The sequence below is a fragment of the Gallinula chloropus genome, assembly GCF_964237585.1.
Source record: "Gallinula chloropus genome assembly, chromosome: 2".
NCBI classification, from domain to species: Eukaryota; Metazoa; Chordata; class Aves; order Gruiformes; family Rallidae; genus Gallinula; species Gallinula chloropus.
Window position 1 is genome coordinate 134,189,661 of NC_140086.1, and position 538,805 is coordinate 134,728,465.

At 38.5% G+C, this 538,805-nt stretch overlaps 4 protein-coding genes across 4 annotated transcripts; 2 read left to right on the plus strand and 2 right to left on the minus strand.

The window, feature by feature from the left end:
• Positions 1 to 42,393: 42,393 nt before the first annotated feature.
• On the plus strand, positions 42,394 to 82,300 carry VWDE (von Willebrand factor D and EGF domains; the record flags this gene model as incomplete). The annotated part of the gene is made up of 31 exons (XM_084260676.1): positions 42,394 to 42,481; positions 47,543 to 47,727; positions 50,478 to 50,709; positions 52,664 to 52,729; positions 53,380 to 53,639; positions 55,189 to 55,278; positions 56,465 to 56,609; positions 57,307 to 57,521; positions 57,834 to 57,907; positions 59,739 to 60,012; positions 61,398 to 61,606; positions 62,051 to 63,036; positions 64,251 to 64,387; positions 67,031 to 67,186; positions 67,796 to 67,900; positions 68,243 to 68,357; positions 70,211 to 70,461; positions 70,579 to 70,798; positions 71,336 to 71,473; positions 72,501 to 72,563; positions 74,324 to 75,001; positions 75,329 to 75,424; positions 75,509 to 75,604; positions 76,089 to 76,184; positions 77,468 to 77,563; positions 77,911 to 78,006; positions 78,291 to 78,386; positions 78,467 to 78,562; positions 79,938 to 80,033; positions 80,589 to 80,692; positions 82,280 to 82,300. 31 exons carry the CDS (start codon positions 42,394 to 42,396, stop codon positions 82,298 to 82,300), a joined length of 5,580 nt encoding a protein of 1,859 aa, XP_084116802.1.
• A 5,343-nt stretch (positions 82,301 to 87,643) lies between these two features.
• Positions 87,644 to 98,078, minus strand: LOC311189280 (uncharacterized protein). The gene is made up of 5 exons (XM_084260913.1): positions 97,776 to 98,078; positions 93,482 to 93,577; positions 90,424 to 90,528; positions 89,603 to 89,698; positions 87,644 to 88,028 (listed from the first exon to the last, which is right to left on the minus strand). The coding sequence occupies exons 1-5, from the start codon at positions 98,008 to 98,010 to the stop codon at positions 87,919 to 87,921; spliced, it is 642 nt and encodes a 213-aa protein (XP_084117039.1). The 5' UTR covers positions 98,011 to 98,078; the 3' UTR covers positions 87,644 to 87,918.
• Positions 98,079 to 137,151: 39,073 nt separating this feature from the next.
• On the minus strand, positions 137,152 to 146,432 carry TMEM106B (transmembrane protein 106B; the record flags this gene model as incomplete). The annotated part of the gene is made up of 7 exons (XM_084260870.1): positions 137,152 to 137,439; positions 138,209 to 138,262; positions 141,118 to 141,167; positions 141,259 to 141,399; positions 142,113 to 142,272; positions 143,497 to 143,560; positions 146,213 to 146,432. The coding sequence occupies 7 exons, from the start codon at positions 146,430 to 146,432 to the stop codon at positions 137,301 to 137,303; spliced, it is 828 nt and encodes a 275-aa protein (XP_084116996.1). The 3' UTR covers positions 137,152 to 137,300.
• Positions 146,433 to 195,838: 49,406 nt separating this feature from the next.
• Positions 195,839 to 472,492, plus strand: THSD7A (thrombospondin type 1 domain containing 7A; the record flags this gene model as incomplete). The annotated part of the gene is made up of 29 exons (XM_084260677.1): positions 195,839 to 195,937; positions 278,515 to 278,689; positions 348,597 to 349,428; positions 366,514 to 366,762; positions 368,328 to 368,509; positions 370,313 to 370,381; positions 374,292 to 374,447; positions 376,678 to 376,881; positions 398,522 to 398,713; positions 407,093 to 407,327; positions 410,431 to 410,546; positions 412,993 to 413,125; positions 415,285 to 415,388; positions 426,500 to 426,694; positions 429,994 to 430,257; positions 441,668 to 441,846; positions 445,955 to 446,100; positions 448,914 to 449,067; positions 449,906 to 450,047; positions 450,525 to 450,640; positions 456,790 to 456,907; positions 459,680 to 459,825; positions 460,392 to 460,566; positions 462,660 to 462,833; positions 463,797 to 463,892; positions 466,818 to 466,900; positions 467,225 to 467,435; positions 470,781 to 470,868; positions 472,408 to 472,492. 29 exons carry the CDS (start codon positions 195,839 to 195,841, stop codon positions 472,490 to 472,492), a joined length of 5,118 nt encoding a protein of 1,705 aa, XP_084116803.1.
• Positions 472,493 to 538,805: the final 66,313 nt, after the last annotated feature.

The following is a 538,805-nucleotide window of genomic DNA, read 5'->3' on the forward strand; positions in this document are numbered from 1 at the left end:
ATTCTGATAGCAGTCTTTCATTCTGGGGTTTCCAAACCATATGGAACTGAAGAGGACCTAAACACACAAAGAGTAGTCAGTGGTGGAAATGGTAGCACAGAGCTCTCTCATGATTTGCAGTGTCCTTCTAAAGCAAAATTAAGCCAAACAGTAATTTTCTCCACCTCATATGTCTCCTTTTCCACTAAGAACTACAAATCTGTATGTACAAAATCAGGCTGTAAATATTTGATATTCCTACACCTTAAAACAATTATCACCCCATAATCTTGGTCTAAGCCAAGTTATGGCCTTAGACTTTGTCACCAAGTTCTAAATGATTCACTAACCGGATTTATTTTACCCAAGTTGCTGACAAAACTGAAGCAAGGAATTTACATTACTGTGGTTTTTGGTCATTACATTAATTGGTGCTGAAGTAATGATATTCCCTTCTCTGAGTCTGAGTCCAGTGGGATTGGATTCCCTGAATTTTGAATTAATAAAAACCTTGAAACGGATGGGCACAGTGGATTGACAGGTACAGATTACATTTATTTCATTAAATAATTTAATATTTTCCTTATGAGCTATCAAACTTTATCATTTGGCTTTTGTTTTCCTGTTCCCACTCTTGAAGGGGTTTAGTTTTAATTATGCCTTTTCTGAAATCAGGTAGAAAATCAGCCTGTTTCAGACATTTCCATGATCTCCGGGAGTCTGGAAACCAGTCACCTAGGAGGCCGGGAAATAACTACCAGAACAAGGCTCTTTATATCTGTATAGATAATATAGAAGGAATAAAGTATCTCAGTTGAAGGAACTGACACATCCAGTGTCTGCTAGGGAGAAAAAAAAAAAGGATATTCACAAATTGTTATCTAAATAGCTTGTACAGAGACTCTTTCTGTCATGAATGACAATTTTGAGTGGTTTTAATTCCATTTTATCCCACTGGTAATGTAGTTTGGAGTCAAAAAGTTCTACAAATGATCCCTAAAAATAAATATTAATCATTAGCTGTTTATTGCTGCCTAGTGTAATGTATTTCAATCTTCCAGCTGGGGTGCATAAATTCTCCTAACAAAGACAAGCCATACTTGCATGATTCCAACCAACAAAATCCTGTTCAGGACTGCAGCTTTTATCCTTTACTACATCATAGGCAAACACCTACCTTTCAGTAGCAGAGAAGTAGAAAATTGAAACATTTGATGATACCTACCTGCAGTTCCCCAGTCAGATTATTCAGTCAGTGGGAACAATCCAGAGAAAAGGTATGTTTCTCATTAAAGAAGTGCTGGAAATGTTCATCTAAGTCTTGACTGAGCAAGAGGGTTTCACAGAGTTATAGGAGGAAAACCCCTGGAAACAGTTCCTTTTGGGAGAAGGACTAGAGGTAAGAGATGGCAATTTATTTTTTAATGTATGTTTGAAGAAAATTAATTCTGCTGTTTTTCCCTTCATTCCCTTGCCTGTCTGGCTATTTTGCTCTTTTAAAAATTTCTCCCAGAGGTGCCACCACCAATCTGGCTGAGGGCCTCAGCCATGTCCTGCACTGGCCAGTTGTGGAACTGGCTGGAAACAGCTGGAACTGGCTGGAACTGGCTGTGTGTGGCAAAGGGCAGCCCCTGCCAGCCATCAAGCTGAACTCAAGTAGAACAGTTTTTCATTAAGACAGTGGTGGAAAGTGTATGCTCTGATTCAGTCCACCATAAATTAACCACTACCATAAACACAGGGCCCTGTGGTTTCCAAATTTCTGTTCATAGAAGACCTCTTGATGGGTCAGAGATGAGGACTCAAGCAGCTTCACAACATTCATACACAACAGTTTAAGAGTTCCAAGCACAGCAGAGGAACTGCACATACAATGCAAGTGTTCTGAGAACCTACAGTTCCATGAGGTTTGTATATTAGTGAAAACGATAATGTCATTCCCACGCCTGCGCTAAGGGGGTGGGAAGTAGCACCCTTAAGTGTGTAGGAATACAGGAGTCTAACATCTCCTTACAGACCTTGGTTTCTTTACACTTTACAGAAGGGTGTATCTGCGTAAGAGCTTCATGATTCAAGCAAACTTCTACAAATTAAGAGCAAAGCAGAACAATTCCATAATCTCGTGGAAATATAGCCAATGGTATTTCCATAAAAAAGAAGGAACAACACACCAGAAAAATTGATAATCCTGTTTCTTGAATTAGGTGTTTATACAACTGACTGAATTGTTGCAAATTTAATCCTCGGTGTCTAACTCTCCTCATTCAACCTGCTCTGTCTCGGTCACAGACTCACAGAACAGTAGGGGTGGAAAGGACCTCTGGAGATTATCTAGTCCAACCCCCTGCTAAAGTAGGATCACCTAGAGCATGTTGCACAGGATCATGTTCTGGCAGGTTTGGGATATCCCCAGAGAAGGAGACTCCAATTCACAGTTCAGTCCTGTGAATTAGTTTTATAGCCAGGTACCTAACCTGGAGGCGCTAGGGCGGTATGTAATAAGACAGATCCTAAAGCATAATTTTGGCTACATCCTGTTGAGTCTTCAATATTCATAAAACATAATATAATATCACTTTCCTACATCCACAAAGGTATGCAGCTTTGATGGAGGCATATCTGAATACCAAGCCCTATGACAAGGACACACAATGTTGTCTTTACAAGTACATGTAACAGGCTGTAGATTGGTGAGAGGAAAGTGAGTTGCAAGGGAAGGAGGAGGAGTAGATTACTCCCAGGGAGCATCAGAGGCGCAGATGTATCGTATGGAAGGAGGAACTGACACCAGTCTTGATTAGCACTGCAAGACCAGAATTCTTGCGGACGATGAACAGGAGAAACCTATGGCTTCTGTCTACTGTGAGTGAGTAGGGACTTAATAAATGTTAACAACAAATTGTCTTTGAAAGACAGTTTCAAATCATTACCCCATTTTCTAAATACAGATGAAAGCAATTTTCTGAAGGATATTTTTCCTAGTAGGAAACTAAATTCTTAATCAGACATAATTTACCAGAATTCAATAATTGCTTAATAAAGACAATTCCCTAATTATATAATTAATCCTTTCCTCTTTAAAATTAATTTTCCAGTAATCCTCATATTTCTCTAACAGACAGGAATAATTATATAAGGTCTGCTGAATAACCTTAAGCCATCACATTCATTTAGCTAAGCATAGTTTTGTTAAACAGCCAAATGGACACTGTCTTTGTAATGAAGATGTGCAATCTTGAATGCTTTATACAAATAAAAAATTCTACCATTAGAAGTTGGATATTATTTCAATATTGTCTGATACTCTGTCTGAATTGGCTGGTAATTTTCTTATCCCCTCAATTGTTAACTGTACCACAAGGAGTTAAAAGTTCTGAATTCCCAAGGTTCTTTGTTCAGTGTTTCAGAAACCAAATCAAGTATAATTTGCATTACTACAAAAGTGCTAATAAATATACCCTGCTTCCAGAGGCTTAATATCAACTGAAATAGATTGTGTATATGCACAGCTCTATATCACTGATTCATTTATAAATTGAAATCATTAATTCAACCACTGTATTACAATAATGTGTCACATTGTAGGACTTACAATATATTCACATGGAGGTGGATGGAGTCTGCTTTCATTATTCAACATGCTTAACCCCCCAAAAATAAATGGAAAACAATAATGAGTCAGATTGATGTAGGTAGATGAGCGCATGAAGAAGCCTGGCTTTTATTTATTCAGCAATAAAATAAATTTTAAAAGAAAATATTTATCTAATGACATTCCAATGTTCTTTCTATTGTCTCAAATATCTCTTTGCCTTATATTCACAACCTTTTTTCTTGTGAAAAGAGTGTTTGGTGAAAGCACCCTCACACGTATGAACCAGTCCTTTGTGTTGGAGTTCCCTTGTGACAGAACTGTGAAAACAGATAGCCTCTACCAGCCATGGCTGAAATACTAATTTTCACCTGTTTCTTTATTCATTCTTTATGTTGTTGGGTTTTTCCCCCTTCTGTCTTAGTTTTAGGCCCTCGTTTTTTTCATGTTGATGTCACGTGGAACTGGTATATACTGCTTTGTACACAAAACTATGCATACACTACAACTTCATGTTGTTTTTCCTTCTTCCTGGCTTTGCTCTTTCAGATATCTCACGTTATCTGCATGGTTCCCATTGAAAGGAGGCACCGCCTGGTAGAGTGATCTGCAATTTGATTATAACAGCAACATACTCAAAAAGGCTTTGTCACTACCTGCTGTTTTACCTAAGGCTTATTCAGCAATTAGTCACTCATTTGAGAAAAGAGATGCCAACCCCATTTCTTGGTGAAATGTAGACATTTAAGACATTTTCTGAATAAATACAAGTTTGATTGCACGAGTAAGAGCCTTACTGAATTGAGTTTCTTGCCTCCGTGGTACAGAATTAAAAGCTAACAGTGCCCGGTATTTGATGTGCCAAATCTGATAACAGCATTCTGCACGTGGTATCTCTACCTGTACTCTGGTTCCAAATGTAACTCTTCTAATGCAAATACAACATCCTACATCGGGTTTTGATTCTTAGTTGTCTTGGTCCAGTGGTAGCAAACAATTAATGAGAAAGAGCTATCCAATGAGCATTTTTATTTCTACAAATTTATGAAAGCTATTTAAATAAAAATAAGACAGGTCATCACCTTTGGCACTCACAATGCTCTGTATTTATAGTCCAAAAAAGCAAAGTTTAAAAATCCTTCACTGTAAACTAAGTGGTGGCACATGCTCATGTTAATAGAGATCAAATAAAAAAATCAAGTTTCTCTCGTAGCAATAAAGCTTAGATCTTATATGGTTGACTGATAGACAAACTCCTTTTAATAAGGGCTGATGTAGAGACTTAGATGTTTAAAACCAGAGCAGTGAAAGCTTAGGAGTGAAACCACAGAGAGCAAATCCTAAATCCAGACTGGGATGTGTCATCTGTCAGGCAAGGCTTATCAGGGTGTATATCCCTCACTAGACATAATTTGTGCTGCTCTTCTTTAGCCAAGAGATCAGCTACAAATATCCTTCACTTTAGAAGAAAATTTTTCTGTTCTGTGAGGCTTTGAATGATGTTCCCCGTTTAACAGATATTCTGGAATATTTTCCCAGTGCTGTATCTTGAAAAAATAGGATGTAAACTAGCAAAGGATGAAGTCCATAAATAACAAGAAGAAGAAGAAGAAAAAAAAAAAATAATTAAAAAAAAGGAAATTGAAGACCAGCTTTATGCAGAACTACTGTAACATTAGAACTTGTGTGATTGGTATGGGAGAGAACACTGCCCAGCCTCTCGGAGTTCAAATTGCTTTGAATCAGGACAGTTGAAAGTACATATGGATCAGCTATTATCAGAGCTTTGAAGAAAAAGAGCTACTTCCTTCTTGAAATAGAGAGGAAACACTCACTATCACTGTCATAAAGTAAAAGAAAGAGTGAAGTCTAGCAAAGATTAAAGTGCCCTTTTATAGGCTTCTGTGCCAAGGTTTCTTCAACCGGATGAACTATTCTTCATCTGCACAGTATGCCTGCAGAGAGAGCTGGCTAAAAAAAGCTGAGAATATGCCCATGTGTTGCCAGAGAGAATTTTAATACCTGAAAGCCTCATTTTTTATTTTTAGTTCACTTTCTCAAGAATAATAGAGTTTTCTTTCTGAGAGGATAAAAGCATTGCATCATCAGAGGGAACTGACACTGTAGAATAGTAAAGACAACAGAGTGTTAAAAATTTTCAGTCCTTATGGTAGACAATACAGAGGTGGGTTGTGCATCACAGATTTGAAGGATGCAGGAAAGTCCAGATTTCTTTTTGATCACTTTGGAGGCCATAGAAATATTATAAACATTCATAAAAAATGTGCTGCCTAAATTGCTGCCATCATGATGCCATCCTGGAAAAACTCAGGTACCTCAGAATAGCCAGGATAAAGTCACAGGAAAATCTTTTTTTGTCTCTTAAGCTGCATTAACTCATAATGACAATAAATTAATTTGCTGATATGACTGATACTCATTTAATTTAAGGATGTTCAGATAGATAGATTAAATTTTGACCTCAGAAAATTCCTGTTTGCGTTTGCTCAGTGTAGTATTTCTGAGCATCTAATTCAGACAGCCTGACTGAAAGAGGCTTTGCTATCACTCTGCCTCCAGCTGCCACCTAGAGTTACTGCTGGCATTTTCTTACAGGGAACAGCAGACATGGTTTTCCTCATCATAGATTCTGAAAAACAAGCTACAGATGGACTAAGTTTCCAAATCAGCTGCTAACATTTCAAGAGAGACATCAAAAAGGCCTTGTAATCAATCACTTCCCACTTGTTTATAGTAAAATACCTGCTTTCTGCCAAATTTCAAGCTTTGGTGCCTAGGTCTCAGAACATAACTCTGACCTCTAACAAAACTGAAAAAAGCCAGCAGATTAAAGCCAATGATCCTTCACATTGGGGTAAGAATATTCTCTCACTTCCCCACACCATGTACACTGCATGTCTGTAGACATACTGTATTAGATGTGGGAAGAGGGTTGTAAGCTGTGCTTAAGTCTCTGGAAAGGTGAGAGCCCTGTAACTTGTTTAATTCCTTTCATTCATATCTAGCTCTGTGCCAGGTTCAGCTCAAGGCACAAGTACAATTGCAAATGTGATGATAACTTCCACATGAAGACAAAATGCAGCATCTACCAAAGAACTTGTTATGCACCCTCTTCATTTGGAAGGGAGGGAAGATGGGCAAAGCTCAAGTCCGAGTTCCTAACTCTTAGAGTGCTTCATAGAAAGGCAGTACGGGAGCTCTTTGTTACTTCTCCAAGTGAAGTTGGACCGCTATGAAATCAGGAATGGAAGAACCAGAAACCAGAGAATGAAAAAGTAGCAGGCTGACTCCATCACTTGGTGAAGGTCACTCACTGTCCTGGGAAATGGAGTTGTGGGTACTCTTATGGAGATCCTTTCTGCATATGAGTCATTAGGGTCACCTTTTCTTGTGCTTATTACTCAGCCTCACTAGAGGGCACAACTTGCCCTGTTGTGTCTGTCCCAATCAGGCACACAAGTGCAGTAAAAGAACATGAGACAGGGCTTTACAGATTTGTGCTTAAGTGCTTAAGCAAAACCAGTTTATTCCTGGTCCAGGCTTAAGACTTAGTGTTACATCTAAGTTAAATGTGCTTCCCATATGATTACATAATGATAGATAGGAATCAGACGTGGTAGTCCATCAGATCCCTCAAACAGCTGTTATGACACAAATGAATACACAGGAACTTCTTAAGACTACGTATCATGAAATTATGGCTTACCATGTCAGCAATTAATAGGATTACTCTAAAAGAAAGCACAGGTCTTGCAGCTTCCATTCTATTCAATTGACTAATAAATCCAGAATTTCTCACAGAATGTGTTTCAGTTGAATACTCACACAAGTTACATGCATACAGCTTGGTAGGACTGTGGCAAAATCCAAATCCTTAAAGATACATCAATGAAGGTGGGAATCACAGCATAATCTTTACATTCCCTTTAGGTTCACTACAGGCTTTACACTATCTGAATTTTATTGGAAATTTTTAGATGCATCAACTATCCACCCCCTTTTCAAAGTTAGAAAGATTTCTAGGCGTATCATGATCAGTGGAATAGTCAAAGCTTCCCTGTGTCAAAGACCTTAAAATCAATTAATTTTGTGAAAAGATTTATGACAGGTCAGTGGTTCACAACCGGCTTCAGTTCACAGCTGAGTAGTTCCTGCTCTTGCCTATCTGTGTACATAACAGAAATCCACATAACCAAGCCTTGTGAACATCAGAAAGCTTTTTACAGCTCCGTGGCAAAGGGCACTTCTTGTTCTCCGTAACCAACACCTCTGCCTGGTCTGACCTGGAACACCTGTGAAAACGAATTTAGTTTGTGATGATAATGATGTATCTGTGATTTGCTTTTCCAACTTCCTGGGGCCGCTTTCTGCTTTGTTAACAAAGTTGCAGACAGATAGTATGTCAAGAAAACTGTGGTTAATAAAATTATTTTACACCGCTTGTAATTTTCTGTTAGATGTTCGCTATAAAGAGAGCTGCCTTAAAAAAACATAGTAATGTCCTCTATAAATTATGTAAATTAAGTAAATAGAATACAAATCAGACTAGCAAAAATTCATGTAGAAGTCTAGGAAAGAACTGGGAATGTTAAATTTAGTTTCTTGAGTTCTTGAGATTACTATCTGCAGTTTCTCACCAAATCTCATCTCATGCAAAGCCTGGATCCCCATTAGCATAACACCATAGGAGCAACCATATGGGGTGGCTCGTTCACTCTTTGGTATTTCCATCTGTGATGTCTGACTGTCATAACTTTATTGTTATGAAGGGCCCCAGAGTCAGGATGTAAATGCCCACATTTTACAGAAAAGCATTTGGGGCACAGAATGTTTTCTTCAGATAATGTAATTAGAAGCATAAAGTGAGGTTAAGTCTAAAGTGAGTTTTCAGCAGACTTAAGGATGAGTGCAGAAAAGGCTTGTTTCTAGCAGAAAAACTAAGTTTCATTAAGAAAAAACAAAAGTGAAAGAATGGAGTGAGTCCAAACCAGCAGTTTCCTTGGTGTATCTTCCTCTGAGTTTTGGCAGTCTTAACATCAGGATTTTTGTACTGCAGATGTCTTTCAGAACTTTAGCTTTAATGGTCCTTAAATAGCTCCTTCATGATGAATTTCTAAACCTAATATTTTGAACCATTTGAACATTTAAACATGTTCCAAACATTTAATTATACAGTTTGGAAAAACACCTTTGTTTTAAACCAGAGACTTGATTATTTGACCAAATGATCTCTATTCCTTTTTAAATAAGAAATAAAGAAGTTTTTCCTATTTGTTGGCTTCACCCCCTTTGACAAACCCCATCATATTCCTTGGCTGAATCACTTTTTTCTCCAAGCAGAAAAGTCCTAGATTCACAGGGACTCTCCCCTATCCTGGAAGTCATTCCTTACCATGAGTGTCTTCATCACCCCTCTCTGTATACGAGTGCACACAGACTCCAAGACATGTGGGCACCATGCTCACCATACAGACTCATGCAGGCTCATTGCAATGGTTTCCATTCCTTGCCCAATAAAGCTAACCCTTCTGCTTGCTGACTTATAACTGCAGCTGAGCATTAAAAGCATGTTCTCAGAGAAATGTCTACAATAACATGCTCTCTTTTCTGAGTGGCAATAGCTAATAAGAGCCTTTTATGTACAGTTAAGATTATTGCCTTGCCTGATGTTCATTAATCACATTTATCAAAGCCAAGATTATTGCCTTTTTCCATATTCATTATTTGCATTTATCAAAGCAAAATTTCATCTGTCAGTTTACCACCCAGCCATTCCCTACATTTCTTCATGGTCCATTTCATCTTGGCTACCCTGAATAATTTGGATCATCAGCAAATTGTCATCTTCCTAGTCACTTATTTCCCAGCTCATTTATGCCTAAATTGAACAGCACAGGTGCAGATTTTTGTGTTTCTTATTGATAACGTCTCTCTTATAATAAATTATAATTTCTAAGCAGTGTTTTTTCAAATATTTTAAATAGTTATTATCCCATAACAACTCCATTCCTACAGGAACATCTGGAGCTAAGATCAGGATGTAAATCACAACACCCCTATGCTCAGCTTAAAATGACAGATACTCCTAGGTGTTTGAGTAACTTCATAGAAAAATAAGCCTAAAAAATTACATCAGCTTTTTCCCAGCCCTTTTGGAAATGAACAGTTAGGCAACCAAATCACATTTTCAGAGCCCAGAAGCACATAAGCATTACATATAAGATACTGGTAGACTTTATCTACTGGATGTTATCCCACATGCATAATAAGCTTCTATGCACGTTGTTTCCTTTAACCTCTGTAGCAGGTTCCTCATTCCTTTATCTTGAGGCCAAAGTAACAGATTAATATTCTTGCACTTTTTTTTTTTAAGTTTGATGAATAATTGGATTATATTTATGTCACTGGACAAACAATCATGCAAGGTCCAGGACAAGGACTAGGTGCTTTCAAGTGAGTGCTCACATAAACATTGGCAATAAACCTGGGCTTGGACCTAATTCCTGGAGTCATATGTTTCTCAGGCAAAGTCCCATTTGCAGTGTTTCTCAGTATCTCTAAGCTCAGAGCATTTCTCCCATGCAGAAGAGTCACCATATTATTATTTTTTTTTCCTTTTAGGCATTTCAGGAACAGCTCCACAGTAAGGACTGTGACAGTATTCAGTGGTATACAAAGGTTACCTCTATGTTACTCCATTGATTTTTAGCAATTTAGCCTATACCTTCTACCTGTATTCCATTAAAAAAGGGTAATATTTTTGATAAAAGTAGAGACAGACAAAAGTTTGCTTTCCTGCTGGCATTGCACTAAATAAAACATGAAACCAATACAGAAGTGATGAGGGATAAACATTGTTAGAGTTTCAAGGGGCTCCTTCTTATTAAATGTTAAAAAAATGTTAAAATCACGTTTCCATTTCAACTGTTTACATTTTGCATTGGATAAGCCTTGTTGGATGGAACAAACACTGTCTGTCTAACAGGATGTAGATTCCTCTTGTAAAGTGTTCTGGTAAAGCAGACCCATTATCTGAGAACCATGTGTTCCACCTACTTTCTTAATCCCTCAATTCTTTAGTCTTCCAGCAAAGAGAATTATTTTGGCCCAGCAAACACAATTCTTTCAATGAGCCTTTTCTCTGGGAGAGAGATTATGCATAAGAAAAAAAACCAAAACCAACCCACCTTAATCCAAACCAAATATTCTTTACAAAGTTCCTTCCTGCCATGGGTGTCAATGGCTGTTTTCACTAAATAATGATCAGATATTACTTATATAGAGTAAGTACAGAAGTGTAGAAATGTTTTCAATAAAGCTGGTGTATCTGGTATCTCAGAAAAGAAACTTATTCTACATCATATTTCAGTACAATCCTTCCAACTAAACTCTGTTAAAGCTGGAGAGCCAAGCTGCACTATATACCCATGGCACTATGAAAACCTTTTCAATTTGTAGATAATATATGCTATCTATATATTGGCTTTTCTTAAATATGGGAGAACTGGCAAATATTGCAGAAACATTAGGGAATTTACAGATCAGTACCAAAACAACAAAGACTGAAAGTTCAGGTGCTGCAAGTCTTGGGGGAAACCAGTATATCTCTTCAACCCACCAAGACCCGTGTCCCAGTGGGAGGAAAAGAAGTATATTTTCTTACCACTGGAGAAGGAAAGCTGAAAATGTCTCTGATGACATTATTACTGCTTCTGAATTACTGTGATTCCCACAGGTGCTGCAGTCAGTGACACGTTTTGTTCCACAACGTAGCTCAGTGTTTGTAAATGACATAATAACTTCTCTGGGGTTACAGCTTGCGGTGTCATGTGATTATGTTGCATTTCAGAAATTGCATATTAACAAGGAAACATACTGCACACCAATTAACTATAGGAAAATATTGTCTGCTGGAGAAGAAAGGCAGGCAGTGCTACAGAAATCCAACCATAAAGCAAACTGTTCTCGCTTGGGTATTTGTGACTCAGACAAGCAGTTACTGGGTAACAGGCTCAAATCAGCTGCTATTCTGGAGTCAGAAAAGTCCCCACATCAGCAGTGACCTGATGTATTTTCTTGGGGTTTTTTTCCCGTGTCTCTAACCACCGCAGTACTGTGGTACCTCTTGCCACCTTGCTTGCTACCTTGCCTGTCTTTTCAATAAAATACAGTGGCTACTGCCTCCCTGGCTGCAACCTGGCCACCCATTACCTCTTCATCTACAGATGCCAGCTAGCCTTGAAGTCTAGTGTGCCAAGTGTGTCATGCAGCATGTGGAGGTGTAGATGTGGCTGACTCTCAGCTGCTCTGCCATCAGCTGTGGCTGCTCAGGTGCAAGCTGCCTGGCTGAGCAGCTGAGCACTCCCTTGCTGCTCACTTCTGTCTACATTATCTACTCAGTGTGGGAAAACATGAAGAGAAAATGTTCATCAGGAGATAGATGTTAATATAGGCCTCATAGGAGGCCTATCTGCTATGTACCCTACAGGTATGTTCTAAAGGAATGTGTGAAAAGTATAATTATGCATACAAACAGAAAGATTTCCTCTAAGGCAGCTTTCCATAGACCCACAATTCATTCTGGTTTGGGTTTTTTTTAACTTTCCCTTTGCAAGGCAACGCTTGTAAGAACTTCAGAAACAGACTTAAAGGTCCAGACAACTTTGGAAGCAATTTCTCAGTTGGAACTTCAATGCTGAGGAGACTTCTTCATAATACTTCATGTTTATACTGTAAATGAAAGATGGTACTTTATGTTTTATCCTCTATATATGAGCAGATGTGTTACCATAGTTTGAGCAATACAACCGGTCACTTAGATGAATTAAGATTTACTTGGTAAAACAGAGGGCCTATCATTCAATTTCTGTTTATAAATAGTGCCAAAATAGTGTCAATCTGTATTTCTTTGTTTCCTCATATCCCCTCCTGTAAGTGTTTTGAATTAACCTTGTATTTTCTCATTCTTTGTAAAGAGGAATAAAAAATGCAAAGCATCACACATATCCAACAACATAGAGTCATGTTCAAGCACTTCTACTTAGATTTAGTAAGATCTTACTGGGAAAAATGTGCATTAGTAATAGTAATGGCTCTTAATGATAGACTAATCACACACAAGCATCGGCTACAATTACAGCTACAATGGAGTGTGTGCAAAAGCATGAAAAAATTGACAATGAAGAAAGTCTAGGAAAAATTATAAATAAAGTCCTCAATCATCTCCAAATAAACATTGCCCTGTATGTATTTTTTGGGAGATGATGGCATGAAGCAGAGGCCTTTCACAACATTTCTGTCCTTCAGGTTTGCAATCCACATGAGATGCAGTCCAAGAGGTTTGCCTGCTGCAGACACTGACTCCATGTACCTGCTACATAGCACTTTACCACCAGTTAGATACTCTCATCGTGCCTGCTATGTAACCGAGAAAAGATTCAACAACATCCAAGTCCACTAGAAAGGAGACACTCCTCCCAGCAGATCCATTCTTCGTTCCCAACCCAGGGGACACACTGCTATTTTTCAAACTTCCCTCTCAATACCACAGAGTTAGTCTGCATCTTGCATAGTCCAGCACCCCCCATGCTCACAGGACTGTGTCCATGCAAGACCTACCATCCACTCAGCCCTCTTCTGTGCTCTTTTGTCTCTGAAACCTCTCTCTAAGATAACTAAGGACTTCCTCCCCCTGTGAGCAGGCATATGTTAACAAAACCTTGCAGAAAGCATGAAAATTGGGGTTTTTTCAAAGCATTTGGTCTCGGCACTCAGTCCTGCCCCTGCTGCAGTCTATGCTAAAACATTTTGCTGCAGTTTGAAAGGTGTATAACAAAATAATAAGAGCATCTAAAGTGGTCCAGGATTTCAGAAAACTGAAAAGTCATAGCGAGTGGCAGAGATAAGGGGTACTGGAACTGATGTTCTCCCTGAATATGAGCCCATCACGGCATGCAACTGTGAATAACTACAACAAGCAACTTCTCCCATGAATTTTAGAAAAGTCTTGCACTATTTTTACTGTTTTTACTGCAAGAAGGTGCCAAGCCAACAAAAGAGATTGTGACAGAAATCTCACGCTTAAGGAGATTATAGATGAGGTATTTAACATGCATAGCACCTGGGATCCAGTAAATGAGGAATGTAGACTGCAAATGCTCGAGGGGATCTATTAGCAACAATGTCCTGCAGTGAGAGTACCCAGCAAGGTAACAAAATAATTTGTAATAAAGGTATTCCCTAGAAAAAATAAATCATTAATGTCTTCCTGCTGCGCTAGGAGTATTCATGACTTATATAGAGACAGTGGTGGTAACTGGGCTGGAGGAGGAAAACAAGGGGTCCTTTTCAGAAGATTGATGGTGTTATTTTATACCAGCCAGGTATAGAGGGGGAGTAAAACCAATATATCTAATGACAGCTCACTGGAGAGGTTATTTATGCTGTGCCAAAAGATTTCAGATACTGAATTTAAACAGCCACCCACCAAGAAAGTGTGGGATAAGAACAGTAAGTTATAAGACCTGAGACTTAGTTTAGTTTCCAGGCTTATTACTGCTAAAAAGATGTTTATTGATTCTACATAAACAGTGGGATTTCATGGGTGTTTGATCTTTAAATTTTGCTCTTAACCAGTATCTGATCATGGTGTAAAAACTGGAGTTCAGCAGAGGTTTGGCACACAATACAGAGACCTCAAAATATTGGAAGGCTCCTACCTCACAGTCACTACTCCCCTGTAGTGTGACCAAGGGTGAGACTGCAGCTCTAGAAGGAAACATCACTACCATTTCAGATGATTTTTTTTTTGTAATGGTCAGACTGAATTTCAGAACACTTTGTGAATGGGAGGGGCAAGTCCCATGAAAATTAATGAGATAATTGCTATCAACATTAACAAGCATTTAATCAGAACATAAAAGGAAAGGAAACTAACTGCATACATCAGCTCTTTCTCAAGCTATACTCTTTTGACAGTAATAGTCTGTGTAATCTGTGACTGACTTTCTTCTAACATACTTTATTTTTCATTAGCTTACTCTGGGCTACCCTTTGATAGCAGAGAGTTAATGGATTTCCTGGCACTTACAGGCTTTTGAAAATTCTGACTATCTGCTTCACAGAGAATTACTTAAATTCGCTAATGTTTACCAAATGCTTTTGAATCCTGTGAAGGAAAGCTTTAGATAAGGCAATGGTATGGTTGTTGTTCTTCCTCTCTGATAGCTTAATTTGGGATTTGCCTTGATGCAGAACAGAACATTCAGCTGTAAAGTTTCCAGACTTTGGAAAGATTCAATCTTACTTCTTAAGCAAAAGAAGCAGGAAAAAGAGAAAGTTGTTATTCATTATTTTTAACCTCCTGATGAAATATGCAGTTGTGAAGAGTTTTATTTTTAAGTTCTGAGAAACCAAACACTCAAATTTGATGGCATCTCTCAATAGTGTCCTTTGAAAATGGTCCTGAGAGGAGGCACAAAATGTTACTGATTTATTCCAGGAGCTCAGCATTTACATGAACAGGAAATACACCCCATGATGGTCTTTTATAAGCAGCTACCTAGAGCCAGGAAATTGAATGCATTACTTTATGCTTTTCAACCTGGGATTTAGGAATGTAGATAAAGAGTGAGTCTCTTTACAGAAGAACATGAAAATTTCTCATTTCCCATTCCTCTTGAGATTTGAGTTTCCTTTTTTACAGTGCACCAATGTTGTTGGTTTTCCTATTCATTCATTCTGTCGTGTCAAAACATATTAGCATTCTTTTGAAAAATTATAAACAGAAGGAAAGGACAGATGTTTTCAGCATACTCATTAACTAGTTCAATAACTCCATTTTATTCCTCTATCAGGCTTTGCTTCCTGTGGTATGGTAGGTTAGACACTGTCTTACCCCCAGCCACTGCATCTGGAAAAGGAAGAATATTGAGCAAAGAGATTGATTAATTTTATTTTTTTTCCATCACCATACGGTATAATTTCTAAACCTTTCTTTTGGAAATATGATCCAAAATGTCCAATGGTGATTTCTAGTTTGCAATGACTTTTCTTAAAGAAAAGAATTATTTCACATTTGCTGACAGTCACAGAATCAAAGAATCATAAGGGTTGGAAGGGACCTCAAGAGATCATCGGGTCCAACCCCCCTGCCACAGCAGGATCCCTAGGACATATCACACAGCTAAGCATCCAGACAAATCTTGAGTATCTCCAGAGAAGGAGACTCCACAATCCCCCCTGGGCAGCCTGTCCCAGGGCTCTGTCACCTTCACTGTGAAAAAGTTCTTCTGCATATTGGTGTGGAACTTCCTGTGCTCCAACTTGAAACCATTGCCCCTTGTCCTGTTAGTCATTCATATGTAAGTATTGCAGCCCTTGAAACCCCTCAGCTCTGGTACTCTAACTCGGGTGATCGCATGTGATCATTTTGAAAAGTTGCTTTGGACCTTCTGCTATTCTATCCTTCCAATCTGTCTTCTAGCCACTAGAGATACAACAATACACAGAGTTCAGGGTCCGCTTCTGAGCTCAGCAATACAGGAGAGACATGGACACTCTGGATCAAGCCCAGTGAAGGGTCATGAGGATGATTAAGGGACTGGAGTATCCCTTATACAAGAAGAGGCTGAGAGTTGGGGCTGTTTAGCCTGGAGAGGAAGCTCGGACAGATCTTATCAGCGTGCAGATGATAGATTTGTTCTCCGTGCAGTTTCAGTGCTTCTTGCATCAGAGCTTCATGGCTGCTTGTGGCAGACAGAAGATAAATGTTTAGTACAGCTCTGAAGTTTCTAAAATAGTATCCCATCTTCTTCTGTTTTTTGACTGCTCTATATTTAAGCTACTCTTCCATTCAGAGAAGAGGAGGGGAGGAGAGGATACGAAGAGAGAAGGGTTAAGCTTTCGTTTTCTGTCTCACAGTTTCACTTAATTTTAGAGAAAACATAACTGTCTTCCAGACAGCTCTATCTTTCTTATTGTATTACAGAAACGTGTGATCAGATGAAAACCTGTAGGATAAGTGTTTCTTTTGTATGACACTTTTAGTAACCCACTTGTTTACAGCTGTATTGTGATCACATTTCTACAGACCATTTTTTCCTTTGTCTAAACTGAATGCATGGTCAGGGACTTACATGGGAATTCTGTTCATAAGAAATTACAGAATTAAGTCCCTAATGGTGAAGTTGGAACACACTATCAACAAAATTACAACTATATACAGAGCTGAGACTGAATTCTGGACTGCCTTGTACTGTGTAAGGCATAAACCAGACAGCAAATTAATGAGCATTTCAGAACCTACCCAAGCTATATGATGTATGATTTTCATCTGCTTTTGGTTTAATTTCTTAATCCTTTGAACTAGAAAGCTATCTGATAATATGTCTATGAAGTAAGTAATTACCTACAACGTAGCAGTTATAAATTAGTAACAGTTATAAATTACAATTCTACAAAGAATACTGTGCATTAAAGTTTCAAAATTGCATCACAGGTATCACCAGAGAAACAAGAACAAGAAGGCAACTGCAAAACATTAGAAGCAAGGAAAGAGGGCTGAAAACATCTGCAGAAACAAATACCATCTCTATAAATAATATTTTTAATGTCATCTTCTAATTCTTTTATGTATAGCAATATCTGCTTGAGGCAGTGCAGAAGGGTGCAAACAAATATACCCTCAGCATGCCAGCTGTTGCTCTACAGTTAGATACGCTATTTTACGTCAGGCAATATTTAGGTTTATAAGAAACCTCCACACATTGTTTTGGAATAGGTGGCTCAATGGGATTCCATTGCCAGGAGCAGCAAAATCAAATGTACTATCTCGGATTACTATTACCAACTCATATTGCAGAAGCAGGAATTAAATCCACAGTCGAGAACAACAGGATGCAGAGGCAATAATCCCACCCTATGAAGCCATCCTGCTGGTTCTTCTTAAGCCAAATTAAATGGGCAGATATTCATTAAACTGTTCAGAACATCATAACCTGCCAGGTCCACTGACCACACTTGATTTGGGTGGGTGGGTACCTTGGTGAGAAATCTGATTAGTAGGAGATAGTTCAAAAGCCTCAATGAAATGTTTTGTGAAAAGAGACAGCCCTGCTGTGCAATATTGTTGTATCTCAGCCGTGCCCTGCTGGGATAACAAATAAAACAGGAGTAGTTATAGCTATAAAAATTTACCATATGACTACAATGCAGAAAAAGGATTAAACTTCTTTTAGTGGCAGCACTCAACTTTAATTGTACCAACTTCATCAGAAGGGGGAAAGACAGCTGAGCAGTGAAAAGAGCCGTAGTTTTCACACAGTTTTCAAAGTGGCTACCAAATAATGTGGCCCCACTCTGGAATAACCAAGTTCTTGACAATTTTGAGTTTTTATATCTGAGAAATTATTTGTTGCACATCAAGAGTGCTATCCAACTTGTATGAGTATGGCAGAATTCAGACTGTAGCAGAGTATAAGCTTTCAAATAGACACAGTAGCATGCTGATGTAAACTATTTCTTATGTTCTGTTACCTGCAATATGCTTTTGCTTTTGCTCCATCTTTTAAAACGATGTCACTTGTACTCCTGCATCATCGAACCTTAGGGCTTTTGTGGTGGGTTGATCCTGGCTGGAGGACAGATGTCCACCAAAGCTGCTCTATCACTCCCATCTTCAGCTGGACAGGGGAGAGAAGATACAATTAAAGGCTTGTGGGCTGAGGTAAGAACAGGGAGAAATCATTCAGCAATTACTGTCATGGGCTAAAGAGACTCAACTAGAAAAACGTTCACCTAATTTATGAACAACTAATGAACATCTAATTTATGAATTTTCTCCTCACTCTTCCCTTCTTCCTGGGCTCAACTTTATTCCCGAATTCTCTACTTCTTTCTCCCAATCAGCACAGTACAGGGAATGGGACGTTGTGGTCAGTTTATCAGTGCTCCTTCCTCCTCAGGGGGAGAACTCTTCACACTCTTCCCCTGCTCCAATGTGGGGTCCCTGTCACGGGAGACAATCCTCCACGAAGTTCTCCAACGTGAGGGCTGCAGTTCTTCAGGAACTGTGCCAATATGGTCCCCCATGGGGTCACAAGTCCCACCAGAAAACCTGCTCTGATGTGGACTCCTCTTTCTATGGACTCAGGTCCTGCCAGGTGCTTGCTCCAGTGCAGGCTTCCCACAGGGTCACAGCCTCCTTCATGTGTCTCCACCTGCTCCAGTGTGGTGTCTTCCATGAGATGCAGGGGAATGTCTGCTCTGGAGCCTGGGGGAACCCCCTCCCCCTCCTTCTTCACTAACCTTGGTGTCTGCAAAGTTTCTCCCATATTCTCATTCCTTTCTCTGGTGGCAAAAAACCTGCTACTATTTTTTGTTTGGTTTGTTTTTTTAATTCTTAAATATGTTATCACAGACACATTACCACCATTGCTGATTGGCCCAGCCTTGGCCAGCAATGGGTCCATCTTGGAGCCTTCTGGCATTGGCTCTGTCAGACCTAGGGGAAGGTCCTAGCAGCTTCTCACAGAAGCCACCCCTGCAGCACCACCACCACCCCCTATCCCAAACATTGCCACGCAAACTCCAAACACTTTTGAAAAAAAAATTGAATTGTTTTAAAGAAAACAATATAAAAATACCTCTGTGAAAAGCTGTATTGAAAGCTAGTGTCTCTTTGTGCCCCCCCTGCAGTTGTTGATATATCAGTAAGAAAGATAAAGGCATAACTAAGAAAAAAAATGCCTTAAGCTCCTAAGACAAATGTCACCTGTTAACATAAAGTGCCTGGGAACATCCGTAACGCAGCGGGCCCAGAGGGAATTTCCTTCTTCCTTTAACTGATACAGTAGTCTAAGATCTACTCTCAAATTAGATCCAGACTAGGTAGGGCCAATTTTATATTTGTTGCTTCGCTAGGTTTGGTCTGAAGGAAATCACAGCAGTGATGAAAGCTTGAGGGAACACTGCTATACTATTGAAATCCAAACAGCTGCATCAAGGCAAAAAGCACAGCAACCAGAAAACTGCTCTTAGATGTGTCCTTACTTCACCACAGACAAAAGGAAATTCGTCATGCATTGAGAGTTGGAGCTTTAATTGCCTCAGGTTGCACAAGCAAAGCTGCTGAGAAAAATCAGGTTCTATAGAAGTACTGTTGGAATTTGGCTCCTCCAGATGTCCCATTTAACAGCTTTTCTACATAATTTGTGAGATAGGACTCTAAGCCTCAGCCCCTGAGGGTTAACTTTGTTCTCTCTAGTTTCTTCCTGCAGGAAATGAAATTACTGACATTTTGAGCAAGATACACAATACACTTGCAGACCTAGATACAGAGCAGAAATGTGGGAAATGTTGTCTTTAGTAAAATGTGGAAAATGACCTTACGATCAGGGAGCTCACTCTCCTCCTGAAGAGCTAGGACAAGTCAGCAATGAAGAAAAAGTCCAAGACTGTAATCCCTAAGGAGAATGCTGAGTTTTCAACTTAAATAAGGAATTCTTTTATCTCTAGTTTGGCAATTTAATCTGATGTATTTAAGCCACGATTTTCCCTACAGCAGTTATACCTGTAGAGGAACTCTGTTTTAGAGAAAGGAGCCCACTCAGTAAGCATTAAAACCTACATATCTAAATACTACAGGCCAGGAAGTCATAACCAAAAGAAATTCAAATGTATTTGGTTTAGACAACAGCTGAAGTAATGTCCTTGATTCCTATTTAATGTTCATTAAAAATATTTTCATATTTCTGGAAACACACAGAATTTATAATGTTGCATCTATTATGTATCACAGAATCATAGAATGTTGGAAGGGACTCCAGGGATCATAGAGCTCCAACCCCCCTGCCATGGGCAGGGCCACCAACCTCCAGACCTGGATCTACACAAGGTTGCCCAGGGCTCCATCCAACCTGGCCCTGAGCACTTCCAAAGATGGGGCATCCACCACCTCTCTGGGCAGCCTGTTCCAGCACCTTACCACTCTCTCTGTAAAAAACTTCCCCCTAGTATCTAATGTAAACCTCCCCTCCTTTAGCTTTAATCCATCCCCCCTTGTCCTGCTATTATCTACACCTTTAAAAAGTTGATTCCCCTCCTGTTTGTATGCTCCCTTCAGGTACTGGAAGGCTGCAATGAGGTCCCCCCACAGTCTTCTCTTCTCTAGGCTGAACAAGCTCAGCTCCCTCAGCCTCTCTTCATAGGGGAGGTGCTCCAGCCCTCCAATCATCTTTGTGGCCCTCCTCTGAACCCTCTCCAACAGTTCCACATCCTTCTTGTATTGGGGGCCCCAGACCTGGACACAGTACTCCAGATGGGGCCTCACGAGGGCAGAGTAGAGAGGGACAATCACCTCCCTGTCCCTGCTGGCCACCCCTCTTCTGATGGAGCCCAGGATACCATTGGCCTTGCGAGCTGCAAGAGCACACTGCTGGCTCATGTTAAGTTTCTCATCTACTAGAATCCCCAAGTCCTTCTCAGCAGGGCTACTCTCCAGGAGCTCTTCTCCCAGCCTGTATCTATGTCTGGGATTCTTCTGGCCCAGGTGCAACACCTTACACTTGGCAGTGCTGAACTTCATGAGGTTCCCCCAGGCCCACCTTTCCAGCCTGTCCAGATCCCTCTGGATGGCTTCCTTTCCTTCTGTTGTGTCAACCACACCACTCAGCTTGGTGTCATCCACAAACTTGCTGAGGGTGCACTCAATTCCATCATCGATGTCATTGATAAAGATGTTAAAGAGCACCGGTCCCCAGACAGACCCCTGGGGGACACCGCTTGTCACCGGCCTCCGCCTGGACATAGACCCATTGACCACCACCCTTTGGCTACGGTCTGTCAACCAGTTTCTTATCCACTGGATGGTCCACCTGTCAAATCCACAAGTCTCCAATTTAGAGATAAGGATGTGGTGGGGACTGTGTCAAAGGCCTTGCACAAGTCCAGGTAGATGACATCGGTCGCCTTCCCTTTATTTACCGATGCTGTCACTCCATCACAGAAGGTCACCAGATTGGTAAGGCACGACCTTCCCTTGGGGAAGCCGTGCTGGCTGTCATGGATCACGCGCTCATCCCTCATGTGCTCCAACATGTCATCCAGGAGGATCTGTTCCATGATCTTCCCAGGCACAGAGGTGAGGCTCACCGGCCTGTAATTCCCTGGGTCTTCCTTGCTCCATTTCTTATAAATGGGAGTGACGTGACCTTTTTTCCAGTCCCCAGGAAAGTTGAAGAAAAGATAAGGAATATTGTATTAAAACCTACAGGCACCCTCCTCTGCAATATGAAGAACGGCCTGTTAAGAACCTCATCTGGGACACTCTATCTCAGGATTAATCAAATTATGCCATGTATATGTAGATATAAAGTTAGATTGGTGGAAGCCCTAGGCATAAGTTAAAACCTCTCCCCCCATTCTCCTAGCCACGCTGCAGACATTATATACAGTGCAATCTAGTTGTTGCCAAGAACCCTCTCTTCTTCTCCACATCTTGCAACTCAGTAGCTTATTTCTGAATCCTGTCTCAGCTTTTGTACATAAGACTGTGGTTTGCTACTGAGTTGGCACCCAGGACAAAGTCAACAGGAAAGCTTTGCTGAATCTTTTATTGAACCCTTGTTCTGATCATCTGTAGAACTTTTGATCTAAGAACTGTAGACAGCAAATCATCACAGATTGAAGAGCTGTGGGGCCATTGAGCACACTTTGTCTTCTCCATGCCAATACCTTCTTGGGAGTCTGGAAATTGAAGTATGTGCAATACAAGATTCAGTAGAAGATTCGTCTATACATACAGGCAATTCCTTGCTGAAGTGAGGCCCTAGTTTCCTCTTTCTCCCCTCTTTGATGTGTATGTGAGAAGGTGAAACCCTAATGCACTGTATTTTCTACAGAAAATAGGCCTGACATTAAATTACACAGTAGTGAAGGAGGTATTTCTTTCCTTCTCATTTAACAACATGAGCTTTATTGGCATCTATGACTAGCACACTAGAAGGCTTAAAATGCTCTTATAAAATTCAAGGTAGATGGTTGCATTTCCACTTACGAGAATCAAGAAGTAATTTTATTTTCCATGAGGAAAATTATTCTGATACTGTTTATAGTGATAAAACAGCTGTTCTGCTCATCCACTATAGGATCTCAGAGATCAAAATAATTCTATTCTATGTACTATTTTAGCTTCTTTTTGTGATAGTACTTGCTTAAGTTTACTCCTCATGCTGTATTTTTTTCTGTCAAGGTTAGCTCACATGCTACTAATTATACTTTTTAATTAAGTTAAATTTTTAACTGTGTCATCAATCAATTCTGGGAAATTTAATTTTCTGTGACAATGGCTTTAGGAAACTGGTACTATCTACAGACAGAATAGCCATTAGCATATGTAAATGGAAAAACATGGAAAAGAAGATGAGACCTGTCTGTGGGCTCTGAAATTATCAATCTCCAAGACAAGATAAAAGAACAACTTCCCTGTGGGAGACAATGACTTACTTCTTCATGATAGTTATTTAATGTCAATGTACTTTATTCAGATAATAAATAAGAGGAGTTCCCATGAGCCTGATTGCTTGTATAATGTGTTCTCATATATAATTATAAAGAGAATGAAAAGCCAAGCTGGTGTCTGAGGAAGCAGACTACCTTCACCACCCACCAGCTCTTCCCATGTTGTTGGCTGCTCACCTGGGCAATTGGCAATGCATCTGTGGCTGATACAGAGCTTTTCACCTGCAGGGTATATTATGGCACATTTGTGAACTTCATTTCTTTAACAAAACAATATTTTTAAAAAAAAACCCACATTAATTTGTTCCTAATAGAAGATGATATTAGGACATATATAAAAAACGTATAATAATCACTAATTCAGGAAACTAAAAGAACTTTGAAGGACTGATCCTGTAGGATAATTAAGGACAACTACTGCCTTCAGCAGATTTCAAGTGGGATTGATTCTGCTTTAAGATAAGAATACAATACAATAATCTTAACATCCCAATTCTGAAAGCCACATAGTACCAGATGTTTAAGACAAACAAAAATAAATAAGATGCTAACATCCCCCAGAGCTGTTTAACTTCCAGTGAACAGCTAGGTATTTGTATTTAGCTAGTGATTTTTAAGAGTCTGGCTCATAGTCCACACAGTGTGAGAGTCAGTACAAAGCTAGTGCACCATTCAAGTCCTGTTAAAATACCCATCTGTAACTTTAATGATACACAAGCCTCACACTGACTTCTCCCGCAAAAATTACTTCAGACTGCATTACTTCCATTTCTACACTAGCAAGCTGTGCAGGTATACATCAAGTATGCACAAAAGGAGTTTTGGGAACTCAGGCAGGGGAAAAATAATGAATAGCATAAACCACCTAAATCTAAAAGCAGTAAATAGACTTAGAATGTTAATACAAAGCAAAATTACCTAGAAAACAGTTACAACTAACACAGTGGATTTTTTATGGAATAAAGGGCCAAACACTTAAATAAAAAAAAATTATTGTACAGGGGCTCACTGGGATGGAGTCCATTTTCTTCATAGCAGCCCATATGGTGCTGTGGTTTAAGATTTGTGACCAAAACAGGGCTGTTAACACACCAATATGTTGTCGATTGCCAAACAGTGCTTGCGCAGTGGCAAGGTTGTCTCTAAACACTGTACCAAAGGCCAGTAGGCATGGGGTGGACAAGAGGTTGGGATGGAACACAGCTGGGACAGCTGACTCCAACTGACAAAAGGGTCAGCAATAAGACTTGGGAGCAGTTTTTCCAGACTAACCTTTGCTCAGAGACTGGATGGGCATTGGTCAGCTGGTGGTGGTGAGTGGTTGCTTTTTTGCATCACTCACTTTTTTTCTTCTTTTTCCATTTGCTTATTAAACTGTCTTTATCTCTACCCACACGTTTTCACACTTGTACTCTTCTGATTCTCCCCACCCAACTGGGGGAGGACTGAGTTGGCAACTGGGTGGGGGTTAGCTGCCAGCTGGGGTCAACCCCTACATTTAACAGAGGTCTTCTGTACTTCTAGATTCTTTGATTTATTGTTTGAGATTCTTAGCCTCAGAAGTCATCATGATGAATCTGTCAGGGACCACAGTTTAGGAAACCTGATCTCCTAACCAGCCTGCCAGGCAAAGAACCAGATTATCGCTTCACTGAGATTTCACAGGAGTGAAGGTATTCTTCATCAGGACAAACTGTTTAGTTGGAAGCTTTGCCAACCTCCTCTAATTTGGACTAGATTTTTCTTGTGCCATGCATTCACAGACCTCCTGGTAGGCAAAGGAAGGAGCTGAAATTAGTCACAGTTGGGGACGTAATTACAGCATAATTGCCGAACTGTCCATGTCGATGTTTTGGGGACCCTTAGAATGAATACAGCATAATTATCTATACCTCGCATGGAGTTTTATGTCCTGCCCTCAGAATATTTCATCAGGCTTTTTGGCTAATAAAATTCTGAACCCACTGCTATCCCACCAACAACAGATATAAAGGAGCACACAGTCACGTCCTATGGTCTGACATGTCCCCTTCCACACATCTCTGGATAGGAACACTAGTTCTAACAAAGAAGTCACTGCATATTGTGCATCTCCTCATGAATCACGTAGAAAAGAGTGAACGGAATTGCTTTTCAAAAAGAGCTGCATATGAGAATATGCATTCATTACTAATGAACATGCCATCATATGTATAAGATGATCAAGTGGAATTGAAATATGTGTATCCTAAATTGACATCAGGGATATAACAAAAAGACTTCATAGACAGAGAAGTATATAACTATCTACAAACAAGGTTAATAACCACGTTTCAATAACGATATTTGATTGCATAACACAAAATCAGAGAGTTTTGACTATGTAGAGACAATAGAACACTTGATAGTTGTTTCTAACCCCAAAGCACTTTAGATGCAGTAATAATCATCAGAATATTTGAGCTTTGTTCTTGGATTGGCTAGAGGTGCTATCTCATAAGTACAATACTTAGAGACAACAACCATGTGGGAAACATGACCATAACTTAGAAATAATAACCAGGGTGCCACGACCTTGGCATTTGCTGGGGTGATAAATTATTGTGATAGTGTTTGTGAAAAACTCATGCTAGTGTGGTTTAGTACTCATACTTTTCAAAAGTCTATTCTTGGTCTCAACAAAGGTAATAACAAAATTATGATTAATTTTGCCAGACAGAGGCATATTTTAGGTAATGGAGAACAGTGGTACATTCACAGTATGGCTCAACCAAGACACTATTATAATAATCAATTACAAAAAGAAGTAACAGTTTACAAATCTTGAACCCTCTTACACCTTTGTTGTTCAATTATAAATCATTCCTTCATAAATAAAAGTGCATAAGACTGGAAGCTTAGGATATACTCTTCTTCATCTAGAAGAGCCCTTTAAAATCTTTTTTCTGCCTGGAGAATTTAAAATATTTTTTATAACATCAAAGCATTTATTAAAATTTTTCACACTTAATTTTTAGGTTTTAAACAAAGTTTTACAAGTTCCCTGAAAGTCCAACTTAATTGCAACCCAAAACCTGAGTAATTAAACTGTTGAGTGTGACATATTAACAAGTTAAAGGTAATATATGAGGTCAATCCTTCCTTGGAAGATATCTATGCCCGCTAGCTGTGCATTTTATCACGAGAATAAGCCCTTCTCTAATTCTAGTTTCACTCCAAAGCCAATTTTTCCACATATAAGAAATACAAAGAAGTATTTAGTACAAGTTTGCCTTTTCTTATATGTAAGGGTCCATATGCTTGTGCCTTTTCTCATATATATAGGTAAAAGATACTCTTAGACTCATACAGCAGTCAGAGGACTTCGCTTGCCCACTGGATATGTTTAAGGCATATTTGCTGCAACATTCAAATTAAGTTTATCATCCATAAATGGCACAACATAAAGGATAAATGTGAAGATCACTCCAATGTGTAGAATCCTTTACAGGACCACAAGAGGCTGAACAAGATTTTGTCCACAATAAATTTAGTTGCTGCTGGTATTGCCATTAAGACAAGCAGTGGCTAGGATATGCACTTCCTTTGGAGTAATCGAGCTGAATGGCAAGATAAGCAGTGAAATATCACACTGCTTCATTCAGTAAACAAGTTTGCCCATTTGTTGAGCCCTGTGCTAGAATCCTTCATCAACACACTCTTTTTCATCAGTGCTGGAAGCAAACCACCATTCAGTCTGCCTGTGTTCATGGCCAAAAGAAAAGATGATTAGAAATACACGTACCCTGGAGCAACATTCTGCATTTGACTCAGTCAAGAAAGCAAGGAAGTTTCAAAGCCATCATTATTGTCTAAAGATCATAAAACTGTTTTTAAAATTGCATCTTTCAAAAGAAGCTACTTGTGTCCACAAGTATTCTTCATGCATTCTGCATTTCTAATTAGTTTTATTTAGAAAGAACTTTTGAGACATGTGAAAAGTTGTCATAGACTTCTGATTTTTTTAAAAGTGTAAGGTCCTCAACTAGTCAAATACTGGCATCTAAGTAAAATATTCTGTAATATGTAAGGAATGCTTTTCACATCTACCAAGTATTCAGACTTTTACTAAAATCGATTCCAATTATAGCAATTCAGCACATTATGATTTTGTTGTCTGAGAAAATCAAATGAATATATGGGACGACCTTCATGCCCAGTCATTGCTTTCATCTAGATCTAGTCTAGAAAGTCACAAAAACTTGGGGCTATTCCTATTGTTATAATAATAGAGGTCTTGTCTGAGTGACTTTAAATAGCCTATCTTTAAACTGAGTTGTACAATTAAAAAAAAAAGAATGTGTTGTCTCACATCTCGTATTTCATGAGGGTTTTTTTATTTAATGGAATTTGTAGTCTTCAAGATTCTTCCAAATATGGCATTCTGTAAATGATGGTAATAATTCACTCCATAATTTCTTATGCTGAAATAATCAAAATACCAAGGTGTGGAGGGAAAACATGTTGATACTCTTCCAGGTTTGCATCAACTCTTTAAAGAGACTGAGGGTCCTCCAGGAGATGGTGTTTAGAAGGTGGAGAAGAATAATATCACAGCAGGATGTTGCTGAAACTCTGTACACATGACTTACAAGAATTGGAAAGTTTGTGATCAAAATGTTGGTTCTTAGAGTATTGTAGAATTTGTGCCTAAAAAATTGTTTCTCTTCAAGAAAGAATAACAGAACTTGTTTTGAGATACTGTGTTTGCAACTGTTTCTAGACCCAGCTAACCTTTCTGTCTGAAAGGTTCTCATCTTCTACATTTTTGCAGAGGAATACACACAAGAGACCAGCATTTTAATAGGAGGAAAACCTTATCCAATAATGAAAATGTAGCTTTTATTTCATTAATGCTGCTATGTGCAATGGCATACATCCAGGTTTTTGGTTTCTACTGCTTTGTTTTGGTTTTCTGGAGTGTATGTTTGAAAAATCCATGAGAGCAGAGTTTTTAGAAAAATAAACAGATGGGTTTATTTTTTAGTGCAAATGAGTCAGGGTGGCTTACCACCTGTCTCATCTACTGGTTTTTAAATGGCTTTAAAGTAAGCTTTTATGGAACTTCTTTTACTGAAAACTGCTTTTAGAACTGCCACTGAAATTACCACAGACACACAGAATCACAGAATCATGTCCACAGAGTTAACAAAATGTTAAACAGTGCTGGTCCCAATACCAACCCCTGAGAAACACCACTCATAACTGATGTCCACCTGGCTATTGAGCTGTTGACTGCAACTCATTGAGTGGAGTTGTTCTACCAGTTCCTTATTCATGAAGTGGTCAACCCATCAAATCCATGTCTTTACAATTTGGAGACAAGGATGTCATATGGGACAGTGTCATGAAGTGGGGGTTTCGTTCTGCTCCATGTTCCTGTCTCCCAGCTCATGGGGATGAGGACTTGGAGCTGGACTGGTCTTATTGTTAGATTGAGGCAAAAAAGGGATTAAGCACCTCATCCTTTTCTTCATCCTTTGTTACTATGTTTCCCTCCACAACCAATAAAGGATGGAGATTTTCCTTAACACTCCTTTTGGTTTTGATGTATATAAAGAAACATTTTTTTGTTGTCTTTTGCAGCAGCAGCCAGATTAAGTTCTAGTTAGCATTGACCCCTCTAATTCTCTCCCTGCATAACCTCACAACATCTTTGTAGTCCTCCTGAGTGGCCTGCCCCTTCTTCCAAAGGTCATAAACTTCCCTTTTTTTACCTGAGTTCCATCCAAATCTCTCTGTTCAGCCAGCCTGATCTTTTTCCCTGCTGGCTTGGCTTTAGGCATGTTGGGACAGCCTGGTCTTCCTGGACTACTTTGCCCTCTAGGTCTGCCACCTAAGGAGCCAACTAGGCTCCTAAACAGCCAAATTCTGCCTTCCAGAAGTCCAAGGTAGCAGTTCTGCACCAATGTGAGAAATGAAAACCATTTCATGATCCCTATGCCCAAGACAACCAGCAACCACATTGCCCACCAATACTTCTCTGTTCACAAACAACAGATCCTGAAGGATGCCTTCCCTAGATGGTTCGCTTACTAACTGTGTCAGGAATTGGATTTTGTTTCCCTCTCACAATTGTCCATTGGGATTTGTTAAGGCTTTGAGTATTTAGAGGAATAGAGATTCCCCCTGCCTCACATTAATGGAAAATATGTTTCCTGACTGTTTCCCAGATAAAATTATGTATTTTTCTTGGACAAGAGTAAGACAATTCACTGCAGACAGTACTTTCTTGGCACAGAAAATTATGAAAATGTTTTTTGTCATCTGTAGTTTGGAAGACAATCTCTGTTTTGTGCCCTGTTAACTTCCCTCTCTGACAGTTTGACCATCTTAATTTTTAGATTAACATCATTAGTTTCTAAAATGCTTAAAAGAACAGAGCATGACTTGATCTGATAGAAATCTTTTGACACAGGAGCAAAGCACAGGCCTCATTTTGAAGTAGCAATAAGCAAAATGTTTGAAAATTATTTTACAAAATTGTGCAAGTTGATGTTGCTAGTTTAATTTAAAAAAGAGAACAATGTGAAAATTCATTACAATATCATTTCAGTAATACACCATGTTTAAAAGCCTGCTGCTAAATTAATTACACTGAAGTATGTTGAGGGCTATTAATTTCAAGAGGTTCTAAACACAATGCAGATATAGTATCTGACTCAGGAAGCATCAGACTGGAGAAAATTGAGAACAGGACAAGGAGTTATTTAACCTGTGGTCTGTTTTCTCTAAGCAGTATGGTATTGTTCACTCTCAGGCACTGGTGCTGAGCTGTATGGTTTGACTTTTCTTATGTTTTTAATCTTTTGCAAAGGGTGGAAATACAGAAAAAGAGATGCATAAAATAAAAAGGCAAGCAGCTACCTAACTACTGCCAGATTTACATGAGAAACCTTAGATGGCTTGTCAATCTATTCCTTTTGTCTCTTAATGCCCTTATCTTGTAAAAAATTCATGGCTTCATTGACAGATAAATAATTTAATTGACTTCTGGCAGATACAGAGTTTGAGCTTAAAAGTAAGTATGTACACTTATTACTGGACCCTTACTACTTTGGAGTTCTGAAAATATGTCCTAAAATGGAAAGGTGATGTAGTGCAAGGCTGGAGTAGCTGTGATCTGCCCAGGTAATCCTAGGAAGCATTGCAGGGGAAAATGGAGAGGATTTACAAGCCAGTGTCAGCTAAAGTAAAGGTCAGCCTGAAAATTTCAAATTAATACTTCTGAATCAGATCAGTCATGGGCATCTGTTGAAAAACAAAGCCAAGCTACTGAGAAAATCCCTAGCAAAAGCAATGCTAGTTGGGAATCAACTTTTTTAGTTTCTATGCCTTGTTTCAGTCTCCTTGGGAGATGTGACAGTCTTTGTGTATGCTTTACTCAGGACTGAATTTGATGTTAGCATCCAGATCTTACCAAAGTATGTGCATGCCTACACTCATACTTCTGTACCCAAGGAGAGAAGGACCATGGAAATCACAGCAAATCTTCCAGGTCTGTTAATGATTTTACAAGTTCATCAGATATATACTTTATTTGCTGTCCCACATTTTCTGGCTAAACTGGATAAGTTTACCAGTGCAAAGTGTTTCACAATTGAAAAAAAAATGGGGCTTGTGATGTGTTGTTCATATTTCCAATATTAAACAAATCACAGTCTTTGAGGTTAAGAAAGATTTTTAATGAGATACCCTTACCTGTAGACATGACCTACAAACATAGAGAAATAGAGAGCAATGTCTCCACCAGATCCCTATGGCAAGTAACCATTTACTGCTCTGGCTTTATTTGGTTCTCTCTGGCTCTCATGTCTCCTTGAACCTTCCTCTGGAACATTATATTTGGTTATTACTAAAGATCATAAGTTTGTTAGAAGTGATTGGAAAGAGTCCCTTGAGTGCTCAGTGAATCCCTCTGGACTGAAACTCTCTTACATGTTGCCCAGTCTTTCTGTTGACAGGTTTCTTCCAGGCAGTGGCTTTACTTATTGCACACCTATTTCAACAACTGAAGTGAGTAGATTTGAATTGTCAATGTGCATTTAACATTACATTTCAAAAGAACCTTGGGTTTTGAAGCTAACAGTAGGAAGAAACAGAAAAGTTGAGAAAGGAAACTCTACAGAGAGATTCTGAAAGGGGCAGTGAAAAAAATCTAGAAAAATCTCAGGACAGATGTGTAAAAACCTTATTTGAGTCCTTTAAATAGAGATCTGAAACTGCTGTCAGGAATCTGTTTCAAGGACAATCTTATTCTGAAAAAAAAAATTTCTGTCTTTTCCCTACATGATGTAAAATTATATTAAAAAAATTATATATTTTGATTTAAAAGGCAGCTTTTCTTCATGACATGTCATCATTTGTATGAGTTAAGTGCCAGAGGGCAATCTGCATCTGATAATGGATCAAATCTCAAACCTAAACACAGTAGCACAGGTGTATTAACAACAATACCGATATGTAAACTTCAGTTACCTACAGGTGACAACTGGAAATGGGAGAATTAGATTAGTTTTAAAGATTAATTCTTATTTTATTGCTAGTATAAGGAGCTGTGGTAAGTGCTATGTAATTTTTTTTTAATTGAATGTCTTTCTGGCATAATGTGGATTTAAGTACTCTCTTCAATTTTACTGTAATTTGAAGTTTCTGTTCCATTATCTTTCTTCCTCTGTGGTTAGGAATTTTGATATAAACTGTGTGAGATAATGCTATGGCTTATGGAGACAGAGCTTTGAATAAGGATAAAGAAAACGTAACCCCTGTATTCTGACGTGTAATACTGTTAATCATCTCAGTTTTGTCATTTTAGAAATAGATCATAAACAGATCTGAGAATGAAAGCCAGATGGTCAGTGGGGGAAAAGTAAATCTTTGCAGCATCTTTTGTTATGATACAACTTTTGTTCTAATTTGTCTTGTTTGTCTTGACATAGGTCAAGAATGAATAAAATGATTACTTCAGCAATAAAGTTTAGACAGAGGTAGTACTATGACTTAAAAAAATCCAACAAACCAGCTACTTAATTTCTCCATCTAGCACAAGTTTCTTCTCATACACAGAATACCTGTAGGCATTTTTTCTCTGCCTTAAACTTCCCCAAACCCCATGTTTAGAACAAATTTTCTTATTTTTTCCAATTAAAAATGCACCTGGTCTATATCATAGCCATCTGGCGTCTGAGATATGTTTGTATCTCTGGTCCTGTCAAAAGGAAATCATGACTAACTTGTAACTTTCAGTAGGGTATTGTTTTTGTTTGAGAAAACAGGTGGAAAGGGGGTGAGCTAAGACTGAACTGCTTTTAGCGTTCCTTAACCAAAGATATGCTGTTCCTAGCTGTCTGGCAATTTACCTTCTTCACAGTAAAGAAGATACTGTTTAATCTGACTTCATAGGTGTTATTATTATAAAGCAGCAAATATGTTACAAGGATATAAAAACCTCAGGTTTCTATCTAGAAAAGGCAAAGTATTAGTTAGAGAAAAGTCATTATTAAATAAATGGATGTACTAAACAATGTAGATGTGTGGATATATAACTGATAAAGAAAAAGATATTATGTGCCATAGCTAGAATCGTAATACTTTATTTTACAGTACGGGTGTCCTTGATGTAATTACTATTGTCAAGTCCTCATCTATTTAGTATTATACAACACTCTTTGAGACTCGAATATATTGAGTACGTGTCAGCAGCTCATGCTATTTCTGACAAAGAAATGGGGTTTTGACAAATACCTGAAGGTTTTGATAGGTGAACAGAACAAAGCCATGAACCTGTCTGTTTTCTGTCAGCGTTAGAAAGGCTAGTGCTGGTAAAACACAGCCCTACTTCCTACTGCATCTCAATTTACAACTAAACAAAATTCATCACCTGGAAGAGCTTTCAGCTATTGTGCTTTAAGGAACTATGGAAATATTGTGTTACTATCAGTAGTAGAGCCTCCTACTAATACTGGTATTCTAAGTATTCTTTATGAGCCTGGGGCATGAAAATGAAATAAATGAGTTTTACTATTAATAATCTGCTGTTGAGCTTAATTGTCTGAAATATGTCTTTAATACTGTTCAGTTTTCAACCCCTGTGCTGTATGGTTCAGAGAACACCCGTGGGCTTGGAGAATGCTTTCAGCAGGTAATTGCAGAACCAGGAAAACAAACGTAAGAATCAGAGCCAAATTATACTGTTATACCACAGCAACATCTGGGAGCAAGTTGATGGAGAAGGGTTGAAAAGAATGGAAAATGTTGGGTTCTGTAATAGACCCAGTTACTTTGGTGGGGACCCACTGAACTACATGACTATGTGCTGGTAAAAGTTGGACGTAAGATTTGTATGGTTTCAATACATTACTTGTAATTAGGGAGAGAAAGCTTGCATTTAAGTCAGTTTTCTTTCAGTTCTGCCTGGGTGTTTTTAGTTTCCCATTGCAAGTAATACTTTTGGAGTACCTACTGTCATAAATTCAAAATACAGTCCACAAATATCAGAACAAGAGCTAATGAGAACAACTAGATAATAAAACTTCACATATCCTCAAACACCTGTGAAAAAGTCTTTTGTAACCTATCCTACAATGTAAAATATCACTTTTTGAAGTTTCATGTACAGATTGACAGCTAGCATGTATCTCATACACAGCTACTGTGTCCCACCAGGACTGTTCCAAGCTGATGCCCTCTTCATTCAGATGAAGAAATTTTTTATCCTCATCAATGGTGTTCTTTCATTGTCAGAAAACAAATGTTATCTGTTTAGGTACTAACCTAAAGTGATTATTCCTCAGAAGTTCAGATATTTAGAAGTATTTCATCAATACAATGAAACATTTAGTTTCATTCTGCTGTATTTAGACTGTTCTAAATTACAAAGGAACAGATCGTTTAAAATCTGTTCATTTTTGTCCACGTAGTGACATAGACTTGATCACAGGAAAAGGGACTGTCAATCAAGATGAAGAAAGATAATGTAGGGAAGTCAAAGAGATGATTTGTACACCTTGTGTACAATGACAGTCTTGGCAGTAAAGCTATTTTTCTTAAGCAAGAGATGTCATCTGTAGAGTTTCTTTCTCACTCAGTCCTTGATAACCTCCTTGGCTTCTCTTTACAGAGTACCCTTGCATATGTAGAAGCCAGATCATCTATATTTTGAGGATGAAGGGTCATTTTAAACTCCACAACACATTAACAGCAGGCTTGCTGAAATTAAAACTTCAGTCTCTAAGCCCTCTGAAAAGGCAATGTAACAGGTCAGACCTTATTTCACATCTTTCTTTCCTCTTTGATGATACAGATTTAATCTAGAGATATTGTATTTGCTGATTTGAGAATGTAGGAATTCCCCCTTCTGTAGATCTCTAACTGTTAGGGATGCTTTTACCTCTCTTTCCAGGCTTGCTGCTCGCTAAAAACAGGCGCCCTGCTGTTCGACTGGAGCCTTAGCATTGTGTACTTGAAGATAATCCCTAGACCACCAGCATCTTTTCAGCATCTGTGAACATAAAGGTTGTGACAGTTGCCCCTTCTGAGCGTAATCTTTGGTTTTACAACAACCCTGCTAAAAGATTTTCAAGCTGCGATTATCTCTTCCTGCCTTGTGTGGTATTGCTAAGGGGGAAAAAATAGTGGGAATTTTAAAAGCAACACATTCTGCAGTGTTTTAAGGCCCTTCATTTTGCAACTAAATTACGTACTTAGCTTTATACACTTGACTTCTTTGGACTATTTAACAGCTTACGCTGTGGCACATGCTTAAGTGTTTGCAAGATCAAGATGCACATCCTCTCCGCACCATTAAATGTTTTGCAATTGAAGAGTGGCTGGATTCCCCAAGGAGTTGTCTTTTATGTATAAATGGAGAATATCCCTGGTATGCATCTGGGATTTCTCATCTTGTTTGAGTGATCTAATCTCCTTAGTGTCTATGTGTGTACTAATGCACTTTAGTATGCAGACATGGTAATGATGGGATAAGCTTGCTGGAGGTGGGGGGAAAACCAAACAGGAGAAGGAATTGTCAAATATTCTTTACAAAAATTCCCCCTACTCCTATTTTATGGAAAATTTAGAACATTGTGTTTTCTGGCCAGGTCTATAAATTACACACTGCTTCCTTGTACTCTGTCTGCCTAGTAAAGCTCAGGGCAATTTTCAATATTCCAGACCACTGGCCAGCATTTACTGTACAAACAAGAAAACAGTTAACTCCCCCACATTTTCCATTGCCCTTTTTTTAACTCATTTTTAAATTTTATCTTCCCCAGGCCTCCTTCCAATGCTGGTCTGAGGCAACTTGTCATAACTTATATGTGTGTGTATATATATGCACCTGAAGAATATGTGTGTGTGTGTATGTGTCAATACATCCCAATGCATAATGGTATTGGTAGATATCAGAGGTTTATTGTTTTGTCCTATGGTTTAAATTGTAGATCTGTCTAAAGCATCTAAGCAGGATTTTTACTGTGTGAGTCATGTTACAGACACCAATTTTTAATATATAGTGGGGTTTTTGTGTTCATGGCCTGTATCACCTGATCCTATCAAGTCTCTGCAAGATGTTTTAAGACCTCTCTAATAAAATTGTAGTTCTTTCTTTGTGTAGCTTTTGTGAGTCACAAAAAAAGGTTACATTGATAGCTCTAGAAGTATTGTTCAACATTTCAGTCCTTGGCCTTATCATGGAACAGAGGTAGCACCATGGAACCTGTTCAGTCTTCCTGCAGTTGTTACCTGCAGTTCTGCAGGTTGCCTGCCTTGGAAAGACTCCCAGATCTGGGGAATAACACTCAGATAACACTGGGGAATAATCCTCAGATAACACTCAGCTGAACTCTCCTGCAGAAAGCAAAGACTGAAAGACTTCTGAAGTGGACACACTGAACAAGGGAGAGAAAAGTCCTTCAGTACAGGTTCAGCACAATAAATAAGGGGGTTTTTTATTATGAAACATAACTTCCTGTATTTCAATTTATGCCCATTACTTCTTGTTTCTTAAATGAGCAGCACTGAAGAGACTAGTTCTGTCTTCTTTACTTGCACTCTGTCAGGTTTCTCTACACAAGGACATCCACACTGAGCCTTCCCTTCTCCAGACTGAACTGTCACAGCTCTCTCAGCCTCTCCTCATATGTCAGATGCACCAATCACTTAATCACCTTCCTGTCCTTTCACTGGACACAATCCTTTACGTCCATGTCTCTTGCACCAGGCCCAGCACTGCAGTTGTGTCTCAGCAGTGCTAAGTAGCAAGGAAAGATCGCCTCCTTTGATCTGAGGGACACTTTGCCCAGTGTTGCCCAAGGGTTGCTGGCTGCCTTTGCTGCAAGGTCACATTGCCGGTTCATGTTCCTCCCAGGTCCTTTCTGCAAACCTGTTTTTCAGCCAATTGGTCCCCAGACTGCACACGCTGTGTGACATTATTCTTCCCAGGGCAGATACTCAGCTACTGGAATTGCACCCAAACTTCCCTGAGACAGGCTCTACAGACAGACAGGATACATGAAACACAGGATTCCCTATCTTCTCCTCGCTGAACTCAGCTACTTAAGGGATGGAGACAAGGATGATAATTTCTTGTCTGGACTAGTAGGCATGTCTCTTCTGAGTGTCCTGGTTTCAGCTAGGATGGAGTTAATTTCTTTTCTAATAGCAGATGGAATACTGTGTTTGGGAGTTAGGATGAGAGCAGTGCTGATAACACATGGATGTTTCTAGTGGTTGCCAAGCCATCAAGGACTTTTCAGTTGTTCACTAATGCAATGGGAGGGGCCACAGCTGGGACAGGTGACCCAAACTGGCCAAAGGGGGTATTCCATGCCAATAATGTCATGCTTAGCATAAAAGGGGGGCTGGTTGGAGGAGGAGCAGTTGGGTCCAGGACGTGTGGTGTTGGGAAAGGTCCGTTTTTTTTGGAACGGCACTGAGCTGCACGGCCTGAGCTGTGCAGTTTGGTGAGAAACTGCATTGTGTATCACCAGTTTCATATATTTTGCTATAAAGTCCTGTTATTATTGTTATATCTATCTTTCTGCTATTCCAGTAAACTATCCTTATCTTAACCCACAAGGTTTTGGTTCCTTGGTTTTGTTTTATTTCCATTTCCCTTCCCTCTTCCCCCTCCCTCAACTTCCCCCCCCCCCCCCCCCCCCCCCCCCCCCGCCCACTACCTTTTAAAGAATAAGTGGCTGCATGGTGCTCTGCTTTCAGCTGGGGCAACACCACAACAGTGAGTACCCCACCTTCCCAGATGCCCTTGCATAACAGGTAGAAGACTCGGCAAGTGGAACCAAACATTAAAAAGGACAATGTTTCATCTAGCTTGGAGGTGCCATCAACATTAAGCTGGTCTACACACTGCGTCAAAATGGTTTCCATGAATTCTATGTTTTTCCACTTTTTAAAAATTGCATCTCAGCTGTACACACACAAACAGCATGTGGGAGCAGAAAGAGAAGAAATAATAGTTGACCATTGTATCACACAAAATCGATCAGTGTACTTCCAAGTCAGTGTTACACACAGTTCAGTGTTGGTAAAACAAAAACTATACCATTTATATTCCACTACCCAAGGGACTTCACAGATTTTAAAATGTGCTAGCACACTGAGTTAAGTTTCAAGCCGTTATGCAATCAAGAATATAAAAATATCTGAGAACCATAAAAGGGCAAGGGGCTGATCCAAAGACAATTGAAGTTAATGGAAAGCCTACCACTGATTTTATGTGGCTCTTAATAACCCCTGGAGATAGATTTCCTAAGATTTATATTAAACCTTGTAGTGCTTAGCCCAGCCAAATCACATTAGATTTTTATACTGAAGTCCTTTACTACGTAATTCAAATATACTCTATACAAGAGGTCAAATATGTGAGAGAATTAGGAGCTAAAACACACTGAACATGTAATTACTTCTGAAAGCTAAACAGACTGTCAACACTGAGTACATTTACATGGCATCTTAAAAAATACCCTTTTAAAAGCATTTTGAAAAACGAATGCCGCTCAAAAGCCATGCAGTTTTCAGGAAAAGCCACCAGTGGAACAAACATGAGCAAATTTAACCTCTTGTAATGTTGTAATGTTAGCTGCAGAAGAATGTAAATGCACATGACCACTACTGAGTCTCTGTTTCCACTTATTTGGTGCCAAAAACAGGGATGTGGGATAGGATCTAATAGCTGGTTCTGAGCTGGAGCTCGCAATGTGTCTTAGTGTGTCCTCCTATGTCTTAGTGATGTTTTGGGATATTAGTTTCAGAGCTGTTAAACCATGTTTCTAAATCAAATGAACCTTAGCTAAGTTAAAAGACACACAACCCACAACTTTGAAGGCAAGATAGGAATTTGACTTTAAGGACAGAATTAATCAGATTAGGCAAAGAATGTTAACAATTTATTGTTTCAGAAAGGACACAATCACTTACCATTCACACACATCAATTGGCAACATTGAAAATAAATAATTTTTACTAGAAGAACTAAAAACATTTAAGGGCAAGTGCGAGAGAACTCATCTCCCTCTGATGCTTTTGGATCTGCCCAGAGCTGTGGGCTATCTCTCAGCCATCTGCTCCTTACATCCTGGATGTTATCTGCTAAAGGCAACTCTTTCCAAACATTCAGCACTTGGCGTTACTACAACAACCTTTTGAACCTTTGCAGGGAATTTTCTCCCAGCTTCCAGGTTCTGCTCACAGCTTTATTTGGAATTGTCACCCATGTTCTATCTCTGCTCAGCTAACAAATACTGCTACATAGGTTTAAAGGGCTTGTTCAGATTTACATTTCCTACAACAGAGACAGGCTAAATGGTACAGCACAGGGGATTCATTTAAGAAATACTTCCATTCCTAGTCTTAGCAGCACAGTTTGAAAGCAAAGGACTATAACAATTCAGACATAGTGGGTGGTTTTATCTTAATCAGATTCTTCTCTAATTGTTTACCTTAGTTTACAAAACATCCCTAAGAAATTCAAAAGTGTCACATGTGGGGATTCATTGTTCAGGACGGCATCCACCTACCCAGCTGCTGCCCTAGTTATCAACCCCTGCCTCTCCTCTCTTGTGCATCAGCCTTCACACCAATTACTCGTTATTCCAAGCTCCTGACCACAAACACGGCCTTTGTTCTCGGTGATGCCCTTATTTACCTTTGAGTTTGGGGCTTAGAGACAACTACAAAAAAAAACCCAAAACAAACAAAAGGTCTGTGGCTTTGTCCACAGCCAAATACTTTTAAAACTCAAAGATGATTTCTCATTTCCAGTTCACACCTGAAACACATATTTGTGAATGTACACATTTTGGCAAACACTGCTGATAGTTCTTCCTGACGTAGTTACCTAAAATACTTAAGGTTACTATTATCTTTAATCGGCCTTCTACCCATTTGTCTGCTGCCAACTCTCCACTATTCCCCTAAATGCAATTCTGATATAACATCATCTTGTTAAATACTGTATAAGACAAGTATTTCAGATTTCAGATATATTAAGTTCACAATCTGAGGTGCACTGTTACAGAGACTGCACTAGCAGGTTGACAGCAGAAGTGGCAGATGAAGAAGTTGCTATGTTGCATTTATGGGAAAGTTCCCTTTTTTCCCTTTCACATTTTTTCTAGGATTACTGTTATGCATACACATTTGTGGGAGCTGCACAGTCACGGACTTATGCTGATAAAACATAAAACCATCACAATCTAGTTGCAGCATTGAGGACTCAGCATCAGCTGAGCCCCCCTTCTTTTTTTCTGAATATTTCAAGTTCTGCAGTGACTCTCTATATCGAGCATTGGCCAAGTCCCTGCTCCTTGTCAGCCAACACGTCTGTTTTCTCCCATTTATCACTATACTCTTCCCTCCCTAATAAGCCGGTCCTGAGTCAGCAAAAGCTGCGGTCAAATAAATCATTTAATTCATAGATGAAACTTAAAAGCCCACCTTAAATTAAATATATATTTATAAGCTTTACTGAACATACTGAGATTACTAAAATGGAAATTAGTCTTGGAATAATCTCTGAACCCAATGTTATATCTTTCTTTCTGCATTGTTACTCAGAAAACCCACTCTGGGAAATGCTGCTCTGTGCTACAATGTGTAACTCCCGAGCACTGATACCACTGCTCCCTGTGCTGTGTTTTTAGTCAAACTTTAAACTATTTACAACAGTAGTGACTACATAATCATTTACAGCATCTTAAACTCTTCCTTCTTTCAATATCTCCCCACACACACACACCCCCATCCTGATTGCTTGGGGAGAACAATCCATTACAGTCCAAAATTGTAGCTTGGAGTTTGACTTCATATTCCACCATAAGTGAAAGAGGTGGTTTTAGTAGTGTAAACCAATTTTACACGGTCTATGATTTACTTAATTAAAACTTAATTAAAATTGCTGTCTAAAACTTTTTGAAATGGCAACCTGTGGCAGAGACCCACACTCCTACTATAAGCATCAAGTTGCCCTCTCATTTTTCATAAATTCACCGTCACTCACACAACTCTGCCACCGTGAGCACTGAGTATTACTTTTGGCAAGTTGTCAGCTCTTTCCCCCACAATATGCTCTTGCTCTGCTGTCACTGTAAAAGGCTACAAGGCTGATAGTAGCTGAGGGAGCTAGTAGAAGAAAAACAGTGCAGAGAAGATGAAAGGTATCTTTACCCCAGCAGCTGTTACTGCTACCTTTTTGGGTCTCCTGCAGGATCCATGCTGAAAGGTGTTAATCCTCCTGTAAATACCACTCCATCACGATTAGCAGGGGTCAAAGAAGTAGCTCAATGTTTAAATTTTATCCAAGTTTCTCACGTCTCTCTTTCTAGGTCCTTATTTTGCAACTTCTTTTGTAAAATACCTCTTTCCTTTTCTTTCTTGTTTCCAGTCACACACTCTGGAAAATGTAAAAACAACCCCCAAAATAATTTGAGATGCATGCAGGTTTCCAAGATACAATTTTATCATATTTGGTAACAAATTACCCAGATAATTGACTAAATTATCAAACTCATCACGAAATTTCCCTGCCTGCCTAGGAGAAACATATCTGCTACAGAGAACTGACAGAAATCCAAAACTCTGAAATCAACACTCAGGTTGTTTCTTCCAGTGAAGCTGCTCAGGGTTTGTGTGTAAGAAGACTGAGGTTACCCAAACAACAGTGCCTTGGTGTCTCTGCCTTGACTCCAAGCCCTGAGACCTCCTTCTGCAAGGAAACTGGCTCTGCAGCGAATGGCCCAGGGCAGTACCTCCACCAACCAACCTCCCCCCTGCAGATGTTCAGTGCATAGCAGTAAGCTGTGGTTTTGTGTCACCAACAGTTATTTGTTTGATGTAGGTCTGCATATCCTGATGAGAACATGGAATGTTTCTGTGGACTGCTGTCCACCCTAGTGTGTGCAAAGTAGTTTGGTGCCTGAACAGCCTCAGGCCTACGAAGAAATACAATACCAGCGTTACCAAATCTTAAATGCCAAGTTTGGTCTCTTCTTTGCCCTCTGCTAAGCATCTCCCAACACAAGCCTCTCCCAGCAAGCCTTGTAACTTAGTTGCTTGAAACCACTGAATAGTTACTTAGCTCATGTGGCGTTAATGGTGCCAAACACTGAAGTTTGTAACTGTTACTAAGGCAGAGGTACAAAGGCTCTTGGTGTTTTCACCTAAAGAAACCACCAAAGGATTCACGGCAAACGATTTGAAACTGGCTGTTTTTCATTGACTGCACATTAGAAAACAAATACAAGGAGGAGTCTGGGGAAAGCAGCACGTTGCTCTTTCTTAGCGCCAGCCAGCTTTGGGGCTGTCCGGGATGCAGAAAAGCCATCTTCCTAAATACAGCCCCGACGAGAATCACCCAACGTTTCCTTGGTTTGACGAACTCCTCCCGGCCCCGGCCCCGTCCCATGGACAATCCGAGCAGGGGATGCCCGGGCGCAGAGGGGAACCGGCGGCTCCCGGGGGCCAAGCCCCACCCGCCGTGCCCGGGCACAAGCCGCAGCCGTCCACCGCCGCCCAAGCGCCGGGAGCGGACACCCCCAACTACGACCCCCAGCGGGGCCGGGCCGGGGGCCGGCGGGGAGGCGGGCTGAGGGCCGGGCCCCGCCGAGGACCCCTCGAGGGAGGGGCTGCACTAAGGCGCGGGGTGGGCGTCCGGAACCGCCAGAAGAGCGCGGGGCGCACGGCGGCGGAGACCTCCGGCCGTGGGGTGATCGGGGCGGCGGAGGGGAGCGGCCGGCCGGCGCGGCGGGGCCATGCCGGGGACCGCCCTCGCAGCCCGCTGCCTCTGGCTCTGCGCGGCCCTGCTGGGGTGCCTGGCGGCGGCGCGGCCCCGTCGGCGAGGTAAGCGGCACCGGGCCGGGCACCGAGAAGGGGACGAGCGGCTACCGTCGGGGGCATGGCCGCCAGCAGGTGAAGGGGCGGGCGGCCGCTCCGGGCGGCGTAGAGCAGAGAGGGCAGCGCTTGGGCTCGGCGCCGGCAGGCTGTGCGGAGGTAGCCCCCAGGCAGGGAGCGCTCTTACCCGATCCCGGGGAGCGCCTCGGTCAGGTCCCTCCCCGGGGTCCGCACTCGCTTGTTTTCGTTGTTACATGTCACGGCTTTCACTGGGAGAGGCTTAACTTTATGAACTGACGATATAGGGGTTGTCAGTGTCACCGTGCACCTGCAGGGAAAAGCTGCCAAGTGAAACCCGAAGGCCAGGAATGCCAGTTCTCCCGTTTTCTCTTCCTTATGCTCTTCTCCCCGGGTGCAGGCGCACACCCTTAGCTGGGACCCCTGCAAAATGCTTTGCAAAACCGGTGCAAACCCCGTATCTGTGTTTGAAATCTCTGTCGGAAAGTCCACCTTAAGAGTAGATACCGTATTGTATGGAGATCCGCCAGAAAATACTCTGTAAGAATGTATTTTACATTTGTTTAAAGCTTATGCAACCTTGTCCTGCTGCAAACCACCCCTTAGGCTGGGAGTCTGGGTAGTGTTATAACACCCGTTCGCGTAGCACTGTTTGTACAGGTGTGTTAACGTGTCCACGCTGACTCGGCGTTCTTCGTGGTTCTGTATGTAGGAGTATTCATATTCCTGTTCCGTGTTGTCGTGGTACTGCCATTGCTTCAACGTCTGTGCTTGTGGCCAGTAGATACACATTTGAGATGGGAGTGTGGGTACTGTCTAATGACACTGTGTTTATCTGTAGTCACTTGCCAGATCCTGGCCTTAGGACAGCAGGACTGATAAGCTCTCTGTACGTGAAGAGCTGAGTCCTGCCACTCTGTCCTTGCCTACCTGTAGCCCATGGGTGGCTCCTTTTCCCATCTCTCCTCTGGCTTGCACCCAGCAGCCCTCGGTCCCTGACTGCCCTGGAATACTGGTCCTGCCCATGAACAGGCGGAAAATCTTGTATCCGCCTCTCCCAGCAGATGGATGGGAACAGAGGTGTGAACAGAGAATTGAAAGGTCCTTCCTTTGTGGAAGCCATTTGCTATAGCTGGGAAGGCGACATCAGAAGCCACTTAAATATCCCTTTGTGAAAAAGGGCTCCCGTGTCTTTCTAGAATCTCTTTGACTTTTGGATAACCTGTAGTGTTTGGAGTACCTGCTACCTGACCTGTTTGAGGGAGTCCTGGTACAAACCCCATTGCATTGGCAGTAAATGTCACTGAGTGCGAGTGAAGTTGCCTGACACTTGGCCCATTGGCTTGCCTAAAAATGCCTGAACTGAGCTTCAATAACAGAGCTTCAGTAACTGTGTCTCTCAGAAGACAATCCTCCAGATACCATTGTCACTTCAGAGATTTCATCTATATGTCTCCAAAAAAAAGGCCTGGTATATGTGTACTGGTTTGTATGTTTTTGTATTTTAATCTGTTCAGATAGATAACTGGAAAAATCTGAAAGGGTTTTGTTTTGGTTTTTTTTTCCCTGTCTGCTTTCTGTAATTGGGCAGAATAAACCCATATAACAGATGCCTACAGTGGACTTTGGGTAGCAAACAGACTGGATACATATTATACAAAATGCTGCACTAATCCTGAGATGAGATGAGTTACTTTCACCAGACAAGGAAGTTTTCATAATTTAATCTCGAGACTGGATTTAATAACGGGGTCCCAGCCACTGGCTGTGATTCAGAGAAGCACCTACTGTTGCATGCCCTCTGGCACAATGTTCTCCTTGTGTTTAAGGTGGTGCAAAAGTTGAATTCTTTTCTGGCTTAGGATCACATTTCTCAGTATCTGGCAGGACCAAGTAGTTCTGGGATGGATCTCGGCAAATCTCACTATATTAACCATGAAGACAGTAAGGAAAAAGCAAATATGGAATCAAATTCTTCCTGGCTTGCAGAGACCTCAGTTAAAGAACAGTAGAGAGTCATAAAATGGTATAGAGGGTATTTGTGGAAAGAAGCACTGACTCTCATAAATTAACTCAAATTCTAGGGAAACAGCTGCATATTTTTGCAAGGAATATTGCTTTTCTAGCAGACAGTATGTAGAATTTGGGCCTCCTAGAAATATGTCTCTCCTCATAGCATATCACATGTGTCTCTACCAAGCTGAGTTAAACCAATGGTGCAGTGTACAAAGGAGGCCAAATTTCTCAGTCTTGGGTATTCATTTGCGTGTTTTGTAATTAGAAGTTTGATTTGATTGCTCTAAAGCAAATATTTAACATGACTAAATCACTAATACATTTCAGGGTCCTAAAAGAAAACAATAATCACATTCCCATATAATTATTAATAATGTAATTAATACTCCAATTAAAATAATTCTTAAATGATAAGTTGTGTTAAAACTAACATGATTTTTCCATTTTGTGTCAGAACATGTCAAAATATTTTGTGTCTATGGATATGAGGATGCTGTAAGTCAACAGTAGCATATATGCTTTCTCATACTGTAATGTTCTTCCCATACTAGGCAGAGCCGGTAGGCAAGCTCACCCTCTAGGTTTGTTCCCTTAGCACTTTCAAGTATCAGACCCTGATTTGATGTCCTTATTATTTTCTCAGACCTGACTCATTGAGTTGCAAATTGGTGGGTGTTAGACCCAGGCAAAGCTCTTCTGGAGCATAATAGCAAAATCAGTATTCATCATTCTGAGAATGAAGTTTGAAAGTCTGCTCTGTGTGTATATAAAGTAAATCTGAATAAGGAAATCATTATTTCAGTGGAAAGTGTAGCCATCTCCCCTCTTAAATGCCTGTGATTTGAGTGGGTCTAGTCTGCAGGGGTAACTTCTTCACAGAGAAGACATTCAGGATTGCGTATGTGTCCATAAATATGATGGTTTGACTTGTTTCTGCTGTTGCCAGGGTTAGAGAGAGCATTAGTTACACACTCAGATGTGTAATAAAATATTTTAATTTGTATTATTGATGGAAGTTATTTTCAGTTGCTTTGCAGAATGGGTAAGGGAAATAAAAGAAAGAAAAGATCAACCAGTGTTACGTGACATGAGATTTCCAAGCAGTAGCTATGGAAATACTAGCATACTACTAAAAAGGAAAAAAGAATACAAGAAGAGCTGGATGACATTTTAAAGTGATGTGCATAATAATAAGAATCGTATAATTTGATCTTTAGTAGAATTTATAACCCTATTACAAGTGAGTACAGTCAGCTGTTTTAAAGATCTGTCAAACGATGATCTAATTAAACTGTGGAGGAAAAGAAAATAAAGACTTGTCTCGTGTCTAGCTTGATTTATTAATGGAAGAGGTAACAGATATTAATTGCTTCAGGAGGGATTCAGTTACAGGAAAGAAAACTAATGAGGGTGCTGTATGAAAGGGAGAATTCCAATAAAAAATAGAAGATAGGAAGAAACTTTCACCATGGCTCGTAAACTGCTTGTGCTGAAGCTTGCTTGGAAAACATTTCAATAACACACATGACTGACCTGTGATTCTTCAAGGGCTTTTCTTCAAATTCCGATGAGGGATAAATTCTCAGTAAGGTCAACTTGTTTGGACACGAATAGCCTACAGGCTACTAGAGTAACTCAGAAGCACAGTGGTGGCACAGTCAATCACTCTGACTTCTATCTGCCCTTAGAGGATAGAAGATAAAGCTATTGTTACCTGCCTGGGTAGCCTAAAGCCATAGCAGATTAAATCTTCGGTCTTTGAAAGACTATAGGATTCTCCTACTGTGCTTGAAAGAGATGAAGTCTGTTCTTTCACTGGGGCATCTTCTTCATTTAAAGGAGCAGAATTACTCGATTTTCAAAGTGTTTTATAATTGCGGTTATCTGAACAACGATTTGAAAGAAACGTGGTAGACAGCGCATCACTCCACGATTTGCACCAAAATATGTTTCTGGTCAGTGACAGAATTACACCACGCAAAATACGGGACAAATAAAAAGAAACCCAGACAACCTGGGAGTGAAAACTGAAGATCACAATGTTAATATTCAAAAGGAAGAGCTTTGCTTACAGCTGCATTTTTAAAATTTATTAGGTGCATAGTGGAGGCAAGAATTAACTGTGTTATCCAGTATAACTGGAAATTCCATTCACGGCCAGCATCAGTTGGTACCCATTTTTAAAAGCAACGAAAATAGATGTGCATATTTTAAATGTTATTTCTCTATAAACATTCTTTTACTTTAGTTTTCCTCACTTTCACTTCCCAAGCACATTTGTGAGCAAGAATGGCCATTAGCCAGAATTTTTATTGTCACTGTCATTGACAGGAGTCAACTCAGCTGACAGATCAGATTCAGGAATTCTGGTATTCTGCTTTATTTCTGAATAGGGCTGCATAAAAAAAGGAAAAAAATGTTTATCACTTGTATTTATTAAAATCTAGCATATCTGTCGTACAGATTGACTTAAGGTGTGTAACTATATATGTACCGATTTCCACACATGCTTCTGTTATGATCTGCATGTATTACATGCAAGCTACGTGTGACTGCCTCTCATCCCTTTGAAGGAACTCTGTATTTCATGTAAAGTTGTAGCTTATTTACAAAGGACCTTAGGATAATTCTTACTGCTCTTGAGGTAAGATTTTTGATCCTCTCATATATCTGGCATCCCATTTTTATTCAGGTGGTTGGGTTTCATAAACATCGGTGGAACTAGAAGGTCAAAATCCAGAGAAAGTTTAAACATATTCCTTACCACTGTTATTACATTATGAGTAAATGCCTAATGTGGTTATTTATGGTCCACTTAAAGAAGGGAAAGTTACCACATGATGAATTCTGCTAAATTTTTGAGTCCTAACATACCCATTTGTTGTTGTTACTAAGACTTCAATATGCTTTTCAGTAAAAGTAGGTTCTCGTCACAGTGCAATCTAGCTGTATTTTACAGTTAAAAATACTTTACGTCCTTTCTGACATACTTGTTAGGCAATCCATCTTCATATTCAAAATATTCTTGCTCCACAGTTCTTGAATGCTCTCCTGGTGGACATCAGATCCTGCAGAACCCTTATCGAAGCACTGATTTTGATTCATCCCGCCTCCAGCAATCAGCTATTCAGGATTTAATATGTGACCATTCCCTAACACCAGGATGGTATCGCTTTATGATTTTCGATAAGCCTGCTGAGATGCCAACCAAGTGTGTAGAGGTATTGTTATGACTCATACAATTATGAGAAATACATATTTTTCTTAAGAATTTTTCTGTAGGATAGGTATAAAAAAAGTATATGGTTATGCAGACTGATGTGGAGGAATGTAGAGTGTTCTTTCTAAATACTTGAGTATATTAAAATGTGTTAACTGGACAATTAAGTGTTGAAAACGTTACACTGAATGGGAATAGCAGAGGATGATAAATTGCATCTCTTTTACAGCTCTCAAAACCTGTCATTCATAGTCACTGCTGAAGATTTTCTCAGTGGCAGCATAGCAGGGATATCGTGCTCCAAAGCTGCAACTATCTGACTGTCAGTCTGTTAGGAAGGCTGTGTGAAAGTGGTATAAAGACTTAGAGCCACAGGAATCCAATAACTGTGGAACTTTTAAAGCAATCGTGGTAGAGAGCAGAAATGACTCCTGAAATGACTTTAGCTAATAGAGCTAACTGAAGATTAGTTACCTGGTCATCTGCAAGTCCCCTAGGACTCAATCACTTGGAATATTTAATACTTCGGGCTTGCAATGCTTGGTTGGAGCTGTACCAACATCTCCATAATTGTTATATTTTAAGGAGATATATCTTCATAGTTTCCTATTTTAAAATATTACCTTATTAAAAAAAAAAAAGAAAAAGGTCATTAGACTTTACCTGTGATTTTTCTAATGAATTGAAGTTGCCTGGCCAGTGTCTCTTGAAGAGTAGAGGTGAGGAGAAGCGAGGCCAACAATGAAACATTTAAAAAGAAATATTAAAAAGCTAAAACATACAAAAATTTATAGTTTTCTAGCAGTCCATATTATTTTTAATTTATTTTTTGTTAAATCTATACCCCGGTATAAAGCCACTGAAATACCTTTACTGTGCACCTGACTGAAGGACTCAAAAGGCTGCGGCTACTGTTATCCAGGTTTTGATACTGAAAAAAAATAGGGAAAAGTGTGATTCCTGGAGGACTTTCTTTCAATTAGATTTAATAGAAAGACATTAACTAATTAATTGGATTTTCTCAGAATGAATACATATAAGCAGCATGGGAAACCAAGAGGAAAAGTCAATGTGATTTCAGAACAGAGGTTAGATTAGCAAGATACCCACTCAGATCAGCCAGGGAAGTTTTAGAAAACTGACTGAAGTTCTCAGTGCTTAGTAAATACTCAGTAAAAGTAGGCTACCATCCTAATATAAAGCAGTTGTATCACAGTTGGAAAGAGATGGATTCAAAACTTATTCCGCAAGTGAAATTTATGCATTAACATCTGCTTCCTTGCATCTGTTGATAAAAACAAAACATTTATTTTGAAATCTGAAAGTCAAACATTAAAACCAAACTAAAATGGATGGCTTCTTTGGGAAGCATCCTCCTTTCCTTCCCTCTAGGAGAACTTTTATTATTGCTATATTTAATACTTGTCAAACATCCAGACCCTGTTAAACAATCCATCCCATTTCTGTCTACTTCTCATTAATTCTGCCTGCTCGATGGATTGATGGTGGACTCGGATATTCTGGATTAAGAAAGAAAGGTGAACTTTAGAGTTAAGTTAACGAGTCTGCAGTGGTCTTTAGATACCAGGAGGTCTAAAGACAAAATGAACTAAGACCTTGTTTCAGTATTGGGTCAAAGAAAGTAATACTTGAGGTGATGTATGAAGGAGAAGAGGTTCTCAAAATTTCATATTTATAGTTTTCACGGAAATATTTTCCTAATGCTGTCTTTAAGACTCTGCCCTTCTATGAGAGTTTCTCCTGAGTTTACTTCCTGCAGCAATGAAAAGATGGGAGGTGATCTTTAACTCATTCTGGGGAGAATGACCCAGATTCCTTCTTTGACTCCTTTTATCTGGATTCATTTTTCTGTGTTCCACTGGTAAGGTCTAGTGTCTGCTAAATCAGACTTGTACTTTGGTTGCTGTGATTGGTATTACCATTAAGCTGTGACCTGCATGGGAGGTGCCTTGGCCTGAAGACCTCATGTAATCACTCTGGTGAGATGGGGAAGGGGACAACTCAACAGCACACTTCTCATTCCGTGGGGGAAAGCACTGAGCAAGGCTTTTGTTTTTCAGAGAGGGAGCAACAGCCCTCTTAAATCACTTCTTGAATTGACATCTGAACCACAGACCTTGTGGCGCCCACTGCTTAGTAAACACCAAAGGGTTTAGGGTTGCTACAGAGTTACTGTGGTTGTTATGGGGGAGCTACAGGCATATCTCTTTCTAAAGGTGGGGAATTGGACAGACAGGGTTTATGCAAGGCTAGGGCTGCAAGTGAGTAACCTTCCATCAGCTGCCCATATCTCTTAGATGAAATCCAGGAGGGCAAAGGGCAGGTAAAATGTGTCAGCTTTAGTACTTTTAGTTGGTACTGAGTGTATGTATGTTCTACCCTGTGTTTGCTGAGCTCTGATACAACTAATGTAGTCAGTTACTGTAGGTTAATGGATGTAGAGTAGCTCACTAAGCCATAACACAACTATTAGCAGCCTCTTTGAGCAAAACACTCAGGTGTGGGTCCCACTTAAGTTCTTCAGGCACTAAATTATAGACTGTCTTTAGAAACGCAATTTTGTTAGACTCAAAAGAAGGACTTAAGGCTCTTTTGTGTATATTTGTATTCAAATGTGACGAAGAAAATAAGCTAGCCAGCCCCTGAATTATACTGCGAGGTTTGCTAAAAGCACAGGGACAGTTTGATATAACATTAACCATTTTCTGATGTTTTTCTCTGGTGCTAAAGATGAATCACTGTGGTACTCAAGCCCCTGTCTGGTTGTCTCTGAGGGAGTCAGAATCCATGCCTCGACCCGGTGAGATCAAACAGTTAACAGCTTGTGCTACATGGCAGTTTTTCTTCAGCACTTCAAAAGACTGCTGTCTTTTCCGAATCCCTGTCAGTGTGAGGAACTGTGGAGATTTCTTTGTTTACTTACTGCAGCCCACCCAAGGATGCATGGGGTATTGTGCAGAAGGTGAGGAAAGTCATGCTTTAACTCAACCATGTCTGTTTATGAGTCAGCGTGTTTCTCTGATACTTGGCTGAGTGGAAATCTCTGGAAATAGTTTTATCTTCTAAAATTTCTTGCAATCCTTGTTTTTGATGTTGGTATGATAGAAAAAATATTTGCTATGGTAAGGTGAGTTCACACCACCCCTTTTTAGCTTACATTGTTGAAAGCCCAGAAAGTTAAGAACTGAAATTTTCCACATAATGAGGTGGGGATATTATATGAATCTAGAGGTCAAAATTCAGAGTACCTACAATAGTACTCACACTGCAGATACCCATTACTGAATACGCATGAAATTACATGCCAGTGTAAATTTTGGTTAAGAACTCCACCAAACTGTGTTTATGTAACTTACTGTTTATTATCTTTCTGGAGAGTATACATGTTGTTGCTAGAAGAAAATTTGACACAGAAACATGCTGCTGATGCACGCTGTATTAGTACCATGAGAAAGAACGGGACTCCTTTTGCAGTGTCTCGCACTGTCTTGGACCCTTGTGCTGCAGAAGGGTGTTGGTGTTCACAGCTCCAAACTTCAGTTTTTCATTATTCATGCCTGATGCTTTAGATAGCTTAAGGAAGGCATGGTTAAATCCTTAGTTATAAATACTGTGCAACAGTGACAAGTAAGTGTAGTAAGAAATTCTTGTTAGCTTGTATAACGCACCGTTGTGAAAATAACAGCAATATTTTTATGCGTCATATACTGTATTGCTCCAAGTCATATTATCTATTACTGACTGTTTCAAAAGCTTAGTAGCAAAACTACCAGTCGATTTTCTGGTGCTTTATAGACCCATCATTACACCTTTAGGTCCTTCCCCTTTAGGAAAGGAATTTTCCAAGAGTTTATTGACAGGAAAAAGCAATGCCAGGAGTGGGACAGGTCGGCGTGTAAGTGACTGAAGCAGTGAAGAACTCCTGCACGATAGGACTTTGCATTTACTTCGGATGATAGCTCATGAAGAGGAAAAGATATAAAAAAAATAGGCAGTGAGCTAGCAAATTTTGACTGCCTCAAAACAAAGCAGACAAAAGAAACATAATTCTGGTTTGGCTCTGCTGAATACTGCAAATCTGAAACACATTTTGAGTTTAGAAACCTACGTTTGAGATGATGTTTTCCTGTGAAGTGCATTGTACTTTTGTGTCACTTTTTTTCTAGGTCATCTTATGTACTGTGTTTTCTCTTTAACACTTGATAGCTATAAACACTTGAAATAAATTTTCAGTCTCTCTCTACATGGAAAGGACTTCATCATAGCACTGCAACATGTAACATAAAAGGATGAAGAGCAGATTTTTTGGTGAATGGAATTTTCATTGTTGCTTCTGCAATTTTTACTTAGTTTGAGTGGAATTACTAACCTATTTCTAGTCCTTTCATGTTTAAGTGAAATTCCACAATTTTTCTATAGCATTCAAAGTACCAGACAATAGCAGCACAAGCACTTTTTCTTGGCTGCCTGTAGGAAAGATGATTTTTTTTTCCACAGCAGGTCTTCACTGAACTTGACTGTCCGAGGTTAGTATTGATGAATAAGCATTCAGATATGGCTTTGAGGAGAAAAAAAATATATATAATCAAGAGAATAGTTTAATTTCTTTTTATTCACTGACAGTATCTATAAGTATTGGCTGAGTGCATCTGGACTAAAAAATGCAGAGGTGGTAGAATGTTCTGTACCCTTCCTCCTAGATGTAGCCAGTCTACCTGTGACTTCCAACACAAGGCTTTGTAGTGACTGCTACCCTAATTGTATAGGAATTGGAATGCAATATTGCTTCTGTTCTGCTAATTTATGTTTCTGTCCTGTGATATTTGGTGTATATTTAACTAGGGCAATAATTTAAGGACATTGGTATACATACTCTATGTGTGTGAATATATATACAATTTAAGAACAATTTATAGTTGTTTCAGATGCAAAGCCACAAACCTGTGATCCCAAAGGAATGCAAATTCAAGGCATCTGTAGCAGTGAGTATTTTGTTTTGATTTTCCAGATTTTCTGTGCATCTATGACCCAATAATGTCAACATTTAATCATATTCTGTCTTGAATAAAAACATGTTCATGTTATCAACAGTAATGCTCAATCTGTTGCAAAATGAGCAGTTTGGAGATCATTTCAGACCTTGGATTACAAACATACTCTCTCAGCACAATATTCATGAGTACCAAAATGCTAAAAAATAACTTTAATAATGTTGATTTACAGATTGTTGTGATTCTTTGGGAGGGTTTTTTTTCCTTCCCCCCCCTCCTTCTTCATAAGTAGAGAAAATATATTGTCCTTTGCATCTTGCTGTCTCCTGTAAAATAATTAATTTTATTTTATTCCACTGTTTTGGGATTCTTTCCCCTCCTCTTCAACACCTTCCTGTGGGCTAGAATATAATCAAAGGCTGACAAAGAGTATTTTTCTCCTTTTAATAATTAATAAAAGGAACACACACATTTTCTCAGCTTCGCTAAGTAGTTACATATTGTTTCCAAACATATAGTATACCAATAAAAAAGGTAAATATTATTAGTGTGTTAATTGTCAAAATATAAGTCAACATCATTTAACCTGGTGTTGTTTTTGCAAAGAATAAAAAGCACAAACCACACTTCTGTTTGATTAGGTAACCTGGCTCCTGCATCATCCCCATCTGTGCCACCACCCCAACCAGTTGTTCCCAAAGTTGAAGCAGTGTTGATCAAAGGCAGCATATACCTCAGGTGTACCTTTGGCATTCCTCTTGCAAACAGCTCAGTCGGATTCATTGTAATTTGGTCAAGGCTTTCTCCTGAAGGTCTCAAAGAAGAACTAAAACATGAGACAGCACTTCATACGTTCTCACTTCTAGAACTAGATGGGATAAACGTCAGACTTGGAGACAGGGTATGTCAAAAATAATTATAATTTCTTCATATCTCAGTAATTCTGTTATTTTTCCTCCATAAGTATTTTATCTAAAGGCATATAATTTTATAAGTGCTCAGTATTCACTAACAGTTGTTAGACAGAGTCACAGCACCTTGCTGTGTAATTTTTCTTGGCAGAAGCATATTGCCTAGTTGTTGTTTATGCCAACAGTGTCCAATTGAATGTGGAAATGCCACAGAATATATCAGTAATTATCACTGCCATTAAGGTTTAGAGACTGTCTGTCTCAGTACAGCATAGTGTGTCTCCAGGAGATAAATGTTTATTCAAGTTGCATCTTCTTCACTCTCTACTGTGATTTTGTTTGACACTGTAAATTAAGAGGAATTCTGGATGCAGCTGCATCTAAGTGAGAGGCTGTAAGAGCTAGAGGTTGTGAGAAGCTATGTTTGTTCAATAAATTTCTTTTCTCTGAATCAATAGTAAGCTACTGCTTGATGGTTTTGTCTCTAGGATCAGATTTAAATGGTTTAATCTCTGCCATCAGAATATTGGGAGTACCTACATTAACTTGCATGGTAGCAGAATCAAGACCTGGACTCTGATGGTAACTTTGAGAATCTTAAGCATTGGAAAATCAATAAGCTTTCCTCCTGTGTATACCAAAATACTCATGAAATTTTCCTGGAAAAATAAACAAGAAAAAAAACGTGGTTGGTGTGCATGTGTGTTCAAGCCAAAGTGAGTCTGCTTGAATGGCTTATGGTCAGTAGTAATTGCTAATCTTCAAAAAACCCTTGGGGACTTTGTAAAGAGTTGCCTGATAATGTCAGCTCAGTGGCAATCAAAAGGAAAGATACAATCATAAACTGCCTGCTGCTGCTGTTCTGAATCCTTGGTTTTCCCGGGATCTCTAATATTGCATGTGTGGTCAATGCATCCCAAAAAGGAAACAGCAATATAAACAAACAAAAAATACCAAACCAAAGCAAAACGACGTTGTCTAGTAGCATGGAAGTGGTTCAGTGGACAGAAATAGCAGTAATTTCTTCAGTTTGAAAAAGATTATTCAGGCCCATAACAGCAGTAAAAAAAAGTACAGTAAGAAGAGATGAAGGAGCGGATGGTTGTTTTGCATAATCTAATATCTAATGGCATTACACATAATTACAAAGCAACAAATGTGAGACAGACAAAAAGAAGTAACATGTAAGAAAGCATTGAATGCATTTCCAAAAGCTGTCATGAGGTATATAAATGGTCCAGAAGAGATTTGCTAATTCTGTGGAGAATTAGGTGCTTGTTAAACACAATGGTTTGTATGCAGCCTTCATTTCAAGAGGTCTCTGCATCACTAGTGGAATATGCCAGGGAAAAGTCTTAGGACACTCAACCTGCCTCTGTGTTTTTCTTAAGTAGCACCACTGGCAACTGGTAACTCCTGGTGTGAACAGAAGGCTGGGCATGATGAATCCGTCAGACTGACTTCATGGTGGCTGGGTTTTATGTTCACATGACTCTTCATATCAGAAAAGTATTCTATTATTTTGTATTTGCCCTACAGGTCTACTGCAGCAGTTCCACTTTTTTCATGGAGGATCCAGGTGTACAAAGCTCTTCTGTTGAGAGCAAGGAATTTTTTGCTGGCATTAAGGTAATTTTGTAGGAAAAGAAGGTTTTTCTTTACTGTAATAGATAGGAGTCTTTCTGAGTATTGCTACAGCAGTCAGTCCTCTGACTAAAGGGCACTCAAAATGTGTTAACTGTGAATTAATAGAGAATGGTTTTGGCTGTAGTGAATTTAAAGTTTCCAAAAAGCAGAAGGGTCAAATCTGTTTCTGCAGTCCCCGTGTACTCAGGGTACTGGAAGGCTGGATGGGCAACTGACACAAGTTACAACAACAAAGTGAAAGCCCCAGTCTAGAAAGCCCAAGCAGCCAGAGTTTACTCTGACACTGCATTTACAACTTAAGGGCTCACATTTCAGCCCTGGCCTGCTGTTCTCTTTTGTGTTTGTCTGCTGCTGCCTTTTCTGGCACAGTTTTGGCCGATGCCGACAGACTGTCCCAGCACACAGCTCACACTATTGCCAAGGCCAGGGCCTCTGGCCAGGGCAGTGAGGGGTGGGTGAGGCCCACCTGGTCTGGGATTAGAGATGGAAACCGGGACATGAGCTGATGCCAGGGTCCAAACTCATTTTAATTCTTGCTGTGAATGCTTACTGACTCTTGATAGCTACAGGGACCAATTTGCTGTCCAGGAATGGGACCTCAATCCTAGAAAAACATACTGCATGTGATTATCTGTTGGAAATGTTCCTGTTTCACCCAGTACAGCACTCGGTTGTAGGTCTGTTACTGATCTCTAGTTGCATTTTTTTAATACGTATCTCTAGCGAGTTGTGCTTTAAGTTTACAGAATCCTAGGGGATGTAGGATGCTTCCAAATTTTTTTGGGCCATTGTTGTCTTTAGGTAGTTTTCCCCACTTCCTCCCAGACAATACAGCAAATCTGCTTATATTTTAGTTTCCAAAAGTTACCCAGAGAATATATTTTTGGGGCTCTAATGTGGTTTGCTAATTCCTTTCCTTTCTAGCTAGCCTTTACTCTTGCCTTTTTGTTGTTTATTGTCAGGACTGTGTCCTGAACTTCTGTGTCCTCATCTTCTCCCCAGTATGTCGCTGGTCTTCAGACCATCTAAATAACTGTGATCAAGTGGAGCAGGCCATGCACCATGGCATTTAGTCTTTTTAGGTTTTTATACTTTACTCCTAACTGGCTAGCAATACTGTAGTTCACCCACAAAGACTACATTTTAAGTACAATTTCTTTTGTGCTAGATACATCCAGAAACATATGACATTTCAGAAGACGGGAAGGAATACAGATTGGCAATAGAAAGTAGCATTCCCATTCTTTGTCCTGAGTTTAGCCAGCTTGAAAGTGACTGCAAAATCTCACTAACATTAAATACTGTTGATAAAGGTAAGTAGTATCCTGATTTTTTGGTTGCATTTTCTATGTTTACTGTGTTTTTCTAAATATTCCTTGCTGGTCTGTTTCTTTGAAGAAGCTGCTACATTATAAAATACTTTCTAAAATGTTAAAATACTCAGAGGCTGTATATGCTGCCACTGAATGTATGGAAGAATTGTCCGTAGTCCATTACTTGTTGAAGTAAGCAGGAGATTTTGGCAGCTATACATATCAGAGCTATATTCTTTAACTCAAATAGACAGAATACTGTAATATTTGCAAAGGTTACAGTCTAGTTCTTTTTGTGGACCTGTTATGTTGTGAGTGTTATATAAGTAGTAGTAAAGTCCTACTTTTTTACAATTATTTTTACTATTACTACTGTTTCCTAAGTACTTTCTCCAGCACAAGTCCTGTAAGCCCCAGGAGGACCTTTTCTTATGCAGATAATCATTTTTATGTCACATCAACAAGACTATAATGATTTTCATTTGGCTATCAAAGTAGAAAATTCAGTACCATTTTCTTTGGTGTGTGTATGAAGAAGTAGTGAGGGGGTTTTGCATAACCAAACCCAAGGAAAATGCATAGTTATTTTCATTTCTGAAAATGATTCTAAATAAGTTAGTAGCTGTATTAATGGTGGTATACAAAATGTGACTTGTTTAGAGGAAAACTCACTAATGATGTGTTTTCATTAAAACAGGTAAAGAACAGTTAGGTTTAAACTTGGCTCTTTCTTCTTGTCATGTGGATCTTCTCCAGAAACCCTGCAATAATGGAATCTGTAGTCAAGCTATAATTTATTTCACTGCTGTGACAGACTTTATGCAGGACGGGGACAGAATTACCAGAATTGCAGTCGAACCTATATCCAGTGAGAATTTCCTGTGGAATGGCTATGTTCCAGAAAGCACACAGGTTGAAAATCTTCATGTTTAGCTCTGTAAAAGTAACTGGCCAGAACTGTGGCTGATATAAATGCAGCACCTATTTCAGTTGTGATATGCTGTCCCACACCAAGATTTCTAAGTGGTTAATTTTTCACTGTTTTATTTTCATTTGAATGCTGCGTTTTCATTTGAATTAAGTGGGGTTTTTTAACATTTGAATATTTATATGACTACTTAGATTGGTTAAAAGTATAATGTAACATATTTATTAGAAAGCAAATGATGTGCCTGAGTCTATTTATTAATCTGACATGGCTCACTAGGTGCTTCTTGGTTGCAGATTACAGTGAAGGATCTACCCACTGCCTACTGCTACTCATTTACTGACCCTCACATAATTACTTTTGATGGAAGGTAATTCCTGGATTGCTGCTTTTAATTTTATGGGCTTCTTTGGTTTGTTTTTGGGTTTAGTTTGTTTGCTTGTTTTAAAATCTATGCTGATGATACAAGTTAGCTGTATTTTTCCACAACTGTGCTCTGCATTTTAAGCATTCTTGGGCAATAAGGGTAGACATGCCATAACTAGTAAGAGCTTGTCAGTCATGATGATGTTTGTAATGTTTGTTTTTCTGATTACAAGTTTTGAGTTGTGGCAAAGGAGTGAAGTAAATGAACTATTTCCATTTTTAGAGAAATATGCCATTTCTCTAAATGCCTACAGCATAATTTCACTATTTCTGGGCACCAGTATCTGAATGCCTGTAAGGATCAAATTGCTAGAAGATATCTGCTGTCTGCCTAACACTGTGCTGAGTTCATTAATGACATCGAAAGTGACTTATTCACACATCACTGACCTCCTTTCTGAAGTGATGATTGCTTACATTGGTCACAGCTGGCATTTTTCTGGTATGCTTCTGACTTTCAAAATGTTTCTAATTCATTGAAGGTGTCAAAACAAACAGTGGTTCCACACGTAGATTTGTATATCTTGGCTCAGCAGAAGCACATTTCTTGAAGTGGCAGAGTTTGTTGTCTCCAAAAAAGGATGTTCAGCCCACAACCCTGTTGTTCTTGTGAATGTGATAAAGGAAGGGAAAAGACAAGATATAATTGCTTCTCTGATACCAACATGACTAGTAGTTATTACAATAATAAAAGGACTGGGGTCATCCTCATCTTGCAATTTGTCCTTCAGTGGAAATTACAGGGTTGGCTTCACTGGGCATTTTAACCATTGATGAATTTTGATCAAGCTTACTTACAAAGCAATGATGCTGTGTAGAAAAAAACCTGTCTTTTTAAGGACAAAGTCTGTTGCCATTTCATTTTACAAACTAGGGAAACAAATAGAAAAGGAACTGTCCTTAGTGACTCATGGACAATCCTGTGCAGTCCCAGTAGGGTAGCCATCTGCAGTCCGTCTGCTGGCCCATTATGCACAAAGCAAATCGCCATTCTGCAATTAACTGTCAAATGCCACTTATAGCCATGAGGCTTTTAAACTTGCAGCAGAGGTTTTGGGGTTTTTCTTCCTTTTTTTTCCCCTTCTCACTGCTGAATCATTAAATTGGCTATTTTAACCTTGCTTCAGGGAACAGATGGCTAACCCTAAGGAAAAAAAAGCAAGTTGCTGTTTATGGTTTTCATCTTAAATTTCAAGTCTTTGGGAATAAGCACTGTCTATTCCCATCTTAACAAAGCAGACCTTTTTAAAAGTATGTGAATTTCTAAATTATTTTGTCAAGGGTACTTATGCAGTCTTCAGCAGCTGCCCCCTACGTGCCCACTGCTATATATCTTATTGCTCTTCCTGCACAAGTGTACTGCTCCAGAAACACAAAGACTAAGAAGTATCCTCCAGTTCCCAGTCATAAGCACTGTTAGAAAAAGAAATCAAATAATGGCTGTGGCTTCCTGGTTGTTTCTATTCACATTCATTGTCTACATATACTCCCCTCATGATCCTTCTTTTATTCCTTGTTTTGCTGCTGTAAAAAAAGTTTGGTTTGTGTTGGGTTCTTTTTTTTATTTTTTGCTGCACAGAGGAAGATATGATGGTGTTTGTTCACAAAAAGGTCTGTCTTGGTTTGTGGGCTGTACTTTTAGGGTTTTTCTGATGCAGGAAAATGAGTTGCAGTATAAAAGTTCACCAAATATCAGAAATCTGTTTTAAGATAGTTGCTGATGTGTTGATATCTTTTAGTCAATGTGATATCACATGCTATTCTTTTGATTCCAGACTCTATGACAATTTTAAAACAGGAACGTTTGTTCTCTATAAGAGTACGTCTCGAGATTTTGAAGTTCATGTTCGCCAGTGGGACTGTGGAAGTCTTCACTACCCAGCGTCCTGTAACTGTGGCTTTGTTGCCAGGGAAGGAATTGATATAATTGCATTTGACATGTGCAGCGGTCAGCTACGTGAGTCACAGCCACACTTATCTGTAATAAGCAGGGACACCACGGGAAGCAATGTCAGAATCACTGAATCCTACCTAGGAAGAAAAGTAACAGTAAGTAGTAAATAATTGCTTGCAGACGTAATGGTTATCTCAAATTATTATCAGTTTTCACCAACTTCAGAACTAAACCATGCTTTATTTTCTGCAATTAAGCAATACCATAATGTTTAATCATCATCCTTTGTCCAGTGTTTTGCTTGCAAATGTTGTCTTTAAAGCCAAGGATGTGTCAACATACATACCTTTCTGGAATCATGTTGTCAATCACAGCAAAAAACCCTTGTGTGGAAGGTGCAGTTTTCAGATTCGATTTGCACTTAGTTAGCAGCTATAATGTTCCAAAATGAGATCTCTCTGTGCTCCGTTTTGCTCATCCAATTGTCATATAGGAAGGCTGTGCATGAAGATAGTTAAGCTTTGGCAAATGACATCCACAGAATTAGAAGCATAGATGCTTTCTCTAGAGAACGTGGTCCTCAGATAAACATTCACATTTGCTTTTATAATTTCCTGTAACTTTTCTTTTGTAGATAGAATTCCTGTAGCACTCCACTGAACTTTAAATGAAGTAGAATGTAAAAATGAAGCCCTCAATCGCTCTTTAATTTCTCTGCTGGTCTGGAAGGCAAACCATAAAAACAGATATGCCTTTTCACCTTGGTTTTGGCTAGTGGTATGAGGCTGTTTTAATATTTAACTTTTATCTGAAACACTTTGTCTGAAGGCCTCAGATATGAACTATTAAGATTAAATTAGGCAGTAGAGAAATTAAAAGGGTACTGAAGTACCAGAAAAATTAAGTCACTTGCTCAGATTCATACAGCAAGTTACTAATAGAAACAGCATTAAAACTTGTAGTGAATTTTGTTCTTAAGACCTCTAGTATTTCTTTCAAGAGATTGTAAAGTCACCTAAAATTAAACAGTAAATATTTGAGACTAAATGTTCTAAATAACTTAGAATAGAATCAGGTAGAAAGTGATTATATTAAGCTACTAACACATGGAATCATGTAGCTGCCAAAAAGAAAGTTGAGAAATGTGCTGCTGAAGAGTTTATTCATATTACCAGAATCATCCCTTCACATATCCTAGCATGTGAAGAGCTAGCAGCCCAGCTCATCTTTGATTTTCTGTGGTTTTGCAGTCACTGATCTTCCACAACATACCTGCTAATGATGGATGAAATTTATGGACCTATAGTGCACCATCTAGCTGTCTGCTAAGATTGAGACGTATAGGGTTTTTATTTATGAGTCTTCATGAGACAAAGGAATAATAAAATTTGTCTGTCCCAGAATAGTTAAGCCAGAAGTGAATGGGATGTCTTTATTATGCCTGGCATTTTCCCATTGCTCCTTGCCAACAAATATACCAGGTTTTATTAGGGAAAATAAAATAATATTTATCTTGATGGTATCATCAATCTCTTTTTAGGTTTTGTTTTCTTCTGGAGCTTTTGTTCGTGCTGATGTGAGCGAATGGGGAATGAGCATAACACTTAGGGCACCCAGTTCAGATTACAGACATACAGTGGGACTCTGTGGCACCTTTGATGGAAGTGCAGAGAATGACTATCACACTGCAAGTGGAGGGGAAATCCCAAGCCATGCTAATGATCTTTTTGCTTTTATTAAGGAATGGAGGTAACAAAATACTTATATCACTTTGGGTTCAACCTTTGCACTCTTAAAAACTTGTTGAAATAATAATAACAATTAAAAAAAAAACTTCCTAAATTTTAAAGTAAATGTTACAATGGCATCAATGTGTTACATAATTAGATTTAGAGCAAATTGTAACTGAAGAGCCAAATTAGCATTTAAGTAATACGACCTGAGGTTAGATTGAACAGGTTTTGGACAAAGCATCAAAGAAAAGATCCACTCTTCTGAACTGTTCTGTTGCAAGTCACTCTTCTGCTTTTGTGATTTAACTGGGTCCTTAAATCTAGCTGTATGCTGCAGATTCTGAGATCTATTCTCTAGAAGTATGAAACAAGAAAAAACCAAAGCAAACTTTAATTCTTTACTGAAACAATGAAAATAGGCTAGAAGACACAACATTTCATGATTTAATTTCTTCTCCAGAATTTCACCAGGAGATAGCTTGTTTGACAAGACACCTGCTTCTTTGACATCTTCTGGAAAAACAGTTTTCTGTGACTGTGCATTTGAAGATGCTGGATTATATCAATCAGGGGATAAACTAGGCACCGATTCTATATCGGAACTTCTGCCGTCTTGTAAAGATAGCAAAAATGGTAGATTTCTTTCTTTGATACCAGGACTGGATGTTACTGCTGAGTATCTCGGTCCTGTTGATCCTGTCAGAGGCTTAAAGAAACGTTCATCTGCACATGGAATGGATTCATCTACACTTCTGCAGCGAGAGGATAATAAAACAAAACTTCACAAAACATCTCTATTAAATGCTCGTGTCTCTGCAACCTCAGTAGGAAATACTGGTGTAGAAACAGAAGGAAGTCCAAGCTCAGGCATTAGAAGAAATTCCCACCATTCCAGTAATCATCTTAACAAAAGTCAGTCTGTTACACAGAGGGAGAAGCGGCAAAATTATTATGAACATCACCCAGTGTTTCTCTTCCAGAGCCTTAGCCAGGTGGATTTAGAGGGGTATAGTTATTTTTTCCCAGAGGACCATGTCACTGACACAGACCAAAAGTTTCTGCCTTCTTGGCCCACACCTTCTGGTCTCACTGAGTCTAGTGCTTCGTTGCTATGCCAGCAGGCAATAGCTAATTCCAGCATAGGAAGATCCTGCGGTGGTCTTCTTGGCCGGCGAGTAGAGGATGCAATCGGTATGTGTGTTAAAGATTTGCTGCTGAAAGATGACCTCAGTTGGGCAGAAGCTTCCTTAGCTCTTCTAGAGAATGAATGTGAGAGGAGAGTTTTAGAAGAAATAAATTACACCCAACAGGAACCTGAGGAGTCAGTTGAGAGCTTACTTATTGCATTGAAGTGTCCCAGCCTCTGCAGTGGTAACGGGGAATGTACAGAATGGGGCTGTGCATGTTTTCAAGGCTACAGCTCCTATGACTGCAGCATACTGTCCGGTAAGTTGGGGAGAAAAATGAGATTTGCTTAATGTCTTCACTGTTTGTACCATATATTTCGCTGCCTTTCTCTCCTGCTTTTGTACGCTGGCAGGTATTCCCTATGATGGCCCTGTTCTTTATCCAGCAATTCAGTTACAGTTTAATACAGGCATACATGTCTTCTATTCAGCCTTCTGGTTTCTGAAGGGCAAAACACAGGCTTAGTTTCTGGTATGGCAGATTTAAAAAAAAAATTACCACTCTCTGAGTTTGCAATCCAAAGTATTGTCCCAAGACATTAGCAATGTTTCCACATGCTGAATCTTCAGGGAACATCTGCTCCCTTCCTCCCTCCCTCCTTCCCATATTTTTTTATAATCTGCATGATCTTATTTATTAGATGTGAGGGGTATGTATTTCACTTTGGTGATGTTATATCTCTGTAAACTAACTGTTAGATGTGGTGGGAGAAGAATTGATAGTGAAGAAAAAAGAGGTACAGCAAATAGAGCTAGGCAGGTGCTTTTGGGGGATTTTTTTTGTTTGGGGTTTTGGGGGTTTTTTCAGGAAGACATTCATTAAAAAAATCAGTTAAGTGGGTTCACTAGAGACATAGGAAAACTACTGCAAAAGTCAAGACCCTTTCAAAACAAAACCTGTTAATATTTTGTTTTGCAATTACGTTTTTTTATAGTGACATATTTAAAGCAAATTGAGAAAGAGGTAAGAGAGTAATAGAAATAAACTGGTTATCCTTCATAAAAACTATTTTTGAGTGTTCTAACCTTTCTCAGGTTATTTCCTGAAATAACTTCACCCTAAGATGTTTTGATTTACTCTAAACAAAAAATTCCCATTATAAATTATTGCATAACTGTAACCTTTCCAGTTCCTATTACTAAGGCTTGAGTTTAATTTAGATCTTATTCTGCAAATGTGATGCAAAGACCCACAGATAAGAAAGAAAAGCATATATTCCCAAGTGTTTGTTATCAGATGAATATTTTTTCTGCTTCACCATATCAAGTTCCAAGAGAGTACAAAAAGCCTAGTTTTGAAATTAAGATTCATTTTAACACAAAGAAATGTTTCTGTTTATGACTTTTTTCATCTGGCTCCAGAATGTTTGTGTAGTTTTATTGGTTGACTAGAGAAATAAACAGAACACTGAATGTAAATGTGTATGAATGAGTTAATATACTGATATTCATTGTCTTATCTCTACTTTGAAGACCAGGCCCCAGAAATTACAGAGCTGGAGAATGCTGGGCTGTGTGATATTCGACAGTATGACTGCACATCTGTGAGAGCTTTTGGACATGGCTTCAGGGAGTCTTTGAATATGAAATGTGAAATTATCAAATTACAGGTATGTCTCCCTGAATAGTAACAATTACAGTTCAAACTTCTCAGAGAATGAGGGGAAAAAAATATCTTACTTATTATTCATTGCTGTGGGAACACCCCAATGCTTTACTCAAAGCTAAAAGCAAAGGGGCTCAGCACTTTGCAGCAGACACTCAAGTCTTGCAAAGATCGTCATTTCCTCCCTGATAAGAGAAATACAGAACATAATGGGAATGTTCAGCAGCCAAGAGGGAGATAACAGCATATGGCAGCTATCCATCAGAAGAGGGCTAGGGCAGCCCTATTAGCAACAACCAGTACATCATCTCAGGGTTTTTTAAGTGCTTGTGGAGAGGAATCGTAGCACCACTTCTTTGAAAAAGAACAGCAAGGTTAAAGACGTTACTAGATTTCTGTCTCAAATTTAATGCTTGAAATAGCTCTTTTATAAACATAATAAGTCTGTTATGAAAAGAGGAAGGCATTTTTGATGGCCATTTCCCTGGAGTACAATTCCATGTCTATTAAATGATATATGTCAGCTCTATACCCCAGGTTTGAGCATGAGATTAAAAAATGTAAAGAGGAATCTCTAGAGAGACTGTTGTTACTCGGACCCAGAATTTGTTCAAGGCAAATTTACAAGCAGTTTACAAGTGTTAGCCTGGAATAAACAATTGGCAGTTACAAGGTTTTATATTGTTAGCCTCCAGAATTAAAAAAGCTTCAAAATAAAATTGGTTTTATTGAGGTGATGATTGCAGTGGGAGGGAGATGGCAAAAGGGGAACCACTCATGGGGAAAATTTTGTTCTTGAGACAAAAATAAATAAGTTTCTCTTAGCTATTTCCAGCAGATGCTAACATTTTTGGCAGATTAAGCAATGCTGGCTATAGATATTTCTTGAACACAACATGTATCCACTCATCTGCAAGTTGGCTTGAAATGAGAAAAGTCAAAAGTAAGTTTACACTCCATTAAGTTAAAAGACTTTAGACCAAGCTCACAGTGAGGCAGTTATTGGGAGTTCACTTATCACAGTTAGAAATGTCTCAGTTTTAACTCATGTCAAGATGTTCTGAAGTAAACACTCTGTATTTGACTCCTAACTACAAAATCTTTCTTTAATTATTTTTATTGAAGATCTTCCCGCTGACAAGAGCCAGGTTAGAAGAAGAGCACTACTGCTGTTATCTGCAGTTGAGAAAGATGAGATTTTTTCCCCAGAAAATACAAATGAAAGGATGTTTTGTGTGTGTGTGTGAGTTTGTTTAGCTTTGTTTAATTTATGCAAACATCAATGGACTTGCAACAGTATAGAACTCACATATTTTGAGATTAAACTTAAATGATAAATATTTCATAGAGGAGGCATTTTGGCAGCATTTAGAGCTAATACACACCAAATTTCTCATTTTTTATATTTTCACTTTTGAAAGGTTAAATGAAATCCATTGTGGGTGGCTGTGCTAACATGTTAGCAAGGATGTAGGTCTCGTGCATGTTGCTAAAAGAGGTGATTCAGAGAATACTGTTTTTAAGCAACTCACAGATACAGGGGTACTGCACATCTCTTGATTGAGGTTTGGGTAGGACATGGCCAAGGAATGGATGATTACATATTTCCAGAATTTACTAAGATTTTTGTAAAGAGTGCGTTTAACCTCCCTAAAATAAAAATAAATTACATATTTAGAAATATTTAGCTGTTAAACTTTTTACTCTCCCTTGCTGTGAGTTCATTGGATAAGTATAGGGTGAAAAAACCAAAAATGTTTGGTTGGAATAAAAATAGCTCATATGTCTTTTCAGCAGAATTGTTTATTTTTCTATTTGTAAAAAAAAAAGAAAGAAAAAAAGTGCTTTATCAGCAGATGGCTCCCCATTGTCAGGACTGGGATTGAATAAGTGTCTCAGTTGGATCCGGTAACTGAAAAAAAGTGCCAGCTCAGTAAAACCTTGTCAAGATCGAAATGATTTTGAGCTTGTTGTTCTCTTGATTTTCAGTCTGTCTGGATTCTTAGTTCCATCAAACCTTATCTTCAGTATGCTTATCCCTGCTTCCACATCAATACTTCAGTCAAATATCATTAAACAGTATTATCATCCCTGTTCTTTTACCTTGAACTCTCAAGATGGATCCTTGCCCTCACAAGAATTTAGAAGAAAAGTTTACATGTTTAATCATGTAATTTATTGGCTTGTGTAAGAGCTTCTGCCAGTGCTCCTGTAGCACCCAGAATGATACCCGAGCCCTGCCAAAAACTCATCTGTTCATCTGACAGAAGCTTGTTCTCTCCTGGGATCAGGGATGGAGGGGGAGAGAGGAATTTATACATCGGATTAATGCTGTTAGAGGATCACCCGCTGCTTACCCCTCCCGTTACTTTCCAGCTGGAGGAACTGTTTGTCCTTGGCAGTGCAGTGCCAAGGAGCCATGTGGTGGGGAAGACTCCTCTGCCTTTTCTTCCACAGTAGCAGGGTTAGGTAGAAATCTATGTGTGCAAATAAGGCATTTAATATTTCCCACTGTATTCTAATGCAGAGACATTAGACTTATCCAGCACTGTGTAATACATGTTGGGGTTTTTTTTGTTGTTGTTCTGTTAAAAGTATTTTTGTAATATATTTCACTGAAGAACAGATTTTCTGTCTTACCATTTAGTATAGTGATAGCCAATGGAGTCATGGAGAACCTCAAATTATGCCAGCTGCCTTCCAAAATGCTGGGACCGTCGACTGTCAGTTACCAAATGATGGCCAGCAGTCTGATATCATGGATCTGGTTGATGATAAACCCATTGCCAGGTGGCAAATAAAGGTACTTGCAGAAATTTCAAATATTCCCTTTCAGATAGTCCTGATGAGATGAAAATATATTACTTAGACATTAACCTTTTTAAATGGTACTAAAGGTGGGACACAGCATGCTTAACTTGGGATCTCAGTTTTTCAACACCTAAATTTAAATGTTGAGTGCCATTTGAGAGTGTTCTCCTGCAACGGCATTGGTAAACATGACCTAGGACTTAGAGACACATGTTCTTCAAGAGTAGAAGGTAAAGGCCAGGTAGGTACCCCAAGAGCATTTAAAATTACATTAGACACACTTATGGGAAAATTTTGTTAGGTCCAATCCACATGTACAAATCTCTGTGTGAGGTAACTAGCTCTCATACAGATTAAGTCAATCAGGTCCACAGAGCCTACATACAGTTCAATTTACCCTAAAACAGATGTGTTGATATGGTTGGTCCAATACCTTCCCAGACTTCATGGCAGGATTGATTAGATTTCTGCTGACTATTATGAGAGTTTAAACAGCTAAACGTAGGTGTCTATAAATGAGTTTAGTATCATACTAGCAGTCCACACCAGTGACATGTTGATATCTGCATGGGTTAATCCATTTTTACTGTACATTTTGCAGATTTCTAATGATGGATTCATTTATAGTAACTCTAAAACAATGATACTATATGATGGAGCCTGTCAGACATGTGAGCCACAGGAGTCTGGGTTATGTACATTAAAGGTTTGTATTTCATTACTATCTTTATGATGAAAATACACCATCTTTTCAGGCAGAAAATAGTCTAGAAAAATCGAGCAGAACATATCCTGTTCTTGTTTTCAACAGGGATTTTCCATGCACAGTAAGAGAAGTTGGGATGAGGCAATTTTGAATTAAAAAAATCAAACCAAAAGCACTTCATGTAACTGAATGCTGTCAGTTGTTTAGATTTAAAAACAACCTTAGTTATTTAGTGGAGGTAGAGAATAGATTTAGATTTTATTTCACACTTTGCAAATTTGTCCAGATTTACTGTATAATTAAACAAAATGTAATGAAATCACATTGTCATTTCTCTAAAAGGAGAAAACATGCAACATAGATGGACTCTGTTACGGTGAAGGTGATACAAATCCAACCAGCCCTTGCTTACTCTGCAGACCTGACATATCAAAGTTAACTTGGTCGGTTGTTGAAAGTAAGTTCTAATAAATAGTTTGGGTTTTTTTTTTATAGCAAAAAGTTTAAAATCTACTAATTTTAAAATTTATGGAAATATTAACATTTTAATTTTAACTAGTGTTTTATTTAAAGCCTAGTACCCACTACTTAGGTTGTGCTTTGATCTTGGTTTTCATCTGACATTTCTCCTAATTTCTGAAAATGATATTTTGTTTTTCAGACCATACATGTGAAAATCAGGCTTACCCACCCACCCCCCCATGCCTGACCTCCCCAGCAGCCATTACAAACAACTAATGAAAATTAACAATTCTCAGCATAACTGGCATGTTGAAGTCTTGATAATTGGCACAGCTATAACCACAAATGTTGGTCTTCAGCATTTAAGAATAAAATATATTTTCCAACAAATTAGTCTGATACCAAACAAGAGAATACAAACTGAGATAAATGGCATATCATATTTGTTAGTCACTTAATATTTGGGCATACTCCACATCTATTGCATAGATACATGGCCTAAACAAATAAATGAAAGTATATCTAAGGCTGTCATAGCTCAGTCTAGTTAGGAACCACAGTATGAAAAAAGACCTGAGTTAAGATTCATTTTCCTTCTGCATCAATCAAAGTTCTAGCCTAGAAGTTGCAGCTCTTTTGGCTCATATCTTGGACTTTGGATATACATATTGATCCCTTCAATAAATTGGATGTCTCTTGGAACTTTACTAGTAGGCACTCAGCCTGCCTCATCAGCCCAAGTCCATAACATCTCAATACAAGCATTCCATCTGTGTTTTCATGGGTGAATGTGCTTGCAAGACTCTGCCTGGATTGGAAAGAATCCTGTCTGAGTGGGACTTCTGGTGCCTTTCTGAATCTTTTCCTAGGTCAAACTTGCACTGAAAGACGAAGTAGCTATATCTATTTCAAAAGAATGAAATGTGCATGAAATGAAACTCATCCAGCAGTCAGGAAGTCAAAGGACTTCCATGTTACAAACATGGACTGGAATTCTATATTGCCAAAGTCAGAAATGGGCAAAGAATGTAAATGAGAGGCAATTCCCCAAAATCAAGAAAGGTAACCTCTTCTCCAGAGTGCATGACAGGGTGTCAGAATCTAACTGTTTGAGACACTGATTACAGCTTCATTTCTCTGTGGTTTCTGCCACAGTGGATGGATTCCTGCTTGGAGCAGTCACTTCACTGTAACCCCAAACTCAGAAATCTTAATCACATTCCTGTGTCCCAATTTCAAAATCTACACTCTTCCCAAGGCTTCTGCTTCTACCTTTCACAGAACTTGTCCTGGTGCAAAGGATTGTTTCTTAGTTTTCAACTGGTGTCTCTAGAAATCTAGTTACTCCTGCTCCTGCCAGAGTTCAACAGTGCAGGCATCTAAATAGATGAAGAATTGCCAGTGCATAAACTGTGTGGTCGAAATCCTTCCATCACCTCATGCTCAGATTGGTCCAGATTGTCACTGCAGCCTGTTTCTAAGTACTGCTTAACAATTTCAATTCATTTCTTAAAGGAAACATCAATCACATTTGAGTTTTATGGCTTCCTGTACTTTCATGTGCAAGCCATCTCTGTACTGTTAAAATACAGCACTTAAACTCAGTAAATTTTGAGTTCTTTCTATGTATGGATGCAATACACTCACACAAGCTCTTGTGTAGTATAAGTAATGTTTTGGTTATGTTGTTACAGTTATAATGTGCTTTTCCTGTGCCATTCAAATGTGATTAGAATTTAAAAGAAATAATTACATATGACTTCCTTAATAGAAAGATACGTTCCTTTTTAATGTTTATAAGTCTGTTATGACTTTTACTTAAAAGAGTAAATATCTCCTTTGTTACAGACAACCAGCCTCCAGTGCTTGAAACTTTTCAGAGTACGCTACAGACTTTTTATGGAGAAGATTTTGTTTATCAGTTTTTGGCTTCAGATCCAGAGGGCTCTGCTATTCATTTCACATTGGATTCTGGTCCAGAAGGTGCCAGTCTTTCCCCATCGGGTCTCCTTTTGTGGAAAGCTGTGTCAATGAATCCTCGTAAATTAACATTTTCTTTGACAGATGACTGCAATGCAAAGACTAAGGTTAAAATAGAGGTAATGAATATTACAGTAAAAAGGTACATGCTAGTAAGAAGTTTAAGATATGTAATTACAAAATTAATTGCTAGTTCCTTTGAAAACAAGAAAACTCTTATTGGGCATGTCTTGTAGGTCAGTGTAAAATCATGTGATTGCCTAAATAATGGCTCATGTGTGACAAACATTAATTTCCCTCCTGGAAGTGGAAGATATCTTTGTGTGTGTGTGACTGGATTTGAAGGTGATCTCTGCCAAGTGAATACTGATGACTGTAAACTTAACCAGTGTGGTATTGGCAGATGTGTGGATGGAATAAACAGCTATTACTGTGAATGTCCACCTGAACTTCAAGGTAAATTGCTACTTTATTTATACACATTTATCACATTTAGTGATAAATAAGAGTTTCTAATTTTGTCTACATTTTTTTTTTAATTTTTGACTGTAAATAGTTTGCTGTTAGAGTGTGAAGAAATTTTATTATATGTACTTGAGGACTTTTCTTGCGTGAACACTATGGTTGTTCACATTATGAGAGCAAATTCCATTATTTTCTTCTGCAGAGGTAAACTCTGCAATGTGATGAAACATAGGAAACATTTTGATTACAGTGTGATTCCTCCTATGCCTGCACATAAACCTCTAGCCTCTACAGCCCATCTTTTCCATATTCTGCAAAAGGAAGCTACCTGATACAAGGTGAAAAAATGTAAATGGCAAAGCTGGGCTGCTGAACTCATTAGGTGTGCTGAAACACTGTGTTGCACTTGATAGACGTCCTTTTTGTATTTCAGCACCTGCGTACATTCTGCTTTTATCTTTTATAAACACGCTGACAAAGTCTAGTGAGATGATATTGCAAAAAAAATAAATCTGTATTTTAATGCAGGTAAAAATTGTCAAGATGATGTAGATGAATGTGAGTCCAGTCCTTGCTTCCCTGGAGTGTTTTGCTTCAATACTTTTGGTTCTTACTATTGTGGTCCATGCCCAAATAATCTGCAAGGAGATGGGAAGTCATGTTATGGTAAAATTATTCATTTTTCAGAAGAATGCTTTTATCTTATTGTCATTCAGGTCTTTTGGTTATGCTTCACGTCTCTAACAGTAACTCAGAACTTCAGTAGTCAGCAAAACAGGACTGTGTCTCTGATTGTTGATGGCTGGGAAAGAGGTTCAGTTGGAGACTGAGATTAGGGCCGCAAAGACAATTAGAGGGCTGGAGCACCTCCCCTATGAAGAGAGGCTGGGGGAGCTGGGCTTGTTCAGACTAGAGAAGAGAAGGCTGCGGGGGGACCTCATTGCAGCCTTCCAGTACCTGAAGGGAACATACAAACAGGAGGGGAATCAACTTTTTAAAAGGGTAGATAATGGCAGGACAAGGGGGAAAGGATTAAAGCTAAAGGAGGGAAGGTTTAGGTTAGATGTTAGGAGGCAGTTCTTTACAGAGAGAGTTGCGAGGTGCTGGAACAGGCCCCATCCCTGGAGGTGTTCAAGGCCAGGTTGGATGGGGCCCTGGGCAGCCTTGTGTAGATCCAGGCCTGGAGATTGGTGGCCCTGCCTGTGGCAGGGGGTTGGAACTCTATGATCTTTGGTGACCCTTCCAACCCAGACCATTCTATGATTCTATGATTGGAAACACCAGACTGTACTTGGTCATATAGTTGTAAAGCTGTTTTTCGGGTGACTAAAAAAAATAAAATATATAAAGTACCTCAATTCTTTTATATCAGAGTAGAATACATCAAGATGGGTTTTTTGTGCATTATTTTCACAATATAAGCAATTACTGACAAAATATTTTTCTATTAGATTGCTTAACAGAACTGTTTACCAATATCAAGGCACTCATCAAATAAGATGCTCATTTATTACAATGCAATTACTTGATAACTTGTGTTTTTAAAAATAATCTATTGAAAACTTTTAAGAGACAATTTTTGCTCTTTATCTGATTTCTGAATTTTGAGTTATTTTTATATACCAACTCTGTAATTTATTTGCAGCTGAAACAAAAGAAACTACTAATGTGCCTTCACATCTTTTGTTCTTAGAAAGCTTTGAAGACACTAATGTTGAAAGAAAGGATTCTGCAGGAGACACTGGAGGAAATGAAGGTGATTTTTTTCTTTTTTTTAATGAATAAATGGGATTTCTGATTCACATACTGCTAAGAATATAGCTGGCAAATAAAGGTTCTCATCAGTTTTCTATTATTCACTTTAATTTTTCAGTTTGACTTAATTTCATTAATTACTGGGGTTGTATTCAGATCTGAAAAATGAGAATGAAATGTCAATATCAACAAATCCCTTAGGTCAGTCAAGTCATTTTACTGACAGTGTGATGTATGACATTCTTATTGTTGCCTTTTGTTTTTGTGACTAACCATTGACATAAAATAGGTAACATGGGGATAGGGACATCTGTTATATGAGATAAGCAAAAGTTTATGGCATTATGTTGAATGCCATTTTCCTACTTCAACTCAAAGGAAAGGTGAAAGATATGTGGAAAGTGAATGTCTTAATTCCAAAACTCAGTGAATGCTGCTGCTGGCATTTCCAGCTCTGTGCCTGCTGGGACTTTCTTTGCAGGAAATTCCCTTTATCTCTGAGTTGTTAGTGGGTGGGGGGAGCAAAACCCTCTCACTCCACTACCATCTCTGGATAATTCTTTGGCTGCAAAATGGTTTGGTTTTCAGCAGTGGGAGACAACACTCTGTAATAAGTCAGTGAAGTTTAACCTTTTGTGTAGACTGTTTTCTAGTACTGTGCTAAATGGTGTTAGGGACAGAGCTCAAGTTAGGTTGGGTAATCTCCTTCAGTTTCATTCTTCCTCTGCCCCATAAAGCTCAAAACCCCTATATGGCACTCTGCCATTCTGGGATTATAGCACCGTTTCCTTCCCACAACCTTTTCCTGGGCAGAATATGAGGAACTGTTTGTTCACTTTGTGCTCCATTCAACAAGGAAGCTGAGTTGTTCATAAAACACACGCAACAGCCTACTAATAAAACCCATGCAGAAACTTCAGAGTTGATAAAAAAGGTTTGAGAGTAAAAGCTGGTAATACTTTTGCTACAAGGTGGTGGATTGTTCACCTAAAATACACTCTATGTTATATTAGTAAGTATAAGCATATACATCTGATTAAACATATGTTTCTAGCCTCTGGGTTTATTGCTAGCACTTAGATACACTGGTGAGCCATAGGCAGTATATTTTCTTCAAACTCTGTTTTAGTTTTCTAGTTGGAAGCAGTGCATGGAACTGGTAATTTGCTCTAGTAGTCTACCCATTTAATGATGCATTTCCTGGTTTCGGACAGGCCAGAGTCAACCTCCCCAAGCTGCCAGCACAGGTGAGCTGAGTTAGCCCAGGCTGTTTTCCACACCACCTGACATCACTCCCCTGTTAAAAGGGGATGGTTTGAGAGAGGTAGTTTGGTGCAGCTCCAGGACAACAACAGTCCTTGTCTCAATGCCCAGTTTGGGGCTCAAACTCATGACTTTAGGATTAGAAGTCCTATAGCCCTATCACTACCCCAGCCCTTCGAGCACCTGAGCTGGGAAAATCTCTACTATCTACTTCACATATATGGTGCTTTCTTGTTATCTTCCAAGCCATGAAAAGGCCATGATGAGGATGAGAAGGGATGTAGCCAGAATATCATCATCACCTCTAGTTCTGCTGGTTAGGAGTGAGGTTCTACTGCATACATTCTGTTGTACTGCACATGTAGAGGCTTACTGAAACACAAAATGAAGGAATATGCTGTATGTTTTTCTGTTCAAAAGATATTCCACACCCTCTAAAGGAAAAAAGTCCCTTAATATTCCCATAATTTCCCCCCTTTTCTTTCTAACATACTGTAGGTTTTCAACAGTCATACTTTGAGAAGGTTTTAAGCATCTCAAGCTATGTTCCCAGTTCTACAGATGTCCCCAAGATATTTACTTCAACAGAAATGGTCAGTAGCAACATTCCACCACCCTCCACAGTAAAAATCAGCACTGCTTGGAAGTCACTTAATTCTCAGAGAAGTGCTTCTGTACAACCTGCTGTTACTGGAAACACTGTTCATGATCTCAGCACCACCAGTGGTCACCTTGCTAACATGGAAGAGAGTTCTTCAGTAAATGCTCTGATGACTGCACCTTCAGGGACCCATGCTGTATCACTTCAGAAGAAAGCAAGGGCACAAGTTGAGGCCTACAGCTCCTTTGAGACCAGCAGGAAGCCTTCTAACAGCAGAATAAATATAAGCAAAGGGATTTCTTTGCCAAGCAAAGTATTCAAAAGCGGAAATGCTCACAGAGTTCAGCACCTGTTAGCCAAGCATAAAGCGAGTCCTTTACCTTTTGTCCTGGTTGAACTCACTGCCCCACCAAAAATGCTTCCTGAAGAATTGAGTGAAAGAGCGATTCCTAAAGCGGTAACCTGTACTGATTTACCCTGTTTTCCTGGTGTACCTTGCGAGCCAAGTCAGGATGGAAGCATCAAGTGCGGTCCTTGTCCTTACGGTTATTATGGAGATGGCTTCACTTGCAGAGGTATTACAAATATGTGTACTAAATGCTTTGCAGAAAGGAAGCTTCTGACATCTTTATAACTTGAAGGTACATGGTTACAGTGTGATCACTGAAAGGCATAGAGTATGGAATTTTCTCATTGTCATTATTAATACTGGCACAGACTACAGGCTTTTAGTTGTATGGGTGCACTTAAAAATAAATTTCTGATGTGTCCCAAGCTCCTCACTTACAGGCAGGGACCTAAGGGATTCTGTGTGATGGGTTTGTTATGTTGGGCAAGACACAGTTTTGCTGAAATGCCACTCTCATTTTGTTTATTCCTTTTTCTGCTTTGTTACCTTTTAGCAAGATGTAGGCAAACATGTGGAAACAATATGGAGTGTGTGGCACCCAATATTTGCAAATGCAAGCCTGGTTATGCTGGTTATAGATGTCAGGAGGGTGAGTATGGCGCTTGGATTTAGCCTGTGGTAACTCATAACCGCAAATGACTGATTTGAAGATCACTGTTCATTTTTTGCAAAGCTCTGTGCAGACCTGATTGCAAAAACCATGGGAAGTGCATTAAGCCCAATGTCTGTGAATGTCTACCAGGATACAGTGGCTCTGCTTGTGAGGAAGGTAAATAAGAGTGTTTTCTGCTTTTGAATCCATAAATACCCAAAGGATGCTCTAAGTAATTGCCATGACTGTTCATTCTGGCAGCAAAGAGGTGAGTTCATTTTACTTTAACAGAACTCGTGAATAATGCGTTCATGTATACCCTTTTCTTTTGATACCTGCTACCAATGTTGCTTGCCATTGGATATTCCTAAATGTACCTTTCACAGTGATTGTTGATGCCTCTAAGCTGAACACTCCTGAAGAGTGGGAAATCCTGTCAGGAAACTGTCACAGATTTCTTCTCTTCAGGGTGACCACCTCTGCTGAGACTCCATGTACTCTGTTGGAATTAAGTTCCTCTCGTCAAAAGGCATTGCATATCTCTCCTTATTTTATTTCCATTTCTTTGCTCACTGTCAATTATTAACATTTCCCCTTTGCATAACCAATTCATGCATCTTTTAGAGGTGATTTCTTCAAAAACATAATTCTGTGTCTGCAGCCCACTGTACACCACCCTGTCAAAATGGAGGCACGTGCTTGGCCAGAAATCGCTGCACCTGCCCTTACGGTTTTGTGGGACCAAGATGTGATACAAGTAAGCAAAAAAGTGTAATGGAAGTACACAGAACATGTCTCCTGATCTTCAGGAGCAAGAAAGTAAATTATGGTTTCAATTTTTGATGCGCTCTGTTAGAAAATGATATAATACTTGTGCCTATTTGAAAGCTCACATACTTGGGCTTTTCAAACATCATGTAGGTAGTATTTGCAGCTAACTTGAAAACATAACATCTTATAACATTTGCAAATAGTTCATTACTATTTATGGTTAACAAACGTGGAAACATTGAGCGGGTTGCGCCCATCATACTACCTTCAGAACAAATACAGATGTTTAATATGTCCTTACAGCTTTTTAACTTCTACCATCTTAAATTGTTTAGACACTGGGGTATATTCAGAAGTTGGTGAATGGTGAGTCAGAAAAACTGGGATATGGGAAAACTGAATTCAGAACCATATTATAGGGTCTTTTTTTCTTTTTTTTAACCTGGCATGAAAATTGGAAAATTTGCTCTGATTATAGCAGAAAAAATTTGGATTAGACTCATTTAAATTGTCTTTTGCTTATCAAATTCTACATGCTACAGATTGGCAACTCCAAATTTTGGATACATTTCATACTGGTAAGTTTTATCATTCAGAGAGTCCAACTTGAGACATGTGGTTTATATATCATTCACCTGAATGTGCCACTGCATTATTGACCCCGCATTGAGAAAGTCCTTTGTCTCCTCCTTAAATTACAGAGCTCATCATTCTGTTTTGCTTATGACATGCACACACACAAAAAGCAGCTCTTTGTTAACCAATACCAAAGAGAATGAGATGTTGTCGTGAAGAAGTGATTCATGCCTTTCCATAGCCATATTTTAATGTCTTTGCTTATTGGTTTCACATCACTGCATGCAGCTGCACTTGCTGACGTGATGGAGGACACATGAGTGAACTTTCTTGGAGTCCATCAAATCCATCATGTAACGTGGTCCATTTGTCTCTTGGTATTGAATATTCTATTTTTTTCTTAATTTATTTTAAATTTTCTCCATTTTTAACACTGAATATACCCACACCATGGATGATTACGTGGAAAGACATGAGTAGTGCATAATCACCTTTGTAGTCTGGTGCTAGCTTTTTCTGGCTTTCAGACTGGATTAATCTATTCAGGAATTTATCTTCAACTGGTGGAACTGTATGTTCTTTACAGAGTTAATATTTGGTAAATAACTGGAAAATTAATCAAGTGTAAATTGTTACATATCTCTTTCTCTCCTCCCTTCTCCCCGGTTTTTGTCCCAACTTCTCTGACGGTAGTGGTTTGCAACAGACACTGTGAAAACGGTGGTGAATGTCTTACTCCAGATATCTGCCAGTGTAAACCTGGGTGGTACGGACCTACGTGCAGTACAGGTAACACTCCTGCAACTTCCGTGTTCCTGGGAGAGCATCTGTAGGACCTCCGATAGCTTGAAATTGGGAACCACGTGGCTCAGTCAGTAGTGACAGGCAGCTTCTTACTGACACTCCCCCATGCTCCCTCTTGCCTCTATGTGTTAGTTCTGCTGCCAGCAGCATCTCTAGAAGGTCTAATATTGATCCTAAAATTTTGGGTTAAGGTTTTACGTGAATAGTGTTACCTGCAGTTGTCTTAGGTGTTTAGTTCCTGTCCTGGCAACAGAAGCATGTATTTTATAGGCTTGGTTTGAATGCCATGCTACCCACTCTTCCTGACTATATTCCTGACTATATTTCTGCAGCAATGTGTGACCCTGTGTGTCTCAATGGTGGTTCCTGTACTAAGCCAGATGTTTGCCTCTGTCCACATGGATTCTTTGGTGCCCAGTGTCAGAATGGTAATCTTTTTTTTTTTCTTTTTTCCCTCATTATGGGGAAATTTGTGAGCAAATGTTACTTTAGGGCACAAAATTACCTTGACCCCTTTTTATCTGATTTTGGTTTTACTGTTGATGCATGCTCCAAACTGCATTGCCATGGTTTTTATGAGACAGGCCGGAAAGTGCCATGCATCTATATGTGCTACAAAGACTTCAGTGTTGCATTCCTGTTTCCTGGAAGTATATCACCAAGTCAAGCAAAATGCAGACCACAGCCTTTTCTTCCCATTCTTATCTTTCAGCTGTCTGCAGCCCGCCCTGTAAGAATAGTGGTCATTGCATGAGAAACAATGTCTGCGCATGTCCTGAGGGGTACACAGGCAGAAGATGTGAAAAAAGTAAGGGACTGTTAAAATCCTTCTAGGATCCAAAAGCAATCAGTTGAAAAGATTAATGAGCAGATGTTTTTGATTTTAAGGTGTCTGTGAGCCAAGGTGCATGAATGGAGGAAGGTGCGTAGGGTCAAATGTTTGCTCTTGTCCTTCAGGATGGAGAGGAAAAAGATGTAATACGCGTAAGTATCTTGTAGTTAACAGGAGAACCATTTCTTAGATGTAACATATGACTAAAGGACAACTCTGTGCACGCAAGTAATGGGACGTTAATGCCAAAGAACTCAAGAACTATATACAGGTAAAAATACTGGCCCATAACTTGGCAGCAAAATTTAGGATGGAAAACTAATACCATACAGTTCTTAGGCTAAATCATGAGATCAAAATTGTCTTTTAAACTGTTGTATAGAAAATAAGATTTGTTTCTGTCTTAATTCTTGTCTAAATAAGAAACATCTGTATTTCTGCAAAGAGCTGAGTCAATGAAGTGAAAGAATTTCAATTTGTGCTGTACGATCTGAAAGCAGATATAATAGAAAAAGTGAAAGACTGGAAGACTGCAGACACATAGTGGGAAGTGACTGAGATAGAAGATGCTATGGGCAGGAGCTCTTTAGAAAAGGTAAATAGGACGGTGACGGCAACACAGCTGTGGGTCACACTGTGTCTTAATGAAGATATTGATGGTGCATAAATAAAACGTGGCAGTGCAGATAAAAGCACAGTCTGCATGAAAAGCAGCGTGAGGGTGGGTGGTAGAAATCCAATAGATAAAGTGTTAGTGTCTGTCATAGTACCCACCGAGGCTCAGACATCGATATGGCCAATGAGCTCTCTAATGGCACGGAGGGAAAACAATTTTCCCTGTATCACTTTGTGTAATTATTGGAAAGTTTTATTGAAAAAAATATTACCCATATTGACAGGGGTGAGATATCCTTGGACACTGTGGAAGAGAGATTTGATTATCAACTAGTCAGTTAACCGATGAGAAATAATAGCGGTTTAAATTGCAGCTTAATAAGCAGAGATGAATGTTCAGAAAAACAGGTTGTAGTAAATAACTTAGGATCAAATGTTCATAACTTGATTCACTGTGTTAAATTGCATGATAGGCAAAACATGTCTCACTAAGGTGTGGATTTTAGAAAGGTAAATTTGGAAAAAACAAAGCTATTTACTGGTGCTTACTTACTTCACTATTTCAGGCTTTTGTAGCAGTCTGAAATGTATCAGAACATCTCAGTCCCATGCTCTGACTTGGCTGGCCCTGTTTGGAGCCAGGAGTTGGACTTGATGATCCTTATAGGTCCTTTCCAACTCAGGATATTCTATGATTCTATAATCTCAATATGTGCTTTAGCTACTGAAGGGCTTTTTGTTTCTAGTTGCCTCTCTTTAATATCATGTTGATCTTAGATGAATTTTTGGTGAAGATGGTGTGACTCTTCTGTAAGAAAAGCCCTCAGCATCTCCTGGGCATACTGAAATGTAAATAACAAGTAAAAGTAATCGCTTGGGTTATAACCAAACTTTGTGATGATGTCTGTGCAGCAATTTGTCTTCAGGAATGTAAGAACGGTGGGGAGTGTATTGGACCGAGTACGTGTCATTGTCCTCCACAGTGGGAAGGAATCCAGTGCCAAACACGTAAGAATGATGTGACCTGAAACCTCTAGCTTCAGCACAGTTAAGAATGCTTCTGCAACACATAGTGCCTACAACTCCTGCGCTGTGGCTGTATTTTAACCCAAGTCTGTCTCACAGGAAGGATAAAGAGTAGAGAATCCTCTGCCCATTCTGAAACACCCCAGAAAGTGATGGTAGTCTAGGACTGCAGCAGTATGCAGCAGCTTGCTCAAACACTGTACACTGCTACAACAGCCCTGAGGCCATTGTAACAGCATGAAATAGGATGTGTTAAAGCCCACCTTATTCGTGTCACTGTCTCAGCTTCATTCATACCCTCAGCATGTTCCCATACTAAATCTACATCAGAGCATAAGAGGGGCGGGGTAGACATAAAAGCATCTTTGGGTGCACATGGCTGTGCAGTCTCCTCACACTTGAGAGGTATTTCCCTGTGAAAACACCTGCCAAGTTCTCAGCTCCTATAAGGAGGCAAAGTATATATAGAGAGCAGTTGCTTTTCCTTTACCAAGTTGTATTCACGAATAAAGACACCATGTGCTTCTCTTGTTTTAGCTGTGTGCAACCAGAAGTGCCTGTTTGGAGGCAAGTGTGTATTGCCTAATGTATGCTCTTGTCGTCCTGGTTATACTGGAGTCCTCTGTGGGAAGAAAATTCAGGTAACTGCAGGGTCAAGACACCATCACAGATACAGTGATTTGGGAGTTACTGCCTAGTGCACCCTGGTCCAATGAAGCAGCAAGAAACACAATAAGTGTGTTTGTCTAATTCATTCCTTGCAGTCTCCAGCAAGGGAAACCTCACAGAATTCCTAATACCTATTCCAGTAATTTACAGGCTCTAATACTTACAGAATCACTCCCAAAACCTGAAGTAAAATTCCTTTGTGTCAAATTAAGCTGATTATCTCTCATCATTCCCTAAGTGGCTGCAGCAGGAATTGATAACTACCCTCTCTGTAACAGTCACTGTTTTCTCTTTTCCAACGTCTGGCCTCATTTTAGGGAAGAGTATCCCACTGCTGGCTTGCTCAGCTTGCATCAAGTCAAGCCCTGATCTTTTTCTACTAACTGTGCTGTCACACAGTTGGTCGCTGTTCTGTACAAGTGATCCTTATCCCACCACGTAAGTTTGGGAATGGCTTTCCTTCTTTGCATTATAGTGAATGATGACCATATCTGTTTTATCACATGATCTTCTGGCACATTCCTTCCCTTGAGTGCTGACAGTCATTCAGTGAAGTAATGGAACAAAACACTTCATTACAACTAACTTTTTTGTGAAGTCTGAAGTAGAAAGCATTCTAGCATTCTACCCTTCTCTAGCCACCTGTGATGTTTCTCTTCAGCATATTAAGATGCTTTTCTGGTGCCAGCAGAATTCGCTTGGTGGAGGTGGGACAGGGCCTAGTTGATTTCAGCACTGCATGCTGGTGCTGTTCCTTTACACTCATCTTTAACTACCTGCCACTGTTCACACCTGTGCTGTGCTTTCTTTTATAAACAATTTAGTTCTTTGGCCTCTTGCTGCAGCCAAACGAATGTGCTCTGTCCTTCCCATCTCTCCTTCATCAGCACTGTGTCACAGTTATGTCTTTTAACGTAAAACCTATAACGTGACCACTAGAGACGCACAGGCATTTTTAGTGAGAAGTGGGTGAAAACCAGGGAAGACAGCAATGGCTGAACTTTCATCCAGCCTCTGCTTCTCCCAGTTGAAACTACAGGGAGTTCAGATCCATATTCTACTTCATCAAGTCCAAGATACAATGCCCATACCACTTGTGGTCAGATACCAGATAGTGTTTATCGATACATGGGGCAAATACATTTAAGAAACTAAAACAATTAATAAATGCTCACATGATGAAAATACAAACCAACACATCCTATAAAGATAAGAGTATGAGGTTTGCAATGTGGACTTCCAAAATGTGACCTAGAGAAAAGAGAAATAACTTTGATTCAAATGTTTACATAACTACATCCTACAAAGCATCAGTATGCTTTTAATCTAGGAAATACACTGATGATCAGTCAGATCACCAGTGCTGTATTATACAGTGACCAAATGGCACATTTTCTCACAGTTCAAGAAGCTGTATGCAGCACAAATTTAACTTCATGTTGTTTTTCTGTGTATCAGAAAAGAAAGGATTCATTAAAACTGTTTTTTTCAAGTTTTATCATTAAAACAGGTCCTGCCATTAAAGTATCTTTTAATATTTATTTATTTTTCTCTCCCAGGTACAAAGGCACCACGGTTGAAGAAAAGAAGTGTATCAATTAAATTGGAATGCTGCATGGATGTATGAGACTTGAAAGAGGGTAGAAGGCAATTACAGAGTTTATTTAAATGAAAGGAAATATCCCAAGGCATTATTTTAAAAGATTTGTATTGCAGCCATGAACTTTGGCACCCTTCAATACAACCACTTTGTAGCCATTAAAACATATGTATATTTCTATATTCTTTTTGCTACCTCATGTGCACCCTCCCCCCCACCCCAGCCTCCGATTCTTTGTCAGGCTCACATATTTGATGAATGATGCAAACCCCAAATCCTGCAGTTTGTTGGTATGATCAGCTAGACACAGAGCTTTCCTTTGTGGGAAACGAGATTGTAATAGCTGCCGAGTGTCTCTAGGAAAGAAGGCAGCACTTGGTTGCTTGTGAATGGTACCTTCTGCTTTTAAACATTGTTTACATACCTATTATTTGGCTGAGTATGGAAGAAAAAGTGGAACCATTTTTTTCCTTCCTTGTCTTGTATTTGTATCAGTCTGTTAGTAGTCAGGAAGGTGGGGGAACCCAAACCAAGGTTTGACTGCTAATGATGGAGGCAAGGCCAGAGGCTGAATAATTCTCATTTACCTATAGTAAGTCTTTGGTGTCAGGAGCCAGGTATCTACTTGTCAGGTTTGATGTCACTTCTTACACTCACAAAGGTGACTACCCTGCTACTGAGTGATTTCTGTGCCTGCAAGACCTTTGTGCCCCGGTTCTGACATGGCATTTGGCAATATGAGGGAATTTTGTCCCTGAGCCCTTTAGAGAAATTTGACAGTGCTTTTAGCCATGCTGAATCTTAGAATAGGAACTAATCAGTGGAGGAGTTTGCAGTATGCCATGCTGTTCATATACATAAAATCAGAAAATATTTGTAAAAACATCAGAAGAGTCGTTTTCCACTGCCTATTGCTCCAGTTTTCTGAAGTTTCCTACAGGAGCCCATCATCTTCTCCTACAGCTGCCAAAGACACTTCTGTTCCGGCTGCAACCAACTGAGCTCTGGCAATAGATACAAATGCCCTTTAGCTGAGCCATTAAGTTTACTGTTTTGGTTTGGGTTTTTTTTATACCAAAAATAAAACATCCTGACTTCCTGAGCAATACTCAGTTTACATGCACTGATTCCAAACCATTTACAGCCACAGTGGGATGCTGATTGCCAGACTATAGCTGGCAGCAGCCCTGTGCCCAGACTTATCCTCACCTTTTCATAGTCCTCTTAAGTCATTTTGCAAAGTAAGCTAGCATTTTGAGAGCTTAGCATCATTCCAGAATGATACCTGATGGATTTCCAAGTGCCTGACTGGCATATTTAAAGAATGTTTTCAATTTCCCACCTGCATTTTAAGTTTCAGTGTTTCCATAGTTTCTTTCAGTTGAACATCCCAAGTAGCTGATAGCCTGATCTGCTGGGAGCGGTTGTTGTATTTAAAACCCACTGCATTCGAATTGTTTCCTTCCTCTCATCTCACAAGGATCTCTATGAACAAAACCTGACTAGCTGTTGGAACCAATGCCTCAGGAAGAGGCTTTTTGGATACATGTGGTTTGGGAAATGATTTAAAAATGCAAACACATCAGTATCAGACAATCTCTTATTGTAATAAACCCCCTTCCACATGTCTGTCACAGAGGTGATGTGCTGGAGAAATGACAACTGCCAGGAACACCATTAGTAGTGCCTTGGTTCGTGAGTTTAAGCAACCCTTCACTCACAAAACTGAATCAAGATACATATGTCTTGCAACAACTCCAGGCTGAATAAAGTTTTTTGGGTTTTTTAAAATTTCAAATCCTAACTTTTAGTGTTTCCCATTTATTTTCAGTGGTTCTAAAGGCAGAAATTATTTCTTTTACATTTTCCAAATGGGAGCTGTGTGAACAAAAGCACAGAGTTCTTCTACAGTAGGTAAAAATGCTTAGTGCTAAGCTGTGCCATTTTCCAGCAAGCACATGATGCAGAAAAACCACTAGTATGTGTATGAAGACAGCGAGCTACTTCGAAACTGCCCAGTAATGATGTGGTTAGTTGAAACTACTTTGTTGCTAGACTGTCCATCACACAGGACACAGAATTTGAAAGGTAATTAGACAGTGCATTGCAACAGTGCAGTACAATTGTTCAGTTTAACAAGAGGCAGAAGTGTACAGAGGGCTTGTGTGCACAGGGAACACACTCGTTCTAAAATTGTGTGGCCAAATCTGAAGTTGGGCCCAAAGACTTCAGGGGTTTGGGATGGGGGAGAAGGGCAACCTGTGCCAAACTGGAGATCTTGCAGCGATTCTTCACGCCCTGTATGGAACATGGGGACCTTCTGCTGGATTTTTCTTGCATTCTCTCTCTAAATGGCAACCAGTGCTGGACAGTACCTGGGTCCATCATCCATCCATTACCTGGTTGCACCAAAGTTGCTCTGCAGGCCAGCAGAAATTCTCCCAAGTGCATTTTGTCTTTTGCTCTTGAAAAGGTCTTTAAAATGCAGTGCAATGAGCTTCAGTTCTCTGAAGGAAGGACTCATCACAAGATACCACAGACCTCAGTGAGGACTCTGGTTCTTACATTTGTGGCTGTGCTGGCTGTGATTTAGAACAAAACAAACAAAAGAAAAAGCAAACACTTGGCCTCATGTGACAGGCTCTTTCTTTTTACAACAGTGAGCTCTATATTGTGAGAACTGAGAATAGAAAGTGAGTGAATGAAGTGGCACAAACCCTAACATAAATCGGTATAAAAGCTTAAGCTGTTTGACAAAGATCTTTATGCTGTTTCTCTATATAAAAGTATCACATGGCAAATGTTGGGTCATTTTACTCAACTCCCAACCCACAGCTTGGTTTAGTAAATAAAGGAAATTTTGCAGGTAAAGTGAGTAACTCCGTGCTTGCTACAACCACTTACAATAGAAGAGAACATAAAAATGATGGCAAAAGGTGCCTGTAACTAAACTGAAGACAAGAAGCCCTTCTCACTTTTCCATGCATCCTCTAAACTTCGTATCAAACACACAACCAGTGCACCACCCCTACAATTTTTCTACTTGTTTTTTAGTGAAAAAATCAGAGCAGCTGTATAAGGTGTTACAGCTTGCACTACTAAAATAAGGGAGATAGATAACCTGCCTGTTCTTCTTGACCCTTGAGCTGCATCCATAACTGGCTTTTCACAGGAAGACACATCTAGCTCCAAAAATTACATGCTGCAACCAGTACATTCAATCCTCTAGTGAGGGGATACAAACAAAAGACATGGAATACTGACCTCTTTTAGTACATATATGTGGAGCTGTGGAAATAGTTATTTGGAGACCTGTACAGTGAAAAACATTCTGAGATTGCCTTACTTTAATACAACTACTAGACAATTCACTTCGAATATTGCAGTTCTAAGTGGCATTTCTTACAAAAAACCCACCGAAAGAGCCTGTAGCCGGCAGATGGTGCTACATTCAAGCAGTATTTCTAAAAGACGCCCTCACATTCTGTGCGCCATCAAGTAACAGCTTGCTTACTTCAATCCTCCCTGAACAGGGAACTATTTCAATTAGCGTTTGTGCTGGCCTGCTCAGGAACACCAATTACAGATCGCTCTCACTGCTCCTAACGATGCTAGTATCTCTTCTGCCTTCTAATCACCATTATTGTGACTTTTGGCTCTGACTAGTAGAAGTCAGTCTTTCCAGGAACAATCCCGAGATATTATCCCTCTTTGCATTTACTTACTTCTGTTCATTTCCTCTGAAACCTCAGGTGTGAGGCAATTAATTTTTTCCCATTCACTTCCCTGCATCCAGTATGTCACTAACTCAACTCCTGGATTTCTGAATTATGGCCTGATTATTGTAGTGAACTGTAACACAGCCAGAATTTCATCATCATAAATCCCCTAGAACCACTGATGAAATCATCTTGCTCCACGCACAAACCCCACGTTTTTCACCAGCCTGTCTGAAACATCCCGTGTATCACAGCAAAAGCAGCACAAAAAGCATACACTGCCCTTTCTCTGCCTCTGGCAACAAAACCTGCACAATACATGTCCATAGCATGTTTCATCTGAACCAAAGGCAACAGCCTCCCATGGAAGGGCAAAGGAAAGCTTCTCAGCTACACAACACAGCAATTGCTCATGACAGAAAACAGGGGTCTCGTGAACATTCTCTTTCATTTGTCCTCCATATGTTTGGTAACCAAGAGGAGCCCCCCGCTCCTTCCTTTGCTCCTTGTCAGTGCTTGGTGGCTTGTGATCGCTGAAGAAACATTGCCCTCATGAGTCACTCTGCCCCTGAAAGCTATGTGTTCTGGTAAGGGACCTTATATGCAGGTACCATCATCAAATGGATTAAAAATAATGTGTAAGCAAATGGATTACAGTAATGCAGAGTTTACATTCTTCCACCAAAAATTCCGGTTTCACCTAGGACCAATGAAGATGAAGCTATCCAACATCATTAACTTGATCTGGGCATCATTCAGAAAGTTCACTGGTGTTACCATGTTCTAGCAAAACCTTCCTGGACTGTAGCAGTACCAATGAGACATGGCCCAATAAAGGCAGGAGTCTCACTCCAAGCTGCAGCCCCATCAAAAGGCTGCAATAGCTAAATGGGGCAAACTGGAACGTGCCCAGAGCACAAACCTCAGCATCCTCCACACCTGTGACTCCTGACAGACACAGCCTTCCATCACTGCCAGACTGTAGCCTCCCATGATATTACTCCTGTAACAATGCATCTTGAACAGGAAAGAATCATCAATGTCTGCATGTCTAGAAGGGAGATAAACACATTTCTCTACCTTACTGGGATAAGGAAAAGAAATAATTGGGAGCTGAGAGATGATCAGGTAATATGACTGTGGACGTAGACAAGATAAGACTCTTTTAGAGTCTCAGCATGGATTAAGCTTTTAGAAAGTAACAGTGGAACTGTCTGAACAAGTACTGTGTCTTGGTTTATTAAATAAGGCTTAACTGATTGAGATCCAAATCTGGTTGGGGGAGGGGCAGGAAGCATACATAAAGTAATAATCAGGATTTTACTAAGATGCTTTGCAGTTTGCTGATATCTCAAGAAGATGCAAACTCTGCAAGTTTCCTCTTGTAATTGTGTAATCTTACTGAAGGTAAATTATACTTGAACTAACACCCACTTCTGATGATCTGAATTATGCACTTTTTGTTTCACATGCTTTTTAAAAACACATAATTTCTGTAATGCAGTAATTCCAATCGAAGGGGACAGGGAGAGAAGTCAGGAAGAGGAGCACAGATCTATTCTGAAGTACTTTATTTGAAGAGTAGATTCTATTTCAAGGTCAGCTGTATCAACAAAGACATGATACTCCTGCTTAAGAAGAAAAAGAACAGAGGAAAACACGTGCCACACGCTACACACACTTGGATACTTAAAACAGCTTTGTTACAATCAGCAAAAACTTTTCTTTCAAGCATTTACTTAATATACTGAAGACAAAAAGCTATCTGAAATCAGTTAGTTACCATGGGGTTGTTTTTAAGGTCCCCCACTGCTACAGATTTCACCTCTGCATGAAGAGTTACATGAAGAAAATGCAGCTTGTCTTTACTGATGTTTCTTCATTCCTTCCTTTTCTTTGTGCACTGTAGACCAGAGTACGGCAGCCGACACCTGCACACGTTGGGCGCTATGCATTTCCCTCCATGCTGACAAGGTAGTTTACATACAGCTGCAAGGAGACACCAGACACAGAGTAACTCTTCAGCACAACACAGGATCATTTTTCTTCTCTGTCTCACTGTGCTGGCAGAATTGTTCCCTGGCGACCGCACCGGGACAGTATAAATAAAAGCATAATGGAAGAACTGAAAAGCAATGCCTCTCAATTTATGGCATTGTGGCCTTCACCAGAATACAGCCACAGTACTCTAGTCTTATTCATGCTCCATTCCCCTTTTAAAATACTATCATTTCTGTTGTTCTTTAAGGCACAGGCTCTATTTTTGAGATGGATACCTCCACGAAAGTGAGGGAACAATAAAAGTTCCTACTGCCCTTACTCCAGACAGTTCTTGGATCTACATCCATGAGGAAACAGTTGCCACATGCCAGCTGCTGCTCACACACTGCTCTTCTGCTCCCCCACTCCCCAAAAGAAGGACAGAGGAGGACTGTCAGCTTTAGTTGACCCCTAGCTACACACCAGTGCAGGTAACAAGCCAGGGGCTGTAATTTGCCTCTAAGCATCTGTACCAACAAAAGTCAAACTGGATGCAGATCTAGTTAATTTGGGAACAGTTATTGTTTTGACATTAAGAACCTTCTACATCATAATTGGTGAAGGGAATGGAGCATTTTGGAAGTTCTCTATTCTTCCAAAGGTAATTTTAATATCATCTTCTATCTCAATACACTAATGAATACAAAGCATTTTGCTGGTCAAATGGGAATGTTAAGGTATTATCTGCTAATCTTGGCTTGACCATATATATTGCAGAAGAACTAACACTACCCGATTCGTATTCCCACAGCCACGCAAAAATTTCAAACGCAGAGGACTTAATCCAGAGCCCTTGGACCCACAATATCCAGCTCTACAGCAATGTTTAAATGAGCTTTCTCTGAGTTTCCCAGAGAGCAAAACAAAAAATAATTGCTTTTGACAGTCTTGGGATTATTGCCTTTAGTATCAAGGTTGTGCTGTTATGAGCACACAAGGCTCTGCCAGACAAGGGTAGATCAAAATTTTTTATAATTATCAATTGCTATTGTGAATCAAAATTTGGGCAAATGCAAGTGGCTGTTCAGTGGGAATGTCAGCCAGTGCTAACCCTGATTATAGCCTCTTACTCTTTTAAGAGCACCTGGAGTTGATTCTGCTGACTTACCCTCAAAGTGAAAAGCAAGTTTCAATTTTCCACATCCATAACATTTAATGAAGCTTCTAACCACATCAGTAGTGATAGTGTTTCTGTAACAGCCATTTTCAGTTCTTTATACTGGTTTATAGAAAATATTTCAGAAATAATGACAAGACCTACAAAGTTAATGACGTTTGTGACAGCCAGAATCTGAAGTTACTTAAGCTGGAAAAGTGCTTTCTGACCAAACTGAAAAGCCACCTCTTCCTTATGCATACCTGTAAGATCCCCCAGTATGCAGAAGCAGCTCCCATTTACTATTCTAAGACACCATCCTAGCAGCTTTGGTTTTAGCTGTTCAAGTCTTAGCACTGAAGGTCTGAACCTCTATTGGTAAATCAAACAAGAAAAGGATAAACGAAAAATGTCAGAAGCCATTTACCTAAGTGACATGCTCCACCAACCCATCCAGCTGGACAGCTACAGATCCCAGGAGCCACACAAGCTCCATTATTCCGACAACCTTGAGGACAAATTGCTAGAAGAAAAGAATCAGTAAGTCAGCAGGATTTGTAAAACATATAGGAGAATTCTGACAGGATGAAAGATTCAGGATGATACAAATCAAAAAGGCAAACCATATTTTCTTTTGGGCCACATACTCAACTGGTATAAGTCTAAAGGCATTTCCAGGACTATGGGAATGGAAAAAAACCCTTATGTACTGAGTTAAATGTTATCAGAATGTACAGCAAAATAAGTTGACACTACTTTACCTGAGTATGTACTAATAATGCAGGTCTTTCATTTCTTCAGCAATGGCAATGGCGTTTCCATAGTTATTAGCCTCTTTTAAAATGTGTCACTGCAGTTACATTTTTAGTCAATACTTTCATTATGTAAATACACAAGGTACTGTGAATGACCCATGCCATGAGGATGTCACTTTATTACCCTTGTTTAATAGCAAAGTAATACAGGCATTTTAACTGAGAGAGAAGTTCCTTCAAACTTTTCTTCCAGGAGAAAGCCAGGGTTTAATTTTGTTTGGGGGTTGTATATTGCTTTTTGTACAACCAAAATGAGTAAGAATTCTGTTCTTGAGAATGCAGTGATAAAAACCTGAGACTACTCCAATGCTGTATCTAGAAAGTTATTCCTATTTCCAGTGCCCTCTCATGAGGGGCTGTCTGCAGGCCTTAGGGACAGTTAGCATTTAAGCCACCTGTGGTACAAGTAAAGCACGTGAACGTAGATACCCACCTTCCTGGCATCGCGATCCTGTCCAGCCAGAAGCACAGAGGCACTTCACAACTCCATTGACAGAGATGCATTCCCCACCATTCTGACAGCCTCCTTCACAGCTTACTGCAGAAGAACAGCATACACAGTGCGTTTCAGAAGCGGTAAAGGACTTCAAATAATTATCTTTGAACAGCTGGTCTGTCATCAACTGCTTGTTTTATCACATCTGCAAAGACTAAAATTTCAAGTACTCAGAGCAAGGCACAGTTCCATTAGGAGCGTGGGAGGATGACAGAGCCACGCCTGCAAATGCCAACTCAACATGCAGTTAAAATTAAGCATGTGCTTAAAAGCTTCTTGATCATTTACCCTGAGAGTACCAACAAACAAACAGGATTATCGCTATGGCACAGCTCCTCCCCTCCCCAGCTGTGAACCAGCTGTTCATCAGCTACACCACAGTAACTACTAACATGTATTCTTACCAATCTTGCCAAATAACAGCTGGTAAGTCAGTAACACATGGTCAAGGTTTCACTTATTTCCTTACCTGACAGGACTTCCATGTAACAAGAGGAAGATGAGAAGGGGACATTATACAAATGAACCTATGCCTATAGTCAACTGGTGCCTTCCCAAAGACCAACTATCTAAGCAGCCTCCTCATTCCAGAACTGTTCTACATGTCAAAACCCCAAAGGCCTCATTAAAGCAGCATTATTTATGCCAGATATATGATTGGTATCAACTGCGGTGTGTGTCACCTTTGAAATACGGTGTAACAGCTGCTCTCCACAATGCAATACATCCTTTCATTAGCATGAATGTATGTGCATACACCACCATCACTATGTGGAAGAGAAACAACTGTCCTTTACTATAAGGAGGGACAGTTGGGATCTGCTTGATACTTGGAACAAAGAAGTGCGAATCTCTGTTCAATCATAGGTTTTGAGCACAATTTCAGCTAAAAGATTATTGGCACAAATGCTGAACACACAAGGAGACATAAGTCGACTCTGGCACCGTCACAAAAGCTCCTCAAAGCTTGTTTGCATATTTCTTTGTCAGCGCAAGTTTATTGATTGTATTCGATCGACTGCAGCGACGGAGAGAAGCGCCTGAAGTCTGGAGGAAAGCAAATGTCACTCCAGTCTTCAAGAACGAGGAGGACCCAGGAAACTACCCACAGGCCAGCCAGCCTCACCTCAGCCCCTGGTAAGGTAATGGAACAGCCGATCCTGGAAAACCATTTCCAGACACATTAAGGACAAGATAATCATCAGGAATAGTCAGCAGGGCTTCACTCTGAGGGTGACCAAGCACTGGCACAAGTTGCCCAGGGAAGCTGTGTAGTCTCCATCCTTGGAGACACTCAAAAGCTGTCTGGACATTGTCCTTGGGACCTGGCTCCGGGTGGCCACGCTGGAGCAGAGGGGTTGGACAAGGCGAGCTCCAGAGGTGCCTTCAAACCTCAGACATTTTGTGGTTCTGTCAGATTTCTGTAACAGCCCATTGCACCACAGCACAGGTTTGTATATCCAGGCTCCATATGCTGCAGTACTCCACCTTAAAGGTGAATGCAAGTACATCCCTTGCCTTGCAGGGATAACATGGCAACAAACACTAGTAGGACTTTTACCCAGAGTCTACACTGTAGTGTTACCATAAACTGAATCCTCACTCCGCTCTTCCTATTTAAGGAGTACCTCTCACCTTCCTTCTAATTCCAGGGTCTTCTGAGGAAGTCTAGTTCCCTGTTCTGCACAGATCCCACCACAAACCTACACTCCCAGTTGGCTTTTAAGAAATTAAAAAAAAAAAATATTCCTTTTGCTGGAAAATGAAACTGATGATAGTGACCAGTTTACCTCACTGCTGTCCACACTGTTGTGCCTACTCAAAATGAATAATTATTTCCAATGCTTCACACAACAGCACCGTGCTATACAGATCTTCATTAGAAGACACTTCCTCATCTTTCTTATTCTTCTATAATGTTCTTATTATCACTGGCAGGTGAATTCCCATTCAGTCCAGTTAACATCCCAGCGCTATAGTTTAAGCTTCTGCAAGCTTAGAAAGATGTTACCACGTCAGGTACACTCACGTCTTGCTTGCTTCATAAAATAAAAGAACATTATCCCAGACAACAACAAAAAAAAAACCCTGCTTTTGCCACCAGACAGAGGACTGAGATGTGAGAAACTCTGCAGCTGCCAAGCTCAGTGAAGAAGGAAGGGAGGGGTTGATCCAGGTGCTGGAGTGGACATTCTCCTGCAGCCTGTGGAGAAGACCATGGTGAAGCAGGCTGTCCCACTGCAGCCTATGGAGATGGGGGATGATGGGGAGCAGAGACTCCACCTGCAGCCTGTGGAGGATCCCACACCAGAGCAAGTGGAGACACCAGAAGGAGGTTGTGACCCCATGTATCCTGTAAGGACCTGCAGCTTGTGGAGAGGAGACCGTGCCAGAGAAGGTTTGCTGGCAGGACTTGTGACACCATGGGGAACCCATGCTGGAGTTGTCTATTCCTGAAGGTCTGCACCCCATGGAAGGGACTCCCACTGCAGCCATGGGAAGGACTCACTTCGGAGCAGTCTGCTGAAGGACTGTCTCCTGTGGGAGGGACCTCAGGCTGGAGCAGGGGAAGAGTATAAAGAGTCCTCCCCCTATATAATGCAGGAAGGAGCAGCAGAGACAACGTGTAATGAACTGACCACAGCCACCACTCCCCATCCCACTGCACTGCTGTGGGGGAGGAGGAAGAGAAATTAGGAGTGAAATTGAGCCTGGGAATAAAAGAGGGAGGGGAAGGTGTTTTTAGACTTGGTTTTATTTCTCATTATTCTGACTTGATTGGTAATAAATTAAACTAAATTTCTCAAAGTCAAGTCTGTTTTGCCTGTGACAGTAATGGGTGAGTGATCTCTCCCTATCCTGACTTGACCCATGAGCCTTCCATTATACCTTCTCTTCCTTGTCTAGTTAAGCAAAGGGAGTGATTTGCAGCTTTGGTGGGTACCTGGCCTCCATCCAGGGTCAACCCACCACAACTTGCCGGGGATTTACTCACCTTTATGACAGTATCTACCCCCATAGCCAGGTGGACATCTGCATTTTCCAGGTCTGAGGCACTCCCCACCATTCTTGCATTTTGGGTAACATGTTGCTGTAAGACAGAAAACAAAGAACGTTTGGATAAATATCAGTGAAGCCTACCAAAATTACTACTTAAGTTCACAATAAATTTGCATCATCAAACTGAGCACTCAGTTTGTCTTTACATTTCCTAAGATATATCTGCCCCAGCATCTCACATTCCTAAGTAAGTGAAACAGTTTCCCTGCACTAACAGCACTGCACCATTCTTAGCTTTTAAACACCTGAAGCTAAGGAAGCTTTTGGACCCTAGACAGAATAGACAGAAGAAAGACAAAGGTTGAATGGAACAAAGGAACACAGCTGAACTGCCACAGAAAATTTTGATAACTGAAGTCAAGAAATGACAAGTGAGAAAAGAGGTGATAAGAAGAAATAATATAATATAAAAAGCTGCAGCTTCAGTGCACCTTCTGATTCTTAAGATGTAATATCAGACTTCACTCTTTCTTGATTCCTACATACCTCTTGAGAAAAACTGTGCACTCACTTCATCATGCCTATTCTCTAAAATGTCTCCAGAAAGAAGTCAGCACTTCCTTCTCCTCTACCCTCTTTTTTTTGCCTCGGTTGGTCTCTCAGAGACCTTTTTGATATGTACAGTGTTTTTTTAGAGATCATCTGAGATGAATGCAACTTTTGTCGTAACTGTAATTATCTGGTGGGAGAAAAGCATCTATGATCATCACACAACCTGCAACTTTTTCATTGCTGGCAGTTTGGCTGAGTTGGATAAGGCACAAATAAAAATTTTAATTTTGCAAAATTCTGGATAATTCCAGTCATACTGAAAAGAAATTACTTATCATATAACATCACATAGCCCTCCTTGCTACTCAGAAATCATTCCTGAATCAGCCCTGGTGTCTGAGAAAACATTTGTTTATTCACACATGGATTTTAGAAACCCATGTGTTTCAGAGAGCCTCATCTGAAAGAGCTGCAGGTGTGAGATGAGTTCTTTGTCACACTGCTTTATCCTTTGATGGGATGGTGAGAAGTCTGAAACAGAGGGAAGAAAAGGGAAAAGACAAGCAGTGAATAGCACCACATTTATCTTGCCCTCATATACTTATTGCATTCTCATGCAATCCAACTGAAGAATAGAGGATTTTTCACATTATCATCGGTGGAATGCGTATTTGCACGCAGATAAAGGGCACAGACATGTATGAAAGAAGCATTCAGGACCCAGGTTTGCATAACTGTTTTACCAGGTGCTTTCAGATCATTGGAAATACCATACAAGTGCTCTCAATTTGAGAAAGAATGTATTTCTGTGTTATTTCACATAGCTTTATAAAGTTTACTTTACCTATTTATGCTAAAAGATACTATGGCAGCAGTATCAGAATGTCACCGTGAAGTCACACACACAACAGTAAGAGAGCAGCCCTGCTGTGAAGATCTAATACTTAAATTTGATATCACCTGCATGAAAAAAGCATTCCAAGTGGCGTGAAAGAGAGAAAATAAAAACCAAAGTGGGACAAGAGCAATGACATCCCAAAAGGTGAGCTGTGTGCATCATGCAGCACCGTGACCCTATGTCACTGTTCTCTTCTCGGAACTTTTACCATTTGGACTGCTGGATACTTTCCTGTGCAAAACATCTCTTTATAGAAGAGAGCTGAAGAAAGACTCTCTATCAGGCATGTGCCTTTTATAAAGCAGGGATTTCAATAAAGGGCTGGGGCTGTGTGAAAGAATTAAGTGTTGTCCAAAAATCCACACCATCCAAATGGTACTCCTTTTTCTCAGGCTTGCTTTAACCCTTTGCCAAAACATCTGCAACTCCTCACAGACTTTTAAGAACAAGCGAGACCCCCTGGCAGTAATTGGGAGGGATCTGACCTGCAGCTTCGCCCCACAGCACACTACCAGTGGCCTCACCAGAATAAAGGTTATGCTGAAAGCACCCTGAAGTATTTGACACACATCTGTGGTCAGCGACCTCTTAGGACTGCTCACAGCTATTAGGGTTGGGTCCACCAGAACTACTCTGCACCTGACTCGTGTGTCATTGCGATCCCACTTGGAGCAAGAAGTCTATGCAGGAAAAACTCTTCACTAAGCAACTCACCCAACTAGAGACCAGTCCTACAAGAAGTCTTGCCCAACTTTTTGCCGCCATTATATCCATGTTTTGCAATCCCACAGGCTAGCATATTCCAAAACCTACACTGAACACAGCAACGGTGTATATAATTACATCCATTTAGCTTCTAACCACTAATTCAAGTAAGTTTTAAGATTGCCTACTTAAAACAAGAGCAAATATACGTTTTTCAAAGCCACCTTCAACTGTAACAAAATTTACTTCACATTTTCTTAATTAATAACAAGTTCTTCACTATGACAGTGGTGAGGTGCTGGCACAGGTTGTCCAGAGAAGCTGTGGCAGCCCCCTCCCTGGCAGTGTTCAAGGCCAGGTTGGATGGGGCTTTGGGCAGCCTGGTCTAGTCGAGGGAGTCCCTGCCCATGGCAGGAGGAGTTGGAACTAGATGGGCTTTGAGGTTCCTTCCAACCCATTCTGTGATTCTACAATTAGGGATCAGATTTTTCTCCTTCCCCTCTGAACCTCCCAATAGACAGAAAAGGCTAGAGGCATCACAAATACTTTTCTTTTTATGCCACTACTTCAATAACTTGACACTTAAATAAAAAGCACAGTGAAAATTGGAAAACACCCCCCACACACACCAGCACACCCCCCTCTCAGTCAGACTTGTCCCACCCTTCATTTGTATGTTTTTGGTGAGAAGGGGGTGGAAAAAGTTAACTTATTTCAGTGAGTTTTCCTGACAGAAAAAGAGATGAAACTTCATTTATCTTTTCTTTTTCCCTGCATCGATGACCTTATCAGAGCAAGAATTCAGTGTTTTCCTTAACAATATCAGACAGTTCAAAAATGAATTCACGAATCTGACAATCTTTCACACCTTCTCTAAACCCAGAAGTGTCTAGGATCCAACAGTTATTTGGAACAGTGCATACTGCATAGTTATTCATCCCCAATGTGCAGCACATTAGCTGTGCACCATTTGTCACCACCTGCTAGACTTAGCTTCAACATAAAACAGTGCTCTGTGAATTAAATTTTCAGCATCCTATTTCTTAGTTTAAAAAATATATATAAGCCACATTTTAAATGAAGGACATCAAAAACTAAAGCAAATACTGCTTAAATTATATTAGCTCTTCATACAGGACAAGATGTAAGGCAAAATAACTCCTCCTGATATGGAGTGATATGTAGCAATTATCAGCCACAATGCTCTGTAGTTAAAACTTTCAAAGAAAGGAATTAGAAATGGGGCACATTACATTAAACAGTGTTTACATGGAAACTCTTCTCACGAGTTTTAACTTTTGCATACTGGGCAACATTTTCAAAAATTTTGGAATTTTTGCCTCTACTGGGATGCCAACAGGAATAGGCTTCAGCTGACCCTAGTTTTACACCTCCCACCATGGCAATGGGATGCACAGCTTTGTGTGTCAGGCTGAGAAAGCTGTCAAGCCTCTAAAAGCACCATTCCTTACACGGGTAAGTGTTTAGGCACAGAGAAAATGATACAAGGAAGCCAACGCAGAAGCCTATCCAGTCAGTGGATGTTTCCCCAATGGTCAAACGGTAAAATGCAGCCTACTGACAATACATCTGTTTCTGATGGCTGGGTCTACTCACCTACGTGAGTGGTTTCATAAAGGAGCTGGCTCTTGGTTGTGAGCTATCAGTTTGCTGTCACTGCCTCACCTCACGCACCAGACGCTGTGTGTCTCTCCCCTCCTCTCCCACCCCACCTTACCTGCACCTTCCTCAGTATCTAACCACCACCCTCACACCAACCAGACTGGAGCTGCTCAGGCCTCCGAGAGAGATGCTTGCAGGAAGGTAGACAGCTCCCAGTGCTCACCCACAGTCACTTGTGCCCAGCCCTATTCGGGCCGAGACACGTCCCCAGGGGCCATCACACCGCCCCATAGCCCCGGGCGGGCGTCGCACGGCCGGGCGCCCCGCCGCCGGGCTCTCCGGGAGCCGCTTCTCACCTTTCCCCACGGCGACGCGAGGCGCGGAGCGGCCTCTCCCCGCCTGCTCCCGCCCCGCGGCCGCCCCGCAGCGGCTCCTCGCCGACGGAGCCCGCCACCTTCCCCCCCACTGGCACCCCGAACGCCTCTCCCGCGGTGCTCGGCCGGGCCGTTACCGTGCTGGCAGAGCTCGCCCTCGTAGCCCTTGGAGCAGAGGCAGGTGCCGTTGCCGAGGCAGAGCCCGCCGTGCTGACAGCGCGGGCTGCAGGCCGCCGGCGGGCCAGCGCCGAAGGGCAGAGCCGCCCCGCGGGCGGGCTGGGCGCCAGCCTCACCGCCGCGCCAGAGCCCCCACAGCGCCAGCCAGAGAAGCAGGCCGGGAACCCCCCAGCCGCAGCCGTCCCGCCGCGCCATGGCCCGCCGGCAGCCGCTGGCTCGGGCAGCTCGCCGCCGTCCCGCTCTTCTCCCCGCGGCCGCCTCCTCTCCGCTCACTCCCCTTTCACCCCCGTTCCTTCACGCCCCCCTCTCTTTTCCCCTCTCCGTGCTTTTCCACTCCTCCCCCTCCTCCTCACCCCCCACCACAGTGCCGGCCCCCCCGCGGCTAGGCTCACCGCCCCCCGCGGCGTGTCACGGCGGGTGCAAGCCCCACCCGGGTGGCCGTGGCAGCCAGCGGGTTCCCCCTGCATGGGCAGGGGCAGGGCCTCGGCCACAGTGCTTGAAATAAACCGGCCTGGGCTTCTGCGGGCCACGGCGCCAGGTAGTCATGTATCATTTCTGAGTGCTAAGCCTCATGCCGGTCAAGTTCACCTTGGCAGGAAGCCCAGCCACGGGCTATGCTGCCTGTTGGCTCTTCCACCCATTCTCAGGCCTCCCCCCCAGTCTTTGTGACCCACCAGAATATCTGATCTCTGTTCACTTTCATCTCTAAAGTCACCGTAAGACGTGAATATCATGACGCAGTATTTAAGGGTGAGAGAGAGCACACTGACTGACTGAACTCACTGCTGCTTTTCGGGTGGGAAAGCAGGAGGAATATGGGTTTCGCGCTGCTGCCTCATCCAGCGTGCCATCTTTTGGCAGGGCCTGCATACAGTTCTCTGACAAATAAAATAGCAATATAGAATCATAGAGTCTTAAAGGTTTTAAAAGAGCTCTAAGAACATCAAGTCCAATTGTCTGTCCAAAAACACCATGTCAACTAAATCATGGCCTGGAATGGCACATCTACATGTTTTTCGAACACCTTCAGAGATAGTGACTCCATCACCTCTCTGGGCAGCCTGTTCTAACACCTGAAAACTCTTTTAATTAAGAATTTTTTCCTAATATCCAATCTAAACCACCCCCTGTTGTAACTTGAGACCATTTCCTCTCATCCTATTGTTGGTTACTTGTGAGGAGAGACCAACCCCCACCTTGCTACAATGTCCTTTCAGGTAATTGTAGAGAGTAGTAAGGTCTGTAGCCTCCTTCAGGGTAAACAATCCCAGTTCCTTCAGCTGCTCCTCATAAGACTTGTGCTCCAAACCTTTCACCAGCTTTGTTGCCCTTTCGGACACGCTCCTGCACCTCAATGTCCTTCTTGCAGTGAGGGGCTCACAACTGAACACAACTCTTGAGGTACAGCCTCACCATTGCCAAGTATAGGGGCAAGATCACTTGCCCAGACCTGCTCAACACACCATTTCTGATAAAAGCCAGGATGCTGTTGACTTCTTGGCCACCTGGGCACACTACGGGCTCATGTTCAGCCAGCTGTTGCCCAAGGTCCTTTACCGCCAGGCAGCTTTCCAGCCACTCATCTCCAAGAGTGTCTGGAGATGTGTATTTCAGGTCAGTTGTGTAAATATCTTAAGTTGCAAGAACACAACCATAAGATGATCAGAAAACATTTTTCTCTTAATTATTTCCCATATCACAAGCACTTCCAATCCTTTTAAACGCTTCCCAGAGAAGGCACACGCTTCCAATGCCAAGATTGAGCCCAAGGGAATTTTTGAAGATGAGTTTGATTGACCATAACCGATAAAAGGATAGTATAAACACCTATACAAAGTATTCACAGAAAAGTGAAATAAACCTTATGCCTTCTAAAAAACTGTTTGCCTTAAACAGAGATCTGACTTCTAATTCATTTTGTCAGTGTCATAATCCAGTTTAACTTGTTGCCTAGGTGAAGCAGTAATATGATCTGGTAACTGAATTCACTTTGGAAATTAGAATTTGTGTAATTGCTTGATAAAATAAGAAGCAAAAATACTTCTGTTGGAAAACTAGCTTTGATCCCTTTTCACACCTACTGAGTGTGAATCATACAGTTCCTAGGAGGAGTAAAATACAAGGCCAGTCCACTACTGGTAGTATGAGGTGTTGCCTGACTTCTTGCAAAGATTAAGGCACATGTAATATGATCTTTGGGAGACTGTATTTAGATTTTCAAGGAGTTAAGTAGCATGTTAAATGATTATACAAGAGAAACCTAGAAGTGCAGTATTAAATAATTACCTACAAGAGGCACAATTCCTCTCTTGCTTGTACCTAGGCAACCAAAACACTTTTTGATGATACATACATTCATTCTGCAAACCCATGGTGCAAATATCTTTTCATGTAGTACTTATGCAGCAAAAAAAGCAGTGATCCAATTATTCATGCATAAGTTCCCGTAGTCTGTAGATTTTCTATCTAGAAAAAAACCCCACAATTCAAACCCTGTTTGCATTGCAGTTCCAGTTGTGGGGAGAACAGGCTCGCCTATTTTCATATACAGTATACTCCCTCTTGCAAGTACAAGGGTAATTGGATTGTGCAGTGAGAGCACTCTTGGAAAAATTGCTTGCCAGAAATATATCAGGGAATAAATTCTTCCCAAAAGGAATATCTTCGTTTATGCCAATCGCACGAGAGGAAAAGAAGAGGAGAAAACAACTGAGATGCTGACTCTGGGCTGTATTGTTCTCTGGGTGTATACAAATTTTACACTTCCTTGACTTCTGCCAATAATTTTGACCATCTTGAGTTCCTCACAGAATTATTTTTCTATTTTTGCCTTTTCTCCAGTCTAATATGTAAGAGTGCCTTTCTGATATTCATGCTGAGCAACAATTCATTCAGACAGAATTCTTTTCAGGTTTTAACAGCTATTCTTCATTATTCATGTAGAGACTGATTTTTAAAGGACTATTTATTTTCAGTCCCATATCCCAGCTTCCCTATTCCAAAAGATGACTTCAGGTGGCTCAGGTTAATTAAGAGCCCTTTTTAAAAAAAATCTCTCCAGGTTTCCTTTGAGGATCTTAAAATAATTAATGAGAAAGAAAATAATCATATTTTGAAATATGGCAAGTGCCCCTTCAGCAGAGATAATTAAATGCAAAGACTATATTAAATAAGCTTGCCCAGGTGTTTCATTGAATGAAATAAATTTGTTTAAACATTATCTTCTGTACAAAGGATTAAACTGCTTCACCATCTTTGTGCATCTAAATTCATCTCAGGGCTTATCAAATTTGCTGAGTGCATGTCTGCATTTTAAAGGGATTGTGTCATGTTAACAGAAGTTCTCACTGAAAACAGAAATGCTTCCAGGCATCCGACATACTTTAGCCTTAGAAGCACAGCCTGATTAAAAAAAGACAGCAGTTAATGGAGTTGCTAAGTAGAGGGTTAGACAAAGGGAATGACGTGTGTTCATTCATGCCATAATGGTTGTATTACATAGCTTCAAAACAAAAATAAAGCCATTTTAGGACTAAGACTTTCATTCACAGGCTCTTTTTTGCTTATTTAAACAGTAGAGGAAGGTGTGTCAGCATCCTTTTGCTATATTGGCCACCTGTACCATAGACAGCAGAATCTAATAGCCTCCTGAGGGGCACTGCTTTCCTGTCCAGAGAAAAATAAAACCTGAACCATAATCTGACTTCAGGTACTTGGCAATATATTGTGGGAATAAGAACACTCACCTGGAGTTGGGGATTCTGCTGCCTATAAGGCAGAGCAGGTACAAGGACTGGGATCTCCTGCAAATGCATGGCCACTCTATACCTTGCTCCTGGCCATCCAAAAGTATGCACATGTGTCTCTTGCTTATGTCAGAGACTTGCAAGGAAATGATAAGCCTAGAAATCAGGATATGAAATTTTAGAGGGTGCTTTTGCAGTGGTGATGCACAATAATCTAATAAAATGTCAGTAGCTCATTAATCAAGTAGATTTGCTGGGGTAGGAGGTGACGTTAGGAGGTGTATTACACAGCTATCCTCTTAGCACTGCACAGTGTGTGGGGTTCAAAGCTCTGACACAATCATAGCTACACTGTTACAGCTGGACTTGGTGCTGTACTTAATTACATCTAATAACGTGTCACCCAGAGCTGATGCTTTGTTTATCAGTGCAGCATCACAATTAGCATCCACATTTATAAGTATTTTTCAGCACAATTTGATCTCCATTCTATCATGAGTGGATGAGCCATCAGGTAATGATACAGTTAAGAAGCATTGATCAAAGCTGTATCCCAACTAGAGTCCACGTCAAATCTTTCAGATAATAGGGACTTATGACCAACATCAGTCTTCTTTGTTGACAGCTTGAATACTGATCTGTCTTCCATTGCAATTGGGCTACAGTGGCATTTGAAAAATATGTATGAAAGTCACTGTAATTCTGCTGAAAGGAGGAAAATGATGTATGGGTTTATTTTTCAAACATGCCCATGTGTGAATTAGGTGAGCAGAAATATATGTACAGGCTGTGTACAAACACTCACCCACAACTGCTATGTAGGTCTCTTGTTGGTGTCCAGAATTAAGGGCCTGTACGGTTTGCACGTACAGATTGTTCTCATTAGTGCACCTAGCTCAGATTTCATAATATGAAACCCTATTTTATCTGAAACAAATACATTAATCGGAAGGATTCCAGCTCTATTTGCAACTTTCAAAACCATTATTCTTATAAGTAATTTTCTTCGCATAATGGCAAACTCTCAATATGTGATGTTTAGTCAACAAGACTGATGTGCACTGAAGTCCTTGTCCACAGATTTATCTTGCTTACTAGATAGAAACATGGAAATTGTATATGTTAGTGAGATACTACAGAATTAACACTTTAATCATTGGAATTAGTTATAAATCTTTCATATTGTCACCTTTCCTTGGCATTTCCAATTAGAGCGCAGAATAAATCTGTGCCTGGGGACTCTGGGTATCCCAAAAGCAATTCAGGACTATTGTCAAAAGACCAGCCAGGCTCACTAGAAACAGTTTAGCTCTGTTTGAAGCTCCATTTTATGCACGACAAGGTCACCCAGTCACTATTACCTCCTTTGAATCCTGGATGTAAATTACCTGACTGGAAAAGAAATAATGTTTCTTTTGCCTGTTAAAAGATTATGGCGCAAAAAGATCAAGCCTTGTCTTAGTCCCTGGCAAACAGCTCAGCTTTCAGTCCTAGCCTTAATTCCTTGTTGGATCTGATTCTATCTCCCAGGAAGGTTTGGTGACATCTAAGCTAAGAAGCCTTTAATTTTTACGAACAGGTAGGCCAGCGACCCTTTATCTCGTTTCACAAACATAAAGTGTTACTTCAAAGTTGCAGTTTTATAAAGCTGCAGATCACCTTGGTTGGCAGCTACAATGAGGAGGGACCAAATGCTTATATAAATATTGCTCTATTTAATTTTGAAAGCTGAGGCCTGTCTCATTGTAAATGTGAATTTAAATAAGGAATTTTCTGCTCATGCTATAGGTCTTAAGATCAGCCCCATTCTACAGATAGACCATCTGAAAGATGCTGAGCAGAGACCCATCAGTGAAAACCAAATCTGTGATTCGTATACAAATACGTCTCCTAAGGACCAAAATATGGATAAAGCAAGACTGTGAAACACTTGTATGTATCACATCCAGCTTCCTTTAGAGCAATCTGGAAACCTCTTTAATTTCTTCAGTACTTTGCTATCAGGCCCCACATCCCGGCAGAGGAAGGATGTGATGCTACAAGGCACAGGGGTACCTTGGGTTATTTGATATGGAGTTTAAAGGGCTCAGCGTTTCACAAAGCTGTCAAAGTCAAACTGAAATAGTCCTCTTCCCATCCTCTTTTCTTTCTGCCCTGTAGTGTGCTGAGTTGCTGAACTGGGTTTGTAAGTAAATGAAAAGAATTTGATTTCCTCACTACTCGTGGGCTCTCAACCATGTCCCTCATAAATAAATGATTTTTTTGGTCACTGAATCTTATATTTTGCCCTCAAAGAAATTTGGCATAATATCCAATGAAAAGAATAATTGAATAGCACTTGGTATAACTATTGACTATAACTCAGATACCACACCACTGCACACAATATAAACACCAGGGGCGTAATGTTCTGTAAATGAATCGAAGTGGAAAGTCCATATTCACAATTCATCCCGATGAACTTGAGGAAAACACCCAAGAGGGTAAATACTAATTCTAAGAAAGGGTTGTTTTTTTTTTTAGTGTTTAGTAGTGAATTTTATACTGTTCCAGTACTTAATCTCCACCTCACAGGATTCAGATCTATATCCATCAACTGTCCACAGGATCAAATATTATTAATAATGTGATATTTATATAGTTATTATTGTACCATAATCTCTAAACACACTTATGCGACTGTAAGCCAAAGCAACACTACTCAAGCTTCCCCAGAGCAAAACCAGTGTCTGTGGAAGCATCCAGAGAATCATCCTTAAGACATAAAGATATCACTTTGTTTGCCACAAAAATGTTGCCAAGTTTAGGGTGAATGTGGCTACTGTTCAACAGGGCACAGCAACACAACCCAGCAATGTGTAACAGGAAACGAACTTAAAAAAAACCTACATCTAATTGATATTTAGATATGGTAGGATGTAATTACTCATGCTGGAATTCATTCAAAGCTGCAGCACTCTGAATGCTCCCTTATTAAAAAAAAAAGGAAAAAAAAAAGTACAATCGGTTCTTTACTGTCTGCCAACAGAGAAGACTTTACTTTGGCAGCTGATGGTTAAAAAGTTGGTTTAATACATATTTCTATGTTTTTCACATCATTGTTATCTTTGTTAAGTTATATTACCTTAAATATACCTCTGAATGTGGAGTTGTGGGTCAAGTAAATGAAGTTTAGTAGCACTCCCGAGGGAAATTTAAATAGTAGACACACTTTACAAATGGTGAGGCAACAGAAAGTTGTTAAGCAATGCACATTTAGAGCTAATAGCCCTATTACTTTCATCTGTCTTTCTTAGAGCTTGCTTTTAGATAGGCAGTCTCCTGTGGATCAGGTCAGCGCTCTCTGCCGTTCATGCACTGTGCTCCCATTTTAACTCCATCCCTCAAAAGACACTAACTCTGATGGACACTTGTTAGCACTGCCTCCGAAAGCTTTTTGTGTTGTCTTTAGGTGTAACTCTCATATTTGTGTATTGACAATATTGCCAGTTGTGAAGGGTGTTTCTGTGGTTTGTTTGGCTTTTTTCTTCCTAGATCTTCAGATTCTAGAACCATGGGAGTAGTTTTAGTATTCAGTTTTAATTTTAGAAGCTGTGCAAAAGAGCTAAGAATGGGATCCTAGAAAACTCAAGCAGATAAAATTCTGCCAACTTCTTAAAAATAATACTTTTTTTTTAACCTAGTATTTTTTGTGTGTCTGTCTTTTGAGTTCCCAGAATTGGTAATATTGTCCTTAATTTCACTTTTTAGAAATGTGAAATGCCGATTTTGTACAGGCATTCATGCACACCTGGGAACACACGTTCATGAAAACAGAACCTGAGGTGGCCTGACATTCTAGGAGGGTCCCAGTCCGACAATCCTGAAAATCAGACATCCAAGAGTTCTCCATTTGCTGTCTTAGATATCGCATTACCAGTGCAGTCCCTTGCATTACCTTACGTGATTTTGACATTTGACTTTCTTTTTTTTAATCCAACTTTTTTAATCTGTGTTTTTTTCAGAAAGCTTCCTTCTTCCTGCTACAAAACAATTACAAGTTATATTTGAATCTCAAGTGTGGTTAGAGGACATTTGCGCTTTCTCATTTTATCACCTAATTATTCCAAGCGGGTTTAAATCCAGCACTGACAAAGGTGGTGTTTGCCAAAGTCCAGTGTTCACCACAAATGGTAACTCAATAAAAGAGATCGCTTCCTGCACCTAATTGTGAGCTGCTGGGAGACTTAAAACTCAGAGGCCCTCAGGTGAAATGTGCACCACAGGCAGAAAATGACCACATCATCTCACATAGCCTGATCCTACCTATAGATGTACCGTATATATAGGACTCAGGTGCCAAACAGAGGAGTGCAAAGCTGCTGCAAACACCACTCTGTCTTGAAACGTCTTGGAAGTAAGCTCAGCAAAAATACCTCAGACAACTGAAAACAAAACATTGACTGCATACATTTGACTGAGTATACTTTGATGAAGATGAGCGTACTAAAAGCTCAGCTACTTAGTACTTTAGATTTTCAGCTCACATTGCTTACGTGTAAGATGATTTTGCCTCCAAATTGAGTGTTGCTAGCTGGAGATTTATAGGTAGGCTGATCATAAGCACTCTGTCTTATTTTAGGAGAAATAAATAACAAAAGTTAGAGAAAGCCAGGCTCAATAATGCAAATAGATAGTAAGACAGACTCTTCCTCTCTGCAGTAGTTAATATTAATGTTGAAATCTTTCATTTTGACTGATTTCAGTGATGAAAAAGTCCAGTCCTAGATTACTTAGCCTCTCCTGTGCCTTATGCAGGATGACCAGACAATGCCAGAACAGATCTTCCTCTTTTTAACATAGGGCTTTTTGCAAACTTTCATCAAGGATCTTAACAATCTTTCTAAGGCAAAACTGAACAAAACAGCATAAACATGATTTAATTGATATGTTCAGATTGTAATTCCTCTATCACCTCTTTAGAATTATGCTCAGTGGCAGCAGTTTCAATTTCAAATCCATAATTTTGTTTCACCACCAGGACAAGTAAGTACCAAACATGCCACTGATATTTACCAGCAAAATCTATGAGAAGGTGTCATAACTACATAAACAATTATATGACATTCCACTCTTACACGTATTGGGTTACTTTTGGAGACAAGAGGTTCTGTTTTAAGACTGTTCAACTACAGGGGTTGGCAAAAATACTTCAGTAAAGGAGGTCAAATGTTGCTCTGCCAAGTTATTATAATGCCCTGTTACTATGGATTGCAGGACCCTGTTTTAAGATGAATCATTCTTAGAAAGTGCTTGACTTAATTCTTCTGGCGCTGATATTTGCATGCATTATTCCGTGTAATTTTATGGGCTAAAATAAACTGCATGGCTTCAGAAGCAAAGGATGAAACTTTTGTTTTCTGCTGCCTACTAGAATTCTGAGGTTGATCACTTTGATAAACTTGTGATCCTGCTGCCCTGACACCTTAGAATAAGCCTTCCCTGTGAGTACAAATCAATATGTATTTGCAAGGAAGAAGGTGAAAAAAGGAAGAAGGTGGCAAAACAGTCATGTTCTTTTCTATAAATCACACATCCACTTCAGCCCTGACATCTGTTGGAAAAGTAGCATGGCAAGCTGTAGGCAATCCAAGAGACTCCTGTACTGCCTAGAGGATAGCTTCCTGAAATAGGAAGTAGACAGCTCTATGCTAAGGGAAGTGATATTGGACCTGATGGTCACCAGTGTGAGTGAGCTTATCAGGGATGTCAAGATTGGAGGCAGCCTGGGCTGCAGTGATCGTGCACTGGTGCGGTTCATTGTCATAAGGAGTATGAACCAAATGACAAGTGTAGTCAGGACCCTGAATTTCAGGAAAGCTGACTTCCAGCTCTTCAAGGAGCTAAGCGATAGGACCCCCTGGGAAATGGCCCTCATAGAAAAAGGGGTGGAACAGAGCTGGCAGATCTTTAAAGACACTTTCAACAAAGCGTGAGAGCTCTTGATCACCAGGTGTAAAAAGTCAAGCAAGGGAGGCAAGAGACCAGCATGGCTGAGTCGAGACCTTCTAGTCAAACTAAAAGGAAAGATGTAACTACACAGGCAGTGGAAGCAGGGACAGGTATCCTGGGAAAAGTACAGGGATATTGCCCGGCTGTGTAGGGATAAGGTCTGGAAGGCCAAGGTGTGGTTGGAGCTAAACTTGGCAAGAGATGCCAATAAAAACAAGAAGGGCTTCTATAGGTGCATGAATCAGAAAAGGAAGGTTAAAGAAAGTGTACCCCCTGATGGGCAACAACAGAGAACTGGTGACAACAGATGAAGGTTCTCAGTAGCTTTTTTTGCCTCAGTCTTCTGAGGTCTCACTAGCAACCTTTCTCCTCACTGCTCTTGAGTTGAGGGCCTGCGAGGTGAGAACCAGGGAGACAGAGTCCTTCCCACTGTAAGTGAAGATAAGGTTAATGACCATCTGAGGAACTTGAACATACACAAGTTTTTGGGACCTGATGACATGCATCCCAGAGTCCTGAAGGAATTGGCTGATGTAGTTGCCAAGCCACCATCCATGATATTTGAAAAGTCATGCGGTCAGATGTAGTCCCTAGTGACTGGATGAGAGGAAACATCATGGACATTTTTAAGAAGGGTAGGAAGGAAGACCCTGGGAACTACCAACCTGTCAGCCTCACCTCTGTGCCTGGGAAGATCATGGAACAGATTCTCCTAGAAGCTATTCTGAAGCACCTGGAGGACAGGGAGGTGATTCGTGACAGCCAGTATGGCTTTACTAGGGGCAAGGCCTGCCTGACCAATCTAGTGGCTTTCTACAATGGAGTCACTGCATCAGTGGACCAGGGCAGAGCTACGGATGTCATCTATCTGGATTTTTGCAAGGCCTTAGACACAGTTCCCCACAACATCCTTCTCTTTAAGTTGGAGAGATATAGATTTTGTTACACTGGTGGAGGAAGGCAAGGCTGATGGAAATCTGCACCATCCCTACGGCTCCAAGGACACCTGGTCCTTACACCTCTCCTTTGCACCCTGAGCCATCCAGCACAAACGCTCTGCACCAACTAAAATCTCCCAATGCGTAAGATCAGCCTCTTAAGAAAAGTTCATTGTTCCTCAGAAGGAAGGCAAAAGTTGTGTCAGACATTGCCGAAGCCTTCGTTGTTTATACCTGCATGGAATTTTCTTAGTGAGAACTTAAATAAGCCAAATAACACTAAGGAGGAAACATTTTCCATCATTAAAAAAATATCCCACCAGTGGGTCCTGGCCGGCCCCGTCTGTGAGAAGAAAAGGAGGACACAGGCTCCTCTCGAGCAGCATCCTCCAAGTCCTGCAGGAATCATTTTGCCTAAACAAAAATCATCCCTCTGAAGTCTCCCCAGTGCAAAAGCAGCGTTATCACCTACACACTGGCCAAGAGGAGATTAATACTGCTATACCTAGGTACACTTAGGGATATTTTTTGTGGGTTACTTTCATTGCTGTAAAGCCAATGAGGCTCATCGCAGAAGTAAAATAAGTGGTATATAGTCAAAGCCAAGGAAGACTGATTTTGAAGTAGTATCATAGAAAGTTGCAAAAATTACAATTGTAAAAGCTTGAGTTATATTTCTGTTTCATAATAAGAATAATCTAATAGTGGCCTGGAAAAAAGAAGTTTTATTTCCTATTTTCAGTGCTAAGAACACCTACATGGGTGAACCCCACATTTACAGCTGGTTTTCCTCTACCACTATATCTGTAAGCTGATGTGGAAGTCAATACACAATACAGTCTGGCCCAGTGAATGGAGTTATTATGAGGCTGTAAGAATCTGTGTCTCCTTTGCAATCCTTACATTCAGTATTGGCCATTATGGATTTGCAGTGGAAGGAGATGACCCAGCAATCTGCAGTGCCCATATAGTACATCACATTGTCTCGCTGGGACTTGGAGAGTTTTCACATCTAAGTTGCTCACAGTTTATGTATACAACAGAGCTAAAACAGAGCGTAAACACTTTAATGTCTTCCCTCCATGTGTCATTCCTGAGCATTAGCTTTACCTCTGCAGAATATTGCCTAAGCTGCTATTCAGATTCAAATGTGTCTTAATTTTTAGCCCACTGTGGCTTTCTGACATGTCCCATCAAATTGCCAATAATGATGTATTTTTTGGCATTCTTAAGACTGCTTCCCATGTCTCTCAATTACTTGCCCCCAGCAGAATAGCTGCAGTTATTAGCTTTTGCTTCACTGTGTCATTTGTGTTATTCTAGTTCCATATGAAGCATGACTTCCTGCCATATATTTGCTAATGGTGACTAGCTGCCTTACCCCCCAAGGATTTTTTCTTCCCCTCCAAAATGTACTAAATTATTTGCTGACCAGAAGCAGAATTATTCTTCATTGTTAGTACATCCCTCATTTATTTTTAAGCTTCTGTTCACATCCACCAATATAGGTGCTGGAGTTACGTAGCCACAATTAAACTTCTAGAATATAGTTAAGAGGTATTTTCAAAACACCATATCCAAACAGCATATAATACATTATCAGTCTTGTACCAAAAAGTACAATCTAGAAAAATGCCTCAAGACTTAGGGTTTTGGGTTTTTTTAGTGGGTGATCATTTTAGATTATAGCCTTCAATTCTAAAATACATTTCCGTATTAGCATATGCATAGTAACGATGGAAACAGCACTGGCAGGGTTATTTGATTTGGTTCTCTGAAGACAAATGAATGTTTAATTTAATCTGCTCAGAATCAGCCTGAACTAAATCCCACTGAATCCACCCCTCTCTCTGCTATTTCCATTTGCCAGAAGAAAAATCACAATTTTGTAGCTTTGTTTACTCAGGCTGCATTAAATACGTGGTACTGATGAAGTCTTTTGTGCGCTTCTGGGTATCCCAAATCACCAACCTGAAAAACAATAGTTAATGAAATCGGGAAAAAAATGTGGAATTCGTGAGCGAAGGCAGTCAAAGCAGGGAGGCAACAGGAGGGTGTGTCCCCTATAAAATCCTGTGGTCTGGCCTACCTCATTACTCCCCTTACAGGTTTTTATGTACTGTCTTTCCAAAGTGTGCAGTTTGAGGATGCTCTGACACTTCTTGTTAGCTGTATGTGGGAGTTCAGGATCCTAGTATTTCCTGGTCTGTACAAACAACAAAAGTATTCCCAGACCTCTTGGTGTTCACCCTCAAATCCCCCTGGCCAGCTAGCCTTCCCTTCCACACTCTGTTTTGGAAAGTGGCACCTTTAATCATTCAAATCACAAATGGGTGGGACAAGATTAATTTGGGATGTCATGAACCAAGTTTACAGCTAAAGAGCAAGAACTGGTATGAAACCAGCAGGAATAAGTCTTACTAAACGTGCAGTTCTGAATTACAGAGTGCCAGGGAAATTGGTAAATTCCACACTGGCAAACTGTTTGCGTGATCTGCCTTGCTCTTGGGCATACCAGCCAGCACTGTCCCAGGCCACTCCTATGGACAGTTACGGAGTCTGGACTCCTTGAAGACCTCCCAGCAGGCAATTTGTGCCCAGATATGTTGTTTTGAGGGGTAAGACATTTTATGTGGGCAGGGTATGTCATGCCTGTTGGTATGTTTACCAGCGAACATACCTGGATACTTTTAGTATTCTGGTCTAGATGTAGCTTTACAGCCTCAGCATCACCTAAAGCACCATAGGGGTATCTACCTGCCCTATGACCTACAGCAAGAATATCCACTGTTATCCAGTGTGTCACCATATTAGGATTTGGAAACAGATTTCTGGTCCATCTCTGACCAAAAAGAGCCTTTTAATTCAGTGGAATTGCAGCCAGCAGTTAAATTTTATGTCACATCCTTATATATTTCTGTTTTAAATAAACAGGCACAACATTGGCCACAACTCCACTTTATGTCATCAAGGAAGAATTGCTCAGCCTTCAGATCACAGAATCACAGAATCATAGGGGTTGGAAGGGACCTCGAGAGATCATCGGGTCCAACCCCCCTGCCAAAGCAGGCTCCCTATCTTATATTACATAGATAGGCATCCAGACGAGACTTGAATATCTCCAGATGGCAAAGTGCTTTATAAAATATTACAGTGGAAAGGTTAAAATGATCAGAAATGTGAAAATGCTGTAAACAGATCAAAAGAGAGCTGTTTAGAATGATCTTGTTCAGGTGTAGCATCCATACAGGTATTTGTTTCAGTACCATTGCAGTCTCTCATACTTTTAAAACTAAAAATATTCTGCTTCTGCCTGGTTGGTCTATTCCAGGCTAGACAGTAAGAAAAACATTTGAAGTACATTTTCTTTAGTACTATGACAGTTTTGAGAGGAGCTCCGTGGTTCGGCATGATTTAGGAAAGAACAGGCATTCACAATAAAGCCTGCAGAAGAATGAGGAACCTGTGATTCACCAGGTATTAACTTGTTAACAGAGGCAGGAGGAAAGCACCGCTGGACTGTTTATCACAGCTTTTTAATTTCTAGCCTACCCTCACAGTAACACATACTCCGTTGATGCTTTGCTCCTAAAATCATGTTTACAGTCTGCAGCCTAACACGTAAGCAACACAGATATAGTTACAACCTTTACGAAAGAACACAAGTTGCTACCCACAACATTAATCAGCTGTCCTCTGCTTTATTGGGGGAAAGTCATCAATGTAGACACTAATTGTTAAAACAGGAAAACAAATCTGTCTCTCCAGCAGGTTCAGTATTGCTGAAAAGCACAGAAAGGAGAAAACAACACAAAACATTGTGACAACTGTTTATAACCAAGACAGCTGGAAAAAACACAAACAATTTGAGTATATTCTGGAGGCAGTAAATGCCCTTCTAAATCATGTGCATCTGAGGGTTCATCTGTATATCTGATTCATGCAGAAATCAATGTAAAGCTCTAACTATACCTCCTATTATTGCTCAGAGGTTCATCATACCTTGGCACGCACCTGACAGAAAAGAGACAGACTGACACTTTTACCTAGGAGCCTGTAATGTCATACAGACTGCAAACAAAATGGATATATTTTTAAAAGGTTTTTTTATTTATTCCAACAAATTCTGAAGGGAGAGGGTTGTAGTCCTCAGTTTGATTTCAGTCCTGCTAAGTGTCAAGAAAGAAAGAAATCCTGGTGTCACCTCTGTTAGAAATGACAAAAGGTACTAAAAACAGGACTTAAGGTAGACAAGTAGTGAAGCAGTAATTTATTATACGTTCTTGCAAGACCGGGTGACCCAACAAAGTAGGCACACTTTTGGTCAGTGCCTGCAGCCTTTTTATACCATACATCTATACATATTCATCACCTGTCCCGCTTCGTATTAAGATGAGTTCAAAGAGGTGGTTTCCATAAACTCCTCCCAATTGCGTCTGCGCATTGTCCTGTGCATTGTCCTGTGGTAGTGGTCGTCGGGGGTCTCAGCGATGAAGGCTCCGAGTCTTCCTCAGGTTGAACCTTTCACCTCCTTCCTCTGTTTGACTATGGATTTTACAGGCTCAACCCAGGCGCCCCATCCACAGCAGTACACAGTATAATACACGTGGCATGTCTGGGACATTCCCACTTCCATTGGTGAAGTAAATTAAAATGTATGAGTCCTTTTGTCTGGGACAACTGCTTACTGGCAAGTAGTTGTCTTTATCTTAACTTTCCCGGCAACTGACATGGCCTAGGGCTGAAGGAAGTCAAAGCTCCATACAGGTTTCAGATTGCACATGTTAATTTTGTGAAAGGTTTGTTCACTCCTGATCAAAATTATTAGATTTATCGAGACCCCACATCGTTTTTCCTGTTTGACTTGATGTACAATCAACATGATTGAAGCCTGTTCGTTGAGCCTGATTTCCTTAAATTCCAGCCCATGTCCTCAGTCACGATTTAACCCCTTATCTCATTGTCCAGGATCATCTGCATCTTTTAGCAGAGCTATGTACTCAAATTGAACCCTTGAGAACAATATTCCCCCTTATTTTCCTAAATCCTTTAAGCCAGTAAATAATATAATAACATTTTTCAGTTTGCAAAAGCAACATTTCTTAGCACTTTCCACACCTCTGACAGAGCCTAAAACCAACATCAACAGGAAACCTCACATCAACAGCACTTACCTTTTCTTTTCTTACTCACTTTACTTACTCTTGGTAAATTGTTTCAGCTGATAATTAACATAATGAGTAAAACTTTGCACCTTACCTTTACTGTGATTTTTCAGGTCTTACATATCTTCTTGTGAGAAGACTCTTCCAGAGTCTTCTTTGCAGCTAGAATAAAGCCAAACAAAATATGATTTCACATTGATACAGGCCTTGAAACTAGATGAAGGCAAAGCCCCTACTTAGTTACACAGGTAGCATAAGTTTACACAGCCCTTAAGGTCAGGGCATCTGCCTGCAAGGATTGCTCCCATTCCTAAAAGACACACTGTTAGTTAAACAGAAGTTTTAGGGCTGACTAAGAAATTATGCAAGAACTAGAAATTCCTTGGCATAGCTGTGATGCAAAAAGTCTTCAACAGAGTGAAGATTCAGTCAGGAAAATGCACTATTTTGGTGCATGGTACTGACGGTAAGAGGGAAGGGTAATAGGAAGGAGTCTGAGAGCACTTTCCTGACTAATGACTAAAGCACTTTGCTGTTGAGGAGGCCAGCAGTAATTGAGATGCTAACTCTAAACATTGACAGGGTCTGGGAGATGGCTGTTGCTCTTCACCTGTGCAAGGGAGGGGTCTTGTATCCCAACACATAATATGGTGCAGTCAGCAAGGTGGTGCAACCTGCAATGCACACCTTGTTTTTATTAATGCTCTTTGGGCATGGTGTAATAGAAGGGGCATGAAAGCAAGATTAGGAAATTAATTTCCCAGTGTTAACTGCAAAGGAACAGGATTTATGTTGCCTGCCACCAGCGATTTAACTTACTGGCCCTGTGGCTTTGATAAGGCTTTGACAAGGCTTTGACGTGGTTACACGTGACAAGAGAAATGTGCTGGGGGAGACAGGGTGCTGTGGGGTGAGATCAGGACCGGTGAGAAACACCCTGAGTCCTCACCGGGAGCTTTGCGGAGGGTTCATCAGCGTTATAGCCCATAGGACTGTCCCTTAACCTAACCCACATAAGCAGCTGGTGTAGCCCAAGGGGACTCAGCTATCTTAAAAGATGTGCAAGAAAATGATACATGTGCAAATCGGTGAAACAGTGGGATTTTGTGTGTCTGGTTGAATTTAAAATAAACAAAAGAATGTTTCTGTTTGTGTTGTGTGGTTTGGCTAGTGTAGTTTATGGCTACCAACACATCCGGCAGCTCCTGACAGTGCAGAAACACTCATTGTAATTCTATAGTGTGTCCAAGTGACAGCAGGTGACAGCAAGCAGAGCATATTTTAGAAGCCTGGGTATGCTCCACTTGGGACTGCTGACTGCTTCAGCCCCCAGCACAGAACAGATTTGGAAAAGCACTGCAATGCCTTAAGGCCACCTTGTTCCCTCAAATCTCACCCACATGTCTCAAGGAATGTAGTTAGTGCTTCCCCTCTTAATACCAAAACTAGGAAGAGACCTGATTAACCTGGTCCTGGTGGATATTCCCCCTCATTTCCATGATTCAAAACAGGCCCAGCAGCTGTGGCTTGCATAGTGAGAAGGAAGCAGGCAGTACCTTTCATGTTCAAGGGAGACTGTAGGTTTGTTCTGAAGCAGCTGGTATTTCTGAACTTAAAAATAAAACAAGACACTGTGAAAAATGTGCATGTCCCACATTGCTTGATAGCTTTTCCATCACTCCATGAATATAAGAAACGCTTTCAGCCCATTTACACCTTTGTGGCTCAGTAATGAAAGTCTATGTGAAGGAAAGAAAAACGCCTAGAAGAGTTAAGCCTAGAAGCTTGTCATTACTCTTCTTGTCAGTGGCTGGATCCCAGTGAACTTTATAAGTAATTCATGATACTCAGGGTTTTTTTTTCTTTTTCTTACTCCACAGCATAGTGGGACTATCCACTGAGACTGTGATTCCTTGTTGGGCTTCACAAAGAGTCAATGGTTGATCAAGAAGACACAAAGGAGGTTTGTGAATCTCTGTTGAACTGAGAGGCTATTACATTTTTAGCTAAATTTGAGAGGAGGGAAAAACGTCATCTGGAAACAAAAGGAGCATACTCAATCCATATGTCAAAGCCTAATAAATCTTGTCTTTGATTTTGTGATTGTGAATAGATCAATTAAATGGATGCTACATTCCTGAATGAACCCTTGTAGTTTTTATCCATTTGTGGCACGAATAGTCTTTCCTGGGTGGAAACCAGGGTTCAAGAAACAAAGGGCTCTTGAACCCACTTTCATTTCCTTTTTCAAGGAGCCCAAGTCTCAAAAGGTCGTCATACGAAACCAGAAATTAGGACCCCACGCTTACTCAAAGTAGTAAGTGAAGCCTCTCTACAGTGTCATCTCTGGCTAAATGATAAAAACATACAGACAAAAGCTTTTAATTTGGAACATTTCATGAGAGTATTTCTGAGAAGTAAGACCACTTCAGAAGTTGAGCTACTGTTCTTTTGTAGAACATGGAGAACTGCCCAGGTATGTCCTTTTCCTTTCTACCTTTCCTCCACCAGGAAGACAAGTGAAACCAAATGCTGACACAATGCTCGTATTGCGGGTTGGACTCGATGATCTCTGGAGGTCCCTTCCAACCCCTACAATTCTGTGATCTCAAATTTGCCTGTACAGAGTTATACTGTAAACTGAGGAGTCTACCAAGGGGGAAGAAAATGATCTCTTCAATGGCATATTCCCTTTTGAAAGGCTGCTGGCATTTCTGCCACAAAGGTGAATAGATCAGCAATGCCAGGACCAGCATGGCTTCCACTTCACAAGATTGAGAGGGAAGAGGAGGCTTCATCCACTGCAGCGTTGGCCAGCAGTGACGTATAGGTGCTGGGTGGCTGTGCACCAGCTGGCACCCTGCCTCAGCGGGGTGTGCACAGCATGGCACGGAGCTCAGGTCTTCTGAGACCAAATGGGAGGCCAGCAGTCCCCAGAGAAAAGGACAGCAATAACGCTTCTGGAACAGTCACAGTTTCTCACTCCTCTCTGCTGCTGTTAACGTGTCTCAAAGGCAGAGATTTCACTTCCTGCCAGTTGTTGACCCTCTGCCTTCCTCCCATGGACCGGCAAAACACCACCTGCCTCCTCCCCATCTAAAAACTAAAATTTGCACAGCACATGAACACTCACACACTTGTCACTTGCAGTGAAAAACACAAATGAAGTTCATTTTGCTTGTTCGTGTGACTGTATGCTCACCTGTGTGATGTCATTAACAACAGCTGGCCTCTGTAGCTCCAAAAAAATCATCAAGAGAACCAAAGTTTCAGCATTCCCCATAAGAGACAAGTTGACCAGGGCATTGGAGACGAAAGGCTAGTCATACGTTTCATTTACATAAGGCTCTTCCCAAGTGTCCAGGCACCAAAAAAGGTGGGTCTATCTTCACCACTCCCTTCTTCAAGACTACAACATAGAGAGAGAAAATTAGTTTGTTAAGGTTAGTTTTGAGTCACTGGTGGAGCAAAACACAGATTCCTGCTGCTAGAACTTCGTCCCACCATCTTCTGCTACCAACACACAGTGACTCAGCAGTGAAGCCTGTTTCAGAAACCAGATCCAAATCTGGTTCATCGAAGCCACACAAACTCTAATGAAAGACACCCATATATAGCTCACAGATAAGCTTGTTCATTCATGCTCCCTTCATTACCATGACCTGCTTCTGCAGGGGATGGTGCAGATTGTCAGGTTTCATGTGTTCACATGGTGCTCATCTATTTAACTCCTGCATCCTGCAGAGCCCCATTTGCAAAGGAGCTTTGCAAGGCTTCTTCAAATCAAAATCCTGTGAATCCAATCTGTGGGTGAAGCAGCTAATAAGTACAGTTTTAAGAAAGCGAGGGCTAATAGCTTTTATCTTGGTTCTGGAGAAACAAAGCTTAAGCATTCTCCTGGCCCAACCTGTTTATTGCCTTTGAACCCATTAAACACCATCAACCAAACATAGAAGTGAAGGCAGTTGAGAAAACATCTTCTTAGTAGTGCTGCAAAACTCAATGCTTGTGTTCAAGAGTGATCTCAAAAGTACCTCAATGATAGGAAGGGTACAACTTCTTTGGGACACTGAAGAATCCACAGAGAAGTGGTCTTGTTGCTACATATCTCATCTACAGGATTTGCTGATTCATCTGATTATTGCTGATGGAAAAGAGAAATTTCTTGACAGTGTTACAAAAGTTGTAAGTGAAGGAAAATCAGGGGTGCCTATATTTCCAAACTCAGCACCCTTCTAAGAAATAAATTCAAAATTATTCAGTGCCATAAATAAACCCATAAGAGCCTGTGCTTCTGAGATTGCGGGCTTGATTATTTTTGCCATGAGAGTTAGAAGAGATTAAGAGGATAGTGATGCATCATACTGATTAAGGAAACAGAAAAGTGGTTTGCTCAGCAGATGTCTTGTCAAAACCATATCCTTTAATCTGAAGTACAAACACTAAGACCAGCACTGCAATGATCTGGTTTAGCCATTAGAGCATGTCATATTCTGGGGCACAGCAGGGGGGAAGATGAAGGATGTACCATCATTAGGGTGCAGAGGAACTGCAAGGTAAATGTCTTTCTGTGAAAGAGTGAACGCCACTGTCTAGGAACTGAGGAGCTGGGCACAGCCCTCCCTGGTTGTTAACACTAAAATGGGGAGTGCAGCTCCCCAGGGAGAACCCAGGGGTGGGCTAATCTCTCTGCTAGACCTTTTAGGGAGAAAGGATGCTTCATGCAGCACCTGTGAGCTAAGGAGGATTGGTGGTGTGACTGGAACAGAAACTACTGCAATGCCTGAGAAGCTGGAGATAGAACAAACTCATCTCTCTCTTGAGAGTGTTGGCAAGTGTGGAAGATTGACTTGTGTGTTGAGCTCAAGTCCGTGGTCCAGATTTGGTTGTCTGAAGAAACCTGTGGCTTGAGAGACTGAGATGAGGCTAAGAAGAAATTCCAAGTTCTGCCAATGTTGTCACTCTCATGACATGTAAACTTGTGTAAATGAGAAAATTAATTTTTGACATGTCAGCTGTACTAAAATGCTTTAAAATGTTTGTTCACCCAAAATGAAGATCACATTTATTTCGGTCTGAACACTGGATAGATTTAACATTGTCTTCCACAGTTCAATGGTTTAGAGGAAGCTTTCTGCAGAGAGTACCAGTACAGTCAGGAAACAAGGACTATAGACAGGCTTTTGCAAGGTTAATTCACAGTTCAATCATTGCATTGAAAACATTTCAGCAAGAAAAGCAACTTTCCTAGCAGTAGCCCTGGGAGGGGGGAAAAAAAGGCATATTTGTGTATACACATGGACAACTTTAGGATTTGGTTCAGTTAAACTGGCTGCAGTCTACATGTTGCATAGGGCTAGCCCAGCGAGGAACTGGCTAGCCCACTGAGGAACAACCATCTCTCTGCAAACTCTTAGACTAAGAAATGTCTTTGTTTCTTTCCTTGAATGTAGTTAAATTACATTTACAATTCAGAATTTGCTTGCAAGTTTCAATTTTTGATAGGACACTAACTCATCCAAGCATATGTTATTTAACAATATAAAACAGTGTGGGAATTGTATCCACAGTATGATCCCCTCAAAATTCATCACTTACTAAAATGCAGATACATGGCAAGAAATATGTTCTCTACAGTATTTTCTCCACTGTGCAGAACAGTGCAGAACCCTCCTTCACTTTGGGCTTTACAAAATAACCCCATTTATGATGGTTGCTTTTGTAAAAAAAAAAAAATCTATCCAGTTTTCTTGGTGGAAATCTCACTAAGGAGTTTGATTAAATATTAACATCATATTACACACACATTTATTTTTCCAGCTAAATGTACAATGACCCAAGGGTACAAGGATGTGAGCATGCATGTAAGGGTGAGTAAACACATGCACAAAGTGACTGCCTTGAATGCAGGCGTGGAATTAGGACTAAATAAATAAATAACGTCTGTCTATGGACATCAAATCCCCAAACTGACGGGGCCTGACAAGTGGTGCTTGTCGCCCTGAGTGTAGCAGTCTCCTGAGGAAGGGCTGGAGGGACTTGGCTGCAGGATGCACAGGAGGCATGCAAGAGAGCACGTCTCTCCTGCCACCCCATGTCGGTGGAGCATCTGCAGGCACGTTCAGAGCACCTGCTGGGGAAAGGCAGAAGGTACAAAAAGCCACAGGCAGTCAGGGAGAAGGCACAAAGTAGTGCAAGATACGTCTTAGCACATACTCCCATGGGTGCTGTGTGCGTCCGAAGCTCTGAAACCCGGGCAGTGCTGCCCTGTCCACCAGTCCCTGCACTTCCCCCAGTGAACGTGACTGACAGGTTCACCAGATCAGCAGGCTTAAAGGTCCTTCCAACAACCACAACGCTAAGGGCTATTTTCCAGTTGTCCAACAGGACTGTCACATCCAGTATGTGACCAAATAGAAAGGGTCAGAGTGTCCGGGCAGTACCTCTTCACATTACATTACAACTCCAGGGTATTATCTGGATTGAGGAGCATCTCCTGTTTCCCTACTCCCCAGTTCCAACTCTGAGCTGCTTCTGAGCATATAGCAAATGTTATGATACTTCTAGAGATGCCAGGCTTTCCAGGTCACGTTACAAAGTTGACAGATTGATTGCTTGAAGCAAAAATTTAAGTAAGCATATTTATCTAATCTACAACATTCATTTTAGCTTCAAATGGAAAAAAAAACCCTATTTTTTTTTCTATTTAAATTATATTAAAGACCTTCAGTAATATTTTTACATAACTTGGGACCAAAAAATCTCAAAAAGATTAATAAACCTTACAAAAATCTTAGTTTTAAAAAAGCTATCTTTAAAATCCTAACAAAATAAATTAACAAAATTTTAACAAAAAAGAATTTCCTCAGTTCAGGTAAAGTTTGCTCCTCTCGTGATCATACGGAAGCCTGCAACTAGTCCACAGCTAGTTCCTAGTAGAACAATGAACATTTTTTTCATCCATTCACTGGGTAACTTGGCATTTGCTGAATGTGTCACAAAAAAGATATTTCTGGCTGACCACTGCAGGTTTTCCAGAGGTGCAGGAATAAGTTTTGCTAACAATTTTTTAATGAATATTATTGACCTCACACTTTTATTCATGTTTGTTGCTGCAGAACCCTCCACAGTCTTGTGTCTTAAGCTGTGTATTCTGAATATGTGCAGAGGCACATGTATTGATGAGTAAATGGAACAAGCAATGTCAGAAACAGTATTTTAAGCAATCTCCTGGTAACAAAATGCATAATTATTTTCTCTGGAAATGACAAAAACATGATGTAAGAAAACTAATCCTGAGTCTGCTCTGTTGGAAAACATCTCAGCACAGAGGTGAACTGGGAGGTTAGAAAGAGGAACATCTCTTTTCCAATATCATTTTTTTCCTTCAAGTCTGTTAATGTGTTTTGTGGATACCAAGTAACTAATTACCAGAACTGTGCAGCTTTTAATCTTTGTTCCCTCCTCCTTCACAGTCCCACTCCAGCTGCTTGCCTGGACAGCTATCGCTGAGCAGCTGTAATGCTCAGATCCTTCAGTTTTTTTGAGTTAGGCACAGAAAGTCTACCTGCATAAGACAGTGTAAGGCTGTAAGATGCATTTCATACCTGGCCGCACGGAAAGCTTTGTTCTGGACATCCTGAGGAAACACATGGATTATTTGTTTAAACGTTAATTTTACTACTCACTTTCAATGCACCTGGAATCACGGATAAACCAGAAAGTGTATTTTCAGCATCCTCCACCTGACATACCCAGGGATGTGGCCTCCAGGCATTATTGTGTTTTTTTGCCTAATATGCTTTCAGATACATCCCTCAAGCCAGACATTTCCCTCACACATGTGATGAGCCAGCATTGCACCATTTGTAGCCAGCAATCAGGTCAGAGAAATGTGGGAAAGGCTGAAGAAACAACATCAGGAAATTATTTGGATAACAACACACAGAGAAGAGGTGATGTATGTCAGTATTCAGGACCCACCTTTGGCTTGATATACTGTGATATAAAAATTCCAGTCTGTATGTCAATTCAGTTTGGGCCATTAGCCATTTTTTCCCCAGTCACCTTATTCCAGGGGGAACATCATTCTAGAGACAACACTGGATGATGCAGTCATTAGTTATCATCATGACATCCCTCCTGGGACTGTTAACAAATGAGTCCCACATGTCTCTTGGAAATCTGTCAAGACCATCAATACATTACAAAGAAGGCGCAGACAGTCATTATGTAATAATTCTTCTGCAAAAATATAGTTTAAACAAGGCAATATTAAAGGCTAATAGTCTATTAATCAGCAAAAAAACAGAGTAATCCTTTGACTCATTGATACCATCAACGTTCATGCCTTCTATCACAGGCCTTCAGTGCTTAATAACTCAAGCATGTATTTGTATATATGTACATGCATACAGGCACACAGTTTTTCAGGCACCAGAGTTCAAAACTACAGTGCACTTCTACTCATGGAAAAGAAACAAACTCTATGGGCAAAGTTCATCTGGTACCATAGTGTCATACCTAGGTTTTTTTCTTTATTCTAGTACACAAACAATCACACTGAGTGGTCTCATCACGAACCCTTTACCAAATTCAAATGTCTCTCATCTTAATTTAATCAATTTTAGGTCTTCAAAATCCTGGGTTCAGCTCTAAGAGATTCCGTAGAAACTCTGATGTCTCCCTGTAAGCCACACACTCTGCTCCCAGACCACAGCAGGGGCTGAAGCAGCTTATGGGACCCGGCTCCTAGAGCAGACTGAAATGAATTACCTGGTATGATCCTCATAGTTTAAGTTTCTGAATTATATTTGCATTAGATTTTTTTCTTCCTGGGAAATTCCTTATTCTTCTTCTGAATACCAAAAAAAATTACAAATCTTTCCATTAATACCAAATTCCAATCAGCTCTGATAATTTAATATTCAGACTGAAGCATTTGAGTAGTAATCCATGAATGTGTACAGAAGGAAATGTAAAGGATAAATATGCATATAAAAGAAAGCTCAAGATATTCCAATGACAAAAGCCAGATATTTCTCTGGAAAATAGTTTTGGAGGTTGAGTTTTGTACTGTACCAAGAAAGCAGTGCTTAATGCATTTGGAAGATCTCCATTTGAAAAAAAAACAAACAAATCACAAGCAATTTTCAGATAAAATTATAACAGTTTGTGAGTGCTTTAAGCCTTAAACAGCCCAAAATGCATTTTCAAGATATATGACATTGCTTCCTTGATATCTTGATTATTTTATATTACTTTTTAATAGAATTAGGGATGCAAGGGATAAACATCCTTTCCTCCCACAACGGCAGAGTTGGGTTGAAATTGAAATTCTACTAAAATTGTCTTAATTGCACTTTACTTTTTGCTGCATTTGAATAACTGCTTTTCTTAGGCATGGCTTATTTAATATTCCATTAGCAGGACCTTCAATTTTTTAAAATGACTTAAAATCATTTGTTTAATACTTAAATGATTAAGTTGACATAGGAAAACCCCAAGGGATTTGTAATGGACAAAATAATTAAACTACTACTTGAGTCTTCTATGGAGAAAAATAATTTAAAAAAAAAAAATTGAAAAGATGAGCGGGAAATCAGATGAGTTTTTTACCTAAACAATTCAGAAAGGATGACTTTTACATCTACTTCACAATTCTTCCCTCTGACACTTGCATGCTGATAGCACGGTTACTCAGGAACTCATTTTACTTTTCAGGGTGGTGTAAAGTCAATGGCAGTGATTCTCCTGCCATGGAGAAGTAAAGAATTTAAATCTGTTAAATAAGAGGCAATATTTTCATCCAAGAATGAAGCACAGAAGCCAGAAGTTGGATCAGACACCTTTTCATTCATCTTTTAAACAAACAGCTTCATTTTGGAAAGCACTAACCAGATGCAAATCTCATCAGCTTTCCAGGGGATATTTAAAAACTGGTCCACTTTATCAACGTACCAAATATAGAGCCAGCATTTCAGTGTAAAGTACTAGCAGAAGTAATACATCTGTTCCTTCCTCCTGGTAGCTTCTACTGGGATATTGGAGATATACACTTATACATAAACACACACATATATATTGCATGTGTGTTTGTGTGTGTATATATATATATAAAAATATATACACATATTATATATATATCAAATATAAATGTGCATGTATATTTTGAATATATAGCATATAACATATATTATTTCTTTCTTAAAGCTGATATTTTATTTTCTGAAAAGATACACCAAAGCACTTATCACACAATGTATCACATCAACTCTGAGGGAATCAGTTTTCCATTCGAGGGATTTATTTTTATTTATAAAAACGTACCATTTTAGTGACATTGCATGCACTTACATGTTCAGGTATTTCGTGAATTATGACTATACTCCTCTAATTAGACAAAGAATCAATATTTGTCATTTTAAGTGGTTTTTTTTTTTTTCCAGGGATGCTCGATGTTATCCAATGAAAATGCTCACTGATATTGCAGCAATTCATGACCAGTGGTGATGAGGAGAAATAAAGTTCTTCTGTGACTTCTATGCCATCATCAGCTGTAAAGTCAGTTCTAAACTCCCCTGACAACCTCATCATTTAGCATTCAAGCAATTTGAATGGTTTTTTTTCAGAGCAGAATTTGTATACTTCAGCCAAAGAACAGTTACAGAGAAAAAGTAAAAGTACTGTTTTACCTTCAAATGACCGACCCCAAACTATCCTTTTTTGAACAGCATTATGCTAGCAATAAATTTAATTACCATGAGTTTTCACTATAGTATTTTCAGGCTTATGGGGAGACTGCACATGCAGGATCAGGATCCCACATGGGAAATGCGTGCACGTGCGCAGCGCCTGCACACACACACAGAGCCTGACTGACTCACTGGACGTCTCGTCTACCCCCCTAATAAAGTAATTGCTCTTCTTGACACCTCAAATGAGATTTGGGTCAGATTCTGCACAGCCCCAGCTTATGTGTCCTGGCAGCTCCTGGCACAGCTCCGTGCTTCGCAGACCTCCCACCATCAATCAGCCACCCCAATGGAGCGGCCGCTGCCTCTGGCTGCTGCATGCTCTCCCACAGGGATCCAGACCCCGGGAACTTGGGTACATTCATTTGTAAGTCTCTCTGGTAATTAGTTCAAGGGATCGGATCAGGCTTGGGAAACACAAACAACAAAAAAACCACCATGCTGCTGCACTATATCAATTTATCTGAGGTCATGGCCACAGTGTCTAGCAATATGACCACATCTGCTGTAGTGTCACAATAGCAGCTGTGAACTTAGATTTTCCTGAAGACATACTGGTAAAGAAACTCTGGATAGTTGGAAACAGTTAATTGCACATGCTCAGGATGTAGATATTGAACAATTACCCAGAAGTATTAATACAAAATTCCACCCATTCAGTATCACAACATTAGAAGCACGCAAAGCCTGCCCAGATGACTTTCCCAACATAAAACAGATGTTGTATCCAAGAATGAATTTAGTGAAGCCCATGATGAGTTCATCACATTGTCAGATCAAGGTTACAGTGATCACCCTACAAGGCCATACTGCTAACAGTATCTGTTATTTAAATAACTCAATAGATTAAGAAAAGAAAAAAATAAAATCAAGCGAAGCACCATGCTCGTTAATTTAAAATCCCAGGCTGATTTGCTGCTTGGTCACTGCAAGCACATCCTGCAACATCAGAGGTGTTCCTCAGAGCCTTATAGATATAAAAACTATGGAGGAGCATGGATATGAAACCTAATAGATCCACTCTCTGCATTTGTTTTTTTATGAAACATTTGTACCCTCCCAGTGAATTTCCTCCCCTCAGAAATAACTTGGTAGCCCCCGGGCTATTTTTATTGACCATATATCCATCTACAGCAACACCGGGGCTGCAGACAACAGACTGCAGATGCACCGCTACACGCAACCCTCAGACATGCCCTGGTTCGTACCGTGAGAAAACTGCTTTTCAAAATCAGATTTGCAGGGATGGCTAGCATACATATCTTGAAGATATTACAGCCTAATAAGTGTCTCCGTAGTGAAGGGGTAAGAATATCTGCATTTTCAAAATAAGTAAGGCAGTTAGCTCCTTAAAGGTCACGATTTGAGAGCCTGGGAATTAATTCGGGAATTTTTTGGTTTTGAATGCTGGGCCCAAGCCACTAAGCAATAAATCTGATTTTAAATAAATCACTAGATACAAAATTCAAGTCTACTATGTGAATGCACTAAAAACAAGGAGGCATGTCTGAGAAACAAGATTTTCCCAGGCATGTGTTGGAGACTCAATTTGTGGTAGGTTTCGCAATGTGCTATTAACAACTTGCTATCTAAGGATGATGGAAGAGATCCATGGGAGTGGAGGGAGAGCAGTAGATATCATTTATCTCCACTGAAGCACAACTTTAAAGCAACTTTAAAGACCTTATCCCACAAAGTTTTTGTATTCAAGGCCGGACATTATCTTCTGAATAGGTGGACAGGTAAATCAGTTTAAAAGCTGAGTAAATGATGGGGCTCAGATGGTGGTGGTTACAGGTCAGTACTACGACTGGGGACAGGGCTCTGTTCTGGGACCTGTTCTATTTAAAAGTGTATCAATGTCCATAAGAAGGTGACAGAGTGCAACCTCATCAAGTCTGCAGATGATACCAAACTGGAAGGGAGACCAGCTGATAGATTCAAGGGGAAGGCCACCATTCAGAGTGACCTGGACAGGTTGGAGTGATCATCCACAGGGACCACACAAAATCTGACAAGGACAAATACAAACCCCTGCACCTGGGAAGAAACAGCCCCTGCAACGAGACAGCCTGGGCACCATGGGGCTGAGGACCATCTCTGCTGAAACGAGCCTGGGCTGCTGGCAGACAGTGAGCTGGCTGTGAATGACCCTACAGCATACCTTGGCAGCAAACTTCTCTGCAGTGCTTACTTTCTTCTTCCACAGACGACTATCAGTGCCACTGACTCACTGCTGGTATGCCATGAGCACAGGCAGAGAGCAAAAACCCTGGGTAGCACAACTGGGCAACAATAGATTAAAAAACCTCAAAAACCCCAATTCAGCTTGAATTTCCCTGCAGGCTATGGCTGCTAGGTCATTGCAAGAAGAGCAAGGGGAGGGAAAACAGACTTGAGGTTATGTAGCCACACACACACAAAAACAGGAGTTGCTCAAGGTCTCTCTGAGTGTACCTTCTTGAACACACTCTGTATTCTCATGGCTACTCAGTTAATACATACTCAGGTCTTTTACCTGTTAAAATCCAAAACAGACCTCTGCACAGGAATATTTCACACATTCAGAATGAAAGTCATGTACTGGATTTATTAGATTGAAACACTATTCCATCTGAATCATTCAACCAGGACAGATTTGAACCCATCTCCCTTTTCCAGAAGGTTATTTTTGCTTCTGGGGTGGGCAGTGAAGGGCTGGGAACCAGAAACACACTTTTAACCCGGTTTTCTTCCTCGGGGAGCAGTCCTCAGCTCCTCAAGCATCCCCTGAACAACACCCACTGCCGAGGAGGTTCTGCCTCTGGCCCATCCCATGGGCTCCTGGCACCACCTATGGAGGGAAGGCAGTGGCACGCCAGCCATGGTGGAGAAGGTTTTTCCATATACATAAAGAAAAAAAAAAAAAAGAACAGAAAAAAAAAGATAAAACAACACTGGAATAAAAACTAGTGTGGCTCTGACTGCGGTGTGAGTAGCGATCAGTTATGATAAAGGACCCTGCATACCCCTTCCCCTGGGTTTAGCTGGTCTCATCATGGTTACTGGGTAACCTTGTGTTGCATTCAGCATTTCTGCCACTCTTTTGAGAAGGAAATCGAACCCCTCCCACGTCTGAGAAGCCCAGCTTTCACTTTAAATAGGATTCTTCAAGTATTAGCCTAGCAGACAGTGTAGTTGCCAGGATGTAACATAAGATTGGCACAGTTTACTTTTTCTAAGTCTCAGCTTCCTTTTGTCTTCCTATTTTGCATTTTTAGTGAGAGGAAACAAAGGGAAAGCTTGGGAGACAGCTGCAGGAATGAGATGCTGGGCATGTCTACACAGCAGCTCCATTTGCTTCAAAAAATCAGGGAGGGGCTTAAGTCTGCTGGGCTCCCCCTGAGGTCTAGAAGGCAACGCTCCAGCTCTGACCCCTGATAATATTTACTGATACTAAAAAGCTGGATCCTGGTTCTCCACACAGAGTGGCAGAGGTGTCAAAGTAGCCAGGCTCCTCTCTCAATCCCAAGTCACTCACAGGGATGTGAAGCGTGTCAGGTCACACAGCCCATGTTAAAAATGGAATGGAAATAGGAGTTCTGTGCCGTTGCTTGGTTGGCAGCAAGCAAAAGTGGTTGTAGACAATATGAGGTTTAGAATCTATATTCTGCCACAATATTTCATGCTTCTAAGGCTTGTTTTAACATTCCCTTGCATATTGTAAAAATTTCACAAATTTAACACCAGCATGGAAAGGGCAATAGTTGCACTGATTGTATCAACACACTGAATATGAAATTTAGCCACTAAGTTTATGGTGGATGAAATCAGTCATTTAAATGGATCCCCATGCAACCAGCCACTAACATTCCCCAAGACTAAGCTATCCAAGACAGACTTCACATTTAAGAAATAATACATATCCCAGTAGTATATAAGCCTCCATGACTCATGAAAAACAGTTTATAGGTCTTTACCTATTGTTTTTCTAGGCATTGTAATCTATTGAAGTAACTTTGATAGCATTCCTCTGATTAGTATCTGAACAGCAGCCTTGTGGTATGATTGTCAAAGGGAAAATCAGAAAAAGGCAAACTATATTCATTTCTCAAGCTTAAGTATATTGCTAGGGCTGCTCGAAGTGTTACTTCCTAAAAACATCTCAGGAATGATACACATCATTACCTCTCAGATACCCATAACTGTAGCCGGTGAAATGTTACCTTACAGTGATGCCGCAGCTCCTTAATCAAGTTCTAGTTTTACTGTATTAGGTGATTCACTGGCTCATGAAAAAGCAGCTCCATTATGGAGCAGTGTCAGCTCCATAGTGCCCATGACAGCTCATTAAACTGCCTGGCACCTGCTACCCGTACACAGAAAACACAAGCGAGGCATCTCAGCTCTCAGGCTTAAGAAGCAGGGATTCCTGGAGAAAAAGGGGGAAAAAAGAATCAAAACAAACCAACAGAGGGATCTTTACCTCATCTGACATCAAGAGACTGCTAGCAAAATTAAATGTGTGATTTGGTATTCCTTAACTTGCCAGATAGACGTCATCTTCACACTGGAAGGCAATTAGTGTCATTCATCACTAATGTACCTAAAGTCCTCTCAGGTGAACATACTAGAGCAAAAATATATCCCAAGTATCTGCTCAGTCACATAGAAAGCTGTATGAAATGTTGAGAGGTAAAAGGAAAGCAACCTACAGCCTGCTAGGGAAACTTCCAAAGTCTTTCAGAAGTTTCTATTTTTGTCAGGTCCTTGAAACTAGGCCATTTTAGATGTCTGATCTTACAGTGGTTAGATCTCAAACATGAGCATTTTGGGTTTCCAGGATAGCAATTTTTCAGTCTTTAAATGTGTCCAAATTCATATTTGTGTACCTATGCCCACCTGTCACTGCATTCCCTTTCAACCCCCTTCTCACTCTCCAGACGGACAAGGTGGTGGTTGAAATTTGCCCAGCAGGAATTTGCCTTTGTACTCCCCTACCTGCTCTGGGTGGAAAAAACAGGGGAGCAATCCCAATCACGTAGGTTGAAGTACTTGGATCAAATAAAACTGTTCACTGCTAGAGACAGCCTTTTGCCAACTTACCCCCAGACAGGTAGAGCAAGAGAGAAGCAGTTCTTCCCCAGTCTTCAAACTCTGATTTATACCTAGTGAAATACTGATTAAAGGTTAGTGTTCTCTGATCTACAGCTCTCGGTAAAGCACGTGTCCAAATAAGAAAGTGGACAACTGTTAGGCCAACACTGGGAAGGATAAACGACTATATGACACACAAAATAGCAAGCACAACTAATCTTCCCATCTAAACTTAGTTTTTAAAAATAAGTGGTTTTTTTTTTTTAAAAAAGCATTTTTAAAGAAATCCACAAAGTGATACAAACCAGCCTATACCCCCCACGCACCCTAGAACACCCATTCGTTATTCATTTCGCAGTCACACAGGAAGCCAGTGTAGCAGTCCTGAATGTACAATAGGTGTCTCCAGGAGAAGCCTTAAAAAACCCCACTAAGGAGCCCCCAAAACATCACAACAGTCTACCTGTAACATCTGAGCATGTTATGAGTGTTTTGAATGCTTCAAATAAAGCCATGGTCTTTGCTGTCCAGCTTTTAAACATTAGTTTTTATGCAATTATGGTACTTTTTAAAGAACTTTGTAAATAGCTCTACTGGGTCTGGCTGGGATGGGGTTAATTATCTTCAGAACAGCCCACATAGTGCTGTGTTTTCAGTTTGTAGCCAACACAGTGCTGATAACACTCCAGTGTCTTGGTTAATGCTGAGCAGTGCTCACACAGCACAAACAGTTCCTTTTTCATTGACTCTTCTGCTTTTACCCCTCCTCTGCCCAACCCTGCAGTGACTACAGTGCGCAAGGAGCTGGGAGGGGATATATCCAGGACAGCTGGCCCCAAGTGACCAAAGAGATATTCCGTATAGGATCACATTCAGCATTAAAAACTCAGGGAAGGGTCGTGAAAGATCACGAACAGGAGAGGTGCCTGAGAACTGGAGGAAAGCCAATGTCACTCCAGTCTTCAAAAACGGGAGACCCAGGAAAATACAGGGAAGTCTGACTCACCTTCATCCTGGGAAAGGTGATGGAACAGCTCACTCTCCACATCACCTCTAAGCATGAGGAAGAAATGGAGGTTACCAGGAATGGTCAATATGGATTCACTGGGGGGAAATCATGCCTGACCAATACAAAAGTCTTCTTTGATGGCATGACTGGCTGAGTAGATCAAGGGAGATCAGTGGCTGTTGCCTATCTTGCCTTCAGCAAGGCTTTTGGTGCTGTCTCCCATAACACCCTTATAGATAAGGTTAGGAGGTGTGGGCTAGATGAGTGGAAAGTGAGTTGGGTTGAGAACTGGCTGAGTGGCTGGGCTCAAGGGGTTGTGGTAACTGGTACAAAGTCTAGTTGGAGGCCTATAGCCAGTGGTGGGCCCCAGGGGGCAGTACCATGTCATCTTAGTCAACATACTCATTGATAACCTGGACAAGGGGACAGATCATACCCTCAGCAAGTTTGCTGGTGGCACAGAACTGGGAAGAGGGTCTGACATGCCAGAAAACTGTGCTGCCATTGAGCAAGACCTGGACAGGCTGGAGAGTTGGGCAGACAGAAACCTGATTAAGTTCAGGAAGGGCAAGTGTAAGGTCCTGCACCTGGGGTGGAGGGAATAACCCCAGGCACTTGGACAGGTTAGGGGCTTACCTGCTGGGAAGCAGCTCTGCTGAGACAGACCTGAGAGTCCCAGTGAGCAAGCAGCTGCCCACGAGCCAGCAGCATGAACTTGCAGCCATAAATACAGCTGGGGAAGGGAGTCACAGCTCAAAACCAGATGGGCATCAGATTGGGGTTTTTTCTTTCTGCAGGTGGTGAGGTGAATTTGTGCTTCACTTTATTATTATATTACTATTATTTTTCTCTTTGTTACCTATTAAACTGTCTTTATCTCAATGCATGAGGCTTTTTATTTTCTTCCATTCTCCTCTCCTTCCCCTTGTGAGGGGTGGGAAAAGGGATGAGCGAGCAGCTGCATGGTGCTCAATAACCATCTGCCTTAGACCTCAGCAGCTGTAAGCACGTGCCAGCTGACAGGAAATAAACTCCTTATTCTGCTTTGCTTGTGCACACAAATTTGCTTCCCCTATTAAACTGTCTCTACCTCAACCCATGAGCTTTCTTGCTTTTGTCCTGATTCTCTCCACCATCCCACCAGTATAAGAGCATATGAGTAATGGGGTGGGTGCTCACCTGCTGGCTGGGGTCAACCCACCACAACAGCCTAGGTTTTTAACTCAGTTACTTCAGTAGCGCAGACAACAGTAATTCATCCACAGCTGGGGCTCAGCTTTCAGATACTCCAGTTTATTATGGACTTAACACGATAAAACATAATATAAAAAAAAAGTAGACTGCAAAGTTTTTACATCATGGAATGCCAATAGTTACAAAAGTTGAAATCGTACCATTGAAAATGCATGAAAACTTGTGAGGAAAAATATGGAAAGACAGGAGGAGAACTTGAGAGAAAGAGGAGAGAAAAATATTACCAGTTTAAAAAAGATACATAACCCAAGCTTTTTTTTTTTAAATAGAAAATTTAATATCATTCTTTGAGTCAAACAATCCTGGCTAGAAACATATTCATAATGAAGTTAACTCCAGATTTTGAACCTCTAAATAACAAGATTCCTTGTGCCAGTTAACTTACATTAGGAGAGCTTCCAGGTCCTACAAGTCATTCCCAAATACCCCTTGACTTATAGTGTTTATCATGCTTAATTTGATAGATTGTTTGCTACACAGTTACAAGAACAACAGCTTACAGTTCTTAAGTTACAAAAATAGTTATCACTCAGTATTTCTATATATATCTCAAGCTATTATATGCACACTCTGTACAGTGGATGTTAACAGTGGTTAAGTTTGCTTCCTTCAACCAAAAAAAAACCCCTAAATCACTGACAGTCAGACCCAAATACCCAGGCACAATAATATACCTGCACATCTGGCACTACATATCCCTGCCCATGCAAAACAAAAGCAGTTTCAGTACCCAAACAACATACACATCCAGGCTGTAAGACCCTCGTGATGGCTGGCGGAAGAGGAGAGTATGAGGACTGGTATGTTACTGCCACCCACCACTCTCACACTATGCGGCAGGGCCCGACACAAACTGTACCTGTACTGTTCCCCAGAGACACCCATCCTCTCCAACAGGCCTGCCTGCAGGCAGAAGAGCAGGTTTACATGGCAGAAGCTGCAGACAGCAGAACTACCCACCCCAACCTAACCCTCTGGTAGCAATCAGAATTCCCCAGCTAAAGGTAAACCAGGAAAGTGACTTCTCAGGTAGACAAACACTGGATGCTTTTGCCATACCCAAGCTATGGTTTTCAACATATTCCACTTGGGTTTTATTTGTCTCCAGGCTAAAGCGTATCTTTTGCATGATCAGGGCCAATGTTGCTGGCTGCAGTATCCATTAACAAAGCATACTGGTTGCTCTTGCATTACTTGCCCTTCTCTTTCACAAGCAGCAGTAAGCCTCTAAGCAGTGCTGTGCTTGTGACATTTTGTTAGACAGGGAAGTAAGAAATTTAGTTCTTAGAGGTCTTAACTCTCCAAGTCTCGTCGAACTGACCTTGCGCTTCATGTAGCTGCCCAACTCTGAATCAACTTGCCCGATTCAGAAGCTGCTGCCTGGGAACAGACAGATGTTGCGCAGTAGATTTGGGGAGCGGGAAGAAAAGCAAACCCACAACTAACCCCCCCCCCCACCCCATCACCACCACAAAAGAAAAAAGGAAGCCTTAAAGGCTGAGTAAGAAATAACGCTATTTTAACATTGTCTGAATCTTGGGATCTCATACTACACCACACACCATCCTTTCCATCCTGAGGGCACAACTCTTCAGTCAGATGGTTAAAGACCTGAACGGCTTAATCGAATCGCTGGGATTCGGTGTTCAAATGCTTAGCTTCACACACCACGCACTAAGAAGCCTGGTCATGTTTGCAATTTACTACTATGAAAAAAATGTATTCACTGGCAGAACTTCAAGGACAATTTGAAGCAAAGTCAACTAAGGCCTGTACTTAGGTCTGCCAACACAAGGCTGCAAAACACAAACACCACAATGTTAATACCAAGGTCATGCACGCATCAGAAGTGCATTAAGAACTGCACAGCTATCCCACACAGGAAAAGCATTTCTGCTTGTCTGCCCAAAAGAATTAAGTAATTATCTCCAAATTTGTTTACTTGTCTTGGTATTTATGAGTGAGCTTCTATGGGCTTTTTCCCACAGCAGGAATTCAAGAGTAAGAGTCAGGTACTACATCTTACAGTAAGAGTACTTCCCTTTAAATCTCTCCAAACAGGTATTCGACAGATCTTTGAGTTTGCTGGCTTTATTCATATATTTTTAAAGCATCATCTTCAAATTTTATAATAATGGTGTTCTCCAGGTCAGAATGGCTGAATAACCAACACTTCCAGGCATTTAAGAATCCCAAATCAATTCAGCCTGTTACAATTTTGAAATTTTACATAAACTTTGTTTTTTAATTGTGCCATCACAGTGCAATATTTGGACCAGTGTTTTAGGAAGTAACTAACAGAGCTTCCATTTTAAAGTGCAAAAGGTTTTGGTACAGGAATTGCTACAAAGAATTCAAGTGAAAAGAATTATACTAGGAATAAATCCTTTGCAACAACACTACACTGCTATTATGTATTTGATATTATTGGAAGATTATAGGGAAGTTACAAGTGATATATAAATAATTTCAGAAGTATTCCTTCAGAATCCTTACACACAGAAAAACAAGTCAGTAAAAACCATTTGGGATTCTTCAAGCTGGCCTTCTGGAGAGAATGCGTACTTACTGATTTACAGTGAACTGAAAAGCTTGACTTATATTTTAAAATCAAGATAAAAACAAATATGAAATAGTTACAGGTCTGTCATGTGGGTTTGATTTCATAGCTTGTTTACACAGTTACACAAGTTAACACTGATTTCTCTTGCTCCATTAGCAAGTTTCCAAGTTCAGCCTCAGTTAAATATTCAGACAGATGCTTACCTGCTTATCTGATGAGATTTTATATTGAAATTCGCAGTTAAAGTCAAATGCTTGCCTAGTTTAGTTAGTAATATGCTGACAGTTTTGCAAGGACATACTGGCATAAGTGAAGCCTGAAACCAGATTCTCCTGTAACAGGCCTAACCAGAGGATCCACCAGTAGGATCTTTACCCCACCCTTTATTTTTTAAGATGAGAACTTTTTGTTAGTAAATCTACCACAAATTGATGGTGCTAAAACTTTTATCCAGTAGGTATCACAGATTCCTCCCAGCTGCCACATACACTGATATAATTCCACTCACAACTCTTTATTTTAAAATAGCCAATACCAAGCATTCCATGCAATGTAAGAACCACAGATTCAAGTATGTATTTTGCTCAGCACGGCTGCCAAACTTTCAAAGGTCAGTCGAAGTTTCAACACTGCATAACAGTGTAACCTCCCCCCCCATGCTTGTTTAAGCAGCATTCACTACTATCAATGTTATCATTTTACCATTCCAGTTATTTTAGATTACCTGCTACCCTTTGGAGGAAAAAATGTTTTAAATTGATACACATAACTGCCTAGAGCTGTTTTTTCATTAAGCAAACAAAACCCGAGCAAAACCAGTTCTCAAGGTGTAAATATTTAGGGCTGGAAGAAAAAACCCCTATCACTTGCTAACTTACTTCAGATCTGACATGATTTAAGCCAGAATTCTCTCCCTACTCTCTCTAAAACATAGAAGAGCTTACCTCTCCATTTCTAGCCAGGTCCCCACTATTCAGGTCTTCAGGTATCACCTATATCTTTTCAGACTATCAGACAAGCTTCTGCACGCATTCTGGCTGTCAGCCACAGGACTGAACCTTATCTATAAGACAACCAGAGTCAATTGTGAACTAGTTTTCCTTATGATTTTAAACTGTAATTAAGAACATTTACTTTTAAGTGTCCAGATCAATGAGTAATTTTCAGAAAATAACTATACTATGTCACCAGAATTGATTATTCCAGTTTCAGAAGATCTCCAAAGCCAAAATCTGACATCTTCATCCTACTAACAGCTACACGAAACAGTTTAGTTTCCAAACTTTTTCACAGATATTCAGAGTAAATGCTCACAGCAACTCAAACAAAGGAGGGTCTTTTGTATGGTTACTTAATTTCTTTGAAATCAGTCTTACATCATTGACATTCTTTCCTCCCACCCACTCAATTAGGTCCACCTAAGAAAGGCTGATAAAGAAAACAGTAGTATACAGAAAAGTAGCTTCACTGGAGTACTGGAGCATGAGATTGCTAGTTGCAAGAAGTTACTCAGCAGCCTTTTTCACTAGTGTTTATTGCTAATTCATTTTATATAGCTTATTTCCAGATACGGGCAGCATAAAAAGATGCAACATTTAAAAAAAAATATTATTCGTTACAACACAATAGTTTCAATAGTACCTTCTTAGAACTGCATCTTTCTTAATTCAGAAATAAAACAATCCTGATACAGATTAAAAAGTTTAGTACCTAACCCTTACAACAGTCACCCTTCAGAAGTCAAGCAATTTTGGACCCAAAATTTACAATTGCCACGTTTGATAATAACCCCAGAAATTCTCACTGTGCAAACTATCCTACTGAAATTATATTAAATAGCTTTGTTAACAAGTCAGTCTCATGATTACATCAGCATTTACTGTTACAGAAAGAACTGCTTTACTCTCCCTTACACAACTTTGATGTGATCTGTGAGTGCTCTGGAGATTCAGGTAACTACTGCATTGCTTACTGAGCCCACACCCAACACGTTAACACAAGTAGCTTAGATACACAGTGTATTAAAACAATAAAAATGATGAAAATTTACATCAATCTGCCCACACCCATGGTCAGGTTCCCACCTAGCTCCAACTGCACAATCGTGATTTTGATAGCTCTACTCAACAGTTTACTAAAAATCAAAGTAGTAAGACACTGTCAAAATCTTTACCCATTAATTTTTTAGTCTTGAATTTTTCCCTTGTCAGTAATGATCCTCGGGGCTGGATTTTTTGGGGGGGTTTGTTGCTTCATGGTTGGGTTTTTTTAAAACCCAACTATAAATTTACCAACATACATTCTCCTTATGCCAGAGGTAGCAGGAGGGAACATGAGTGAAAAGATGCCAGATTCTAGAAGTTGCAGGTTCAAGTATAGTGTCATCCAAGAGAGCTTTCCTGGCTTTCACAGGCAAAATGTCACCTCTAATCATGTACAGCAAACAAAAAGCAGAATCCCAAAATAAAGAACTATCTCCACTGGGTTACTAGTAGAAGTTACACACCCAGATACCTCAAAGTAATCTTACTACTTTAGTAGTAATACTGCCAGTTTCAATAGTCAAATATCAAGAACCGAAGTATAAACTTAAAATTTACGAGTACCAGTTTTTCTAAAATGCTCATTAGTGACACATTTCACCTAAACACAGACATACACACAGTTACTCTAAGTTGATGTACCACACTGTAAGGAAAGGCCCCGACTCAGTTTGAGAATCTGATATTCCCCCTCTCCCTCCCACCACACAACTTGACAGAAGTGCTTACGGTAACAGAAAGCAAACAGAAGGGGAAAACACAACATTTAATAAGTGCATCTATATACATTTTGCACCTCTTCCCTCCTTGCATCTAAAGCGAACAGGTCGCCACGTTCGCTACGCCTTACATGCACGTACTCTCTCCCCTTCAGGTAGTACCAGTCCTGCTCAAAGGATGCCTGTCAGCATCGACAGCAGTCACTTCCCACTAACCAACAGGTGCTTCTATTGCGGAGGCTGCAGCACGTTTAAATATTCTGACTGGCCCAGCTGGTAGGTCGTGTTTCCTCCACAGTCCACATACTGGTATCTCTCCTGGGAGATTTGCTCAGAGTGGCCGAAGTAAGAGGTTGTCACCGTCACTCTTAAAAACACAAAACAGAAATTTGCTTCATAAGAGGCTTGAGTTTCCTATTGTGAAGATCAATGTTTTTACATTATGAGGCTTTTAAGGAAAGTGTTTTGGAACTAAATAGCTTTTAAATAAAGTTAGAAACAATACTAGTTTACCACTAAAGATTTTCTCCATGAAACATTTTTGGTTTCCTGAGGCAGGTTTTTTCTAAACAATACAATGAAGCAGGTATACTCATTAACACCTTGTTTTGTGAGAAGAAAGCAAGTGATTAGAGGAGGCATTGCCATGGGTGGTCTATGAATCCCCTCATTCCCCTCCTTCCAAAAAAGAAAACCCAAATCAAAAAAAAAGCCCTGAAACCACCTCAGCATGCTGCTATTTATGCAGCCAGTCAGGAAAAGCAGACTCTGGCGGAGTACTAAAGCCTGTAATTGCTTCAAGATCACAAAGATCTTGGCGATTTTTGCATAGGGGCTGATACAGAAACTCGTTTCAAAATATCTGAGACCTTAGGAGCTCCGTGGCTACAGCCCAACTGCAGAGCAAATACAGTAACAACAGATCTGCCTCATCGAGTGTCTTTACACCAACAGAACCTGTCAAAAGACACAGTGAAGTTCCAGGAACTATGAAGCTACTACACTAGAAAACAAGTTGATTTCTTTTTATTTCTGATGCACAGACTCCAGGATTAAGTATTTTTGAGTACTATTTCAATTAAGAATTACATGACTTTTAAAGGGGTTTCCAACAAAAAGGGATCTTCCATACTTACTGCATCATCACTACTATGTTATGCACTTTGATAGACGCTAAAGTACAGAAGTCACTGCGAAAAAGAAAACCAACTGTTAGATTTGCATAGAGCTTTTACAGGTAATTATCAAAAAAACAAGAAGCGTGGCTTCAATTGGAAATTCTGCTATCTGTGTATATAGAGACTAAAGAGTTGCTAGCAGTAGCAACTGAAACACTTGCAAAATTGCCAGTAACCATATAATCTCCTAGGTCTATTTTTATATACATAACCTTGCTTTCACATGAGCTATATTCATATGCACTTGCTTTTATGTTATCCTTGCCAACAAAAAGTGGGTCCTGTGAAACAGCATTCACACCATCTTTCAGAAACTAACCAAAGTTAACTTGAACCACCACATTAAAGCATGTCAATACCACTTCATCACTGATAAAGACCTTTACTACAAAGCTATAAAGACATAAATTTGACCTGAAGTAAAATTGCAGCATATTATCTGTAGAAAGGAAGACGTATAAAAGAAGATCATGCTGACTTCAGACTCCTGTCTGTAAAGCCAGCAATTTGTATAAAAATCCCCTCTAGAAGCCTTGCAATTCTTGCTCAGAAAGTTTCAAGTACTTAGGAAAGTCCTATTTTTTTTTGCACTCACCCACTACTGAATTATGCAAAGTCAACTTTAACTAATCTGCAGAGATTCTGAAGTCATTGTTGTCTTCTGAGAAACCCTTTTCAGACTTACATTTTCTCACATGCACCTACATACCAGTTATAGAGAGCACTATGCAAGTGTGTACTTATCACCCCCACTTAAATAAAGTGTTCTTTGTCACAAATTTATTGGCTCTGGAATGAAAAGCACATCATCAGTGCAGTAAGACTGCATGGCAGCCACCCATGACACTGCATGCCACTGTCACTCTTTACCCCAGAACCAACAAACATATGATGAGGTATTATACACTGTATGAACACAGGTGGTCCAAATCATAAGAAAACAGAAATAAAATAGTTCAGTATTAAAAGCTGGTTTATACTGGTATCTGTAGTAATGATAAATATTTTGGTATTTTTTCCTGCTAGGCTTAGAACAGGATTTTGTTACACCATAATGACAGATACTCTTAGTTATTGCAGTTTTCTGATTCAAAATATAAACAGCCTGAAACATAATATGAGGTTATTTCATATTGAACAGCACCTATGATATGAATCCAGGGCCTTCAGTGGAAGTTTAAATGTTTGTGCATGTAAAAAAAGCCCAAACACAATTACATCTCCCACTAAGACCCACTGAAACACCACTAATTTGGTGTTCAGAGGAAGCTCACTTGCCACCTCCAGGGCTGCTCCACACAGCAAACCCACACTTTTATGACTGAAAAGCAGAAACCCATCAGCAACTGACAACAGGTCAGGAAGGTCAACTTATCAACTGTAACATCCAGAAAGTTTGGAGGAAATGAACAACTATAGTTTGTGTGGGGCTTATTCTGTTTAGTACATTTTAAGCACATCACTATAAAGCTGGTGAGCACCATTCACAAGCACTAGGGCCTTGCTGTATCAGCCTGTACACGTCAGTTAGACCTGCAGTTACGGATCTCTTGTCACCAGTCCCAGCCCACGCTTAGCCTCACTGTGCTGAAGCCGTGAGTACTTCTGCAGGCATACAAATCAGCTATTAGTTTGCTCTTCTAGTAACATTGCTAAATACTTGCTGTCCTTCAGGAGGGCAAGTCCACCTTACAGACTAGTGGCACTGACTCAGGACAGTTTCTTTGTTCCTATCCCAAGACCACACAATCTTCCGTTGAGCTGGACCAACGAATGCATCATTGTTCCATGCTACTGCCAAGGCTGCAGCTATCAAGCAGAAGAACCTGAAATCCATTCAGTTCAGGCCACAGGCAGAGCAGCTTTTGCCTGTCCACATTTCCCTACATATCCAAACGCATACAGGTTTTGCTAAGGTTAGTCACCAGCTCACAGGTAGAAGTTGCAACTATTGTTGGGAACAGACTCTCAACAGCATTACTGAAGTTAAGACCAAAATACTGACCACAAAAAGAAGTTTCAAGGCATTACTGCACAAAAAGCATGACTAGGTAGGTATTACCATGAGTTCTATGAAAGCCACATTTATTTATTCTTAATGCATCCAAAAGGCAAGCAGATTCACAGGATTCAGTTTCCATAAAACTTAGATACTTTCAAGAGGTCACAGAAATACAATGCTTTCTGCTTATTTAAAGTTAGTGCCCAGTTTGCCATTTCATGCCTATTTCAATTTATTCCAACACTTCAAAGCTCTATGGTTCTCTCCCACCCCAAAGCAACTGGCAATTACTAGAGCCACACAGCAGAGACCTGAAATCTCAATAGTTCACTCTGTTCAGTCAATGTTTCAGTGTAAGAGAAACAAGATTTGGGTTTGTACTGAGCTAGGAGTCCATTGGTCAAATGAACTTTCAGAAGCTATAAATAAAACCACTTAAAGAACAGGATGTAAACACTGCTTACCATTGTATACACATGGTCTGAAAATAGTACTAATTTGTATACAGTTAGATACACATTCTCTCTACCACCAGAGAAAATTATGGGAAACTTATTAAAAACTTGTTTGGATACTGAAGGTACAGGTGTATTTCCCCAAGGCATGGATCTTAGCCATTGCCAAGGCCTAAAATTCTGGGATAGAGAAAACCGTTCAAAGTGCTGAGAGCCAGGTACAGCAAGCCACTATACCAAACTACTGAAACAACCACTGTTTAATTGTGTTTCAGTACTACTAAACTGACACAAAGAAAATACCACATCTCCGCAAATGCATTTCTACTGACTTTGAAAGAAAGTTGCCTTTAGCACCACTGTAGTTTTATAACAAGACCCATATGGTATTTAGAGGTGAGCACACTTACAACATGTAGCTCATTTCATCTTGTATGACTGTGGGCACCATATAGTCAATCTAAAAAAAAAAAAGCAAAGAAAACACAAATTATCAGATATATAGATAAAGATTTAAGATGTATTCAATTTTAAAAGACTGTCCTGTTTACCTGTTTCATATCCAGAGGACCAATGTTGGTGATGTTGTTTAGCCGTGCTTTGCCAATAACTGTTTTTGAAAACTGAACTTGGGCTGTGATATTTGCCACTTCAACAGAATAATAGTTGTTGTTAGTTATATTTAGTGTGTTCTGAAAGAAAGAACAAAACACAATCAAAATACTAACAATCATCCACGCTGTGTAACTTGATGATGAAAGAGGGAGTAAATGACCATCACTTCACCCCTTTCTCAGCTTTTTGTTGTAAATATATTGAACAGCAAAAGTTCTGTACAACTTCCCTGGTGATTATGCTCTATCACATTTCTTCCCAGCCTCAATTATTCCTTCCAGGGAATTTAGCTACCCCAGGACCCTTTTCTCCCACCGCTGTTTTGCTTTATTTAAAATGAGGAACTCTACCAAAAGTCTTTAGGCAACCCTGTGTTGACTGCATTACCAAGAAATCAAGAAGCTTGTGCAAAGAACTCCTTTGGGTTTTAAGGCAGACAAGAAATAATTTTTCCTCAAAACCAATTTTGACAGATGCGTAATACCAGGGCAACATTTAACTACACACACACACACACATTTCACTCATGTTCCAAAAATCACCAAAGTCACTGCTCCTATGAAACTAGAAGGCCCAATGGTCGCTTGCAACTGCATCTCTTTTAGCTATAGCTACAGGAACCAGGCGCAGCAGGTCCAGCTACATTTGTCAAACTGGTCACTGGATCTGCTTTTATTTCTTAAGGCACTAAGCTTACCAGCTAGACCACAATTTCTATGCATACTGAACTGTATCAGTTGTATCTCTTGCTGCTTTTATCCATGACAAACATCCGGACAGGTAGACTTACCGTAATATTTAGATATATGATACGTCTACTCCGTTCATAATTGACATACACGGACTTCACACCAATGTATTCAACATCAATTGAGCGAGGAAACAAGAAGAACACAGCCAGCCCAGAAAGTAGCAAACATACAATTACAGAAGCAGTCACGTAGAGCTTTCTGAAGGGGAAAAAAAAAAGCACGTTTCAGAGTCAAAAGCATGTTAAACAATAGTGTTATTTGCTTTTAAGTAAGAAGGAGCATGACTCCTCAATGCAACTAGTTAAACTAGACAACAACTGTTTCTAACTTCTAAAGTGTGTGTGGGAAGCTATGCCACACTTCACAATTATGTCTCAGAGACATTACTCCTGTAAATACACCAGAAATCAAGTTTCAAAACATGTGGTTATCCCAACATTTGTAACTGAGGGAGGAAAAACGAAGAAATAAATACTTATACTTTAAAACATAAGCACATCCTCTTAAAATTTATTTATAGAACTGTTGTCATTCCTCAGGACTCCTGCATAACACACCCAGAAAGAATAATAAAGCCTTACATGGGATTCTTTGTCACTAAAGACTTTCAGGGAAAGTGTTAGACTCCTGCTAAGGAACACAGAATTCACAATTATCCTAATATTAAAGGGTGTGTATGATCATAAAAAAACAACCCACAAATAAAAGGCTCTATGGCAGCTTAACTTGTCTTAAAATTAGAACACTAAAATAGTATATTTCAAAATCTGTTGTATGACATTACATGTATGATCTAGGATAATATGTGAAGTTACTGTATTTTTCTCTTCCTGGTACTCATTTCTGTTTACTACAGAAACATCCAAATATTAAGGAAAAGCACCAAAGACAAGCCAGAGTTCAGAACAAGAAGCCTTGAAAACTGTACTTAAACAATTAAGTAGATCCTAGAAATAATTTTAAAAAGTTTTATCAGAATGATGAATATGTTGATTTTGCTACCTGCTCAGAGCTTTACAAATGAACTTCTAGGTGATTTATTTTGTAGTAGTGGTCCAAAGAAGTTAACACTCAGACTTCAACACTGAACATATATTTGCTTTGATAAATTAAGATGAAACAGATTGGAAAATACTTGCATAATTACTGTAGACACTGAGATAATTGTGGCAAAATCATACAGTATTACTTTGCTTCCTAAGACACTGTGACAGGAATAGGCACACCTGTTAATAAATAACTCCAGGAGTTAGAGGTCAAGGCTAATATTGCTCACACGTGGGGTTCGTTCAATACCGAATGCAAGAAAATAACCCAGTGATTTCACTCAGTTCTTAACGCAACTCCTTTAAATTGATGAACTTTAACTAGAAGCAAAGAATTAACTGTAGATTCATGTATCACAACTAGCTACTAACTTACGTTCTTCTTGGCCTCAGTCTTTGATCACTGTATGGAATTAACGCTACCAGTTGATTTTCCTGCCCTGGAAACAAACAAACAAACAAACAAAAAAGCCTCTTCAGAATTATACAAACAACAAATAAGTTCCAGTTACTTCAAACAAAAGACTGCCCACTAGAACTTAATGACAGCAAAGAATAAACACTAAAATAAACATTTAAACTCCAGCTAACAACCCGAGTAGAATACAACTGTAGTTTATGTCACTTTCTGAAATAACAGCACAGCTTACACAAAAAGGAAAAGAAAAAACATCAAGCCCAAAGGCCAGAACAGCAACAAATTCTACCTCTGTGCATGCATGCAAAGGAGGCAGCACACCCCCGGCACCATTTCCTCATTCCTCAAAAGAAAATGGAGGTACGTAACAGCTTCCAGCTCTTTACAGCAGTCCCTATAAAGCTATAGGACAAAAACATTCAGAAGCTCAGGCAGCAAGAACTGATCCAGAATGCACCCGGCATGTACTTTTCTGAAAAGCAGAAGTCAGGTTTGTTTCAAAAACATTTAAATATACATGTATCAGTGTGGGTGGCATTGGCAACACAAGTTATACATACACTAAATTCTGGAAATCGCTAGTATATACAACCACTTCTCATGGGACTGAGCTGCAGCAGCCTGGAAATCAAGAAATCATCTACTGGAATTTCTCCAAGCAACAACTTACTTCACTGGACAGTGTTTTTAAGAGGGGTATATGCTAACAGTAGAAATAAAGACCACAAGCACAGACATGTTGTTGAAAATACATGGACTACACCTGCATGTATAGCATTTGCTATTTGTTGTATGAGAAAATGGAATTGAGATTGAAAACAAATTTGCCTTTTTTTACGCCAAGTGCAGAATTTGACCAGAATTATCACTCAGCTAATTGACTACTTCAAAGTGACTCCATGATGAATCACTAAGCTGAGCAAAGCACGCTAAGCAGTATGGAACACCAGCCTTTAAAAAACCTCAACTGATTTTCAGCTCAGCTTCAATGAAGCATCTTCAACCTCTGAACAAAGCAGCACATCCCTACTTTCATGTTTTAATCATGTCAAAAAGCTGTAACTGTCCAAGTAACAAACCATAATTTCATGTGTTTATTATACAGTTTAGCCATCATATCACATGTTGTAGTATTCCCTACTAGTCATGCAATCTGTGAATACTTAATTTTTCCTCTTCCTTCAAAAAAACCCAAGCATTTTTTTCTGAATTACTAAGACATCCCTATTTGTTCCAATAACTAATTTAAAGTTTAGTTTTAATCACATTATTTCATCTGAATGCACAGACAACATGCATCTTTAATAGTTACTGCAAAAAGTTAAGCAAATGTGAGTTAATTTATTAAAGTATTACATCCAAGAACCCTACAAAGAAACAAGCTTTTGAATGCTATTACTGCAGTTTAGCTAGCACTATTTTAAATAAAACTCACTACTGATATTATCAGGTATTTCAAGTTAGAAACTAACAGAAAAAACTTACTTCTCTATAGTCTTCCGGTTAAGATAATTCTTAGTTGCATATTCAAATTTGCTGAATTCAGAGGCAAAAAATACATTGTAGTATGAAGTAACAACTAACACACAAACTTCTTTTGATATTTGCAAGCACTTCAGTACCTTGTGCTGGCAGCCATTTATTTGCTCGTGAGACATAGGTCTTTGTGAACTGTACCAGAACCCAATCCAGCAAAAGCACATGTACAAGGACAAGATGGCACAGGCATCAGTCAATTTTCCAGAGCTGCTGCTCAAGATCAGTTCCAAGAGCTTTTACATCCAATAATCTATTTTGGATAAGAGTTCTGGCAAAAGCAAGGCAGCTCCAAATGTGAAACTCTCTCATCAGTTGCTCCCCTACCGCCAGAGGGAAGGCCTTAACAGCTTGTTCAGCTTTGCCCTGGCACACTGCATTTGACACTTTACTTTTGCCCAGTTTCTGATATCCTGCATTCTTCTTTCAAAGGTTTCTTCCTAAATAGCTATTCAGGTGGCTTATTGTTAGAAGTGTAATAAAGTGTAAAATGTTTTATTAAAAAGAAAAGCAAAGGATGAGGGCAGCATGCAAACAAAACAGGCATGAAGACTAATGTTGTGCAGCATACTCTCTCCTGAGGCAGTCAGAGATCCTATATATTTTGAGTTCACAGCTGGGGTCCTCTGCCTCGCAGGGACAGATGGGACAAAGGGATGGTAATGGAAATCGAGAGGCACTGGCAGCAGTAAGGGCAAGAAAATTCACTATAAATGAAAAGATGTTGTAGCACAGGTCTACTTCTCACCACCTGTATTTGCAGCTACTGCTGCAAAGTTATATGCTGATTCAAATAATTTAAACTGCGTCACAAAAAAAATGCAATAAAATGTCACAAAAATAAAGGTTTGCAAACTGAACTTGCAAGAACCAGGCTTATGTGCAAATTTAAAGCTGAGAAACAAGGAACACTGGCACTGCACTGACAAGAGAGGACCCATCACATAACAGGCAAAGCTGACTCAATTTCTTTTGTTTATCCAATGCAATCATAGCAAAAGGTTAATGTTAGTAAGTCAAAAGATGAAAAAACTTCATCTTGACTAGAAGAGCTATTTGCTACAGATTATTATAGTCACAACTGCACTTGGTTATGAGGCAAATGTATAAGTTAAAACAAGAACTCAAGAAAACTTACCTCGTGGAATTCTTCCTGTTCCCTGGCAAGTTGGGCAGGTGACACTGTCTCTTCCTGTAAATTCCACATAGGGAAACTGCGACACATCTCCACATCTGCCATCTTCATTGTGTGATTCTGAGTGAACCAAGCCATTCCTCATATTATCAGACACTGTGCTTCCGTCATAGCCATCTTCCTTGCATGTGTGCATAGGCAGGTGAGAAAGTGATTTTCCCATGTCTAGAACAAGAGTCAGAACAAAGTTTTCAGGAAGAACAAGTCAAACGTGGCTTGCCTTTACTCTTCTGCTTCTGGTAACTGTTAGTGTATGGCCATTACTCTGACAAGACTCAAAAATAGCTCCTAATCAGATCCCTTAACACCTGCAAAGCACTAAGGCCCTGTCAAGCTGGAGTCAACCCCAAGCTTTAAGAACCTGAACTACTTGGGACCTGCATTCAGATCCTCCAGCACACACAGAAGGAAGTGGAATGGACAAAAGGCTTTTAAGTTAGAGTGGTACCACTGCTGGCAAAAGGTTGCAACAGTCTAGTGCTTTCCAAAGGATTGCTATTGTATCGACTTTCACACAACAGATCAATCAAGACTGGGCTCTAGAAAGCAAGCTTGCAACTTTCAGTGGATTCTACGCTCGCTACAAACCCAACGCTAGTAAGCTTTTAAAGCCAGACTTGTTTTGAGAATGCAGGATCAGCTATTTCCAAGTGAGAAATATAGATTTCCAGGTGTTTAAACTGATGACTGACTCCCTATAATCCAAAAGAGGACTGATTCACAGGAAAGTCGAGGAAAAAAATGGGAGTTACTTTAACGTAGCTGCCAGCAATATATAGCGTTTATAAAGACTTGTTTAAAAAAAAAAACCTAAATATTTCCTAAATAAAATATCGTATAAATTTTCTATTTTAAAATATTTGCTTATTACTATAGGTTTTCAGCCACAACACTGAAACTACCTAGAAACACAAAACATTTGAAATTAAAAGCTGTAATGAAGCGATGCAAGTAGAAACCTTCCTAATTTGCAACAGGTAGAAAACAAACTCAATGTTAAAAAAAACCCGGTGGCAATCAGTTGTCCAGCATCACCTGTCCAGCATCACCCATTTTAGTTACTCCTTCCCGCAGAAACACCAGCCACTCAATTCACCAGTGTCCCATTGAACAGTTTGATTTAAAGACAATTACACAAAACTTCAGTTTTCCCATTGGAAGTGGCATTTTTGAGGTGGCTGCCAGCAATTATCATGCTGGTTCACTGAGAGAATGAGAGGAAGAAGATTAAGAGAGCAAAACAAGCCAGAATATTTTAAACCAGCCACTCAAGGCAAAACACAAAGATCTCAAATACAGTGATGGTAACACAAGCACAACATTAATCTGTTATATTGCCACACAGGCTACGTGAACGTAGGAGGGGAAAAGTAATTCAACAAATGCCAACAAGTCCCAGTTACTGGTACAGAAAATACATAGCATTATTTTACCCACTCAGGTCATTAAACTCTTACAAGAAGGAAAAATATTTACCCTTATGCTGTTACAGCACTTTAAAACCATTCTAAGTTTGGGAGCCATTCAGTAACAAAAACTGTTGAACTGAAAATTAAAATTATTGAGCTACTGAAAACAATTTTCTGAAAAAGCTGTTGACAATTATTCCACGTGGGAATTTTGCTTACTGTTCTCCTTGTAGCTGACCTACAGCCTTTAAGCTATGAAATTTGAGTCCTGCTGCTTAAGAAATAGCTGTCACTTATATGTCTGAAAGCTTAGGGATCAGTCCCTGGTGCTGTTGTGCTATAACTGTATTCAACTTACCCACACCACTGACGGTAGGCTTAAGCTATGTCTCATTAGCAACTACATAGAGGAGAAGTAGCAGCTCTGTAAAAATAAACAATTATTGAGGATCCAACATAAACAGGGTGTTTTTGTGTGTTTATTTAATCCTAGCTCTGTCTAGACTGTCAGCACCCACTCACAACTGAACTGCACCTTTAGTTTTAGCTTCTTCCAAAAGGGAGGGAGTTCATGCACTCCGAGATCACAGTGATGAAGAGAAGCAAGCAAGGATGACCCAGAATTCTTTTCAAGAGCACACCCTTTATTTGAATTGGAGTACTAATGCAGATGTGTCTTCTAAATCCAACTGTACCTTAACTTTAGTAATAAGAATTTAATAGTGTTGTTCTACTGCCTGAGACTTAGGAGAGACTTGTCTTGGTTCACAAATGAGAACACAGACAACCATCTTCCAAGTGAAACTCATTCCTCCAACATGCTTTCCCCCACCTACCAAGCACTGAACCTTATTACAAAGGACCAAAACCTCCAGAAGGCTTTGTTCTTTCAGCCAGCACTTATAAGCTGCACAAGAATAGTTCTGAGATCATCTTCATCTCTACTGTCAAAGCCACAAACCCTACTTCCTTAACAGCTGTGCTTTGACCCAGCCTCTCCCTTGTAACTGAGACACACATTCCACTCTCCTTGGGCTTATCTGGAGTTTCCTTGAATTCAGTCTGTCAGAAAGAGTTTGGTAAATTAAAAAAAAGTGTTGTGATAAGCGACTTTTAAGACTGTACCCTTCAGCTTACTATGGCACTGCAGTGTGATAGCACACAGACAAAACCCAAACAATGTCTCAGGCACACAGAACCACCACATCCTGAGTAACGCGCGAAGTTGGGGACAGGGGGAAACATATTTTGCTTATAAACTCCGTGACAATTTCTAGGGTTAAGACAGGTTGTTATACTTCTCCAGAGGGTTAGGGTGTCATTCTTATCCCTTAAACAAAACCTGAGGTTACAAACTACTTCTGCAAAACAGTAAAAAAAAGAAATTTGAATCTCAACTATCTTCTGCCATGTCAGCTGTGTCTTAATCACAAACATCACAAGCTCCTCCAAACATAACACAGCAGGGCAGGGCCATGACTTAGCAGCCACCAACTCGATGAGCGCAGGTAGGCACGTCCAGCGCCGCTGCCTTTCACGCCGCCTTTGGAGACCGGCTTCTCAGGCAAAGCCTGGGAATCGAGAACCTCTCGGAGAGGTATTGATTCTTCTCCCCCCTCCAGCCGGAGCAGCAGCTCCTCTCGCAAACATGGCGAAGTTACCACCCGGCGGGCTCGATCGCTACTGGGCTGCCTCGGGCGAGCCCCCACACCCACCCGGCCGGCTGACGGAGGTCTCGGCGCAGAGGGACGCGGGCAGGCACCCCGGGGTAAGCAACGCCCCGCCTCGGGCCTCGCCGAAGCCCTCGGGCCTCGCCGAAGCCCCCGAACCACCGCCGCAGCCCCCCGCCCGGCGCTCAGCTCCGCTAGGGCCTCTCAGCTACAGGCCGCGTTCGGCCCGGCTCCCGCGCCAGGCCTGCCGACGCCGCCCCCCGGCTCCCCTCCGCCGCTGGAGCGGCCCTCCCCACCTGCGGCACGGGCTCTACGGGCCGCCGGGCTGGGCCGGGGGAAGGCAGGCTGCGCCGGGTACAGAAGGCGACAAGACCAGAAGCTTCAGCCACGACGCAACTGCCCCGGCGGTAAACCCCAGGTCCGGGCCGTGCGCAGGCGTGGGGCGGTGCTGCGCTGCGCCGCGCCGCTCCGCCCCGCCCCGCCCCGCCCCTACCCAGCGCCGTGCCACGCCGGGGCGGCCCGGTCCTGGCGGGATGTTGCTGGCGGCAGCGCATGGAGCGGGGAATGGCCACTGCCGGGGCTCCCAGCTGTTCCCGTCGCCGCTGGCGGCTGCTGCGGCCCGGCTGCCTGATCAGCATAATAGCTCGGGAATCGTACGGGAACCGCCGTGCCGAGCGGTGCCCGGGCAGGCGGTGAGGGGTGAGGGGTGCTCCTGGGTCCCGGGTGTGGCGGTAGAAACAAGGGAGAGGGAAATGAGGAGATGGCGCAGCCCCTCTCCGCAGCTAAGGGGCGGACGGCAGAGTGGATTTCCCCCCGAGTTTCTCAGTCAGCCGTCGTTCGCTGCTCCGCAAGCCTGCAGCTGGCGAGCCCCTGGCCCCCTGCGTTTTGAGTTAATCACAAGAAGAAACCGAGAGGCTTTCTTTGCCAAGCTGAGTTTACTCCGTGGTGCCTTCACAGCCGCTGTCGTTGCTGTGCGTTCCCTGCTCGGTAGCTGCGGTGGCAGCAGCTCCCCGCGCTGTGCTTGGGGGAACGGGAGGTGTGGGCAGGGGGTGACGGTAGGTGAGCAGAGGCGGTGTTGGAAAAATGAGGTACTTGGGAAGTAAGGTGTGATACTTGCTCTTCGTGTGTCTGCCTTTGGTCCATGAAAACCCCTACCCAGAGTCTATGGCAGTGCAGATGACCGCTCCTCTGCAGGGATGCGAGGGCAACAGAGACGGGAGCTGCACAGGAGGGACACTATGGGATGAAGGATGCTGGGAGCACCTCTGCCTGGTTTGGGAGCCTCACCCCAGTTTCAGGAATGAATCAGGCTGAGGGATACCCTAGGATTTACACAACATACCGGAGTGCAAGGGTAGGCATAAGAGGCAGGGCTTGAGGGAGAGAATAAGGAAGGGAGATCCTTACGACAGAATGGGGTGATCATGAGACTGGGGCAAAGTGCCAGGCTGCTCCAGAAGCTCGGAGGAGACAGACTGTCTCCAGCATCCATCCAGAGCTGGTGCAGCTGTGAGGCCATCTGCAGTACACCCCTGCCAGCAGTTTGCCTGGCACCTGGCTGCAAGTCCTGGAAATCATCACCTGGCCCATCGCTGTTCAGGGTTCCTAAGGTACAAAGCTCTTGGCACAGCAAGGCTGACCAATGTACTTTGTGGGTTTTTAACTATAAAATGGTCTGTGTTGTGGCAAAGTTACAGATATTAAACAGATCTCTGACATGCTTAGGACCAATATGAAGTTTATATATTGCTTTAGAGTGCCAGAAAATACCAAATGATTCCAGCAGGTTGAGGGTGGTGATTCTGCCCCTCTGTTCTGCTCATATGAGACCCCACCTGGAGTACTGCATCCAGCTCTGGGGATCCCCAGTACAAGAAAGATATTCAGCTCTTGAAGCAAATCTAGAGGGTCACAAAGATGATCAGAGGGCTGGACCACCTCTCCTATCAAGACAGGCTAAGAGAGTTGGCCTTGTTCTGCCTGGAGAACATTCCAGGGAGACCTTAGAGCAGCCTTCCAGCAGCCAAAAGGGCCTACAATAAAGCTGGTAACAAGGGATAAGTTTTTTAAACTGAAAGAGGGTAGATTCGTATTAGATATTAGGGAGAAATTATTCTCTATGAGGATGGTGACACACTGGCACAGGTTGCCCAGAGAAGCTGTGTCTGCCCCCTCCCTGGCAGTGTTCAAGGCCACATTGGATGGGGCTTTGGTCAACCTGAGCTAGTGAAGGGTGTCTCTGCCCATGGCAGGGGATTGGAACTAGATCATCTCTGAAGTCCTTTCCAACCCAAACCAGCCTGTGATCCTATTTGAATTTGGTAGGCTCAGGGCTGGGTATTAGTTTCACGGGCTGTTGGCTTTTTGTTCTGGTTCACCTTTATATTGATCCAAGGAGCACAAAGCCAGTGTAAAAAATAGTTACAGCTTTTAGCTGTCCAAACAGAAAGTGAGAACACCAAGTCTTTTCCTTTTACATTGTTCTAAACAATACTGGCAGCCAGGCACATTGACCTGAATCATCACACAACAGGGAATGTCTTAACAAAAAGGGTTTTGGAACAGCTTTGGGAGGTCACACGGAGTTCTGACAATTCAATGTTACTCAGTCTAACAAATTCTATCAATTCAAATTAATTTGGGAGAAATATTCCTAGCAAATTGTATTTAGCATGAGATTTTGATCAAATCAGAATTTTGCACTTTAAGACTGCAGCAGTTTTTATCCAAGGTTTTCAGCCCTTGAAGTAATCTGTAAGGCCCCATATGGGTAAGGGTTATCCAAGAGAATGTTTCCCTTGCCCTGATAGAAGCAACAGTTGAAATCATCATGGGCTTTAAAGATGGCATGGTGGGCTCTCACTGTATATAAAGAATTCTCACTAACTGCCATATCCTTTCCTCTGTTGCTTTGACACAAATAGAATGATGTGGGGTTTTTTTTTTCCTCTTTAAAGCTGTCATGGTAGAATGGGACGAATCTGTGAATATCTGTTCATTTTGTGTTATTTTCACTTAGAAAGTATATGTTAAAGGTAGTATTTTAGAAAGAGAAATTGAAATAAATAAGGATTTGGCTAACCCATTAGTGACCTCAAGCTCATAAATCCTCCAGCTCACCTTAAATATAATTTATGTATCATAGGCTAAAGTAATGCAGTGCAAACCAAGAATAAACAATATGAAGTGTCACACCTACTATGCAGGCTTGAAAAACATGAAAAAATACCTGATAACAAGATGTGCACATTAGAAGTGCTTAAATATGCAATGAAGTGCTTAAAAGTGTTACTGAAATGGGCCACTGAGGTCGGGCTGATCAGAATAGTGTTCCTGTGATTATGGAAAGGTTATTTCACAGCAAGGAAGTGCAGACTGCACAACAGCCAGTGTCGCTGGTTCATGAGCTGAGTAGGTGTCTAGATGAGGATTCATGCTTAAACACAGGCACGGAAATTAATCAGTTCAGAAATGAATGGTAGTGGGGTGGTATGCCGTACTAGTGCCGGCCAGAGGGGTATGGAATGGAAACACTCAGATGACAGAAACAGAGAAGCTGAGATCATCACCTTTGGACTGAGTTATGGGACAGCTGCAAGTAATACGAGCTCTTAGTTCTCATAGATCACTAAATGGGTGCAGTTTATACTTCCAATGGTACATAAGTAAAGAAATCCAAGTGATGAATCTGGCTTCAAGTTGAGTTTAGTGACTGGGATATGATAAGTGACTGAAGTCCTTGAAAGGGCTGCAGGTAGCCATCCCTGTGGCAGCCAGTTGTGCTGATGTTCAGCCTCCCAGTCCTGTGAGCACCTGCAAGAGACAGACCTTAGAAGTACCAGTGAAAAATTATGTTTACTTTAAATTTTCCACCCCATAGTGAATAACAATCCACTAGCACTGGTTATCTGAAGAAACATCACGCTGGCAACATTTATTTCATCCTCCAGAAATACATGCTACTAGTTCTGTGAACAATGAAGGTAATGGAGCCAGGTTCCCTATGGATTTGCCTCTCAATTGGCTAACTGCCTGATTTATAATAATATTTTCTGTTGGGGTGGCATATACCTAGCATCTTCTCCTGCGGAGTGTTATGGCAGCACACGCAGGCTGCCACGTTCAGAAGTGGAAAATTGTAGAAATTTGCTGACTGGATAGAAAGTTTTTAGACATTAACTCCTAAGTGTTAAATCCTTAGTGTCTCCTCTACCTGGTTACCTGTTTTATGGAATTTGTATAAACGCTATTATCTCTCAAACTCCACTGAAACTGGCTCACACCTTCACAGTTATCGGGACTTGAGAGAGAAGACAATTGTGTAAATCTAGTTTTCATGTAGCCTGCCAGGCTAAAACTGCGTGGCGTGCTATCTGAGTGCTGAGCTAGGTACAGAAACCATTTTTATCTTCAAGATCTCTCCAAGCCCAGAAGAAAACTCAACAACAAAACCAAACCAAAAGAGTGTGAAAACTATAATCCCCATCTAATCTAGAGTATAAAGTAGCAGTAAAGGGGATTGCGTCCATTTACCTGTTGCTGGTGGGAAAGAAGATACTTAAATCCTAAAACTGTTTTAGGTTCATCATTACGTTACTGGAGGTTTTGTATATAAGGAAAAGCAGGCTTTTCAAAGCTATTACAGTTGTCTGTGTGGAATGTGTTCCTCCTCCACTTTAAGCAGCCCATGTAATAATTATGCTGCCATGTTGTAAACATCATGTATTTTCTAAATTTCTCTCTATCACTTCCTCATGAGGTCAGGACACCCAAAACAAAATACTGATTCCCTATACCATGGTTTTCTTCTTGAGAAACTTCAGAAAACAGATACAAGTTAACCTGATAAAAATAACAACAATCCTGATTTTGAGTGATTTTGCCCTTTTGCTCTTGATTCAATAAAATGACTAGAGTCCTTTTTAAATTTTTTTTTTCCCTGTATGTCATCCTCATCCCAAGATGCACCAGACTGAGCTGTATGGTGGTTACAGTGGTAGCTTGTGCCAGATCCCATCACTGAAGGGTAACTAATGTCACACTCAGGACAAAAGAAAAAAAAAAACCTGCAAGCTCAAACTATAGAAAAATAGCATTCTGCAAGGCATTTCCAACTGAGGTGTACATAATCTGAGACAACCTTACTCTAGGCACTGGGTAAGACCTAGCCTATTACTGGACTAGGAACATACTGGTCACTTGTGGTATCTTACGTCCTAGTGCTGATTTGAGGAGTGGCTGCACTCAGTGTAAAGAATTAAAATTGTATATTTAAAAAATCCACTGTATGTGGCCTTTTGGGATTTTAAAAGAGGTTCCCATTTGAAACATCCTCCCCCCACCCTCCCCCTCCCCTGGCCTGAAGCATTCTCTTTATTGCAGAATTGCTGATCTTAATGGTATTCTATGGTAAATATTTTTAGACACATTTAATACTCGAATATAGTTTGTCACAGATACTTTCATTGCTGTGTATTTTGTGGTGTCAGGGCCTGCGCACTGAGTTATTTTACATGAATAAAACATAAGCAGTCTTTTATAACTGGCATGTTTCTGTTACATTGCAGAGCTACTCATAACTGTCATTCTTGCAGCTCTCCACCACCTTCTGCAGTGTGTACTTCACAGTTTCTCTTTGTTCACTACATGTGCACAAACCTTAAATTCTGCATTAGTTGACAAATGAATAAGATCATTATATTCTGTAAGAACATCATTTTTGCCCATTCCTCCACAATTCTGATGCTGTGTAAGAATGGTGGCCCACTCGCTGCAATACATGGTTCCAGTACTTTCTAGGGAAAACAGCCCTGTTTAGATATTCTTACCTGTCCTGTGAAAAAAACCAGCCATACAGTTGAATATTGATAAGGAAAAGCCAAAACTGGCCACAGTCCACAGATCTAGACAAGGAATAATGAATCTTGTGATCGAATGGGTGAATGACCTAGTGATTATACTGTGATGCTTTTGAGTCGCTTCTTTCAGAACAAGGTTTTTACAAATCGTGTGTGGAACCCTTCGTCTTTACCTTAGAGGAGCGACAGGATGTAGAATGGTACTCACTGAGCAGCCCCATTGATCTCAGACTCATCTAATCTGCATGTAGTCTGTGCTGCAATTTCTGATGGAGAAAGAAAACAAGCAGAGAGATTCTAACTTCAGTATTTCTAGTGCATGGCTTGTGAAGCTTTTATCAAATGGGCTGTATGCAGAGTTAAGCCTGTTATTCAGAGGCTTTTTAACTTACATAGCTCCCCAGGTGGAGACTTGAAGAACCAATGGAACATTTGGCCTTTAAGCAAGACTTTAAAAAAGAATATACTTCTATGTACATTTGGGAAAAGTAATGACATATGTACAAGTTCCATAAACCTCTGAGAAGATCTCATTTCCCGTGTTGGGAAAGTTGTGTGGATGATGATGACTGCTCAGTCTCTGGCTGACTTTACTAACACAACAGAATTAGTATGTCACAATGCAATAAATAAAAGGCTTTTGCTGTTTTTAAATTTTTATGTACCTTGATCAGCACCAAGAAAATACACTCATACCTTAAAAAGTTCCCATGTTATCTTTTTTAAACCTCTTGGGAGAAATCTGGTTCTTTATTTTTCTTTTAGGACTCTCTCAGGTGGTTTAAGGTTCAGGAGTCATTCTGTGCAGCCTTCTGCACAGTTTATTCCATTTATACACAGAAAATTGTTTACAGCATCAGTCTAATTGATGCATAAAGTACTTTTTTGAACCACTACTAAAAAATGAGAAATTGTACCCACAACAGAAAAATAAGAGGTAACAGAAGATGCAACATCTGGAGCAACAGTGTGAACAGGTAACATTGAGGAAATGTTTTCACATACAATTCAATACAATTTCACATACAGCCTGAAGCCAGCTTTTTCCTGCTTTTTAGTTTAAATGGTTTTTATTATATATATTGCAACAGTAAATATCATATTCTTGAATAGCAGATGTCAAGACATATTCAATAACTTACCTACTGTTGCACAATGATAGTTTGGTCAATTTTTAAAATACCTTTAAGTGTGTTAGTCTGCCAGATAACCTACTTGCAAATATGTATTAATTTTGGGAGTACTACTCAAAACATTAACAGTAAGGATTTCATCTTTCTAGTCATGTCTAGCCCCAGTTTCTTCTAAAGGTTTAACAGGTAAATGTGCCAGAAGGTGTGATTTTTATTTCTTGGAAAATGGATAGAGGCAACTAGTTCACAGAGGTTACTCACATTTCTAAAGGTCTGTTTTTCAAGTGATTACAATTTTTACTTGTTACTGACTAGGACAGAGTCAGAAACCTTGAAAGGTGCCTAAGAATTTATAAGTGTCCTAGAAATTGAATACCCTGAACTTTCTCACCTTTCAACAGGGTCTTCCATACAATGCTGATGGTTATTTTTCATTGTAGCTCTAATAGTTTAGTAAACAAAACCTTTCTTTTTTTTCTATGTCCATCTATTCTAGATTTTGCATTTGAAAACTTTTATTAATGTAGAACCCAACAAAATTTATGAAGGCAAATTAAAAAAAAAATCTGGTTTAAGTAACTATAACTGTTTCTTTGTGCAGAAATTTATTTTAATAATTATTTTTAGTTGGGATATTTGCTGTGCAAAATGCTTTCAGAGACTGTGTTTATGTTTTTATTGGAGTATGTTCTGCAGAATTCTAGTGGATACATATAGAAGAGATGGAATTAGAAATTAATATTTTAACTTATCATCGTCAGAAAAATAATTTGTCATGGAAAAGATTACCATATAATTGCATTGCAATTATCTTAATTAGTATAATCTGTTATGTCTGATTTTTTTCCACTTTTGCAGTTCCTTGAAATAGGATTCTATTAAATTTTTTTACATTATTGTCGTGACCACTGTGTCAAAGTGTTTTATAGATGTAATTTAATGAACCTATTACTGTCTTGTCTCTTATAGCAAAAATAGTTTGGCCAGAACAGACTGTATTCCTACGGAATAGCGTTTCTTAGGCAGTACAGTATTTATTCATGTAATATACAACATAATTTTATTTTTTTAGAGGAAATAGAGAATTCCATTGTAACAAAGAACGATGTCTGGATAACACTAAATTATCCTTTTATTCTTTGTTCGGTAATACAGGAGAGAATTTCTGGTGTTGGGTGGCACTACGAAATGTGAGGAATACAGGCTTAGCTGCTTGAAGGTTAAACTATCTTTTTCCCCCTTTTTAAATGAACCATGCTTATTTCAAAAGATACTTAGTGCTCACAGATGTCCAATTCCGGATAGAATCTGTTATTTATTCATAGTAGATTGCTCCTCTGCTGCTACAGCTTTAGATTTCAAAATTAACCCTAGATTCTCCTTCCCTGCTTTGAGTAGTGGATACCAGAAATAACATGTATTTATTACTAAATAGATTACTCCAAAGAATTCCTGTTTTATCATTCAACTGCATATGTTAGCCTCCCAGAGATTCGGTTCACCTTACCTGTTGCCACAGTAAGGAATCCAGTAACAAGATGGTATAGGTGCAGTTAAAGGACCCATGTTGCACATAAAGCAATTATCTTTACTAATAAGTAAATCTAAATGGGCACTTTCTTTCTAGCTGTTAAGCATGTTTTCAGTTTGGAAGGAAGAGCCACCCTGCAGGTAACCTGCAGGGCTGGAAGAGTGGGCTAACAAGAACCCCATGAAGTTCACCAAAACAAGTGTAAGGTGTGGCACCTGGGAAAACATAATCCAGGAGTGCAGCACAGGCTTGGATTCACCTAGCTGGAGAAAGGAACCATGGAGTCCTGGTGGACAACAAGCTCAATATGACTGAACAGTGTTGCAGCAGCAAAGAAACCCAACGAGATGCTGGGTTGCATCAAGAAGGCATCACCAGCAGAGATAAAGAAGTCATTATCCCAGTTTACTCAGCACTTGTCAGGACAGATCTGGAATACTGTTTTCAGGTTTGGTTCCCACTAAACAAAAGAAAAGTGGACAGGCTGGAGAGGGTCCTGATAAGGGCCACCAGGATGATCAAAGGATGGGTAAGCCTGCCGTATGAGGAAAGCCAGAGATGACTGGGTTTGTTCAGCCTTGAGAAAAGAAGGCTTAGTGAGGACCTTACTACCATGTTCCAGTACTTAAAGGGCGGCTACAGAAAAGATGGAGACTCCCTTTTTACAAGGAGTCATGTGGAAAAGGAGAGAGGTTATGGGTGCAAGTTACTCCCAGGGAAGTGGTGGATTCCCCAACATTGGACTTTTTTAAGATTCATGTGGGTGGGGTACTGGGCTGTCTTGTCTAGACGTTGCTATTGTCTAGATAGAGCTTTAGCCAAGAAATTTGGACCAGACAGTCTTTGAGGTCCCTTCCAACCTGGGACTATATGACTGTGATATGTATTCCTATAATCTTCTAACAGTTTCCCATATGTGTGCATATCTGATTTAGTGCCACTGAAACTGAGAAATAATCTAAAGAAAGAATTTGAAGCCAATCAACTGAAAAAAAAAATCTGTGTAACTTTTTTGTAATGTCAGAAGAAGTTTTTAGCAGAAGTAAAAATGCCCCTTTAACTAATTATGAGATTATAAGTAATTTAAGTGATAGCTAACTTGTTTGAAGTTAAAAACAGAGTTGTAATACAGGTAGCCTGACTACTCAAAGGAAAATGTACAGCCACATTTATGCTCATGCATGAGGCAAACAGTGGAGTGGATGACATCAGTTGCCCTAAGTAAGACCTTGAGATAATAAAATTTAGAGATGAACATGTTTAAAATCATATACAATTACTGATTAGGTTGCTTGAATAATGGCAAAAATAAATGCTCCAATGACAGATTTTTGCAGTTGAGGAGTTCACAGCTTCTTTTGAAAGTGTGAACATTTCACTGATGAAACACAGTCATTGAAATCTGTGTTTGCAAGAATGTTTATGAGCAAAGTAGACTGTTTGGACATTTCTGTGAATGGCTGTGAAGAACAAGAATATTTAATCCCTCAGTTGGAATTAAACATGCAGAAAAGACTGTGTTACATTTCCCCAGACTGCAAATTTGATTTAATTTCATTTAACTTAGTGCTCTGGAGAAGAATGGTGTTCTGCAGGGAGGACATGCTGACAACGTGGGGGTGGTATGTAAGGGTGAGGGTAGCTGGCTAACAGCTGGTCACCTTAAAAAAACACAACAAGAGGCAAAAAAAAGAATAAATTAAACTCTGGGGAATGAATAAAGTTTATTATGACACATTCAGGAAGGGGGCCAAATGCAGTGAAAGGAAGAGAAGGATGATCAGAGAGGAATGAGTGGGAAAATGGAGAGGAGAAGAAAAAGGGTCAGTTCAGGGTGACTGAAACAAGCTGCTAGCCAGTACACTTAACTGGCTAAGCCTTGGGCTTGACTGCTCCAGTGTAATCCATCTTGCTATTAAACTCTGTGCTTCCCAACTGTTTCCCATGTGGATGTGCCTGACCAACAGTGAGTTTCGTGACAGAGCAGCTAATGGCTGGGACAAGAGGTTGGGGTGCCAGCACCTGTACACAGAGGGGGTCAGTGACTGGAGAGATGGGTGAGACGCCAGAGGGGTCCTTTTATGTGCATGTGTGAAAACAGCCCAGCTGGAGTAGCTGGTGAGTGGAGTAAGAGTTCTGTGAGTTTGATACAGAGAGGCGGGGCATCTGGTAGCTACTGGAGGGACCATAGATTCAGACCAGCTGCCAGAGAGCCCTGCGTGCATGCACACTGGCAAGCCTTAAGCCTGATTAGCCAGCAAGTAAGAACATGATCAGGCCACCAGATTGTTCGTGTTCATGTGAGTGCTTTCAGTGTAAAACTCTGGGTATGCAGGTGCTGGTGAAGGCACTGGCCTCTCTCTGGCTTGCCCTGTGCTGCCAGGTGTGTGATGTGCATCTCTGGGCTACCTGCCCAGACAGACCGCTGGCTGGGCCCAGGTATCACAGAATGTTAGGGGTTGGAAGGGACCTCAAAAGATCATGTAGTCCACTTCCACCCCCCACCAAATGTCAGCAACAGGAAAAAGCCCTGGGGTTGTACAGCCCATCAGCCTTAGCTTGTCTTAGCAGGCAGCTTGATGGCCTTACATCTGCGTTCTAGCCTGCAGTCTGTCTGCACCACGTTTGTGCTGTGTACAAACGTGAGAAGAGCTGGGTGTTGGCAAGCACAGGAAGCTGCTATGTGTATGAAGAAGTCTGTATGTCAGTAATTTATACTGCTGCTTTTCAGTACGTTCTCAGAGGTGGCGATACAGTTCTGTAAGCGTACATACACCCCAGGATTTCAAACTTGCCAGCGAATAACTGAAGCTAATGTGCAAGTGCAGCAGAGAGTTCAGAAACGTCTGTCTGAAACGTAGGCATGTATGTAGGAGCCTTATTCATATATTACAGTAGCACATTGATTTAGTATCTTATTTCAAGTCCACCTCGTGGATGTCTGGGAATGACATAGCTTTTGCCATCGATATGATCAGGCTGAAAAGTTGCTTTTCTATCTTCATTTTTATTCCCAAATGTACCCTTTTGACACTTGATTTGTGATAGCTGACACCTCAAAGCTGATATATGGCTCAAGAGTTAAGCAGCACAGGGTGAGACAGAATGAGCTAGCTATAATCTCTCAAATGTACAATACTCTCTGACATCAAATGTGAAAATCATCAGCATGTGTATAGTGTCATATGGAAAAAAAAACACTAACAAAAAGTGGAAAACTACTTGAGTTTTGACACAGAGGGAGTTAAGCTTTTAAAACTACCTGCTATGTATTTTTCATCTCTCTCTCTTTCTTTCCAAGGGTATAGAAACCAGATTTGTATTCCTGTATTTCATATCCACTCCTGTTTCCCTGTTGCTGTGAATTCTGAAGGGAAGGGGACAGGGGAAAGAGGAAAGAAAGAGAAAGGGGAAAGGAAAATAAGAGGAAAGAATCCAACTCTTCCCCAGCAGGCTGCTGTGTTGTTCTGTACTGCATTAGATGTGGCAACAAAATGACAAAGATAGCCTTTATTTCCCATATTTGCTTTGAAAATGGTAACTGAAATAAGGTGGAATTTACCAGGCATTTTTAGATGTGAGGGAGAAACAAAGTTACTACACAGTGAGGAGTTGTACCAAACATGTGTGTTGAAAATCAGTTTGCTGTAAAACAGTAGTTTTCCTGATGAGAAGAAACATGTTTTGTGCATCTGAAAAGTTTCAGAAGGTGATTTCGCAGGTTTGGAAAAATGTAATGCCACTACTACATGAGAGCATATGTAGATGATGGTTTTAAGTGTTCTGGTGGTGGTCAAGTGAGTTTGGAAGAGAATGGTCTGCCTGCCTCCAGTAAAACAAACAATGGAACAGAAATTTTAGGTAATGTGTCTCCAGTGGCCACTAAAAGCATAGAGAGGAGTATGAGGCTTAGAAGAAAAGCAAATTACATGATTTCAGGCTTCAGTATGTGATAAAATCTGTTAAATATGTTGTGAGGGTAGCCACACTCACAGTTTGGAGGGTGAAAGTTCCTTGAATTAGGAAATTTGTCATAATGTGTGAAAGCGATTCCAGCCACTGAAAGGATTTTTCATGTCAGAAAGTCAGAAGGCCTTTCAAAGAAGCCAATTTTAATCCCACTTAATAATAATTAATAGTAATTAGCTGCCTCATGGCTCAGGGATCAGAGGAAAGACCATATGCCATTACTCCCCAAAACAGATCAATAAGCAAATTTCAGCAGAAAGAGATGTAAAGATACACTAAATTGTTTGTTTAATTTCTGCATCTTTGAACAGGCACAAAAAGAGTTTCAGGAAAAGGCTTGCATCATCTCAGTATGACAACTGGTTTCCATTCTGACCTAACAAAGAGAAACAATATTTTTTTGCTCACTGAACGTAGGTCAGGAAACTGAGATGTTTTATGACCCCGTTGGAATGGTATCAATCTCACTGAAGGTTATTACTTAGCAGTGGGAAGAATACTGTTTTACAACCATTTTCTAAAAATAAAGCAACTACGACAGTATTTTATGAGAGGTTGAGCTCCACAGCCAAGTGCCAGCTGTGCTCTGCACACACCTGTTCTGTCAAATTTCTAAGTTTCACCACATCTGAAAAAGAAGAGTCTTACTAATAGAGAGGCCACAGCCTTACCTCTTTGTAACAGCCTGTTCCTTCCCCTCTGCATCCCTTAACTCTGCTACGTACCCTGTGTAAGTGCATGCCAAGCAGTAGTGCAATATTTGGGCTGCCTGGGGTTAGGGCAATTTCAACGAATGGAGAATTCTCAAGCAGTGCTGAGCCTGAGTATCCCAACAGAGGTATCCGTTAGCCCTTGTAAACCTTCCAGCTCAACATTTCAGTGGCTTCTAGCTACTAATACTGAACTTATATGGAAATTTTATCTTTCTTCTTTGTTTCTTGAAGATTTTAAGGCTTAATAAACAATGCATTTGTGTTGTTTAACTATCTAGCCATAAGTTGTTTAAACCTGATTATGTTGGCTTTTGCATAACAAAAAGCTCCACTAAAGTCAACCATGTAATGTGTAAAGATAACACTTTATTTCACAGCCTGGTTATAGCTTTGGACAATGTTTTGAAGCCTACTAGCAATTGTAAATCAATACATGTCAATTAAATGTACATGTGGCTGCCAGTTTAAATTTGTTCTCTATTTATTTACTCAGGTTTGGCTGCTACTAGTTATTTCACCTTTTATCAACTACAAGCAGCGTGGACCTAACAATGAAGAATGATGCAAATGTAATGATCCTATTGATTGAACTAGAGATTCAGTGCTTGAGAGAGATTGAATGCACCTACTGAAACAGAAGCTACTTAGGTAATGGACTTAGATGAGGTAAATATCAACTGAAACTCTTGTAGAATGGACATCATGGTGTTTGCCTCCTGAGGATATCCAGACAATAGTCAATTCTTGTCAGAGTTGTACTGAAGCTATGCTTCAGGGAACATTAAGATGCATCATAGCGTCCTCCACAGCTCAGAACAGTTAAAAAATAACAGTGAATGAAAACACAAGAGGGTTTGCTTAAAAATACTGAACATGGTTTAAAGTTGTGTTTTTCCTCAGCCTTATGGAAGATACAGCCCCTTCTTCCCCCTTACCAGATGTGTAACTAGGTTTCCCGTGGCTTGATTTCAGCCGTACCCGTGATCCTACGTTGCAGAAGGACAGTGGATGCACAAAACCCAGTGCTATTTCTTCTTAGGAGCAATTGAGGAATTGATGCTGCTGAACTTATTATCTGCTGGTACATCTGCATTGCCTGCATAAATTGCTATTCCTAATAAGGGACTAGCTCAGCGCCCATTTATCTATAGCAATGTGATCATTTCAAGATTTTGCTTTATTTCAAACAATTCTGTAGGCAATGGCATGGTTGCCAGAAGGAACCATCTCTGTGATAGTATCACAGTTAAGTTAAAACGTATTATAGAAACTTTGACTCATACACTAGAAATGCTCTTTCCACTTGCTTTTAAGATGTGTGAAACAGATTTTCCTTGTTCATCCAATGGCCAGTGCACATGAAATCTCATTTTCCTGATGGAGAAAATGTCCAGTCGCTTAATTGCCCAAAACTTGAATCACTCAACCATCTCTGATGCTATCCTTCAAAATGTATTTTTAATGCAGACTTGTAAGTCTTCCAAGCTTAGTGGGTCATGGCTAGTTCTGACACCCAGCTCACAAAACTGAATTCATCAGGGTCTTCACCCTTCACCTGCCCCTGTGCTAGGACAACCACCCTGGCTTCACTATCTCACATCGCCTGAGACAATTACCTTAATCCTTCTATATCCATCCTCTGTTTCTTCCCACTTTACAAACCCTGGTTCTATTCATTCATTGAAATGAGGTAATTCATCATGCTTGCACTATCAGTCTTTCCAAAACAAGAAATCATTGAAGACAGGAGGCAGTCTGGGCACAGCAACCAAGGTCAGTCACTGCCTCAGAATGGCCCGGCAGGATTATGGGGGTACAGATGGGCCAAGGCCAGGCTGTCATGCCAGCCAGTGGGTTGGAGACATCCCCAGAGCCTGGAGCTCTTTTCATGGTCACCAGCAACAATGTCTCTAAGTTGGCGCTGAGCCTAGGCAGCCAAACCCAGAGGGTAAGGTAATGTTCAGAGCCTTGCCACGTTCAGATGAGGTATTTTAGAGAAGGGGGAAATCCATCTTGTCTTTATGTAGAGGAAGGGGTTAGTCTGGGGGCTAGAGGTTGCTCTGATTTGCTGGGAGGCTAGATACATAGCTGCTGCCTTTGGTTTCAGCCGTTAGAATGTGCCTAGAGAAAGAAAAGTGACAGGACAGAAACAGAGTGTCCTGCTGGTGTTTAAACCACCATCATTTTGATTCCTGACACTGGTATGGTAAATTTTATTTCCTTAGCCAGTTCTACAAAGTGCATGTGTTGTACAGGTTGCTCTGCAGCGCAGAGGGGAAAATCCTTGAAGTTGTACTGCGCAAGTGGGAAGTGCTCTGGGCACAGCCAGGTGCTTACGCAGTGATCACGCTCCCCATCAACATGGTGCCTCTGGTTCATGGAGCACTGTAGGAAATAGCAGGTATTTGTAATCTCACCACTTACGCTCTTTATTTAGTAGCTTTGCCTAAGCTTAATATGCCCAAGCATATCTGGATAGGTAATGATTTTAACATCCTTTCTCAAAAAAAATACATTAATTCCTGGAAAAGAGGTCTTGGAGCACATAGTTCTTTCCACTTGCTTTCTGCCTCTTCATTAACAAATACCTGTTCTGTTGTTGTAGATATGCAATTTCAATATAAAAAGATCATTTAAACACAGATTGGTTCTATCATAGATCAAATTAGTTTATTGATTAGGACCATGAAAAGCATAACTAATCACTGATGCAGAGAGTAAACAGCATAACTCTGCCTACCTACGGATGATATTTTTGCCTCCGGACAGATATGGCTAGCAGCTGGCTTTCATTAGCTGAAGTAATAAAGTATATAATGTCCCAGAACATGCATATAGTTAGATGGGCTACTGGATGTAATGCTTGCACTCCAGGCACATCTAAGACCCAGTTTATCAGGGTGCATCAGTTCTGTGGAGGCAGAATTGGGGCGTCCTGCAGCGGTCCTGATAATGCATTTGGTTCCAGTAGGGTTAGTGACTGGATGCAAAACCAGCTGTGGTGTGCCTTGCAGCCGAACTTGTGTATTCTCTTAGAAAGGGGTCTCCCTGGGAGCGCCAACATGTCTATATATCATAGCCAGGCTCATGCTGCACTGCGCCTGATCTAGTGAATTCTGCTGGAATTCATCAGGTCCATCAGTAGGATGGCTTTGCTCATGTCTTTGGACTAGTTAATCACAACCCAGCTATATGGCTACAGAAATGAAGCTATTCTGTTTTCCAGGTCAGGGTGAACAGTGAGGACTCACACCCTGCTCCATGGTCTTACCCTATCTCAATGTTCCCTGTTGCTTAACTGTATGATTCTGACTCATCCTAAGCCACATATTATTCACTGCTTTTACTGTACTGAAGTGCAATAAAAGAGCAATAAAAGAGATACAGCAGCAGTCAACATTCAGTCTTTTAGGGGAAAACCTCATTCCTGATAATTCATTTTTGCCCCCTCATTCTGTTTTCCTGCTAGATGAGTCCCATTTCTTACTCTGTATTTGTTTATAATTTAAAGCCCAGATAAAGTTACTTAACCTGGATCAATTTATCTCCTGACTGAGAGCATAAAAGCATCAGGCACATAGGTTATGTTTTACTTACGGCCACACACCATGAATGCAGAAAACACACCGATCATGGTCTGATAGTAAAGCCCTTGCTCAGCAATTCTTGAACAGTCCACTAGATCAGATATAAGAAAGCTGGGCCTGAACATAATTGCAGGGGATTATGGAAATGTCATTTGCAATTTGTTACAAAGGTCTTGTTATAATGAAAAGTAAGAGAGATATAAAATGCTATGTAACACATCAGTTTTCATTACTTATAAGTGGTCTCATTCAAAACCTGGGGATGATCATGTACATACATTTTCTGAGCTTTTTATGAGTGAGGATACAGTGATTACAACAGAGAGGAACAACCATTGATGAAGATTTTTAGGTTCCATCCTAATAAAATACTAAATTATTTTGTTCCTAACGAATTGATGATATTGCTCAAATGTTTAAACAGAAGATGTGGGTAGCTATCAGCAAAACTCTATAGAGGCAATTTCACACTGTATTCCAAAGTGTACAAAATGAATAAACATGAAAAAAATTGATTCATTTTTTTCCTGTTCAGTTCCTACTCTAGTAATAGACATATTGTAGTTACATATGAAAACATAGCTTCCAAGTGTAACCCTTGATAAATTATTCCCTATGTGGAAAGAATTGTACCATAACTTGAAGTTCTGTGTCTGTCTAATATTACTTGTAATTCCCCTGGACATCCAGTTTCATGGTTTCACTACTATTTGCAGTTTCTACTAATGATCTCCCAAATTAGTGCTTGGCATCAAATATTCATTTATGCTGTGATTATGCTACTAGCTGGCAAGTCAGTCTTCTACAGAAGAAAATACTTTAGTAGATGAGAGACAGAGAACAGAGATTAAACAAGTTCCACAAGGCAATTGCCACCAGAGATCCTTTACATTTTGGTTGATAGGGGATGAGACAACAAGGTATCACACCACCAAGCCTAATTATGGTGATCAATAAAGGTGTTGATAAAATATAGTTGAAGGTTGCTGATATTAATTTCACAAATAATGAGAGGCTGCTCACATGAAAGAGCCCTTGTCAAAAACAAAGACATTTAAAAATGTGTGTTTGCGTTGGTTGCAAAAGGACGTTCTAAGAAGGTGTTATATTGACAGCACATGAACAGTGGTTGCACTTTGTGTGAATCTCCCAATAAACGTGTGTGCACTTTATACGTTCAGTAAACAGAAAATGGATAATTTCAACTTAGGTTTTATCCCATCTCTCTGGATTTTATTTGGTATTTATTTAGATGAAGCAGTAACTCAAACTAAAGGCTATGAAATTTTGTGCTGATGTACTTCTAAAGGTTTCTTACTGGAATAAATCACTTTGATATTGCAGATGTCATCTTAGATCACTGCAACCCGTCTGTCCCTGAGGGCATAAAACCAGAACAGCTTGAAGGAGGATAAACTCATCCTCTGAAATTCCAAAGCTCTCATGCAATGGAATGGAAGTTTTATGCATTTCTCAAGTCTCACTGGATGAATCCCCGACCCTGTGAAAACCAATGGCCAATCTCCAGTAGGCTACAGAAGAACCAGAGATTCACCAATTTTTGGTGACTTTTTTCAGTAATTTAAGACATTCTATTTTTTTTTCCTGCTAACATTGTCCTTCCCATGTCTGTCTTTTCTAAAATTACTTCTTCCAATAAAGATGTTCATAACTACTGATATTATTGTTTCTATTTTAATGACTCATAATTTTTATGGTATTTTATGAATATTCTTGAAATATAATGCCATCACAGGGGAAAACCCGGCTTTTGTCAGCAGATGTTAGATATCTGATGTATCAGCAAACTGGAAACATTGTGTTTGAGGACATGCTGTGTAAATATTATGTTCTGCACTTCCATTTATGCATTACTATATTGTGCTCTTTGGTGGGAAGCTGGACCTTGCTGGCCAGGTTCCAAGGCACAACGGGTTTAAGAGCCAGCAATGACACCGAAGATCAGCCAGCCAGAGGAGTCCTCAAAACAACAAATTATTTCTCTAAATTCAATGAACAGGCTTAACTGAACTACTTGGTTCTTCAGTTGATGGTTTGCATAATGCATCTGCCTCACGAGGGTTAACCATCTTTTCTGACACAATCAGCAAAATGCTGTGAAAATGTACAAAGCATAGGAGAAAAACAGAAGCTTCCACTCAAAAATGAATCATAAATTATGGTGTGATTAAGATGTGAGACTTATTTTTGCATCTAGGAAAGAAGCACATGCATCATCTGATCTTTTTTCATTGCAGCATGATTCATGCTATACAGCTCATCTGAGTTCATCTCAAGTTTTGTTTTTTCTGCTCTTGAGGTTACAAATTCTTGAGTTTTTTACTCATCCTACCCTGAATATCTAAACATAAAATGTAACATTGCTTCTCAGTCTGAGAAGTAAATAAAATCATAGATAAAATGAGTCAATAATTAAAAACAGTAACATGCCGCCAACTAAAATGCCACATTTAACACCTTAATATATAAACTAGAAAAGATGAAAAGAAGAGAAATAAGAATGTTGAAAGATATCTGAGAAGCAACTTAAGCAGGGTAGGACTCCTTACCCTCAGAAAGAGAAGACAGGTGGGTAATAGAGGTATATAAATTATGAGTAACATCATAATGTTACCATGTAACATAGGGAAGTAATGATTATTCAATATAACTAAGAAATGAAATTATCAAGTGACACATTCAAAACAAATAGAAAGATTTGTTTCATCCCAAAGTAGAAATTACTCTGAGAAAATCGTTGTTATAGATTTTTAGGGATGCCATAAGTTTACACAGGTGCAGAAGCAATTCAACATATTCATAGAAGAAAAATCCATCAACAGTTATTTACATGTAGTAAATTTACACTGGGATTTCTGATGAACAGGTTTGCCCACCTTTATGCTGTTCTGACTTTATGCTCTTAGATACAGATGTGTTACCGTAGTTTAAAGTGGCATTTGCAATCTCAAAGTGATTTATTCCAGTAAGAAACATTTATACTAGTACATCAGTACCAAATTTCATAGCCTGATTTACAAGCAGTTTACAAATCCACTCTTTCTGGTTGAGGAAGTCCTTTGGTGCGGGACTCTGGAAAACTGGTGAGAGTATTGGGGAATTATCACCATATGTTTTACCTTTTCATCCCTCTTCAGCCACTATCAATAACAGGTTATAGACAAATGAACCTTTAGTCTGACCCCACACAGGAGTTTTTTCTAACTACTTGCATGGCTATATGACATATGGCCTGGATATATGTTAAGCAAGAAGTCACTGACAGACTCGATGAGAGAGTGTATCTGGGTAGCTCTAGATGAGGCACTTTAAAACATTCAAATCACACATAATGTCACTGATTTTGCAAATTCTTCTTTCAGGTACCCAAAATGCCACTAAAATTTTAAGAAAATTTTTTTTTATGCTCTGCTGGATAGAATCACAGAATCATAGAACATCTTGAGTTGGAAGGGACCCATAAGAAACACCAAGTCTGACTCCTGGCTCCACACAGGGCTAGCCAAGTCAGAGCATGGGACTGAGTCCAGATGCTTCTTGAACTCAGTCTTCAAAAAATTTGGTTTATCTCTGTAGCAGGAGATGAGGATCTGGCAAGCAATATAATGAATGTTCTAATGTAAACGCATATGACTTATAAGAAATGTATTTATAAAAAATTACAGCTTTACACCTTTTTGAGAGCTGTGTAAGAGCAAAGGTTCCTTTGTAAAATCATTCTTTCATTTTTTGGATACATTGTAGCAATTAGTGTAAGAGGTGCCTGCATGCAGAAGGGAAGAGCAAAAAAATGTAAAATCTGGCACTAAAGTTGTTTCTTCAGCACTAGCAAGCAAGGCACGACCATCTCTGGTTTGCAATAGATTGTAAGAGGTATGATCTAGCTGACTTCCTGTAAACCACAAAAGCAGAACAGTTGTAGTAGAATATGCTGTACTCTCATGAGGGTCGTTTACATGGACTTCTGTCTGTTCATGTACATGCAGATCTGGTGACAAAATGGCCTTTTTGTTCCTGTGGCTCACACAGAGGAATGCAATCTGTTCATTGCTATAATGGACATTAATCATTATTCATAGATATGTGTGGAGTTTTCATTTATTGGTCAACGTGACTTTGATAAGAGGCATCATTATTACAGCCTCTGTGAGTTAATGAAATGGTAAATGTTTCTGTCACATGTCTGGGAAAGGAAAACAACAGAGTGTGGTGAGATGAAGCACGGAAACTTGCATTGAGCTATTCACCTTTTTAAATGTAGCCTTTCTAATAATAAAATTATTTATAGTTTTACATATTTTTCTTTCATATAAAATAAGAAATGGCAACATCTGGTCTTGAAGCATAAAGACCTCCTCCACGTTTTATCCACAGAACAGAGACAGTGCACTGGCAGGCTGCTGACATACAGCCAGACTCAGACTCATCAGTGCTTCTCCACTGAGAATTAGATACCCTGCACTAATGGGCGAATGGATAGTTTAATTTTTATCTTCCTTCCATCTCTGGTGGCTGTCAGCTTGTATTCTGACATTGCAAATGCTTACATGTGTACTGATCTGCATGGTTATGAGATGTTCCTGGGAATACAAGGCCAAAATCAGGAAGTCTTTGAATCAGCGATGGTGCTCATGTGCATAAAACTGCACAGACATCTGCAAGATCAAGGCTCGGGGGAGCAATTACTACAGATGGTTTTGTGTGATGTGTATCTGTCTGATAGGGCCTGGCCTGAGACCAACAACTCATTTTACATTGGTCAGTGAGTAACGTCTCATATATAACTATAGTTTAGCCCTGGTCTGAACTGAACTGGAAATGATGAAATGGGATTTGGCCCCTTAATGGGCCCGTCTGTCTTTAAAAAAGTTTGATATGCTAATATATATATTTTAAAAAAATTATATTCAACTGAAATTCATGCTTTAGCTACCACTTACTATACATGATCATGAAACACATAGTAAAAAAAATCAATTAAATTAATATTTGAATATTTTCAGTCTAGTTCACTGAAGTTCTCTTCTGGCCTGATTTAGTGTGTCTTTTATTTAACGCCATAGACTCCTCACTGTTACGAAAGAGGTTTTCAGGTTTTCCTCCCATGTGAAGTATAACTGACATCAGAACAAAAAAGGCCATTTTTCTGCATGTGCATGGCATTTCCTTCCTGAAGGCCCAACACGTGACTTCCAGTCTCCATTTATTCCTTTGAGAACACAGAATATTTTAAAATTATAATTTAGCTAAATTAGCAAATCTCGTTCCAGTAGAACCCAACAGCTAAATGACCAGAGAACCTAATTAGATATTAGATGTTAGCTCCCCTGGGGTACAGCAGCACCTACAGAAGGCAGCTTAGAGCACAGGTGTGAGCTCATGGGTGATTTATCTCTCCCCTCCCTCCCTTACTAGATTGGTTATTTTACCTTTAAATGCTGATGGATTGCCAGTGCCTGAGCTGTGATGGATTCTGTGTGGCAGGGTTGGTGACAGTGAAGCAGGTGTATGAGGACTAAGACTGGTTTGCTGGCACTTGCATGATTTTGTCTGTAGGGCAGCTTTCTTTTGATGGCAGAGATTTAAGGATGCAGTAATTTGTTGGCTTTGCAGTTACAATAGACTTGTGCAACCAGGTTATGGGGGAGAGTAGCAAATGATCAAAATCTCAGCATCTCTTTAAAATAAAAGTGGTTGTAGCAAAACCACCTTAGTTTGCTGGGAGTGTTTTCCTACTATTCTGCATTGATCCATTAATCTTTTCCCTCTTTGTGCAGGGGCAGTAGTGTAAGACATCAGAGGTGAGAAAAGCATGGTGGAGGGTAGAAAGAAGCAAATACATTTAACAATTGTCTATTTAAAATATTTTCAGAATTCTTTTTTGTTTGGAAAGCCTTCTAAGGTATTTTCTTGCACGATTATATGTTTTTCTGTATACAATACGAGATATATCTTCTATCTGTCTGCAAGTGCCCGTTATATTTGGATGGGTGAGAGACTTCAATGCTGGCATTCTGGATTTAAACTAAAATGCAAAACTTCAGTCCTCCCTGAGGCAAAGCAGCCCAAGGGCAAACAAGCAATTAACATGTGAAAAAGGTTGCTGGAAGGGAAAAATTACTTGATTTATTTGCATGCTAATGCAAATTGGAAATGAATATGTTTCTGGAATAATTAAGATGATATAACATTTACAGCTTTGTTCAAAATTTGAAGTTATGCTGTTAGGGTTTTTCAAAACCACTTGTGCTCTCAGCAAGGTGGCAGACACCATGTGGACTACTTTTGCCATTTGTTCTTTAATTTTATTTATAGCTCTTTTAGTTCTGCTTTGTAATTGATCACAGGATAGGTGTGATAGTTTTCCTATTTGTAAAGGTAAACTACCCTGAAAGCAATTTGCAAGAATCTGTAACAGCTTCTTGGCAAATAGCTTTACCTAGAAAATATGCACAGATACAATATGAAAGGAACTTTTGGAGGATTTTTTTTGTTTTCATAGTTGAAAAAATTCATGAAAATTTAGCCGTGACATCAGAAAAAAAAATCAAACTAACTACTATTACAGGGAAAAAAGAAAATACAGGCACAGTTATATAGAAGTAAGGGAAAACTCAGTGAGTTTTTAAAAATTCTTAGTTTTTTCAGCCTTGGATGCATCATAGCTTGATTTCAGAATCTTATCCCAGACTATCTGTGAAAGGTTATATAAATAACCACGGCTTCATCAGAGTCAAGTGCATGTTCTTTCTGAACTTCTCCATAATCTGTAATACATTTACTTTTTTTTTTTTTGTTTACTCTGAACCAGAATGTGGTTTTTTTGAATACATAAGAAGTTTATGAGCTAATGGGTTTTGGATAGAATGGAAATCAGGCTTTAAAAGAGGAGGAGAAAACCGAAGGGAGGCTGTAAAGACTTTCCAGAGATATTTGTAATGCCTGCATTTAGCAAAAGGCTGATCAACCCTCACATTAGCAGGTGCTCTTGTGTTATGAGTCTTTTTCCTCCTAAGTGATTTTACCTATGTGAGATAAGAAACTTTAAGACCTGAGCACTAGTCTGAATGTATGGTAATTTTAGGTCAGATATTGATGTCAAAGCAAACAGAAAAAAACATTTTGTCTGCAACTCAAGCTAGAGAGAGGCTTTCACTGATGAACTTTTCAGTTCTTTAGCTTACCTGAGAAACCAGCTGATTATTTTTTTTTAATCCTGAAAGGAATGTGAATTTTTAGGGAATGCCCCACACATAGTTCCACCAATCTATTATTTTTGTAGTAGAAATGCATGAGATGGAGTAGTTTTTTAAAGGCATTTCTGTGGATGTTTTAGAGATGTGGAGATGAATTCTTGCATATCTAAAAATAGTGTCAGCTGAAGTCTTCAACAAACATTTCCTTCTCTGTTGCTCACTCCCACTATGAGAAACTGCTGGTAGTGTTACTTTACAACTGTGAGACTCTAGGATGTAAACAGTTGCTTTATCAGCTATATCAGGTTCTTCAGGAATTACACCTTCTCCTTGAGCCACTAATCTTGGTGTAGTGGAATCCCTGTGTGGTGTTCTGTTCAGCAGAAGGCACTGGTGCAGTCCCCTCCTGAGTCCATGTGCACCCCCAGCCCACTCGCTGGTGGGGTGGTGTGAGAAGCAGAAAAGGCCTTGGCTTGGTGTAAACATCACATAGCAACAGCCGTAAACAGGCTGTTATCAACTTTATTGTCACCCTAAATCCAAAATATAGCTCTATACCTGCTACTAGGAGAAAAGTTAATTCTATCCTAGTCAAAACCAGACCACCCAGAAAAGCACCAGAGGGGAAGAAGTTTTAGGAGTAATTATGGTTATTTATACCAATAAAGCCATGTGGCTGGAAGTGAAATGAGAGATTGTTTCTCTCATTATTCAGGGACAGAAAGAATTTGCTATATTCTTTATTTTAAGAGTTGTTAAAGAACTGAAAGTAATCTCCATTGTTACCCTATAGATCCTCTAATCTTATGATGAATGACCATAGTAAAAGTGGTTCTTGTGCTTTTGAGAGTCTTTTTGTACTGAGAGCATAGATATGTAGTAGAACTAAAGTGTTGTAATAAGTAACAGTGTTTTTCCCAATGTTTATAGGGAACCTAGACAGTAACGTAAATTAGTTGAGGTGGATGCATTCTAGGACATAATCTGTGGCAGGTTATGTACAAGGATGATGCATCTTCTTCAGTGTGTGTGAAGTGACAGAATAATGAAATTTAAATAAAAATAATGGCTACAGGTATCTTAATTTAGAGGCTGGTCACCCTAAATCAGGAGTAGAGATGAGAGAAAATAGTAAGTAAACTGACACTTGTTTTGCAAAAATGGTTGCTCTGTAAGCTCTGGAAAGTTTGGTGGGGTTTTTTGTGGGTTGGGGGATTTTTTTTTCTCCTTCCCTGAAATAGCACTTATTTAAATACCAGTTATATATTTGAGCGGAACAGGAGCTAAGCATTTCTACTAAACCTACAGCTGAGTAGATGATAGACACTGTATAATAATTTTTTAAGCTTTATATCACCTAATAAGCTATTACAAAAAATTCAAATATACAATAGTAGGAAAGAAAGTTGAAGAAATTATTAACATGGAAATGTTTTTTGTTTAGAAAAAGGATTACAAAATGAAATGTTATATCCATTCTTTAAAAACTCTAAACTTGCAAGATATCAACACATCATATAATCTTAATATTAACTTGTGACTTTTCATTAGCAGAAAAGAGTTCAGCTCCTTTCAGGACTTACCCCTCTGAAGTGTGTTTTGAACCTCATAGTATCTGGCCTGGCCATCAATAGTAGTAATAAATTCTTCAAAAATATCTTTCATGTGGGCCACTTTGCAATGTTCGTGTTAACAGAGTCAAGCATTTCTGCAGACAGTTTGGTAGACCAAAACCTCTCAAAACTGAATCAGACCTAAGCAGTACAAAGTGGTTTTGGGTTTAAAAACTGTCTAAGAACCACAGTGGGAATATGACAGTTCTTAATAGTTGTTGATGGATACTTTTATAATTGCAGACCTGCTGCTTAAATTAAGTACAGGAAATACCGTTAATAAGGTAGATTGGACAAGTGGGTTATACAGAGGCACCTTCTTGATTTTTCTCTCTCTCATTCTTACATAAATAAATGAAGAAAATTTCAAGCTGTCTGCGCTCAGATCTTTAAAACCATTTACAAGACAAGCGATTATATTTCAAATAGGATCAGGGGCATTTTTGCCCTGTGTTTTGAGGCCAGTATTAACATTTCACAGCTCCCTTAATAATGAAAGGCACAACGGGGAAAACTAGTATCTATCTAATGAAAAAGAATATCTAGTGATTGCTATGAATAAACCAACAGATCTTCTAAAGAGTGTAATGGCAAGCTGTAGAGTTAAATGAAAGCGAGTGATGCTCATTAGAGTCTGCTATGACACCGAGTTAGATTCATTAGTGCACAAACAAAGGTTTAAACTGCAGAAGACAGGCATACAGTTTCACCTGCAATGGTTTCTATGTGAAGAAAAGGAAAAGGGACTGGTATGAAAGAAAAGAGTATTGGAAAAGTGCTGTGTGGGAAACTAACTCGTGTTACTGGTTACTTACCCTTGAAAAAAATTCTCTTTGGGCTCCTTATATTATAAATAAGTATCTAAAAATCACAAAATCTATCATGAAATAGTCAAAGCCTCTGTATTGAATTTCTGATCCCTAACAAGCTTTCTGCTTTAGGATTATCTGTCTTGAATCTGTAAACCAGCTCTCCACCAAGGGATGTTCTTGCTGCTCTGCTTAGCAGCAGAAGAGCCTTCATCAGGACTACACGATGATATCCTGTTTTAAAGGATGCTGACATCTTTTTCCTATTATTATTTTCCTTCTATTTGCATTAATGATGATGTTTTAGGTTATTAATAAAAAAAATAATATTAACATGCTAATTGCTTGGCACTATTTATGCCACTCCTTTCCTTTTTCACTGGGTTTAGACAAATACAATGGCCTAGATGATTTCATTGCCTTTTTAGGCTGCTAATGTAACAGCATTGAATGCAGCTAGGATCCCAACTCCTTACAACAGGAAGGGAGTTCCTGGGAACTCCTTTCAAAGGGACTTCCTACGTTTGCACCCACAGTGGGAAGCAGGCTGGGGCACACGAACAGCCTTTCCCTGAGGAGGGAGAGGAAGCCAAGAGGCAGCCAGCTGCTGCAGAACTTCTGACTACAGCTGGAAGGAGGTGGGGAGACAGGAGCAGAGGAGGTGGGCACAAGAAGTGCTCTCCTGGCTTGTGGCTTTCCATATACCTCTAATGGAGAAGTGGTGAGGGTAGAGGAGCAGAAGTTCTCTTCCTCAATGTTGTGGCATCCCTCAGCTTCTCCAGAGGGTGTCATGAATTAGAGAGGATCCTCTTCCCTGTCTGGCTGCCATATGACCACTATAAACCAGTAGTAATCACAAGGCAGAAAAGAAAAATAAATCCCAAAAATGTGTATAGGTTAAAAAGGTTAAACTCACCTCAGTGATAAATGTATAAATAATGCAGTTATGCTTTTGTGGGGATCTTGTTCCTGCTTTCTTTCTGGGGATTTTCCTGGCTATTCTATGGCCATTTATTTGCTTTTTAATATGTTTATACATAGGAAAATAGTAGAATTATAATTGGCACTTCTAAATGTAAGTCCAGCTAAAGGCATATGTTGCAAATTGAGCTGCTGCAAGCACTGCAGACAAGCTTGTAGAGTTATACCACTCCTGTATGCTTGCAGGGCATTTCCTCTGTTCTGGGTTTTATCAAATGGGAGGAGCTGCTCTTTGGATCCAGCTGCCACAGTAAGAACCTGCTATGCAAGAGAGTGCTTCGAAAAGGGTAATTATGTGGGAGCAGTCATTTGAGTGCATTACTTCATCATAATTAATAACTGAATTAATGAATCTAGTGAGATTGAATTACCAAGTTCAGCATGCAGCAAACTGTTGGCGTTCCTTCTAGAAATTGTAAAGTTTTCCTAGATATTATAAATAATCATTATTGCCAAGGTGATGAATTTCTGTAACAACAAAAATTTAAATGCTTTCAGTCACTGATGTATCTCTTTGCAACTCCTTGTCATCAGTCATATCAGTTTCAAAACTGTTAGGCTAGTTCTGGAGTATGAGGTTTGAATTAAGGAAAATGGTGGGCTCATCCTCACAGGTGCAGTAGAGAACTGTAGGATTTGATGCCAGTCTATAGAAAAGCAAAGATCACCAAGTGCCCTCGAACGAAGAAAGAACTTTGATTATAGATGTTGGCAAACTAATTCATGTGATCCAAATTATCTGAGTAATGTCATGTTGACTCTTGACACCATAAATCAAAGCTACGAGTGAGCTGTGTAACCTTGCTAAGCAAGACCTTCACAGAGCTTAATAGGGAATTCTCCAGCTTGTATGTTGTTATGAATGAGGCAGCTGGGGATTTTCTGCCTCTACAGACAACTCTTGAACAAGAGAAATCCTGTGTTACAAGAGCTGGATGATAGGAATTTTTGGGGTTTCCAGCTTCTTTGCTCAATTAACTGTATGTATAGATGTTCTGGAAAACACTCATCCCTTTTCTAATCAATCCAGTGCTTCTTTGGGAGCTGGGCTTTGTTTCTATGCCTGCATATCTTTCTAGAGTCACAAGTGGCACAAAGTGTCTGACTAGTAAACAGCCACGTAAGGGAAGAAATTGAAAACACCGCTTTACTAACTCAAAGCTGCATGCTGACACTTTGACACTGGTATGAAAACACAAAAGTACCTTGCAAAAGGTTTTAGTGCAATCCCAATGTGAATATAACAGCAATTCTATGTTTCCCAGTGGCAGCGGGAAGCTGTACTGCACAAGGCTAAAATTGATGAACTAGAAGGTCCTGTGTCCTTGTGGTCAGGAGGCTGCCAGGAGGGCAAGGAGCCAAAAGGTTATGTCACTGTGGAATGACCATGAGCAATAGGATTGTCTTTATTCTTTCCAGCCTCCACTTTGCTGTTTGCTGAGCTCTTTTAAATCCTTCTTCCTGACTGATTTTTGGCACAAACCTTGTCTTACATTAAAGGCCCATGAGGCTAAGAGGTGCAGGGAGGTTTGCCTTTTTTTTCCTTGAATTTTTTTGTAACTCCCTTTAGTTTCTGCAGGGGTTGTATTAAGATCCCAGTTATGTGGGCCAACTTGCAAAAGTCCAGCTTGAAAAAGATGTGTGCCTTAGGCTGTACTGTCTGGCCAGTACCCTGGGCTTTGGCCTAAATCTGCCACAGGTTTAACCCTGTACATGATGTTTGGAGTTTGAAACACTATAGGAACTGTGGGTCTGAGGAGAAAAAAATAGCTGGGGCAGATTTGAGCTGCCCTGTGTGTACAGTGGTTGTAAGCTAGGAGTAGGCAACGCTGGCTACAGTTTTTAAGAGCAGGACCTCATCTGAGCTTTCCCATGCTCCGTCCCTGGTATGCTGACACTCCTCAGCCTCTTTTCTAAGACAGAAATGTATAGAAAAGGAACACAAAACCAACAAATTTCAATTTGCTAACTCCAGAGAAATTTAATAGAACATGGGGCACTAGAGATAGCGTGATGAGGAAAAGAAACTGGTAGCTGCAGTTTATTGGTAGCTGGAGTTAGATGGCTGAGAAGCTGAGAGTACTTTTAATTTCTTGCTCTTAAGTGAAGTCAGACCCTGCTTGCATTGGTCCCACCACCATCACAAAGTCAAAGTTATTTTTAAACTGCATATGAAGAGGAAGACAAGGAGCTCTCTCAGGTAGGACCCTCTCATTAAGTCGTGATGTTAAGGCCTGACTAGATATTCATTTGGACTTAAGCAGCATGCTGGGTCCCTGTTCTTAGGGACAGAGCTGCAGTGCCGATAGTGTGTATTCTGCTCTTCATCAGGGTTCTGAGGAGAAAGATCTCAATGCAGGTGTGCTATCCAGGAACCTTGGGTAGCACTGAACTTTTATTTGCAACTTTTTATGTATTAAAGGGATTTTGTTTGGTTTTGTTCTAATGAAAACCTAGAGCTTCTTTCAAATCAAATTTGATCATGCATACTGTGGTCATGTGTTGCCTTCCTATCATAACTGAAAGTTCTGTGGAGCTGTTTCGTAAAAACGCTGTCAAATGCTCAGCCTGTGTTTTAGTGAGAGATACCAAAGCTACTTAAAATTAAGCTTTAAACTAAAATGGTAAGGGCAAGCACTGCTAAATGGTTCTCAGTAATACTAAGAACATCTTAACCACTGTGTGTGTAATAGTATACAATAATGTGCACAGGCTACAACTGATTTATCTGTAAATATTTGGGCAAAAAATGTTGCACATACATGTACAGTCTAAGCATTCCTGACTTCTACGTGGACGTAAAAGCAGCGATGAAATTATGTTACTGAATAAGGTTCTGAATAATGGTATATCGAGTTCCAGCTTTATATTGTATTAGTCTACTGAAGTAAATGGTACTGTCATTTCATTAAATTTAATTTAATCTCTATCTTTTTATATTAAATTTCACTGTTTTCTTCACTCATTCCATCCCTTGAGCCATTTTCTACCCCATTTTTCCTCTTTTATCTGGCCTTAAAGAAGAGGATTTTAAGAAATTGAAAAAGTGTTGAAGAGATGCAGTGCTTTCTAGCTTCCACCCAGCCCTAAGAAGACAATGAAAGAAGTGCAGGTTAACCACAAAAAGGTGGCAGCATCCATGTAGCTGTGGGCATGCAGCTGCCCAGTACAGGAGTGCTATTTGCATCAAGGTACAAACAGATTTCAACTCAGAGTGTGTAGTATCTTAAAGATACCAGAACACTGATAAAAATTGTTGTGTGTTTCTTTAAGTTTGCCTGTGGTGTGCCAGTCACAAATACTTTCCTACTCCTTATACTAGACAAGGAAACAGTAATGGATAAAATAAGGAACGTACCTCTCAGCCTACACACATCTGGCCTGGTTTTGTAACTATGCTATGAGGAAACGAAGTGGTTAAATTTAACTTATAACAACAAAAGCACCAATCTCATAGAAAAATTAAAACATAAATGTGGCTGTACCTTTTTCTGAACCCACCTCCTTCCAGACTTGCCTCTGAGTAGTAACATTTTCTAGAAATAACTATGTAAAGGCAAGAATCTGGAAAGGGGACTTTTTTTAACAGTATCTCTATCCAAAGGGTAAGATCTAAGTTAAAACAGTGAGGCAACACTGGTGACCAAGACTTGAACAAAAAGGGAAGCACTACAATTGAACATGTCAGCAGTAACATGCTTTGAGACAAAGTGGAGACAAATCCTACTTGAAAACACTGAAAGATGTCATATGAGAATTCAATTCCTTTGGAAAAGGTCTTGTGAAGCGTGAACTCATCCTTTTGTGCTGCTAACATGGTCTGTATGTATCCTGAAGGTCCATTTGTTTTCTCCATCACAGTTCATATGTATGTAGTGTTTTACTGAGTCCAGCATGTGTCTTTCCATACCATGGCAAATGAAACCTTTTTTTTTCTTTTATTTTTTTCTCCCCCAACCTTCAGTTCCTCCATGAGTCATCCCAGAAGCATGTCCTAAGATTATGCTGCATCCTGAGTGCTTAAATGCCTAGTAAATTATATATCTTGCCACCTGCTGTGGCTAATGGCAGATGGTGCAGAGAGAGAAAGATGCACCTACCTCACCCTGTGATGCTGACTGCAGCGGTGGGAGGCACTGCCCATGGCAATTCCTTTACAGCCTGCAGCGTGAGATTTGATTATCCCATCTCTTAAGAGATACAAATGTTACAACCATAAAATTATCCAGCTTAATATGAATATGGAGATAATTTAAGGCAACACAGTTGCAGAGCAGGTAATGTGAATGAATATATAATTTAATATAGGTAAGTGCAGGAATGAGCTTTTGATTTAATGAGACACCATTACTTCTTGTTACTGGAGACTCAGAGAGGTGGAAGTTTATTTCTGTGTGACTCAATTATTCTTTTTTCCTTGCCTGTGCAGTAAACAGCATTCTAACTAATGGCCCTGACTCATTTGAGGATAAATAAGTGCTACCTTCCTGTCTAGTCATGTATGGCATGTAATGACCTACCTTCCAATTAAATTCCTTTAAAAGCTATAGTTAAAGCCCAGTCTTCAGTTTACAAAGATCACTCAAGAAAAGTAAAACTAGTCTTGGACAGACAATGTGGATCTGAGTAATCTTTCAGTGTAGTTCAAAAGGAGAAAAAAATGGAAAAAATAATTGTTGAATATCTGGACAAAAAAATAAATGATGCATCTCCTAGAGGCATTAAAGGCTTCCGGTAACTACGAGGAAACTTTCTGTCCTAAGGATTTAAAAATAGGCTGTTAAGAATAAATCAAAGGGGCTTTTTTATTTTATTTTTTTTATTTTACAAAATGGTGTGCAGACTGGCCTCAGAACTCAGTTCTGAATGATTATAAACGCGCTTTATACATTTGAATAACACCCCTGTATTCAATCACCCCTTGGAAAACCAAACCAACACATTTGTAAGCATAACCGCTTTTATCTTGACCACAGTTTTAGACATTGTAACTTATCATATTCATCATCAGCGCATCTTCAAAACGTTGGTGGAAAGTTCAGTGGCTTGGAGATGCAGTTAGATACCATAGCCCACAGATGGTGATGGTGCTTTCTTTTGATATTGTTTGGTCATTATTCACACCTTTATAGATGGGGTTTTAAACTAGGTGAGGGTCTTAACAGTCATCAGTAGATGAGTTTCTTTAAAGAAATGCAAAGTAAAATCTATTGTAATGCATTTCCTTTGGAGTTTTATTAAAACCACTAAGGTGTTTTGAAATGATGAATTGAAAGATGAAGTAGATTGTGCAGATAGTGTTTTCAGCTTCGCATACAGGAAATGACATTTAATTTTAATATTCAGAAGTAATAATTTAAATACCAGGCTGTGTGATTTTTGAATCATCCAAGAAGTTTAAAATATTTAAGATAAAAACCTTTACATTTGAAAGAACAATTGATAGGTGTGTCAGTTATTTGTGGGTTAGTATTTGTATATTTATTCTTTGTCAGCTCTGCTGAGTTTATCCTTTTTTTTTTATTGCACTTTATATCCTTCATGCCTTGTAGCTCTGTCTCATAAAGTCCTCTGTCATCTATTCCCAGATAAATATTACCTTGTGGACCATTACACACTTTTATGATTTTTCTGCATGAAACAGTGATTCTTGATGTATTTCTGCTTTCATGTCATCTAAGCCTCTCTAATTCAATTAAATCCTTTAATCACAATGTTGCCACGAGAAGATAAGTTTCTTCTGTTTTATTTAAATTATATTTTAATTTTGCTGTTCTGTTACTCTCAGAGGTCTAGAAGTCCACAGCTGTTACTGGAAGGAAAGGTGACCTAACATAGGCAAATTTTTACAGGAATCAAATGAAAAAACAATAGGGATTTTTTTTCTGGCTTACCAATACCAACTCAAGAGAAGCAGCATTAGCCTTTGAGGGAATCCCAGTGGAGGAAGCACATGCTTACAATGTTTTTAACCCAACCTTAACTTGGAAAAGAGGTACCTGGGGGTAAAGGGACTGAGGGGGGGCGTGGTCATAAATGATTTGAATGTTGCCTCATAGCAATGTTAGGCATCCAAGAAAACCATATAATCCTGGCTTTTTCTGACTTCCAGGTGTTAAAGTTTCTAAATAGACTGTTGTCTGTTCCATGTATTGCATGTTATAACACCCATGACAGCGCAGGTAAGTACATCACTTCCCTGGGTTGTGGGAAACAACAGGAGTGCTCAGAAAACTGCTAATGATACTTTCCTGCAGTGAATATGAATACTTCAAAAAGTATCTTAAGCCACACATTACCCACATCCCAGCAACTTCACTCCTTGAGCCAGGTACGACCCTCTGCAGCATAACTAAAGTATAGCTTTCAATGTTTTAATGCAGGAGCTAGAGACTGTTTTTTGAAAAGAGGTTTTTTATTGACATTTCTACAGGATCTTCTTCCTTCCCTTTGTTTTATTTCCCCAAGGAAATTCATACATGTATCAAACAAAATCTTATATCTGGTTAAAGCAGCAGAGTGGGATGAAATTATCAGAACTACAACATGGAACTAACAAATAACTGTCTTATGGGCAATTAGAGGAAATGACTGCAAACATCAGGGACACTCAGCTGGTATCTCAAGCCTGGTGAATTAGCTTCTTTTCACGCTTGTTAGTTTGATCATTGAAATGTTATATCAAAAAAGTGGGTTTTTTTTCTTCTGGTAAATTAATGAGTTCCCCGAAGTTTTACACCAGAAACAATTTTCTATTTGCTTTTTGCCATGTAAAATATAACCTTATGTAACTGTAAAAAAAGTATGAACTGAATAGAGAGCTGGAGGAAAAGTTAGTAGTGCACTGGCAAACTGTCCATTATGGGGTGACCATTTTGCTCCCAGGACTTAAAAGCACACTATTAAAATCCTTCAGGAAAACCAAGTGACCAAGCCTGATGGTGAAAATAAATGAATGACTGAAACCCATCACTCAGCTATGAAGAGGTTTTTGATAACAGATGCACCCAAGTGGAATGCATAAGAAGCAAAATCTTTGGTATCCTAAAGCTAATATACAAATATACATTTGCTTGTGGGTGAAGTGTGACTTCCTAGTGAAAATCACTGTTTAGTACTTGCAGCTCTTTATATCCCACCAAAGGCTGTTTCTCAAGGCAAAAAGCCTTTTTTAAAGGATTGAATAGCCTTTTATGCTTGGAACCTAATCTGAATTGAAGATTAATGTCCAAAGCTTTTCAGATTTTGATGAAATGTTTGGATTTTAAGAAAGATTACAAAATGGGAAATATGTTTAATATCAAAACTTCAGATTGTAAGGAACAACCTAAAATCTGAGTGCTGAATTATAATGTCGATACGGTCATGTCACAAATAGATCCACACATTGTCTAGATGAGATAAAAGTGGGAAAAGGGGCATTTCAGACCACATCTCTCCTTATGGACTGCTTCTAATGCAGGCTACCTGGTGGGTCCAGATAGAGAGGAGGGGAGGGAAGGGTCTTGCTGCACCTGAGCCCAATACTTTGCTTCACAAGGGAAGGACAGTTGATCTGTAAACATCAGAAGACCTCTGTGTCCTCTCTCCTGAGATAACAACTCCATTTGCTGACCCGTTTACAGGTTTTCTTCAGTGTCCTACTGGCTGCTGAGAGTACTACTTAAGAGTTCTTGCTAAGGGGTGAGTAAAGTGCTCTTCCTCTCACACAACTGTCTCCAGTTGCAAGTATTGGTAATGCTGCTTTACCCCATTCTGGAAGGCTAGTTAGTATTGACCAAGTCACTTGATGGCTGTGCTCTCTAACTGGTTTTAGTTTTAAGTGTGAACCGATGATCTTTATGGGTCCCTTCCAACTCAGTATATTCTACGATCCTATGTCATACTCCCTGCCTTCAACTCTTATTTTCACCCTCTTTTTGATTTTTTTTCCCATTACAGTGCTTTGTAGATGTTCTTCTATATTTTTTTGAAGTGTAAGCACCTAATCACAATATGTTGTCAGAACGCTATTTTACAAGCTGGTCTTAAGAGCAGCATTGCTGAAGGACAGTTATTTGGGAAACTGCCTCAAGCAACTTTTAGTTCTGTAAATCAGAAAGTAGAGCTAGAATTGAGCTTTGCAAAAAATTGCTTCTAGAAATTTAGAAGGTTCCTTAATATGTAATGTTATAAACTGCCTTGTTTTTCTTAGTCTTCTTCAAGTGAATCAAATGCAATCAGGAAATTCATCTCTGTAGAAAACAGAATTAGAATTGATCGGAATCATATTAGTAAAATGAGTGAGTCATAGTATTGCCTAAAGTTATGGGAAGCTCTGCTTCTGTTTCACACTAATTAACAGAGCATCTGTCCCCTTATCTCTCTTTACAAACAAAATTTACTTTAAACAACTTCTTGTTTCAGAGATGTGCATATTGTGTTTGTTAGATTTTTAGAAGAACAGAATACAACACAAGTTTCCCAATTCTGGGAGGGGAAGTAATAAATCCAGTATAATGAGATAAAGAATTCAGTTATTGCAAAGACTTAAGATGAGCTGAAATAGAAAGATTTTTGAGAGATCAGCGTCTCATACAAGTCTTTCAAAGATTAGAGTGGTTTCTCATTATAATTCCACCTGTCCCTCACAAAGACAAAAACACCTTTACTGTACCTGTTCCCATTTTTAATCTTCTTTTTTAAAAGTAACGTTTTTTTTTGATGTCCCACAGCAAAGTAACCTGCAGGATAAGTCTGCGTGGCCCTCCCAGTGATGGGGAAGCAGCCACATCAGCTGTCACCTTTCTGTCTGTGTCTTAGTAAACTGTCTGCCTGTAATGTAAAGAGCAATAGAGAGCTATAGGACCAGGCCTTGGTAGTTGAAGTGCCAGAATTATGCATTGGCAGATCCTTATCTGTGTGATAGATACTGCTCTCCAAACAGCTTATGTTTCATGTGTTGAAGAACTTCCATTCTTTACCTTAGCTTTGTGTCCGTTGTGTAGGGGTACTCGAATATCTAAATGTGTAGAGGGAACTTCCTATGGGAAATATGAGAGAAGATTCTTTTGAAGACAGAGTGGTTTCTCACTAGGTAAGGGCAGATGGATTGATAGGAAAACTGGAGAGACGAGTTAAAACAAATGAATATAGGAGCAAGAAGGAGTGAGAATGAGATCCGAGGGATGACGATGGGTAGAAGAAAAGGTGGGGAAGAATTCCTTACAAACTCCGTTCCGGTGAAAAGAACAGATAATATCAGAATGCAAGGTCCCCTGTAAAAAGAAGCAAGATAGAGCTTACAGATATAACACAATGGATTAATCTGGTCTTTTTCTTACCATGAAACCTATATATACATGACAGCATTTTGCCTGTCTTCTAAAAGAAAGTTAGGTGTGCCTGAGTGGGGATTTAATGTTTGCTCAAGGACCTAACCTGATGTGACCTGAACATCCAAGACAGTCTTGAGTTTAGGTGTGAGAAAAAAAATAGAAGGTCATGTTTTCTATTTTTTGCTTGAAGCATCTTTTGAGGTCAGAAGCCTTGAGGACTACAAAAATCCAAGTCCATGGGAAGACTAATTGCATAGCTGTACAGTCTCGGTGCTTCTGATTTACAGACCTTTCCACTACGATTATACCTAGGCCTTTATTTACTCTAGAAAGACTTATTTGGCCTATGTAGTGACAGTATCTTACTTTGATCAAGTGACTTGTAACCTGGAAATCTCTAGGCCTATAAAACAACTCTGTTATAGAGAATGGATATTCCAGACGATCTAAAGGTAAAGATTTGATGTTATATATTTAAGAGCAGCATGTTGCTATGAGGTATAAGCCAAAACCTTTAAGATTTGAACTTCTAGTGTTAAGAGCATAGACTAAAAGAAAACTAGTCTGTAAAGTTATCTAAAGGGCATATAGACTTCTGATCGCTTGCTTTCAAAGACCTTTGCAATAGCAATGTGCCTGCATTTCTACTTACACTGTACAATCATAAAGCACAATTATAATTATAATTATAAATTATATTATAATTTATAAAAAAACCCACAACAATATGGTTTACCAATTTTATATGCATCTGACCTAAATAAAGGGGGCAACTCTCTGAGGCCAGTAAGCTGGAGTTGACGCTTGCATTTTTGTACTATTTTTTAATCTGTTCATTGCTTTCTGATGAGGTGTTTAGTGGTAATGAAATTAATTGTCCTTACTAGAGAACAGTCTGTGACCAACTCTGAAAACAATGAACTTGGTCTGATTAAGCTTTGGAAGCATAGCCAGCAAACCTCCTTTGTAGAGAATGAATTAGTCAAACTAAACCCTCTTCCAGGGAAGAGATACTTAAATTATACCTGTGATCCATTGGTTTAAATAAGCAGTCGTAAAAGGCATTGCAGGAGTTAACTATAGGATTTACTGAAGTAGTATTATAGAACCTAGAATTAGTCTGAGTAGATCTTTTACTACTCAGTAGCTAAACGAACTGGCCTTGCATTTAACCAAAATTGATGTGAAGGAGAAAAGGTGAGTAACTGCACTTGGTCCAGTTATACTGTGGTGTATGGAGATAGTGTTTGGGTCTGATCTAAGGGTGAGGGAATCTCCAGAGACTCCTGAGATGCCTTACACTATTTCTATGTTATCTTCAAGTACAAAATGCTAAAGGGAATACTTGACATCATAGTGTCATTTCCTTCCCTCCCCGCATCTTCTCTGGCAAAGGAGAGTAACTTGAGACTTAAAAGGTCAAAGAGAGTCACCTATGAAAGGAACCTGCACGCCACTTTAACTAGTTTCACAGTATTCATAAGCCAGCATCTGTTCTTGCAAATTGGCTAATTGTGTGTGTTCACTAATTAGGTTCTCAGTTATCCATTTTGCTCAAACAATGGACATTTGCATGTATAAAATGAAAGGTTTTATGGACAGCTAACTCTTCCCCAGTAATGAGCGCTAAGCAGGGACCATCTTAAAGACATCCATCAACATTTCAAGGCTTCAGGGAAGTCGAGGGGGCTGGAATTCTCTTATGAATAAGCACAGACTGCATAGTGTTGCCTAACAATTAAAGTATATATGTGGCAATATTAATACCAGAAAGTAGCAGAACCCAATATAAATGATAATTAGGAGAAATGACAGCTCAGCAAAAAGGAGCGATAGCATCATTAGTGCCACTAGGGGCTTTGTGAAGCATACTCTGCTGTACGGCTATACAAAAGGGGAGGGGGTGGGGAACAACAGCTTTTGATTAGGCCAGATAGTTCTCTGGAAATTCAAACTATTGCCTAGACAGATTGCAATAATTTTCTAATTTTCAGAATTGCCTAAAAATGGCTTTTCAAAGGGTTTTCAATTATCTATTATAAGTGCTTTTTGTAAATAGGACTCAAGCTTGCTGCCAGAGCCTTTCTTTTACCTTCTCTCCATATTGGTAGGACAATTACTCTAGACTGAAAAACTGGTAGCCCTGAAGGCTTTTTAAAATACATTTAAACCTAAGATATAATGAACTGTGGAATAGAAGGTAGGATTCCAGATCTCTCTCATTTTACACTTCTCTCTCCTTCTTGCATGAGGATTTCGTCTGCTTTGTAGGGATGATGTCAGTTTTATTCATGTGCACAAACCAACTTTCTAAGCTCTGAGGCAATTATAAGAGGGGTAAAAATAAGAAAACATACAAAGTTGAAAAATGTTGTTACTTTCTAGCCAATATCATATTCATAACTTTTAAATCATAACTCCATTACTTTTATTCAATACATCAAAGTTGAACAAATCTTTTAACTTATTTTATTTAGGATATGTAACTTAATAGCATTGTCATTTTATATTTCAAAAAAATAATCATTGCTTAATTTTCTGTGTACCTCAGAGCCTATAGAAACGCTTCTGATCACGTTTGTCAGTCTTGTCTGCAGGTGGGTGGTGTGTGTCCAGTGGAAGAAAAATAAGAGGCTGTAAGTGAAATTCCAAATCCCAGCAGCTCTCGGTTACTGAAACAATCTTCTGCTTTGATGCAATGTAGCCTCATTTCTTTCTGGGTGGGTGATTACTGCTCAATTTGTGGAAAGGTAGAAGCCCTGGAGAAAGCAATGCTTGGCTCAGACCCCCTCCAACAGATTCAGCCTTCAGTGTTTAAAAAGCAGCTGAATCTCTTTAATCCTTAACTCTATTTTGGTTGTTGGGTTTTTTAAAAGTCAACTAGAGAAATCCAAGACTACAAAGGCCCCCAAACACAAGCTTTTAAAGCCCAGAGGCTTGTGCAGAAAAAATAATTAGGTTTCTCAGTACAGAGTTTAGCTAAAAAATTAAATTTATATAATTAATTAAGTAATGAAACATGTGTGTTCTATATTATTCAATAGTACTAGGTATTTAATTTATTTTTCTGGCTTTTAAATATGTGTTAGACAAGGCCACAAAGAAATAATATACTTGTCAAAGCTACAGGAAACTGTATTCCACCTCAAGGATGAGAATTGGGCTGCCTATTTTTTATTTGGTTTTATAAATCCCCTTTTTTGACACTTTTACTTAAGTTTAGATAATGGTACTGATTTCAGCTGTAGCACTGATGGATAGCATTTCATGTGAGTGTGCAAGATCACTTATTCCTGTCTTTCCTTTTGCCTACACCTATGCTTTCAATGAATCCTGAGATCTTACTGCTTCATTTAAAAGATCAGCTCTGATCTGAAAAAAACCCAAACAACTGAGCAAATGTTTCTGTAGCCAGGAAAGGAGAACTCCTCGAGGTGTCAGAAGACCCAGTCATATGAATAGACATGCAGTTATTTTTCCCTAAGGGATTTTAGTATATACCAACATAGCTCTGCTGGGCAATTTTTATTATGATTTTTCTTTTTCTGGTAATGCTTATGTAATACCAGTTTAAAGAATGATAGTACTCTGTGTGACAGTAAAATGTCTTTCAAGACTCCCACAGCAAAATATTTTCATATTCTACATACTCTAAAAATGTGCTAATCCACATTTAAAAAAAAAAAAAATCCTATGTAGACCATTCTATACCATGAAGAGTTCATGCTGTAACACTAAGTCAGCCTAGACACCATGACATCTTTTCTGAGGTATTGGGATGACTCTACTGAAAAATTAAAAAAATCGTATTTGTGTATGCTAAGCAATGTTCCAGTCTAGTAGAAAATTGTCATCTTTTGTAAAAACATAAAATCAAACCCAAATTATCATCACAGTAAAACTGGTGATAAAGAGCACACCAGAAAACTCTCTGTGGAAAGTAATTCCTGTGTTTGACAAGCGCATCATCCCTTGATCCTGTCACTTGGAACGGTGATGTTCCCATTTTTCTGAGCCAAAAGCACAGTGAGTGGTGACCTGCAAACCTTAGCAGTCCAACACAGAAAAGGGCATGCAGAGTTTAAAATTAAAAATTATTTTGTTCGGATTGTAGTGCACTAAAATGCGACCACTTCTGGTGGTCATGTTCAGTTGGTGTGTATTAGCGAAAGGGTGACCTGGTATCTGCTTTTAGTGAATGTAAAGAGCCCACAACCTTGTATGTTGTCAGACCAGATCACATACATCTTTTGTGTAAAACATGCTATTTATATGGTGTCTGTATAGAAATCATGCCTTCGTTTCACTAGAAAAAACTCAGCCCAACTTTATGGCTAAAAATTGAAAGAAATGAAAGCCTAGGAGATCTTTTCTCACCATGCTGCTCCTATTCCCAGGATCTTACTCTGCATAGCTATGTAAGGAGGCTCCCTTGAGAGAAAAGTTGTACATTGGTAGGGCCAGAATGGGTGATGTTATATTTGGTAGTACTGATAAATTAGTGACTTCTTGCAGCACACTTAAGGATACTTTTGGGGATACATTTTTAGCTTTCTATAGGCAAATCCAGGAAAGTCTCCCCAGCCTTCTTCAACCAGACTAGATTTTTCCAGTTCCTGATTTAGCTATGAATTGGGTCCTCTGTACCTTTGATATATGGCCCTTTGTAGCAGACTCAAGCCTTGTGCCAAAATTTCAGCTACGCTGTATATCTTGAAATAGGATTTTATACATGTTTCCTAAGGGATGATGAGAGTAATGAGCAATTAGTCCGCAGTGGTCCAGCTTTTCATGGAAATTTCTTCTTTCTATGTATATTCTACTTTCATTAACAGAAGCTGACCTTTATATTTTGAATTGCCAACTCCCTGGAGTTTTCTAGTCTCCAAACTATACTAAAAAAAAAACCCCAAACCCCACTTAAAATGCTTCAGTAAATTATCCTTTGTCAGTTTAATTTTAATGTAAACATCATAACTGGCAAAAGCATGCTCATCTATTTAGTAGCTAACTAATATTAAGAAGGTTTATTGCAATTAATAAAGGTAATACCCAACTAGGGTTTCACATAGACCTTACAAGTGTGATAACACTGTGCAATAATGGTTCTTGCTTTCATAAATCAGCTTTTATAATGCTAAAGCTGACGTGCTTTTGTTTGGTATATACTGGATGTGCAGTGAATGATAGAGTTTCAACCTTCCAGGTAAGAACTTGTGGAAAAAAAAAAGCAGGGAGTCCAGTGCAGAGCATGGTCCAGGAGCATGAATCCACAGCTGGAATGTTCTCCTCACACTTTTTTGTATCTTCAGCTTAAAGCAAAGGAGAGGTAAGTTACAATACTGACATTAACTTGGGATGAAACAGTCTATTTTCTGCACCCTATGGAATATAGACGATCAGGGATATATTTTTTTTCATATATAAATTGAATACACATTGATTTTTTCATTAAATTAATACAATTTCTTTAATAGTTTTAAAAATCTGTCAGTAATTCATATTTCATAAAGGACTCACTATGTTGCCTAAAAATGTATATACACCCAAGAGTTCTCATATGTTTCAAAAGTCATTTCTGTTAAACCACTAAGCAAAATAAAAGGCTCAGTGACTGTTCTTAGGTACACCTCGGGTAGCTACAACTTGGGGAACTCAGTGACAGATGCTTTGCTGTGCTCAAACAATGGAGTTTTCTGCACGGGGCTTTCTATACTCGAAATGCCCTACCCCTATAAAACAGGGTAGATTTTGAGCTGACCTCTTTCATGACTGACAACTGACCATTCCTACAGATCTACCGCAACAACTCTATGCCATCCTGTCCTGTTCATAGGCCAGTACCCAAAATTCTTTGGCATGAGCCACAGTATAACAGTAAGATTTTCTTCAAGGAGACCATGTGTGCTTATTGACATGGCAAACACAGAGGACCACAGATACAAATTGAAGTGGATGCTCGTAACTTTATTTCCTCGTTCAATTTCTTGAAGCATGAAGCACTTGAACAGTCCTATTAACCTTGTTGATCCGAGTGAAATTTTCACTGCTTGTTGCACAGTTGCAAAGCTTGTGGGCCTTAGGCAAAATACATTTACCTGAAAAGCTAAACCCCATGTGGATGAAAAAAAAATAATTAAAAAATAGCTAGTTCTGCCCTAAAAACATTTTCCTGCTTTAGTTAAATAAATGCCATTCTCAGCTTCCAGCAGTCGCCCTGTGCCCCCCATGGCGATTCTGCCCTTGTGCTCGCCCTTGTTCTGGGCAAGTGATTTCAGGCTCTTCTTTCCCCCTTCTTCCCCCAGGTACTGTCCAGTCTTTCCTTCCATCCTTACAAAGCCTTCCAGATTTCTGACTCTTGACAGCTGGAAATATTTATTGCTCTGATCTTCACAGTATTGCTGGAGTTAGTGATAGATATAAAATATTATGATACTTCTCTTAAAACCTGATTCAGATATCAGTTTTTCCAAGCCAAGCCTTTATGGCATGACAGAACTTTTTCAATGACCAATTAATATTCCAATACTTTCAAGTGTTCAGTTTTTAGGGGATACACAGATACATGGATTTGAACAGGAAAAGAATGTCCAACATCTGCTTCCATTCAAGTGTATTTTTTATAATCTATTTCTAGTAGATCAAATGCACTCTTAACAATTCATTGATGTTCTAAGTAAAAAAAAAAAAAAAAAATTTCAAAGTTGTAAATCTCTTAGGAAAACTAACAGAAGTTCCTCCAGTTCAGTTGTTTCAGGTATGACACAAGATGGTTTTGTTTCTGAGGCTAAAATAGAGGGAATATCTAGATAGATGGAAAACCAAGTATCCTTTTGTGTTTATTCTTCATTAGGATATGTGGTCAAAATACCAAGGGGGTATTTTGCCATCTTCCACTACTGAGGGAGCGCTTCCAGAGAAGGCAGAACCACATTCTTCTCAGTAGCCCAGAGAAAGGATGAGTGGCAACAGACACAAGTTCCAGCAAGGCAAATTCTTATTAGAAAAAAAGGAAAGCCTTATTCACAATAAGCAAAATTGAACTATTTTTTCCAGAAAAGTCAGTGGGGATTTTTGAAACTTGGCTGGACAAGGTGCCAAGGAAGCTGATCTAGCTTTGAAGGTATGCTATCTTGAGCAGAGGATTGAACTAGATCAACTCTAAAGGTCCTCCCCAACCTAAATTATTCTGATTGTATACAGTGGTATTTGCAAGTCATAACATTGACCTAGTTTTCCACTGATGTGTTAATTTTGGCCTTTTGATTTAAAAATGAAATAATTTAAACCTGATTGCTCCCTAGATTTTGCCTCAAAGCTGGGAAAGATGATACCTGTGTGAGACTATTTCTGCATCAGATACAATTTAAAGATGACTCAGTTCTATGCTCAGTAAATCCAAGTGCTTAGAGCAAGTTTTAAAAAAACCCAACCACCTTTTGTTATTTTGTACATTGCTTTTATTAAACCTAATAAAAATAACACGAGTTTTCCTAAAATATTTTTCAATAATGCAAATTAAATGGGTTAACATGGTAAACATTTGGTTCACATATCATGAGGTTAGCATTTATTTTTTTTTTTCATAACTGTTGTATAATCTGTGTTTTGGACTGTGGTCCCTTGTATATGATGGAATAGATGCTATAACCAACATAATAGACCAGGCTTCTGCAAAATTCTGAATGTTGCTCTAGATTGATCACATTAGTGTGGGACATGCAATCAAGCTCACAATTAGTCATAGACACTGGTGCTAAGCTTATATTTAGACAAACCTTTGAAATATCAATCAATGTGATGACATGAGAGATTGGTTGAAGTTCATTGTACCCTAACCTATTTTTGCTATATGAAAAAAATTAGGAGAGATTAATGGAAAAAAAGTTGTGTCTCCACCTGAATTATTCAGATTCCACAGAATGTCTGATATTTTTTTAGAAGTAGTGAAAAAAGTGGCATTGATTCACTGCTTTCCTCAAAGTGCATGAAAACAAATTTGAAAAAAGTTATTTTGATGCAGTAGTTAATATAAGTAAGAAGAAATCTATTTGAGATACCAAGACACATCTGTGTCTATCTACATATATATCTGTATATATCTCTCTCTACAGGGCTCCTTGTTTGTTTCAGAAAGGATGTTAAAGCAAAGATAATGGCACCAATGTAGTTTGCCAGGCTTTGCTTCTTATACATGTCTGGAAAATAGACATCTATGTGAAGAGTCATGTTTTTTTTCAGGTTTGAAGTTGCTGACATCCAGGAAGGAAACCCCAATACTTTCATTATTTAGAAAAGGAAACGTCACAGCAATTGGAAACACTCTTTCATAATATGAAGTGAATATTCATCTTCCTAAGAAACACTTCTCCTTAAGAAACACTTCTCCTTAAGAAAATGTATGAGATTCTGTCATTGGCTGTTTAATAACTCCAGAAGTTGAGTGATTTACTTCAGACCTGGAGAGTGCTGTTTGCCTGCCATCTGTCCCAGCTAATCTCTGAATTCCATCTACAAACGTGGATGACTTACAACGTCCCTGATTAATAGCATCTATCATTTTCTTCGTAACACAGAGCAATTAATCTCGCCCTTTCCCAGGGGTCTGCTGCAGTAATAGGGTTGGGGGGAGAAGCAGCCCGAAAAAGTCCTTTTGGTAATAACATCCCTTTTTGTCTTTTTTATTTGTCTTTCTTTTTTCTTTCTGTTTTCATATCTTTTATCCCCCCTCCCCTTTTTTTTTTTTTTCCCCCTAAATTTCCTTTCTTTTCCCCCTACCTCTCCCGTTTCTCCTCCGTTCCCAGCCCTGACAGCAACCAGCGTCAGAAGCCCCTTGATCCAGCCCTGGCTGTGCGCCCAGACGCGGTGCTCCGGAGCCCGCCCGCCCACCCGCGGGACCGGGGCCGCGCTGCCCAGCGGGGTAAACTCGGATCCCAGGGGGCTGTGGGCAGGTGCCTGCTCGGGCCGGGAGGAGGAGGAGGAGAAGGAAAGGGCAACCGCAGCTGCATTGCGGATGGAGTCGCTGGCTCTCGGGGAGGAGCGGCCGGGCCGCCGCGTGATGCCGGAGGGGGGGGGGGCTTGGGGGGCGGTGAATGCCCGCGGGAAGGAGCGTGGGCGGTGCGGGGCACCGGGTGGGGGCGCGGAGCCTCCGTCCCGCTCCGCCCCGCCGCAGGAGGGAGGTGCCGCCGCCGCGTCCCGGCGCAGGGAGCGGAGCGGTGAGTGCGGGCGGGGCAACGCGGGGTGCGCAGTGCTGCCCCAGAGCGTCCTCCCGCTCCGGGGGAGCATCTGCCCTGGCTTCGCGGCGAGGTTCGCGGAGCCACCGCAGAAAGGTGCGGGGAAGCGCGCAGGAGACGCCGCAGAAAGGTGCCGGGAAAGCGCGCAGCAGCTCCGCGGCGCTGGGGTGGGAAGTTACGGGCGGCTGCGGCGGGCGGCCTCGGAGCCGGGGTCTCACCTGCGCCGTGCGCTTCGTCCTCGGTTTAACGGGACCTCCTTCCCCTCGGTGCCAGGCAGAAAGTTCAGGTCCCCGGGCAGTGTCACTCGGCTGCGAACGGGTCGGGAGTTGGCTTGTTCTGGGAGTCGGTGCGAACTGTTCGTGCCGTGGAGTCGCAGAGGCGGTCGGGTGTCCGGCTACGAAAACTGCTCGGGATTTTTGTAGCTGTTACTCAGAGTTTAACAATTTTACGAGCGGATGCTTAGCTGTGGTTCGCTCTTGGGGAGGGGTGGAAGGGGGAGAGTAAGCAAAGCAAAGCATGACGTGAAGCCATGGCTGTAAACAGCAAGGAATACGCTGGGTGCGAGGAAGCCATCAAGAGAGGGTTTGCCAAGCTTTCTGTAACCAAGCTTCAGTTCGAGACCAAAACGGTCAGGTTGCTTTGTCAAAGCAAAGAACTTCTGTCTCTGAAAGGCATTAAGCAAAAAAAAACCCCTAATTTGTCAGGATAATTTGTGTGCATTACAGAGTTTGGGTTGTAGCTGCACCCTTTATATACTAGCAGAAGTGCAACTCCGTGCCCGACAGCATTCAGTGCGGTTACTTATGTGGTCATAGGATGCTGCAAGAGTAGCTGGAGGCATGTGAAAAGAGAGCAGAGGGGATGGGGACAGGCTTGTGTCCCATACGTGCATTGAGAGTTCTGAAGCACTCTTGAACACCCAAAGGAAACTAAAGAAAAAGATATAGTTAATAAAATCATGCTTGCAGTAACTGCTGTTGGCGTATAGCTGAATTCAAGTTCATAGTGTTTTCTGTTTATAACTTAAGTGACATATAAAGCTCTGGTATTATGGAAACTAAAAACAAAGTAGTTCTGGGTTATGGATGTGGTTTTGTGTGTAGTACGTGCTATTTGAAGTGTAGCACTGAGGTTGGGGTGGTTAATTCTCAGTTAAAATTCTGACATGTCTCCATTTGGCAATTTATAACTCAGCATGATGTGTGATGGAGCTGCATGGAAAAAGTTGTTTTATCAGTCTTGCACTTCATTTAAAATGTTTGCATTTAAAAAACTGATCAGATCATCCCTTAGTATTTGTAGGGTAACATCAAAATTATTTGCCACTTATGTATGGGGTCACAGGACCTATCCTGTCCTTTCCTAACTTTAGTCCTCTTTTCTGAAGATCCTGTTGAGAGAGCCTTCTTTTCTGAGAGGACTCTTGGAGGGCACCTGGAAGACAATGGGGACGAATGTTATCAAAGTGGCTTGAGAACAGCATGCTGTGCTTTGGGAGCAGGTGATTATTTTAGGTACACGATGTCTGTGACGCATTACTGTTTTGGCCATACTATTGGCTTTAGGTTGGAATGACTGGGTTTCTATCAACGCCATTTATATAATATTAGAAAATAATTTAAGACTTGTAAAACCCACCCCCCAAGACTTTTAAAAAGAACCTCACAAGATTTCTGTGAGTGGTTAATTTTGTTAGGCCTGACTTAAGATTCATCAGGACTGTGGAGATGTTACTTTTCCTTACCGGCAGTTTCACTGGGTTATGGCATTACTCTGCAGTAATGCAAGTTTTCTAGTGAGATGACACTTGATCTTCTTTGCCCAGATTTTTTGTTGTGTGTCGTCAGAACTGATTGAGGCTTAGTATTGTCAATGGCTTTTCTTTGTTAACTATAGAATTTAGGACATCTTTAGCAACTGTCATTTTATTCCTGGTGTTTTATAGAACATACCAGAAGTTCCAGCTGTGGTTAGGCACTTGGACCCATATTTATCTTCCCACACTGTGTGTCCTGTGACAGGAGGGAGTAGCGGCAAGCTGACTAAGTGATAATATTCTGACATAGTAATTCTGTAGGCTATCTATCATGTCAGAGTACCATGTACTACAGCAGTTGTACGTAGTGTATTTGTCACAGCTGGCCATAAGAGAGGGGGAAGGGAACCTGGATTGCCTCAGATAGACCCTTCTTCAAATCCACATGAGAACAGTAATGTTTTTATTTGTATCTTTTTGAAACGTGAACGTGGCCAGAGAAGAAAGGCATGATTTCAATGATGCATTTGTACTTGATACTAAAATTCTTATTGAATTAATAAATTCAATTTAGTTAGCCAAATCCCATGCCTTTCATTCTTAGTGGTTCCTTTGGTAACTACTCTGTTGATGTGAGTGGAGTGAAATGCCTTGTCACGTTTCTCTCCTTGAGCCCTCGGTATTCCAAAGGTGCAAGTCACTGCTTTATCACACTTAACTGATACTTCATCAGTGTATCCAAAATGTATTCAGAGTGGAATCAGGGAGACAAATCATTCTAGTTTTTGTCTTTACTGTATCAAATTAATTCTTACCCATAGCATTGCCTGTCTTCTCCAGCTCTGCTTCATTAGAGTGAAAACATGGCATATAGAAAATATAAAGGATATCCTAGAATTTGTTTTTTGAAAAAATAATATGAAAAAATAAATATTGCTGCTTTGTTTATTTTCTCATATGCTTGTGACTTTTACCTGACAGGGTTTGAAACCAGGATTAAAAGTGTGGTGAAGGAGATGCAGGAAAAGATGAGCTAGAATGCTGATACCCACATACATCACAGGCTTCATTGAGTCTTCACTTCTGGATTGTTCTGATGGAAAAGCTACTCCTTCCAGAGCTATTAGTGAACTAAATGTATTCAGTATGTTCTCTGAGCTGTTTTACTTAGCCAAAGCATAGAGTGCCTGTCAGAACTGTGCCCTGTTCCCAAACTACCACATGCAAAGAAGATAGCCAAATAATGCAAGAAGTGGTTCTCAAATTTATTTCAATTTGCAGAGCCCTAACAATTTTTAAGTGGAATCAGTTTTCCATTTAAATCTGGATGTCAGTAGGTCCATTTTTCTTAATTCTGTATATTAGACCTCTTGGAAGTCATTTGCATATTGCAGGTTGAAAATTACTGTTGTAAAATTTGAGATTCCACTTTACCTTTCAGATGGTTAACTGGTGGTGTGTGGCGTAGAGCAGCTTTCTTGAAATTTATGAATGAAAACCAAGTCTTTCTTTCCACAGTTGTCCTTTCCTCTTCTGTTGTGTATTTGGAAAAAATGTTGATATCACCATATGATGAAGTTGAGGCCTTGGAATAATGTTGTAATTAATGAATTAGGCCTCATACACAGTTGTAAGTATATAATCTATACAAGTTTTGTTCTGTGATTGAAACTTAGGGGGAAATAAAGGAAATATTCACCTGGGTTGCCAATGTAACATAGTGATGGAACAAGCAAAATCTAACTTTATGATGCCTGAGTAGAGAGGGTTCTGGAAGATCTAGTAAAAACATCTAATAAAAGTAATTTTTCAGTAACTTATGATGAGATTAAATGTGCTGATCAATCATCTTCAAGAGGAAAGAACTGAAATTGGACAAGGTGCTGAGATGACCTAACAGGATGGGTCTGAATATATAGCGAGCCTGCCTTGTGCTAGAGAGCTAAGGGAGAGCTGGGTTTGTTTGACCAAGTGGAATGAAAGCTACATAGGATATGGAGTCCATTGGCAAACTCAGGAAGGGATCAACAGAAGGGAAGCAGAACCTTGTGGTAAAGGGTATAGATGGCATGAGAACAACTACATATCTGCTGCCTGGTAAGATTTTCCCGTGGGAATTCAGAGTCCACCCCCCTGTTAGAGCCCATGGGTTCTGATGCACCCAGTGGCAGCAGAGGGGGGTAGGGAAATACTGCGGAAGTTTTGAGATGGAGTTTGTCTGTTTTCCAGAAGGGATTATATGCTTATCAGTGGTGTGGGCCCAGGGAGACGTTTGCATTTAGCTTCTGTCAAAGCTTTAAATGTCATGCCATGCAACATGCCAATCCAGTTCCCTTTCAGTCTGTTTAATATGCAGCTTCAGAAACCCTTCATTCTTCTTTGGTGCTTGCCAATGTTTAACCCCTCTCTAGTGACTTCTCCTCTTCTACGTCAGGTTTAAGCTGCTTGTCTGTGCCTTAGCAGGCTAAAGCCGCATTGTGTGCAGCCGGTGTCTCTATTCTTGTCTTTCCCTCAGCAGCCCTCTAGGCTGCCTCAAGCGGGACATAAATCTCTCCTGCTCTCTTGTTCCTCAGCCTGTGCTTGGGACTGGGCACCCCTCTGTATAGCCTGACACACTCTGATGATTTCCCCCCCCCCCCAACACATAATATTCTAAATGGTTTCCAATCATAGCACTGTCTTAAAAGGAATATTAAAAATGAGCAATCTAGGTGTTTCGGGGTGTTCTTTCACCTTAAAATATGGGCAGCAAGGAAGGTGTCCATGGTAGTTTGTGGAGCTGAAACTCTGCTAACAATAGAGAATTTTAAAGGAAAAGGAAAGACAAGTTTAGAACAACTTTAGTCTGGGGAATCTTGCTCTTTCTGTATCTCTCTCTGTGTCTTTTTGTGTAGTGTATAAGAAAAGGTCATTTTGCCTTTGTGTGGCATGCCAGCAACTTCAGCGGAACTACTCGCATTTCAGATAATAGCACAGGCTTCAATTTAGCTCCCAGTTGTTCCTTAGAGATGTCTTTTGGATTAATCCATTAGCAGTGATCGCAAAGGATGGGCTGTACTCCTTCTGGTTAAAGTCAGAATGACAGAGTTTGGCAAGTACTACTCTGTAGCTTGGCAGACACTTAGGTAACCTGTGTACTTCAGGACTACTTGTTTGGGCATTTAGACATGAATTTACTTCTGTTATAATTAGTAGAAAGATATTGTACGTGGGTAATTTTAAATGTCATGGATACGTAACAAAACAGATTCTCTCCCCTGGCACATTCGAAGAACAACTGTGGCCACAAAGTTGCGCAAATGGAAATCCAAAAAGCATCCGACAGTTTAGTTTGAAGCATGGACATGTTCAGTGTGGCCAGCATGGAAATTGCTGAGAGGAATGTTGGCATGCTCGAGCCATTGTTAGAAACTTGGATGATTTCTTTGAAATATCTCACTATGTTTATGAAATTAATTGCCTCCTCTTTGGCTTTTTATGCCTTCACTCTTGATTGCTATCCACTTTTTTAGGTTTGTTTTTTTTTTTTCTTTTTTTTTTTACAATATCGTCACCTCCTGTTTGGTTACTGATAACCATGTTCTGTCTACTCCATTGTCTTTTAGTATCTGCATCCCCAGAGCTAATGCAGTAGAAAGTTTAAGGTTTAATTTTTAAGCAAATGCTATTGATGTGTCAAACTTGTAAGTATGTATGGTTTATTTAGTATTGTATTGAAGTGCCTGTGGGTGACTTACGAGAAAAAAGTTTATTATGATATTATACTGTTTTATGATGTTAAGACTTCTGGACAGAAATTTCATGGGGATTTTAGTATTACTTTTGCTTAATCAAATTTCAGCTTGGTTATAAAATTATTTTATTTGGGATAAATTGCCTGAGGGAGGGAATAAACACATGATTATTGCCTCGTATAATTTACAATATGGGGTCTTTACTATGCAAAGAATAAATTGTGTTATCTATCTGAAATGCAAATACTTCTGTTGAAATCTATAATGTCATATGGAGGCAAAATTTAATTATGTAACAGGAACAAAAAAAAGCATTAAACAAACTTACTAATTTTAATTTTAAAATTCTGAATTATATATTTATTGATCTTTCTCTTTTCTTAGTACTTTTGCTAAGCTTGAGACTTGTTTTTGTTTGAGAGAATAAAAGTGATGAGGAGCCTACCCCAGATCAGTTAGTAACTATTTTGTCATAACATTATCACCTACTTTAATGCATGTATAGGTTTTACAGTCCCATTTTGAAATTAGCCAATGGAATAAAAAATCCAATCAGAAATGTGTGGGGTTTTAAAAATGAGCTTTTTTCTTTCTTTCTTTCTTTTTTTTTTTTTTCATAAATATGCTTTGGGTGCTGTGATTCTTCTTTTAAAAATCTGCTGGTCCTGTGGTTGAAAAAGCTTTTGCCTTGCATTCAGGGAGACTTGAAGCATACCTGTAGAATTTTAGACCCTCTCTGGTCTCTGAGAGTTCAGTTCTGTCACTGAAGGGACAGTGTATTCTCCCATTCACTTTAATATGGATAAGACTGGATACTAATAGTCCAGTAACTGTATACTATGGTGGTGTTCCTCCAATTAGATTAATCTTTTGCTATGTATCTTAAAATATTAGAGGACAGGTCAAGACATTTTGAGAAATCCACTCCAGTGACTATGTGATTATGCGAGTTATCAGTTGCATGTAATTCTTACTAAGGATGATGGACAGAAATCCCAGATAGAAACGGTTGTAACAATACGCCTTTTGTGGTCCCTGAAATTAATTTAATAAATGTTTTGGAGTTTGACTAATACACATATAATGACCTTTTTGTTTGAGTCAATGTAAAGTCTAATATATCTTGGAGATTAGTATTGATCAGGGTAAAGCCAAAATCAATCTTGGATTTTGAGGGTCATTACACTTGGAAATAGGATGCAATATAGAAGATACTGCAAATGTTAGGTTATGAAAGGCTTTAGAGTAATTATTTAGAGTAATTATGGTAAAAAATACCTTTTACTTAGTTGTAGTGTCTTTAAAAAAACAAAAGGTCAATCTCTTAAAAGATCAGTTATTTAGATAAGAAATAAGTTAAACTCCTTAAATCTTTCCTGAGTTTGACAGATGATATCCATCCCTCTTGAAGTTGGCATTGAAGTTCCCTTTTGCTTCAGTGGTGGAGGAATTTTGTCCTCCCTGTTTGAAGTCATGAGCTGGCGTTGAGGAAAAGGTTAATCTGTGTTTGTTTAGAAATATATTTTTTTCAGATGGTAATTTGTTTTCTTTCTTGATTCCCTTCCTTAGATGTTTTGATCAAAATCAATCTGCTCAGTTGGAGAAGTACATGTGTAGAGAAGTCAAAGAGGTAAATTACGATACAATTTACCCTTCAAATATTGCATAGCAAGCATAATTGATTTCACTGAAGGTGAACTAGTGCTGCTTGCTGAATAAGAAATGGTTGAACAGAATATTATATTTATATATTTTTAATAGGTCTTTTTTTGTTTTACCAAATATAAAGTCTCTGACATGGGTACCTCATTTAAAAATAACCTGGTAGAAATGTTGAAGATCTTGGTTGAGAATTTTTAACAGAAGCATTTCTTGAAGTCTGATTTGACTGGAATGTCTATTCTGTGTAAAGTGAAATGGCACAAACAGTATTTTATCCAAGGTTGTAAAATATATTTTGCTTTCCCCTCATATTTTCAGGACCTATTAAAATAAATGAAAGCTATTCTATTAATCGGCTGCACAAAAGTCTTCTGGTACAAGTTTTTCTGCAGAGAGCACTGAATGATATTCTCTACAATTAATTGGTATAATTCCATTGATGTCTCTGATTATACTTTGGCCTATCATCTAGCCTTACATATTAAAGTCTCAAAAACTATAGTCAAGATAATAGATTATACATTTATATTTATGGATAGATACATATTTATGATCTTAATGATGTGTTTGAATGCAAATGGAAGTTTATATATACATGCACAGGGATATGAGATTCAGGGACCCTGTAGCATTGTCCTTGAAAATGAAAGCCTTATATAAATGCAAGCTATTGATATTGGAAATGATCTTCAAAGCTGCTCCATTTAAAGATATTTAACTATTAATAATGAGCTACATCCCAGCTATAGCACTAGTTTGTATTCTGACAGATCAAAGTGCCAAGATTATAGATAGTAGTTCTCAGGCTATGAAAGTACTTTTACCTGAGTAGCTCTTATCAGTGGGCTTCTCTGGAATTTCTCATAATGGTTATCCTCACAAAAAATCTACATGCCGATATTAAGAAATTCATCTTATTTGTACCTCAAATAATACTTTGAAATGTGTTAGCAGGAATTTTTAGAGGACTAAGATATGGCACCTTTTGCTGCACATAGTGTAATATGGTTGCTGTGGACTTAAGGCAGGCTCAGCCAAAGGAAAAAAAAATAAAAAATCTGATAATAGTTTTTCAGAATAATTTTTTTTAATAATCAGGATAAACTTATTTTTAAAAATTCCTCAGGAAATGTGACCTTTAGTCTAGAAATATTTTTCCTCTTACTGAAATATTTTGGATTAAATTTGCAAGAAGATTATTTTCCAATTGATGTTCCCACATGGGACAGTATTTAGGTCAATTTTACCAATTAGAAGTTTGTCCACAACCACATCCTAATGCTTCCTATTCCTCTACTTCAAATACTCACAAAAGAACCTACTAGAATTGAATTAGAGTTATTATTCTTTAGCTTCCCAACAGAAGGAAGCAGTATAGTAATAATATTTTCTGATTTTTTGATGGGTTTTTTTCTTCAGTGGAACTAATGCTGAGAAAAAGTAGTGATGTCTCTGTTGGCTTGATCTTTATATTAACATTTGCTTACTGCTGGAATTATGAAATAAACCACAGGAAGAGCTGATCTGCTTTGTGCTAACCGATCAAGCTCAAGATGCATGTGAGTTCTTCATAGCAATCTGTTCTTCAGAGTATGGAATTCAAATGCTAAAGTATGTGAGACCTTTAATGCAGAAAAAATGTATTATGAAAAGTGATGCAGCCACATGATTCTTTTACTTAGTTTTGAAGTGCCCACTCAAAATGGGTCAGGCTTGCACTGAGCAAGCTGACCTTGAGGAAGTTTGGAGACAGTATGAAACTTGACCTATATTTTTGAACTGGGACTTCAGAAACTGGGCTGAAGGAAAAATGAAGCTTTAAAAACTTTCTTTTTTTTTTGTATTGATGTTTGGACGCTGATTTAATTCTGTTCTCACAGTTCATACAGTAAATATGTATCTGAATTAGGGACTGTTTTATTTCTTCATCAGAGTCTTAGCCACTAAGTTAATTATATTTTATATCTGTGTAAGAGCAGAGGAGGCTTAAATTGAATTTAGTCAGGCATATACCTAAAAACATGATACTGTATGGCTGAAAAGCAGCTCCTTATGGTTTTTAATGATTTGCTTCTTTTCAGTAATGGAATGGAGTACTTTTGAAGTAAAATGCTGTTTTTCTTTTAAAAGAATGTGAAGATTATTATAGCACTGTGTTGCAAAGCACTGCTGCTTTGAAATGGTATCACTTGGTATCACAAGTCTCCAGTGGTGTTTTGCTTGAACTCTGCCTCCAGCTGGGTTAATATACTACAGTTTCTCAGAAAACAGATCACAATCCAGATCTTCCACCTCTTACACTACTAACTGTTCAGCACAGGCCAATCAAATTGCCTGACTTTTCACCTGAAAATTTTACAGAAATTTCAGCCTGAGGGGAAAAAATAACCCCAAAACCAAACCCCAAAAGTGGCTAGCATTAGTACAAGCACGACATTGGTGATGCCTGTTGGTACTGTGGCTTGGTGTGTTGCTATTTTAACTGCTATCATAACTGCACTTTTCCAAAGTGGAAAGGTGACTGCTGTGAAAGAAGAGTTGTTTCCTCCTAGTTACTGGTCTAGGTTGTTTTCTCCTCTCTGAACTTTTCTAACCTATTCCCAGTCCTCTAATGAAGTCCTAACAGCTCTTATTTTGCTAAGCTGTCCACATAAAAGCGTGGCTTATCATCTGTTTCTCCTGTAGATTTGAGTGATCAAAAAGGAGACTAAAACATGGGATTTTGGGCAGTGACAGTAGTATTTTGTTTTAATTCAGTATTTTATGTGTGAATCTAGTCAGGCTTAACAAGTTTCTTGTGTACAAGGTCCACTTCAAAAATGAGGAAAGTGGGTGTAGAAATCACGCAGGACACAGAAAATGATGGCACAGTCTGATAACTGATGCCAAAGACAATCCAGAAACTTTAATTAGATGGGGTCCACTTGGACCACTCATATGTACTCTCTTTAGACCACTTCCAATGAATTTAATCACAGTGTTTCCTAGGCAAGTCCCTTCCAAGTAACTGATTTTTGGCTTGTAACAAATATGGTTTTATGGTTTTTTTTTTTACACAAGTTTAGTGTTTTTAGATACAGTTTTTCCTGCCCCGGGAAAGTTTTTTGAAGTACTTGGAATTACCCCTTTTTCCTCTGATTTTGGAAGGAAGCCTTTCAAGACATGAAGAGAATATCTTAAGTCTTTGTCAAGATAGAGGCAGTTTTAGTGACCTAGCTGCTTAATCAACTTGTAAAATCATTAGAAGCAAACTTATCTGGAGGAAGGAGCAAGTATTTTACATGGCTCTGCAATTTTCTTCTATGAATTTGTTGTGTCAGAGGAGAAGCTTTACTCATGGGAAGGAGTGGCATGACATGCCTCTCAGATGAGTGCTGTGGCTTTTTGTGTATGCTCAAGGCATAACTTGTCATAAAAGTGCTGCTGATAAAACAAAGGCCTTTTTCTATTACTTTGTCCTACTTGCTAAATAAAAAGTACAGACAAGGCAGATTAACAATACTTACTGTAATCATGTAAAAGTAAAATCAAGCTATTCAACTGAAGTAATTAAAATCTTTTTGCTGCTTAACTTCCATTTTTTACAAAAAAATATTTATTTTGTTCTGTATATTCTTTTATTTAGCCTATCAGCAGTTTCCTAATGGAATGTCATTATATAGACTGAACCACTGGTTAATTCTGGCAGGCAATTGACATTCAATTCATGTGGTGTAGGAAGAAAGGCTTTGGGTCAAATAGCTTTGTGAAGGATTTTAAAAATTGACTTTTGTCATTTCTGTTTGCTTGTTTCTCATAAGCAAAGGAGACTTTTTTGTCTCAGAAATATAAATGTCAAAGTATGCTAATGAGTAGAAAATTCCTTCATGTATTCTAGAAGAGGGTTACAGCATGAAGAACTGAGGTTCTGATTTCAGGCTTCATCAGCCAAAGGATGCTGTTTGGAACAAATTCTGCCTGATCTCACAGTTAACATATGCATTTAACTATTGTTATAAAACTTTATAGACTTCTAAAAGCAATTAATAATTCAAAAAGACATCTGTCAGTGAATAATATAAATAACTATTTTAAAACTGATATGCGTTAATTACCTATGTAGACTAGTGTTCTGATTGAAAATAATGTGTTGTAAAACCTCAATAAAAGAGTAAATTGTGAGTCTTCAGTATGTGAAACGCATTATTCTACTTGTCTGCTGCCATTTGTTCTCTTAACTAAGTGCATAAGCTGAAGTGCTTTCACTATTTAAGACTGGGCATGAATTGGGCTTGGACACTGAAGGATGTGAATAGTAGAAGGGACTCGGCTGGTGTTTAAGGTATACAAATATGTACAATGTGTCTGGTTCCTAATAAATAATCATTTAATTGAAGGTAAGATTTTATTTTTGTTTTCATTACAATTATAAAACTTGCCTCCTTAAAGCCATTTGAAAAATGAAAAAGTTCGTCATGTGCCTTAACAGGAGCTCAGCTGTGAGCTTTGGGTAGTGCTGATGCGAGGGCTCATGATGATGTTAGGACACTCTCTAGTTTCATTGGTGTACACAGACCTTTTGCATGCCCTTAAAGCATGACCTAGGCTTAGCTCCAGATACATATTCCCCATGTTTGCTGTAGAAACCTGTATGACTCATTATGGGTTTATTTTTTCTGTTTGCAATTTCTTGTTCACCAGAAATGACATTCTGAGTCAATGGAAGCAAAACATCAAGCAATGTCATTTTAGGCTTAGATAAATCCTCAATTTACATAAAAATGCACTTAATTACACTGCTTAATTCAGTATACTGTATACATTAAAATATGAAAAAAATATAGCACCAGTCATAACGTGGGGAGACTTTTTTTAAATTTTGACAAATTCAGTATCTATTTTAGTAACTTCTGAATAGCTTACTGGACACACTTTTTTTTCCTTTCAATTCTAGATACATTACAAAGAAAATTCATTCAGTGCTCAATAGCTTGAAAAGCATCACATGATTTTTTTGTCAATACAAAAGAGATTTTAATATATTTGCTGTTTACTCTTGTTCATTAATTAAATTATTAGCAATAAATATAAAGATATTAACTTTAGGATGTAAAGTTACTAAAATGTACAATCTTAATATTTCTTACACTTAGAAATGTTGGGGAATAATAAGAGTGTCTCAACTGCATCAGAGTGAAGTTGAAAACTTTCAACTTTAACAAATAAGTTATTCTTAAGAAATAGTGTAAGAAACAGAGGTAAAGTGAACTTTTGCTTGGAAGAGACTGTCAGCTTCCACTGGTCTGCGTTTCAGTGTATTCCAAGTCCAGACCTCTGCATAATCATCACATTTAATGATTTATGCTTTAGTACCTTCTAAACCCATCCTTTTTAGCATTTGACCTTCAGTGTGACCCTGTGACAATGAATTCCATAAAACTGTTGAGTGTCTTTAAAGTAGCTCTTCCTTGCATTTGAAACTACCCAGTAATTTTATTAAATGGTCTCTAGTTTGTGAACCTCGATTTCACTTTCATACCCTTTGATTTTATGGACTTCTGTTCTAGCTACTCTATGCATTTCTCTTCCATGATGAAAAATACTTTTCTTATAAAAGTCACTGTATAGTATGAGAGCATCCAAATTGATATCCCCTGTGTCCTTTCTACTTCTATATCTCTGTAATGGATTATAGAGAACAGCAACCAGAAATTGAACTAATGAGGAGCTGTGTGTTTTTATGAATTCACATATGATGATTCTTGGTGACTCTAAAATGTCATCCTTATAACATGGTATCATTGTATAGAGCCCATCTCTTTATATGTGATTGGGTTTGTGTGTGTATTTTTTTTTAATTTTTTACTTTATATTTATAGGTGATGAATTTCACCTGCAATTCAACCTGGCACACTTGAGGTTGTGAGATCTTTTGCAACCTTGACCATTCTGAATTATTAGCAGGTGTTTTCCCTTCACTGTCACTTTTGAACAGTTACCTTTTCTTCACTTATGAGTAAAAATGTATATGTAACTCTATGATCATACAGATAGATTATATATCTATATTAAATATGTAGATATATTTATACTTACATGATTTTTAAAATCAATTAATCTAATTCCTTTATAGATGTAACCTATCCTCTCGCTTCTGTATTATCTATTATCCTGTACCATCTGCTATCTTTCTATTACACATGTGTAATAGATATTTTGCGAGATGGGGAATTGGCAAGCCCCTTTTCAGTGGTCTGTGGAGACAGGACAAGGGGCAATGGCTGCAAGTTGGAGCACAAGAAGTACTGCAACATCATATGGAAGAACTTTTTCACAGTGAAGGTGACAGAGCACTGGAACAGGCTGCCCAGGGAGAGTTGTGCAGTCTCCTTCTCTGGAGATATTCAAGACCTATCTGGATGCCTACCTGTGCAATATGTCCTAGTGAATCTGCTTTGGCAGGGGGGTTGGACCCAATGATCTCTGGAGGTCCCTTCCAACCCCTACGATTCTGTGATCTATTAACAGTCTATTTATGTTACATGAATAAACTAACTTTGTACACGTAAGTGTGCGCATATGCACATATAAACACATGTGTAGGAATTCACATACTCCCATTTTTGATTTTAGCATCACTATCAAAGCCCAGGCAAACTTAATCTTAGCCTTATTACTAATTTTCATAAATCCTGATCAATCCTTATACTGCCAGTTTTGTAATATTGTCAGAGACTTTCTGATCTAATTTTGTAGCCATTCTTCCTCCTGTTAAAATCATAGCAGCGTTGAATGAGAGAGTTCATTCTGGGGTCACCAAATCTGAGGTTTATAGAGAGATGCTTAAAATTAGCAGTTGGCAACAAAATTAGTTTTTAATAGCCCCATATCCATCTGAAAAAAATCTGCAGCAAAATTTAACCTGTAGACAGGGATTACTTTTTTGAGGAACCCTGGAGTGTGCTTATTTTTATAAAGTTGAATCTTTGCAAAACTCTGAGGTTTTAATATCTGCTTTAGTGGTGTAGAGCAATTGTTGTTTACAAACAGTTGACTGTAATTTTGCAAGTTTCTGGCAATATTTGTCTGTTAGGGAAGTTCCACAATTGGAAAACATTGATCTCAGTCTGCACAACTCAGTAAAATTCATTCCTTTTCCTTTCCACCTGGCTGGAATAATGGACTCTCCAAACAAACTGGAAAGGATTGAACCAATTTTTTCCCACTGAGAGGCTATGTTAACAGAATAAACAAAATTGAAGGAGAACAATGACCTCCTCCTTTAAGTGAGTCAGAAGAGTTTTAAAAATGTGTTTGAAATCTGTGTGTCAATTTTCTTTTATAATGTAATTAGATCTGAGGAGACATATGTGAGATGCAGCCAGCATCATCTGGTTGGCCCTGTGCTGCAATGCTTCCAGCAGGAGGCTGTTGAGATGAGAAGTAGAGTTTGGGTGGGTTTCTCTTGGTTTCTTGTGTTTTCTGTTTGTGGCTGGCTTTTGGAGGTGGGTTTTGGGGTGTGAATTTTTTTGTTGTTGTTGTGTTTTTTTTGTTTGTTTTTCTTCTTAAATACCCAGTATTTATTTGCTGTGACCTCCTGTGTGATATTGATTCTAATGACTGTTGAACTTGGGTATATATAATATCTGTAGGTGTTATCTTTACTTGATTTAATCTTGCCTGCCAGCAATGAAGACTTGTGCTTCTTGGTTTGCTGCCTGCTAATTGGCTTTTGTCTGGGCAGCACAGGATGAAAAACTTGTCAAAAAAAGTCAAAAGCCTGTGGGGGCTGAATCTGCTGCTGTTTCTTACTGCTGGCCTCGGAAGGAGCCAGTACTAAGCCAGAAATGTTGCTTGCATTCCTTGTGGATGCCATTTTCTCCATAGCTCCTTATCTGAATGCAGAATTGCTGGGAAAAGTAGAGACATTCATGTAAACTTTATTGCTCGGCTTCGCCTGGGATCTGATTTATGTGAGAATACTTTTTGGGTTTTGGTGGTAGAAATTATGAAAATAATTAAGGTGGAGAAATGAAACAGTCTTTGGTATAATATATCAACCGAAAGTGGCTTGCTTTTCTGTGTACTCCTGCTTCTTTTAGTCTTACGAAAATAACATGGTACTTGATGATATAATGTTGCCTATCTTTAAAGGTCCCTTTTCCTCTGTGAATAAGATTAACATCTGCCTTCCCTTGAAGCCAACCAGAACTAGTACAGGAAGATTTGAGAACTAAACTCTAGATGAGACCTGAACTACCCTCCATCAATATCTAGTTATTGTTACAGGTTTACCTCTGGCTTTAATAGGATTAAAACCTGCTGAACTTCAATCCTTTTTTTAGCATTTTGTTATCTCATATGATTAGCTGACTTCAGGTTATGTATTGTGTGGCAAGCTTCCCAAATTGGCCCATGCCTGGAACCTTGCAGAGACCAGCATTGCACCACTGGTCCCTCTACAGCACCTTGCTGTGAAAAATGCTTCATTTCCTTGGTTGGTCTTGATTGTAACCTCTTGATTTTAGCATAATTTTTTTCCTCTGTTGGTTGTGGAAATTTCTGGGCCCAGCACATTACCTATGAGCTATGTGTTAGAAAGCCCTGGTCTGCTCCAGTGCTGTTGCCCTGTTGCTTCGGGATAGAGCTGGGAGTAAGGACAGGGACCCTCATTGCACCTTCAGGAGGCCGAGTGGTCACCAGAGTTGCAGCTCTGTTAAAGCTCGGTGTCACCTGAGCAGTGCAGACACATCTCTAACAGCTTTTGCACCAGCTGTCATTCACAGGCACTTGAGGAAATGCAAGAGAGAAATCCTCTTGTTGCCCATGCAGCACCCATGGCCTGGCCATGTGTTCCTCCCCGCCGCTGCCTGAGGAGGGGGGCCAGGACCCTTCAGGGCTGCCTGTGCCTCTCCCGCTGGCAGAGGTCTCACTGCCATTTAATTGGCGTCCTCTGTCCCCCCGGGGCCTGTGACCGGCTCCCTCATTGCATCCCCCCTCAGTGCCTGCAACCCATGTCCTTCCACAGCACCACACTGCCTGTGACTTGTCATGATGGTCTGCTAGCGTGGACCATGTCCCTCTGGGGGTCCTATCAGCAATGCTGTCCTCAGGATTGTTTTTCACGATACGGTTATCAGTTTAATTTGCTTAATATTTGCCATAAGGAGAAATAGGCCATGAGGTCACTCTTCCTGGGAGGAATTCCCACCAGGCGAAATCTGTCACGGAGCATTAGCTGCACGCTGTCATGCTGTGCTGCTAAGGAAACGAGCAAGTGAAACTTAAGGAGTTTGAAAACTGTTTCTCTCTGTTAAAATTTCACTCCGTTATTCTGCATGCTATGTTTGTGATTGAGAAGGCAGGGCCGTTTAGGAACTAGGCTTCTCTGGTCAGTGCTTTAAATCCTGAAATCTCAGGTCTCTGACACTTTTGCCTCTGCTAGAGATAGTTTTGGTGTGGCATGAACTTATGGCTTTCAGTTGTGACTGAGGAGTAAATAAACTCGGAGCACTTGGAAGGTCTTTCTCGCGAAGCTGGAGACCTTAAGAGTAGATGGATTTAATACACTGGGATGAACTCACTGACCCTGATAGAGATACAGACTGCTGCTGAGCCCTTGAAGTCGTCTTCAATGATACGATCAGTATTGATACTTGGTGGTAGTTATGCAACCATGGGGATTAAAAAAATAAATAAAATCTTTACAAGATTATGAGATACAGATCCCTGGTATCTAATGCTTTGGACTAGATTTGGCATGAGACAAAGCAATTCTGTGTCTAAAGTTCTGTTTGATTTATCATTTAATCAGTTCTTAATCTATTTGAAGGTGTTACGAATTACTTGCTTTCTTAGAAGGAAAACAAATATATTTATTAGCATGTTATTTTCATGAAACAATCTTATGTTTTATTAAAATAATCAGTCTTAAAAGCACAGTTATTTGTGGTAGGGATATTGTCTTTTGTTTTTTTTTTTTGGTATAATTGACCTTTCTATGATTTTTGCAGAATCAGGGTCTCACCCAGTATAAATCTGTGGGTCAGCTTTCTTGTTTGGCCTGGTTTGTTTCAAAAGGGCCATTAGCTTTCTTTTTCTGCATTGTGTTACTTTGTAATATTTTCAACTTTTCCTTTGTTAAGGCAACATGCTCAGTTTGGAAAGCACTGTCAGCGTTTTTTAATGCTTTGGGATGCAGGCTTTCTGCTTCTGAAGACTTAAGCATATTAATTCAATATTTTTTATTTAATAACCTTTTTTTAAACAAAATGAGCATCATTATAATTTTAAAACACTGATGCATTGTTTTACATCCTTAAAAAAAAAGGAGAAATAGCTTTTGAACACTGCCTTTTGTATCAAAAGGTACAAAGTTGTACTCACTGCTTGGTACCTTAAGCATTCCTTTCTATAGAACTACAGGAGCATCAATGGAGTGTGTGAATTTCTGAACAGTACTTTCATGACCAGACTAGCCAGGACAGTTTCAAGTGTAGCCTTAACAATTCCTGGGCTTTATTTTTGGTTTGCTTGGTTTGTCGGTTTTGGTTTGATTTGTTTTTTTCCCTAATGAAGCTTGAGCCTAATATATTTTGTTAGGTTTATTACATGTAAATTAAGCTATTATTTAATTTATATTCTTTCAGGTCTAACTGCTAGTAAATTGGACTCTGGTAGAAAGTGGAATAATACAGGGGGAGCGTAACCTTGAAGTGTGTTAGGATTTGTTCTACCAATTCACTTTGAGCTGATGAGAGCAGACAGCTCCTGGCCCTGAAATCAACCTGATTACAGAGGTGATTCTGGTTGCTAAGAAATGTCACAGCAATACAAATGCTTCATTTAGAAAACAGATTTGCTCATCTTAGTTAAGAGGTGAATTTCTTGAAAACTTACTTTTTGTTGAAAAAAGGGTGATCTGTTGTAGCTCCTCTATGTTGTAGTAAGAACCCTGTGGATATTTTTTTAATTATATTATCAACATATTTGGGAATGTTTAAGATTATTGAGAATATTTAGGATTATTTTACTACTTTCTTTTTATGTATCACTTTTTGAAATCTTTCACTTTAATGCTTATGAATAAATATTACAGCATTTTAATTAATTAAATTATGTGTTCCAAGATTTGAAGTACTCTCTTGTGAACTTATAAGGACGTTGTTTATATTAGACCAAGGGAGATTATGAATGGTAGTATCTTTTTATTGGGAAAACAAATCTTGGATACTACAGCTGATTATTGATACTATTAGTGCAAGCCCAGTCTAATTTTAGAGCAAACATATTTTTTAGGGTTTTCTTTCCTGAGCCAAATCATAGTAAGGAAAAACAGCTGCTGTGAATTGAATTCAGTGACGGTAAAAACCAGTATATCTCATCAAGAGTGAATCTTATGAATTCTGTTTGAGGGAACTAATAGCAGCATCTTTCACAATCTTAATGTAAGAAGTTGCTAAATATTTAGGCATCACATCAGTTGGAGATACAACATTGTTACCTATGGGATTATGGGGTGCTGAGATGACATTTATTGCTGTGAGCAAAACAGATTTGAAATGGTGATGTTAGTGCATAAGAGGTTTTAATTTACAAGGAAACCAATGTGTAGTATATTTTTTTGTGTGTGTCTCTGGACTCATCAGAAGATGAGCCCCTTCTGGATGATAGACTCTTGCCCTCTGTTTTTTAGCATGCTTTTGTCACTTGCCTTTCATAGTTTTCTCTTACTTCTTATTTAGTACAGTTAGCATCTGGCTACCTTTAAATATCTAAATTGTTTAAATATCTAAATTGTTCAGTTCCTCATTAGAGTATGCTTCCAGGATCTCATTGAACCTAGCTTCTCATCCATACGTTGATATATTAGGGTTGGGATGTTTGTTGTCACACATGAAGTACCCCTGATGTCTAGTGCACCTCTAGAAACACCCTGAAGACAACCAGCTGTCAAGGGTTCATTTATGCCACTGCGGGAGCTGTTACCATGGGGGTAATATTTGTATATCTGGATTGATGTGAAACTGCTGTGTAACCATTGCTAAGAATTGTTAATCATCATCACTTTCTCCGACACAACTAGAGGACAATTTACATTTTATGAAGCAACTGTAAGTGCTCTAGTAAAACCACAGCTTCTTTCCCTGACAGAGTTGGGGGGGAAGTCACAAATGTTGCTTGGTTGGTTCATTGCAAAGTGTTTAATGGTAGCAACTGGTAAAGAATCAAGAAGCTTTGCAAATAAAGGAAACCTGGTCAGACAAAAAAAAAGCTAAGTGCCAGTAGACAGAATTTGGTTAAGGAGTATCCAGCGCTGTTCAGATTTGGGATTTTTGGGTAGGTATTGGGAGTAGAAATGTTAAAATCTGTCTGTGGACCATTTTATACTGTCCTGTGGTATAACTGCTTATGGGATAATCTTTGGTGTTTGTAGCAACTAAGTTGTAGTTGACATCAGCTCAGCAATAAATATATTGTTGCCTTGCATCCCCACCACAACGAATTTCTGTGGATTTTTTCTTCAGAGATGCTACGAGGTGATGAGCTAGAGGCAAAATGAGTTTTCTCACAAAATCGTGAGGACGGAGATGTTCGTGCTGGTCACACAGCAGTACCTATCAAAATTTTGACCCAAAACTTGCCAGGTCTGAGATGTGGCACTGTGTGCCTTACCATAAATTCTTCCAGAGCAGATCCTGGGAGGGGACAGCAAGGGGTTGGGGTCAGTGTGTGTGGTCTTGGCTTCCTGTGTGGTACCACTGATGGGAGCTATGCAAGATGCAGTTGCACCAGAAGTGAGGTCTGTTGCTTGATCTGGCTTTCAGGTTGTTCTCTGGATTCCTGGTGGAACCATTCAGACAGCTTTGAGCATTGTACTTTGAAAACAAAAGCACTTTCTCTACTAGGTATAAGTGACAAGCTGGTGTTGAGGCAGAGCCTTTCAAAAACATGTTTTGTTGATCAACTGTCAGAATGTGTGAGGCTGCTTCGCTTAACAAATGGCAACAAAACAGATAAAAGCCCTTACAGTGGTGTCTGATAAACACTTTTCAAAGTGAGTCCTGTTAACACTTGCTTGTAGGTCGAATTGTCTTCAATACAGTTCTGCAAGTTACAAAAATAAATTCTATCAGTTTATCAGGAAGGAGCCTGAAAGTGAAGGTGTGTAAGAATCTGTTGTAACAAATAAGTGCCAGGAAATGTGGGCTTGACTTGGGGTTTTTACTACCACAGAGAATTTTAAGACAAGTAGTATAATTTGATCATAAATGGAGTATGTGGAAAGAGGTATCAGAAATCACAAGCAGTTGTGGATATTATTTGTATATCATAGAATCATAGGGGTTGAAAGGGACCTTGAGAGATCATCAGGTCCAACCCCCCTGCCAAAGCAGCTCCCTAGCTCATGCTGCACAGATAGGCATCCAGACGGGTCTTGAATATCTCCAGAGATGGAGACTCCACCACCTCCCTGGGTAGCCTGTCCCAGGGCTCTGTCACCCTCACTGTGAAAAAGTTCTTCCGCATGTTGGTGTGGAACTTCCTGTGCTCCAACTTGCAGCCATTGCCACTTGTCCTGTCTCCACAGACCACTGAAAAGGGGCTGGCCATTTCCCCCTGCATCCCATACTTAAGATATTTATAAACATTAATAAGGTTCCCCCTTAGTCTTCTTTTCTCTAGGCTGAATAGTCCCAGCTCACTCAGCCTTTCCTCATAGGGGAGATGCTCCAGGCCTTTAATCATCCTCATAGCCCTTCTCTGGACTCTCTCCAGGAGACCCCTGTCTTTTTTATACCAAGGAGCCCAGAACTGGACACAATACTCCAGGTGGGGCCTGACCAGGGCAGAGTAGAGGGGGAGGATCACCTCCTTTGACCTGCTGGCCACACTCCTCCTGATGCACCCCAGGATCCCATTGGCTCTCTTAGCCACCAGGACACACTGCTGGCTCATGGCCAACCTGTCATCTACCAGGACCCCCAGATTCTTCTCCACAGAGCTCTTCTCCAGCAGGTCATCCCCCAGTCTGTACTCATACAAGCGGTTATTCCTTCCCAGGTGCAAGACTCTCCACTTGCTTTTGTTGAATTTCCTCTGGTTTCTCCCTGCCCAGCTCTCCAGCCTGTCCAGGTCTCTGGATGGCAGCGCAGTGTTCCTGCGTGTCAGCCACCCCTCCCAGCTTTGTATCATCGAGTACTTGCTGAGGGTGGATGCTATTCCCTCATCGAGGTCGTCAATGAAGATATTGAACAGGACTGGACCTTGCCTCTTAGTCCAAGGGACAAATTTAGCCGCATCCCTTTCATCCCTTCTGACTCACACTCTTCTGGGAGGAAGAGATGCAAAGGATAAACGTATTCACATGAGTAACTGGAGAGCAGCATCTAGAGGGACTTCAGAGAAAGGCTTCTGCACCGCAGCAGTGCCTTTCCTTCCAATGACTGCACCGGCAGCGTGACGTCGCCTTCCTGTGTCGTGCTCCACATGTGTGTGCCAGACACATGGAGGACAGGACCTGTCACTGCCACTGCCAGCTATTGCAGCCCAGGGCGAGTCACACACAGCAAATCACACTGCTAGTCACAGGCCTCCATTCAGATTCTGCTCCACTGATCACCACCCTCTGAGCCCGGTCCGACAGCCGATTCTCAACCCACCTCACTGTCCACTCATCTATCCCATGCTCTCTCAGCTTTGCTATCAGGATGTCATGGGAGACACTATCGAAAGCCTTGCTGAAGTCAAGGTAGGTGACATCCACTGCTCTTCTTCCATCTACCCAGCCAGTGATGAGATCATAGAAGGCTATGAGATTGGTCGAGCACGATCTCCCCTTGGTTAATACATGCTGACTACTCCTCATGACCTTCTTCTCTTCCAAGACTGACAATATGCAAGAGAGAGTGTGTTATGATACATCCTTGTCAATTGTTTTTAGTCTCCCTTTCACAGTTGTTTTCATTATCTCCAGCACCAAATTTCATGCACTATAAATCATTCATACACCATAAACCATTTAAGCTCTGCGTTTCTTCCTGATACATTAAACTGGAGTATAAAATTCATCTTACCATCCTAGTAGTGTCACTTTTAAGACTCTAATACCCTGTCCTTAGGCTCAAATTCTACTTGCCTTGACTCTCAAGTTGTTGCCTAAGTAATTAACAATATAAAATTATACGTTTTTGGTGATGGAAAGCCTTTCAGTTTTATTGTAGTTTAGCGTTTATTATTCATTCCTTTAATAAGTTCAATTTCTCACTTTTTTTAAAATCTTACAGGAATTTTCATAGTTAATATCATTGAGTATTAAGATGTCCCATGATTGCCAAAAGGCTGAAAGAATGTTGTAATAAATCTCTCTGATAAAACCCCTAAAGAAAAAACAAAAGAAGTAATTTTGTAAATACTCAGCAAAATGGCTTCTCATAAATTTTTACTTCCCAGGTTGTGTCCATTCTTTTTGGGTAGACTTACAACTCATTTAATGTGTTAAATGCAAATCATCAACAAGAGTTCCATATCTTAACTCTTCAGATTTAGATTTAAAAAAAACCTTTTTTTTTTTTCAAATTAGTAACATTATCCAGGTTAAATTCTTTCAAAGGCTTCCAAAGAGGGATTTTACTACACCCTCCTCTGTCACTGTCAGCCACTAAACCGTACTATGGTTTCCTTGAAGGTCACAAAAAGTTAAAAAAAAAAAAAGTGGTTTAAGTTTTTTGACATTATGATATTCGTTTTACAACAGAGAACTTTTTTTGCAACAGTATATGCTCGCTTCTGAGTGTGGCTGAATTCAGCTAGGGAGGAAACTTTTGAAAGAAGGGTCTTGTCCTATGAGTCCTCATTTGAAACTGGGGCATTTTTCTCTATTGTTTCTTGTAAGCAACGTGATTTTACAGACCTCATATATAGCTGAAATTGGGAAGTATGAGTTATAGTTTGTCAATAGAGTTTTACAGAATTCCAGTTGCTACAGAAAATTATTCTTTCATAATAAATAAATTTAGAAACTTGTTCAACTACCAAAAAAATACTTAATTCGAATCTTTAAAAATGGGCCACTGCAAATAAATTTAATTAGGGCATGCTGTCCCAGAATAGCTCCTGCTTGACTTTGAAGATCTAGAACAAAAGTTGTCATTAGATAACAGCCGACTACAGGAGAGAAGAAGCAGCAGGGGTTTTTTTTGTGGGTTTTTTTTTAAATTATTTTAATTGCTGTGTCAACTTTTTTAAAATTTAGTACACATTCTCACATCAGTTCAAAATATAGCACAGTTCAGCATGTGTGAAACTTTGTTAAAGTGGTGGAAAATTGGTCAGTTGTGGAATGTAGTTCTATCAGCACTGAATTAATAAGTGTTAGCAATATTACGTGTTAATTTTTTAATACTTTATCCCACTGCACTTCCCACCCCCATTTTAAATTTTAATAACATATAAGTGAAGGAAAATTGTCAGGTAGCATGAAAACTGTCCTGAATTGTGTTTAATCAGAAAAAGTAATCTTCTTCTCTAGTGCCTTACATGTTAGTGTAGGAATAAACTTTTCAATACACGTGTACTATTTAACTACAGATAATGTTTTGTGTTAGTTCTTGTTTCAGAAGATAAATGGATCACACTGCAACTACCATTTGGTGTAACTCACTAGAGTTTATTAAGATCCACTATTCTCCATACTATAACTATGAAGTCTTTTTAATAAGAGAAGAATACCAAATCAGCCATGTCTAATTGAAGTGAAGTGCTCTTAGACCTTGTTAGATATAATCTAATACATACCGTTTGTCTTGGTTTACCCTGTAAACCTAATTGTTTATGAAAAATGCACATTTCAGTGTGCAAATAACTAGATAGCTGACCAGCTGGCCAGACAAATATAAGCCTTCAAGCTGTATTATACAGATGAAAGTAATGAAAGCACCTTGTTAGTTTATAGTATAGACATTTGTTGTTTAAATGTTTCCTCAGCTCCTGGTGCTAATCTATATTTATCAGTGAGACTAAATTGTATTTTTTATTTTCATTACTTCTAAAATAGAGGCAGAAGAATGTTGTGGAACCTTTCTACCAGAACATCAATAATACTGTAGATTTTAATCAACTCTTCTAAATTCTCAAAATATGTGATACAAAGAATGGTGAACAAAGTACATGAGACTATTTTGTTTCCCAGCTAGAAAAGTGGGTTTTGCTGATGTGTTTTTGAAAATTCTAAGATGTAGTGTGCTGAAAACATTAGCTTGAGTGTTAGTTTAAAGGTGTGGGAGCAATCAGATGCAGGGATGCATCATACGTGATAAGAGTTTAATAGGACAGAAAATGAATTAAACAGTAATAATAATTATAAAAGAATATACAAAACAAGTGATGCTCACCACCCAATGCTCAGCTAGTACCCAAGCCACGGCAAACTGCAGCCAGCTCCCCCCAGTTTATATACTGGGCAGATGTCATATGGAACAGAATGTCCCTTTGGCCAGTTTGGTTCAGCTGGCCTGCATTTCACATGCCAAACTCAGAAAGGAACGCCTGCCTGTGGTAATTTCTGGCCACTTAAGGAGAGAGACAGCATCCTGCCTCTTCCTGTGAGCTGAAGTGGAAGGATGGTGATGCTGAGCAGGGCAGGGTGATGAATCTGGAGAATGGGGCCATTGTTCTCTGAGGAGATGCTTCTCCTGAAAGAAAGCTGTATGAGTTGAAGAGGAACTAAATCAGTGGCTATCTCTGCAACATCTCTTGACTAGCTCAGGCAACAAAGCTTTGGTGGCTGTATTACTAGATGTGGAAAAAAAATCCCACTTTTCTATGCCTTGATGATCTGCTTGCTCCTCAATAGAGTCTTCTGCCTTCATGGGCTTTGCTCAGAGCAGTAGTATAAAACGGATCCAGTTTTAGTCTCCTCTAGCACCCTGTCAAACAGGCTTCAAGAGACTATCATTCACTGGACAGCTTTCCTCAAAGCTGTGTTGCTTTTGAATGCTAATGATAAGTTACTTTGTGAACAGAGCTTCTGAAATGAATCACAGAAGATCAAAGTAAGCTTCAAAGGGCTCTTTTAATGGAGACACTCCAGATGTCCATATGTGTAGATTATTTTATCCTTTTAGTACCATGGAACACTTATTTTCTGTTAATATCAACTAATCAAAGTCCTACGTATATACCTGTTTTTCTCTAAAAAGGTAATAATTTATCTGGACTCTAATTTTATTGCAGTCTGGCCTATTTCACAGACTTTAGCTAAAGCTCAGTAGATATACAGGGGGCTTAAACTGGGTAGAAGCAAGGCTTGGTTTTATCAGTATAAAACTTGTATTAATAAGGTGACAATATTTCCCAGTGCAGGCCTGGTTCTGTGGGAGTGAGATCAAAGTCCAAAAATAATGATGTTGTGACTTAAGATTTAACATGTTAAATGCATCACGAATGTTGATGCTGTGGATATAGAATCACAGAATCATGAATCACCTGGGTTGGAAGAGACCTTTAACATCATCGAGTCCAACTACAGCCTAACCCTGCCTAGTCCACTTCTAAATCATGTCCTTTAGGGCTTCATCTACATGCCTTGTAAATACCTCCAGGGGTGGTGACTCCACCACCTCCCTGGACAGCCTGTTCCAATGTTTGACAACTCTTAGAATAAAGAAATTCTTCCTGATATATAATGTTTGTAATAGAAAGACTGGAGGAAGTTGGAAGAAGCAAATGTATGCAGTAGTCCTTTTGAAACCTCTCTGCAGTGGTGTCTGGGTACAAGGGCAGCTTGTACAGATCAACCTGTGCTGCCCTTGGTTTGAATTTCGATCCGTGTGTATTTGTTGCAGACTGAAAGTCAGTGTGAAGTGCAGGAGCTGCATACATCCCTGCCTGACCTGTGCAGCCAGTGGCACTCAGAGGGACCTCAGCTATGAAGCTGCTGGTGCTGGGAGGCAGCTGTTTACTGGGGTCTGTGTTGCTAAGCTGCAGGCACAGCTTCTCTGAAAACGGCTGGGAAATGGCACTCTGCACCTGACAGAAGATTTGTTTCATGATGAAGCTACATGGGAGGGGTTGGTTGTTTGGTTTTGATTTTATTTTAGTTTTTTGTGAATTCCCCCCCCCCCCCCCCCCCCTTACAATAACACACCTTTTGTTTGGCACTGTTTCAGTGGGCTGAGTAGGTGTGTTAGTTACACAGCAGTTTTCTTTCAGTCTGTTATAAACAAATTTTCTCCGGCTTAGAACAAAATCAAGTTTTAAAATTTTGTTTTATACTTAATATGTTCTTAAATATTTGTATCTGTTTCTCCTTTAAATAGCATCTTCTGTGTTATACAGATTCCTCATCACTTTACAGTGACTAAGAGCATATTCCAACAATTTATAACTAGTGTGTCATGCGTGGTAGCTCTTGGAGAAATCTTAAATACCAAGTTTTAGTTTTCCTTCACGTGGGATCCTAACTGTGACCTAAATCAGCGTTGCATGAAATTTGTTCTGTAATAGATTAATTTCCTAATTGTTACAGATGCATGAACCAGAATATATTTTTTCCCGTTTGTCCAACTTCTTCATGGCAAAGTTTTGACAATCCCAATACAATACCCTTTTTAAAAGGGATGGAGTTCCACATGGAAACTTTTGAATAGTTTCTTTCTCTACCAGGCTATCAAGCACAAGACTGATGTGAAAACTTTAATAGTAGTTGAGTAGTTTAATTTAGAAAATTAAACTTCCAAGCTGTACCATGCATAAAAGCAGAAGATTCGTAATAATTTCTCTCATTCTACAGAGAAGTATTGGATAACATGGCATGGATACTAAAAGTATTGAGGTGTTGTGGATTTTTTTGCTACTATGATTAAAATAAGACATAAAAATAGTTCTCCAAACTGAGACTTTATAAATTCTATACTTTAGAGTTGATTTGTATTCTTAAACCTGCTTGTTCAACAGTTCAAAAGCACCAGAACTATTTGATTGTAGAGGTCATATATCTGTCTTTTATGTTAATACCTGTTGGCATGATTGATCAATGTACTGCACAAACGCCACTCACAAAACTTGGTTATGCATCCACTCATAGGATGTGTCCAGCTTCTGTATTCAAGTTGCTACAGATCAAATTATCCCTCGAAGTTCCCATTACTGCTGTCTGGGAGTTTTGGCTATGGCATCTTTTGTAGTGTTTAATCTCACATCTTGCTGAGTGTTGTGAAGAGCTGTTGGCATTGATCTAGATTTGGATCGCAGTAGCAATTTGCGCTGGCATGCATGCCCTGAAGTTAATCTGCATTGTGCTTACAGATCAGAGAAAAGAACGTTTTTTCCTTGTTTAATGTGTTCCTGCATGCTTCAGAATAACAAGTATAGCTTAACATTTTTTTATGGTTACCTGTCCTGAGTCTGGATTCAGCTATTTCTGTAAAACCCTAGAGATTGAATACAGAGCTAGAATGGTTCAGGTATTCAGAGCCCAATGTGGAAATTTTTAACCAACTTTGTGATGCTGACCAATAGCTGAACACTCAGTACAGAGACCTGGGTTATATCTTAGCACAGCCTGTCTCATTTGCTTGGCACGTTAGTCAGTCATATCACCTAATAATAGTAATTATATATGTAAACAAGGCAAGTTGAAATTAAAGTTTCCGAAAGAAACATTAAATACACGGTGTTCTGAACAAGACAGCAAGACTGCTAGCTCCATTTTTGGTTAACTTAGAGTAATGTGGTCATTTTAAGTGTTGATTAAAGATACTGGCTGTAGAGCATTGCACTCAGAGTACTTTCAGTGGGCTTCTGTGTGGCCTGGGACAAGTAATGATTGTGTTCTGTTCAGTACATGGAGTTGGTGGGTGTTTAGCAAGTTATCTAGAGCTAGCTGATAATTACAGGATTTTCAAACCGGCAAATCTTCTTACCTTAATGAGGACTATCCTGTGCTTACTAGCCAAAACCATTTTTGCAATTAACATCCTTATTAGTCTGAAATGTAGTAAAACCAAAACATTTTGATATGCTAGGGAGCATTTCTTTGTATACCAGTGTGATAGAATGTGTATAGCACAACTTTTGTTTAATCCTTGAGATAAAGGTGTTTCCTTCTGCTAGCTATTAGGAAGTCACTAAAACCAAAATACACAAGGAGAAACTGTTTTATAATCCTAATGCTTTTATGTAATCATTCTTAGGATGAGAAGGTGCTTGTATATTCATATTTGTGTGTGTGTATGTATATTTCCTAGGTATTAAGTGTTTTACTCACAAATTTTAATTCCTTATTCTGCCTGGGCTTACCTTACCTGGACAGAAATGGAGATGAAAAGCAAGTCTGCGTATGGCATCGCACAAATGCTAATTTGTGAATGATTACCTTAGTAGTGGAGAGTTTTTCAGTCCATTTCAGATGTTTGGTCATACAATAAATACACATCAGGGATAGACTGTTTTGCTGCATGTAACTCGGGAATAACTTCATACAGATTGCTTCTGCAAGGAGTGTTTGTTCAACAAGTTTCCAGTACAGCTTGGAAAGTGTTCATGTGTTGGCCCTGCAGTTGTGTCCATGCCCTTTACCTGTGACCTTAGCCGCAGTGGCATGCTAGAGCCTGGGACAACACTGCAGCAAAAGGCTCCATCTAGGAGTCCTGAACAATAGCTGAGGGTCACTGCTGGCTGCCAAAAGCCATATTGTCACCTTTCAGCTCTTCCCAGCTGTGACTGTCCTGGCAACCAAATGTATGAAAGTAGTGGCATGGATCTGAGCAGCTGTGGGCTTCCTCTGGTTCTACTGTGCCTGGCTCCAGCTATCTCCTCCTGGACGTTCCCCTTGCTCTGCTCCCTGATGGCTTGCCAGTCCAGGTTTTACCTGCTACTTCCTGACCACTCAATTGGACAGCCAGAGATCTACACAAATAAACACATTTCTGAATGGAAAACATTATCTGTGTTGCATTGTGTTCCCTTCCCTGAAAGAGTGTCAGATAACATGGTTATGAGCATGATATATTAAGCCCTAAATAATATGAAGGAACCGAGTTATGTAGCTAGCTTTGGTATTTATTCCTTCCTTGATCAAGATAGTGGGAGGTTGGTGCAATTGAGTTAAATACAATGTATGTGTAGAACCATGTGCCACTGGTGCAGTAACTCAAAATATTTTCTTATTCAGTTATCATTGTTTGCCCATTGGATGGTAAGAAGGTTGACTTAGAATCTCATGTTTAGCAATCAATAAATTTTATGCTTTTGCTGAGTAGGTTAAACTCATGTAGCATTTTGTGTAGATGGACTATGCACATTTGTAATGGTAGACAATCATTAAAAGAAAAAAAGCAAAGCATTTGGCATTTTAAAGTAGGAAATATGGTGTTGTCTAATCTTTTAAAACTATTTAAAAATGAGTTTTAAATGCATATGAAGACTTTGTCTTCATGAATTACTCCATTTAATAGAGAAGTACCATAAGGGTACAATCATGCCCTAGGGTATTTGTAAATTGCCTCGAGTTTTCTAAGTACCTCAAGGCATTTTGATGAGATAGGTCTAGGGCTGTTGCAGTTCCTGTGACAAATTCATGTCACATTTTGTATTACATTTTGTAAGAGGGAATTTACTGTTTCCCCCTTTTAGATAATCTGTGTGAATAGGAGATGCCTATCATTGAGATTAATGAATGGTTATCTGTGAGTAAAATTTATTTTCTGCTAAGTGATGTCTGTCATGTTAAGGGATTACTAGGATAACAAAACTGAATAGAAGTTATAATTGTTCATGTGAAATAAAAGTAGTAGGTAAACCCCAGGTACTCTGTCCTGCCATTGAAAATTATGATTTTATTTCAGGTTCAATTTCACCACAAAACCACTGAAGTTCATCTTACAGGCATATCTAAGTGAGAGTTGGCTAATATTTTTTAGTTGTAGTCCTTGACTATAATCAACATCAAATACTAGGTATTTGTTGGGTTTTTTTTTTCCTGTGGTGATTCTGGGAGCTATTCACGTCATCTGCATCTCACACTGACCTTAGCTACTGTGTTTCAAGTCAAGAACCTAATTTTTAATGGAGGTACTCTTGGCTTGCACCCTAGAAGAGATTTACTTACATTATATACCTCCGAGAGACAGTTTGAATACCGTCCATGAGCCATTCTGTATGTCTATGGCTGTTCAGTCAGCTTCAGTGAACTCAGCAGGATCACATGAATACAGTAGAGATCAGAATTTGTTTAGTATGCTCCATTAGCATATATTCTTTCATTGAGAATAATAGTCTAATATATTATTCACTCCTTTCATGAAATCGCAAAGAGGTGTGTAATGAAAATGAACATTATGGGTTGGGGTTTTTTTCATGCATGGTGAATTGTTTATAAAGTCTTTTGTATACCCAACAAAAAACCCTCTCACTGGGAGAGTTGGTTCAAGTGAGTGTGTTAATTCAGTAGCCAGAGGAAGACTGTATACTCATACTAATCAGTTAATTCTTGAAAAGAATTCCAGTAAAGTAAGTAATCTAGGCCTAATATGTGAGCAATACTAGGTATCCACCATAAAGGAACCAAATTGCTACGGGCTAAATTTTGTAGAGTAAAATGGAACAATAAGCATTTCTAAGCCTTCCCTAGGGAGAGAAAAAGAAGACCTTTGGCCTAAATTTACATTCTGACAAACAGAAAAGACGTTTTAATTCCTTGCATTTTAAGCTAATGTTACTTCTCCAACATGTGGTTGGAACCTCTGTTTGTGGAATTAGTGGTTTCTTAAGATACTGTAAAAATTGCAGATGCACTGGATATGGTAACATTCACTTAAATTTCAAAGTACTAATATGAGTCTTTCAGGCTTCTTTTTTACTAGTACTTGAACTATGTGGTTTTAGATGTAAACATCTGGGTTTTAGTGCTTTTCTTGTGCTCTAGTATTCATTATACCTATTCCTTTATATAGTGTTTCTTGTAGAAGATCCAAATCTAAGAATGTTAAACAAAGTATGACTGTTGTGTGAATAAGAATATTGGGAAAATAAGAGATGGGTGTTGAAACTACACACATAGAAGCCTAAACTGAAAACATGTTGTATGAGAAACCTGTGCAGTGGTTTCACTGCTTTTGCAGAGTTAATTACCATGACAATTTGTTTGTTAGGCCACTTACAATGTGCATGTGAAGTCCTCACTGGAGAACTTAACAAAACTCAACTCTTAGAGCAAATGACATTGTGTTGAAGGGGATAATCTGCAAGAATGATTCCAGTGTTAGCAAGACCTATTTGGTATCACGTTTATCTCTGTGCACAATGAAAGCCTCCACAGGCTTGGGGGATCCTCACCAACAATCCAGTACCAGAGAACTGGACTGTGGTGCAAGTAATTTTATAATAGTGTATTTGTGGTAGTTAACAGTAAAACAATGCCATGTTTTGACTGAAATGGGTGATAGAAGTTGAAAGCTTCTAGATACTCAGGTCTTAATTCAGAAGTGGTTTTGAAGAAATGGAATTTGTGGTTCCTGTTTAGAGCTCGTTAACTTATTTTTATGGCTAAATAAATTTTGTTCAAGGTGGTATTTTGGGAGAGTCAAAAACATTTTTAATTTCATGTTTACTTTTTAGATTTCTTCAGAGTATAAATAGCATAATCTTTCATCTTGGTGCACTTGTTGAAGAACTCAAGAAATTGAAGAACTAGAGTAACATCCATCCTTGCTTTCAAATTGGCCAGGTAGTTCGGTGACTCAGACATTAAACCTGATATTTATTTTATCCTTTTGTCTAGAGGTCTTGGATCTATAGTTCTCATTGCATAGAGTACAGGGAAAAAATATTTTCTGTTAATGGTTACGTGCCTTCATTGAACCATTCTGCAGCACAAGACTACACTTTTAAGAGGTTAACTAATTGCAACCATGATAGTAATTCTTGCACTTTCCTTAGTGAATATTCAGTATTGTCTTACAAAACTGGATGAATATCCTTAAGCAAGCTCTCATGCTAGTCACCCCGGACTTTGATCTCTGTTGTTCCAGGGGAATACAACTCTTACAGTAGCTCATAAAATCCAATCTGCCCCTTTGTACAGTTGATTCTGAATGTTAGTGCCAAGATCTTAATGGATTAGAAACTTTCAAGGAGGCATTAATGCCCTGTGACAAGAATATCTTTTGCAGAAGGTGGCTCCACTTTGCAACATGTTAGGTTTCTGCTTCAGCATATCTAGACCTTCTGTGTTGGCCTTTGTTTTACTGTACATCATGTAGTATCTAGTGAAAGGCTACATGGATGTCTGTGAGATAGCATTCCTGAGGAGGAAACAGCGGAGAGTGAATACATGGCCTTTAGGAAGCCTTAAATTGTTTGGGCCTTCCAGCATATGCAATAGTCTTTCAGGCTTTGTGATAGTCTGGGACTTGAAGATCAATTAGAAATATTTGGGATTTCCTACATGATACAGAAGAAAACACCCACAAAAATGACATGAAGCAGCATCAAATGTAAAAACTTGCCAGTAAGTATTGGCGATGAATAAGAACTATTTCAGACTTTATTTCCTTGAAGTAGCTAGATGTTTTAATGATTTCCAGTATGTACCTAATTTACCATCGCAAGCTTTCTGTTTTGTTTTTTGGACTGTCAATTAAATCAAGCATTTCTTTACTGAGAGTGTGGTCAAACAATGAAACAGTCTTCATAGAGAGGTGGTCAATGCCCCAAGCCTGCCACTGTTTAAGAGGGATTTGAACAATGCCCATAATAACATACTTTATTGTAGTCACCCTTGAATAGGTTATGAAGTGGATGACAGTTGTAGGTCCCTTCCAACAGAAACAGTCCATTCTGTTCTATCCAAACATGAACTGTGAACTGATTCTGCATTGAAAGTGCAATAAGCAAGGTGAAGGTAAAAGTTAAGAGTGATATGTGGATTTGTATGTATGTATCTGTATGTAATGGCTTTACGCTCCCTGAGTCTCTAATAGGTCTGTAATGAAGATTTTGTGTGAAATTGGTAATGTTTGGCACATTAGATGGAGATGTAGCTTGGAAGTCTGGGTCCTGCTGCTTTTGCATCCAGAACATGCCTATGTATGTGCTAGATTCCTCCTCAGTGAAATAGAAATTGCTGTTTATTTCCAGGAACAGTGCACTGAGGTGAATGTGTATGGCATAAAACTTGTTACACTCTGTGGTAAGCATATATCGTGTCCTAATCATGCTTCAGAAGGGCTTTTCCTATGAAGCTCAGATAACACACAACCTATTTCCATTGAAGAGTTGGGTTTAATTTTCTTTTCCCCCTGTAGTAGTCAATCGCAGTGACACGAGGTAGGATTTTCACCTTATTTGCTCTGTCTATGCTCATTCAGCTCCAGGAATCACAAAAGACCGTTTTAGATGTAAAAAAGAAATGTCCTTGCAATGTCTTTCTGCATCATTTTGCTTTTGCCAGTGAAAACACGCACCGCTGTGTCACTGTTATTACTTGGCCTGAGCGTTTGTGCAGATTATAGGGTGCTGTCACAATTTCTAGTAACTTCACCAGTTTCTTTTAACAGAACAATAGAACCAAATGACCCTTGATCAACAATTTTTCATAATTGTTTTATTTTGCATATGTCACACTAACCAGCTTCCAGATGTACGTCAAACTGCAGTGGTCCATTGTTGAGCCACACATTCAAAAGGGTTTCCATATTTTGCTTAATTTTATATAAATAGAATATAACACTATATGAAGTTTAATAATTTTTAAAAATAGAATTTCTACAAGGTCAGTTAGCATCTGGTCTAAATATTCACTTAGTGCAATTTATTTAGCAAGTTCCTATTTGCAGGCTTGCTAGAAGTGACAATATATCCTGAGAAATACTAGCTGATTTTCCTAAAGAGGCGTGAATTCTTTTAAATATAATTTTTGGGGGAATTTTAGAAAACAAATGGTAGTTTGGGAGTTTGTCCTCAATTATATGATTATATGATAAAAAAGTTTTAGCTTTGTTTGCTTGATTAAAAAGTAAGGGTAAATAATTATGTTCAAGAATGGAAAGGACTCTGTGAACAAAAAGGTTATTCCCTCTTCAAACTGTGGAAACAATGTGCTTATTCTTAATTTTCTCTGAGCGAGTTACAAGAATTTTTGAACTAACCAAAGCCATTTATTTATAAATGGAATTGCAGTCACTGTTTCTTTTGTTGTTTAGCTACTCTCTGGCACAATGGGTAGTGACCCACGCCAGGGCAGCTTGTGAATAGATAAAGCCCTGAGGAAAGGATTCAAGTTGGAGAAGTTTTTGGAGGACTATCTCCTGTGGGTGAGACCCTACGGTGCAGCAGGGGGAGGGTGTGGAATGAATGATGCCCCCATCCCCTGGCCGAGAGGGAAACCAACTTGCAGGAGACTGACTGAAGTCCCCATCTCCCAGTCCCTGCCCCCCTGTGCTGCAAGCAGGGGGAAGCTTCTCTGCCTTGAAGATAAAAATTCCTCATGGCTGAGTCTGAAATCGTTACACAAGACAAGAACTAATGGCAATTACAGATGCTTTTCTTAAATAGGCAGAAATACATTGTTTTGACCTTGTTTTCTGTAACTTAATGGCACAGACAAGTGTATGATTATAAAAGTCCCACCATAAAGAGAAATGTCTTCCCACAACATCATACTAGGTACAGTTAGGTCTGAAGTTTGCTGGATCTGTGTCTGATAAAGGACTGATTTTTATTACTTATTTTCTTGATCAGTGGTTTTTATATACTGTACTATGGAAAGGTGCTTACAGACCCTGAGCATGACAGGGATAAGGAAACGTAAATTCTGAAAGTAACAATGGTCAAAATGTATATAAAGACCTTGTTTTCAACTTACTCATTCAGCAGCTGATACTTTAAAAGTGCGAATATTTATACGCGATGATCTGAGAAATTCTGTTTACCTGTACTGCAGAACACTTGGAGAATTAGGTCTCAAGTCCTGTCCCCTTGAGAGAAGTCATGCTAGCTGTGTTTGCAGTTCAGCACTTTTTCAGAAAGGGATGTGTTGCAACATGGTGCAGAGCGAGTTGATGCATTCCTGGATGTTTCTCGGACTGGGCACATGAGGTTTAGAAGCAAATGGTCACTGTTGTTCTGCCTGAACTGTAGCCCGTGTTGAAGGGTGATATTTTTAAATTTCTTTTTAATTTTCATAGAGAGGTATGGATATCTTACATCCCTGGGTCCTTGTTTTCAGAAACTGCTGTTACAACCTGATAAACCAAAGTGGGTTTTGTGTGTGTGTGTGTGTTTCTTTTTTAAAATTACACAAGCAATATGGGCTGAAATATAAAACTTAATTCTCTTTTATGTGTTGAAAAGTTTGCCCTTTTCAAATAGCATCCCAGATGAACATTCTTTTCATTTTGCATCGGCAAGTACTGGCCTGGGTGAATATTTATTGGTGGTTTCTGTGAGCCTTCAAGTCGTTAAGGGTTTTTTTTAGTGAATGTCATCAGAAGTAAAAATGGGAGGAAGCTAGGTAGAAAGATATAAACCAAAAACTTGTAGAACAATATAAGCTTTTGACATAATTCAGTGAGAATTAAAAATCCGTAGATTAAAATACTGCTCTATCAGTGGGATTGTTTTGGTTTTTTTGGGTTTTGGGTTTTGTTTACTTTTGGCTTTATATTGAGGAAGTGGTTCACATGTTTTGTATGTATGTTATTTCCCTGGAGTTTGGCAGAATGGGAGAATGACAGTGTGGAAACCAACTCTTTAGATCCCTGCTACTATCTCCTGTATGTATTGGTTGGAATTAAGTGCAGTTGTGCTTGAAAAAATGGTAGTAATTTTCCAGCACAATGAAGCACAAAGAATGCTAAAATGAAGATTAAATTAATGTTCTTCAATGCAGGTAGATTTTTATTTTTTTTTTAAAGCAACATCAATCAATACACAAAGCATTGCAATATGCAAACCTTCAAATGAAAAAATTCACAGCATGCAGAAGGAAGGATGAAAGAATATGGGAAAAACAAACCCAGTGTGTGGTAAAGTATTGTATGTTATTCTAACCTCATATATAAAAAGGTTTTTTAGAAATGATCTATGGGGTTTGGGGGGGATTTTTTTGTTTGTTTTTCAGTTTGTAGTGTTTGGGGTTTTTTTAATGTGAAGGAGAAGAGTTGAGGAAAAGGAGGAAGGAAATAGTTTTCTGTTTAAAGTATGCATCCATTCAGTGGCAAGACATGAAAAAGTCTTCAGTGTTTGGAATTTCAAAGTTTCTGTCTTATTGTTTTTTTTTCTTCAAGAAAAAATAGGAATTTGATGAATATCAAGAGATTTTTTCTGCCCAGCACTATTCTAGACTGGACCTTAATACTTCATATTTTAAAAATACTTCGTATTTTAAACAAATGCATTTAATTGGAACTACACATGAAAATATTTCTAGCTCCGTCTTAGAATTGGTTGATTTTTTTTTTGTCCTTTCAGTATTACATCCCTTTCGTGCTTCTGTTCCTCCAGCTCCTGACAGGCTTGTGGGCACTCAAAGCTCTTGGCCATTCTTAAGTTACTAAAATGTCTTCATGTTACTTCTGTTTTTTTTTTTATAATTTCCAGTCATTGCCCTTGGTCTCACCCTGATTATTTCTTTTTCTTCATGATGTTGGTTTTACATGGGAAGCCTGCTATAGGACACTTAAAAGAGCTTAGTTGACCTTGCCATTTCCCTGCCTGCTGAGAACTTCCCATTTTTCTTCCTCTCTGTACCTCCTATCACGTATTCTTTTTAGCCTCATGTTATTCCCTTTACTGCCAAATTTACTTTGATAGTTCAATTTTAATGTTTTAAAATGCATTTATCCTCTGGAGATAAGTGATTGTCCCCCATTTTTTCTGGAAAGAATAAGCCCTGTAATGGTCTTATACATCTAAAATCAGTCTTTCTCAGTAACTGCTGACAGCTTTAAAATGTGGTATAACCTTTTTCTTCATCACTGTTTTTAGGCTTAATGTTTCTTTGCATTAAATGTTCAGCCTCATTGGTATTCATGATTGTCAATTTTAGCTGGCTAGTTGAAGACCATTTTTGTCAGTTTACAAGGATATATTTGATTTATCTTTACTAATATTAAGTCCCATTTCTCTTCAAGTCTCCAGACATCATGATCTTTATTGTATCGTCTTGATTACTTATGCTAGCAGTTATCAGCATATCAAAGAAGTTGCTGCAGGCCCATCTTGAAAAGTCCATGTCAATGACAGTGGTTTCCCAGAACCACAGAAGCTGTAGGGAACCATGTATGTCTCTGCTTTAACCATTTATTAAGATCAAATGAGGCAAGGACTTCACTCAGTATTGGTATTCTTATTTTTTGAACCAGAAACACTCCATTGCATCAACCTAATAATTTTATAAAGGATTCCTGACTGATTGCAGCCCAGAGGACATCTCATGCTCTGCAGTGCTTATATAGTTTCGTTACATCTGCTGCATACTATGATCTTCTTTCTTTCATCTGTCATTCATTATCAGCTACGTGACATGAAATATTTGAAACTCTATGGACCTATCTTCACTTATTTCCTCACTTAAAAATAATTAGATGGGAAAGTTGTTAATATTTTGAATAGCCTAGGTTTTTTAAAAGAAAGCTGTGCTGTGCTGAAAATTCTTTCTTCCTTTAGCTTTTTACTCCAAAAAAATTATTTAGGTAAACCAGAGGTTACTAATGCAGTTATGCTTTATGCTTAAACATCACAAAACAAGCTCTTGGTGGGAACTCTACACCACCTCTTTGGTGGTGGGGACTGGTAGTTTTTCTTTGAGTCTTCCTTTGTCTGATGGAATGATGTGTCGGGATCATCACTAGGCAAAATATTTGGGTACAAGAATGTTTATTTAAAAACCTGCACTTATAATAATAGAGCCAAGTTACAAAAATATAGAACTGCGTGTTGTTTTAACATTATAGTGAAGAGTAGTGAATCCTATTAGCTCCAGTGTCTTATTTAGCCTTTTTAGTTTGATCAGCATGACACAAAAGCTTCTGAGACTTATGTTTTTTCTGATCCTGTATTTAAAGGAAGTCTCCAGACCAGGCTGGCTGAAAACCTTCATTTTCTCTAACAAGGGATAACATGGCTTGCTTATAGCTTTCTTTTTGGATGATGCTTATTCCCAGAGATTATACCACTGGAACTCATATGGTAATACTCTTCCACATCTTCCCTGAGTTTTTTTAAAAATATTTGGGCTTTACGGTGCAGTCCTCTCTGCCTGCAGCCTTCTTAAGGCAGCATGCCTTTGCAAACTGTGTATGGAAATATTGATAGTTCTTTCAAAATTTGTCATGTTTGTTACTCTCTTTCATAAGGAGAGAGCTGTTTGCATTGTCTGCAGTGTCAGTGTGTACAGCTGAGTTAGCATAAGCTCCACTTTCAGATGGAGGAGGCGAAGCAGCACTTTAGGGCATGTTTCATTTATTCTAGATGCCTGCTTGGAGAATGACTAACTTCATCCTTAAACTGCATTGCATAGGAGGCTACCTTGTGTTTATTTTTAGATAGCTTCTGTGTATAATAAAAAGTTAATCTGGAGACAGCAGTGTCCAGACAGCGCAGCTTTCACTTGACAATTTTGAAATTTAGGGCAGCGCATTGCACAAGTACTTGGTTTAGGTTAGGGTTCAACATTATCCCAGGAAGTAGGGAGATACAGAGGAAAAGAATACAAAGTACTTTCTAGGATGCTGGGATATAAATTTCCTGAAAAGAATGTATGGGCGAGAGAAATTAATGTGAAGGGAATCTCTTCACAGAAGCTTGGCATTTAAACCTGATCTGTCAGAGAACAAGTCATGAATATGAAATCCAAATGTAATTTCTGTGCTAGTGTAGGGGGTTTTTTTTTATATTGTGGATAATTCACAGCTGTAGACTATGTAATCATATTTACTATAGCAGTAATATTTGGATTTTATTTTATGTTTTTAATGCAAATAATGCCACATAAAGTAAGGAAATCAGTGGTGTGACTACTGAATCGTAACTGTCAAAATCACAGAATTGTAGGGGTTGGAAGGGATGGACCTCCAGAGAGCGAGTCCAACCCCCCAAAATCAGAAATCAAATAAACTAACCCAGGTGGGAAGCACTTACTACAAGTATTGCTAAACCTTTTCACTGTTTTTATTCAGACTTGCATGGTTCAGGCACAATATATACTGTTCAGTCTGGTTCATAAACTTATACAAGCCTGAGTAGCCAACGTTTGTTTGTCTTTTTGATCACAATATAATCCAATACTTTCTTTACTCTCCGTATCATTGCAGAAAGCAGTGATTAAAACTCATTTCTCCTGGGTGGTTTCCAGAACTCACTTTGGCAAGAATGGCATAAATTGAAGTCGCCTTTTAGGCATCTGAGTGAACACTCTCTTTAATTATTCATCTCTCTGGAACTGTAGCGCAACTTGCCGAAGTCCAGGCATCGCCAGCTACCACTGACACCTATTGCAATGTAAAATTTGAAGCTGAGGCCAGCAGGTTGACCAAATTATAATGCTGGTCACAGTATCTTGCTTGCTAGTAATTCCCAAATCTGATTATCTATGAATAGTTTGGTTTAGGTAATAAGAAATATTAATCTGTAAATGAACCTCTGAGATGCAAACAGAAGGTACTGAATAAATATCAATTATTATTCATTAAAATGCAAATGTGGATAGGCACTTTAGAGACAGTTTAGGTAGCCAAAATAAATGAAATAAAAGACAGAACATCAGTAATTAAGCATTTATAAGATATGTATAATATATTACCATAATTGCTGGACACAGGCATCCTAAAGCTTTGTGGTTTTCCTTCAGCTTCATGATGCAACCTCACAAAAATTTATGTCTCTAATGACTATATAAAATATTCTGCTGCCACAGCTCATGCTTACATTTTATTAGATGCATTCTAAACACAACTTTTTCTGTGGTGGTAAATTTTAGCTGTATGGCTTGCACTTTAATGAATTTGGTAGTTAAATCCCTGTATGTTGTTTAAAAAGCCTACTCTCAGTTTACAGAACATAGTGGATTGGAATATTTGAGTTTAGCACTTAATGAGCATATGTTTCCCAGGTTTACATAGGTTTTATACTTTCAGTTCAGTGCACAGGAAAACCATTAAGCCTTCTACACACATATGTCAGTCAAATAACTAAGAAAAGTGACAATGAAGATCTCATGAATTTTTCCTCTGGATGATGTAGAGGGCTCGTGTAAGTAAGTGCTCAGAAGGGTAGTGTTTGACTTAAGGATGATTTCTAGAGACTGTTTTGGTTTTAAAGTGCTGTCAGGAAACATGGATTGAACAACAAAGTGCACCAGGACTTCTGTGACATGGGCTATAATGTGTTGTTATTCACTTTTCAGTGTCCTTTGAGTGTATGAATTTGCAGCAGTCTGCTAATGGCTCTATGATAACAGAGATTGCACTTGGTCTGATGACAGTATTGTTAGGATACTGCTTCATTAAGCCATATCTGTGTGTATGCATGCACATACCTAATTAATGCTAAGTATAGCCACCCGTCAACATTTAACCCTTTGTTATATCTTTAATTAAATCGTAAAAAGATCAAGTAACATACAAATAGTCAGAAGTAATTTTAGTTAGTAATCTGTTGAATCCTTTGCTTGTGGAAGGAAATGGATTCCAAATATAAATTGAGTAATTGTACCCTATCTATTAATAACCAGATCTTAATGAAATTTTTTAAAAAATATTATTGAGAATGTGACTTTTTATATTTAAAACCTGATTTATTTATTTGCAGTTTATTTATCAGTTGCATCAGGACCTGATATTCATGATCTAGGGAAGAGCATGTTTTGATATTTTCTTCTTGTGGAATACTATAATGAAATTCAGTCATGTAAGATCCTTTTGTAAGTGCTATGAAATAAACCCAGTAAGAATGAATTGGTTTTTATTCATTTGTTGGCCATATGATAGCACCAAAGTGGGAGGTTATTCTAATTATATGAGAATGAATTAACATAGATTTGGCAAATACAAATGATGGTCCAAGTCCTTGGTGAATTCCAAAATACATTCCAATTGCCGGACATTGAGTGGTGTCTTACAGCAGATTTTTTCCATTTGTGTCAATCCCTGAAGTATAACGAGAAAGAATCATAAGGTAAATTCCCACAGGAATTGTTTTGCTCTTTCTTGAAGCCAGGCATTCAGAGGCATCAAAACCAGATACAAAGCAGACTAGATAGTGATCTGGAGCTGTAGTAATGGCAGGAATTAAAATAGTTCATATCTTCATTCTAGTTAAGTATAGCAAAGGCAGAGGAAAAGGAGAGTGGCAGTAAAATGCTCTGTGTAAATGCTGAAGCAGAAGTTGGATGACTGCCCATTTCCTTTATGTATGTTGACCCTTAAAGTAATTGGGATGGTGATGTTTATAAATTTTCACACCATTGTCAATCACTGTTTGCCCTTTTGCCAGCTACAAATGCCTCCAAACAGTAAAAAAAGTTGGCAGATCTCATTTTCATACAGCAAAGTATTTTACTCATTTTCTTTAAATAAGTAAATAAAGGACATAGTGGGCTGTAAATGATAGAAACAAATTCTTTGCATACTTTCAGATGTGAAATAATATCACTATGAAGGCTGGAAATAAAAATCCCCACCTCCTTGCTATATGAAGAGCGCAGATCATGAGCAAAACCTCATTTCTTCCTTTTAGTTTACTTTTAGCAGTTGCATCAGGACCTTGCAAGACTTGTGTCATAGTGTTCACTTTAATAGACCCGTTTCACTCATTCACCTAACACCTTGACCCATCTACCCTGCTGTCTGTTACTATTTCTTTCTGTTAAAATGAACTGGTATCTCTACAAAACAGAATATTTCATAATGGCTTGTTTTAAAACAATATTATTTTTCATTTCAATGTCATTTAAAGACACAGACTACAGTAGCAATATTGCCCATATAAAAGCCTGCTTGGGCCCAGGGAGTCACAGACTATGTAAATCTAAAGAAAACCTTTCAGTGCCAAAGTGTTTATACCTGCAGTGGGAATTCTGGGATGTAAATTTCTTTATTTAATGTAAACCTCTTTGTAAAATTGGTACCTCCGAGCTTATTATTATTCTGTTCTGATATATCTGTGGCTTCAAAAATGTGAAATTGTAAAAATACTCCTTCATCCTGTGTTCCAATAAAAAGTGTATTTACAGATGGGACTATTAGATACATGTAAATGTCAGACGGGAGAAAAAGATTCAATCGATTTGGACCACTGACATGCTGACATATATGAGACACATAATTTCAAGACAGAGCTACATATGCAAAATTAGGAGTTTAAGATTAGGGTTGAACACATGCAAAGTGTTCCATTTTTTTTGGGGGGGGGGGTTGGACTTGTGGTCCCTTCCAACACCTACAATTCTGTGATTCTGTGATCTGATTCTATACTTCAGTTTGGCTTTAATTGCATAAACGATTCCTCCAGTAAGCTTTTAAGAACTATCATATGTAGCTTATGTTCTGGTCTTAATTAATTATCTATTTATTTCATTCTGTGATGAGTGTTACAGATCAGGTTTCCAACAGCTTATCCTCAAGTGTAATGAAAATAATTTCTAACTCTGTTAAACCCAAAAGAGGAAAAGGAGAAAGGGAGCTATCAAAAATGCTCTGTGTTTGTGTGTGCACACTCTGGTCATAGTTTATATTAGAATATTATCATTTCTGTCAAGATGGGCCAGCTATCTGAAAATTAATTGCATGAGCTGCATATATTCATACAGTTCAAGTCTACCAAAGACGAAAACACTAGATATTCTCAATCTACAACTATTTAATGTATCTATATATATAAATTACAGAATGTAAAAATGTGTCATATTTTTGTGCTGTATTTTTATTATAACAGTTGTGACTGAATGAGGTATTCTGAAAATAAACTTTTTCAAAACTGAAGTGTATATGAGGAAAAAAACCCCACCTGTATGGAAAAGAACTACCTTGTAGTGGCTATTTGTCTTGGACATGAGCAGATTTGAATCAAACAAATGTCAAAAGACTGTGTTCTTACTGAAAATGAGGTTTATAAAATGAAGATCACAAAAGAGAGAGAGTAAATCAAAAGCAGTGAAAAAAGTTATAGTTTTAGTCTATCAGCTGTCAGCTGTAGTTTACAGGCAATTTAATATAAAACAATCAAAAAATGTAGCAAGCACAGCTAAAACAAAATAAGACACTTCTCCTTATGCTAAGCTGTACCTTTTGACAAGAAGTGAGAAAAATCTATCCTCTGGTGAACAAGAGGTCATCCTATCAAAGCTACTTTTTAAAAGTTTGAGGAAGATGGCTTTTTCCCTGCGTTTCTATCTTTTAGTAACTGAAATTACTGCACTGATCAGAAAATGGTCTAATTTGCCTTCGTGTTGAAGTCTGAAGCGTTTATACTTTGAACTAAGGAAGGGAGAAGAACTTTAACTTTGTCCTGTTGATATTACATCTGTCAAATAGAAAAAAAACATAAAAGAGTTAGTTACTGAATGTGAGCTGTATCTCCTTAAATGTAAATTCATTTATTCTGAATTGTCAAGAACAGGCAATCTAGCCTCTAGCAGAAAGTGTTTTCTATGGTAAGGGCTTGTCAGCATTTTATTACAATTCCATTCTTCAAGCTATAAAAATTCACTTCAAGCTGAAAGCTGAATGTGAAATACCAGCCACATGATAAAACTCACTTTATCAAATTTGGCTGAAATGGGCTTCATTTTAAACAGCTCAGAGATTCAGCCAAAAAGAAATTTGGTGCTTTTGACCATTCTGCTGCACACATTACTCAAATTAACTTGTTTGTATATAATCGGCTGGTTTGTGGTGCTGGTGTGAAACTCTTGGGGTGTTTACTTCAAATGGCTGCCACTTATGTAGACAGAAAATAAACGTTAACTTGTGGATGAGACTTCCCACCCCCCCGCCGTTGCCCCATCTGACTATCTGCATACTAGAGTTCCTAATTGCTCCTGTAGAGCTTGCTCTTAAATTCTCTGAATGTCATGGTGTCACCCTGGTGCGCAGCTCTCCCCCATGCAGCAAGGGACGAAGAGACTCGGAACAGCAAAATCAGGAAAGCTCACGTATTGAGATAGAGACAGTTTAACAGGGAAGGCAAAAGCCACACACGCAAGCAAAGCAAACCCAGGGATTCATTCCCAGCTTCCCACAGGCAGGCAGGTCACAGAATCACAGAATCATTAAGGTTGGAAAAGACTGCCAAGATCATCTAGCCCAACCGTCCCCCTACCACCTATGTTACTAACTAAACCTTGTCCCTAAGTACCTCATCAAACCTTTCCTTGAACACCCCGAGGGATGGTGGCTCCACCACCTTCCTGGGCAACCCGTTCCAATGCCCAACCACTCTTTCTGAGAAGAAATTTCTCCTGATTTCTAACCTGAATCTCCCCTGGCACAACTTGCAGCACTGTGTTCTGCCATCCCCATGAAAGCAGGGTTCCATCATGCATAATGGTTACTTGGGATGGCAAACACCATCACTCTGAATATATCCCTTTCTTCCCTCGTTCCCCAGCTTTTATTGCTGAATGCTGTTCTGGCTGTGTCCCTTCCCAGTTACTTGTGCACCCCCAGCCTACTCACTGATGGGGCAGTGGGAGAAGCAAATCCGATGTGTTTAAGTGATGTTCAGTGATAGCTAAAACATCCCTGTGTTATCAACACTTTTCACCTCAATTCCAAGACATGGCACTGTATGAGTTACATTCTGGAATGTGGGATTTCAAACAAAATAGTCTTACCCAGTGCCAAGAAGGTGCCAAGGAAAATTGTCTCTTGTTACTGCAGTTCTTTTGCAGTAGTCAATATAAAGCCAAAATGTTATGGCGTAAATGTGGAGTGAAACACAGTAAGATGTAGATTACATTAAAACTTGTTACGTGAAGTTTTGACTACATGTAAGTTCTCTGACCCTGACATGTTTGGAGTTTTTTTGTGTAATCCTAGGATTTTCTCAGTGTAGGTAAACACAAATGCAACTAATGAAAAAGGGGTCCTCATTTCAGTCCATCTACTTATATTCACGTTGCTCTGCTCTTCTCTGTCCTACATAAGACAGAAGAGGGAGGTTACATTAGCAGTAAGGCTCAGGATTTTCCTGAACTTCAGGAAAAGACTTGGGACATAGAGCAAGTGGAGCGGAAGAGAATGTCTAACAATGGTTATGAATATTTTCTCTCGTATTTCTCCAGCTAAAGAATCTTGGAGTTGTGACTGTGTAAATGCAGAATCATTCTTCCTGTCCTGTTCATTGCTTGCTGCCAATGCGCTGTTCCTAGTATATTCGATTAGGTTTGTATCAGTTGGTTGAATGGACTGGTTCATTTGTCAAAAGTTTGGACATTTTTGATTTTAATAAGCCTCTGTAAAAGCTTAATCATTTGGAGTAGTAATGGCTGACAGGTAACAGATTGTGTTTAACTTTTTTTTTTTTAGATAACTTCAGACTGAAAATAAAAATCTCTCAATATATTTTGAAAAGTACAAGCAAGACTAAGCCATGATTCAGAGGAATGTCCTCTTAAATTAGAACTCTGAGATGGATGTAAATAATGTGATCAGATAGCATAAATAGAAAAAAGAATGGGAGGAGAAAAGGTTCAAAACAGATGCCCGGCAGCAATTTTTCACACAAACAAAAAATGTGTGGAATGACCTTCCAGACATGGTTACGCTATGGAGTTGAATACGGTGCTGTTGAGGGAAATTTGGAAGCATCTGGGGACCTGTGGGGCACAGTAAGGTTTGAAACGGAGGGAGCCATTGAAATATGCTTATTGTCATAGGTTCTTGGATATACAGAGATAGTAATGCTGAATAGACATTGTTTAGATCATCACAACACACTGTTCATCAGTACCCTCCCTTAAATGAATCACTGGGGAAACTCCTAAGGGTGATTTTTGTATTTTTTTCCTTCTGACTTTTTATCTATTTATTTATAGGTTTCTTCTGAATTTGCTGTCCCTGTGGTAGTGCTTTAGTATGCCGACGGAATCATGATGGTTGTGAAGGCCCTCGGTAGCTGTGGAGAATGAATATTTACTGTGCCAGAAAGGTGTGTTTAGTTTCTACTACTTATGACTTTTTAGTGTGGAGGAATTCCATGTGGAATATTATTTTGTCTCTTTCCTATCAACTCTTTGATACCTCTTGCAGAAAGTTTGAAACTTCTTTTAACTTGGTAACAATTATCTTTGGTTAACTGAGACGCGATTTACAGTTACTTTCTCCATAGAGCAGAAATCCTACAAGTAGAACAAGAAAGATGTGATTCTTATGTGAGTAACAGTAAACTTTAGTTTATGTACGTTAAACATAGAAAGTTTCAGGTTTATATTTTTGTGCCAGTTATGAAAATGTTCGAGTAAAGAAAACTGACTCTAGGGAATAATAGGTAACTTGCTGTTCTGCAAGGTTGTCTCAGACCAAAAGTTGATTGTGAAACTCTACAGTTCATCATTAGTGAGACTATCTTTGAGTAACTTAGCTCTGACTAAAAAAGTAATCATGGTAGCAGAAAAATGTACATCTGCAACTGATGTGTAAGTAACTTAGTTTGAGTACTAAAATAATTTACAGTAATAAAATTTGGAAGGATTACTTTCTGACCGGAAGATGAAAGGTTCGTTTCTCTAAAATAGCATGAGTTTTAGTCAGGTTGTGATCTGTGGAGACAAAGCCAGGAGGTTTCTTTTTGAGCCACTATTTTAACAGAGTTGATAGTCTGACTGGGGTCACAGTTCTGCATTAATTATATTTCAGTGAATGAAAATCTATCCAAGTCACTCTTAAATACTGTCTTCTAACTGTTTTGTTTTACCATTGTATGTGACAGATCCAACTTCACAATAACTTGGATACTTCTTTTTAACAATTGGAAAGCTGCAAATAATCAATTTTTTAAAAAATATTTCATATAATATAATAATTATTGGACAAAATTCTATGAAAACTGCAAGAATTACAGGACAAAAAGCAGATTGTCTACAAAGTACTTAAAAAAATACATCCTGAACATTTTAAACGCTTTTTATATAAACTATATAAAATATGCATTTCATATGATGGTGTAGCTGTTGTTTTATTGCCAGTTACTTGTCCTAACAGACACATGTGCTGTGATTCAAAATTCCTATCAGTAAATCCTGTAAAAAATTACTAAGATTAAAATATTTGTCTATTGTCCTACATAAATATACATCTTGCAAGCTGTTCTGAATATTCTGAATCTTCAGTGTTTTCCTTTTATTTTAAAAATAAGAAATAAAAACTCTAAGTAAAATGTTAATGATAACAATTGCATCGGAGTGATTAAAGATGAAATAAAACCGGAATGTTACCATGAGAAAAGGGAGGGAGTAGTAGCCTTTTTGATTGCTATATTGTATAAAAATAATTGGTTCATTATCATAATTACGTTCTCGTTCATGATATCAAGGTCGAACTAAATAATAGTAGCAGTAGACGTATGTCATTTTACTGAACCTGGCAGGTATTAATTGAGGAAATAGGAGTTTGGTGGTGCTGGAGTGAGATAGGTGTATATCAAACCCAGAGGACATTCCCTGTGTCATATTCTTTACCATCTGTGTTATGAATTCCAAACTGGAAAAGGAAAGAAGGTGGCATCTCCTTTTCCATTTAACTTTAAAAAATGCTGTTTTCAGGATAATGTTCAAGATGATGTTGCAGCAGAGTGTATATATTTTTAATTGTAACTTAAAAGTTTAGCATTTTTAACAGTGGAACATTATGTTCTCTGTTTAAATGTTTACATTTTGAAATGTTGGGCTCTGCATTATTTATTCCGATTCTAACAATTTTTTCTTGGTCTCTGATGAAAGTCCTTAATGGTTTCAGCAAATGAGTGTTGGCTGTTTCTCTCCCTTGCCCCAGAAATCTAGTAAATTAAGAGCAGCCATTTATTTTGACCTGATTAGTAGTAAAAAAGAAATAATTTGAAAGGTATGCACTGGTACAACATAGAGAGTTGTCTACAAAATGAGCTTCACATTGGTTCTAAACTGTATGGTTGATTAACTAGTCAGTTCAAAGGCATTTTGATTAGTCCATGCTACCAGCTCATCTTACTAGCAGAGGAGACATGGTGATAAATGTGTTAAAAGAACTCTGTTGAATAAACAGTGTTGTTACTTTACACAATCCCTGGCAATGTAACAGCACATGAAGTATAAAGCCAAAACTTTACCAGCTGAATAAACATACGAATGTTTTGTTTGGTTTTAATGTAAAACTGTTGTGGTACTTCAGAAAATATTTCTTCCTAAGTTTTCCAGCAACTAATTTTACTTTATCTCATTAAAATTTGTACATGTTAAGTAAAAGTTGTTGGATATAGGTTTGAAATGACAGTAAGATTACAGAATTGAGCATTCAGAGTGTGTGTCTTAAATTACGAAAGCATCAATTTTTTTCCTGAATCTAATTGTCTGATCTGATTTAGATAAAATTTCGTAAAAATGTCATCTTGATGGCCATGTGGAACTTGAAAACATCATAATATTTGGCAAATGCAAATATAAGTTTTTAAAAAAAATCTCATAATGGAAATTGGTTTTGGTTAATGAGGTAAAGTTCTGGATCATTCTCTGATACATCTACCCTCAGCTGATCTCTTACAGTGAAGGGCACATAATGAGAGAGTGTTGGTGGGGGGGTAGGGGTGCAGCTGGCTGCCTCGGGGGGTCTTCCACCACTCCCAGCTCTGACTGATGCTGACTTTTAAAAATTCTTGGCTGTTGGAACTAAGGCCGTAACAGTGTGACTAAACACTGTAATCTTAGCCCTTAAAAAATGAAGCTGTGTTTGCTGAAGGTCACCTTTTTTTATGAAAACAAATTGGACAGGCTTCACAGCTTTCCTGTGTTACGAAAGATTCCGGTTTTTCTTTGTGCTGAAGAGCACAGTGTCTCAGATAGAGCGTGATGAGTACCAGACTTATGGAACGGTTTGAATGTGGTTATGCTAAGTATTTGGTCTTTGACATGGTGAGGTTGTTTGCTTGGTTTTGTCCTCTGAGTCGGGGGGGGGGGTGTGTGGTCTGTAAATAAAGAGAAAAGGCTACCCAAAGAAAAGTTTTAAAATGACTGAAATAGCTGGACATTTCTGTTAATACATGAGTGTCAGTGCTTGGCAAAAACTATGCCACTTACACAGCTTTACATTTTCAACTGTCAAAAAGAAAGTGTTTTGTTTCCAGCTGGCAATTAACCCCTACCCTCGGCTTCTCTGGCAGGGTACGTACTCTAGTCTAATTGCTCTCTAATTGCCCCTATAATTGAAAGTATATGTTTATAACCTCTGCAGTGGTCATGGCTCCGTCTTACGCTTCTGGAAGATGATATTACTGAATTACATCCACACATCTGACACATCTAGTGAGTTTAGAATGAAAATGGGATTTTACTTTAAATTTGGAAGATTTTGTAGAAAAGGAGAAGAAAGGGCATCTTGGGGTTTTACTGTTGGATCGCTTTATTTTGCTCTTGATTTTTTTTTCTCCTTTTTACAGTTTCCCATATTTATTCCCCATGAGCCTGTCACAGTTGGCATTGCCCTTGCACAGATTTGAGTGGCATGACTTTTGGAAATAGGCTGCATCAATTCTCACAGTAAATATCTGTTTTCTACCTGCCCGGCAGCTAACCCTGCTCTCTAGCTTCTCAGTGAAGAAGAGTGTCTCATATCTACCCATTAATCACTGTAATCTGTTACTGGCCTTCCCCCATCAGTCCTGTGCCTTCACCCTGCTGACTTTTATTCTTGCTTTACCCCTTGCCTGTCAGGCACTGTAGGGCCTGGGAGCCCTTCCAGCTTCCTACGCATCACATTATTTACAGTAGCTGGAAGGATGAATTATATAGTGATCCATGGGCATCTCTAGGAGATGCATTTAATGGATGGCCAGGCTGTCAAATATTTGAAAGTGATGTAGGAGGAATGTTTCTTGCCAGTTTGAATAAGTATCAGAAAGCTGGGATTTGTGGTAAGTATTGAGGTTCTGGACTTCCCTGGGTGGCTGTTGCCTGCCCACCAGAGCACTGGAACCAGAAATAAAACTGTGGCATAGCTGTGCTTCTAAAAATGTCAATATTTGCCTGGTGTGTTGATGACAATTTTTTATTCTTGTTGTAAAATGTTCCCTAATTAACCACTGGCATGTGCTGCTTCATGGGAATTAAATGTTTCATTTTTCAGAGAGAAAGGGAAAAATATTTCTCAGCCAACTGGGAGGAACTGGCAGCTGTGCCCAAACTCTTTCATATAGCTTACTCAGTTATTGAACTGAAGTGGAAAGTCAGAATAAGGCTTATAAAAGTTGCATGATAATTTTGTTTCCTTCTTATTGGTACGGCTTGCACATGATAAGCAGCTCTGTATTTTATGTGGGTGGCTCCATCAGAAGAGGGGTGGCCAACAGGTACAGGAAGGTGATTGTCCCTCTATAATCTGCCCTCGTGAGGCTCCATCTGGAGTACTGTGTCCAGATCTGGGGTCCGTAATACAAGAAGGATGTGGAACTGTTGGAGAAGGTTCAGAGCTGGGCCGCGGAGGTGACTGGGGGAAGTTCTTTACAGAGAGAGTGGTGAGGTGCTGGAACAGGCTGCCCAGAGAGGTGGTGGATGCCCCATCCCTGGAGGTCTTCAAGGCCAGGTTGGATGGGGCCCTGGGCAGCCTTGTGTAGATCCAGGCCTGGAGTTTGGTGGCCCTGCCAGTGGCCGGGGTTGAAACTCTGTGATCCTTGGGGTCCCAGACCATTCTATGATTCTGTGATGCTTCTGAAATAGTGATTTTTCTGGGGGTTTGATAGGTGTTGTTTTAGGGAGATGTTATTAGAGGTTTCAGTTGGAATAATTTTCAATATAAGGAGGAAAGTCTTGGTGGGGATGGAAGAAAGCCTGTTACAGGGTTGTTCCTGCCAAATACAAGAAAGATCACAATAACATTTTTATGGATAATACATTTCTATAAATAGGACATTGTTGTAACAGCTACAAAAATAGCACTTCAGGAATTAAGGTAATGGGCAAAATAGAAACTGGTACTTTGCTTCCTTTGTGTATGCAAGATGCCAGTCTTCTAATGCCTGATAGCATGTCTCAGGGGAAGGAGCTTTCACTGCTGGCACTATTGCAACCAGCAATCTGGAACTGCCTTTTAAGTAATAATGGCTCTTAATAAATAAACTGGTACTTCTCATTACCCTGTTTCTTGCTCTTTATTCTATGCATACTATTTAGAGAACATGCTGATGTAATAAATAAGTATTATTTTTGTGGTCTTTGATGTGTGTATTCTAAACTATCCAGGCTGGATGAATGGTCTTGTAATTCAGAAGTTATTTGTAAGAATGGGTGACGACTTGGAGACCTTTAATTAATTAATTAATTGAGGTCTTTATCTTTGTTTTTTTGGGGGGAATTTGTCTTAACTTATAAGAATGATTTCTGATTCATTACATTTGCACCATTTTCTATGTTTTGAATAATATTTTCGGATACAAAGTGACTCCTCAGAGATACCATAAAATGAGAAAAGCTTAAGGGCGAATTGTGCCGTTAGTGAGTGATGATACTTCTATCTGGCAGTTCAGTCAGCTTGAATAATACAAGGTTTATGTGATTTATTACCTTAGAATGCTGAAATAGTATCTACTAACACAAATGTTTCCATTAAAAAAGAAAAGGAACTTATTAAATGGAAAAGATAATGTTTTATTAATTTTTCTTCTTGGTTTTATATTCTTGTCCCCTACAGCTCTAGTGCAGCTGCTCTAAGTGCAAATGCAAATACCAAGTTGCTTAATGGGGTAATTAAAGACAGTGGAGGAAAGTTATGTAACAGATACTTACTAAGTGTAAAACATATTCAAGCTATGCCAAATGATATATTAAACTGTGGAATTGTCTCCTGAGGATGGAAAGGGGTTGCATGCCACTTTTTGAATAGTTCTTTTTCTAAAATTGGATCTTAAAAAAATATGTCCTTTCCTTAGTTCTGAAGATTCTGAATTCTTTTTGTTCATTTTACTTGAGTAGGATAATTTAACATTTTCACCCATTATTAACCGAGCTTCCCTATATAGTTAAAAAACAATGCACCAAAATCCTGGCTAGTAGCTGCATTATCAGGAAGACCATTATGGAAAAAGTTTTCAGGAAAATTGCTTTGTCTTCAGATTATGTCCAGCTCTGTACAGCTTTGTGTAGAGCATCCTGAATGTAATTGAGGACAGAATCCAAGAACATGTTGCATTGTTTGGTTTAGCAGGAGAAACAAAAACTGCATGTTTAACATTTTCAGAAACCTGTGATTAGGCAATGAAAGATTTTTGTTTTCAGAATGACAGGTTTTTGAAACTGGATTTTATTTGCCTTTCTAAAACCAGTATACAGTATTTTAGGACATCTTCCAATACATTAGGCTTCTCAACAAGCACAAAATAGAACACAGGAAGTTCCTTCTCAATATGAGGGAAAACTTCACTTTGAGGGTGACATAACACCGGACCAGGCTGCCCACAGAGGTTGTAGAGTCTCCTTCTCTGGGTATATTCAAAACCTGCCTGGACATGATCCTGTGCAACCTGCTCTAGGTGGTCCTGCTTTAGCAGAGCATTGTACTAGATGATCTCCAGAGGTTCCTCCCGACCTCTACCAGTCTGTGTGATTCTGTGACTTTTCTGTGATTTTCTTTTAGTGATGAAGTGGTAGATTGAGGTGCTGAAAGTTGAGGAAGGTGTATTCTGATGGCATGTGGCACTTTGTCTTTTTTACAGGTCATACCAAATCATTTTAGGTATGATCCATATTGTTTGAGTCCTGAACTGCCAATGCTAGTGTCACTCACATTCTTTCTTCTCCTTCCAATTCTCAATCCTACCACTTCTCTAAATTTATCTTTTCTGTTTCCTTACATAACTTTCTGATCTATAAATTTATTTCCATTCTCTGACATTATATGCCCTTATAGAGGCAGTACTGGGAACAGTGCAGCTGCTCCAGGACCACATCACAGTGAGAAAAGCAACTGCCAGCAAAGTCTGTGCTTGACTGTTGTAGTGATGCTTGTTGAACTGACAGGATCGCACCTGCATAATGAGTCTATCACGCAAGTGTAATTTGGTGTAATGAAATCTTTGATCAAAGCTCTCCAATTACTGTCACTGCTGGGAGTTGCATGACTTGTGATTCTTAAATTTCTACTTTAAGTCTAAGTGTGCTTTTCTTGTTTTGAGTAGGTCAAGAGATGTATCTGTGGTGCCAGACAATCTCGGCTTGTTAAACTTCAAACTATTCTATCTTGAAATAATATCATGATATCAGTTCTTTGGGAATTAACTGTCAGTGTTGTGGATTCTTTTCAGGGATTTTGAACTAAGTACATTAAAAAAAAATCCAGGCAAAACAAACCCAAAGTCATTACCTCAAGCATCACCCTCAGGAATATGCTTGGTTGCAGAATAGCTAGATTAAATTAGTAATAATCAACTAATATATGGTCTTTCAATGGAAACAGTTAACATTGAGTACAGGCATTACTCCCTTGAACTATATGTTAAGGTTAAAATTTTAATTGCAATGCATTTTATATAAATTACAGAAACATTCAAAAAACGTCCTTTTATTTTTATGGAATATTCTTAGTTATGGAAGTATCTGCTGGCCACACTCCTTTTGATGCAGCCCAGGTTGCGGTTGGCCTTCTGGGCTGCGAGCATGCATTGATGGCACATGTCGAGCATCTCATCCACCAGCACCCCTAAGTCTTTCTCTGTAGGGCTGCTCTCTATCACATCATCTCCTAGCCTGTATTGATGATGAAGATTGCCCCGACCCAGGTGCAGGACCTTGCATTTGTCTTCGTTGAACCTCATGAGGTTCACATGGACCCACTTTTCCAGCTTGTCCAGGTCCCTCTGGATGACATCCCATCCTTCTGACATGTCCGCTGCACCATTCAGTTTGGTGTCATCTTCAAACTTGCTGAGGGTGCACTCAATCTCACTGTTAATTACATTGATAAAGATATTAAATAATACTGATCTCAGCACAGACCCCTGAGGGACACCACTTGTCACATACCTCCATCTGGACATCAAGCTATTGATGACTCCTCTCTGGGTGTGACCATGCTTTCTGTGGGTGCTGCTTGTGCCATGTTGTGTATTGAGCACTGATGGCGCCAAGCAACACCCATCTCTACTCTGGCTGGTTCTTTGTAGTATGCTCTTCCCAAGACCTCTGAATCCTACTGTAAAAGAAATTGCACAAGGTTGTTGTTAGTTTGAATCTACCATATTGATGACTTAAAGGTATGAGTTTTTAAGTTTTTTCTGTGTGAAATCTACATGCTTCTCCACAGGGCTGACTACTAACACTCCAAAATGTAAAGCAGTTTCAAGTCTATCAGTTCCCTGTAACAGCTGAACACATATGAAAAAAACCCTAAGTTGTGCAGGAGAACAGTTAAATGCTTAAAGAAATAAAAATAAATAATAGTTTTTTTGGTTGACAGGGCATATTTTTTCGTTAATGTATATTGACTAATACATCTTGCATTCCTCATCTTCTTTATTTTACATATATTTGGTATACCCTTTAAGTATCTTAAGATTAGCTGATAATGATGACCCTAATAAATAGCCAGGGTTTCATAAGACACTTGATGAAGTCCCTGGTGAAATTCTAAATAGCAGTTTAGTATCTGACATTAACAATAAAAATGTGAATTGACCTGAATTAAAAAAAAGGTTAATGGTCATACTGCAAAAAGAAATAATGGATCACTCTTTAATTGTGTTGTTTCTGTTGAAATACCCCTGTTTTAGGAAACACTAATATTTTATATTTTACACAGTAACCTGAATTTAAATTTCAAAATCACCAGGAAACTAGCAGTTAATAACTTGTTTTCTAGATTCACAGAACAGGGTAGTCCTGGGAATAATCTGGACTGGTTGGTAATACGGATTTATGTGAGCAAAGTATGACTCGGTCTAACCACAGTCAAAATGATGCATCCCAGGAGTTTTACTTGATGATCCTAATGGGTCCCTTCCTACTCAGAATATACCAGGAATTTATGATCTAGAACCAGTAAGTGCAGGCGGTGTTTCCAGAAAGATCCTGGTTCCTTACTGGGGAAAGGACTAACTCTTGAGAGGATGTGGGGACTTAGAGCAAACAATGAATCTCCTCTTAGGCTCCCAGTTTGACAGAGGTTAGTTCAGTCTCTGGATGTGAAATAATGCAAAAAGAGTCAAAGCATTTAGTAGAATGGCTAAAAGAGTTGTACTTTAATCTATGGAATTGATACTGGAGGAATTCTTAGTGATTGATGTTGATAATTTAAGAGGGGGCAAAAGAGCAGGAGGAGGTGTAGAAAAATGTCACATAAATATTGTTTGAGTAAACCTTGCAAAAAAGTGTTTATTTCATTGACAACAATGAAGTATTACTAGGTATAAGATGAATAAATCTCTTCAGAAGGTGAATAAATATTGAGTGCTAAAAATATTCTGTTAACGTAGCTGTGTTTCTGAAAAATACATATTAGAGGATGGATCACACAGCGATTTGGAAATATTTGGAGGAGTTTAGTATTCGGTAATAACCTGGTAAAATCTCCTGGGCCTGTGAAACCTAGGAACCTGTGAAACTGGGGAAAATGATACTTTGCAAATAGTGAGAGATGCTGTGTGATGAGTACAAGTATCCCACTCTGTCGTGGTAGACACAGATATGCAAGGTTGAGGTTTCATAATGCTGACATCTCTTAAGAGATGCTGACATCTCTTAATATTTGTGTGTTTGGTTTATTTATTTTTTTAGTTATTTACTGATTATGTCAATATTACTATTGTCTTTTGAAATAGTCATTGTTCTGGCTGAGTTTATTTTTATTTCTTGGGGGGGGAGAGTGTTGTATGAAAGTTATAGTCCTATTTTTAGTGTTTAAGAGAGGTCTATCACTGGCAGATATCTTGTGGTATCCACTTAGGCTATGGTCATCAGGGAGAAGCTAAGGTATGGTGATAGGCACTTCAGGTAACATAGTAAAAAGCACTGCCTTGCTGAATGGTAATGTAAGTGTATGGAGCCAAGCTCCCAGCTCTTGAAGCTGACTTCCAGCCTGGCTTCAGAGTGGGTTTGCTTGGTTGTGATGCCTGTGTTTGGTGGGCTACAGGCTGCTTCATCAGAGCATCCTGGAATGGGAATGGGGAGCCTGGGCCTATTTGCAGTTTGCTTGTTTCAGCCCATAGTTGAAGACAGCTGCACAGCCACTGGTAGAGGGCTGGATTGCAAACAAACTGTTTTGGCCACATTTTCTTGTTACTACCAGGTTGTGGTGGCTATTCTGTTCTTTGCCTACCCAAATCTCTATGTTTGTGCATCATGCTGGAAGCTTCAAAAAGGCTCAAGATGACCAGTGTATTTCCCAGTCCAAGAAAATGATTGGCTGGAATGGAAACATGTGAGAAGTATAAGAACAAGAAATAGATTGGTTTATGAGTGGAAGTGTTAAAAAACCTTAATTGCCAGATAAACAAATGTTGCAGTATTTTTTTTTTTTCTAAATTGTTGTAGAAGGAAGGAACATACTCCAAATCTGGATGCCAGAGAACATGGGCTTAATCTAATTTAGATGTCTGTAGTTGAGTAGGTAACATGAAACCCCCTCTATATGCAGAGAGCATTCTGATATTTTAGGACAGGATTCATCTGACTGGTTTTAGATACAATTTATCTTGCCTGGAAGTGTGTATCTTATTGACAGATCTTTATTGACTATAATGATGTTTAGCTAAAATTTAGATATTAACAATGGACACTGATGAATCCTATTCAAGATATGTACTGGAGAACTCCCACAGGCAGTGCTATATTGCACATTTCCATCAAAATGCATGAACATTCTGAAATAGTTGCAAGAAAATTATATCTATTCTTCCCAGCACAGCAATAGCAAAGTTCAAGCACTTGATTAATGGAGAGAAAAAAAAAAAAAAAAAAGAGAAAAAAGCATTGTATGGTTGACTGATTTATGCTGAAAAGTGCTATTTTTCTTTGAACTCTTGGATTGCAGGTCAGACTGACTAGCTTGTGTAACTTTTCCTTTGTTTCAGAACATTCTGTGCAGATGTGATTGAACAGATATGTGCAAGAAAGATTTCTTGACAAACAAAACCTGATCAGACTTCTGCAGCTATTGTCTATCCTGGGTACAGTGAATATAGGCTTGGGAAGTGACCCCAGCCCTCATAAATTGCACTAACATTTAGCTGGTATTTTGGAGCAAGAGGAGAATATTTCTTATTTCTGAGTGGTTCTGGCCCATTTTCCTCAACTTTCTTCTCTTAAGTACATTTCTCAGGTTTGCTTTTTGTATTTTGTTCATGTACCTTTCTACACAGATGTTGAGGTTTATTTATGTATTTCAGAGAAATACCTTTAGAGGGACTGTGAATATTTTTAAGCAATTGCCAACATACCCAGAGTAAATGAGACATTGCTCTTTTCACTCTTATTAAAGATGCTTGATAAACTAGTTAACTTTTGAAAGCACTTTTTTGTTTCCTTTCTCATTTTAACATAATTTGGATATTGGCATTTGGTGAATTTATGTATTTTAATTAAAACATTGAGATCTTTTGTATGGCTTGAACTGTTAATGCCAGTGTGTATGCAATATATTAAAACAGTAGTGCTTTATGATTTAGTGAAAATAAGCAGTGGAATGCTGGTAACTGCCAGAAACACTGTTTTTATATCAGCTGGGAAGTAGACTTCAAAACATTTAGTCAACAAACTAATTTTGAACTTAAGAGATAAAAAAGACAAGAGTCTTACAGTGGCCTTCAGATTTAGTGTTGGAACAAGGAAAGGAATTTTCTTTCTTCTTTATAGTTATATTGAAGTTCTGAGTCCTTTCTAATTTTGTGGAGTATATGATTGTTGATAAAGTTCAAAATAGACGACTGAAGCAGTTGAGAGAATATTAATTTGAAGCGCAAGACACATAACTGATGGAGTGGTTAGGGATGTGAATGTTTATCTTAATATGTAACTGTAAAATGTCCACGCCAGCCAGAAAAAACAGTGAAATTTAAAATTTCAGGATGGTAATTTCTGTTGTTTTCTACTCTTTTGCTTAATAGAATAAAAGAATGTAAACCCTAGGTGATCAGGCACAAATTGAATCAGTTAATGTTACCTCTTTTTCTTTGAAGTACTCATTCTAAAACCTAGACCTACTTTGCTGTTGTGTGAGATTTAACATTTTAGATATGTCTTTACTGTTATGTCAGAGAGTAAAGGAAACTAATTCAGTGATGTGTCATGGTTTGTATTTTAAAGTGTCTCCTGCTCCATGGAAAGTCCATGGAAATTCTGTTTTGAGAACTAACAGGCATTGATAACATTTCTTATCAGCTCATGTTTGTATTCAGAACAGTAATTAGGAGAAAGAAGTATGTTTTTCTCCCCCCCCCCCTTTTTTTTTAATTAACTTGCTCAAATGCTGTAATATAATTTGGTTTCTTAGTTATTCTGGTCATGGATTTACACAGTTTTTTTGGAATTCACAAAGCCAAATGCTTATTCTGGACACTGCAAGAGTGCAGAGTTATAGGAATTTTGTTTGCTGTAAATACTGGAAATGCACATGTAAGCAAAGAACCTTATTTTTTTACTAGATTAGCATGCCTAAGAGTTGCACCACTGGATCTATTTACTGTCTCATTACAAATGAATACCATCCTGTCATTAAAAGGAACATGTTGTGTCGTGTGCTTTGGCAAGAATTTCCATCCTATCAATGGCAGGAAGTTTGAAGGGGGCAAAGTGTTTGGTAGTGCAACTGGAGGTGCCAAATACTTCGTGCTTCTTGGGACATGACTTCACCTGGCAGCTCAGACACAGCCAGCTGAGATGGCCTATGTTCATCCAGGCTGAGGGAATGGCCTGCAGCTGCATTCTCTGACTGCTGGGAATATTACATCTTGTTACAGAAATCTGCTCCTGGTGCGGTACCGGCCTCAGGTGTTCACCAAAGTGTGCTGCCTGCTGGCACCACATGCCTCATCACCCTCAGACACTGAAGTGTCATAAAAGGCATTGCAAGTAGCCTGCTTCCTCAACAATGCCTCCCCTCAGCGGCCAGGCCACCACAGCTCCCACTGTGCCACCACCCTTCCTCACAAATCATCATCCAAGAGTTGTGCTTTTAAGCACCATATTTATAAATATACATGTAAAGTAATTAAATATGTGTAAGAGAACAATGACTAAGATTTTGGTGAATTATTGGAATTGGTAGTGAGTGGAGAAAACTGGGGTGAAGGCTCAGTAGAGGCAAAGAGTATGTTTCTGCAAGGATTTAACTCAAAATTTTAATTGAAAAACCCAAGGAAGTCTAAAGAAACAGAAAGACTTCTGTAGATATTTTATTGTATAATTTGGATTGGCATTTTAGCTAATTAGCATGTTTTATCTATGGCAAAAATATTTACATTATTTTTGCAAACTTCTTTTTGTTTTGACCATTTTTGGAATAAGGCAGCTACACATTGAGAGACAAGTGAGCAATAACTTCCAGCTTTTATCTATCTTCATACATCAGGAGTAGTTAAGAATGGCACTTCTCAGCACGCTTCTTAGAAGGATCCCATTTCATATAAAGCTTCTTTTTATTGGTTCTTCAGTGATTAGCCTTGGCTTCTATTTCTGCCAGCTGGCCTTTCTGAGAAGCTTACATATAGCAAACATGCATTTATATATAATTTGTAGGGAATAAACAGGAAACTTAAATAAAGTAATAAATCCCTTTGTAATACAAGGTGGATTAAAAAAAACTCCTTTAACTATAGGGGATGCTCTTGTACAAAATTAGGCTGTAATTAAGCTGATATATCTCTTGTCCAGCTAAATATTTTTTTTGTCCTAAGTGTATAATATGCAGATAAAGGTGCATATATTTATAAACCTTAATTTAAGTATAGAGTTATCTTTTTTTTGCCTCCTTTGCCAGGACTTAGAAGTTTCTTCTTATTCTACTTCATATATTGTCTTCAGCCTTTTTTTCTGATTTCTGCATTAAACAATGTCATGTGCAGAGTATGATAATTGAATCTTGAGAAGCATATTTACGGGTACTAATAATGAAATCTTTCTCATTTCAGTATATAGTTGTCCTGGTTTTGGTCAGGATGGAGTTAACTTCTTTTTTAGCAGCGGATGGAATGCTGTGTTTGAGAGTTAAAATGAACGCAGTGCTGATAACACCCTGATGTTTTTAGTTGTGTCAGACAGTCAAGGACTTTCTCAGCTCTTCATAAGAAAGGAGGGGCGAAGCCAGGACAGGTGACCCAACTGACCAAAGAGAGTATTCCACGCCAATTACGTCCTGCCCAGGATATCAGGGGGCTGATGGGAGGAAGGCCGAGGGTGGCTCCAGGAAGCACGGTTTTGGGGGATGGTCGGGTTCTGGGACAGCTCTGGGTGGCACGGCCTGAGTTGTGTGGTTTGGTGAGAAACTGCATTGTGTATCAACAGCTCCATATATTTTTGCTCTAAAGTCCTGTTAGCATTGTTATATTTTATCTTTCTGTTATCTTAGTAAACTATCCTTATCCCAACCCACGGTCCTCTTATTTCTTGGTTTTGGGGTTATTTGCCTCTTCCTTTTCCTTCCCCTTGCCTCTCAACCCCCCTTTCCCTCTTCCCCGGCTCTTTTCCTTTAAGGAGCAGGCAGCTGCATGGATCTCGGCTCTCAGCCGGGGTAAAACCACGACAATAGTATACTTGGACTATAATTTAATTAAAGCACTATACAATTCTGTGGGACTTCTGTTTTTTTAGATGACAAATGCATCTTGGTGTCTTTTTTTATTTGTATTCTGTGTACAGTTATTGCAGGACTTGGTGCTTGTCTCTAATTTTTTTGTGACAGAATCATAGAAGCCAGAACAACAAATACATGTTCCATCAAACTTTATAGTGTTTGGGTTTTTTTAAGTGCTTTTTCTCAGTAACTCCTATAATAAATTGTCTGATAATATGTTCTTTTTTTAAAAACCCCTTTTTATCAGTAATTTGAAGTGTCAATCTGTCTTTCAGGATTAGGACATGCATTCCATTAACTTTCATGCCTCCTTAGCAGTCTTGACAATGGATTTATTGATCCTGAAATAAGTGTGAGAAGTCTACAAGAATATCTTGCACTAACACAATGCCATACTTGAACAGTGTTCTATTTTTCTAACACTGTAAACAAAAAACCCTAACAAACTGAACAAAAAAAGGTATAGGTAGAATGATGGAGTTGTATGATTCCATTCTAGTTTCCATGTGGTCTTATATATTAATGGCACTGTGTTGTAGATTTTCATGTCTGGATTCAAAGCCAAATGCACTGTTGGTCCACAAGTCTGCAAACTTGTCCCACAGCTTCAAGCACTAGTAGTCTTCACAATGCAGCAGTGGAGGCTTACTGGTCTTCCAAATATTCATTAAAAATATACGAAAGTACTTTTCAAGCATTGTCACTTTTTTCTGTACTGAGAGGACAGTTGGTGAATGAGTGTAGTCTGGTGAAAGAGATCTCAAAGGAAAGTTTCTGGTGATGGAGATACCCATAAGAGTAATTTATAAGCATTGTAAAGATGTAATTTGATTCAACAAGAGGTCACTGAAGAAGAACCTGAGCTAAATCAGTGTTAAGGGAAGAAAAATCTGCAGACAAAACCCACAGCATTTGAACAAGTGAGCCAGTGCTTTGTTCTAAAGTTAAATAAAAGCATTAAAAAATCAAGCTTTGTAAAACCTTTTTTTTTTTCTTGCCACAAAAGTTGTTAAAATCCTGAACTTCTGCAAGACAATTTGGAAACGCTAGCTCTTGACTTTGCAAACATAGTTTATAGCTGCTGATTATCAATGAGCTACAGCTTTAAAAGTTGGTCCACAAGTAAATCTTCTGAGACTTGGATTTCAGAAATAAAATATCTGATATGTATTCAGACTAATCTTGCTAGTAATTGAAGGCTGTTTTGATCCTCAGGGTACACTGTAATAACTCACTAAATTTTAAAATCCTGTGATGACAAGTATGACGTATTCAACTAAAAATATCACCTTCTTTATTCAGAGTAACTAAGAATAACCAATGCTGTGAGGTACTTAAAAGGTTGTTTTAACCATTGGTTTGGTTAGTTTTTCCTTATCGTATTATTTTCTTTATAGAAGATTTTTTTTTTTGCTAAAAATCAGTCAAACCGATCAACATTGAGATATGATGGCAGATCAATTCAGTTTAGTACAAAACAGCATTTCTTTTGTGGATTACATGTGTTCAGTGTTACTTGAGTTTGCTAGAGTCAATATGTAAACAATCGCTTAAATAAGCATCCTGTCTTCCTGCTGCAGACAAACTGGTGCATGAGACAAATTTGGCTTGAATATATTTTGGGTTCATAAACTTTGCTCAGGTTGGGAGAATGGATGCAGCTTCAAGTGTACTGTAAAAGGGGGAAAATTTGTTCTGTACATTTCTCTAGATGTGTTATGTTAAATGAAAAAAAAGTGGTTTGCTCTGCTTCACACAGAAAAAAGTAACGTTCATTATAAGTTCTCTTGCTTATTACTCTAGGAGTACAGCTTTTCTCATTACATGCAGAAATGACTGCACTTACTTGGATGTGATGGATGAATACCTATTGATTTAATTATACATGTCTTTGTGCACTGGTCTGTTTTCATAAGCTTTTGAAAGTAAAGGCCAAGTGGGTCAGACTGCTGCCCCCGTGGCACAGGTAAGGTTAAAAAACTGCCCTTAGCTGGAGAGTACGGTAAAGGTGTGTATCTAAATGTCATGAAGTCCTGCTTCCTAAAGCTGACTACTCTGTATATTCAACCCTGTGTTAGTGTAGTAGCAAATGGGAAGCAGTAGGTAGAAGCTAGGCCAGTCCTAGAGGAACCCAGCCTGCATGTCAGTCTTATCTTGGTATGGCCAGAACTGCTCTGTTTATTTATAGAGGGGTGCACTTTTGTGGCTCTATTATTAAAGAAATGTACAGTCAGCTCTAATGAAAACTGTTGGCCTCAGAAATTAAACAGTGACTGAATGCCAGTCATAATAGCACTTCATGTCAGAATATGAAAATCTCGTTTGTTTGTGCTGAAAATAATTGTATTCCAGATGTTTTATATGCATTCCAAACATTATACTTACTTTTGTGTACTGGAAATAGCTGTTTGACAACATATTTTGTGGATAAATACCTAGTAAACCTTGCTTCTGTTTCCCCCCGTAGTGTATCACAGATGGAGTAAATGGGGCTGTAACTCCCCTGGGTTTTTAAAAATGCACTGCCTTAGTTCAGATGCTGTGGCCGCATCATTGCCTCACTGCTACAACTGTCTGACTCAGTCTGGCATACTGGATGCAAAGCCCTGCTAGATTAAACTGATAGCTTTGCTTAAGATCTCTTTATGGATTGTTAATCACCAAAACAGAGACTATAACGTATTGCAAATATTTACTGGACTGCAAGTGCTGTCATGCCTGGATAATCTGGTAGATTTGAAAGGCAGTGGGAAGCAGCTATTCTGAATTGGGGAGCAGCTACTGTGAAGTAAGAATCAGGTAAAATGTAGCAGTAGTAATAAAAAGAAGAGTTTTGACTTACCTAATTAAACTGCTTGTCTTTCAACATGACCGAAAGTGTCTCTCCCTTGAGTGCAAGGAAAGATTTCAGGTTTTAATCTCAAAGTGGTCATTTTTAAATGACAGGAAAGCTGACTTAAGTGAATAAAAGTTCTGTCTAGAAGTACTTCATATGTATTGAATTTCCTTTTTTATATATGATGTATGTTGGAACACACAATACAACAGGAATTAATGAAAATCTGTCTGCTTGTACATCCACCTCCCTTCCATATTTTTGCCACAAACTAAAATGTATATGGATCTGTGAAATCTGTTTTAAAAACTTAGTCCCCCCTCCTTTTTTTTTTTTTTTCTCAAGTTAGCAGCCTTATTTGTGGCTTTGTGTTTTGTTACTTATGTAAGTTGATATTATAAAATTTAAGTAACCTCTCTTTTAGTTAAGTTGAGGAGTTTGTTTCCTGCCAAGGGATTTGTTTTGAAAACTTGGATCTTACTCTCTCCTCACCCAAGGAGGAATATATAGAGGAAACCAAAGTGCTAATCATCTTGGAAAGCATATTTAACAGGAAATAGTGGCTGTATTTCAAGAAGTATTAATTGTAACAGGATGTTGAACATAACTACCACACAGAATTAGCTTATCATTGTATAAACTAAATTACATCAAGGAGGTATCTAAGTAGAGGAAATGCAAATTGTGACATACAGTAAGATACGTGTTTGGCTAATATAACTCATTGGTTTCGTGAATGCCTTGTTGTATTTTGATAGTGTCTGAATCCTAACAGTGACTGAGATGTTCTGAAACTTTTGCATTTTTAAAGTTAAATATACACAAAAACCCCTACTTCTGTTTTTATTATTTAAATTATTTAAATTATTTAAATTATTTAAATTATTTAAATTATTTAATTTAGCAAAGAATTTTCTATGTTCAAAGTCCTGTAGCGCAGCCACAAAACCCCCATTGGGTAGCAATCTGATGGGCAGAGATGAGGAAGACAGCAGTTGAGGGCTGCTAGCAAAATGAGGATAGTCCTAATTTCAACCATGTGACTAAGTACTCTTGACTCAAAGGGATGTCAAGTGTATTCTTTAACCCAATTTGATTGGAGTGCTCTTACAACTTAGCTCCTCTGTACACTTTCAAAGTATGACAATTTTTGTCTGACTTTATGGATTTTGAGGTATGTAATTTACTCAGTTTTCCTCATATGCTTATTATATGGGTAAGGTAGCAATTTGGAATCACAAAATAAAAAGATATTTTATGAACCTATCTTTAATATAAAACTTTGTGGGAAAGCAGTATCTCCTCTGGAATTAAAAATAACATCTAGCCTCTCCAACACGCTGCATGTTCAATTGTTGTCTGATGGTAGAGAATTGTAGGATTGCTGATGCACCATTCCTGTTTCCAGGTATCCTCCCATGGGCCCTAGATGCCTTGCCTGGTACTGAGCCCCTTCAGCTCATTCACTGTCCTACAAGAAAATGCAGCCCTGCCTGTGGCAGGGGGGTTGGGGCTCTATGATCCTTGGGGTCCCTTCCAACCCAGACCATTCTATGATTCTATGATTCTATGATTCTATGATCCTCAGAACTAGTCATTCCTCTGCACTGTTAACAGACTGGTTAAAACGTACTGTTGCAAACTTATTTTTTGTGGCTTTTCTGTTTCAGATAGCCCAGGCTTAGCCTTGCACTCTTCCTGTCCTGATTTCCGGATTCAGAGTCTGTGCCAGCTCCCACTAACATCAGCACTGGGGCTATTCCAGTAATTGTTTTGAATGGAGAGCACAGGAGGAGTCCTCACTTAAACCCATTTTCATCAGGTTAACCATTTACTTGCCGGTTCCTCTTCTAATTGCATTTTGTTTATACAACCTGTAGTCACGGTGTCATTGCGATAAAGATATGAAATTTAGATACTAAAAAAAAATAATTGATCTTTGCTAAATAAATAAGAGGCAGTGTAACAGTGGCAGACATACTCCTGCAAATTAGAGCTTCCACGTTTCTGTGGCTACCCATCTCTCCTACTTTGTACTTATAGTTGGGGAGTATTTTAATAAGCTGTCAGTCACACCTGCTATACCTATTGAAAATCTGGAAGCAATTTCCTTTTGAAGCTTTTGTTTTACATTTTTAAACCTTTGTTAACGGACTGTTGGGTATACTTGGGTTAATAGCTAGAGGACTTGTAAGTGTAATCTTCAGTAATGTCTAGTGTTGGTTATTTTATTACCACTGTGGCTAGAGTGGATGAAAGTGAGAAACAGATAAGTCTTGCACCTGTGGAACAAGTGAGATCCTGAGGATTTAGCAGAATAGAGCTCATTATTTGATTATCTTCATGGGTGAAGATTCAGAGGCTGAGCTGAATATTAGAACTAACCCTTGGAGAGCCTGTTTGAAGTGGGAAGGGTTCAATAAAGAGGTTGAATTTACCTCAGAATGTACTTCTTAACGTAGTAAAAGAGCACTCTGTTGCCTTTAAATTAAAGGCACATCTGGAATATGAATTTTATGAAACTCAATGTTTTTTCAAAATTTTAATTTTACACTTTATGAGTGATTTAAATATGTTTATGGATTTAAAATTATAGATTTGTATGATAATGAGGGGAGTGATAAGTGTTTCTGGGTATAAATTACAATTCCAGTATTGTACTTCATGTATTTTAGTTTGCTCCAGTATGAATTTATATGTGGATATTAATATTTGAGATATTTCTTCCAAAATATATTTGCTTTCTGACTGTACCTGCCCTTACAATATCAGATATGTCATTCCTCATTCAAAACCGGATAATATTCTGTGTGTTTGGGAGCTTTAATGTAGCACTGAGCTATTTTAAAGAGAAGAGCAATACAATGATTGCTCTCCAAGTTTGTAGAAAAAAAACCAGTGTGCTTTGTGAATCTCCTTTTAAGCATTATCCCAGCCACATTTGCTCAAATGTGTTGTTGCTTATTGTTATAGTAGCATAAGCTTTGTGCACGTTTAGAAGGAAGATAATAAGTAACTCTTCTGCAGCTTTAAGAAGAAAATTTGCTCTGAAGCATTGAGCCTATTATTGTTACTGTCTGTTGAGCTAGGCAGTAATCAGCATTAATGCTTGTTCCATTACGCAAGTTCTTTTTAAGATAACATATACAGTCATGGATTCTGAGACATGTTATCTTGTTCTCTATCAATAGCACCACTAAATCAGAAGCAATAATAGATCAGAGTTTCAAGTATAAATTGTGTGGGCAAAAGAAATCCTCAGTGTTGTTCCATTCACTTTGATGAAAAAAAACCCAACAAAGTCTATTTTTGCAAAAGTTTGTCATTGAGGAAATACCAATATTAAGAGCAATGAAGACAAAAATGAGCTAATTGTGCACTGTGTCAAAGAACATGTGATCTTAAACTTTGGTTGTTTCATTTAGCATTTCATCCCTGGAGTGGCGCTTATACTAGCCCCATTAGTGTTGCAGGCGTTATTGTACAGCCACTTGAAATGTTTAGGAGGTTTTAGGTAACTACAAACATAAATACCTTTTTTTTTTTCTTTCTTTTTTTTTTTCTTTAAAGTGTTAGCTAATTGTTTAAAACATGGATAAAAACTCAGTTTTAAATGCGTATGAGAGCAGTAGATTGGACCAAACCTGGAGATTGGGAAAGTGAACAATGGAGGCATGTTTCCATTAGATTAGAAATATTATTCTTTGGAACTCAAGGTGCAAATTATGCTGTGCCATAATGTTCTATTCAAACACACAAGATAAAATTTGCATATCTAAATTGGATCAGCTTGGATGGCTTTCCCTGCTGTCTTATCCCCTCAGCTGCAATCTTTCTGAAATGGCCTGCAGGTGGATCCAAATAGTAATTTTTAAGCCTATTTTTAAGAGCATCTCTAAAATAAATATTTTTCTTTTAGTTTTATATTGATTTCTTGCAGTGAACATCAGCAAAAATTCTATGCCTCATCTGAGTATAATCTACATGATAATTGGAGGTTTAAATTTAATTCTATTTACACTGACTTTAACACTTTCAACTCAAAAAAATTACAGTTTCATAGTGTCAAAATAGCATTAGTTTATCTTCTTTTAAAAAAACATTTTTAACAAAACATATTAGAATTATGTGTAATTTTTTTATAATAAATGTGAAAAAAATTTGCCATACAAAGGTGGTCAGTGGAAGACCCTACAAACAGTCTTGTTCCACATTATTGGGTTTTCCTTCTGGTTTGATTTTTTTTTTTAATTTAAACTTAACTAATACTTTACTGATTCAGTTTTTCCTTCTCCCTTTTAGTAATTCTTTTCAGGTTTATTACATTCATTCTGATGGAAGTTTATAGTTCATTCCACCATCAAAACTATTCTTAATAGATTCTTCTGAATAGTATTTTATTTCATTTCATCCATCTGCTCAATTTAATTTTGTGTTTCTTTGGGAGTATGACCTTTCTATGACTTAAGAAAGAGAAACAATAAAAGGAATATTTTAACTTCTGAGGACAACAGTGCCACTGTTCAAAGATAATGTTTTAATGCCTGTAAAATAGAGTTTAAAAGTTCTAAGGGGAGTATTTTTTTACAGTGTCTTTGCATTGATGTACTTTGGTGTATGTTAAAAAAGCGTAGCGTGGTCTTAAATGGTTTCTGTATGTTACTCTAAAAAACAAAGTACAGATGACGTCCAGTTTATGTCAGTTCATCTGTGTTTTACTAGCTGTGCATGTATTTTAACAGTGCAAAATCTTGTTGTAAGAATAAAGAATATGCTGCAAAGAAACTCCCCACGGTCTCCTTAATGAACAAATAGGAGCAGGAAAGCCGCTGACGTCAATTCAGGTTCATGAGACTCTGTCCAAGGTGCTGAGGATTAGAATTCCATTCAGCGTTGGGAGACTATATTGTACCTGCTGCGGAAGGTCAGCTCAGGGTGTTTGATCTGTAGTCTGTAGTAAATCATTGCCCATATTACAAGATTATATTCTGTGTTGGTTTAGGGTTTTGGTACTTTTGATTTGGGTTTTTTTTTTTGGTTGTGGGTTTTTTTGTTTTATTTTTTAAACTTCCCATCTGGTATATATAGAGTGTTAGAATGCTGTAACAAAGTGAAATTTGGGCTGGTAATTTTATATAGGGATGCTGAAAACTCAACATTAGCAACCATTTGTCAACTCTACTGGCCTTAACTCAGGCTGGTGTCTCTATTTCTTTATCTAGAAGGCTTTATTCAATTCTATACATCATTCTGATTTAACTCTAATGCAGTTTGTTTCTCTTGTTCTTGTCCAAGTAGTTTGAAATTTTATGAGAATAAGCTAGAAATACTTTTGTATCACATAATGGCAATACTCTAATATATCAGACAACACAGTTCTTCCTAATTAATATTTCTGGGTGGAATATTAACATTGCATGTGTTTTTGAAGGTCACAATAGCGGTGACCTTCCATCTGAGTAATATTCAGGAGATGTGACTGACATACAGTCCAATGGCTATGTCTAACTCATGTAGCCTAGTTTTTTCTGTCACCATGGCAACAGAGTAATAATACTACTTCTGCAATAATACTACTTTACACCTTAAATATAATGGAGGAGGGTAAGGAATAAGATATATATGCCAGTGATTGTTCTTTGACTGTAGGATTACCTCTCTTTCTTTAGGCTTTGAGAGAATAAAGTAAGGTCTAAGTGTTTTTTTTAATATGGAGAACATAAAATGCCAGCATTTTTGGAGAAGATTCAGACTATGTTATGATATGGAGAGAGGGAGTTGAAGACTAGGCAGTCTAGTGTGGTGCTGTTGTGTTCAGCTTATTAGTGGGCAGAGCAAGGAAGGAGCAAACACACATGTACACATCTCAGAAGTTAACTGACAGTTGCTCCAACTAGCGCTGCAGTGCTTTGTCACAGCCAAGCAGGGATGGGGAAGGAACGGAGCACCCACTCTGACCAGTCCCAGTGTCAGGCTCTGGGTAATGGGTCAGTGACAAGCAGGCACCACTCCCACCTTGGGCACTGTTCCTGCAAGGTATTGCAACCAGTGTTCCCCCCCAGTCTGTATTAGGGCCTGTGCGTGTTAGGCAGGTAGCCGCAGACTGGCAGTTGAATCAGCCCACAGCAGTATCAGGGTGCATCTTGACAGACGTGTCAGGTGGTCATTTGCCCTGTCATTTGTTGAATGGCCTATGCTGATGTTCATAACATTTTAATATAAATGCACATTTCCAGAGGTTGCATCGTGGATACTATGTTGTAATTCCAAAACTAGATTAGGAGAATAACTACTTGTCTGTTAGGCTACATTCATGTGATGCCTGGATATGTTAAGGTAATATTTTTGCCAGACTATAGGTGTGGTGTTTGGCTTTATATAGGAAGTCTTAGGCAACAAGTTATCATAATTTAATACTTTGTAATGAAATTCCAAGCTACTGCCTTTCTGGTTAACTCTTGGTCTTTTAAACTGCACTTACTGTTTATAGTAGCGCTGAAGTGTTCCAGTACAGCAGTCATAACACTTGTGCTAAGTGTCCTTTCTCACCTTCTGTTAGATCTGTTGTAAGTATTTACCATCATAACGTGAATTATTAGTTCATTAGGGAAATCAGGGTACAGAAAAGTTAATTAAAAGTGAAATAGTCGCATTTCTGTAAGACAAGAAATACCTTGAAAGTTTACTAGTAATCGTTGTTAAAAAGTGGTGTGTGTGCTTTGCAAAGAAATAATTTCTTCTGCCCTAGTAAAGCTAATTATTCTCAACACACGATAGCTATGTCAAATTGCAAAATCAACATCAGACTTTGTATGTTGTAGGAATTAAAACACCATCAGTTGAGTTAATGAAGAGCATACAATGAATATGATCTCATTTTTGCAATGCAGTTAAAGTGAAAACCATTTAAGGAAGAGTTGCAAAAATCATAATTTAGGGAGAAAACTAAACAATAAAGCAAATGTTTACTGTCTGGTTTAATTACTTTCTGCTTAGAGGTATGCATTAGGTTTATTTATTGTTTGATTTCAAATTATTTTAATGGTTTAAGAATACAGTGGCTAATGGTCCATTCTGAAATCAAATGAATACAATCTTCTGTATTCAATTATAGAACGCCAAAGAAACTAATTTGGGATTGAGTCATTACGATCTTCATCTGAAAATCACTACTTGAAATTGCAGGTTAACATAAGGATGGGAATGTGAAAGAGAACGTGAAACGTGGAAGAGAAAGAAAATTCCCATTCACATTTAATTATTTTTCTTTAGTATATGGCTTAAGAAGTTTTGTCCTGGCCAAAGACAATAGCAATTTTCTTTTTGCATACATATAAGACAGATAAGAAGATTTATTTTCCTACTTTCCTCCAGATATCCAAGATACATGGTTCTTCCCTTTGTCAGAACTTTGTATGCACCTAGAAAACATAGGACGTGAACTCAGCAGTCTTGACTCAAATAGAGACTGAGAACACTCAGTATCCTTCATCAATCCTTCCAGAAATGAAAATTAAATTATGGGAGCAAAGATGAAGCCCTGTCAAACTGCCTAAATAAAAGTCAAGAACATTTTTTACTTCAGATCATTGTAGTCAAATGTGTCAATATAGGTAAGTTTTACATTAAAAGAAATTTGGAGTCACAAGGTTGGCAATAAAGCAAGTATTTTGTTGGCTGCCAGTCAACTAGTTATTGACAAGAGAGAGGGGATTTGGTGTTGTCATACGCTTGTTTAAAGTGTTTGATATGATGAAGAGAGTTCTTTTCTGAATCTTATCAGTGTAATACTTTGCTATGGCAACCCTGTATCTTTACAGAATATTAATTTATTGAATTCTACCCCATTTGAGCCTAAGTGAGGTACAATGTGACTTGCTATTCTGCAAGTTTCAGTATTTATGATGTATTCAAAGACTGTATCATATTTAAATTTCTCCTTTAGGTAAGTGTATGTGCTACAATAAAATATAGACAAACTTCTACATACATTATGGTTATGACTGTGTATCAGTAGGAAGAAGGAAAAACTGAAAGGATCTGGGGATTTACCATGCAATTATCCTTCCATGTCTCCAAAGCAAGTTGCTTTTAATGGATTTCTAGTAGCTTTGAGAGGAAGCAGCATATATTTTAGTTTTCTTCTTAGTTTTTCTTCATGTAGAAGTCTGAATTATTTTGTTTTGTAGTTGATATAAAATTTACTAAAACTACTATTAAAAATACCTTTTGTAAAGATTGTAAACATTGAAAATACCTCCTAGGGTCAATAGGAGCATATGTAGAAGTGTCTTTAGGCAATGGATAGAGTTTGTCCTACTGATGAGAGTATTTTAGCCACATATTACAAAAATTGCCATTTTTCCTTTCATTATGTGGGAAGATGATTAGGGGCCTGGAACATCTCCCCTATGAGGAAAGGCTGAGTGAGCTGGGTCTGTTCAGCCTGGAGAAAAGAAGGCTTAGGGGGGACCTAATTAGTGTTTATAAATATCTTAGACTTGGGATGCAGGGGGAATTGGCCAGCCTGTTTTCAGTGGTCTGTGGGGACAGGACTAGGGGCAATGGCTGTAAGCTGGAGCATAGGAAGTTCCGCACCAACATGCGGAAGAACTTTTTCACAGTAAGGGTGACAGAGCCCTGGGACAGGCTGCCCAGGGAGGTGGTGGAGTCTCCATCTCTGGAGATATTCAAGTCTAGTCTGGATGCCTATCTGTGTAATGTGAGATAGGGAGCCTGCTTTGGCAGGGAGGTTGGACCCGATGATCTCTTGAGGTCCCTTCCAACCCCTAAGATTCTGTGATTCTGTGATCTCAGAAGAAGAAGTTTATACATAGGCATCAATATATTGACCAAACAACTAAAGTTAGGTATGTTGTGTCTGTATTTATATGTGGGTGCTAAGAGAATTTAAGATGATACAAATTATGTTGACATATTGATTGTAAAAGTGATAAATTAAATATGTATATTAAAGAGCATTAAAATGATAGGGTTGTGGGGTTTTTTTTTGGTTTTTTTTTTTAATTCTAGTGATTCATCTAGGAAACAGGTTCTTGTGTAAAATTTGACTTCTGCTTTACGCATGTGTCATGGTTTAACCCCAGCAGCAACTAAGCCCCACACAGACACGCGCTCACTCTCCCCTTGTTGGGATTGAAGACAGAATCAGGAGGGTAAATGTGAGAAAACCTGTGGGTTGAGATAGAGACAGTTTAACAGGGAAAGCAAAAGCTGTGCATGCAAGCAAAGCAAACCAGGAATTCATTCCCCGCTTCCCATGAGCAGGCAGGTGTTCAGCCATCCCCAGGAAAAGCAAGACTCCATCACACTTAACCGTGACTTGGGAAGACAAATGCCGTCACTCCAGTTGTTCCCCCTTCCTTCTTTCTCCTCCCAGCTCTACATGCTGAGCATGACATCATATGGTAGGGGATACCACTGTGGTCAATTGGGGTGTGCTGTCCCAGCTGTGTTCCCTCCCAGCTCCTTGTGCACCCCAGCCCTCTTGCTGGTGGGGTGGGGTGAGAAGCAGAGCGGGCCTTGGCTCCGTGTAAGCACCGCTTAGCAACAGCTAAAATGTCTTTGCATGAACAACATTATTTCAGCACAAATCCGAAACACAGCCCCATACCAGATACTGTGAAGAAAACTAGCTATCCCAGCCAAAACCAGTACAGCATGACCTGCCTTTTTTTGCACTGGTAAAACATGTTTGGTTACGTGAACTCAGGTTGTTATTTTACCTGAACAACGTTTCTGTGGCAGTTTCCAAGTCATGCTGTATTTTTTGGTGCTCCCCACCCTACTTCATCTGTGTGGATTAAATTTCCTTGTCCTCATAGAATCATAGAATATCAGGAGTTGGGACACGTAAGGATCATCAAGTCCAATTCCTGGCTCCACACAGGGCCAGCCAGGTCAGAACATGTGGCTGGGAGCATCGTCCAGATGCTTCTTGAACTCAGTCAAGCTCAGTGCTGTGACCACTTCCCTGGGGAGCCTGTTCCAGGGCCCAACCACCTCTCAATAAAGAATCTCTTCCTAATATCCGACCTAAACCTCCCCTGTCTCAGCTTCATGCTGTTCACTTGGGTTCTATTGCTGGCTGCCAGAGAGGAGATCGGTGCCTGCCCCTTCGCTCCCCCTCATCAGGAAGCCAAGGCATTTTGTCCATTTGCCAAGTATGATTCCACCATGCTTCCTAGAATCTTTACCTTACAAACTTCATTCACACAAATCCCACTAATCATGCTCCACTCATCTGGCTGGATAATAACCACTGAAGTCAGTGCTGATCTAGAGACAACTGCTTTTCAAATTTCTATGCTATTTCAATAACAGTGCACTCACTGAGAACCTCCCTTCTTCATTTAATCTCCTCTGTACCTTTTCTTCCTTCAGTGAGCAGTATATCAAAGTAAGTTGTCATATATTCTGCAGAGAGTATATAGATGCAACTGTCAGTAATTCAGACTAAGGTTAGTTTTGAGTCTCACGGGAAGAACTTGTGGAAATACTAAAGCTGCCTCTAACAGTTAATTGGAAAGCTTTTTCTCTCATTTTCAGATACGCAAGTATAATAGTGATTGGAAAAAACTCATGATAATGTCTTTTGTCACCATAGGGAAGAAGAATTGTGCCAATTTAATGATGTTCTTTTCCTGTCTTGAAAATGTCAAATCACCTTAGGCTTGGTTTGATCCCCCTAGTGAAGCTCTAATTTTAATGCTGATAATCTAGAAAAGATTTTTCAGCAGCACACAGAATGTGTTCAGTGCATTGCAATCCATATGCAGAAAATCAAATTATACGTGGCTGTGATGTCACCTGTCTCAGTGCATAGAGTTGGCTACTTGCATCCTTTTTGCCACAGAAATATTGGTGCAAAGGAGTGTTGGTGGGGACGGTGCTGCAACAGCAGAGGAGGAAGAAAAGTCAGCACTTAAGAGAATGAGAGGTTTTGTTAACACAGCAGCATTTTGGAACTGGTTGTCTCCTTGATTTGAACTGACATTATTCACAGAATTGTAGGGGTTGGAAGGGACCTCCAGAGATCATAGAGTCCAACCCCCCTGCCAAAGTTTTAATTAATGTGGATTTAGAATGAAATAATTTTGTTGCTTTCCTTATTTAGATTTATTTTTTTACATTTTAGCTTTTCCACAGAGTTGACTACAATGAGTGTGACCTCTCATTTTCAATAGGAAGATTAATCAATAAGAACAGACTTCCCTTCTACCGCCCACTTCAAGCACCTGCCATATAATGAAAGGATGACAAGCAGAATGCTTTTGTGTATCTTTCATGTAAAATTAGAGAGCAAAGGTTGTATGTGCTTTAACTTGATTATAATGTAAGATTCTGCAAATATGATTATTGATGATACAGCACAGTTGTGTCTTAGTGCTTGGTTAGTTAGCACAACACATGAACTTTGATCATTAATTTAATAAGTTTTAAATCTCACCTTATCTTACTCCATGTCAGAATGTTGTGAGATCCTTTAATCAGTTTCCTGAAGTTCTACTCCTCTTGTTTATTGATCTGGTGAGGTCAGCACAAAACAAACAGCTGTACTTTTGGCCAGCTAAGTTAGGCCTCTTAAGAAGTTAACAAATCATTAAAAGCTATTTCCAACTATACCGTGTTTGTCACTACTGCTAAGCTTATCCATTTATGGAAACCGTTAAATGTACTGGTTAAGAAAAACCCCACTGAAACAACTCACTAAAGAAAGCAGCCTTGATTAATTTTCTTATTAATTTGTATTACTTAACTAATTGGAGAATTGATAACAGAATGTTTGAGTGATTTATGGCATGAAAAAGAAGACCAACGTTTCCCTCCTTGAAAATGGAAATTGGCTTGTCAGACATTTAGATGAAGAATGATCAATCAATAGGATTTTAATAAGGAGAAGGTTTAAAATTGACTGAAGGTGGCTTTTGTTTAAAGGTGATTTGGTATGTGCAAATTACTAAGCTTTCCCTGGAGAGGATTTTCAAAGGCAATAATGGGGACTGATTTTCTTTGTTTATTCCATTCTCTTTCTGTTCCCCTTGCCAGGGATTTCAGTACTTACCTCTCCATTGTGTCTTTGAAATGTCCCTGCCTGCTTTACAAGTGCCGTGAATTATTCTACTTATTTGCATTTATAACTATAATTTTTAACTGTTATTTTTCTCCAGTGAGCATGTTCTCTGGATAAACATTTATTTTCAGTATAAATCCATGTTAAGTGTAGGGACTAAGCTGTTCCTATTGATTTTAGGAATGCAAATTTCAGAAGTATAGGCAGTCACTGGTGGAACAGAGTTGACTTGGAAGCTCCCATTAAAATCCTGCCTTTTGGTTTCCTGTTGGGAAATCTAATTTAATGGGCTTAGTGATAGAAAGCTGGTTGTCCTGGCAGTTACAGTCACTTGGGTTGGCTTGTTTTCTTCATTAGTGAAGTCTCTATTGGGCTCTTTGAAAGTGAGGTAACTAAAGTTATGTTTAAAAAGCTCCATTCCTTATGTAGTATTAATCACAGAGGTATACAAGCTGGGGATCCATGCCAAATGTGTTAAAACAGTAAACTGTAAATAGCACACCCAGGAAAATTATGCTTTTCAGTACTTCCTCACAGGATATTTTTTTCTCCACTTAGGTTTCTTACTCTGATTTCACTTTGTTTACTTAGCTCTTCCCCAAGCTTTCTATCCTAGTGACTTAGAGGCTATCTTTATGTTCCAGGCTCACTTTTGTAGCTAATCTCAGGGGGTTTTTCCCCCAACACTCCGTAAGCAAGTGCATACATGTACCACAGTGACAGAAGAGGTTGTAATTGGGTGCAGTTTTCTTTTTCGAGGTTATGATGAGAAGAGCACACTGACTGCCCCCATCACAGGCGAAGTTCAAGTTTCTTCCCCAAAGCAGAAGCTACCAAAAGCTTTTGAGTTAAAAATTTAGCACTTTCCTCCTGTACAATTTCTTTCCTTTTTTATTAACACAAAAAAGTAATGGTTGTTTCTCTTATCTTCTTCATTGAAATGACTGGAACCAGGATGGACATAGTATTTATGTGTTTTTCTTGTTTATCTAGAAAATTACTATTAAAATGCAAATTTCACAGTTTTGAGAAACGAGAAGGTGTGACTGAGTCAGAGCAGTAATGCAGACCTTGCTATAAGCCTTAACTGTAGTTAGTATTTGCTTGTGAATTTTGTGTGTAATTAGAATTACGCTGTGTTTATAGTCACTCAAGCAAATTTTCAAGTACAAGGATTTAATCCTTCCACTTCTGAATATGTGAACATGCTCAAAAATCTCTTTGAGCAAGTTGGTGCATCAACACTTTTGTCTTTCCAATGAAAAATGCATACTGCATTTTCCTGCTATATGGCAAGTTCCACCAGAGGTTACTAAGCAGATCTCTGAATTGATGAGAAAAGGTTGAGAGCTTGAATTCTCAATAGAGATGACACTTCCTGATAGGGAGGTACTGTGAACACTTTCTCAGCCAGTTCTGCTCTTTGGAAAGGTTCTGCTTCATACAGTCAGCTTTGAAGCCAGTGTAATCTGGGCAGAAAGGACAGTGTTCATTCACGGAGCTTGAAGAGTGAAGGCAGAATTATCTGATTTAATCTGACCTTCCACAGTTCTTGTGATGCTGCGTTTCACAAAGGTATTGATCTATTTAGCCCAGCAGCCTTTCCTTGGTTAAAAAAAGGAAAAAAAAAAAAGAAAAAAAAGAAGAAAGAAAACTCCCTTTTCAAAACTGAAACCCCACCCTTTACCAATAAATGAATGTCTAGGAAAACTTCTAGATTTAAACTCGATTAAAACCCAAGCAAACAGATACCACACCACACACCCTCAACATAATCAATCAAACAAACAAAGAGAAACCTATCCAAGAATTACTGATTTATGTTAATTAAACCTTAAAATCAGAACTGGAGGACTAGATTTTCACTGTTTGTGCATTCATGCAAGTAGAATTTTTATTCCTTTTCAAAAAATAGCTTTTTCTTGTTGCAAAGATATTATAAATAACTGAGAAATATGGAAGAGTGTATCTTAATATATATTAAGTATATTAACATATTCTGTGATTTTTGTACACGTACTGTTTTCTTACCTCTACACAGCTCATACACGTAGCTCTTACAGTTCCTAATTTGTCCTCCAAAGCCATGATCCTGAAGAATGGTATAAATTTAGCAAACAGGCATTGCAGGACTTCTAAGGTTTGGAAAAACAATAGCTCTGGCAAAACCAGTAATAACTAGTACTTGTATGATAGGGGCAGAAATTTGCTGGTCTTTGTTTACAAATTATAAGTTTGAAAAGAGGATGTGACATAATATGACTCCTTGAGCAGACAAAATCAAGAGGTGCTTTACCTGCTGGGAAAGAGAAATCCATGAATAGCATATTATGACATGGTCGAGTGTGACACCTAGAGGCCATATGTTTAGGATCTCTAACTTTTTTCAGTTTCAAGTTTTGCACAGCACATTTTTGGACTTTAGGAATGGAAATCCCAGATGTTGAGAGACAAAGTATATTGCAGCCTATTCATATTATTTTTTCCTCATATCGTTCATGTTTAGCATACTTTTTGTGGCTTCTCTAACCAGGCTCCCTAGCACTGATACGAAGAAAATTTACAATTACTGAGTGTTGTGAAGAGTGCTTAATGCTCTGCAACAAAGCCCTGTATAGCTTATTCCAGCCTAAGTTCTCAACATCGAATAAAATTCTTGGAGGTCCCATCTAAAGAGAATCCTTACAGTATACTTTCATGTGTCATAAAATACCTGCAGGAAAGTTAGACTTATAAAATGCAGAGCTTGACGTTTTGGCATGTGAATTTAGATCAGGGAATAAAGAGAACAAAAGCTTTTTTTTTGCACTTTTATGTGTTTTATTTAAATCATGAATCTTGGAAAACAAATGTACATGTAGGGGAACATAGCACACCTTCCACACTTCCCTAAAAGATAGGGGTGCAACCATACCACTGCATCCCACACAGGGGATATATCCAAGGACATCCTCATACAGGAACTGAATCGGATTAGTATGTGACAAATTTATGGTCCTTTTCAGAAATGTGGGCTACTGTATTATCCCGTGGGTATTGCCTGTAATAAGCTCATTATAAATCTAAAGCTCTACTATCAGAGAGATAGTTGACTTACTCATCTTTGGTAGCACTTGTAATTTTCATACTTAATTGAAGGGAAGAAGGCTTGGAGATAAAATGAGTAGAGTTTAGATGAGGAGGATTTTGAGTTCTGTACACAAGAAAGAAAATAACTTTCACTCTTTACAATGTGGGTGGTACTTATTTTTGTGGTACTTTAGTCCTCATGCAGCACAAATGGTAGTGTTTGTACAACATCTACATATCCAGAGGAATGGACTGAAACTTCTCTAAAGATTTAAGAGCTAACCACAATCTATGAAACTGAAGGTGATGCTCTGGACACACCTCTCTCTTGTTTACTCTAGAAACAAATGTGCCATATATATTTTTTACTCTCATCATGCTCTTTGATTACTCTATGTAGAAATACAGTGTATTCAGGGTGGAAGAGAATATGAACCTGAAACTTTTATTCATGGCATTTCACAAACAGAGAAGGGTGCTAGCATGTGACTGCCTGTTAGCCGAAGAATACCAGCAGGCTGATGATTCTGTTTAGCAGGCAGCTTCACATAACTAGTGTCTAAAAAGTTTATATCTATTCTCCTCTTTCCACTAAATAAAAGGTAGTGCATGTTGTTTTGGGTTTGGGTTTCTTCTTTTTGTCATCCTCTAACCTTTTAATGCTAGGAAACATAAAGTAATTCCAATATTTCATGGCTAACTCTACCTCATTTTCATAAAGGTCTTTGAGGTTAGTCATATTTTTTCCTAGAAAACAAAAAAAGTGCTAACTTGTCAATCATTTGTACATGAGGTTTGCAGGCTCCACATAGCTGTTGTGCTTCAAATAAACAATTAGATCTGACTAGAAATCTACCAAGACTCCCATGTTGGTGCTCCAAAGCACAACACTGAGACTATTATGTTAGAGATACAGATACTAATGTTGTAGTTTATTTTCACTGCTTTGTCTACAGGTTTCTTTTCAGAAGTACTTAACCCTTTATTTGGGAATATCTGTAGCCACAACTGATGAACTGGGGTCTTCAGGCATGCATTAGAAGATGGGTTGCCAGCGTGGGAAGGAAATGGTGGTTGGAGAGGGAGGTCACCTTCCCTGTAGTAAATAGGAAGAGGGCAAGACCATGTTGGATATTTTGGGTGGAAAGGCAAACAACTGCTCTCCATGAAAGGCGTGCTTATAGCAGCTGAAGCTTGCGATCAGGACATGTTGCCTCTTGTGTCTGAAGTCTTAGCTCCTGCTGTTAGGTTGGTGTGGGAGTCTCTGTCACCAGCCTTCTGTATTCCTATGGTTTCACTGGCCTTTCCCTGCCCTGATTAGTAGAAGATGGGTGTATGTACTGCAGAAGTGATCTAATGTTTGCTAAAGACAGCTCTTCAGGAACCCTTTTTTTTTTCCCCATACACAAAAATACATTTGCATAATAAATATTCCCTCTATTCTGTCTCTGTGACATATTTCTGAATAGTCTGAAAAGCATCATAGCTGCTTACAAATAAAAAAAAAGGTGAAATTATTTCCCAGTTCGCTGATTTTTGACAGAAAAAACCCTGGTGCAACCATAAAAGCTACTGTGAAATTATTTTATTTTGATAACTTCTATTTTAGTGATGTTTAAAAGTATGTTGTCCTATAGTTGCATAAATATAAGAAAATACTTGAGTGTTTGTGTGCTCACCCTCTCCCATGGTATTGCTTTGTTCTGCTGTCAAAAACCACTTTGATTCATTGTGCCAACTACATGGATGATCTGTTCCCTGATGATGTTTCTGGATGATCTGAGTCACGTACAAAATATTTTCAAAGGCTTTCTTTATGCATTCATTAAAAAATATCTAGGTGGAATCCATTGTATTTAATAACTCTGAAAAGGTGCCTTTTCCCCCAGGTTACTCTATAAATTTGATGTTTCCCCCGGTACATAGCTCCAGCTAAAACATGAAAATTTCTACTCTTAATTTTTCAAAGGGATGTGTAAATTACCTATGTTTTATTTTAACTGTGCAAGTCAGGAAAGTTATTGCCACAAATTTCCTGATGATCTTAAAACTTTTAAGCCCTTAAATTCTTAGTCTTATTTTTTCATACTTTATGAAGCTAGCATTATTTTTATTAGCTAAGTAAAATATTCTCAAGCCTGTCTAGGTAGTATGTAAAATAATTTGCATGTGAGTATCTTATCCCCAGATTTACCTGTGAAATTGCTATAATTCTGTAAACTCAGAGAGCATTTTGAATTAAAGCAGTATTCTGTCCGATTCAACAAAGCAAACCATAGAATCATAGCAGGCTAAAGGGGTTTTCATGCTTCCTGAAGTGAATACAGTGTCATGTCGCAGAAGTGACTAAAATGTATTTCCAGAAGTGCTTTAGCTGAGGGTTCAAGTTCTGCATCAGGATGCTATAAATTTGTTAAGATCATGGCTTTCTATGTATTCCTTATCAACCTATAATCTCCTGATTGTTGCCTGTTTTTCAACAGCTGAGGAACAGTAATCCACACTTGCTTATCTCTCTTAATCACAGCCTCACGGTGCTAGAGCTCCCTGAGCCTTTAATTCCCTCTTAGAGGCGTAACAGAGTGGAAAGTAAACAAAGACGAATTTGCAACCTTCAACATTGCTAATTTGCTCTGATGTCAGAATATTTAAACAGGCAAGGGCTCGAGAATTATTTGATCATGGCTGATTTTAATCTAATGCATGTGAAAAGGCTGAGTCTGGGAAGGTTGTGCAAAATGACAGGCGTCCCAAGAGAGGTTGACTGAAGGTTTCTTCTTTAAACAACAATAGCTCCATCATTTTCAAACTCTGGGTCCTGCGTTCCTACTGTGTGTATTTGTAGCTGTTTGCGTTTTTTAATGAAACTTTTTTAATATGATAGCATTTTTCTTGAAAATTCCTCATTTGCTTCCCAGTTTATAGGTGTCCGAAACCTGATCTCCTGCTTTTGCATCTGTTCACTGGGTAGTGGGTGGGAGAGATAAAGATCCCTATTAAAAAAGCTTTGTCTCTCTCTCCCTCTCTCTCCCCATTTTTGTATCATCATGACAGCCTAATATATCCTGAATACTTTCATATGTAAAAATCAGTGTATGTTTTAAAAATGATTGATAACTTGTTCTTCAAAAGATTTTAAATTACACAGTTGACATTTATGCATGTATATATGTGTACATACTTGCTGGATCGAAAAGGGTGTTATCTTGCATTATATATTACACGCACACTTCATCTACCACGGAGTTGAGGTGCTTACACATACATACACGTTATCATGTACATATATTCATCTGTCCTCACAGCAGACAGCTGTATGTTATTACCTGAAACAGATTTGATAAATATGCAAGGCAGACTAGTGGTTTTGTGTCGTGTGTGTGTGTCCCCTTACATTTCCATTAAAAAGATCTTAATTGTCTGTTGCATGCGTGTGTAATCACCTATTTTTTGTTGCTTACAAAATGGTTAATGCAGAGTATGTATTGTTATCAGAACAAACGTCTGCTGCTCTCCTAATGAATATATAACGTTCTGGTTATGTCTGTTCTGGCTGTATGACTTGTGTTTCTCAAGCACGCCTGATGATGATTCCTTTTTATTTTTTTTCCCTCCTTCTTCAGCGTGTATCGCTCGGGATATTCCAGGGAGAGACGCGCCTAGGAAAGCAGCCTTCCGCAGCCACTCTCTACGCCGAGATTACAGCGCTGGGCTATTTGTGTTCCTCCTCATCCCTGCTTCTCTCTGTCTCTCGCTCTCTCCAGCTGGTGTAAATGACTGCTGCTGCCTCCCAGAGCAAGAGAACCTGCTCCGTCAGCTGGAGCCCCCTGCGGACAGCTGTCTCGCTTGTAGCTGATGGAAGACTGCTACTAGCCGCTGAATGGGAGAGCGCGGAGCAGCGACCATACTAGCAGCCGCCGCCGCCGCAGCAGCAAGAGCGAGCGAGGACTCTATTGTTCCCCGGCCTTAAACAGTTTTTCCCTTTCCGACTGCCATGCACGGTAGCGGGGGAGAGGCTTGCGCTCCCCTTCTCCCCGTGAGGAGAGCCTGAAGAGGGGAAATACTGCTCGGAGAAGGCTTCCCAGCTGCGCCGCGGGTTTTGGAGGCGGTGGTAGCGGGCTGCTGGAGGCATGGAGTTGAGCGAGGGGAGCGCTGCCGTCTGCCCTGGTCCGAGGGGTTCCACCGTGCCGTCCCGGTGCGTGGGAGTGCTTGTGCTGCTGCTCCTGGGAATCTGGGATGCTCGGGCGCAGAGTGAATTTCAAACTTCGTCGGTGTATTTGTGGAAGACCGGTAAGTGCACAAGAGCAGTGTATTTATTTTGTTTTTCTTGTTGTGAGTAATAACCTTCTCGCGTGCTTTGTGTCTATGGAGAGAGAAAGTTAAGTCAGTCTAAGTGACTAATGTTTACTTGGAGGATTATAGCGGGGGGGAAAAAAATAGGTCATCTTCCAGGACTCCACCAGCCAGGCTAACGTGGCAATTAAAAAAGCACATCTGTGACTCCGTGGCACTGTTAGTTTTTTCTGTGTCTTCTGAGGTTTTTAGTTTTGGTTGGTAGCTCTGGGATGCATGTAAATAGCAAAGGTCAGGGTGATGGTTTCCTTCCACAGTGGGAAGAAACGTTTGTTGTAAGTGAAGGCAGCAACGTTAACAGCGCTCTAAAAATATTGACGTTTCACAAAGAAAGATGTAATTCAGCATGTCTAATCTCTGTGCTCTGTGCTGACATGTAATATATTCAGCGTGGTAATTGATGGGGAGTTGGGTTTGTTAAATTTAGGTTTGTTGCACCGTATATAGGACATGTGAAAGCTAATGATGGATTAGGTGAAATAATCCAAGTGATGCCAGATCTCATAACTGAAGAGCCAAAGGCAAATAGGCTATGTGGAGTCAGCACCACGATGAATAGATAGATAACTTCCTCTGCTCTGGTACTAATGAGTTGCACGTCTGTTTTAAAGATTGCATAGTCATAACAGTGTTACTTAACTTTGCATTAAAAATCAGTGGGGAGTATTTCTGTGTCTATTAATATATTAGAGTAATTCAGAACTCTATCAGTGATGAATATGTGCATTTCAGTTGTCTAACGCTGTTTTAGTTCTTATGTAAGTGGAGTCAAAGTCTCCTTTAGGAAATTTAAAAATTTTAAGCCAGCAAATACTTCACATTGGCTTTGGATTGGCATTCTTCCCTGTATATTGCCAGAATAAAACAGTCCAAAAAAGTAGTGGATTTGATTAAAAATCCCTTTTCCATTAAAGAGTAACATAGTAGTAAGGGAGAGGGCAAATTAATCATTTGTCTGGAAAACAACTTTGAGAAGACAGTCTCTTTCCTGGATGGAGGGCCCCAGCCTTCTGCCACAGAAGCAGATCAATTTACAATTACAGTGATATCCTGAATTTTTTAAGAGGCTCCATCTATCCAGCAGCTCAGGGAGGAGATTAAAAGGAAATTCATTTAAACAAGAAGACAAGCTTTCCAATAATGCTAGAAAGAGAAATCTGAAGAAGGGAAAATCCTCTACAACTTTCACTTCCAACTGAAAGATGGGTCCAATGATGACAGTGACCATTTTTCTTCTTTTGAACTCCCAACAGAGTCAAAACATAGTTTTCACTTCCACTGAAGACTTGTAAATGTTCAGTGTAAAATTAAATGCTTAAATACACACAAAAGTTTATGCAAAAGCATAGTAATAATACAGCATTTTACACTTGCCCTAAATGGCTAGGCATCAGTAGAATAAACTCTCCAGCATTTTGCTGTCTTCATTGAACAGTTTAATGGGTTGTGTTTAAAAAAGTGAAAATAGTAATGTGTTGAGAGTAATAACAAGTCTAGTTAAATAATCCTTAGGCAGGCGTGCTGTCCTATTGCTGTGGACTTAACTCCCCTTTCTTGGCATGTTGCACCTGTACTCCGGAGTCACGTCGGTCAAACCAGCAAGAAGGAAGCTGGGTTGGCTTTTGTTTTCTCTTACTCCCTCCCTGACAGAGAGAAGCAGTCAGGAACTTCTGTTTAAAACAAGTATTATCTAATTAAGTTGTCTGATGAAGAGCCCATTCTTGCCTTCAGATTCTCTTCCGTGACCTCTCTCTGCTTTGCCTGCAATAAGGAATAGGATAAGCACGTTCACTGTGCAGTTCTTAATATAATCACCGATTTCATGATAAAGAGATGAAAAACAGGTCAGAGTGGTTCTTGTCAAACAACGACTGGCAAGATGCAGCAAAGAAAGAAGTGGGTCTGTGTTTGGCTGCCAAGGAAATCTGCATGCTCCTTTTCTTAGCTGTGTGTTGAGTTTTGCTGTTTCCCCGCCTCTTTTTGTGGGAGGTTCTAGAAAGTGAGAGAATTGCTGGCCAGTGATCTGAAGGGGTATCTAGTATGTGGTGTATAAAGTTCAGCTAAGGTTTCAGGGGGAGCAGTAAAACTGAACAGTAGTGAGTTCAGTGGACTCAGGTGGTATTTGCTTTTCCATCTGTGAAGGAAATGGGTGAGGGGCATGCGTGGCTAAGACTGTGCCTAGGAAATGTACTTGATTGTTTGCCTTTTGGGACCCGTAATGTCTGGGTTTTTTTTGAGAAACATGCTATTTTTGTATTGAATTTAGTCTGACATCAGCTTTTCAAAGTGCCATTTGTGAACTTGCATGTGTCTTTTTATTTCTAAAGACTTCTGAAATAATATCATGCTGTGTGCTACTCCAAGTCTTCTATACCTGTTTATTGCATTGTATTTTGTTAAGGATGCCCTTCATAATCTGTAGGGTTTATGAAGTTTGAGTTGAGGCATTCTTTCTCCTATGATATAAGAATTGTGGTATCTGGTAAAGTTTCCTTAGACTTTTTTTTTTTTTGAGAGCCTGCTGGTTTGTGTTATGGAGTTTGTATTTTGGGATTTTTTTTGTTGTTGTTGTTTTGGGAGGGGACAAGAGCATTCTTCTGATTACAATTTTAACTCTTTACTTTCAATCTATGAAAGACTCTCAGGGTTCCTCTATTATCATCCTCCTGTCTGCTACTGTAAAGATCTGAAATGTTTGTAATGATCAGGTAAACAATTTAGGGATTTAATTATCTTTGATTCAGCATGGACAGTATTGTGAACAACCTACTTTGGGCAGGGAGATTTAACTAAATGATGTCCAGAGGTCCCTTGTAATGCCCACCATCCTGTGATACAGATGCCGTTGCTAAGCCATTTCTACTTGTCTAACTAAAACTGCATTGAAGTTTTGGCTTTCATAACTTTTTTTATCTTTTATGAGAATGGGCATTTGCTGTTACATATTTATGCTACCATCATGGCGTGTGTAACAGACATCTAGTGTTTTGAATGGCATTTAGAGAAACATAGATGGTTCAGGTTCTACACTGTTGCATTGAACTTTTATGAGTTCCTAAAATATTATAAACTTAATTCATATTCTACTTTAACAGAAAGTCTTACTGAATTGGGACTGTATATGTAAATTTTTTTTTTCCTCACAACTGAGTAAAAACTACTTGTGTCTTAACTTTTGTTAAATGTTATTGTCCAATTTCTTTTGTTTTTAAAGTGAATTTTTCACATTCAAGAGCCGTTTACCTTGTTTGTTACCTACCATACGCTAGGGTTTTGGTGGACGTTTTGCAGCAAACAGTGAGCATTGCTGATGTGTAAATGAAGACTGCCATACAGCTATCACTCTTCAAAAACAAGGAGATGCATGTGGTTTTTATCTTGCTCTTTCACTTTAGGATGCAGGCCACATACATACCATTTCTATCCAGAACTGACTAAGCGTAAGCATTTTGTGCCACATCAGAAATCTCCTTTACTTCCTTCTGTGTTGTGCTTCATTTGTTTTCATTAAATCAGCTGGCACGGTGATCTGTGATGTGCTGTCAATGTTGGGTGTAATGCCTTCCTACAGTTACCAATATAATTACTGAAGAGCTGTGCAAAATCAGAGCAAGGTTCAATCTCACTGCTAAATTGCTGTTTATGACAGTTTGAAGTAATGCATGTTACACTCTTGAAGTGGAAGATGCAACCTTGGATTGATACCTCTGGAACAAAAAAAAAAAAAAAAAGCCCAAGAAAAAAATATCCAGGAGGCAGTGCTTTTGCCATCATTATCTGGCTTAAAGACTATTGATCAGACCTCAGATAGTATAGATCAGTATAGCTCTGCTGAATTATTTGAGGTATCTGCTTTTGTGTGATACCAGGACTTGTTCTGTGGAACAACTGCTATCAGATGTTTTCCCTGTCTTTGTTAAAAAAGAACTTGAATTAGGCTGTTTGTAGGTAACAATGCCTTTTTAACGTTCAAGGGGGAAAAGTCTTCATTTCCCAAAGAGAACACTTAAGTAACCATATTTTTGGGGTTGTGTTTCAGTATGTAAGAATTAGTCCTCCATAATAACTTGCTTAATGTTTGAGGCAGTGGAGTATCAAAGGAAAGACGTTAATGTGGGTTTGCATGTGCTTCTGAGGAAGTGGAGGTCCAGAATGAAACTAGTGTGCCAAGAGGCTTCCAGTGGCGCTAGAGGGGTGTTCCAAGGTCTCAAGTCCAGGAGCACTCCTTAACCTCTTTCAAATGAGCTTTTTCAGGCAGTAATATCTCTCCTTGATTCTTCTGTGTTCCCTCTTGGGAAGAAGACTGCAGAAGGGGCCTCCTCCTTCACCTGAGGAACCCATGAACAAATCTTTCTGGTGTTTCAAGGTGTTACTGTTGGATCTTTGAACCGCATCATGCTTCTTCACTACTTGATAAGAATGTAGGTTTCAAGACCTCTCTGATTTTTAACCTCTTGGTTTCCAACTTGCCCACAGGTAGAACAAATGTGTATCATTGTGCATCTATGTCAGGTTTTGCAGTTTTACCAGTTCCAAAGCCCAGCTCTATTTTAAAAATATCTTGGTGCCACAAGTGGAATTGGAGAGGAGTTGCCAACATTTTTTCTGACATTTTTTTGTAACACTTTCAAGCATAAAATCACTGAATAAAATGCCCATATTTTTCCTATGTATGTCCCTAGAACTGTCCTTATTTTCACAAGACTGAGTGTTCCTACCTTATCTTAATGCTGGGGGGGGTGGGTGGGCAGAAGACCCTTCTAGGACCAGCAGTCCATCGAGCATTTCAAAATGTGCCTAAATACACACGGACAGCCGTGATCATGGAGGGGGTGGAGAGGGAGGAAAATTACCTAACCAGCTCTCTAATTAAAGCACTTTACCTTTCAAGATTTGTGTCAGTGTTTGTTGAAGCTGTTCCATGATATAGCAGAAAAAATCCTATTTGTTTCAGTATTATTATTTTTTTTCCCAGAAGAAGAGTAAAGAATTTCTGCAGTAATCACAATTTGAGACTAGAGGCAGATAAGCCTATGTCAGTAAATAGAAAGCTCCTGATTTTAAAGAGATTATGAAGGAATGATCTGAAGAGGCGGATTAGATGTGAAGGCCTAGGGAAAATGCTAAATGAGAAAAGATGTTTTAACTTGAGACCTGACTGACAGGAAGGAAATTCGCATGTGATGATGAAAGAGGGCAATGAGGACCTCTTCAAGGGAAAATAGAGCTCTAGTTATGGCATGGCAAACTTGAGCTGGTACCTAGAGATCCTTGAGCAGGGGGAGAGAGAGGTCAAGATTTCTAAACTGTCAGTGTAAAAGATGGCTTCTGGGTTTAATCTTTTTGATCCTGAGGTCTTCAATTACAGAATAAGATAAAAGGAATATTATTAAAATCTGTGTTTCAGTAGCTTTTCAAAGAATAGAAATTATTCAAGCAAAATGTGGTAAAGATGTTTTACTGTTACCTCATTGATTTAAAATATAAATGATCCTCCAGGACTGAGTATGGTTAAGTGTTGGTTACATATGCTCTGTATAAATTTATATTAATTTGAGTTACAATTTATCATTTCTATTGCCTTCTGTAATGTGCATATAAGCAACCACACTGTTTACTGCCTGTTTCCCAGTTAAATCTGACTTTTATGTAGTCAAATGAGACTTGTCTGTCTATGACTTGAATAAGGAAATATTAATTTTCATCAGGCATGTTCATCACTCATGCTCTTTGCCCTCATTTATCAAATATCCTTTCAGATTTTTTTATTTAACAGAAATTGTTCATGGCAAGTATTTAGTGTTTGATTAATGCAAAAGGTTTTTAGTGCAGGCTGGCAACAAAACATTTGGCAGAGATATAGAAAATGGTTGGTTTAAAGTTATTATTTATAAATATCTGTTAGTAATCTGTCATTCTTTAACAAAATCAGAGTAAATATTTAAATGTTCAGAGAAAAATTTTCATCTGCTGGATTTTTTTCCTATGAGCTGATACTATAAGCCTCTAGTTAAGATAAAGAAGTGATGTACTCTGGGATAATAGTTGACTACTTGTGTTTTGAAGCTGTCAGAAGAGTGGAAAAGGTAGCTGATCATGTTATACTGGTAGCAAAAAATGTGTGTCTGGATTGTTTTTGGCATGTGCCCTGGGGTGCTTATGCTAACTGGATCAGCTGAATCCCTCAGTTGATAAGGATAGAGGGAATAATAGAATACCTCAAAATCTATGGGTGGTTTTGTTCTTTAGGCTGGCCACTCCATCGTTGGATTAATTCAGTTTATTAATAATCTGCTAGACAATGTTTTAACTTTACAGTTCCCAACTCCATTTGATGTCCTCTTTTATCGTCTTCATTCACTCGGTTGTTCAGAGATCGGAAGCTCGTGTCTTTTAACAAAATAACTGCAGATTTAATAGAAAGCCCAATTGCTATTTTTAGAAGGCTGCTATTCTCAAAGACAAGTAGTAATCTGTATTTTGAGGTAATATTTGCTATGGCATAAATTAAATCACACATGAAACTACATACTGTAACTTTGAAAGTGATTTCTGGTGTTTAGGACGCTATGTATGTTATATTCATTGAAAGTCCTTTCCTATGTTCACAACTTTATTGTATGCATCTCTTTTTTCCTTCAATCCCCTTTGATCTGTTTTCTGTCCACAAACAAGATGCCTCTGTGTAATGGGGTTGGGAGATCCTTCTCTGGATGTATGTCCAGTCAAAACTGAGACTAAGGTTGAACAAAAGCGGTGGGTTCGTTAGAGGGGTAAAGATCTGCTTAAATTGAGCCTGACAGAATTTGAAAGTCTGGTGGCTTGGTGTGGAGGCTCAGCAGAGGCAATGGGCTGGCAGACCCTACAGTTGGAGTCAACAGCAGCATTGACTTGAGGTTTTATTTATGGATTTCTTCTTTCTATGTATCTTTCCGTCTAGTGAGGCAGTAAAAATATGGAAGAATTAGATGAGAAAAACATATCTCAAAACTAAAAAAGTCACATTATTTGGTAAAAGTTTTCTAAATGATCTTATTAAAAAAGACTATTGTTTTGGATAGTAAATCTCAGTCAAGCAAAAGTTAATGGAAGTGGTTTTACTACCCCTAGCACAAATTAATCTCCCCTGGAAATCTTTTTATTTACTACTTTAATATGAATGCTGTACAGTGTTAAGCATATCAGTGTCTGGGATTTCACACAAAATCCACCAGACATTTATTGCAGCAATCGGCGCATTCTCAGCATTAATTAGCACTGCACATTTTGGTGTGGCTGACATTTCTGGAAGTTGTCAGTAGACCACAGTAGCTGTGTCGTTTGAATTTGCTTTCTCTATCTTGTGAGCATCGCCAAGACTATTTTGGTGATTTTAAGTTTGTGGAATAGAGGAGGAAAATCTGGTGTATTTGCATGGCTCCAGGGAAGGAGTGGCATTAGATCCAACACTTACTGACTGGCCCAAGTGAAAGATTTTGGTGTGAGCCCTAGGGAATGGTGTTGCTGGAAACACGGCAAATGTTCCAGTGTCCAGATAGTGGTAGGAGTTTTTTATAGGTGTTTTGAGAGAGATACTAAGGAACTGACTTAAGTTGACAGGGAACTGTATTGCATAAAGTGGGTTTGAGGGTATTAATTGGAAATGTTTTCTGATGTTATGAGACATACTTAAACATTTTAAAGATTGATGATATCTGCTAATCCAATGAGAAATTTCTTAATGAGATAGGTTATTACTTTTTAACTCCTGTATTATGCAAAATGAAATGTTTGTATTAGTGAACAATAATATAACCCTCCCTATGTGTGCTGTGGAATAGCTATTTTACCGCTAAGCAATTAGAGAAATAAAGGATAGAACAGAGAGAGATTGTTTTATAATGACTTGTGTTTGTACAGTGCCTAGCACAATTGAATTCTCAATTGCTGGTGTTCCTATGTACCACAGCTTTATACAAAATGGCCTAATTAAGACTTGTTAAAGATGCTGTTTACAAAGATACGAAGATAAATTATTAACGTTCTACAAAAAATTCAAATAATTTCAAGTGCCAAAAATAGTTCAAATATCTGATATCAGGATGCCGTGAGTAGAGGATAAATGGAGGAGAAAATTGTTTTCATAGGAAAACAACATTATGGGAAGCACTAGAAGCAGGGTTGTCTGTTTTATAGTTCCAAAATGCATTGTTGGTAGAAAATGTCTTCAGTAGTTAGAGGAATGTTTTAAAATGTTACTTCTACGTTCAGAAATTTGGCAGTCATCCCTTCTATTTGCATGCAGCAAAACTCTTGTTTTACGTTTGATATGAATATGCTTTGTTATCTTAAAAGATCACTTTTTCTTGTTTTGTGGTTTTCTACTGGCTGGTTGACTCATGTATATTGCGATGAATTTTTTCCCTGTTTTATTCTGTTTTGCTTGATTTCCCTATGGTCTTCTGTCAAAATAATGTACAGTTTATGGGAATAGGGTAAAAGCTGTTACAGTAATGCTACTACATCTTGCAACAGGGAACATCAAACCTTATTAAAAAAGAATAAAAAACCACCCCATTATAAGCCAGTGAATAGTCTGGATCTTGAATTCAGCCTCAGTGCTGCAAGTGGTTTGCAGTGGTGACACTGGGAATCTGTTTCCTCTTCTGTAAAGTGATGTTTATGTGAGGATAATTTTCTGTAGGTCTCTGTTTTTAAAAACAAAACAGAACAACCTTTGCAACTTGTGGGTTGTTGGTGTTTGTTTTTTTTTTTCATATATTTATCATGCAGTTCCCAAGAAGCCAGTGCTTTAGCATACATGTAGTACTTGCCATATGCAGGCAAAAATGAATGTAATGGAAGAGATTAGGACATCTGGGAAATAGGAAGAAAGGAGTTAACGTAAGTGGAGAATACAGACATGAAAAGCATGGGGCAAGCAACCTGCAGCTATTTTCTGTTGAATGCAAATATTTTAAATAGATTGTGAGGTTGAAGAACTTTGAGGGCTGAGAGAAGGTAGCAATTGCTGTGTGAACAGATAACTCATGTTTGTTAAAAACAATTTGTTTCTACTGCATCTATCTGGAAGTTATTTTCATTTCCAAGGTCTAAAACCTTACTGAACAACACTCTATGGATCCAATGCCACTTCCTTACAATACATATAGCAGTAGGTTACCTAGGTCTTCAGTGTATGACTAAAAGAGTAACACAGCTTGAATTTGTGGTCACATGTAATAACAGAAGGGTGGTTTTTTTATATGTACCAATCACTTATTTTAAGAATTTCCAGCTTCACTGTTGTTGCTTAGCTTGCTGGCTTTGAGGTATGCTTTGAAGACTGTTACTGAAACCAGTTTTATTTGTAACCCTACATGAAATTCAGAATCAGCGTTGCTTTCTAGACAGCAGCGTTAGAACGACCAGTTCATCCCTGTAAGACCTGCTTTGTGCCATGCAGAAGATAATGAAAAGAAGAGGAGGGAGAGTGATAAAGCGACTGAGCGTGCAAGGAAGATTTGTAGTCTTTAACTTGACATGGATGAATGACTTGTGGCTCTCCATATTTCAACTTGATATATGAATGTCAACACCTTGGGAGTTGTTTGGATACCTGAACCATAAAGCTAGGAAATTCAGGTTATTTTCTGTGCTGTACATCCATGTTTTGTAGGAGCTGCAGGAGAAGTCTGAGCTATGCTGCGTAAAAGTGAGTTCTCTGAAACTCTGCAAAGTTTACACCATCACTGATTTGTATGGATGATTTACATAATAACTAGGGATAAATATTTTTCTTCTCTGTATTTAATGTCCTTTAAAAGCATTATGGAATCAATAAAGATGCTGAGTATATATATTGATTATAATTGAGTCTTGGTTCTTTTGTCACAGTACAGATTTGAGCTATTTTATCAGATATACTACCAGTTAATTACATGTGATGAGTAACTGTAAATTCATTTTGTTACATGGATATAAGAGAACTTGGCTTTTGAGATAACGTAACTTCTGTCTTTCTCTTATCCTAACTCTTCAAGAACTTGTAAGCAGTCTACTGCTTAGGTTCTGTCAACACAAAAGTAATAGTCTTTAAGGATCAGGGTTCAAAAAGCAAACAAAACCCACACAAAAATTGGGTAGTAAAGATTTTACCTTTTTGATACAGAAGGTATTTGATTTATTTTTTTAAGCCTTATGTACAAAGGGACATTGCTGATTAGAAAGGAAGTAACAGTTCAGTGATTGATTGCTGCCATACAAACAGGAAAAAAATCTCAAAATGACAGTATCTTTTGCTAACAAAATGTCTTTGCTGCTCTCACAAAATAGAATATAGGTGTCATCATATCAATGAGAAATCTTTCATATTATTATTAGACTAGAACCAGATGAAACCATGAACCTGTATATCTGGAAGTAAATTTCATATTGTTACTGTTCAAATACAGATTAGTTTGTGTGTAAGCCATTGTAAGAAAGGTGATAATATATAATTTGCTTTTAAAGTGGCTTGTGTATTGCATATGTAATGAGAATGTGATGAAGAAAAGGTGCAACTTTTAAAGATAAAATATTAAAAGAAAGAGCAAAAATGGAGCGTTCGGTCTTGCGAAGCCTGTATTCGTTGCTAATGCCCTTCAGTGTTGCAATTTCCTGTCAATTACGGATAGACATTCCTCACCTTTTTTTGATTGTTACAGGAGAAAGTTGTTTTGGAAAGGCAAAAATATGTTGAGAAGCCATAAGCCAAACATACCCTGCTTTCTGCATAATGAATCAGATAGTATTTTGACTTTTTCTTAACTTGTTTCTTTTTAAATATGCTCAATGAAAAAAAGTTATCACTGTTTAAAGCTTACTAAATCTTCAGAACTTTACTGAAATAATTTCACATAGATATGGGAAACAGATTAATGAGTACCATGTTATGTTTGGGGGTTTTGTTTTGTGGCAAACAAAAATTGGAGTATAGAATATCAAAGATGGCATAGCAATTAGGGAAAAAAATAAAATAAAGATTTACTTTATGTAATATCACTTCACCTGTGTCTGGAGCTAAGAGACAGAGAGCTGGTCTAATTTGCTGCTGTTGATTATAAACAAGGAGTCCATTTGAAGTAAAGTGTTGCTTTCAGCTTTGAATTTTTAAGGTAAAGATGAAGAAGGTTCCCTGAAGATAGAAGCTCATTAAGAAAGCCAAGGGCTTTTTGGAGAACGTGTTCTGTTCAGGGTGGCTTTTTTTGTTCCCCATTTTGTATGTCTTGGAGTACGCTGCCGCTTCTAATGAAAAAATAATGCACTTCATTAATTTGGAAAAACTTCTGAAAGTAGCTGCCTTCTCACAGTATTCTGGGAATTAGTTTGAACATAATTGGTTAGATGTCAATATTAAAAAGCACTCTAATGAAAAAGGAAATGCTCAAACTATGATAGTTTGCTGCTTCTGATGAAAAATTTAATGAGGCTGAATAATTACCCTTTCTCTTCTTTCTTCCCAATCTGCCATGCCTTTCCCAAGCTCTGCTTTACATTTATTGTAAATATTTTAAGCAGTAGGATTTCTACTACTGTAATAGAAAGCCTACACTGTTGTCTGCATGTTGCGCTGTTTTATAGCTAGTTTGCTGCCTTCTGTAATCCTGTTTCTTCATATATCAAACGATTAATGTTGCGCCAACCATCACAGTATCTGTCATTTACATATCAGCTACTCTGGTTGGTTTACTATTAGTGTTGTGCCAACCAACACAGTATCTACCATTTACGTAAGGGTTACTCTATGGTTGGTTTAATATGACTTTTACCTTTAATTTCAATTTGGGAATTACTTCTTTTTGAGATGTGATCATTGCCCAAATGCATACACTTTCTAGTTACTGAGTTAACTGTTAATCACTTCTTTCAAGTTATGAAGTATGTGGAAGTTGGAATTTTTCTTGGGGAAAAGAAAAATACCTTACCGAAAATCCAAACCAATGCACATAAACAGAAAAAACACGTTATTTGAGTGGAGGGCCTTTTCTTCGGATAACTAAGTTGACACAGGGTGATGTAGTATTGGTTTGGTATCATGCATGCTCTTTTCTTAAATATTTTTAGTTCTAGGTGGAGTACTGATGAGAAGTGAAACATTCAGACTGGTTCTTAAAGTCTTTGTGTATATATAGAGGTTTTCGTGAGTGTTCAAATCTGTCACCCATGACTTTTAATTTTTTATTTTCCTTTTTTGTTAGAGATGATAGTTTTTAGGTCCCCATCCCGATTTCTCATATAACTTTTATTAGCTCATCCATATCCTACCCTTTTTCTGTCTTGGTGAGGTGATGGATGTTATATGACAAGTTTGTCTCCACAACCTGGGTCTGTGTTAGCTGCCTGTTTAATAACTGCTCAGCATCCTGGAGAAGAAACATGTGCCCTTGCTGCCATAGGCCCTAACCCGCATGAAGAAAAATGGCTCACCTCTTTGTGATGCTGTATTAATGGACTTCAAAAGAGAAAAATGAGATGTGCAAAGATAGTCTCATTTATCTCATGCTGTCGACATCTAGTAGTTTTTATCAAAGAAAATAGAAATTAGAAGGCAAAGCCTGAACAAATTTGGTGCTTTTTTTAATGATGCTCTAGGTATGTAAGTTGCAAATCCTGAATGTCAGTCACACTGTGATGGTCATGTAAAACTCTTTTTTTTTTTTTTTTTTTTAATATTCAGTTGTATTCCATAGAGACATTTGGTGTGTCAGAAGAAGACATTTGCTCCTATTTAGACCCTGAAGCCTTGAAAATGACCTGGAATGCCAGATTAGAAAGTTGATAAAGCCATCAGTAGTTTTCTGTGCTTTACTTCTCAGGCTATGAGCCACCTTGTCACACATAGTGCTCATGATATCATTAAATATGTGACATTAAGAGATCACACCTTCTACCTCACTTCATGAGGTGAGAAACTTTTAGTGTAAACTTAGTAAGAAAAATGAGACACGTATATGCACAATCACTACCCAGAATTTTTTTTTCTGAATCCTTTTTAATAATTCTGTGAATTTTCCCTTTTTTTATTGAATTAAAAGGAATGGGAAACATTGAAATTGAATTATGTGACACTTCATTTCTTCTTGTTTTGGAAGAATTTTTCGTAAAGTTTGCTCCTTTATCCTTTAAAAAGTATGGGTGCCTGTTAGAATGGATTCTGAATGTAATGGTAATGTGATTTTTAAGAAGCAGACTCAGTAAGCATACAGATACGAGTTTTGGAGTAGCATAGGTTGTTTTAGCATCCTTTTAATTTTTCCTTCTCTGGGTGACAATTGAGGAAAATTTAATGTAGATTTTTGTTAGTGCGTGTAGTTATTACACGATCATAGTTGATGGTTCAAGATCTTATTTTGGAGTTCCCATTATGTGCCCAACACATTTCTGTCTCCTTTTTGCATCTACAAGGGCCGTTATCTTATATGGAATTGGAGTGATGAAAACTGTTACTTAGTCATGTGGCTCTTGCCACCTCTGAGGTCCTTTGGTTACATGATAGAAAATTTTTGAATTTCAGTGCAGTATGGTCAAAAAGGAACTTGCTCCTTGTGGTAGCAAAGAAATGTCTGAGAGTTAAACTTTTAAAGTATAATACCTGTCAGTTTGAAATCTGGAGACGAGTACCCCTGGTCTGGCTCTTGGCAATGATTTTGTATTTAAAGAAGTTTTTCATTGCTGTTCCATTTTGAAAGCAGAGAATGTCATTTATGTTTAAAAATAACTGATCTCAAGAAAAGTTTCAAAATGAGAACGTATTGTTTTAAAACCTAAGTAATGGAAAAGCTTTCTAACAGAAATTCATGGTAGCTGCTTGTGAGAAAGGCGATTCTGTGTGATTCCAAACTTCTGCTTTTATCTATCTTGATAATAGGGCATCAATTTTCAGGGCTGGTAAAGACACAGAGATTCTTCCCAGCAGCATAAAAGCAATACCCGCTTTAATTTTAAAGTTTATGCATGTGCAATGCCTTCTGATAGTTTTTTATCAAGTGATTATTTTTTGCTAATTTTAATTCTTGTTTCTGCTAAGATAATTTTATTTTGCCAATTTAGTGCCCTTATGTAGTTTTTCTCCAGTTTCAAAGCTGTCCAGCTACTCACAGTAGCTAACGAGACATTTTTGTCATTTGTTTGCAAACAAGAAATTGGGTAAGGTATGTCAGAATGCACAATCACTTCTCAGGCCAGTGCAATTAAGAGTTTCTTAGTTTGCAAATTATTAAAGACTACTTTATTATTAGTGATGTGCCTGTAAGAACCCATTTCACCAGCATGGCATGGTGCTTCTGCATTTTGGAATATTCTTCAGTACTTTACGGTGATTAAATAGCCTATTGGAAATAACTGTATCATTATAGTGATGCTGTAGAATTACTTTATTGCTGAAAGACTTTTGCTGTTTTAGATGTCAGGTTTTCTGACATCCTGACAGATTAGTGTAAGTTAGCAGATGGCCTTAGACTCAATCTTTAATCAGTATATTCAAACTCCAAACCTTTAGTTTATCTGGTTTGTTCTTAACTATGGACTAATAGTGGGACAGATGGATTCACCCTGTCAGCGAAGTTGCTATATAGAGCATTCTTTGGAGCAGTATGGGTTGCTGTGAAATACAGCTAGTACCACTGTCATTTCTGATTGTTGCCTTTCAGATTTAATGTCATTTTCAATCCTCATTTATGAAAAAGACAATTTTATTTCACTTATTATGAAAGCCCTTTACAATTTTCAAGGGAAGGTCAACTGATTTCTCTAGTTAACCTTATGTAAGAAAAGGTGAGCACCTGAGAACAAATGAAGAAAGAGAAATCTTTAATTTGCTTTAAATGTATTAAATATGGAGATTCTTTCCTGTGGGATTTTAACTTGGTCACCTGTTGAGTAGTATTTTTATTGTTTATAGATACTTTTTAAAATATTTGAGGTAAACTGACTAAAAATACATTCTTGAAAAATACTGACAAAGTATTTGTCAAACTGTTTGTTTATGCAAAATTCTTAACTGCCAAAGAGATTTTTTGGACTTTTTTTCTTTTAGGTTATATGCTAAAGCTGTCAATACAATGCTTGATTAGAACTGAAAGCCACAGTACTATTAATACTGCTTTATCAGCATGTTGTTTTCTACAATGTGCTCTCTTCGTGTCAGAGTATTCTGCCAGCCATTAACTCAGTGGATTTGGTGACAGGTTGTTATAGCTGTGTCTCAGAATGCAGAGATAAAATCATGATCTCTATAAATAGGTATTTCTGTCAAGCAGAGCTGGCATCTCTTAAAGTATAGAGTAAAAAAACGTTTTCATTTTGTGCTTTGTTAGAAACAAAGTTTCTTGGTAATAGATAAGCTAACACTTTGTTGATCAAACCTGTATTTTTCTGAGTGTTTCCTTTTTTAATACTGTGATGCTTTCAAGCATGAGCTTTTACCTGCGTAGATTTTGAGTGTAGGGAAAAAAGTTATATTGTCATTTTTTTTTTTCTGTCCTGAAGTAATTAATCTTTCTTCAAAGCTTCTGTTGCTGTTTGTTTCCCAGAGGAAAACGACCTCTCTCCGCCTCTGATTGGAAGGGTAACTTGAAATGATACTTTTCGTGACTCACTCCTGGTGTTTAGAAACATTATGTAATGGAAAAAATTAAGTGATTCTGAAAATAATCCTAAACATAAAATACAGCGTTTACATGAGCCTTTCTTTCTGTTATTTTAGACAACTTTCCCTAATCAAGGATTTATTAATAGTAAATCATTTAAACGTCTAATGGTATCATAGGTGAGAGATCATAATAGAAACAAAGCTACATAATTTAGAGCAAAGTGGACTAATTATGGTTAGTCCACTCCATTACCAATTAGTAATAGTTGGGTTTCAACTCCCGTTATCTTCCCTCCAAGTCTGGTATTTTGGATATTCAGTGTTTTGAACCGTGATAGAAAGATACGCCATATGGTATAGCTTGTCGTTCCTGATTGGATGTAACACCAGCTGTTACTCTGCAGATTCCTTGGTAGGCAGTACAGGGCTTGTCTGTAAATGCTCTGGCATTCACTTCCATATATGTTCTCATAGCGGATTGTATGAAAACTAGATTATGATTTATTTGAAACTATGAAAGGGATCTAAGTACGCACGTCACTTAAAAGTAAGTGTAGCTTAGTTAGCTATTGGAAATGTGAAAGTACAGCATGGTGTGGCTTTTTTGTAATGTCCAAACTTTACTTTTATTTTGCAAATAAGCACATGTAGACGTAATTAATTGTATTAAAAAGAACATAAACCACCTTTTTATGGATTCAGTGTACATGTATTGTGTTTATGTAATGACTACATTGCATAAATATTTCATGCTTGACCTCTTTACGCGTATGGGGATTTTTAGAGTTGCTGAACTGCTTTAATTTCATTAAAAACATTAAACAATGTTTTTTCAATAATGTAAGCAGTAAGAAAAGCTGAAAGGCTTTTCTTAACACTTGGGAGTTTTGTAGTAATGGGTCAGAATAATTATGAATTTTTTTTCTGTATCAGAGGGTGGGTAGTAGTATTTATTTATTTAAAGTTTCCAGTAGATATTTCTTCTATTGCACTTGGCTCAGTTTGAAAGGAGAGCCACAAGAACTCACGGGTTATACTGGGCAGAGCAGGGTATTCCTTGTGTGTCCATAAGAGTATCCACATCATGTGATACGGCAAAATTTTAAGCTGAAAACATTAGGAGTCAGAGTAGCTCAAGTCCTCTCATAGATGAGGAATTAACACCTTCCTGTTGATTCTGGCTTTTGAAGGGTAACAGTTCCATTTCCTGTGAGTTAGGAAGACTTTATGTGCAAAGGTTCAGGTCCACAGAGCTCACAGAAAGGGTTTGTATTCTTTGGTTGTAGCATATAGGATGGTGGACAAGACTAGACTGTAGAGCATCAGCTTATTAGAGTCTTTATGTTGCCTCTCCTTTTCCCAAAACCGGTGGATGAGAATCTTTGTTCCCTTCAGGCACTTCTGCAATGAATGGCCTTTGGTACTGCCACCATACAGTTGAGTTCCCCAACTGCTCTGTGCCCACCATAGGGTGTGTGGATGGTTCCTAACATTCATAGTCATTCTAGTTGGATGAGTTATTGATGAAATTGCTGTTCAGATCTGATGACAATTTAATACAGTACGTAACTGATCTGAGTGACCTTTGCTGCAATTGAGGTTGGCCTTTCTCCCTGTTAAGTGACCGCTCAATTTATCTAACTTATAGGAAATATTGTGATTGCTGAATAAACTGTCTTAGACCAAGATATCCACCATTCATCTTCAAAAGGTTGAGTGGGCACTAGTAATCAGAAAAGGTCAAAGAGCGTGATTTAAGATTGTTAGAATCTAGTCCCTCTTTTCAGAGTTAAGAGTACATGATGTAACCAAGTGTGTTAACTCTGGTATCAGTTGAGATATATACTGATTCTGGTGGAGGCAAACCAGTGGTGTGGAAGACTCTTTACATAGTGTTGGCCCAGACCATCAGTTTGCTAGAAAGAATAAAAGTGTTATGCTTGTCTTGAATTTCCACAGAAGATGTGTGATTATTTAGATTTATCATAAAGTTGTGTGGGACCTTTAGTACACATTTAATTCATATAGAATTAAATAGAAATAGAGACAAACGCTTATCTTTAGGGAAAATAGTAGATATTAATCAGGTAAAATGTGATTTTTAGATGAATTTATATAGGCTGTTTCTTTAAAGTTTCTGCTGTCAAGAATTTGCTGCATGCAAATATTGTTAACTACTGCTTCTATGCTGAAGCACAAAACTAGTAAAGAGAAATGAAGAGCAATTGATCAGCATGCTTTTCTTCAGCATATATTGATTTATTCCATGATCATTATTTTCTGTTTTATTATTCTGAATCTTGAAGTGTTTTAGCATGCCTAACACAGTGATTTTTGTCCTCGCCGACTTTTACTGTTGACGTGATCACATTGGTGTTTTACTTGTGTTGTGCATACAGAGTACGTGAGAATTCATTATTTACTGAGAATAGATGTAGCTCTTTCCTAAGTTCCAACCATGGCTGTTATGGTTTCTGGTGGGTTAGCACAGTGACATTAACAATGTAAATGGATACAAACATTGAGTTGTGTAAGAGACTCAGTCTGTCCTAACATGAGTGTATTCACAACTCTAGGCATCCAAACTTGCTAGTTCCTTTAGAAACTAGTTTGAAGAGTAGCTAGGGATGTTGAATTATTTCAAATCATTGAGGTAATCTAATAAGCATTTATTACTTTTTTTCCCTCTTAATTAGGTACAATTCAGTGTGGTTTTCTCATACCATTAGTGCACTATTGTAGAAGAAGGGCTATGCTCACTTAGCTCTGAGATTCTCATCTCCTTTGAATTGTCCAAAATTGACCTGTATGAAATACCCTGTAGGTAGAAATATAGCCACTTCCATTTCTTATCCTTAACTTGGTCAGTGATGAGACCCACGTAATGACTGGACACTTCAATCTGTTCTAGGATCTTTTACCTTTGCTCATTACAAAGGACTGTAGTCATTACATTCCAGTGTGTAGACACAAGTGTGTGTGTGTATGTATGTGTTTACCTAATGCACAGTGTGACTTGATTGAAGTTTCATTATGAGCTTGTTAACAGCTAGGTTAAAGAGAGTGTGTAGACTGGTTGTTAATTAGTTCCCATCAGCAAAATTATTAGCACAGTAGGTCAGAATTACTCCTGCCAAATGAAAGCTTCAATAATCAGTACTGTATCTGGGTCAGAGACCAATCTGGTCATAAATACTATGATTGCTTGGGCCTTGAGGGTGCAGGGTCAGAGTCAATGGCACCAAAAAGCTGGTAATACAGAATTGCTCCTCTGTCACTGATAAAACTATATACTGAACATTGGCAGTAGCTATTTCATTTTTAAGTTTTTGCTGATGCTGTGTCAACAGTAACGTTAAAAGTATGAGGCAGCAGCTTGCATAATGAATTGTCACCACAGGAGATGTGTGAATTGGGATGTGTTTTTCTTTCAAAATATTGTGCTAATAAGGTTCCCATCACAGGAGATAGTAGTTAACAGTTAAAATGCTGCAAGTAGCTCTGAATTTAACTTATCTTTCTGAATTTGCTGATAGGTTATTGTTCATATTTAATTAAAATGTAGCAGATTATTTACATTACACCTATACACCTGTGCTCTGAACTTGGTCAGGGCATCTTGAATGAAGAAATGTGTTTTGCAGAGAAAGTTAACAAGGCTGAGAGCCAACCCTACTGATCTCTCATTTAAATGTCTGCTTACCAAAGAGTAGAAGGACAGAAGGAAAATGAGACTGGGGGCAGCTGGTATCTTAGAAAGCAGATCAAGAGCTTTCCCACTTTGTAAAGAACAGCTGTAGCATTGCTCTGTCTGGGAAGAATTATTCCTGCCCACAGGTCCCTCAGAGCTCTGTGAGAAGAATATCATGGCTCAGGTCCAAAGCAGAACCACTGTCATACATAATATATCATTTACACTGAGGCTATTTCCTTTCTGAACATTACATGTGAACTCGCAGGAGAACAGTTGGGCATCTTCTGTAATAACCTGAAACATAAAGATATGATTCTCTTTCCTGTAGGGAAAGAGATGGTGAGCCAAGTTGCCTCCTAGAAACTATAGTTAATTGCAGTTATCTGTAAAGCAAAAGCATATGGTTGCTGCAAGTATGTAATTCAAGGAAATACTACCCTGTTGCAAATACACTAATTTTTTTAACTTTGATTCTACCTATTTTTCTGATGTTTAAAATAATATGTATGTATTTATGAAAATATGCTTCCTATGAACCTGTCTGCCTATCTTTCTTTTATTACAGTCGACTAGAAATTTAGAAGATGTTGCTTCAAAATTTTTTCTCTTGCTTCTCTGAGCTTAGACACTGTAACGCTAGCATATCAGTGCAACATCACTGTGTGGTTTTGAAAACAGAGAATTTTATTACATTTAACATTAGTTACCTAGGAATAATATTTCTATATGTAATTTTTAATTCCTCTCATTTTTGTTTAGAACTACATGCAATTGGGATTTCTTTTAGTTCACTGTTTATCATTCTTTTAAATATTTGAATGAGACAAATCCAATATGATCTTCCATTTGAGTGTCAATAAAGGTGGTTTTCTTGGATCTACTAATAAAAGCAACATGGCAGCATCAGGGTTTTTTTTCTACCTATTAATAGTTTGTAAAAAGATACAGCAGAACAACCTCTCTCCAGAAATCATGGACCCTATCTAAATTAACAATGGAGCCACAAACATTTGCAGTGGTTTTATAATGAGTTAAACATCTTAGATGATCCAGTGTCTGATGGTGTTTAAATAGAAAACTGTACTATTACATATTCAATTACATATGCATTTTTTTCTTTGTTATAAATAAAAGTCCTTCGGAAAGAACTCTTCTTGTCCTTGCTTCTGCATCAGCCACTGGTCTTTGAGGTACTTTGGGTTTCCAGTTTGCATTCATAAGCAGTATTTTTTATAACGCTTAAAAAAACCCGGAAAAAATAATGATTGTTTTGGTGCTCTTTGATTTGGTTTTGTAAGTTGAAGCCAAAGGTTCCAATGACAGTGCTATATTCTCTGGTTTTGCTCCTAAACCATGTTTGTTGGTTGAAAAAAAGAAATGTATGTTCAGATGTTTGTACATTACTTTTTTACCTAGATACATAAATCTCTTAAGTTTTGTGTCTTCAATTTTTTGTTACCAATGTACAATACTCTAGGTTTTCTTCCCCATTCATCACTAATTTACTGCAGCTTTGTAGCACTATTAACAACATTTAGAGTAACATTAACAGTATCTAAATGAGAACGGTTTTATTTCACAGTATATTTCCTCAATTACTCTGTGTAAGTTTTTTTATTAACTGGTCTGAAATATATGAATGTGTATTTTAGGAGACTTTATAATCTAGTCTTAAGATCTTAATCTTATAAGGTCACATTCTTTTAGAGTAGGCATGATCTGCTCTCTGATGTAGGCTTGCACTGCCCTGCTTCTTGACCTTGCTTTTGTTACCTTTAGCTTTTCTTTGTCCCCACTATCACAGTGCTGAAGGTGCATCCTGCAGTGTTCACCCTCAAGGTCCTGTGGTGCTGGTGCTTCTTTCTACTCTGTAAAGCTTTATTATTCTGTTATCCAGCAGCTTAGCAAATGTGTATCGCTCTTTGTTACGTGTTAGGGTGTCTTTTTTCCCTCCTCTGCTAGTGCTAGGAATCAAGTCAAGGTCTCTTAAAGTTCAGGCTTTGTGCCCCTGTCATAGGCCTTGTGGAATGACTTTTAGTAACTGGACCTTCTTAGTTGCCATCCTTACATTCATCTTACTGCCTTTTTCTTATGGCTGAAATAATGCGGGAAACGAGAAATCTGTGGATTTGGTGATATGGAATAGACCCATGGAGCTCTCAATGTGCAAGTTTGTATCTGGCCCCTGTAAAATCCCAAATCTCAGGAACTGCTGGAATTCATTGTTTTCTCACAGACAGGCTTGTCCAGGAGGTTGGTAATGGATCGCTCCGATGAGTGGTTCTGGGGCAAATAGCATATGCCATAAGATTGAGTGCATGATATAGCAATAACACACAGATCTTATTTCTGAATATCTTCTCCAAATGTTGCTATAACGTTGTTTTGAACTTGCCTAGCCCTTATGCTGCCCCTTAAGCAACATTAGTAAGCTTAAATTTTTCTGTCATATCAGAATTAAATATTCAAGGTCAAAGAACTTAGAATACATATAAAGTGAAGCACTCCTCCATAGTGGGCTCTGTGTGTGTCAGATCTCAAATCAAATTTGGACCCATTTCAATTTTTTATGGTGAGAGGGGAGTCCCCAAATGGCAGAGCCATGGGTTTGCCATACCCTGTTTCCACTCTTCTTTCTTTCGTATTTCTCTTTCTTTCCCCAAAGCCTGTGTTTCTTGGAAACTGACTCTTTTTCATGGATTTGGGGCTTAATTGCATGAAATAAACAAATGTTGAGCTTAAATCTGAAAGAAAACGGGAAGCTCAAAGGCAAAAATAGTCCTAAAAGATGTGTGAGTGTCCAGGGAGACAAAAAACACAGATTACTGTCCCCAGTGAGAGGAATCGGGCTCTTGTGTAGAGCCATGGTCAGTATATGTTCTCTATCAAATTTATTTCAGTTCTTCTACAGTGTTGATCCCACCCTACATCTGGAATAAAAGACTTACTCTAAATTCACAGTTTGTATCTGATACTTTTTCATATTCATATCGATGTATGACCTACTTTCAAACTTTACCTAGTGTTCTCCTTGCCCTCCTTCCCCTCCCCTCCACCCCCCCACCCCCCCCCCCCCCCCCCCCCCGCCCTCAACCTCCTAGCTGTGATGCTGCAAACCAGCGCTTCAGAGAGGGCCCTAGTTGCCCCTGCCCCACTCCCACACCGATGAGTGGTACTGGCTGTTGAGTGAACCTGGTACTGTGGACTCCATCACTCAATAATTCTGCCGATGGATGTGCTGCCTGTGCTGGCTCTGCTGGTTGGGGCAACCCTCTACTTCCCTGTTTGAGCCGTTATATAATTGTCTGTGTCACACTGCCAGGTTTGCAGGCTGTGTAAAGCTGGTAGAAGGCATTAGCCAAGTTTTTAAATAGTTACAGTGGGCACTCAGCAATCTGTGAAGAGAGTGGGAGAGCCCTATCAGGGCATATTGTATGCTTTGGTGTGGCTGGTAAAGTGCTGCTTCTCTGGGAAAAAAGCCCTGCTTCCATACTGTAGTTGTTGCCAAAAGCTCTAGTATGGGCTTACAGAAACCATAGGGGTTTTGGCGGGGGGGGGGGGGGGGGGGGGGGGGGGAGGCATGAGAAGTAATGTCTATGAGACTTCTGTCACCAATGATATGACATCTCCCTCTATCCCACCTTCCCAAAATCTAAAAAAGAGGGCCACTGGTGGCGAAGGCGCTAATGTAGTGAGCTGTTTTGTTAGCTACTTGGGTTGTTTGAACAAATTATATCATTCCTTCTGATTTTAAGGTGGGTTTGGTGACTGTAAACAGTCAATTTTTGCATCCTACACTGCTGCAAAATGCAGTGATGTGCAGAATGTGAGAAAAATGCTGTCAGAACCTGTTGGCGCTAATGAAGCGTGTAAAGCTGAGAAAGATATGAAAGGACGTTTGACTTAAGATTCTGAGCAACCTATAAAATATTCTTAATGCTGTCTGCATTATATAATGCTATGCCTTCAGCTGTGAATTTTTTTATGTATACGTCTGTCTAATTACAGACCTCTTTTGCTTCATCACAGGATGACCCGAATGAGACAGCATTCAAATTTTGTGTATGTGAAGCCAGTAGTGCTTAATTTATGCAAAACTAGGAGACAGATGAGATACAGGTATAAAGAGAGGGTCAGTAGGACAAAATAAAGGATTTGATTGCTAAAAGACAGAAGTTGGATACAAAGGAAAACAGGAGTTTGGAGATACAGAAAAAGAACAGAGAGAGAATGAAATTTAAAACCGAAGAAGTTTAATGAAAGAAATAATATGCAGTCTGTTGACCACTCAAGGTGCTAAAGAGTTGCTTTGCTGTGGTAGTTACGGAAAAGAGGGATGAACTCTTCATCCCAATGAGTTTGGATTTTTGAAATGGGTACCGTAGTGAGACAAATTCTTTTAAGCTCTCTTTATGGTGATGCTGGCTTGTGTTTGTCAGCTTTTGGATAGAAATATTCATAAGTATTCTACTGCAGTTTAGAAAAAATATTTTTTCTTTACGTTATCTCTTTATAGAACTAACATAATTGGCATAAAATGCCATCTATGGGATTCTGTGAGGCAACTATATAGATAATGCAAAAAAGGGTCCTGGAATTACTATCCTGATTACAACTTGTGGGATGTAATTGGAAGCAAGTAACTAGTAGTGCACCCCAGGGGCCAATACTGAGTCCAGCCCTGTTTGACATCTTCGTGAATGATTTGGATGATGGGGCAGCATGATTACTGATGACAGGAAACCTGGTATGCCAGCAGGTTATGTTGCTGTCCAGAGGGACCTTGACGGGCTGGGGAAATGGCTGATGGAAACTCTTTGAAGTTCAACAAGAAGCACCAAGTCCCGCACCTCTAGGTGAAAGTCGCGTTCCTCTAGGAGAAATGACCCTGGACACCAATATATGCCGAGGCTACGTAGTTGGAAAGCAGGATGTGAGCCAGCAATATGCTCTTGTGACAAAGGCAACCAGTGGTATCCTGGGCTGTGTTAGAAAGACAGCTGCTGGCAGGTTGGGAGAGGTGATCCTTCCCTCTATTCAGCACTGGTGGGGCCCCATCTGGAGTGCTAGGTCCAGTTATGGTCACAAAGATGATTAAGAGTTTGGAGCATCTCCTCTATGAGGAAAGACAGAGAGCTGGAACTATTTAGCCTGGAGAAGCAAAGGCTGAAGGGGAATCTCATTAATTCATATTGATTCACCTGAAGGACAAACAGGCCAGAGCCAGTCTCTTTTCACCGTTGCCCGGTGACAGGACCAGAGGCAATGGGCACAAATTGAAACACAGGAGGCTCCCTCAACATCAAGAAATGTTTTTTTACTGTGAGGATGACAGAGCACTGGGACAGGTTGCACAAACATATTGTAGAGTCTCCATCCTTCGAGACATTCAAAAGCTGTCTGGACGCATTCCTGGGAAGCCTGCAGTATGCGGCCCACCTAAAGTAGGGAGTTTGAACTAGTTGACCTCCTATGAAATCTTCCAGTCACAACTGTTCTGTGATTTTTTTTTTAATTTTTTTTTTTTTTTTACAAATTTGTTAGCAATAGAAACAGTGTCTAATACTTTTTGATACTTCTCTAAATTACACGAAAATGTTATAAAGCAATTCTGCACAACTAACAACCACAAAAAATATAGTCCTGTAGTGGTATTTGAGAGTTATGGGGTGGGCTAGTTGGTTCTTTTTTTGGCTATTTCATTTTGATAATTGTGTGCACATATTATTGTCTGTGATACGAAGAATGTTCTGATTTTGATAGAGACTTTGTTGTATCTTATTTTATATTCACTGTTAAGAAAACAGTGGGTGGTGGCCTGTTTAGCCTTGGCTGTGTGAGTGAGTGTAATTTTATTCAGCTGCCTTTTTATCACTGTGAAATTAATCTATCTGATAGGGAATGGGCTCCTCTGCCTGCCACTTTGTGAATGTAGAAAGATGGGTCTTGGTATTGTCGGCAAAGCATAGGTCTTGGGCAGTTGTTCTTTTCCCGAACAGTAGGCTCTCATAATATGAAGTTAAATCCTAATTGGGTAAAAATTAACAAAAAAAAAAAATCCTAATTGGGTAAAAATTAAAACTTTAGAATCCAATGTTTGTGGAATTCTTTTTATCAGTTATATCTATTGCTATAAAATGGTACAGAATGAAGTTGGAAATGGACCTTGGCATCACATGAGCAGTAAGATTAGTTGGCAGTAAGCCCTTATCCTGTTTTGTGGTGTGTGTCTCTAATCAATGAGTATACTCAGTATTGCCTGGCTTTTCATCTTATGTGACTTGTTTTCAGTCAGTGCTGTTATATAGCAAATAAATTGAAATATGATCAGCATGATGAATTGTTTAACCCAATTTTGTGTGTGTCTGCTTATTTGTTTTTAGGCAAATATAACTCTTCATATGTAAACTTGAATCAAAACTTGAATTATCTTCCTCATTGCATATATTTCTTTTTGCACTACATACTGCAGTCTGTTCTTTGTTGCAAAAATTATGTCAGTAGGGAAATTCAAAACCAGGTATTTGCTATTTGGTAATTTGTGCTTTGGCTTCTGATGCTTTGCAATGCAAAATTGGAATGCTTGTTGAAAGGGATTTTGTGCAGCTTTAAAGGATTGCCTTGGAAAAAAAAGCGTAATTTAAATTTAACCGTTTCCTGGTTTCCAGTGAGTTTTTGTTGGTTTTTTTTCAATGTTGAAATTGAAAGAATAATGCAGTAGATGCATCTTCAGTAGCTGCTCTTTTATCATTTATAAAAGCGCTCTTTGAAAGTGGCATAAGATTGGACAAGAATTTGGTTTGAAGTGTTGTGAGTAAAGCAAGTAATATCATAAATAGATTAATAATGGACAGGAAGTATGAATAGAAAAACAGTGAACCATAAAGTTTTCCTTAAGTCTGTGGTTATTTTACTGATAATTTTAAATGGAGTTTAAAGGAGAAAAAATATAGTTTATATATATTCTGTGGGTAGATGCTGTGTAGCTTTATGTGTGTGTATATAAAGGTGTAACCACAAATTGCATTTCTACACCAGTGCAGAGGTTAAGGTTATGCTGTTAAATTTTGTTTGTATAATGGATCTAAATTTTACTTCTGATTCCCTGTAACCAACTTGCTTCTGAATTCATTGATGTCCCATTATCTGAAAGCAACCCAAGTGCCATTTTAGCAGGTGCTGAAATTTTCATACATGAAATGACATAAGTCTTCTCAGCTTCAAACTAGCAAAAGGTGATCACATTCTTCATTTGTAGGTAGTACAGCGTTCCTACCTTTAGATGAGTCTTAGTAGTATACACATAAACTTAAAAAATAAAAAAAGACATCACCATGTGGAAAGTCTGCAACCTGATGGAATCCAACTAAAGTTCGAGTATAAATATTTGAAGTACAGATATGACTTCAAGGGTGTGCACAATGCATCTGAGATGTGGTAAACCTTGGTTTAAGTCACTGTTTTACCTGTGGCCTTGTAAGTTGAAAAAACATTCAGTCTCACCGCTAGCTAGGACCAGCGAGATCAAAGGAAGTTTCCTATGTCTTTTAAAATATTTTCTTCTGTGTCTGAGATCTTCCTGATGTGTTTATATATGTGTATGTATATATATGTATGCATATAAACAACAAATTATTATTAAATTATGTTATATGAGTATAATTTAGTCTATATCAAATTTTGTATAAAATATATCTTACTATATAAAGTGTATAATCTGTGTAATACGTTCTACCTGTTGTGCATATAACATGCATACCCACATAGTGCTTAACACATTTTGGTTTCCTGACCAAAACATCAGCTTTATCTTGTAATTCATCAACTGTCAGTGTCATAATTTTTCATTGTGATCATGTGTCTTTTCCATTTGTTTGATTTTAGATAAGACTAATTTGTTTTGCTTGTGGTTTGAAAGATCTTTCATATTTCATGAAATATTCTGTCAAATTTTTCTTTTCCATGAGATGTATGTAGGTGTCAATTCTGTATTCTACCTTGTTGTTCCTTCAATATCCTTCTGTATTTGGACCACACATCATCTGTCTTGGTAGTCGGAATTTTGGCTTGTCAGCTTTTGCTCTAGTGTTGAACAGGTAAGATTGCCTGTTACTGTCGAACACTTCTCTATGTTACTTAGTAAGAGGTGCCGTCGTATCAGACTGAAGTGGAAGCTCAGCTGGTGTGGCTTCTTTGTTTTCTAAAGCTCAGTATTTTAATTTGTATCTCATTAAAAATGTAATGTCAATTCTGACATTTGTAATAAAGTTCAGGAAGCAAAGTCATAGCACTGTAGAAGACTGAACTAGAAGAGACATTTAGTTCAGCCTTGGCAAGATTAACTTCACTGAAGTTATGTCTAATTTGTCTTAAATTTACGTTAATAGAGGTTTTCTGTTTTTCATGGGCAATCTGATGGCATGTTAACCATCTTGCTGTTAAAATGACTATTTTGCTTTGTAATGTTTTCACTTCGTAACATATAAGCTAAGTTTCCAGAAAGCAAATTAAATTAATTACTTGTGTTATTCCCTGTGGAAATGATTTTTACTTTCTTCCCTGAAGCATGATTTTTCCTCTGAAATGTGTTTTGTCATATTTACCTTTTAGGTTTGGGTTTGTTTTTTTTTTTTAACTAAAGAGAGTGGGTGTTTTTCAGCCATTAAAATAGGTTTTGTCTTCTGCAGCCCTTGTTTTTCTTAATCTTTCTATTCTGTCCAATAACTGGTAAAAAAAGTCCTAGGTCAGCTTTACTTGCACAACGTAATTTGATTTATATGTCTAAAGGTAGTTGATGAAAAAATTCCTTCCAGAAAGTCAAATAATTCAGAGACATTTTAGAACAAAACAGTTAATGTGGCTTGATGTTTTTGAACATGGGCCCAATCCTACCACTAGAAAAATCACTTTCAAGCAAAATTAAGTAATGTCTTAACTTTTCCCTTTAAAAAAACCCTTCATGAGCTTCCTTGTAGGTTTGTTCAACCTTGTTGCAATTAAACTATATATGGCACTGATCTTTTTCACTACCTCATGGTAAAAGGTCAGCAGTTTAACAAAAGTTGTGGTTATTAATTACGGAATTCCATAATCCTGTACAAATTATAAAATAAGACATGGAATATGCTTACTAGGATAAGTCAAACACTTGACCAAGGAAAAATCAACAGTAATATTAAAAAGTTGCATTCCCTGAAGAATGTCTTGAGCAACATGTTTTATTGTGAATGTGAACAGACAGGATTATGCTGCTGTTACAGTCCTTAAATAAGTAGAAATTACTAAAATTTTGATCAGCAGCTGACTGCAGAAAGAGGAATGCCACCTTGAATGAATTGTTTCTTTTCTGCAGGCTGACCTCCTCCTACTTGATGTGAAGGCGATAAGTCGCTGTTTGAAACAACAGCAGGGTTCCTTATTAATAACAACCTTCAGGTCTCTCTGCAGTCGCTCCAAGTGCAAACGATGCAGTAGAAGTGTCAAGGGTTTGTTTTGGTGCTTATTTAAATTTGAAATGTGCATTTTCTGCTAGCTAGGAAATTTTCCTGGTTTAAAGTGAGCCTTCTGTTTTGGTTTGTTTTTTGGGAAAAGTGTGGGTTTTGGATAGAAGCATGTTGATGCGACCGAGGATGGGCAGGGGAGTCTGTGAAACTGTGAAAACAAAGATTTGTTGTTGAACTTTAATGATGTTCATGAACTGGACCTTGTCATTCATTAGAAAGAAAAAGAAAATGGCTTGGGTTTGTTTGTTTCAGGGTTTTTTTTTTAAAGCTCAGGATTTTTTTTAAGCCCTAGTTTTTGTTGGCACTGTCCAGCTTTTTTGAGAAGGAAAAGCAGGGAAATGAGCCAAAGACATATTCCTAAATAAGATAGGTTTAGCTTTTGGAGACATTTAAAAGCATTTTTAATCTTACCTTTATCTTCTGGAACAACCTTCCTAAGTTTTTTAATTTTGTGTCTAGTTTGAGACACCTTTATATCTTCTTCACTTTCTGAGGTGTTTCTTGCAACTTCTTGCAAAGGTTTGCTTGCCTACTATATGAAACGCATAGAATGTATACTTGTGTTTACTTGAGAACACATCCTTCTTCAGTAGGTCTGTGTTGTTCCCTTCTCTTGGTTGTATGGCTGTTCATTCTTCTGTAGAAGGATGCTACTGAAGTTTGTAGACCTCTTATGATTGTTTTCCTCCTGTCCAATGTAGAACTCTAATGTGGCTTGCTAACAACAGTGAAAGTTATCTCTATTACAAATTTAAATTTGTCTGCCTCTGGAATTTGTTACAGACCAATGTAAATGAGATGGCAAAAGAACCAGTCTTGCTAATAAAACAGTTCACTCTCTAGAAACACATGTACTTTTAGCTGACCTGCCAGTGTATGTAAATCAGGGGCAGCTCTGGGAAACAAGTTTTATTGGCTGAAAACTGTTAATAGAAATTACAAAGTGGTTCTGGGTTGTTGATTTTAGGTAGGGAATCTAACATTGTAACTTCTGTAATATAGGATAATGAAGTAAATGTTACCACATCTATTCTCCATGCATGAATACAAACAGTATTTAATTTGTATTAAATGCTTTTTAGTAAAAAAAGAAACCTGCAGGTACAGAATTTTACTACTCACCTGAGTGTCCTCAGGTGAATTACAAAAGGGTGGGCAACACCCTGAATTGTCTTCACGTTTCTGAAGGTGCTTGTGGGTTAAAACTATGATTTAGTGCGTCAAACACCCTTTCTCATTTAGTGTTTTCAGCAAATACAATGTGGTATGAACAGCATGAGTTCCAGTGTCAATCCCTGGGTGGCTGTGCTCAATACTGCACATCAGCTACACCTCGGGCTGCTGTTTACCAGTTTCCAAATCATCTAGCAGTCTGTTTGTCCAGACCTTGTCATCTTTATGAGAATACTGTGGGTGTCAGCATCACAATTCTTCTTGAAGTCAAGTTATGCTGCACTGCTTTCTCTTCATGTTGCAGGAATGGTCTTCCCTTCATAGACCGTTCTGAACATTCATGATACAGCATTCTTGCCCTTTGTGTTTGTGAGTGAGTTCCAAGAAGGCACGCTTCATGACCTTGTCTGCTTGGGATCTACCCAATGGTAGTGTGTCTACTGCTGCCCCCCTCTAGTTTTATAGATCACAGACAGTGGCCTCTTCACTCCAGTTTTAATATATCCAGTTTCTTTAACTAGTTTCTAGATTGTTGCTGTATACTGTTGGCTCTCACCCTTCTTCCCAAACCTCATTGTCATGGCCTGTGAAGATTAAGGCAAAAAAGGTGTTGAAGTACACCAGTCTTTGTCATATCATCCGTCACTAACCAGCCCACATCCAACCCATGTTTTCTCTCCCACTTGCTACTAAAAATGTACTTAACATATTTAAAACACACTCCTTTAAGTACAGAACCTGTAGATTTGAGGATATGTTCTTCATACAGTATAAATATTTTTGTTAATACCTGACTATTTTTCAGTACATTTAGCCAATTCTACCACATTTAGCAGCTATGTGCATTCAGCACTAACTGAACTGGAATATTAAGGTAATATTTCACTCATACTTCCTTTGAAAGGTAAATTAATGTTTTTATCCCTTCTCATATCATTCCATTTCTCTTGTTGAATGTGATGCAGATCTCATACTGTCTCTCTACAAAAAGAAATGCTTCTTTACGTAAGCACTTATTTTCTTGTGGACTTAATATATAAATTTCATTTAAATTGAGTGACAGCTGCATAATTCTCTTTTCTTCTAAGGTCCATGAAAATGGATGAGCAGGGTCCAAATGCAGCGGAAGAATGCAGTTCTCCAGGTTCTGCACAATGATAGCAAAATTTCTTATTGGTATAATCTTTCTAATAATAGTCAAAGGTATTTTTATGCATGTCTAAGAGTAAGACAAATCAGTTCTGTTTCATTTCATCATTAGACTTATTTCAGCATATGAAACTGGAGCAGTGAAAATTGTTTTGGGGTGGGTTATTAACAATTTAGCAGTGGCTGCATTTGACTTATACTACTGTTAGCCAGAAAAGGTTGCACTAGAATCCAAACAGAATGATTTATGTTAACCTTTCTCCTAATAAATATGTAAATAAGCCTGGACTGATTGAATCTGGAAGTGAGAATACCAAAATATTATGATATACATGTAGACACACTGAAGATTGTGTCCTTCAATACCAAATGAGAAAAGATAGCTGATGAAGTCTGAAGAGGAAACCAATATTTAAAACGCAAACTGAAGTTCAGTGATACTTTGTTCTAGTTGTTTACTGGTAATCAGCATCTAGAAGAAAATTGCAGGAGCTGGCCATTTAAGATTATTTTTTTGAGTTCTGCTTGCCTGTAACTCATTAATATATAAGCAGTAGACCAGTTTGCTGTAACATAAAGGAATTGCTTATTGGCATAAGAGGAACACATGCTTTGCTTCTTTTTCTTCCAAACACTCAGTTATTCCATTTTATTACTTCAAATGCTGCAAAAGTGATACTGAAAATGGGCTCAGCACTCAGCCCACCAACAGCCAAGCACCTGTCCTACTTGAGGTGAAGCGCAGCAGTACTTTGCTTGAGGGAAGGCTTCACACAGGGATTATAATTTGATCCATGTAGATTTATGGTATCTGGTCATGGAGCACATGTTTCTCTTGATGTTAATCACTGGTTCTGTAGACTGAACTCTTCATGACTGTTGGAAAGTGTAAACTTAATTCTTGCCAACTCTGCCTGTGTACTCCCGTACAGACTTTTTGTCATGCTAATTGCTACAGAAGTGCAATTTTTGTATCAGTGATCTTTGAGTTAACATTGCAAGTGGAAGAAACACTTTCAGCAGTAAAGCAATTGTTTAAGCATCTGTCATGTTGCATGAATAAGTGTTCTGGCTGTGCAATATTGCCTGATGTGGTTACATCAGAACAAAGAAAGGCCCCTGTCTTTTAAAGGCTCAGATTTCCTAGGCTGATGTCATTCAAAGTGAATTGTGATTGATTTTGAATGTCAAATTGTATCCAGTGTTTACAGAAAAATCTGGATTTGCTAAAACAGTAAATATAACAGTGCTTATAAAAGGGTATTCTGTGAATGAAAGGTGATGAACCCATTTAAGCTATATATATTTTAATGGTATCAAGATCAATTTAAACAATCCCTTCTGGTATCAGTAATTCTTTTCGCTTGAACCTGAAATTTTATTTATAACCAGCACTGGGAGATTTCTATAAAGGCTATTTTCTGAATGTCATGATAGTCAATGCCAATTTAAGATAATTTGGAGCAAAAGGGTGGAAAGGGGAATCATTAACATACATACACAGAAAGCAATCTAAGATATCTGTTTGCCAGCTGACCTCAGGCCAAAATAAATTGAATATCAAAACTAGTCAAAAGAGAAATTCTGTGTCATTATGAAATGCTTTAGCATGTCTTCTATTATGTGAGTAATGAACCTTTAACTTTGGATTAGCATGTTTACAGTTGCAGCTTGGTGTTTGATTCATAATTATATATGGTTTTGATAATCAGAGATAGTTTAGACTGGGAAACAACCGTGAAATGTTAATTGTGAGTGTAAATATTATTTCAGTACCAGGTACAAAATACAGAAATAGCTTTTCAAAGCTGGATGAATAATCTTAGTTAAAAAACAGCAGTAAAATATTAATAATTCCAGCATTAAAAAAGTTGCTGTCAACTATCTGGTGGAAGTTATTCCCTGGAATATTTGGGATTGTAATGTAAATTCTCATTTTGTCCATTCACCTACCTTTCAAGAGATTTCAGCAATATGTAGAAGAATGTGCTCTATAATTTAATTACATGAGTGAAGATGATGATGGTTGATTTTCAATTAGGCATATATAGGAACTATATCTTTAAGCTTTCTGGTTAAACATGGACTTTAGAATATTGAAAATTGAAATGAATGTATTGTGCAAAAAACTTTACAAAACTCTCTGGTTTTGACAATTGTTCATGTATTTTGCTCTTGTAATATTTTATTTTGCTTGATGTCTGTACATTTTAAAATATAGTGAACTGCTAGTGACTATTAGGTGAAAAGCAGGTCTTATGTCATAGTAGTGCCCACACTATGCTAGATAATGTATGCTATTTTATCTATAGCTACATAAAATAACACAGTAATATTGTCCAGTTTAATCATTGAATATGTTGATGAGAAGGTTTCTTCAACTTTCTTCTGTAAGTAGCAAGTGCTTTTTTTGAACGTTTAAAGTAATACTTCAGAAGATGGATGTTTGTAAAGGGTAAGGCTTTATGAGTTCTGGTATAGTTACTACAAGTCCAGCTTTGTTTTGGGGTGTGCTTCTACTCCCTTCCTTCCTCCTCCAAAGGAGGAGGGGAAACAAAAATGTTTTAAATTATTTCCAAGTCACGAGGAATTATTTTTTTCTTTATATAGAACACCTTCCCACCTCCATCTTAAAAATCTAAAATACCTTTCTACCAGTTACTTTTTTTCCCCTCCCGAACCAACTAAAAATAGGCAGACCATAATAATCTGAGTTCTAAATTTATCAAATATGCAGGACAGATGCTGGTGTTTTTATATCCACTTAGCTTCGTGAAAGTCAGTTATTGTGTGCCAAGTGTAAGGAGCAAAGTATCTGGCCCATTAACTTGCCCTAGAGAGAACTGTCAGGGAAGGGTCAGAAATAGATATCATAACGTGGATGTAGACCATTGAAAAGCCATTTTTTTAGCATGCTAAGTGAGCATCTAATAGGAACTCCAGATGTAGGAGTGTGTTGTCCTCTTGTGACACATATATTTTCAGAGATGATTCGGGCTTTCTCTTTATGTGGAGATAATGTAGAAGAGTTTTCTCCGTTAACAATTTTGTCTTCAGAAACATGTGAACTTCCCTTTGTATGTCTAGCCTTACAAGAGATGGCAAATGAGATACCTGAAATGTAAGAGCAAAACCACTTTACTTTCAGATCCTGGATATATTTTAATGTTAACAATGTGGACTTTCTTTGCTGCCCTGTGCTACAAAAATTACAGCAATTCCTGTTTTCCCCTTATCACAGAAAAAATTGCCTTGAAAATATGGAAACAAGTGCTTCTTTGCAGAGTTGCACTCTCACACAGCAAACAGTGTTATCTTGACTAAAATAATTAATTCTACCATGCATTACATTTCTTCAGAGCAGAACTGTAGAGTCAGTGTCTTCTGACAGTGATGCCCAGAAGTCTTTCTGTAGGCTTCAAGTAAATTGGTCAAACAAGCTAAATAAGCTGCTTTCTCTCTTCAAGTTAAGTGATTGTTCCAGTTTCGAAAGTCACCATGGTAGAATACCAGCAACGTGTGTTCAGATACAGCTGCTTCTACGTCCTGGTGATTTGTGACCCAAATGTCATAAAGGACATTAAAAAAATTGAGGTTTTATTGCAGTTCATACAACTTTGTCTACTCTGGATTCCTGTAGCAGCACTTTAAACTACCATTGGTGGATTCTGGTTTTGTGGGTTATGGCTTTTGATCTGTATGTATATTAAGCTAAAATATAATCTGATTCATTTGGGCAGCATTCATGTTTTTTCGAAAATAATTGTCCAACCTCACATTTATCAGTCCTCATACTAAAATTACTGTACTACAAAATAAAAGTAAAATATCTTTAACAAAATACTTTGGTTGTTTTTTCCATGCAGGCAAGATGATAGCTTTGTTTTGTTTGAAGTTTTCTAAGTTTAGTTGTACAAACATCTAGTTCCATTGATAGTCATGATGCCTTTCGCAGTTCTTGGGAACTGTGAGTGAGGACTGAAAGTATGCAGAGAGCTGGGTTTGAATTGATCCCATCTTTACTAAAATGGATTACGTTATCCTCAACGCTTACACTTGGATGCTAGCTTTACTGATTCCTGAAATTCAGGCTATACTTTGCCTGCTTTAACTAGATGATCTTTAAGGACCCTTCCAATCCAAACAACTTCCTTCATGGATGCACCCACTTTTCTTTTCTATATGTGGTTGCCTGTGCATGGCTTTTTGGAAAATAAAGTCTATGTCTGGATACTGTGTAAATATAAAAATAAATATGAGTTTAGGACCAAGCTAAAGGGGGAAATGAGTTGAGAGGAGTTAAAGGAGATTGCAGTTTTGATCCGATTCCGTATCGGGACTTTGGAAATTGGGCTGGGAAAAGCTCTAAGAAAGAAGCAGCTGGTTCAAGTGGTGGATCTGCCAGAATGATGTAGTTGGGGAGGCTGTGTGTTGCACAGGGTCAGGCTCTAGGCCTGTGCCCATGATTGACATAGGTAACTGGAGTTCTGGGTAGGGCAAGAGTATATGAAGTTTTAATAAATTAAGACATTTATTTTGCTTTCTATTTTATTCTTCACCGGTACACACTGACTTTATGGCCAAAGTGCACAAATTAATTGTTATCTTTATTTACTAATTTTAGCTGATCTTTCCTGAAAAGCAAAAAATAAAACCAACACAACCCCACAGCTCTTCCCAGTGGTTATGTTACTTTAGTTACCACGCTTGTTTCTCTGTCTTTTTAAGAGTCTATTTCTGGGAATAGAAATTTGTTTACAAGACTTTAAAACCCTTGGAATAACATGGCTTCATGTCCTTTACCACTGAAGAAAAAAAGATTCACGAATTGTCTTATTAGTCCCACACTGAATGATTGCAGCAGTTGCTTGACCTTGAGAGAAATGGGACACTGCCAGCGTTCTCCAGAGGCTGGTGTTATTAGTGTTGGTTGACCTCGGGGAACTGGGTGACCTCCATTTCACCTTCCAGTCTCCAAACACCAAAACAAAGCAGTACTTTGCAACATAATGTGAATAAAACACAAAGGATGGTTGTTTTTATATATGGGGAAGAGTGAAAGGGGCTGCTGTAGCTTTGATTAAAACCCTCAGTTTAATATAAATCCATTTTGTAACAAAAAGACTAGACCTCTATGCATACATTGACACAAAATTTAAAATTTAAGGTTTTCATTTGGAGGGTAGTGGGTATAAGCCTCACTGTATGTGCTAGAGTTGTTGCTGTGGTTGGTCCATATTGTCTTGTATCAATTACAGAATCATCTTTCCCATTCCATGCATGATAGTACATTCTGTGCAAATACCACATGCATGTGTAGTGGGTTGACCCTGGCTTGAAGCCAGATGCCCACCAAAGCCAATGTATCACTCCCCTTTTCAGCTGGACAAGGGAGAAAATGTATATTGTGAGGCTTACATGACAAGATAAGGACAGGGAGAGATTGCTCAGCAATTAACATCATGGGCAAACCAGACTCAACATGGAATTAAAAAAAAATATTCATTACACATGTACAGAGAAACCAGAGTAGGATAATGAGAAATAAAACCAAATCTTAAAACCCATTTCCCCACCCCTTCCTTCCTCACTGAATCAACTTTTCTAGCAGTTATTGATAACGTTTGGGGTAGAAGCTTGAAGTTTTCTGAGTTTAAAAAAAAAAAGCAAACTCAAGCATTTCTTCCTTTAGATTTAAAATTTTTGTTCACAGATTCTTGTATCCTTCCATGTGCTTGTAGTACACCCCTACATATAGATTCTCACTGGCTTTTTTTGGGTTTTTTTTAAATTTAATATTTTGGTCAGTGACTTATTGCTCGACTTGCAGCTGTGCTGATTTGCATCCAACCCTAGTAAAGAAGATATAATAGCAATTATAGTGTTATTGAACTTACCAGTCTTGGCTGCCTTTATATATCAGTCTGGCAGAGTGCCAGAAGTTGTCCAAGGCTACAAAGACCAGATTCTTGAAAAATGCTGTGGGTAGACAAACGCTTACCAGGTCTTCTAGCAGATAACTTGGAAGTGGTGTGAAATGCCCATGTACACCCCAGCACTATATTTTCTGTAAGACTAAAGAGGAAGAAAGTTCAGCCTTTACCCCCCAGCCTCCCCTGCACCTCAGTCTTCTGGCTGAAGATCAAAACAGTTGGAAACTGAACTCCAGTGGTGGGTTAAATCTGTATGTGAGATACTTTGGAACAGATGCCTGAATATCAGACACATGATGGATTAACACATGTGAAATATGCTGCTATTTGATGTCAAGCTAATTAGCACTTGCTATTTATCAGTGTATTACAGAAACCTAATTTGATCCTACTAGTGGAAAAGCTGAGTTACATGGTTATTTTTTGGATACAAGTGTCACTTTAGGTAAATTGGCTTTTTTTTCACAATCCCAGAGGGGGATGATAAATCAGTTTGGAAGGCAAGTACGTGGTAGTAGCTAATCCAGTTCTGAAAGTAGCTACCTTTGTGTCCTCTGCTGCACCTTACAGTGAGATCTGATATGTGTACACCTCTGTCCTGCTGTGCTTTGGGTATGGTCAATAGACCTGTATATGTGAAATTCATCGGAATGGATTTCTTATTGTAAAATACATTATGCTGCAACACATCATTTATCACAAATATATTCCTGCTTAGAGACTTGCATTTTTGATATCTACAGTCTGGAAGCCCTGATATTTGTTTACACACATGCCAAGATACTCTGGTAATTTTAATCATATATGTATGCTACATGTCTGGTTCTGTTTTCCTTTAAATCACACAAGCAAACTTAAACTGCCTTTCCTTGCAGGGGTCAATGTGTGTATTGTTTAGAGTTCAGTGAGATGACAATCTTGTCAGAATATTGAAGCCAGGGGCGTTTTCAGATTGGAATGGATTCAGCTAATCAAATAACAGTGCTGACTTTTCTGACACTGAAAAATTATGATATATTGTGTTATAAATTGGACTTTGGCTCAGTACTGAATAACACCCATAATTGACCTTGGATCATCTAATTTTTGTAGGAGTACATGAGGAGGAACAACTCCGTATTTTAAAACAACTCTTTATCAGAGGTTTGGAAGGTTTACTAGCAGATGGAGTGTGGGAGGGAAACAATTATATAATATTTGTGATCCATGAAGTGTATAAGTTATACATATTTCCATTAATAACTATGGTTTTCGGTTGTTTTTAATAATCTACCTATTAACTTGTATCACTTTAACCTGTTAAATCTGAAGCTATGATAGCAAAGTAATAATTAGGAAGTCATTAGAGGTGTGTGTTTCATACCTGTATCTCTGGTGTCAGAGCTACATGACAGTGCAGATACAGTCCTTTGTATAGATAAAGTCCTTTGTCACTGAACAGATGCTGACTTTGTGTGTTAAAGTATTTTCTGATCAGGCAGTCTAGATCTGCTAGGCAGAGATGAATGAACGAACATCTTTCTCCGATCAACAGTAATGGCTCTGACTGTCATTTGTTCTTACTTGGCTGCATTTGCACTTTCTGTTTTACCAATCCAGAAGTGATTGTTTATGTTAGAGAACTTTATAGAAACAGCTAATGCCCCTTGTTGACTTAAGAAGCACTGTGATGATGTTTAGACAAGATCTTTGTTTACTGTTAAATGGTTTGGTTTAGACTAATTAAAATTCCTAACTCCATAGTTCAACAAATTGCAGAGAGCAACAATGACACTATTTAATCTTTTTCTGAAGAACTATGTGCCATGTGTAGACTGAGATCCCAAAGCCATAGTTACGCATCTGGTAACTAGCAATGTCAAGCCTGAAGTTCTCTGTGCGTTATAGGAACACTGACGAGTATTCAACTAGCAAGGAAACACTCATGTATTGCTTTGTGTGCATCCTTGTGATTACCATGAACTTTCAGCCTAAGCATCTTGTTAATAGTAGGAATAAGAACTCTGGTTAAGAGTGAACAGTTAATGTTGGGTCTACAGAAAGTAAATGAGAATTTTTATGCAGCAGAAAGCTGGAAGTCTGGTGTTTCATACCTTCAAGAATGGAGGTACCCCAAGAATAGGAAGTCATAATGAGTTGCTGGGTGACTTTGGGACCTGAGAGCCCTTAGGATGATTGTGGTGATGATTTCATGATCCCTTGTTATATGCTTTCTCCCACAGCCAAAGACTCATAAAATGTGCTGCCCTCATTTAGCAGAGTTGTACTTTCTTTGTGACAGCGGCACTTGAAATGCTGGTAGGTGATATGAAACTCAGGAGTTGGACTCGCTGCCCAGCAGGTTTTTAGAAAATCATGTGTTTTAAAGCAGTATGAGAGAATGTAAAAATAGAAGCACCAATGTTAAATTGATGTGTGAGGTTTTGTTTTCCAAAGGCCTATTTCTTTCTGGAGAAATAGCCTCAGCACAAGCCAAATCTTTTCACAGAGAGATCAAAGGCAGTGAGTTGTGCTGAAGTAGAGGTGCTGAGATGCTGAAAGCTGCAGAAGGATCTCTGGGGTGTTTGGGCCTCTGGTACTGGTATATATGTTTTAAGTGAAACAGAAATAATTATCTCATAGCTGAAGGATGTGCTTAGCTCTGCAAGCTATTCAGACACTGTGAGGTGTCATACGGGAGTTTGGAAAGGAGATCTGGCTCCATTAAAAAAAATAAAAATAAATTACATAATCTGTTTGGGACTCTTAATAAATGACTCATTCTTTTCTGCAAGTAATTTGGTGCTATTCTCGTTCTGCTCTACAGAGAAGAACAGTCTGCTTAGGAAGCTGAAGTAGAACTGAAGAAATAAGTAATTCACTGACCAGAGGCTCTGATACAGATGGGAAGTGTAGAGCCTCTGCATCCATGAACCCTTACAGTGCATATGTGCAAGAGTGTAGAAAGATCTTACATGTGAGGTTAAAGAAGTAAAGTTACATGTCCCTTTGGTGTGTTAAATCTGGAGCTCCGTTCTACAGAAGTACATAGTTCCAACGGGAACGGTGGTGCCCAGCCTTCCTTGCTGCAGCCAGCTCCTTGCTATGGACAGCTCCATGAGCCAGCTCTAGACCTTGTACATTTATGTGGCAGTCAGATGAGGCAACAGCCAGTTCTCGGCTGCATCAGCAATTTGAGATGATTTTTGGATGATTTTGAGCATTTAACCCAAACCATGTGCTGGGGGTTGGTTTTCTGTTTGTTCATTTTGTGGTTTGGTTGCTTTTTTAACTTAAGTTCTTTATTTATTTTCTATTCTTATTTATGTCCTACAACCAAGTTGTTTTTCTAAGGTCTTGGAGTTGCCTGTCCTTATGTTGGATGTGCTGGTTCTTGCTTCTGTTAAAGATTAGAAGCAAATAATTTGTAACTGTAACTTTTTTACTTCTGGGCTGAAATTGTTTAACATTCAGAAAGCTTGCCATAAATCAGTAAAAGTGATGTCATGTGTCTGACAGATAATAGTAATTTATCCAGTCAGGTGTAATTTCTGGCACAGAACTCAGTTTTGAGGGCTCCTTATTCTGATTTCTCTGCAGTGAAATGCAAATGAGTAATCTGTTAAATGGGATGAAAGCTTCAAAGTTCTAACATTTCTAAAAGGAGTTGAGAGGAGTAAAAGCTCATCTCTGGGAGTTCTGTAGGCTCTGAGGTGGAGCAGACAGATGTTATCGTACACCAAGGGTGTAGTGCCTTGCCTGTTGACATGGCTGGCTCAAATAGCTAGCCAAGAGAGAGTCTGAAGTCTGAAGTTCCTGAGCTCAGCGTGGAGAGTGCTTTAGAGAAGTAATGGATCAGAGACAAAGAAAAGTGTGGATTTACATGTTTCTTTGGATTTCTGTATCTCATCTGTGAAGTGTTAATTTATAGCTGCATGTGGGCATGTGCTTCAGCTCCAGCTGTTAACTAACCTGGAGATCTGAACTATAAAACAAGAACACACAGAAATGTGGCTGTGTCTGGTAAGTATTTCACAGGGTGGACGTTTTAACACTGGTTATAGCTCCTGGATAAACTGGTCTATATGGTTCTTTTTCTGTGATATAATGTCAACTTTTTCCACATCGTAAATGCATATTCAAAACACAGTCTGACTTAGCTGTTACAAATGTAATCAAAATGCAAAGAATATATACAGCTTATGTGATAGACTTGGCCAACCTTGTAAGTATTTCACTTGTATGTTTAGAGACTGGGACCAAACAGACAAAACAGATACCAAAATATGACCCATATCAATTAGATTCTGAAATAGTCTAGAAAAAAAATAGAAATACCATTCTGTGTAGTAACTCCTATTGTCCTGTGACAGCCAAAGTTGATGGGCATGGCATGAACAAAATTCTAAGATTCCAACAGTGAAGCTGTTAGATTCATATCTTGTGGGACCAGGGGAGGGGAAAGGGTGGAACAATGTTAGCCATAGAGAAAGCATGAAGATTTTTGCTTGACTATGGAGCAGACATACTATATATGCAAAAAGAAGGCAACAAAGTCAAAGCTAACTTTGTGCTGGATGCTGGAAAGAGAAAAAAAAGGATGGCATAAAAAAAAGAAAGGAAAATGTTTCTGTGATCAAAATCTAGAGAGAAGTGAGGGGCTTGTAAAGAATAAAATAAATTGACACTTTATATACACACTACCATGCAAAAGATGGCCTCCAAGAAGCATAGAGCAACTGTAAAAATAGAGGGTTCTTTTCTTACTGCGTGTTTTTTAAAGAGCTTCATCTTCCTGATTTTCATAGTAATGGCAGGATCAAGCTCTGCGCTCATGTAAATCACGAGGCATGGTTAGGAATGGGTGCATACTGCAAGTGGTGGAAGCAAAGACTCTGGCAGATGGCCTTATGTTTTGAAAGCATTCACAGAATCAAGAGGTTTAGGGACTGAATCACTACCTACTTCAGTTGGAAAATCCTCATTGCTGCTCTTGGACAAGATGACATTGTGGGATTCTTCAGGGCAACCTCACGATATTCTTCCCCTTGATTTGCTCTGCAAATTTTACTTAATCCAGAATAGCAGTATTTGGTCTCAAGTCATTAGGAACAGATAACAGATCTTTGTTCCTAACCCTTTTTGAAATGCGTCATTTCATAACACTGCAGCCTTGGAAGGTATGTTAACAATGGGTATTTGCATCCTTACTATGTGTATTCACTCATGTGATCCTTTTACCTTTTGTTCAAGTTGCTACAGTTAAACGACTTCTGGAATTTGGGTTGCTTTTCTGGTAGGTACAACTAATTTGAATAAAGTTGTTTGTAAGCAAAGCGAGAACTACCATCAGTCATCCCTAATATATCAGTATACTTAAAAAGCCTGCAGCTGGAATCAGGCTTGGTCTAGTTGTTGATATATCTGCTGTATTTGGGTCACGGTATGGCCATCATGAAGTCAAATAGTAAGATGATAGTGATAAGAGGAAGACTAATCACTTACCTCAATACAACTGAAATGATGGCTTAGGTACAAGCCATTGGTTTTCAGCCCTTTGATAAATGCATGTAACTTTTTTTTTTTTTTATCCCAGGCTTAATCTGCTAATGGTCTTCACAGAAGGTGATTACTTTTTAGCTTCGTCCAGATTTGACTGGACTTACGTTGCAACTGCAGTGGCACTGCCTTTGGGACAAAGTCAGGCTGTCAAATCAAAATACAGCAGTTGCATTCTGGAGTGTCCTTTTTGATTACAATGGTCTCTAGATTATACATATTCACCACAGCCTCTTGTGCAGCTTCGGTATTGTCCTAGAGCTCTGAAGCATCTTTTAATATGAAAAAAGCATGAAAGCTGATATTGAGCTTAGATTTTGGGGGGGGGGGGGGTGTGTTTTCATTTGTTTTTTTTGTTTTGTTTTGTTTTTTTGGGGGGGGGTTGGTTTTTTTTTTTGTTAGGGAAATACATATATGCTTTCTCAACATCAGGTTGACACATGCAGAGCTCAAGAGTGGTTACAGCACTGCTGTTTATGTGAAAGCTGCATATTGTTATCCAATTTATGACTAATTCTTTTGTTCACACTTCTTTCCTCCCAAATTCAGCATTTTTAACTATGTAATAGGCATGTTTTCTTGCCTTTTTTGTGGTGCTTGTAAACTATTGTAGATTTGCATTTTGGTTGTCACACAAGTTACAGAATATTTTTGTCAGAGATTTAAATTGAGATCTGAGAAATCCAACAGTAGATGCAAGCAACAATGTGTAATGAGTACAGAAATGCCAAAAGAGAATTTTATGTGTAAAGGAGCATTTTTGCAGATGGCTCTTCCTTTATTTAGCCTCCTGGGTATTACGTATTGATACTGTTTCTGGTTTTGAACTAAATGAGTAAGTCACTCTTAAAAATGGTAGTGATTTTAATTTTTTTGCCAGTACAAAACTGGCAACTCTTAAAGCTCTTACAATAGAAGCTTATATAGTGCAACTTAAAACCTAGCCAGATACCAAATCTGATATTAAGATTGGTTTCGGTACCAATTTTGTGATGGTTGGGGGGGGAGGGAAAGACGAATTAGTGGAATTAACTGTGGCAACTGCAAAAAGAATAATGCTTATTTCTTTGTCCATTCAAGGAAGGAAATATTTCAAAGGTGGTCAAAAATTCATACGCAATGAATAGGTTCTGAGTATGTTTTAGACAAATGAAAAGTTGTGTAAGCAAACACAAGGCATTTACCTTAAGCACCAGACATTTGTGTTTGTTGGCATTCCTAAATCCCTGGTTTAGAAAGACCTTGCCAAAGAAGATCAAAGGCAGAAAGACAGAAAATTGTATCTGTGTTTTAGTGCTGTCCAAACTGCGCTGCAAAAAAAAGAAATAAAAACCCATTTTTTGGTGCTCTTTATGCTTCAGGTGCAGGCTGCTGATCCCTGATAGCATCTGAGCTTTAAGGCCATTGTGTCCTTTGGTGTGGATCATGTGTGTTGTAGCAATAACTGTATTGATTGCAAAAAGGGAAGAAACAATATATCTGTAGTTACAGTGATGGCACAAATAAGCTTGTTTTTAGGTTTCTTATCCTCTTGTCACAGAATTTAAAAGAATTATTTTGGGAGTCACGCAAATCTGCCCTTCTCATAACTAAAGCCATAAATTGTCATTTAAATATTGTATAAATGTATCAGATTTTATATTTTGTGGACTTTGAGGGGATTGGTAGGTGAGAGACTCTCAGCTTCTAACAGTGCTTCAAGAGAAATTGTTTTTCCCCACTACGTGTTCTGTCTGCTGTGTTGATTGCTACCATACCCACTCAGACATGACCAGAATCCCAATATGTCCATCAGCAGCACTTTTTCCAAATAACTGTTTTTGCCTCTGCTTACATCTTCCATATAGGCTAATCCACAGCACCAGATAGAAATCGTTTATCAAATATAGCCATGCTTACTGTGCCTCTCCTTCATTTCGTGTAAAGGCTGCTCACTTATGGCACTGCTTCTTGAAGAAATTTTGTCCCCCATGAGAGGCTTTGCACATTGGAAAAATCACTGCCTGACTTACCAAATGAGGCAGCCATTTCTGAAAGGAAGATTACATTAGGAACTAGAGTATTGACGACTGTGATTTGGTGCAGAGGATTTGTTGTGAGGCAGCTCTCCATCACATTCCCTCTTTTCTGTTCCTCTCTAATCTCATCTGCTCAACACCTTCAGCCATCATCCATAACAACTGCACTGAACACTGCCTCTGGCTTCTGACCCTTCTCAGTCTGGCTCTGTCCCACTTCCTTTTGTGTTTTCTTACTTGATTTCTCAGAACAACTTAAGCTCATCCGTTCACTGGCAAGCTAAGCCATGCCCTGCTACCTCAGCTGCAGGTTTCTGATCCCTTCCTTGATCCAAATCTTTGTATCAGTGTTTCCCTACCCACTGTTTCCTTGCTGAGTTGTATTTAAACTCAGTGCATCCCACCGTGACAGGAATTATATTTTATGCAGAACTTTTATCCCATGTGAACACAGAATCATGAAGCTGAGAATGGTGTGGTGACCATGCGCATTCTGAAGGATGTTTGCTTCACTTGTTTTTAAGGAATTCCAGAGTTGGGCACCCTGTGACACCATGTGATGAAGTATTCCAGTACTTCATTACCCTTTTTATATGAAACTTTCTTGCCGAAATCTAACCTATATGATGTTGCAGTTTAACCAGTGTCCCTCTGCTAGTGCTTATACTGAGGGTGTAAAGCGCTATAGCTCATGCTCCTTGCCTTCAGAGAAGCCCATAAGGGTTATTTTTCCCTCCTGTGTGGTTTGTGTAGACCTTCCAAAACCAGCAGCAGTAAAAGCAATGCACCACTGCAGTAAGTCCACCAGATCATTTATTTATGTTAAGAAAGAGGTGGAATTGTGTGGGAAAGGGTATTTTTTTTTTTTGCAACGGTATTTATAAGAAATGCTACCATGAATGTCTTATGTCATGGTGTTTCTTTATTTATAATCATGATACTCTTTGCATCCGCTAATGAGTTTAAAAAAAAATATTTATCACACCTGTTTCTCCCTATTTGTGTAGTTTCTGCATTATAGTTTGTACAAAGTTCCTGTGTAAATAGGCTGAAGTAACGCTGTAAACAATTCAGCAGATTCACTTAGACTTACCCTTTAAATTCTTCTAGTGTAGATTAAATATCAACACTGGTTTATGGCTATGTAGAAGCCACTAATTAAGTAATAAGCTAATAACTTCAGAAATCTGTTCTGTTGCTCCAACAGTCTCTGACTGCTGTCAATTACAACCCAATTATTCCTCCTGTTACTGTCAAAACAAGCTAATAAAATGTTTCCTCTGAATGCTGCTAATATTTTTGATAGTTGAAATTTCATTGGGGTTTAAGGTCTCTTTCAGAAACCAAATATATCATTGTTGTTAATAATTTTCTGCATGTACTTAAGTACAGAGAAACAGGATGGTAATTCTTTGACAGCAAACCTAACATGGGAAAATAAGTAACTGAAGAAGATACAAAGACAAAATGCTGTTTTACTCTAAATAAAAAAACCTTTCTTCAGATGACATAATCTGCTAAATTATCTAGCCTATTAATTATATTTAGAGATTAATTTAGTAATCATTTTCTTCTCAATATTTTAAACTCTTCTGTTTCCAAGTTCGCTCACTCAGAGAAGAAGAAATATTCAATGAATGAAATAGCCTTCTTGCTTGCAAAAAGAAAACGGCATAGAAAAATGGCTGATCTGGGATTTACGAATATCTTTATTCATGCTTTTAAATAGAAGCTATATGGAAAAATCAGTATAAATTTGATGAGATCATAAAAGATCAAATGCTGTTACAGGCTTGCAGGCAATTCTAGCAAATAATCATTTTTCTGAGAAGAGGAACATGCATCAATGTAATCCCTTAAAATAATCTCGAAAATAACTCTAATCCTGAAAATAACTTTTTTTTTTTGAATTTGAATAAGGATAAAAAAAATGAGAAAGAGGTATTAGGTGAAATGCTTATAATACAAAATCAGAGTAGATAAAATACCTTAAAGCCATTGGAGTAATACAATTTTGGTTCATAAACGATTTTTTTGGGGAAAAATAGTTGTGAAATATAAGTAACAGAGTAAAGGTTATATATGGTGTTAAGCCATTAAGACTTTTTTTCAGAAATGTAAGCACACGTGCACGCTGAAGCAGGATTTGGAATACAGGCATATTCCTGCAAAAGTGAAATAAACCCCTATTTTTTCACAGAAAGCAGTGAACTACCTGGAATTCAGAAGGACAATTTTGAAAACAATATTAGCAATACCATTATGACTTAGGAAGTGGCAGCTCTGAATTGTTACCAACTGAACTGAGATCTAAGGGATAATAGTGCCTGATACCCACTGACCTGAGAATGTGTTCAGCTGCCTTATTCTCCTCTTATTACCAAGAGAGTGGTGGATGTATATTATTTTTTTTCTCTCTGCCTAAATCCCATAAAGTATCAGAACTTTTCAAAATACAGAATGAAAGGGTATTTTGAAAAATAAAATTGAGAATGTGGGTTTTTTTTTTTCTAATTCCAATACCTTAATTGGTATTTGAGAATTTCCCTGAATGCTGCCCAGACACTGGCATTGCACAACTAACAGTCAAGGTGTTCCCTAATGGCAGCCACATTTTCAATCACAGCAGGCAGTAAGCAATTACTTATCAAAAAATGTTATAAGCATTTCTCCCAAAATATTTTTTGCTTTTGTGATGAAACAGAACTGTGTGTATATATTTAAGCTGTGTAGTTAAAAATATCCTAAAGACTGCTTCTGTATTTCATAAAGGTGATTCCTACCAGACGTTTTTTAGGAAGGTTGTATATAATTGTGGTGAGTTGACCCTGGATGGAAGCCAGATATCCACCTCTATCCCGCTATAGGAGCACTCTATTACTGTCCTCAGCTGGACAGGGGAGACAAAATATAATAAAAGACTTGTGGGTCAAGGTAAGGACAGGGAGACATCATTCACCAATTATTGTAACAGGGAAAATGGAGTTGACTTGGGAAAAATTAGTTTAATTTATTACCAATCAAGTCAGAGTAATGAGAAAACAAAATATTAAAACCACCTCCCCTCACTCCTACCTTGCCAAGCTCAGCTTTATGCTCAAATTCTCTCCTTCCTCCTCTCAAACCGTACAAGGGGACAGGGAATGGTAGTGTGGTCAGTTCATCACACACTGTCTCTGCCTCTCCTTCCTCCTCAGGGTGTGGACTCTTCACATTCTTCCCCTGCTCCAGCCTGAGGTCCCTCCCACAGGAGACAGTGAGTTCTTCCCATGGACTGCAGTTCTTCACAAACTGCCTCAGTGTGGGTCCCTTCCATGGGGTTCAGATCTTCAGTATGAGTTTCCCATGGGGTCACATCATCCTTCATCTTCAGCATGGGGTCTTCCACAGGCTGCATGTGAAATCTCTGCTCCTTCAATATCCTCCATGGGCTGCAGGGGAATCACTGCTCTAGCACCTGGAGCACCTCCTGCCCCTCCTTCTTCACTGATCTAGGTATCAGAAAAGTTTCTCACATCGACTTGCTCCACTTTCTGGTGGCAAAAGCTGCCACTATGTTTTGTTTGGGTTTTTTTCCCCCACCTTCTTGTCTGTTATCAGAGAGGCACTACCAGCATTGCTGATGGGCTCAGCTTTGGTCAGTGGTCTGTCTTAGAGCTGGCTTGCATTAGCTCTGTCAGACCTAAGGGAAGCTCTGAGTAGCTTCTCACAGAAGCCATGCTGGTAGCCCTTCCTCACTACTAGAACCTCGCAGGGCAAACCCAATGCGATAATTTATGTATTTGTGATTCCTGAGATAACACTATGAATCAAGAACTGGTGACTCATGGCATCGGTTGGGATGTAGAACTGATGCTGTTTAGCTTATGCCCAGGCTTCACACATGTAGTTGGCTGGCATTTCATATGCTGAGAGAGTGGGGTCTGTGGCTTTAGTTCCTTCAGGGGTTTGATGTGTGTGTAATTTAGTTCTTTTTGTTTAAGCTATTACAGTGGATAATCTCCAGCTTTATTACCTTTCACTGGGCATCCTGTGGTAGTTAGTAGACAGATATCACAGTTGTGTCCCTCCTGATTTTCTTCAACCAGCTTCCTTAGCATTTGTGCTAAATATGCAGGTATAAGCCTGTATAAAAATGATGATGTTGCAGGGCATTTTTGCCTTTGTAAAGCTAATGATGTTCTACTATGAACAGATGAAAACTTAATTTGTTTTCTTATTAAAAGGCAATAACCTTTACATGTGAAACAAGTAGCACCAGGCATTTGTAAAATGACAGTACCATCCTGTCCTGATTTTTGCTCAAACAGAGTTAATTTTCCCAAGCAGCCAGCATAGGTGAGCCAAGCTGGCCAAGGGTGTTTTCCAAACCATGTGATGTTGTGCCCCCAGTAAAAGGGGCTGGTCAGGGTGGGGTGAGCCCACATGGCTCTAGCGTGGTCTGACTGCAGGCTGATCATCTGGTTGGTCATCAGGTCTATTAAGTGCTTTATGTCATCACCGTTTGTGTATGCTGTCGAAAGTCCTGTTGTTGTTTCTCTCCCCCTGTGCTGCCCCAGTAAACTGCCCTTACCCCACCTCATGGTTTGCCTTTGCTTGTCTGTTCACCTGCCTGTCCCCATAGGGCGATGGAAAGGGAATAGAGTGGTGGGTGATGCTCAACTGCCCAATGGGGCTGGACCACCACATGTACAAGCTGAAAAGTTTTATCCTTTTTCAAATCAGGTGTGTGAAGACATGTTAGTGCATCACATTCCCTTAGTAACATAGGACAGAAACTTAGTGCTGATCCTGCAGTCACAGTGAATCTGAGTCCTTTTGCACACTCGGTGTAGTTTCATGCATGTATTTCACAACAGGAACTGACTAACCTGATAATCTCACACTAAGGTACAGTGCCAACTTTGAAATAAAAGGTGGAGGGCACTGAGCTCCCAAAGCAGGCAGCCAATTAGCATGTTCTCTAATGGGGTCTTGCTGTCATGGGATGAGAGGTTTATTTCCCTCAAACTGAAAAATATTCAGGTTCCTTAAAGGTTTAGTTCATGGGAGCTGCTTTATATTTCCTGACTAGGGAACAATTAGGCAAAATGCATGTCATATTATAATTTTAATAGACTGATTCTGGGTAGAACTGGATGTGGTTTATTTTCCTATTTATTGACTAGAATGGTAAATAACAGAAACTTGCTCTACTATTTAGGTCTGGGGGAGTTTTATCGTCCTCCCACACCAGTTTTGGATGTTGTTCATCCCCCTCTTAATTGATAAAGGACATAAAGGCATTTTGTGGGTTTTTTTGTGTAATGCTAAAATTAATCCAAATTTTACGATATAAAACTTTAGCTGCGTAGCTACATTCCCCAAACCTGTCATGTAAATGTATTTTTAAAAACCTCAGCAACCAAAAAAAAACCCACCCTGGAGATGGTCCCTATTTCTACACCACAGAAATAAGCTTCATTCTGCACATACTGAAGGAAACCTGCTTTTACAGGCATATACCTTGCTAATGGTTTGCTGAAATATGAGAACTAACAGAAGGAAACTTTCAATAGCTCTGGCTCGTGTACTTTTTTTTTTCCCTTCACTGTTCAAATACCACCTTTTAGGAAACTTTCCTTTTTTAGGCTTTCTTTGGATTGTCCATAAACAACCCCTTTCCCTCTAAAGTATCATCTTCTTGGTAAGCCCTTTTGTATTTTTTCATCTCACAGATTGGTAACAGTCAGTTTTTTACAGAGTTCTGCATGTGGTTGCTTTTAGTACACAATGGGCAGTATGGATTTTTTGAGATCTTATGAAAACATATGAGATAATTTGGGAATTGGAAGAATAACTTTATCACTGTGGATTCTTATCCATACCGATTAAAAAAGAGAACAGTCATATCAAATCAAAATAAAGGTCAATCTCAATCTAAACACAATATCCTTTCAGTGACCCTGTCTGTTCTGGGTGCCTGGGGAAGAGTATGAAATGAGGAAAAGCATGGAGTGATACCACCTCTAAATAGTCTCCCCACCTCCAGCAAATTGTGTCTTTCTAAGCCAATGGTAATCCCTTTCTGTCTAATACCTATTGTTATGTTTTTTCTCTGTAACCATGTCCAGCTGCTTTTTGAGCATAATCACCTACAACAAGAACTTCCCAAGCTGGTTTTGTGTTATGTGAGGAACTTCATGTTTTGGTTTGGTTTTAATTTCAATTTAGCTCTACTTTTGTTAGAGGCTCCTCCTTCATTTATTAGAAAAGTTAGCATATAATCACTGTTTATTAACAAGGTCTTGAAAAACAGGGGAAGTTTAAATCTTAGTATCATGGATCCCCATCATTTTATTTACATGTATATGTGGAAATGGTATGTATAACGCCCCAGCACAGCTATCCACCACCTCAGATCTCTATGTGGTTTTTCATAGGAAAAGGATGCAATTATGAGATCTGTAGAATAAATAAATGTTTTAAAAGTCTCTTGCTTTAAGCAATATTAGCTGTTTTGAAATAGCAGATGTTTAAGGAATGGTAAGGTGGTTGAGGTCAAGAGCTTAATAGGTTTCATAGAAGTAGGTATTTATACAGTTAAGGAGACCAACCACAGTTAGTGTGGTCTTACAGAATGGAATAGCTGGAAGGGACCTACAATGGTCATCTCGTCCAACTGCCAGACAACTTCAGGGCTGACCAAAAGTTAAAACTTACATGGTGGTGACCCAGTGAGTATCAAGCTTTTTACAGGGAATATGAGCTAGGGAGCCTGCTTTGGCAGGGGGGTTGGACCTGATGATCTCTCAAGGTCCCTTCCAACCCCTGTGATTCTATGAATAGCCCTCAGGAATGTCACAGCATCTTGACAGTGATTGTTTAAGCATGTAGATTGTCTCGTGTCCCCAAGATGCTCTTCCTGGGTTTTTGTTTGATTTAGGCTTTTTGTTGTTTGTTTGTGGGTTTTTTGGTTGGTTGTGTGGAGGTTTTTTTTCACAGTTTTAATGTATTTACCCCATGGTTTTCAGGACAGTGATACCATTTTACAGCTGTGGAGTAAATTAGTTTACTAGCTGTACTCCTACTGTGCTGTTGCAATGGTGTTGGAGGATTTCTGCAGGTTACATTCCTGTCCTTGGTATGATTGTTGGAGCAGGCCTAAAATAGCAAGGGTAGAGGAGCATAAAGTTTTTCTCATGTCTCTGAAGGAGGGTGTCAGCGAACTGTGAAGGGAAGCTTCTACCAGGACTTGCTGCTTAGCATGGGTTGTAACCATCTAGCCCCTTGGGGGCTCCATTTGTTAGGATCACAAGTTTGGACTTTTTTACACGTGCTTCAAAAGCTGGTATCGGCAGTAATGTGATATGGCAGGTTTGGGTGATAAGCTTCCCAAGTGCTAATTTCCTCAGTGGATGGGGTATGGAGATCTGACTGTTTTGAGCTGGACTTTTGATCTGTGATGTAGAAGTTGACCTTAAAGGAACTGAAGACTGACGGGGAAGACTGAGAGGCATGCATCCAGCCCAGATGCCTGCTTTGCTTTGTAGAGCAGGCTTATTAGGAACTTTCTCATTCAGTCCAAGAACTGTAAAGAAAGGTTGACTGTTGAAAAAGGGTTTGTAAAGGATGTTAGAGGGTGAAGGGAGAAATATTGTAATGATTCCATATGAAGAACTGCATGGCCTCAATATAATTCTCTGAGATGGTATGTTTTGAAACGTTTTCTGGGTAGTGGCTTGAAGGAGGGTGTGCATCTTTGAGATGCAGCTCAGTGCCCTTGATAGCTTCGAGTCCTTGAGTTACAAGCAGCTTGTACAGGTTATGAGACTGTCAGTCATGGGAGAGTCACTCACACTGTCATGTGTTTATTGTCTCTGTTGTAAAGTCTAGCTCTGAAGATAAGTCCATTGAATAGCATCCCCTCACTCTAGCAAAACTCTCAGCAAAACCTCCATTTCCTCTCTTGCCATGCATTTTATGAATGCTAGCCTGTCATAATATGCCTCCATATGAAATTTAATGTGGACACTGAAGTGGCTAGTCTTGTGATAGGATTAGGTGTTATAGGAATGTGTATAGGGAAGGCAGACTCTTGTTGGATCCTCATTTTTGATCTTGGACAGTCTTGAGAACTACCATTGTGGCCACAAAGTGAATGCAGTCAGGGTGTTTAAGATAGTGGTATGCCTATTGGCTTGGGATTGACCTATGAGAACAGGATTGACCTGTACATTTTGTCCACTGCTTCCATAAACTGCTGGGGAATAAATTCCATTTTGTTAGTTGATGCCCAGCACTCTGCAAGTATGTAATTTCAGGTCAAGAAAACATTCCCTGTGTGAGTATTAATCATCCAGCATCTTGGACCTTTTGAAATATAGAGGCAAAAGCAAACTGGACTGAAAAATTATTATTGGTGCTAGAAACCATACTCTGGGGCAGGGTGAGTGGCCTTAGGCTGATTCCTTTATGCATCTGCCTAGCGGAAAGGAATGGGAATGAGAAGACTTGCTGGCAGCAACGTTTGTGTGCTCCCCTGAGGCTTTCATGGTTGCAACCGATGGTTTGCAACAGTGGTCTCATGCTTCTTCTGAAACACATTAATGGCATTCTTCTCAATGGGTAAAGGATTTTTTAAACCTTTTAAAAATGCTGTTAGAAAAAATAAAACATCTTTCGAAATGTTGATTCTCAATATGTATGCATCATGAAACCTTTTAGTGTATTATCTCCACTTTGAAAGTATTTCTGACATATAAGCAGTATCAAAGGACTTATGTATTTCCTGTGAAACAAAAATACACTGAGCTGAAATGTGAAAGTCCTTGGTTTTGTCACAGACTCTTCAAACTGTTGTGTGAAGCAAATTTTCAGGGACCCAGTTTTGCACTGCCAAAGTGAGAGTAACAAACAGTTGGTGTGCAGTATCATCACAGAATACAGAATTGTTTGTGTGAAACTATGCCTTTTGCCATCAGTTCTACTTGCAGCCTGTGGGAAAACAGAAAAAGTAATCTTGGGTTCTGCAGAACAAAGAGGAAATTTGTGGTCAAGTGTTTCGATGCCCACCAATGTTGGTCCTAAGCTGCAACCTCAGATTTTTCAAGCATTATACTGGCAATCAGTGTCATTCCCATTTTCTGAACAATAATAATTCCAATAATAATGTTATTAACATTATACGGTTAATAATCTAGGTGGACCGTATGTACTTACAACCTCATCAATGGTGTAAGCAAGACCAGGAAGCACCACTACATGTATTGAATAAGTCGGTACCACAAATTAACAGAAATAACCTTACTCCATTATTGCTGTGACATGTACAGTAGAAATGAACCCTTTAAAAGGGGAATGCTTGTCATTTATATTGGAATATTGACATAAGACCCCAGGTAGGACTGAGCTGCTCTTAGTTGATTTCTTTTGAATTGTGCAGTACATTTATTGGGAATGCGTTTTGCTGTCTGATAAAAGAGCATATACCTGAATAATGGGGAGGGGAAAAAACCCCTTATATTTGATCCTGAAATTTCTAGGGTTTTATGAGATGATAATGGGTCAGTCTTTTCATGGTGCTGATGTGTTTTCTGCGAACTAAAATCAGGCCATCAATCCGATGGCTGTTGCAGCACAACTCAAATATGGCCCTTCTCTGATAGCAAAACTGCTTTTACTGTTTTATTACTTTCAAACCTTAATGTTTGAAAGGTTTCAGAGTAACAAGGAGCAAAGATATAATCTTAATACAAATCATCTCAGATCCTTTGTATTATGTAAAGAAAATGTCGGCTTCTTTCATAGAAAATCTTTTGCATTTCCAGTCATTTTGTTTTGTAAGTTGTGAAATACGGCTGCTGATTTGTATATTTAGCTGCTGATAGTGAAAAGACTGTTTGAAGTGAAACATGCAATTAATATTGAATTTGCTTGGATAAGTGTTCCGTTTCTTACAGAGAAATTATGAAAGCTTCTGATATCATTCCTAGTAATAGAGAAAGGTCTGTTAGCATGTGGATTAGTGACTCAAACCAAGGTCTTAAAGGCCACCAAGGGAGTAGTAGAATCGCTGTCTGAGCTTCCATTGTTGGGTTTTAGCTATTAGTGCTTGAATTATTGAAAAAGGAGAGCACTAAAATAGCTGGGTTTTTTTCCAAGCCTCTCACTGTAATGTGTGCATTTTGTCTGCTTATTTAAAAACCAAAACATACTTTCAGTAGAAGCTCTTGCTTTAAATAAATTTGATTCAAATTTATTAATCATTATAAATATATTTAGTTCATAAAATAGCGTGCTCTGCAACATTAAATTAGTAGTGATTTGTAGATAGCACATGTTGTATTTTACCTTCCCTTAGAAGGCAAGAAAACAAACATTTTTTAGAGCATCTTTCAATTATTTTTTTTATATCATATTTTATTCTGTTAATGTATATCATAACGGATTCACTGGGTAATAGTAATAGAGTGCTCTCAGTGAAATGATGCCATCCAGTTACTTCCTGATCCATTAATGGCATTTTCACTTTTACTTTGAGTTAGATGTTAACTTAAATTTAATTCTGGATTTTCAGCTGGTGTCAAATTTTAATGTATGGTCAGATGCTGTGGTCCGGTCAGTAATGGTGTCTGACAACATGCTATAAAACAAAGCTTTGTTGAGGTAGTAGGAGCAACAGTGCAGCTGCACAGTGACTCACCTAATCACCGATAGCACACATGAGGCTCTAAGTGATGCCACAGCCCTGGTGAACTAACAGGGATGCTCAGTGTCCGCATTGTCTGGAAGCAGCAGTCAACAGCACAAATGCCTTTTGCTTAGGGGTAGGAGTTGGGTTGCCCCTTTGCTCCAGCAGTGGCAATGTGATTGGAGAGAACCTTACCACATGTCAGGAATGTGGGCAGCATCCAGATATTGGGCAGGAGGCAGAGAGATGGAGGTTTGTCTGGTGGTACATGTCAAGGGGCAGGGTGTGAAGTGTAAGAAATCAGCTGTGTGAACGTCTTCAGGAGCTCTGCAACAAAACATTGCACTAGTAATTGTGTGGATTGTGCAAACAGTGTTGTGGAAATTATTTAAGTTTCTTGCTTAACTGAAACGATGATTTTGGGCCAACTGAAGACCCCCATCTATGGTAACAGCTGTAGAAGCAGCTGAAGTAGGGGCTTACTGTACTCAAAATCAGTATTTTGAGCTCCTGTCCTCTTCTCATCAACTGTTTCAAATCTCTCTTCTTGTGTTCCTCATGGTCACTGTACCTCAGCCCTGCTCACACTTCTGATTGACTTCTGTACAGTCTACCCTTTTTATTTCACATAAACCTTCCCAGGAATATGTAGCAAACCAAATGATGGATCAAAAAATTAATGCAACACTAACATGTGCTATAGAGCAGCCCTGAAGAGAAGGGCCTGTGGATGCTGGTGGATGAGAAGCTTGACATGAGCTGACAATGCATGCTTGCAGCCTAGAAGGCCAACCACATCCTGGACTGCATCAAAAGCAGCATGGCCAGAAGGTAGAGGGAGATGATTCTGCCCCTCTGCTCTACCCATGGCAGGGGGGTGTGGAACTAGGTGGTCTTTGAGGTCCCTTCCAGCCCTAACCATTCTATCATTCTCTGGTTTACAGTAATCACACGGTTTATTCTGCATGCACATTATATGTGTCTCCGCTGAGCCTGATATACCTACTTTGTGAACTCCTTAGGGTAGCACCTGGTCACTGCTTCTCTGTAGCTGCACAGTGTCTGACAAAGTAAGGTCAGATGCGGCTGATTGTTAGACCAATAAAATGAATGTGACTAATAGAGTGCCTCTTCCACAGAAGAGTCTAGTTTCAATTTTGAGACATCTAGGGAGAGGATTCTATCTTAGTGATTTATTTGCATGGTAAAAGAGATGAAAGTTGTCTCTTCCTTAGTCTGTTTTACAGTATTCAGTTCTGATACAGTTTACGTGGTCCTGTGCTATTGCAGGGAAATTCTGATCAACTGGTATGAACTCAGGTTTCTTACTGATATCGCCTTCTAGTCTGAAGTGGCTTTATTGCATTTAAAAAACAGAACTAGAAGGAAAAAGGCAGATCTTACTGATTGAGCAGAGTGTAATGATCTGCCTATAATAAGCAGGTGCATATGGTTGGGAGTATATTTCATTCTCTTTGCTACCCAGCTGACTTTTGTTTGTTACAGCAGTGCCATACTGGGGTGAGCTTCCCTTTGCTTATATTAACGTTCTGTTGAACTAACAGCTGTGCCTTTCTTAAAGTGTGCCCATTCTCAAGGTGACCATCACTTTTTTTTTTACTCCAAGAAAGAGACGCATCCTAAATCGTATTATAATAAGGAAAAAAGAAAAAACCCACAAAACAGACAAGCTAATGGTGTTGAGTATTCAGTCAAAGTGTATAAGACAAATTTAGGCTGCTGCATTTGATTTAGAATTAGTTTATGTTCTGTATGGGGGAAGTTGCTATCCAACTATGAACTTTATATATTAAGAGGGAAAAAGGGCTTATCTCCCAGTAAAATTGGAATTGAGTCAAATTTTACATTATGATGGGGACTTAGGCCAAATGCATGTGTGTCCCTGCTTGGACAAAATTTGTTCTTCTGCAGTGTATCTGAAGAGGATGAGAGAATTTTATGGCTGCTAATGTAGCCTGGATGGATACTTGCCCCTTACACATTCTCCGGGAAAAAAAAAAAAAACGAAATAGGAAACAACAGTGGCCATAAGATCACTGTAAATGTCCTCTGAGACACTGAAATTCCCATAACAGGGTGAGGTTTTTTTCCTTACTTTCTTACTGAGCCCAGTGAACATTTCATGTTGATGACTTTTTAAAATGATTAGGAAAGACTTTTCAGTCACTCTACCCCTTTGTAAAAAGTCTCCTTGAAAGAAAATGACCTTTCTGTTTTTCACAGTCTTTTGAAGATTTTTCAGTGTAATTCAGGCTGATAAGGATCTCTGCATCACCTATTTGGCAAGCAGGCGACTGTCTTTGTCCAACACTAACCTTCCTTCTCTACTCATTATCTCTGGTGAGGGCTGTTGTAATTGAAGTCATCCCTTCTGAAAGATATCTGCAACACAGTTTGTTATGGATTTTGAAAGATCTGAGCTGTTAAAATTTCCTTGCCAATGAGCTAACCTTCTTACTTGAAGGTGAATTAAAACAGAGAATGACATTTCTAATTTCCTAAGTGATGTAGCCAAAGGAACTGTGTGAAAGCAGTATATTGCTAGCTCAGTCTTTTAAAATGATAAGATTTTTATTTAGCTTGATGAGCCTTCTTGGGCTGTGCACCAATAGATCTTCACTCAGGTGCAACTGCTTTCTGGAATGGCTTTTGATTAAATATTGTTATATCACAAAGAAACGCTCTCGGATTCATCTCTTTCTTGAAGGTCTGTTGTGAATTTGCACCAGATTCAATAAATCAGTAGCAAAATTGAAGAATGAATTTAAGCACGTTATTTAGCTACATTTGATTGACCTAATATCACAACATAATTTCAGCAGTTTTGATCAACTGGGCTCTGCAGACACTTTTCTTCAAATACATTTTTCCTAATTTCATCTGTGTGACTACTTAAGAAGTCACTCAGTGTCCTAAAATTTCTACTAGCATGACTGGCTATAAATGATCATGCCACTGTTCAGTTATATAGATACTTTCCAAAATTCTATTCTGCTTTTGTGAGACCCCACCTGTCCCTAAGGTTCTGCTGACTACAAGAATTTGGCAACAATCAAGCCAAGGACTAAAGTATTGTTTGGAAAGTATAATGGGTGCCTTTATCCTGTACTAATGTGACTTTTACTTTAGCATTTGCATGCCTTTCACAGAAGTATACTTGCCAGTGGAAGTATTATCTGATTTACTATCTTTATTGGATGGGCTTTTGGAATGGTGACTGGCTTTCTGAAAGAGCAGAAACAAAAGGTTTATTTCCTTCCTCCCTTTATTTTAATAACATTTACAAGTGACACCTTGCTCTGTCTTACCATGTTTTCCTTTATGCTGAGTTCTCTGGAAGAATTTCTTTCCTATAGAGTTATGGGGTTTTTTTTAATCTACACAAAAATTCCATCAGACCTACATCTTTAAAAGATTTCTTTCATAAAATTTCTTTTTTTTTTCCCTAAAAAATTTAAGAACTGGCTCAGTAAATATCTGATTAATACTATGTAATGCATATTATGTCATATTACCCTGTCTGTAGACTGTCGTAATATCTGACAAAATCGAAGGTTTACAAAATAGTAGTGACATAAAAAAATTCAATGACATTCTTCACTGCTGGACTTTGACACTTTAGCACAGTTTATAAAGAAGCAGCAAACTAATAGAATAGACCAAAAATTCATTTCCCATTCTAGCCTTTCCAGAGAGGAACATGCAATTTCGACCAATATTTCTTCCTCAGCCTCACAGGCTTGCATATTTGAAGTCCTCTCATACCCTTCTGTATTTCTCACCTTGTCTTACTGGGAGAGTTAGCAATGTAACAGTTGAGGAAACCCTTCCAAATCTGCAAAATGTCTAAGATAATACTTAAAACAAAAATAATAATAATAATATAATCAGGGTTTCTTCTGTCAAGATAAGAGTAAAAGACTTATTGTTTCTTAGTAGGATTACTAAAGGATTCTGCTGTTTCTTCTTATGGAATGACCTCTGTGAATTAACTTTAGAGATCAAAGGTAGTACTAGCAAAGGGAAGGTAAATGGGTTTTGTGATAGAATAGAAGACTTAAGGCTGAGGTTGGTCATTGTGTTCATGTCTGTTTCTTTGATGAGTGAGAGGAATTTTAAGCAATCTCCTAGAGATTTCTGATATGAGAACGTTCTTGTTATGCTCTCTTTAAAATACTTACATACTTTTAATTTTTGCAATGGCAATTCATTGCATTTTTAATAGGACATCTTGGGTTCTTACAATACATCAGTTTGGTAATATAAGATTGGGTTCATGTATTTTTGAGCAGAAGTCCCTGCTGTGATTAATGGGGAGTTCTGTTTAAAAGCCAAAGTTACAATATGGTCTGAAATACTGAAATGACTGCCTACATTAATGCTTTATAGGAGTTATTACTTATTTCTAAAACAAAAATTGGAAAAATCCCCAGCTATTTACTCACAAGGATTTGTTAGAAATATTTTCAAAACCACAAAAGTAGACAAAACCGTTTATTTAAATACAAGTGTGCAACACGCTTGCCAGATGGACACAAGTAAGTTACTTCCTTGAATTATATATCTCAGTAGTGTCTGAAATTGAGATGATTGATTATGGAGTGCTCAGATGAAAACTTTATTTATTCTACATACATTGCAGTGACAGGTTTCATATGGACCTGACAAGACTTCTTCAAAACTAATGTAGATGTATTCTTGTCTATTGCACAGTGGCACCTGTATTTTGAATACATCCACATGACTTACTTGGCTTTCCTGCCAATGGTTTGAAGTACTATGTCTATATAATGAAAGGACCATATTTTTTAGGGGAAAGTTGCCATTTAAAAATTGAAAATGGGTTTCACAAGAATTCAGCAAACTGTAGATGGTAATGAATAATAAATGAACAGAGGATATGCTTGAGAGAACGTATCTCAGCAAGACATAAAGTTTTAGTGCACTTCAAAAGATTTATGACTGGATTTTTATTTCAGTCCAACATGTAGGCAATTTAAATAATGAAATATTAAAGGTAAATAAAAATAAATATATATTGCCCCTTTATGTAATGTTCTCTACGTAGAAGATGCAATTTCATGAATGCTTCTTTAATGAATAAGAAGAAAACTAAAAGGATAACAGGCCCAGAACATGGTCTATGTGATATTCTTTAAGTTTGGGTCTCTTACTTTATGCCATTAGTGGCAAAGAATACACCTATAAAGAATTCAGAGATATGTAGAACCTTCCTTTTTGATCCTTAGCTATCTGTATTATCTCTCTTCTGGCCAAGGGAAGGCACAGATGAGAAGTATGTGTGCTGTGGTCTAAGAATAAGATTTCTGTCAAGAGTAAGAAAAAGCAGCAGCTTACTGTCTGGGCTTCTCTCCTCTTTTTATTAAAGCACACCTTTCAATGCAACTGAGATTTAGGGCAAAACTCAAGGGAAAGATACTGAGTAAACTGTGCTTGCAGAGAGAATATGACAGAACACATATTCCTACTGCTATTTATTTCTCGCACACAGTTTTTCATCAATATATCTAAATGGGGTTTAAAAATTCATATTGTTGCCCCTGCCTATATGCAGAAGAAGATGAAGTGCAAGGAGATAGAAATGGTGCACATAGATCATCGTGCAGGCTAGCAATAGGGCTGGGACTGCAACCTAAATCTCTTTCTGACTTCATGCTATGAAATGGTTGTGTTTTCTTATAACCATCTTCCTGCTACATTGCCTGACACTCTGTCTTGCAGGAAGTCTGACCTTTTAAAAAAGTCAGGGTACTTGGTACGTATACATTTAATGTTTGATGTCTGGTTCTAGTAGTCTAGTTTAAAAAACTTTAGCCAGTCTCCAAAAAGCTGTGGCAGGAAATTTCTTCCTATCTCAGTGAAGGAGGTTTTTGACTTGTGTGCCCTTGGCTAATGCAAGCAGAGACTGGGATTACAAACCACTGGGCTGGCACAAGTGTGACGGCCTGTGTTGACGGATGTACCCCGTGGTGGTGGCGGCCTTGCGACTTGCACTTCTGGCCATCAGCACCACAGCAGGAGGCTACGATGAATGAGGGAAAGCAATAAAAGGGCAGAAAATGAGACAGAGACAGACAAATAAAGGCATTTGCTTGGACTTGATGGTTATCGAAGCAGAAATATTTTGTCTTCTCTTCTTAATATATCATCCTGTGTTTACTGGAGAAAATCACCTTTAAAAAACTGAATTGCAAAATTATTCATGACAGAAGCGAAAGTGATCTGATTTAAAGTCCCTGTAACCTGCTCAATATGGCTGATTACCACAAGATTGCATGAGGCTGCATAGAAATGAACTCTCCTAATAGTAGCAAGAAATTGGTGCTGCAGCACATGCTGATGCCCAAGTGTTGACAAGGGCCAGTGGTTGCTTTTCAGTTAATCTGATTTGGGTTCGCTCTGATGAAAAGTGAAGGGCAAGCCTCAATTGGTTGTATTAGTGCAAAAATCTGCATTTACATGTATAGTCACAGAAAATATTTCTAGCAATGAGATTTTCAGGTTAAGTGAGATGTTCTCTTAGCAGTGTTTCAGTTGAAATTTTCTTTGAGTTTTATGAGTAAATTGAATTTAAAAGGCCAGTGGGAAGAAAACAGGGGAATACGCTTTCAAAACCAAGGAGAAAAAACTCATCTCAATCTATACAAATCAAATCCTCTTCTTTAATAGGCAGTGGATTCTGAATTGGTTTTCTCAATAACCTATCCCTTAAAATAAGATTCAGATACAGAAGCTGTAAAAATCTACAGGGACACAGGTAAGAATGATTTGTAGTGATGTTATTGATTTATAGAATTTTTATTGTAAAATTTTAATATTTACTCATAGTTACAGTCTGTATAATAATTGGAAGTAACGATTTCACCGAGGAACTTGTATTGGCTCTGCTATTCATGGGAATGTTTTTTCTCTTGTTTTTCCTTGCCCACTGCAGAAGAAAAAAATAGGTTCAAAGCACAGGTCTATCATAAAGTTTCTGGTAGCTGTGCACAGGAAAAAACCCCAGAAAATTTAGGAGTTTCTAATATGATTTCTAAAACTGAACTTCTTTAGAAGGCAGTTGAAGAACATATGGATATCTTTATCTGATGTCCATGTATAAGTATTAATTACATTAGAAGGGTTGTATCAATAAGTTAACTGTGGTGTGAGCTAGAAATGGTGGGAAGCTGGAAAGGTGTGGGATATACTTGCCATATTTTTGTACCTTCTTCAAGCTACTGTTCTTTATTGCTGTAGGAGCTGGGTTCTGCGGTAGGTAGACTCAGCATAGCTATCTCATGGAGGAGATGAAGAACAGCTTTCAACTGTTGCTAATCAGAAAAAGAACAAAACAGATGTGTGGGAGAGACAAGTGAAGGTTAATAAAGCCTTTCATCCAGCTTAGAAGGCCTGCAAGAGTGTTTGCTATGGATGGGAGTCGTCATTTTGTCAGAAGAGCGTTATCTGGCTTTTCAGCCAGCAGTGTGACTAGGGAACATAAGGAGGGGAGTGTGAGGAATACGTGTGTATACTTTAACATTATCACTAATTAAACTAAGAAATGTTCATGAGCCAGCTTTGTATGTAAACAGACTGTGGGCTATGGGAACCTATACTCAGTGCCTTACAATATCAGAAGTATTTGTTACAACATGACTAGAGGCTCAAAGCAATCTAATTGCTTTGTAGAACATAGAAGCTCTATTTCTCTTTAAAGCATGCTGCTTCAATTAAGTATTCCTTTCGTGTATTCATTCAATATTAATTGTGGCTGCTACAGCTATACTATGTAAAGGAAAAATTAATAGTTAGAGGAACGTCTCAAAAATAGTGTTGGAGAAAGAACTGTTTTAAAATGGAATAATGTTTTGAGAATTAGCTTAAATTTATAATAAGCCTAAAGGAAAGGATTTCATTGCAGGTTATAACAACAGCACAAAACTGGATTGTTCTGCAGTGTGAGCTGTCAGCCTTTTGTGTTGGTGTATGTGCTAGCAAATACTTTGAATAATCGTGTTGCACCACTACTGCGAATTCAAGGCTCTTGATATTTCGGTGTAGATTGTGATTTTCAGGGTGTTACACCTCTGTACGTTGGGATTACTTTGGGAGGAAATGTAGCATGAAAAGTGTGAGCCTTGATGCAATTTATTTAAAAATTTCAAGCCACGCAGCCAGAGCAAAAAAGTACATATTAAACAGTGACAAATGTAAGGTGGTGAGCCCTGCTGTCTTGGGAGATGAGGAACTAACCTTACATTAAACAAAGGAGATACTTTTGGAGATAATTATCTTTCCTTATGTATTTTTTTTGTACTATAAAAATAGATACTTTTCCCCCTCTCCATGTTTATAACAGATTTAAAAAAATTAAATTAATATACATTATAATTTTCACAGTGTCCAGGCAGAAAAAGCACCAAGCACACAAAAAGTACAGCCACCAAGTGAAATATGATGTTGAAACTACCACGAATTAAGGAACAAGATGCCACTGCATTGATATTGGGAAAGAACGTTAAATTCTTTTCTTACAGTTTCCTAATGTACAAGAGGAGTACTTTCAGGAGGAAAATAAGTATGATCTGGTCTCAGTAATTTTGTGGGGTTCTAGTGTGAAAATACTCCATTAATAAACATTAAGTTTTTTGTGATGTTGATGTCAATTTACACTGGTGTGGTTACTCTTAGATTTATTTCATGTGTGATAGAGTCATGATTTTAAGAGAAAATTGAAAACGGATAATATTAGTTACTATGCCATTCATAGTATCAGGAACATGCATGAATGTATTTTCCCCATGGATATTGAGAGGGGAAAAAAATAAAAAGTTCACATTTATAAAGTGTTTAAATAATTATGTGCACAGTTAAAATTCTATCTAAGGAGCTGATTTTTATATACTTTCAAGTTTGCTTTTCTCTTTATCTCATTGTGTAAAAGTATTCTCTGGAAAGTTGTGGAAACAATGTGAAATTTGTAGATTCCCTTTATCTACATCGGTGGGTTTTAATGTTACTTTTTATATTTCCTTGTTAATTTGAGAGAAGTGAACAACTTGTTCTTCCAATTCTGAAATTAGTTGAACTGTGGTGTGTCTTACACTCTCCCTTATACAATGAAGAAGTAAAAAATTTGACCTAGGAGTCAAATAATTTGTAGGCATATTTGATTCTCCATTATTTTCCTCTGAATCACAGATATGCTTTCTTATGTTGAGAATCCTTTCCTTTTTTATCTCTCTTCCGTATCCTGAATCTATTTGCTTTGATGCAGACACTGTCGTGCATGTTCTTTTCAACCTCTGAAAGGGGAGCAAAGAAAGACAAAAGCATTAAATAGAAATGACAGTCACGGTGATCCATGGCACTCCTGGAGGGGAGAGTTTGCTGGCAAACAGAGCAGGCGGCGTGTCATACGGCACCCAGGGAGTCCCGCCACGGGTGGGAAAGAGGCAAAAATAAAGGTTTTGTCTATAAATGATGTTCTATTGTCTTGGCACTCCTGATAGTATAAATTACAGAATCTATCTCTCCAGATGTGGCCAGCTTGTCATTTTGGCAGCATCTCAGATTCTATATTAAAAACCCCACAAAACCTATCAATAATTTATTTAGAATTACAGCGTCTTGCTGTATTACTTCTTCCCAGGGTAATTGGCGATGTGTTTGTATTAGTGAGACTCAGTTTCCTGTTTAGGCTTTCGCAATTAGCTGCTGTCTGTAACAAAAATACTCCATTGTGCCAAAGGAAAAACAGCTGCTTCTGACATAACTGTGTAAAGTAAGTACAGATAATATAGGTATATCGTACCAAGTGCTTACCATGTTTGAATTTAGCCAGGAAGATCTGCAAGTGATTTTGGTTGCTGCGCTGAAGCTGTTATATTCTCAGTGGCCTCCTGTTCATCCCACTCCTTGACCAGCTCTGCTGTCAGGAGCTGCAGTTTGCATTCACTGCTGTCTCCCGAGTCCTTCAAAGACTTCTTGATCTGTGTCTTTTTGACCTCTCTCCAGATTTACTGCTTAGGCTTGAACTCTGTCTTGTAGTACTGGTGTCCTTCCTGCCTCTAAGCCCTGTATCACCCAGTTAACCGTCGAGGCCCCATCACAACCCTCTCATAATACAAAGAAATTTGAGGTCTGCAATACTGGGTAAGGTTAGCTTGTCTCTGAACTTAACTAGATTTCTGTTAGTCAGCTTCTCGATAGCCTCTTTAAATACAATCCTCTCAAAATACAGAAAACTAAGCTGCTCATTGTCTTGAGCGGTTCAAATATTGCATTAAGCCATTAATGCAAAATGAGTCAAAACCGGTTCTCACTGAAATTACTGCAAAATTCCGATTAAATCGGTGGTGTGACCCTCAACTGTTAAAAGAGGGAGTAATGTCTTGCTTGATGTTTTAAGACGTGTTTTGAGTTTTATGTTTAGGGATAGTTGGGGGCTTGCTTTGTCTAATTTTTTAATTGGTATGGGGAGAAATGAGCACATGACGTTACTTGCCCTGGATCAAAGTTCAAAATAAGTTTTTTCTTCTTCAAGTGGTGGTATTTTTAATACTTGAAACAATATTAATATATGACATACTAAATACCTTACTTTGTTCTCAGCTGCAAAACCATCAGTGCTTTAGTGGTGGTTTTGTCTTGATATTTGTCTGTGTTGTGATTACTCCTTCAAATTTTGGAATAAACTTGCAGTAATGGTTAATTCACTTACTTTCCTGCTCCCTAACAAAAATAAATGTTAATCCTCCAGAAGCTTAGAGGGAATCTTAATATTGTATTTTACAGTAATCTCTTTAGAAGACAAAGAATTACAAATGACATTTTAAATGCTCTAAGACTTCAGTGACAACTCCCAACAACAGAGAAGCAAGGTTTGCATTCATTTTTGTAACCACAATTTGTGATAGTGATTAAACAAAGAGCAGATAAATGATGGTATTTTTCATGACGCATGTACGGCTCACTCCAGGTAAACTGACTCGTTAATCTAAGTATGTTTAAAACTAAATCCTAAGAAAAATTACTTTGCATTAACAACAGCAGCTTTCTTTCCCTAGTGCAAAATGGTTTGAGCACACACACAACGCCCCGTTGCCCAGGTGTATCTGGATTAGTGCACATGAGGAAAAGCAGAGTGTCTACATGAAGACCGCTTCAGCGGGAAAGAGATGAGGAAAGAATATTCATAACGAGCAAATTAAAACATCATATGAGGCTTTGATTAGGCTCGACAGCTTTCCTAAAGACTTTCTGGTGTTGTTACTAGCGCTTAATGTCAGCTGAGAATTTGTGAAAGAGCAACTACCCCAAGTGATGGTGGTGGGTGAGATTCTGTTGTGTTCATTGCCAAGTTGTGTATCTATGCTACAGTAGTTTGTGAGATTCATTTTATCCCAAAGTTTCACATTTACAAATGTTGTTGTAAATGTACTGCTCACAAAAATGATATAATACAAAAAGCATGTTGTGGGTGATCTGTATGTGGTGTTTTCATACTTTTGAAGATCTGCCTTCACTGTTTTTCATCATGTATTTTCAGAGATGACTTGACCACCAGGGAAAGAAATATTGTAAGCATGTGCTGGGTGCTTTCTCTTCAGTCTTTTGCAGTGATCAAAAAAACTGGATTAGAACTACTTTGGGATGCATTTCTTGTTATTTGGACAAAGTCACAAAGCTCCTTTACTCAGTTCAAAGATGTTTCCTTTCGCAGTGTGTTTTGGGCCATTTAAGTTAGAGGTGACTTATTGTGGGCTCATTTTATAGCTGGGAGAGAGAGATGGGTACCTGCAATGGGAATTGCAGCGGCATTTCTCTCTTTTTGCGAAGTCCATATAAAGAAAGTATGGTAACAGTGTTTCTGAGAAAGTTCTTGAGGTTAGCAACAGGGAATTATGATCCTACAAGAAAACTTGGATAGCTTAAAATTTCAAAGCAGTGAGCAACTGAAGACTGACAGGAACAAATGTTAATGTGGATACCAGAAATGGTTTTCAAAAGAAAATAAAAGGTATTTGTCATAATTTTTGTCGAAGAAAGTTTCTGTTCATAATGCTAGAAATACTTTTTTTTAAGTTGAAAGAAAGCAACAAAATTGCAATTCCTCTTCTTCCCCCACAAATTTAGAGTGTAAGTCTACAAGTACACCAAACCTTAAATTTTGGTAGTAGTGAATTTTGTAGATAAGGAGGAGGATCAGATACATCACTAATATCTCTGTGTCAACAACTACATGACCCTTACAGGTAGTTTGCTCAAAGGTTCGTATGTGTGTGGATTGTTGATACTCTCTATCAATGCTTTTATAAAACTGCATACCACTTCACAGAAAAACCAAAACAATCAGTTTAATACATGAGTCTGTGCACCTGATGGTTACATAGGACCAGGTTCTTAAAAAAACATTCTTGAAATCTGATGGAAGAGCTTGTTTTGGACAATTATCAGAGTCACATGCCAAAGGCAGTAGTTAGTTTATTGAGGCTGAGGTTTTTATAATTTGTGTTAGTATAAGTGTGCCAGTGAATTGGATCAAAGATTTTTAGATGCCAAGCATGATTTTAGGTACAGTGTGATTTCTGGGATTGTTTGCAATTGTAAATTTGGTACAATTTTATCTGGAGTAAAGACCTGATCTTTAAAAAAAGGAATTTCTTTATTTGAACACACATAGTATACACAAGGTGTGGAGATCTAATAAGACAGAAATGTATAGTTTGAAAGATGAACAATTTAGCTTTATTTCAATAACAAGTATTTTAGTACCTCTGCTTTAGCTGGAGATCTTCTTCAGTGTTCATTCTTTTAAAGTTGGCAAGTGTTCAAAGTGGTGTTCTGGGGAAAATCTATCTTCTAACTCAGTGCAAATACACCTAAATTAAATACAGCAATTATTATGTCATTTGTGGAAGGCTGGTTAGAGATAAAGTGATCTTATTGAAATGGACACTGATATATAGTTGTATTTAATATACATTTATTTTTCTGGATAGCTAGCTAAACCTTGGAAGCCCTAATTCAAATTTAATCTGTAAAAAATACGGAGGAGTTTCCATGGGCTGAATCAGTCTCTGCCAGCTGGCAATGCTTATAGAGTATTAACGTTTAGGATTTTAGAACTACAAACAAACTGTTCAGCAGCAGTGTCTGCTTAAAAAAGAGGCAATTCCCAAACTGCTACTGAAGTCAATGTTGAATGAATGGACAAAAATTGCATGGAAGTCAGTGAGAGTTTCAAAGTTTATGGGAATCAGTAATAAGATGGGGCTTCATGTTCCTTCCAATCATTCAGTAAGAAAGTGTTGTATATAATTTGTACCTGCCATAGTTCATTTAACTTACTCGTGTGCAGTACCACAATTATTTTGTCAATCTGCTTTGGAAATAACAAAGGTTCAGCCCAGCTTTTTCCACAACTTCACTAACACAAATAGTCTTTTTACTGGGGTCATTCAGATGAATGAGGATTGTGTGGCCTGGCCCTGAGTTCGTCATGGAACATGAGCACTCTGCAGTCAGAGATACAGTCCTCTGTGTGGCCAACTGTCTGTGGATTCACATCTTTTCTTCAGGAAATGGTCACAGGGTTTTTATCTGAACCACTTGTTCTTTTCCCCCTTCATAGTAAGTCAGTGCATAGTGTGTATGAGAGGAGGTCTTAAAAAACTTGAAATATACCGGTGTTTTATCCTCTGATATGTGGATTTTGTGAGTTGAACCAACTGAATATTACAGTTTTTCATGATGGAAAGAGTAGCTATATCAGCTTTCAAGGGCATAGGTTTTTATTGGTTTTGTTGAGACTAATTATAACATGTCAAATATTTACCATAGGCCCTAGAGATTTAAAAAAACCCCAATAGTTTCTGTTCTTTGGAGAGTTACCAGCTGTTATGTCTCAGTATTCAAGAACTTATTTCATATAGTCATTTTTAAAATTGTGTGGAACTAATGCTCCTTAACTTGCTGTTGATTTTTATTTTAGTTTTAATAAAGGAACGAGTAGAAGTGGTCTACCTGAAATTGACGCTATTTTTCATAATGTAATGGGGTTTTGTTCTCCTTATTTAACACAGTGTCAAAGGAAAAGAATGTGGTATTAAATGTATCAGAGTATAAAGAGTTGTGCAGTAGAAATGCAGAGCAAAAACCAAAACAGCTCAGGAAAGGGTATTCATGCAGGTGAGAGAAATTTAAATTCATGCCTTTGAGGAGAGGACTGTGACTCCTGTCTTTTTACTCAAGACTACATTAGGACCTTGTGATTAATTCCTGAGCATGTTCTTGAAATGAAATATTCAGTTTGTCTAGGGAAAATATTAAATGTATCTGTATTCATAAAAACATGAGATGAAGAATAATCCCCTACTTGTTTTGTATTTTCCAAGTTTGAGTTTCACCAAGAATGAAATTCTTAGACATGTAGGAAATACAGAATTGTTTGTGTGAGCTTGAATTTGCACCGTGCCAGAAAAACAATTAAGTGTGCAATGTGTTAGCATCTTCTCTTGTTTTCCAGGTCCATGGGGGAGATGCATGGGAGATGAATGTGGTCCTGGTGGCATCCAGACACGAGCAGTGTGGTGTGCCCATGTGGAAGGCTGGACCACGCTGCCTACGAACTGCAAGCAGCCAGAGCGGCCAGACAACCAGCAGAGCTGTTTTCGGGTCTGTGACTGGCACAAAGAGCTGTACGACTGGCAGATAGGCAGCTGGAACCAGTGCCAGCCTGTCCTCTCCCGTAGCCATGAGAAGCCCCTGGAGTGCCTCAGGGGGGAGGAAGGGATCCAGACAAGGGACATCACCTGCATCCAGAAATCCAATGGGGTGCCAGCTGAGGATGTTATCTGTGAGTACTTTGAGCCGAAGCCCCGCCAGGAGCAGGGGTGCCTCATCCCATGCCGGCAGGACTGCATTGTGGCTGAATTCGCCCCCTGGTCAGAGTGCTCCAAGACCTGCGGCAACGGGCTTCAGCATCGAACTCGGCACGTTGTGGCTCCACCACAGTTCGGTGGGTCTGCTTGTCCTAACCTCACCGAGTTTCAGATCTGTCAGTCTAGCCCTTGTGCTGCTGAAGAAAGCCTGTACAGCCTAAATGTGGGACCCTGGAGTGCATGCTCAGTTCCCCATTCCAGACAGATAAGGCAAGCGAGGAAACGAGGGAAGAACAAAGACAAAGAAAAGGACAGAGAAAAGGCAGTTCGGGATCCTGAGGCTCGTGAGTTAATCAAGAAGAAGAGGAATCGAAACAGACAGAATAGGCAGGAGAACAAATATTGGGACATACAGATTGGGTACCAAACCAGGCAGGTTACGTGTACTCACAGAAATGGGAAAACTGCTGCTCTGAGGTAACTGCCATTTATTAACTTGCATATCTTTGTTTTTCTTTTTTTAAAGTAAAGCACACATAAGTGTGCTTATTTTACATGATACTGAGTCTCAGTATGGAGCACACGCTATTTCCAATATGAAAATTGTTCACCAGGCTCAAGATGTTTCCATGTTATGGAACATGCAAATTGTGTTGGTTATCATACCAAGTGTCACATAAATGTGCACTGTGAAACTATGCTAACTTCTTGACCTCTGTTTGTCTAAAAAGATTTCCCCCAAAAGCTTGAAGATAATTGTCAAACATCTGCTCTGATTTTGTGGGTTTAGGCAAGTTTTTGCTAACAAGTCATGCATGTTTGGAAGAGGTGATGTTACTGCGTTTAAGGCTCTGGGCACAAAGGCTAACAGGACCCTAGACTGGGTCTGTTTCACAATAAAAGTAGAAAACAGAGAGAGAGAGACAGCTGCTGCATGAAAAGGCAGTATCCATTCAAAACAGTTTTTGTTTTGAAATAGAAAAGCATGAAAGATTGCTTGTCATCCTTGATTCCTACAGCAAGATTCCTGAAAGGGAGACTGAAATCTCTTTGTTTCTTCCATGTACTTTCTCTTTTATTTCTCATGTGCATCTGTATGCTGTCTGGCTTGCTCTTTTCTGATCTATCTATCTATCTATTATTTTGCCTTTCAGGAGTTTTGGCAGTCACAGTTATTTTGGTAACTCTTTCCGTACACTTTTGGGTACATTTCTTCAACCATATTACCTTCTACTTGTTTGTTTTACCTGGCATTCTCTTGCTAGCTTGTTTTTTCCTTCCTTCCTTCCTTCCTTCCTTCCTACCTCAGAATGTTTTTGTCCAACTTAAACATCATCTTTCAGTCTAGTCTACCTTTTTCTCTTTGATGTGATTCTTTTAATTTCCTTCCCTCTAATTCAGTGCATGATTAATCAATTTTACTTCAACCGTGAAGTGACTAAGGTATCTGCCCAATAAGGCTGACACTGCTAGGTTAGTGTTTACAAACTTTTTTCAAGGTATTTTACTCTCTCTTTCTCTCTCTCTCTCTCTCTCTCTCCATGGGCTGCAAGTGCTGGCAGGGGCTTGCTCCAATGAGGGTCACAGTATCTTCTGTATGTCTCCACCTGCTCCAGCGTGTGGCCTCTCCATGGGCTGTAGATGGGGTCTTGGCCTTTTCCATGGGCTGTGGGGGGATACCCACTCAACCATGGGTTTCTCTGTGGCACCTGGGCGCACGCCCATCCCCCCCCCCCCTTCCCTGGCCTTGGTGTCTGCACAGTTTCTTACACCTTCTCACTCCCTTCTCCAGTAGTAAAATGCAGCTGCTTGCAGGGTTTTTTTTTTTCCTAAATGTGGTTCCCAGAGGCGCTGTGACCATCTCTGATGGGCTTGGCCTTGGTCATCAGTGATTCTGGCCTTGAGCCGGCTGGTGTTTGCTCTCTGAGGCCTGCAGAGAACTTCTGGCTGCTTCTTACAGAAGGCACCCCTGCAGCCCCCCCCTTCACCAGAACACAGCCACATAAAACTACAACATACGTTTTTCAAGTGTAGTAAACATTTTTTGAGTGTATTTCCTTTTAAGAGAGGATCTGGCAGTAAAACAGAAAAATGTCAAGAGACCCCGTGATTTAAGGGAATAAGTGAAAGATTATGGGGATTAGTTGGGCGGATGGGCATGCAAGTGGAGATGTGAAGTGTCTATGAGTATGTAAAAACCTGTCAGAAGGAAGAATGAAACAAGCTACTCTATATTATGGCTGTATAGAAAAAGAAATAATACGCCAATCGCAGCAGTGCTGAATGAAGTTAGACTTCTCAATTCTGGGAATAGTGAAGTTCCAAAAAGATTTCATGGGGAATCTTAGAAGGTGCCTAAGAGCAGGCTTGAAGCATGTTTCAGTAATGATACACCTCGAGTAACTCTTGGCTAGGGAAGAGGGGCTGACTGCATAGTTCTTTGTAGTCTCTTCTACCTCTGGTTTTCTACAATTCTTTCTGATTTTGACCCATGCTTGGATGATTGTCTACATAAAGAAACTCAAAATCAGCTTGCTGAGGCAGTCCCAGCTGTTGGCTGCAACATTGACTCGGTGCTGGTTCAGAAAGAGTTTGCCTTCACCCCTTCCTTTTCTAGCCTCACATCATGCAACCCTCACTGTGCCTAGAACATCATTATCCATTAAATAAAGGGAATAATTTATTAAACATATCAGTTGCTAGCAGACAGCTGTTCTCAAAGTCTCCAAGTTTTTGTAAGGTTAAACAAATAATTCAAAACAAGCAGGTTAAAAAAAAAAACATTCTTGTGCTGAGGGTCTGATAAATGGTAAAAGAAAGTAAATGTATAATTGGAAGTCAGTGACATAATTTAGTCATCTTTAAACTCACTCTTGAATTTACTCAGATCAGTAATGCTGTCCTAATTTCAGACATCTCAGCATTATCATACCATATATGCACATTTCAGGTTGCAGTACGAAAACAGATGAAACCCCTTGGCCTGGGGCAGTGAAACAATAGGTGATACAGTGCAGGAGCGATTCTTCACAAGAGAGAAAATCATGCAAATGATGCAGTGGATATTTTGATATTGATTGGATGTAATCTTGTGTTGTAAATGCACAAAGGATTTCTAATAGTCTTCCCATCATATTTAACATAGACTCTTTTTTTCCAGTTGCATCATGGAAACAAGAAAGTTTGCTTAAATGATTCATGAGAAATTCTGGCATTGATACTTTGGCTTTTAGAAACCTATGTATGTATGTCACCTGTATATCATTCTCTTTCATTTACTCTGCACTCTTAGTGCAGTGGTCAAATGCTTTATTCTGTGATTGGCATTCCAGAATCTTAAGCAATAGAATTATTTTTCTGCAAAGGTTGTCAATGCAGCCAGCTCAAATGACTTTTTTAATCCGCATCATATAGTAACTGTGTTACTAAATAATATAGACAAGTAAGGTGACTGGAAAACCTGCCGTGCTTATGTGAAATGCTCTTCAGCTTGAATAGTCCATTTTCAGGGAGTTTTGACTTTAGCAATCAGAAACAATCAGCCCCCTGGCAGCATGACTGAAAGAAGAAGAAAAGCCCTCAGGCGAGTAATATTTTTTGCAGAGGTAGCAAAATTGGTGTAGTATAAAAAGGGTTTCAAAAAACAAGTTTCAGAAGGGTGCTCCAGAGAAAATGGTTCTGTAACGCTGTCAGCAAAACTTCAAAAAGGCAAATTCTCTTGACACATCAGCACACCAGGCATGGTAAAGAGAAGTGAAACAAGAAAATCAAAGTGTAATTTATACACTTTATTGCCAAGTGAACAATACATAGTCTCCTGTGAAGGATGAAATATTGGATTTTGTATTGCTCATTCTGCAGTAATGTGCGTGTTACATGGCCTACATTTGCTTTATGTTTCCCTTAGTCTGAAATTCTGGTACATGGAAAATATTTTAAAAATAGAAATGTTGGCAAAGAAAGAATTCAGTATTTAAAGGTGACTTTTAAAATGACTGCTTTGTATAGCTAAGAAAACGTAGACAGTGTTGCTATTAGTGGAGAGGACAATATTGATCCGCTGAAATGTTTCCTCTTCTTTTTTTTTTGGTGAAAGCAGAGTTTGCCAAAGGCCCCAGAGAGAGACATTAGGCAACAAACTGTCAATGCAGAGAAACATAAAGCATGTGTAAAAGTTCATTTTGAGGTACAGATCTGTTTGCACTACAGTAAATTGTAGTGATTGTGCCTCTAGTTAAGCGCATCGTTTTCTCTTGTATTACATGGTCTGCATTTTCTTGTTTCTACTTTGCAAAACTGCTACCAGTGGGTCTCAAACATTTCCTCATAATTCTCTTTCTTATGGGGCAAAGAAAAACTGTTTTGTCCAGAAAGCTTGTTTTGCACCTAGGGAGCAATAACCCCAGGCACCAGTGCAGGTTAGGGGTTGACCTGCTGGGAAGCAGCTCTGCTGAGAAGGACCTGGAAGTTCTGGTGGACAACAGGCTCTACGTGAGCCAGCAGTGCGTGCTTGTGGACAAGAAGCCAATGGTATCTTTGGGCGCATTAAGAAGAGCGTGGACAGAAGGTCAAGGGAGGTTAGGAACAGGTCAAGGGAGGTTATCCTCCCCCTCTACTCTGCCCTGGTGTGGCCACACCTGGTGTCCTGTTTGGGGCTCCCCAGTTCAAGAAAGAGAGGGAAATACTAGAGGGAGTCCAGCAGCGGGCTACAAGGATTATCAGGGGGCTGGAGCATCTCTTGTATGAGGAAAGGCTGAGAGAGCTGGGGCTGTTTATCCTGGAAAAGAGAAGACTGAGAGGGGATCTGATCAACATTTGTATATATCTAAAGGGTAGATGTCTAGAATACGGGGCCAGACTCTACTCAGTGGTACCCAGTGACAGGACAAGGGGCACTGGGCACAAACTGGAACACAAGAAGTTCCATGTCAACATGAGGAAAAGGCTTCTTTACTCCGAGAGTGACAGAGCACTGGAACAGGCTGTCCAGAGAGGTTGTGGATTTTCCTGTGGAGATATTCCAAACTCATATGGATACAAGCCTGTGCAACCTGCTTTAGGTGATCCTGCTTCAGTAGGTGCAGGTAATTTCCAGAGGTCCCTTCCAACCCCTACCTTTCTGTGAATCTGTGGTTAATATGCCCTTGGCAGCACCTATGTGGCAGAGAGTTGTTTGTGAAGCTGAACCTTAGTGGTGACTTGAAGTGAGAATTCAAGAAACAGCAGTAAAATTTTAGGTCTTTTATTTATTTGTTGAGAAATAACCTTATACAATAACTGCAGTGGAATGTAACGGTGGGAAAGAAAAGCATCCAAAATTTAAGAAGTTCTGACCAGTTCCTGAACAGGTAAGTTTAACCCTTGTATGCATTTGATAGTATGATTATATTTAATTTGTTTCACCTCTGTCCTCAGAAAGTAATTATTTGTTCTTTTCACCCTCCTAACTGATTCTGTGCATTCATGCAATATCTAGTAAACTATATTCAGACCTTGTAATGAGTTAAACTCTTTTGGAAGTTCCCATAATGGCCTCATTGCAGCACTTTTCTAACTTTCAAGTGTGGGGTTGATTAAGCTTTTATTTATTCCAATATTATTGTTGAGACATTAGAGATGTCAATGGGGTGAAAATTAATGAATTGTCTTGCTAATTTTGGGCACCGAGTTTGAAAGTATGTAATGAATGACTCTTCAGCTTCCCTCATACAGTCATGTATTGAATTAAAGCACAGCCATTATGTTCACTACTAGCCATGAATCTTAAGCTGGATACACAGGGGCTGAGGAGAATATCCAGCTGAGTATCTAGGTTGGTGAGCAAGTGATACTTGGGTTGTACTGGCAAAAAAAAAGCAAGAATATGCTCCTCTAGGATGGCATTTTAACTTTGTTCATCTTTCCCAGTCCAGAGACTTCCTAATCCAAGTGCTCACTTTCCAAATCGCTCAACAAATCCCTCCATCCACTTAACAGACTCTCACTCTTAAGTTACAGACAGTGTGAAGGAGGAAGATAAGGAAAAATACAGCATAAGCTTGTTGCTTTTCCAAACCAAAGGCATAAAGAAACCAGGCAAGTCACCCTGAGGTGTTTGCTGTCAGTCAGCAATCAGAAGAGAGATTCATACATGTAATACAGCAGCTTAGTTTGGTGGACCCTGTAATAAATTCCTTGCTTGAAAAGAAGATCCTATGTACTTCTCTGAGCTGCTCCACAAGGCAACAGGCAGAAAGGATGATGTGGCTGTGAGAAAGAATGAATAATTTTGAGGAGACAGGCTACAGGAAAGTGAGGGAGTAGCAATGAAGAGACAACAGGTTGTAGAGATGAAGGAGCATGAGCAACCTTTAGCTTGGTTATTGAGGACCTGATAGAAATGTGCATGTCTACATGTGTGTTTTATGTTACTGGAAAGGTAGCTCCAAGCTCTTCCCCCACTGTAAGGGTTTAGGAGCCTTAAGTGAGTCAGTAACAGAACACCTGTTTGGTTCACATATTGGAACACATATTTGAATGAGCTATATACAGTCATCTTGAGAAATTAACTTGGAATAACTTAGAGCCCATATAGTTACCAAATATAGAAAAAGGAAGAAGAAAGTCATCTTGGAAGAGAAACCAGATGACTTAAAAGCTGCAGGGTAACTGACAGATGCATTGGGATAATAAAAATGTAAAATATTATTAGAGGATCAGGATGCAAACATACTGCTTTGCTACCATTTTCCTCTTTCCTCCGTGCTTTTAGAATTTCCATGAATTTGAATGTCAGAAGCATCCTGTAGCTTTTTAATGTGATTTTGGTGGAGACAGTCGTTTCCGTGGGTATGCATAATATTATTCACTGGGTGTTCCTTTCTACTCTAAATACCTGCTCCATCATCTTACTGAGGTTGCTGTTTTGACAGTGGCTTGTCAGTATCATTATACATTTGACATACCTTGCCAAAGTCTAGATTTAAGACGGAAACATCCACACTGTGCTGAATAATTGAAACAGCAGCAATGAACCATTTATTTCTCCACACTGTATTTTAACTCTTTTCATATAGCAAACAGTTGTTCCATCATTTAGATGTATGACATTCATATATTTCCGTACAAAGTATCAAGATTGGACGCCTTTCTAGAATAAATTTTTTTGTTCAAATACGTTTAATTGGTCTTCCTCAGCAAAATATAATAGCTTCTAATGTAATGAGGGTCAAATTACATGTTCTGATAATCTCTTGTGGCCATAAATCCTTGTGAATGAACAAATCAATTCCATGAATGAATGCTATGTTGGCTTTCTAGCCTTACTTTAGTAAGAGATTAAGATGCACAGTGGTAAAGGGAGTTAGGCACTGAGATCTTTAACAAAGATACTCCTACTCTGTACTTTTATTAATCCTTTCTGCCTCATTGTCAGATAATTTTTATTTTTACTTCAGCATGCCTAAATAAATAAAAGTCTCAAAATATGTATCAAGCAATATTTTTCTAAATTTTGGACCTCCTGAATAGTGACTGCTTTTTTTCAAATGTTGGAGACTGAAATGAAACCAGTGATACTGTCAAAGCTAAGCATTAATTCAGCAAGCAAATCTAAAAACATGACTAGTATTAGTAAAATATTTTTTAGTATGAAGGGTTTTTTAATTTTAACTCCAATATTTCATATTTTATTCAAAAGTTTGGCATTGCATTTATTTGTAATTTGCTGATAACTCCATGATTCTAGTTAAGATTCTAATTAGTTAGGGTCAAAGCGAATGCTGATTAATGGTATGTGACACAAACTCCCCCTGTCAAAGGGACACCCCTCCCCCATTCCCAAAAATAAAAAGCTTTAATAGGTCATTTTTGTTGACTGTTGCCAAAAACCTGCTCCACCAATTTTAAAATCACCTACGTGGGATGTATATACATGTCACTCTATCATTGGACAATGAAAGATGGTACCTCTCCCTAAACACTTCTGCTGTCTTATTTCAGACACTCATGGTGTCTGCAACAACACTACAACAGCTTTTGCTGGTTGTTTGGGAGTAATAGAACTTTTTGCTTTGCCTGTGTTAACTGATATGTTTCTTTAGTGCAGTAGTTGTCATCTCGGTTTTCTCCTGGATTATGGAAAGCCTGAGTCAGTTTGGGTTTTTTTCCAAAACTGTTTTGGCTGTGCATCTATTGAAGTTGTGAGAGAATCATGGGAAAGTAGTCTTGTGAAAAGCACTGAGGTGACAGTCTGTGGATTGTGAGTGAATAAAACTGGCCTTATTGTTTGTGTGGTTGTAACAGCCCATTATGCTGTGAGGTGCTAGAGTTTCTCAGAACAATGTACAATATGACCAATACTAAACAGTGCAGCTGTAAGAATCAGGACTATGTCACGAGGGATAATCATTACATTTGCCACTAGGAAGAAATGTGGGCACTGTATTTTCACTAAGTTTTTTAAAGAAACAGCTGTGTACTAACCATAAACTGGAACTCTCAGGAATGACAGACTTTACTTATCTTCAGAGTAACTCATGGATAAACTCTGGATTTAAATCAGCTTTCTACTATTCCTACTGTCTAGCTTCTGCTCATTAAACAGACTTTTTTTTTTTATATGAAAGTTTACCACAACCTCTTTCAAAATCAAACTATGCTTTTGATCCAAGAATGGTATAGAGTTAATTTGATTGTGTTGCATTAGAGGTTAATGCATCCAACAGACTATATGATCTTGGAGGACAACATTGCATCAAAGATAGTTTGTTGGAACATGTTAGGACATTGTACTTGATTCTTGTGTCCATGTGTGAACTCCAAAATCTGTATTACTTACACAAATTATTTTTTAAGGTTCCATGGTGATCAGATAAGGCACATGAAGACATTACACATGTGATATTCATTAGAATTTAGTCCCAAATAACATAAAGAATTAGTTTTCAGCATGAATACTGCTGCATTTCCTCCTGACAAGGAGATTAATTGTTCAAGGTTGCCACATATCATTGCACACATAGATACATATATTTCAAAGGTTGATTTGACCGTCTGACCATACCAGACTATTCTGTGGGGTACTTCTGTCAGAGGGTGTGAGGATCTAGGCTGTGGGATCGCCTGTGGGTAGCTGGATTTCCCAGCAGTATCAGCTTTTCTAAGCTGTGATGCTTATAAGTGGTGTGGTCCATGGTTTAACCGTTCACTATGAGATTAAATTTGTGAGAAACAAATGTAGTCTTTGGAAAGTGTTCCTTAGAGTCTCTCATTTCTTACAGCAATCTACTGAGATTCTCTCTACTGACAAAAGTAAAATACACTTGTATTCAAATTGTATTTTAATTTCTTTTTTTGTTTTAAAGATTCTTTGGGAGTTGGATCAGTGTTCAGTTGTGGGTGTAGAATGTCTTGCAAGGACAGTTTATCCAGTTAAGTGGTTTATTTTAGTGTTTGCTTTTTTTTTTTTTTTTAATCTCAAATGTATTTTCTGATTCTTCACTGAAAGCTTCCCCTAGCTTTAGTTTGCCGTTCGATGAAAAAATGCAGCCTGTACAAGTATGCCTCTGTGTATTTGTGTTCACTTGTGTATTTTGCTTTTTAAGTGCTAAACTAACGTTCAGTTTGTGTTCTCTAAGCAATTTGTCACTGTTTCAAGTTTTTCTACAGACAAGTTTGTTTGGTCAAATGGACTTGTATGTCAGTAGTTTTCATCTTGTGGCCGGTGGGAAAGATTGAAAAGCATTTTGCTAATGGTATTCAATGATGTAATGTCTCATGAGAGCTGCAAGAGTTCAAGAGACTCTCATGGCTCCTGATGAGAACACAACCATCTGGTTGTGGGAGATACCTGATAGTGTGCAGGGCATGCAAGGCTGGGAAATGGTTAAATTATTCTACTCTGAGGGAGCCTGCTGTGTTTTCTTTTATCTACCAGATAGACCCTGCTTTTCTTCCTTAGTATTTAGATGAAGCCACTTAAAAACCTGTTAAAGGATTCTGGATTTCTTTAGCATGTTGATTGTACTTTGATCTGAACTCTCTAGAAGCAGCTCCCTTTTTCTGCTGAACTGCTGAACTTCCTCATGTCATACTCAGTGTGGGTTTCTTCCCCTGAGTTAGCCTAGTTTTTGGCTATGTCTTCTTCACTCCTCTTGAGCTTTTAATTCATTCACTCATTCAATCTGGGACATTCAAAACAGAATTATATTGTAGTGTTGGGGTTTTGCTTTGAAATACAAGATAAGATTGTATTTTTTTGCTAAAAATAGAGGAACTTTCTTAAAAAAATAAAAAAAAAACAGAGGAAGTTCCTCCACAAAGATTGAGCTTATTGGCAGATTGGGCAGGGAATTGACTCCATTTCTCTTTACCATGAAGGGCATGTCAAAACTAATCCCTGTGATACTATATAGTATGGGAGAAGCAAGAAAAGGACGAATACCACATCTTCCTAGAATTTATTTTTTCTCAGGTATCTAACAGTGTAGATGTTTGTTGGGTGTCTCTTGATAATGCCTGCTGCAACAATCTCACCTGAGGATGATAAGATATGGAAATGTCTGCTTTCCACACTGGATGAGGGCAGGTTGGCCATGTGACGACTGAAGCAACTTTGACAGGCCTATAGGCTCACCTACAGGGAACTTAAGAGCTACAGGAGCAAAGTGTCTGTGGACATAAACCATGACATCAAAAACTGATTCAGGCTTGAAAAACCAGAGTTTTCAATTTACCTGTAAAATTTTACTTAAGTCCTTTTCAGTCCAGCTGTAACCCATGGATTTTGTTTTCCAAAGATTGCCAAAAGTTTATGATGGCATCAGTCTTCCTCCTGAATGATAGCCATGTTATTTATTTCAAAGTATATATAATCAAATGGGAAATCGGCTAGAGAAAAATTAAAAAAAGAATTCCAGGAGAATGTATACAGAGAATGAAAATAAGGAATAGTACCTGTAAAAATGTCACTAAAGAAATGCAAAGCTGAATGTTAAAAGGAGTGAAGAAATAGAGAAGACACAACAAAATAGGGCAGACAAAAGTTACTGAAGAGATTGTTTGGCTTGTATTAGCCTTGTTAAGTGGGCTCTATTATTTCATTCTATAGGTAAAAACAATAAATAGCAATAATTTTTAAATGGCAGCTTTGTGTGAATTAATTAAATTTCTTGTAATAGACAATTTCCATTGTAGAATTTTAGATTTAAACTGCAATCCCAACATTGGTGGTCTGTTTCTTTTGAACATTAAGAGCAGCGTTGTTGTGAAAAGCACCAAATTGATCTTCAGATTGATGCCTCCTTAATATGTTGGATGTGTGGAGTCCTATTTCCATTGTTATAGATTGTTCGGATATAGTAATGTCCGGATATTTTGTGAGCATCCTCAGAATGAATTTTGGACAGTCCTCAAATCCAGGCAAGTTTTACATCTCAGAGTTCCAGTAGAAAGGACCTGCGGGATATAGCTGTGTTCAAATAAAATGAGATTAAGTAAAGAGAGCTCCTGGATGTAATTAGCAAAGAGGCAGTTAAAGAGAAGTCTCTAAGCTCACAAATACTACAGAGAAATTTAATAGAATGTAGTTATGTAAGGCCTGAAGCCAGAAAACGAAAAGAACAGAGGAGCTGTAAAACAAAAATAGCTATCCATAGTTTCTGGTGAATAAAAAAGGTGTGTACCTCTTTTGTTTTCAAAGTGATATAGATGCTAGAATCTTATCTGGGTTCAGAAAAAATTCACACTAATTCATGGAGGAAAACTCTATAAAGGGTAAAGGTACAACATAGGTCCAGGAAGTCTTTAAGCCACACTTTGCTGGAAAACAGGAGGGAAAATGTGACTGAATACTCGCCATCTTTCCATTTTTTCCTTCCATTGGTTACTACCAAGGTAGGTTTCAGACTGCATGGATTATTAGGTAGAACCACTGAACCATTCTCATCTTGCTTTTCTACTTTTCTGATTAACTCATTTCTGATTATGAATTCAGTATGGTATGAAGGAAACACTAGTAAAAAGTAGAAACTCTCTTAGTTGTACATGTATAGCTCATGGAGTAAAAGGGCTCCTACTACCTTGCTTAAAACCTATTACTTTTTCCTACTCATTCCACATAAATTTAAAGATCAATAAGTAATCCTATGGTCATGTGTTTGGCTTTATCTGTTGGGAAAAAAAAAAATAGAAACCAAAACTCCTAGTTGAGCCTGTAGAAGAGGAATTTCCAATGGTCCCTTACATGACTTTTCTACACAACTTAAAAGATAAATGTTGAGAGTGAGATTACAGACGTTCAAACAAGTTGCTGACTTATAAAGTCAAGTTGTCCTGATCTTTTAAAAATTGTTAAAAGCCTGATTCACTCTGTAAAAGAAATGTGGGATATTTTGGAAAAAAAAAAAACCCTGTTTTAACTCTTGTCTAATTGAATTTTATCATACATCTAAAAGCTTATCTTCCAATGAAGAGTTTACTTTCAAAAGCACAGCTGGCTCATTTGTACACAGGTACCATGGTGCGATTTGCTTTAGGCTTATTCCTCAAACTTCATTCTCTATTTATATGTCCATAGCATTAATTAGCCCATAAATTACTTGGAAATCCCCGGGGGGGACCTTCCTGTCCAAAGCAATATTTAGTTTTAATTTATTACAGTAAAAGCAGAAATGAGGCTACAGAACGTGAGTAGACACAAATTCCTGACCACACATCACCAAAAGAGGTTGAAAAGCAATTATGTTCTTTATTTTGCCCTATGAACCATCATTGTCTTTTTCTGTAGCTCTTTTGTCTAATTCAAGTCTTTGAGGTTGGGAATAGGTTTGATTTTTGGCTTAAGAGCGATAGGATTTATTCATCCATGGTGGTGGTTTGTTGTGGTGGGGATTGCCTTCTCTCACAGTGTCATCTAACTTAACCTGCTGTTCCCCACTACATATATGTTTTGTCTGAAATGGACCTTTCTCGGACCACAGGCTTACTTCAAATTTAGTGCCCTCTTCCCTGCCAGAAGACAGACACTTAGGACATCGTACTCTGAAAATATTCACAGGATTGATGGCAAGTTCCTGCAGACTTGATGTATTACCCTGTATTACCTCTCATAACATGTAACTCATGTACTTTTCTTTGAGCTTCCCGTGCAATTTTATAGACAGAGGTGTTTGGGTTGATAGTGAGGACGTGTTTGTGCACTTCTGCGCTTTTTGGTTAATCTTGTGTGTACAGCATGTTTAGATATTGCTAAAAATAAAACTAATAAAAAGATGTCTGTCGCAAAACTTCTGGTGGCTTGGGTGGTGTCATGAATGTTGTCTTATTTTTATCTTCTGATAGGTTACCTCCTATTTGCTTTTTCTCCTGTGAGAAGATTCCTCCAGATTTGGGTAATTAAATCAGACACATACATCGATAAACCTGCATGAAATTAAGCTTTACTTTAAATCATTCCCAGGTCTCGATTTAGAATCAGTCTAGGCAGTTTCTTGGATCAGGTCGAAGGAAATGTTGACGGGCTGTCTCAGCCAATGCATTACTTATGCTGAACTTTTTTAATGGTACTTGTATCTTTCAGTTAGCATTTTTATGTAATACAGTATTAGTAAGGTAAATTATGAATGTCTGTGTATATACCGTCATCTGTACTGAGAGGTTTGAGAAGTGTGTGTTTCTCCTGGTAAGATACCATTTGAAAATCTTTTGCAAATATTTTGAAGGTGTCCAGAATCAATAATAAGAAGGAAAAAGATCTTTTAACAATGAGAGGGGACTTTGGAACATCACATTTCCTTGGAATGGGGGATATATAGACATGGAACATGAATTTAAGTGTAGACTGGTTTATTTGGTATGAATGTGCTTAGGACAGGGAAGGGGTGGCAGTGGGGGAAAGGATTTGTAATCTGCTCTGGAAGCTAGTCTATTAACTTCAAAGAGTTTGAAGCATTTCCATAGTCATTTACTTAAGAGTTATAACTGGGTCTTGTTTAAAAAGTTGTGATACTGAGAGTTTAAATACGATGCTTTCTTAGTTCCTACTTGTTGAATGCAACATTGAGAGTTACAAGTCTTGCAATCCAGTATGTCTTCTCTTGCTTCCCACGGTATGAAGGAAACCTCTCAGATGGCCATTGCAAAATGGCCATTTGCAATTAGCGCTCTCAGCTTCTCTTTGTTCAAAGAAAACCAAGTGTTACAAGAAGAAACAGTAGCTAATTTTCTTCTGACACTTATTTTGCTAATTGTAACTGTCTCTGCCCTCTCACATAAATAATCTGACAGTATGTATAACAGTAAAGAGATTGTTTGCTAGTGATTTACATCATTATCTGTTGTCAGTATTTATGTAATGCTGCAAATAGTGCATGGTTTTAATAAGCAAACAAGAAAATAAATGGATAGCTCACTTTACCTCTTGTTTGTCTCAGTGGTAATATTTATGTCCTGGTTACAAGAACTTAAGAACTTAAATGTTTTATATTTAGTTTTAAATTGATTAATAAGTAAATATTTGAAGTGAGGCATGCTTTAAGTCTTTTCTTCTGTCAAGGATCATAAATAAACAATGAGAGTAATAACATGATACAATTATATTTGAGTCCTCTTCATATGTGCATATTGAAATAATAACAGGATAAAATGACCATTCTAATTATATACACTGTATCAACAACAGCTTTTAATAAAGAAAAAAATGAGCATGGGGTAGAATGTACTCTCTTGCTGAATCATAGGCCACTGACCAAATAACTCTTCAGTTGAGCCCTGTGAATGAATATACATCTAAATTTTTAAAAACCCTTTGCATCGTGGTCCACAGAGGGACTTCAGCAACATGACATTCAAGATTACAGGGATACTGAAAAGTGAGAAACTTCAGGAGGCTTTTTTTGTATGTTTAACAATTATAGCTTAAGGATCTGTGAAATGGAAATTTATTATCAGAAGTTGCAGTAGTGCCTATGTTGAGTTCTTCATGAATGGTCTAGTAGAATTTGGAATATGAACAGTACCTCAGACATATAGTAATCCTTCAGGAAGTGGCTATAGCCTTTAAAAATTAATAAATATCATTAGTTAGCACGTTTGGTCTTAATATTCAAGTGGAGCTAAATGACAACTTTGTTAAAGTGCTTTTTAAATTATGGTTATGGAAAAAGTCCTCAGTACACAAACTCACTTTTTGTCATTCCCAGTCCCCCCCCCCCATTTTTGTTTAGAAAATCTATGATAAAAATTCCTTTTGTATCAAAGCAGAAGATTATTTTTAAAAACCTAAAAATTGATATTTAAACCTGATAGTTTGGAGCTCTACTGCAGCTCAACATCTCATTTCTCCTATGTGTTAATTATCCTAAAGAACCTGGACCCTTTGTGTAGTGGTGGAGGTTCCCCTTATCGGGGAAGGAAGCAATTTCTGCATGAAGCTGCATAGGAATCACTGTCAGTCATTGTCAGGGACAACTTTAGGGTTTGTGAAAGGGAATACAGGCAGGTTGAAGAAACTTTAATGAAAGTGATCATTTATTTATTGATTGAAACAACAACTGAGAATGAATATTAGTCTTTCTCATGTAACACTTCTCCCAAGTAAGTTGTGAAGCAGATACAAAGCCCATGCAGAATTACTCATTAAGTGATTTTTACTTTGCACTCTGCACCAAAGCTACTTTGTGGGGGCAATTTTGTGCATGTGTCTATATTTAAACTCAGCTCCAGTCACGGAATGGATGAAGAGGTTGATGTTGCTCCCACAGGAGTCACATCAGAAAAGGATTTGGGAGGAAGTGATATGTCATCTGTTCTCCAGGATTTGCAAACACTGTCGATATTAGAATCCATAAGGAATAGATCTGTTCTCCAGTCATTGAAATGTGTGTCTTTGTGGGGCAAATTGATCTATATGTTTAGCCGAAGGCACAGAAACTGCTACATTGAATTTAGAAGTAATGCAGTCCTGTGCTGCATGTGGCTAGATGAAGTGAAAAATGTGCATTCTTACTGAGCAATTTTCTCAAAAACTTTGTGTGTCTTTCACCCCAAACAGGGTGTAGTTTCTGTCCTTAAGCAGAATAAATGTTCTCTATGATGTGTCAGGGTTTCTTACCACCACCACCTTTCACATCATAAGAAAAAAAAATATTTCCCTACTGAATAATGTGTTCTGTTAAGCCCAGCAGTTTATCCAGCCTGTTGTCTCCAACAGGTAAAGATGCTTTCTAAAGACCAAGAATATTGAGCCCTGGCTACCTTTTGCAGTCCATTTGTGTTCCCATTCCTGACATATTAGGTATGGTGGATAGTATATCACTGCCTATTCACTTTTGTATCTACATATACAGCTACTGTCCACAAATTAATCCAACCTCTTTCTGAACCTGCTGACACTGTCTGTCTTCACAACCAGGATCTTCTGTTAGCGAGATGTAGAATTGGTCTGCCTCTTGTGTGTAGAAGTATTTTCAGTTATTCTGGTTTCAAATCTCCTATTAGTCTCAAGTAACCCTAGTTCTAGTATTACAACATTTTGTTAATAGCAGTTTAACACGATGTTGTTTATATGGGTACGGCAAATATTCGTTACTCTGTATTTTTTGGTATACTATTAAAAGGAAAAAAATGAGCCTTTGTTGTGTTGTTTATAGGACTGGTACTGAATAGTGTTTCATTGTGCCATCTGCGGTGCCAATAAATCTTTTTCCTGCCTGTTTAACTAATTCAGAAGCCAGAATTTTATTCCAAACCAGACATGATAAATATATTTATCTTGTAATTATAATTAAGGAGTTAAAGTTATGATCACTTTAATTGCAGTTCAGCTTCTCTATTGCTCATCTTTCTGTTATGAATCAAGCTTAAAAGTGGAAATGTAGGTTTCTTGTTGGAATATAAAGTTTAAAATTGCAGAGGCATTTAGAGGAAGAAAAACTCGGTGATGAACTATGTAATATACGAATGAAGCAATCAGATGGAGACTGGAAATTTAATGACACCCTGTATGAGGAACAGGAAATTAAAGCTATGGATTCATTGTAGCAGGGAAGGCTCTGTTTTGAGGGAAAGATGGTTCCCCTTTTAGACCATGAGACATCACTGTGGCAATATACCAGCCGGTAACAAAACTAATTGTTAGTGACCAGGTATTCAGTATATTTGACATTGCATTTTTAAACAGTTTGTAGTCTGGAAATGAGGAGAAGATGATACTGAGCACTGGGTTCTTTTCGAAAAAGTTGTGTGGCCATCCCTGTTATATTGATCCTTAATTTTCTTTTTGTTCCAAGAAACATAATTGATTATGACTAAAAAATAAAAGCGGTGAAAAACTTATTTATTTCCTCTTTTGTACTTTAATACATGTGTGAGAATTTATATTTTAATTTTTATCCCAGGTATGGTAATACTGGTTATTTCTAACCATAACAAATCTTATCTATCTGGTTTGAGTCACTTCAAGCAGAGGCCCGTTTTGCCTGACTTTTGGCAATCATATAAGTGTGGCCTGGACCTTAATAGATTTACAAATATTTACCGACTGTGAATATGTGTGCTGAAAATCGTAATTCTCTCTTATTACAGCTTCTGCAAACAAGACAAGTTGCCCATTACATTCCAGTCCTGTGTGATCACGAAGGAGTGTCAGGTGTCAGAGTGGTCAGAATGGACCCCCTGCTCCAAAACCTGCTTTGACATGACAACCCCTAAAGGGAATCGTACAAGGTCACGGACCATTAAACAGCTCCCTATTGGCAGTGAAAGGGAATGCCCTCAATTGGAAGAAACAGAGCAGTGTGTTTCTCAAGGAGATGGCGTGGCACCGTGCATTACGTAAGTTCATTTCAGTTCTCCCTGTACCAAAAATAAGTACTTCATTTAAGCATGCAGAGCTGGTAATGGAATATCAACTAAATCATTATTAAAGAAATAAAAGGCTTGATATTTTTTTTTTATCCTTTGCTTATTCAGAGCTCTTCTTAAAAGCCTGAAATCAGTAAATAGCCGCTGTTATAGTGAAATCACTTCCTTCTCTAAATGCAGAAAAAATAAAGAATACATATTTTTTTCATTAGTGCTAACTTTTAAAGGGAAACATTTATGCATATGCAGGCACCATCAAGACCAAAATAAATTGTGTTAATTTGTCAGTGATCTTTTCTCTACATAACATTTCTACCAGTATCTTTGTTTTCTGAGGTACTTGTCTATTTTCAGACGAAATACTGAATATAGGAAAGAGGTAATAAATATCTGTTTAGTAACCAGACATTTTTAGTGAGATATTCAGCACAGCAGAGGTAGGACTGGGTCCCAAATGGAAAGTGGGAGACGCTAACAGTGACAGTAAATAAATTAACCCTGTTTAAAGTTTAGGAGGAATGACAGCAAGCACTTTAAAATTCAAGAGATTGCAGTAATCCTTATCAGCTAATCAAGATTAATATTAAAGTCCCAACTGTGCTTTTGCTTTATCGGACTGAGTGGCTGGGGAAATGTCATTTGATGTTAAACATCTTTGACTGTGGTACATATTTTTCATTCATGAGTTGAAATGTCATCTTTCCCCATCTCCAGCCACATTGGGAAGCAGTTCACTTGATTTAGCTTTAAAGTACTTGTTGGGTAGAAAATTCTGTGGCATTTCTTGCGGTTCATAATCCTGATTGGGGTTTTAACTGGGAGTCACAGATCTTTCCTGTGCATTCACTGATTAGAAAGCTCACAGCTTCTTCTCATCATTCATCAGTACTCAGCAGGAATGCTTCAGTACTGCAGAGCCGTCTTCCTCTTGACAGTGAAAAAGGAACTTACTGAAAGGTTTTCTGAAGTAATAACTTAAAAATACAGTTATAGTTTTACTTTGATATTCAAGTGAAACTTGTCTCTTATCAAAGAGGAAGTAGAGGCTTTTGGATTTGTTTTGGAAGGGTTGAGTGGTTTGGGGTTTTTTTTTCCCCCTTCCTCTCCTGGATTTTATGTATCTCAGCATGCATATTTCTTTGATATTTTGGCTTTGGTTCATGTAAGTTGTCTATTTCTAAACAAGCAATGAGAGTCACCATCTTGAAAATTAGCTTATCTGGACATAGACTACATGTCAGTGTATATCAAGTTTTTCTTCCTTCCAATAAAATGTTTATGTATACAGTATGTTTCAGGAGCTGAACAGGAAAGATCTTCCTAAAAATAACTGATTTCAAAGGTGAAATAATAGAGGAAAAGCTTCCACCCACATAAAATATCCGACTTAATGCATCTCTGTATACAAGAAATTGTGGGGCTGAAACCTTTTAGAAAATGAATAAAACTACTAAGGTGTTTCTGCTTTTGTAACTTAATGCTGTGTAAAATACCTTCATGATTTCTAAAGACCCAATTAACCAAATTTGATCCAGGTATGGTTGGCGGACCACAGAGTGGACAGAATGCCGTGTCGATCCTCTCCTTAGCCAGCAGGACAAGAGGCGAGGGAATCAGACAGCGCTGTGTGGAGGTGGCATTCAAACCAGGGAAATGTACTGCGTGCAAGCTAATGAAAATCTCCTTTCCTATTTAAATACCCTCAAGGAAAAAGAAGGTAAATTTGATTCACTTTCAATTGAGTTAGTGTAAAATCAGAGCACTTCAGCATTCCAGAACGCCTTGACAGCCACTGTCTTCTGTCACAAGCGCCTTCTTACCTTGCCACATCACTGTTATTTTCTAGTTCAGATGACAGTACTGAATTGCAACAGCAGACATTTCACTTGCTATGCTACGAATTACTATTTCTTTATAACTACTGAAAAACATTGTCTTATGTGGAGGATTTATCTCCGTAAGAGCGAGCTTGAGAAGGTGGGTCATTAATCCGAGATTTAGTTACTTCCTCTACTGTAAAATTCCTGTGTATCCTTTGGCTGGGTGATGAACCAGTCTGGTTTGATGTACAGGTGGAATAAGATAGTTCTGGCATGTAAACTCAATATATAAATATGTAAAAATATGACTAGATTTAATTCAAAGGGAATTGATTTTTTTTTTCTTTTCTTGATTTGGTAAAGTTCATAAGGCACTTTCAACACTTCAAACCAATACAATTTCATGGGTTTGTTTCCCTAACTGAAAAGGAGGAGAGATTACTCCTTGTCACTGATACAGCTTGTACAGCTTCTTAGGAAAAGAAAGAATAGCTTAAGAAACAAAGTCTTTAATTCGTTTGATAATATTTGTACTTAAGAACAACACTTGAGAATTCTATGTTACATCTACTTCTGCATGCTAGAGAAGCACGATAGATTTAGAAATTAGTGAATTTAAGCTAAATGTGTTTAGCTTCTTAATTAAATTTTATCCTCTTGTGTAGCTGTTTCATACTAACACACATTATTATTATTTAAAACTAACTAAATAAATACAGCCACAAACTTCAGGAAAAGCGACATCGTTATACAAGTCATCTGTAATACAACATTTAGACCAGAGCTGACCAAACTGCAGGCTAGTGAGGTTTCTGCTATGGGTTGAAGGTACTCTCAAACTTGCCTTGGAGGTAGAGCTTCTGGGGAATATTAATGCCGACATCAATTTCAGCATGACTGTTTGGATCAGTAGGGTGTGACTTGTGTGCTCTGTGAGCCCCACATCTGTATTTATTAAAGAAGAAGCTTTCAAGCCTTTTCGTTTAATGCAAATCAGTTTCCGCCCAAGGGCTTTGAGTAAATCATCTCTGCTGAACAAAGTTTAGATGCCCCTGCCTTAGAGTAAAGGAGTAAAACCTCCCAGCTAAGGAGAGGTAACAATAAAATCAGCGGCAGCTTACTGTTCAGAATGATGATTAGGATTTCGGTAGGCTGTGAAGTCTCGCCGGCTTAGACGGGTGTGAAATCTGCCCTTATCAGAGTGTGACAGGAATATGTGGAGCCCATCAGGAGGTAATCTCTGCAGGCCTCGGAAAGCTGATTAAAATGTAACTAGTCTTTGGATGCATAAACATGAGAACAATTTTTCAAGAGCTCAAACTAGGGGTGAAGTGGGTCTTAGTTTAAAAAGGAGCTCTGGGGTGTTTCTGTATTAGGGGAGTAGGTTTTCAGAAGAGATGCTTCTCCACTCATCCTCCATCTCTCCCCCCTCCCATCTTGGATTCGGTGTGGGCAAGAGCTGCTCTTCAGGCCCTCCTAGGAACAAGAAAATCAGTGCCTCTAAAATGGTAACATTTGAAAACTAGGAGCAATTTGAGGATGCAAGAAAGCTGAGAGAGACACCTAGCAGTTTTAGCTGTGGAGAAACGCCTTCATTTCAGTGAAGTTTGCTGTTGGTTGTAAAGAATACTGTCTCGGTAGGGCTGCTTTGAAGAACTCAATTCTCATATACTCATGGTGGCGTTTCCCTGTTATTTCAGAAAGTCATTCGCAGAGCAAGTCGAAGGCTAGTGCTGCACCTCTGCTATCGATCACTTTTGAAATAACAGGTAGGTAAATTAAGGCCTCTGACCTGGCCTTTCAATCCAAAGTGCACAAGGAGGCAGTGTCTCTTTCGGGGAGACTATGATGGCTATATGTGTATAATTAACATGTTTATATAGCTCTGAAAGAGTTTAATGGGTCTGTATATTCTCAGAAAATTCGATATCAGTTTGAAGTGTCAGGCTTGAACTCAAACTAATGAAGTTCATGAGCCAGCTAGCATGCCAGGACTGTCCCCGTCTCCCACTGTTGAACCATTCCAGCAAGTCACTGATTTTCCTCTCAGTTTTGAGTACTGGGAATTGCTTTGTTGCCTTCATCACAGCTGTGATTTCCAGTCCCTTCTGTAGATTTAAAAGACTTAAGTTTGGGGTCCAGTAAGAATTTTAACTTTTAATACTTACCTGAACCCTAGAATCCCGCACGGCATTCAGGTCTTTATTGTCTTCTATCAGAATTCATAAATTTAGACTTGAGGAAGAAGAGGCAGTGTTGGGTGCAATAATTAGGCAGCTGACAAGGTTCCTGGAGGCTGCTGTCATTCTGCCATTTACTTGCCACTGATTTAAATTGTTTTGTATCTGTTCACCTATTTAACCTATTAGTCATGAAGTTTCTCTCATGGTAAGCCTATGAGGTACATTGTGTCATCTATTTCCACATGCCTTTAACTCTTGGTATGGAATGAGGAAAATTCCTCTGTGATTATAAATTTATTAGCAGTGAAGCAAGTGTGATAAATGGCCAGAAGGAGGAAAATGAAGTTGTGTCGAAGATGCAGCCACATAGAAATTCACTTTCTTTACCAGCCTGGTTGTTACTGGGTGCTGGCCTGCTGGTGGCTCCTGGAGAGGGAACCTGGGGAGGCTGAGATGTTAGTGAATGTTGCCAATACTTATGAACAGAAAAGTGATTTTTCTTTTCAGTTATTTTTAAAATGCAGTCATTCTGAGAGGTGTTTTACAAGGCGATGAAATATATTCAGCTAAAATTTTGTAATATAGTAGATGACTTGAGAATTGGGTGATTGGATCATATTTTAGGTTTTAGCTCATTACCTCAAACCTGAGATGCATTAAAAATTGAGTCTAATTTTTTAGTTAGGCTGAAGGAGTAAGATAAATGATCAGAATGCATTCGCTTTTCTTTCCATTTTGGGGCCCCAAATTTAGTCAAATTCCCCTCCAGCTCATATTATTACACACAGTCTAATCAGCATTCAGGATCACTGCCAAGGAATAAAGAACAATCTTTATTGCTGCCACAGGAGGCTATGAAAGGACAGAGATAAAAGAAGGATTTAAACCGTAAATTTCTGCATCTGCATCATGTTCTTCCCGAGCATCCTTGCTAAACAATAAGCCACAAAAGCTGAGCTCACTTATACTTTTTTTATGCTGAAAGAAATCCACTTAAATGAACAGGAGAGAGATGTTCATAAGATACCCAGGCAAACCTAACATTCCTTATTTTACTGTCATCTCAAAGAAAGAATTCTGAGTAATCCTGAGTGAAATACACCCTGAATCTGCAATGATTAAAACATTTTTTAATAATCTGGAATATAACTTCTCTGTCCACTGTTGAATTCTTTTGTTTTAAAAGCAAATGGTAGCATACATTTATATGTCACTTATGTTCTCAGAACAGCATTCCAAAACAATTTTGGCATATTGAGAGATTTAGTACCTGTCCCCAAAGCACTTCTTTCTTCCCTCACACTCTAATGAGTAATAGAAAAGGCAGATACTTTAAGTAGATATTTTCATCATAAGTTTATTTAGCAATGCTTGCTGACAAGACCTAGGATTATGAATGGATCGATACCTCCAATAAAATTGGAATGGTGTTCCTATTACTTAAATCAGCTTTTTAAAAGCAAAAGACAATAACAATTTCTCATATTTCACAAGTTAAGGACCATCATACATGTAGCTTGAAGCCAAATAGATTGCAACAGTAGCCCAGTAGTACCTTCTATTTGCAGAGTCTTAAAAAAAAAATCTGGCTGAGATGTGGAACATCTGTACTATGAAAATCTGCTATTTAAAGCTTCCAGATGAAAGGACTTCGTTATTTTTCTGAGTAACAGCCCATGAACTAGTGTGATAGTAAGTGCTTTATCCTGATGGGGGTTGGAGATAAAGCAAGGCATTCTGCAGAACACCTTCCCTGATCCCTGAAGCAAGGCTGCGTCTCAGGAGGGTAATTGACCCTTAATTTCAACTGTCTCACTTGGACAATTCTCTGATTAAATCAAGGTTAAGAAATTACAGTTAGCAATTGCTTACAGTTTTTCTCTTTTTTATTAGAAACTATTCAATACACATTCAATTACAGGCAAATTATGTTTGTTTCTATCCATGTTCTACACAAGATATGCATATTATGTTGATTAGCATGCATGTTAGGTGCGTATATTAAACGTATTGTAAAATTCAAAATTTTGTAATAAAATTTAACTCCAACATAACATTATGCAAATGTTGGAATGTTAGTTCTTGTATTATTTTGTATTAAGAGATTGGTGAGCTGGAGGCAGTAATGCTGAATGACTGTCTGCTATCTTCATGCCTTCATTATGTGGAGCAATACAATGTGAAACTGCCAAAAGAAACAAAGCAGGAAACCAGGATAGGGTGATAATTTTTCATTCCATTTTTCCTTAAAAATTGATGGGTTTTCTGTAACTGGAAAGATCACTTGCTTTAAAAGTCTGAATGGAAAGCCACACACGTTTCTAAGACTATACTTTAACAACCTGCTGTTTTAGGTTATATCTGTGGTTATTGATCTCTTCTTCCAGAAGGGTATTTTGTCATATTCTGAACTTGTTTCATCAGAGAGCTCTTTCCATCTAAAGAGACTATTGGTAGTGGTGACAGAAAATTAATGAGATAACTTTCTTGTGAAAAAGTGCTGAGGGACTCAGATGAGTGTTTAAGTTAGGGAATGCTTCTTCAGTCAACTGAAGTGAATGAATATGGCAAGACTTCACGTTGCCTTCTAGCGAATATTCTATACTTAGTTTAATAGTTTGACAAGCCCTGTTTTATGAAAAATAATTACAATCTTGCTTGTAATAAAATGGCACATTTTGCTTTAGAGTTCTGTGCCTTACCCTGGCACCTTACAGAGTTGTCCTGTTATTTGTAATTCAAAAGAGAAAAGTGTGGAAAGATCAAGGTGAATTTGGCCTGTTTCAGGGCATATTGATCCTTAAAGAACTAAAGAATCTGCCTGCACGGGTGTCTTTATAGATTAGTACTTTAATGAAAGAATGTATTTTTCTTGTGCAGAGCTTTATTATAAATATATTATGTACATATATGTTTATATTATGTGCAAACCATTTATGTATCTAAACCAATGCCTTTCTTGAAGTGAAGCTACTACTGAACAAAATTTATTGATGAGTATGTACTCGTAGGTCTTCAGAGTACAAGAAAACAAAATTTTGTCATAATTTTAACTGAGTTTCAGGTTAAAGCATAAAATTTCTAAATATTAATTAGTCTTTTTAAGTTATAGTAGCATTTAGGAGCAAGGGGATTTATAAAGCTTTATGTTCAGTTTCTTAAGTGAAGACACAATAAGACAGCAGGACATTGATTTACCCAGAGTGCAATGTGGACAACTGTTGTAATCTATCCATTAAATCAAAGAACTAAGTCCAAGAGGGTGCTGCAATATCTTACAGTCTTCCTGACTCCACATAACTGGATTTGGCTCTGTTCATGTAGAGGGTAAACTGACTTATGTTTAATTTTTTTTTTCAAGACAGGTGTTTTACTATGACTTCATCAGATTACAATGATGATAGCAGCCTTCTGAATGAAGGATGGCTCTGTCCACTTCGAGCTGAGGGTTCTGACCAGTGAACATGTGAGAAACGTGTTGACTTTGTTTTGACAGCCTCGAGGCCGGTAGACCGCAGGTTGTGTACAGGACCTCTTCCCAGCACCTCCCAGCTGTGCCATATCCCTTGTCCTACAGAGTGTGAGACCTCAGCATGGTCAGCCTGGGGACCATGCACCTATGAAAGCTGTGAAGACCCTCAGGCCAAGAAGGGTATGTAAAAATGCAGTGAAGCTTTTTAATAGTGATTATTTTATATTCCTAAGTCACTAGGCACCTCTGGCTATGGAAGCATACTAAATTTTGTAGCAATAAGGTTATATCCAGTCCTCTAAGCATCAAAAAAAGTCATTGAATTGGGACTGTATTTAGCATTACTGCTCCACCAAAGCTGACAAAAGTATAGGCTGTTTACTAGAATGTCAGGGTCAATTTAGTTTATTACAGGTCAATTCTAATTTTAAACCTTCCTCTCAAACTGAAAGGATGTAGTTTTATAGAGGTGTTCAAATAACAAATCTGTCACTGTCTTGAAAGGAGGACAGAAGCAGCCTTCGAGGTGCATAGTGTTCAAGTCACTCAAAGTTTTCCAGTTCAGTGATAACTTAAGAATTCACCAGTAGGCCATAAAGTGTGCTCTGGCAAAGATCTGAGACCATTTGCTGTTGATGAGTGACACTGTTTTAATGATGACATATGTACTGGGTTCGGTCTTCACATTTTACAGTTTGTTGCTATGCAGAACAGACTGTAGTAACCTGACACCAAAATAGGAAAGCACCAATACGGGCACATGGATGGACATCATGTGAGTCTGCAGGTTTCTTGCTGTAAATGAGAAAAACTAGCCTAATCATTGCTGCAGTGGTCTTATCTGACAAACATTGAGAATATAGATTTGGTCACCTGACTGAAAGCACTCATAGGAGAGGACATCCATGTACGTCCACTTGAAGGAGCGGTTGTAATTACCGTATTAGCTTAGCTGGTATACTACTAGCTACCGTTCAGTCTGGGCAGCAATAATGTAAGTTTTACAATGCTGTCTCTTGGTTATGTGACCCAAACTTGATGAATTCCAGAAGGGAAAAGCAGTTCAGTGTGTAAGCCCATTGGATTGAATCTCCTGTGAACACCGTGGTCAAGTAACCTATTTCTGTTGCTGTTCTCTCACTGAAAGGTTTGCTACATTTTAATTCCTGCAGATACAAAGAGAGATAATTTCTTAATTGCCAACATTTTCCTCTTATCTGGAAATTCTTGTATTTTATTTTAGAATTGCATTGACACTTCTTCTGAGAGAATGTTGTAACTGTTGTACAGGCCCATTTTGGACATAATTTGGCTAACATCTTCAGTTTAGAAAAAAAGCCAGATATATGGAATTGTAATCTTCAAGTAATATTTATTATAATTGAATTGAGGGATATCTTCAAACCAATAATAAATTCTTGCATATATGTGTCTGAAAACTCTCCCCTGTTTAGTTTGTGGAAATTAGAGTTACAAGTAGTATTTTTTAAAAAAAGTCTGTGTATTCCTAACCTACCTGAATATTGAGGTAAGAGTCTATGAAGAGATGTGAAAGGAAATAAATCTTTGCCAAAGTTAAAATATTCTGATCAGATGTATCAGAAACTATAGAAAATTATTGCATGAGAAACTATTTCCCAAATCCATTCAGATTGATTAAGTTGTTCCAACTATAGGTTCACTTTGGCTTCTTCAACATGCCATCCTGAAAGTGAGAGGTTTGCTCTTAGGCACTGACACCATCAGATGACAGACACGCTGTAAAAAGCCCGTTAGTTTCTTTGATCCAAAATGAGCGTAGGTGGTTTTAAGGAATTTTTTTAATGCTTGCAAGGGAATATTGTGATGTTAATTACTGAAAACTTGTTCATAAGGCTTATTGGGTTTGATTCTGTGCCATGACTTTTCTGGCAGTTTAGTCTTTTTGGTTTTTTTTTCCTTTTTCTTCTTTTATTTTTCTTCTTTTTAGGAGGGGCAGGGGGGGACATGTGTTTATAAGCTGATTTCACTTGATAATCCATCCCCGTTGGAAGATATCTGAGAAGAAAAAAACCCACAACATATTTGAGAAATGGGAGAAATTGCAACCAAGCAATTTAGTAATTTGTTAGATGAGATTGATTCAGTAAGGGTGATGTAGAGGAAATGATTCCTGTCCCCCTGCTGGAGTACGTACTGCTAGGATAAACAGGGTTTTAAAGCAAAGGGTGCTGAATAAACTCAAAACTTGTGATGTTTTACCTCTCTCTTCCTTCTTTAATAAGTTCTCCACAATGCACTGGTGTGCTGAGTGTCTGTTATCTTTTACACAGAAGAGAAAGAGAACTCAGATGTAGATGAAGGAAAATCTATTCAATTTGCATTTTAGAATTGAGTTATTCTGCCCTTTGTATTTTCACGGACATTTCAGGCTTTAAACTAAGGAAACGACGCATCACCAACGAGCCAACAGGAGGAATGGGAAACTGCCCTCACTTGCTGGAAGCCATCCCATGTGAAGAGCCCTCCTGCTATGACTGGAGAATTGTGGGGTTGGAGGAATGCATTCCTGACAATGAGAAGCCATGTGGCCCTGGTACTCAGGTTCCTGTTGTCGTCTGCGTCAACAGTGATGGTAAGATGCTTCTTCCCACAGTCCACAATAGCTAGACTGAAGATGCTAATGTAGTCCAAAAGGGTAGTAATTTTTTGTTGTTCTCAGCTTTCTAAGTCCTTAAAACCAAGACGTCTAGAATAGAGAAAAATGTCTTTAGTGTTGGTTAGAAAGGATAAGCCCTCTAGTTGCTCTAGTATCAGGCTCCTTCACCTACACACAGTAGATTTTCAAAGGCTCTTGTAGAGACTTTGAGAAAAGTAAATAGAAAACAGCCATTGTTTTCAGTAGGTCAGACTCATGCCTGCAATGACTTGACTGAATTCCCTGATGTAATCCCACTAACAAAGCTGATCCTCTGAGTCCAGAATCAAATAAAGTGTGAGTAAAATAAGATGCGTTGCAGTAAGCATAATTGGAAGAAAAACAATAATGTGTTTAATAAAAAGCATAGTTTGATGTATGTTATGGCTTTGGTTTGACAGTCCAAGCTGTCTTGCTTCTTCAAAAGGTCAAAGAATACCACCATCATTATTTAATTATCCTCTGTGAGAAAAAACAGATTTTGCATGAATAGTCATAAAAGCCAATTTTGAAAGCTGCTTACAAAATACTTTAATCTACAGAAGACTCATGAATAACTGTTGTGAGAGTATTCCTTATTCATTAGTAATATTATAGTCTAGACCAGCACATGAATTAAAGTAATTGTACTGACTACAGTGTAGTTATGGTAACAGACTTCTAACTCCCTACAGAAGATTAAGTACGGGGACACATCCAATGAGTGTTTAACAGCTGCACAAAATATTTTGTAATTAAACTGGTCAGAAGTAGTAAGAAGTGATTATAGATAGATTTAAATCTTGAGCTTTCATGCTCAAGAATTTGGGTCATAATTTAGTTTGGGGGCTTAAACTGAAAATCTTAAGAGTATAAGCTTTATTTTCCTGCATACACCTAGGATAACTGGTTACGGTTTAGAGCTCAAAAAGAGATTAGCCTAGAATTACAATATGAATCTACTATGTTTTATGTCCTTTTCTCAAAAAAATTGTCTTAAAACTGTAATGATTCCTTGGCAACAATACTGGAACTATTTGAAATTTAGTTTGTATACGTTTTCAGTTGAAAAATGGCCTTTTTCTCATAAATCAAAGTTTCCTCAAAAATTCAGAATTTTTCTCTTTTTTAATAGCAAAAAAAATGTGTAAACCAACATCTAACATGTCTAACTTCCAATCAATTGCAATATAGACATTTATATTTAGTATAACTTACTGTAACTGTAATACGTTTGGAACATGCAATTGAGCTACTGAAATTTGAAACATTGTTTTGTATATGACATCTTCTGTTGCTTTGTTTCAAACTCACAGGATTTGCTCTCTGCACTGCATGGGCTTTGGTCTTGGCCAAATTTGACTTGGAAGACTTGTGATTTATGTTTTTACTCTCAGTATTAATCTTTGGCCATGTGACTGTCAGTCCTTAAAGAGTTGTGGGCACAGCTTCAAAGACAGGATATTGATTATTCTTTTTTTTAAAGATTCAATCACCAACAAAGATACACGTTCAGTATATTTTGACCATGTGCAAAAGCAATAGAGTACTGTAGTGGTTTGCTTCAGCTCTTCCTTCAAATACCTCCCTTCTTTTAGTAAATGACCTGTGATATTCACCAGTAATATTAATCGACTTCTGCTTAGTTCTTTCCTAAGAAAGATAAGCATGATGCAGTAGAAGCAAACAAAGTATCATGTAAGGACCCAACAATCTCAGTGTTTTCTGCATCCAAGGAAACTTTGCTCAACCATCTCCTTTGCCTCCTGCAGCACCAACCCACTGAAAATCCTGTGGTCAACTCTTAAATGCTCCTCTAAACACACACTACCACCTCTTCCTAGGTAGCCCTAGGTCTAGTACTCCGGCCTACTACACAGGATACTCCTGGTAGCCTTCACCAAATGCTTGCTGCAGGCATCCAGATTCTGGTCTTCATAATGTAGCAGGGCAGCACCTTGCCATCAGGCTGGTTTTACACTGAGCCCCACACCAGCAAGGCAATTAGCCATATAATGAAGTTTGGAGAATGCTACTCTTCCATTGTCTAAACATTAAATGAATCATCTGGTGAAATTCATTATATTCAGTGTTATTTGAGGACTTCTTAGAAAATACTACATTGATGGTCAGCTAAAGGCTGTTGCTTAATTAACAGGACGCATAATTTGTATAATAATGATGTGTTGCTCTAATTTTGGTCTAAATGGCACACAGGGGGTTTCATTCACTTTAACAGGTAAAAAGGACTGTGATAAGAAATGCGTTGAAAACATTATTACCTAAGTTTGCTGTCACTTAACCTGAACTAATCTTTGTTTAACAATACTGTCTTCACACTCTCGAATGTTTGGGTGTTTTATATGAATAATTATCCAATCTTAAATTAGTTCCTGGATGGGAGAGCTTGGATCAAAGGGACTTAAAGTGTATTAAAACTAAAGTGTGTTTTCCCCTTGGCTTCTGCTTTATAAAATGAAAAAGGCAGTTTTCAGAATAAGCATTGTACTTCCAATGTACTGCTTTATTGTAAGATAAGCCCCATGCTGATGAGTATCTTCTCTTTCTGTGGACTGTTGTATTGTTATATAAGTTTAAAGCATAATTAGTTGGGATAACATGTCTTGACCTGGATGTTTTACTTTACAATTAAAATCAAGTAACAGTGTTTGTGAGATTGTTTAATATAATTGGAATGAGCTTCTCTCTCCAATTTAGTCTAAAGATAAGAGTCATTACAGCCTTTGAGACAATAGAAAACAATAGATTATCCTCCTGTGTTGTTGCTGGAGGCCTATGATTGTCATTCTCTTTCCACAGCGGATTGCAGTAATCAGAATTTTCATTCAGGCTGAAAAAAATATGACAGTCAGTACCCCAGGTTGTCATGGCAGAGGCTATGATGAACTTTGATGTATTTTATTATATAAATGGAACTTCAGCCTTTTATTGTGGAAATAACCTTTCAGAATAAATATTCTTAGCCAATCTTCCAGGGAATTTTACAAAAGAGCTCCTTTAGGTGAAAAAACTCTCCTTTCAGTTGTGGAAACTCCAGGATTGGACAGATCAGAATTATTCCATATGCAAATTCTTTTAATAATTATAGATTTGAGGCTAATATTCCAGGCTACAGACTAACACATAGTTGCATGTGTGCACACAAGAGTTACGTGCATATTCTCTATTATTAAGTTCTTTAATGCAGTTTAGAAGATTTTACAGTAGATTAATTTTCTTGATTTCTTTGTACCTGTGGCAGTCTGTGAAGGATACTGTATGAGAAGTACTTCTGTATTATTTAAAGACAGTCTGTAGTAGAAAAGCTGGCTGTTTCTCCACTCCATAACAGATACAGTAGTGCTACTCATACGTAAATACAGCAAAATAATCTCTGATATAAAAATATGCAAAAATAACTACTGCTCATAATGCCTATAAAATGCTAGTTTGTTCGTTATAGTATTTTGCGGGGGGTTTACCTTTGTGTTGAACTCCTCAGCACAGGTACCAGCAGTGGCTCTAATGTGCTTCTGGTCCTCGGGCAGCAGGCTGAAATCACTTGTTCATTTTCTAGGAACATGTAAATCATCATAGAATCATCATAGAATCATCATAGAATGGCACGGATTTGAAGGGACCCCAAAGATCATAATGCTCCAATCCCCCTGCCACAGGCAGGGACACCAACCTCCAGCCTGAATCTACACAAGGTTGCCCAGGGCCCCATCCAACCTGTCCTTGAACGCCTCCAGGGACAGGGCATCCACCACCTCTCTGGGCAGCCTGTTCCAGCACCTTACCACTCTCTCTGTAAAAAACTTCCCCCTAATATCCAATCTAAACCTTCTTTCCTTTAGTTTTAATCCATCCCCCCTTGTCCTGCCAGTGTCTACCCTTTTAAAAAGTTGATTCCCCTCCTGTTTGTATGTTCCCTTCAGGTACTGGAAGGCTGCAATGAGGTCCCTGCACGATAATAATATAATAAATTGGTTTACAGCCTTTGTAATATTGTAGGCTTTGAACAACTGCATGTGTTACTTTGAATAAAACAGATTTCAGTTTTGAAGGCCAAATTTCTTCCAGACCATGTTCAAGCTCACTAATTGTTGGGTTCCAGTTAGCTCCACGGGGAGAAAAGAATGGAGTCATTGCCATCTCCTGCCTCACAGCTGTGAGATGACTACTCTTAGAAGAGGGAGCCATGGCAACAGCAAGGCTTGTTGTGTATATGCAAATTTCTTCAACTCTTTGAAGTAGTAAAATTGCTCCTGAAGTTGTCTAGGCAGAGATGTATGGTGATGTAGCTGAGTGTCACGAGCTCTGTTCTGGCACCAGGAGTTAGCTGGATGACGCAGGTTTGGTTTTCCTAAGACCGAAGGGCAAATTAGAACACTCAACAACACGAGTATATGCTTATGTAACGTGGGTGGGCTGTACCCTGTTTACGATATTTGGAGTAAAACAGTGGTGTAGGTAGTTAATTAAAAGGTATAGAGGGTTAACTTGTCTGTTTCCTTGAAATGCTCAGCTGTAAACATTTCAAACCCATTAGTTTAGCTACTTTGTATGCAGTGGCTCAAACACTGTACTGTCCAAAGTGGAACAGTCTACATTTCCTTTATCTGAGTTTATTCTTAACTAATGTGATTGACTGTAGACACCATACTTCAGTTACATGAGCTTATAGAATTTCTTCATGTAGCTTAACTTTTCTTCTATAGCTTCCTGATCAACTCTGTGGTTTGTTTCTTAATTTTTAGTTTGTGAATTTATATCTTCTTACAATCAAATACATAGAATAAACCAGGAAAAGTGGAAGACTGGCTGGTGCAACCATTTTGACTTAAAATATTTTGGCTGGATTAAAAATTGGCTCTTCCTGTATACTTACGGTTTGAGTTAATTATATGTTAAATGAGTAGCTGCTGGTCTGCATTAATTGTCATAATTGAAAATAATAAGAGAATCAATGGAAGATTTACACATTCTGCTTCACCCTTATTGCATGGCTATACACAATCAATGAAGAAACCATCTGAATGGTTGGAAATTTTAATGAATATTTTAAAAGAATATACCTACCTTGTGCCACTTTATGACTTAGTTCTTTAAAAAGAATGAAAAACCAGATTTGAATTCACATTACATTGAATTATTGAGTTAAATCCTGTAAGAGAAACCAGATCAAAATCTGGACAATGCTCAGCAGTCAATTAGTAGAAAAATACAGTCGCAAATGACAGTTTCTTTCAGCTTATACTGCTTTATACTTACAGGGACTAGGTTATATGGGCATTAGTCATCATTTCCCAATATTAATTTCCTAGCTAATGTCTTTACAGAATTGATTTGAACTATTATTTTCTGTCTGACAGCTTTTTGGCTGACCATCTGAGGCATTTAAATTAAATGTAAGATGCATACTTTGTTCTTCACTGTAAAGACATAGGATATGAAACTATAACCCAGTCATTTCTTTCCTTTAATGTTTATGGTTACATAAAATTATTGAATATTTTTATTCGGTTTTCGCTATACATAGGAATATGTTACCGAGAGCAAAATACAATCAGTTTCAAGGACCTTAAAACTGATACTCTCAGGCCACTATGTCTCAGAACATTGGATTTTTAAGGCATTTCTTTTTGACAAGATTTGCTTTAGTTAATATAAAGGGATATAAGAAAAGATAGTCCATGCAACTGCTTAAAATATCCCATGTCAGTTCTTAGGAAGTATGATAACTGATAATTCTTCTGTCAATAGCAGGTCACGTTCAATATGTCATACCAATTCCTTTAGTATCTGAAATTAGGGAAGTGGATTTATCTCTATTAAGTACTGTGTAAGAGCGGATGCTTTTGGTGTTTGTATAACATAAAGAGATTTCATTATATGGGGCCACTTAACTACATCACTTGCTTTCTCAATTTCTTTAATAGTTGGTCTGGAATATGGTAAAATGAATTCAATTAAAGTTGTAAGTAAAACAAAACCAGAGTTTCATCAGCATAGTACAATAAACAATTATCATTTATGACAGTGCAATGGACCTTTGTTTCCAATCAATCATGTATTTTTGAAGTCAGAATTGCACTTGCTATGGACAATGCCTGCAGAGACATTAACATTCATAATGAATAAAGTTAAGTTAGAAATAGGTAGACCAATTTAATTACTAAAATCTTTTGCTTACATCATAGATTGTAAATTTGTCTGTCTAGTCAGAGGAGTTTGCAGGGTTTTGGCATGTTTACTTCTCAAATGTGCTATAACATTGATGTAGAGAAGCCATAGTGGTTTACTCAAAATTTATTGGACATCTAGGAGTAGAAGTTGCTGTAGTGCACAAATATTTTGGAAATAACACCACCAAGAGTACAATTACATGTTTCATAAGATGCACTCTTAGTAACCTGCTTTTGTTTTTGATGGCACAACCAGATAGAAAAGTAAGATATTGCAAGAACTGATTGTAATAGCAGTAGGCAAATTAGAAGGGAGGGATTTTGTTGCATAAATTTTGATTGCAGCCTGCAAATCAAGAAGCAAATCCTGATTGGACCCCAAACTTCCTCACAGTGAGAATACAGAGAAGGATAACTATAGCTACATTTCAAAATATTCAATTTTTTAGGAAGGTCAGTTTAATGCTGTGCAATCTTTCCATTTGTTACTTCAAATTATGCTGTTATAAAAGAAGAAAAAAATGTTTATGGACTTACAGATAGTTATAAAACTAGATTTATACACCCAGTTATTGAACATCTTTGTATTTGGATTTATGTGTCATGTTAACTCCCTAGAACAGACTCAGAAAGTACTTGAAACATTTTTACAAAACATGGTCAGAAGAGATATTACTTTTAATAATGTTATATATAATAATAATGTTACATAGTTATAAATTAAATACCACTTTCTTGGAATATTACGTTACAGAACTAATCATTAATCTTAATGATAAAATGTTCTAAGCCAGTATCCTCTCATTAGATTTGATGGGAGTCAATTTTCCATCTGAGAGAAAAAGGTTTCACAGGCCTGTTTATGTTTTTTGAGAACCTGCAAATTTTCTTAATAAATGCTGTCAAATTTCAAAGCTGCAAAACCAGTGTTTTGATAAATGGTGACAATTAAAACATCTTCATTAACCAGTCACACTGAGCCAGAATAAATAGGAGTTTTATTCTCAGTACTTCCAGCCTTATGCGGCTCATTGCCTGACCTTTCTTTTTCAGATCATAATTTGTGTTGAGTGCTGATTAATGTAAAACCACTCTTAGCTGGCAAGAAATACTTGATTTCACAAGATAAGTGTTCCAGTGTCAACTTAAAGAGCCTTAGATAATCTGTGTAATTTTGCAGTTTTTCTGATTCCTGTCCGCAAGGACCATCTCCACTGAACACATAAGAAAACAAGAGGGAGAAACAGGTGCTGGCCAGGAAATGAGATTAAGAGCCAGAGAAAGGCAGGATTTGACCCTTGTTTCCATCAGGACTGTTTACTGAGAGCAAATAAGCAACTTGAAGTTATAAAATCTCTCTACATGGCAGGGACTAGGAATGAATTTTGGGAGTGTTGTGGTCTGGTGATGGTCAATTCAAGGGAGGATTTGACAAGTAGCTGGAGAGAGTCTGGCAGGGCCAGGTAAAAGGGACAGTGGGGTGACAGGCTGGCATTAGTGTCTGGAGAAAATACGGAAGCAGAAAGGGGAAAGAGGGGAGGAAAGTCGTCACTTCTAGAGCTGGAGTGCAGTGTTATAGTCTGCTCCTGCTTTTGTCCCAAGATATCATCTGACAGAGCATTAGGTGTCCTGAGTCAGTATTTCTGCCATGGCAGAAATTTGGCTTCTATTTTAAATTTCATTTGGCTTCTATTTTAAACTAGAAAATTATAAAGAAACATTACATCAAAATTAAAGCCCTCAAGCATCAGGAAATTAAGGTTGTTTGTCTGGTCCTTACGTGAATGTATCAGATGGAAGTCTTTAATTATTTAATTGTGCCTATATGACATTTTCCCAACAGAACCTGCTACATATTTGTGAAACAAATATACCTCCTTTGGGAATTAAGTAGGAATTTTGTAGTAATGAATGCTTTGTCTTTGAGACAACTAGCCTTAGTTGTCTCATTCTTCAGAATGAGACAGGCTTTAATTTTGCTCTGCTTTTGTTCAGCATCAGCAAAATATAAATAATACTGACCTGTCACATCTTGAGTGTTCTGAAAATATATGTATTGGTGGGCGTCTGGTAGCCATAACAGAAAGATCTTAGAAAAATTACCAATTCTGTTTTAATAACGCTTTTAATTAATGTGTGGTAAATAAAACATGCCTTGAACAAAGAGCATAAAACTAAAAATACCAACTAGCTACTCATTAAGAGATTCTAATCTGTGAACTGAAGGAGGAAGTAACCCAGTGGAAAAATAAAAGCATGTGATTATGCAATTTAAAAAACTGTGTTCTGCAAAAGGAACTCTTAACACGGGCATTTACTGCTGTTTGGTTTCTTGACATAATTCAAGGGACAATTTATGGATTAGCTATGTAAATCTTGCCCTAGGAATTATCATATGTATTTTACTGTTACTGATTTAAGACATCCTGTATTGGTACTGATATAATTTTATAAATAGCAAATTGCTACATCAGTGTTTTCCAGGGAAAAAATATTAACGAGAAACTACAGCAAACCTTTTGTTCTGGATGTCTCAGAATGGGTATTCTGTTGTTTAAGAGAAGAAAAAGAAGAATAATGCTAGCTAGAAGTTTCTTCAATCTTGTGGGAGGCATCTAAAAAAGCAGTGATGTCCTCCTAGAAGGGCAAGGGAACTTTATTTCCAGCATGTAGCTAATTTCTCTGAGTAGGTGGAAATCTACAGTGAAATCTGTCAGATGTCTGTTCCTTTAGGATGTTAACTTGTCTAACATTAACAAAGTAGAAAAGTTATAATGTGTCTATTCTTGCAGAAGTGTTGCTGCTAGTTTTGGGGTTTGTTGTGTGACAATGTTACTGCATTTCCTTAATTTAACATACATTTACAAACTGCAGTGGATTTTTCCTCTGCTTTTCTGAGAGCTCTTTCTCTGAATCCATATACCGATAGGCTGGGGAAAAAAAGAAAAGTCAAAAGGCTGAGTTAGTTTCAGTCTTCTAGAGAGGAATCATTATTAAAATGTTTCAAAAGACAAGATTAATTCACAATCTGAGCTCCCTAAAGGCATGCTGTGCCTTCTACTTGTAATGATGAGACGATATTCATCGCAAGATGGATAAAACGATGTTCTCCAAAGACTGTATTTTATCTGCCAGTAGTAGGACATGGACAGAAGCATCCATGAAATTAATTATAAAACTGTTTCTCAGAAATGTGTAAACATGACAGTGGCAGTGATCTCTTTTACACCTCTTGGGTCCCGTGTTTTAACTGTGATTGAATTGAGCTGTCATATTACATAGGGAGTGACAACTCTTTACCATCTGCAGCTGGATGAATAATGCAAAGAAATGTTTGCAATCATCTTTTACTATAAAAATATTTTTTTCTTATTCTCTTAAATCCCCTTTTGAGTTACGAGTATATTTGTGTAGCAAGAGGTATCACATATATTTATGAATGTATAGTTGTAAACTTGCTGCAAATTCACTTTATAGTAGTGAAACATTAGATAATTGACAAACTGAAAAATTCATCTAATATTCTGTCAGTGGCATGCCGTTACTTATTTCCTTCAGCTGTGGGTTATGCTTTTGCCCTAGAGAGGAGAATAACATTAAAAAGTCAGTGGGCAAATTCTAGGAAAATACTTGGTGATGAAACTACAGTGCATTTACAAATCAATTTATGATGCAGTTTTGTGAATTTCTGAGCTTAAATTTCTAAAAGTTACCATCCAGAATCCATGTTTATGCAGAAAATGAGAAGCCTGAAATTCATTAAAGTTACGGATACTTAGTGTTTCTTGGAAAGCACACCATTCAAAGTAGCTGCTTAAAATATGCAGATTGGTACCTCTGTATAGGGAATTGTTGTGAAGATTGACTGCAGTGAGCACTGTTGTTTTACTGATGTTAGTGGAGCTGTCACATTGTTTTCATGCTACTGTTTTTGTAGTACTGCCTATTATTTCCTTTTTATGCTTCTATTCCTCATTGCCCTTCCCACAGTTGTTCTCAATTTTTTTGCTTATTGGAAGGGAGGAGGAAATGTCTACAATAGTAGCCCCCCAAAAAATCCCGATGAAACCTTTTTGAAGTTTACAACACTCTACTTGTCTGTATCTGGTTAGAAATCCTAGTACTGAACAAATTAGCAATAATAATTCCTAAATATAGTAATATAATTCCTGTGATGTATAAAACTACTCATTTTCTAAATAAACCAAAAGGCATAGTGCAATGCTAAAATAGATACGTGTTGCACTTTAAAATCTCTGGTTTTAAAATCCTGTTGCTACCAGTGTTCAAAACTATACTGCCAATATTTCTGAAGTTTGTCAAAGGATTATTTTTTTCAAACAGTAGAGCTTCTGTAACATTTTACAAACAAATGGAGAAAGTATTTTTTAATTGTATTTTTGAAGTTGTACTTTTTGACTCTATGTAAATTGTGGCCTGATTAGGAAAAGTTTATCAGAATGCCTAGCTGATATTGGGATCAGCTGTATCTTTCCAAGGTGAGTTGGTATTTTGACAAGTATTCTTAGAAATACACTGTGAATTTTCAAGTGATCTCATCTTCCAGATCTGCACTGTGTCTTCTTATTTCCTTACAGCAGTGTCAGCACTTTCCCCTCCTTTCCCCATTCTGCTTAAAATGGCCTATGGGTCTGACATATTGATCCCGCTTGGTACCATGTCTAATATTGATTTTATTCTCAATGGGACCATAGCCTGTCTTCAGACTTACTTTTTCTTTCATATCAAGATGATGTGTGATTGGGTTATTTGACACTAGAAGGCAACTGTGCTTGGTTATGATCAATACACTTGTATTCTCTGTTCCTCATCATTCTCAGTAAGACTACATTAGCAAATGAACCGTGAAAATGCTTCAACTACCTGTCAGGCAGTAGGAAAATCTTACTCCTGTTATTAGGCAATGTGTAGGTGCTCTGCTGGGCTCTTTATTAGATATACTGGACTACTATTCCTGTAGTACAAGTCCACTATAGCATGAAGTTAAAGTATAGAAGATTTTTGGCTGAAGGCATATCATGCTTCAGTTTATGTTTACTTTGACTTGTCTGCTTTGAGACACTTAAGAAAGTTGATCCAAATTAACTGCAAAAATAACATTAGGTAAACAAAATTAAACGTGTGTGAATCCTCTTATTCAGAATTAAAGTGGCTTTAATTCTATTTGTTAAGAATTTTCTCTTTCATTCTGAGTAAGGATACCCATAAAAATGCTAATACATTTTAAATAATCTCCTTCAAAGTCACATTTTAATTAATTTGGATTAATTCTCCAGTATTCCTATTTAGATTAGTCTTTTCCAGTGATAACTCACGTTATCACTAATAGTTCAGATACAGCCACTTTTGTGCTGGTGGATATACAGTGGTGTCAGAAGTAGTGGAAATTCAAAGAAGGTATCATCAGCAAGAAGAATTTTCCATTAGTCTTTTATGTGTAATACAAAATATGTTCTCAGTAACACTAGGCTCTCAGTAACTTCTAGTGTTTTGTCAGAGACAAAAAGGCTGTGTTAGGTTTTCAGCCACAGTTGGTGCTGCAAGACATCCTCACTGTGCCTCTGTGTGTATAGCAAAGGAACTGATGAAGTATATATATATATATGTATATATATATATAATTTTTTAACCTATTTCACAGATAGCCAAATGTACACTTGGGGGGGACTGTTACTGTGGCTGCTGCCATCACCACTACCACTTAAAAATCATGTATATAAATACAGGGAGAGCCGGAAAAACTTTTTCCATGTATTCTGGGTGAAAGGTATCTAATTTCATTTTTCAACCTGAGTAAACCTAGTCAAGTAAGAGACGAGATAAAGGAGTAGATAAAGTTTAGAAGTGGATGCCACAAAATGTGCTTGTTAAGGTCACAAAGAGAGCAGAAGTTTTTTCCACTTTTCTCATTCTCAGCAAGGTCAAGCACAAATAAGAAGTTTGCACTTTAATGGAAAAAAGTAACATTTTTTTTCTCCCAGACAAATCCCACAGATTACTGTATATTTCTAAATTAACATAGTTACATAGTAGTATTTTCTCGTACTGTTGTTTAATCTGGCCTTATGTGACATTTTAGATCAAACATTGTTTTCTGAATAAAGAAATGCAATTATTGTTTGAATAATATTTCTTTTTAGTTCTCTGTCAAATTTAGAGTGTATCTGCATGACTGTAATCCTGGTAGATGACTAATATCTGTGGTGCTACATATGTTCTATTACCAGTCATGAAAACAGGGTTACTGCAAGCATTAGTATTGTGTCTGAAGGTGTAAGTTCCTTATTTTTAACCAGTTACATCCAAAGAACATCCAGAGATGTTTCTTATCTGAAATAATTAAAAAAAAAGGTCTTTAAAATACCTTCTTCACATTTGTTTCAGAGTTGTCCCTTTATTGCTGTCATAATTTCAAAGTAAAGGAGTGTTATTTTGGGTTTGATAATTCCTGTAGCTGTTTTGGATAACGGTGCACCTTTACCTGGTGCATTATGGAATGCCGAACTGGATTTCTTAGCAGTGACTTGCTTATTTGTGTGAGTGAAACTTTGGATGAGCTTAAGGACAGGGAAGATGTTTTGGAACTGGAACTGTTTTATCTCTATAGCAGAATGCCTTTCACATCTTTTTAGCTTCCCTATAAACCGCTCACCTGCATTCTCTCTACATAGCTGCTAATATGCTGTTTTGTGGGGAAGGTTGGCAAACACATGCTACTTTTTAAGCTATAGCTGAGGTGCAGTAGTAGCATTTACTGGTTTGGTTGCAGAGGAAGACTTAAAACGCTCAGGTACTATGGTTAGGATTAGACTTCTGCATAAAGGTGTGAGTTCTTGAAGCCACTGTCTTCACACTCATCAAAATTTCTTTTCCTGTAATGTGAATACACGAGTAAAATTGCACATCATGATCATCAAGAAGTTTGCTTGTAAAATGTGCTGTTTCATCTCATTTAGGAACAGAAAATCTTAAGGTCATGTATTTTTCTTTTGTTTTGACATGCTATTAACCTTGATTTGAGAAATGCTGGATATTTTGTGTTTCTAAGCACCATTCTCTTTTTGTAAAGCATTTGTTCCTGTCATAATTTATTTTTCATTGCAAATGTTTGCTTAAAAGAAAAAAAGCTCCAAACCCACATTTTACGTTTTAGGATTATATTTTAAAAGGTATTCATGTCTTCCAGTATTTGGGTAGTCAAAGGGAGAGTAGTCAGTGGCCTTTTCTATATGTCACCCGTCTTGCGTGTGTAAGTCATGGTAAACTTGTAAATAAAATGAAGGTGTATATGCTTGTGGTAGCAAGTTTGTCTTCAAAAATAAATATATCTATGTTTATGAGATTCATCTTTTTTAATAAGGGAACAAAGTATAAAGTTTATACTTTTTCTTTTAATAAGGAATAGACTGAGTGATACTGCTTGATATTCTACAGAAACCAAAACAACAGTAAGTTTTCACACACAAATCACCAAATGAGTTTACAATCCTCAAATGTTTTCATATCATTAAACTATTAGACCAACTTTCTTTCATTTTTGCATAATGAACAGATGTGAGAAACTAGTGTATTTGTCTTCATTGAAATCAGTGCCATTTCTACTTAGGCTTCTTAGAAGAAAATGCCTTCACGAATATTAGCCATCAACTAATTAAGACATACTTAATTAAATGCAAATGCCACTTAGCAAAAGCAATTGAGAGAAAGGCATGTGATTAGGGAATTAGCAACTGATTTAACACTTGGAGGTACCAGGTCTACACCTAAGCAATAGAAATGATTGCAGAAACTTCACTTGGTAAGAATAATACAAGGGAAATAGAGACTATTTTTTCATATTGTATTTGCTTAAAAACTTTGGACTCAATGAAGTAGAATATGTTGAAAATATAAATTGCATGTTAATTTTGCTTTAAATTCAATAGTTAGGTTAAAATTACTTAAAAAAATTAAAATTTTTCAACCTACGTTATACAGAGAGGGTTTTGGACAGCTGGTCATTCAGGAACTAGGACAGAAAATAATTACGTAGAAGGTAACAGTGTGCTGCTGTTTTCAAGGACACTGTTATTTCACTGACTTTAAAGCTTATGGTTTGACAGCCTTTATCTTTGGAGAAGAAATGAATAAACACTGTCAAGATGTTATTAAAGCTGCTGGGGTTAATAAAACATTTGAAGTTCCCTAATGTCTATCAAAATATGTGGTATGTATGAGTACTGAATTGTTAGAAGAGCAAAAATTGGTCCGTCAGATACTGTTGCTTGTGGTCCTTTTTCTTCCTCCAAATACTCTTCAAGATTGTTGGGCTAAGCAAGATGCTAAATGATGAATTGAATGTAAATATTATTGTTTGCCCTCACCATGGTTTATTTGATTAGGTTTTCAAAGATTAACTCCTAAATTCTCCCTCCTGAAAAATCTGGGTCAGCCTTTCACAGTTATGTATGCATTTTAATTAGAGACATGTGCTTGCTATAAGAAAGACAGCTTTCCTTAGAGAGTTCTTGTATAAGAAAAAAAACACCCAAACCTAAGCAAAATTATTGCTAGAAAATAATTCAGTAATAGATTGAATTTCCAATCATCAATTCTGATGAATTCAAAGTAACATGTGGAGGTTTGAAGAAGACAAATAGAGAGCACCCAATCTTGCAAAAAGCTGGAAGTTGAATGAAAGTATTAAGGGCATCCACTTCTCCTTCTGTGTACCTCCTACTGCTACAGCACCATGGTTTCAAAGGAAAACTTAATTTGGTGTGCCAGTTCATGGAAGGCAGGCAGGATTTTTCCTTTTGTAGTGAACTTTGGGGACTGTTAATTGCTCAGTGATTTGAAAGGCAAGGAACAGTATTAGAAATTAAAATGATAGTGTTGGATTATCCTGGTGATTGATTGCTATCTGCTTATTAGTAGATATATGGTGTCTTAGCATCTGAAATAAAGAATAGGTTTGTGATAATTTTAATAGCTTTTCTGTAACTTGAAGAATTGTCCGTTTTGCACTAGACTGATCCGCCAATGTGTAGGGAAGATTGTTACTGATGGAAGCCTAATGTAGAACTTCAAATCTAGATGGCTTTGTATGTTTTCTTCTTCTTTCAGTGGTTTTCTGGTACTTAGGTTTTTTGATTTTTTTTTTTAGCATAATGACAACTGAACTCATCAATGCTTTTTCTATTGCATTCTAGTTGTAATGCTCTTGTAACTTTGAGGCAGTTGAATTTCAGACTATTTTCTTCCTTTTATCTTACCCAAGTTAAAATTAAAACAGACATTTAGACACTTCAGAATTGTAAGATTTTTTTTTTTATTAAAAAAAACCCCACCCCCCCCTCTTCTATTCAATCTATCTTTGTATATCTACAGGAACAATACAAAAAATGTAAAATTGTAGCACGTACAAACTTCCTAGTGGAGAAAGATAGGCTTTACTAAATATGGGTACCGAGAGTGGTTAAAGTTAGTTCCTTATGAAAAAAAGGACTGCAGACCTGGTTTTATGCATTTAGAATAGAGAGAGGCATGTTTTATTCTTGATGGACAGAGCCAATCCAGCAGCACTGACTCCTCAGCCTGATGAGGGAGCTAGCTTAAGGTCAGTTACAGATTCTCATGTGGGAAGAGCACACATAGGAGAATGGGTGGTAATTAAAGACCATCTGCCATTTCATCCTTTACAACCCATTGCACAGGAGGCAGTGCAATACTTTCCTGTTGATTATTTTTCTACACAAAAAAGGAAGAAAGCGGTAAATGGCAACCAGCAGAGCTCACAGATTGTAATATTGTGTCAATTAACTGCATTTTTTCCCTGCAACCTCCATGGTTAGAGGCATTAATGAAAGCAATTGAATAATAACAAGGCCTTCTCCACCCACAAACACCAAGAGCTTTAAAAATTGAGCTCTGGGGTGCCTTACCAAGTATTTCAGGTACTTACCTGAAATTACCTGTAGTTTTCCAATCGGTGACATACTGTGTGCCACCTCTGCTGCTTTACTGACAAGACAAGAAAACTGGTAAGGGGTGCATCAGCCAAGAAAACAATGAAAGGTCCAGGCAACTGTCAGTCAGGAAAAGTGATATAGCCACATAGACACTACATAATGTACACCTGAGTATGTATAACCACTACATCCAGATCATGCAGTGCTTTAAACTGTCAGCCTTTTCTATTCTTTTGTGTTTTTACACCTGCATTTTAGATGTGCAGTATTAAAACACTTGAATGATACGCTGTAGTTTCCTGTGGTCTGTTGTAATTAAAAGCAAGCTAATCATATGTGGCCACCAGGAGCTGCAAAAAAAGGATACTAGCATAACTGAATCTTTTTTTTTTTTCCCCTTGAGTTTCATATATACTAGTGAATTTGAACACCTTTGACAGCATAGAGTCTGAAGTCTGCATTTAACATTTAGGCTTAGTTGTTACTGTCATTGTTTCTTTTATGAACTTTAAAATATAACTTTAACTTTATAAATTTAAAATGACTCAATTTTAATGTTCAAAGCACTCTCTTGTTTTAATCCAATTTATTGTAAATTTATTGTTGATTTTTTGCTTGGTTTGTATACAGTTATATTTCAGCTTTTCAGAGACTGCAGCTACTTTCAGGTACAGGACTGAGACCAAGTTTGTTACCTTATTGTGTAGGGCCTCAGCATCATTTTTTTTCCCACTTGTTTTCTATGCCACATTGAATTTTGCAGTGATTTTACTGTTCTTTTGAAGGCTTTAAAAATCTTTGTCCTCTGTTAAGCATTTGCCTTTTCCATTTACTATAGGTCAGAATTTGACATCAGTTTTTTACTGTGCACTGAAGCATGCATCTTATTAAAAGATGCACAATAAGCAAGAGGATTTCCTTGTCTCTCTAGTGATACCAGGTCTGGGAATGCTTCCCATTGGAAAGCTCTCAAAGCATTTTACAAGAAACTTAAATATCTGACACATTTTACAGATAAGGAAAAAACCCCACAAAGGAGTGACATGATCAACTACATTAAACACAGAACCTAGGTCTTTTGCAGTGTAGCACAATCTTTAATATCTAAAACAAATTTTCAGAGATACCATATTTGCTTTGTTAATGTGGTAAAAAACAGCAGTGATATGAATGCAGTCTGATACTTATAAACAATTAGCCAGTTCCTCCTGTATGCTATTCACCAGCTACCTCTCCTAAATCTATAAAACTTTGCCTAGTAGTGGGGGGGGGGGGGTTGGGGGGGGCGGGGAGGGCGGCAGGCTGGGAGTTTTTGATTGGGGGATATTTTGTTTATTTCTGTGGTTTTTAGCAATTAAATCATTCAGTAGTTCACTAGTGGCTAATGTAGAGACTCTGCAGATTGTCTAGCTAGATCCAGCATAGCAGTTCACAGAAGAGAGGAAAGGTGATCTCCTTGGCATTCTGCACTGGTGATAGGAGTCTGTAAAAATCCTAGCAATGGTTGTAAACACTTTTTGACATTTTAAATCCTTAAAAAAAAATAAATCTTTTGCCTCCTGCCATTTCCACATGCAGTTGTTTTTAGCCCAAAACGTGCATCTGTGATATATAAGGGAAAGATCATTCAACTATATAGGCACTGTTTCTGAACGTGGATTATCACTAGATACCAGATTTTAAAGCAATCAACTGACAAATGGTGAAGAGTTTTCTTGACAGGAATGTCATGTCCTGTTTTTATCTTTCTTTTCTTTACTTTTTGTTACAGCATCACAAAATGATAGGGGTTGTTAGGGACCTATCACCTGCTCCACTCCCCTGCTGAAGCAGGATCACCTAGAGCAGGTTGCATAGGCTTGCATCCATGCAGGTTTGGAATATCTCCATAGAAGGAGAATCCACAACTTCTCTGGGCAGCCTGTTCCAGTGCTCTGTCATTCTCAGAGTAAGGAAGTCTTTCCTCATGTTGACATGGAACTTCTTGTGTTCCAGTTTGTGCCCAGTGCCCCGTGTCCTATCACTGGGCACCACTGAGAGTCTGGCCCATCCTCCTAGACATCTACCCTTCAGATATTTATAAATGTTGATCAGATCCCATCTCAGTCTTCTCTTTTTCAGGATAAACAGCCCCAGCTCTCTCAGCCTTTCCTCATACAAGAGATGCTCCAGCCCCCTGATAATCCTTGTAGCCCGCTGCTGGACTCCCTCTAGTATTTCCCTCTCTTTCTTGAACTGGGGAGCCCCAAACAGGACACCAGGTGTGGCCACACCAGGGCAGAGTAGAGGGGGAGGATAACTTCCCTCGACCTGCTGTCCACACTCTTCTTAATACACCCCAGGATACCATTGACCTCCTTGGCCATGAGGGCACACTGCTGGCTCATTATCTTGCTTAGAATATAAATATTTCAGGGAAGGGACTTTTGATTTGTGTATTTGGAATTCTGTCTTTGAGTTCAACATAAATGTAAACCTATAAAGTTCAAGTAAAATATTAAACTGCACAAGACAAACTTTTTCAAATGGAACTTTTGCTTTAGTCTTTAGTAGCTTTAGTCTTTACATTGGCATTGTTCCCAGTGCATGTTTGAGTGGTTCCTGGTAGTTGACTACACTATGCACTTTAAAGAGGAAGACAACAAAGGTCAAGTAGTTCATAAAATCATTAGTGAAATGTCAGAAGCAATTTAGTCTAAATAAAATATCTCCCTGAAGATAAGAAGTACCCATTATAAAACATACCTTTTAACTGTATATCTGTGCTGTTGAATTCATCAGACAAGAATTGGACAGTTGACAGAAACTAAATGGTAGTATGGAGTATATGCATAGTTTCTCTGTAAAAACAAAGGATAAAAGGGGGCTTTGATTTTTGGAGTTAGGGCAATTTTTTTATTTTGAAAAATAAACAGCGACTTGAGAGTAATTTAACACATTTTCTCATTGTGACACCAAATCTAACTTGAGTTTCAAGTTAACAACACCTTAGTTGACATGTGATAAATGAGCTTAATAAAGTATTGTATATTTAAATTTAAAAACCTTGGCATACTGCATTGTAACAGTAGTATTTCTTGCAAGGTCTGGAAGTATCCCAGCACTTTTCCTCATTGAGTTGTACCTGTTGATGGAACAATTTGAGGGTAAAGTTAAACCCTTTTCTAGCTCTTTTTTTTCTATTCTTTGGCAGCAAAGTTTGCAGTCTGCTTCTCCACCTTGTTCTTCAATCTGAACATGTGCCATTCTGATGAAACAGACAGGAATCCCTCCTGCGTTGGTGTCAGGATGTGATGACCTATGATACAAGAGAAGGAACAGTTGATCCAAAGATTGAGTCCAGTGAGGGAAGTAGATCTTGATGTGGGAGATCTATGAAGCCTTTGGCAGGGCTCAAATTTGTATTTTTAATATGGGAAAATACAGCTATTGAGACTGACTTGATCTCAAAGGTCTTTATAATTCAGATGATTGTGACTACTTTAGGCTATTTTAAAAGCATGAGCTGCAGGGCTTCCCTTAGTTTGCAGAGCCAAGGAAGATTGATGTTTGCAGTTCTGTTGTGCCTAAAGATTCTGTATGAATAAAATATTTGACACTGGTTAAGGGGTATAATATTGGATAGATGGCCCTCATTTCTTCCTCTTTTTATAAAGAATTGGGTCATTAAGTCTGTGACTCATGATATGTTACTAGTATTGAAGAACCTCCTACTTTCACAAACTCAGTTTATCAGAGGTTCTTATTTGAGAGATTTAAGACTCTGTAAACCTTGGATGACAGAAATTAAGTCTCTGTTTAGACTAGTGTTTGATTAATTTTATTATTGTATTATGCAATAAAAGCCTAATTTGAGGCTTGGGTAAAGCAGTGTTTATAGATCTTTGGCTTCATTTACAGCTTTCACAGTGCTCGCTGAATTAGCTTTTCAGAATCCAGGTGTCAGTTATTAACAGTCTGATGTCTTTATCATTAAATTATATAGTATTTAATAATTATTTCTAACATATTTTGTTGTATTGCAACTTACGTTCATTGCAACTCTTGATGAGGCATTCTTTTGTTGACATTAGCTACTAAACCAAAAAGGGTTGACGTGATGGATTGTAGCAAGTGTAATGCTATAGGCACTCCTGTTCAGTCCCATTGAGATGGCATGTGTTTCAATAATGTTTCAGTAGATGAATCATAGTTCAGCAGAAGGGGTTTTGCCCTAGTACAGCAAGAATCATATAATGCAAAAGGCATTCAGGTTCTATTAAGATGTTATGCTTTTCAAAAAACCTTAAAAAAGAATAATTTCATGTTTATGAATGGGACTGACTCTTTCCATGCCCTGATTGTATGAGATTAATAGGGCCTCATAAGTTCAGTTTGATCTTGGATGCAACTTTTTCAGGGCTCCTTGTAACTGGCATTACATATTGGTCTACTGCTCAGTTCCTGGTTGCAAGCACTTTCTGTAATTGGTTTGTATGAGAACAAGGCTATAACTCTAAAACAGTGACTGCAGACTTCTCCCTCCTCGTTCATGTTTTCCATCACCTACTCCAAAGTAAAGATTTATCCTGCTGCTTTTGTCCCTGTCAGTGAGGCTTAATGACCTCTGAATGTGTGGTCATTAGTTCATTCCTCACTTAACGGATATTAACTGGAAATAATATGTCACCTTACAAAACTAACCGCTTTGCGATTAGGGTGCTGTTCAGACAAATCTTGGACATGGTGCTCCCATGATTTCCTTACTGAAAATAAAAGCAGCCCTGCCACTTAAAGGCTAGTTAGTATTTCATTAAACAATTTGTACCAGCCTGGATCTTTTTATTGTACTGAAATATGTGCACTGATGTGACAGAATACAAATGCATAGATCTTTTTGTATTTCCATGACACAAAGAGTGATGGCTCTGGCTTGGCTAGCAAATGAAGATCTTTCTAACCAAACAAAACTCGGAATGCAGCTTACTGAACACTCTCCAGGTTTTGATGCATAGCTGCAATTCAAAGGATGAATTCTGGGTTATAAAACTGAGCTGGAAGTGAGACTACTTTTCCATTTCTCCCACTAACATGGATGAAGACTCAGTGATTAATGCATATGCATGTCCGTGTTTACAGATTTCCATAGGTTTAGTGTTCACTCTGTTATTCACATAAGGATTTTCTGTGGAATCAAATACGTATTAAAAAAAAAAATAAAAGCCTAAAGACCACCCAGGCTGGCATTCACTTCAGCAGAATATCGAATTAAACTTGGTTTAAGCATGTTCTTCTATAATCAAGGCAGAGGAGACAAGTCATTTTAATAAAAAATCTATTTACCTTGTTTATATAGAAGAACAGAATCTAATTTATTTGTGTGCCCATCTGGACTAGATTGCTCATTTTAAGTTAATTTAACAAATGATAGACTGCTACTGGCCTTTTCTTTCCCAGGAGAAGAGGTTGACAGGCAGCTGTGTAGAGATGCTATCTACCCAATCCCGGTTGTCTGCGAAGCTCCATGCCCAAAGGACTGTGTGCTCAGCATGTGGTCTGCATGGTCCTCCTGCTCACACACCTGCTCCGGCAAAACCACAGAAGGGAAGCAGATGCGTGCCCGCTCCATTCTGGCTTATGCAGGTGAAGGTAAGGTCGCATATTCTTGCAGACTCTTGTTCGATTGTGAATTCTCAACTGTCTGTGCAATGTCAAAATGATTTCTTGAACAACATATTTTTAGGTGGAGTGGTGTTTTTTTTCAAATATAGAAAAAAAAAATTAAATACTTATCCTACATTTAGTTGTGGTAGTTAAAGCTGTTTTAAAGAGGAGATTTTATTTTGTTTATTTTGTTTAAAGTTTTTTAATTAGTCTGCATATTAATATTTTTATTTTTAATATATGGTTTTCCCATTTTCTATTAGTATGCAAAGATTTTTCCTATTTGTATGAAAGATCCTTACAGAAGTTTATTAGCCACCCTAGCTATAATTGCGGTCCAATTTGGAAGGAAATAAGTATGAATGCTGAAAAGATTATAGAGTTTCAATGGGCTAAAATGCTAACAAATGGCTTCTGCAGCTTCTTTGCTCAAATTGGTAGCTAACATTACCCCATCAACATTTTAACTCATAGTAAGACTTTGGTTTTATCCTGCAAATCCTCGCTCCTGTGAATGGTTTCCATTCGTGCAAATAGTGTTTGTGCAATGCCTGCAGCATGTGCAAGCTGAAAGACATAGCTGGAATATAAAGAAGAAGAAAAAGGTTTTAGATATAGGTTCATGTCTGTTCTTTTTTTTTCCATGCTTCCTATAAATGGTTTAATTTTGTTTTGTTCTTAAGGTTTTTTGGGGGGAAGCGATGGCAATAGAGCTCGTGTTCTATATATAATAGCAAATGTGTGGTTCTGAAGGGGCCATGGCAGGTGTGCCAGAGTCTAACTGGTAAAATTCCTTGTGTAACACTGGCAGCAAAGAGTTCTTGGAAATGCTTACTGATGCATATTGCTGTCAGAAATTTAAACTTCTACACAAAAGGGTACGTGTGTGTTTTAATTATTTTTTAAAACTTTAAAGAATTTTATTACTTCAGAGTTCAGATGAAATTTTGCTGAAAAGTGAAACCTGTAAACTATACGAGTAATGAATCAGAATATCTGTTCTGAGAAATGGAGAAAGAAAGGGACATGCTTCACCATACACAAAAATGCTTCTCTATTTTCAAACACAGTTTGATGCTAAAAGAATACTGTGTATTTAATGTAATTCAGGTCATTGTTAAAAGTATATTGCAGAGCAGACACGCTCAACCTTTTCCTGAAAGGGACCTTTGCTACAAGTGTAAGAGGCAGTCAGGACTGTACTCATTTTAGTAGGTGATTCACGTAGTAAATTACTCAGATGGGTCTATGTATCAATATAGAAATGTTCTTAAAATTGGAAACAACATTAGGTTTCTGTTGTCCCTTTTTTTATAGTGTGTCGAATGCACCCATTTTGATGGAAATACAGAGTGACATTTTCAGACGTCTTCATGTACTTTTTGCTTTTTCATATGCATATGCCTTTTTACCAGAGACAGAAATATAACATACTGCCAAGCATGCCACTGAAGTCAAAAGCCTAATTGTTACAGAAAATGTTTCCACCTTTTTATGCTTCTTTTTAAAAAGTACCCATTTGATTCTGACTTTGAAACCTGCAGCTTCTTGGAATAATTTACAAGGCTGCAGATACAGCAAAGCAGTTAAGCGTAAGCTGAGTTTCAGGTGCATGAATTTTATTTGAGTAGAGCAATGGTCAGAGCCAGCACTGAGTGGTCACAAAGACTGGTAAGTCTCAAACCACACAGGTAGTAGTGAAGAAGATCCTTAAACTATCGCTGAGAAAGTCAGCTCATTACCTAGATATTGTAGTGCTTCAGCTTTGCTTGAACCCTGACCTCTTCACCACTGTTCTGAGATAAGGTTATTTTGTGCTTTTTTTAAGGGTAGAAGCTGGTATGTCTACCTGGCTTATAGAAATTCACTTGTGTCTTGGTCAGATATCTTCAAAAACATTCTCCTTTGCACTCTGTACAAACTCCAGAGAGTAAATATATATAAATAAATAATAAGAACCTTACAAGTCTTAGCAAATCATTACAACGCTAGCTGGAAGGTACTTTTCACTTTTGCTTGTATTATATTCAAAAAGTATCAGTTCGGCTTTTATTTCTTATGCGTCACTGAAATTAGAGTTGTGGCCATCTTTCTCCTCATATGTCTCTTATACTTTTTACTCGTTTGCTGAATGACAAATAATCAAACAACTTTCCACCTCCAGAACTGCACATCAGAGATCAGCAGTGTTCCCAAAACATAAAATGTTGATTGTGTAGTTGGTGCTGGGAGGTCACTTTATATTCTATCAGTTCTATTCGGAGCTTATAAAAAATGCACATTACTGTTGATGAGAATTCTGTAAACGTCATATACAAAAATCTCAAGTCTCATAAATGTGGAGCTAGTAATTCCATTTATGCATTAAAACTGAGTTCTGAAAATAGCTCTCAGTTCTGTTCAGGTGAATGGTCCCACAGATGTTCCCTTTTGGATTTTTGAACCTTTCCTTGAACAGTTGGTACAAGACATAGACCAGGTTAGGTAAGGCGTTTCAAAGTAATTCCTATATAATTTAGCCATGATATTCGAGTTTTTATTTAGAACACAGTAAATAAAATATATTGTACATAAATATACACAATTTTTATGATCCCAGGATTGGACACTAATTAATGAAAGAATGTGCAAGTCTGTTGCCAATATATGAATACAGCTAAACTCGGATTCTAAGATGATATAAGGAGTCTAGGTTTATCACTGTGAGATCACATGCATCCTCCTGCTGGTCATGGAGAACTCTGTCTACAAGCCTGTCAAGATCAAAGCATCACAGGCATTTGCATACAGACTGAGTATTGCAATCCCTCAAAATACTTGAACTGCTTAGTTCTTGTTCACTGGGGTACTTAAACCCGAATATTCCATTGAATTTTCTGAGGGTCTGTAAACACATTTCATAAAATAAGTTCTCGATGGATTTTTGATGGATTCTTATCAAAGTATTAACTGTGATTGTTCAGTTTCTCTTGTCTTTGAAATAACAAGAATATAGGTGGTTTTAATGTTAGCAGATGACTGTCCATGATAGAGCTGTCATTACACACTTAAGACCTTATTTTTCTTCTTATTTCCCACCTATTTATGCTGCTGAATTGGTTTGAAAAAAACATCAAGTTAGCATAACTAGCCACCAGGAAGCAGCCACAGTACAATCAATTTTCTTGGATGACTTAGAATAGGAATAATTCAGCAGTATTATGATATTCCTTGGTGACAAGAATACCTTCACAGGAAAAATTGAAGCCATATGTAAATTACAGTAGTGACAAAGTTTTCTAATGAGCTCTGGGATATGACTACCCCTCCAGCACTGCACTGACTTCTGCTTAAGCCAGGAGCTGACCTCGGCTGTACGCCCTCTCATCAGCATTTCCTCATTCAGAACAACACCTCTGCAGCATGGTCAAACCATATGCTGCAGAGCCTCAGGCACAGTGTGGTTATGCACATCTGGGATGGGCTTTTTTACTTGCGTTCAATGGGGGGAGAAAGAGGAGTCTCTTTCCTCAAGATAAAGACTTTCTGCTGTTGGTGAGATGACTCCATGTGGAAACAAGTGTCACAATAACCACTTTTGATATCTTTTCTGAGATCATTGTCCTCAGCTTGAAGGTTTGAAAGATAAAGTGATTTATAAATTTGCCTGTCTGTGAGCCTGCCTGCAGTGGTAGCTCATTTGTGTCACTGTCAAATACATCTTCATGATACAGTAAGAAACTCAGGAAAGTCATTGTCTCAGAATTTAAAATGACAGCAGAGGACATAATGATGTTACCTGTAGATCAGATAGTTGGTCTGCATAAGTCTAGTAAAAGCATCATATACAGCTCAGCCTATCTCTGTTGAATGTTGGGTTTGTCTTTTTTTGTTTCATTTTCTGTTAAATATTTGTTATTTAGTAAATCTTATATATTTAGTAAATCTTATATATTTAGTAAATCTTACATAATTAGTGTTACATTCTAAGTCTGCTTGACATAGGCCATGATCTGAGACTAGAAAGTACTAAATGAGTCTTAATATTTTAGTAAATAGTAGATATGTGGATTGATTCAATATGGATTATCCAGTGCCATGGATTGACACTGTCAAATCAGTGTCATGCAGCTTAACACAAATAAATTTGGATACATTCCAAGTTTTATCAGTAGTAAATGACCGGTACTGATCTTGGAAAAGTAAAGATAAAAAAACCCCACAACAAGTCAAATGCAAAGAAGAAAATAATCTGATTGCAGAGTTTAATTTAGGAAAATCAGAGTGAAGGATGATTTTCTTTGAAGTATTTTGTTAGGGCAGGGATGTGTACACATGGCAAGGATTTATTGTAGCTATTGTGTGTTCGTAAGTTAGACAAGTATAGTGCCAGAAGGACTATTTAGTGTGACCTCATATATTGCAGACTAATAAACATCAGTGAGTTAGATAGCATAGATTATCAGTTGTCCATCTCATCAGGTATTCTGCTTGGCAGGAACCAATAGCTCATACTTCTCATATATCTGCAATGTTGATTTACTGAATGTGTAAGGAATAGCTGAGTCAAAGCAGTTTCTTCTCAACTCTAAGCAAATTATGGTTGATATGCTTTAATATTTTATTTCTCTTAAAATTCCAATGCACTTTGACTTCATAGTTGCAGAATAGGAATTATATTTAGGGATTTTTAATGTTTACTCACTTTCACTTGGTTTGGTTTTAATTTGTTTGTTTTCCTATTTTGAAATAACAGTGCTTGGTAGTTAAATCTGAAAGTTTAGACTTGACTATTTTCCCAGAAAAGACATATTTTAAAGAAAACAGGAATTTTCATGAGTTTTAACTGATTTCAGTTGAAACAGGAATAAAAAAAGCAGTTAGTTTTTGAACCGGAGTACCTGAACTTTCAGGTTAGATTTGCAGTGAGCTGCCATTTGCATTTGAAGGTGAGACAGAGAAGAGCACATTACTGTGTTTCCCCTTTTACTCAGGAGCCCCTCAGTTCAGATTCCTGCCTGGAATCTCCTCTCAGAGACAGGACTTGAGGACAGACCTCTTATCTCCCACAATGTTGTATATTATAGGACAGGTCAGTTGGGTTTCTATAACTGACATGGGAGTGTGATTGTCTTCAGAACTGGAACAGGAGATCTGGACCAAGAGGGCAGTCCCTGTTCTTATGTTATCAGTTTGCAGGTACTGACCAAGCCCATCTTCAGGAAGTGCAGCTGCATTGAGTGCCCACCTCATTCCTAAGGCCTGGAAGAAATGAGTAACGCTGTCTAGGTTCCAAGATACTATCCTAATATTATCCTAAATGATTTAAATTATCCTAAATGCTTTGAAAATATCAAATATTTTGAAATGTGGGAGTTATCAAGACAGTGTCACAAAAAGACTTGTAAAATCCAATCCCTGAATATCCTAGAGCAAGATATCTTGCCCATTACCACCTCCAAATCATGCAGAAAAGCAATCTAAGCATATGACAATTCTGTTAAAGCATTTAAGAAAACTATCCACATTCTACTATCTGCTATCCACTATTTTATGAGTAATATGTCAAGCTAGCCTTTCCTTTCAAGGTGTGCTTTGCTTAGCTGTCCAAAACCAAGAAGAAAAACTTCAGCTCCAACTGTCTTTTGTACCTTGAAATGAACATTTTTAGTACTGCCAAGCAGTTATGTACAGCCATCTAGTCATGTGTTATGTAAAATGTTTTTAGTGTTGTATTTCCCTTTTTCATGTATTCTGGTAAACTGTCTGTTTTATTTTTTTCCTGTGATATTCATTTTTATATTTCTGTCAAATTTGTCCTGGTCTGGTGTAATGCTCTTAAAGATGAGCAGCCCTGATCTTATTACCCCTACGCAGATGTTATAAAAGGCATCTCTAACTGCGAGTTTTCCAACCCCTTCTGCTTTTCTGTACTATTTTAATTGGAGAGAGCAAGGGAATGCTATTTTCCTGTGCAGAATGCCACACTGATTGGTAAATAAACAGTACATTTTTTTGTGTTACAAAGATTTAGTACTACTGATGGTTGTTTTATATTTCACTACTGTTATTTCCTCATTTTGTTGATCCTTTATTTTATTTTTTTTTTCAACTACTGATTTCCTCTGAGCGGAGCTGGATTCCCACTGAGCTGCAGACATTCATGCCCCAATGTTTTTCATTTACAAGTCAATGTCACTCTCATTTTTTCCCCTGAATATACATTCTTGCATCCGCTGTCAAAATTGAATCTAAATTGTCACTTTATTCTCAAATGCCTTAGGAACTGGTGCTTATGGTATCCATTCCTGAAGAAACATTTCTTTCTACATGTTCCCCTTTAATTTATGAATTTGCTTAACTATTTCTCTTGTATTTCTTCTTGAGCTAACATCAGGTGAAAATAATTAATTTAATAACCTTCTTTATCTCTTCTAAATTCTCCTTTTTTAACCCTCGTGCTGGAGGAACATATCTAGGCTCCTCATATGCACCAGCTTTCTCTCCCATGCCAAATAATTTGAGACTTTTTCTATCTGTGGAAATTTGTTTTTCTTTTTCAAAATACACTCACTTTCTTGCTTACATTCCTGTCTGGTGCTGCTAGATTATTCTTTTTTATTTCCTGAAGGAAGTTGCTTGAATAACTTTTGGAAGCATACTGCAAAACACTTTTTTTGCCATTTGACTTTTTTGACTTCTTTTTTTTTAGGAAAATGCATGTGATATGTCCTGGTGCTGTGCATATTGACATATATTTAAAGCAAATCTGATAGACTCAAGTTGTATCCATTCTAAGACAGAACTGATTCACTTTCAGTCAGTGTTTATTTACATTCACACATTTTTAGATTGTTTCTAATTCGCCCCTGCAAAAGTTAAGATTAGCTCATTTTTGGCATGACATCTCAGTTAATATGATGTTTACTGTTTCTTGGTTACATCAATATTTTTAGCCCATAGTCAGAAATTCAAATTATCTCTATGGAAACAATGTGAGAATTTGGATTTTGTCCTGTGGGTTCACTGGAATGGATCTTTCCTCATGTTTGCTGCAGATCTGTACGTTCTTCAAAAGTAACTTGGGTTAGTTTGTGACATTTGGCTTACTTGTGCTGCAGTACTTGAAGTATCCATTGTTTCTTATTAGAAATAAGAAACAATATTCTTATTAGAAATAAGAAACAATAGATTTAGTCATTTAGATTTTGTCGTTTGTTTAATTTCTTTCATCAATGAGTTCTTAAATACGCTTCCCTCTTGCATGTCTGTCTATCAGGCCAGAGGTCAACCTGAAGTTCAGCAGTGGGATAAAAAGGCTAATATGCTCCCTGCTATGTACTTGGTGTGAGCATACATTTTTCTTTTCAGTGAAAAGCAAAGTATAGCTCATCTGCTCTAACTAATAAAAAGGTCTTCTTTCAGTGATCTTTCTTACTGTTCTTGACTTTTAGGAATGACTAAAATATTATTTAGATTTCCTCTGGCTTTCTGTCCTCTGGAGATAGGAGTCCTTGTGTAGGCCATGAATGTTTAAGTTAATTCTTGAACCTAGATTCGGTTTAACTAGTAACATGACAGATTTAGGAGATGTGCTGTCTCCTCATAGTGCTAGACGTCTAGTAGCCTATGATTAAGTCTAGTAGGAAAGACCACTTATCTGCTGTGGATGATTGGGAGGATAGATTAGTTTTTAAGTGCTTGAATGTAAGAAACTAAGCATTTGAAACTGGACACAACAAAGGTAGCATTGTCTGAGCTTTTCTTCAGAATTATTGTCACATGAATGCATTCTAATCTTTACCTGCAAGGGTCTTTGTTATCTCAATCTGGACCTGAAATGGCCAGCTGTGCCATCTTCTTTGGTAATTACGTAAAATGGATAAATATCCACTGGGAGCCGGGACAAGAGCTCCAAAAATCTTTTTAATTGATCCATGAATTAGACACAAACAGTGGTCTCTACACATGCATAAGGAGAATATTTAAACATTTCTTCTTCCTGGAGGCTTCACACTACCTTATATCTGTCTTGCAGTCACTTTTAGAGAGTCACAAAATAAAAAGGTTGTGGATTACTCCAAGCACATTAGTGTGTTATAGATGTTATGATTATTTTGGCATCTTTATTGTACACATTTACCTTTATTATCCATGTACATTCTGCTGCTTATTGACTGAAATTTGTCAAAGTTCATATTGAGTAAATGAGGGAAAAGGAACATTTCTTTCATGCAAAGTGATATTACATAACTAATAACATTTTAAAGTGTTGAGGATTTCTTAGTTGTTGGGTTTGGGGGGGGGGGGGTTGTTGTTGTTTTTTAAATAAAGCACTTTATTTCCTTCCATTGCATGAACTTTTGCCCTGTTTTATTGTTCCAGGAGGAATACAGTGTCCAAATAGTAGTGCTCTACAGGAAATGCGCAGCTGTAACGAACACTCTTGCACTGTGTATCATTGGCAGACCGGCCCTTGGGGACAGTGCATAGAGGATACGTCTGTCTCTGCTTTCAACTCCTCTGCCAGCTGGAACGGGGAGGCCACCTGTTCCGTGGGGATGCAGACAAGAAAGGTCATCTGTGTGAGAGTCAACGTGGGACAAGTGGGCCCAAAAAAGTAAAGATCTTAAAACATACCTTTGTTTTGTGATTATCTTTGCATTTTTAGTGCTCTGTATTTTCATCACTAATGCCTGCATGCAAAAACAAAAAGTTCCCCCTCTTTATGTTCTTACGAGAGAACAATTCATCTTTTAAAAACACAAAACTGAAGCTACAGAAGGATGATAAAATACCTTTCTCAATATTGATTATGATATTTGCAGTGGTAATTTTGCCAACAGCTGACCGACTGCTAAATCCACTTGGCTCCTTGCCATGATCAGGTCGAGTCGAGATCAAAGTCTTGATGCATGTGTGTGGGGTGCAGTGCAGCACCATTTCCGAGATCATTGTGGTACCTCCAAGCAAGCAGTGTGCCCTATAGAGGAGTGCAGTTCCATCCAAAACTACTGTTTTGGGTATAAACACAGTCCAGCCCATGTAAGTGCTTCTTCTCAGAAGTAGATTGGGAAAGTCAAGTATAGTACAGCTCTGACAGGACATTAATTTGAAACATTGGTTTGAAGATTAGTTTGACAACTTTATTGAGGTTTTTTCCGCATATACATGTTTTACTAAGAGATCCCTTTGGTCCAGTGATTTAATTTTGCAGTTCAATATATGACCAGGGTTAAATACAGATTAGCAGCTAGTACAATGCGTTTGGTAATTTCTTCATACAGTTTGGCAGTCTGTAAATATATCCCACTGGGGACAGATTCAAATCTAGAAGACCTGATAGCAGAAGTCGTTTAGAAAGTTAACGAGGCAGCTAGTCTCGCACTAAATATTTTCACTGTGTCTGCCATTTGTTGCTTTATTCAGCTGTAGACTTGTTCCTAATTTACTTTAAATGGAAATATGGGGAATAATGCCAGCACATTCAGTAATCTGAATTGTTGTGTATCTTCATTAAGTTGCTGTTCTGTTCAGTCATCATACCATGGTATCTTTTGTTTGGTACTCATTTTACATTTTAAAAACCTCTAACGATTTATCTTCCCTTTTAAAGCCCTTTTAATATGCTGTTAACGTCTCTGCCTTTGATTTGACCCTAAAGTTTTGGAAGGGGGGCTGTTTTGTTGTGTTGCAAATGAATCCTGTGAAAGGAGGAAAAAAATTCTTGGTTGATCCTTCAAATTGTCACATTAAAATCATCAAATCGTTTTTAAAGAACCAGACATTTAACATGAAAATGTAAATAGGAACCTTGTTTTAAGCTTCCCTTAATAAAAAGGATTACTGTGGTATGATAAAATCAATATTATTTGCCTTCTCTACCTCACAAGTTACAGACTTCAGCTTGTATCTCTTCTGTTTAATTTGACCTTGAGTAAGGACTGCAAAAAAAAAAAAAAATCAATACCTCACTTTAAGCCACGTATGCTAAATACAAACAATATAAAAGATAGGAACGGTGTTCTAATTGATCTAATTGCCTTGTCCAAGGATCTGAAGAGGAATTGTAATGCTCAGTACTCCTGAAAGATGAAGTTCTCAATGAAACAGTGAATGTATGTAATTCAGATTTTTGTTATAAATCCTGTTGTTCTTTAAGGAAAAAGCTATTAGTAAGCCAACATTCAATACTTTTCAGAAGCATTTGGAATCTTAACCTTAGAGAAAACTTCTGAAAGTTTAGTCAGTATATGTGATTGGTGGCAGATGTTTTTTGAAAGTGTATTTGACCATACATAATACATGCATTCATGCATAATCTGACTTAGTAAATCACATAGAAATAGGGCGCAATTTCCCTTAAAAATGTAGAGTTTATGGAGAGGCAATGGAGATTTATGTCATTATAACATTTCATAGTCTTTCATGTTGGTACTTCAAGGCGAGAAATGAGGAAAGTTGTAATTATAAGAAGCCACCAAGAAGTTGGTGCTGGTTCACAGTAATGGATCATACTCTGAGAAGTTTATGTGAATTGGCAGGAAAATGCAGAGGCAAACAATGGAAATAATGAACTAGCAAGTGTTATTGCTGAAGGACATGTTCCTGTAAAGCGCAACTCAACTTTCCTTCTCCTTTCCCCTGCTTCTCCTCCCACACTCACAGATGTAGTTCTCCACTGGCCATGGAGACCGCATTTTCTCACTTGGTCATCATTAGACTTGTCTGTGCTCCCTTCAGCCTGGCAAGAAAGGTGCCTCCCACAAGCCAAGCTTATCCAATCCAAATATAAAACTGATCTATCATCTCTCTGGTCCAAGATGCCCAGGAGCCACAAGAGGAAAAAGCTAGTCATAGCAATGTTTTTCTGCAGTGAGCCAAAAGCTCTAAAATATAGATGTGATCTTTTTCTTACCTCTTTATATAATCCTCTGGCAGTACACATTTTGTGCCTTTATAGGGCAATAAGAATTTTAAAATTATTTTAAAGACTTGTGGTACTTCTGCTAGAATTATTGCATCACTCTGAAAACAAGTATTGTAGCATAGAGTTGTTTGTCCTTGATGAAATAATAGCAACACAGAATGGGGGAAAATTACTTGGGTTAATGAGCCCCATATGTGGCAGTCCAGTAACCCCTTTTGTATGCTGATCAAGCCTCTTCCTAAACAAGCAAGGTTTTCTGTCCTGACTAACAGCCTTTCATGCTCTCATTGATCTGGCAGTATCAAATGGTTTTCTGCTTTCTGTCCTAATCCTGGCCAGTTTATACCTATTTGTTCCGGGGCTAGCAAGGTTCCTTAGTTTAAATATATCTCCTTCTAGATTTTCTGGTGAATTTATGAAGAGCTAAAAATGTATTTTGCTGAGCTAGATTAGATGTTTTTTCTTCATAATCATTTGGAAGCTTGAAAATAACACTCAAAAGGCAAAGTCTGGGAGGGCAAATAAGGAATCGTGATTGATTTTAACTTTTTTTTTTTAGTTAAATCCCCAGGTGTAGAATGCATCACACTTGGCTTGCTTCCACCAGCTACATTTAAATCCTAACAGTTTTTATTTTGGAGCTCAATCCTGGTGAATTCTGGCAACTAGCACTCCCCTCCTGTGCCCATAGGCATTCAGTACCTCTTGCGATTCACAGTTTCACTGCAGAATGAATGTTTATTTGATAATATTTCTTTTTCTTCTTTTTTTTTTCTTTCCTTTTCTTTTTTAGGTGCCCTGAGAGCCTCCGACCAGAAACAGTGAGGCCTTGCCTGCTTCCCTGTAGGAAGGACTGTATTGTGACTCCATTCAGTGACTGGACGTTGTGTCCTTCTTCATGTCAAGAAGGTAATTTTATCCATTGTGTATTAGCAGACAGATTGTAAAGTAGAAGCTGCTTTTGGCAGAATACTTACAAACATCTCCTTCTGACAGAAGACAATGTCATAGCTGGTAGAGCAGCTGTGAGGAGGATGTAGCGTTTTCACTGCACTGAATAGTTATTTCTGTACATTTTCTATAAGCATCTGTCGACAGCGGTTTTTTCCCACATTTTATCTACTTTTATGTTACAAACTCCCATTTACATCTCCCACTGATAGACAGCTAATCACAATGTAGATGCATAACTCTCAGTTACTAGTACAACTGTAGGAACTGTATTTGAATTAGCAGAATATAAAACGGACAGATTTAGTCTTTGGAAGTATATCAGAACTTTCTGCTCATCAAAAAACCTGAGGCTCCATATACTGGGAGATAGATAGATACACATTTTCATATAATTTTGGCTGATTTGAACTACTCTAAAGAAAATTGAAGAAAACAATAAAAATCAGCAGATCTTAGGTTGGTGTTAATGATCTAATTTAAGTATACATTGGAATACTATTTTAACATACTTGACTAACCTCTTAAAAACAACATAGGTCTCCCCTGAATTTTTATTACATTGAAATCCTACATAAAGTTAAAATGGTGACAGGCTTAATATGCCCACATTTTTCTGCCTTATTTTCTCTTTTAAGCTTAACAGGAGGTATTTTTCTAATAGGTACTCTTCCAGGCAGAGTCTGCAATACTGCAGGTTCCACAGGATGCTAACCCCTGTGTGGGACATGGTGGTTACTCACAGCTACCACATTATCAGAACACAAGATTTGTTTCATCAAATGTATGCACTTCAAATGTCATGGTCAATACTTTATGCTTTATAAAGGACACAAACATAAAGCTATTTTTGTAGTAATTTCTGTTAGTGCCTAGTGCATTCTAACACATGTGAAGGTGAGGAAGATTAAGTTTGTAACCTCTGAAAAAGAACAGAGACCACTGAATTTGACTCTACAAAATATTATTTCCTCATTAATGTGTTATTTTATAGCAATGTTGATGGTTCTTTCTAAAATATTTTTGTTGGGGCAGATCATCTTGGACAAAAATGCCACCCTCTTCTGTTTTTATGTCTGTGGGTTTTAAGAAAGGTCTTGATTCAAAGAACATATCTTCATTAATATTGAATCCAAACTAGCACATATGTTGCTAAAACCTAGTATATTTGTGAACCAACAGAGACCTTTTGTCTGTTTAGTGAGTCTTTTTTAGACTACACAAACAGTTTTTTATGTCATGGGTTTTACCCATTTGTGTCAGCAAGCTGGTCAGCAGCTTTGCTGGGCTGCACTTCTGTCTTGCCCCTTGTGCCAGCTCCTGGCATCTCCTGGAGCTGATTGACTTGGGAGTGGAGGGTTTCCTCTGCTTTGAAAAGTGGCCAGGTGGTGGAGAGCCACCGCCGGGATTCTCCTACTGCTTTCTCCTAATTACAATTGTTTGGCTGTGGTCCAGCATGCTTCTGTGTTCAGACAAGCTGCAGCTGCTATAATAACCCACCAAAAGCTGATATCAACCCAGTCAGCCAAATGTCTGTGCTACAGCTCTTTTTGGGGGGGAGGGAGGGGGGAGGAAAAAAAGAAAAAATTCAAGAATTTTACCTGACAATTTTTGTGCATTAGGTATTGCTATGAATTTAATATAGATTTGTTGCTTTTCTCTTTATTTTCTGCCTGAAGAACTGATATCTCATGATGACTGGGATCAAAATTCCTACAGGAACTATTTACAGTTTATCATTAATAATGAATGACTATCATAATTAAAAACTGTAAACTGTAAATTAATTCCAGAGTGGGAAATAAAGCTTCACGTTTAGATGTAAAGCGTGCTCATTTGGAGTATTTTTTTTGTGTTTCAATAGGGTAATGCTAGTCCCAGGTGGGAAACAAGGGTATAGGGAGCAGAATTAAAGCCTGGCCTGGAGAGAACAAAGACTATAAATTAAATATGTCATATTCATGTCTGTGAAGATAAGCAAAAGATAAGCAGATTTTCTGATTGAGCCATTTACTGAATGGAAAAATTGTGAAACAATATGATTTTATTTATCAATGTTTCTGGTTTTACAGGCAGATGATTAAGGCAAAATTACAGTTTGAAACTGCAAAGTATAGCAGCAAACTGAGCTGGTTTAATTTTTGTTCACTTGAACCGTGCATTCATTTCAGCTATATATTAATTTTGCAGTATTGCTGCTGTTTCCTTTTGTTTAGTTCTGCTTCCTGGCCTTTAGGTGTGATCAAAGTGTTTTATCTGTTAGGCTTAATTTTCTGCCTATTGACAAAAGAGCATATCACTATTACAGCTATCAACTCAAATACCTGTTATGGTAAATATTTCCTCTAATTATTGTCATCCCTACGTAGTAGTAGTATTAAAAAAGCTCTTCTACTCTTTGCAGGAGGTGTCACCGTAAAGAAGCAGTCCCGTCACAGAGTCATCATCCAACTCCCTGCCAATGGTGGTCGTGAATGCCCAGAGTCCTTGTTTGAGGAAAAGGAATGTGAAGTTTCTCCTGTCTGCTATAGCTACAGGTAGTCTAAATCAACCAGAGATGGCTCAGACACAATTTTTCATAGTGAACTAGCTCAAAAGCTTGTTCAATTCCACTTCTTAAGGAAAATAGTGTATATATAAGTTGAGGTTTCAGAATGCATATGTAGTCTTAATTGGGCCCATAGTGAGTCGCTAGTTCTTTTTGTTCCAGTTCTTTTGCAGGAACACTGCAACTACTAAGAATAACTTTCCAGGTTAAGCCTTTCTTAGCAACTGTTTTGAAATTTTATACTAACAAAAAAAAAAATCTTCTTCACTAAGTTACCCAAAGGACTGAACATCAGTTCAGCCTCATCTGTTTAGGATAGCTGAGTTCTGCTGCCATGCCGTGCCATCTTTCCAGCCCCATCAGCCCTGAGATAATCCACAGTTTGTGTATCACCTAACTGAGCAGAAGAGTTGCTAGGAAGTGGTAGATGAGGTGATTTTCATGACGTGAACTAATAGTAAAAATATTTTTGTATATATCCTTTAGTACCTTTCTCACCTTTATACATGCTGGGACGCATGGACTCACACACTTCAGCTTGGCTTCTGCCTTAGTTTAGATACTGGCTTGCAGAAGCAAGTTACAATGAAACATGAGGTGCATACTGTTGAGATAATTTTAAACATGAGAGCAGCCAGTAGTTTGAGCTGTCAATACAGCATTTACCCCACGAACACTCTGAGTAATTCAGACGTGTACTGTATATTATTTCAGAGATGTGGCAATAACCGGACCTGCCTGGAGTTGGTATGTTTAAGGCATAGAGTATTCTCCAGCACTAGATGGGAACTTTGGAAAAGTTTTGTAGCAGTTTATATTAATGATAGGCTAAAATAATTTAAGCAGCACAATAATGTGCTTCTTATCAAAGGTTTTTTGTAAGTTCTTTTTGTCTGTGTTTTATTTTGATGTGGTCTGGGCCCATATTCATGTTGTGTCGGATCTCTTGATTGGGTCTGTGTTTGTAAGGTGCACCCCAGATGCTCTGGGATTGCCTGAGGCATGCTCACAGTCACTTAAACCCTCTGTCCCAGTGCTTTGCTGTAGCTGTGGTTCCTGTTTGCTTCTGATTTTTCCTTTTGGGATAGCATTTGGAAGATGAAGCTTAGCGAGGAATTTGTTTTGAAAACTTTACCCTTGTAATCATATAATTTGAAATTTGATAAAACAAAGCAAAAATCCTAAGACTTTCCTCATCTGTTACTCCAGAACTTGCTTGTGCTTCAAACAAGGCAGAATTTGTCCATTGTTGTTGTGTTGCAAGGAGTGACTAAGGGAGGGTAAGAAGAAATCTGGGGAAGAGGAAAGAAGGAAAAGAGAAAGTACACTGACACCTTTATGTGACAGTATTTACTGCCAAAAGATACTCATAATACTGTGTGAACCACAAATCAACTCTGGAGTCTTATCTTTGGAGTGTATTTGGGAAACTTCAACACCTCTTTGCTTCACTGAGATAGATGGAAAAAAGAAAGGAAGGAAGGGAGAGTGAGAAAGAGAGGACGTTTATTAGGGCATGCTAATATCTAAAACTTATCCTTATTCTATAGTTCCATGTTGTTTTTATAAGATGTTAGTGTCACTCCTCTAAATCCATTTCTCAAATTTCATTATGTCATTTTGCTCACTGGTAAAATGCTCTGAGCATTCCAGATACAAAACCATAGCAAAGAAGTTCTTCTCTTAAATGGATATTCAGGTTACATCATTGTATTATTTTGTGTAGTATTCTTTTTTGAATTTTCTTTCTCCCATCTTGTATAAGTGTATTAATGCTTTGTATTAATGTATAATCCTCCTATTGTGGTTTGTATTCAGTGTGTATTTGTTAGTTAGTGTTGATGAATCTTTGTATTATGAAGTCCTTGAAAACATATATGGTTTACTCACTCTTCTGTCCATCACGTCCTCCATCCTATATTGTGTTCTCAATGGCCTAACCTTAAAAGGAGTAAAAATGTTAACAAGAAAGAGGGAAAAGTTTTCCACATTGTTACTGTCTATTCTGAATTGGTTGTGAGTAGTTAGTACTAATAAACAGTAGATTACGATTGTTTCTAATAAGGTCTAGCTGTTTTGCTGCCTCAGTTTTCATTGCTACAAGCTTAGGTGGATTTTTTGGAGTTGATTGCTTCCCCTTCATTTCAGATGGAAGACCCACAAGTGGCGCAGGTGCCAGCTAGTACCATGGTATGTGCGCCAAGACAGTCCGGGAGCACAGGAGACTTGTGGACCTGGGCTACAGGCAAGAGGTTAGAGCCTTTTTTCTGTTGTTTATTCCTCAGAAATCTATAGCTGCACTGGTGTGGAAAATGCTTAGAATTTTAGTCATTAATTCTGTCTATCTTTATGTGCATCAGCAAAGGAAAATACTGAATGCTAGTATGGTAGGGTGCATTTTAACTGGTATTTTTCAAATTTTTTATTCATAAAATATCAGTACTAATTTATTTTTAAGTATAGATACCACATTAGTGACTAATTTTATATGATATTTTTTGTTCAGTTTACTTCATGATCCTTACCTGATATAAAACAAAGGGATGGGTGACCTTACATCTCTGTGAAAAAGGTTTTGTAAATTCACTTGTGAAAATGTGACATTTTTCATGTAGCAAAGGTGTGTTTGTTGGTATATCCATTACACTGAATATAAGGCATTTGCTTGTTTGAGAACTTAGGATTGGGGAACTCTGTAATAATTTTGAACTGAAAGGATGCTCTGGAGGTCCCTTGCTCCAACCTTCCACACATAGCAGATCCAGTTTCAAAGTTAGATCCTGCCCAGGCTAGAGCAAGTTGCTCAGGGCCATGTCACAACTGCAGTGTCTCCCAGGATGGAGACCATACAGCCTCTCTGGGCATTACCTCCAGTGCTTGTCTAGTCTAGCACTGTTTGTTTGGGGTTTTTTTCCCCTCCTAATAACTAAGCTAAAATTTTCCCTTACTGCAATTTGTGTCTGTGGTGGCCCTCCTTTCTCTATATAGTCAAACCAGCTAGTTGTAGAGAGCAATGGGAGCATAAGAAATGAAGAAATTTACATTTACAGTGCTGAAGTTCAGTACCAGACCATTTCTCGAGGCTGTAAATGTCCTCTGAGTGGCAGCCTCACTCTCCAGGAACGTACTTATGACTTGTCTCAAACTGGTGCTGTCCCCAAACTTGCTAGGGATGCTTTCTGTACAGGTTGTTAAAGACACTAAACAGAATTAGGCCCTGGAATTAACCACTCAGGTGCAGCACTCATAACCAGCTGCTGGTCGGGCTTCTAAACCAATGACCCTTCAAACTCAGTGATTCAGATGTTTTTCATCTATTTCCATTTGATAACAAATAATTTTTAGATCTCTATCCAGTTTTGCTGTCACTTGTTTTCATAGAGAGTTTTGTGGATTTGACTGTGTAAGTGGGGCTCTGTTAGGCATAGTCAGGAGACAGTTTTTTAGGTGCATTAAATAAATTCAGTATGAAAATAATTGTAGTTCCTACTTACTGTGTTACAGTAATTGAATTGCTTTGAACTACTAGTCAACCCTGAATTCCAAGAAGGTTTTTGTTTTGCCTCTTCTGAGTGCAAAATCCTGTCCATTAAAACAACATTGGCTCAGCAGATTGTGAAATTCCTGAACAAGGACACTGCTAACTGCAGAAATGAAATGTTCTTGTCATTAACTGCCTCGCAGTATTAGAAGAGGTTATGGCATACTTACAGTCATAAAGTAAATCTTAAACTAGTATCTCCTACCACTTACTCAGAAAGTGTTACGGGAGATCAATTTAGAGTTCACCACAAAATGAAACCTGCAGGTATTGCCTGCTAATACAAGTGTCTTCTGGCTCTGGTAATGCTTTTGAAGGTCTGTCACTAATGCAGTCTTTTCTTGCAGCTCTGGAGGATACATTCAGATTACACAGTGAGAAAACAAGATTTCTGTATTTGACAGTAGGAGTTCAGATAGTAGTAGAAAATGTCTTCCACACTTGCATGGTAGAATCTAAATAACTTGATTTTGCCTCAAAGTCAGTTAGTAGAGAAATACAGCTAACTGTACTGCATGCAATTTTTTAATTATTATTGTATGTCATAAGACTTTCTTGGTTTTAAACTGTAATTTCAGCTATGTGCGGTACACACACATGCAGAATAATACATTAGTTTGGAATTAGTGGGCGTAGAGTTTTCAAATCTGGTAAAATAAATTATTAGAATTTCCGTCTGGTAATACACAGCATTTGATATTGCAAAGGATGATGTGTTGAAGCAGTACTCTTGTTCCTACAAGCAGGTAGAATGGAAGTAGCTCTCTTGTGTAATGTGGTCAAGTGGTAGGATGAGCAATCGTTAATTAAGAACCCTGGGAGCAGCAAGGCCTGAAGAAAGCAGGTGGTTTGGGTAGAGTTCCGTAAATGTTTCTTAGATCAACTGTTAGGAAAAGGAGACTTTTCTTTGCTCTTGAGCCAGTCAGCCTCACCTCTATCCCCAGAAAGGTAATGGAACAGCTTGTTCTGGATGCCATCTCCAAGCAATTGGAAGAGAAGAAGGTCATGAGGAGTAGTCAGCATGGATTCACCAAGGGGAAATCGTGCTCGACCAAACTCATAGCCTACGATCTCATGACAGGCTGGGTAGATGGAGGGAGAGCAGTGGATGTCATCTACCTTGACTTCAGCAGGGCCTTTGATACTGTCTCCCATGACATCCTGATAGCAAAGCTGAGAAAGCATGGGATAGATGAGTGGACAGTGAGGTGGGTTGAGAATTGGCTGTCGGACTGAGCCCAGGGGGTGGTGAATCGTGGAGCAGAATCTGACTGGAGGCCTGTTACTAGCGGTGTTCCCCAGGGCTCGGTGTTGGGTCCAGTCCTGTTTAATATCTTCATTGACGACCTTGATGAGGGAATAGCATCCACCCTCAGCAAGTACCCGATGGTACAAAGCTGGAAGGAGTGGCTGACATGCAGGAACACTGCGCTGCCATCCAGTGAGACCTGGACAGGCTGGAGAGCTGGGCAGTAAGAAACCGGATGAAGTTCAACAAAAGCAAGTGTAAAGTCTTGCACCTGGGAAGGAACAACTGTTGGTATCAGTACAGGCTGGGGGATGACCTGCTGGAGAAGAGCTCTGTGGAGAAGGACCTGGGGGTCCTGGTAGATGACAGGTTGGCCATGAGCCAGCAGTGTGCCTCAGTGGCTAAGAGAGCCAATGGGATCCTGGGGTGCATCAGGAGGAGTGTAGCCAGCAGGTCAAAGGAGGTGATCCTCCCCCTCTACTCTGCCCTGGTCACACCCCACCTGGAATATTGTGTCCAGTTCTGGGCTCCTTTGTATAAAAAGGACAGGGATCTCCTAGACAGAGTCCAAAGAAGGGCTATGAATATGATTAAGGGCCTGGAGCATCTCCCCTATGAGGAAAGGCTGAGTAAGTTCGGACTGTTCAGCCTTGAGAAGAGAAGACTAAGGGGGAACATAATTAAAGTTTATAATTATCTGAAGCAGGGGATGCAGGGGGAATCAGCCAGCCCTTTTTCAGTGGTCTGTGGGGATAGGACAAGGGGCAATGGCTGCAAGTTGGAGCATAGGAACTTCCGCACCAACATGTGGAAGAACTTTTTCACAGTGAAGGTGACAGAGCCCTGGGACAGGCTGCCCAGGGAGGTGGTGGAGTCTCCTTCTCTGGAGATATTCAAGACCCGTCTGGACGCCTGAGTGATATGTCCTAGGGAGCTGCTTTGGCAGGGGGGTTGGACCCGATGATCTCTCGAGGTCCCTTCCAACCCCTACAATTCTACAATTCTATGAAATCTATTCGATGTATAAATTTTGTTGTAGAACTCAGAGAAAGTTGTTTCCTTATCCAAGTATCTAAATATTATTCTAAATATTGTGTAGCCTGTTGCAGTGATGAAAGTTACAGTATTTAAAGAGCCTTTTTTGGCCCAGTATTTTTCCTATTGATGTAACTTATGTAAGTAAACATAAAATATGTTTTGAATACAGGTATATTATGTATCACGTCTCAGTGCTTTAATACTTGACTGTGTGGAATATATCTTTTACTTTGGTGATCAGTTATGTTAATTCGTATTCAGTAGGAGCTAAAGAAATTAAGTACAGATTTTTCTTAGATCGAGAAGGGTAAAATATTTTCTGTTTTCTTGAACACCTTTATAATGAATATGACTTGGAATTAGTACTTGAAGTTTTGCACAAAAGTAATTTTCACTTTGGAAAACATACTTCTGTAATTCTTGTTATTACTGGTTGAAGTTTTATTTGCTTCACAGAAAATTGCGTCTTGAGCATGGATAGTGTGTTTTATTTGTTTTATGAAGGTTGGCTCTTACACAGGGCATTAACATAGTCCCTTTCCACTCTTACATTTAACATTCTACCATGAAAATAGCCATGTGTGAATTTTCAGTGGTGCACATTATTTTATTTGGTCCCCTGAACAAGAGATGATTTCATGCAAGATGCTAACTGAAATGAGGCTGACCTGAAAGCAAGCACCTGCCTGACTGAGCACTGCCCTGGACAGTATTAAAAAGCTTTTAGGAATTTCTGAAGGAAGACTCTGAAAGAGGGTTTGTTGTCTCTCCCTGATAATTCCTGGCTTCCTTATGCATACTTGGCTCATAAACTTTCTACAGACTATGGAAAACTTTTCATGACAGTATGTTATTAAAAGTTCTGTAAGATAAATAATTTATTTAGAGATTTTTTTGTGATGTAGACACAGAAAATGATCTACTGCTGTTTAGTCTCCTTTAACCACCCCCAAAATCAAGGAATTCTAAACACTGAAATATGAAATCCATTTGGTATGACATTGCATTTATGATGTGATACCGGAATAAGGTTATTTTGGACAGATCATTTAACTATTTGTTGGTGATTTCTGAACAAACCTTTTCTGTACTGTGAAAATGTAGCAATAACGGTATTTTTTTTCAATTGAAGAGTTATCTCTCAAATTTCTGATGCTCATGGATACAGAAATCACACATTCATTCATCTGTTTGTGGTAATTCACTTTTGATGACAAAGTGAAACAATAATCTTATAGAGGTAATCTCACCCATTGGTTTCCTGTGGATTGTCCTTTCATTTTCTATCAATACTCACTAGAGCAAGTAATTGCATTCTTCTATGTGAGAACAGTTCTCAGTTGCTCTTTTTCAGTGTAAGGGGATGTTGCCCATGCAATGTTTGTCCTATTTCTGATCTGATTATCTGTGGGCAACTGATAGTGTAATGTATCTGCAAATGTGTTAAATAAGAAGGAATAAGAATGTACACCAGGGAAAAGACATATCTGACTATGCAGTGCTTAGTGGTTTATTTTGAACAAAATAGTCTGCACTGTTCATGTTTTAGTTAGAAAATCCAAAGGAAAACATAGAAGCTAGTAATCATTCAAAATGACTGGTTAGTTGTCTGAACTTAAATGTCCACAGAGTGTATGCATACCTTGCTTTATATCACAGCTTTACAGTTTACATTTCCATTCTTTAGCTTTTTTATTGCTTTGGGCTGCCTTGGCAGAAGAAATACTTGGATGAATCATAAAGTTTAGAATTGTGATTCATTGTTAAAGACAGCTCTGTTTCTAGCTGTCTTGCATAATGAAGGTATTGTTACAAATCATGTCAATTTAAATTTAACCATGTCATGAACCTTATTTGAACAAGGCAGATGCTCATGAAAATTGTGTTGAATTTCTATGATGAATGAAAATTTGCAGTTGTATCACTGGTAAAATACCTTTTAAGAGTGGATAAACAGGTCGGGAATGTATTGTAGAATTGCAATAACTAAAGACTTCTGTCTCTTGCTCAAAACCCTCGAGAGAGAATATTATCACGGAATCACAGAATTGTAGGGTTTGGAAGGGGCGTCAAGAGGTCATCAAGTCCATCAACAAGGAGCCTGAAGCTTCCTTTTGACCCAAACAGCAGGATCAGGGAATGTAGAGGAAAGTCATATTTTACTGCAACAGCATTTGTGATGTGTTTGTTTTCATAAGCTGTTTCTCAGTTAACAAGAGTAAATTAACCAGATGTTTTGATGAGTCACCTGAAACCCCAGAGGGAGAGGGGCAGACTGTTAGCAAATGCGAAACACCAAAAAAATACAAAAACTAAAACAAGAGAGTAAATGCCTTGGTAAAGACAGGCTCCTAGTATTTTATGAGGATATGTGCCTTAAAACTCACTATGAGAGGAACCTGCTGCAGCTAGGGTGTGCTAAGAGGTACTACTTTGTATTCTTAGGGCTGGTGTTAGCACATAGATAGCTCCAAAGTACTGATTTGCTCAGTCAGATCAATTAATGTATGAAGTTTGAAACTGTGAAAAACCTAGGTATCTATTATGTTCACGGAATCATAAAATGTGTTAGGTTGGAAGGGACCAATAAAGGTCATCTAGTCCAACCCCTGGTAGTAAGCAGGGACAACGTCGAGACATGTTACGCTCTTAAGAAATATGTGTTTTTAAACCTCAGCTCCAGTGACTTCTGAAGTAACTTATAAATACAGTTCAAATCCCTTTTCAGTTGTATAGGAAAGGCTAGGAAACTTACTAAAAAGTCTTGTTTTGCCAGTAGCTTCTACAGATTTAAGTAGAGCTTATTAGATTGCATCCCAACAGTAGTGAACAAGACATGTAGCAGATGAGAAACTTGAATGCCCAAAATGCAATAGCCGAATCACATCATGGTATATATGGATGGATGCACATAGTAAGGGCTATCCCAGTGACCGAAAAGAGATTTGCAAAAGCATGCACAGCCTGAAGTCCTTGCCACCGTAAATCTTCCTCAGAGTTTTGTAGGGAGAATGGGATGAAAATTACAAAATCTGTCAGCATATTCTGTAATAGCAAAAGGAAGGTTATTTGTAAAAATTTAAGCAGAAGCTTAAGTAACCTGGCTGTCAGAGAGAATATCTGAATAGCTATCCTTCATGTCACTGGGAATTGGCCCAATTGGGCTCGGGAGTTGATCCCGAGCTCTTGCTATTTTTTATTTTCAGGGTGTATGTAGAGTTATTTGAAATACAGTGGAGTGGGAAATGGGAGGAAGCCACCCAGGATGGCCACAGGCAGACGAGGAGGCCTTGCAGGCTTGAGTGGTGAGGAGTCTTGGAAGCAGAACTGTGGTCAAAAGCCCTTTCGTCTTGCTGTGGCTGAGCAGGGAGGGACAGCAGCCTCCCTCTCTGGGCATTGCCTGTGGGGGCATGGGGGTTTGCTGTTGTGGTCTCATTGAAAGCATAAGAAAGGAAACTTGTGACTGAGTGCTGCTCCTTCGTGAAGCTATAAACTGCTATTTTAACATCATAGAGACTTAACAGATGAAAGCGCTCTATTGCCTGACTCATATTTTATTCATCGCACAGGACAAACAGCAGGCTCAAGTTTTGTATTACAGTCAGAATTTGGAGAGCAGTGGCCAAGAGCAGTATTAACATGAGAAATTAAATTTTTATTTACAAAATGAGCCAAATATTGCAGACAACTTTATTCAGCAGAAGCACATTGTTACTCTCTTTGGTGTGTAAAGAGTGCTCCAGCTTGTATTTTCCAAATATTATTGGCACATGCTCCTGATTAAGATACTTTGTGATAGAAACATTTCATCTTGCAGCGTCTAGTATATATTGTCCCACAGAAAATCAAATAAACATAGATGAAATCCTAGCCTAGGCATTTTCTTACACCTAGCCTAGGTGTCAGAAGAGTTAGTGTGATGAAATAACTTTTGCCTTTTTAAAAGTTTAAGTATATTTTTGGTGTTAAAAATACTTAATTTAAAAAGCTTTAATGAGCATGTTGTAAAACAAATGAAATGTAGTACGTTCATTTATCAAATATTTTAATTTTTACATGTTGGGGGTCACTGAATCTCACACTTTGGTGACATCTTAGTGAAGTTTACCAAGACTGGTAACACTGGCAAGGTTTTTATATAAACCCACATGGTGCAAGGCTTCTTAAAACACAATCCTCAAGTTTTGTTATGCCAATAGCAAATTTATTAGTCTGTGGTTTGGTGGAAACAATGCTATCAAATAAAGTTTTAATTACATCAAAGTCCCTTGTCTAGAAAATTTAGACTGCCATTTATTTCACACCTTACTTCTGGGAGATAATAACTGTTAACTACCAAAACAATTTTGTAAGTGAATGATTTCCATGTTAAATTTGATTTTTCTGTTCACTGTTCTTCTGTTTTATGTTTTCAATTAACAATTACTTGAGCTTAATTCAGTGATAGAAGAACCATGCTCTCTCCACTTACTGCTAATGTCTGTAATAAATATCACGTGGTTCTATAGGCAAAATAATTAGTCTGGCACTTCATGGCTTTATAGTAGTTGGAGACACTTCTCTGTTTAGTGAGTTAATCATCAATCTCAATGACTTTTACAGAATATAATTAAAGAACAATGGGCTTGGTAAGAGTAGTGAGATGATTTTGTCCAAACTAGGTGGTGAGTGGAAAAACTAACTCCACTAACAATAAGATCATTTCAGGAAAGACATTTACTTGGCCCAAATAATATATTAATGGCATATATACAGTTATCAAAACACCTGCTTTAAGTAATGGAAAAATGCCTACTATTTAACAGTCACAAGGAGTATAAACCTTTCAAAATGATACTTGAATCTGCAGAATGACATTAGGAAAATGGAATATAGAGTGAATCATCCAGGTCTTGTCAACTAGAAGTAACAGGAATAGTTATAGACAGGAACTGTGAAAATTAAGATTCAGGAAATGATTTAGTATGCCAAGCTGTCTTTAATTTGTGTTGTTATTAAGGTGAAATATTTAGGTCTCGGAAATGTAGAGTTTTCCTACTTTGATTGTTACAGTACAATTGACAGTTAATCTTGAAAAAAACCAAAATGTTAATCCTCAGGGGAGCTTCTCAGCTGGGTCTGCTTGAATGTAAATTAGATGCACTAATATGAGTCTGAAAAAAATTTATGACAGAGTGGATGTCTGCCCACCGAGTAATGTTTAATAAGTAAAAAAGATGAGGGAATGAATATTGGCTTGAGAAAAGCTCAGTTTAGCTAGAAAGAAAGAATGTCTTCAATGGACAATGTTTATACCTTATCAAAGGACTAGATGAAGAGACGGTATCTAAAATGGGTGTTAAACCTTTGAAGAAGGTTATTAAAAGTTAGTGGGTTAATTAATGGACTGTCTTTAGCCTTTGGCTAGGTATAGTTTTCATTGCTAAAAATGGTGGCCAGTATCTCCCTGAGAACACGGTGAAGATAATGTAATTAGTTTTGCTAATGCTTGCACATGCCAAGGTCAGGCTCAAGACAGAGGATTTAGGTTTGACCTCTTTGAATTTCCATGTGAAAGAACTAGTCTGAACTTTGGTTTTACCCCAGGAAAACCAGTGTGTCTTACTAGCAAAGCTGAGTTTCTCAGAAGGATCCAAAACTGTAACTTAGGCTTGTATTGGAAGACACTGGTTTGACTTGTGTTTTTCCAAAATATTTGTGTAATTTCAGAAGTCCTATAGCATGTACAGTTAACACATCCTTAAAATAGCTGTTGTATGGCTTCTCAAGTTTTAGATACTTGTTTTTTCTCATCCAATCACTGTAATTATACATGAAAAAAAATGTTTCCTCATGTAAACTACATCAGTAATAATAGGATTTGACAGAATAATTGTATTAGACAATGTACAGCTGGTCTGACCCCAATAAGCACAACTTAATGCAGTACTGAGCCTATTACAAACAGTGCTGGCAGCCCCACTCAAAAGGGCAGTCAAGGATCAGGGAAATTTGCTTAGCATCTCTGGAAAAACAACCCCCCCTTCCTTTCACAGTGTTTTACCACAGACGTGTGGCAAAACCAATTCACTTGGGACCTTTGGGTATGTTTTAGTTGACACACAGGCTTGAAATGGACCACGTGGGTCATAAAGTTCAGCTTCCTACAGTCATCATGGTAGAAATTTAGTTTGGACCTGTCAGACAAAAAAGCTTTTTTCAGAAACCATAGGTCACTAAGCCTATACAATTACCTTACAATAATCTTTAAAAAAAAAAAAATAGTTTCCAAGTTTTCTCCTGTATTCTTCCTACTTCCTCCAGAAGGAAGTAGTTACTCATAGCCAGTTTTCTGTTTTATTTTGAAACTTTGCATTCAAACCCCATTTTTCTCCAACAATTCAACTTGATTATGCCATAATAATTTGGTTAGTAAAATCTACTTTTGTTTTTTTCAATTCACATACCAATAAAACAATTATTGTCAGTAAAATTGAAGTGCTGTGCTTAAATTATGGAATGGATTGTAATTTAAAACATGATTTTCCCTCATATGTATACAGAATGATATATTGTGTTCAGATGCAATGTTACTGCAACAATTGGTGACCCAAATTATTTTCACAGTCACTGTAAGACACTGCATATATTCTGTGCTGTCTGGTGCCAAGAAGCATAAATATGATTCTTTTGTGTAAACAAGCAACTAGAAAATTCCAATCTTGTTACTGTGTAATAAGTTTTATGTTGTTTTGGGCAAGAAAATAAAATGAGATTTACAGAGGTTTAGGTTAGGATAATAGGTAAGCAACCATGGTTAAAAATGCCAATAAAATCTATGAGGAACAACAATAGAGCATTGTTAAAGACTATAGCCCTAGTTTTTGTAAATCGTTGTGTTCCAACGTCTCCCTTTTGTGCCACCTGAAGTTTTCATATCAAACTGTTTAATAGGATATGGATATCCTGTTATAAAATGTCATACTGCTGGTACTCCATCCCCAGCAAACATGTCTTGTCTTTCAACCCTTTTTCAAGACTAAAAGTTGCTGAAGAACATCAGGCACCAATACCGTTGTGTGTGGTTAAGTGGCATCCAGAGCCCAAATAAGTTTCTAAATTTTACGTCTGCCCATTTTTCTAAAATATCTGTTGCTGATACAGCTTTATAGCTTATGCAATGTTTAGCTACTTAAAATGGCATTGCAGGATTTTTTCATGTCTGAGTTATGGGCTATATCTGTAGGAAAAATTATAATGTGGAAAATGGTATAAGTGTGGAAAACATGGTGCAACCTTTTTAATATTTACAGTTTGTAAGATAGTTTTTTTTCCTCTGGTGAGTCTTGATAAATAGAATCTTAAACAGAGTCTCAAAGAGGCTGAAATGTCAAGTGTGTTAATTCAAGATAGAACTGCAAATATTAGCTGTTTTGTGTAACTATTCTGGGCTTTCATTATGATTTTGTTCTAACACTATTGTAGATTTACTGGATTGAATAGAGACATTTATGAAAAAAACTGCTGGATTAAACTCCATCCTTTTTTGTTTCTAGCAATTACTTGTCGAAGACAAGATGGAGGCCAGGCTGACATCAGTGAGTGCCTTAAGTACTCTGGCCCATTACCATCCCTAACACAGACATGCCAGATTCCCTGCCAAGATGACTGTCAGTTTACAAACTGGTCAAAATTTTCTTCCTGTAATGGGGACTGTGGAGGAGTCAGGACAAGAAAACGCACTCTTATCGGTAAGAGTAATGAGAAATAATACATCTTTTATCAGTTATTGCTGCTGTTTTGATTAAAACCTGCATTGTTCTGAGATTCTTCTGTGACAAGCAAGGAATGTTTGTCCTCATGGCAGAAAGCATACCTGATGTCACTGTCATGGTTTATATACTGTTGGTGCAACAAAAAAATAACCCCTTGGGAGACCCAACTCCTGTTGTATGTGTCAGGCTCTTGATCACGGGGAAGTGGCTAGCCAGAAGATGGAATAACAGAGGAGGACAGGTCTGCTATGTGTGAATAGAGCACACATAGCAAACTGCAAAGCAGATCATTTCTTTTTCTGACAGGCAAGTCGGCATTAGCTGTAGTTCCAGGGAGGTGAGAGATGTAAAGCATCATAATTAATCAACAATCTGATCCAGTCAAAGAAATAAAAATATCTTTACCTTCATTTGTGTTGAACCTTGTATTATCTGTTCACCAAAAGGAGCAAAATTGTTTGCTATTTAAAAGGTTCTCACAGTATTTTTATTCCAAATCCTGATTCTGCAGCCTGCTTCTGTGCACAAAGAGGTCAGGAAGGTTGCTGGTTTATGCTTTATCATTTGTACAGAATTATGTGCTTGAGATTATCTATTTGTGCTAAGCATTTCATAAATATGGGACAGACCTTTGTCTGTCTATGAGACAAACACTCTTGCAAGAAATTTCTATGAGTTAAAGCTTAAAATACAAAAAATTTTTTCCAAGAACTGCTTTTTTTTCTTAAATTTTATTTGACTGATAGGTTTCAGGCAGATGTTGGAAAATTTAATGAATTTCAAAAAGGATGTAACTCACAAACACTCACTGATTGGTTTAATAGTGTAAAAAAAAGACCTTGGGCTCTTCAACATGATGTAGGGAGTGCGAGGCTCTCAGGAAAGTCTAGAACAACTTTGCTTTGTTCTAGGGAAGGAAAACTTTTCTCATCACATCACTATCAAATGATTTTTGTCCCAAACAAGGCTAAGCAAATTTAATTTTACTAAGACACAAAACTAGATTTGGAAAACTGATAATGAAAACCAGAACAGCCACAGACCTTATTAATGATTTCCATGATTTGGGGGAGGAGGCATTTTTTGTTCGTGTGCATTTTCTGAGCTAAGAGTTGAAGGAACAAATATATATATATATAACAATATGTTTTGATTCCTTGGCAAACAGGATTCTGTGCAAAAACTGTATCTTGACAGCATTATCTTAACCAGATTGAACTATGACCAGATTGAATTGGGTCTGTTTTCTTTGGCTTTGGTTTTTTTTTTTTTACACTAAACTGTAATTGAGGAAAAAATCTTGTTGAAACTCCCTTGGAGCTTCTGTTAGAAAACTTTTTTTATTTTACTTTATTTTAATTGATGACAGACTAATCAACAGTCATCAACAAGTTCAGGTGCTAACCCACTCACATTCCTTTTCCTACTTCTCTGGTCTTGGCTACACTAGGACTTCCCTCTTGCATGGTGTATTGGTGCATGAGAATTGGTACAGCAGCTGAGTACTTTTCAGCCTTAAGCTTTGGTTTACCTCTTTTGAACTTCTTAACTGCAGTCTTGAATGTTGGATTTATAATTAAGCCAGTCCTTTCCCTGGCTGAATGTTTGCTCTCCCAGTTCTTTGTGTTCTCCGTTATTCAGTTGCCTTCATCCAGCAGTTCAGATCACTGCATGAGGCAATATGTTGCTTAATTTTCTGCCTTATTTCTTGAAACAACTAAGAATGCTCTTTTGTGGGTGATTTTCCTCTTCATTAGGCAGAATCTTTTTCTGTCTTGTGACACTTCCTTACTTGCTGTCCTGCATTTTTTGTTAACTGAATAAATGTTTTTTTCCGGTTACACCCAGCCCTTTGCCCCAAACTTTTGCTTGTGATGGACACCCTTCTACTTAAAAACATTTTTTCTTTGACTTCTTTTTATCTGCTCTTTTATTTCTTCCACATGAAATAAATAGAAAAAACCCAAACATTCTCAGTTTCTAAATTATAACTGAAATCTCGAGAGTTGACTTGGCCTCTGTCACAGCACCATTTGCCAATTAGTTTGCATTGTCTGTGGTAGAGGAAAGAGACCTAAGGGGGGTACCCATTAGCAGGCTGAATGTGACTGTCCTGTAACTCTAGTGAACTTGATGCCAGGTTTGCTTCCATGAGGAAAAAACCAAAACACCTGAAAAACATTTATTTATTTTTTAATTTTAAAAAGACAACAAGAAAGAACAAAATCTCTTACCACACTACCAACACTTTGAGATACTTCCCTATCCTGAATTGTCGCCCGTTCAAACTTGCTGAGACTGTGATGTGCTGTGGTGTCTACACTGTGACAATGTGCTACCCATGCTAACATGTAAAGCTGACTTGGAGTGAATTTGGAATTATTTACGGTGAAAACGAGGACAAGGAGTGTATTTTTAATTTGAAGTTGCTTTTTAAACAAAGATAAGCTTTTCTTCTGGTACCTGCTTTCTATTATAAATGAAAGCAGTAGCAAATACAAGCACTAAGGGTGCTGCAAAGTTGGGCTCAGTGCCTTGTTCTGAATAACAAGGGAAGTACAATGGAATACTAATTTACAGTAGTATCTAAGTAAGAAGGACTTTTAAAACTGCTTTTTCAAAGACTTATACATTACTATATTTCATCTGGCTAGCACACAAAGAAAAACTGAGCAAACTTTACCAAAGAGGAGATAAAAAATAGATTTAATGGGAAATGTGAGGTGAGTGGATGGGTATGCTCCACCTGGGGAAGGAAAATGAGAAGAGATTTTAAAAGAAACAAATTGACAGGAGGAACTTATTCTCTTAGGGAGGAAGAATGGTAATTATTAAAAAATATAGAATAACAGGTGATGAAATGAAAGAATTTTGACAGTACAATTGTGGCAACAATTCACGTTACATCCTTCTGCAATTTCTTTTAACTTGAGAGAGTTGGGGTTTTTATCATTAGGCTGCATGCTGATGACGAAATAGGGGGAAAAGGGTATTAATAGCTGAATTTTTAAAGGGTACATCCCAAGCAGTTATGTACAAAGTAAATATAAATATATGGCTTTATTTAAAAAAAAAAAAAAGTTGCCTTTGTGAAAATTGTAGACATTCATTACCTTAGTAATTCAAGTCATTAACCTAACTGAATAAAGATTAATGTAACTAATTTTAGGCATATGTGTTTGATTGCAAGTACTTGTTACAGAAGTCTAAATTATTTTTTTTGTGGAGATGTAAACTGATACAAGCCTTCTAAAATAATTATTCCTTCTTTCTAGGAAAAAGTAAGAAAAGGGATAAATGCAGAAATTCTCAGTTGTATCCTCTGATTGAGAATCAGTTTTGTCCATGTGACAAGTACAGTGCTCAGCCTGTGGGAAATTGGTCAGACTGTATTTTACCAGAGGGAAAGCTGGAAGTATTGCTGGGAATGAAGGTACAAGGAGATATTAAAGAATGTGGACAAGGCTATCGTTACCAGGCCATGGCATGCTATGACCAAAACAATCGACTTGTGGAAACATCACGATGCAACAGTCACGGTATAGAAACCCATTTTCTTTCATCTGTTTACTTATCTGATTTATTTCATTTGACCTAATATATGTACAGGTAGAATTAGCAAATCAGTATTTATTGCTTAGTTTTCATTTTATCCTGAGATACCTTCAAACCCATCACACGTTTTTGCTGGCTTGCAAAATAATAAACTTAATTTTTAGCAATTACTAAGGTGTAATATTCAAAAGTAAAACAATGGTAAATTACTAACTAGGTATTTTAATAGATAAAAGGAAAATCTTCCTGTTTTTACTGATAACTGTACCTGTAAAATTGAGAATAAAGGCATTTTGCAGAGTCAGATCCTCAAAAAATTAACATGGACAGCACAGGACTATTTTGGAAAGGCTGAAATTATTTCCACAGATTCTTTAGATAGCTTTAATCTCCTTAAATAGCCTTATCTCTACCACTTGCTCTTCAGCACCTTAACAGGCATGCATTGACCTGAGTTCAACAGCGCATAGCACTTTCTCTGTGTAATTCTGTCATGTGAAGAACTAGGATGTTTAAAGACTTTATGTTCTTTGTATTCACGTTGCTCCTGGAGGGAACAGAGTTCCTTCCTAAAGTGGATGCATCTGTAACATCAGGATCAAAACTGGCACTTTCTGATTTTCAGTCAGCAAGAAATACGCTAATTTACATCACTGGCATTTTTGTGTTCATTTGTTTTCCTGCTTGCAGGGCAAAATTTTATCTGAGGTATTGGTATGAAAAGCTGGCTTAGTGCCATTAAAAGGTCAATGTAAGTTTAATTTGTATATTTGTTGTGCTTTATAATGTTAAATTAAGATAAACAGAAATGTAATGTATTTACTTGGATAAAGTTAAAATAGCTAATCAAAGAAATGGGATAACTAAAGGGATTTTAATTAGCACTATTAATTTCTGTTTAGAGCTATGATAAATTAGAAACTGTGATTTGATGGAAAAGTCAGCATTCGGGTTAATACCTCAAAGCAAAGCTGGAGGATAATTTTGTGAAATGTTTTCTCCCATTCTTATTTTTATTCTAAATCATCTTTTGCTGTAGTTAGCTCATACTGAAACATCAGTTTGCATAAATGTATCTGAATGACAAAGTCATGAGCTTTTCCTCATTTCTTCATTGATTTTTTCTTTTTAAGAAACTTTATATGACAGTATGCTAGAAATTGGTATTCTTTCACCATCAAATCCAGAGTGACTAATGAAAAGTTGAAAATTATAAAAGAAATTAAGTCCATGGGGAAACTAGAGGAACTGATGGTCTACTGGCAGTCAGTTTCTGTTGATTTGAAGAATGGGCACAGTCAGAGTTTATGTCAACAGCCAAGGGATGACAGATGAGGGAAGAAGCTGTCCAAGAGCAAATTGTAGGTGTTCCATGTGGTAAGTAATATGCTGCTTAAAGTAGCTTGCAAAAAGAGGTGGGAACTCTTTGTAGAAAATGAGTATGGACACAAATACTTTCAAGCCCTGCCAGTGCATGTCGGGGTGCAATTCATTGCAAGTATCAGATAGATAAAACAGGAATAAAAAATGGGAAAAAAGGATATTCTCAGTCCTCTCTTCTTACCCTATTATAATTCTTCATGATAGTAATTTCTAATTTAATTAATTTTATCAGTGAATGTCACCTATATTCACAGTGACCACAACAAATAATAGTGCAGTGAAAAAACTACTAACACTATATTGTTATTATACCTACTATACCCAGGACTACTGTTTACATGCTGTTAGCACTAGCAGGCTCCAAAGACAACCTTCCCATAACACTATATAGCATTGTTTTGTTGTGTTTTTCCTTTCTACAGTTCCATCCCATTTTTCTCATGGGAGACTTTTAAGTCTCTTTTAGCTCTCTTTGTAAACTGGAAAAGTTTGTGAGAATATTTTACTATATTTATTGCAGGTTGGGAAAATATTTGGGGTTTTTGGATGGTTTTGTTTTTAATTCTTTCTCTCTAGAACAATTTATTAAAGTATGTGGCTTTTTACTTCTTTTTCTTCTCCCTAATTTCATTACGTGGCTCTGATGATGAAGACCTCATGATCATGTTTTCTCATTAGCCCCATTTGAGGGAAAGAGTACTTTTGTCTTGACCTATGGTATAGTGCACAGGCAGATGAAGTTTGGAATCGTGGTTGAACTAATCCTGTTTTTCTTGCACTTCCTAAACTTGTTGGACAGGAACGTCCAACAATGAACATGAACAGGAAATGAGGTTTCTAACCTGACTTTGGTGCTAAGGAATTAAAGTGATGCTAAAGACTGTGCCTTGCTTTCCAGTAGCTCTTCTAGAGAAACTGTATTATTGATGGGTGTGTAGATACACAAAGTACAGATTATTTCTAGTGTTTACCTGATTTAGTGTCTGCCTTCAGCATTTTTTAGGTTTAGTGTAATTTTGCAGATACGAGGGGGCTAAAACAAATGATACATGTATTTTGGTCTAATTTCAATGTATGCTTGCTGCCTTTTCTGAATATCTGCTTTGTATTCGTGGTTTACATTCTGGCGATTTGTTTTATTTTCCTCAACATGTATAAACTGCTGTTTTGCCAGTTAAACATTATTTTATATCTTGTGAGGATTTATGATGTTTTTCTTGTTATTTTCATGCCCTTGGTGTATGACAGTTCTTTGGTTTGGCATCATCTTTAGATTTCAGTGTGCTGTTTGTTTTTTTCTTTAAGAACAAACATAAAAGCTATATTATGCCATATCAACAAGGGACTTCTGTGGTATCACAATAGCTACCCCACCTGCTAGCAAATAAAAGTGCCTTGTAGCTTCCCATCAATCTGCTTTTACTTTTTCAAGCTAAACTTGACAAGACTCATAATTCAAGCCTGCTTGGGTTATTTTTGTAAATTCTAACAGAGTTGCTTGCTTCCCTATAGAAATGATAGCACTGAATTTTTCACTAATTTTGTAACTTAACTGAATAGGAAGAGTCATGTTTGCCTGCTGTGTTATCTGCTTATTCAGAAATCTGTTTTACTGTTAGTTCCTTTGAGCCTGTTACTTCTTTTCCAAGTACAGTATGGAATCACAGTTTTTGTAGGATGTGATTTGACAAATTTGCTTGGACTAGGAAAGAATTCAAGATTATTATTTGAGGGAAGGTGTTTCCTGTGCAGGAGACTTACACAGGCTTTCCTAATCTCCTGACACTGGGAAGTCATGAGGTGGGAAATGAGGATAATTGTTTCTTCACCTGTGACAGCATCCTCTGAATCTGACAAGCAGGACAAATGACACCCACACTGATATTATTAATATATCATGGCATATGTTGTGTGATATAATAAAATGCCACAAGAAACTCAGATTGCGAGACTGTCAAAAGTTTTATGTAAATACTGCCTTGTAAATTTGTGAGGCCGTGAACAGGTCAGTGTTTCAAAACATGCTGTTTTGAGTGGGAAGAATCAGAAGACAGACCTGCTCTTCAGTGCCAAATAATTATTAAGCAGTTTGCTTTGAGAAATGATGTCTGTTTATAATCACAATTCAGTTGAGTTTGGAAAGAAAAGGTAAACAGAAGCAGAAGAAAAAATACTTCAGAAATCTTTTCACTACTTGACACATCTCAGTTTCAAAGGATTTGAGAGTAGTTAACTAATGTTTTAACAGACACCAAGAAGCTAAACAAATGATTCAACAAAAGGAAGACCCCTAAATTAATAGACCTATAAGAAGATTCTTGTTATAATCTTTGAAATTTTGAGTGCAGATGTGAAGTCCCCAGTATGGACAAGTTTCTCAGAAGGACAGGTGTGATGACAACTCTGAACAAAAGGCAAAAATATTAGCTAGGTAAGAAGACTGGAGAAGAATAGGGCAGAGTCCTTTTGCAAGGTACCTTAGTTTTCTGGTGTTTAAAAGGTTTTTCTAGAGAAATACCAAACAGCTGAAAATAGACCTAAGTTTCTTTTTTATCTGTATTTTTTCAGTATTTTATATACTTAATGTTTTAATTTGTCTTTTTAAAAAAATTAAGTTTTCAAGTTTGAGGTAAATTTGTTGATGAAAGAGATAGCACCATTCAGTGGCCATTTGAAATATTCTGCCTCTGGTATTTTTCAGCTGTATCAGTTTGGTGAAGTGTGGGCAGGAGCTAACAGCTGACATTTGTCAGCAGATGTGGTAATGTCAGCTGAAATAGGTAACTGAGCTGCTGTTTACCTGTTTTCCTTAACGGAAGACATGTAAATTGCTCTTTTTCTCATTCCTGCTTTGAGTTTGCTTGATAGTCAAGTCTGAGAGGTTTTTTCCATTAGAAAAACAGCAGTTGTTTTTCATAGCTTTATCCCTGTCATCACTGGTATACTAGAGCTTTCTGGATAAATGACATGTGTCTGACACCAATCTGTTTGAGTGTATTTGTGAAAAAAAATTGAGTCTCTTCATCGCCCCTTTAAACTGTAACTTGGAATTTTCATCACAAAAAATCAAAACCAAACCACTGGCACGCTTATGAGCTACAGTATTTACTCTTCAGTATTTAGTTTTCCTCCATAGTATATCAATTATGAATCATGACCCACATAAGCTAAGCAGTGGTTGTGTTTACATGCATGTAGTGAAGGCAGTAGTAGCATGGCAGACAGATGCAGCATTTTTATATAGGTCGTATTACCCTTCTTAATTCATGTCAGTTTACTGTTAAGACCTTAGGCACAGTCAACCAGTCCAGGATAGTTTGTCTGCTGCCTTATTAGTGTGAGATTATTTCCCCCTTTAGCATTAATTAAATGAGATGCATTGATTTGTGCTGACTCTACAAAGCCCTCCATGGCTACAAGGCTTATGCGGGGGATTAGAGAGGAATATCTGTGTATCAGTGAATACTTTTACAACAGCTGCTAGGAGTATTGATGTGAATCGAGGAATTTTGTCATTAATTGCTTATGTGTGTGTGATAGTAAAATCTCGTAAGTTATAGCAGACTCTACAGTGTCCAGAATGTCAGTTAAATCTTTCTGTATCCACTTGTATTAGTTTTTTTTAAAATCAGGGGGTTTTCATTTTCAATATTCTAACCTGAAGCAATGCAAATTTATCAACCAAAAAAAAAATAAAATAGCAGTGTTAAAATTTAATCAAGACTTTCTTTTGAGTGTTTATTCTAAAATAAATAGATTTCCCATAGGAGATTCCAATCTAGTATGGTAGCAGGCTTAGGTACTCAAGTTGTTACTAGGATACTTTGTTGTTTCATAGCTTATATCTTTTCTAAGATTTTATTTTTAAATATGCAAGATGCGATATTTTTCCCCTAGGAAAGTGCTACCTAGTAGTATTTCTGCACTAGAAATACTATCTTAGGCCTCTGCTTTATGATGCCACCATATCTGCCCTATCAACAGGACATCAGTCATGAAGCAATCATCCATCAACTCGGAGACCTGTAGTTAGTTCACCAGAGACAGAACTGCTGATGCAGAAGATAGCTAAGCATTAACAATTGCTCTAAGGTTCTGAGGCACTGAAGGGTAATCCTGAAAAAGAAAGAAAAAAGTCTTACGAAGTTCAATCTATCTTTCCATGGTTAAGCAGAAATGTAAATAGTCTTGTGAAATACATATATTCTGTTACAAGTGAAATGCAAGTAATTGTAATTTCCTCTGTCCTGGAAGATGAGATCCAAGAACTTAGTATTTCCCTGGAAAAAAAAAAAAAAAGCCTGTATTGAAGAACCAACAACCTGCGAAGCAGGAGCATAACTGTGTCAGTCCTAAGGAGAAAAGAGTTCATGTAAACACTTTCTAAGATGTCTTCACCCTTTGACTCAAGAAGTCAGTCTGTTCCTACATGTTGCATATACAGTTTGTGGAGAAAAATCTTATATCCACCAACTTAACCTGCTTTGTCATTCGACAAAGTGTGAAGTCCATTAAAGTCCTCCATTATAAATTATCCATCACATCTACTAATGACTTTGTTCTAGGAGTCCAGATTTTATAGCCAATTAGCAATGGGACAGTAAACCTTTCTCTTTTAATAATGAGTTCAGTTCATAATCCTAGTGGTTCAAAACCATTTGTTAAATTGTGATTCAGTAATAAATCTTTAATGATAAAATAGCCATGTTCTCACTAACAGTAGTCAACTGCCCATTTCACATCCTTGTGAAGTTCAACTGGTAAGAGCTGAAATAATTGAGAAACTACTGCACTGGGAAAAGGAATAGGCCTTAAAAGAGGCAAGCATCTCCGTCCAATACAGAATCACAGAATCACTGGATTGGAAAAGACTTTTAGGATCATTGAGTCCAACCATATCTGTCCTCTACTAAACCATATCTCTAAGCACCTCGTCTACCCATCTTTTAAATATATCCAGGGTTGGTGACTCAACCACCCCCCTGGGCAGCCTGTTCCAGTGCCCAGCAACCCTTTTGGTGAAGAACTTTTTCCTAATGACTAAACTGAACCTGCCCTGTCACAGCTTGAGGCCATTCCCCCTCATCCTATAACTTGTCGTTTGGTTAAGAGACCAACACCTACCTCTCTACAACCTCCTTTCAGGTAGTTGAGGTCTCATCGGCTTCTTCTTCTCCAGGCTAAACAATCCCAGTTCCCTCAGCCTCTCCTCATAAGGCTTGCTCTCCAGACCCTTCATGAGCCTGGTTACCTTTCTAAGTATCATTCTGGACTATGCAACATCAATGCTTTGTATCACAGCATACCAGGGTTTTATATCTCCAGCATCCCTCCAATGTTGTTGGGAAGGGAAGAGCTGCAGGGAGAAGGACGAGTTACAGGAAGAATGCAGTGAAATATTTTTGACAGGAGGAGAAACAGGATCTCTGATCTCCAGCCTTTATAGTGTTGGTCTTCTATTTCAATGTCCCTCTCTCATATTCACACTCTTTTCCTCGTGAGTTCTTCGCAGCTGCTTCACTGCTCTCATTCTTTCTGTCTTGGTAATTTCTTGCTCGTTCTTTAAACCTCAAGTCTCCAGCATGCCATTTGCTGCAAGTAAATTACACAAACCTGTCTGTGTAATATTAATTGTATTATATCCCACCCTACAGACACCCCCACGCCCCCCCATTAGAGGACTGTTTCTTTAATAAGATTTTACGCTGTTTAACACAAGGGGCATCCTTTCAGGGATGATTAGATCAGAGTGGAAACGAGATTAGAAAGTGAAAAATGGCTCATTCATGTCCTTTTTATGTCAGAAATTGCATCACCAGTTCTATTTGCATGTAATATTTCTGGCTTTCTATGTTTTTTTTCTATCACAATAAGCTTTCTTCTCACTTGCTAGTTTTTTTACAGTGCAGACAAAGTCTACAAATACAAGCACCCAAAATTTAACAAAAATAAAAAGAAGTACAAAAATGTTCCTGAACATTTACTTTCTTGGATTTGGGAGGCAATTACTGTCAACTTCTGGAGATCACTCTTAATCACCCTAAAAGACATGGTGACACACATAGAAAGGCATCTGAGGTGATAATATGCTTCAGAGAAGCTTTTTCTGAAAAGTACCATTAGATGAGTAGTAAATGGAGTGGAACAAGTAATTTGCAACAAGTTTTGTTGGTTTTTTTTTTTTTTTTTAAGTTCAGTCGTCTGTCTTGGCTAGAGAAATAGCTGCAAGCAATTTGAGGTCTGCTTTTGCCTTGGCTCTAAGGGAGACCAGTGGCCCAGCTAAATAGTCTGCTGAGAAAAATAGTGAGTTGTCTGAGCAGGGGAAAAGTATGCTAGGGGATGAATATGCCAAAAACTTTTTAATGTCAGTTATACCGGGGTTGTTTTCATTCTACACACTAATTACCTATAGAATGCAAATCAGAGGCCACAGTCTTTTTATTTCTTTGCTTTGCCTTCTATTTTCATTTGTTGGACTGTTCATTGCATTTTGCTCTCTGGTCAGGAGATACCAGAGCAGGCTCTTGAGGGCATTGCATTCTGTTTGTGCTTCACCAAGATATTACTTTTGGCAGGATGTTTGTTTATTTTCTCTTCTTTCTTTGTTTTCTGTCCCTATGCAGTATGTCTTCACAATTCTCTTGACTCTATGTTCTGAGCCGTTTATTTTCCCCTTCTCTTCCTGTCTTTTCTTATCCTTTCCTCTATTCCCCCTCAGTTTCTCTTTTGTCTTGTGTCTCCTCTGTTATTTTGATTTCTGACTTGTAACTTGTCTATTTTTTTTTCTCCTTCTATTTGGAGAAGGCTTGGAAGGTGTGAAACTCCTTTCTGGATCCCTTCATTCTGTTCAAGTCCTTGATCTATTTTTTAACCAGTGTTCTTAGTGTGCCAGTGGTTAGGAGTGTTTTATGGTTACATAATAATAAGTGGGTTTTTTCTCTTGGCTCTCTAAAATTGTTCCACATTTCCAGTAGCTTCAAGCCTTCCTACCTTGTAGAGCTTTTTTGTATGCCTTTAATGATTGACTCTATTCTTGTTCTCTTCTTCACGTGTCTTTTCCATTCTTCTTGTTTGGCTCATTAATTTTCACATAGGGACTTTCAGTCTTGATGCCAGCTTCTCTGAGGAAATATGAAGGAGGGAGACGAGGGAATCATTGACCAGATATCCTAGAAATAGCATAGGAAAGAGCTATATGATGATCAGGAGCTATTCCATGAAGCTTTTAGGATCAAGGACCCTGTCTAAGATTGTGGTTCAGTATTTTTTCATTATGAAGAGGGTGGGAAATGTCAGTTAACCCACTATGTGCTCTCCAGAATGCATTAGCATATAAACAAGCATGTAGTTTTCCATATTGTGACTTTTACTAAAACACTATACTATGTTCTATGCTAAAGCAGTTTTAGTGGCTGACTTCAATGTGTGTATTTCATAATTAGTGTGAAAAAAATTGCTGTACTGGTATGATTTCAATTGATATTTTATGGAATAATGAGGACTACAGCTCATTGTAATTAAAATGTTACCTGGGATTTACATATAGTATAGTGTATTTGATACCACATCTGTCTGCAAGATTCTAAAACTTTTGTTCAGCTTTTTGGCTAACATTCTCATTTTCTCAGAAAAAGTTTTATTGTCCTTGCTTAGATGAGCTGAAAGGAAATAAAGCAAAATAGTTTCTAATTTTTTTAATCATTTTAGTTGAGCACGTTCCACGCAGGGTCCTCTTGGTAGGCTATGCACTATGCCCATGCAATAGTTAACCAAGTCCCAAAATATGATATCCCAGAGAAGATCTTTTTCTATGACTAAGGCAGATTGTAAAGATCCCTTTGAGATTAGTTAAGACAAATTTAAAATAGCTCAGAGGTTTATGGAAGTTCTTAAAGTCTTCTTGAAGCAGCCTGAAGCCATTAGTGTTACCTGCTTTAGAATGTACAGCATACTTGAAGCGAAATTTTTTTTTTCCAGATATTAATTACAGAGGCAGATGTTTACAAATAATTATGGTGCAGTAAAAAGGTTTCTCCAGAAAACAATTACTTAGAAGTTACATTGAATGTAAGGGCAGCATTTCAGAATCTCAAGAAAAAATCATGAAAAGCAGTAAAATCTTCTTGTACATCTATCAGACAATAAATATCACTAAACATTTTATTGCTTAGAGGGAATCGTTACTTTTAACTTTCTTGTTATGGACCCTTTTCGTTCACGAATTTCTTGATTATATGAGTATATGTTTTTGTATAGTGCCTGAGAGCTCATGTTAAAAGCTCTTTTCTGGTGAAGACTGAGTTTTATATTTATGCAAAGTTCAGCATAGGATGAGGCTCTGAGATAGGATGCATCTGATTTCTAAGACTCAGAGATGTCAGGTAAGGTGAAATGTAATCAATTTTGCATTCACTACTGCAGGGCAATCTGTGTCACCACCTCTGATACACAGTGGTATGATTTTCAAAAACATATTTTGTCTAACACAGTGTACCTTTCATACAGTATCACTGAGGTGGTCAATCAAACAGCAAGTTATTTAATAAACATGCTTGTACTTCAAGCTAATAATGCTGTAGCCATTTTAAGGAAGATCCATTTGGTGAAAGGTAGTTCCTCAGTGCTCAAATTCAGGATGTGCTCTGTATATTTATTTAACTGGTCAACACTTTCAAACAGAGGAAAGCTATATAGTATAAAATCATCACCTGAGTTTAACCATAAAATATTCTGAAGGTTACTGTATTTTTCAAAATCTGAACCCAACCCTTCTGTTCTTTATATCTAAAACAAATTAATGGAAGGGAATAGAAATAGCTATATGGTATTTAAATCTTTTAAGTATTCTTGTTTTTTACAGACCTTGTGATTGTTTGCCATTGGTTGCTTTTAGAAGAGACAGAATGGCTTTACTTACAAGTATCGGTTAAAAACACAAAGCTGCTGACATCAGTTTGAACTAAAAAAAATAAATAATCAAGGTATATGAGAAGCATTTGAAACCATACGTAGCAAACTCTGCAAAACCATTTGAGGATGATCTTATCCAAATATATATTAATTTTGCAACTGTCTTCATCAAATACTTTAATTGACTTTTAGATGCACTGAGGTTTCTTTAGAGTGAACATTTGCCAACAGGGAATATATTGCAGGCCTGACACAGGAAAGGAGAGAGGAGAGTTCATATAGGTTTAGGGTATAGTGGTAGTAAAAATGCAGTAAAGGACAGCTTTTTTGAGGTTTTATAGCTGTAAATATTGGCATAAAAGGCACATATTGTAGAACTATGGCATATGTTGCTTTTGAAAGAAAGACATATTCACTTCTTCAGTGAATTGAGGCCTCCTGTTACTCCCTGCAGACCATGTCATACCCCTTTCCAACCTCTCAGGACCGATGACTTATCCAAACCAAACATCTGCTTTTCCATTCAGTGCAATTATTCAGTGTGCTACTAGGGGCAGATGGTTGTTAATCGGCAGATCATTAATGTGGCAGGCCACTCTCTCTTTCTAGCCTTAGAAAGGTCACAAGGTGTTAAGTTCCCTCGCTCCAGGCTGGTAAGATGCATATCTTTTGATTCAGTTGGGTTTTTTTTGATGTGTAACTGCAGTAGAATTATTTGATAAAATTATGGAGGAGCTTTTAATCAAACCTTTTTTCTTTAAAGAAAAATACTGGTTTTGCAGGGTAAGACTGATGCAACCTAGAGACGGGTTAGTGTCAATTACACTATAGCTGTCAGAAAGTTTGAATGCTGAAAGCTGGTGAGTGTGAATCCTAATCACATAACAGTAAGGATGCTCAGCTGCTTCTCTAACACAGTCTCCAGCTATGTGTCAATTTTCTGCAGAATTTAATTTAGCCCTAATGATGAAGAAATCTCTCTATTCACACAGTCCTGTCAAGTCAAACTTTGGACAATCTAAATGAAGTAGACTGGAGCTTCAGGGAGAAGTGGCAGAGTGACATGCTGAAGAGATTTCACTTTCTTTTCCATTCATGCAGGTTATATTGAGGAAGCCTGTATTATTCCATGTCCCTCAGACTGCAAGCTCAGTGAGTGGTCCAACTGGTCTCGCTGTAGTAAATCCTGTGGGAGTGGGGTAAAGGTTCGGTCTAAATGGCTCCGTGAAAAACCCTACAATGGTGGAAGACCCTGCCCAAAGCTAGATCATGTCAATCAGGTAATTTGCTTTATATTTACATTATCAGTATAGCTTTTTCTGTACCTCACACAACCCTTTTATTTGTATTGTTTGGTCATGTTGAAAAACCATACAACATAAGAGGCAGATGTATGTAGAAGGAGGGTACGTTTAGGCTTAGATTTCCTCACTTAGCATAGGATCTGCCTTTACTGCTTGCTAATCTGCAAGAATTTAGCACATTATCTGAATTGCAGATTGGAGACTTTAAAACATTCTTACATGCAAATTGTGAAGACCACATCTCCGAGGATTTTGTCTTACAATGGGTAAAATGTCTAATAACAGTTACTCAAACTGGTAAGATTCTACATATCATTCCCCAACCAACTTACATCCAAAAGAAAATTAAAACTTCTCAGACACTCATACAGTATCATCCTAGTGTTCCTTAGTGGGATTTAGTTAAGACTAAGGTACACACTTGCCCTGGCACTGAGTTCCAGTTGTCCCACTAACCATATTTGGCTTTCCAGTATGGAACAGTCTGGCTGCACGACCTCTTGAAATGAAACTAAGCCAGAAAATGTGATCCAAGAGCACACTGGGAGTGCTTTGACCACTAATGAGAACTTATTTTTCGGGACCAAGTTTAGCACTGGTCCAAGTCAAACCCCTGAAGCTTGTTTGCTTCTGGTTGCTTTGAGAGTTTTAGAAAGAAAAACCTTCATTATAAATTAACATATGCTCTTCAGAGTTGATTTATATTCACATTACTGATGAATTTAATTTAGCCTGCAGAAGCATGTTAGATAGCCACATGATCTTCTCTGTAAATATTCAAAGATTGTGGGGGGGAAGTGTTGTCAATTTGCATTTGAATAAAAATGCATGTACTTAATATTATCCTATTGACATTTTGCTAGCACAGAGTAAAACGGCTTGTTGATCTAATTTTCTACTGTAGAGAAGGTAATTAGTTCTAATTTAGAAAATAATAAGTGTTAAACTGCAGCTAATAAACTAAGTTTGTGATCTACTTTAACAAAATACAAACTAGAATGAGGGTTGCTGGATTTGGGTCAGCATGTAAATATGCTTTAAATTACGAGGAACGTGTTTCAATAGGAACAAATTATAGCCTATGCAGAAGTCTTTTCCCTTCTTTAATATTCATGTAGTACATAATAGACTTGTATTTTTCTGCATCAAAGGTGATTCTGCTAGAGGTCTGTTAGTCACTTGTATGCAACACTATTGCCCTCTACTGGTACTCTGACTCGAATTTGATTTGTGGCAACGTTGCACCGTACTTGACAAATAATAATTAGAAGATTCAAAATGTAATTATTGAAAAACTAGATTGAAATATAGTACTTTCAGGAGAAGGGAGCTCTACAGATAAGATAGGAATGTTGAAGAGTACAGTGGCTGTATCTTTCAATTTTAAATATGTTCATTGTCAATTCAGAAACATGCAGGGAATACACCTGCATTCTAATTTTGAGTTCATTAATAATCTAAATGTTATGCACCATTCATTTCGATGGAAAACTACTGACTCTTCAGAACATTAATATTCAATTATTAAGTGTATTTTTTACTTATGTATTTAATAGATATATAATGTGCCTATTTGCATACACACAAAGAATAGGGGTTAGACTAAGAATTATGTGTAAGATGATGTACAGAGGGACTATGATGTAAAGTGTGATCTAGAAATTATGAACTCTGTGGAAAGATTGTTATGTGTTGTCTAGCCCATGGGAAGGAGAATGCTGGCAGTCTACTAGCATCTACGTAGAAGGCAGTTGCAAAGAAGGAGGAAATAATCAATTTTACATGCCCGTCGTGAATAGGATAAAAAGGAGTAGGCTTAGCCTGCTGCAAGCAGATTTGGGTTAAGCCTTGGGAAAACTTTCCAATGGTAAGGCTACTGAACATTGAAATGAAGTGCTTAAGACATCTTTCAAGCTTCAAGAGCAAGTCACTCAATGCCTCTCAGGGCTGACAGGTATGAGCAGAGAGAATGCTAGATGTCTCATTGAGGGTCTTTCCTCCTGGGCCATGCATGCCAGGGTGACTTCCTAAATGAAGCTTGTTCAGTGCCCACTTCACTAAGCTAAAAGTCTTCATAATTACAATGATAATAGAGTCAGGTTTACTATAAAATCATGTCAATGGCCTTCAGAGGATTTCAAATGAAGAGGCTAATCTGAGACTGTTAGAGAAAATGACATCCCTTTCTTCACTGGTTGCAGGCATTATTCGGCCCCTTGTCTGGCAAGCCGGGGTACAATCCTGACATCCCCAAACTGCCATGGCCTGCAGTCATATACAGAATGTTAGCATAGTTACAGAGTGCCAGCAGCATCAGGAGAACACAACTAAACACATGCAATGTAATGTAGAGTTCTCCTTTGGCTTTCTGGCAAGATATCCAATGTTTATGTTAGTGGAAAGGCAGCTGAATATGTGGGATTTACTTATTTCTGCTTATGCTAACCAGGATGAGATATGCAGAGAAATTTCCTTAAATTAAGGCTTCCCTATTCTCATTTTAGAATTCCTGGACAAGAATAAATAAAGCGCCACTTCCCATGTGCCTATAAATTGTGCAGAGTATAGTACCTTCCTTAATAACCATCTTTATATGAGTTAATATTTGTGTAGTTTAGAGAAGTCCCAAATATGGTGATTTTGTTGGTCATTTTGTGCATAGACTGATCAGTTGCATAGTGATATATCACAAGGCAATTTTTTTTGTGACTGGCAGTAATTTGTTGCATTTAACTGGTAAGCTATTAAACCATCAGCCCTCTTTTTCTTCCCAAGTAGTGTTGCTGAAAAGAAAAGAAGATGTTGTTTCAGACAATGTCTTACGTTGTCTAGAAACACTAGATGTGCTGACCTGATACCAGAATGAAGTTAGCTGATATAAGGTATTTTTGAGGGAATGGGCTTTAAGTACTCTGTGCACAATTGAGATACTGAGTGAAGGACTTAGGAACTTTGGAAGGATGAGAACTGCCAGTTCCATTTAATTTTCCTGAATCTATTGCACTTAATGCTGTCAACAATTTAAATTAATAGCGAAGTCAAATATCCTCTCCAAAATCATTGAGGATTTTCTCTTGTCTTAGGGAAATTGGTTTCCCTACTGTGTGAAGAGTTGATGCTCATTATAGGCAAAAAGGAAAAACAGTTTTATTGTCTGTTAGAGACTGAGAAAGAGACTATCTAATTTACAGTCTCTTCCCACTGCTTGCGATTCGTAAACTTTTTTTTTTCTTTCAAGGGGAAAGTTCTTGCAGAAATTCTTTATGACAGCAAGGGAGATCCAAGAGGAAAAAATTGATGCCTTTTGTTTGACAGAAGTCATAGATAACTGTTTGTAATCAAAGCTAAATGAATGCCATTTCAGTACCTGTACATCACTAATAATTCTTGCTTTTTATCTTTGTTTTTTCTTTTGGTTTCATGAAAATACTTTCTTCAGGCTCAGGTAAGAGTTTCTAAAATAGAAAGATAACCTTTGCATGTGTTTCCCTATTGTGCTCCAATGTGTACATTATCTGTCCTTTTTTTTATAAAGTATGTTTGAGGAAATATATGGAACACCATATAAGGTACTATAAAAATACTATTTCAAAGCTGTATTCAAATTTAAACCTAATACTTATGCTGGTATGTAAATATATTAGAGTGATTTTAGGTATCCAAAAGGAAAAATAAAATGAAGCAGTATTTATTGTTATAATTTAAATTGAGTTCACCTCTCTTTGGAAATAAAAAAAACCCACAACTATTAACAGTGGGATGGAATAGTGGAGGAGAGATGTGTAGGATAGAAGTAAAGTTTTGGCAGCATTTTTCTAAAAGTTATACCTGTGAGCTAGCCCAGTTGCACATCTCATGTTAGTTACGTTGATATTGTTGGTGGAAATGGCATAGGGAGTGTCTTAGCTTCTGACTTTCTGATATTTCTATGGTTTTCTATGGAATATTTTATCTGTAGCATTACCAAAACCTCTAAATCAACAAGTTTACATTTTTTGCTCTTATCAAAAAGAGCAGCAACCCTTTTGTGCATGATTGCTGTTGCGTGTTTATCTTACTTGTGTGCAACGAAATTGATGCTTAGTGTGGGTTCCAGGTATATGAGGTAGTCCCCTGCCACAGTGACTGCAGCCAGTATGTATGGGTTACTGAGCCCTGGAGTGTCTGCAAGGTGACCAATGTGGACTTAAAAGAGAACTGTGGAGAAGGTGTTCAAACGAGGAAAGTCAGGTAAAACAGTATTGCTCCTCCTTCACTGTAGAGTGCCTTCATTTTCGGTCATTCCTGGTTTTAATTTGATGTAATTCCATGTAATGTATAGCGGTAAATCCAGCCATAGTGTACTGAACAAGAACCCTGCTTGATATAAATGGGAACAGCTTCAATGAATGCAGTATGGCTCTATCTACTCATTATGGACATATGTCTTGATTCCAAGTTTATAAACAAAGTATATATTTCAATTTTTATTCTACTTCAAACACAGTAAGGTATGATTTTAGTGCTTTTCTGAATGGTATAATGGTCCTCTTTACATATATATGAAACTGGGATTTTAAAAAAATCCCTTCTAAGTACATATACACTTGGGAAAGATAGTTACATTTATTACAGGAAAAAGTGGCAAAAGTGAAATGGAAAAAGTCTAGTGTTATTTATTGCATCTTATTTAAGCATCTTGTGTGCTTGCTCATCATCATCCTAGAGCTCTAATCAAAGGTTAATTAAAACCAGTTTTACATGGTGTAGTATATACCAAAGTTGGGAGACTGGGGTTTTTTTCTGGGGTTTTTGTTAGTTTTGTTTTAATGATCGATTGCAAAGCAACACATGGTTTGAGATTAGGAATTTGAATTAAAAAGCATAATATTAATTCAGTTTGAAGGATGGAAATTGGTGTTGTATTCAGTGAACTCCTAAATGTTCTCTTTTCCCTACCACGGGTACTTGGAAATGAGCACATTTAGGAGACTTTGTTAACAATAGCACTGTTTCTTCAGTGTAACTGTTTACTTCAAGAAGGTTACAGTATTACTCTTTGCTTGGCCCAAGTTAGAAAGACTATGCACAACTGGTCTCATGCAGCAATGTCTAAACAGATTCCCACGTGAAATCTTTCTAAAAAATCTTAAATATTAAAAATAAGAAGTAATCAGTGCTTATTTTGAAAGACTTTCATCAAAGATAGGGTTTTCAATCCTTTCAGAGTAAATCCTTCTAATTTTCATTTACTATAATTTATTATTTATTATCACAAAATGCTGGTAGAGTACTAATTCTACAAGGCAAATATATGCTCATGCAGTCTCTTTTGTGCTTACCTTAGAAAATAGAATGTTTTACAAATTAGTTTAGTCTGATAACGTAAGATATTTGTGTGAAAGTGGTCTTGCCCAGGGAGGTGGTTGAGTCACCTTCCCTGGATGTGTTCAAAAAAAGGGTTGATGAGGTACTTAGGGATATGGTTTAGCATAGGATGGGAATGGTTGGGCTTGATGATCTTCAAAGGTCTCTTCCAACCTTGTGATTCTGTAATGAAACTCACGAGTGTGAAAGGTTTCATATCGATTGAGCTTTCAATTCTGGAAAACAAACATATCCAGGCCTTTTAATTTAATTGATCCTAGTCAGGTACTAGGTGGATGTCTGCTGACAGGTGAAAGGGATGTTAGTAGTAGATTCCACAGCACTGGAATACTGTGAAATGAAGACTGTCATCTTCAGCTCTGCAACACTGAGTGTATTAGCTTCTCATGTTACAGAATCACAGAACATTAGGGGTTGGAAGGGACATCAAAAGATCATCTAGACTAACCCCCTTGCCAGAGCTGGATTACCTAGACTAAATCACGGAGGAACACATCCAGGCAGGTTTTGAATGTCTCCAGAGAAGGAGACTCCACAACCTCTCTGGGCAGTCTGTTCCAGTGCTCCATCACCCTCACAGTGAAGAAATTCCTCCTTATATTCACATGGAACTTCCTATGCTCCAGCTTGCACCCATTGCTCCTTGTCCTATTACTGGCCATCACTCAGAAGAGCCTGGGTCCATCCTTCTGACTCTCACCCTTTACATACCTATAAACATTAATAAGGTCACCCCTCAGTCTCCTCTTCTCCAAGCTAAAGAGGCTCAGCTCCCTCAGCCTTTCCTCATAAGGAAGGTGTTCCTCTGCCTTAATCTTCCTGGTGGCCCTGTGCTGGACTCTTTCAAGGAGTTCTATGTCCTTCCTGAACTGAGGGGCCCAGAACTGTACACAGTGTTCCAGGTGCAGTCTCACTACGGCAGAGTAGAGAGGGAAAGGACCTCTCTTGACCTACTAACCACACCCCTTCTAATACACCCCATGATGCCATTGGCCTTCTTACCCACAAGGGCACATTACTGGCTCATGGTCATCGTGCTGTCCATCAGGACCCTCAGGACTCTCTCACCTACGCTGCTCTCCAACAGGCCAGTTCCCAACCTACACTGGTACCTGGGGTTGTTCTTCCCTAGATGCAAGACCCTCCTCTTGCTCTTGTTAAATCTCATTAAACTTCTCCCCGCCCAGGTCTCCAGCCTGTCTTAAGTCTTACCTGGGCCCCCAGCTGCTATTTTAATATAATGGTAATTAAAAAGCATCTCTGTAAATTAGGGGTTAATTTTATGATTTTTTTTTTAAGTTCTCATATTTCTACATTTAAAATTATCAGTTGAAGCATGCCCAAAATATGTCTAAACTATAGCTGATTTGCATTGTTCTGGCTTACTGGTAAGCTAACATCAAATAAGTCACCTGTCCAGAAACTCAGAAAGTCACCAATAGACAGTGTCTAAATTCTTTGTATTTCAGTCTTTTACTGTTATTTGTAAGAAGGAGTATTATTTTGGCTCTTCAGCTTTTCTTGGATTTTCATAGATAGATGCCTCATTCTGTTACTTCAGTTGCTTCATGTTTCTAATGGGCTGAAAATATGCTAAAATGCTTTAAAATACTATGGAACAGTTACTGTACAAAATCCATGGCAAATGTAGTTTATGTGCAGTTCCTTTTTTCCAGGTGCATGCTAAATACTGTGGACGGTCCTTCTGACACTGTGGAGGACTATCTGTGTGACCCTGAAGAGATGCCACTTGGGGCTAGAAAATGTACATTACCATGTCCTGAGGACTGTGTTATGTCTGAATGGGGATCATGGTCTCGATGTTCATTGGTAAGAAGTACACTGAAGTGTAACATTTATAATTTTAGAAGGATAATTTAAAAATATATACATGACCTATTGTGCAAAGATGCTGGATTAAACAGTGATTACACATGTAAATATCTATATTTACTAACAAACATCTTCAGGGTTGTTGATATTTATTTGAAAATAAAGTGTGCCAGTATTATCCATTAAGTAAAATTGTTCCAAAACACAAAATAAAATGTCACCAGTGGTCATTCTTCAGTGTGGAGTGCATTCCGTGGGGCAAAATAGCTTTGGCACTGGCTTGTGAGTGTGTCATTGAGTCTAACTGAGAGCGTCTCCATAGCAGTACAGCCACTGCACTGAAAACATCACTGTCTTATAAAGAGCAATATCTGTAGCTCAAGACTAAGTATAGAAAGATAATTTTGGGTCTCCTCTCCCTTCCTGCCAGCAGTTTCAAAAAGATATCTCAAAAGAACCCAAACTAAAGAAGAGATTATTTCAGGACCTCTGCGTATTTGTGCTCTGGTGCACTACTGTATGGCATTTAGAAAGTGAGCCTCCGTATCTCCAGTTTACAAATGAAATGGCTTCAAAATGCTAATATAAACTGGTTAGGAAAGTACCAAGGTATTATCAAATTAGAAGATATTTCATCTTGGGTGGTACCAAGGTGAAACAGCAAACTAAATTATCTCTGAAATAACAAGGAAATGGCTTCTCTTAGGCAACAGTGTGAGCCTGTCTTTTTACATTTGCGTTCTGTGAAGAGGTAACTTGAAAGGTTGTTATAATGCTGCATGAAAAGGCTTCAGGATGCTGAAATATCAAAGCTGTTTCCAATCTTCCTTTCAAGCCATGCAATGGAAGTAGTGTCCGTGAAAGGTCAGCTGAATCCCTGAGACAACCAGATGATGGAAAGTCTTGTCCTGCTGCCACTGAGACCGAAGTCTGCACTTTGAACAAAAACTGCTACCACTATGACTACAACGTGACAGGTATTTGTGGTGCCGTGATCCAGTGACAGCTTGGGACTATGACTTCATTCCATTCACCTGACAGGATGGATTTTTCAGCTTCATATCTGGAGGGAGCTGTGGAGCTTGTGCTGACAACTGATTCAGACTGTTTGTTCCAGACAAAATATTACTGGATACTTTGCCATTTGGTGTAGTGTGTGTGCTATAACTCCAGGGAATTTATGCTGATTATGGGGAATTATGTGATTTGCTCAAAATCCATGCAAATGAAACCAAATATGAGCTTTTCAGGAAGGCATCATGGCACTGACTATATGCAGCAACAGTGGTTGTTTACAAAAATGTGTAGCAGCTGGGCTCCATGAGCCTTTGCATGTGTAAAAGTTGCTTGTGAAGATTATTTTAGTCCATCAGAATTAAAATTAGGTGGGAGATTGGATCATTATGATTCCTATCTTCAAATGTTTGCTACACTAATGAATCCCTTGTTTTCAGACTGGAGCACATGTCAGCTCAGTGAGAAGGCTGTCTGTGGTAATGGCATCAAAACGCGGATGCTCGATTGTGTTCGCAGTGATGGCAAATCCGTTGACCTGAAGTACTGTGAAGAGGTGAGTAGATACCTGTGAGTAAGCTCCCTTCTAATGGTGCTAATTAATGCCGAGACAGCTGAGCTATATGACACGTAACCATCTATGCCAGATGTTTTGCAACACTATTCATGGATTATTAAGTACCTCTGAAATGAACTGTGCCATCAACATTGATTTTTATACTATTTCCTTCAGTCACTTTTAAGTGCCTCTGTGAACGTATGCTAATTATTATGTCCTGAAGGAAATTACTTAGAAACAATAATTAATAAAGTAGAATAAAGGTAATAAATCTTAATCAGGACACTAATCATCATTCTAATTTGATACAATTCCTGCACAGAGCCTTGGACAGCTGCCAGTATCAATCATTTACTCAATGTGTCGGAGAACATTTCTCACATACCATTCTGCAGCTGTGCTGAATACTAACTTCTTGTATCCAGCTGTGCAACGCAAAGGATACCCAAGTTAGTGTGGAAAAAATGTGCAGCGTGCATTAAATATTAAATAGAAACATACATGAAGAACTGACTAGCAGACAGGAGCCCTTAAATTTTGAAAGAGCCATTTTGCAAAAGTTCAAACTAACCTCAAATTTGACAGCACTGGTTTTCTGGCATTTTGTGTGTTGGTCTTAATGTTTTCAATTGCATGGAGATACTAATGTGAGAGGAAAATGGGAAGACAGAACAAGCATTGCATTAAGGGCAATCCTATGTGCCTTCCTGATGGAAAGTAAATGAGCTTGCTTCAGCTGCCATTCCCCTTCCACCTTGACATCAGAAACAAAATTGCTTCCAGTGGGGGGACTAGGGTGGAGTGGCATCCACAGCACCTTTGGTACCAACTCAGTTTCTGTTGCACCTTCCTGGATAGTGACTGCTCGTCAGGACATGCCAATGGAGAAGTCTTGTCAGAAGCGAAGCGAGTCAGGAAACCATCATGTACTTTGGACTAGAGTTTTTGAATGGTGTATCTGACCTGCTTAGGCTTCTGCAGCCCCTTCCAGTACCATAGATTCCTGAAGTTCTTAGCAAAGGCAGAAGGTTTCAGCTGAGACTGGCACCCTACTTTTGTCCCAAGTTCCTCATTCACACATAGGTTTTGGGTCTATAATCCAATCTATCGATCTATTGATCATTTATGTCTCCATTAAAAAACCTCAAGATCTGACTCCAGCAAGTTTCTCTGAAGTGAATAGAGGAATGTATGAATGCATTCTGTTAATGTTTTAATGTATTAAAAGGAAAAAGATTTGGCACTCAGGTTATTTTTAAGAGACTGTAATATTGATTGATTCATACCAAGACATGATATAAAATATCCATCCATATGAATATTTCAATAGAAAATAAATTGCTTTACTAGATTTTAAGGGGAAATATATATGTTTTACCATAAAGCCAAGAAATTTTTCCTGTTGTTAACCAAAGATTTTGAGCAGCATTTGGAACAAATGATTACATTTGACACTGAAAACTCATTTCAGAAAACCTATGAAGCTTTCCTACTTCTAAGAAATTAAAGTTTATTTTAAGGCAACAAGGTAATATCTCAAAAGATGCTTCCTGTAAATGACTGGGCAACAGATATAACAGTGGGGTCCTGGCTTTATCAGTGACTACTGTGGTACAATATTATTTCCTCTTTTGATTTGCTAGACCGTATAGAGATTCATCTTCTTGCACAAAGTCCTGATCCACTACGCAGTCACACTGTTAAGACTGTTTGTAGAATTATGGATGTGTAAGCAGTGGTACAACAAGGTCAAAGGCCGATCCAATAACGGTGAGGAGTAAAACCTGTTAACGTGATTAACAGAAAGCCAAGCTGTTCAGATCTTACCAAACCCTTCACTGTAAATATGTGAAAGTCAACTCTGTGACCTTTCAGGTCATAAGAGGAGAGTATTCAATAAATTATCAAAATGTGAATATGTACTATGCACTTCTTATTAATCTAGTCACAGTATCTGGGGGGGTTGCCATGTTTTTGCATTATAAGGGGAGTGCAGAAAAAATAAGTGAAATTCAAAATAAGGTGCACATGGTTAGAAAAGTTAATGATAAGAGAAAGATGAAATAATTCTGTAATCACTTAGCTAATGGAATTTCCCCTGGGCTATCATAAGTCTTTATAGTAGATGTATAAATATAGAAAAGGTTTTGTTTAATTTACGTGTGGATACATTTACAGAATTATGATTTTCATTATTGTACACAAAGAAGAGAGATCAGAATAGTTAAACCTATCCAGATCCCTAAGAAAGGGAGGTGTCCAGTGGCAATATCTGAGTTCCTATATGTAAAATATGGCTCAAGAAACTAAAACGTGTAAAACAACCTCTTCGTTCTGTCTTTTGACTATCACCATCACCATCTGGGTATGAGCATCAGCATAGGTTAATACTACCATTTCCTTCCAAGCCCCTGTGTTCTGGTTTCCTAATGCATCCGTATGATCTTGTGTTTGTTTCAGTCAATCAGATAAAGAAGCTAGCCAGTCATCCTGATTACTGCCAGGATAAATCAATTTCTAGAGCTTATTTCCAAGTCCTCGTTATGTTAACATAGTTCCCTTCAAACTCTCAAGGCACAGTAATACTGGATTACTTGCTCTCTAACTCTGCAAAATTAGCACATCACAAGAATTTGTCTTGTGCTTTCCTAGAGTATTTGAGAATCAAATCACCTAAAGCAAGCTGATTCTACTCATATTCATATATATGGGCTCTTTTTGTTCATTTACCTTCAATTAAAGATCAGAAAAGCCTAGAAACTAGCAGCTTTGTCTGCAGTGGAAAGCAGACTTCTCTATTTTATTGGCAAATAGTCTACTAGTCAGATTACGAGATTAACCTCTGCGGGAGGTTAATCTGTGTTGCCAAACATTCCTATAAACAAACGCAGATACTTCTTCTGGATCACAGGGTTTATAGAACATAGTGGTCTGGCAGCCTGGTGCCCCTGCTCTATGTGACCAGGAGTACAGGGCACTCAGCCGTAGCTTCCAGTGTAAATCCAGTACTTGCCATTCTGAAATTGGAAACCGTAACATATCCAGAAAAGAAGCTCTTTCAGGTAAGGGAGATACTGAACACTTTTCCAAATGTTTTCTAAGATCTTCAAGGCTAATTGTGTCTCATCAGTTGAAGGAAGGAGAGGGAAGAGAAAATAATGTGTGGTTAATATCAAATTGCAGCCTGCCAATTGCTCCCCGAATCTATTTCAGCAGCACTTCAGTATCTAAGACATGCAAATGGCAGATCACTGTGGGTAATCTTCAGCTTTCTCCTGTCCACCTTTAATATCTCTCTTGAGCTTTTCCTTCTGTAGCTGCCAAAGTCCAGCTGAGAAGGCCAGTCTTGAAAGAGAACTGTTGTGTTTCTATAATTGGCAGGAATCAATTCAGCAGGCTTTAAAGCTTTTGCTGAGAACATTTGACCCAAATATAGACTTCAAAGACAGTTCTCTAGTTTCCTAATTATCCAAATTCCAGATAATCCAAAGGTTTCAGGTGTTGCCTGTGTGTGATAGCTGGATAATCAAGGTTATACTGTACCACAGAGAAAAGCCAAGAATTTGTTCTTTGATGTATAAAACAGAACAGAGGTCTAAAACCTCATTTGTCTCAATAAATGGTACTGCAAATGCAAATTTAAGTCATGGTGAGTCTATCAGGATGAGACATTTCCAGTACTTATTGTAGCTTATTTATAGAGGACATGTTAATGTTGTCCCTAATTATTGCTCTATGCTTGCATTTAGTAGGAAATAGTGTTTTTATTTCCTTTTTAAAGTCTTAACTGCTGGGTTTATGCCATTAACCTTTCCAGTCATTAAAATTAATAGGTTTTGAAATGTCTAGGTTGGGTTTTTTTTAAAGCTATGTGGGGATTTTATCTACTTAAAGATATCCACAACCTCCTGGGATTCTGAAAGGCCTGAATGATGATCAGGATCTACTGGTGAGGGCCAATGAAGAGGACAGTCATTTATGCTGGGAAGCTGCAGATCTGTTCACATTGGCAGGATTGATTTTCTTTCGTGTTTTATATCGTACACACTATAGTGGACTTACCGTTTTAACTCATTCTGAAGCTGTGCAGGCTGCAGGGATTATTATTGTCGTGCTAATATTTATGCCATCAGTTGCATCATATATTCTCATGTGTGTTAGTGAGACTATCTCTCTTCTTCCTTGGATCGGGAAAAGCTGGAAAGTGGGAGTTGATAAGAACATAGAAATGGCTTTACAAGACCAGACCAAAAGGCCATGTAGCCACTGTGCTGTCTCCACAGTTTGTATTACTATAAAACTCATCTTTCTCTGTGGGGGTTCCATCATTTGTGAGTGTAAGGCTGAATCCTGCCTGGAGAATTGCTCAATACAGAATGTATTTTCTGGAAAACCAGTGAGTCTGTCTTATTTTCTGTGCCCCTTTCTCTCTTGCTCCTTCAGCATTTGCAGCATTTTACTTTAGGACTATTAGACCATTCTGCTTTTTGTGAAGCTTTTCAGAAAAATGTGCAAAGCTATATATTTTTTAGAAATAATCATTGCCAGTGTCATGTTAATATTTTTGCATATTGTAGAATGAATAGCATAATACGTATAATAAACTTACACACAACATTGTGGCTCTCTTGCTTTTTCCTAAGCAGATGCAATAAGGAAGAGTAAGGTGGACAGACATGTATGAGTTTCCATGTACTCCTCTCACAGCCTCATCCTGTTTTCAGCTCTTGGATTGCATTTGCCTGTGTGTTTAAATGTTCCGACTTTTCTTCCATTAACTTGTTCAGATTCTTCTGTGCTCCTGTAAATTTTCAGCATCTGCAACATCTTCTAACAAATAAACTGACTCTCCAATGCATGTTCATGCTCCTCCTTTTGTTAGTTTTGTTCCTAGCATCACTTGAGTGCAGTATTTGTATATTCCTATTTCAAAGTACTTTAATAATACTTCATAAATTACTTTGTCCTCTACCTGTTGTATAAATAATGCTGTGGAGCTAAAGTCTTCCATTTATAGGGTCTATTTTAGAAAATAATTTATGAAAATAGGATTTTGATTAGAGACCTGTAACTAACGCTGTTCCACAGGGATTGGTGTTGGGTCCAGTCCTGTTTAATATCTTCATCGATGACCTTGATGAGGGAATAGCATCCACCCTCAGCAAGTACCCGATGATACAAAGCTGGGAGGAGTGGCTGACACGCAGGAACACTGCGCTGCCATCCAGAGAGACCTGGACAGGCTGGAGAGCTGGGCAGGGAGAAACCAGATGAAATTCAACAAAAGCAAGTGTAGAGTCTCGCACCTGGGAAGGAATAACCGCTTGTATCAGTACAGGCTGGGGGATGACCTGCTGGAGAAGAGCTCTGTGGAGAAGGACCTGGTGGTCCTGGTTGATGACAGGTTGGCCATGAGCCAGCAGTGTGCACTGGTGGCTAAGTGAGCCAATGGGATCCTGGGGTGCCTCAGGAGGAGTGTGGCTAGCTGGTCGAAGGAGGTGATCCTCCCCCTCTAGTCTGCCCTGGTCAGGCCCCACCTGGAGTATTGTGTCCAGTTCTGGGCTCCCTGGTATAAAAAAGACAGAGGTCTCCTGGAGAGAGTCCAGAGAAGGGCCACGAAGATGATTAAGGGCCTGGAGCATCTCCCCTATGAGGAAAGGCTGAGTGAGCTGGGACTGTTCGGCCTAGAGAAAAGAGGACTAAGTGGGGTCCTTATTAATGTTTATAAATATCTTAAGTATGGGATGCAAGGGGAAATGGCCAGCCCCTTTTCAGTGGTCTGTGGAGATAGGACAAGGGGCAATGGCTGCAAGTTGGAGCACAGGAAGTTCCGCATCATCATGCGGAAGAACTTTTTCACAGTGAGGGTGACAGAGCCCTGGGACAGGCTGCCCAGGGAGGTGGTGGAGTCTCCATCTCTGGAGATATTCAAGACCCGTCTGGACGCCTATCTGTGCAGCATGAGCTAGGGAGCTGCTTTGGCAGGGGTTGGACCAGATGATCTCTTCAGGTCCTTTCCAACCCCTATGATTCTATGATATTTAAAAATCAGCATATGCATTAGCACTATCTTGAAGAGAGATTTTTAATTGCACCAATAATACAGACTGAATGTTATGTGCTGACCAATGAATCTTTTCTTTCAGCTTGGTTTGGAGAAGACATGGCAAATGAATACATCCTGTGTGGTGGAATGTCCTGTGAACTGCCAGCTCTCTGACTGGTCTCCTTGGTCTGAGTGCTCTCAGACGTGTGGCCTTACAGGTCAGTATATATTTTTGGCCTATTTTAGAGTGATGTTTTTTGGTTTTGGTCCCCCCCCCCCCCCGCCCCCCGTAATAAAAGCAATTATATCTCTTTGCAAAACTGCTAAATGTAGTTAGCTAGTGAGAGTAACGGGGAACTAAATCGGCCTTATTCATTCAAATAATATGCTTCAGTGAGACTGTACTCACTGAAGATAATGAGCATTTGGCCCAGAATAGTTTCTGACTCTGGGAACAGAGAGAGACATGGTGAATGATATATTGAGACAAAATCAAACAATTCTGTGAATATTTATTTTTCAGAAGGTGGGCAGTGAAAGAGGAGGGAGGGATTTCCTCCTAGGTTTCATTAGTGGTGAGTTTAGTACTAAACTTTTAGAAGAGCAGAGTGATTAAATCCAAGAAATTTACTCACTGCCGAATTTAGTATTATTAAACACAGATCAAGGGTGAGGAGACAATTATTTCACTCTGAATTTTTTTTTTCCCCCAAAATGTTGCTAACCACTGTCTAAGCTTTTTAAAATCAAATCTTTGTCAGAGAATGGATATCAAAGACATATTCTATTTTTGGAGGAACTGGTTATTTATTTGTACTGATACGCCTCTTGAATAAGGACCTGAAAGCACCATTGTGTCAGGTAACTAAGGTGTACAGACAACTGAAAGAGAATGGTAGAAGCCCATCTATGAAGCTTCTTCATTCTGTAATCACGTCTGGGACATGTTATTGCAGATACTGGGTGGTCAGCAGCATATGGAATCCATTTTCTGCTATGCACAGAGTAAAAGGATATTGTATCTTCTTGTGTTCCATGGGGAGTGCACTACAGGGAAGAGGTCTATGCAAAAGCATCTGAAAGCTGTGGCTACATCAGGATGCCAACAAGAAGACCTATGGATTTTTAATGATGACAGTTAATAACTTGATACTACAGTATCTAATAATGTAACATTGTTTCAGTTCTTGACATTATCTTTCAAAACATGACTTCTAAATCAAAATAATCTACACTTCTATATTCAATATAATCCTTAGAGAGTGAGAATTGAACCAACAGCTTCATTGAAGGATTAAATACCCTGTGAGACTTCCCTTTATAAACTTAGTTTTATACAGAAGACCTGAACAATTGACCTGATGTTTTTCTGAATGAGAATTATTGTTGCTAGACTTTTTCAAAATGTGAAGGTGGGTCACTGTCTGAAATCCCTGTGCTTTCCAAGTGTAAATTTGTTTGTAGAAGTGAAAAAATAAAAAAAGCTTTAAATTCTCAATGTTTTTAAGAGATGATGGCAACCTCACATTTAAGTCTTATAGCTGTAATTTTAGGCAGAATGTTGGAAGTAATTGCTGTTCTTCAGTAAATAATAGCTGTCTAATAATTAGATACAGTGCTCACAAAGCTGAGTCAGTCTTGTGCACCCATGCCAAATACCCATGAAGTTGAGGAACAATTCTATATGCAAAAATTCTGCTCATTGCTGTACTTTGGGTTATTTTTTTCTTCAGTACTTTTCAAGAAAATCTTTTTTTCTCCTGTGACATCTCAGTTGGAGCAGCTGTGAATCCAAGAATTATGAGGCTCCACTTGGTAAACAACTTTCTAGCTCACTGCAGTGAACACAGCTGTCTGGGAGACTGATATAGTTCTGTTGCTGCGTTGTGGCTTGTGCAGCATGCTCTCAGCAAAAGATTTGTGTCATGATCATTAGGTTGTTCAATTCCAAATGCATCAGATTGAAATATGGAATTAAAGATGAATTCTTTTAGGCCATTAACACTGGATGTTCTGTACGTAAATCTATGTAATGCCTCAGTTTATTATAAGCCTTAGTATGCAAATTTAAATATATGCTTCCTTTTTTAGACTTGGTTCATATATTTATCTATATTTATGTATATAGAGATTAATGTACCACAGCTGTCTTGGTTTTGTGAAAACACCTACGAGGTGCCAAGCCCAGAGCTGCTACTACTGGCACATAAAAATTATTTTGGCTATATGACAACCTCTCTGTAATGAAGCATAATGGTCTAATGTTCGCTGTAAGATGAAGGAAGTAGAAATTGCTGAAAGAATAAAAATATCTCCCTCTTTCTGTTTGTAACAGTATTTGAAATAGAACTTTTATCTTGATGATGCATGATAGTGGACTACTCATAGTTGAAGTGAAGATTAATGTTGGATAAGCCTATTGTATTTTAATTTTCTTCGTGTCTGAGTGAAGAATCCTCCATCCGCTGAAAAATCTGCATCTTATCCAGACAGGCAGTGAGGGAAAGTTGCAAGCTAAGCTGTTCCTTGTAGTGGGGATCAGACCATCAGGGGACATGATTCTGTATTAACTCGTGGAAGAATGGAACATGTTGGCTTCTTCCAGCATTGAACTCCAGATGAAGAGCCAGAATCCCCACTGAAGTGGAGATCCATAAACATACTATAATGTGCAGAAAAAGTATTTTCTCCCAGGCTTCTGAACAAGGAAATTACTCCTTTTGTTTGCTGTTTACAGCAGCAATCTGAAACCCTAATCAGAAATACTTCTGAACTTCTTGCAGTGCAAATAATGGAATATAAATTGTCTGACTTGTCTGCTATATGGATTTACATTTTCCAAGAGCCAACAGATATGCTTTACGATACAGCTTGTCAAATGTGGAAGAAATGACTTTATTCAAACACAGTGCTTTCCCCCAAAATAGAAACATATTGAGGAATAAATCAGTCTGACCACTGTTAGTTATATTCTTGTTTCTCCTTTACAGGAAAAATGATCAGAAGAAGGACCATAAATCAGCCATTTCAGGGTGATGGGAGGCCCTGTCCCTCTCAAATGGAGCAATTCAAACCCTGTCCAGTAAAACCTTGTTATCGATGGCAATATGGTCAATGGTCTGCATGCAAAGTAGAGGTAAAAGCCATATGGGTCTTTGAAGTTACAGAGCTTGTATATCTAGGCAGATCTGTGGAACACTCAGATACCTGCTCATAAGTGTAAACTATTTGCTTCCACCCCTCTTACACAAAAAAATGAAGATTTGTTCTTAGAGTTCTTAGCTGTTAACAGATATAACAATGTCCTATGGATATTCAAAGCATAAATGCAAACTTCGGTACCTGAACAGCATCTTTACTAATTAATGAAATTCTTCGATTGTAAAAGAATTTCTGTGGAAAAAGACTGGCATCCTAGAAGAGGTCGTCACTTGAGATACTGCTGTGGTTACAATTAAAAGACATAATTAGCTCCATACTTTAAGAAACAGTGGTAGCAGCCAGCAGATTTTATGGGTGGGTTGGTTGGTTGGTTCAGAAATAGAGAACTAAGGTTTGTCTGGTTGTTGGTTTGTTTTGGGATTTTTTTCCCGTGATGAATAAGTAGTTAAGCAAAAAAATAGTAGGAAACAGTGACACACAGTTCAGATATAGTTTTTGGGCACTTTTTGTCCAGCTTCCATGTGTGTTCTCCTTCCCCAGGATGCTCAATGTGGAGAGGGAACACGAGTGAGGAACATTTCCTGTGTGGTTTTTGATGGATCCATTGAAGATGTCGGCAAAGTAGTAGATGAGGAATTCTGTGGAGAAATAGAGCCTATTATAGATGGCAATAAGAAGATGATACTTGAGGAAACCTGCACTGTCCCTTGTCCAGGTAACAAAGCTATTCAGATAGATGTTGCATTTCAAGACTGTTGGGTATAGTTACAGTTATCAGTGCCTAGCATTAGCCACAAGTAGCTAAATCTTTTCCCACATGCTTTACTGGTTGGATTCATCCATGAAATGACCAACAAAGTTACATTTCGATAGTGGCTTCATGACAGTAAATGAATTAGAAAAAATACCAGGTTTTAAATTTTATGAAAGACATGTTTCAGTCACAGATTGTATCTAATAAGAATAATTTTTTTCACTAAATCTTTTGGAATAAAATCTGTATTTATCTCTGTGACTCATTTTTTACAGCTAAATCTTTAACTGCTTAGATCACCTAATTATTACTTTTAATGGTGGCTAAGAACTTGATGCCTTTTACAGATGTCTAAGGAGGTTAAGCCAGGGAGTATTTTGGGGTGTTTTTTGTTGAAAGGGACAATTACAAATAAAACTAATACTTTGGTCTCTGAGAAAATACGAATGTTTCTGGCTATTTAACGTGCTGGACATGGCATGTACTATCATTGCCCTTGTAAACTGAATCCAAAGCAATTGTTACAAATGATCAGGTCCATGATCCTCATATTGAGAAGGATTAACAGCCTATATCATCTGTTTAATTTCTAGTGAAACTCCTCCAGTTCATTGCAAAAACTTACTTGTAGAATCTGAAGTATATTGCTCTTGTTCGGTAGAGTCATTAGTGATATATCTTCAGAAATAGCAATTGACTCCTTCAGTTCTACTGTAGCTATCATTCCATACCAGTACTCAGGGTTTTGTTTTCTTGCAACTCTCCTCCGTCTCAGGAATTATTTCCAGTTCTGAAGTTGGACTGAAGGTAAAGTTGTCTCGATAAATAGAAAATAATAAAAATTGGTGAGGCTTCCATCACTGCTTTGTGCACAGCATTCCATTTGCATAACTTTCACATATTTTTTTTCTTTTTAAATGAAAATTGGAAAAATAAAAAGCCTTTAGTTACATTTTCTTGTTAGTCAAATATATTTAAAAAAATATAGCTGCTTACTGCTTGCTTTTATAATTTTGCTGAGCAGGAACCTGTTCAACAATCTCACATTTAGCCAGCAAGAATAACTGCCCTGTGGGGATGTGCTAATGATACGCTCCAACTAATGTTTCCAAAAATCACTACTTGTTTTCCTATTATGTATACATCAGTTCTTCAATTATTCATTTCTTCGCATGCTTTCCTAACATTGGCAAATAAAGTTCCTTCATTAATCAGGCATCTGGTCAACACAATACTGATTATATCTGTCATCAGTATAATGCAAGGTAGCATGAATTTTTAATAGCTCTTTCACTGAAATAATGAGAACTAAGAGGTTTATTTATGAGTCTGTGCACAGTTTAGTCCTATTTTCTACCACAGTTTTAACAAAATGGTTTCTTTGTGTTGTGTCTCAGATCTTCCTTAAATGTTCTTTAGCCAATCATGCTAATTTAGTGTCATTACTCTAAATTCATATTTAAGTTTTACACTATAGGACAACATTCTACAAATCTCTATTAACCTAACATGAAATCGCCAGAGCAGACATTTTAATCACCTTCCCATTCCCCTTCCTTGCAAAGCATCTTCCAGCTGTCAGTTCCAATGCCTGTTTGGAGAAATCCTGCATGAGGACAAGCAATGTTTTAAAACTGGATGATGTTTTCTCTTCCTAAGATCAAAGAAAAAATTGTAGAGAAGATATCCAAATCTAGCATAAGCCATACAGGGTGCAATACCCTAAAATTTACAAAAAAACAAACACTGGATAGTGTGTTACTCAGAAATTAAAAATAAGATCCTATAGGAATGCTACAGAAACTACACTGCTTTAGAACAAATTAGGTTTTGTATGATCTTTTTATTGCTATTTTATACTGCTCAGATATTCAGAGAGTGTCAAAATATTGCCTTCTCTATAGTAAAAGTCATGGTTAAGAGGAGGAAAGACAGGAACTATAAAGAGGGAGAATAAACAAACTAGATTTGGACATTTTTTTCTAAGACATATTTAGTGAGAAAACCTCTTCACATACGATGATTGCTCATCTTAGAAAATTGCTATTTGACAGGGGACTGTTACTTGAGAGAGTGGTCCGAGTGGAGCCTTTGTCAGCTAACCTGTGTTAATGGTGAGGATCTCGGCTTTGGAGGGATACAAGTCCGATCTCGGGCCGTGATCATTCAGGAATTAGAAAATCAACATCTCTGTCCAGAACAGGCTATAGAAACAAGACCGTGCAACGGTAAGCACCCAAATACGCACAGGGCCACTTTGCTGTAAGGAAAAAATACAAAACAATAGTTTTATTTTACTTTCTGTTCATGGTATCAAATTTAGGCAAATACTGATTTGATAGATGTAGAAATACTCTTCAGTTTTTGTATTCCATATATCAACTGTAGTAAGAAGAGCATTCACACGTGTACTATCATATGTTACTTCTTTAAACGGTCGTGGGAGATATGATGATCCTTCTTTAAAAATGAAATTTCTTTTCATGGTATGGGAAAAGTACTTGCCTTACCTGCTTAATAACCTTAATAAAAAGAAATCTTTAAGTTTTGGGTTAGATTTCTATACCCTTTGAATTGTTGCATGACAGTTAGTTTTAAATGTCTGTCATACTTACCACCAGGATTTCTTGCCTGTTTAGATGCCACACAGATCAGGCAAAAAGGAATTTTATATTTATAAGGGAGCTAAGGTGCAGTAGGACTTAATGCTTTATCCCAGGCCATATGAGATGTGTACAGCTGAGCTGAGACATGAAGCCAGATGCAGCCCAAGCCACCTTGCCAAGCACTGGAACATTGATTGAAGCTCAGTATTACCAGGAAAGGAACCCAATTCCTAAATGAGTTTTGTCCAACAGATGGACCACAACCATTATGAGGTTATTGGAAACATCTGTTTTACCCATTAACTACATTAGGCTCACTCCACTCACAGTGTGTACATCCATTACAGTTTTTGTTTGGGACACATCTAGCCTATTCTGTATGTATCCGATAAGTGAAAGAGGCCTTGGAGCCTCCATGCTTGCAGTGAACCCTTCTAAGTTGCTGGGTGAAGGAGAAAGGGGCCGCCTTAGCCATAAAAGCTGTTAAATGTAATGAGTAGGGTCTAGTGAGGAGTGTGGCTGTCTCCAGTGGCAGCCTAAAATCTTGTCATCAAATTTATTGAAAAGTTGATGTTCTCTGTGTAGATGGCCAGTGCTATGAATACAAGTGGATGGCTAGCCCATGGAAGGGATCTTCTCGAACCGTGTGGTGCCAAAGGTCAGATGGTTTAAACGTCACAGGTAACTGTTCTTTTTCTGTACACACCAAAACCTGGAAAGCAGGTGGATGTCTTTTCCCAACATTTTAGTTTTCTTTTAAAGAATTTGCTAAAAACACTTGTTCCTGAGTATGGGTCAATATGCTGTTGCCTTGCACCATTATGTTTTTGCATACTAAAGATGTAGTTTCTTATCCAGAATTACACAGCATGTAATGCTAAAAATATATAAAGGTGTTATCTTCTGTGCTGGACTTGGGATGTCTTATATTGCTGTTGTTTTGTTTTTACCATAGGCGTCTTTATACTTCTAAATTTAGGGTTTCAGATTTCAAGCCCTACAACAAATAGAACTGTTGTCACTTTTGTATTAAATTCAATCCAGTGCCCATACAGAGGCAGAGTGAAATGCATAGCTTGAAGATATGCCTATATCAAATATCTCCTTAAAAATTGCAATATATCAAATTTCAATAAATGTGCTAGTATAAATTTATTTCTTCAGTGACATAAACCTGTAGCAGGATACTTCAGTGGACAGTTGTGGGTTGTAGTTACTTTTTGTGTAAACCAAAGCAGAAAATACCTTGAAGTAAGAATGACCGAGTTCTCTGAATTCAGGAAAAACTTATATGTTTATTTACATGTATTTATTTTTCAGAATTAGGGATTCATTTAAGCTAATGTTTAAATATTTTTTATATCAGTCCAGGTAATAGTAAAAGAATCCCAGGGATCTAAACACATCCTCAGTGCCAGCCACTGTCAGGTCAGTTGCAGGAGGGAATCTCTAATTTATGGACTGCCAATACAATACTTCTTGATGGAATCCACCACTACTATCTGTTGTAACAGAAATAAAAATGTTCTGTATTATTTTTGCAAGGTTTTGAAATAGATCTTAATAGCCCAGAGTCTCTTTTGCAAGTGTCACTTTGTGCTGTAAGAATATTAAAATGCATCTTCACAATAAATGCAACAGGGCATTATTTATGCACCTTGATTACTTCCTGCCTAGGATTGTATGGTAAGTAAGATTCTAAGTATGAATTCTTATTAATATAAAATATTATCTATTAACAGTCCTACACGATTTCAAAATAAATAACATCTTAGCAATTATGACTCAGATGTTAAAATCAGAATATATTCAGTAATCACAGTCAGTCACACAAAATAATAGTTTTTTCTGATATGACTGAATACAGCTATGTGATAAATCCCAGAAAAGTGTAGGAGTATGTGATATTGGCAGATTTTTCATGATGGGATTTCCGAGGCAGGCTAACCTTGGACCTATATTGTATCACTTCTTTCAGAGTTTTTTTTTGTATGTGGTTTTAAAGCTGTGGTAACTTTCTGGTCTGAAATGAAGAGTAGACAATGTAATTACCAGTTTCCATGAAATGCAAAACTGTTTTTTTTTCATTTATTCCTGATAAATTTCAAACAAACCACTTGAGTATACTGGTCTGCAAGAACTTCTGTGCATGAAGGATGCAGTCGTGAAATAGGTTGCAATTTACATTTGACCTTTTTTAAAAAAGTGGTTTGTATAAACTAGAGTATTTAAGAACTTACACAGATCGGTGCATGTACATGATTGATTTAAATGGTGATTACACGGTTTCACCTAGAATCAACCCATATCTCCTATTACTGTGTTTCTTTGCCACCTTATTGCTGAATATTTGGGTCCAACACAGTGTATTTTAATTCAGGCATTATCAATTTGTTATTATGACTCCTGATGGTATTTTTTAAGGCCTTTATTTATTTACTTGTATCATTGTGCTGAGTAGTTGTTTTTTACTTGAAGGTGTTGTTTCCCATGGCTGATGAGACAACTCTTTCCTTCTTCAGCTTCCTTGGATGACTGATACTTTATTACATAGATTCCCACAGGCATGTGATTTGTATGCTAGGACTTAACAATTTTTCTGTCTGGGGGGTGGGGAAAACTTACGGCAACCAGCAGGGTTTTCTTTGCTCTTCATCAGCCATCCCGTTAACATTTTGATCTATGTAACTACATCTAACTGCATCTGCTATGGTGGTGACCAAACTGAACTATCAGGATTTCATCATCATATCACACCAGTATAAAAACATTATTGATTTGGGAGAGGCAAGAAAAGTCATTCTATAGCAGTATAAACATGAAACTGTGCAATGCTTTCCTTCTCTGAAAAAGAGAAGGAAACCCAGGTACATTCAAACTGATTCTACATGTATTTTTAAAGTCATTCTGGCTGAAATGATAGTGAAAGCCTGATTGTGTGTATTGGTCTGTAACAATAACAGCCCTGCACATAAAGCCATAGCAGTGAGAACCAGGACTCTACAGAAAGGAGAAAGACCGAAACCTACTGTATTGTCAGTATCATAGCATTCAGTAGTTTACTGATAATGCTTCTTTCCTTCTGAAAAATCTGTCTTAGACTAGCATAAAGTGTGGCTTCGTAAGAGGCAAAGCTATAGCATGTGTAAAAGTGACTACTGAGGAGCAGAAGAAAACAGGTATCCATTCATAAACTGGATGAACACTTTGTTTTCATTTTGACATTATTTTCTTTGTGGCCATAGTTTTAATATGTGAGTCCTAAGGAGGGCCCTAGAGAACCAAAAATCTGTCCCCTGAAGCACAAAAAACCCCATTTAAACTGTCTTCTAAGCAGTCCACCAAAGGAACAAAGGGAAAGACAAAAGGTTTGCTTGCCAAATAGTAGTTCTTTAAAATGCACGTGAGTGCAAATACATGTGCTGTAACCTTACTCTATCTGTGAGAAAATGTTTGATACTGATTATCCTTCACCCTGGAATAAGAGAAGGACCCCAGAGTAGCAATAAAGTTGTAACCCGTGACATGCTGTAGCAAGTAACGACACCAGTAGTGTCGTCAGCGGTGAGGTAATACCATGTCAAAATATGATTTTCTGTCCTACAGGGGGCTGTTTAGAGATGCGCCAACCAGATGCTGACAGGTCATGTAACCCACCGTGCAGTCAACCCCACGCTTACTGCAGTGAGGTATGTGATACTGCATTGGGGCACAAAACACCCCTGTCAGGGCTTTCCGCACATCTCTCTGCACTGCAGAGTATCTTCAGAGATTTATAATCCAATAATTCATTTATTAAAATCAACTTTGGACCATTTCCTACCTTTCAATTAAAAGCTGAACAATCTCTGTCGATTTGGTAGGAACCTGCATAAAGCTACACAAAGAGGTACTTCCCAGGCTAGCACACATCACAGCAGTCATCTTTCCCAGTCATCCATGTTGTTATTCTTTATGGCTCTCAGAAAACTGTGTTTCTCTGCCACACAGTGTAAAACGCTTGTTCCCCACAGACTAGAACGTGCAGTTGTGAAGACGGATACACTGAAGTTACGTCCTCCGATGGCACGCTCGAACAGTGCACTCTCATCCCAGTGGTGGTGATCCCCACCATGGAGGACAAAAAGGGAGATGTGAAAACCAGTCGAGCTGTGAACCCTACCCAGCCCTCCAGTAACCAGTCAGGACGAGGAAGGACCTGGTTTCTACAGCCTTTTGGGCCAGGTGAAGTCATGCAGTGAGCAGTTCTTAATGCTAAGTACTGCTGCAGGGTCTGGCATTTACATTTTTGTGGTGCCAAGGAAGAAAGGAAAAACCCTTAAGTGTTGGTTTAAGAAGACAGGCATCTCTCCTGACTGAAAACAATGGAAGAGACATAATCAAACCCCTAGCCTTTTCAGCTAGTCCATCAGTGTATTTAACAAAATCATGCATTGCAGAAGACTTCCTTTTAATCCCTCTACCTGTTGAAATTCACCAAAGCTATTTGAAATGTGACTTTAGAAGGGAGGTGGCTGCATGGTTGCAAGCCGGGATGTTAGATTTGGCTGCCTCAACTAATAATGCCACTGACAGAGGGGTGAAGAGGTAGCATTGAATACTGCAGAGGATGAGGGATACTTAAAATTTGCAGCTGTAGCGTAAATTGTAGGAAAACAGTCAGTATAGATACGCTAATGCTTTTCTGCCCTATCCATATTTAAACTAATACATGTAAGACAAGACCTAACCATATTATTGACATTTAACGTAGACATGTTCTAAATCTCTGTAGGCAATTACTTGCTTTTATGATGGACTGTGTTCTTTAGAGCTGAGCAAGGACTTATGTGCTAGAGTGGCAAGAAATACAAGTATCCAATCAAAACTAGTTTATAAAGTCCATCACATCATCAGATTTCAGTAAAAATTTCCTGGTACTGTTAAGCATTGAAATAAATAAAAGTTTAAGTAACACATAACTGTCACGTAAAGAGATATGATGCTTGTCCAAAATGTTAATTATATTAAGAGAGCAGTTGGTTACCTTAAGTGTCTTTTAAATTACACAGAGCTAAATATTCTAACACACTTGTGTCTTAGAGTCTTCACTTGTTTTTAAGTTTTTTATGAATGTTTTTAATTTGAAAATTGAGAACAGTATTTTTACATGCATAATCCATAAAATGCTGCAAATTGAGAACCACAGCAATGCTTCTAATGAGCAGATTAAATCATGTTTGGGTTAGAAATTCTTATGTTAGATCCCATTAGTCCTACTAGTATTTACTGGTTTTTGTACTGTGATACTATATTTGATACATGAAATAAAATGATCCTTATTCCAACTAGTTAATATTTTAAACCACAATAAAAGAAAGAAAATTAAACTTCTCTGGTCCTCCTTTAAAAAACAACTTACCACATCTGTTTTCCTTTACACGTTCTAGTAAACCACCCAAAAATGCCAGAGGGTGGTTTGTAGCATGCAAATGTGAGACAGACACTTTCGATTGTTTAGGAACACGTATTCTCATTTGAGATCAGACATGCTTTTTGAAGCAAGGAACGGTTGAGAAATATGAAAACACAGCAATTTTCCAGTAATTCAAGTTAGGAAGGAAACACAGCTCAGATTAAAACAATTATATTCAGTAGGGTATTTTATTTAGTGAAGGTATGAGCAAATGTGGAAGAAAGCAAATATTTTGCAGTTCAAATGAAATCTATGCTTGATTATTTTAATCCTAGGATTGGGTAACTACTGGAAAGGTTTTAATTTACTCTGGCATGATTATTCTTTTCATCATAGTTTCTAAGTCTAGACTTGAAATAGTTCTTTTGCTGTCTTCAACAAATTATATTGCACTTCCAGAAAGGAAGATATTGAAACAGGTGTCTGTGCTGATGTATAATCCAAAACAGATGAGTCAGAGATGCCAATTCCCTTGTATATGTAGAAGTAATCTGTCCAGGGGAATGCAGAAAACCTGTTAGACGCTTATAGTTATATAAGATGAATGATCTCGTTAACAGAGTTCCCTGCTTTGACAAAAATAGGTAGTTCTAGACACAAGGTAATGCCAGTATTTTTTCCAAGGAGATACTATTTTAGAACAAGCAAACCCAAAGACACCCGAACCCCCTTACCAATGAAAATGAGCGAACAAGAGAAGCAGCTAACCCATTCAGCAGTACTGAAGTCTGAATTCCTCCCAATGTATTATCATATCATTGAACACATCAGGTCAAATCTACTGTTTAATCCATCTTTAATGGATCAGTTATTTCAGTTATACAAATTATTATCAGTTATAATGTTTCATTCGGTTGATTAATGTAATGAAGCTAAAATGTTTTTGTATTAATTAGTCTTGAACTAGTTGTTTACATGCCTTCAAGTCTTTACATTGCTAAAGAACAGAAAGCCTGAACTTAATTGCCCAACTGTAGAGAGGGCTACTGCGGATCTGAGCTAAGGTAGTTTTAACTGTTATTATTGTGTTGCAGAAACATCAATTGCACTAATAATGCCTTTTTGTTCTCCAGAGCTATCAGGAAGCAATAGGTATTTGGTCAGAAAAATGTTATGTGTGTTTCCTTATGCTGATAATATACATGACTTCATGAAAAAAGTTTTTCCCCTTGTAAATGAAATCACAGAATCAGAATCACTAGGTTGGAACAGACCTTTGAGATCATCGAGTCCAACCATAATTCAGCATTTTAATGGAATTTTCATTGTCAAGGGGGTGCAACAAGGCTAGCTAACCTCTCCTAAAAGGGCGTTTTCAGAAAGCCATGCAGAAATTTGCGAAATGAATCGGAAAAAGGTAGTGAGACACACGGAATACACTGACCTTTGGTTGTGACTTGCTCATTTGGGGTTCAGAGCAAAACTCCACAGGCAAAGTCACACCATTTTTCCTGGGAGAAGTGGGTGCATCTAGGATTAAGGCTAGCAGGAGAGTTGGCTGTATGTATGCCTCAGCCTGAAGGGACACCACGTCCAAAATGCAAGGCTGCACATAGAGTCCTTATTAGCAACAGATAATTATATTTATGATCATGGGTTATCTTTTTGATGTATTTTTGTTGGTTCTGTGGCAGTAGAGAAAGTTTTGTATGTTCAGTTAAGGTACAGATAAGGTAAAAAATGCTAAAGGTATTAAAAAGCATACAATTACATAGCAAGAAGAATGAAAATAATAGGCAGGTTGATTTACTGGAGCTAGAATTGAAAGTGATGCTAACAGCATAAATCAAGCTCATGCTGATAAGCTGCCCTGTGATCACACTGAAGGATTGTCCACTGACAGCAGGCCCAAGGCTGGGTTTCTGGGGGTCTCATGTGCTGCCTCTGCCCCACATCGTGGCTCTATTTGGCTGATCCAGACTTTATCTGAAAAGCAGAACACAAGTGCACAGAGAAGTTATTGCTCAGTTGTTTAATAGTATTTACTCTTTCTAAGATGTAATTGCTACTGAAGGCATTTAGTTTGGATTATAGAAGTATTTCTGTACTATATCAGAACTAATAATTTAGCAAAACTAACTCAAACACTACTGACTAACATTCATTCCTTTTAGATGGGAGGCTGAAGACCTGGGTTTATGGTGTAGCTGCTGGTGCATTTGTTTTACTCATCTTTATTGTTTCTATGATCTATCTAGCCTGGTGAGTTCTTTAATTATTTACAAACAAGCAGTCCCACACAGACTGTAATGCAAGCATTTACATATGCCGCTGTAGAAACTACAGACGCTTCTGAGAAACGCAGTGTTTATTTTTCCATGTCCTTTTCCCCAAGCCTAGGTCGGTGGACTCTGGTTGTAGTCTAGATGACAGCTAAGTACGTGCTCTCCTAAGGTTAGATGAGCTTACAAGTATGGGGTAGCTTAGCGTATAGTTTATTTTTGCCCAGTTTATCTGTTATGAATGTAACATGGCCATGATAATTTCATGGCTTCTGTATCACAAGACAGAGAGAGAAATAGCAAAAAGGAAATTTAGTCACGAGGCAATTCCGGATTGATATTTAGCAAGATAGAGCGAAATGCAACCAAAAAATAAGTCTGAAAATTTTCTCATGTGTTTTTCATAAATGAAGCATTATTTTGTTGAAAAATTGTATTGCATGTGAAAGCAAAGGCTTTTAGGATCAACGAATCACCTTTGAGAATGCTTTCCCTGAGGTTTTCTGGGTACTGTTTGGAATTTCTGATCCAAATGACTCTGAGAGAGGTGTGGTCATACATGTCAGGCCCTTGGCTGTACTGCATTAGCAGACATTTGGGGGGGGCTTATGGACTTGTTTGGGTTTTAGTAGAACTTCCCCAAAAATCTCCTGTCAGTCCAAGTAAGGAATTATTTTTGGCTTGAGAGAAGGAAAATCTATTAGCATAAAATTCCACTGTAGATTCTTCGGACTGGAATCCATGGCTAGTGCAAGCCACTGTGACAACCGAATTAGCTTTGGACATCCTAAGTGACAGAGCTGAGATAAGATTTCAGATGCGACTGAGGATGCACAGGCCTGATTTTAAAAATGTTTATATTATCCTCTAAAGAAGACAAATACTAAAGCATGTACAACCATGCATTTTCCTTTTGGCTTGGTAATTTTATAAGACTATATCAAATGAATTGGAAAAACTGCTGGATTGAAATCTAATTCAAGGCTGGACAGGGAATGGTAATGACTAACAACCATATCCCTGCTATTTCTGACTGATTTGATTATAACATCTAGAATTAACTGTAGTCAATCCAGCAAGCATAATGAGGTAAAACTAATAGAAAGACAGAACTTTCCAATGGAAATCCCTGGTGTGTCAGGAGAGGTTAATAGTTGAGTCATATCGTTTAAAAGAACCTGATTGTGGTTTTGATACATGACCAAATATTGCACTGCAGGCTCTGGGTTCTTCTGAAAACTGATTGATCTTGCAGGATTACCTGCCAAGGATTTCATCAAGTCCTATAAGCACCATAACAGCCTGTTTCCAAACAACCAAACTTTGAATTGGATATTGTTTTGGGTTGATAAAGAGATAATAAGGATCTAAGTGAAGGTTTTAGGATTATAACTTTTACAAATGAACAACCAATTGCATTATCTTAAAAGCACATGCTCATCTTTCATTTAAGACTAAAATCCATCTTTGCTATGTTATTAGTTTCTTGTTCTATTTACAAATTATCTTACTGTTTCAGCAAAAAGCCAAAGAAGCCCCAGAGGAGGCAGAACAACCGACTGAAACCTTTAACCTTGGCTTATGATGGAGATGCAGATATGTAAAATATAACTTCTCGTGGTGACGAATGGAGTCTAAATTAATGGATTGAAATCAGAAGGTATCCAAAGCCACAGGGATTTTCTATGGAGTGGATTAAGTGTTTTGACTTTTTCTTTTTTGTAACTGCACCATAGATAAAGGATGGATTTCATAATGCCTATGGATATTCGAGGTATTATTGCTTTACTTTAGACCATCAGCACTGAGAAATCTGGCAGAATCACGTTAATAGACACTGCAGTTGGGAGATTTGTGGTCTTTCCTCAATCTTACAAACCATAAGCACCACTCCTGTCTCCAGAACACTGTAGCTGACGTAATATTAACAGTTGGAAGCCCCTGCAACATTAACCAAGTATAATCAGTACGCATGAAGAGTTTGTACCAAGCTGTCTATGACTCTTTATATTCAAGCATAACATATATACTCAGTCAAACCGTATGTTATTACTCTATCAGATTATATACTTGTTAAAGAGCAATTTAGTGCTTAGTACAATATTAACTTTTAACTGGGATTAACATTTTGCCAGTTGGCGATAACTTGTGTTAACCTGCATTTCAGAGGGCAATGACTCACTTGCGAAATTCTGTCCTGTTATCACTCCAAAGTATAAAGGCCTCATATGTACATCCAGAAGGGAGGCATTCTCAGATTCAGTATTTTCTAGCGGTTGCTGTCTGGAAAAATACACATTGTAAATGTTACAATACGTTTCTACTTTCTCTAACTCAAACTGTTGCCTGCATCTTTTTTGCTACATGCAAGGCAGATTTTTGCACTATATTAGTGCAGCATGATATGCACTTAACTAGTATTGCCATAGAAACTGCCTCTTTTTGGAAAGGATAATGATGTATCTTGTGCAAGGAGTGTCAAGTAGACAGGTCTTGGATCCTGAAGAGAGTAGTGCTTGGTTTGGACTGCGACTGGATGGAATCGGCTAACGACGTGTACTGTACGCACCGTTCCTCGTCACAGCAGCCATTTGTAGTCTCTATCATGGCAGTAATACAAGTGTCTAGTTTCTTGCCCCATCTACCTGTCCTGGTATAGATTGTCCTGCTGGTTTCTAATTGTACTTTGAAGGCTGTTTATGACTAGAATTTTTATATTTGTTAACTTTGTTAGAAAAAAAAAAGAAAAGAAAAAGAAAAGTGGTTGCCCTGTAATCCTGAGTGACATACTTGCTATCTAGAAAGGTATTCCAATTGTTTGTTCAAGTAAAATAAAATGGGTTTACTTTTTTTTTTCCCCTTCTGCTAGTTGAGAGCATTTTCAGTGTTGCTGACAGTGCAATCCTCAGAGCCCTTTTGTCTTTTCTAATTTGATAATTGGGTAGATTCTTTTTAATTACTCAGTTAAACTCTTGAGTGTACTGGCAAGTAAATAAGATCAATAGTTCTGCCATTTTAATACTCATGACTTCTTAAAAAACTCTGGTGGTATAAAAACTCAGTTAACTTCTTCCATGTTCATGGCTTTTCAGCATTACGCTTCTGACATGAAGCTCATTAACTCGCTGTTGTATCTACATGCCTGTTACAGATGTGATTTGTGACCTGAGAAGGGTTATTCTCATCAGATGGCTTCTATGTGTAGCCCAGACAGATATGTGACTGTGCCACTACTAAGCAATACAAAACTTTATCAGGCAACCTCTCAAAAATAATTGTTATATAATGTTCAATATTAGGTTCTCAGGTCTTTTTTATAACCTAAACCGTTCCTGCCTACTTACCATGCTATTTACTCAAGAAGCACCAGTTTTGCACACTGAATAAAACTGTAGTTTGCAAACTTTGGCCCAGATCCACTGAAACCAATGACAAGGCTCTCATGAACATTGGTGGGAAACATCTGTACTTAAAATACCTAATTTTGTTCCATGTTGAATAATTCTTGGAACAAACCTGCATTTTATGAATGTTCAAGAGAGGTTATGGTCCTACTTTACTTTAGCTAACTTCTATTACCAGTGTGGTGTTACTACATCAAAAAAATTACCTTCCTCCCAGTGCGTAAGTATTCCCAAATGGGAATGATGAGCAGCGAGGACCAATTGTAACAATCTTTTCTACAGGTTTAATTTCTCATTTTTTTATACTTTGATCCTTGCACAGCTGGTGAAGTGCCACGGCCCCTGCCACAGCAATGGCTCATTCATGTACGTGTTGCAGGACTGGGGGCTTCAGTCTTACATTGCTTTGTAAAGATCTGTAGAATTAAACAAAATTTTGATGAATTTAATTATTTCACAAGAAAAACCTTGCTGATTCCTATTTTGTGAGACACACGGAAAATAAAGTGGAAAAATTATAAAGTTTTTAAGACCTATAACTGTCACATGGAGACATAAAGCTTGATCATTGTTTCTGTACATTAAGAAGGTTGATTCTGTGTTGTCAAATATTATTGGACCCCTAGTGAGTTGAGGGAACAGGGTTTCTTTTGTTGGCAACGAGTCATCTTTATTTATTATACTGGCTGGTCTTAGCAGGAGCTGTTGCCTAGTTCTTGGCTTGAAGATCTTTATGTCCTAAATTTAAGAATTTAATAACTGGAAGTTAAAGGTATGTCATCTGCTTTTTCAACTTATAAAAAATGGACAAATTAAGAAAGAGATAGGAGGGTTTTAAAGTATGTTTGGCCTTTGCAATCCATGCAAGTGTTCTAGTATATCTTACATTTTATATCTGGTCAATGAATTTTGCTGATGCATATCTGCATCATAATAGTTTAGCATTTAAAATCTAGAGTGCATTTGTTATTTTATTTTTTTTTAAATAAACAGTGTGCACAGAAATACAAAGCCAGAATGGGTTTTTTTATCAAAAAATATAATAAAAAATTGGGCTATGAGGAGACCTGAACTTTTTTGTAAAGCTAAAGATTGCATAGGTGATTAAGCCCTTTAACATGGAAACAGAAGTAAATAATAGGTGAATTATCAGTATAGAATAAAAAGCAATTTGCTTTAAAAATCAGAGTGCTTCTACAAATCCAGTGCCTAAAGCAGTCACTCCTGTAGATTGTTAGCTTGTGAAAGTAACGTTTCCAGTGATCAAATAAACCATTCAGAAAATAGCAAAGTAGACATTTTCCTGTTGATGTGGTAGTTTGTATTTTCCTTTTTAAATCTGTAGTTTCTAGATTACTGTGTCTGCTTTGAGTCCTGGAGCAGTTTCTTTTTGAAGCTTTGGTGCAATCGCACAAGCTTGTTTATATTTGGTATAAAGCGTCAATTTTGAAGCTCCCTTCCGTCTGCCAAAATTTAATAAAGTTTGTTTTCTAATATTACAATCTGAAGAGACCAATTAAAAAACTTGTGTATAAATCACTGTAAAATATACCTTGAGTGAAATGGAAATCTGTCTTTTTACCTTTATGTAAATTGTGCTCACCCAAAGTTAAGAGTTTATTTTGCCTAACTTAATTTACTTGAATATTTATTTTGTAGAACAAGGAGGCAGCTGTCTGAGGAATGTTTACCTTTTTTTTTTTGGTTGATGTTAATTTGTAAATTGTGTAATGCATTTTTATTTTTTAAATTATGTATATTTCTTTTTTAATGCACAAAATGTTTACGTACAACTACTGCAAATTTGTGTATATTGTCACTAAGCTTTATTCAGTTAATACAAATGACATGAAGATGTAACAAGTCTTACATTTTCATCTGGGTTATTTTTACATAACTGATGTATTGCTGACAATAAATATAAACACAAAATCATTTAATGTCTTTTTTTGATAGATGTAGTATTACTATGCTAGGATAGAGTAACAATAAAAGCCAGATCGCTAAAATACGACCACCTTTTAAACAGTCTCTTTTTTCAAAATGAATTAGCAAAGATATTCTTGTATAAAAATCAGTATTTATCTTTAAAGGGACAGAAAATAAAAATGCATTCTGATGTTATGGTAACTATCAAAGTCCATTGCTACAGTCTTTCCTAGTTGACATGGGAATTTACAATGCATATTTAATCAATCGATAAATATACAATAAATGCATTAAGTCAGTGGTATTTTAAATTTTCTTTGTTAATTTATATATTTAGGTTAGAAAAAGCATGCCATTTCTGGAGAATAAGGTGTGGATCAAGATCTCATGAAACAACTTAAGTGAAGCTGAATCTGTCCCTGTCCCTATATGAGAAAGAACAGGGAAGAAAATCTCCCTCCTCCAAATAAACATGCCCAATGCAATCCATAAAATTGTTCTTTTCATCACAGTTATTGAATAAGCATTAAGTATTTAATATTTTCTAGAATCAAGAATTAGTTGTTGATTACCTAAGAAAGCAAAATGAGTCCACAATTTCTTCGTTACTTCGTTACTCGTCATATTCTACCTGTTTCTGCACTGTATATTTACGCACCAATTCATGGGGGGGGGGTGGGTGGGGGTGGTGTTCTGTCCAGTTTCAGTAGTTATTACCTCCCAAGTACTTCTTACCTACATTTTCTCGTGCTGGAATCCACAGTAAAATAACACAAGCACTGAACTTTGAACTTGTCTTCCCACCTGCAATTTATTAGTTTGGGGTTTTTTTTTTTTTTTTCCACATGAAAAAGGTGTTTAATTCAGTATAGGTAGAATTCTACAACCAGTTAAAAAGACACTTGAAAGAAGAAAATTGAAACTTGTTTGAACTGCAGAAGAGAATTACCTATGGTATGCTAATGAAGATCATAAGGTCTTCACATTCACTGAAAAAAAAAACCTACCTTATTATCTGACTTTAGCAGTTGACTACCAGACTTTTAGAGTAATGGCTACAGATTGGGAAATGTATGCTTTATTTAAAAAAAAATAAAAATCTAATACAATTATAAATAAAGGAGATAAATAGAGAGGTAAATCAATAGGCTCAGGTGATCACTATAAATATTTTAGCCTGACGGGAATGTAAGGATCTGCAATATTAAGTCTAGAAAATTATTCTGCTGAGCAGCAGTGCACTTTAGCACCCATTCAGAATCTGTTTGGCCCCACTAAGCACCATTTTGCTATGGAAAAAGATTATTTCTGAATCTTCTGGTTGTTTTCATGGACACAGGAAAACAGAATGGCCAAAAGCAGCTAATGACCAGGGAGAGTAACAGGGTAGTGTGGATTAGGTGTGGGGGAAGAGGTCCTACTATCTACTTGCCTGTTGGCTCATTTAGCTTATCTTCATTTGGAGAGGAGTGTCCTTTGGAGATATGCTGGTGAAGCATCTCCTACTACACAATTTCTAAAACAGGCATCTTTGTTATGTCCTGGTTTGAGCTAAAAGGTTGCGAGGCTTACTGTGAGGCACACCTTCAGCAACATTTGGCAGCTGCCATTGCTCTTTCCATTTACCATCAAACAACTTTGAAATGGAAGAGGTTTGAGCATCAGTAGTCTCAGAGTGGCAGATGTTAACACCAAACTGCTGATACTTGTGTGGCAGCATTTGAAGCTGACCCTTCCAGCCTGATATGGAAGCCACTTCTGGTATTAATATTCTGACCTGCCTTGATAAACTGATACTCTTGGATGCTGCCTAATCCTGTTTGTCCCAGTCTGATTAAGTAATGTCAGTGCTGAAAAGGGTGTGGGTGTCCTGGTAGACAAGCAGCTGACCATGAGTCAGCTGCAAATCCTGACAGTGAGGGAGACAACTGCATGCAAAGCTACATTGGCAAGAGCTTGGAAGAATTTGTTAGTCCACCCATCCCTCATAAGGCTCTGTTGGGAGCCCTGTGTCTGGTTTGAGGCCACCAAAGGGGAAAAAGTCCTGCACTGTGGTGAAGCTACAACTTAACCATATGATCATAATCCATAACAATAGCTATTGTTATTTTCCATATTCAAAGACATCACATTTCAAACAGTTCAAGGTTGAACTTATTACTATGCATTTATGTATCCCAAACCATTTGTCTTCTAGAGAAAAAAAGATTTAGTACTTGCCTATTTATAGATGAGGGATGAGTGGCTCCAACATATATTTTACTATTTTGTGGGTTGTATTCAGAACCTAGTCCTAAAGTTTATTAGGATAGTATTCTTAAAATTATCAAATGAATGAGGTTTTGGTTATTGTCAGTAATATTCTTCAGAGTGTCATTGTACTTTTTTAAAGTGGCAGAAGATTATTTACTTGTTTCTCAATAAACATCAGCTAAAGTTTACTCAGCTTACAAATAAAAAAAGATGTTTAGTCACAAATTTAGTGCTGGGTTTGAAAGCAAGTCTAAGTTTCTTTCCTTTAACAGTTAGGAAAAAAACTCCCACCTTTCTTACCCGTACATGTAAAATGTGACTTAAATCTCAGTTTGTTAATTCTTCACAGTGCTGCTTACTGAGATGCATGTATAGAAATAGCAATATAGTTTGAACCCATGACCAGAATTTAGCTACTAATTCTGTGAATGCGCAGTCACAGTTTCTTGGCTATCCAGTGTTGACAGACTATCCTTAATGTGCTCCCTAATGAAGTCATACAAAAACCTCTTCCAAACTGAACCCAAATTTATTTGCACAACTTTTATCACAGAAAAGATCTGAAAACTGTCACAGAAAAACAAAGGAAGGGTAACACTGCATCTTGCTTTCGTACTCTAAAACTGGTTCCTTTAACAACTTTCTTCCTATGCCCCCATTGTGTCTTGCTGCTTGAAGCAAATGCCAGATTGCATCCATACCCGAAAGGTTTCTAATTTGCTCTGATTGCTGTCATAGCCTTAATTCTCTTTTGATGTGTCTTCTCACTCTTAAGATCATGGTGAGACGACAACAGCTACCAGGTGACAACTTACAGATATCTGAATACATGCTATCAAACCTAAAAATATGCATACCTGAAATATGAATTTTGAGGTTGAAATAATTTCTTTCCTCTCTTTATGCAAACATACCTGCAGCTATGTATTTGGAAACCTTGAAGATAGCTAATTCTACCTATTTCAGGTTCAATCGCACCACTCTGTGGCTGTTACTTTACTTTTTTCTCTAGTGTTCCCTTACACTCATTTTGTGTTAGTTTTAATTGTAAAATCACAGTAAGGGCTGTCTCCTCTGTGTGTAAAATTATAGCAGAATGGAGAAACCCCTCTTTGGAAACCTGACTGTGATGGGACAATAAACAATGATTAACAAAAGCTCAAATTCTCAGTACCTATTATTTCTCCAGTAATTCTGGGATAAAAGCTTGGAAATGTTATCTATTTGTGAAGTCTAAAGAGTAAATCACCACAGAAGTCAACCAAAACCCCTGTTCCTGTAAGCAGCTCCATGGCAGGAGGTTATGTATTCATATTCCTTGTTTCAGGATGTTATCCTAAACACACATGGATGCTCTGGTTTCAGTTTCTTTACTATAAGCTATACCAACAACCTAAAATCATGGGTAGTGCAGGTGATCAATTTATCAGAGAGGTGTAGCATCATACACATGATAGCACAGACTTGAGTTCAGGTCAATATTCCGTACTTAAGGTCAGGAGGGGAGTCTCCATACATGCCTGTTTCTGCTTTGGCTCTCATTTTTAATTTTTTTGTTCCACAAACTGAACTAAATTTTCATCACTTAATTTGGTTTGAATGGACATAATAGAGACCAAAAAACCCCGCGTACTCACTGCTGAAGAAAAACATTTCCTAGTTGCAGGTCTGCTCCTTTTCAATGAAGAATTCTGTAGCTCCATTTTATGAGTGGCAATTGGTGACACCAGGTTTCACTCAACTGAGGAAAGAAAAAAATAATTAGCTGGCAGTTTTGTGACTGCCTGAAGTTGAATTTAATGAGCTGCGGCAAAAGCTTTCTGCAACATTAGAACAGCAGCTGGAGCTAAACCCTACATTTCTGTCTTAAATGGCCTACACTTACTAGTTGATGAGCAAAACATTAGTAGCAGTCATTTGTTCAGTTTTACAGAAATATTAAAGGAAGCTTTGCAGCACAAGTGAGAAGTTTAATTGTTAATCTCAAACCGGCTTTCCAATCCCATTGCAGTGCTAAAGAAGCCAGGGCAGAAGTCTAATGGCCTCAAAATGGTAAATGGGCCCTTTCAGAAAGACAAAACTTTATTTACATTAAAAATTTGCTATACTCCCTCTCTGTTAATGCATTCTTTTTGAAATGAGGTGGTATTGCAGATGAGGAGACTTCCATCTGCCGCCTTAGATGAGTGAAATGGCAGGACAATGTGTTTCTCCAGAACACTTAGGTCTCATCAAAAAACCTTACCACCCTGTATTAAACACTGTTTATGTTTAACAAGTTCTTATAAGCTACAAAGCTTTCTGCTATTATTTAAGGCTTTATATACCTATAACAACACTATAGTAATTATAAGAAAACCATATAAGTGATAAAAACATTTATTATTACTTCACTTACATTTTTTAGGTCTTGAAGTCCTGCTCCAGTGTTGCCAGTTGCCATATGAAACATTCTGGGTATTTCCCACGTAAACTGTATTGAACTATGTATATAAGAAAGTGCATATGCAACAAGACTGGGAGGATTAATTTTTTGTTCCATCAGACTCACATGACAATTAAATAAAAGTAAATTGTATTAAATTACTTTCAAAGGGGGGGAAATATTATTTTTAAGAATTCTCCACATCACTATATGCAATTTTCCAGCTTTTCATTCTCGTTGCTTGTCAAACTCCCATCGCCCCCACCCCACCACCATCTTTCATTTACCACAGAATCCCTAAGGACAAGGAAGGGAATTTGTTCATTGACCTCTCAGTTTTGAACAGTCCATGGTCTATGTGTTTCTTTATATTTCCATGGCGTTTCTGGGAAAAAAAAAAAAAAAATCTTTCCCATTCTGCCTTTTTGTCACCATTGTATGTATTTCACCATCACCCATATATATCTATACCCATGTGTCATTATCTTGTGTACTGGAAGTCTTTTGTCCCCAGCTGAACCACCTTCTGAGATGCTCTATCAAAAGAAGAGAACAAGTTGCATAGCAGGAAGGGTATCAGGTGCCTACAGTTAATTCGTTTTGTCTTTGTATAATGTGAACAGTGTTACATGGATAGCAGCAAGAAGCAGTTATTGTGTTATGCGACATAAGGTACTTATGACTCTAAACAATGATGCAGTGCAGAGGAAGACAGACCTGGTATGATAGTAAAGCCCCTGAGCAGTGAAGACAGGATGCAGTGAAGAGGGCCACAAGCACCAGATGATGAAAGAAAGGGCACAGTTTGGGACTGGAGACCCCGTGGCTACAGCTCATCCATGGTCGGTTAAAGAAATGCAGACCTGGACAGAACTGGTTTGGGGGGTAAAAAAATAAAGAGTATCTAACGTAAATAGAAGATACTATATGTAGTAAATTTGGGCGTAATATGGAACTGCAGACCAGTGAGAATGGAGCAAGGTGTAAAAGGGTGTTGGCAGACATACAAAAATAACCTCAAGTAGATCCTAGAGTGAGGAAGAAGAAACCATTAACATGAGCATCATATTCCTCACAATGAAGGGCTCCGGATGCTGACAATTCACCGTAACACCCCACCAGTGCCAACAGCATGAAACCACCAAGCTCAGGAATCAGAGGAGCAAAGGAGATGTGAGCCAAACACTGGGAGAAGGGGTGGGCCCTAGCACATGTGTATTACAATTTTAACAGCGTTATCAATATTATTTTTTTTTTTTAAATAATGAGATCTGGACCAAAAATGGTTAGATGGCTTCGCTTTCAAGTATACTAACAATAAATTTTTAGCTTTGCTTACATAAAGAGTGTGCTTCCTCTGTGCTCATAAGCAACATTTTGAGTGTAACAACTCTGCAGCAGTAAAGAGAATTCTGGGGCAGACAGATGAGAAAGGAGGATAGAAGAATTTATGAGTTATATGAATATAGGTACAGTAATCCTCTCCAGGTACATCAAATTTAAAAATAAACAGAAAAACTTGAAAGCTAGATACACTTGGGCTTCAAATCATTACAGAAATGTGTAAAAATGAAAGCAAAAGCTGCCATTACCTTAAGGTCACATCTTGCTATTTTTAATGGAGATATTCAAGCTAGTTTAGATGGAACTTTTAATTAAAAATTGAACCAAAACATCCTAAATTTACCTTATCTGCACTACATGTAAAACAATGCGATGGCAGAAAAAGGAAAAAAAAAAAATCGGCAGAGACATTTTATATAGGAAATTTTTAAGTATTTATTACCATAAGCAAGGCTTTTATCCGGATTGGGATGGCAGATGATGTGTCACAATGGTAACCAGTTGAATTAATTTTGTCTGCCTAATATACCAATGATCTAGAAAACTCTTCAATTAAGACAGTGAACTTGCTAATGCTGAAAAAAAAAATAAAAACACTTACTGAGCAGACATGGTAAAGCAGCCTATGGCCTCATTACTGAAAGCAGTAAAATTGTGAGCAACTGGAACAAAGAAGTGCCGGGAGTGAACTGAAGAGTAGCTAGGACTAACTGTAAAACACTGCAAGATAGCAGTGCAGGATAAAGAAGAACAAGGAAAAATATGTCATAAAGCAATGAGCCACAGCAAAATCTGACATGATCAAAGCATATGCTGTGAGGCTTCTTTCCCTGAAGAGCAGAGTAAAATTAATTCAAAATAACTTAAATTTGCGATAGTAAATAGCTAAATATTGCCTTCAACTACAGCTCACCCAAGAACTGATTAAGACAAGGACAGCACAAGGAAGGAATTACTTCGTTAACAACTCTTCTTACAAAACAACTTATTAATATCTATCTTTTGCTATTGAGTGGAAAATTTGAAACTAATGTTTGAAGAACAACAAAAGAAAACCAAACCAAGCCTAGAGGGCTTTTTCTTGCATTTACATTATCAAGCTAAGTATCACTGCTTCTGTCAGGACTCCCTAGGCCAGTAGTTCTCCACCAGCAACTGTATCTATCACTCTTAGCTGGCTTTTTCTTCTATGACGAGGACCCATTTGTTTTTGAACCTATGGCACCTCTTAACATCCACTACTCTTCTAATGGCTCTGAGGTTCTCAACAAAGAAGCAGATCTTAGGTAAGGTCTACAGCAGGTACCAAGGCAAGAGGCAGGAGTGCCTGGCGGTCGTCATTTTCATCAGAGGTTGATTCTTCCTCGGGCAGCAAGGGTAGCTTTGTGCACAGGTAAGTGCCTGAAACGTGCCTGCCCACCGTCAGCACGATTGAAAGAGTCTTGACCTGAAGACAGCTGAAAAAATTTCTTTTGAAACGGTGACTTAAAGGAATGTGAATGTCATAATGATGTGAAATTAGAACAGAATTCAGTTTACCTTGAGAGCAAGGCAGGCAAAAATATAACCGAAGTGCATGTAAACAAAACCAGACTTTGATATATGACCCAAATATATGGCCTTGAAAAAGTACCCAGGCAAATTTCAGCTCAGATATTAACGATTTCTGAGACCAAAGAATACTTTCTCCAGGAAACTCACATCTGGTGAATCATTCAAAATAAACTGCATGCAGCAGCAGAGCATTTGCTGAGCCAAGCAATCCTGCTAGCCAGGGGAAAGAACACTGGTCCCCACTGTTAGGGAGTGCTACACTTCTGGTGGGCCAGATAGCCTACGGTGTACCACAGTACGGAGTTTCATCCTACTATCCAATCTAAATCTACCCCCTTCCAATTTAAAACCATTCCTCCTCATCCTATCACTACATGCCCTTCTAAAAAGTCCCTCCCCAGCTTTCTTGTAGGCCCCTTCAGGTACTGGAAGGCCACTATAAGATTTCCCTGGAGCCTTCCATTCCCCATGTTGAACAAGCCCAACTCTCTCAGCCTGTTTTCATAGTAAAGGTGCTCCAGCCCTCTGATCATCTTCATGGCCCTCCTCTGGATCCACTCCAACAGTTCCATGTCTTTCTGTCCTGGTTTTGCCCCAGCTGAGAGCCAAGCACCATGCAGCCACTTGTTCTTTAAAAGGGGGAGGTAGGGAGTGGGAGAGGGAGTTGAGGGAGGGGAAGAGGGAAGGAGAAAAAAACCCAAGGAACTAAAACCTCATGTGTTGACACCTTCTCACACTGGGGACTCCAGAACTGAACACAGGACTCAAGGTGCCCCTTCACGACAGTGGAGTGGAGGGGCAGAATCATCTCACTCAACCGGCTGGCCACGCTCCTTTTGATGTAGCCCAGGACATGGTTGACCTTCTGGGCTGTAAATGTGCATTGTTGGCTCATATTGAGCTTTTTGCCCACCAGCACCCTTAAATCCTTTTCTGCAGGGCTACTCTCTATCACATCATCTCCCAGCGTGTATTGATGATGAGGAGTGCCCCAACCCAGGTGCAGGAACTTGCACTTGTTCTTGTTGAATCTCACAAAGTTCACATGAGGCCACTTCTCCAGGTCCCTCTGGATGACATCCCATCCTTCCTGCATGTCAACTGCACCACACAGCTTGGTGTCATCTGCAAACTTGCTGGGAGTGCACTCAGCCTCATCATCACTGTCACTGATGAAGATATTAAATAATACTGGTCCCAATACAGACCCCTGAGGGACACCACTTGTCCCAGACCTCCATGTGGACATTGAGCCATTGACAACTACAAAACATATACATTTGTAAATTTTATAATTTATAAAAAAAAAAAACAACACATAAATTTTTCCTTGTTTTGTTCAGACACTGAGGCAGACTAACAGTTTAGGATTCGCATAAAACACAATGGGACCAACAGCTAACAGAAAGGTGTGTTGTTTTATAAGTTCGAATACTTACAGGCACAAAAAAATTATTTATTTATATTATTTCTCACACTCACAAGCAGGGCAGGGTGGGCTCCTAGGGACTGGAAAATATTAAAAATGATGATGCAAAACTAATTAATTAAATCACAGACAAGTGCAGAAAACCCTCTTTACTACACCTGGAAATATCTGGGGGGGGGGGGGGGTGGTATTAAAATGAAAAGGGAAAAATCATCAACTTTTTCAGATTTTAAAGACCAATAAGTGCCTCAGTAAAGGCTTCCTCTCTTTCAGCTTATCCCCAATTGGCATATAATGCATATAACCAATTGCCATGTTCTCAATTCCCAAAGACATCAACTTCCTTTGTATGCTATTTGTCTAATAGCATATTTATTCACTGCCTGTAAAATAAACCTAAAACATGTAGTGAAAGAACAACACGGAAGTATTAATAGCTGAAGCACCTTCAGGTTTTTTGGTGGCAAAATTAAAAAAGATTGCAAAATTACTACATTCCATCACTGAAGGTTTGCTTCCTGAGAATTAAATGCTATCCAACTTGGCATCACCACATGAGTATATCAAATTAATCTGAATTGTCAAACGAGCGGCTAATTTGTTGGATGAAAGGAGAAAAAAAAAAGGCATGATCTTGCCACATGGTATTTCCCTTGTTGCCAGTCTGCATCCAAGCAATTCTACCTCGTGGCATACACTGCCATGTTAGATAACTTAATAGAGCTTATTTGAATTAGCTTCACTTCTCTGGCATTGTCTAGATTATAATTAGAGCGGGCTATTTCACACACTGCACACTGGTTTTATAACAAACATATGTGAGACTTCTGGGATGAGGAAGCTGATACACTAATAAGTATGCTAACAAATTCAGCCAACGTGTTGTTAATTTTCCAGTTGTAGGACCTTATCTTCATCTAAGAGGGTGATGGAAACTTCTGGTACACTTCAGTGAAGGAGTCTGTAGGTACACCTGAAGGGCTTCTCTGGCAAAACAAATACCCATTTTGTGATCTCTCAAAAGAAATGGTCAGAGGTCTGTTCCTGTTTCTTCTCCACAGAGAAGTCTTAGTGCTGCAAGAGGAATAGATGAATAGTTAAATTCCCAGGTTTGGTTTCATGCTCCTACCACCTGTAATGATGGGTTATGTGGCTTCCCAAAACTCTCTTTTATATTCAGGATTCTCATGTATTGGATTTCCTGGCAAAGTAAATAGTACCTTGAGGTAAAATAAAGTCTGAAGCTACAGAATGGGTCCACTCCATTTTGATTCTCTGAACAACTTCCCTACAGTCTCCTGAGCACAGGACAAACACCGAACAGCTGGACACCAAGAGCTGTGAAGCTGTACAGTGGTACGGAGTGTAACTGCCTGAGCCTACAGAAAATAAACTACAGCCACTACACTGGAAAAATTTATAAGCTATCATATAGGTAGGAAAAGGGTAAAAAATTAGGAGAAAACTGCTTTGCATATTTGCACAGCAGAGAGCCGGAGCAGCAATATAAATATGCTGGGAACATGTAATAACTAATGACTCAAAGGATGAAAAAGATGTCGACTTCATTGAATTAAGGATGAAAAGAACTCACTGTTCAGCTGACTCCTCCTAAACTAGCAGACAAGACACTTAGGTAACCATAGAAACTTATCAAAACCTTCTAGCACTAAACTGACTAATCATTGCGAATTTCTTCTGTTTCATAAATAAAAGATAAAAAAAAAATAAATAATGTCTGATTACATGGCAAAAGAGCAGAAATCAGCAAAGCAAAGACAAATTGGGAAGACTTTAAATGATTCAGATCAACTGATAGATTATATCAGAAAACAAGCAAGAGAAACCTGACTTTTTCACAGTAACTGCTTTGATCTTACGACTTGCACTGGAAATTACAGTTCCAGAGAATACTGTACTGTGAAGAGCAGAAAGCTGCAGCAACATGATGAGATAGATCCTGCAGCAGCAGCAAGGAAAGCCATCCAGGCAGAAGCCTGACACAGAGAACTCTCTCGATGGCGTGTTTTTCTTGCCCAACACTAATGATTGTTCAAGAAGAAACAATAAAAAGCAGGAGAAAGCTGAAAGTATTCACAGAACATGGATAGGCTGGTGCAAATACCCACAACTGTCTCCTCCCAGAGGCAATACCAGAGAATTTCCGGTTCATCAGTTGTGATTACAACCGGAGTCTGCAGAGACCGCCATGGTATCTTGACAACTGTTCAATTTTGAAGGCAATAAATGAATAATTTGTTTGAAATACAAGGAAAGAAATAGAAAAATCAAGTTCTTAGAGAATCTCCTAGGTCTGATTTAAATGATACCATTAATTATAATTCTTAAAAAATAAATGGAACACTCTGGCATATACATGTGGTAACACATACTGTGAATACCCTTGTTCTCCTCACCCTTGCGGGAACATTACCCTATCTATGCAGAACATGCCACCTCCTGAGTGAAGTGACCACAGACTGAACATCAAGGAGAAGCTCACCCTGTGGCAGTCAGAGCTTTCCCAGGCTTTGAGTATGAGGAGGCTTGGCACAGTCATTACTAGACAGTATCTACAAAGCCTGTTGGGGCACTGAGGAGAGGTTGGTGGTGGCTAAAGAGGAGGTCCTGGAAAAGTATGGCTCTGTTAATGCAAGAAGTTCCACACTGCTTGTTGTCAGCCCTGAAGAAGATGCCCAAGTCATGGTATAAAATTATCAGAGATGGATAGATAATGGCTCCAGAGGGTGCTGTATTGACCCAGATACTCAGAGAAATGCAGCTGCGCTTACAGGTGTCACTGGTACTTGAAAGTCTGAAAAGCAGAGTCCGTGAATATCTTGTTAGACTTCACAGATACGTTCTATAAGACCGATTAACATTTTGACCATAACATAGTCATTCTTCTCTGTGCTTTTTCAACTACATAATGTATGGAATTGTTTAATATCCTTTTAACCAGTTCAGTAAACCCAGGTCTTCTTTACTGCTGTGAAGGTAACAAGCCCAGTTATTAAAATCCCATTGCGTGGACTTTCAATGTTCTTGCTTTAGAAAAAGAACAAAGACTCAACAATTTCAAACATTTGAAACCATTTTCCATTAAACTCCCCTGTGGTCTGAGGTAAAAGCAATTTAATAAAGCCTCCTTCTGATGTTTACAGCTCTAAAAAGAAGAAAAGAGAAACTTCAGAAAAGTTTACCAGAACACCAAAACAAATAGGGAGCATGTTTTTTTTCCTGTCACTTCTGTGATGGCTTCTAGACACTTTTACATGTCATCAGACCAATTAGCCAAAAAGGAGACCTATTAGTGAACAAACTGGATCAGTATGACTTCATCATTTAAGAGGAATAGCACCTTTTCAAACATTACCATCCAGCTTTCATTTCTTTGAATCAAAGTGGGACATCAAAGATGTTAGATTAAGAGCAAAAAACCCATAAGTGCTGGGAAAAAGTGATGTCCCAAGAAAAAAAGATTAATCAAATAGCGATGCAAATGAAAGCATTAAATCTATAGCATAGCTTTTAGTCTGACCATTAGTCTTTGCACATCAAAATATGAAGGGTGAAGAACTTAACAGAATTTCCCAAGTGCTAATTATTACAAACTTTGGACTCATGTAAAATTTACTAATAGTTTAAAACTGGTCTGATATATTTATGTCTTAAGACATGGAACTAGTAGTGTACAAGACCCGGGAGGAAGAACAAAGTGGTTTATCAGAAACTTTTCTAAATATAAACATAAATAAATACAGACATATGCAAGCTGTTTTTAGTTTCAATGTGTCCAACATCTACTGCTGGGGACTGTATCTGGAAACTGTATTAGTAATACCATTAATAAATGATAAATGGATATATGAGCAGCTGTGCACCTGAGCATGGTCAACACTTACTCCTAAGCCCAAGAGAGTTTTTTAGTATGTAAGGCCTGAACCTACCGTGTGGATGACAATGTAATTTCAAAAGCATCTGCTTCCCTTTTTGAAGACCTAACTGTACCAGCCACATTCTCACTCTTGCAGAATATCAGAACGCACACAATAGTGAGGAGTCACCAGGAGGCAGTCAGGTATCCAGTGCTCTGCCTTGTGGTTTTTGAGGGCCTGCAAAAGTAGCTACATCCATCTGAACAAGCAGCTAGTCAATTGCTGAAATGGCAGTAAGATCATTATTCATTGTTAAGCTTGACATTATCATGAAGAGCTCTGCTCCTATCTCACAAAACAAACAGTATCTCAGAAACGAAAACCCATTCACTACCAAGCAAAATACCATCTGCGTTTACTATCAGTGTTAAAAGCACAGTACAACTCACAGTGAAAACTCACAACAACTAAGCTGAAGGCATTGAAAAGCCTCATGCATACCAAGCTAAAGTGAAGAACAAGGAGGGAGCTCCCTTAGATACAAGATGTGAGGCAGTCACTGTGCTGTTCTGGGCAGATGAAATTTCTCACAGGTCTAAGTGGGTAAACCCTGCCTTTTGTCAGAGGTTAGACCTAGGAAAGTTAATGGTGGGTCTGCAACAGAGAAACATATACACATACATAATTTTGACACTTTGTTTAGTAAACCAAGTCCTCCCTATTCTTACAAAGGGGATCTACAATTATTAACACTGTTGCCAGTTTCTGTTTCTCTTTCTTCATGGCAGTGTTCCTGCAACAGCACAACAGCTATTTCCAATTCCTATCCTTGGTAACAGATGGGTATGAGAGCTCCTGTACCAACCACATGAATATTGAGCAAGGCACATATTTGGATGGAAAATACATAACTGAAGCATCTGTCCCATCCTCTGCTTCTTTCTGTTCTCCATGCCATTCCCACTGATTTCAAAGTATTTCTCTGGAGAGGACACTGGAATTAGATTACATCTCTACTTTTAATTTACTGCAAAGCAGCTGTCAGACAACCGGAGTGTCTCCAATCTCCCTCATAAATTACAGTAAATAGCTGCTAAGACAAACTTTGCCAAGCTAGTTATGCCCAGCAGCACTGATGCTGAGATGTGCTTTGGACATAAACAGGAGAACACTATTAGGCAATAGGTATTAAAAAGGAGAGAGAAAGCTAATAAGATCCCAGCCAGTGTGAACTTATGTTTTAAGAAGGAGAAGTAGTGGAAAATGAGAATGGAGAAAACCACAAGGGTGATGCTAATATTTCACATTTGGTTATCATAGGGTTTCCTTACCTGAAAAATATTGAGGCTTCCATTATGAAAACGTCTTGCCTGAATCATATTGCTGTATCTGTCACCAGGTCTGGTTCCAATCTCTCTCTTGCTCATCTCTATTTCTACATGGGCTGCAACTGCTGGCAAAGGCTCGCTCCAATGCAGGTCACAGCATCTCTTGTATTTCTCCACCTGCTCCAGTGTGGGGCCTCTCCATGGGCTGCAGGTGGGGTCTCAGCCTTTTCCATGGGCTGTGGGGAGACACCCACCCCACCATGTGTTTCTCCACGGGCTGCTGGGACATCTTTCTCTCTGGCATCTGAGGTGCCTCCTCCCCCAATTCCCTGGCCTTGGTGTTTGCACAGTTTATTGCATCTTCTCACTCCCTTCTCTGCTGGCAAAAAGTGGCTGCTTGCAGGTATTTTTCTCCTAAATGTGGTTCCCAGAGGTGCTGTGACCACTGATTGGCTTGGCCTTGGTCAGCAGTGACTCTGGCCTTGAATCAGCCAATGTTTACTCTCTGAGACCTGCAGAGAGCTTCCAGCTGCCTATTGCAGAAGCCACCCCTGCAGCCTACCCTGCTGTACCAGAACCCAGCCACGCAAAACTACGACAGTGATGAACATTTTGGACTAGATAAAATTTGTTTTCCTGGTAAGGGATCCCTCCAGCCTAACCTGTCCTCCCCACCCAACTGCAACACCTGAGCTTTTACAGCCCCGAGCTTTGGCATACACGGCAAGCTGGAGATCTGTCAAGAACAGGATCAGGCCTTCGCCAGGTTGGACAGTGAACTATCCCCTTTACTGCTGCAGGAATACTCCGCTGTGGTAAGATGCCAGTGCTACAGTGTTACCTGTGGAAGGCAAGATGCAGAGGTAAAAGGGGAAAAAAATCATTGGGTGGGTGCAGTTGGGGGGGGGGGGGGGGGGGGGGGGGATCGCCTGAGACACCAGCTAGCAACTTCATAAGAAAGGAGCTGCCTTTTGCCAAAATCAAATAACACCTGACATGAGCCAAACCTCGTCGACTCAGAAATACCCTCAGGTTTTGACCGGCGTATCACTACCGCATGGGAAACCGCTCCCGGTGTTCGGAGCCTCTGCCTTACGACAGCCACGGGGAAGAGCAAGGTCCCCGGCGGAGGATCGTAGCCCCACGCCGGCGCGGCGGGGGAAAGGAAGAAGGAAGGCAGCAAGCGGCGGGGGAAAGGAAGGCGGCGGGGGGAGGCAGGCGGCGAGGCGGCTCCGCTGCCGCACGGTGGCACTCCTGCCAAACGGCTCGACCGAGTCCTCCCCAGCTGAGGTTACTGAACTGGCTTTCTGCTCGTTTAATACCACAATTACCATTTTCGCCGAAAATACACATGCGGTTAGATTTTGGAGATGCACGTCCTGGAAGTTCTCCCGAGGTGATGTCTTTGTAGCTGATGCAGAAATAAAATCAAGGTAATGTGGAGGTTTAGAGACAAATTACTGCACTGGGAATCACAGAATCACTGGGTTGGAAAAGACCTTTGAGATCGAGTCCAACCATACCCGTCCTCTACTAAACCACATCCCTGAGCACCTCATCTACCCGTCTTTTAAATACACTCAGGGTCAGTGACTCAACCACCTGCCTGGGCAGCCTGTTCCAATGCCCAGTAACCCTTTCTGTAAAGAATTTCAGGGAAGGTCCCATCTGATACCAAAATTTACTTTTTTTTTCCCCACTCCTGCTCTCATTTACATGTCTTTGAATACAGTATTTCACTATCTGCTACGAGTACATCTGGCAAATCCCTGTTCTGCCAGTGTTTTTTCTGGCTTTAGCTACCTCTGTTGCCACTGGCCCAGCCCTTTGCACTTCTTTTTGCTGATTGAGTACCCTTAGCAATACTGACATATAAATCACCTGTATATAGATTGCCCTTCTGAAATAAGATTAACTCATGTGATAAAAGCCTAGTGAAAACACAATGACTTTAAGGAAAGGCTTCAGTACTAGGAATATGCTTTAAAAAGAAGATGGAAGTCAAGTCATAAGATAGAAGAAAACACAATCCAGTTTTCTGAAGACATGATACAAAGCACAGCACAATTCACTGTACTGATGAAGCAGGTACACTCAGATGCACTAATGAGCAGCTTCTGTAAATGATATATAGAGAAAAGAATAAGGAACAGAAGTTTTAGTAAGTTCATTAAACATTTTGGGAAAACACAGTTGCAAAGGTGCAAGTGAATCCTGGTGAAAAAGACCAGTCTTATACAGGGAGCAGCATTCTTGCAGAAACTAAAATCTGCAGAGAGACTCTGTCACTCTCATTCCCTGCAGAAGCTCAGTGAAGAGGACTGCCCTGGTTTTGGTTGAGATGGAGTTACTTTTTTTTTTCACAGTAGTTGGTTGCACATGGGGCTGCTTTTTGAACTTTGTGTTGAAATGGTGTTGATAACATAGTGATGTTTTTGTTACATAGAGACCTTTTTGTTGTCCTTTAGCAGCGCTTTCACAGAGTCAAGGCCTCTTCTGCTTCTCAAATGTCCCTCCCAGCTGGTGGGATGGCTGGGGTTGCACAAGGAGTTGGGAGGGGACACAGCCAGGACAGCTGTCTCAAATGGATATTCCATATCATATGATGTCATGCTCAGATTATAAAGAGTTTGGGGAAGAGGAAGAATGGGGTGGCAGTGGTGTTCAGAGTGATGGAGTATGTCTTCCCAAGTAAGCATTACATGTGATGGAGCCCTGCTTTCCTGGGGCTGGCTGAACATCTCCCTGACCATGGGAACTGGAGAATGAATTCCTGGTCTCGTTAAGCTTGTGTACAGCTTTTGCTTTACTTATTAAACTGTCTTTATCTCAACACACAAGTTTTCTCACTTTCCGTCTTCTGATTCTCTCCCCCATCCCATGGCAGACTGGGGAAGTGGCTGCGTGGTGCTCAGTTACCAGCCTGCGCTACACCACAACAAGGACAAACCGTGCAGGAAAGCAGCTTGGGCACAAACATTTACTATACACAGAAGGATTAAACTTTTCAAAATGAGGGCCTTAGTTTACTTCAAATTTCACAGACATATTTTGGCTCCTAGGTTTGACACAAATAAAATATAATTACTCCATTATGCCCTGCATGTGGATACTTTTACCCCTTTGGATGAACTTCCAAAATAGGAATTCAGGGTGGGCAGTGCCATTCACCTGTTTATCCCAGTGGTTCCCAGACCTCAGCCAAGTCAACACAGCTGTGAGAGTTCTTCCTGAAAATCTAACAGTGAAACTAATGAAACTGATGGTATACTTCTCTTATTTCAAAACACTGTAAAATAAATAACATATGTAACAAAAAGAAATATACCCTTACAGACATCACAGAAAGATCACAGAGGTGCTGAGAGAGCTCACAGGCCTGGAGTTGGGTCATGGTGGATAACACACTGACCATGACTCAGCTGCAGTGACTCTTCCTTTGACAGCAATACATCTATTCTATTCTACATGGACTAAATCAGATTATAATTGTGAATGCTAACACTGTTATTTGCTGTCTACATTAGGTAATTAATACACTACCTATCGTAAAGGGCCGAGCTTTCAAATAATTTAGTAAAACAAATAAAAATAAAATGTTACATTACACACACAAAAAAATTCTTGCAAGGGTCTCCATCACGATTTGAATGTTGCTGTTTACATCATTAAGCATGCTTTCAGAAAATGCATGGGATGCAGTATAGCCATGTTAGTCCTGCTGCTACAATACCTGATTGTAGCCATGATTTTTATTTATACAGCATGAATACTGAGACTACTTCTACCTCTGAGCCCTCTCTGGAGGAATGTATTTATAGACAAAGCAAGAGAGACCCTCTCCACATCATGTGTACACCCAGTCTTACCTTACCCATGCCTTCCCACCTCCTCCCCTTATACACAGCTTTAGGGTTTTTTTTTCCTTTAAAAGCCCTTGAAAATACTCTGGAAAGGGCTGAAAAGCCATCTAAAAAGGAATGAGCAGTCATTTTGGTAAAAACATGTAACTTCTTTACACTGTGAAACCACCTGGAGCTCCAAGGACAAAGAAGCCGTTCTGATGGTTGGCTTGTCAGCTCCTATCCATCCTGTGAACAAATAGCACTTCGGAAACTATTCCTCTGGCACTGGCTTAGCCTCTCTCTAAAGAGGAGACATAATAGAATATCGTAAAAACGCCCTCTCCCAATCTCTCCTGAAATATTGTACACTCAAAATCTACTTGCTTTTCCTTTGTAACTCTCACTCTATTTCACAGGACTCACAAAAGCACACTGATTATGACTTGATTCTTTAGACTCCCTCTTTTCACCACAGAATATCCTGTCTACAAGCAAGAGAATACAAGGCTTGGCTACACAGAGAAACTGGCATACAGGGAGCTAGAGGCTGCATTTATAGCATATTAACTATTGCAGTAATTCCTCATGGAAGCCCTGTTTGCACTAAATATACCTCCAAGACTTTACGTACCCCCCTTTGAAAATGAGCTGTGGTTTTTCAAGGGTTTCAGTGGACCAAACATCTAATTCCTACCCCAACTATCTGAACAGGGCTTACTTGGCAAGAGTAAATTCAGCTTCCTTAAAACTGCCTGTGTGGTTTTAAGGATGGTGATGCTTTTCCATAACTTATCCTCAAAATCGTTGGCGCTCACAGGGATAACTACTTGCATTAAGGAGAATTGTTTCCTCAGCAGAGGTGGCAGCAAGAATTTATATCAGGGGAATGAAGTGTTTCTCTCCACTTGAGCATTTTGCTGTGTATGTGTTATATCAATGAACTCAAGTAGCCTTTCCAGAAACAGATTGATTATTAAGTTTGCAGTAGAAATTCTTGGGGTGAGCCAGAAGGGGTAAAATTAGTCTGTAGCCTATAAATGCCTTTTGGATCCTGCTGGATAAAAGATGCTGTAAAATATGTAAGTTGTTCAGGGGCAAATAAATCTATCTCATGTTTTCCAGGTACTTAAGGTAATAAAATTGTTCTGCCTCTCTATCCTTCAGTCACAAATAACATTTTTGACCACATTTGACAGGTGAACAACAATCTCAAATAGTTCTATCTTGTAATGAAAATGAATAGCAAGATAGAGAGGTACTTCTAATGTTGGAGCTATTGCCACCTGAACTCAAACACACATATTCTTAGGAAAGCAGACAGTCTCACCCAGATGACATCCTCAGGAAACCTCACAGCAGAAGTTTTGCTTGTGGAGCTTTCTGCTTCCCATGGGCTCTGTGACTGTGCCATCTCTGGTGTTCAACTGGACAGTGACGTATATTGCAAAGTTATTCTAATAATTTCACACATCACACAAAAGATTTTAGGGTCCATCATTGGGACAACACACCCTCTGTACACAAACATCATGCAGATGAATGCCTAAGTTTTCTTTCCTTTTTTTAAACCACTTGTGTTCTTATTGAGGCCAGTTAAATAGTGAACTAGAACAAGCTGCAAATGGATTTCTGTGTCACATAAAGAGAAGAAAAAGCAATTTTCCAATACTAATAAATGTCTAATTTTGTAAAAGAGCATGAATCTAATTCCAAACCCAGAACATATAGCTATGTCAACAGTAGATGCTGACCATCAAAAAAAAAATAGGAAAGATAGAAATTTCTATCACAGAGTTCAAAGAAACTGCTACATCATATGCACTAAATCTCTCTCAGTAATATTCAATTGAACGAAATGAAACAGTCAGAAAGTCAAGGACACCTTTATGCAGGGCTGGTAACTACCTTACAATTCCACAAGAGAGCAGTGTATACTTGACTTTGAGAAAAACGACACGGATCTGCTCTTTTCCCATTCTTTTCCCTCTGCCATTATTATTATTAGATTGCAAAAAGGTAATGAATGCAAACACGTGCCTAGGCAGTTGGTAAAACAGCAGTTCCCGAATGTCAAAAGGATTGCTATGTTGCTCCAAGCTGATAAAGTAGAAGGTGGTCACATGAAACACACAATAACTATTAAGACAGGCTATATTAAAAATTATGTAATATGTTTCACCATCTAGCTACTTAAGGACATATTCCCTTGTAGGAAAGGAATGTATTTGTATTCATGTGTCACAGATATACTGTGGAACACTTAAATCCATGTTTAGGTATATGAATATGTGAAAATATTTTTAGGTGGGAAAATTTGGTAATTATTTCAAGTGCACTGGAAAAACTAAGTAGGAAAAAGATTTTTTTTTTTTTAATCTGCAGTTCATATAGAAATATGTTTTTGCCATTTTAGCATGCTGTGAGTTTTATGTTAGTAGCACATAAAAGCATGAATATTCCATAGATTTTTGTTCTAAAAGAAAAGGGATTTTAAACCTCTTGGACATCAGAGGTTTTATCTGAAAATTCTAGGAAAAAAACCCCACCCCAAAACCAGTTTTATTCCTCCTTTAAGCTGCATGCCTTCCACACATCCATAAATCCTGTAATTCAGGTGAGAACATTACTGGTCTGTACAGAAATAATCATAACCTCTCCAACGCCAAGCAGAGCTCCAGAAGTTCAGCTGAGTCACTCTAGAAAAAGGGAGAACAGAGCTGTTTATGTTAATAGGAAAAAAAAAAAAGATCCACACTATAATACTTGCAATAGAATTGAGAAGAAAAAAAAAAAAACCAACAACCATGTGTTTAGGAGGAAATCTGCCCTTCATTAGGTTATGAAGTTTCATTAAATCCCTCTCAGTGCGCAGAGAAGTTGTATCTGACACTGAGACTTTGGTTTGGCTGCTCCTGTTGAAAGGGCCATGGAGAACATTAGCCTGAAATTCTGTCAATTTATACTGAAGCAGCCAAAATGCCTGACCACTTCCATTACCATTTCTTGCTAATGAACTGCTGTGCTGAAGCTGGTTTTCACCATTATCATGTTGTGTGGAAAACAGGGCCCGTTCAACAGAGATTTAGAAAGATGCTGGGAGGCCAAAAGAACAGAAAAAGCATCAGGCAAACATTTAAATACTAGCAGTGCTTGGTGAACTGGGGTATTTGTTTGACTTTTGAGAGATTTAGAAAAGAGTTAGCATTTATGGATGTCAATTAACATCAAATCAGTTGTAAAACATCTGCAGATGACACACTGGCTCTTCCTTCACTTGAGTGCATTTGGAAATCACAGTATTTATCATGATTTGGGCATGATGCTTGCACTCCCCTCCCTCCTGCCCATGCATCTGTGGAGACAAACCTTCTGTTATAAACATCTTTCAGATTTGTTCTTTGATATTAATTTCCTGAGTAATGAAAAGAACTACTAAGAGAGAACCATACGAGAAACAAACGAGGGATTTCTGATCTTTTTTCTCCAAAAGCAGCAAAGGAATTGTGCTACAAGAGGTGGGTCATCAATAAAGAAGAAGCCATCTGGATGGCTCTAGCTGTTTGACTGGCTCTTTGTCTTTCTGAGGCTTAGTCTCAGAGCTTCAGAGACAACCCCATCAAAGAAATTTGGGGCAAGATTGATGCTCCAGCAAAAAGTCTGTCACATATAATCTTTTTGAAGAAACCAATGATGCAAACAACTGCAATTTGCATCTCCCAGTCTAAAGATAGCATTTAACTGTGCCAGAGCAGCCTTATAAACAGATAGATAAATACCCTTACATATTGTATTTTTTTCTTGCTATACAGAAAATATTTTAGGCATGAGACTCCTCTAAGTGCCAAAACTGCAACAGTCCAGGATCACAAATGTGCTCTGGAGGATTCATGTTAGGCTTCATCTCTCTCTGGGTGATTAGACCACATGAGTCTACCAAAGATGATCATTAAGAAAAAAACAATACATTTCCCAATGTGGCTTTTGGATATAATTCAGTTGATAATTAAGGTTTGGTTGTTTGGGGGTTTTATCTTATATTTGCAGGATATTTAAAACAATGATAAGAATATGATATAGCAATCAATTTAAAGATGCAAAATTCTGGTGTTTTTCATGTGCAAAGCAATAATGACCCAGGATATTTTTTTCTTCAATTACTATTTATAAATGTAGTTTTCTAAATATCTGATAAAGATGTTCCATCTTTTATCAGCATCATTTAGATGTCCCTTTGTGTTAGGATGTTTTATCTGCAAATGTAATCTTACAGATTGTAGGGTTGGTGAGAGCCACTGCTCTTTGAAAACCATCTTTTTACTGAAAAATGAGCTCCATTACAAATTCTAAGAAACTTTATATTGTGGGTTATCATGGACTTGCAGTCATTAGTACTTTATTTCACTACACTATTATTTGTTACAGGCTGCAGCCATTTGCAAAAGGCATGAGTACAAGAGAACTTCGATACTTGGGAGATATATTGGGCTAGTAGGTAAAGACTCATTTCAGGACAATCTACGAGTTAGCCAGTGTGTTTTAGGGTAGTTGTGTGTGTTTGACACTTATGAAATTGCATTTTAGGTAATGATACACTTCTCACCTGCCTACTACTTATTTTCCAATCAATTCCAATCTGCTTCCTAGGACAGTAAGAGGGTTTTGTTTCTGTTTAACACACACCTTTCTGGTTAATGCCTTCTTCTTTCCTTTGTTGCATGTAATAGGCTGAATACATATTAGTAGCCATAATTTAAGCAAAACTGTTATCAAGTTTATTTATTCTTTAAAAATATTCTCCACTACTCACACATGATCATTATGTCCAGAGAAGGGCTACAAAGATGATTAAGGGCCTGGAGCATCTCCCCTATGAGGAAAGGCTGAGTGAGCTGGGACTGTTCAGTCTAGAGAAAAGAAGACTAAGGGGGGACCTTATTAATGTTTATAAATATCTTAAGTATGGGATGCAGGGGGAAATGGCCAGCCCCTTTTCAGTGGTCTGTGGAGACAGGACAAGGGGCAATGGCTGCAAGTTGGAGCACAGGAAGTTCTGCACCAACATGTGGAACAACTTTTTCACAGTGAGGATGACAGAGCACTGGAATAGGCTGCCCAGGGAGGTGGTGGAGTCTCCTTCTCTGGAAATATTCAAGACCTGTCTGGACACCTATCTGTGCAATATGAGCTAGGGAGCTGCTTTGGCAGGGGGGTTGGACCCAAGGATCTCTCGAGGTCCCTTCCAACCCCTATGATTCTATGATTCTATTCTATGATTCTATACTGTATGGAAAAAAGTATCATTGTCATATCATATGGGGAAAAAGATAAAGCACCAAAATTAATTATCCTCTGGACAATACACATATAGGATCATATATTCACAATATAAAGTTTTCATGGCTGCATATTACATTTTATTAGCTTCGGCTTACCATGAGATTCAAATAATAGCTTTTCAAGTAATAGAAATATCGCTACTTATATAACACAGAGATATTGCATCAAACTTTTTCCAAGTGGGTCTCAGCTGAGCAATTTATTTTTGGGGCACTGTTGAAAGATAAGGATATGAGAACGCTAATTTTGCTGCTTCTGTATTTTACACGTTTGAATTGAGTCTGTCTGAGATGGAGATAATTTCCCCATAATGGCACGTACAGTGCTCTGCTGTGTGTTGGTAGTGAGCAAGGTGTTGGTAACACACCTCTCTTTTGGCTACTGCTGAGCAGTGCTGGCACGTATCACAGCTGTCTCTCCAACATCCCACCCATCAGCAGGCTGAGTGCGAGCAAGACCTTGGGGGGAGACAGAGCCAACAGCTGACCCAAACTGACTGAAGGGACATTCTAGATCATAAGATGTCTGCTCAGCAGTAAAAGCTGAGAGAAAGGAGGAGGATGTAGGGGGAGTATTTGCTATATGTACTGCAGCCCTGCTTCCCATGAAGTGACCAGACATCACCTGCTGATGGGAAAAAAATTTTGATTCCATTTTTGACCTTTGTTTTTGCTTTGTTAAACTGCCTTTATGCTTATCCATGAGTTTTTTCCCTGCCTTATTTTGTCTTCCCCCATTCTGCTGAGGAGTAGAGTGACAGAACAGCTTGGTGGGCACCTGGCCTTCAGCCAAGGTCAACCTACCACAACATTTTAGTCATTCTTCCAGAGGAGATGTAAGTAATGTGCCACACTGTGTAACAAAGCATGGTTTGGACAGAATTGACCTGGCATATTTTACTTTCTGTTCATGCATCGTTTGCTTTATTTTGAGAAACTCTGTCCTTTCCCTTGGTAACAGCATAGCTATATTATATGAACCATAAAAAGAAATTTTAGTTACCATTCAAATACGCTTGCTGTCTTGCTAAGTGGGGAATGTTATCTCTGAGATATTTTGGTTTCTGAAGGTTAAGGTCTTGAGGATTCTGCCAGAAGGCAGGTGCTGGGCTGGCAGACAGCATATCCTTTTGGTCACAGTGGTAGTGTGCTTCAGTTCTTCTGAAAGAAAAATCTTTTGAATAACTGTACAACTAACTCTTTTAACTTGTTTTTTTCTACAATGTAGTTGCCCTGTAAGAGACCAAATGGTTCCTTTGGGATCTATTCCTCCATCCCTACAAGGATGTCCATGATCTTACAGCCCTACCTAATTTTTTTTTTTTTTTTTTTGCTTTTTTATGAGGAATAGCAACAGCAATACGCAAAGTTCTTCCTTAATTCCTTTAGCAGAGCAATGTATTCCCCCATTTGACCTAATATGCTCCTAGTTTATGTGTTTCCTTACCTCCCATGTCACATTCCTGATCCACATATCTAACCTCTAATCCTGGCTAGGGGCAAACAAGGGTAACTGTCAGAAAGTGGATTAGCAACAGGGCTCTGAGCTTAGTTTATGAGGATAGGCTCCCTAACCGTTTTTCTCTGTTTTCCTGTCCTATTTAGTTTTTCAGGTGAGGGACATGAGAAGAAGAGAATATGTGTGATCTGCACTGGAAGAATTGGAAGGGACAGTGTAACACAAAAATCATGGTGTTCCCTAAAAGAAAAATGATATGAAGAGACTGATTCTAAAATATTTTAAAATAGCAGGGAATAGCTTTTTACTTATGCCAGTCAGATTTCGATAACTTATTATCAATCTTAAAGGTTTGTTAAGATCCTGGGAGCAGAGGACTACTGTAAGGTAGGGAAACGCGAGATTCTCATTGAAGTTACAACTAGTCCTTGCTGCTCCCTTTATCAGGGATTTACTTTACCATCATGGTGTTGTATATAAGGAAGAGAAAAGAATTTTACACCAAATGACTTGCAGCTGGAATTATTTCTACTTGCAAAAATGTGTTCTTAAAGTGGGTCTCTGATTTTCCCATTACACCCACCATTTGAGTCCAACAGCTCCTGTCCTTTCCAACTAGCCTTCTTGTCAGTGTGGCAAGTAGACTGAGAGCAATTTCTCTTTCCCACTATTTACTCCCACCTCACCAATTTCTGCTTAAGGCAAGAGAACTCTCAGCTGTTAAAGACAGATGCTCAAATAATCAAATATCTACCCAGCTACACAAACTAATTTCGGCTATAAGCAAGCATAATTTCCACCTCCTTTTCAGAAACAAGAGGAAAAACATTTTCAAAATGAAAATGAAATCGCCTAATCATATGGAATTTCACTTTCCAAAAGTAATTATTGAACTGCTTAACCCTGGCAATTTAAAATCTCCTGCTGTGCAAAGCAGGTATAGAAAAAACAGGTATAGAGGAATCATAAAATCATAGGGGATGGAAGGGACCTCGACAGATCATTGGGTCCAACCCCCCTGCCAAAGCAGACTCCCGAGCTCATATTGCACACATAGGTGTCCAGATGGGTCTTGAATATTTCCAGAGAAGGAGACTCCACCACCTCCCTGGGCAGCCTGTCCCAGGGCTCTGTCACCCTCACTGTGGAAAAGTTCTTCCGCATGTTGGTGCAGAACTTCCTGTGCTCCAACTTGCAGCCATTGCCCCTTGTCCTGTCTCCACAGACCACTGAAAAGGGGCTGGCCATTTCCCCCTGCATCCCATACTTAAGATATTTATAAACATTAATAAGGTCCCCCCTTAGTCTTCTTTTCTCTAGACTGAACAGTCTCAGCTCACTCAGCCTTTCCTCATAGGGGAGATGCTCCAGGCCCTTAATCATCTTTGTAGCCCTTCTCTGGACTCTCTTCAGGACATCTCTGTCTTTTTTTATACCAGGGAGCCCAGAACTGGACACAATACTCCAGGTGGGGCCTGACCAGGGCAGAGTAGAGGGGTAGGATCAACTCCTTAGACCTGCTGGCCACACTCCTCCTGATGCAACCCAGGATCCCATTGGCTCTCTTAGCCACCAGTGCACACTGCTGGCTCAAGGCCTATCTGTCATCAACCAGGACCCCCGAGTCCTTTTCCACAGAGGTCTTCTTCAGCAGGTCATCCCCCAGCCTGTACTGATACAAGCGGTTATTCCTTCCCAGGTGCAAGACTCTATACACTTGCTTTTGTTGAATTTCATCTGGTTTCTCCCTGCCCAGCTCTCCAGCCTGTCCAGGTCTCTCTGGATGGCAGCGCAGTGTTCCTGTGTGTCAGCCACCCCTCCCAGCTTTGTATCGTCGGGTACTTGCTGAGGGTGGATGCTATTCCCTCATCATGGTCGTCAATGAACACCGAGCCCTGGGGAACACCGCTAGTCACAAGTCTCCATTCAGATTCTGCTCCACTGATCACCACCCTCTGAGCCCGGTCCGACAGCCGATTCTCAACCCACCTCACTGGCCACTAATCTATCCCATGCTCTCTCAGCTTTGCTATCAGGATGTCATGGGATACAGTATTGAAAGCCTTGCTGAAGTCAAGGTAGGTGACATCCACTGCTCTTCCATCTACCCAGCCAGTGATGAGATCATAGAAGGCTATGAGATTGATCGAGTACAATCTCCCCTTGGTGAATCCATGCTGACTACTCCTAATGACCTTCTTCCCTTCCAATTGCCTGTAGATGGCATCCAGAACAGACAACTCTTCTCAAAACCTGCAAGGACTGGCTTGAAGGAAGGATTGCCTACAAAAGCCCTCATTCCTGGCTGAACTTCACATCACCTGAGCAGTGAGCCTGCACCTCCCTGATGCTGCTTTGGCTACCATTGCTACATTTGTATTCTCCCATCAGTACCAATGGTGAGGTACTGAGTTCTTGAGAGGAACAGCACATAGTCTGGAAAGCAGCAAGCCCCTTTGCCTCTTTCTCATTCGGGGTAAAAAATAATAGCTTATATATAGCATAAGTGTACTTTCTGCAACCTTAGGAAATAAGTCTGATATCAGAATTTCCTTTTTTTTTTTTTTTTAAAGCAATTTGCAAAAGAAAATTCCTATAATACACTTGAAAACTTACTACATAGGCCATCAATCTCTCTCAGATGGTATAATTATCATCTATAATTATACAAGAGAACATTGTTCACTAGCATCATGCTCCAAGAGTTTGTTGGCACTTATTTCACAATCCCCCAAACACGTCAGCATATTATCTTTACTTAAGGGTTGGAGACTGAGGTTAGAAATACTAAATATCTTCCTTTGGAGATAGAAGATTGTGCACTAAAGTCTAAGAAAACACTACAGCTTTCCTACTGTCTCAGAGATATTTTCATAAGGCCATTTTCCGCCTCTTTATTTTGCATTATTTTTTAGCAGGTCTAATTACTATTCTTGGTCAATTATTATAGTGAGCCAAATTAAAATGAAATTATATTTGATCTAGTATTTTTCTTATTTTTTTTTGCAAACTAAAAATCAAATTAGTAAGATATAAAGCCTGAAAATACAGGACAGCATGAGTCACATCCATTACTTTATACCTCAGAAGAGAAAGAATACAAAATAGCAAAGAAATGCATAGTTTTATTTTACAAAATATGTTTTGGTAAGTATACTTTTATCAGATTTAACTTTCAAACACAAAGTTCAACATGCTTACTATATTCCCTGATGATTTTCACAGGGCACCTCTTTAAAGTCAGTATTTTGGCTCACAGATTAGCCTGTTTCTGTTCAAAGGTTCTTTGTGAATAATAAATCAAGTGAATAGCCTTCTTTTGAAAGCATTGGTATACTATAATTTCTTTTAGATAAAAATTAGTTTTCCCTTTGTGAACCTGGTAAACAAGTAAATATTTTTCCCTATCCCAACATATTTTAAGGCTATTTGGTTTAGGTTTTATATTTGATCACTATGAAAGTTTAAATGAAAAAACAGTTCTTATATTACAAGTAGCATTTTGAAGACAAGCAAAATCAGAACATTCTACTGTATTTACAATGGTGGTGACTATACACAAACAGCTTTAAAATTGTTGTTAATTTGGAATTAAAGGAATAGCAGTTATCTTTGTAGATATTTTTTTGAGAAAAAAACCCTATGTGTTGTCAACACAGTATATATCTACACCATATACAGTGGGGTGGTGGTTCAGCCCCAAGCAGTGGCTGAGCACCACATGCCACTCACTCACTCCCAAAGGAGAAACAGACAAAGCCCCCGTGGGTTGGGATAAAGACAGTTACTGACAACAGCACCGTGAAAGAGGAACAATAACAGCCCATAGCAAATTTCACCAGATGGTAACACAGAGAGTACTGCATGATACAAGGACCAACCCAACACCCTAGCCACACTCAGGCTGCCCCAGAAGCACCCCTCCCCAACCAGCCCCTTACAGGAGAGTGATGTCAGGCAGTGTGGAAAACAGCCCAGGCTAACTCAGCTCACCTGTGCTGGCTGCTTGGGGATGTTGACTCTGGCCTGGCTAGAACCAGGACAGGTAGGGTGACAGAAAGGAGGTAAAAAGCAATTGAGGTGTTATTATCAAGATTGGATGGAGGAGGGACATATATACTTATGCACACATATGTTGATATAATATATTTCTCTTACATAAAATATATATTAAAAATTAAGCATACAACAAAATATTCTTAACATTTTAAATTGATGCATAAACAGTTTGAGTTGAATGTTTTAAAGCAAAACCTGAAAATGTAAACACTAAAAATAAAAAATTAAGTCTTACTCAACATCCAGAAAAAACTTGAAACACACCCAAATTCTTAGTCAGGTACCTGAAGAGAGAGTTTTTCCTTTTCTTTTTTTTTTTTTTTTAGAGATGAATAATTACTATTCATCTAGCACTTGTAAAATTCATAGCTGAGGAGCTATATGACACTTATTTTTCGAAATACAGAAGGAGCCCTGTTCCAGAGCACTGCATGAAGGGATGTGTGCTACAAAAAACTACAGAAGAAGTTAAACCAACTAGAAACATGGAAAAGCTCACCTAAATGCAACTGAAAACCTGTATTGCTTATAACAGAAAAGGAAAAAGAAGGGGTACTATCATACTGGACTCCAGGCACACCGAGGGAATAAACTCCTGCTATGTTTCCATGGAAGAACAGCTTGTTGCTAAAGTTACCATCTGTATTAATGAAGCATAATGCAATTTCTGTAGGAAACTGTTTAAAAAAGAAATAAAAAGTCACAAAACTTATTTATAATTCATTTTATATACCATATTTATAATGAGGGTGCAAGCAGCCCTACAAAAAGGACAAAAAATCCAAATTTTGGAAGAAATGTTTGGCTGCCTGTCTGATTAGCTGTGTAACAAAGCTGGGAAGTCCCCTGTGAATCCTCAGTTGATCTGGCTCCAACAATGAGACACCAAGTACATTCATGACTTGAAAAGACAGTGTAGATGTAAAGTGTAATTCATCAATGCATCCTATTTTTTTGGACACAAAAGAGGAATCCAGGCTGGTAGGAAGGAGAGAAAGTGGGCAGGGGGACAAGCCCTGGGGACTTCCACAAGAAGTTAAGCAACCAGACAGCTGGAATTGTTTTCTCTTTGCCCCTTTCTAACCTCATCTTTCCAAACTTATACCCATAGACATGCAAAACTATTTTTTGCTTCACTGATCTGACTGGTGTTGGAAGCAGTGGAGGTATGTCTGAAACCTGCAAACTTGCATTTTTTAATATGGATGGAGTGTTAGAAGCTGCCCTGAGAAGGAATTTGGACCCTGCAGAGTGTTTCCTTCCCAACTGCACAGAAACAGCTTAGGAACCTGAAATGATGGCTTGGAACAAGTGCACTCCAGCAAGCATAAACCAATCCCTCCCCCTGTTATGATCAGAGAACTGAGACAAATTCCATCATCCCAGGAAACCCCGAGCCATCACAGCAACAGGGGCGACCGAGAGATAATGAGTGGCGTAGAGAAGGGAGGATGGCAGCTCCTCATTAACAGAAGAGCAGGGGGATAGAGGACAAATGTGAAGCATGATAAAACACAAATCTGATTTTATTTTTTTTTTCACACAGCATGTTGTTAGACAGGCCTGTGGTTGTGGCAAAATTTTGTCACTGATAATATTAAAGGTGGAAAGAACTGACTTAGAGTAATCACAGTAGATCTTACTGTAACCACAACAATAAGTTAATGGTAAGAAAAAAATTGAAAAGTTATGTAGTGTCTTGGTTCATAGTTTCAACTGGTTTTGTTTTGTTTTGTTTTTTTTCTGGTATGAATTATGATGTCATATTTGAAGAGGGCAGGTTAACCTCTTTCTCTTTCCTCTGAAGAATCTCTACCAATTACTGTAGATTATCTGTCAATTACTTAACAGGTTTTCTTCTGTTTCCATTAATGCTGGACTATAACATAAGCCTGGTATTTCAGAACTTTATGTCACTCAAGGAAATTACATACTGTCTATCTGCTGAAGGAACTCATCTCAGGATTTTCTTCCACTGAAAATTCTCATAGAGTGCAATATGTGAGTTACAAATGTAATTAGGATTATGTACATGAATCATTCTGTTATTGAACTGCATTTTGCTATGGAGCTATACTGTTCTGCAGAAATTAATCACTGCTTTAATCTCAAACCTTGCTCATTAATTAGATTGCTTTTTGTCTTCCATGTGTTTTCAAATTAAGACTACAGTTTCGCAAAGACAAATGTCTTAAAAATGTGTCCTATAAGTTGTCACTCATCAATAGATCAATACTACTAAAATGCAAAATAAAAGGATAAACCTTCACATATCACCTATAATATCTACAAATAAAACCCCATGGAATATAATCAGAAAATCACATAGATTAACAGTCATAACAGTAAAAAAAGGGAAAAATATTTTAATTTTTTATTAGTATTAGCTTAAAAAAAAATTCTGATATGGAACATGTGTTTCTTCATAAAAAGATATAAAAGTAAATACCAGGCCAAAACTGTTAGGCTTCTTAATCCATATTCTAAATCCTGCTACTTTGACTTTAGTGGAAACACTTGAATAATTTGACCAAATTAACTTTTAGTTATGTAAATAATCTGAGAGTTTGATATTATTGTTATTTTTTAATTGAAAATGAAAATAAGTGACTTTATCAAAGATGTCTCATGACTCAGGTGGAAGAGTCTGAAAAGGGAAAGAAAGAACTGTGCTTCAAAATTTTCACCAGTGTTCCCAACATTGCTTGTATTTACAAGAAGAAGAGTATACCTTTCTAGTCTTTACAAGATATAATTGCCTGGTAGGAAATTCCTGACAAACCTTTGAAAGAGTCTTATAAGTAATACAATCATTTTTTAAAAGCAGAACACAGTGGATACTTTGTACACAAGACATTTAAGATATAGACAGAAGTTTCTCAATCAGGGACCCTAACTAACACCCAATGATCATGAGAAAAAACCAGGAGGGTGGAAACCATAAGTGTGTACTGAGCCCATAGAGCATTGCCACAGGTGCTTAGAAAAATATATAGTAAAAAACTCATGAGATAATAATAAACTTAGGAAGTGTATTTTGGTTTATCTCCATGGCTCCTAGGTCCTTGAAAACATGAGGTGTGATGGAATTTGAGTTGTGTTTTATGTGAAGGTTGACTATTTTTTTGTTGTTTTATGCCTGTTGTAACAGGGTGTTGTGAAAGAAAATAATTAAACACCATGTACATAGAATCAAAACTTGATTAATAACGGTATTTTATTTAACTCATACTGATTACTTAAAATAAAATAGAATTCTGCAAAGAAGGAAGTATTGCAATAATCTGTGTGAGCACATGTATTTGTGGTTCTTCAGAGAAAAAACTACGTTAAAAGGATCAAAGCAGTAAATCTATGAAAATACTAAAATACAGAAAAATTTGCTGAATAATGCTTCTATAACACAGGAAAGAAAAAAAGATAGATACACAGGAAAAATTATTTGCTTCGTGACACATAACCACTGAATTAAATTACTTCCAGTAAAGGAGTAATACTCTTAAACAATATACAGTCCAAGACAATGTGGAAGAAAAAGACTCATGGAGTAAATGCAGAAAAGTTTCTTGGCTGACCTAAAGCATTCTAAATGTCAAAAGGGAGATACAAAGACACTTTTAGACAGACACTTCTAGAAAAGTGTTAGGAAAGATGGGAAAAGTACGGAATGAAAGTAAAAATATATGCAAATCACTTAGCTCCCTGAGGTTTTGAAAAAAACAATTTTAGAATTACATCTGAAACATAAATCACAAGAAGTTTGGAAGATGTTTACAGAAATATATATACTGGATATTTATGAACCTGTAGAAATAACTTTCAAAAGGATGTGTGATTGAAAGAAAGTCACAAACTGTCCCAATTTAAAAAACTTAAGAAGCAGGAGCTGAATTTGGAGCAGGAATGCCCAGCTACTTTAGTGCAGTTCATATGCTATTCCTCAACACTAAATATTAAGAAAAAAAAGTTAACAAATAGACAAGAATAATTCTTTCTCCTTCATCTGAATTACAAGAAATTTGGGAGTTCCCTCAGGCAGCACCTGTTAACTGTAAGAATTGTATTACATTGACCCTATCCATTGGGGGTAGCCTCTTAAACATTTGGTATAACATCAGTTACCTTCTCATGCTGCTTTTCACTAGCTATTCTTAGCTTGCATACATTGTTCAGTACCTCAAGTTCAAAAGGAGTAAAAGTGCCCACAGCTGGCCTGGCCTAATAGTAACTAGGACTCTCTTAAAAGCTGGAGGCATCGTGCTGAGGATGACTCATGATAGTGATGAGTCAGAATTTGGACCCCAATGTTCCACATCAGGTCTAACAAGCATGTTCCAAACTCTGGAAAAACTCTGTAAAATACCCACAAACCTTCCAAGGGAGGAACTGCCAGATGTAAAGCCAGAGGTGCCACCAATGGCACTGGTAAGACCACATCTCAAGTACTGTGTTCAGTTTTGGGCCCCTCACAAAAAGAAAGATATTGAGGTACTGGAGCATGTCTACAGAAGGGTAACAAAGCTGGTGAATGGATGAGAAAACAAGTCTTACAAGGAACAGCTGAGGGAACTGGTGTTGTTTAGCCTGGAGAAGAGGGGGCTGAGGGGAGGCCTTATCACTCTTTACTGTACCTGAAAGGAGGTTGTAGCCAGGTGAGTGTCAGTGCCTTCTCCCAAGTAACAAGTGATAGGACAAGGAAATGGCCTCAAGTTGTGCCAGGGGAGGTTAAGATTAGATATTAGGAAAAATTTCTTCAGCAAAAGAGTTATCAGTCATTGGAGCAGGCTGCTGAGAGAAGTGGTTGAGTCACCACCCCTGGAAGTATTTGAAAGACATGTAGATGTGGTGCTTAGGGATGTGGTTTAGTGGTGGCCTTAGCAGTGTTAGCTTAGGGGTTGGACTTGATGATCTTACAACATAAAAGGATCTTGTGATTCTATGATTCTCTGTTATTTCTGGTTTTCACTATCACTAGTGATCATGGAATCAGGCAAAAAAGAACCACCAGAATTTGACTGTAAGAAGTTGAGAGCAGCAGTTCCTCTTTCAGATAAATTTTAAATAAAGAGAAAAATCTATTCCTGAGGAGTTTCTGTTTGTTTGGGGATTTTTAGAGAACCTGAGGAGGTACCTACCTTATAAACCAGCTACAGACTGAGGACTCTAAGAGGACAGAAGCAATACTCAAGCTGAAGTCTAGGTTTCATAGGGGTGAGAAGAACTTCAAATACTCCCTTGCCTCTCCTTGCATCTTCTTTTGCTTGTTAATCAGCAAAAGTGTGAGTGGTAGTTCCTGTCTCAGTTCCCATTTTTAACCCATCCCAGGCATCCAACTTGTCTTGATTCTGCTCCAGGGCCAGGTACCCACTCATTATGCACCCAAGTCGTATGCATTCTTCTGCTCTGCTGTATCTAGGGCTTGTTTCTCTGTATGTCATTTCCCTGTTCCTAAAATAGGACTTCACAGGTTCAGCTACAGCAAATTTATGGGCCAATTTGTACCCTCCTCCTTGCTTTCCTTGATGATGCAAAACTTTGTTACACAAAAAGTTTGAAATCTAAAATAAATTTATTTATTGGCTCTAAAGCTTAATATGTTAAGGGTAAAGTAAAATTGCAGTTATATCCCATGCGTGTACGTGAAACCTCTTGTATTATTTTTCTTAAGTTAAAAGAGCTATTATTAGAAATGCAGCTCTTTGTGGGTAAGTGTGGCAGATGGTGCATAGGAGTGAGTGGTGAGCAATTTACAGTAAACAAATTCTTTATCTCTGACGGGTCATGGGGAGAACTAACATGGTCCCCAATTCAATCAGGGAGTCGTCTGGAAAACTGTGGCATTCAAATGTACTAATCACAGTGAAACACATTTAAAAAGAAAAACAAAACCAACATAAAGAGTTTAGATCATCAAACTGAGAAACACTTTTTTCCACAGAAAATTTAAGGACATGCCTTCTGGGGCTGACAGCATGGTACAATTTGTAAAGGTGCTCCAGTGTGCTCAGCATCTCCTGTTGAGAGCACTGTTACAGGCTAAGCACCACTGAAGCAGGCAAATTTAATCCAGGTGTTTACCGACAAACCACGACTCTTGTTAGTAGCCTTTATACGTGGGCTATTATGAACAAATAAGACTTTATAACTACTTTAACCATGTGTCTTGCAAGAAAAAACAGTGCATATCTGGGAATGCTCAGCAGGTTTACCTTGTCTTTTGAGGAGACTGTAATCTCTGTCAAAAGCAGGCGAACCTCTTCAAATAAAGTAACCCTCACTAAAGGTATGTGAGGGATTTTTCATACACTATTCAGACACAATAAATGCATGAGAAATGTAGTTCTGCCTACATTAGCTATGCCTATCTGCAGTAGCACTGTGAACTAATACTGGCAGAACAATTGTTTCCAAATACAATTTTTCTCTAATTTTTAAATTTGGACCTAAACAGCAGCCCAGGCCTATAGGGTAGCCACCACTTCTAGCTATAGCTGGAGTATGTATTTGCCTTCTCATGTGAATGATGGGCTTGTCTGGTTACAGATATTCCTCACTGGTGTCTGCCCTCTTAAATTAGACCTAAATTAACTTTGATTAGAAAAAAAAAAGTGATTTTTTTAAAAAATCTGGTTAGATGTAATCACTGTGGGATTTACTCTAATTTGAAAGAAATTGGTAATTAAGCCGGTTATCTTCTCTGTGATTCCATTTATTTATATAAAAGTATGAATTCCTTTCACAGACTTTAACAAACTACCAAATACTGCTTTTCTTGTCTCTGCACCAAAATCCTGCCGGTTTCTTCAGTAATTTCTTTTGTCTCTTTCACCCACACATGTAACCCCAAGATGTCGCATCCATGCGGGAATGCACCCTGACACAGATATTGCTTCCCAAAATACTTAGCAGAAGCACATTGATCCCCGAGTCTCCATATTTTCCATGCTACTGTTTCTCTTTTCTAAGCTTAACAGATCCATTTTCGCTAATTTACACCTCACAAAACCTTCCAAGGTCTGCACATAACCTTTCTTCCTTCTCTAACTGGGGAATAGATCCCTTCTCTGAACCTTTCATATTCCTTGCTGCTTAGGCATTTTTCCTGAAATTTGCCCTTTGTATCACAGTCACACACTACAGCAAAAGCCTCTGCAGACCTGCCCGTGAGTACTATTGCTTATAACGTGGACCTAGCACTTGCCTATGGAGACGGAAGGTGGAGAGGTTAGAGATGATTTCCTGAGACCAATGACTTGCAAAAACAGATCGTAATAAATCAGCTTAAAAATACCCACAAAACAAAAAAACAACCCAGCTCTGAACACATTACTGCTCTGTTTCTTATCTCATACACTTTTGAAAAAGCCTCAAATCATCCCTTGTCTGGCACCAAAAGAGCCACTGAAGCTTTCACAGAACCTAGTTAGTCACTTCCCCAGGGAAATTGCAGTGTCTATCACTGACATCAAGACCAACAAAATTACTTCTCTTACCTTCCCACCACCTTCAACAATGAAAAGATGACAATGTTTTTTAAGTAAATAAATACTCCTGGCAATTACTTCAAATCCAAACAAGGGAAGAAACACCATCATTGCTGATTTTCACTGTGTAGAACAGTAACAGAAAGGAGAATTCAGCAACAGGGATGAATAAGTGTTTTTGCTTTTTGGATCCTTTCCTTTTCCAAAGAAGATGCAATAAAAATAATTGGTAAAACAGTTCTCATTTATACCTGGGATTTTTGAATCTGAGCTTTTCTGTACTATTTCACCTTGAAAGGCCATTTGCATGTGTTGTTTTGTTCTTTGACGTAAAGAAATGTAGGTTTCACAGTTCTAACACTTCTTACACATGCTGGATAATCTCACATAAACCATTAGTCTCCTTCTCTGGAGACATTTAAAACCCACCTGGATGCGTTCCTGTTTGATTTAGTCTAGGTGATCCTGCTCTGGCAGCAGGGGGTTGGACTAGATGACCTTTCGAGGTCCTTTCCAGTTCCTAACGTTCTGTGACTCGTGATTCTGTGATTTTTTGCGAATTACATTAAACCCATCCACCTGCATCTGTGCTCAAGATGAAGGCAATGATCATTGTGATACATGTTTGAGACAGTGGGCTAACATATGGAGATCTATGCACTTCAACATCTCCAGCAGTTGAGGAGTATTGCTGTAAGAAATACCACTGTGAAGCAGAATCCAAAAGCTGTGGCATATTATTCATTTAACCTTGCAGACCCTGACCGCTTCTTGTTTGTTTACGTGCAGTGCTCTGAAAATACTGTCTTCACAGAGATCTGGCATTCCTATCTTCATGAATGTCTCATGTTCACTTTCTAGACTTTTTATCTGGTTAATATTGGAATGCCTGGAAATTATAATACAATATATATTTGATTTGTAGGCACAACATTTATTTTATATATAAAACTATATTTCATGTATTATTTTTAATTTTTTATTTGTGTCTTCTGACCAAGAGAGGTTTGGAATGTTTTAGACTTTACAAAAGAGCATTTGTGTTTTAAATTAACATAAAGAAATTTAAGGGACCACACAGGTTTTAGATAAATTGTTACACTTTTAAGTCACACAATGCTATAAGCTTTTGATGGTATTCAACAGTTCTTTGTGAATATTAATTTTCACTGGTTTAAGTTTTCTTGGTCTTCTTTCAGGTACCATATTTGGAACTTCCTGATTTTGTGAACTACAAAAATCCACCCAAAACAAAACCAAACAAAACCAAACAAACAAAAACCCCCTTTAAAAACCAAAGCAAACAACACAGCTAATTTTCACTGTAATAATAAATTAGCTGTTAATTGGAAATAATTACCTAGTTGCATCCCAGAGAGAGAGATTCTTGTCTAGAAAGTACTAAGTAACTTCAGGCAATTAACTAGAAGACATATAAACCACTGCTTATTGAGGTTAAACATGAAAAAAAACATTGGGCTGGGAAACATCAGTGAAGGTCATTTAGATGAACAGTCATTACTGACATATCAGATGCAGTCAATCATTTACTGATTGAATTCATGAAAATTCTAGGAAAGAGATGAAACCTCTTCATATGACCTTTGAATCCAATAAAATAACTTATTATTATTATTATTATTATTATTATTATTATTATTATTATTATTATTATTATTATTATTATTATTATTATTATTATTATTATTATTAAGGAAAATGGTCCCGACCAATCTACACAGCCCTATTTTTAGACTGAAATGATTGTGTACACACAGCTTCAAGAAGATATGTGGGGAAAAATTTTATTATCAGCCTTTTTTTACGTAATATACATCCATCTTTAATACTAGAGGCACTGTTTGTGATGTACAGATTATATTTGTTCTACATATTTATTCTAAGACCAGTAATTATTGAAACATTATTTCAAATGAGATCTCTATGTACTTCTGTAATTCAAAAACACCCCACCCCACACACTGACCTGTATTGTAGGAATGAAAACAAGTTAATTCTTCAGATACTAGCTCTGAATGCACAGGTGTGACAGTACCAGGCCTTCTGTACAGTATCCTGTACGAGTTCTGTTATGCACATCTATACCTCATCTGTTTTTAATAGCACATGACACAACAGTAGGATCAAGAATATGAATTTCAACCTTTGTCTGGAGATATATATATATATTCTTTTTTTTTAAAGTAATAGTTTATAATGTGTCAGTCAGATTTTTAGGTACAGCAGGGAGGAATCTCTGATTGCCTCCTTAATAAATGATCAAGGCCTTTCAAAATATTCCAAGCTGGCTGCCACAGAAATGGAAATATACAAGTTGCTGCTTAAAAATCCTCTGTTCTATTTTATGTTATGGTAAAGCAATTAAATTCTTCAAATGGGTTGTTTACTGATCACCAAATAATTTTAATTAGGTTTAGGTTCTTGTTTTATTCTATTTTGGAGAGGATGGTCATAACAATCCCATAAGTAAATCTCTTAAAATGAATTCCTCATACTCTTTTTCCAGTTATGTATTGTAGCTCAGTATGCAAATCAATTCTGCTTCTTTCTCTCTCTCACACACATACCCACATGAATATTTCTGCCTTTTTCAACAACCAGAGGTCCATGTTATAAAAAGAAAAGAGGAAATATGAATTGACTTTTTATCAGAAGCCATCAGATGAGCATATTCATATTATTTATAATTGCTGCATAGTTGCCTAAGGAGCCAGTTGCCAAGGGAATCATTAAACCCACTGATTTTGACTTTTGTAGAGGATTTGAGAAAATTGCTTTTAAAAGAAACGTCTTTCATTTTATCCACAAAGTAGAAAAAAGGCTAAAGTAGGCAGAACAAATAGAACTTCTTTGAGATGTCTGATAGAAAATTCCCTCAGGCGGAAGCTTCAAATGGATACAATAAATCTTGATTTTTAGAAGGATTTTGGTACTATATAATTCATGGGAAGAAGGGTGAGGGGTTTGAGCAACTATCTTACAAACTATGCATCTACAACAGATTACAAACAATAAACAGAGACATTGTAACTGGCTGTTCAGGAGGAATAACACAAAATTGTCAGTGTAAATATGGTAACTCAGTACTGATCTACATACAGTCAGAAACAGAAAAAAACCCCACCATATGATCAGCTTTTAATGTCCTTCTTAGATGCATCTTCTACACTGCCCTTTATAGACTCCCTGTGTACTACACAATTTATTCAGCTACTTTCTGAAGACTCTGCTTTTGTCTTCATCCTACTTTGTGTTAAAGGACATAAAATCACAGACTGCTTTGTGTTGGAAGGGATCTCAAAGATCACATAATTCCAACCTCCCTACCATGGGCAGGGATACCCTTCACTGGATTATGGTTGGCAAAAGCCCGATCCAACCTGGCCTTGAACACTGCCAGGGAGGGGGCATTCACAAACTCTCTGGGCAACCTTTTCCATTCTCCATCCCACCATTGGCCCTGAGAAGAGACTATCAAGTCAGGATCAGGTAGCAAAACTCTGGGAATAATCAAATGCCATTTCCATTCTTCAAGTGAAAGCATTCAATTTTGAAATACCTGCCCATTAGTACCAGGCTACATGGCACAAGAAGGATACAAATGGTCAACACAGACCAGCATTCACCCTAAAATACAGCTAAATCCTGTCAGCCACTGACTCCAAAGCACCATGTATTTTGGAAACAGTAAAAGATGAAACAGAAAAATAAAAAAGGTAATCAGCAATTTGAACATTGCTGAGGAGGTTAAACCCAAGAATCAATGCATTCAGCAACAGAAACAAACAGAGGAACATAACCTTATTTCTCCTTGTAGCATTTCTTCTATATTCAGCATTCCTGTCTGAACTCCTCTACCCTTTTCCAGTCTCTGGTTGTCCTCACTTCAGATTTACCCCTCCTGCTTCAAAATTTGAGAGTAGTTCTCTTTGCTCTAACTTTTTTTATTGTTTTGGGAGGGTGTTTGTTTGTAAGCGGGTAAAAATTTATTCTAGAATTTAGATTTTAACTTTTCAAGTTCTGACCATGCTGTGACCTGAAATTGCCCTTCCTGAGAGGATGATTCACCCCACATTACCCAGATTTCCACATTCTAAAATGTAAGCAGGCTCTGGGTCTCTATGTTGAAAAATTTGCATTTTTGCCAATAAACTACATCTACTGCCTTTATCTGTGGCTAAACGTAATGATTTGAGGTATAGTTCCTACGTCAGCCGTACCAGCAGATCATTTTGATACAATAAAAGAGTGAAATTTCTGCCTGGAGGCTCTTCTCTCAGTCTTCACAGCACACATGCAAAATTAGACACAAATATCTTATGCACTTGTAATAACTGGGCATCATTACTTAAATAGAATTGAAAGAATGGATTTGACAATCTGTAAGTAAATGATACTTTAATCATAAAAGACAGTTATCATTATGTTCTAACACTGCAACAGAGAAAACCATTACAGACAGGTTTGCAAATGCATCCTCTCTTCATCTAGTTATTTATTTTAAAAAATTATAAAGATATCAATAATTTCATTTTGGTAAAACTGTTGCAATGAGTAGTTAGAGCATGTGAAAACATTACTCAAGCTGTCTTAGATGAACGCCACGTTAACCCACAAATATTCCATGTCTTTTTCTATAACAAGTACTACATTTCAGAAAATGGCTGAAGAAGCATTTCATATTATGGTAGATTACAGAAAAATTAAAAATTACGAAAAATTAATGAATTTTTATCTAAAGAATTATTTTATCTCCAACTAATAAAGAGGTTATGGAAGAAAAATTACACTTTGATTTCAAAGAATATGCACTATCAACATGGTAGAAAAGTGGATGAGAGTATGCTTGACATTTTGATTTCACAAAAAACTTGTTATTTAGCAAAAGTCAGTGAAATAAACATTGATATCCTTTGTCCTTTTGTAAATCATCATAGTGTTAAACATGCATTTATTTGTCTTATCATTTTCCTTATATCAGCATATCCAAATCGTAACACAAAATATTTGTTACATATTATGAAGCATTAAGCAATAAAAGGATATAAAACTTCTTTGTTCTCTATTCTATAATTTACATAAAGAACATTTGCACCAAAAGATAAGTTCATATTACTCCTAAGATGGATCATAACAGAGCGACTGTGCTGAAGCATGGATAAAAAATGACTATAAAGACTACAGGTGAAGTGTTAGTAGAAAATGATTTCTGAAACATTCAAGAGTCTGCATATTTCCTAAGATGAATTTCACTGTGTCCTAGTTCGGACTTAAATGATGCAAAGTCTTTGCTATCGCTCTGAGATGACCTCAGAAGTTTGCTGTATTTAGAAGCTTTAGAGTCTTTAGCTGTAAAAGGTTTTTTGCCCATGGTTTAATGGCGAAATTTGCCCTTGGTAGTTGCAGAACTTCAAAGAATATCCTCTGTGTGCACAGTGAACTTTCTTGCCTCTTATCTATTAAAACTTTCTTCTTTTTTTGCAAATTTTTGAAGCTGAAACATCATCAAGAAAAGACAATTTACATTCTTCATAAAGACAAACTTTAAATAATACTCTTCTCTGTATTAGCACAGTTATGATCTCTGATAGCTCAAAGCCAGATGTTTCCCAGTTGGAAGGGGGTGGGCACAAAGCAGAGCTTTATGGGCTTAATTAATCTTAAACAGAAAACGTCTAGATCTTCTAAGTTGTTGAGAGAAATTTTTCAACATTTAACTTATTTTAGCAATTTCACCTCTTAAAAAAATCCCTTTCTTGTATCTCTTTCCTCTATAATATTTTTTTTTTTAATATAACTACTCCTCGACTTTCAATATCATTCCACTACAGGAAAAAAATGCACAACTTATTAAGACAGTACATGAGTTACTTAAGTATGACTTGTGCCCTTGTGTGTTTTTGTTTCTCCGATGTTGGACTAGAGATAGTTCCTGGAGCTGTACATAGGTGTTGCCTGGGAAATTTTTGATTCAGACTTTCTTCATCTGGCAGAAAATAGTTAAATTACTGAGACAAAAGTGTTAAAAGAAATATACCACTTTTGACCAAGACTGTGTTGGGGATATTCTCAGTGAGCAGATTGTATAGTGATAGAAAGAAGGTTCAGAAGGTTTGAGCTACTCATAAATTTCATATTTTTTCTCTGAATTAGCAGAGAAGGGATTTAAATCTTTCAAAATTCTGGTGGTTATTCAGATTATTTACTTCTTCTGTTAACTGTCCTGAATAGTGTGTAACTTTCCCCTGCCACCATCTGAAAAGACAAGAAAAGTTTCACTCTCTTGTGTAAGAGAATGAAACAGTAAAGCCCATAGCAATGACTGTCCAATTTTAAGTTGTTCCTAGAAATAATTCCTAATATTAGGTATTAGAAATCTCCTTTTGGATACTGGAGGAGTAAGCTTGATGTTTGATTTATTTTTTTTTCCAGAAATGTGGACAGGACATTCTTTGTCACATTTCTAGAAAATGGCCTAGTGACTCTCATCCTGAGGCACATTTTGTGTAGCCAAAGCAAGTTTTTGTTTTCTACTTCCATCTGTCTAGAAAGCTTCATGAAATATTCATGCAATAGGAGTTCGTTTCAAAGGGAAACTGCATGCCTTATTCCTGAGTCACTAATTTTAGCAGGAGTTGGGAGTGCTATAAATGAAGCCCTGTGTGCATAAGAGATCTGCTTTAATAGTATGCTATTTAAGAGTGGCATCTTTGTTGCTAGAAAGGAAAAGTGGTGGCACTCCTTCCGGTTATTACTTCATAAATTGGAATTTCCCTTTTTCATTTTTAGTCCACAAAGCAGAAATCCAGTATTATAGGTTAGCTGAAACAGCTCTTTGTTAGAAAAATGCATAATCTTGAATAAACAAGAACACCCTCTCTCTTTTTTCTGTCGAGCCTTTCACTGTATGCTAGTGTGAAACCCAGAGGACAATTAGCATTTCCCCTGTATTTACAGTGCATGCACACTTAAAGAGTTCACTCTCCTACAGCTCTTTTATAAAAGTTTAATTCCAACAAATTCCCTATGTTTATTCCCACAGAGTGAAATCCAGGTTTGGAAAGATTAGAGATGTTACCTCTTCGATCACTTAATCTCAGTGGGTAAAACGCCAAAGACCAAAAAAGAAAGCAGATGGGCAGAAAGCCTTTCAAATATCACACTGAACAGGCTTGTTTGTTGGAACCAGCTAAGACAAAACTATCTTGACTATATTTTTAATTTAATTTCAGATATTTTAAAGAATGAGCAATGAGGAAATCAAAACACTTGTCAATATTTGAAATCATTGATTTAACAAAACATAAGTTAAAATTACAGTACCTATAATAAAGACAATCTACTGGCCCTTATTTGTTCCATTTTTTTCATAAATACATTATCTTTTTTTCTATAAACATTTCTGTGAATTTTTTCATACTTTATCTATACTCTGAAGAACAGGATTTTTCCTGATGAGAAGCTAGAGAAACATTCATTGAACTCGGTGAACTTTCTAGAGTGTCTTTTATCTAAGACACCTTCAAATGCAATTAAAAGAAACAAAAAGACATATATTTATTTCAGAGAAAATGCAAAGCCCTTTGTCTCCTGAAATGGATTATTTACTATTTTCATCAGAATAGGCCCATCATAACTGTAGAGGCAATTAAAGTAAAGGTGATAGCTAATTTGTTATGGCTGCTTGTGTGAGGCATTCTATAAACAAACAAACAAAAACCTTTAAAAAACCTGACACATTCTGATGTTACATGCCACACTACACTGTTTGATCTGAACAACACATTGAATAATTTAAACTTACATATTTGGACTCCACAATGTACGTTTTGCATGTCCCAAGTTCAAGAGAAAGAGATGTTAACAAAACAAGAAGATACTCTGCAAGCAACCCCATCTAAAACGTGTCTTTTAAACTGTGAGCACATCAAGAACCAACTGGTGACTTTGTGTGCACACACTCTCCTGCATACTGTGCTCTGAAGTTGGCTAGACTCTTCTAACACCTTCTGACAGCACGATGATCTCCCTGGCAAACCTGTTCCTGAGCTGCTTATCCTGCCAGTGGCACTGTAGAGGAGACAAGTTTTCTGTTGCTCCTGTCAGCTTCTAGTTAGTTTGTTGAAAAGTGAGAAATCCATCTACTGATTTGTAGAACCACACTGCTGAGCAGTACATGGGCTGTGGCAGGAATAGCCAGTGGCCCAGAGTGTGCTGATAGGTTCCCATGTTTTGCAGAGTTGAGGGCAAGTCTCCGATGACTTGCTGAGTAAGAGCAAGAGCCTACATAAATTAGTAAAACCCCTTACTAATCTCCTTAAATACTGTAAAATTTTAATTAGTCCCATGCTATATAGCTTCATTCCCTAATGAAAAAATGAAGGCCACATATATTAGGAGACTGATTGTGAAGATAATGGTTTCTTTCTCCTGGGCACCATGTAAACTTGCAATATCTCTTCAACCCAGGCACTTCAAGTCCTTTTAGTATTTTTTCTTTTATATCCCTTGCACAGCAGCAGCAAGCTTTTATAAAACATATATAAAAGCTGGTCTTGCACAGTGATTTCTTTGAACGTCTGACTCTTCCTGGAGGGTCATTGTACTGAAACAAAACACACATACACAAATTCCTGTTGCTCTACTTTGACACTGCAGTGCTCCTTCTGCATCTGCTAATTCTTTGTGATGTGTCTGAAACAGCACAAATGGCATAGTTCATCAAACCATAGCAGTCATTAAAAAAACAAACACGAAGAAAAACAAAAACAAAACCAACTCTAGAGCTCAATTACACTGACCTAAAAAGCCTCCTACTATGTAGCTCTTGCATTAAGATGTAACTTTGCAGAAATCGTTCCTGCTGGGTTATAATGTGCTTATTTTTTATTATTATATTTTTAAATCTCCCACTTGTCAGGCAAAAAGCCATGATGTGGATGTTGGAACATTATGAAAATGAATTCATAAGCCAAGTCTGTCTGCCAGAGTGTTCCTGCTAAATGCTGCAATGAGATAGAGACTCAGCATGTGGCCAACCAAAACTGCTTCATGAAAGAAAATACAGAAAAAAAGGAAGGGAATGAGGGAGAGACAACATTTCTGACATCTATTTAATGATCAGGCAGTTACATACATGTAAAATCCCCAGGGCCAGGAAAAGGTCTCTTGATTCAAATCAGAAACGATTCTGATAAAGACAACACAAAAGAATTAACAGCAGTCTCATGGTTACCCCACCACATTCATCAGATGAGAGTAGGCCTGTGAACCATGGAGCCTGAGAAGCTGCTCATCTGATGTGCTCACAGCCAGCATCAACAATGGCTAGGTCCAGTGCAAAGGTAGGAAAGGTAAGGTACAGCCACAGCTGTTCTCACATTCAAAGCACTTTACACCAACTGTAAAACCAGAGCCAGAAAGTCTTCCCTCCTAAAATTAATCTGCACACTTTTCATGTTTCATTTGTTGCTCTTTTGATGGGTCAATCAGGCCTCACCTCTGAATTATCCTCTGCTGCCCAAGTTACCTGGTACCTGGAGTGCAGCTCTCCCTCTCACCGTAGTTTTGGTACTTCCTTTGTAGCATTCTTTGGTAATCTGTTCCCTCTCCAAAATTGTGTAACAAACCAATTATTCACTTCTCTTACATCTGTTGTGAATCCAGATTTAGAATCCTGATTACTACACCAATTTGTCACATATCCTGAGTTAGGATTGTGCCCACTACACCAATTTATCATAAAAAAGTGGAATGCACCTGACTCAGAAGAGAGAAGCAGCAATATGTTTTATTGAGGCAAAACAACAATTTAACAGAGTTCAATGAATTCAGTGGACTTTAAGAAAGTTCGTATTGCTTAAGGAACTGCTACCAAAGGCATTAGTGAAAGTGGTTTTAATACAATGTTGTAAAAGTGCAACTTAATAAAGTTCAATGGCAAGTTCCACTCTATTAGTTACTGTATGGAAGAAACATATAAAGGAAAATTGGGTCAGAATCAAGATTGTATTATTCACACAGAGAGAAAGGAGACACAAAAGGATAAGAATGACTCTCCCATTGAGTCATGAGATTCAGGGTGGACCTTTCTTTCTAAATTCCTGACAGAGTTTAGGTGCAGCTGAGTCCAATATTAGTTCCCGACATGGTCAACAGTTTATGTCTAATGGAAAAAAAACACAGAGCATGGAGGACCCTCCCCTTGAGTCAGGAGATTCAGAGGCAACCCCCTTGTTTTCTAAACTACTTAGAGAAGTCTAGTTGAGCTAGGTTGAATCCTAGTCCCAGGCTTGGTCAACAGTTTATATGTAAGGGATTATACAAGCAAAGTATGTAATATTTAATATTGAACAACTACATGGATTAGTAAGATTTCATTAGTTTTAATTCAGCATGCTATCAGTCAATTACCAAAGACCAGCCACTGGTAAAAGGTGTCTCTGCCTCAAGAAGCAACCTTGAGAGGTTTTCCAGCTCAAGGAGAGATCACAACCATCCAACCATGATGCCTAGCAGGGAGTGATCAAGGAAGACTCACTTAGGCTGTCATATTTATGGACTAAATGGTTGGCTCAGAGTTAAATTCCATGCAAAGGGAAAGGTATACATTAAGTTCATTGCACCCATAACTTTCTTTGTTCCTTGACAAATGAGGAAACCCCCCCTACTATTCATGTATTAACATCATGTATTAGCATCAATGCCCTCACTTTTCTGCTCCACTGCTTTGTGGGTTTTCAGAGAACAGGAATCCTTGGCCCAGCTACAGCTCAAATTCTACCTTTGGAGCCTGTATGAAATTACTGCTGGTTTGGTTAAGGGGTGGAGTGCACCCATAGCAACAGCTTCTTATGGTAAAAGCCTATTAGCATTACTGCACCACCTCATCTCAGGCAAAACCCTGGCCTTTCCTATGGCGACCATAAAGAGCACTTCACTCTCCATTCTGAAAATTTTCAAAGTGTCACTTGCTATTGAAACGTTATTAAATTGTCATGGCTTTACATGTTAAATGTCCCTGCAAATGCAACGGCACAATGATAACTAGATTTTTAAAATCAATTTTATACAATTAACAATAAATTCAGTTGTGAAACAGGCTAGATTAAAAAAATCGCTGAAGATTGAAACTGGACCAATGAGTTGGCAAAAAGCCCAATGTCCATAAAATCAATTTAGAGGATCCTGGGATATGCACAGTAGGATTTATAATGCCTGCAATGTTCTGTGGCATAATTAAAAAAGTATGCCTGGGGTAAAAATCAAAAGAATTAGTTAAAGAAGAGCCACTCCCTTGTAATTAGCTTGTAAATAAACTGTGTAATACACTGGGATCTGCAGAGCACAAGTCCAAGCACAAATACAACAAAGGTGAGAACAAACTCTACACTGTATTTCATCTCTACATCTCAGTGAAATTTTAATTAGACAAACCCTGTTCTAAATGTTTTAATTCTGTCTCTTAAGTGTTTTTTAGTATTTTAGTACAGCTTCTCAGGTTCTTCCTCCTATTGTATATGCTTCCTTGTTCATAACCCTCATTTCATTATAAAAAGAAAACTGATGGCAATGTTTTGACCAGCAATGTCACAGAACTGCCCATTAGCCATCTTCCTCAATGGTGTAACACTTGTTACAAACATTAAAATGTTATGTGCTACCTAACACCTGCCACCCAGTTTTAAATTGGCCCTTTAAATAACAACAGTCTCACTGTGATTTCCTGAAGACTTTGGAAGGGAAGCTGGGAGAGAAACCTAACATTGGCATTAGCTGATTTTTTCCATGTAACTTGTGAATTGAAACCCACAAGCTAACAACTGTGGTGGTGTGATCCTGCAGTTCCCACAGGCATTGTAAATGAAGTAAGAAAACTGGGGTCATGCTCATAGACAGTAGTAGTGGAGGGAGATCAGTGCTCTGAACCTAAGTCCAGACTTTCAGATTCAATCTAAGAACAAAGGTCCTGCTACTGCAAAGAACATGGGCTATCATCATTGTGTTGTACCAGTTTTGTTGAAGATTAAGGCAAAGTCATATTTTATGGATATTCTTACCCTGGGTTGTTGCCTACAGAGAACAATTTCAATAGCAGCCCTGAGGAGGATTTGGGGGTGGTGATTGATGACAAGCTCAACATGATCTGGCAGTGTGCACTAGCAGCTCAGAAGGCCAACCATGTCCTGGGCTGCATCAAGAACAGCATGGCCAGCAGATCGAGGGAGGCAATTCTGCCCCTCCATTCTGCTCTCATGAGACCCCACCTAGAGTACTGCATCCAGGTTTGGGGTCCTTAGTTTAGGAAAGATACAGAGATATTGTAGTGAATCCAGAGGAGGGCCACAAAGATGATCAGGAGTCTGGAGCATCACTCCTATGAAGACAGGTTGTGAAAGCTGGACTTGTTCAGCCTGGAGAAGACTCTGGGAAGATCTAATTATGGCCTACCAATGCTTAAAGAGATCCTACAGGAAAGAGGGAGAGGGACTGTTCACCAGGGATTGTAATGATAGGACAAGGGTCAATGGCTTCAAGCTGAAAGAAAGCAGGTTTAGGCACTGTAACAGGTTCTCAAAGAGGTTGTGGAAGCCTCATCCTGGAAGCGTTTAAGGCCAGGTTGGATGGGGCTTTGGGCAATCTGATCTAGTGAAGGTGTCCCTGCACATGGCAGGGGGTTTGGAACCCGATGATCTTTAAGGTCCCTTCCAACCCAAAGCATTTTATGATTCTATGATAATCTTTCCTTTCTAGAGTGCTGTTTTTCTAGAAGGAACATGCAACCAAGACTGTCTCAGCTAAAGGAAGAAAATCCAATGCTGAGTCTTAATAACATTTATATACCGAGTTGCACTGTTAACCCATTTCACAGTCTTTTTCAGATATTAATTTGCAGTATGCTGCTGCAGCCTGTACCTTTTCCTACCTCCCCATTTGCAAGTTCTAAGCATTAGTGCCATCTGCCATCCATCAACCTGCTGGAACCTTCATCAGCCCAGACAGGAACGTTGGGCATCAAGTGGGAAAGAAAATTCACTGTCATGGATCAGAGACACTCTGTTAAAAGACACTTAAATCCGGACTTGTGCTCCTTCTCATTGTATTATTCTACCAGATTCCACCACGTGACTACTCCATTTGTTTTTTTGGAGTATGTGACATTGTATCTCCACTAAATTTTAAAACTTCTTTATGCTGTGTACACACTGATACAAAACACTACAAATGTCTTATTGATATGCCATTGAACACTTGCTATAAGCCTCTGCCAGCAATTTTCAGAGCGGAAAGAGACAGCCTGGTGATCTGCTAGAAAAGAGGCACACCAAAGGGAGCATCTTCTCCTCTCTTTCCTTTCATTGCACATGGTCAGACTCATGTCCCTGCACCACCGTCAAGTGGTGGACAGTTATCGCAGTTTATTCAATTTACAGTCACACTCCACCAATCTGATCCGATTCATTCTTTTACACATCAGTACAGTGACAAGTCAAAGAGGGCAAGTATCTCCATCCTCTGGATAACCACTACTAGCTTCTACCAGCTCTGTGCTGGGACTCCACCAATTTTGTCTGGAATCATTCCTGGATTGCTCATTTTAGGTCTTATGAATAACTTTGTATTTTAAACTGGGCCAGAATGGCCACAAATCATTGTCATTCTGCATTAATAAAGTTAATGGCCACCTCCAACTAGGCTTTCAGGGTTCTTTTCATATTTGTCTGTTCAATATAATATGCATTTTATTGACTAGACAGACTTTTCATCTTCATATTAATTCTCATCATGATTTCACATATTAAATTAAGGAGAAAATTGTCCACTTTTAATTTTTTTAATGTTCACTGACATCAATTTTTAGTATATATTGCTTATGATTAAGTATTCACAGGTTTTTTCATATAGTCTCAAGCTAAAGGCCCTGAGCAGAACTACTTATTCAGAGCATTTGAACTGAGGGCAGAGCCGAGGTCATCAAAGCAGCATAAACTAATTCAAGAACTCAGAAGTGAGAAGAAAGTGCTTAAGATGACCTTTCACTTTGTACAATAATTTATCTAAAACAAATGCTCCTTTAATTTGCTTTATAATGGCAATCACAGGAAATGACTTGCCAGCTCTCAGAGGTTTATCTGCAGTAATTAAGTATTTTCTACTCCAGAATTTCTCTTTCCATTGATGAGGCTGCAAGTGTAATATGCATCGGCTGGAAACATACTTCTAGAAGGTCAAAAAATAGACTTGTGCCATTTCCTTCACCTTCCATTAAAGATGTATCAAACTACTCATGAACATTTATACTGTATATCATTGAACATGAATGGGCTCAATGACCTGTACAGAATGAGGGTATTGAGCAACCTATTAGACATGCTGACAAAAATACAATATTTGGGTCATGTTATACAACATAAAAATAATTACCTCAAAGTTACACTAAAAGATACAGCTTACTTAAAACTTGAGACAACTTTTATACTTCACAAATCACCTTTGGCACAGAAGGATAACTATATTTTTGTTTGGTTACCATTATATTTAAATGCAGACTTGAAGTCTGTCTTATAGTACTGTATAGCCACAAGCTGTACTTAGAATAAGAGTGAATTCAACAAGTGTTTATTGTTGGTCTTGTGGGGTGTTTTTTTCCTTTCATAATGCATTTGCAGATTAAGTAGCAACATGGTATCAGGAAACATCTATTTTTCTCATAGTTTATGACAAAAACGCCATCATGGGAGAAAAAAGGAAAAAAGAAGCCACTAAATGTTTTCCATTATAATCAGGCTCAGATAAGGTTTCGACTTTGAACAGTCCCCCTATACAAGAATTTTGCATCTAAGAAACTCTTTCATGCCAAAATATCTCAACCTTTACCAATCTGACTGCTAAAGGACAAACTTGAATGAATGAAAGCAAAACAGGAAATCTCATTAAATGTTGCCAGCATCTTCCAATCATTATGAATTTTCCAATACAGCACCCGATAATTATATTAGTTTTCCAATAATGTAGTCAAATGTCTCTCATTACAACTAATTGAGAAAGTACAACAGATTACCCAATCTCACCATTTTATGAAAATAAATAATGTTTGGTCAGCTCTGCTAACAGTTGACATGCACATGCACAAAAGGTCACAAAAAATGTCAGCACTTACCTTTCTGTGTGTCAGAATTCCCTTATTGGATATTTCTTACTATGTAAACTTTGAAAACTGACTGACAAAAAATATCCTATATCCACAGTAATTCTTTAATTACAATCATAAATATTTCTAGTCACTAAATTCTGTAAGTGTCAAACGCAGAAGCTTTCCTGGTACACCTGAGACATAAACTGTCTCCGACCATCAGGGCCACATTTCTGGGGACAGCCCCACTCCATTGGCTTTACATGAATGTCTCTCAGATACAACCTGTAGGCAAAAGGACAGGGCATAACTGGAGCTGCGCAGTCCTCACTGCTACTGGCAATGAAGAGCAGCCTGGAGGAAATCCAGATAACACTCATAGGGTTGGCCATCAGGCTGGTTACCCCCCAGCAGAACAATACAATCTGCATTATCATAATTACTACAGTTATCTGTCTAACTTGAGTGATGGCTAGTAGAGCTCTGTATAGTCAAGTGTCTTAGGCATCGAGGTGGTAAAAGACAGAACATAGAGAACCCACTGAGACAGCTGTGAGAGAAGCATCCTTTAGGCCTGGGAAACAAGCATCTCCCAGTATCTGCACTGTCAAATGATATCAGAACTATGAAGCCTATTTGGAGGTGTACAATAAATGGCTATTAGTTCTGAACTCTGGTATAGTGCCTGGCAGCTTACTTTCAACAACATTTAAAGGAAAGAAAAAGAAACAAACAAACAAAAAGCTGAGAGAATAAAGGAATATTCATTTTTAACATGCCCACATATTCTCTTTACTCAGAGGTTCCAAACTCACAATTGCCTAAAACAGGATGACAGAGGGAAGATGCAACTCTGAGATTCAATTATTCCTGGCAGCATTTGGAGTCATGAGCATGACACCAAAGGCCTCTAACCAGAAACAGTGTGCAATTACTGTCCTGGCTCTGTTTTGACACCATCTCCTGTATGTCACCCATGTGTTTCAGACACTTCAGGGCTGGAGGCCATGAGAAGCATATGCTTTCGATTGCTTTACGCACTTCTGCCTACAGGCTAGAGAGCAGAGTGGTCACTGCACTCACGTTCAGGGCAGCAGAAGGTAGCCACAGTTCAATTCACAGATTCAGAGAATTGTAGGGGTTGGAAGGGACTTCAAGAGATCATCAGGTCCAACTCCTGTGCCAAAGCAGGTTCCCTAGGACATATCACACAGGTAGGTGTCCAGATGGGCCTAGAGTATCTCTAGAAGGAGACTCCACAAACCCCATGGGCAGCCTTCAGTGTTGCAGAAGGACCCCTCTGCCCTTGTCCAAAGGAGGAAGTACAGCTGTTGGATAAAGAAAATAATATTAGGAGGACACAAGAACATCTCTGTTTACGCAGATCTGCATACATCTCAGTGTTTTACACTCTTGGCAAAAGTACCAGTAGTGACTTTGTCTTCACATATCAAACACGCTCCCATCTAATAAGCAGAAAGCTACAATAATAGGATGCCTACAGTAATATCAATAACAATAATAATTATGTTGATAAATGAGACTGTTCTGTAATAAATATTATAGTGACTAATTTCCCACAACTTTCAAATGGCCCTTTCAGACCACTGTCTTTATATATTATAAACACTGCATATATGTCATCATTGATTTTTTTTTTTTAAACTTAAAGGTTTTGAAATATTTATGGCTTAAATCAGCAAGAGACAGAAAATATGCATGGAAAAGGTAGCACAGGGGACACTTGTGACACATTTGAGAAATGCTTCATGGAAAGAAGTATAATGATTGAGTGGCAAGACATGAAGACATCATAAAAATAGCCTGCTGTGAGAAAGAAAAAAAGTATTTTGAAAAAGATCTAAAAGGATTAATTCTAAACCTAAATTAAGTTTTCCTTTCTTCTACATGCTATTTTTTTCTGCCCTGATAGCAATCTTCCTGCTTAGTAAATTGGCTACCCGGAGCAGCAAACTTATTTAGAAAGATGGGCAATGGGAATGGATAAGAGAGCACCACAATGAGCCAATAAATTTCATCTGTGTCATGTCTCCCTATTCAGGAACCACTAGCTGCCATCCTGGTTGCTTCCGTACAAACACTACTTGGTTAAAATCCACTACAAGTTTATCACTCAACAATAAACTGTTCCCTCTGAAACTCGAACCTGGGAATGGTTTTTTACTGACTGGCAGGATAGATTATTCAAAGTCCTTCTTTTCAGTCAGCATTCAACTTAAGTTTTTTTGAGAGAAAGGGGTCATATTAATGAATATAGTTAAGAGTGCCGAAAATCATCTAAAACAAACCTGGAGAGAAAAGATGTACTGTTAGAGCCCAGGCAGAAACACAAGTAGGATCCACTGCTGAATATAAAATCTTACAGGGTCCCTCAATGGCCATTTTATTTAAAATTCAAGACATCTGTAGCCCTTCAAATGATCAAAACCACCATTCAGAGGGGCAGTGCATGTGTGTGGGGGGGGGTGTGCACATGCATGCCTGAATTTTTGGGGGAGGAGTAAAACTTGAAATGACAATGTTGAGATTAATTTATTTTGGTCTCATTTAGTTTGGCATTTTTCTAAGTGGGGCAGACAGTGCCCCAGGGGTAAAACTGAACCCGTAACCAATAAAATTTCAGCTAATTCAAAAGGAAATCCAAATTCTCTTTATCACAAAAACAACAGTGATTCAAATGTCGGCAAATAGAATTATTTATTAACAGTTGCACGGCCACAAAGAATGAAATCCAGTTCAACGCTATTCTCAAAGAAACCATATCCCTTTCTTTAATGTGAAGATGGGAATGAAAATGAGTACTGTACTGACTGATAAAGGGGAGCTATTGCTTTCCAATAAGGTAAATGGCACAAGCCTCATCCCAGAGTAATTTGGCATAAAACTGGTTTTCCTGGTAACATGAAAAGGACATTGTGTATGGAGTCTCTTCCCATTGATTCATTCCCTCTTTTCAGGCTCAGACGCTGCCGGAACAGATTGTCTCCTCTAGTGCAAACCCAAGTGACATCTGATTCACCCACTGGCAGCTGTTCAAGCCTATCTGGACAAGCAGGCCTCCGTGAACTGGGGACTTCGGGGTTTTTTTTTTCCCACCGTGTTTATCAGCAGTTTTCATGCTGTTGAAATGATCTTGGCAGGGCCGCTCGCGGTAATCCTTCACCCTTTTGTGCCACTGCTCTTTGGAAACACAGCTCTACTTACTTCTAGGTATGTTATCTCAAAAGACTTCAGCCTAGGAAGGCTGTGCAAATGATCAGTTAAAATGGACTCCTCAGACGATTCAGATGATGTGCAAAATCAATGCCCTGTAAAAACTAATATAATTTTTTAAAAACGCAATTAAGTTAACTAGCTGCCTATTTAACCTCAACATTTAAATGCCCCAAGGCCTTGGAGCCTGCAAGTGATAAAGCACTCCAAGCGTCACCCAAATACCTCTGGGTCCTAGTCATGTCCTCAGGCAACAGGAGCCTCATTGGGGGTTCAGTTGTCAAAAAAAACCCTATAGAGGTTAAATTCACATAAGTAAGATGAGCCTCATGCTTAAACACCCATAGTGTCTGGGGTGATGGTCTGTGGAGTAATAGAACAATTTGTTGTATATACGAGGGGAGGAATTTAATTTATCTGTACCTACAATCATACCCAGGAGCTGGATAAAAAAAGATGCCAAGTGAAACAAATTGTGTTAACAGCATGCCTCAAAATCTCTATGAGTGAATGTCTTACAACGTATCCCCCGAGGAAAGAAAAGGATCCAATCTGTACCTATATATAACCATCAGCACATGGTACAGTGTTTTGTATCATGAATTAGATGTTATCCAACGAAGGCTCCTAAGAATAAAGCAAATTAAGACCAAAAACAGGAACTCTGGGGAGTCCTGGAAATAACTGAAGATGAAAGCACAGCCTACTTTAGGCATTTATTAAGGCATTTATCTATTTGATACATAAACATAAGTTCTTCAAAGCCAGTCTAAAACACTGCAACAGCCAAGTAAGTTATAACAGTACCAAGCAAAACCATTCAAAAGTAGAAAGGCTGGATGGAAAACAAAACATAACAAGAAATCATATGTTGGAAGGAGAGGAAAGATTTGATATGATTACACTGAAAGATGCCCAGGCTCCAGTGCTATCAAAAAATAGCTTCACAATTCAGCAGCTTGTATACAAAATGACCGGAGCCCAAGATTGAAACCTACTGGAAGATTTGTATAGCTGTTCCCGAAATTGCACATTAGCCATCTTTTTGATCACATTACTCGTGAAAGGGATGAAAGAAGAAAGTCCAGCCTTCAAAACAGAAAATGCTTACTTGTTAAACAAAAGTTAGGCAGTATGTACAAAAGCTCTCCTTCAAAATAGCTCTTATAGTTATTAATATTGTATGTCATTTAAAGATCAGTGAAACATGCAAAGAGGTGATGGCAATGTTCTAGTGGTTGGAGGAATTAAGTAGTAAAACTATTTTTCAATAGGGAAGAATTTATTGCCAAGATGAAACAATGGACAGAAAATAATTTACTTTTTTTTAACCTACCAGGACGATTCTCATAATCATTCGAACACAAAATACTGTTATTTAATGTGGCAGTATTCCAGATAAAAAGCTCATCAGAGTTCTCCTATTATCAATCATTAAGGGCAGATCAACTGGCCTTTCCAACCTTTGATAAAATACAGTTAGAGCACTGATGTTGGTGTTACAGCAGCTGAAGAAAATCCTCAATCAAAAGGACAGGTTTAGCACATTTTGTCATGTCATTTTCAAAGAAAAGTCCAGGTGTTATCTCCTGAAAGCAGGTATTGACTAGCACTCAACTCTAACTCACCCACAGAAATTCCCTAATTTTCAATTTGTAATCTCCATTTACAAGATAGTGGAAATTCTCAGAAAATAGAATAACTCAAATGAGAAAATCTCATTGTATAAGGCAAACGACACTTCAGGCAAACCTAAGTGCTGACATCTGACAAAAGTACAGGGAACACATGATTTTACCTTGTTGGAGGGAAACATTTTAGGGACCAAAATAAAATGATAGAGTTTACAGCTTAACACCCCCAAATAATGGGGAAAACCAAAAAGAACATCCTGATGAGTGCTAGAAGAATCTCATCAGAATGACTTGATGTAATGATGCCTGGAGATATGCTCTCCTTGTCAAATCCTTGTATGGGTTTGTATGCCAGAACAGGACAGGGTGCAGCTGAAGCAGTAAATGCCTCAGAAAAACCCTAGTCCAGATCTGTGCTCCATGTGGGACTCAAGATGTACAGGGAGAAGAGCAAAGGGGCTGCTGCCTATGGCCCCAAGTCATCAGCAAAGCCTGTTAGGCTAAATTCAGTTTCTGTGAGAAATATTAGGTGTGCCCAACAGCATATTCTAGTATGTAGTCCAGCAGCAATTTCTAATTCCCAAATTTCTAAGGGAAATATCCCAATGAACCTGAAAGAAGGAGCAGCTATTATCCAACATATGCCCCTCTGTTCCTGACAACCATTAGAAACTGAGGACCATGAGCCCTGGAGCTCTCTTATGTCAGTTAAATGAAGCTGACAGCTGATTCTAAGAAATGTTTTGCCTGACTACAATATGGTATTTCTGGACTCACTGGTCTTTGTGGCAGTACAAAATTTGGAGATTTTTATTTTGGTCATTAGATAGGGATCAATCTGCTGAATGAAAAATCAGGGCTATAAAGATAATGTATTAAGACTACTGGGAAGTTGTCTTTCACATTGTCTAAGTTACATGCATTCAAATTACAAGCCTGACTAGATTATGTTTAAAGACTTAAAAATGTCTTAGAAAAAAAAAACAAACCCACAACAAACATTTATCTTTATGTGTAAAATACACATGATAATGTAGACAACATTTGGGGAATTAGAATCTGAGATGTGACACAGTACCATTTTGTATTGTCTACTAACTATGACAAAATGAATACCTAAAGGTTACAGGCTATAAATAAAGATGAATAGCCAATGTGATTGTGTAGTCCCTCGCAATGTCAATAGCATTCTTCAGCAATTGTGCCTACACACCACTTGCATGCAGTATTTCTGTACTGAGAAGAGTCCTTAGACGATGGACAGATTATAAAAGGAAGTCTACTAAAGTGTTTCATTTTATATACTGACTTGGCAGTTGCTTCGGCATGGAATCAAACACACCTTTTTTTTGTGGCAATAGCAACCTGTAGCCTGTTGTCTTCTTTGTAAAATATTACATTGTTAATCAAAGTGCTCTTTTACTTACTGTAGTAGTCATTTAAGCTATGAAGTAAACCAGCATGTCTTGTCTTGACTCTAAATATCTTGACAGAAAGAGTCCCTCCAGTCTGAAGCCAAGACATGTGGTTATCCTTCATCTATATACAGCAATTTTTTTTAACATGTCTGGTCTCCTCTTACCTTACATAATCTCTCAAGACACCACATGAATCAAAAAGAGAAAATATTACGTGATTTTTAGTAGTAACCAATATAAAGGAGGGTGGGTAGTAAGGCACAATCCCCATCCAAAATCCCCATTACGTATATAATTTAATATTATATAATCAATACATGAGCTGATGTAAAAAGCTTCAGAAATTAGTATTAATCATCTCCACAGCTTAACTTTATGCATATGTGAAATGGATTTGGTATATGTTACTGATATAAAAAGAGATTGCCGTGGCATACATTCAAATACCAACATACATTTAAGATTCAAGACACGGCTACATACTATATATGCCACTAACTCTTCATGCTACACCATTAAAGAAACATCCAAGCAGTAAGTAAGAAGGCATCACTAGAACGTGTCATTTCTATTGCAATTTCAGGTGCACTTATAGTCTGTGTACCTTTGTACATGTTTACAGGGTAACAGGCATTATGAGAACGTGGACTATAATTTACATGTTTTTAGTGGAAAGTGTCCTTTATTTGAGCTTTCCTATACAATCAAGCTCTCTACCAGAATCTTGAACCTTAGTGAAGATAAGCTTCAGGGAAGTGGCACAGTAATTAGCAAGTACAAGAGCTAGTTCCATGGGGAATTCAGAAATAAGAGCTTTCCTGCTGGGATAAATAGCGGCACTATGGAAATCAAAATGTTTTGTTATAACACTTGATGCTATTAAAATCAGTCTCTTCTGAATTCTTTCCCATGGGAGTGAAAATTCTTTTCTGTAGTGACTGGCACAATTAAGAAATGCCTAATGTCAAAATAGAAGCATCAAGTAATTTTTTAGATATTCTTAAATTTTAAATCAGAATTGCATTAAGAAATGTACCATTTCCCCAACATCCGATGCAAGCAAAGTTCTCAATTTTTGTCTCTCGCACTGTGAATTAATCTTCTAAATGAACTGGACATTTGTAATATGCAGCAAACAACTTGATGTCATTTCTCATTACAGTGGTTCTATTATTCTATAGCGTGCCTATGGACAAGTGTAATAAAAATATGTAAATTTGCCAGAAAGCCAGTATATTTTGCCCTTGGTCATATGAACCTCTTTGCTTACTGTGTATAATTAGCATACAAAAATAAATTGTTGTCAAGTTTCTTATTCACTTGCTTTGTTATAAATGTAAGTTGAACCAACAGGTTAAATTAGGTTTTCCATAAGAAAAGAAGTAAAAGCACCAGACTTTAAATGCACAAGAATCATTCTGCAGCCATTCAACAGGCATTACACTCTACCTTGCAACAATCTTGATAAAGTTGATTTGGCAATACAAATGTGCTTTGCCTATCCTATAAAGGACATACAAGCCATTTCCTTCAATTAGCAAAGTTAAGTTGATAAACAGCAAGAGTTTGAAATTTATTTTTAAGGCAAATGAAAATAATTGTAATTTGATTAGAGTTCTATCATAGTACAACTTCATTTTATGACATAAATGTAATTCTAAAATACTTTTAATGGGAATATTCATTGGATAGGATGCCATGAACTATGCTAGTTTTTAATCACCACTAGAAGACTATTTTAGCATCTCTACAAAAGCAGAATGGTAGAACTTTTCCTCAAGACCCTATTTCCCCATGATGACAACTGTATTAATAAACTAAGCAGCTTTTTTCAAATGGAAATTAAAATTCCAGCCCCTATTATAAATTAAATCGCTCTGTAATGTAGTTTAACAACAAAACAGTGGCATCCAGTCAAGCTAAAATCAATCACATACACACGTTTGTGGGTGTTTCTATGTGTGCAGGACCACGCACACAGACATTATTGTGGATTGGAGGAAATGATTCATTATTCCTTCTTAATTCTGCACAGACATTTGCAGCATTGCAAACAACTTGCAGTTTAGGAGAAATGAAAGCAAGGTTTCTCTCTGCTTTAGACGAGTCCAACTCAGAAAAGTTTTTTCAGATTTGGGTTCAAAAGCATAAACAGAACAGAGTTGCTAAAGCTATACTGATCTAAAGAAAAGATTATCATTGAGTAAAGAATTTATGACTATACATGGCTTTTTGGATAGATCTATAGACATAATTGATTTCCCCAAATATGCAAAGTATTTGGGGAAAAATGCAACCTCTGCTGAATCAAAGTCAATGTGCTTCATCTGAACAATGTTACTTAAAAATGAGAAGTTAGCTGGAGCAAAAAAGTGTCATCCATAGCTGTTTTCCTCTGAGTGATGGTGAAGCCAGTATTTCAATGCAGAACTAGTGGGCTCTGTCAGGAACAGACCCACCTGAAACAGGGAGAGGAGGCAGAGAGGCCTGAGGGGACTCCAGTGATGCCCTACACACACACATATGCTCAATGAGACTGTACAGCATGATCACTATGATGCTGGACTCTGCATGTGGTCTCAGTCATGGTTAATGCACCAGGGTTGAAAGCTGTACCATGAGAGGGTCAAGTCCTTGTTAGGGTACGGAAGATTACCCATGAACTTGGTGTTTTCATACTAAGTGAGGTGACCAGGTTGGGAGGATCAGATGTCTGTGTTTCCTAACCCAGATGATCTTTCTCTGCATGTTGTGATAAACCAGCATTTTGCTAAGTGAAGCCTGTAAGAATATACAGACCCAACAGATCCTTGGAACCCCTTTTACCATGTACTTATAACATCATAGCAAATCAGCTTTGTTCACAAGATGTGGGTGTAGAATAACTCAGTAAGGCAAAACAAGACAGTTTGTGTAATAATCTGTCACATGAATGGCTCTGCTGCTTGCCATACTAGCACAGGTTAACTCCAAAGAGTTCTTGGTGGCTTTGATTGTTCCCCTCTCTTTTATCAAAGCATCTTTCTTGACGTCAGAGTGTCTGCTGTACTTTACTTCACCCATAGATCTCTCTTCCCCCAAATTCACTACTTCCATTACCTATACCCACATAACTTACCTTGCTTTGGCAGAAGGGAAAGAATATACAGCCTCCTCCTCATGAGGTAATCAATAGTGCTTCAAAGATAAGCCAGCCAGCAAAGGATCGTAAATAAGAGTCACTTCTGTCTTTAACAGCCCTTCATATGTGACATTGTGATGCTTTTAGTCTCAGCTGACCCAACCCAGGGGAAAGATGTCAAGAAGCCTCTGCTGAATTGGGTTACTGCTTCACTGGAGAATCACTACCTTATGGCACACTGCTTTTCTTTCACAAACCCTTCAGGCTTCATTAAGATGTTACATACAACATGGATGAACTCCCTAATTAATGATCATCAGAAGATGAACACATCTTTGTTCAAAAGGAGACTGTATTTCTAAAAGAACATTTGGCTAACTTCGATGCAACAAAACATCGACCAGGAACTTCTACAGACACACGGAACAGCAACAGCTACTTACCCAGCTCTGTAGCCAGCAGCATCTGTGAGCTGCATGCACAGCTCTTCTGTCAGCAGGGTGAGACAGCCACAGCCTTACAGAGCAAAAGACTTTTGAAGAAAAGAGTAGGCAAGGGAAATGTAATAGTCAATGCTACCTAGCAGACTAAAACACAGATTTAAAATTCTATTTTCCATCTATGACCCTTTTTAGATTTTTCTTGGTATTTATCAGATATTTTGTCTATGGTGAGGCATAAAGAGATGCAAAAATAATTACCCTGATGGAAGCAAAACAACAGAAAAATAATACAAGAGAAAGGGGCACTTAGCAGTGTTCTCTTATAAACTGGTCATAAACTAAAAAATATTAATCCCTTCCAAGGTGTATCTAGGAGACTGCTGCTAATTTTAGAAATACCACATATGTGTCATCTTGCAAATTTAAGCTTGTGTGGTTTGTGAAAAAGACCAGAGGTCAGCCACCTTCCAAAGACACAGAACAGGTGTTCTTGCATGCAGGACTTGTGCGTAAAGGAATGGGAAACAGTTCCTTAAGGTCCTCATCACTGCCAGAGCTTAGTGACATTTCATTGTGTCAGCTTGAGCTCCACAACCATCACCTAAATCTGGAGATGTTTGAATTATTGAAAATTTATGGAGAGAAAAAAAGAAGACAATTAAAAAACCTCCCAAACCACCACCACAGTTCTGTTTCCATTATTGCATACTTCTGAAGGGATAAACAGTAAATCAATATGCCCAATATGCTCACACACACTGAGAGAGAACTAAAATCTGCTATTCGTTTCTAGATGCTGAACAGTTGCACTATGAGTCTTATTTTATAAGTCAGGGTTGGTCTTAGCCCCAGGATCTCACCTGGACACCCTGAGCAACACCTGGATTCTGCTAAAAAGTTGGGAAATTGGATGCAGCATGAAGCTGAAGGTCAAGCATTGGAAAGTGGTGTTGCTCTCACATTCCCAGAGGTAAAACAGACACACTTGGAGTTTATAAGCAAAGGGGTTTATTACCTTTACTGTTTGCACAAACAAGCTGCTAACTATATTGTGGAGGGCTGGCCCTGGTTGGAGGCCAGATGCCCACTGAAGCTGCTCTATCGCTGCCCTCCTCAGCTGAACAGGGCAAAGAAAATATAATGAAAGGCTTGTGGGTCGAGATAAGGACAGGGACAGATCATTCAG

What these genes read in the sequence shown, in the direction of transcription:
- LOC311189280 (XM_084260913.1), bottom strand. Translation starts at nt 98,010, where the DNA reads ATGGCGCGGCGGGACGGCTGCGGCTGGGGGGTTCCCGGCCTGCTTCTC. An exon ending in GGGCGAGCTCTGCCAGCACG is followed by an intron (nt 93,578 to 97,775) that starts GTAACGGCCCGG and finishes TCTGTCTTACAG; the next exon opens with CAACATGTTACCCAAAATGC. An exon ending in GGGTAGATACTGTCATAAAG is followed by an intron (nt 90,529 to 93,481) that starts GTGAGTAAATCC and finishes GTTCTTCTGCAG; the next exon opens with TAAGCTGTGAAGGAGGCTGT.